We start from the raw sequence: 515142 nt of genomic DNA, 5'->3' as shown, positions 1-515142 counted from the left end.
ACTTCAAACCTAATCTGAGTACAAAACACACACACACACACACACACACACACACACACACACACACACACACACACACACACACACACACACACACACATTCATATTACCATTAAAAAAACTGGGTTCCTTTACAATGTCAGAAGGAGGAAGGCACTAAGGCACCGCCTTCCGCCCCTCGACGCCCTCGCGGTGCCCCCTCCTTCTGACAGGAACTTCCTACAGACCAGGTATGAAGGATGCCTGAGTGGACATACAAAACTCACAAGTTCCTGGCTCTCACGGCTCCTATGCAGAGGGTTAGTCGAAGACGGAGGGGCATCGCGAGGGGCGTCGGGGGACGGGGGACTGTGCCTCACTGCCCTCCCCTTCTCCAAGAAACCCGTCTTCAACAGAGTCGAGAGAGCCGGGAACTTGTGAGGTGTGCATGTCCTGGTGACCCTCCACCTTTTATAGGTGGGTGCAGCCTCGACTGTACAGAGACAGACCAGACCAGCTGCACCACACAGACACTTCAAACCTAATCTGAGTATAAAAAACACATACATACATACATACATACACACAGACACACACACACACACACACACACACACACAGAGGAAGCGCTGCCTGAGGAAAGCGGGGAGGATCATCAAGGACTCCAGTCACCCCAGCCATAAACTGTTCCGACTACTTCCCACAGGAAGGAGGTTCTGCAGCATCCGGTCCCGTACCAGCAGACTGAGAGACAGATTTTTCCATCAGGTTACGTTATTGTATTTTGCACGTTATTGTATTTTGCACAACTCTGTTGCTTGTGAAGCTCGCACACAAGAATTTCACTCACATGTACTGTACCAATGTACCTGCACATGTGATGTGACAATAAAAGTGATTTGATTTGATTTGACATGTATATTCAAACCTCAAGGACAAAAACCAGAGGACAAAAACTACAAGAACAATATAAATATGGAGAAAACTAACCTTAGAAACATGCAGGGTGACCGGAGACAGCAGCACTGCAGACATGAGGACAGGCAGACAGTTAAGGCTGTGTGAGAGTCAAGTTCACTCCTATATATGACCTCCTATCGCAGAATGCGTTACTGTGACAACGCAGGCTTTGTGCTTTGAAGTGTGGTGATTGGTGACGTCATTGGAACGGCCTGTGATCTTACGTCACACTAGCCCGGATCAATTTGAAAAAGGCGTTTTTGTCTGAAAATGCTCGTGTCCAAACTACCGTTTTCACAGAGTTGTGTGTCCACATTGAAACGGCCGAAAACGCTTACGTTCCAGTACTGCGCATGCGTGAAACGCAAGGTGACTGGACCTGCCTCATTTCTGTCTGCCGTTTATTTACTTTTCGGTGTTGTGCCAAAAAGTGATTGTCTGCCAGAAACTGATTGCCGTCCGCGGGAGCGCGCGCAGCTGCTTAAAGCTGCAGCGCCCGGATTACTTGCGTTGCCAGCTACTTCCGTGCAACTGATATAACGTGAAGGAAAAAACCCAAACACATTTATGCCTTTGTTATTAGGCAAAGGTATGCATTTATGGAGCTTTAACGTTTCTTGTAACCGAATTATGACGCTATCAGAAGGTTGCTTTCAGTGTGTAGCGCAGTCACGAATGATTACATGCATCACGATGGAATAATTAATGCCTACAGGTTTAGTATGTCTACTCTCGTTGTTCATATTTGTTATAAGACTGTCGAATAGTAGTTAAAACAATAAAGACCTATTGTGCCAGTATCACCATGACTCTTTCTTGTTTGTTCAGAATAACGACTGAGAACATGGCATTTTAGCGCTACCAAAAAGTGATTGTGGCCTATAACTTGTCACTGAAACAATATTTTGGCTTCAAACTTGTTGGATATATTCCAGAAGGGTTACATGTGATATATTATATCCCAAAAACTCTCCAAGAACTGCTGAATAACTTGTACAGGAACAATAAAACTGATAATATGCCATTTTCAACCTGCCAAAAAGTGATTGTGGCCTATAACTTGTCACTGAAACAATATTTCTGCTTCAAACTTGCTGCATGTCATTCTGAAGGGTCCTATGTGACACATTATATCTCAAACAGTCCCTTAGAACTGCTGGATAACCATTAAGGGAACGATAAAACTGATAATATGCCATTTCAGCCTGCCAAAAAGTGATTGTGGACTATATCTTGTCACTGAAACAATATTTCTGCATCAACTTGTTGGATATCATCCAAAAGGGTTACATGTGACACATTATATCTCAAACAGTCTCTAAGGACTGTTGAATAACTATTAAAGGACCATTAATACCCATAATATGCCATTTTCGACCTGCCAAAAAGTAATTGTGGACTATAACTTGTCACTGAGATACTATTTCTGCTTCAAACTTGGTGGATGTCATTCAGAAGGGTCATATGTCAAATATTACATCTCAAACAGTCCCTTAGAACTGCTGAATAACTTGTACAAGAACAATAACACTGATAATATGCCATTTTCAAGCTGCCAAAAAGTGATTGTGGACTATAACTTGTCACTGAAACAATATTTCTGCTTCAAACTTGTTGGGTATCATCCAAAAGGGTTACATGTGACACATTATATCTCAAACACTCTCCAAGAGCTGCTGAATAACTTTTAAAAGAACATTAATACCGATAATATGTCATTTTCAACCTGTGCATAAAACGTCAAATTTCAAAAGTGTTGTAATTCAAAAATAATACAAAAAAAGGATAATGGCCAAATGGAAACAGGTGGGAGGAGATCTGCTTAAACACATTAGGAACACCAAGTAATAGGAAATACAAAACAAACGGTAATAAAAATGTCATTCCAAAACAGCACTTCTTAATTGAAATGAAAACCAAAAACAAATAACAATTACATCCAATTAAAGAAGAAACCACCAGTTAAAATAAACTAACAAATAGACCAGAAACAGGGGGTATAGCGGAAGCTCAACACCAGTAAACCATGGAACAACATATATATTAATTCTTTGCATACAGTAACTATGCTAACATGTTAGGAAACACAAAATAATTGAATCATCCTACAAACAAATTGCAATCAAAGCTGAACTCTAATGTTGTGAACAACACAGAAACACACACAGCAACACGAACATAAATTAATGAATTAATAAACAAATAAACAACCAATAAATATTATAGGAGACAACGATACAAAACAAGAAACATTTCAAAAACATTGAAAAACTGACAGCGACCCTCTGACCAGCATGCTTCACAAACAAATGGGGTTTTTTTTGGTCTTGCGGGGCTTCTTGGCACAGCTCCTGTGGTACCACCGTGGGTAAATCTTGCAGCCAGTATGAATTAGACAAAACAAGGTAACACGAGTATTTTGTTAAAAGTGTTATACAAATAAGTATGTAAATAACAAAAGCAGATCTCCTCCCACCTGTTTCCATTTGGCCATTATCCTTTTTTTTGTATTATTTTTGAATTACAACACTTTTGAAATTTGACGTTTTATGCACAGGTTGAAAATGACATATTATCGGTATTAATGTTCTTTTAAAAGTTATTCAGCAGCTCTTGGAGAGTGTTTGGGATATAATATGTCACATATCATCCTTTTGGATGATACCCAACAAGTTTGAAGCAGAAATATTGTTTCAGTGACAAGTTATAGTCCACAATCACTTTTTGGCAGCTTGAAAATGGCATATTATCAGTGTTATTGTTCTTGTACAAGTTATTCAGCAGTTCTAAGGGACTGTTTGAGATGTAATATTTGACATATGACCCTTCTGAATGACATCCACCAAGTTTGAAGCAGAAATAGTATCTCAGTGACAAGTTATAGTCCACAATTACTTTTTGGCAGGTCGAAAATGGCATATTATGGGTATTAATGGTCCTTTAATAGTTATTCAACAGTCCTTAGAGACTGTTTGAGATATAATGTGTCACATGTAACCCTTTTGGATGATATCCAACAAGTTGATGCAGAAATATTGTTTCAGTGACAAGATATAGTCCACAATCACTTTTTGGCAGGTTGAAAATGACATATTATCAGTTTTATCGTTCCCTTAATGGTTATTCAGCAGTTCTAAGGGACTGTTTGAGATATAATGTGTCACATAGGACCCTTCAGAATGACATGCAGCAAGTTTGAAGCAGAAATGGTATTTCAGTGACAAGATATAGGCCACAATCACTTTTTGGCAGGTTGAAAATGACATATTATCGCTATTAATGTTATTTTAAAAGTTTTTCAGCAGTTCTTGGAGAGTGTTTGAGATATAATATGTCACATGGGACCCTTCTGAATGACATCCACCAAGTTTGAAGCAGAAACATTGTTTCAGTGACAAGATATAGTCCACAATCACTTTTTGGCAGGCTGAAATGGCATATTATCAATGTTAATGTTCCTTTACAGGTTATCCAGCAGTTCTAAGGGACTGTTTGAGATGTAATATTTGACATATGACCCTTCTAAATGACATCCGCCAAGTTTGAAGCAGAAATATTGTTTCAGTGACAAGTTATAGGCCACAATCACTTTTTGGCAGCTTGAAAATGGCATATTATCAGTTTTATTGTTCCTGTACAAGTTATTCAGCAGTTCTTGGAGAGTTTTTGGGATATAATATATCACATGTAACCCTTCTGGAATATATCCAACAAGTTTGAAGCCAAAATATTGTTTCAGTGACAAGTTATAGGCCATAATCACTTTTTGGTAGCGCTAAAATGCCATGTTCTCAGTCGTTATTCTGAACAAACAAGAAAGAGTCATGGTGATACTGGCACAATAGGTCTTTATTGTTTTAATTACTATTCGACAGTCTTATAACAAATATGAACAACGAGAGTAGACATACTAAACCTGTGGGCATTAATTATTCCATCGTGATGCGTGTAGTCATTCGTGACTGCGCTACACACTGAAAGCAACCTTCTGATAGCGTCATAATTCGGTTACAAGAAACGTTAAAGCTCCATAAATGCATACCTTTGCCTAATAACAAAGGCATAAATGTGTTTGGGTTTTTTCCTTCACGTTATATCAGTTGCACGGAAGTAGCTGGCAACGCAAGTAATCCGGGCGCTGCAGCTTTAAGCAGCTGCGCGCGCTCCCGCGGACGGCAATCAGTTTCTGGCAGACAATCACTTTTTGGCACAACACCGGCTCTTTGAAACGTGCAGGAAAATGAAAAGGAAAAGCGACGAGTTTTTTAAATGGACTAACAATGAGGTGGAGTTGTTGCTGCAAGTAATACAAAAGTACAAAGTTGCAAAAGCGATTGAGAATTAAAGAATTTGAAGAAAAGCTATCTGCTATCTTTGTGTTTTGCAGCAGAGAAAAAATATAGTTTATGTCAATAAAGCCTTTGATCCGGAGAAGAAAATGATGTCAGGAGGGGACCTGGATCTGTGTGTTTACGCCTGCGTGTTCTGACGCCATGACATCTTGAAGATGCCGTTACCACAGAAACTGATTTTTGGGCATTTTACAAATTTTAGTCCATTAAGCTATTTTTAACCATTTCATTTTAAAGAAAAGTGTCAAATTTGAAGCCTTCAAATCAAAGTAACACCTTTTTTCATATTCATACACCAGTCGTTAATAATTTCTACACCTCTCCCGGAAAATTTAAAACATACAAACAATTTACGGGAAACAATCTTGGAATACACATATTTGATCACGTTAGAACTTGATATTCACACTGGAACTTGTTAAATTATTACAGTAATTTACATTTAAAGAAATTTTCAAACGTACCTGCAGCGAAGTCCAGGTGACAGTCGGGGAGTCCGGGTCCACGGCGAGCCATCTTCAAACTTGAAAAACAAAAACAAGTACAAACGATCCACAGATGAAGTACTTGTTGTGCTCTCAAATTAAATCCGCTTTTAGTAAAATGTTTTGCAAAACTTAGCTTTCCACAGGCTGAGGTTGGAGCAGGTCGAAACAAGTCCACGAGCAAGTGTAAACGGACGTTTGGAACCTTGGCGACCATGGTTACGGTTGTCAACGTGTACACGTGCACGTGATAGAACTATCCGGTTGTTAAGTCTGACGTCACTAGCCGTGTCTGGGTCTAAACTCCGCTGCAGGTCCATATATCAAACGATCACTATGGCATTACTGAGAGTTGAAAAACTGTCTAAAGTCTTTCATCTTTAATAAAATGATCAGCGTTCTGCTCTACCAGGTGTAACAATTGAGTTTAACATCCAGGCATCCATGAAAACGGAATTTATGACATTTAACGGAGTTAGAAGTTAGCAGGGAGTTAGCTCGCTAGCTTCTATCTAAATACAATATAACATGTCCTGACTGCGGGGTTTTGGAAACAAGTTAAAACGTACAGCTCTGCTATCACTTCCAACATAAATGAAGACAGAAAACTAAACAGCAGTGACGTTTGTCGCGCGGGAGCCTGGGATTGTTTAGCTAAACGGCCTAAACCGTTTCCCATTCATTCTCTATGGTAGTGCTAAACCACTACGGATGTAATATATTTTTGGCCACTACGGTCTTCCGGCGCTGTAACGATTTCGAGATGCGGCGGCACTTTTAAAAAAACTCCTCTTTTACGTTTCGGGAGAGAAAACAAGTAACTCAACGCTCGCAACACATCCCAACGCTCCTCATTCATTGATCAAAGGTAAGAAACGTCGTTTGAAATAACAGTAAACCAAACAGAATACATTTACAGGTGTATATTACAGGTAATAGGCGTGTTGCGATTGCATTTACGAAGCATCCATCGCTCAGTTAAAGACGGTGGGAGTTTATCTGCTGTTGTAAAGTGGCACGGTAAAAAATGAATGAACGTGATCCTTAAATAAATTACGTGTTTCATTGACGTGTTTTGCCATTAAATAAACTTTGTAGGTTTCCGACTGCTGTGACACTGACATTACTATAATGTGGTAAAATTAAATAACCAATAAGTGTCTTGTTATGAGATGACATGCTAAATGACTGAACCTGCTTTAAAAGAAAATGTATTGCTTTCATGTTGTAATGGTCAGTCACCTTATCAATGCGAAAATCTGTTTTGATATCTCTAACATGAGCAATGCCCACTCGTGTATGAATAAACACGATAGCTTAAATACATATATGTTGTTAATCTACCAGCAATTCTTATGTGCCATGACTACTAAGCAGTTACCACAAATTTTGCAGATATGCCAATAATCATTCAACCATGAAAGGTTTTTATTTACAGACAGAACAGTTTGTTATACCTGGAGGAAAAAACACTTTTATCCCAAATGTTGTCAATGTTCTTTCAAATTGAGTCTCGTTATTGTTCTCCTGCATCCTGCTGTGTAAACCCAGCAGCAAGATTATAACCTGAAATGTCTTTGTTTGTGTTTGGAATCAATTTTGTTTAGTATAATTGTTTATTTTTTCACTGCTTGTCAAGATGCAGAAGAAAGTTGCGCCATATCCAGGGAAAATCTCTGTGGTTGTTCCGCAAGGGGCCACTTGGATACCTTCTCCAGGACCCGTCAAAAGAAGCTCGACGGATTAAAAATGACCCCAAACTGCAGGACAAGTCTGCACCTGTGAGGGATGATGTTGTACATCAGAATGCTCTGACTGTCATCTATCAGAGAGGAGGGGATGAGTCTGACATGAAGGAAGTGCAGGGAGAGTACATTCTGCAGTTTGGAAAGTATAAAGGGAAATCTTTCCGGTGGCTTCTGGGGAATGATGTCGGGTACACCATGTACCTGATCAAAGATCTCCAGAAGGAAGAGGCTGCAGGGACCTCTGTGGAAGAAGGGCATGGCAAGGAGAGCTTGCATTCATTTGTACAGTATGCCCTCAGCTTTACAGAGATAAAGACTCTTCTGAACTGCAAGACCAGCAGAGTGAGTGTTGCTGCAGAAGCCTCTGAGGATGATCAGCTGGTTGGCTTTGGCTCACGAGCCAAGAGCACCTGGAAGGAGATTCAGGAGTCTCCTTTCTACGAGGCAGAGAGACAAAGATGGGTGGAAGAAAAGAGGAAATAGGGGAGAAACTGTTGATATTGTACATAAGATAGTTTTGTTCTAGTTTTGTAATGTTTATTTTGTTTATATAAATAAAAACTGATTGTAAATATAAAAATGTGAATAAATTGTGTTCTGTAAAAATAGCAGCACAGCTCTCTTCTTTATAACCTCTTAGAGTTCACCTGTATGTTTATATACCTGTGTGTGCTCACCATCAGGTAATCAGTTTTAAAAAGCTATGAGTGCGGCCCTGAAAGCTTACATATTATTTCTAAATCACTTCATGTAATGATAACAAGCCATCCTTTCTCTAGTGGGGTCTCACAGCTTTTATCTTTATAATCTTTCTGGTTGATTTGTAATATTAGAAACATGACTGCTGTCTTTTATCTGTGTGACTATACAGCCTGTTTCAGACATGACAACCAGACAGTGTCTGAAGTTCTCTTTAATACATGCAACACAGCTGGAGATAGTCCAGACACTTTCTCACTTCTGATGATAATATTTTTGGTTTAGGTATTGTTGCTTTCTGGCTTGAAGCTTATCTACAAAAGCAGTTCAATAAGGAGAGATCATGTGGAAAAACCGAACATGATTTATTGAGATACAGAAATAAATGTAACTGTTAGGCAGTTAGACTCCAATGACCCATCATAGCAGAAGAAATCTCAGCAGTGACAGGATTTTGCATAAGCCACACCCCAGAGTCAAAATGCTGGTAGTGATGAAGATGGAGGCTGGGACAGGGTTCTGAGTGACCACGGTGAGGAGGAGAAAGGAGAGGAGGCGGGCTGCATAGCTGAGGATCTGAAACACAGAATGGTAGAAGCAGAAGAGCAACAGATTTAAAGCATGCAGAGTGGAGGCTGGCAAGAGCATGACTGGAATAAAGTAATGATGTCAGTACTGAGTTTGTGCTGGAAAATGAATAGATATAAACTAACAGCCACCAGGAAGCAGACAGATGACTTATTACAGACATGCCTTGTTTAAATTATGTATAAGCATCATTTTCTATGTCATCAGAATGTATCTGTATTATAGTTTTAGCTTTAGTCTTTTTATTAAAAGTTGGATGTCTGCATAATTGTAGACTATATGTCTGGTATGTATCATCTCAAGACTGTCATGATACAGTCTGAGTTATGACAGTATAGGTACGTAATGCAGAAAAATTGCTCCACAGGCCATAACACTATATAATCTAAATAAAATGATAATGAAATAAAAATTAAAAGCAAAGTGAAAAATAAATGTTATCCACAATAAGTAAATTGAAAATGGTGTTTAACTTTTGATAATGTAACACAACCTTTGTCCCAACCAGGACTCGAACCCGCGCTCAGACAGTTCAGTGTAAAAAAACCCCATTTTTTTCCAATGCCCGAAAAGCTGCGATTTGATTGGCTGTTTCTCCGTTACACCTATACGCGAGGAGAACAACTGAGATAATCCATCCAAAATACGAGGTTAGTCATTCATATACTGCTGCATGGGCTGGGCTGTAGTTACATCCTAAGGTTTTAAAAACTGAGCTTAAATAAATGATTAGCGGTAATAAAAGCCGAGGGAGGTCAACAGGGATCACTGACAGTCAGTGATCCCTGTTGACCTCCCTTTCTTTTGAGATCAAATAGAAGAAAATACATAACATTAAACATGTTAACAACACAAAAGCCATATTAAACGCAGACTACTTTAGACCCGGAAGTAGGATTCGTGGCGTCATCACTGAACAACCGGATATGAATGGAGCTCACCGCAGTGTAATTTACAGTTAATTTATGGTCATTTACTGTCAGGGGTGGAAGTAATGAATTACAAATACTCACGTTACTGTAATTAAGTAGATTTTTTGGGTACTTGTACTTTTATGAGTAATTTTTCAAGTGTGTAATTTTACTCATACTTGAGTACAACTTACACCATGTAATCTACTGAGTACGCCCACAATTTGAATTAATATTCAAACCTTTCGTCTGCATTTTTGCAGCCAATAAAGCCGTGCAATCCCGACCGGCCAATTCAAGACGTAAGCAAAGAATAAACTCTGATGCAGCAGCAGGCACAGGTGTCTGGAGGTGCTACATGGTGGAGTACAAACTACTTTATAGACGGAAGATGTGGAGACAAAGAAGCCAAAATGGAGACAGAGGACAACTGTCAACCATGAAAACGACGTAGAAAAGACGGAGGACGTGTGCCCGTGGCCATACCTGGAGGAATTTTTCATGTGCAGAGGGAGAAAAGGAGACAGCGTCCAGATGCAGTGCAAACTTTGTTTGACCTCTACAGTCATTTCAGCTTACAAGACTTCAGCGTCTAATCTAAAAAAAAACAACACATTGAGGTAAGAGGTTTTACAACTATACGTGTACAATATTGCCTTCTTATTTTTCATGTGTGTTAAGGTTATTAGTTTGGCTGAGATATTGTCACCGCCATTGGTTAGCCTGATATTAAAATAAGACGGAGCTAGCTAATGTGCGTGTGTGCATGCATAATTGAGCTAAATTCGTAGGAATGTTTTAGCTTATTATTTGGATAACCACCGTCATTACAATAAATTAAATTTGTAGTCATTTAAAACTCACAGGCCTACAATCAGCTGGCCTATATAAAAAACAAAAACAAAATTTGAACACAGTGCTGAGCTGCATCTCAAATTAATCTTCCAGCTCTCAGCTGACATGTACCAGAGCCCGATTGATGGATCAGTTGATCAGGATCATTGGCCTGATATAGGTCTATCATAGTGACGTGGCTCTTAATCAGTAGGGTTATATGTTTCCCAATATGATATCTTTTTTTAAAGAACATAATGTGGATTGTTTTTATTTGTTAGCTGTATGGGCAGCATTTTTGTGTATGTGATCCCTTTCCTTAAATTACATTTGCTATATACACATATTTTGCTCTCTTAGTATTTTTAGAACCTGACTAATACTGAAAACTTTAGGGTGATACTGATAAAAAGGACTTAAAAATTTAGATACTGATACATTGGTCGATACTCTTTTTACAGATAGTATACATATTACAGAACTTAGAATGTATACAGAAATTCATGTTTTTTGCAATGATCGTTCAAAATTGGTTTACATTTGTAAATAAATACAGCAATATATCTGCAAGATTTGACCAAATTCACCACTCTTTTATACTATGCTAAACAATCAAAGATTAGCTCATGTCTAGTTGAATGATGTTTTAAAAATGTTTTCCTGTAGTGTTAATCACAGTGATGTTATGAAGTAATGTATGAACCTGACGTATGATAATATTTATCTCTACAGAGGAAACATCCATCGAAGATTGAGCAGTACAATATCACTGTGGCATCAACATCTCGTCAGCGAAAGGCCACAGCCACACCAAACAAGCTCTCAGCAAATACACAAGCCAAGTTACCAGACCTGATGTTGAGAGCTGCAAACAAACATGTTCCACAAGCAACTGTTGACATGCTTGTCATCAATTTCATATGTGAGGGTCTACAGCCATTTGCAGTGGTAGAACAGCCATCTTTCAAAGAATTGGTTACCACATTACAACCTCAAGCCAAAGTCCTCTCCAGACCCACTGTCCGTGCCAGAATCTGTGAAGCTGCTGATCACATGAAGATGACTTTGGTTGCAGCATTGGATAAAGTCAAATTTGTTGCTACCACTACTGATTGTTGGTCAGCTCATCAGAAAAATTACCTTGGAGTCACATGCCATTGGAGGAAGAGTCCCTGGAAAGAAGATCTGCAGCACCAGCATGCAAAAGATTGAGAGGGTCTCTCACATTTGACATGCTTGCTGGTGCGCTTGATGATATCCATTGCCAATACAAGATTAGAGGCAAAGTTGTAAGAACCACAACTGATATGTGGAAGGCCTTGACAAAGTTGGATCCACTGTTTGGGGCACAAAATGATGCAGATGAAGCTGAAGATGAAACAGACCCAGAAACTATTGACCTGACTGACCATATTGACTACCATGAGGCAAGTGCAATTCTTGATGAAGACTCTGGTTTGGAGTATCAACTCCCGTCTCATCAGCGATGTGCATGTCACCTGCTAAACCTTGTGGCAACATCTGATGCTGCCCTAGCAGAGAGCATGAAGGAAACCTACGAGAGGCTCTCCCGTGCATGCTTTGCAAAATGCCAGGCCATTTGGAACAAAACTCATTTGGCTAATGAAGTGGTAGAGGACAAGTGTGAACTACAGATCATTCGTCCCAATGCAACACAATGGAATTCAACCTACCTTGCCATTGAAAGGATAATACGCATCATTGATGAGAAGGGGGAAAATGCCATCAGGAGCATTTGTGAGGAGTTCAAGGTGAAAATGTGAGTAAAATTGGACACCTACCAATATGGTTTCAAATTTTGTGAATTTTCCTTAATGGATGGTTAAAAACGTGAGCAGACTCTTAATATTAAATCAGAAGATCCCTGTTATAGTCATGGTGGGTTTTGTTGTTGTGTCTTACAGGTTGAGTCCTGCAGAAGTTGCATTCCTTAGGGAGTACTGTACCACCATGAAGCCACTGGTGAAAGCTTCAAACATTCTTCAGTCTGAGTCCACTTCCTTTATGGGATGGCTCCTGCCAGTAATCCAACAACTACTGTTCAAACTTAGCAGGCTGGAGACATCAAGCAAGACATGCGTGCCACTCATCAGAGTCCTGCAAAATGGCCTTCAAAAGCGTTTTGGAGCGATGATGGAGGATCCAGAGTTGGCTGCAGCTGCAGTCCTCTTACCCAAGTTCAAGACTTCCTGGACTGACAGAGCAGATGTAACAGAGGCTGGTAAGGATTCATGTGATCCCATTTTTGTGTATTTTTACATTTGAACACATGCTTAAGTGAGTATTTCACCTAATACATTGTAAGTTATTGATGGTCTGTCCCGAATACTAAACAATCCTTTTTGAGAATTTGCCGTTTTTAAATTTGTGTTCAGGAATAATCACTGAAATTTAAATAACAAAATTGTGTTATCTACTTGCAATTACAGCCTTGACATACATCAAACAACATCTTGAAACGACAGAGCATGAGAGTGAGGATCAGCAAAGAGAGTCATCTGATGAAGATGAATTCTTCTCCAGACCAATCTCCAGACGGCTGCAAAGTGCAGTTGAGCTTGATGGTTACCTTGCTTGTGCCACAGACACCATGGAGCTGCTGCACTCCTTCTCAGGTATCAAAAACCTCTCTCTTAAACTGAACACAGCTCTGCCTGCTTCTGCTGCGTGTGAACGACTTTTTAGCTGTGCTGGTCTACTCTTCACTGCCAAACGAAGTCGGATTGCCTCTGTTAATTTAGAAAACCAGCTCTTGCTGAAACTGAACAAAAGGTTCAGAAAGTAAAGTGTGCTTGAATGTCCAGCTTGAATGAAAAAAAAATACACAAAGCTGGAGTTCTTCTGTGTCTTTACGTGGCCAGCTCTCTCCCTCTCTCTCCTGTTGCTACTTAAATGATGAAACTGATCAATGATCAGCTGATCGCTTTTCTCTCTTGTTTGTTTATCGCGCATTTCGAGCCAGAAAGAGGAAACCAGCGGTGGTCGCTCTAAACAACAGCAGCAGGTTAAAACTTGATCAGCTGCTATTAGAATTTATTTAATATTACTTTCTAGTATCAGCTGATGTTGGCTGGAGCCACAGCTGTAACAGCTGCTGGTCATGATATCGGTTTGGATATATGGTGAGAGGGAAACGTGAAGATGAAACCAGGAGATGTCCTTACTGAATCATCAGAGCTGAACAGGTGATGGAGAAACAGGTTTACCTTTTAGGTGACATGAATAAGTTGAAGGGAAGTTATGAACTGTTTCTGAGAGACAAATAACATCAGGATCCTTTTTTACTGACAGCTGGTAACTGTGCAGGGACGGGTCTAGCAAAGTTTTGCAAGGGGGCAGGTAACCATATACATGCACTGTTTATAAGATTGGGGAAACCTGCAGTCAGCTGAGACTGAAGAAGTCAATTGGATGAGTGACGAAACGTTTTTCCCACAAAACGTAAAGTCCAGATGAACAGAATCAACTTTTGGAGATACTATATAGCTCATGCTAATATCACATCTTCACATTTTTCTTTTTAGAGGTAACAATAACTTTGCATTCTCGCTACTCACCATGCTCTAAAACAGGTATATGTTAGCAATGACATCATTTAACAAATGTTTTTAAAATTCTAGCCGTGCTAATTAGCCTTAGGATTGGTTGAGGTCTGTGCAAGCCTTTGGAACAAAATCAGTCTTTTAAAGCTCACTATTTTCCAGGTGAGCCTATAGCACATTTGTTAAAGTCAGTCCGGATTGTACAGCTTCTAATCAGAAACAATTAAAGTTTGTTTCTTTTTTTCTGCTCATCAATCTTTTTCTGTAAGTAGTTACCGAAATACAGTCAACCTTTCTTCATTTTCCTAAGTGTGTGTGTGTATGTGTATATATATATATATATATATATATATATATATATATATATATAAAAACAAACCACAACGCCCCCCAGTCCCACACAGATCAACACAACCATCAAACATATTAGAGGAATATAACAGTAACAAAAGTAGATTTAAACAGGCAATACCTCTAGACTAGCAAAATAAGAGATAAAGGGTTGCCACTTGTGAAAAAATTTGGCTGTGCAACCTCTCAACGTATATTAAATTTTTTCAAGTTTTAAAAAAAACATGACATCTTCAAGCCACCGGGAAACAGTAGGATACTTAACAGACTTCCAATGCAACAATATTAGACGTCTCGCTAATAGGGATGTGAAGGCTATAATATCCTTTTGTGTGGAATCAAGTGTAAGTGAGCGAACAGGAATCCCAAATACAGCAATCAGAGGACAAGGATGAAGAGTTACCCCAAGAACAGTTGACATAATAGCAAAATACCCTGTCCAGAAACCTTGTAGCTCAGGACACAGAAAAAACATGTGGCTAAGGTACGACCAGTACTTTTAACATTTTATCAATTATTTACCAAATTAAAAAACAACATGTGGTAACTTATTTTTAATTTTGCTGCATACAAGTTGAATGAATGCTTACTGGATCTAGAACACCATTTAGATCATAACAGCTCCTGATCAGGATGAATTTCATTTTCAAATCAAATTTCATGTCGCAGTTTCACACTTTTGTAACATATTATTTCAAAGCTTGCTTATGGGCTTGTTTTGGAGCAGACCAACAGTCAGGCTCGTCTTCACCCTTACTGTCAGACTCTGAATTGATGGTTCTGCTATATCTCACCTGGCTGAGTGGGGACACATGTACTAAACGTTAGAGTTCCCACTGCAGGAGCTTGGGTTTGAGTCTGCCCTCGACCGTTTCCTGTGTGCCATACCGCCTCACTCTCTCCCCACCTTCCTGCCTCATGTTCTGAAATCTCTTCCTCTCCATCAACTTTGAGTTTCTTTGAGTGGAGCTTCTTTTGCAGCTGTGACAAAATATAGAATGGTTTCTGCAACCAGGGGAGTAAAATGTGCTGCAGTGTGAGGGCGCACAGGTGTAGGTGTGGAATTTTACATATAAATATTATAGTTTACTTCATGCACAAGAAATGTAAACATTTAATCTAACCCACTTTTCATCAACTACATAACCTTTATTGGAGAGTACATTCATAAATTGTGTGTATCACACACACAAACACACATCCACTAAACTCTCTCGTTTTATATCTCTCCCTCTCTCTTGTGAATGATGGAAGTTTGGTGGACTGTGTGGTTTGTCTGGCTGAAAGTTGTGTTTTTTTTTTTATGTGTGGCGTGTTGTGAGGCTGATTATGAGTTAGTGTAATTGTGTATGGTGTTGTTAGTGTAGTTTATGTGGCGTTAGTGGTTTTTCCTGGATGCAGAGCAGGTCAGTATGCCGTGGACTTTTACACCACCATGTTAGGGATGGAGTAAAGTAATAAAGCTTGAGTGGAGAAGCTGCTGCAGGGGCTTCCTCAGCTGAGCTCTGAGGACAGAGCTGTCCTGGATGCTAACTTTTCTTTGGAGGAGATTAGTGCTGCTGCTGGTCAGCTGGCTCCTGCACAGGGTGGGCTGCCTGCAGACTTCTGTAAAAGACTGTTACTGGCATCGAGCCATCATGTGGGGCTCTCTCTTCTCCCTAAAAAACAGAGATTTGTCTCTGCTTAGAAATGGAGACGTGGCTCTGTTATGCACAGATTACTAACTTCCTTCAAAAGTACTGGCCACCAGGCCGAAACACTTTGTGAAATGAATCACTCACAGGGATCAGTCGTACTGTGTACCACACAGCTCTAATGTGAACAAGAGTTTTCTCATGAGAGACTTGGTAGTTATTTGTAAATTGTACAGTTTGATGTTGGAATAATTTCTTTAGATTAAGAGAAAGTGTTTGATAGGATTGACAATCTTTTTTGTTTTTCCATTATGAGAAGTTTTGCTTTTTGGAGGTGGATTTTTGTCACTTTTGGGGCTGTTGTATCAGGCGGCTTTCTGTTTTGTAAAAGTGGATGATGGGCTGAGCTGCCCAGTATAAGTTTGGAGAGGATCTAACTGGAATGTCCTGTTTCTGGAATATATATTTATATTGGTATATTTGTTAGAATTTTTAATCTTTGTTGAATGTTTTAAGAGATAAATAAGCAAAGTTATCTAGATTTATGTTGCCAGGTTTATGTCGGAGGCCTCTGCTGGTGTTGTCATTGTTTTTCTGTTTTCATTACAGATCAGAGTGATGTGGACTTTCTCAATAGATGTTTAGATTTGTATGAGAACCTTCAGCAAAGGTGAGCTGGTGAAAAAATATGGTGTAACAGGTTTGTTGGTGGTCATATAGAGACTTTTTTTTTTTTTTTTAGGAAAAGAAGAGTCTCGGAGGTTGCCATGGAGACGGTCTGTGTCAGACTGTCTAAACCAAAAATGGATGCTGTACATACACTGATAAATGTCATTTCAGGAGTGGCCAGATTGAAATCCAGAGAAAACTATGCTAGAGGTGAAAGGTCAAACATTGGTCATCATGTTGAGATTTTTTTAATACCACAGACTGACAAAGAAAACTGAAATTTGTGAATTTTAAAGGTGTGCAAGATGTGCTGTGTTCAGTCGCAGGGCCTTGCCCTTTTATTTCATTTGTCTTTGGTTTCGAGTTTTTATTTGTGCTCTTGTAATTATTTTGTGATAAAACTTTTTCTATTTTGAGATCAAGATTCAAGTGGAAATCTTTGTGTGTCTGTCTCTCCCTTGGTTTCTGTAGAGGTACAGTGTGGGGGCGCCTGGATAAATGTTAAACAGAAGCTAGATGTAGTGTTCCTCCACTGTCCGTTAAGGATATGAGGAAAAGAAATGGTCAAGAACAAAGTGTATGGTGTATTTATAAAAGAAAATGGCTTTTAAATTGTATACCAAAACGACCACCAGAAAGTCAACTACAACTTGTTACATAATCATCATGATTGTTGTATCAGTTTAACAGTTTATGGGTTGACTTCTTTCGGTTCATTCACTGTTTACATCATGAAGGAAAAAGAAGGCAACAGGCTGAGAAATGAAGCTGTTGTGTGTCTTTGTGGCCACACGGGGGCAGTGCTGCATAAATAGTAGAATCTCTTCCTGGACACTTTTTCTGGACCTCTTTTTAAATGACTAATAAAGACAACAACAACATGAATTACATCAGGATCTGATATGGTTGTCTTTTTTTGTTGAGCTTTATATATTTCAGAATGCCTAGAGTTTGTTTGTTTCCCATGTTTTGTGATACAGAACATCTCCTCTCAGACGGCTGTTGTCTCATAATGGGTCATTACCTGGTCTGATGGGGTGTTTGTTCCATTTATAAATCAAGTGATTGATTTGTGAAATGAGAGATGGCCTCTGACCTGCTGACTGGTGTCTGATCTTCTCTGCTCCCCTCAAATTTGACAACTACTCGGCTAATGTGATGGTGGACAGGAAGTCACTAAACCTGGGACTCTGGAAACACATTTCTAGGGATAAAAAGTTAATGTAGATCGTTTCAGGAGATAAATATTAAATGATCGATTTGGCGATTATACTAATATAGTAAGAAAAGAATGTATGAAGAAAAGATTTTTTATCTATACACTTAAGCAACGACCAGAGTCTTAGAATTGCGCTTTCACCAGGTTTTACTTGACTGAACAACAGAACTTCTCTGTCTCCTTTATAAGGGGTCACATCCTGAGTTACACAATGAGTCTTTCAAATGTGTGCGATAACCCACTGCATGTGTAGTCGTGCTGAGACCGCGTGGTCTTATTTTTATTACCCCTTGATTCAGCTGTGACCTGCTTATCAAGTCTTTTTACAAGTACATCATAATTATCTGCTCTCATGCAGACATAAGTTGAGCAATGGTTTAACAAACTTTCCCATCAAAAACATGAAGGTTTAGCTTTAAGCTTATTTGTCCAAACAACAAAGGATAAACTGCCAGCACCTGGACTGAAACAGAACATAGTAGTGTTGGATGTAAGTAAAGGAAATACAAGTATAACTGTGACTATGGAACAAATCTCCTTCAATGTTAAACCTTAATGTTAACCTGATTGTGTTTATTAGAAAAATCAGCCATTACAGTGTCTGTGATTGCTTCACATAGTTAGTTAACTCTGGTTGTCTGTGGGTTTGTGTCAAACTTGGAGTGGAAAAAAAGCATAAAAACTGTGGAAGATGCAGACTGTGAAAGTCTAGTTTATTTCATGAATACAATTATTTTTTTACAGTCGCTAGAACAAAGTAGCGTACATTCATGATAAAGTAAATACCACAACACAACATGGACAGTAAGAAGTAAACTGAATTGTCTTAGAACTTATTATATTCTTTAAGCTTAAAAGCAACACCTAGGATTAGACTGTTTGTGTTTTAAACCTTTTATTCAAAACTAGTATGTGTCAACACTTCTTTCTCCCAGCAGCATTATTGAAGTGACACTTTAACGACACTTTACCTGCTGATGCTTCACATCACAATCTTTATGACGAAAAAGCTCAGATGTCTGTGCTGTCACTTGTTATGAAAATGGACAGAACCTGGGCTCAGGCTTCCTCTTCTTCTTTCCTTCCTCTTTAATAATAACCATAGATCAGTAAAATAGCCATATTTTTAAACAAATGATTGTGATGAAGAGAATTTTTTTTTCTAGTGTGCATGAACTCAAAATCTTTTAAGTTTAAATCTTTTTTGTTTACCAATAACTGGGGAAATCCAAACTTGATGTACCAGGTCAACTCAGCGAGCTCCTGTCTTGACCTCCCCTCTGCACGCACGCACGCACACAGTATCATCATAAATGCCATGATATCTTTCTTGTTCAAATAGTTTATTCACTTAACAAAGAGGTAGCTTGGAAACTCAGTAAGAAGGAGGAAAAATAGTTTAAGGACATTTTCTCAAATAAAGAGGATTTCATCATCTTTCTGTTCATAATGGGGCGATTGTGGCTCAAGAGTTGGGAGTTCGCCTTGTAACCGGAAGGTTGCCGGTTCGAGCCCCGGCTTGTACGGCCGCGGTCGTTGTGTCCTTGGGCAAGATACTTCCCCCGTTGCCTACTGGTGGCGCCAGTGTCGGGCAGCCTCGCCTCTGTCAGTGCGCCCCAGGGTGGCTGTGGCTACAATGTAGCTTGCCATCACCAGTGTGTGAATGGGTGGATGACTGGTTGTGTAAAGCGCTTTGGGGACCTTAGGGACTAGTAAAGCACTATACAAATACAGGCTAAATAAAAGAAGAGATACATCAGAAACAAATCAGTAGATCCAGAAATTATAGAGTCAAACTCTTTTCAGCTGTAGAGGTACACTTCATGCACTCCTTAGCGTACAGTTCAAATGCCTGTGTTAGGGTGCATTGTTTCAGTTTCATTAAGTCTTCTTGCAGTTACATGATAATTATTATGCTGGAGTGATCAAAGCTCATAAACATCTGAGTTACACAATGAGTCTTTCAAATGTGTGGAATATCCCAGCTGTAACCTTTGCTTTCAATTTGGTTAAATTTGGCATTCAGATCACAGACTAAACAACAAGTACAGTAGGTCTTCCACTCCACAATTAAAAATAGCAACACTCATGCAAGGCTTTATTCTCCATAGAGTCAACATAAAGCAACATTAAATAATGGATCTTTCATCTGAAAAAATTACAGTTTGTATAAATTTACACTGAAGACCAAAATACACACACATACATAAAACCCATAAATCACTAAAACCTATTAAAACACATGGAAAATTACCTCATTTGTTGTGCTATTCAAAGATGTGTATGTGTGTGTATTCAGGCCAAGTCATAAAGAAAGCAATAGAGGTCAATATACTTTATGTTCTACAGTCGCTGCAGATTAATGAATTATAGTGGAAACTTGAAGATCCTAGGTATAGTAGTTTGTGGGAAATAAATACAGTGAAGTGACCATTTAGCTCTTGTGGCATGAAACTGCTTAGTGCATTATTATTTGCTTTTCTACAATATGATATTTGTTTAATAATTGATTGATTTAGTGCATAAAATAGTTGATAAATAAAATGTTAAATATCTAATCTAAGGGAGTGTCTTTGACACATGCTGACTGCATTCTTCTTATAACCAGAACAGGAAGTGAGATCAGAGGAGAACAAGAGTGAGCAGTTTGGTGAAAGGAACAGGAAGGATGAAGAAGAGGTGAATATCCACACAGTTTAAAAGGAGACATCATGGCACAATAAGAGCACAAGCTCTAAGATGAAGACTGGTAATGATTAAAAACTGCACTAAATAGTATCATTCTGTGACTTCACACTTTAGGTAGTGCATAACATGTACCACTTTATATTAATTTTACTATATGTTTAAATAAATAAAAACAAATAACTTTAAAAGGTGCTGTTATTGAGTGAAAATTCAAAAGACTTCATGGCTGGGGAGAAAAAGGGAGAAAGATGGAGGAACACAGCACACATAAGAAACAGGTAAGAGTGGACATGAAGTCAAAGTCAGGGACATGTCCGATAATAAAGACCTTCCACCTGGCTACATATATGTCACTTCTGCTTTGCCCACATTCATCTATGGTGATCGCTCATAACTAAGCAGGGTGCTATGCTCTTATCAAACGATGATCCGAAACTGCTCTTAAAATAATTATTACAAGAATATATACATATTTTTTTTGTTATTTTTTTAGTTGAATATAAAATGTTTGTGTGTGATTGTCAGTACAAAGAGGAAGCGCGGACAGAGAGACTGGAACTAACAGAGATCAGGTGGATTTTTCACAACATCTACATGCATTAAATGGATGCGTTGTGTGCTTTTCAGTAGCACTCTGCTATTAATGTGAATAATAGCATTTAGCAACATTCACATCACTGTAAACTTGAACAGGATGAATGCCACTATACTGATGTGACAGACTACAAATCTGTTCTCCACTCTCTGAATTGGTGTACACGAGTCTCTGTGCTGAGTCTGCACAACAAAGTGTTTGGGTTTGCATGAATTCAAAAGCTGTCATTTAAAATCAGCTCTATTACCAGTTTGCTTCTTGTGCAGGTACGTGGAGTCGCAGGGGGATTTTGAACTGTCTGTATTGTATAATGGTACTTTAAATACTTGATGATTTGGTGGACCTGCCTCTATGTGGTTAAGAGACTGAAACAATGCCGTGCAGGTTTCTCCTCTGATCTGCTTTTTCTTAAACTGTTTTTGAAATTTACTGTCAACATGACTGTGCCATTGCATCGGGTTTTAAACTAAAGTGACCACCGTAAAGCTGATGTATTATATTAAAATCTGTTATTCTTAGACACTGCTGTAGGTCATCCAAAAATTACATTTCTTTTGAAGGCAACACTAAAAGCATGACATTAAGACTGAGCTGAGCCCTCCTAAAGGTTTGATGCTGGAGTCGCCCCTGATTGAGTGCTTCTCACACATTTATGATTTTGAACAATTTACAGAAAATAATATCAACAGTAAGTACTTTTAAAGACTTAACATATAATAATAGTTGCTGAATTCATGCAAGTCAAATAACTGATTGATCAACTACAGAAACAAAATTGTACTTCATGCGTTTCATGAGCACAAATCTTCATCTGTAAAATAACAACTAAAGATGTCAGATAATTGTAGTGAAGTCAAATGTACCAATTTCCACTTAGAAGCAGCGGAGAAGAAGCCACAAATGTGATGGAAAGACCGATGCAATGCCTCTATCACCCACTGTCCTTGCCGACCTGCATTGGCTTCCCGTTAAGTATCGCATTCAATTCAAAATCCTGCTGCTCACCTTCCGAATTATTAACGATATAGCTCCAAGCTACCTCATTGAGCTCCTTAGACATACACCCCTACGGTGTAATTTTACATGTAGTTGTTTTTTTTACTGTGTAATAATATTCAGCATTGCTATCAATACATTTTTCAAAAAATGCTTCTCTGTGCAAAATGGGATTAAAAACATAAACTGTGGGTGTGGCGGAGGTGTGGTCCGGGGCGCGGCTGCAGGGGAGGAGTGGTGCAGTGAGCTCAACGGGGCGATGCTGGTAAGAACAGCTGATGGCGATTTTGGACTGATGGTGGTTTTCCTTTCCTTTATATAGTGAGGTGGAGAGGAGCGGAGGAGAGAGACGCTGGGGAAACCGACCGCTGTCAGACGGTGTTCTGTTGTAATTCAGTGCACACTCTTAATAAATGTGGGATCTGATGACAACGACCTGTGTGTGGGTGTATCTGTGCCTAGCGTGTGTCACAGTGGGATACTGTTATTCCGTGATTTGAACCGGGGGAACAAATCGTGGCAGGATCAGCCTGATATTTTTTGTATCCCACTCTAACTTTACTGTATAAAGAGCTAACGTCTCCAAAATGTCAGGAGTAGTTAGTCATTACAACAAGTGTTTGTGAACTAAAAATCAAGAATGTGGGATACTGTTTGTCCGTGATTTGAACAGCCCAGCGCTGCTCCCGACGAAGGGAAAACCAATTCTGCAGGGGAGACCTACCTCAGCGCTTGTGCAGGTGAAACCAAAGGGCAGATATGCTTCACCATATTTTCTAGTCTTTGGCTTGGAATAAAGTTGGTTTGGAAACCTATTCAGCGATGCTTCATCTCCTGCTTTGCGTTTGTGTAGGCGCCCCGTGCTAGCAGTGTCCAAGCATTTTGTTTTTTTCCCCTTTTCATACCGCCCCCCCTCCCCCCACCCTGCAATGGCTCTGCGCCCCCCCCTAGGAGGCGGGCCCCACACTTTGGGAAGCTCTGGCCTAGCCCCATCTTATCTCTCTGAGCTGCTGCAGCCTTATACACCCACCGGCTCTCTCAGGTCAGCTGATCAGCTGCTCCTAAATGCATCTGACTGAGCGTAAACTTAGAGGAGATCGTGCTTTTGCCGTAGCAGCTCCAAAACTGTGGAACGATCTGCCTTTAGAGATAAGACAGGCCCCTTCTCTGCCTGTTTTTAAATCACTCCTGAAAACCCATCTATTCACCCTGGCCTTTCACTCCTTGTGAGATGTTGGTTTTTAGTTTTACTTCAGTTGTTTTAGTTGATTCAATGTTGTTTTAGCTTGTTTTTAAATATAGGGCTGTTTTAATTTTTATGTACTATGTTTTATTTTTTACTGTTTTGTTTTATTCCATTGTTCTTAACTTATTTACTGTACAGCTCAGTTATTCTCCTGACTGAAGTTTGATCTGTTTAAGGCATCCTGCCATGCGATTGCATTTGTCCCTGACCACCAGAAACCCTCATGCTAACTTTTATCGAGTGGAAAAAAGTTAGCATTCATCCTCCAGCTTCACTGTGTTTCTATGCTAACATAGCTGTGTCGCTAGCGATCATGTAGCAATCAATCAATCTTTATTTATAAAGCACTTTTCATACAAAAAAAAATGTAGAACAAAGTGCTTTACATGGTTAAAAGCAGCCCACCCCACCCTCCAACTCACTCCCCACACTGTCATTAACATAAACGATGTGAATACACACACACACACACACACACACACACACACACACACACACACACACACACACACACACACACACACACACACACACACACACACACACAAAAAGAGTAAAATTGGGCTGGGTACGCATGAGCCAAGTGAGGAAACACTATAACAGGGAGCCGTCTGCACCGGGAGCCGGTCACAGACCGTAGCCTCCAGGCTGGGCACACAGCAGGAGGGAGGCAAAGAAGCCCCCCAGCCAGGCTGAGAGGACCCCAGAGCCCCAGCAACCACGGTCGATCACAGCCCCGGTGCAGGGAGCGCCCTCTGAGGAAACACTGGAGATATGACACAATAGGATATATACAGGGTAAAACGATAAAATAAATAAGAACGGGATACAATATAAATAGAGTAACAAGATTAAAAAATAAATCAATAAATATTAGGTAAAGCCTAAATTAATAATAGAATAACAGGATAGAATAAATAAGCATAAAATAAATAAACGTTAAGTAAAAGCTAAATTAAAAAGGTGGGTCTTGAGCCTGTTCTTAAAAACATGTACGTTCTCTGCGGCCCTGAGCTCCTCCAGCAGGCTGTTCCACAGATGAGGACCATACCACTGAAAAGCTGCCTCTCCGTGAGTATGTGTCCTGACTTTAGGGACAATCAATAGGCCAGTACCAGAGGACCTCAGGGTCCGCGAGGGTTCATACGGTAAAAGCAGATCTGAGAGATAAGAAGGCCCAAGACCATTAAGACATTTAAAAACCAATGAAAGAACTTTAAAATCGATCCTGAAACACACGGGGAGCCAGTGCAGCGATTCTAAAACCGGTGTAATGTGGGCCCGCCCTCTGGTCTTCGTCAGCACACGAGCTGCCGAGTTTTGTAAAAGTTGTAAAGTTGAAATATTCTTTTTAGGAAGACCAGAGAGCAGGGCATTACAGTAATCAATGCGACTGGTAATAAAAGCATGCATCAGCATCTCCGTGTTTGCCCGAGAGAGAATAGGGCGGACTCTGGCTATATTTTTTAGATGATAAAATCCAATTTTGGTTACATATTTAACATGTGGGATAAAACCAAGCTCAGAGTCAAAAATAACACCCAGGTTTTTCCACTTGTAGCGAAGGACATAGTGAAAATGCCTGTAATTTAGACAAGAGTTTCTCTCTCTGAGCCTCAGGACAGATGATTAAAACTTTAGTTTTGTCCTGGTTAAGCTGTAAAAAGTTTTCTGCCATCCAAGATCTTATATCTAAAATACAGTTAAAAAGGGCATCCATTGGTCTGGTGTCATCAGGAGACACGGAGATGTACAGCTGCGTGTCATCAGCGTAACTGTGGAAGTTCACTCCATGCCTCCTGATGACACCGCCGAGAGGCAACGTATACAAATTAAAAAGTACAGGGCCTAGAACCGACCCTTGAGGCACACCACATGTCATTTTATGGATCTTAGAGGAGCATGTATCCATACTCACCATAAAAGTTCTGTCAGAGAGATAGGAAGTGAACCAGTTGTGTACAGCACCAGAGAGGCCCACCATGTGTTTCAGTCTGTTTAAAAGAATAGCGTGGTCTACTGTATCAAAGGCTGCACTTAGATCCAGTAGCACCAGGACTGAGAGCTTTTGGGAGTCCCAGTTACATCTAAGATCATTTAAAACCTTTAGGAGAGCCGTCTCTGTGCTGTGGTTCACCCTAAATCCAGACTGGAATATCTCCAGGATCTGTCTATCATTCAAAAAGTCATTAATCTGAGTAAAAACAAGTTTTTCTAAGATTTTACTTAAAAATGGTAAGTTGGATACAGGTCTGTAGTTATTAAAATCATTACAATCCAAATTGCTCTTCTTCAGAAGGGGCCTCACCACTGCCGTTTTAAAGGCAACAGGGAAGACACCCAGCTGAAGAAAGCAATTCATCATGTATAAAAGCTCAGCTTCAAAAAATCCATAAAGTGTTTTAAAGAGTGAAGAGGGGATTGGATCTAAAAGACATGTGGTGGGTCTCACTGTGGAGAAAACTTTCTTAAGGTTTTCAGCATTAACCAGGACAAAGCTGTCCAGTGTCTCCTCAGGTACAATCGAGCCCTCAGATGTGTTTAAAATCATATCGCGATTAGATAAAATGTCAGATCTGATGGCGCTGACTTTTCCCCTGAAGTGGTCTGCAAACTGCTCACAGAGTGACTCTGTGGGGGTTCTTTGGGAGCTGTTAAAATCAGGGTTAAATAAATGATCACATCATTATATACCAGCTAGTCCAACTTCAGTAACCCTACAAAAGTTACTGCTGTTTAGTGTTCTGTCTTCATTTCCCATATGGAAAAGAAATAGTAAAAACTAAAAGACTTGCATCAGATTTGGCCTACTTTATATAGTGAGTCATATTCGCCCATCCTTTTCTTCTTTAAATGTGAAGTGGTGTTGGAATTTCCAAGTAAGAAATGCATTCCTGCCCTGCTGCAGGCTCTGTTGTGCTGGCTCCGAGTCCATTGTGTAACTGATAGCATCAACATCAACAGTACATTCGAGCTTCTTTGTTGCGGCTCTTCCAACCAGTGGCCGCGGCAGGCTAAACATGAGGACACCGATGACGCGCAACAATTAACGCACAAAACACTTCTGTATCATTTGCTTCTTTATTTTCACATGCAACTGTCCAAACCACAAATCAGCATATGGGATTAACTATCAAACAAACGCACAGACTGCACAAACAAATAACTGCAACTTACGAATAACTGCACTAGCTACTATGTCAAAATTACAAACTGGTCTATGGCATCAATTAGTGCACAAATATACAAACACCATCAAGTTACAGTCCAAATATATCACAATCATTCAAGCTGCTATCAATTGCGATCACGTTGTGTTCAATTTGCATTCATATTGCGATAATATTACGATCATGTTGCGGTATGTTGCAGTCAACAGAAAGTTTTGCCTCGTGCTCACCCTACCTTCTGCTCATCACATTAGGTGCTGTGAACAAGTGAGTGCAACCACATTTATCTTATACCACACCCATGAGACACGCCCCACACCCATGACCAATACAGTGAGTCCATTTAAACCAACCCACTTAGTCAGACGGAAACAACTCATATGGCTCCTACACTCTTATTACGTGTTTTATTTGGGTTTCCGGCAATGCGTTTAATTACCAAAATTAGAGGTGGGATAGCCTAACATATGAAACAGAAAATGACCGCTGTGTAATCCATTTATTTCAGTAACTGTATTCTAATTATCACCTATTTAAACTGTAACTGTGACTAACTGGTTACTCATATTTTGTACTTTACATACCTAACACCTGTACATGTATTACTCCCCAACACTGCACTCAATAATGTTAATGTGGTTGTGTTGAGTAATACTGCGAGTGCTGATGTAAGAGCTTTGAGATGCATTTGTAGATATTATTACGTGTTTTACAGTCTTTATGGTGCTAGCTTAAAGTTACGGTGTAAAGGTTATCTTATATTGTGGTAAAGCGGTTACTATTTAAATGGTGTCTAGACAGAAATATTAACTCCTGTTATGACTAAGTTGCTAAGTTACTAGTTAATGAAGTTACCAGTAACATGGTTAAACGCATTCACAGATTCACAGTAAATATCCCGATTAGCTTCAATGGATCTATAATAAATTTCTGCTAGTTCTAGCGCTTCATTTAAACCGTATGATACTCATACTTACCCAGAGTCAGTGTAAAATAAAATTCTACCTGTGTGAACAAAGTCTGGCTCCTTTAATCCTGCATGACAAACTTCAGGATGCAGGTTTATTGACCCTCTTTCCTGCTGGCACACCTGTGACACCTGAGAGTCAGCTAGAAACTTACAGGAATGTTTACTTCATGCAAAGACTGATAGACTCTGTAATACTGTAAATGATCAGTAACTTAGGTTAATACTAAACATTTGTGCCTCTCTGTCTGTGCTGAACCATTTAGAATCAGGTTTTGAGTCAGGCTGCATTGAGTGTGGGACTTAAAAGCATTAGGCTTGAAGATGGTATGAAAATCTCTACTTACCTTCTACGCTATATTTTTGTTACTGATTTATTAATACATTTTACATTGTTTCTTTTGTTTATCAGTAGAGAGAACACAGATTTCAGAGGCGCAAAGAGAAGCACTGTTGCTTCATACTTAATACTTTAAAGCTGCATTAGGGCACAGCCGCAGTGAGGGAGCAGACACCTTACACTGAGTTCAGAGAAGTCAGAATTTCAAGAAGCGTCTGAAACAGCTCAGGTTTGGAAAGAAGCCTTTTATGTTGGGTGTTATAAAAAATATACACATATTTATAAATACATTTTATAATAACAACTATAATATTATTATAAATAGTAGTTATTCTCTTATTATTATAAATAAATATCAAACATTTCAGTTGATTTTCTATCACATATATTGTGTTAGCCCTGTGACAAACTGGCAGCCTGTCCTGCTTTTGCCCTGTGGCAGCTGGGATAGGCTTCAACCTCCCACTGTCACGATCCTGGGTCTTTTGACCCAGCGTTTTAAGTTTTAGTTTATTTTTGATGTTTATGGTTTATTTTTAAGTTCATTAGGTTATCTAAGCTCATTTGTTTATTTAGATTCCCCTTGTGTCTTCTACCCCTGTGTTTTAGTCTCCCTTTGCCCTTTATGTGTTTCATGCTGCGTGTCTTATGTTATCAAGTTTATATTGTCTTGTCTGCGTCTCATGTTTCCTGTTTTATTTTGAAGGTCTGTGTCCTATGTCAGTGTAGTCAGCTTTGCTTCCTTTGTCTCGTTATGTCAGAGTAGTGTCAGCTGTTTCCCCATGTGTTTCCACTTCCCCCTAATCACCCTTGTGTGTATTTATTCTGTGTGTTTCTGTTCATTCTTTGTCAAGTTGTCTGTTGTTCCATGTCTCCAGGAGTTTCCATGTTTATGTTTTTTGCAACGTTCAAGGTTTTGTTCTTTGCCTTTTGTGTTTAGCATTCAGTTTTCCCAGTTTAGTTCTAGTTAGGTTCTTTCTTGTGTGCATCTGCCTTTTGTTTTTGTACTCTTTTATCAGCCACATTAAACGGCTCACTTTTAACCTGACCATGTTTTACCCAACAGACATTTATTTCAGTGACTCTTTTGAATTTAACGGACTTTGGATTATTTCCTGTGCAGGAGGAGGAGAAGGAGGCTATTCGGTAGTGATGGGCAGATGAAGCTTCATGAAGCACTGAAGCTTTTCATCCAATTGGTTCATCCCAGCGCAAAGCTTCTTGAAGCTTCATTTGCTCTAGTAGGACACCTACTGGACGTAAAAATATTAGTTGGCATGAATTTGAAGAGTGTGGCCTTTTGCACACAGCCTGTAAATGTCAACAATAAAAGGAGTGTGTAAAACATGTATATTGTAGTGATGGCAGTATACTGTGTATATTTATACTGGCAGTATGGAAAATGATCATTTACTGTGAGGTGAGGTGTGGTTGGGGTGTGGACAGTAGTTGTGCTTTTGTAACGTTAAGGTATGGACAGCTACACACTTCTGCCTGTTCACATTCTGTAAAAACTAAATGTTCACTGCTTTTATGACCTTTTTAGTGGGGAGAACATAGCTAGGATTTAATGATTTAACAAATCTTTTGAATCCTTTGTCCTCCACATTGCTAAATGGCTGGGAGTCCTCGATCACCATGCTAACCAGGTCTTCATCTATTTGAGATTGTTCTCCTGAGGAAAGACAATAAAGACAAAGCACAAATATAAATATCACACACGTAACTTATAACAGTTGTATAATATTGTTATATCATTTAGCAACATTACTGCATGCTATATTATCATTGCATTTGATGGCTCACCTGGTCTTGCTCCTCAATCGGCGTTCCCCTTATTCTCATGCAAAGCTCTGTAGTGCCTAAGCATGGATGAGGTGTTGTTGTTATATCCCAGCTCCCTGGCACATAGCAAACACTTCACCTTGTACAAAAGTAAAGACAGCTTAAATAAAGCCTGCAGACGAGCGGTGAGCGGTAGCTAACATTCTTTAATCAAAACACACAAAGAACAGACAAGCAAGCTTGATGAAGTCCCTGCATGACCGCGGGACAGACGGTCAGCAGAGTCTCCCTGAGCCTAGCATGGCTCTCAGTTAAATACCTTCTCCAGGAACAAAAGGCAGTACACAGCTGTTTCACACCTTAAGGTTCACACTCCCTTGCTTCCTACCAGAGTCCTCAAAGACACAAAAGACTCTTCCTGTGGAGTTGTCTGCTTCCCCCAACTTCCTTACTAGACCCCCAGCATTTGTCTTACTGTATGAGTGTGAGACATGTTAAAATCCAGTGGCACCAAGGTATCATACAATAAAATAATGTGATTAATGCATAAGTAAAAGAAATTCCTATACATGCCTCTTCCTGATTTCTTATGTTTTAACATGTTTGTTACACTTACATGTTTCCAATTTCAAATGTTAACACAGATGTTCAGAGTAAATACAGATTGTAGTTTTTCAAATGATGATTTCATTTAGTTTGGGGAAACAGCTCTCCAACTTTACCTCATGTAGAAAAAGTCATTTCCTTCTAAACCTAATAAGTGGTTTTGTCATCTAGCAAGAACTGCAGTCAAGCATTTGCAATAACTAATAAAAAAAAAGCACTTGGGACAATTGTGTTGGTGACAGCTTTTGTTATAATATCAATAATATTTCTATGAATATGGGATACTGTTACATGTTTGCATAGACTTTTGTGGAATATGGAGACACTCCTGGCATTATATGAGCAAAGTGAGACTCATTTTTTAGGGTTGGTGGAGATGAGTGTGAACATCCAAACAATCCCTGTCAGTGATGGAGAAGCTTTGATGAAAATATTTGGTAAAAAGTTCACCAGCATGAAGGAAATGAAGTTTCAAACTTTCCTTAGGAGGAGCCCAGCACGCCTGCTTAAAGAATAGTAAGTGTGGCGATGTGGATGTTTGCAGCGACTGCTGTATAGAGGCCATCCTGCTACACATGAAACACATCAGAGTCATAATTGTTATTTTAGTCACGTGTTTGTTTATTATCCTTATTGTTTTATCTGGGACAGTTTGCAGACATCTCAGAGAGAGGAGACACCAGCATCTGAACAGAGACTCAAACCAGCAACCTGCAGCTCCCTGCTTGGCTGCTCCAGTTTTCTCCTCACTCATGTTGCCCACCAGTGATTTCTAGCTGCCCACCCACACAGCAGGCTAGAATATGCGCTGAGCCTCAGCACCCAATACTTGGACATGTTTTCTTTATTAAACAATGAACCAGACCCCAAAAAGTAAACAGCTGTTATTGCTAGGCAACGGGAGCAGCATTTGGAGATGCAGCACCTGACATTCCTGACCATGTGGGCGGAGCATGCATGAAATGGAATGTTTAGTAGAACTGTGCAACACAAGCACTTAGTTCCAGCATGTTTCATTGTATCCAGACACAGCTAGAGACACATCTACAGCAGCATCTCTGTGCAGGACAAACGACAGTTGACGAAGAAACATCGAAAACTTCACTTCACTCCTCTACAAAACGTTGGTTCCTTTGTTTAAAGGCCAAAATGAATCAAGGGAGATCGAGAAGAGGATCGGCGAGTGCTTCACCTCACAATACAGTACAGCTGATTCATTTTAAATTTCAAATGATACAGGCTGAAAATGTCAAATTAAAAGAAGAGGCAGAAAAATCAAGAGGAGAAGCTAAAAATTCAAAGTTTGAAACTGAGGTAGTATTGCAGGAATTACAGGATGTGGGTCTCAAACTTAAAGGAGAGAAGATAAGAAAACAACAGGCAGAAAACGAGAATGAAAACATGAAGAAAGAACTGTTGCAAGCTCAAAAAGCATTGGAGGAAGAGAAAAGCACAGCACAAGAAGCCAAAAATAAATATCAAACTGCAAAGAAGGAGGCAGGAAATGTGATGCAGGAATTACAGGAGGTGCAGGAAGCTTTTGAAGAGGAAAAAAGCAAAATGCAGTTGGCAACACAAGACGCTGCAAATGTAATGGCTGAAGCTGAAACACTAAGGAAGGAATTACTGCATGTGAAGCAACAACTTGAAGAGAAGAAAAAATGTAAACACGAGACAGAAAATGAGATTGAAAATATGAAGAAAGAATTGTTGGAAGCTCAAAAAGTGTTGGAGGAAGAGAAAATTAAAATACAGGAAGCAAAGAAAGAAATGGAAGATACAAAGAGTTACACTCAAAACATGAAGGAGGAACTGATGAAAGTGCAAGAGGAACTTGCAGAAGGGAAAATTGAGTTGAAGGTATTCAAGAAAGAAACGACGGTGACCAAGAAAGGCTGCAAAGATGAACTTAAAGAAATACAAAAGCACAAAAAGGAAGCTAAAGAGCTCCTCAAACACAAAGGGAAACTGGCCAAACAGCAGCTGAAAGAAACATTTAAAGATGCCGAGGAGCAGCTCAACAAAACCTTAAAAGAGCTGAAGGCAAAAGAAAAGCAAGCCGAGGACAGGAGGGGATTCTGGAGCAGACTGCTGAGAAAGAACTGACCCAGCAGCATCTTCCTCCTTCCCCCTCTCTCAACCTTTCTTTCACAAAAATCCCCCCAAACTTTACTTGGGACGTTTGTTTGTTTTTTAAAAACTCTATTCTGAATGCATGTACTGACATACAAAAATAAAATTGCCATAACTTGACCTCATGTTGCCTGCTTCTTTTCTTGTGTGTCTGTGGATGTAAAACAGTAACACACTTTCTGCTCTGTGTGTTTTTAATTGCAAATAAATGCAATATGTTTTCATTTTAAAATGCAGTGCAAAAAACTTCTGCTTTAAATCTTTTTTTTTTTTTAGCAAAAAGCTTTTTTTTTTTGCCTGTTGTGGAAGTTTTCCATTTAAATAAAGCCTGCAGACGAGCGGTGAGCGGTAGCTAACATTCTTTAATCAAAACACACAAAGAACAGACAAGCAAGCTTGATGAAGTCCCTGCATGACCGCGGGACAGACGGTCAGCAGAGTCTCCCTGAGCCTAGCATGGCTCTCAGTTAAATACCTTCTCCAGGAACAAAAGGCAGTACACAGCTGTTTCACACCTTAAGGTTCACACTCCCTTGCTTCCTACCAGAGTCCTCAAAGACACAAAAGACTCTTCCTGTGGAGTTGTCTGCTTCCCCCAACTTCCTTACTAGACCCCCAGCATTTGTCTTACTGTATGAGTGTGAGACATGTTAAAATCCAGTGGCACCAAGGTATCATACAATAAAATAATGTGATTAATGCATAAGTAAAAGAAATTCCTATACATGCCCCTTCCTGATTTCTTATGTTTTAACATGTTTGTTACACTTACATGTTTCCAATTTCAAATGTTAACACAGATGTTCAGAGTAAATACAGATTGTAGTTTTTCAAATGATGATTTCATTTAGTTTGGGGAAACAGCTCTCCAACTTTACCTCATGTAGAAAAAGTCATTTCCTTCTAAACCTAATAAGTGGTTTTGTCATCTAGCAAGAACTGCAGTCAAGCATTTGCAATAACTAATAAAAAAAAGCACTTGGGACAATTGTGTTGGTGACAGCTTTTGTTATAATATCAATAATATTTCTATGAATATGGGATACTGTTACATGTTTGCATAGACTTTTGTGGAATATGGAGACACTCCTGGCATTATATGAGCAAAGTGAGACTCATTTTTTAGGGTTGGTGGAGATGAGTGTGAAGATCCAAACAATCCCTGTCAGTGATGGAGAAGCTTTGATGAAAATATTTGGTAAAAAGTTCACCAGCATGAAGGAAATGAAGTTTCAAACTTTCCTTAGGAGGAGCCCAGCACGCCTGCTTAAAGAAAAGTGAGTGTGGCGATGTGGATGCTTGCAGCGACTGCTGTATAGAGGCCATCCTGCTACACATGAAACACATCAGAGTCATAATTGTTATTTTAGTCACGTGTTTGTTTATTATCCTTATTGTTTTATCTGGGACAGTTTGCAGACATCTCAGAGAGAGGAGACACCAGCATCTGAACAGAGACTCAAACCAGCAACCTGCAGCTCCCTGCTTGGCTGCTCCAGTTTTCTCCTCACTCATGTTGCCCACCAGTGATTTCTAGCTGCCCACCCACACAGCAGGCTAGAATATGCGCTGAGCCTCAGCACCCAATACTTGGACATGTTTTCTTTATTAAACAATGAACCAGACCCCAAAAAGTAAACAGCTGTTATTGCTAGGCAACGGGAGCAGCATTTGGAGATGCAGCACCTGACATTCCTGACCATGTGGGCGGAGCATGCATGAAATGGAATGTTTAGTAGAACTGTGCAACACAAGCACTTAGTTCCAGCATGTTTCATTGTATCCAGACACAGCTAGAGACACATCTACAGCAGCATCTCTGTGCAGGACAAACGACAGTTGACGAAGAAACATCGAAAACTTCACTTCACTCCTCTACAAAACGTTGGTTCCTTTGTTTAAAAGGCCAAAATGAATCAAGGGAGATCGAGAAGAGGATCGGCGAGTGCTTCACCTCACAATACAGTACAGCTGATTCATTTTAAATTTCAAATGATACAGGCTGAAAATGTCAAATTAAAAGAAGAGGCAGAAAAATCAAGAGGAGAAGCTAAAAATTCAAAGTTTGAAACTGAAGTAGTATTGCAGGAATTACTGGATGTGGGTCTCAAACTTAAAGGAGAGAAGATAAGAAAACAACAGGCAGAAAACGAGAATGAAAACATGAAGAAAGAACTGTTGCAAGCTCAAAAAGCATTGGAGGAAGAGAAAAGCACAGCACAAGAAGCCAAAAATAAATATCAAACTGCAAAGAAGGAGGCAGGAAATGTGATGCAGGAATTACAGGAGGTGCAGGAAGCTTTTGAAGAGGAAAAAAGCAAAATGCAGTTGGCAACACAAGACGCTGCAAATGTAATGGCTGAAGCTGAAACACTAAGGAAGGAATTACTGCATGTGAAGCAACAACTTGAAGAGGAGAAAAAATGTAAACACGAGACAGAAAATGAGATTGAAAATATGAAGAAAGAATTGTTGGAAGCTCAAAAAGTGTTGGAGGAAGAGAAAATTAAAATACAGGAAGCAAAGAAAGAAATGGAAGATACAAAGAGTTACACTCAAAACATGAAGGAGGAACTGATGAAAGTGCAAGAGGAACTTGCAGAAGGGAAAATTGAGTTGAAGGTATTCAAGAAAGAAACGACGGTGACCAAGAAAGGCTGCAAAGATGAACTTAAAGAAATACAAAAGCACAAAAAGGAAGCTAAAGAGCTCCTCAAACACAAAGGGAAACTGGCCAAACAGCAGCTGAAAGAAACATTTAAAGATGCCGAGGAGCAGCTCAACAAAACCTTAAAAGAGCTGAAGGCAAAAGAAAAGCAAGCCGAGGACAGGAGGGGATTCTGGAGCAGACTGCTGAGAAAGAACTGACCCAGCAGCATCTTCCTCCTTCCCCCTCTCTCAACCTTTCTTTCACAAAAATCCCCCAAACTTTACTTGGGACGTTTGTTTGTTTTTCAAAAACTCTATTCTGAATGCATGTACTGACATACAAAAATAAAATTGCCATAACTTGACCTCATGTTGCCTGCTTCTTTTCTTGTGTGTCTGTGGATGTAAAACAGTAACACACTTTCTGCTCTGTGTGTTTTTAATTGCAAATAAATGCAATATGTTTTCATTTTAAAATGCAGTGCAAAAAACTTCTGCTTTAAATCTTTTTCTTTTTTTTTAGCAAAAAGCTTTTTTTTTTTGCCTGTTGTGGAAGTTTTCCATTTAAATAAAGCCTGCAGACGAGCGGTGAGCAGTAGCTAACATTCTTTAATCAAAACACACAAAGAACAGACAAGCAAGCTTGATGAAGTCCCTGCATGACCGCGGGACAGACGGTCAGCAGAGTCTCCCTGAGCCTAGCATGGCTCTCAGTTAAATACCTTCTCCAGGAACAAAAGGCAGTACACAGCTGTTTCACACCTTAAGGTTCACACTCCCTTGCTTCCTACCAGAGTCCTCAAAGACACAAAAGACTCTTCCTGTGGAGTTGTCTGCTTCCCCCAACTTCCTTACTAGACCCCCAGCATTTGTCTTACTGTATGAGTGTGAGACATGTTAAAATCCAGTGGCACCAAGGTATCATACAATAAAATAATGTGATTAATGCATAAGTAAAAGAAATTCCTATACATGCCCCTTCCTGATTTCTTATGTTTTAACATGTTTGTTACACTTACATGTTTCCAATTTCAAATGTTAACACAGATGTTCAGAGTAAATACAGATTGTAGTTTTTCAAATGATGATTTCATTTAGTTTGGGGAAACAGCTCTCCAACTTTACCTCATGTAGAAAAAGTCATTTCCTTCTAAACCTAATAAGTGGTTTTGTCATCTAGCAAGAACTGCAGTCAAGCATTTGCAATAACTAATAAAAAAAGCACTTGGGACAATTGTGTTGGTGACAGCTTTTGTTATAATATCAATAATATTTCTATGAATATGGGATACTGTTACATGTTTGCATAGACTTTTGTGGAATATGGAGACACTCCTGGCATTATATGAGCAAAGTGAGACTCATTTTTTAGGGTTGGTGGAGATGAGTGTGAAGATCCAAACAATCCCTGTCAGTGATGGAGAAGCTTTGATGAAAATATTTGGTAAAAAGTTCACCAGCATGAAGGAAATGAAGTTTCAAACTTTCCTTAGGAGGAGCCCAGCACGCCTGCTTAAAGAATAGTAAGTGTGGCGATGTGGATGCTTGCAGCGACTGCTGTATAGAGGCCATCCTGCTACACATGAAACACATCAGAGTCATAATTGTTATTTTAGTCACGTGTTTGTTTATTATCCTTATTGTTTTATCTGGGACAGTTTGCAGACATCTCAGAGAGAGGAGACACCAGCATCTGAACAGAGACTCAAACCAGCAACCTGCAGCTCCCTGCTTGGCTGCTCCAGTTTTCTCCTCACTCATGTTGCCCACCAGTGATTTCTAGCTGCCCACCCACACAGCAGGCTAGAATATGCGCTGAGCCTCAGCACCCAATACTTGGACATGTTTTCTTTATTAAACAATGAACCAGACCCCAAAAAGTAAACAGCTGTTATTGCTAGGCAACGGGAGCAGCATTTGGAGATGCAGCACCTGACATTCCTGACCATGTGGGCGGAGCATGCATGAAATGGAATGTTTAGTAGAACTGTGCAACACAAGCACTTAGTTCCAGCATGTTTCATTGTATCCAGACACAGCTAGAGACACATCTACAGCAGCATCTCTGTGCAGGACAAACGACAGTTGACGAAGAAACATCGAAAACTTCACTTCACTCCTCTACAAAACGTTGGCTCCTTTGTTTAAAAGGCCAAAATGAATCAAGGGAGATCGAGAAGAGGATCGGCGAGTGCTTCACCTCACAATACAGTACAGCTGATTCATTTTAAATTTCAAATGATACAGGCTGAAAATGTCAAATTAAAATAAGAGGCAGAAAAATCAAGAGGAGAAGCTAAAAATTCAAAGTTTGAAACTGAAGTAGTATTGCAGGAATTACAGGATGTGGGTCTCAAACTTAAAGGAGAGAAGATGAGAAAACAACAGGCAGAAAACGAGAATGAAAACATGAAGAAAGAACTGTTGCAAGCTCAAAAAGCATTGGAGGAAGAGAAAAGCACAGCACAAGAAGCCAAAAATAAATATCAAACTGCAAAGAAGGAGGCAGGAAATGTGATGCAGGAATTACAGGAGGTGCAGGAAGCTTTTGAAGAGGAAAAAAGCAAAATGCAGTTGGCAACACAAGACGCTGCAAATGTAATGGCTGAAGCTGAAACACTAAGGAAGGAATTACTGCATGTGAAGCAACAACTTGAAGAGAAGAAAAAATGTAAACACGAGACAGAAAATGAGATTGAAAATATGAAGAAAGAATTGTTGGAAGCTCAAAAAGTGTTGGAGGAAGAGAAAATTAAAATACAGGAAGCAAAGAAAGAAATGGAAGATACAAAGAGTTACACTCAAAACATGAAGGAGGAACTGATGAAAGTGCAAGAGGAACTTGCAGAAGGGAAAATTGAGTTGAAGGTATTCAAGAAAGAAACGACGGTGACCAAGAAAGGCTGCAAAGATGAACTTAAAGAAATACAAAAGCACAAAAAGGAAGCTAAAGAGCTCCTCAAACACAAAGGGAAACTGGCCAAACAGCAGCTGAAAGAAACATTTAAAGATGCCGAGGAGCAGCTCAACAAAACCTTAAAAGAGCTGAAGACAAAAGAAAAGCAAGCCGAGGACAGGAGGGGATTCTGGAGCAGACTGCTGAGAAAGAACTGACCCAGCAGCATCTTCCTCCTTCCCCCTCTCTCAACCTTTCTTTCACAAAAATCCCCCCAAACTTTACTTGGGACGTTTGTTTGTTTTTTAAAAACTCTATTCTGAATGCATGTACTGACATACAAAAATAAAATTGCCATAACTTGACCTCATGTTGCCTGCTTCTTTTCTTGTGTGCCTGTGGATGTAAAACAGTAACACACTTTCTGCTCTGTGTGTTTTTAATTGCAAATAAATGCAATATGTTTTCATTTTAAAATGCAGTGCAAAAAACTTCTGCTTTAAATCTTTTTTTTTTTTTTAGCAAAAAGCTTTTTTTTTTGCCTGTTGTGGAAGTTTTCCATTTAACATAAATTGTATTGCACCATCAATATTATGGAAATACATCTTCTGTAGAAATTTACATACCTTGTTGGGAGGAATAAGATCAAAATGTTCCCACACAGGTGAGGATATCCTCCTCTTCTTAGCTGGCTCCATTCTCTCCTGACTTTCTCTCATAAACCTCCAAACTGTCTCCAAATTCTCACTAACCGCAACTCTCCATCAAACACCCACATTTTTGAATGAAGTCTGAGGGGTTTATATCGCTGTCGTAGCTCGCGGCAAAGTTCGAACCACTTCCTGAACCAGTCACGTGGTACAGCCGGGCAGCGAGGCTTCAGACGTCATCATTTTCAGCTCCTCCCATAAATGAAGCAAGCCTCGATACGCGCATCGCAGAAACGCTCCCTCAATTACTCGACACAAGCTTTGAAGCCTCGATAGAGAACGTCACATCACTACTATTCGGGCTCAGATGACCCGGATAGCCACGGCTAACCCAAGGTTTCTGGATTTTCTTGCCTGATGATTTAAAGAACTTTGTTACTGCCTCAACCTCAGTAGTAATATAAAGGCACTTTTTTAACTAGTTTAGGAGCACTTTTCTTTTGTGCTCTGAAAGACACAGAGGCTAGTAGTTTTTAAAACAGAGTACCACAAACAACATGTATCCTTTTAGAAATAAACTTTTCTTGTGATACTTCTAAAAACCACATATTCTTAACTAGCCACAATAGCACTGTATCGACCCCCCAATGTTCCTTTAATGCAACCTATAATTGTCTAGTAGCCACACAAACGCACTGCAACAGTAAGACTTGATGAGACAGAGGGGGTTACAGGTAGGGCCCCAACAGTCAGCAAAACAAGTCATAAAACAATAAAAGCTGCATACTTATCAAGAGCATCCCAGCACACACATCCCAACTGTAGTTCCATAGTTTTTCACCTTTTTTCTTTACAAACTGCTCTTTTCATCTCTCCATGTCAGAGGTCAACTGAAACCAAGTCCACCTATATAAAAACACCCCATCAGACACACAGTATTTTCCTCAGCACTTCACAACTTTCGCAAGGTATATCGTTTTAACTTTTTTTTTCGGACCCCGGACACAGCGCTGTGAGGTAGTTAGCACACAATTTGGCCATGTAGAAAGCATCGTTTGTTTGGAACGCGTCATCACTGTTCATACGAGTTTAATTTAATCAAACCTCATTTTAGGATCTACGTGGCTCCTCATCACTCGCCGATTCATCATTTTATTTAAATATCAGAATTTTCAGAATGGTGATCCAAGCGGGACACAGAGGCTGCTAGTTTTAACGCACCAGAATGCCGCAAATACAAATAAAAGCCTGACTATCGAGTGAGCCTAGCCGCAGCGACACCTTTCTTTCAAATGGATGCCTGCTATGGGGCATAGCCTGCAGGTGCGTTGGAGCCGACTTTGCTACCCGCACAGAGCGTTTCAGACAGTCGGGCACTGCTTATGCAATAAAGAAAAACAACAATACAGCATGTTTCTCTGCTCCAAGACATCCGCGGTCCTTTCACACGGTAAGCATGTCTGTTATACCCAGCGCATAAATGTCTGTATGTCAGCGCTGATTAAACCCTGTTTAAAATGTGACACGTTTGTTGTCCAAAAACATTTCCTCTAAATTTGCAAAGTTACTGATTTAAAATCTGCTCTAAGAAATATTTCCTGTGATCTAAAATTTGGCACATTTATATTTGTGTCTGGTAACAACAGCAGCAAATGTGCTGTACAGCTGATTCTTTTGAGGGTGTAGCGCCTTCAAAGGTTGACGTAGGCACCATGTAGAGTTATAAAACGGGGTTTATTCTGGTCTCGGGAGAACTGCTCAAAGAAGAAAACGATTTTTTTTAAAACATCACATCAAAATGCATTCTTCTACTTTGTGTAAATCAATCACAACGTAATTAATCACAGAAAATAAAACATTTAAAGAACACAAGCAAAGTAAGTTGACCTCCAGGAGGGGCTAAATAGTCCTTTGTGGCCTTACTATCTTTTTCTAACTTATTTCTTGCACTTATTTAATTTTGAACATTACTTTTTCCATGTGTGGAGCTAACCATGTGTGCTAGCAAAAAAGGGGTTGGGTGGAGACCCAAAAATGCAACCAACTCTACATTCCACTGTTCATCACCAGATGGTGCAAAAGCGCAAGATCCAGACATAAAGCATCAAATCCAAAAGTCCTTTACAGAGGGTTTTTATCATTATTATTATTATTATTATTTATTATTTAACTAACTTTTTAAATGTTTCACACATTAAACATTAATGCATGAATGGATGTGTATTTTAAAATGAAATACTTACAGAAGACATTGTTAATTATTAACAGCTTAATTATTGTGCTTTGTATATGCTACATGTATATATAGTACATGCAGTATGACAGGAACACAGAGGTTTAGTGCCAGACTTCACATAAAAAGTATCAACTATGTTAGGATCCATGATTATCATGTGTGGTGTTAGTTTACATTAGTGGCTCCTCTCATGAAGGTGTGTGGATCTCTCACCTCTCTCCAAATTGTGGTTGTGTGTTTGATGCTGAAACAGATGAAGACTGCTGATTGGCTGACGTAGGGTACAATATATATTTTTGGTTTTTGGTTTGGGCAGTGCTCACCGCTACATTAAATAAACTGCTGCTCGTGTGTGTTTGTAGGTTCTCAGTCATCCAGCTCATGGTTGTCTAAGGAGCCTGGAAACACTTCAGCCACCTGGAAATACCCAGCCTGCAGAGTACATCATATGATTTATTGATTTATTTTGTGTTCATGTCACATGGATGGATGTGAAATTAATTTATGATTGTTTTGTTTTTTGTCTGTTTCTAGAGGAGACGTCGTTCAGGTTGCAGGACTTGGTGGTTATAGAGTAAATGCCACCGGCCACACACGTAAGACCATATTTTGTTTGATTATTTCACAGTTAATGCTAGAATCTGATTTCGGTTTCTGTGACTGTTTTATACTTACATTTATGTTTTTTGTTTAATACTGAATGAAGAACAAGTTTTTTTCTTTTTGTAAATTTTGGAGTAGATATACTGTGCGCCAAGTTCCTTGTTTAAAAATCATTTGGAAACATAACAAAAGATGAAACATCATTCTACTCACAATTTTAGCTTTTGAAAGATTATGAATAACTTTTGTTCTTTTCCTTTTTCTCTAGTCCCTGATGAACCACCTAATCTTCAGTGTGCAGACATGTGTGTTGCTGACTGTGAGCCTACCAGATACTCTCAGTGTACTGCATATGTGCCATATAACAACAGGCTGTGTCTGGAAGAACATCAAGTAGGGTGGGGTTAGTTAACTGCTAATATTACTGTATATCATCTGTGTATGTTTTAGATATTTTGGGGAGCACAAACTACATTTCTCTTCTCTCAGGGTGATTCTGGTGGTGGAGTGATTTACAACAACATGATTTATGGTGTAATCAGTTCTGGTTTTGAACGTGTCTGTACTGGACCAGCTGTTACTGTGAATGTTTGTTCTGACATGAACTGGATAAATCAGAAAATTGCTCAAAATAATGGAAAATAACTGAATGAAAATAACATCCAGAATAAACAATCATCTCTACATGAAACTTGTGTGCTGTGTGTTGTTTCTACTCTAGAATATCTTCATGTTAACTGCAAATTGTGAACCTTTTTCTTTGGTCTAAAATATTGTGTCAGATTTGCAGCTTGTGTGTGTTTGAATGTGGTGTCAGGTGTGTAGCAGCTCATCCTGTTGTTCAGAAACTCTCAGACTCACACTGTGAAGATGCAGAAAGGCTTTCTGATCAGACATGCCACCAATCAGCTGCAGGGCCTGAACATGATAGACTTCATAAATCTGAGTTGATTGTTGGGGGTGGAAATGTTTACGTGGAGGCTGTTGGCCTCCGTGCACTGAGGGCATTAAAATAAATACAGTAACCATCAAAATAAGTTTTGTTGATAAAATACATTTCTTGAAACCGTCCATTGTTTTGTCCGAACTCTAAAAACTGAATCCAATTTTCAAACTAAAAGCAGTGCTTTCAAAATTTACACTAAAGCAAAAAACCTACAAGAACAAAAAATAAACAAAATAAAATTATAGTACATAGCGACATATGTGTTTTATTTCTCATAACACATCATTTCCATCTTGTCTTCAGTCCTGCATTTTTATACTTCTAAGACCAAAATGAAAACTAAACTCTTCATATTCACAAACACTATTTGTTTCAGGATTTCATCATGATTCATTTTCCATATGAGGCAGTGCTTTCAAATTACTTTTGAAGTAGTACAGAGAAATTACTCTTCTCCTCGTCTTTTAAATTGCATCAATATTTTCCAACTGAGCAGTAAAAGGACACGGAACTCAAACATGAAGCATCAACGTGATGTTTAGATGTCAATTAATATTACAATAAGAGACTAAAGTAACTCGCTTTGAACACTTCAGTTTTCTCTCTTGATGCTGCTGTTTGTTTCCTCCCCCACTTGTATTTTTCTGCACTTCAGTGAATGTGCATAGCGCCCTCTGTTGTATGTTTGGGAGAACTGCACTACATTGTCATCAAACGAAAGTGTGCAGAGGTGGAAAATGAGCAAAGGAAGCACATCAACTGAAGAAGCTTCTTGGATCAGAAGTTAAACATCATCCAGAACCTTAAAGAAGTAAAGTCGCTTTCTTTCCAGGCTCCTTAGACAACCATGACCTGGATGACTGAGAACCTACAAACACACGAGCAGCAGTTTATTTAATGTGGACCTGAGCAGTGCCCAAACCAACAACCAAACAATTTTTACTGAACCCTACTTCAGCCAATCAGCAGTCTTTATCTCTTTCAGCATCAAACACAAACCACACCTTGAAGAGAGGTGACAAATCCACAAACACCTTCAAATGTAAACACACATCACACATGATGAACATGGATCCTAACATAGTTGATACTTTATTTTGTAAAGCCTGATACTAAATGTATGCAGGCCACCTGAACTGCTTTTTCTCGAGTGCCGCCCACTGGGTTGGTCACTAGAACTGTGTGTTGCCATCACTGGAGCTGTGGTTGGTCTTTTAGATTATTTAGACTGGGACTGTTTTTTGTTGATTAGGCGGCATGGTGTCCTGACGGCTGCCTCTGTTGTTTTTTTTCCCAGGAGGAGGAGAGTGGAGCACAGGTGGACAGCAGCCATGGGAGCAGAGAGCACAGAGTTTTGGGTGAAGACATGACACAGGAGTCGAGGGAGCTCAAGGGATTATTGTGTTGTCTTATTTACTCCACAGTAAATAAAGAGCACTGTCCATCGCACGAGTCCTGCTTTTGGGTCCTCCTTCCCCACTTCACAAACACTGAAACTAATTATACAGGTAATAATAAAGGAACCAGAAGTTCACATCTATAGCTTTAAATTTGGATAAATCTGTCAACACAACCATCAATAATAGAATAAAATACAAACAAACACTGAAACTAATGAAAAATTACACATGATATATGAACTGTGGAAACTAACTGAACAATAAAACTCAGAATAAACAAATTCAAACATTATATGAAAGGTATAAACTGATTTGCATCTTATTGATTTGCAGGCTCACTTTGCTCCAGGACTTGACGACTGGCCCAACCCGTACAGTCTTTGGCTCTTAATACTGAATGTTGAAAACTGATACTCATGGACACCTTATTTCAGCCTCTTTACTTTGCATAAGAGACCCAAAGCATTACATTAACATGATGTTGTCTAGTGGACCAGCACGTCCATTACATGTTTTGCCGTTATTGCTGTTTGTTACGAGTTCAAATATTGAGGGTGAGCACAAAACAATAATGGTCCAGAAGAGCTTCGGTCAAACAATGATTTTAATGAACACGCGCGTGGGGAGATGAACACTGCCCACAGACAGCATCGATCTCCGCCCAATGATGCACAAGCAGTTGTTTTATACCATCAGGGTTTACGTTTATGACGCCCCCTCATGCGTCAAGCAGATACAATACATGCATAAGTTTCAAAACCACAAATGTTCTGTTGACGACTTTGGACACATTTAAAAGGACATCTTCTCCGTCTCGAGGCCAGGTGCTTCCTATTAATCTTCTAACTCTCGCTTATCTCCTGGAACAAACTGTCCCTTAGGCAGACACAATTTTGCAGTCACAAGCTTTTGCAAACTATTATTTGAACTCTTACCTAAATATGAGTCTAACTACTGTTTGTGTGTGTGTGTCTCGACCTCCAACGCACTCAGCCTCACCCCGCCCGTTGATGCTTCTAACCTTTTACCAGACAGCTCTCTGTGATAGGTGTAATAATCTTAACTAAGAACATGTGTAATCTATTGAATAAATGCTTTGATGAAATGATAATTAATGTAATGGTAATGATGATGGTTATGAATAGTAGCAGTAAAATATTTCCCTGATCTCCACACTCCCGCTTTTGACCTCTTGACCACAAGAGGTCACCATACGTTGCTTGTGTCACTCCTCAGCCCACTCAGCTGCTTCCATGTCCATCAATGGCATCATGGGCCCGGGTCACCGTTCCCTCTCTAGCCGTCCTCTGGCCCAGGGAATGAGACAACACCCTCTGAGACATCAGACAAAAACAAACACCTTTCCCTACTACGCCTCCCACACTCATCTCCTCAATTGGTCTCTTAATTCTTCAAACTTGGTTCAAGCTATCATGTTTGGGACTCTCTAATCAAAAGCGAGCCTGACTTATGGCCTTGGGTCCCTATTTCGTCTACCTTTAACAACGGTGGGAGTGAAGCTCCCGTGGAATGTGCTCTCTGTCTCCTCTATTATCAGAAAAAGCAAGGTCCTGACTCTCTGAAAACAGTATTTCTTATAACTCAGCAGTATAATGCATCATAAAACAATATCATTCATTCACAATAAATCAGCAGCCTAATGTAATACAAATCAGTTTAACAAATGTAATAGTTATCACCTTCTTCTAATTCAGGAGAATAATGCAAACTAAAACTACATAATAATTTCACAATCATTAATCAGGGGCATAACGTGGCATAAGATAATATAATAATCTCACAGTCCCCCTTTGATCTCTTTTAAAAGAGATCACTTACACCCTAGAATCCAGGTTTGCGAGGTCCATTTCTTCTTCTTAGTCCTGAGGCCCTGTGTCCCCGTTTAACGAGTGGACCATATTGGATGACCTCTGTGTTTGCACAGTTCAGATGCAAGAAAAACTATGATTACAACAACAATAGTAGTTACAGATGACACTCCCATCGCTCTCCAGTTCTCCCACAGCTTTATCTTGGTGCTCCAGTTTCCCCAACTTCATTTTGGTGCCACCTTGTACCTTTCAAACGTACTCAGACTAGAACCTCTGTCCAAGGAGCTTTTAACCTTTACTTTATTGCTGCAGCTATCAGTGTCTTCCAGTCGGGTGATTCTCTGCCCGTCTTTCTTCGACCTCAGGGGTTAGACCACCCTTCAGTCGTTGCACAGATCAGGGGATTATTCTGCCCCGATTTTCAAACAACGATCTGTGTATTCTGGGGTCACAGCCGTGTCCCCCTTTTTACCAAGAGCCTCTCGAACCTCGTTGGTCTGGTGTTCCTGGTTTTTTGCCAACCCCTTCATGGTTATTGCTGTGTTTATGGGATCCATCCTTTTGAGGTGACTAGCTAGAGCCCAAACTGCATGACCCTTGGCCCCAGTTGCTGTCTCGGCAGTCTCCACGCCTATCTCTGCTGCAAAGGATCCTCATATCTCCGTGACCTCGTCTGGTGTCTGTTCCTTTCTCTGTAAGACAGAAAACCAAAACACCTCTCTGCCTAGCCTTAATAATCTAATGTTGTTATTCATTGTTCCTCGAGTGATTCAAAATTGGTTTAGAATATTCAGAATGTTCAGGACTCTCTGGCCCAGGGACTTATTCTAATCATAATCTATGTGTGTGTAAGCGTGTTTGCATTTAGCCCTCTGCACTCAAAGTCAATACCTGCAATATATCAGTCCGGTCCATCACGCCGAACGAAGCTTATGACCTTCTAAAGACTGAGTGCCAACTCATTATGAGCACATTTGCAATGCGTATATGAAAATAAAAATAACCACTTATTTTAGTAAAAGAAATCAAAAACAAATTAACCATTTTTACTTCTAATCTTTGCCACCTTTTTACAAAAATCATGTGTTTCTTTCAGCCTTCCGTCCTACGATTTCCTCTCCAGTGCAATACTCAGCTTCTCATGAACACTGGGATTTTATCCTCTAAACCAGGGGTCACTAACAGGCGGACCGGGGTCCGAGTCCGGACCCAGTCGCCATCCTATATGGACCCGGACCTATAGTTAACAAAATATTAAATTATATTTAATTTTGACGGGGCGATTCAATTTTAAGCGGTAACCTTACATTGTATTAGACCAGGGAACATACTAACCAATTGTGTGCGAGTTACGCCACCCACGTGACACTACTTAGCCAATCACATCTGCGCATTCAAGGCGATCGCAACGCTGAGTGCAGACACAGACAGACAGAGGAAAGACATGGTGAGAGGTGAATGACAAGCGAGACGATTAACGATACAGTGAGACAAGACGTGAGCGGGAGTCACAAGAGGTAAAACAACTATGGCGCTTTCAAAAAAGAGAAAAGTAGACACCGAAAATAGAACTTTCAAGACTGAATGGACTGACGCATATATGTTCATTCTTCCGGCCGCAAGCAGCAAACCAGTGTGTCTCATATGTTCAGAAACCGTGGCACTGATTAAAAGTGGCAATGTCAAACGCCACTATGAGACAAAGCACAAAGCTTTTGAACAATCATACCCACCCAAGTCTGAACTCAGGTCCCAGAAAATTAGCAGTCTCAGAGCCCAATATGATCAGTCCACAAGGATCTTAACCAGTTCTTTCACCGCCCAACAACGTGCTCATGAATGTTCCCTCAGAGTTGCTTGGATTTTAGGTCAACACAAAAAGCCCTTTGCAGGTGTTGTCAAAGAGTGCATGAGTGCAGTAGCAGAAACATTACTTGAGGGTAAACAAAAAGAAGAACTTCATGACAAAATAAAGCAAATACCTATGTCAGCATCAACAGCCACAAAGAGAAGTGAATTATTAGCTCAGGATGTGCTATCCCAGCTGGAAGAAGCTATTCATAAGACACCATGTGTAGGCTTGGCTGTAGATGAGTCCACTGATGTGTCTGACAATGCTCAGCTGTTAGTTTATGTAAGGTTCTTCAACAATGATAAGAAAGAGTTCTGTGAAGACCTGCTAGGTGTAACTTCCCTTCACAGCACTACAAGAGGAGAGGATATTTACCTGGCCATTAAGGAAATGTTAACAAAGCGAGGAATAGAGCCAAACCAAGTGGTTTCAATAACCACAGATGGAGCCCCTGCTATGATGGGGAGAGAGAAAGGAGCTGTAGCAAGAATGAAAGAGGACAATCCCGAGCTAATCTCTTATCATTGCATTATTCATCAGTCAGTGTTATGCTCCACCCTGTCAGATGAGTATGCTGAGGTGATGAAAACAATGATGAAAATGATAAATTTTCTCAGGGCATCTTCTTCTTGTCAGCATCGCATGCTCAGGGAATTTCTCAGAGAAGTTGATGCACACGCTGATGATCTTCTGCTTCACAACAATGTGAGATGGCTTAGCAAAGGCAGGGCATTGGAGCGATTTTGGTCCATCAGAAGTGAAGTAGCAGCTTTCTTGGAAGAGCTGGAAAGTCAAAAAGCAACAAACTTTTCTCTCTTTTTAAATGATGGGAAAAACATGGATATTGTGGCCTTTTTGGTTGATATCACTTCACACCTGAATGAACTGAATTTGAAGCTGCAGGGCAAGGACAATTCAATTTGTGAACTGATGACAGCTGTCCGCTGCTTTCAGAGGAAACTTGAAGTGTTCAAAGAAGACCTGCAAGGAGACTATGCACACTTCCCAACAGTGAAGGAACAGGTTCAGGGACAGAGAGATGTGTCCTCTTTTGTTGACTTTGTTGATAAGCTGATTGAAAACTTCAGCAAACGTTTTGATAGCTTCAGCTTTGGACAGCAGCTCACCATGTTCATAAAGAACCCATTTGCCATCACTGATGTCAGAGGGTTCTCAAAGGAAGTCACACAGCACTTCAAGTGGGCAAATGCTGGGCCTCTTCAAATGCAACTAATTGATCTCCAAGCAGATGTGGCCCTGAAAGAGCAGTTTGGAAGAACTGAACCTGCCACTTTCTGGCCCCAATTGGTCTCTGAGACAGCTTTCCCAAATCTGAGGAAAGTAGCCCTGTACATCTTGACCATGTTTGGCTCCACATACAGCTGTGAGGCAGCTTTCTCCACAATGAACATAATAAAAACTAAATATCGTTCCAGGATCACCAATGAGCACCTACACATGTGTATGAGAATGGCCCTGACACCATTCCAGCCCAGATTTAAAATCCTAGTAGAGCGAACTAAAGCTCAGTTCTCTCACTGAACAACAGAAAGTTGGGACGTGGAATATAAGGGGGAAAGAAAGAGAAACTGTAAAATTGTTAAAATGTTTTGATGTTATCTGTTGAAAATGTATTGAGACTGTTTAGTCGAGATGTAAAATGTAAAGAAAAAGGGAAACTTTTTTTTTCTGAAATTAAGCACTTTGTTTTAAGATGCACAATTTAGCCATTTTATTTATTTTCTCTAATTCATTTTAAACAGCAGCCCTATTTCTAATGTAGGCCTACTGTGTGTTTCAGTGTTAACAATAAATTTTGTTGAAATGTTTTAACTTGTATTTTCATTGATTTGACAGTCTATTGTTCATACGTTCAGATATAAATTAAAAAAAAAAAAAAAAGGTTGCTTCTCTATCACAATCATAACGTAAGTTAGACATTATGATGTCCCGGACCTCTGCTTGAGAAGATTTTCTCCAACTGGACCTCCTCAAATTTTAGTTTAATACCCCTGGTTTAGAGGCTGTAATTTCTGCAAAAGGCGGACCTACTAAATATTGATTTCATTTCATTTCATTTCATTTCATTTCCTTTTTTTTTTTTTTTTTTTTTGTGGTGCCTGAATTTATGCACCTGCCTGATTTTGTAGCATGGGAGATGGGTGGTCTCGTAGGGTGTCTTGCATTGAAATCTGCTGCAGTGACCCGGTTACTGAGTTCACCAGATATCAACACAATTTCGATCCGCTCCTCACGTGTTAACCTCTTCGACATGTCAATGGCTGTGAACAAAGAGAAACTTGTAAATAACTCACGAAAGAATAAAGTTACATTGAAACCAAGCACACCATTGTTTTTCTTGTGACATTACCAATAAGTCTGATGTGTCACATGGCCCTCTTCCTATTGAAAAAAACAAAAGTTATGTCCAAGATGGCTGACTTCTAAATGGTCACCATGGTCACCACCCATCTTGAGGAGTTTGCCCCCTCACATATACTAATGTGCCACAAACAGGACTTTAATATCACCAACCATTCCCATTTTATTACGGTGTATCCATATAAATGGCCCACCCTGTATATTACTTTCAATGCTGATCATGACATTTTAATTCAAATGCTCTGTGATTTGGTTGGTTTTCATCACACCTAAAAGATAGAAGTGTTTATGGTCCAGTTAGTACCTTCAGTTAGATCTGGAGAAATAGAGATTCAGTCAGGGGTTCCTCAGGGATCAGCTCTTGGTCCAGTACTCTTTAACCTTTACATGTTTTGCATGGTACTATCAGAAAGAAGTTAATGGCCATTAACTTAGAAGTTTCTAAGTTAATGCCATTAACTTAGAAGTTTCTAAGTTAATGGCATTAACTTAGAAAAAAACCCCCAAACTTAGATAATTCATATCTCTAACTGACTTCCGAGAAACTGTTTAATTTGGAGGACTATCCAAATCATCAGTAGGATGACTTCAACTCGTTTGGAATGCAGCAGCCACAGTCCTTACACACACATGGAAAAGTTACCATCCAGTTAAAAGATCTGCTCTTGAAGACCTGACAGGTTTAGTAGGGTTTTAGACACTGAGCAAGTCATAGACGATAGGTGCACCCATCCATTTTCTTCCACTTTTCCAGTTCAGGGTCACAGGGAGACAGCACTGCAGCCTATCCCAGCTGTCACGGGGCAGGGTATACCCTGGACAGGTTACCAGTCTATCACAGGGCTAACAGAGAGAGACAGGCAAATATTCACACATTCACACCTAGTTTAGAGTTGGTAGTTAACCTAACCCCACTACCCAGATGTCTTTGGGGTGTGGGAGGAAGCCGGAGAACCCAAACAGACTGATATTTGACAGTATTATCTGTTTGATCCCAGTTCAACACAAAATTACCTTTAAAATCCTTCTACTAGTTCATTAAGCACTCAGTGATTTGGCCCAATAGTACATCGATGACTTGCTCAGTGTCCATAACCCTACTAGACCTTTCAGGTCACCAAGTCCGATCTTTTAACTGCTGCCAGAATTAGATCTAAGTGTGCTGATGATGCTTTTAGTTATTGTGGTCCTGTTTACTGGAACAATCTGAACTGATCTCTGCATACATTTAAACACAGACTCAGAAACGTTTTATGTTAAAAGCTCTACATTTAACTCTCTTTGTGTGTGTGTGTTTTAACTTATATTTTACTTCTTTGTAAAAATGTGCTATATCAGTTTTATGGTATAAAAATTGTATATTCGTTGTATATTCCTGTTTATGCTTTATGTGTAAAAATCTGAGCCATACAAGGATTCTTGCAGATATATGCATTATTGCAGTTTAAAATAAAACTAAAGCCTAAGTTAAATAGTAAAAAGCCTATAAGCATTATGACCATTTTGACCATTAGATGAAAATATAATTTTCTTTTCTTTTACTAGCATGTGTTTGAAAAGCTTTTCTCCTTAACCTTGCTGAGAAATACCGCTAGGTGGTGTAATAAAGCAAGTCGTGGCCTCCGTTACAGAGGCGCAAAGCGGCGATGCTCCAGCTCAACCGAGCCCAGCCCCCCACACGGCAAACCGGCCTGCCTCGGTGCAACAGGGGAGGTAAGCGCGGCTGCGCACGGAGCTCCAGCACTTGCTACTGGCATTTTCACGCACGTCGGACTAAAAGAAAACTAACTGGGAAGTTTATTTGGATAATTTTGAGATGTCGCTAATATACCCCAAAGGCCGGCGTTTTCCATAGGTTTTATTATATCAGTATTAGCTAACGGCAGCTAGGCACAAAGACGTGCAGTCATCTATACTAGCCGATGCTGGCTAACTAACTAGCTTGAGGACATCCTACTATCATACTCGGGTTAATCTCTGCTGACTCGCTCTCTGTGCTGCGTTAGCTGTTTCGTTGTAGCCGTTTTATCTGTACCACAAGTCAAGTGGCTGTGTGTGTTTTTTGCAGTCGCCACTCATGAGTGCGACACTTGGAGCAGCCTTTCTGCGTAGCGGGCTTGTTTCGTGGTGCATGTTTTCCAGCTAGCCGCGGCAGAGCTCGGGTCTGATTCGGGGGATGTGGTGGCAGTAGAAAAACAAGCTAACGATACTCTCGTCAGTACGAAGAAGTGAGGAAACACTTGATCCGAGTGGGAGTTCTCGTTTTCTTTTTTTCCTTCATTATTTCTTTTTTTTTCGTTGTTGTTTACGTTGATCGTGATCCCGGGCTGGATGACGCTGACGCGGACCTGACAATCACTGGACACGGCTGAACTGAAACGGGGAATATCGCTAACAGATCGAAAGGATTATTTCGTGTCCCTTAAGTGGATTTCGGCCTCTTGTTAAGGATCTTCGTGTGAGCACAGCAAGTGTTTGACCCTCCAGCAAAAATACCCTCTCTCCTAGAGCGACCTTTTACCCCCACAGCTTCACCCTCCGATGCGGAGATTGCAGTAGCACCGGCAACCAGACCCCCCTCCCCTCCGGCGGCCGGACATGCTGAAGTGTATCCCCCTGTGGCGCTGCAACCGCCACGTCGAGTCGGTGGACAAGCGGCATTGCAACTTGCAGACGGTTCCTGATGAAATATTTCGATACAGCCGCAGTTTGGAGGAGCTTCTCCTTGATGCCAATCAACTCAAAGAGCTACCAAAGGTATGCAGAGAATTTAAAACACCCATATACCAATACCCAGAGGGTGAGTCAGTACATGTCACTGCGCCAAATCCACATTTGCTAACAGTTGAGAATCACTCACCTGTTGTAGAGAAAAAAGGTGACATAACCAATAAAGCAGTTTGCATAATGTCAGCTGCTCAGGTACTTCCTCCTTATCAGTGCTGCCTTATTCCTTGCTTGGAAATGAGTTGCAGTGTTGTAACAACACATTCATTACAAAGTTGTGCTGCACATATGTTAGTGGATAGTGGGGCCAGTAATCAGTCCTTCTACAGTCAAAGCCATTAGTTGGTGTTACCTTATTTGCAATGGATTTATCTTGGCTTTTCTATTTTTTAAGTATATAAGTGAATTAAATCCTAAGTAAAAAAAAACAAAAAACCCCAATCCAGTATCATTTGTGTGTTTTTTGTCAAGAACAGTAGAGTGCTGATAAGCCAGAGTTTATCAATAGAAGAAAAAGTAGAGTATGGCGTAAATACTGGGGTGTTATTGTCTGTTAAGAAGAGTATAGAGGGTAGATGGACTAGCTCGGATCAAAACAGCTGGCATGCACAGTGTTGCCTGTAGCATTGGCCAGTTGGATTGGATGCAGCCTCTTGAAGGCATGCGTGGAATGACTTGCAAAGCCATCCCCACCCACACTCCCACAGTTTGAAATATGACAAAAGTTCTCTTTGCACTGCTCAGTTTATTTTAAGGGGAGCAGGACTGCTGTCGGTATGATTTCTTCAGACTTGCGGAACAAAACATTTGCTTCTTGCCTCTCAAGTGTTTAGTTGAAAACATTGTTCATCGGTAAGACCAGTGATTATCGTGATCGTCATGTTGCTGGGAGTATGTATGAATAGACATTGTCTGTCTTTATTTCACAACTTTAGCTTTAGTGGTGAAAGGGACGAGTGGCATATTCACCGATAAAGATTGTTAACAACTCAAGGTCAGCCGAGGCTGAAGTGTTGGCACCGGACCACCTGGGAATCAAAACACAATAGAGCTTTTTGTTATTTTCTCAGAGCAGTAGATACACATTCATTGCAGGAACCACTGTTGACCATTTATCCTACAGTCTTTTGGTAAATAAAACTGATATTCAAGACAAGAAAAAGGGGACAACCATTATCATATTTTCATATAAAGTAGCTTTGCATGATTGAAAGTTTAAAATAATCCACATTTATCTTACACTGTGCATTGGTGCAGCCCTTGAGATTGTAACCGTTTGAAATAAGCCGCTTTAGTTTCCTTTACTATCCAGTCAGAGCCAGGTTTTTGTGATTGGCTGTCTCTTGCAAACAGAGAGACAGCCTATCACTGTCTCGCTGTAATCAGTCATCAAGGATCCAAGTTAAACTTTACATAAATAAGGTAAAAAAAAAAAACCTTAAAAATTTTCTGTTCCACCCCACAGTCTGAGAACTACAGGTGTAGACTTATTTGGGCAATTTTTGTATTTTATTTCCTTTTCTTCCCTTAGTTTTTTTTAAACTACACTCTTACTGCCTTAGGAATTAAAATCTTGTAGGTTTTCTATTGTGCATGGAGAAAAAAATCAGCTGAACTATCTTAGCCTAGTTTGCCTGATCAGGTTCACTGGCAGACAGAGTGCTTTTCCTCAACTTCGTACCTGACAGACATCCACGGTGTACCTGGTTCCTGTCCTCTGAAACACAGAGTGACAGATACACCCAAATACTCCGGCACAGACGGCTAACCGACTGAGCCTGTCTGCGTGGCGCTGGCTTTAATCGAGAGACATAAATGTGTGGTGACAGAATGTCTCCTGTGGTCACGGTAAATGCGTAGCGTGCAGACACGAAGCATCTGGGTGCTCTGTGGTCCTCAGAATCAGCGGGGCTTCAGCGAGGAAGCGGCGCGAGGGGGTCAGGTCAATACAGGGTTGGAAACAAGGACACTGACTGTATGATGAATGGCATTGCCACTATGAGCTCACAGCTGAGTGCCTCTGTGCAGTTCTGTGCTCCTGCCCTGTCACTATGTATTCAAGTCAGAGATGACTCTCTGGACCTACTAGTCAGTCTTCAGCTATTTTTAGACTCAGTCTCACATCCTAGTTGTTTGTTTGTTTTTTCTTCTGTTGCTCATCAGTTCATCATGTGCGTCTGTGAACGAGCCAACCTTTCATATGACAAACAGCCTGGACAGCCTGGCCTGCTTTTTTCCTGCACCACCATGTACAACATGTGCCATAGATGGAGAATAATTGGCTCAGGGGGTGACACCTCTGCAAACTGTCACTTCTTTTAAATTAGCAAAGACGCGCTGGCCAGGTGTGTGTGTGTATGTGATAGGTAACGTATTGAAAAAGATTCAAGCACCTTTTCACAAACTATAGATGCTGAAATGCAGTTAACTGCTTTTAAATTGGTAGTGAAGAATAAAGCAGTCAAGATGTAGCAGTAATTAGTGTCACGCTGGGTGTGCATGGGTCTGGATGCTGTTGGTAGGGGTTTAACGGCGTGAACAGATGGGAGATTTGCACGGCCCATCCTGACAGTTTCTTAAGTTTGCTATGACTCGGCCCCAACCGCACTGCTCGCTGTTATCTCTGGTGATGATGTCTCCCATTTCCTAATTCAACAGCATCTTATCCGGGCACTGATTATTTTATGTAGAACAGTAATAGCATTAAGTTTGACTTATGTGTGTGGACTGGGTTTAGAGAGCCTTTAAGTCAACCACTGGATGGGGATTCCCCACATGTTCATACATCCTTAGTTGTTAATGCCACTCTCTTTTTCATGACAGGGAGTCCTTAATCATGCATTTGTTTTGCTGCTGGGTTCCTTATTGTGTAAATTACCATGTAGTTTGACTGTCAGGGTTTTCCTGACTTAAGACGGGCCTTTGGTGGGTGACTACACATGTAAGCTGGATTTGTCTGCAGAAAACTTCTAGGAAAACCCCGAGTATAAAAGGCCAAATTCTCCTGAATCCAAAGCAATGCTAGAGAAATCATTGATCTTAATTAAAGTTTAATAAAAGTCATAAATTGTAAAATGAAATGTAGTAGTCTCTCTACTTTCAGCTCTGTATTCTCAGCAAGGATGTTTGCTGTCTGAATTTCTTTTTAGCCGCTTTGAAAAACTAGCCTAGGCTGGAATATCATATGGAGGAAGAGGGAATAATCTTTTTAGCCACTCTCAAGTCCCATGACAGGTTACAAAGAAGTCCATTCACCCATCTGATTTCCTCCCATATCCAATGTCATAGCTCTTCATGTTTCCTGTGTGCTCTGTGTTGGCCTTCACCAGGCTTACACTAAATTTGCAGGCATATCATGATTCAAATGATCAATTTTAAGATTGTGTGTGTATGTGTGTGTGTATCAGTTACACCTGCCAAAATCAAACAGCAGGTTGCTGCTGTTTGCAGCTTTTCAATATATGCACTTGCTCTTGCTCTTGCTCTTCTATTGTTGAACTAGGGAACAAATCCTAACTGGGTGTGCCCCGGTAAGACTTTGCCAAACAGGTTTTATGCATGTCACTGCCGGTGCTGTTGCCTAATAGGGCCTTCCAGGTACAACTGAAGGTAAATGTTACAATAATTTATATGATTTGCTGTCTCAACACTGCTCAAAACCAGTTGTATGACGAATATGTTATTAAATAAGTGCATTATTTAGTTGTCTGTCATAGCTGTGAATGCACTGCTTTCTTGTTTATCTCCTTGACTGAATAAACTTGTAAGGTTTTATTTTAACTTGGTAAAGTTATGAGTGCAGATATTTAGTTTTGAATGGAGACAGGATGTAAACATGCTTGTTAAATAGGATGGGTGACGTTGTAGTCTTTTAAATCCTCAGCTGTCACCCTCTCTGTATGTGCTGACAGATCTGTGGCTAAAGGGCAGATTAGGGCTTCACCCGGCCATGAAAAAGCCCCGCAGCGCAACAGTTGTGACCCCTGCATGCAAGCCGGCTCGCCTCTGCGCACACTTCCTGTGGTATCTGCTTCTTTGCCACTTTGCGAATGTAAAATGCATTGATAAACATCTTGAGCGCCATTCTCCTGACTCCCTTGTGTTTATTCGGCCTTCGGTCAAATGAAACCCAAAGTGGCCTATTCACTTAACCTTGACTAAATGTGAATCAGTTTACACGAGTTTGAATGGGCAAGTGTATCTTATGGAAAAGCGATTGTACCCATCTTCTGTGTAATCCTTAATAAAGGTGTAAGAGAACATCACCCTGACTGGAATTTATAGCCTGAAGTGGGATGCTCACTAAGTTTTAGTGTCATAATCTAGGACGTGTATATTTCACCCTGTGTCCTCTTGAGTTATGCATTCTGTCTCGCCTCCCCGAGTTTCCAGTTAACTTTACAGTGGAGTCCTGGTTTGTCTCTCCCCTGCGACTAGCTGAAGTAGGCTAGGGCCAAAGATAAATTGCACCTGCCGGTGGCCTCTCTGCGGTAAAACGAAATCTGGCTTTTCTGCTTTCCTGCTGTTCATAACGTAGGGTAAAGCCGTTGTCCACACAGTGTAAACGTGTCCACATCTTAAGACAAACAGTAATATTTCCTCTTTGTGAAATTGACCCACCCCACTGTGGTTGTGAGAAAGCAGAAGTAATATTTTGCAATCACCGTTATCGTCATCATAATCACCACTAGGGCTGAACGATTATGGAAAATAATCTAATTGCGATTTTTTGCCCCAATATTGCGATTGCGATGCGATATGCGATTATTTTTTAAGGTCTTTGTCTTCTGTATTATTAAACAAAGACAAGCAATACATCATATAGTATGGCCAATACTATATTACATTAATTTTAAACTGTTCTTTCCTGGAAGACAGACCTCTGTTATGATGACATGAGGTGATGCATGAATTGATGACTGACATTTTTATTTAACTTCTTCAATCACAACAGTATATTTGAACATACACAATAGTTTATTTTTAGCTTACAAACATCTGAGCATAAAGTGCTGACAAGGAACCCTGGTGTAAACATTAAAATGAAAGTCAGTACAATGTGCAGATTGCAGAAATATACATAAAAAAAATCAGTGGCTTTACCACACTCAGTTTTTCGACATCTGTGAACTACTAGACAGTCATTCAATTAAAAAATAATATTAAATAAATAAAACTAATAAATAAAAAATACACACATCTTACTGATCTCTGCAGTCAGTAACATTACACATAAAGTGCAAACATAATAGCAATTGTATAAACACACACACACAAACACGCCTTTAAAGTTTAAAGGCGTGAAATTGGACGGTCTAGCCTTCTGATTAGCTAATCAGAAGGCTAGTTCTGATTAGCGTCACCGCTGTCTCGGTGGAGTTTAATAAACTCGGCCGTCTGCTTCTTGCTATCTAAAATATAACCAGACACTGGTGTAAATTCTCGACTGTCTCATACTTCTGTTTAATAAGTTTTCTGTTTGACGTTTAGTCAGCTGTGTGAAAACCAAGGAGGAACCCACCCGGGGGATTAATAAAGTTTTATTTTATCTAATCTAATAACTTTAATCTCAGCCAAACCGATTTACTCACGAACAAACAAAACACTGAAAAAAGCCCAACAATAACATTTTTAGGTTGTCTAAGTGACTTATATATTACGTTTAACCCGAGCAGCGAAACTCCGCGGTGATCTGAAAATGATGTGCCGGGAGTTGTGCCGTTCTCGGCCGCATCAGTAACCCTCGAGCTCCCGGCTAGCTGTCGAGCTGGTGGGTAGCAGACGCCTCTGAAAACGTCGAAGCACTTTTGCAAATATGGGATATCTTGATAAACCGAGCAGATATTTGATGTTTACACAACTACTTTCTCGCCTGAAAATATGTTAAAAGTTTATTTTGTGACCCAGAAAGATTAGTATGAGTAATTTTAAAACTTAGTAGCGGCCGCCATTGCTGGAAACTGGAGTTTGGTTGGGCCGCGCTATGAATTCTGGGATATGGTAGTAATTTGGACAGCCTTCGGCGCGTCGCTGTGACGTAATCGGTCTACAAATGCGGCCTCAGGAGGATGCAGCCCATGAATTGTATAATATAATCGCAGTATAATCGCAGCCTTTGCGGTTAGAAAATTGCACTTGATCATGTCGCAATATTATCGCAAATGCGATATATCGTTCAGCCCTAATCACCACCCCGCTTAAAATTGAAAACACATCCAGAGCTGGTGAGACTATGAAGAAAGAGCAATGTGAGAGGTCGGTTTCTTTTCGATGCACAAGCTCATTCAGCAGGTTTCTTTGTCTGAGCTGATGACCAGCTGGTCTCACATCCTGCCTGCCCCTCCCCCTCAATCTAGTGGGACAGAGGGGTAATGGGAGGTGTATGTCTGAGCGAGAGAGTGAGTATATAGTGGTGATTGGAGGGGATTATTCCGGAGATGGATTAACAGGAGTAGGGGGGTTCTGTGAGTTGAGCTGAACTCCACTCATCCTCACTCCTCTGGGGGTCTGGTGGGGTCATTCATCAGTCCATGACGTGCAGTGTCAGGTGGGAAAGAAGAAGTCTGCGAAGTGGTCACAGATCCCAGATCTGCATTACACAGCTACAGGTGTGCATTCTCCTTCCCGCCCCCATTTCAAGCCCAGTATCAGAAAAATCTTAAAAAGGGATGGTAAAGTAATTTTTTTTTGTTTGCAGTCATGATCAGGGTATATTATGCACCAATCTTATAAGTAAAATGCATTCAGATTGAAATATAATATTGGTTATGTTATTAACAGAGTTGTTTTTCATGGCTAAACCAATTTTTTTTCTTTGCCTATACCTGTCCAAATCAGATTATGTATTTTCAATTAATAGTGGGGTTAGGCTAATTTTATTCATACATCATATTTTAAAAAGCAGCTCTCGCCTCCAAATCTGGACTTTTTTTTTTGCCCTTTATTAAAGTGGAACTGAGACAGAAGGAACATGGAAAAAACATTAGATTTGAGGTTGTGAGGATTCCACGAGCCGGCATGAGACCGTTTGGCATTTTAAAACCTTCTTTCTGGGAAGTGGCAGCGTTTAACTATGTAAAAGGAATCATAGAGTGCAACACGTTGCTTCTGTAAGGCATGCATAAACACACATCTGACTCGGTGCATGTTACTGCTGCTCAATTATGGCAAAAGTCCCAATGAGAATTTCTTTTTTTTTTTATATGATTACTTAGTCTCATTAATGCTAGATTCATGAGTGAAACTTAATTAAACAAAAACCCAAACAAATGCTAACTAAAATGGGAGGGACAGTATTTGGAAGAGGTGTGCCTAAAGACAAAAGAGCACCATCATAGTGAAACAGGTTGTAGTGTGATAAGTGTTTCATCTTGTTTTTACTTATGAAGAGAAGGCAAAATGGTAACTGAAATTAACGTTTGAAGTACACAGCCTAGTTATATATCTAAAGTATATGTGGACCAACAGCCAACATGTACTTGGAAAGGGTATATACCTCTCATATTGCTCTGTGCCAAGAGAGATTATATCTGTTTTGACCTGAATGAGTGTTTCATCTCAGGTTATTTCTCAGAAAACAATGCTGAACGTTTTCTGAATCCAGCAGCTGAAATGCTTGACTTGTGAGTTGCTCTTCAAATTTAGCAATTACTAACGGATGATAATTGATAATCTGAATGAGTATTGCTTGCAAGTCACCTTGATATGGAGAATAAACGCAATCTACAACTCGTAGCCTCGTTATAATACGATCCGAGTCCGATCCTGTGTGTTTAAATTGACTTTGAGCACAGTAGCACATTGCTCATCAAATGATCCTGTGTCTTCAGTGTGATTCGGACTAGATGCTGGTCTGTGTGTTGCTGTCTCACGCCACTCTCCCGTGCACTCTGGCCTCTGCCTCAAAGGTAAACACAGAGGCAAAGCTCTAGTGAATAATTGATGGCTGTGGTGGCAGTGGCAGCTGTTTGCAGTAGGGGAGAGTCTGTAGCTGCTGGTGCAATGAGATAGGAAGGATACCTGGTGTTGGCTAAAGACAGACATGATGTAAGGTGACACCATTTTTTTTTTGTCCCTCTGTATTTATGTGTTGATCTTATCCTGTAAACAGTTGGTTTAGAAACATCAGAAAGGCATAGGGCTACTTGTCTCTAGGAATGATGTTTATTCTGCATGAGTAAACTGTCTATGGCATTTGCACATCTTCATCAGGTTATGTTTAGGCTACAGACTCCAAAAGGAGGAAGAAAATCACTGCTGTCAATGAGCATATGAAGTTTGGAGCGTTTCAATTCAGCTGTGACATTTCTTCATGAAAGGATGCTGTTTCTGAACTTTCTGATCGTACAGAAGCTCAGGGGCAGCACTCCCAGTCACACAAGTGGCCCTTTGAGGCTAATCTGTCAGGGTGTCGATGTCCCCGTGGGGGGAATAGGTCATCCAGGATGGCATTAAAAACCAACCACAAACAAACGCTGCCCTTTATCTGTAGGCCACACACAATCACTGAGGGCCTATCACTCTGAAAAGTGATAGGCCTCACATCCTCTGTCCAGTGTACTGTCTGTACCAGTGGTTTGTGAATGGATTGCCGCCCTTTATCTTAAGCCTCCTTATCTCAGTCTAATTTAATTTTAATAGTTGAAGAAACCTGGCAGATTTGCATAAAAACTGTAGTTGTGATGCATGCAGAATTAGGCTCAGGCATGAGTGATCTCTGTGGTGACAATATGATGAGTAGATACATTTTGTAATCTTATGGAGCAGCCTAGGTCAGTTCACCTGACCTCGAGTCATTTATAAGAGAAGTTCATTGTTCATTAATTTCCTCAGTCATCTTACCCGCTCCACTCCCAGGTTAAACCAGGTTAAGTTCAATATTGCAGAGTATTTACAGCCACGGTGTGAATGAGGGGAAGAGAAAGAGCATGAACTGTGTGGATTTATTCCCTAACATTCCCTAACAGCTGTGCCGTTATCAGACTGATGGAGCCATTTATACCCGCCGTTAAGGAGCAAGAAACTGCTGTGCTCTCCTTAACAATAGATGTCGCCACTTAGACAGCATCATGGAATAAGTGTTGATACGGAGGAGAAGAAGTCAAAATTGAAAGGCAAGACTTTGTCAAGTGTTTTTTGGGGGGGTGTTTTTGCAAAATTTTTTCCACAAACTCACGTTTTCAAACATTTGGAACATCTCTGTGAGCTTCTGTGCAACATTATTGTTAAAAATGCGGTTGAAAACTGGCGCGATCGTACACTAGTATCTTTGACCCAACCACGACGGCCGCTCGCAAAGCACCAGGTTACAAAACTCAAGAGTGACATGACTGGTCGGTGTCACAGGATGTGATGTGAAAATCATCATCAGACACAATCGACACGTCGAGCATAAAAGCGCCTCAAGTTCAGGCCGGTCAGATCTGTTAACGGCTGTGTTTTTTCTTGTTGATTGCTTTATGTTGGGAGCGTCTCTGTGAGCAGGAAGTGGGATTAATTAAGTTAGTCCTGGAATGGACTGTTTTTGTGTGACCATCTTGAATCTGGACCTTGTTTTTTAGAGCATTTAGAAAACGCAGCGTTTTAGAAAAATTGGGTTATGTTTTAATGCTGTTTGTTCCAGTACTCCTCCAAGCACAGCATTGTTTCTGTTTGTTTCTTGCCCCTGCTCCTCCCGCTCTCACTCTCCCTCTGTCTTCCATATACATGCTCACAGTGCATAACTGATGGTGTTTCTGATAAAGGACGTTAAGCACCTTGTTTCTTTGTAATCCTAAACGATGTAGCATGAACCATGAAGGAATGTTAAGCTTGAGATCTCAAAGGTAACGATAAAGAAGCATAAATAACACAGCCACAGCAGTGCTTACTACTTTGATAGCATTGTCTGCACACCAGTTTAACTCTTCATCAATTGATGTTACTGCCATCCAGCCACACTGGTTCAAAACCAATACTTTTCACCTTAACCCAAATTTTGAGTAAATATTGTTTCCAAGCCATAGACTGAGCCTTGCATATTTTTACCTTCCCATTGGAGATGTTGATGAAACCCTTGCATTTTCCCTCCCATCTGCTATGTTCAGCCCTGACAGTATTACAACTACAGCAGTGTTTTTTACTATGATGCCCATGTCTACATACTACTTCAGTGCTCTTTACCTAATGTTAGACACTCACTGATGTCACACACATTCTGCACTGTAGACTGTATATAAGTGGGCGAGCAGCTACGTCCGTCCTTTATACAGTCCGTATGTGGTTTAGCTGCTTTTGCTCTGTGAAACACAGAAAATTAAATCTTTCATTCCCGAAGCAAATTAGTGTCGGTGCATGCAGATTTATTAAAACAAACCATTTGTGTACTTTTGTTCAATATCAAGTATGTTCTCAGAGTTCAGGATTTCCTTAACATTAAAGCTATCACTGACTGAACAATCATTAACAACTTATCTAAATTGCCTGCTTCTCTTCCTTATTGATCACAGTATTGATTTTCCCTCCCATTAGCTGGTATCATGAGTGGGTTTTGCAGCCAGTGTTCTGACCATCTACTGATCCTTAGATAAATCAGCTAATACATCTTTATTTACCATTTGCAGTTTTGTATGGCATTTATCATATTTATTTTACCCATGTTTGCACAGCATCTTCCGTTTTTCTGCACTGATGAGCTCTTTAACTAATATATTACAAAACTTTCTGGAAGTGCAAACTTTCTACTTTTGAGTAGAGGGTGGAAGGAGCATATGGATGTTTCCTTTGGTGGATTGTTTTCCGTTGTTGTATTGACTTGAATTGACTTTTTTTGTCCATTTTTGTGTAGGATTGGTAGTATTTACTATTTCTATGTGTGCTTTGGCACAGAGAAAAAACATTCAAACAAAGAAGATATATTTATTGTTCTCTCTAAAAATGTAAGGCCCATCTGTGTGGAAATGGTCTTGTTACTGTGTTCATGGTTGGTTTATTAGTTTTTAAGCAAACACAATGTAGCACAGGCTGGGTGATGCCACACTTTCAGGCCTCTAATAGAGAGGTGCTGATGGGTAAATGTTTGTGTGTAATACAGGAAGAATGAGTGCAAGAGGTCAATAGAAAAAAGCACAGCAGGGATCTTCGGAGATGACAAAGCGGCATGCACGCATATATGTGCCATGCTCATGCTGCTGATGAATAATGAACGAGGCTGTGCCGGGTTTGTGTAGGACGCGGTGACGCTTTGTCCTCTATGGGTGCGTGCACATCAGCAGCCCCTCCGAGCACATATCTGTTCATCTCCGGTGCTACTTTTTCTAAAGAAATGCGTTTGTCTCAGCACTTAAGCCTTTCCTTTCCTTTTTCTTGTGTTGACCTCTTAGCTTTGAAGTGACTTGATGTGGTCACAACAGAGCTGCCAAATCTGATGACTGATGCAGTAAGTGTTGATAGACATGGCATTGTTTACAGTAAAAGGTCAGTTATTTTAACTTGAGCCGTCGCAGCATTTCACAATACAACTCTTTGTGCTCATTTTCTCAGAGGGTGGCTTTCTAATAATACTTCTCCCACCAGGCAAACTTGACAAATCATTTATAGACTTCTGCAGCTTTCCAGAAAATGGGAATCTTTTGAACTCAGGGTGCCCTTTTACATCTTTTCTTATAAAAGGCTGGACCATTTACTCCTGTTTTGATACAGTTTTATGATTAGGGGTAGGGCTGCTCGATTATGGCAAAAATGATAATCACGATTATTTTCACTGAAATTGAGATCACGATTATTTGACGATATTTATTTCGTCCGCCAGAGCTTATATTATTTTTTTACATGCTGTAGTGCCATTTGTGGGAGCATTTCAAGTTGCTATACATCAATACAACTGTTATAGCCCATATTTTAAAAATGTGTATGCATTAAGTCCATAGTAACTACATTAATTGCAAAAAAGTGCAATAAACTACAAAAAAAATTGAAAATCGTTTTTGTTTTTACATATATTTCTACTTGGAGAAATTTAAGAGGTTTATCCCTCAAAACTTTAAATACAAAAAAGTTGCAAAAAATAGTTTCCCACCACAGGAAATTTATTTTGAGTGTCTTCATAGTTTTATTTTTGGAGATACAGCAATTTTTATATACTGCAGGAAAAACAAAAAAACAATCCTATGATGCAAATTTGCAAAGAATGTGCATGTGCATCAAAATAAACTATTTCCAGCAGTGCAATTCGAGTTCTAAGGCCTACAAGTAAAAAACTACATTTTCCGCAAAAACGACGTCACTTGCGATAGTTCACGTTGACGTCTTTTTCAATGTGGGAAGTGTTAAGAACAGCTGATCGGATCGGCAAAGCGTGTTTCTGGAATATTATGTTTTTGTTCCTGCAAGCTCTTTTTATGCAATTTTTGCAAAGCTATATGTGGAAGGAAACCGTGACCGAGGACAAGCTGATGGCATAAGATGTAAGTACAACTCCTCCGGTTTCATATGGAAAAAAATTTATTGTGCTAGCTTAGCGTTCAGGTTCTACAGGGATTTAAAAATAGTTACACAAAACGAGCATGCTGCTCTGACCGGCTTTAAAGGTTTAACAATAACAATGTATTGAATAATGACTTTAAAAAATAATATAAAATAGTGTGCAAATACTGATAACAGTGCAAATGTTTGCAATATAAGAAATAAATGAAAAATGTGAACTTTGCAGTGTTGCTCTGTGGTGCAGCTACGACACCATAGCAAAGTTTACACACTGTGTCTACTTGATCCACGTCTGACTCCGCGAAGCCATAATGTTTCCACACCACTTAAGTTTTTTTTTTTTACCTCTCTTTTCAACCAACGGCAGTCCACTCCTCTCCAAATAACTTCTGCTTAGCTTTCCGAGCTTCCCTCGGGTCCTCTTAATTGTTGTGACGCGTGTTCGAAATGCAGAGCAGTGCGCTTGATTTGCCACATGGAGCAGCGTGAGAGTAAAGCATGAGGGAGGGGCTAATAATCGGCTCAGTCATTTTTAATGATCGTTGAAAGCCCAGATCGTAATCGTGATTAAAATTCGATTAATTGAGCAGCCCTAATTAGGGGTCATTTTTAAGCAGATTTGCCTCAGCTCTCCCATAATAATGGTTTTGCTGAGACGTTGTGAGTAGCTCGATGTGTTCTGTGTAATTAACGGAGCGTAGCTGTGTTTGCACTGCAGAACGTGACTTCCTAGGAAATTCAGGCATGTCTGGAATCTCCAGGAGTTTGCCCTACCCTCTGGAAGCTGAACGGACTCTCCCCTCACTCTCACACACACTTGAACTCACTGATTTCACATTCCTGCTGGAAAAGCCCACACACAGACACTTCGCTCAGCGCTGCAGCTTGGCTGATACGCATAACATGCTTCAGTTCAATTCTCAAGCTAATCAAGCTTAATTTTAGTCTCCTTGTTAACTGTGAGCTTCCTTTAATCGAGTAGAGTTTTAATTAACCTAGCCTATGTTCTTCTGGGACTTGAAACACAACTGGGAGCACTGTGCAGAAGCTGAACTTGAAGAATAAGATGAAAATTCAGTTTCAGCTGGTCATTTTTTTCAGATTAAAGCCCAACAAGTGACAGTGATGTCTGCAGATGGATAGATATGTTTTTTGTTATAGGTTGTGTAAGAAATGCTAAAATAAAAAGGTTGCACCAATGTAGAGTGATCTGACGGATCATCATCTGTGAGTGATTGCCGATAAGATTCCAGTCAAGGTCTAAATTTACTCTTAGACTCATAATGGTTAACAAAAAAGTTACCGTAATGGTAGCACCTCTTCCCTCTTGATATGAGTGTGCATGTGGGCCATAGCTGCATTGATTCGTAGTTGTCTGTTGACTTAATGGAAGCCTAGTGTAATTTCCTTTCTGGATGTGTGTGTTAAGACTCTTTGTGGAGAGCCATTTTTACATGCAAACACTGAACTAGTTAATGTTATTCTAGGTGCAAGGAGGAGAAAAAGAACCATTCCAATGTTAATATTTAATATCATTTTAGTAGTCCAGATTATGGTCAACAATTACGGTATGCTAAAACATCCATCGCCTATGCTCGTTCTCTTCAGGCTGAAAATCGGAAATAAACCCATAGGGTGAACATGCTGTGATACCCTGCTGCATTGAGCATTGACTGCTAGCGAGGACTTAAGAACTGCAGAAGGAAGGATGGTGCTGAGTATAATTAGCCGAGTTTATACTAAAAGTCCCCGGAGTGTTTAGTTCCAGGAATTGAAGCCATGGAGCTTTCAGAGAAACTAAAAGGTCCCTCAGCAATTTATTTGTTTTTGCTGTAATCTAAAGAAGCTCTAAAGAAGGTGTTGTCATTGTTCTTGTTGTTATTTTATGATTTGTATATTTAAAAGCGATGGCTGTTTTACTATGTGAGTTTTGCATGCACTAAAATAGAATGATAACCTTAACAAAAAAAAGCCAAACCTTTTGGGGGTTGGTTAGTGGGTGGATGTGTTTTAACAGCAGAATTTGGCATCTTTCTGTACCTACTCCAGGGACGGTAAATCTGAGAGACCCCTGGAAAAACTACAGCGCAAAGTTTGATGCATTGGTTCAATTTGATGAGGACCATTTAAATTTTTTTTTTTTTTTACCAATCTATAAGTTGGAAAACAAACAAACAAACAAATAAAAAAAAAATAGTGGACTGTTGTTCTCCCAAAAGTCACCATCAGCAGCTAAAAATTTGCTATCCCGATCTCAAATTAACGATTAAAACTTTCATTGTTCTGCTATGTTTGGAGTTGACATCTTGGTTAAAGTTAGTAAACCCTGTGGATCCTGCGTTGCCGCTAATGAGGCAGCGGTTATGGTCAACAAGTATAACCAAATATACTTTTCCTTCAGCTACGTGTACCTTGCTGCAGCTTTCTCCTAAACGATAGGTGTTGCAAATAAGAAAAAATAGTGCTCGTTGCAGGAATGTGAATTAAAACTGATTACATTTCTTGGCCAGCTTGGGAATGCCGGTGATCTCACAGAAGAGACGGAGATGTTGCCCTGGCAGTACGAGTTCTGGGCTTCAACTGCTGCCCACATTACCCAGATAAACATAAAGTGATTGGATGGATGGGTGGATGGAAGCAGTGGGAAGGATTTCTGTCGAATGTATCATCTTTACACATTGCTGCAATACTTAACCTCTGTGCCACCAAAGAATTTATATTGATGGATCATAGGAATGCCTGCGGTGAGTCGCCTGCTCGCACAATCTAATCTGCAGCCTCTCCGTTTGGTGCACACCAGTTTAAAAAGTAAGAAAAAGCACAACAGTAGGTGGTTCATTCTAGCAACCTCGTGCCTGCTCCAAGTTCCTTTGGTGGATAGAAAGATGATGGTTAACAAGCTCTGAGCCTTGATGCTGGTCCATATATCATTGGATTTTAAAAATACTTAGTCTTTAGAGCAAGTTCCCCTGTTGACACAGGACCATTTTTGTTTGTAAAGTGTGTGTGTGCACGCGCCACTAGATGCCTCTGGTTTGACACAAAAACATGTCAGATAAGATCAAGCACATACTGATACTTGTACCCTTGTTGGCTGAACTCATACTTCATAAGACACAGCTCATTGGCGACAGCACAATTCAATCAGTGCTCTAAAGAATGATGTGTCTTGCTTTTTTTCCCTTCTTTTTCTATTAATCTTTCTTACATGCATCATCGGGTCCGCCAGTATTGTATTTTTAGATCGGTTATTATAATCAAAGTTCACAACACGGGACGTGTAGAGGAGCGTGTTTCAGGCAGCCAATGGGAGTCGGCGTGTGAGTGCCTGCGGGCTTAGAGCTCATGTTTTGGTCGCTCCTGGCGTTGATCCTCTCTGGAGTCATGTGGGAGTGGATTGTAGACAACTCTGTAATTACACTGTCTACATGACATACTAATAGGGTTTGGCTTGTAATCCTATGTAACGACATCCTTTTCTTGCATCTTGTATGGAAGGTAACAACTGCGGCTGTGGCTTAATGTATATGGAGAAAAATCTGTAATAAAATTGTAATTAGTATGAAGTCTTCACAGCGATGTTTGTCCTGCTTAAGTGGTGCAGAGGTTCACATGCTGCCATCTTTGGGCAGATAATGTGTCTGAATGAAGCGGTGCTCTGTTTTCATTTTATCGTCACTAGGGAGGTTTCTGCTTCCTCGATTCCCCCGGGCTTTTTCGCTGAACAAACGCTGGTCTCCAAGGTGATGGATCTCCCAGGCCAGCGGCTTGCCTGATGCGGGGGCACATTTATCCTGTGTTGTCAGGGAGAGCCACCAGATTGGCTGGGGCGTCCCAGGCACTGCAGACCTACTCTAGCTGCGTGTGCACACAGAGGCCGTCGATAGTCCAAAACTGCTTTTATCAGAGAAACCTTGACCTCTGTTTGCCCGAGCTAAAACTGTCAAACAGAAGAAGAGCGAGAGAGAGAAAACAAATGGGCTTGTTTCAGAGCCGCATTTGGTCTTTGGGTCTGTGAAGAAGCTACAGCAGCAAGTCAGAGACACGTTACAGCAACACCTAAAGTGGAGCAGTTATTTTTCCACTGGGGGTTGAACGCTAGATGGGCGAACGACATAGAAATGACTTTGTGCTGCTCTTGTAAACCACTTTTTGAACTTTTGTACCTTTTCTGAATATCTACACAATCAGTGTTGACAGATTTCTTTTAAATGAGAGAACACAGGCTCTTTGTATTTGTGGTTACATGCATGCTCACTCTGCACAGACCTATTTCGAGCCAGACCAAACCCTGTTTGTTAGTAAATAAGTAAGAAAACGGTGGGAGATGTTGTGCAAACTAGATTTCTTTTTAGATATCTGATTAAATTTGGCTGCTGGGTTTCAAAGTCCTTTTACTTGATTCCAGGAAACTGAGCGATACTGCAGTGTTTCCCACAGATTTAGACTATTTGTGGCCAGTGAGGGACATGTGCATGCATGTATGTGCAGCTGAGGTTTTGTTATATTCATTTATAGAATAATTCCTTTCATAAGTTTCTACTCTGGAAATATTTTATAAGCCAAGTACTTTGTGACGGTGAATAACTGTACAATAAATCAGCTGCTTCTCCAGTGAGTCTCTAATCCTGCGGTTGTCTGACAGAACCGCAATGTGTGAAATTGTCTCAGGATGTGGGATGGGTGGACAAGGGATAAAAATGCCTGGCCAGCAAGCTGGGCTGGAATTCACTGGCTGGTAGCGACTGAACTTTCAAAATAAGAGCAAAGTGACTGTACACGAGGAAAACTGGTTTGGGTCATTCGGTCACTGTCATGGACTGCAGGTCCTTGTTCTGTGCTGCAGCCTCAGTGAGCTCAGTGCAGTGGCACATGGATTAGTTCTCCAGGTGCTGCAGGTTCTGATTCAAAGTTGATTTTCAGGACAGGTGGAGCACAGAGAAGTGGAGAGTGTACAACCATGAGATGAGATAGGATCTAAGCAACCCCTAACTAAATTTGGGACTTTGAGGGACATTTGTCTAATGCTTAGAGGTTGTCTGAAATTTTGGTACTTTAAAAAACTGCTGCCCTTGTGACCCAGCCTTGAATAAGCACAATAAAATGGTGATGGATGGATAGGAAAAACTGGTTTGCATGTAAGTTTGATATTAGAGGGTTAGGGATGTTCGTGTAAGATAAATATAAGCTGTTGTGTTTTATATGAAGCCAATTTCCCTGGCTCCCTCACTAAGTAAATACAGTTGACATAAATTAAAAGTAAACCTTTTTTTATGATCTTACCAAGTAAGCTGTGTACACTTTATTTCACTTTGCTGTCTGCTAATCATCTTTGGCTTTCAGTAGGCAAGAAATCTAGAGATAAGCACATCTTTTTGAGGCACAGTTGTTGTGAGACTTATGTTAACTTTTGCATTTTAAACTCGATCAAAATGTGGGAGATTGACTTGATATGTAGGACAGAGTAAAAAGAGTATAAATGTGAACTCTCACATAAAATAGGACACTTGGACACCATAGATGAGAAACTCGCTGTGGAAACTGACATCAATGACTGCAGCTTTATCAACCCAGCAAGCAAGCAAGTGGGGCCTGGGCTAGCTGGTTAGCAGCAACTGCACTTTCAAAATAAGGGCAAGGCAATGGCTACGAGGAGACTAATGGCAAATGGGGCTTGTCTCTCCGAAAGATGAAATATGAAAGTGAAATGAAGGTGATCTCTTTTTAGTGTGTACATATAGGGCATCTCTGTGCATGGGTGAGGACTCCAATTTCTTTCCACAGTCTAAAGAGATGCACGTTAGGTTAAGTGGTTATACTTAAATGTGTGTGAATGTGGGCACGAGGGATTGTCCATCTTTCTGTGTTAGTGCTGTGATACACTGGTGACCTCACTAGGTTGTACCCCACCTTTTGCTCCATGACAGCTGGAATAGGATCAAACATCCCAACTGGACGAACAGTTGAAAATGGATGTTTACATATAATTTTTAGTGCCTTATTTACACATTGTTTGCTAGTAGTGGCTGTTTTGATGGAAAACTCTTGTTTCGTCAACTAAATTAAAATAAAGAGAACATTTTCAAGGGTTAAAAATCTGAATTGCTAATTAGTCCAAAACAAAAACGGTGAGAATTGATCCCAATCTAGTGGATGAGCTTAAACATTGTCAGTACAAGTACTGTGTGTTTTGCATGTGTGTATATTTAAAAGCTAGCTGAAATGTGTGGCTCTTTGCACTTTGTAACGCTGCACATGCAATATTGCATGCAATATGTGGCTAAAATTAGCAGTGGTGGTAGAATCAGGTTAACACACAGGCCACTGCAGAATGTGGTTATGCATTGCTCTGGTCGAGTGGTTAATGTCTGCTCTGATGCGAGAAACTTGCAAACAATTTACAAAATTACTTGTTCACAACTTTCTGTCACAAAGAGAGAGGTGCTGCCGTCTGTCAGGGCTGTAGCCCTAGTACGTTGCAGGCATCAGAGACAGCAGCTAACTGGGGTTGCATGTTAGTAAAAGCCGAATAGTCTAATTTTTTATTTGGTTTTTTTTTTTGCATGCCAACTAGCAATGGCAGTAGCAACTTGTAAAGCCGGGCAACTAGATATACAGAACAATAAATTAACACTGTTTGAAATGCTCAGGGAACATTCCTGAAAGAGATGTGTTGAGAGAGGGAGACTAGCCAGACTGTTACCGGAAAACGATAGACGCCGAGCCACATGATACTGTCAGGGAGGCCACAACCTGGACACACACAATGAGTCAATTGTACCGAAGCTGTTCCTACACACTGACACTAAGTTTTTAAAGGAGTAGTACTCTTTGTTATCCCAGTCGCAGTAATCTTAAGGAGCTGCTTGTAGTTACTGAGTGTTGAGGAAGTATTTTTCATTGTCCTGTTTTCCAGTAACTTGTTACGCTACATAAGTCAGGCATTTTCTTCCTGAACAGGTTTCTTTTTCTGTTTCCACCGATCTTCCACTGTGAATCAATCAGCTACAGGAAGTTTTCTTTTGAGATACATTTAAGATATGAGGGTTAGCTCGTGACAAGTATTGACAGTATACTAACAAGCCAGAACATTACTTGTATACACAACACCTCGACCGTGCAGGACCGGAGATGCCGGCTGTCTTGATGCTCGCCGCTGAAGCACAGCTCCACTGTGAGACAAGCTGAGAGCTGGCATGCAGACAGGCAGCGCATACCGGATCCTGCCCATCCAGGAAAGACCCAAACGTCCTCTGTGGGCTATAAACAATAGGGCTTCAGGTTTTTTCGTGTCATGTTTGTGGGAACACAGAGAAAATGAGAGAGCATGTGACGAAGTCAGGGAAAGGGGAGTGGAGGTGGTGGCTCTACTGATCTGCTTGTGTGCTCATTCATTCCTACAGTGTGAGAGCATAGCGGAGGATCTCAGACCATTACTTAAAGTGAGAATCAAAATGCTGACAATAATTCACCCAATATTCTTTGGAGAAAAGTCTTGTTGAGGTTAAAAAAAAGAACCTTTTCAAGAGTGATTTGAAAATGTGATGAAGGGAGTGAACGCAGCATCTAAAACGAGTGCAATAGCAAATTGGGAACATAAGAGTACAGATTCAGATGAGTTTAATTGCAAATTTAAGATGACTTTCTCTCAGATGTGACCAAATCTGACACTTTCATTCTCTACTATAAATTAATCGAGGAAGAAGCAGCATATGAATAAGGTGTTGTTTTTTTTGTTTTGTTTTGTTTTTCCCCCAAATGTCTTCGTAAGATATTGGGAGAGCAAGATCATCATCCAGCTTCTTTGAGTGCTGGTCAGTTAGGCCCATCCCAGGATCAAAACCTTGGATGGATCTAACATGGAGATGTTACTGGAGATGATGATGGAGAATGCTCAGAATATCAGAGGGAGTCCACACAGGTTTACTTGAACAAAAGAGAATTCATTTAAAAACGAGGTGGAGGGGGCCAGAGAGTGTGAGTGCTTCATCTTTGCCAGCTTTTATAGCCTGGACGTCGAGTGAACTGCATCATCTCACAGCCCTCTCTCATCAGTCATCATGAAGAACAGCCTGCGACTAGACAGAGGAAGGGATGTCAGAAAAAGTTGTTTTGATTGAAATATATCTCTAAACTTCACAAATTCGTACCTGACATCTTATAATAATTAGGAAGACTATGACTACATGAATTCAAATTAAACAAATTGGAAAATACAAAATGGTAGCAACCCACTTAGCTTTGCTTTGACTCTGTCGTGATTTGCTCTGACCTCTCCGGGAACCGGTGCTACCAGCCGTCATTTACATTTCTAGGCTGTCGTGGTGCTGACGGAGCCACACCCTTTAGTTTTGTCTCATCATTAGAGGAGCTGTTTCCTCATTCCCTCTGGCACATAGCACTTTATACTTTAAAGGTGTGGTATTGCTTCCTGCTTTCTGTAATGTAGAAGTGGGATGTTGTCGATAAGGTTATTGACTGTTCTGCATTTGTGGGATGATTGATTGGTTCAGTCGGGTAGAAGAGGAGCTGTATGAAGCCTCTAATGAAAGCAAGCTGTAGCACTTGAAGCTTTCAGGCTGGCTGCTGCTTTGAATTTGAGTTTGGGTTGCAAATCTGCACCGGGACTCTTGTTCCTTCTATTTCTGTGTTTGTTTTAATAAAGTTGTGCACATGTTGTTCCAGAGCTGCTGGTGGAAGCTTTTCTATCACTGCGACACTTTTAGCAACCAAAGCGGTAATTAGCCCACCAATACAGCAACACTGGAGGGATTACTTGTCTATTTTTAAAAATACTGCCGACTGGAAATCGCTTTGCTACACCAAGTAATCATGACCAAGAGAGCCGCATGCCACATTGTTTCCCATCATTATACATGTGTCTTTGGAAAAAAGATGAAATGGTACTAGAGTGCCCCCCACCTCTTCACTTTATTTGTAATTCCTTACAAACATGGTATAAAACTACTTTTAAATGAGTTTCTCTACAGTTAAAACAAGAATATAGTCCGAGTGAAGTGTATTCGTGTGGAGGAGCCTCTTAGTCACACAATGTCACATCCACCTGTTCCTCCTTTAGTTCTGTGTCTACATCAGTTGACAGAAGCTGTTACAAGATAAAGATGAGATATAGGCTATATTTATCCTGGGAGTTGAGGAAATTACTAGTTTGAAAAGTCAAATATAGTATCACAAATCAAAATTTACATGAGAAAAGGCTCATTAAAATCTATGCACTCTTTTTAATTTTTGTAAAGTTGTCCCGTGAACCAGATTGCAGTCTTTGACTTCATGTTTTTTTTTTATAGCTGCAATTTACAGATGACTCTGAATCTGTAAATTGCATCACATGCAGGCAGTCATACAGTTGCTATAAAAGGCTATGAGGATGTACTGAATAAAACGTCTGTGTTTGCATGATAGTGAATGCTGTGTAGAATGGGCACATTGTGGGTTGCAACTTCCTTGAGAAATGCTCGTCTGTACAAATATGACTTTAAGCCACTAGTCACAGGAAACCAAACATTACAAAATACAAGAGATTAAATAAAAATCTGCTGATCTGTTGGTTGGTATGTTCAATTCAAGGCCATGCTTATGTAGCATGGATCCAGAAAATAGCAAAGTGGTAACCGCTTGGAAGTATTTCATGTGAGCTACAAGAACATCTTTTCTTTGTAGGTTTGCAAAAGAATAGACTTGACTTCAAACTGTGGGCAAGTGAGTTGGCAGTGACCACTGAAAGCCATATGCTGTCTTTTTAATATTGTTAATATTTAAGTTTAAGACCTTGCTTTATAGTTTAGCTTATAGTTAGAATAAGGTTTATGATATGCTTTGTGACTTAGTTGAAATGGTTAAATTTGGGCGTAAGAGGCTTAGGAATGCATTATTGCGATTGAATATGCTTACAAAGATAGCCAAACAAACTCTGAGTGCGTGTCTTTTTCATACACGCAGAGGTCTGAAAAGAGAATGACTTTTAGCTAAAGTATGAGAAGAGTTTATCCCTGCGACGTCAAACTACACTGTACTTGTGCATGTCCCCAGCAATACAAATGTCAAGTTAGAGTGCTGTTGAGCTACACATACGGACAGATTTCTCAGATTACCAGTTGATGCTATGAGATGGCAGAAACAGCTGGCTAATAGGAAACTTAAGTGCTGAACATTTGGTCCTCTCCAGGCCAATCCTCACAGACATAAGTCCTGTGTAAACTCTGCAAAACTGAACCGCTCTCCCCAGAGGCAAAGGGGGGAAAGCTCCTGTCGTCACTGTTATTTATTACCATGTAAACTGTGGAGAATCCTTTGCACTCACAGTAGCTTTGCAGAAACCTCATCAGGCTGCGCAGTTACTACGCTGAGGGGTTGAGCTCTTACGTTGGGCCTCATGATCATTGTTTCAGTTGAGGGTTCCTCTTTCCTCCTGAGCTGCTCCCTCCTGTTTGTACAGGCAAAGGAAGCAGTGACTCAGAAAGCATAAATACACAACTTTACTTGTATACACGCAACGAAACGCACTTGCATAAACTGTGTACATGCACTACCTCCGAGCCCTAACCCCGGCAGCTGCGCCCATCCGTCCATCTCTCACTGAGTCTGTGCTGACTCGTCCTCACTGAAGAAAGCATGGCAGCAAAAGGAGCAGAACTTTTTGTCTACAGGACAGATGGAAGAAGAGAGAAATTACTATCAATGCCAGGATATTAGTTTGGGACATAGAGTTAGTAGTTTGGGGGTCTTGCAGAATTTATAAAGAAAGCTTAAGGATTCAGAAAGTAAAGGCGACAAGTAAATATTTCTGACCTTGTTGGCAGGCACCAGAAATAGTAGTTAGTTTAAATTAATAAATCTTTTAACATTCTTTTAACCTGTTAAAGGATTAATAAACAGGATAATCTGTTAAAATGTCACCTGAGGCTGCAGTGTCACTCTCTCTGCTATGAGAAGTAAACAAACCAGGTCAAAATCAGGGCAGTTGAAATTTGTACTTTTAATGGGGAACTGTGACATACAGCCGCTTGACTGTGGTGATGTGTGACACCAGGAAAGACGGCTGCACATGTCAAAATTGGAAACGGATTCAAATAGAAATACATACTCCTTTTTCTACGGCCAGTATTTAACATTGACCATTAAATTGTGCTCGGTTTTGACTCGTTTTCTCTTGTATTTTTTTTATCTTGAGGCTAAGCAGCTCCATTTTTGTTTTCTCTCTTATTAAATGCCTAGAAAACTGATCGCCAAAACCTTCCCTGGTGTCCGCTGAGCTTTAAATGAAGTGGAACAGAATACGCCTAGGAGCAGCTTTTTAAAAAGACATTTTAAATAATTTTAAAGTTTTAAAATTGCCTGCTTTTAATTTGAAGCATATCACGCTCTTATTACATAATAAATATTTGGCATTTGTGACTGAAAACATCGTTTTCTTTTGGATACTACACATGCGAGAGCAAACGTCCTCAATTCAGACGTCTTTAAGCTGCCTGATGTTAGTTCAGAGTCCGATTGCTCCCTTGTGATAATAACACAGGTGATTGTCATGTGAACTCACGGTGAGGGCGTGGGTGCCATTTCTTGTTCTGTCCAGGCAGCGCCCTCCTCTAAATCAAAAGGAGCGTTTCCACTAAGGAGAACACATCTGAGGCAAACTTTCTTCTGCTGAAAGAGCAACCATGTCCCAATCTCATTATTATGGCATTATCTGGGGTTGATGTGTGAAAACGGCTTAAGCACCCAGCATGGTTGGTAGTCCACAGTGACTATGGAGACCTTTACACAGCTTTACAGGCCTTTGTATTAAACAGGGGCGGGGGGGTAAATCTAGGTTTGTTCCATGTTAGTAATCAACAGCACATAAATAAGATGCAAGACAAATAAGAGATTATGAAATACAGATTACAGCAATGTTTAAACAGCTTTAATGGGCCCAGCACAGAAAAAAGAATGAACATTGATGCGAATAAGAAAAAATTTATTGGCCTTATTTGTATATTTGATCCAGGACATCCCAGATACCGTCACTATATTGACCAAGCAGTTTTTATTGAGAGGAATTTTTACCTGTTTATTTATGACTAACGCAGAGCTGCTGGTAAGTGGCGACAGGCTCAGGTATGTCTTGCCCTGGCTTTCAGTTGTGTTTGCGCTCCACACTGATCAAAGTCACTTAGACAGGTGTAAGCGCTGTAGATGGCAGTCATGCTGTCAGCCACACCACCGTCACCACGCCCTTCTATCTGTGTGGCCTTTTCAGCCCTCCCGGGGGAGCTGCTGGAACCGGATAAGGGTAGTCATGGCTCAAAGTACCACTTAAGTGGAGCACAAACACTCAGGCGCATATGTGGACCGTTTTTAAAATTACGCCAAACAAAGGCGTATGTATACATGCGCCTGCTTTTCTCTGTGCTTCCTGCAGATTCTGTGAGAGTTAATAGAATTAGATGTACCGTCTTAAATGAAATGCACATGACCATTCATAGATGAAATTTGCAGCGTAGTGCTGGTGTGTTTGTGTATTTTGCTTCAGTCTCTCACACACGCAGACACGCAAAGTGGGAGATGGCGGGTGAGAGCAGAGGAAGTGGAATGATAGTTTATAGTTGTGAGTAGGTGGATGGTTGTATTGTTGGCTGATGCGTGTGTGGGTTTTCTGGTGAGGCCACTGGGAGCATTAAACTCCACACTGTGTTTAGACCGGAGTGGACTAGTCTAAACTGCATAATAAATACCATTACTCATTTGTGAGATAAAGGATGCGTGTCTGTAGTTCGTTGGAATTATGTTTTTGGTCAGTAGCTGAAGTCTTTGTCCCACTTAGTTGTGCAGGCTGTCCGGAGCACTGTGGGGCTCTATTGTTTACCCTCCATTCTTCATTAATAATCCACCGTCACCCCCTTTCTCTCGGCTCTCTCCTCTCCACTTTGCACACAATCTTCCTTTTCTCCTTGTGCTGTTCTCCCCACACGCCTTCTCTATCCTTCTTAGTCATTCCTTTCTTTTGTTATCTTTCAGCACTTTCTCCTTTAAAGTCTTCACCCCCTCCTCTTCTTCTCTGTGGTGCCCTCTCGGACAATGAAGGAATCCCCAGGCTGGGTCGGAGGAAGAGGGGAGAGCAGCTAGAGCTGGACTGTGACTGACAGCCCTGTGTGGGACTGGCTGTTTGGCCTTTGTCCCTCTGCCAAGGAAAATGGAGGGAACCCAGAGAGGTGGAACAGTGGGAAGGCGGAGGGAAGAAAGACCAGTTAGGGCATCATTCATGTGTAGAAGTTTTGGCCAAAGCCTCGCCTCCCCCTTCTCCTGCAGAGTAGCCCAAACATTGCTCCATGTGCTCCATTAGCACTGGCCTTGAAATGACCGAGATTGAAATCCTGCTGGTGTTGGTGCTTTTAGCTTCATATAGCTCTACACATACGAGGAGGACGAGAGCTAGGGAGCGGCCTTCTGTCTGTAGCCACTCATGTACTGACTGAGTTTATACCACAACAATGGCCACCGCTGTCTGTAGAGACAAGCGTCCAGTAATGAGCCTCTCTCGGGTGACCGACCAAGTTACTCAGTCAACCAGATCCTCTCAGCTTTTTATTTCCCCGGACACTGAAAGAGTTCAGGAAAGCACAAAAGCATGGGCTTTCCCCTCCCTTCTCTTTGAGCCCCTCACCCGATTGTGTGTGTGTATGTTTGTGTGTTGAGAGGGAATGGCTGTTTGGAAGAGTGGGGACATAAGGACTAGGCTGACAGGGCAGATTTGGCATGAGATTAGGGGGCCCAGGAATGTTTGGATAGGAATTTCAGTTGTGCATTAAAGAGAATTTTAATGACCGTATGTAATTTCCCTCTTTCTGGCACACTTGGGTTGATTTCATATGTGCATCCATTGATTAAGTGCTTTTTTAAAGCAAGCTAAGACCTGAACCAGTGGGTTCAGTTGCATAGTTTTTGTTTTAGTTAGAACTAAGCCAGAAAAAGTTTATTCGTATATCAAGCACAATGAGCTACCACAAAGCTTTAGCATTACACTGTATAGTACTTTTGCAAAATGCTTCATACTGATGGAAAAAAAACAACACAAAAGGAACAATAGTGTAGTAAAAATAATGAAAGTAAAAGTTAAATCCATTAAAGAAACAGAGACTCAGTAAGAGAGTTATTAAAAGCAAACATTAAAATGATTACTTAAGACCAGGAACTTGGCTACAGAAAGACTAAACAAGTATGCTTTTATTTTTGAATTAAATAGTCATAATGTTATAAGTTTAACAGGATTCAGAAGATTAAAAAGGGGCTCAAAACCAGGCGGCCGGGTTCAGATAATCTGATGGGTCGAGTTGCTGATGGGTCGAGTTGCTTCATAGCTTAAGAACATATTGACGTCCTCAACCACGCAGAGCCTAAAAAACTGATAATAAAGTTTTGAACTAAGTCAAAAACTAATTGGAAGCCAATTTAATGACCTCAGCACAGCTTTGAAGACTTGGATTGTTACTTAACTTTTCTTCAGTCTGAATTACAATTAATTTCTTGAAATATGTTTTTAAAAAGTAGCTTTTAGTCAACAAACCGACATTTTTTTTAGATTGAAGTTTCTCCCTGATCCAGTGCAAATACCCTTTGTTTAAAAAAAAAAAAAAGAAGAAGAAGGTTGAATTAAGTTTTTGTGTGCGTGCTTGTAGATTGGCTTGCTCCGTCTCTAGTCAGATGGCAGGATTGGAGGGAAACTAAAAGCTAACTGGAATCACTTGATTGGAACACTGCATCCTCTGTAAACATCAGGCCTGGTCTAACGGTCGAACGTCACTAATACAAAGCACGTACAGTCCACCCAGATTTCCTCATGGTATAAGTAGCCACATTTTAATTGGAGTTAAGTGAGGTTGACATGTATTTCCAGTGTATGTAGAAATACATGTAGATTTAAGACTTCTTCAGTGCACATGGCTGCTGCCTTAATGCCCAGACAGTCTTACTACTGTAGCCGGAGTTCTGAAGCTGGAATATGCAACACATTTTTGACAGTATTAGACAAAAGAAATTCATAATAACCTTTAAGCATGTTGTAATTGGAGTGATCTGAGAGTGAAGTGGACTCCTGGACTCTCAGGATTTAGAAAATATAGCTTGGAATGGGAGACTTCACCAATTGCAGGTGTTTCCTCAGATCGCATCATAGCTGTGTAGACAGAGTCTGTGCAGTGGTGTGTGGGTTAAGCAGAGGACTTTAACTTGGGAGTGTGAGGTGTTTCAGTGGATTTAGGGCACTGTGGCAATGGGGCTATTCCTTCTTAAATAAATTATGTAATTATTTTTCCCCTGCAAAGAAGTTATTTGCCAAGTACTTTGTGACTGAACAAATAAAGGATCAAACTAATTAGCTCCACCATCCTGGACAGTAGCTGGAGTGGCCCTCCAGATGAGGACAATGACTATCGTTGCCATTTGCAGTGCAGTATGGTGGAGTGCAGTTTGGGACAAGACACTGAAGCAGCTGAATGATAGAGAAGACCACCAGGGCACTGACTTGCTGGGACTGAACTTTTAAAAACTTTAAAAAGAAGTGAAATTTAAAAATGCTAAAATTAGTTGCCAAATAATCCTGGGTGACTCGCCCATGTAGAGTCCGTGCGAACAACACCGGTGTTGAAGACTATAATACTCTGCATACTCATGTGCTCTGAGTTAAAGACCTACAAAGCAGGATCTCCTTTGGTATGCCTAAATGATGACTGTGATGAACAAGCATGCGTGCAAACACATCCTGAGGCACATAGCCCTCGTCTGAGTGCAATGCAGCCTAAACAGGACGAAGCATCTAGGGAGTTTCCATGCACTTAAAGGTAGCATGCCTTTAGCTTAGTGTTTGTTTTTGTTAGATGCATTGCTCTCTATAGCAGGCAGGGTGATCGGGCTTGATTTTACTCTATACAATGAGGAATTTCCTGAATAAGTACACACTGCACACAAAACATTTCACCCAAGTTAAACAGACCCAGTCCTCCCACTAGTGAAATCTTACCAGAATCCAACTGCATCTGTGCAGCTGTGTCAATTCTCATAACTAACTTGCATGCAGTTGGGTCACTGACCAAACGTGCAAAGTTGGTGCAAAAATATAAATGCAAAGCATAAAACCCACAAAAGGGAAAAACAAAACAAACCATGACAGAGAGGAACCTCGCCTTCAGGTTTTAGGTGAAGGGGGAGGCAAGAGGTTTTATTTTTTATTTTTTATTTTTTTAAGGCTGATCCAAAGTCAATTAAACCTAAACACATCCATGTGTTTGTTTCATAACTGATGAAGTCCAGCATGTGTAGCTTACCTTCTGTTCCTGTTTCAGTTACCTTCTATTTTGTGTTTGTGACATCGTGCCTCCAATAAAAACTGGCCCGTCTGCTGAATGAGACGTCCTGATCAAACAAATATTTAACCGTCTGCGTTTCTAGGGCTTGGCTACTGTTTCTAGTTTGAATGTTTTTCTGTAGGCACAAGTGAAACTTGAAAGTGGGCTGTATTGACTGATATGCTGCATATTACTATAAGTGTTCTGACACCCCGCACTGCCACACTGCCCTCTGCTGACGCCTGTGGTCTGCCCCCTTCACTCCCTGCTGCTATGCAGTAAAACATCCTCCTGTTCACAGCTTCGCTCTCTTCCTTGTACAAACAGCTCTTGTCGGAGCCTCATTAAAACACTCTGGTTGCAAAGTCGTAAAAGAAAAGCATCACACTGGTCTCGTTGTCACCAGTGTGTCATCTCGCTCCAGAAATAGTTACCGTCACGTACATATTTGCAGTCCTGCAAATCCCACTGAAGTGACTGAACAGACTGCCACGCTGCGCTGAAGAGACAACAGTGTGGGTACACAACTTGTAATTCCTGATGACCCATTGACCAGTATGACACTGCTTGTTTTCCAGTGTTTGATTTGAAAATAGATCAGTCATGGTGGAAGCGTCAAAGACATCAGACCCGGGTCTCATTGAAGGAGCTGACATTTATTAGCCGTTCTGAAATTAGATGCATTCAAGAGCAGATTTTATTGTTGTTCTTGTTCTTGTTTTTGTTTACAACATTTTATTTAGTTATTCACCCTGATGTGGTTGCAGTGACAGATGGGGTAATATTGCACGGAGGGTATGGACTGTGTATGTAGACTGGATTCATCTGGTAACTTAGGTAATGTGAGGTAAATGCACGAGACCTGTTGATGCGTGTGTTCCAATTATTCAAAATAAACACTGAGACCAATGCAAATTCCAGGAGTTTGCTGGGAGTAATGGCAAAACAGGAGGGCGTTGGAGTGTTGGCACTTACGCTCTCCTTATTGATCAAATTCTGGGTAACAAGTGTGCAGAAAAAAGCTCCCTGTAACTAGTAGTCGTAGTGTCGTCTCCCTCCAGGAGCTTAAAAACTCTGGTTCAAGTGTGGGGGTTCTAACACCACCCTGAGGGGTTTTTCATCTTTAAGTTTTTCCTGTTCTGCCCAGTAAGGTTTCCTCCTCCCCTCCCAGAGGCTGGTTCCCACCTGGCTCCTGCACATGGTTACCTGTTCACATGATCACCTCTCAGCTCCTGTTTCTCGTTTCTGCCATTTGATCCCTCTCACCTGCTCCTCAATGAGCCAACGCCCACTCTCTGTTTATTTTCTCTGTTTATGTTCTCCTCCCATTTCACTCGCCATCAGGTGGGGAACTTCCAATCAGAATTTTGGAAAGTACCGGCGAGCCCGTCATTGCGCTGCCAGCAAAAGACGAGCCAAATTTTTGGGGTATAAATGCCTTTTAACCCCTGCCAAACGAAACGCATCGCTAGTTATCAGGAAATGTCTGTCATTGAGGAAACCAGTGGAGCTGAACACAAGCTTAAACACAGAGCTTTCTCTCGGGATGTTTGTTTTTACCCTTATGTCAGACAAAATCCTCATAATACACATGAAAGAAGATTTGGCACTATCTGATTTATTTCATATTTATGCAACGGTTCGGAAGCTGTAGCGTAAGCAGGTTTTTTAAAATCTTTAATCCACAGTGGAGGAGGAAGAGCTTAGAAATTGTTTGGATTTTTCAGTTTAGTAAACGAATCATTGGTGATTGAAACACAAAAGTTGTTTTCAGCAGAAGATGCTGCTGATGGCTTGAGGTTTAATTTGAATTAAGGTCGAGGCTCCAAGCTTGCGGACGTGAGGGCACTCTATGTTCAGAAAAACAACCCGAAGAATAACTTTATACAAATTCCTTTTCCAGAATGCTTTAGTCTGCAAGTTCCTGAAGGCTGTTCCTCCCTGTCCGAGCAGTTGATGGGACTGTTGACAGGGTGGACAGTGGATCCTCTGTGGGCAGTACAATCCGGGTCTGATTGAGGGGTTAATAACTGCATAGTTCTGTCCTGTTACTCTTGCTGCTCCTCGCCAGCTTGTCTTGTCTGTCCATCTGAGCAGCAGATGACACGCACACAGTGCGGCTGGCGGAGGAATGTTTCTGAACGCTCGCCTCTCCAACAACCGGGCTCTTGTGAAAGCACTTGGCACGGCCACAGCCGCAGCACTCTTCCCAGCTCTGCGAACGAAAGCCACTTTGTTTGGCTGCCGTTGCCATGGTGTGGAGGAATTTTTTTTTTTTTTTTTTGGGAGAATATAAGGATGGATTTTAATCCCCCCCCCCCCCCCCCTTTTTTTTTAAAACCAGTTGTTTAGATGCTGCCCTCTTCCCTCTTTTGCATATAAAGGATGTTTCATGTTGAATTTATGGTTGGGCAGAGAGGAATGTCAACAACACTTGAGAAACACAACTGAAATCGTTTGTAGGACTTTTGACCAAAACAATGAACTAATTTATCTATTAGGTGTTTGTTGGAGTCATTTACTTATCTTGTGTGTCAATTTTTGTGCCACAAAAACACTAATCTGCTTATCTTTTGTTTTGTATCACCACACACGGTTTTTCCTTTCTCATAATGTGCCGTTGTGGGGGTATAGTTAAATTAAAGAGTCTGTGTTACCTTATTTTACAGAAGTTTCTGCATTTTCCTGTAATTTGATAATAATAACAAAAACTGGTTGGAAAATATTTTTATTACCGTCCTTCAGGGAAGGTTAACACTTCCTTGAAGAGAGGCAGTATTATTTTTGGGATTGCTGCCAGACCTTTGACCTTGTTTCAAGTTTGCTGTTGATATAATCAGTAGAATTAATCAATAAGGAAAGGAATCATTAATTGCGCCCTGTAATCATAACTAAATTGTGGATATGCCTGAGGCTGCATGTGGACCATCATCAGCTCTTAATTTTATGTGAGATCGCATTGCTCTTACTACTCCTGGTCTAAAAAGGAACATTAATAAAGCTGAAACAACTAGTACATCAGTTAATCCAGGGACTGAAATCATGAGATTTTTTTGATCATTAATTCTCAAATGCTATCATCCTGCTGCTTGTGCATTGAGCCTGATTGAAAGAGTTATTCTGACTAATGTTGTTTAATGTGTGTTTACAGCCTTTCTTCAGACTACTGAACCTCCGGAAACTCGGCCTGAGCGACAATGAGATCCAGAGACTCCCGCCTGAGGTGGCTAACTTCATGCAACTGGTGGAACTGGACATCTCCAGGAACGGTACAAGCTCACTGCGAACCATCTGTCATAACTCTCATAAAACCACCCTTTGACACATTTTTTTTAAAAGTATGTCCTCATATGGGGATAGTGACTTTAGTTTACAGCATAAAACAATAAAGTCACCACTGTTTAGCAAAGTATAGAAAACATTATGAAGTAAAAGGACTCAGGAGGACATAACCAGTGTCTTGATCGCCCAGGACCAGTAAGAACTGCATATTGGGCAAGTTCATTGGCCAACTTTGTAATGAAGTTTCCACCAGTGACAGTTGTGTTCACCCGTGAAACCCCTCTCTAACAAACATTTATCTTTTTATGCTGCCACCCACTTATTTTCACATTAAATGAAGTGACTTTGACTTAAAAGGTCCAAATCTGATGGTTTTAAACAACTAAACTCATCTTCATATCAATGGGACTGACAGTTTTTACCCATCACTGAATGTAGCTTCCAGAGTATGACACGATGTGTGCTCTTTATACATGCAGAAAGTACTGATGCAGGGGTCACATTGGCTTCAGTTAAGTTAAGCTTTATGTTATAAAATTGGGGTCAGGGTGTATGAGATTAGTGAAATAAAGCGGTTAGTCTTATTGGGGTTGAAAGACAACATGAAGCCAACGCTGTTCATGGCCAGACAGCACAAGTGCTTCATTCGCAACGGTGACTAAAAATCGATGCATGACTACGGTAAAACGTACCACAAGTATGTGTAGAAATAAAAAGAATACAAGGTTAAAGCCCAGAAACATCTATTTTTCATATCAGCGGTCCAGCCTCGTGCCGAAGCCTCGTTTCTCTGACACACACAATGAGCTGTGAGGAGCTGCCTCTGTGCCTGAGACGGCGAACCCAGGTGAAGTCAAAGAAAAAACTTTTCTAGACTTCACAACAGCAGCCCTTGTTACTCTAATCATAATAATCATAATAAAACCAGTGAAGGTAAAAAGCCAGTAGTAGCACTTTATCAAATCACCTGTTCCACAAGGTTAGACATGAAGCTTCAGCTTCTCCCATAAACCATCACTTTATTTAACACCATGATGAAGATTTTAGAAATGAAACCTGCCTGTATGCAGATTAATTGCTGGAGTAGTTTTCTATGATCTTTATATTTGCATTTTACATCTTTAAGTTTGCTTCAGGTTGACAGCAGTCTTTCGTTGTCACTGCAATACCTGCAGCATGCAGTGGAAACAAATTTTTGCACCCCAGTGTAAGGAGAGCATGGTCAGATCAGTTAAATATTAGCTAGCCCTCTGTGCCAGATTCAGATAGCCATCTATAAATGTACGCCTAAATGACAAAACCATCCAAATCAAACTGCTGATTCTGCCCTCGGTCAGAAAGGTAAGGTGAAACCCACGTCTGAGTTTGCCCAGCGATATTATTTTCTGCTGTAATGCGCACAAATATCTTGCCCTTTCCATGTCCTTGAATACTTCACATACACAAACGCCGTGGTAGTGGCAGAAAGGTCTCTGTGTTAGATAGGAGACATCTGCCCTGCTACACACTGCATCAAGTGCTGGGGGAGGCAGTGTGCAGTGGCCTGTGAGGGCCTTTCCCATCTGTCTGCCTGTCTGCTTCCCCACTCCTGCTGCAGGACAGTGCTGAGCCAGATAAATGTGATTGGCTGCTTGGCTCTGTAGGGATTTCTGAGTGTGCACCTGCAGCATCCAGTAGTGAAAATACACTTTGCAATGATGCCACTAGGTCATATTTCCTCCCCTGCCTTTTTATATGTGCACTAGACTAAGCAACCAAGAGTAAAGTAAACATTTAAGCTGTTTGGCACTGTACAAACTATTTTGCTACCTCTTAATATCAAGGTAAGGTGGCGTCGTTGACCTGCCTTCTGGATAGGACTAATTTCAGCAGGGCTGTGACGTACTCTCAGGGTGCCAGGCAACTACAGTGTCCAGGAGATGAGACTTTCTGCTCGTCCCATGTAAAGTTTTAATCATTGGCCCCAAAATTAATATGATTATATACTTCTAACTTAGTTTATAATATCACAGCATAGTTATTAGTAGACTTATATTTTAGCTTACGACAACAAATCTGCAAAAGGTTTAGTAACTGAAACCTTAAAACTAGAGCTGGGCGATAGAACGATAACGATATGTATCGCGATATAACTTTTACTCGATAGAGAAATTAAGCTATCGCGATAGACCTCGCCGCTCTTGTCCTCTTAAAAAAAAAAAAAAAAAAAAAGGTCAGCCAATCCAAATTAAGTAGCGCAGAGCCGAACCAATCACAGCCGCAGCGTCACGTAGCGTGACTTGTTACGTACAGCACAAGTGCCAAGCCGCACGTGTGTTTGTTTGGGAAGCAGCCAGCGGGTAATGGAGCCAGCGCGTAATGGAGGAAATGAGTGTGCCGACTAGAAAAATCAACCGAGCGTGACCGAAGAGAAAACAGATGATGGTTCCAATGCCGGAGAGATTGTCGAACGGAAGAGCCATAGAAGTTCCGTAGTTTGAAGGTATTTCGGCTATTTCAAGTCTGACAAAAAATAGAGTAGCATGCACTGTAAATTGTGCCGAAAGCAAGTCTGGAAATACAATAAACTGGTGCATGCGTCACACTGTGCGCCACGTTATTGTTTCGGTGAAATGAATTTCTACAAGACTGTTACTGTTAATTCTACTCTCTGCAGTGTTTAAATGCTTACATATACACACAGTTACTGTCCCTCCACACATACGACTCGGTTCTGCTTCTATGCCCCAGCTTTGTTTACTTTTTCCCACCGAGGCTTCTAGACTTCTGATTGGCCAACATTTCGGCACGGTTAGGAATCTAGCGCCACCTGCTGCTTTGGCATGTTCATAGCAGCGTTTTCCTTCATTTCTGCCTTTATGTGTGGACGGGATTATTTTTTAAAACGAAAACGGAAAATCTCCGTTTTCAAAAATACCCGTGTACGCGTGGACGTAGCCTCAGTCTCTGACTGGAAGCGCTAATTCGTCATTCGGCTTTTGTCAGACTAAAGTAACTGTTAAAACTGTTTGAAAAGCTCAGCTATACAACAAGGAGAGATTGAGAATTTCCTTTTAGTTCTCAGTTTATTTGATATTGACAAAAGTTAGTCAGTTTTGTCTGTTCTTCTGTAAAACAAACTAAGATTTATTTTTAGAATTAATATTTTGTTTCTAAGTGGAATTGACAATTTAGTCTGTTTCGTTTGTTCTATTTTGAAACTTAAACGCTTTAGCGGCTGCCTTTTGTGTAGTTTGCAATATTTGCCTTTATTTATCTGAAAAAGTCTCATGTTCCTTAAGTACATCTACCCTGTTGAACTTATTATGGGAAATAAATATTTAAATAAAAACAAGCTGCTGATTATTTCACATTTTACTTGTGAGCAACGGCACATTTAAATCTTACAAATATAGTTATTTGGCTTATATCGTGATAGATATCGTTATCGCCTGAAATGAAAAAAACATATCGTGATATGAAAAAATCTCATATCGCCCAGCTCTACTTAAAACAACTATTGATGGAGTCTTGCTGCAGGTATCGACAGAGGTGGTCAGCTGTGTAAGACCTCGGGTGGATGGGAGCAGGTGAACGGCTCGCTTTCATTCACATTTAAACTGTGAAGAGTCTGTTTGATGACTCATAACTGAACAGCCAGTTTGCTGCACACGTCGACTCCGAAGGTGGACATGCTCTGTGTTGGTATGAAACATGTCATGCTTTTTGGCATCTGTTGAACATAGTATTTACACGAAGAAGCATTGTTTTAATCATAAAACTACTATTATTTACTCATTTTTTTCACTTTTTGCCTAATCCCTTAGATCTATAATACCTTAGGTCTATATACAGCAATAGAAGCGTGCACACCATCTGGCTGCAACTTTATTTTATATAATTTTGTCTGTCTTTAATTCCTTCTTTATCTTTAGCCATGAATTTTACTAGAGAGACGGGCTGCAATCAAGTCCCACCTACCCACCCACACCCCAGGGGAAAAAGTTTGTGGCTTTCCACTGACTGTATTGTACTAAACATAGGCTACTAAAATAATCCTCTGACTTAATGTTTTCAGTCAGCTTAAGGCGTTTTGTTAGTGTTTCAGCCCATAGTTGCATGTTGATTGTTTTCCCTTGTTGGGGGTGTGGTTTTCATAGTATTACACAATGCTCTCTGTCTTTATACTCAGGAAATGTAATGCAGTTAGATTCAGATGTATGTATCAAATGTAACTGATGTGGCCATGCACAGTCAGTTGCCTTCTTCAGAGCTGGTGTGTTTGGACAGATAAAATGAAAGAAAGAGTCAGTCTGCGATTAAATGGGACCAACTCGGCAGTTACATGTAAATTGTTCAATATGGCGAGTAAGTGTAATAAACTGGTGAAAACTGCAAATCTGTTGCTCTCTGCACACACAAAAACTCATAGTTACGTCTTACAGTCTTGCCAGAATGTCATAGGTTTGAAACTAATTCAAAAAAGGCACCCGGCAGTCTTGTTTTTATATAGGAATATAATAAGAATACACCAGTTTCAATCAGCTGACCAAAGTCTCAATCACACAGAGATGTCCCAGACAAGTTGCACTGATTGGCGGAGACTGGCTCGGATTGATTACACCACGCTGCTGACCTGTCTGCGTTTATGAATTAGACAAAAATCATTTGCAAACCCTCAGCAATCTATGAGTGATTGCAGTTAGTCTGAAGACGATCGCAAACACCTGTGTATCAAAAGTGTTCGCCCAGAATCTGCTCGTGGGTGTCGCACACTCAACCTGTGGGCAACCAGTTGGTCACCGCAACTCCTTAGACACAATCTCAAACGTTAAATGCAGTCTTTGGACAACCACAGATTTTTACCCTAGCCACAAAGAGGTCTTTTAGTGTGACTGAACCATAACTGATATGGTATTGTGTGCTCACCTTAGTTTTAATTTATGTTCATTTGGTTATTTTTGTCACCATAAGAAGTGTTTGTGATTTTCTTGAGACTGAGATCTCTGTGTAAACATAAGTCACTTGCTTTGAAAAGGTGTTTCCTTTGACAAGTGCTTATTATATCAAAATCATAAAAACTTTAATAAAAGAATAAAGGCTAAATATTAAGCAATAAAACATGACTAAAAACTGAAACAAGCAAATGTAGTTTTGAAACCTAATGAAACTAAATTGAATTGAAAAAAGGAACATGAAAACAAAATGCTAATGTAAATATTAAAATTATACCACACTATTAGAACTGGCACTGATATCAGCCCTGTTGAATGAGCTGGTTAAATTAATTTTGTACTAAATTTTCAAAGCTCATGCGATGAAGAGCTGCAAGATTTTGAAAAAGGATAGATATTATTTCATAATGAATAATTATTTGGTTCCTGACTCTAAATGGTCATTAATAAGAACAAAAATCACGTGAATTAGCTGAAACACATATGTACATGTGTCTTTAATCACCACTATTGGCCTAGATCTTCACAATCAGTGCATCCCTGAGAAAATCAAGATGTACTGCTACACTTTGACCTCTGCAAAAAAAAAAAAAAAAAAACGTCTCATTTTTCTCTCATTTTCTTTTCTCTGACTTCTCTGCTCTTTGGCATCTGGTTGTGGTTATGAGGAACTTTTTAAAATCATTCGCTCTATAGCATCAGCTCGTTTCACGATCCACATCTGTGCATCCACAACGCTGACTCCTCCTCCTTCTTCTCTTTTTCTCCTGCAGATATTTCTGAGATCCCAGAGAGCATTAAGTTTTGCAGGGCCTTGGAGATTGCAGACTTCAGTGGAAACCCCCTCTCCAGGTAAGTGCATTTCAACAGCCCATCATTTTTTATGATCAGTGTGGGGAAAATATAAGAACGGGGTATTCCCAGATACAGTAACGAGAGCAGAGTTGTGGGGGCAACACTGTTTTGACAGACGAAATGAAGCGCGAGTGTCATTTTCTTTGCTCTAATTACTTTGCTAAGTGTGCAGTGAACTGAACTTTTAAATATTGTAGTTGTTCGTGTGTGTGCATGTAAACAGTATATCGAGTTTGTGGAGTGTGACCCTCATTTCACTGCTAAGTAAGGATTAGGAACAGTAAATGAACACATGTCTGGAGCTGATCATTGTTTTGCGTGCTTACTACCGCTTGGCTTAACCAGGATACCAGTTAATTCCCATTATAGCCCCGTTCACCTTCATCATCTTCTTACCCCCTGTCATCAATATCTCTCCGCTCCTACTATGGAAAAGTGATTGAACAGCTGGCAGAAACTTTGATCCTGATTTCTTTAACAGATGTGGAGGGCTAGTAGTCAGTGTGTGAGTTGGCTGTTGCCATTAAAATCTAACAGACACCATTTTCCTCTTTCTCTCTGCCTCAGATTGCCGGATGGTTTCACTCAACTCCGAGCGCTCGCTCACCTGGCCCTCAATGATGTGTCATTACAGATGTTGCCCAATGACATTGGAAAGTATGTACACGCTCATTATGGCTCATAGAAGACAATCTGATAAGTTAAAAGGATTGTTTTTGTTTATTTTTTCAGTTTTTCCTCTTGGTTAGATTAAGAAAAAAATAAAAGCAACACTGACGCAAGTGGGAGCATTGGCTATCTTTTATCTCATTGTAAATGAAAAACCTTGCTCCTGGTCTGGGACGTCGTGAAAGGCCCCTTTGTCCTCTTTCCAGCACTGTGCCGATGCCGGTGCCTAATCTAGAGCCAGGTTCATTCCTTTTTTACTGAAGAACAACCGGTGCCAACAAGCTGGTAGTTGGCAAAGCACAAAAAAACTCATGAATGGAAAGTTGGAACCACAGATCAGGGTATTTCCTGGCTTAAAATTGGCTTTTGGGAATGAGGGGTGGCTGTGAATGTATGCATGATTGGTTGCGCCAATAGTTGACAGTGAGTGCTGTGTTACTGTACTTCATGTAAGTGCGCATTTTTCTGCCATTGCTGGTTATTAGATGAAGAAAAATTAATTTTATGCAAAAAAAAAATGAAACCGAACTTAAAAGATCACAATAGTTATAGTATTATTACAAGCCTGGAGAGACTAAACTAAATTGAAACCAAAGCCAAATATTCTTGTGTTCAGGATGAACCGGGGCCATGTCAGTGGCAACAGGAAGGGTTCCCCAAGAAATGACTGAAGCCTGAAGGATCTGTTCACAATTACTTTCTTACAATATTACCCCAAATTTTGCTGTATCACATTTAGTTCTCAGACCTGCTGCAATGTGGGACCCGTTCTCAGAAGTCAGGCCGAACTGGCTTCGCACAGGCAGAGAAAGTGTTTCCATGTTGGAAAATGACAATCCCACGAGGGGCCAGACATGTACACTTTACTGACACGCTTTAATTTGACGTTAAATACAGCGCATTCTTACTATGATCCATTTAGGCCCTAAGGCGACCAAACAGTTTTACTGACTAAAATGACAGAGAGGTTAATTTATTATACATGAATACTCTTTGAGCATAAACCATCCACCTCAAGGCTTCTGCAGTTATAAATCTTGTTAAAGCAATGCTAGCCATGGTTCACTGCAAAACATTACAGTGGTAGTAATTAGAATTGGGACAATTGGGTAACGAGATGAAGAACAAAACACTGTAAAAAGTTGTAGGAAAAGTAGACTCGGACATTTTTATCATTAAAATATTGCCTATATTCTACCGTAAAGCCAGCTTAATGATCCATTTCTAAACAAAAGAAGGAGGAAAGAAATCCTGATGTTTCAGCAAAGTAATGAGTCTTCATATCTTTTATATTTGGACTTGCACAGTTTTTTTTTTTTTAAGATTTGAGGCGCCTCACACATCTCTACTGATATCTGTCTTTGGCATCAGATTTCCTTATTTTGTGCCAAAAGCAGAGGGTGCAGCAGTCGCTGTGCACACTTTAGTGACAATTCACAGGCGTAAGATTGAGAACCTAAGTGCTTAAAGGTTGCAAAAACTGTAACCTGTGGCCACTGAGATTTACAGATGTGCATGAATAAAGCGAGCGTGCAGGTTCTCGAGGAGTACCGATGTGCTCTGAGGAGGCTGCGGGCCACTGCTGTTCTCAGACAGATGGAAGAGTCCCTCACCACGCCTGGCAGCCCAGACGAACAGACCCGCCATCTGACTAACCAGCCTGCCTCTCCTCTCCCTTCTTTTCCTCCCCCATCCTTTATTCTCTTCACCTGCCAACTCCTGCCCCTCATATTTTTTGTTTCTCTTCATTTATGTGCCTCGTGTTCTCTGTCATTCCTGCTTTTGTAGTTTGGCCAACCTGGTGACGTTGGAGCTCAGGGAGAACCTGTTGAAGTCTCTGCCCACGTAAGTTTTTCATCTCTGCTCATACCACACATACATATTTCACTCTCCGCATTTTTCATTGGGGTGTTTTGTCACTGCTACTTTTACCTGTCAATTACTGTAGACGTTTCGGGAAAGGCACACACCACGAGTTACTTGTAACAGCAGGTTTATGAACGTACATCACTACATGTGAATGAATGGTATGCTGTTACCAGTTGGAGCCGGAGCTCTTTGTTCTTTGAGTGCACATATTTGTGTGACGTAACCGGTTGTGCTTTGATACAGGTCGCTCTCTTTCCTGGTGAAACTGGAACAGCTGGACCTGGGCAGCAATGAACTGGAAGTTTTGGTAAGTCAGCGTCTCATCCCCTTAAATGATCATCATCGTGCTCAGACAACACCCTTGATTGTGTCTTAAAATAATATTTTTCATTTTCGCACAACCAGTAGACCAGACATACACACACGCACACACTCTCAAATTGACACGTATCACAAATATCCCTCTCACAGTCCCACCACAGTAATTATGATCCAGACCACATGTTTACTTCACCAAACGCAGCCCAGCCAGTCTGAAAGAAGTGAAGCCCTGCCTGCACTACCCCAGAGTGAGTGCCGGTTTTAGCCCAGGAACACCCACCTGTCTGTGTAGGACAGAGCAAACAATGTCTCATGTCCTGACGAGGGCGGAGGCTGAACAAACAGTTGACATCATGATGAAACCTTGCCTGCATGCCTGTCATAGACCATCGCTCAGCCAGCTTAGATGCTAATTAATTATTTCATATTTTAAATTTGAGCTCATTTCAAGATCCTTCAGTTGACTTTTTTTCCTAAAATCAGAATCTGATTTACCAACATTAGATTAAGAAATCTGTGTCAGACTAGAAGTCTCTGAAAGTCCTGAAGTTTCTGTTTCAGTACACTAATACACGGGAAAGATCATATGCATATTTAAAGGAGAGCTTTTGTGCTGATTCTTGTACTCACCTGTCATACTTGAATGGTTCAATCCGTATTTATCTTATGTTGGATTTTTGTGCAGCCCCTGTGCATCTATGAGATCTGAGGTTTACTTGTACATTTACTGACCTCATTATTACCATTGTAAAATTACATACTTGATATAAACCAAGGAACAGCATAATAGGGTCACCTTTAATTTTTATTTATCTTCTGTTTCAAAGTTTGAATTGTCCTCTACAGGTTTGTGGGGATTGTTGCCTGAAGTATCAAAGGCATATTTTTCCAACTCGGGAAAAGTGTAGAGTTGGAGATTTGAAGTAATTTTACTGGTGTAGCTGGTGAAAACAGAAGTAAAGGCAAAGCTGAAGCAGTACTTTAGCTAATTGAGCCTACCGGTTAAATACCCTCAACTATATCCAAGGGCTGTGGGTGGATTCCTCTGAAGGGTTTCTGGGCTTACCCTTAGGGATAAGTCTTTAGGAGAGACTCGGAGTAGAGCCTTTACTCTTCTGTATCCAAAGCAGCCAGTTGAGGTGTTACAAACATCTGACTGGGATGTCTTCTGGAAGTTGATAAGGCACTTTTGGGTACATCTGACTGGGAGGAGACCAGATTATGCTTCTTAGCTGTCTTGGGAACACCACACAATTCCCCAGGGAGAACTGGAGGAGGTGCCTGGCGAGAGGGAGGTTTATGGGAATGTTTTTTTTATACGATTGCCCATGTGACGTGGACAACACGGGACAACAGAACTTCTTGAGCTAGTGAACTTTTTTGACAACCTGCCAGATGGCCAGGACTCAAGTGAAGTGCAAAAATGACCAAATAAAACAAAAGTGATGAGTGACAAGAAGAAGACGGCACTGTTGGTGAGGTGTGTGTGTGTGTGCGTGCGTGCGTGCGTGCGTGCGTGCGTGCGTGCGTGCGTGCGTGCGTGCGTGCGTGCGTGCGTGCGTGCGTGTGTCAGCTGCCAGAGAAGAGAGATGGTAAGAAAGCACACCTGGTACTGATGTGTCAGAAAAGTCAAACTGAAAGTCGGAATCCGGTGGGAGTCAGCGCTGATTTCAGCTTCAAGCATCTGAAGCGGTCTGTGGTATAACTGAGGCTGACATCAGATCTTTCTGTAACAGTCATCCACAGATGTCACATGATTTTTCTTTTCCAAATTCTCAGCCCCTCTAACAGATTTCAAATGAAGCACGATCTGCACAACGTGCCGTTTTAACACAAATTAGATTTTACATAAAAATATGGCCACTCACTCTCTTTTCTCCCCTACTTTCCTTTAGCCGGATACCCTCGGCGCTCTCCCCAACCTAAGGGAGCTGTGGCTGGACCGTAACCAATTGTCCTCATTACCACCAGTAAGTACAGCTTTTTCGTTTTTTTGTTTGTTTCTTTAAATGTCCTGATTTTCATGAAGTTCCAAACTGTTGCGTTCATGCAGAATTTACTCCCACTAGCAGTTTTCTTCTTTTTTTGTTTGCTGGATTGTATTGTGTCTCTATAGCTCACTGTAAGTGGTAATTTATGTGTTTGTGTGTGTGTGTGTAGGAGCTGGGAAACCTTCGTAGGTTGGTGTGTCTGGATGTGTCGGAGAATCGTCTGGAGGAGCTCCCGTCAGAGCTGAATGGCCTCCTGGCTCTCACAGACCTGCTGCTCACACAGAACCTGCTGGAGGTCGTCCCGGACAGCATAGGTGAGAAACACCAGGGGAAGGGACAGGCTTGTTTTCTGTGTTGGTGTTGGTGTTTATTACCTTTGTTTTGTAACTAACTCAGTAATTCAATAATAATTCAATAATGTTCTTCCTGTAAACTGTGTGTTATCTTGTCAGTGAAAGTTTTTGCACCTAATCATGAAGCCATATTAAGTATACACTGGGATATGGCTCTAGTGTGATCTTAAACAAGAACAGCACTGCCCCCTACTGGAAAAATAATGCCAATGAAGCACAGATATGTGTTTAATTGCAAGGACTAATTAGATTAACATATTTTACAGTATGTTGTCCGTGAGTCTTGCAAACTCACGTCTACATATTGCAGCTTAGATGGTGCATCATAAATAAGCTGTAATGTGGGCTAAGTCTGTGCTTCTGCTGTTCCTTCTTCTTTGCCCTTGCTGTGGAAAGAATACAAATAATTTCTTAGTAGTGAAGTAAAACAGATTTTAAGAATCGTGAGAACTGCCCACTGCAGCCTCTGTCTTTGTTTTTCATTTACGCTTTTCTGCATAAAACTCTTGCTCAAAATCACACACATCCACACACAGATACATTAAGAAACACGTATGTGATCTGAATGAAAAATAGTGCAGCCCAGTAGTGAAGTGTACGATGTTGTGTATTGCTAAATGTTACCGTGATTTGTCTGCAGGGTCTCTGAAACAGCTGTCCATCCTGAAGGTGGACCAGAACAGACTGACCCATCTGACTGATTCAATAGGCGAGTGTGAAAACCTCACAGAACTTGTCCTGACGGAGAACCTGCTACAGGTAGGGACGCACAGTATAAACTGCTTCCTGCAGCCCTGCATTTGACCTATTAGGGGTTCATGCACACCCATTAATAACTAAGTCCCATTAACAATAATTATGTTGAATCACTGATTCCATTAATGGCTTTCGTCTCCCTCCCTTTCGCTTTCAAAGTCGCTTCCTCGCTCGCTGGGCAAGCTGAAGAAGCTGACCAACCTGAATGTAGACCGCAACCGGCTGGGCAGCGTGCCCAAAGAGCTCGGCGGCTGTGCCAGCCTCAACGTCCTCTCACTGAGAGACAATCGCCTGGGCAAACTGCCTGCTGAGCTTGCAGATGCCACGGAGCTGCATGTGCTGGATGTGGCTGGAAACAGGTACCCTTACTTAACACCGTAGACCGTTAATAATGCACAGCAGCTTTCACAGCAAAGGTTGAAGACCTGAAAAGAATGTCTTTGCCAAAATAGATAAAACAAAGACGTTGCACCGACACTTTTGCCCTTGTAGTTCGTAATTTCATCACAGGTATGACTTTGTGCAAATTGTTTGTTACTAGAATGATCTGAAGCATAATTATCGCTGTCAAAGTGTTATTTCAGAGACTTTTATTCTTACATTCTCCTACAGTCTCTTTGCAAGTCAAAATAATCCCAGCTAGTCTTGTACTGGTGCGTGCTGCCCCCTCATTTCACTGTTTTAACGAGAGAGTGGCCTTACAGCAAGGGTTGTCAAACTGGGGTGGGGTGTGAACAACCGGTCACCAGGAGGTAATTTACTAATCAGAAGGTTGGTGGTTTGATCCCTGGCTGTTCAAGTCTGCATCCCAAAGTATCCTCGGGCAAGTTGCTTTCTGAATGCATGCGAGTAGGTGAATGAGGCATGTTGTGTGCTTAAGAGGAGTAGGAAAGTGCCATTTAACCATGACAGTGGTCCTGTAGACCACAGTATGTGAGGAAAAGTGCAAATGTCTCCCATGCCTGCTGCAGTCTCATTGGCTCTGACAGGCATGTTGAAAGAAATTCAGGTTTGTCTCACAAAGACGCCAGCCCAGCTGATGTGCTGTTCTGAGTGTACTGACAGGAAAGAAGGAAATAAATAATAGATCCACCTTAAAAATCTTAGAAATTTTAAGCTCATCTATCTGTCCTGACCTTACGTTTATCCAGATTACAAAACTTGCCTTTCGCCCTGACAAACCTCAACCTGAAGGCCATGTGGCTCGCAGAGAACCAGTCTCAGCCAATGCTCAAGTTCCAGACAGAGGACGATGAGCGAACAGGAGAGAAAGTGTTAACCTGCTATTTGCTACCCCAGCAGCCTTCCCCAAGCCTAGGTAAGCAACATGCTTTAAATAAGCATTTGAGTATTCAGACCTGTTAGACGCATGTATAGATGATGTTTATTTTAACTGGCACACTCTTTCTTCTGCCCTCTCTCTTTATCTGCAGAGAACCTGCTGCAGAACAGTGTAGATGGTAGCTGGACAGACAGCAACCTGAACAGAGTGTCGGTCATCCAGTTCCAGGAGGAGACCAAGGCTGAGGTGGATGAGGATGATGAGGCTGCTGCAGAGCGTAGAGTGAGTAAAAACTAAACAAAGCAAACCTGACCCATCAGCACAAAAGCTAAAAAAAAAGAATAATGTCGTGCTTAAAGGAAAATCAGATAAAATGCCTTTTTTTTTTCTTCTTCAGGGCCTTCAGCGCAGAGCCACACCACATCCCAGTGAGCTGAAGGAGATGAAGAAAGGGATTGAAGAGAGGAGGAATGAAGCCTACACATCCAGACAGGACGAGGATCAGTCCCTGGACCCACAGGTACATAACGTCAGAAATATGGTCACCACCAAATTAAAAAATAATAAAAAAAAATAAGCAAATAGCATTTCATTTCTTGCTGCTCAGCTCCAGTATTACAAACAACTAAACTCAAAATTTGCTCTAATACTGCCTGACTAGCTGCTGCTGTGGTACATGCTGATATAATAAAAATGATGTCATTGTTTTTAGGGAAAAAGGCTCAGTGACCTCTCCAATCAGAGCCATGACTCACAGGTGTCTAACAGCACGCTGTCGGCCACCTCCCACGAGGACAGACAAAATGTGACTGAGGCCTCTCACATGGAGAACCGTGTGGACGGCCCTTCCCCTCAGGATGAGGATGACCTTGATGAGATGGAGGTGGAGTACATTGAGGTAAATGGTGGATAGGTTTTCTCCTCATTTCATGGATTCAGTCTTTGTTTCTGTTAGACTCTAAAATCCTCTCCCTTTCTTTTCTCCAGCCCACTGTGCACTTTGCAGAAGAACCCATCATCCGAGGTGGGGACGAGGACCACGAAGAGGACGGCGAGGACGGCGAGAGGAGTGACGAGGAAGACAAGAGGCCCATGGAGAAGCGTCTGATACGAAAGGACACGCCACACTACAAGAAGCACTTCAAAATCACCAAGCTGCCCAAACCCGAGGCTGTGGCCGCTCTGCTGCAGGGCTTCAGTCCCGACGCCCTCAACTCTTCTGCTCAGGCTGCCGAGGACGAGGAGGATGAGGAGGAAGAGCAGAGTGATGGCACTCCTCAGCACCGCCACAGAGTGGAGGAGGCAGAGGACAGCCGGCATCAGGTCAACTCCAGCCAAGTAAAGGTAAAAGAGAGATCCAAACACTGGCAGGGTGCAGTTCAGGAATGTAGAAAGTGTTATATATCATCACAGCAGGACATGCAGTACACACCAAGTCAGCATATTTTAGGATTTAAAACTTTACATATATATTTTTCCTTGTTTGTTGCCTCTTTGCAAACATTTGATATTGTATGCATGGAGAGCCTTTGCCACCTTGCAAGCTGCATTCACTTAAGATGGATGTGGCGTTGCATGCAGGGTCATTCCTGAGATGAAGCCGCCCTGCCCTTGTGCTATAAATCCAGGGTGATGCATTACATTCATCGCAAACTCACCAACAGCCTCATCTGGCCCCCTCAGATTTTGCCTCTCCTAGCCTGTTCCCCCACAGAAAGCATGCAGACATGTCGGCATAAATCAGCCACAGGCCATTGTGATCCCTTGTTTCCATACAAGACTGCATTCAGATCTTTGTCTAAACCTTTTTTTTTTTTTCTTTGTGGATAAATTCAGCCTTTCTTGCTCAACACTGGCGCGCCTTATCATCAGTTACCTGCTGATTTAATTGAATATTGACACTTGCACACTGCTTTTGTAACATTGTATGCTTGTAAAGTATGAATGAAACGAGTGAAGGATGCTCGGGAGCTGCTTATCAATGAATGTCCTTGTTGATCATTAGACTTATTAAATTGAGATCTGTTAATTTGTGTCACGCTAATTGTAGAAATCCTTTTTAACCTAATGATCAAACATCATCATGAATCTGTTTAGTGTGTGGGTATGGATGTGTGCGTGCGTGTGGGTGACTGAACTCGGACCAACCAGAACATGTACTGGCAGAGCTGGAACACAACATCGAATGAGCCTGGCTTGCGTCACATGGTCGTATTTTCTTTCACTGGATTTTTGTAGGGACTTTGTTCTTCGAGTAAATCAGTTTCTGTATCATTTCTTTTGTACTTTCTGTGAATCGTTTAGCTATGTTTATATTTTTTTAGCTTGAAACTGACTTCTTCACCTAAATTTAAGTCTTGCTCCTGGAGGAAATTGCTCTTGATGGTGTGGAGGCTGGGCTTGTTGTGGTTTGGGAGCTTTTGCCTTCTTTTGTCCACTCTCTCTGCACTGTATTTTTTGCATTCTGGCTCAGCTCCTTGGTCTTGTCTTTCCACCTCTGCCTGTATTTTGCTTTTGGTGGCTGGGGAGTGAGTGTGGATTCGCTTCTGCTTCACAACCTGCAAGCAGACAGTGGCGTGTTGAGTGTCTGGTGTGTCTGGAGGTTTTTATATTTTTTTTTGTTCTGTTTTGTTTTTTTTTGGGTGTGTCTGTCTGTGTGCATATTTTTATTTTGGCCTGACTAATCCGCATGCCTCTTGCTGGTTCCTGTCCTAACAGGGGGTGTCATTTGATCAAGTCAATAATCTGCTGATTGAACCTGCTCGAATTGAGGAGGAAGAGGTCTGTACCTACTCTTTCCCATCCACTCTTGTCTTTCCGTCCCTCACTCACCCATTCATTTGTCCACCCATACTCAGAAATGGAGAAAACTTCCCACAGAAATCCACGGTTAATCCGAGCCGATCACTAGGGAACCCCTCTAATCCCAGCTCATTCACAGGAGGGGCCAGTGTGGCAGAACCTGAATACAGGACTGAAACTGACACTATTTATTTCTTCCTTCTTCTTACTGGACAGCTGGAGTGTGGACACTTTAACCCTGTGATAGTAAACATGTAGTGAGAGTTTCATTCTCAGCATTTTGTGCTTTTTGGAGTCTAAAGCAGAGAGCCAGGCACTTGATAACATTTAACTTTTAATTTAATTTTTGGCCTTTTAAACGCAACATTTGTGGTTTTCCATTGATCCTTCCCTTCTGGGTTTTATAATAAACCAATCACAGGTCATACCTGAAAAACAGCATTTATTTAATAAATTGCCTGAACTCAGTGAATGAATTAAGTTTTTTTTTCTTTGTAATCATAGTAAGATTGTTACTTCCACCTCAAAACAAGGTAGTCATCATTAACTGGTGATTAATTAACCCCGCCCCCTCAGTATTTGAACATACACACCAAAGAGGAAAAAATATACACCACCAGTTCCTCTGTTAAATAAACAGTGTGAGGAAAACACGGAGAGCAGGTTCTCAGCGAGGAGTCGGTATTCTTATCATTGCACGTGCTGCAGATTGATCAACCATATCTGATGTTTTTGCATATAGATTAAACATGTAGGTTAATTTCAGTGCATTTACAGCAGTTTTGCACAGCTTGCACATATTGCTATTTTGAAGGAAACTCTGGCCTTTCCAGTTATTGAGTAGTTGAATTCTCCTCTTCAGGCTGAACCAGATCTTTTTCTTTTCCTTCTATAAAAGGGTTAGTGCCATAAGGATTGAAGTTTGCAGATATTCAGTCAGTCCAGGTTCTGGCACACTCTGCCTCTCCCCTGCCTCTCCTCTGCTTCTGCTGCTTTGCTCCTTTTTCATCCCGTCCAGTGCCTTGTCACCCTGGAATGAATGGGCTGGTTACACTCTGATGAGGCAAACCCACTTTCCCAACTTCCTCCAGGTTTTAATCCAGCTTCCAAACAGGATAACCGGTGGATGGATGACAAAGTCGATTTTTGATTGTGTAAATCTGTAACACATGGCTGTTATTTCAAGTGCAAGAAAGAGCTTGTTTCAGATTTGCTTTTGTTTTTGTTTATTCCCTCCATCTACATTTTATTTTTTGCATGATTCACTGTATATCGGTACATTTAGTATGTTTAGTGTGGGTGATGAAAATTTGCAAGAAACATTTGTTCTCGCTCTTGTCACACTGAGCAACACTGGAGTCTCAAAGCAAGGACTCCACCTTTAGGGCACTTAAAACTGTTGTCTGTTACTTCCTTCCATCTGTACCTCATTTGTCTCCATTCCTCCCCTTTTTGCATGGCCTGCAAGTATGCATAATGTACACAAGTCTACACTCCAATTCATACATAATACACTTTGTTTTGGGAAAAATGTTGGTCTCACTGAGTCCAGCTGAAGCATTTTTACACAGTGTGTTAGAATTCATGTCCCATGTCAGTTCATTGGTTAATTGGTGGATGATTTGGGTCAAACTTTTTGTTCGTGCTTTAAATCAAATTCAGGCAAACACAAAGCCATCTGCCTCCCATTTAAACTGGCATAGGCCCATAAACTGACACTGAAGTCAGCGTTTATCCATCAGCAAAAACAAAGGGTGCAGCACTGATTGACGCCACCTTCTTGCTGAAAGAGGTTACCCACGACTTAAAATACAGGGTTCATCAAAAAGAATCATCCAATTTTAAAGTGCTTTAAACCTGCAGCTGTTCACCGATCAACTATCGAAACACGTACCGTGAGTAAGAGCACATTCGTGAGTTTCATGTGGTTGCCGGTAGGTAGCATAACAACAGCACTGACTCCAGACAATGCTCACTAAAGTATGGAAGGAGTTTGGCTATGTCATGGACATTTACCATGCGTCCGGAGGGAGGCACATTGAGCACTTGACACTGCAAGCTTTGCATAAAACTTTATATTCATGCATTTTAAAAATTTACCACATGGTTCTTTCTCTGTCCATTACTTAAAAAATGTAGCCTTTCAAAATCAGATAATTCTTTTTGATACACCCTGTATAAACCCAAACAAAACAAAGTAAATCGCCGTGGGCTCGTTTTCCTCTTAATCTGCCCTAAGATGAGTAGGCTTTTTATGGGTTTTCACTCCCAGTATTGTTGACTCCCCCGTCCTCAACTTGCAGCACACCCTCACCATCGTGCGACAAACAGGCGGCCTGGGCATCAGCATTGCTGGTGGAAAAGGATCCACGCCTTACAAAGGAGATGACGAGGTAGGGCTGGGTACCTGGGGTTTGTTTAGGTTTGGAAGTATTTGAGGTCACAGACTGACTGTGTTAATGTTTGGTTGCTTTTAGGGAATCTTCATCTCCAGAGTGTCTGAAGAGGGTCCTGCAGCCAGAGCTGGAGTTAAAGTGGGAGACAAACTGCTGGAGGTAAACATCTGCATGTCTGTGTGTGTGACAGGGAGGGTGACTAGAAGAGTGTTTTGTTTGTTTTGTTAAACAGAAAACAAACAATCTCCTTGTCTCAGGTAAATGGAGTGGACCTCCACGAAGCTGAGCATCACACAGCAGTGGAAGCTCTCCGCAGCTCCGGTGCTACAGTTTCCATGACAGTGCTGCGGGAGCGCATGGTGGAACCAGAGAACGCCATCACCACCACACCGCTTAGGCCCGAGGATGACTACTTCCCACGGGAGAGGCGGAGCAGCGGCCTTGCCTTTAACTTGGAGAACAGTCCAAGCGGGCCGAGGCAGCGGTTCTCCACCTGCCTCATCCGTAATGACAAGGGGCTGGGATTCAGCATCGCAGGGGGGAAAGGCTCCACGGCGTACCGCACAGGGGACACGGTGAGGAAAGAAAAGAAAAGAAATAAAAGAGCCTCAGCTGGCTCCTTTCGATGTGGAGGAGCCGCGGCTCGACTCTGAGCCCCTCCCAAATGACTGAACTCCTCACCCTATCACTAAGGGAAAGCCTATCCACCTTTTTCTCATCCTCTGAAGATCACTTCTTATATTGAGCTGTCAGATACACATCATAAAGTTCATAGTGCTGACATCAGAGGCAGAGAGGTGTCGGTTGTGACAGTACAGACATTAAATTCATTATGTGACAGATGAGGCAGAATTTATTCGCAAATGGAATAAAAATGTTGATATGTAGAAAAACAGGCTGCGGTTACGTTAATCTGTCTTTGTGGATTGACCATCATGTTGCCGTCTGCTTACAACCATTTATTGATCAACTGCTGTACGTGGAAAAGGCATCTGTCCGTCTATGGTGCACTTTTTGTTGTCATACTACAACCAGTTCTGAGCGGGTAAATGATTTAGCTGTTTCAAGTGTGTTTGCCGTGTATTTCTCTGTTGATATGCATGAATGCCAGCTAAATTATTGAGAACATAACTGATAGATTAATCCATACTTAGAATAATGGTTGTGGATTGTTCCCAACACCTGGTAAGCCCTGTCTGCATGTGAAGCGATTGATTTGCTTTGCTTCTGTAGCTGAAACTTGGGCACTACTGTAAGAGTCCAGGCCTCTTGTTGCCAAGGTGACCCTCTTATGTATTTACCATCCCATCATTTTCCACCCAGCAGCATCTTTTACTCCCATATCAAACACCTCCCTCGTAGTTGACCTGCCCACTGAAATTATAGTTAAGTAAACCTTAAAAGTAAGAGTAATTTATATTTAACTGAGTTTTATTTAGCCTGATAGGAGACTATCAGATCACAGTGTCATGTCTGATGTTAAAATAAGCAGCACAAGGGACAGATGTTTGTCTGAGATCTGTATCATGTTGTAGTTCATTATGCAAGTTTGTGTAAACATCCAAGCAGAGCGTCCTCTGTTTGAATCAGTTAAATGGCATTACAGAAGTATTCCTGTCATTCATCTTTAGATGATTTAACACAATACTTCATTGAACTGACTCAGTTCTTTGAGGGAGTTGTTTGGTTCCTCAGATTGAGATGTGATGGCTGCTTTATTTTACTCGTGTGATGTATGCAACCTTCTGTCAATGTCCAAATCTGGGGAATGAAGAAGGGAATAGAGGAAAAAGACATTTTAAAAAAACATCCAAAACTGCAGACAGTGCCTCATACTATCAATAAAAGGGTTTTCAAAAAGTGTGGTTTGAAAGTTAGGAAGTGAAGTCACATGTTTGCAGTAACAGTCTCAGTCAGAGCGAATCTGTCTTTTAACGCCGTCTATTCTGGCCACAGCGCTTACAGTCATCTCCTGGGAGACGCCGATATGAATAGCCAGCCTCGACACTCGATAGGCCTGCTGTAATTTGGATATGTATATTTGGGCCAGCACACTGCTGCTCTGCAGCTCGAGCAGCTCCAGGAGCCCACAAAGAGGGAAGGAGTCATAAACATAAGGTTTAAGCGGGTCTGACTGTAAGTCTTTCCTCCCTTTCAAAAAGCCTTTTGAAGTGGATGCAGTGACTCACCTGGTGGATGTGAATTGGTGCACTAGACTTTGCACATGCATTTGTTTACACATTCTGTTCATGTGGGACAGGCTGGCAGCTAGGCTGGGTTTTTATTGGTGTACAAACGGTGTAATGTGTCTGAGCAAAGGGGACAGCGTTTCAGCGCTCGTACTTTGTAACGAGCTGCTGGCAGTCGAGGCTTTTAATGCGTTTTAACTATTTGGCGCTGACCTGTTAATCAGTTATATGTAGAGGTTGTTTGTGTGTTGTCTGGCAGTGTGGGCTGCTAATGTGTCGAACTATGTCAATTTTGCAGCAGTCATGAAAACAAATTCAGTTTTTCTTTCAGTGCGAGCGTTTACATATAGGTCTGTGGTTTGTTGTAGCCATCGTTCGGAATGATGCCGTTGTTAGTTGCAGTATATGAGAATGTTTGAGTAAAAAATAAGTTATCTACAAATGTGCAGAAATGTTTTAAATCAGTAGTCGTCCTTGTCTTGTTTTGTTTTAGGGAATCTACATCTCTCGAATCGCAGAGGGCGGAGCGGCACACAAAGACAGCACGCTGCGTGTGGGCGACAGGGTGATCTCTGTGAGTACTACCATCCTTCTCCATCTGGACACTGTAGTGTTGACTGTGATCAAAGCAGGGCTTTCTTTACAAACAGGAATAAGTTTAGACATGAATCCCAAACAATTAGGTATCGTTTTTGTGTTGTGAGAATAACAGCGATACAACATTTTTCCTACATCTGGTAAATGCGGCATTTACTTTTTGACATTTTTGTTGCATTTTGTTCCATTTTTGTTGTGAAACTGTGTCATTTGTGCCAGCATCACTGCTTTCATAAGTCAGTTTTAGGCTTTGTGTGACTGACATGGTGTTTCCATCCTGAGCATATGAATTAAGGTTATCTCATCAAAATCTCACACATCACGTCCATGAGTTAGTGATACGGTCCTCATATGAAAGTCATTCTCTATTTGGATTCGATGAAGATTTTTTATTTGCTTTAGTTAAATATTAAAACATTTAGCCTTTGCATGATCTTTCTTTTCATCCCACTCCAAGCTTTGCTTTGTGCTCCCGTATCTTTCTGCGTATTAGCAACTCTTCTGTCGCATGTTTTTGTCTGGTCACATGCACATTTGCACACTTTGTTATTTACTGTAAATGAACTGATGATGATCAGATCTGTTTCTTTACTGCACTTCCTGCTCTCTGTAATCACAGAAAAGCTTCCTGAATGGTCCTCTTTGCCTTCTTTCTGGGTTTCCTCTTTTCTTTCATTGGCTTCTCTTTGGTTCTCTTTTCCTCTCTCACGCTCTCCTGTTGTGCATGCTCACTAATGCATTGAGTACATCTCCTTGCCTGCTTGGTGGTGGGTATGGTGTTGGGGGTGGAGTGGGCTGAGCCTGTTGCTCTGCTGATTTTGTGGAACACGAGTTACCACAACAGCAGGAGCTGCAGTGTGTCAGCCCGTGGTAAGAGCTGGTACTGTCGGGTCTGTGCCGACCTCTGCTTGTCACTTTGGACTAGACTGCATGCCTAAAAGCTACCCCTATTTATTTGATCCTAAAACACACATAAACAGTAATGAAATGGTTAATCTGTGGTGTCTGACGACTTCTTGTTGCCTTTGTGGACTTAAGATCAATTTTGGAGAAGCTACGCACTTCCACTGAAGTTTTAAGTAAACAAAGGCAAGAAGTGCTGAACTGATTACATGAAAAGATAGCAGCATGGGCATTCATGAGCTCACTTCAGGCAGTTTGACGAAAAATAGTTCTGCTTGCTTGCAGCTTTTCTCCCTCAGGGACGCTCTGCCATCTTAAATTGCCTGCAGCACCCCTCACTTTCCGTATAAGATCTCGCTGCTTTGTGTAGGTGTTTGGTTCTTCTTTAAATAACTCGCTTTGGTGCACTTGAAAAATCTCAGAATTACAAATCAGATCGGTTTAGAACTTAAACATTCAGTTTTCATTTTGGGTAATGAATGGAGAGAGCGATGAGAAACGACTGTTGGCAGGCTGGGTTTGTTGTCAAATATTCATCCTATGAGTAGCAAATGACCAGTGGGAGCGTCCTGGTGGGCTGACACCCTCCGCGGTTGGTTTTACTGTGAATCCAGATCAATGGTGTAGACATGACAGAGGCCAGGCATGACCAGGCAGTAGCGCTCCTTACCGGCACCTCCCCCACCATCGCCCTCCTGGTGGAGCGTGACTTGAATGCACCAGGGGGCTCTCCAGGTCAGACCCGGGCACGAGCCCACTCCCCTCCACCCCCAGAACCATCAGATTCTCCAGACCAGGACGAGGAAAGCCTCGGGAACCATCTGAGCCGGATGGAGGACGAGTATCCCATCGAGGTGAGAATTCGAGGACTGACTTGTGTGTCGAATAGTTTTGGTTTTTGTTTAGTCGTTTTAGTAGCCATTGCTGTAGAAACGTCATTGAAGCACTCAGTGTTAATGCTTGTTTATGTGGCCTCGCCTTATCCTTATTGCTGTCCAGTTCCAGAGAAGATGGTGTATGGTATGAAGGCTTGAGTAGTTAGTAGCTGTCAATAAAGCACTAATGGTGTTGTTAAATAGAAAGTTGTTTTTGATATTTATTAGACTATAACAGATGTAGATTTGACTTGTGATGTTTGAGTCGTCGTCTTTACATTCAGGCTTTAAATTATTTTTCAAATCTTCTGGTAAAGCCAATCTAACCTAATCCTAACAGGAAGTTACCCTGGTGAAGTCTGGAGGCCCTCTAGGCCTGAGTATTGTAGGAGGCAGCGACCATGCCAGCCACCCTTTTGGTATCAATGAACCTGGGGTGTTCATTTCAAAGGTATTACTGTAAAACAGGTGTATTCTTACACTTTCATCTCCTGAAAGTGACTGACATCTCCTGTTGCATGACTCCGTGACTTCACCTCATTTCTTCAGGTGATTCCTCATGGGTTGGCAAGTCAATGTGGGCTCCGTGTTGGCGACCGGATATTAGAGGTGAACAGCATTGACCTGCGACATGCCACACACCAGGAAGCTGTGCGGGCCTTGCTGGCCAACAAGCAGGAGATCCGTATGTTGGTACGGCGGGACCCTTCACCGCCGGGAATGCAGGAAATCATGATCCAGAAGCAGCCTGGAGAGAAACTTGGTATCAGCATTCGCGGAGGGGCCAAGGGTCATGCTGGAAATCCTTTCGACCCCACAGATGAGGGCATCTTCATCTCAAAGGTTCTTTAGCAATCCAAAGCAACACATCTTGGCACGACTCAGCTTTAATTGAGGTTATTATCAACATGAGAAATGTGAACATGCTCACATTTTTGACTGTTTTCTGCAGGTAAGTTCGACCGGCGCAGCGGCAAGGGACGGGCGACTGCAGGTTGGCATGCGAATTCTCGAGGTGAACAACCACAGCCTGCTGGGGATGACGCACACGGAGGCGGTGCGAGTGCTCCGTGCTGTCGGGGACTCTCTGGTCATGCTGGTTTGTGATGGCTTTGACCCTGGCAAAGTGGCTGCAGTGGAGGTGAGATGGCATGAACAGTCAGATTTGGATATGTACAGTTTATTATGTACAGCAGGAACTTACCAAACCTCTGATCGTTCTGTCTTTATATCAGCTAATGTATATTCCCTTTTATCATGTACCTGGCTTGAGTGTTTAAGTAGAACTATAGCTTTCAGTTAAAAACATCTCCATTTTCAAAGGTTTAAACTGTACTCTGTGTTGGTTTTCAGGCATCTCCGGGTATCATTGCCAACCCATTTGCAACCGGTATTGTGCGAAAGAACAGTATGGAGAGCATCTCTTCTATAGACCGAGACCTGAGCCCAGAGGAGATGGAAATAATACAGAAGGTGTGTTTTTACTACAAGTGTACATTTTAACTTCTATACATAAACTATATATAAAAGATGGCCACTACAACATTGATTTTTGCACTCCTTACGCTCAAAGTTTAGCGGTTTAGCTGGTGAATCTAAAAGTGAACTTATATGGATGAGAGGGCAGAGTGTTATCTGCTAAGACCACAGTCGCTCAGATCTAGAGTTGGTAGATCTGAGCGAGGTTACTGGCTTATGCCATGTGAAATCGATTTCAAAGAGGGCATTGAACAAAACCTTTAACCTTGTTGTTATCGTTTTAGTCACTACCAGATTGGTGTGGTTGCCTCTAGTTTGCATAGAAGACACACACTTGTCTCCAAATACTCCGTGATGAATAAACAGGCAATGGCGCATAATGCGCACCTACCAAATTATGCTTCCAATAGAATCATAAATTAGGATAATGAAGCAGGACATGCTTCAGATGCATTGCTACGTTATAACCATGCAGTGTCCCTCAGTTTCGACTCACTCTTTAACTCCAGCTTCCAAACATCCTGCGCCTTCACAGCAGGATTCACTAACCATCTGGTGGCAACACAGTGGCTTCATTCTTTAATATATGGTCTATGATTTGAAGTTCATTTTGCTGCTTGAGAAGCTGCAGATTTTTTCACTTGTGCATGAGCTTCATTTTTTCATTACATTGCTATCACTGATGTACTTAAGGTCAGGTACTGATGGTGTTGATTTTAACATGCAGAATGCACTTTTGAGGCTCCTTAAAGATCCAGCAGATCCACATAAGTGCAGTGCAAAGCTGGTGTACTAACCAAAGCCGCTGCCATTCAGCGCAACCTGTGAATCGGATGTTTTATTCAGCAATTCTGCCACACCAGCACAGTGCTTCCACAGCAGTTTGGTGTTAGCAAGTGGAGTTGTACAGATTTACTCATTCTGGGCATGCACGCCGCACGTACCCATCTTTCTATCGGAGCGGCCAGAATGCGCCAGCCCAGTTGTTTGTTTTGTCCAGATTAGTTTTTGGGAGGCTGCCCGTTCTAAAGGAATGCAGGGTCTGCTGGTTTATTGAATGCCATGTTTCTGCTGTTTCTCTGCACACGTTTAGCCGTAACCACGTTTGCCAGGGCTTATTTACAGAAACTGAATTGCCTCTGCTGAGCTTTACATGATGAACAGTAGCTTTTAGCATTGTAAGGTTAAATGTTGGTCTTCGTCAGGAGTCTGAGATGGTGAGAGAGACATCACAGTGGGAGCGAGAAGAGATGGAGAAAGTGGTAAGTGAAATTGAAAATCATTTGTTTTGGGAAAGATAGAGAGCAGATTGATGAAGATGAATCAATGCAAGAAAACTCAGTTTTTCTGTGGCAGTATAGCTGAAAAGAAATTATACTGGGTCTGCAGGGTGGAGTTAGAGTCACATCCTCACGTTTGCCTGTTACCGGGTGAATGAAGCTTCCCCTCTGCACCCTGTGTGGGCATCATGTTTGACAGAACTGTTCCTGCAATGTCCCACCTTGCATGCTTTTTCTGCTCCTATAGCCGATGAATAGAATACTTTTTAATGTGTGTGGGTTCTATCCTTTCTTTCCCTTCTGTTTCTTTTTTTCACCTATCCTCTACCTTTGGTGCGTTATGTATGATCCAAAATCATCCAATCATTCCATCTCCATACCACTTTCCTCACTGTTGTTTCTCTTCTCTCTAACACTACTTTCCTCGTCTTCCTCTTTATTTCAACCCTCATCGCATTACTGTGTGGCTGTGTGTGACTGTGTGTCTTCCCCTCTGTACTTCTCCTCTTCCTCCCCTTCCTCTCTTGGTGAAGGAGCGAATGCGCTTGGAGCGTGAGGAGGCAACTCGCCTGCTAGAAGAGGAGACTGAGGTGAGATACTCCTCATCAGCAGGTCCTCGGGTGAACTTCCTGTCTGCAGTTTAGACACAAATGCTAAATAAATGTGTCTTAAACTTTTATACATTTTCTTTTTTTAAGGGACCCACTTTAAATTGGAATAGTTGTGCTGGAGGTGCCCTGATAAGTGTCCACCTGCAAATGTAACCAAACAAAGGGTACAAACACTTAAATCATAATTGAAGCAGCTCCTAAAGGAAAAAAGAGGAAATTCCCAGTCTTCTTTTTGACTTTTAGTTTCAATTTTTAAAAAATTTAAATCCTTAAAAACAACTCAATCTCATGGAAAAACCACCCTTAGATTTATGAAACGTTCACATTTATACATTTAGAGTCAGGAGTTCCAGATCAGTGCAGGTGATTTAAAAACCCTGGAATTAGGCTTATTAAACCTCATCTGAGTTCTGGATTTCTCTTTGCTCTTCAGCATCTTTAAAAAAGCGCTTTAAAAAAAGATCTCTAAACATTTAAACTAAAGCGTTTCACTTTAAGGAAAATCTACTGTGAGTGAGGTCAAATACTGACTGTGAAGCACTTTTTGGTATGAGGGACTGAGCAGCCGTTGCCCACTCATTAAATTGAACTCTAGGTAAGGTAAATGACTTTAATCACACTGGAAATCCAACAAGAAATGTCTCAGAAAGAAGAGATGTAGTGTTATGAAAGGAAAAAAAAAAGTATTGCTATAAAAAAAGCAAATTTAATGGAAATAAAACTCCTATACGAAGCTGTTTCAGCTCTAAAAGGCTGATGCTAGTCTGAGGGTTGCTACCTTTTTCCGCAGAAGGATATTATAGCTGTTAACATTATTTGTGGAGCTGTGCTATTTCACGTACTGATCAAACAATAACCCAATCCACAGATTTGAAGGCTTATTTAAGCTTTATAAAACTTTTACAGCTGCTATTTCAGCTGAACATATTTGATCGTCTAGTCTACATATAATGATAGATTATGCAACAACCCTGAGGTTTCCTTTGATATTAGACATCAATTACATGTGTTTAAATTGTCATGCACAGCTGGAAAACTTTTAAGACTATAGAGTAGGAAAATCACTCACAGTGAGACATACAGAAAGTGCCAGTATTGATCTTTCGCTTGATTTCTTGTATTTGTTATGTGACCACCTGCTCTTTGTAAACTAAACTTCAGTGCAGACTGTCTTACCTCTGGGTCTGTTTATTTCCCATCAGAGCATTGGCACTGGACCGCTAAAGCTCGACTACAAAACGCTAGCTGCGCTGCCCACCACGAGTCTGCAGAAGGTCAGCAGGGTGAGTTTTACTTCATGTTTGTCTGATTTTTACTTTTCAGAGTTTGTAAAAAGAAAGCAGTCTTCTTGAGTCAGCATTTTGGGAGCGGCCCATGCAGGAAGTCTCTTTAAAAGCTCAGAATAGACCCAGCGTCAGTCAGCTGGACCTCTATGAGAACTTAACACCTCCATGATCTTCACCGCAAGTCAACATTGCTGAAGACTAAACCTTGACTGCACAACACACAACAAGAGCAGAAGTAAATGAAGAGTCTTACGGGAAGACTAAAGTAATCCGGGAAGAATCACAAACGAAAGACTAAAAGAAAAAAGTGCAGAAGATTTTGGGAATGGAAGAAGGCAAAGCCCGAAGTCAGTCTTTGTATTCTGCAAGTGCGAGAGGGGGAGCTGGTGAGATACTGGAAAGGGGACAGCTGTCCACTATCAACTGGCCTATCTGTGATATTTTAAACCAGCATCTGGTTCTGAATTGGATGGAGTCTCCCGGGTGGGTGGGATGCTGGCGGACGGGGGGTGTCGCCTAAGAGGAAAAGACAAGTGTTTCGGTTTGAGTTCCCAGTCTTAAGGGGAATACGTTTGAGTGAACATAGAGCTCTGTGCTTTTACCGTCCTACAGTGAGTATAACGAGTTTAACTGGAGGAAGTTTAAAGATTTAAAGCGACTCTGTTTTCTGTTTTTTCTGAGTCTTTCTGTCCTGTCTGTTCTCTCGTCAGTCTTATTTTAATCCAATTTTGTCTGTAATATGGTTGTTTAAAAAAATTTTTTAAACAGCAAATGTTAAATAATTTGCATTAATAATGCAGCTATGTGTGAAAGTTGTAAATTAGCAGCAGTACAGGCTTTTTCTCAGTAACCTGTGAGAGTAGAACTTAACCTACATATTGTCTGCAGCTGTTCCTGCTCTGTGTGCTAGAGCTGCTCTGCACACGTGGTCCTGTTCAGACTGTACTGTAAGAACAGCTTGTTGGTTAGTTACACTCATAGTGGACCAATATTTTAAATTGAAGGGGTTAGCATCTCATAAGCCCTGATTTTGATGGTGAAACACAAGTGGGTGTGCTTCATAGCACCGCTTTGTTGTAAAAATGTTTCAACAAAAGAACAGGTGCTGCTTAAATATTAGTGATACAAGATGTGATTTATAAGAAGTTGAGATTCAGACCTGAGAGCAACCTGCTAAACTGCCAATAGATAAATGTATAGAGGGCCTTGTTTTATTGGAACTGAGTGTGAAGACAGGGTTGTATTTCCCATTTGTTGGTGTTTAAATCAACCTCTCTCTACTGTTCCTTCATAATAAAACCTTTCAAAAATAAAAATAAAAAGGGTGGTTTAACCAAATTCCTAGAATTTTCCAAGAAGTTCATCCCGATTTTTAACTCAGGTTTACAAAGGTTGAATTTTGACGTTTATATTTGACATCAATTTTTTGTGATGTTGCCTAACGTATCCTATTAACGGCCCTAACCGATCCAAATTTTTAGAGTAGGGAAAACTAGTAGTGTTGTACTCCAGAAATTCCTGACTAAAAATGTGTTAGACCCATTCAGATGTCATTTAAGATAATCTGATACTTTCTGTTAGTAAAACTTTTTATTGGTAAATATGTATTTGGTTTTTAAGGACATCCCAAATCCTGATTAATGGAGCTGTCATTTAATTTTACACAGAAAACATTTTCCATAAATTTTGTTCTGGCACTTCAGACTCTGCTTTCTGTTACTGATTCATGGCATTCACTTAAAGCCGTGACTGAAGTGTTTAAACGCTTCAGTTCCCAGGTTGCTTTGGACTTCCCAGACAGCTCAGCGCGTTGGCATGCCGGCGAACGAGCAGCCTGACTTTGCTCTGTCACAGCCGGGCCCCAGCTGTCCCTCGCAGTCGGTGTCAGTGCCAAAAGGGCACTCGTTCACATTCCACCTCGCTGACCCTCATCGCAGCGCCGACTCTGACAGTACAGAGCTGCCTTGCTGCTTCACAATGCTCGCTGTATTCTTAGTGTGGCTATTTCGATTATCACCAGACATGTCAAGGCCATGTGGGATAAATTCCACTGCAGTTTGTCTGAACTGACCTGAAGATTTTTAACGATTTTAAGGTCTTAAGTATGTGAAACAGAACATGGCCGAGATTCGGTTTCAGAGTGAACGTTGGTTTAAAAGCTGCGTATTCTCTCAGCTGTGACACGAGCAGTAGTCGTCACTGTTAAGTACAGGAGGAGCTGAAGGTGTGCTGGAGCCCGAATGTCTCACTGGTCTGATAATGTTTATTTAAAGCACATGCTAGGAGTGTGGGCTGCGGCGAGTCTTGAATGATGGCCGCTGGGAAACGTATCTTAAAGGCTTCGGGAAAGATTTAGTGAGGCGAGGGACTCTTTTTTTTTTTAGCACCAAGACGCTTCTCTGTCGAGCTCATCTCACGTTTTAGACAATGTATCAGATACTACATGAATGTACGTATTCAGTGTCCACATATTGTATTGATTGTACTTAATTAGTTTCAAGCTGACCCTAAAAAGCGAGTTTTAGTATCTTTATTAATTTTTTTTGTGGTCATAATGTTAAAATATTTTGATGACAAATGAGTCATTCATGCAACCTTCTATTTAAGCACAATGAATATAATATATATCTCATTACACAAGCAGAAAATTATGTGTTTCTTTGTGTTTTCATTCAGTTTAATCTTCTAACGACTGGCCCGTTGGGTCATTCACCATAAACAGCATCTTCATCCACTTCTTTCTAACTAACAATGAGTTCAGGATCAAAAGCAGGGCTTAAATGACTAAGCCCTAATCCAAAGTCCTTTTAGGGTTTAATAGCAAATATTTAATAGAAAAATCTATTTGATTGGCGGCTTTAAGGGTTAGAATTGATCAATATAAGTGCATCTTATCCTGTAAGTTTAATCCTATCAAAAGTTACGCATTTAAAATTTAAAAAACTGGCATTTTTATTATTGTTTATAAACCAGTCATGACCCATCTGGTGTACCTGTAACTGGGAGATTAATCTGTAATATTTTGAAAATAATAGTTGAAGTCCTACAAACAGGCCACTAATGTTTTTTATGGAGCTGCTAAGTTGGCACTTCTATTGGAGGGAAATTAAAGATGAAGAGAAGATCATTGCACTTCCAGTACCTGCAAAAACCAGTTAGCCTGGGGGGTGTTCAGTGAGTGTACCTGAGATCACATACAGTTAAAGTTTTAGAGTTACAAATTTAGTTTTCTGCTGTTGAAATTGGTGCCCCTTGGTCTCTGCAGTAACTTTAGTGAGAACAGCCAAACCTGTGAGGAGGGAATTGAGGTGGTAATCAACTTGTTTTGTCGTTTAATCTAACTGAGAGCAGCTTCCTTTCTTCTCTGTATTCTGGAGTTCCTGTCACTGGTTTACTGTCTGTCTGTCCCCCTCTTTCCTCTGCTGCTGTGCAGTTTTCTGTCACTCTGACTGATCCTATGGAGGCCCCCGTGCAGGCCCAGTACACAGCTCCTTTAAAGCCCCTAGGCTTTGGTTTAGATGAACCCTCTAAGTCCCTCAGCCACTTGGACCCTGAGTCCAGCTCCAGTCTGAACTCAGACCCCAGCTATCTTCAAGGATCCCATTTCTCCCCTGATGGGACCTCCACCCCCCAGAGTACTGGCTCCACGACACCTCTTAATTCATCCCTTGCACCTGAAGAAGAGGAGTGCCTGGTGGACTCTCAGTCGATTTGCTTCAGCGAGAACCCTTTCTTGGTGGCTAATCGCAGAGGAAAAGGTCTTCCTCCTGGAGAGCAGATCCTGTCGGGGCCTCCGGTGGGCTATGGCAGACAGGGGCAGCTGCAGCCCTGGCTGTTCAGCAAGGCAAGAGAGACGCCCGCCTGAGTGTGGTGTGGAGGCAGCATGGTGTGTTAACAGAAAGCTGCACTCTGAGATAAATACTCTCAGTTGGATGATTCATGTGAAAGAATTTTTTTTCTCTCTAGGACGCTCTTTGGCCAATTCATTCATATTAATCCTGTTTTAATAATAACCAGCTGAACAGTTGCATGTTTTTACTGTGAGCACAGAGCTTGTGGCACCTCGTGAGGTATTTGTGAGTCTGTGATGAGGATCGACTGGAATGTCTGAGCCGACAGCTGTGAGGAGGAGGAGGGTCACGAAGGAGCACGGCACAGAAAAGCGCATGTTTAGGGAGGCGTAAATTCACAGCTGGACTAAACAGTTTTTTGTTTTTGTTTTGTTTTCTGCTCTGTGTTTTCAGTGAAACTGAGCGGCTGTTAAATTTGTGTCCTTACTTTTTGTTTTTCCAGGCGCCTTCCTCTGATTTCACCAGGACGGAAAGCCCAATCAGGGAAGCCCCTTACTCTCCTACTATCCAACCGGTAAGCGGCTCTTAAACCCAGCTCTTCTATTATTTATCGCCTGCTCTCATACCAATTTTTTTAATTTTTTTTTTTTTTTTATCCCTTTTCCATGAGTCACTTGTAGCTCTTTAGAGGAGGTATTTGACACTTTGACCTCTCCTCCCACCCTTAGCCCAGCCACCACTCCTCCAACAGCTCCCTGTGTGCAGGCAGGGAGACCCGCTTCGTAAGTGGGGCATGCGGCCCTTTCAGCGCTGGCCTGGATTTCTTTTTTAGCTCACGCTGCTCTGAGCTCTCTGACAGTAAAACATAACTAGCTGAGTGGTCTGAAAAGCATGTGACTGCTTCTCCGCAGCCAGCTGATTACTCATGGTTTGCCTCATGCAGACTGGAGAAATAGATCTACTGACCAGCTATGGCTTAATATCTTCTCACTGGGTGATCGTTTTTGTTCCCCCCTTGAGCTTTATCAATCTGCGTTGCATATTACGACCGCTGTCCCACATTTGGTGATCATATTAGCTCAAGGTAAACTCTGGTAGCTTCGAGTTTTCTGAAGAGTGTCTTTATGTGGCCTGGCATCATCCTAAAAAAGCCCCTTAAGTTTACATTTAGTGATTTTATTCACTGTGCTGCTGATCCATGCATTTCTGTGTCATTGTCATGGCTTTGTTTTAATTTTCGTTGCAGGCAAATATTCATTACACCTCCACTCCCACTGTCAAGGACAACCCCTCATCATCAGTGAGTGTCTCCAGAGCTCAGAAATAGCTGTTTTAGGATGATGTATTTTGCAGTATAAGAGTAGAGTCCAGTTTGTGTCCGTTTAACCACATATATGAAGCTATTTATGGTCTTGTATTTGATAGCCTACTGGTTACTATACAGGTGGGTGCTAAAGTGATGGAATTATTTCCCAGGAACAGTTAAATAAAGTCTAAAATCTAAACATATATATTTCATACATACAGTCTAGCCAGTATAGTAATGCATGCTAAAGTGCTAAACAGACCCTTAAAGTCTCTTTAGGTGCTCAGAATTGCCATGCCTGAAGTAGCTCTGGAGGAGGCGGAGCTTGATGTTAATTATGTTCTATAAAATCTGCAGACATGCTCAGATGTATTTCACTCATCAACTCCACCCACTTTTCATTCATTCTAATTAAACTTCATCAACTCAAGCAACAGTTCACTTATATTTTGCTATCAATATTTGTTTTCCTTCCAGACGCGACCAGGTGCCATCCAGCCAGTGGGGCGTGTTCGGCCCAGCAACTCGCCCGCCACACCAGACGGCCACAGCCCCAACCCCTTTCAGCATGGCCCCTCCCCCTTCAACTCCCAGACCTCTGTAAGACCCCTCACCACCACGTAGGGCTGTTCTCTCTCTCTGCTGTTGGCGTCCGTGCCACATGCTGTGACTATACAGCCTAAAAAATAATGATAGTAATAATACTAAAACAGTGCAGCAGTTACAGGTAATTATGGCACACAAATGAGGTTCCAAAGAAGTTAAAACCAAATCTGAAGTGTTTGAGTGCACAGGGGGGCTGAGTGTGTTCAGCCTCGGGCACATCTTGAGGTTGTAATTATTTGAGCTCTACCTGAAGACTCGACCCAGGATAACTCCTAAAAGTTAACCGCCTCGCTCATTTCATTCTATCGGCAAGTAGCTCAAGTGGATCAGAAAATACTGATGAACCTATGATTTCATCTCACGTCTTCCTGATTGTTTTATAAAGTTGCTCATTGACGGGAGAAATCTTCCATTGCTTTGAACTCTCCAAGCCCTACTGTCTGTCTTTTTTGGCATACTCCCTCCTCTCTCACATGAAACCAGCTGCCATGCTCTTCACCTGTTCTCCTCCACAGTCTTCTTCAACGTTGCTGGTTTTTTTCATAGTCTGTCCTCTCGTCCATGTCTCCGTCTGTCTGTCCTCCCCCCCGCCTCCTTTACCATATCGACCTCTCCCACCCTCCCTCCGTGACCCCCTCCCCACGCTGCAGCCTCGCGCCCCCTCCCCCTCCTCGCCCGACGAGTTTCCCATGAATGTCAAGCAGGCATACAAGGCGTTTGCCGCCGTGCCTCGCTCACTGGCAGTGCTGGAGCCGCCGCAGGTAGGCCGTGCTGTCCGGACTCAACCGGGTCACTACAACAACACAAGCATGCTGTGCTGCCTGGTTGGTCTCGTGCCGCATCCTCCTGACTGGAGCAGGCTGCGCTAAGTGAAGCCTGCGCCTTGTTGGGGGGGGCCTGTGACGTGCTGTGACGTGTGGAATGCCTTCGTTGCCATCATCTGTCATATTGGTGTTGACTCTCGATCCATCCATCCGTTCATGTGTGGCTCGTGTACCAATATTCAGTCACATTTATTTAAAAATATATTACACCCCTGTGCAATATCGCTTAAATGTCAAATGATTAAAAAGTGCATTGTCTCTGTCCTTTAGCAAAGTAGTTTTTCATCCCTGACTGATTGCCTCCCTGAGCCTGGTTGTGCTGGAAATTTCTCCGCTTGCTCATAGGTGGTCTATCAGCGCCTTATAGGTCATATGATTGTTGGGGTTTTGTCTGTTTTCTTTGTATTATTGGAGGGTCTTTAACACCTTGAGGCAACTATTGTTGTGATGTGATGCTATATAAATTAAATTGAAATTAACTGAATAGTTTTTGCCAGTTGTGGTTTGCAAACTAAATTAATATAAATATATATTGTAACATTAGTGATGAATTGTACATAGAGATGGTTTATTACCCAGCAGGGTGCTTCATAAAGTGCCTCATGGGATGAAGGTCACCCAAACTTGGTCTTCTTGAAACTATGTAGCATAATTAACCTAACATGCAAACACTAAATGTCAACAAAAGAGCACACATTGAACGCAGTTATAAGGCTGCTGTTCAGTACTCAGTTGAACTGTTAAATGTACAAATGTACATGATCGTGGGATTTTTATAAAACATTTTCTGTAGTTTCTGTCTGTATTTAGAAATCGGCTGACAGTTATTTGCAAACCTTCACCAGACTTTGTGACTATAGCAATTGTTCTGGAGACAAGTTGCCTCCCACCAGGGCCTAGTGGGAGGCAACCTGTGGCATCACCTTGTGATCAAAGTGGACAACAAGGTTTTCACTTCCTTAAAAATCCCAGGTGTGCTGAGTTCTGTCTCAGCGATCACACTCTGTGTTTGTTTTTCATTGTTCATCTTATTAGCAATGTAGTTACACTTTTCAATCATTTGACGTGATATTGCAGGGGGGTGTGCTGACTCCTGTACGTCCTGTGTATCTGTTAATCGGTCTGCCTGTCCTCTGTAGTCATTTCAGTCCTGAGTCATTTTTGTGTCCTTCATGTTGCTAACACTCATTTCTTGCACTACCAACAGGACCTTTATGGCACAAGGAACAACTTCCAACCAAAGCAACCTTCTCCAGAGGTGAGTAAACATATCACAGGTGTCTGCTGTACCACGTTGACCAGAAAATAAAGACAGCAGTTGTTTCTAGACATTTAGTTTCTAAAAGTCCCCCTCTACAGTTTCATTATATTTGGGTCAATATGGTGTTTAAGATGTGAGTATTGAAGCTGTAGCTTTGCACATCTGCTCAAAGCGTGCTGCACTGATCATCTGGTGATGACCTGTGTGGCCTTTTCAGCCTGATTTGAACAACGAGGTGTTTGATGACACCGATGGTCGGGAGGGAGCTGGCGAGGGTCTGACCGGCAAGGTCTCCCCTCGGCAACCCCTCTTATCAGACCGTCGTGAGTATATGAGCTTTGCAGCAGTGCCGCGCCGCTCCACGCCTTCCATGGACCTGCAGGTACCCACCGCCTCCAACACAGCTAGAGCATCCCTGTGCTCATGTGCTTGGCTTGACCGGTGGTGGGGTCTGTGCTCCTACAGGTTGGAGACAACTATGCTACTTCTGTCAGGAATTGGGAGCGTCAGTTATTTGATGTGATGCAGCTTAATGGTGCTGGGTAATATTTTATGGCTGTTCTTTTTTCGTCCTCCTTGGTCTGAGATGTCGTTAAAGATGCAAGAAAAGCATCTTTTGACCTTCTTGCGAATGTCTCTGCAGCTTTAATTAGTCGGAATTAGTGCTGCGAGGACTTTCTATGTGTAGATGATCCTGCATTTAACATCTTCCCAGACACCAGAGTTGTTTTTTTTTTTTTGTTTGTTTTGTTTTCCTTGTGCTTTTGCGTTATCACAGAAAACGAACTCTAACATTTGTTCTGTTCAGCAGTAGGGCTGTGCGATATGACCAAAATCTCATATCCCGATATAAGAATTCTATCATCTGATAACGATATAAATCACAAAAATGTAACATTTTCTGTAAATTCTGTGAATCTCGGGCAGCTCGACTTGCGGGAAGTGTTTCCTGCTGCGCGTCATGTAGCTGGAGTCGAGTGTTTTAACCGATGCATGAAACTATACATTTTTTGACATAAGTTGTAACGGCCGCCGTTTTCTTTGTGAGTATTTATTACACGGCGTGCTGCGGGGAAAAGCCTGTTCTAACGTTTGAGTCTAAGGTCTAATTTTTAGCACCTGGCGGCTTTTTTAAAATTCTCATCCGTAAATAATCTGCTCTTTCACGTGATTTAGTTTATTTTGAAAAGCCTCAACGGGATCTTGAGCTTTATTGTGAAAGGTTTATGTGGAACATAAACAAGCGGACACGCGATGCTGTTACCGTCGTTGTTGCTAACCACAACGCATAAAAACAGGCGCTTGTCTGTCCGTAGTGTGGTTATATTAAATATAAGAGAAAGAGAGAACTTTAAGAAATGAATATAGCCACTACAGTGACCATCAAAACGATGAAAAAATATTGCCGTAAACAGTTTATTTTGCGACACCACCAAACAAACGATAGCGTAAAATGAAACGATAGACGTTTTTATATCGTCATCCGATATATATCGTTATATCGAACAGCCCTATTCAGCGGGATAATTTTCCACAAGTTGACACCACTGTTATGATTTTGAAGCATAAATGCAATTGCAACAACTTAAAGTGCCAACACGGGGTGGAAGAGAACTAAACCACAGCTGCATGACCTGAATTTCACCACAATCACTAACCTCCTGTGTTCATTGTAATAACTTTAAAAGTTCTTGTCGTCTCATTTAGCCACTTCTCTGTGGGATATTTACTGGGGTGTTGTATATTTTAGAATAAAATCTGTGGAACTGTGACGTTAACCAGACATCTTATTTCAAGCATCTAACCAAAAACCTTTATAGATTTAGAGACGAAGGAACCTGATGTGCAACAATGCTGACTCGTGCAGACTTCAGCATTCAATCTGCAGCACTATACGAATGTTATTATAATATAATTGCTTTTTCAGTAGGGAAAAATGCAAGCGCTCTAATTTCAGCATTTATCGCTTCTAATTTTGTTCATTTTGTCCTGATTTTGATGCCACAGAGCCCAGTATTTGGTGGTAAGCACAGCCCAGAGCAGCGCTCTTTCAGGGATAGACAGAAGTACTTTGAGATCGACGTGAAGCAACAGACGCCAGAAAAACCCAAGCCTCGAGTCTCCCTCGTCGGGGAGGATGACCTCAAGAAGATGAGGGAGGAAGAAGGTTTGTTTCCTGAGTGTCCTTCTTAGCCACATGCAGCTAAGGAATGTGTTCAAATCAGTGGAGTGTGTTTACATGATAATCTGTTACCAGAGAGGAAGTTTGAGCAGCGAGCGCGGGAGTACTTACTGGATGATGACGACGAGGATGAGGATGAGGAGGACCTGGCCAAGCAGGTGGCACAGATGAAGGCCACCGGAAAGGTGTTGCTGGATGGAGTGGAGTACAAAGTGGAGCCGGTGTCCACCCCATCGCAGCACTGCTCCACACCGCCAAACTACAGCTCAGGGTGAGAAGCTGTGTTAGACGAATCTATTTTTCTTTACACTTTCTTCCGCACACTGAAGACTAATTGTTCGTTTTGCATGAAGGCCTTCTTCAGTAGATGGCAAGGGAGACTCTCAGAGGAATTCATTGGAGGACAGCTTCAGGCTGGAGCAGAGGCCCAACTCAATGACTGGGTAATTACAACACACAGGACAACATGTTTACCTGCTGTTAGCCACTGATCACACTCCTCGCATCATCCTCCCAGTGCGGTGGTCAGTTTAAGCTGCAGAATTTTCAATTTCTCCCTCTGATGACTGAGTGGGTTCAGAGTTCAAAGCCTAGAAACCAAACTAACTGCACCCATCTATCCCATCAGTCTCGTCCCAGCCTACCCCGGGGAGTCAGCAGCTCCCATCCGAACAGCCAAAGCAGAGCGCAGACACCAAGAGAGACTTCGTATGCAGAGCCCCGAGCTGGGCGTGGCACCTGACAAGGACCTGTCCCCTGCAGAGAAACGAGCCCTGGAAGCCGAGAAGAGAGCAATGTGGAGGGCAGCACGGTAATACAACCATGCCACACGTTAAGCAAGGATAATAAAATAAGTAGAATGTAATGCTTTCAGGGCTAAACCTCGATTTGTGGATTTATTTCAGCAGTTTTTGAGTAACAGGAGACTTAACTTGGATGGTAACTTTGGGAGACGGCAGCATCCACACGCAAAGAAAAATGCGTACCGAAGGAAACCAAGGATCAGACCAGACTTTTATAGTTGCAAATTCTTTAGGGTTAGAGACACTTCTGTCCCACGTTTCCTGTTACAGTTTGTCAAGCTAGTAAATAAAAGGCTTCAAGAAGTTACTTTATGTCAAAGCAAACGTAAATTCTCGGTAGATTTAGTTTAGTGACTATCCTGCGTGTGTGGTCTGTCTCTGTCTCACTGTTACTGTGTCTAAAAATTGTCTTATTTATCATTTCTGGCTCTCCTACTTATATTGGTGTTTTACCTTCCATTCTTTGGTTTTCTTCTCTTTGTCTGTGTGCCTTTCTTCCTGTCCTCCACATTCCTCCGTCATCCTGGCGTACACTTTTTTTATTCCACTCCCTCCCTCTCTCTGTGACCTTGTGGGGCACAGGCCCTATGGCCTAGAGGAGGATGTTAGGCAGTATGAGCAGGACCTGGCTAAGAGGCTCTACCAGGCCCGAGTGAGGGCATCTCAGGGCACGGCCGCGGCACCCCAGCCCCCCACTTCCTCCTCTACCTCCTCCTCTGCAGCCTCCCAGCTCAGGTCTGCTCCTCGGCCCCGGCCGCCAGGGCCAGATGCACGGCATCGTGGAGTTGTGCTGGGGTGCTTTGATATTTGGGGTACTTTGCTAGAGGCCGAGTTCGGAAAGGTCCAAGCAAGCACTCGCAGCAACACTGACAGTGCTTCCGCTGCCTTTCCAGTGCCGTACTGCTTCTGCACGTCTCTGCTGTTTCCCATCTCCAGCTCCTTTTGGTTCCCGCCTCTCTTTTCTTTTCTCTGTCTTGTCTTCCACCCTCGTTCTGCAGAACTCTTCGTTTTCATTTGTGCCTTGCTGTTCTTTTTGTACTGTTACTAACACGCGATCCGCAGTAAGTACGCAAGCTTTCTGTGAGCTGAGGGTACGCCTACTAGCAGTAGGTGGTCCCTTTTCCTGGAGTGCATCCTTAATTTTTGCTTTGAAATTACATTTATTTTATTTTTTTTTTTTTAATCCCAGCAAACCAGGACAAGGAACACCCCAAAAATAGCAGTGATTGGCCTGCACCCACCCGTAGTGGTGTGCATATATGTGTGTGAGAGAGAGACGGTGTCAGTTTTTTGTCTCCCTATTTCTGTAAAAGTTGGACTTTATTAAATGCCTTTGAATATTTTTTTGATTGCGGTCGTTCCTCCTGCAGAATGAAGTCTCTGGAGCAGGATGCACTGAAGGCTCAGATGGTCATCGCCAAGTCTCGGGACGGGAAGAAACGTGGGACACTAGATCAACTGACAGAGTCACCCTCGCCTGCACCAACACCCTCTCCCACTCCTATGGAGGGTAAGAAGCTGCTGCTAAAGGAAACTGTGTTTGTCTTTTCACCTAAAAAGCTCATTTTCCACCCTTTTTTTCTACCTGCTCAAGTACATTTCTTTGTCTGTTTAGCAGAGCTCAGTCCTCGAGGATTAACCTCGCCCGGCAGGCTGGTAAGATTTAATCCTGAATTTCAGTTTCTTATTGACTGATTTAATTGTTGTTTTTTCCCCCACTTGCTAGTTTGTACTGACTTGGAGAGCTTGAGTCATCATAATATTTAAAAAAAAAAAAAGCTGTAACACTTACTTTACAGTGTGATTTAATTGAATAAAGGAAACCGTCAGGCTCGTTTGTTCACAAGCTGGAAGAGGTACATTTGCATCAAAATACATTGACATGAATCCACCATCTTGCTCATTGCCACTCTATCCAATCAGAGCTGAAAACACACACACTGCTCTCCCATCAATGCCACAGCTGGCTGTTTAAATCACCCATTTGCCTCTCTGCCCTCCACTCTCCCTCTTCCATTTTATTCTGTCTTTTCCTCTTATTCCCTGACTTTTTCCCCTCTTCCGCTGTGTTTTCTCCTTTCTATACTTTGTCCCACTTCCTCCATTTTCCTCTCTTTTGTTTCCCTTATTTCCCCTCTTCTCCCTCTGCTCATTCCTGTTTGCTATCCTTCTAGTCCGTGTCAACAAAGAAGTTTGACTACCGACAGTTTGCTGCCATTCCTTCTTCCAAACCCGTATACGACATCCAGGTATTGGCTGCATGCCGATCTCCGGAGGCATCAAGCCTCCTCCTCCTCCCTCCCTCCCTTCCCTGGCTTTCCCGTGCTGCCTCTTTCGTCTAGTTTCTGTTAATCCGGAGGCCTCCCTGTGACTGCAGTCTAGGTTGTCGCTCAGTCATCGATCCGTGCTCTCTCTCCTATTCGTGGTGTGGCTCACTAACTCTCACCTGCACAATGAAGGCGGACTTTTAATCTAAATAACAGCACACCACATCAGCCTCCCTCCCTCCCTTCCTGCCTCACACCTGTGACTCACAAATGTAACAGCATCTTTAGCTGTATCCATTCACATCTATCTATCTCGCAGCCAACTAATCGGTCGCAAACATTAACGCTCAGCAGCTGCTGGGATGCAGAGAGGTCTTTGATCCCACTAACCTGGGTGGAAAACTCTGTATCTTATTCACTCTCACACTCACTGCCATCAGTTGTCTTGTTCCACGCATGGGTTGAACATCATGCAGAAGAATGACATGTCCTTCTTGACATTTCCTCTCATCTGCGCTCATCTCATCTCATCCGCTGATCTTCTGTGCTCTCAAGAGGATAACGGTTCCGTTTGTATCCGTCTGTTTGGGGAAGAGTTAATTTCCTCCCGTGTGGAGGAAGAGAGGGGAGAAGCAGGGGAATCTTGGTGTAGAGGTGGAGCAGCAGCGCTTGTTTGCAAGTGGTCGTTTATTTCTGAGTCGAATATCCGTCGTCTGTGACACCGCTGTCTGGGATTCTGGGATATTTATGGATATTACAAAAATTTTCAGTTTGTTTGTTTCCTGCACGGTCGTTTAAGCCTTCGGGGGTTTCCAAACCTATCTTCAATCTTCACAGAGAACAAATTATTCGCAGTTGTAGTTATTCCTTGACTTTATAGTGGCTGTGAACTGAACCCTCCACTGCAGTATATAATATATATATATACTTAATATAAAGCAAATTCCAATTTTGAAGTGTCAGGCAATGATTTTTACCTTTTTTGAAACAGACACAGATGAGGGTTGGATCTGACAGGCCTATGCTCCCCACGTGCTCAGTGAGACTTTGCTGCCCATGACCTTGCAGACTGGGAACACCCGACAATAGCTGCAGTTTTAGAGATCCTCTGACCCAGTCGGTTAACCAGCAAAATTTTGTCCTTTCAAACTCAAATCCTTACATTTGCCCATCTTTCCTGCTTCTATATCATAATGTTATCTCTGATCAGTGTATACTGTCTTCGATCCCTGCAGACAAATTCAGTAGCTTTTAAAATGAAATTTACATGATGTCTACGTCGCAGCTGTATTTAAGTCAAGCGTATTATCCGGCCGAACAGAAGAATGCGTTGTACACTGATTGGTTGAGTCCCCAGCCTCCTAAAGTGGAGTGGAGATATAAAGGGAAGCCTTCACAGCTCGTATCATGGAATAACTCCAACCACAGCTAAGTCTGTGTTTGTGCATCATCTGAAAAACGTCTGAGCCTGTCATGTGTGTCGGCTTCAGTTGAGTGACACATTAAATTCTTTGTGTAGAGTGAATAAATAGATAATTCACTTCCAAGCATGATCAATTTAATTCAAATTAAGCAACAGATGACTCCTTACAGTTCTGCTTGTTTTTTTTCTTTGTTTTTTCCCCGTTGTGCATCGATGCATTAGTGCTGTTTCTCTGTTTGTCCTCTCTTTTGTGGGTGTGTCCACCTGACACAAGAAACCTCGACGCCAATGACTTAATCGGCGCCCTCTTCTTTAACACGCCCGTTTCTCCTGGGGGGAGTAGTTGAGTAGATGTACTCTGGCTTTGTGGCTCTGACAGATTAGGAGCTTCAGTGCTGCCTGCTAAACTGCAGAGAGCAGCTGACATGTTTCCTGACAGTCTCCTACCTTGCCAGCCCCACTACTCACCTGGTGAAGGCTTCCCCTGGGCTACACGCTATTAAACCCCAGAGTCAGTCCCTGTTAATAAGAGTCTCTTTTTATTTCTTTCAGTCCCCAGACACAACTGACACAGACTTAAAGTTCATTGATGACGGCTCCAGTAACCCAGGTACGTGGTGCTGATTGTTATGCCCTGAACTGTACCAGAAACCTCATTTATTTGTATGCATGGGCTTCTTCCTGTTTCTGACTTTCAAAATAAAAGTCTTTGACACAGAGTGCAACTACTGTAGTAGCGGGAATTCTTGCTGATAAACAATGAAAAAAAGAGCTTATGTCAAAAAAATTTGGCAGATAACAAGATTTTAAAAAGTCTCGTCTTTGGATTTACTTCTAAGAAGAAAACTAAAATTTTAGAAAATAACTTCAAATAAGTAAAAATATTGAAACAATAACTCCAAACTTTTACTTATGAAACACAAAATGATTGTTTTCAGTGTCAGAAACAAGCTGCCTAACCAGTGTATTGAGCCACAGTAAGAAATCAGCTGTAAGATAAAAGCAGACTTCTTTGAGGTATCAAGCAAAATATATAGTTTTTATTTCTGTATAACAAAGATATTGATGTGACTAGGGATGGGTACCGGTGTTCTGACATAAACGGTAGTAACCAGACCGAAAAGCAGCGCACATTTCGGTGCTTTTTTTTCCTGAGCTGTGATACACTTTAGATTCTAGCCAATCATTTTACGTTTCCGAGGATAGTGGGCGGGGCCAGGTACGTACGTTCTTTTAGAGCAGAGCTACAGATTAAAAATGTCCAAGGCGAAGCGGTCAAAAGTCTGGCTGTACTTCACAGCAAAATATGCAAACTCAGCAGCAACAAGTGCTTTAAGCTGATACTGTGATACTGTCAAAGGAGGTAACACCTCAAATCTGATGAAACACCTGGCGACGCATAGCGTTTTTTGTTTTTTTTTTTAAAGCCGAGAAATGCGCCGTATTTGATAGCTTGCAGCGAGACCTCACACCGAGCACATCTACTGTGCGTGGGTTGCCTGTTATCGGACCCGGAGTTAGCAACATCCCCCAAAAACCCGAAGAGGAGAGTCCTGGCCCCTAGCCCTGCCAGTGTAGCAGAAATGATGACGGATGATGATGGCAGCAGCAGCCGTTCTTCTCTGTGTGAGTAGCTTAATGTTGTTCGTGTGTAATTTACGTTGAGTAGGCTAACCACGTTATTACATTAATGCATGTAAGGTGAACTAGCAAACATCATCATAGCTACATGCGGCTGTCTTCTTGTTTAATGGCAGATAGTCCCTTCACCCTGGCCTAAAAGGCTAAAATGACCAAAGAAAAAGTGGAAAACAGTTAAACATGAGAGGTTTAGGACAAAGTTTGTGTTTTTTCCATTGTTTAAGCACTGCTTCCAGCCAAGAGTGATACCATATATGCCCCATAGCTGCAGAAAAGGCTAGCATTGTTATCTTTTTACAAAAAAACAGCTGAACATGAGAGGTTTTTGGACCAATTTTTGTGTTCTCCATTCTTTAAGCACCGGCACCGTTTCAAAAGTACCGGTTTGGCACCGGTATCGGATAAAACATAACTATACCCATCCCTAGATGTGACCGTAATATTCTGATGTCACATAATGATAGTACAGTCATTTTAATCCAACACCGCCAAGAAAACGTGGCAGGAAACTTCTCACATGTGTAGAACAAATAATGGTTTCTGGTACAGATGGAGTATACACTCCTGCTTTTATTTTATTTTATTTTATTTTTTGGTTTCACTTAAAAATCAAAATTAAAAAAAGCTTCACAAACAGGTGAAGTGATAGGAAAAGGAAGTTGTACCTCAACCTCTTCTATCCCCTTTGATTCAGGTGCCTACCTGGGATAAGCGGCTCCTATTGGTAGGATCCTGTGTGCATGTGTTTGTCGCTCTGTGTGTGTGTGTGTGTGTGTGTGTGTGTGTGTGTGTGTGTGTGTGTGTGTGTGTGTGTATGCGAGGAGCGTTTGTCGGGGTGTGTGTCGGGTTGTACATTTACACTCTAACCTGCTGTTTGTGTGGCACAGTTGGGGGTTTGGGTATAAGATGGGTGTGTCCACCTGGGTTTGCTTTGCCATCTGCTCCCCACCAGACAGGAAGCAGCTACTGATTCAAAGGGACGTTTTATGTGTAAAGGATCAGTTTAACCACAGTCCTTTGATTTGTGCATGGATTTGTTTTAAATATAAAGACGTGCACCAGAGAAACCACATGTGTGCGCTAAAATCTAATCAGAAACTTATTCGCTTTATTTTGAAAGCATGATTTGCTTATTAAAACTGAGTAAGTACAGTTGTGGTCAGAAGTTTACGGTCATCATGGCCATGAGTGTCTTGGTAATTTAGGTTTATAATTATTTCTTTGAACTGTTTTTTTTTTTTTCTGGGGTGGAATGATCGCATCTATCTTTAATTACTTTAAAAAACAAGAACCAGGTGCATAAGTTTGAATTTATTTAGCCTTTTTTCTAGTCCACACAGGGTGAAATGTATACATAGATATAATATAACCACTAATATTTGGTTAAATGTCCCTTATTTGACCACTCTTTGAATTGTTTGGTAAATTGGTTTGTTTCTGGCTTTAACCTGGCTTTAAAAGCAGGATTGCGGTCAGGTCTTTGGGTAGGCCAGTGGTGTCCAAACCCAGGCCTCGGGGGCCGGTGTCCTGCAGGTTTTAGATGTGTCCTTAATTCATCACAGCTGATTTAAATGGCTAAATTACCTCCTCAACATGTCTTAAAGTTCTCCAGAGGCCTGGTAATGAAATACTCATTTGATTCAGGTGTGTAGACCCAGGGTGAGATCTAAAACCTGCAGGACACCGTCCCTCGAGGCCTGGCGTTGGCCGAGCCTGGGTTAGGCCGTTTCGAGAAATTTAATGTTAGCTGCCTTTATCCACTCCTAAATCAGTTGTGGATCGGGATCATTGTCCTGCTGGAACATCCAAGTTTTATCCTATTCCATCCACTTTGTGCAATGTACCAGTACCACCAGTAGCAAAACAGCCCCAGAGCATAATGCTACCACCACCATACTCGACGGCTGAAAGCTGCACATTTACTCCTCTTATTATTGTGGACAAATAGCTCAGTCTTTGTCTCGACTGGCCATCAAACTTTTCTCCAGAAGGCATTTGGTTTGTCCAAGAGGGCAACTCCAAATTTGAGTCGAGTTTGAAGGTGTCAATTTTGGAGCAGGGGCTTCTTTCGCGGTCGGCACCCACTCGGTCCATGGCGATTTAAAACCGGCTTCACTGTGGACACTGGTGCTGGTTTGGGTCTCCAGTGTTAGTATGTGTCAATCCAATGAGTGCTGTCAAACAAGCTTTTTATTCTGCAAAGAGAAACTACCAGCAGCACTTAGTCATGATGACTAACTAGAAGTGACCCTGCCTTGTCAATTTAAAAGACTAATTGTTGGACCTATACGATCATTCCACCGTGCAAAAAAAGAAGTTCAAAGAAACCACCTGAAACTACTACGACATTTACGCCCACGACGAGTGTACGTAAACATCTCACCACAACTGTGTTCATTGCTTTTATTCTCCTGCTCAGCTGGCTCAGCAAAGCTTTGGCCTACCTCTTTGCCCTGCAGATGCACACATGTAAAAACTCAGCTACATGATGGTTATGTGCTTCCTTTGTTTGTTTGTTTTTAATTTACATGATCAGCAGGACCAGTCACTATAGTAGAGAAGTGAAGGGATGTTTAAAACAAGGACTTGGCAGTGAAAACACTTAAGAAATACTGAAGTCATTGGTTTGAGTTTAGCACAGAAACTGGACGCATCTGTTTCCTGCTCGTTTCCAGCTGCTGCTCTAAATGTGGGGTGTCTCTCGCAGGGTCACGGGATTCACAGGGATCTTCTGTCCTGTCGCTCTGATCTTTTCTGCAGCAGATACTGTCACAAGAAAAGATGAGAAATTGCAGCAGCTCAAATGCATTTTCTCTCTCTTTTCTTTTTTCCCCTCCCAGGAACCGCCGCGAGCCCCGACGTCACCCCGCTGCCTGCCACCTCCGCCCTGGAGGAGATGGCTCTGTACAGCAACAAGCGCAAACTGAGGCAGGGCCGCCGCAGCCTGGAAACCGCTGTGCCCACATAACACCTCACCCACTGAAGAAAAACCCTGCAGACATCACGCAAACATACACAACTTCACAAACACTGTGGAGCACTGGCCTCAGAGGGGCGTGCGTCCACAGGAGGTGCAGATTCACCAAACACTACACATGCTGTCAGTAGAGCGAGATTTACTCTGCCGTATGTAACCACTGTAAAGTCTGCGACGCTGATAGTTGCCACACAGACACTTAGAGCCCGCGTGCCAGTCTTGCCTTTCCAGTCTGAGGGCCAGTTGCTCGACGGCCCCTCAGCGGCAAGAAAGCGCTAGCGTTGTTAGCTAGGGTTGCTACTTATTTTTTTATTTCTTTCCATTTAGCATTCAGTTTGCCTCGTAGAATCAGATCTATTTTAACTAGAGATCAAAGCTTTTAGGGGTTTTTAAAATTTTAATTTCTAAGCCTTCAGTGATTTTTGATGCTTTTAAACAAAACATACTGGAAGACAAACGCAGAAAAGAAATGGGTCATAGCTATACTAACTTCTTGAGAGACATTCATAGGCTTTCAGTGTTTTCTTCGGCCGACAGGAGTGTGTATGTGTATATATATACATACACACATATATGTATATTAAACGAGTAGGGAACATCCTGCTACCTTCACTGTCACAAAATGTGGTGAGCTTTTTTTTTTTTTTTTTTTTTTTTTTAAAAGAGTACATATCATTTTTGCACTGCCACTGGTCCGCCTTTTAAAGAACTTATTCCTTCACCCTATCCCGGCCTGGAGGCCAGCTGATAATGCGACTCGCCATCTGTTAATGAGTCACAAAATCACAGCTTTCAGCCCATTATTTGCATATCACTTCATTTTATGTTCGCTTTTAACTCATCAGTTTTGTTCGCGACAGCCATATTTACAAATTCAATTGCCTAAGTTGTTTCAAATCCACTTCACAGGACCTTTAGCAATGTCACATTCCTCTGTAGAGAGTATGACTGACTACAATGGAGGAAGCAGCATGGAGCAGGCAGTTTGGGAGCATGCATTTTGGCATCATTTTAATATTAATGGTACTTATCCTGCCCTGTTAAGGGTAATAGTTGTTTGTTTTTTTAAATCAATGTGAATCACCACTTTCCTTGCGTTATGAGGTTTGCCACAGTGATGTGAAGGTAGCAGGTGTGTGTTTTTGTTGTTTTTATTTTTTTGTTGTTTGTTTTTTTTCTGTCTATGGTTAATTTAAATCTGACGCCACTGAAAATCATTTATCGTGTGAATAATGTACAAATACTGAGAGGAAAAGCAAAATTTGGGGTGTGAAACTGAGCCAGTCTTGGACCTACACTAAACACGTGGACTGCTGATGCATCTGGGTTCAGGCAGGCTTGGCGCTGGGATGCTCTCTGCATGTATATTGGTTTGCTAATGGGAGAGGCCTGAGAGGCAGAACCGGTTAGTCCCTCTCAAGACATGGATCTCACTCAGACTCTTCAGCTTACAGCTCGACACAGTGTCAGTGACGGGTATTTCTGCAGAATCACAGCATCGTAGCATTTTGTGTTAATTTAATGTAGTGTCTTCTAATTAAAGCTTTCCGTGTTGCTCTCACTGACTGAAATTCAGTTTGATAACATTCGCAACAGCTAATATCTTTAAAAAAAATCTTTTAGTAGATAAAACTTTTTTTCCAGATGGGGTTCACTACATTTTTGATGCAGTGTTTCGAGTTTCTGTGTTTAATTCTTTTCGTCTTGAGTTCTCTTCGGGGGCTTTTACTTGCCAATAGGCTGGAGGGGAAAAGGGTCTCATGTCCTAGGGTTGAGGGTTATAGCTCATACAAGACTGTAACTAGTGAATTTGTACAACCAAAGAAGTCTATTTTGTGGTTCAGGAATAATAAATTTTACTTTCCATGTAAAAAGCTGACTGACTCTGTCGTGTGTTGTGTGCTGGGTTAACATACAAGAAGAACAAAGAACAGGCAAGAGGCTGCAAGACACTAAAATGTGTAATGATGTTAGGAAAACATATGAGACATGAGCAGAACCATAAAGTAGAGGGCACGGCTTGTGAGAGATGATGGCCAAATTTTCAGCTTTATTTCTATATCACCAAACTACAACAGCAGTGATATCAAGGTGCTTTATATTGTAAGGTAAAGACCTTGCAATAATCCAGAGAAAACCTTAAAAATCAACGCTCCCCTATGACCAAACAATTGGTGATAACGTGAAGAAAAAACTCCATTTTAACAGGAAGACACCTCTGCCAGAACCTGGCTCAGGGAGGGGCCATGACCAGCTGGGGTGATGGGAGGAAGATGGGATAAAGATGGCTGTGGCAGACAGCCAGAGATTAATAATAACTAATGATAAAATCAGTGGTGTAGTTAGTGAAGAAGAAACGGTGCATGATGGGAAGTCCCCAGCACTCTAGACCTATTGCATCATAACTAAGGGACGGTTTAGGGTCACCTGATCCAGCCCTAACTATATGCTTTATCTGAAAGGAAAGTCTTGAGTCTAATCTTAAAAGTGGAGGGTGTCTGACTCCCTAATCCGAACTGGGAGCTGGGCCCACAGAAGAAGGGACTGAAAGCTCAGCGTCCCATTCTACTTTTAAAAACTCTACGAACTACAAGTAAACCAGCAGCCTGAGAGCGAAGTGCTCTGCTGGGGTGATACGGGACTAAAAGGCCTATAAGATGAGATTGGGCCTGATTATTTAACACCTTGTATGTGATTAGAGAGATTTTACATTTACTTTGGGATTTAACAGGGAGCTGATGAAGAGAAGCCAGATTGGGAGAAATACGGTAAGTGTGCTTATTTGCACAGAACTGGCAGATGGATGCTGCCTGCCGAACAGTCTTGTGAAAGCTTGCAAAGAGTGCAGTAATGTTAATGGGTTCATATCACTAACTATATGAACAAAATGACTAAAGGCTGCAAGTTTAGCTCGCCCAGTTGAGCAGGTGGTTCACCACATGGCTCGATGCAGAGACCAGGTGTCAAGTCTGACCACGGGCCCTTTGCTGTGTCTCTCTTCCTGCAAATGCTTTTTTTGTGTCTATTTGTCACTATTCTGTCTAAAGATGGACATGTGTGTAATTGGATAAGAATCTGGCTGTCAGATGGATGCAGATCCAGAGTTCAGGTCTCTGGAGAAGACATCAGAGTCTAGCTCCACTTTACTCAGGTTTATCATTAGGCTAGCTTACATGAACAGATCATATCAAGTTAAATATCAATTTTCATGTTATTTGAAAACATAAGTGCCTGGTTGAGCCTCCTGTGGTGGGTTAAAGGGAAGAACAAATTCCCCAGTGGTGAAATCTCTCTCAAATCAGTATTGCAAGAAAAAGAATCATTCATTGTTGCTTTATTAATGTTTCATTATACATGAAGCTGAATTTTTTTTTTTTTATCTTTTAGCATTTTTAATGTAATTTGAATTTTAGTTTCCAGTCCTGAATCTTCAGTTTTTATTGTAATCCAGCTGTGACTGTAACAACGCATTTAAGTGCATTTTTCTGTGTTTGATATAAAGTTGCTATCACTTTTTTCTTCTCTTTAAACTCTACTTCCCATCCTGTTAGTCCTACTTTTGCACATGAAAAATGTTAAATATAAGTAATTCAATAATTATAATTTTCAGTTGTTCTGTGGAAGAGGTTAGCTTTTTGATTATTTGTAGGAATAATCAATCACTGGTATGAGTTTTCTTATTAAAGTGCACCCTCCTCTTACTTCAGGTGCCGAACCAAAGCAGTGAAAATGCTGTTGAGCAAGTAGGTGGACTAAAATTTCAGAAAGCAAACTAATGATTAATATACGTCGGAGTTTTGTGGGAGAAAAATATGTTAACGTACAAGAGACTGAAGATTAATCAGCTGCAGAAAAAGATACAGAAGACAACCAGCTGTCAAAACAGGAAAGCAGTTTGACTAACAAACTCAAACTTGACATAGAGAGCGTCACGAGGGAAGGCGAGGAAAGTTGAGACTTTAACCTACAAGTGAAACCATAAATTCAAATTCCTCTTACTGGGACTGCAAAGCCGACATCGTGCACACAGGTGGCTGACTTGTTTTTAAGATGAGGGGACTCACACTGCTTATGGTGGGAATTATTCTGGCTGCACTGACAGATCTGCCTTTGACAGACTTTTCATTTGCAGAGGTAAGAAAAAAAGTACTAAATGCCACCGTTCTGTAAGGTAGTGCAAATACAATCATTTTTATATCACTGCAAAATCAATTATGCTCATTCAAAGTTTTTACTCAGTTTAAATGTCTATTAAGATAAATATTAATTAAGTATTGTTGCTCAATACTGCAAACAAATACACAGCGAACTAATGCATTTAATCACTCCTGCAAGCTTAATAATGAAAATATATAAATAATTAAACAAATGTGTAATCGCTGCTTGGTTTTGGGTCTAAATATTTTCTAAATAATATGTTTTTAGATCTAAATATTTTCTGTTTTTTAGATGATAAATGTGTGCTTGATCACATTATGTCAGTTAAGTGACAGAAATCGATTTTTTAAGGCTCATTCTGTTATGCATTGAAATGTTTAAGACAAAAAAAGTCCTTTACATGATCTGCCAAATGGAAGTGAACATGTTATAACTAAAGCTGCTTTAAATATATATTTTTTAGGCTGGATATTTATCTATGAGGCCAATGGAAGGTACAAACGGGACGTCCAACTCAACAGAGGTGTGTGAACTTTGAGTGTTTCATGTTTTAATCTGTTTAGGTGAGACTTAAAATCAAATTAGATTTTGACAAATATAAGCAGTGCTGCTCAAATATGAGTAGAATTCTTACTTTAATTATTCTCAGTAAAAATGTCTTTGTTATGGGATTTTTTTTCAATTATATAATCATAGTTTTCAATTGTAAAGTGTGCTAATTGCTGCTATTTCTAAGGGACGGGTTAGGTTTTGATTATTTTTCTGTTTTATTTGAAGTCCAAAGTCGACGACCTTGCAGGAATAAACAAACACATGATTACAAGCATTGGAACCTGTTTCCTCATTAAAGTTCAAATGTGCTCTTATTTTAGCCACAAGAGGAAACCACAGAAAATAAAGCTGTTGTGCAGGTAGGTTTCATAAAGCAAAGTAAGGACTGACACGTGAAAAGTGTTGAAATGCAAGAGGATGAAGATGCATTTATCATCTTACTCACATTAACCTAAAGTTTGGCTGACTTCCTTTTTAATCCCATCAGTGGAACGGCACCATTAGGCCAGTGGAAAGTGATTTTGGGTTCCCTCCTACAGAGCCCCTCGAACAAAGCCCCCAGAAGGACACCAAAGTAAGAAACTGCAGCAAAATAAAGACCTTTAAGTCATGTTAAAGTTTGAAAAACTTTATTTTATTTAGTCTTTTGAAAAACATTATTTTAATTAAAAAACAAACAAACAAAAGCTTTAATGTTTACCACAGAAATGTGAAGGCAGTTTCTCCAGCTCCAAAGTCCAAAATCCAAATGAAGCCTTTTTATTTTTGTTCCTGTTAAACAGGAGTTTTTCCCAATGTCGCCAAAGCACTTGCTCATAGGGGGTCGTGTAATTGTTGGGGTTTTCTCTGTTGTATTATTGCAGGGACTACCTTACAATATAAAATGCCCTGAGGTGACTGTTATTGTGATTTGGTGCTGTATAAATAAACTAAATTGACTTTGCTTTGAACAACAACAACTGACAATCTAAAGACGTTCACACAGAGGAGTTTATTTTGTGTTTTTCCTTGTCATTGTCATTACAGTAAATCTTAACTTCTTAGTGTGAGCAGTTGCTGCTTTTCTTTTTGAAATATGACAGAAAACCAAACAACTTGATGTTTTATTGGTTTAAGACACAACCATGAAAATGTGGAACCAAAAAAATCACAGTACTGCTTTACATTACCAATACCTGCTTACACTCTGCATACACTACTATGTACTATGAATACAAGACAATGTACTGTTTTCAAACAAAGGAATATAATATTTACAGAAACTTAAACTTAAAAAAGTCATTATTGGAGGGGACGCCCATGACAGCAACCAGCCTCACCAAATTAACATCTGCCCTGTTGTTGAGAATAAAACAGACTTTGGGCAGGTAAGCAAACAAATTTGAACTTTGATGTTAAACAAGAGCTGAAGTAAAACAGCCTCCACCTACAAACACATGCATCATAAAACAGGCGTAAGCGCTCACTGGAAGCTGATTACAAAATGAGAGGACTCACACTGCTCTGTTTGGTGGGACTGGTCAGAGGGCCCGGTGGCGCCAGTGTCCGGCAGCCTCGCCTCTGTCAGTGCGCCCCAGGGTGGCTGTGGTTACAATGTAGCTTGCCATCACCAGTGTGCGAATGTGTGTGTGAATGGGTGGATGACTGGATATGTAAAGCGCTTTGGGGTCCTTAGGGACTAGTAAAGCGCTATATAAATACAGGCCATTTACCATTTACCATTTACTTATTCTCACAGCTTCGGTAAGAAAATATATCACTGTTTGATGTTCACAGATATGTTGAAAGCTTATAACAAATGACAGTCTACATAAATATTTATTTAGACATATTTATCATCACGAATCAGCTGAAGTGTGTCTCATGCTGCTGCTGACTCACTGAGATTAACTGTATCATTATTTTGCTGTGTTGTTTGATTTGAAATGATCTTCAAACATGGAGTGAAAAACATTATTTTAAAAAAGAGGCAGAAATTAAAATCTCCAGCGCTGCGTTTTGGCTTCATATTGTAGGATTTTATGAAAGTGTTCTGAAAGTTTTATCCATTCTAATTTCAGCTGCATGAAGGAAGCACAGCACCAGCAGAGAATAAAAAAAAGAATTACTGATTATATATTAAATTTTGAGCTTTATATGTTATTATTAATGTCACACACTTTCATTTCAGGTCCATCATGAAAGCAACTCAAAAAAGCCTCCAAAAAAGCCATCGGTACGGTAAAAATTAAATAAAATCTTAAAAAAACTACCAAACTATATTCAACTTTCTCAACAAAGACTTAATATTTTTCACTATTAAAGAGGTCAATCTGGACTTTATTAACTAACATATAAGTGAGACATAATTCTTATCATCATGAGATTTTTGTTTTTTTTTTAAATTGAAAAAAACAACAACCCAACAATAAATATCAATTGCCCCACGTGTGTGGAATTATATCTGTGACCCCTTTTACAGATATAATCTTTGCCCCGGGCCTTGAAATACCAAGAAAATAAACAGATCTATGACTTGCTTCAGAGTTGATCATCTATTACTAAGTAAAATTAGACTAATATTCATTTTTAATATTTTGTAATATTTATATTTAAGATCATTCAATCATCCGCATCAACATTTACTTTGTGTCGGCAAATATCTACACAAATTGTGTGAATTCTGTTTTATGTTGACTCCTAAAAGCATTTTTACTAACACAACAAGCTCAAACTGCTTATTTCAATTTTATGCTACAGTGACACAGATGTGCTGTATATTAGTGTAACCTTAAAACTTGACTTAGAATTTCTTTGTCTTTACATAATTATTTATATGCATATTTCATGTATAAATGTATATTATTGTAGATTATATTTTATTTCAATGTTGATAGCAAAATGAGTTGTGCCATGGGTGCTGGAGTCCCCTTGAAGGTACACGTGATGAAACTGAATAAGCCGAGGGAAATGACACACAGGTAAAAAACCATTGACAACACTATATTTACACATCTATAATTTGTCATAATTTCACGTAAAAGAAAATTATCAAAGTGCCTTGAAAAATTGTATTTTAAAACAAATGTCTTAAAAAAAGATAGAAACCTGTCCATAGGTGTGATTTTGTGACAGTTAAGTGAAATCATTAGATTTTTTCCCCTCTGTGTAATTTACAGACCGTTCATCAGAACATTTCAGTGGAAGCAACAGTGGACGACCGTGATTCTGCTCATGTTACTGTCTTACCTAAATAATCATTAAAAGTCTGTTGTGAGAAAAGTTTCCTTTATTTGTTAAGTGTCTCTTATTTGTTGTTATGTGCTTTTTCCAAGGTCATTTAGAAACGTAGAGCTGGAACTTTTGACAAATTATCTGCCAGACACACAAAAAAACACCTATTCTGACAAAATGAGACAACACGGGAATTAATTATCGAGGGGAGACACAAATGAAGACAAAAAGAACATTTTCTTTAAAGAGACGGTAAATTTACAAAACTAACTTCATCACATTTTACTAACACAAAGGCAGTGGCTGCTTATTTCAGGCCTGTTATAACAAATGCACGTGAGCTGACGTGTGCCATCGTTGCTATGAACTCCTAACTGTATTTAATGATCATACTTTGTCCTGCTGCTTTTTTAATAAACAAATAAAAACAGTTCCTGATAAACTAACTCGACATCCTGTTACGGGCATTTTTCTTAATAATTAACATTGAGAAAAATTACAAATAAAATAAGCTTTTTCTTTTAAATATGGCATTTTACGAAAGAGAGAACAGCGGATTCATAAGTATGTGGAAGAGTCTGAATTACATTAATAACAAATTCAGTTTTGAAGAGAATAAAGCAGACTTTTTTTTCATTTGCTAACAAACAAAGTTGAACTTTGATGTTAAACAAGAGTTGAAGTCAAAGAGGCTTCACCTACAAACACTTGGATTATAAAACAGTTTGAAGTGCAGACAGGAGGCCGATCACATCCGAGGTGAGACGACTCGCACTGCGCTGTTAGGTGGGATTTACTCTCACAGCTTCAGTTAAACAAAACAAAACATCATACTGGCAAATTAGCCAAATTTTTAAAACCTTTTCTGCTGGTTTCAATAAAACAAACTGTGAATATGTGTAATGAGTGTAGGGAAATTTTAGCTTCACAGATCAAATACTATAGCTTGAAATTTTCACTGGTCTTATCAGGATCTTTCATTTGGGACAGATACATTAAAACTAGTGAACTAGTTTACTAGTTAATTCTTAACTAGTTTTTGACTTGTTAAGTCCAGCAAGTCCTACAAACTCCCATTTTTGAGCAAACACTAATAAAAAAACTGTCATTTATTGTCTTTTTAAATTTCTTAATGGTTTCTGGTTGAATTTTACAACTGCAAAACAAAGCATACTTAGTCATAAAAAGTAAGAAAACACCAAATTCATTCAACTTTCATGTTGGATTGATCAAATTTGAGCCGTTGCACCACAAAACAAAAACATCAGTATAAAGTTTAATCCGATGGTACTCTAATATGTGAAGCTAAAATCTTCCAGCAATCATTATATATGTATTTATTTCTTCGCGGTTTCATTGTAGGACTGTTGTTTAACTACCAGATAAACGAGACTGCAGATTTAAACTTAGGCTTGATATAAATGTATTTTTCTACCATAAATCAGCTGGAGTGTTTCTCACACACTGTTGTTAAAAAACAAAAAAACCCAGCACTGAACTTGAATTTGTATATCTTTATTACATTTGAGGGTTAGCACCTGAGTACTGCATCTAAAATGAGCAAATTCAACAAAATAGAGTAACTTTGACTGTATCTGTGTAAAGTAACCAGTTCTTGAAACATTATGATCTATAACATCCATCACAGGTTTCCACTTTCCACTTTTCTCTATGTAAATGTGATTAAAATGTAACATTTGACAGGGATTAGGCAGTTTTACATAAGTCAAGTACTAATGAAACAGATGTACAGAGAGGTTATAGCAGTGAGGTCAAACTCGTTTCACACTGACGGCCACGAACAGTCCACCATGACTTGAGTGGGCCAGACGAGTGAAACTCCACTTTCTGTCCGTGTAAAGGTGTTTAACTCCACATTTAATCCCTGAGATATCGTACAATAAGATAAAGATCTGCAAGTTCAACACCACATCTCAGTGTTTCTATGATAAATGTGTAAAATTACAGTTGTGGTGCAGCTCACTGCCCAGAGTGTCTGATGTTTGTACAACATAGAGTTTCATGGATGAAAATTTTCTTTCTTTTTTTATGTCATAATGGTAGACAGTGAAAAACACTGTCTACACTTTTCTGTCATTTAACTATTTATCTATTACTTAACTTCTTTGGTGTAGAATGAACGGCTGTTATCAGCAGGAAAAGCTGTCCAACGATTTATGCACTTCCTCATATTTTCTGCAGTGTTTGCCTGGCCGATTCTGGCCCCCGGGCCTTATTTTTGACACCTTTGGGTTATAGCAGAATATATAAGGTGTCTGTCTCCCTGCTTGTTACAAAATGACACCTTCAATACAAAATAAACCGACTGGGTGCACGAGGACAGGGTGAGGCAATCAGGAAGTAAGAATACATTTTTAAAAATGCATAAATATTATCAGCCTTTTCTTGTAAACGTGACACCTGGGACAGCAGGTGTCACAGGGGATGTTTAAATCTTCACTGCTGTTGAAACGTCTAAATTAAACTAAAAATGTTGTTTTCTGAAGAATAATGCAGACTTTGTGAGCGCAAACATATTTACATTTGCTAACAAACACAGTTGAACTTTGATGTTAAACAAGCGCTGAAGTGAAAGAGTCTCCACCTACAAACACTTGCATTATAAAACAGGAGGTCTGTGTGCAGACAGGAGGCTGATCACATCCACGATGAGAGGACTCGCACTGCTCTGTTTGGTGGGATTTATTCTCACAGCTTCGGTAAGAAAATATCATGCACCTGTTTGATGTTCATGGATTTCCTGAAAGAATTAACAGTCTCACTGAGTTTATAACAAGTGATAATCTACATAAATGTTTAGATTTCATCTTTAACATTGTAGGACTAACGTTAGTTAGTCCAGTATGTTTTTAATTTCTGTTTATTTATTTTGACCAAGAATCAGCTGGAGTGTGTCTCATGCTGCTGACTCGCTGAGATTAATTGATTAATGCTGCTTTGTTTGCTTTGAAATGTCAATGACCTTCCAGCACTGAGGGGAAAAAGGCAAAAATAAAAACCTCCAACACTTAAATCTGTATATTGTTATTCTATTAAAGCGTTTTCCATTTTCTTTTCAGCTGCATGAAGGAGGCGCAGCACCATCATCGGATGTAAGTTAGAAAAACAAAAAAACAACCTGTTGACACGAGTGGCATTATTCACCAGTAATTATAACATTATAATATTATATATAAATGTGTGTGTGTTTATTTTTTTTACTTTAGAATGCTGGCAGCTGGCATCCTCTTGAAAGCACTGGCAATTTTCCAACTGCTCCAACTCGTGTAGTAAGTAACGCCACAAAAATAAGCAATATTTATATGTCCGTGCGTGTCCTGCAAGGTGTAAAATGATAAAAAGTATCAAATTATTTGTTTATTTGTGCAGGTTATATTTTATTTAGATGTTGGGGAAGGGTTGGGTTTAAAGATCTGTAACTAATGTAATCCAACATATTTCAGAACGGGACCTTGCATCCAAATAATTCTACTCATGCTGGAAATGCCACAGAGGTAAAACACCATCAGCACAGCTTTTATGAAGTCTGACAACAGCATTTAATTTGAAATAGCACTGACGAGAGAACAGAGAATATGTGGCAATTTATTTAAAATCCTTTTATTTCTCTTTACACTTTACAGGTTCATCACAACAATACAGCTGCAGCAACAGTGAAAGAAGACGCGTGATGCTAAAAATGTTGAAGTGTGAATCTTCACAGAGACAGACGACCGTGATTCTGCTGGTGTTACCGTCTTCTCTGAATAAACACTAAAATTATGTTGTGGGAAAAGTTTTCTTTATTTATTAAACTTAATAAAAGGTCTTTTAAAATGTGTTTTTCAAGAGATGGAAAAAAAGACCTACTCTAACATAGGAATTAATAACTGACGTTAAATTTTCACGTTAATCATATTTCATTAACAATTAAGCACTGCCTGGTTATTTAAGGTCTAAGAAACTGAATGCATCACATCAGAGTCGGAGCTGTAGGGGCGTTTCTAGGACTTTCTTAACAAGGTGGCAGAGAGGGGGGCAATAATCATGTATGATCTCAAATTTAATGTCCTCAGCTTGTAATGTTTAGACTTTGAAATGCAGTTACTTTGATTACAGTGCTTTGTTCTCTCACAAACCACAAGCTTTACATAAAAGTACATACAAATTTAACCTATTAACAGTTAGACAATTACAAATCAAAAATAAAGTAAGCTAGTCACACGCAGTAATGTAACAGCTACACATTTTAAAATCAATATTAGCTCATAGCTTTAAAAGTCATTTTAAATGTAAGAGTGTTTTTTCTGCACATTACTTGCAGAAACGTGCAGATCGAATCACCGGTGTTGTCAAAACGCGACTGTGATTCTGCGGAGTGATTGACAGTACTGTGATCCAATAAGATAAGGCGGTTTCAGATGGACAGTTTTCTAAACCAATGATGGTGGGAGTTAGAGGGTAGGCGATCAGATTCCAAGAGGGGTCTAGAAGGGTGGGTCTAGAAAGGGCGGTGCCACCCCATGCCACCCTTTTAGACTCACCCCTGCTGAGCTGAGCATCAGCCAAGTCGCAATCAGCCAAGGTTTCAGGTGAACCCATTGCCCCACCCTATGTGATTTCCTGAGGTCAGATCGCCCAGGATGTGAGTGGGCGTTAAGGTGTCTGGGGAGGGAACTCAAAACTGGATTATAGATGGCAGACAGTTGGTGTCGTAAACCACCGCCTCTGTTCAAAGATGGTCATTCACAGTGGACATAGATGGCTTCTTTCACTCCTCTTTCAAACCATCTGTCCTCTCTGTCCAAAATATGAACACTGGCATCCTCAAAAGAGTGACCTTTGTCCTTTAGATACAGATGGACAGCTGAGTCTTGTCCCGTGGAGGTGGCTCTTCTATGTTGTGCCATGCGTTTATGAAGTAGCTGTTTGGTCTCTCCAGTGTAAAGTTTTGTTTAGGAGGCAAAACTCCTAAACACAAACTTAACAACTGCATGCGGTACAGTGTAGAGAGGAATGTCCAGACCTCTACATTTTGGTTTTAGAGCCGAGAACCTGCAAATTCAGCCCAATACAAACTAACTCGACATGACAACACCTGTCTGAACAAAGACCAAAGCTGGTTTTGTTCTTTTTTTAACACTATTAGTTTACATTTGGATTATTCCAGTTCAAAAAATCATTAATAAAATGGATAAAAAAATGAATAAAATTAATAAAATGAGCATTTTTAACCAAACATAACACTTAAGAAAGAAGCAAAAAAAATTTTTAAAAATAAAACGAAAGAAAGAAACAGTAAGTAAAAAGGGCCTGAATTATATTAAACTAAAAATGTTGTTTTCTGAAGAATAAAGCAGACTTTGTGAGTGCAAACATGTTTGCATTTGCTAACAAAGTTGAACTTTGATGTTAAACAAGAGCTGAAAGAGTCTCCACCTACAAACACTTGCATTATAAAACAGGAGGTCTGTGCGCAGACGGGACGCTGATCACATCCACGATGAGAGGACTCGCACTGCTCTGTTTGGTGGGATTTATTCTCACAGCTTCGGTAAGAACATTCATATCCCTGTTTGATCTTCATGGATTTACTGAAAGGAAGAAATTTAAATGGTTGAAAGGAACTAACGGTCTCACTGAGCCAATAGCAAATTATAGTCTTCATAAATATTTAGATGTCATTTTATATTTTTGTAGTTTTGTAAAGCTATTGTTTAACTGGTAAGTTCGACTCCAGATGTAAACATGAGTTTGAATTAAATATATTTTTTCACCAAGAATCAGCTGGAGTGATTCATGCTGCTTTGCTTGCTTTGAAATGTCAATGACCTTTCAGCACTGAGGGAAAAGAAAGAGGCAAAAAAAAACCCTCTAGCACTGAATTTTGTATCTGTCTAACATTATTCTGTTTTTAAGTTTTATCAGGTAGTAAATACAAACACTTGTCATTACATCTTAACCTCCTAGGACCTGGCGTCCACATATGTGGACATCACATTTTGGGTTATTTAGGCCAAAATACTCAATTTTGCTCTACATGGGCCTGATATCCACTTACGAGGACATTATGCTGCTACTGTTCTATCAAAATTTTAAACGAATATCCTCATATGTGGCTCTTATTTTTCTTAAAAACAAAAATAAGGTAAAAAAAAAACTTAAAAATGCATGCCGTTTAAGAGTTCGGGTCTTAGGAGGTTAATCCAATCTTTAAGAAACAACATCACCCAATCACAGCCTCTAAAACGAGAAAGTCATCTTAATTTATTATTTGACATGGATGGTGTGATCTTATATAGGTCATATACAGATCATGAAAAACATATTCTATAGCTATTTTAATATTAAATCTTTGTCCCTTTAGTTTTTGCAACTTACATTTCCAACTTCAGTGTCATCAATGTCCAGAAAGAGAGAAAATATGAAATCTTTTTATTTCCACCTTTTTTGTGCAGCTTCCATAATTACTTTTTTTTGTTTCGTTTTATTAAAATGTTTCTTCTTCTTAAACATCAAATGGTTTATTTTAAGAAGACTTAAAGTTGTTCTTTGTCATTCTAGCATTCAGCTAGAGCTACAACTACCGTAAGTACTACATTAATAAAACACCAGAAACATCAACCAGTATTTCTAATGTTTTATATTTTCATGTTTATCGGTTTAAGTAAAGATTACCAAAGGTACCCTGACGAATTGTTAAAATATTACAAAACTTGACATATCTTTCATTTCTTGGTTTGATGGTGTGTAAAACTATTTGTAGATTAGATTTGATTTAGATGTCGGGGGAAAGGTTAAGTTTAAAAGCCTGTAACTAATGTAATCCAATGCATTTCAGAGAATACCCACCTCTATCTGGCATGCTCTATCCTCTAATAATACTCGTTCATCACCTAGAAATGGTACACAGGTAAAACACCTTCAACACAGCTTTCATAATGTCTTACAACAACATTTAATCTGAAATAACACTGACAAGACAGCTGAGAACGTATGGCAAATAATTTTTTATTTTCCTCCTGTATATTATATAGGCCGTTCATCACAACAATACAGTGGAAGCAACAGTTGAACCAACAGTGACAGAAGACGCACCAAATGTGCTCTAAAAACTTCAAAGAAAGACACCGTTCGACTGATGGTATAGTCTTCTCTGAATACACATTAGAAACCTATAATTAAAAAGTTCCTCTTATTTGTTATTATGCTTTGTATAAGGTCATTTAAAATCTATTTGTTACTTAGGAGATGAAACAACAACAAAAAAAAACACCTACACTGACCAAATTCAGTTTTATTTATTTTTCTGTTATTTAATCCTCACAATGTTACTGGAGGCCAAAGTAATACTATCCAGAGTAACTTTCTGGTTAGATACCATAACCAGAAAGTTACAATAACGTCTGTTTTAACTGGATTTAGAAGCAGGAAATTAGAGGACATCCAGATCTTTATGTTATGTTATGTTAATAGAAATTCCTGCAGTTTAACTAATTGGTGTGTGTTACGTGGCTCCAGGGATAAATAAAGTTGGGTGTCACCTGAATAGAAGTGAAAATGTACGCTATGCCTTCAGATGCTGCTGCCTAAGGGAAGCATGTAAATGGTAAACAGAAATGGTCCGCGCAGGGAACCCTGTGGTACTCCATAATTAACCTTAGTGTGTGAAGAGGACTCCTCATTTACATGAACAAATTGGAGCCTATTAGATAGAAATGATTCTAATCACTGCAGCGCAGTACCTGTAATACCGACTGCATGTTCTAATCTGTGTAATAACATATTACGGTTGACAGTATCGAACGCTGCGCTGAGGTCTAGCAGGACAAGCAGAGAGGAGTCACTGTCAGAGGCCATAAGAAGATCATTTGTAACCTTCACTAAAGCTGTTTCTGTGCTGTGATGAGCTCTGAAACCTGACTGAAACTCTTCAAATAAGCCATTCCTCTGCAGATGATCTGTTAGCTGTTTGACAACTACTCTTTCAAGGATGTTTGATATGAAAGGAAGGTTGGAGATTGGCCTATAATTACCTAAAACAGCTGAGGCAAGTGATGGCTTTTTAAGTAGTGGCTTAATTACTGTGAGCTTGAAGGGCTGTGGTACATAGCCGATTATTAGAGATAGGTTGATCATATTTAAGATTGAAGAATTAATTAATGGCAGGACTTCTTTGTGGAGTCTTGCAGGAATTAGGTCTAAAAGACACGTTGATGGTTTGGAGGAATAATTACTGAAGTTAAGATCAATTGGAGAAATAGACTAAATAAATATTAATGGTATTGAAAGTAGCTGTAGATAATGTTACTTCTAGAGACTGAGGTTATGAATAATTTTTTCTATAAACATTTTCTTTTAGAATTTTATTTGCAAATAAATTCATCAAGTTATTAATAGTTAAGGTTAAATGAATGCCCCGCTCAGAGTTGTTTTTATTTTCTTCAATCGGTGATGAGTAGTAAGATGTTCTAGCTTTACGGGGCTTTTTACAAAAATACAAATAAAACAAATTAATGACACGCCAGTTCCACAGCAGCTTACGAGTCATCTGCTTTAAAATGCAAATTTAAGAGTCAAGTATGTCTGATTTATGGTTTTGCTTTGTTTTATTTTTTTCCTTTCAGAGTCATACGCAGTGTAGATGTAAAAGTATTAAGATAATCAACCTCTGTGGGAGGAGACTTGGGAGTAAAATGTTCGAGTTGTACGTCAAATCCAGACCCTGAGTGTGTTGGGTGGGGGGTGGGTTCTTTTAAATTTTGAAAGTCAGTTGAGTCATTTGGCTGTCAGCGGATGCACGATCCTATGAGGCGTTTCCTCATAGGATCGTGCATCCGCTTTAAAAGTAATTCTACTCCCTCAACAGAGGTAACAGACCATCAGCACAGATTTCATGTCTTACAACAGCATTTTATCTGAAATAACATGGACAAGACAGCTGAGACTGTGTGGCAATTAACTGAAATCATTTTATTTATTTATTTTTTCCTCTGTATACTTTATAGACTGTTCATCACAACATGTCATTGGAAGCAACAGCGAAAGAAGACGTATCCAAGAGACGCTAAAAAGATGAAAACATGAAACCTCCCAGAGACAGACCACAAAATCTGTTAGTTTCACTGCCTTCTCTGAATAAACATTAAAAGGCTGTATTTAAAACAAAGAAGACGTTTCTCTTATTTGTTGTTATGCATGTATAAGGTCATTTAAAATGTGTTTTTCACCCAAGAGCTGGAACTTTTGTGTCGGGACAAAAAACATCTACTCTGACAAAATGAGACAATATAGGAATCGATAATCGAGGGGACATCAGATTAACACAAGTCAGGCGTTTACAGCTTCAAGGATTCAGACAAGACTAAATTCACAAGGATCACTTTATTTTTTTTCTGTGTTGAGGGTCTTTTTCATCACAAATATTACCCAGCAGGATGTCCCAGCAGGTATCAATGCTCCCTAACATATTCATGGGAAGAACATACACAACATAACTTCATTTCTTTATGTTTCTAAACACACTGCTTTAAAGCCCACTGGATATTAACTGGGTGTCGCACAGCTGCACAAGCTACCTGTTTTACATGAGGACTGCGATTTTTGGATTACCTGTGAGGAAAAAAACACAAAAGCCTTAAAAATCGGGGGGGTTTAGTCAGTATGGTCAAACATCATCAAGAAATCAGCATTTGAAAGTGGTTTCCAATCACTCAGACCACAGGAAAGCATTTGTTACCAAAAGGCTGGTTTCAGATTAGAAACAAGCTTTAATGACTCGTCTGATGTTCAATGAGAAAAAGGGCAGCAGAATCAAACAGTGGATATGAAAGACAGTTAGTAGTTGTAATCATCAGGCAAACTAAAACAGCACTACATTCTTGAGTTTGTTTTTCTTTTGCATGTTTTTTGTGTCTTTTTTTTAGCAAAGTGGTGAGATCCGGAGGCAGGCAACAGCCCGTTGAGACAGCACTTCACTTCAGATGACAATGCAGTTTCTTTCTACCAGTAAGGCCACTTTATAAAGAAACATCTAAATGAGGACCGCAACCTATCGCTTCTTGTCCATTGCTCTCTGCAGAGTGTTGTCATCGTGAATTTAAAAGGAAAAGAGAAGAAGAAAAAGAACAATGTTTCAAGTTTCTAAATTAAAGAGCCTGATGGTCAGCTTGTAAGCAGAGGGAGGGGAAGGGGGTGAGGGGAGGTTGGTGTTCGCCCCTCCCCCCTTCCCATCTCCACCACAGTGAGGGTAGGAAAAAAAAAAAAAAAAGAAGAAGCTCAGTCCACATGGTCACCACCAGCTATGCTGCTGAGGTAGTATCCCCGCTCTCAAAGTCCCAACCGCAACTCAAGAAAAAAAGAACAAAAATACACCTCAAAATAACCGCGGGTTATAGCGATCTTGCAAAAAAATAGATATTCTCACATAAGTTTGTAAAATCATCTTGCCTAAAGTCATCTTCGATCCTCTGTGGCTTTTCTCAAAGCAAGTCCAGAGAGAAGTTGCGCCACACAACCGCTGCTCTGAGTACAATCCACAAAGGACACCTGTGTCGCCTTTTTGTTGCTGCTGCAGTGCCGTACGTTTGGGTGTATTTCCTAATTCCGTTTCGGTGGTTCCCTCTTTCAGCCCCTTCAGATGCAGTCCTTCAGTTTTGCCAACCAAACATATGTGAAGTGTGTTTACTGATCTTTTTAAAGGGCGTGTCACTGTATGTGCTGCAGTGGTGGGGTGTTGTGTGTGTGTGAGTGTGTGTATGGGGCTGTGTGTTGTGTGTGGTGATGGTGGCATCGTGAGCTCTGTCAGGACTGCAGTCCACACAGCTTTGGGATCAGCTTCCTTCAAAGGGGCTGGGCAGGACCGTGCTGGAGGGGCCAGGGGACAGAGGGACGCCGCTCTACTTATCCCCCAGGATGGCGTACTGGTTGTCGAGCTGCAAGTGCTGCATAGAAGCGCCACCGGTCTCCTCTCTGCCACGGTTCCTGTGTTTCACAACCTCGAAGGTCTTCTCCATTTCTCTGTCCCTGAAACACAAACATCAGGTCATTCAAGGAGCGAAAGCAGCATTACTTACTGTAATTATGGTGGCACCACAGTATAATCATTCCTGCATAACTGAGCCTTTAGACACTTTATGTCCAGTGAAAAACTAAGTACCCCCTTACTACTTTCGTAGCTATCGAGAAGATCAGTAGCAGCTGGCTGCTGCTAATCAAATGACTTTGATCAACTGAGCATCAGTAAGTGTGAGCACCTCTATAACATGAGAAGCTTTGGCAGTTTGCTGGTCTGGAGCATTCAGGTGTGTGTTAACACAAAGCCAAGGACGAAAGACATCAGCAATGATCTCAGAGAAGCAACTGTTGCTGCCCATCAATCTGGGAAGGTTTACGAACAATATGAAGTCCATCACTCTGCAGTTAGAATGATTATTAACAAGTGGAAAATATTCAGTTGCTAATATGGCAACTTTTCACTCAAAGGTCACCACACACCACACCTCAGACTCTACAGGCCTCACTTAGCTTGTTAAAAGTTCAAAGTTCATGAGAGCACACTGAACACGTTTGGCTTGTTTGGAAGGTTGCAAGTGAACAAACCACAAGACTTCTGGAACAATGTTGTTATGACAAAGTGCACAGAGCCACATTTGGCTAATCAGCACAAATGGCTCACGCACAGTGGTGAAGGGGTGATGATTTGGGCTTGTTTTTCAGACTGTGAGTAACCATGAACTTGTCTAAATACCAGAGTATTCTAAACATGAGGCCATGTGTCCAATAATGAAAGCATCAGGACAATGATAACAAGCCTAAGAACAAAGTTTAGTACATATTTAAATACCATATTGGAAATAAAAATTACAAATAAAATAAAGCCAGAAAATCAAAACAACTACTGTTAACAAAAATGGATTATGTGGCACACAAAGGCTAGATGCTACAGCACAAACAGGAGAAAATAAGGATGTGATGACTACAGCGCTAACATCATTGTGAGACAAGAATACACTGCCACGTAAAACTAGCACGGCAGAAGTCAACCCTAACACAGATGCGAGAGTGAAATAAGTGATCTACAAAGAATCGCCAAGCAGTTCCCAGAGCTGAAGAATATTTTGCCCTTAGGCTCATCCAGATACGTTATTATAATGGTTTTCCTGTAAACTCTGCTTACTTGCGTGTCTCAACGTGCTTGGCGGTGGCCAGTAGAGAGGGGAACTGTGTGTCACTGAAGATTTCAGGAGGGCCCTGGGTCGGGCCTCGTTTGGTGGTGGTAAGTCGAGCTCCCGGAGGGCGATATACACCAGCGGGCTTCGCCTCAGGTACCTCTACATTCTCTACTGCTGAAATGAAATGCATCAAAAAACAAAAATCACTGTGCTGCTCAAAAAAAACAATGGAAAAGCTGAATTTAGATGACTGAAACAAAAAAGGTTTTGAGGGTTTCCTTAACAAATAAAGGCCCTCAGGTCCCCCAGGAAGAAAAAAAGGTCGATTTTACATCGGTTTACTCACCCACAGGAGCAGGAGGAGGCGCGGCACCAGACTTGTTCCAGGGACCTTTTTCACCTCGTTCTCCACTGACGAGAATGATCTCTCCATCCTCACCAACCTCCTCCTTCTCGTACTCCTCTTCCTCTTTCTCGTCACTACAAACAACCAGGAGGCAGTAAAGCATAGGTGAACACATGCCCAGGTGCCCTGCTGCTGATATAACTGAATGCATCAAAGCTGATAAGGTTAGGACAGAAACCTCCATGTCCTGTGTGTCCCTGTACATTTACTACACAGCAAAACAAAGATGCTTCCTTTTATTTCCATCACCAGAATGACAGCATTCAAATATGGCTGATTTAGAGTTTTGGGTTCAGAGCCAAAGACTCACAAAAAAAACAGATTTGGCTTCCATCCCCACTGCAGTGCACCTCCACGCTGTTTTAATACTATGGATATTGATACTTCTTGATCACTCTGTGAAAGTCCTGTTCTGGGCCATCTGGCTTGGGCCCTTCAGTGTGCAGAAACCTCCACCTCTGTGTCAAACTGACCTGTCATATTTAATCGCTGGTGATGCTGGACCTCCAGCTACATATCAACAAGCAACAAGTAGTGTCGACCGTGCCCAGGCCCAAAAGCGTTACATCGGATGCCTGTTCTGTGAAGTAGGACCAACCCAATCACTGCTTACGACCAACTCTACTCACCAGACTTTGTCTTCTTCCTCAAAATGAAACAGAAGATTAACAGTTGCTGTTTTAATACAGTGGAGGAGACATAGTGTGCATTGCTGCAAGAACAGGACTTCCAGGGAATGATCTAAAAATAGCAGGAACACTGGAAGAGGTCCAGAGGTGCACAAGGACATTGCCTGCTATCCCCTTTTAAGGTCAACTTAAATTGGGCATGATTTTTGGATCTTGAGGTTAAAGTTGCACCTTGCGAAATGTTCGGAACTGTTTGTGTGGACAAATTCGTCCATCCTATTTTAGGGAAGTCCGATTGTGAAATTCTAAGTCGGTACCAATAAATAACAATCAGGATGGCAGTGGAGAGGTTTTTTTGTGTGTTTGTTCTGTTTCTAATCAGCCACTGACAGTGGCGCATGTCAGCTGATTAGCATTTCTTTCACCACTCCCTCTGTTTAACCTCACAGCTAAAACAGCTGTTCTTTTATTTATTCACTCAAGGGTTCAAATTATTTATACTGTGGAGGTTCAGAACAGAAACTCTTAAAAAAATAAAACCAAGGCCCGGAGCCCAGAAACAGCCCGGCGGGGCTTCAGTCCACCCCGCAGGATGCCTTAACTCTTTACTCCTTGAAAATGTTCTAGGAGAAAACCTTGAGGCTCTTTTCTGAATTGAGTGGTTACTGGCATTTTTTCAGACCTTCTTGTAGAACAAAACTGCCTGTGAATCAGAAGTTAGAGAGGGTGGTCTCTGTCTATGCAGTTACCCCTGGAAAGACCCGAAAACTATTCCAGTGGTCGTCAAACCACGCCTTTAATGATATATACTGAGGTGTCAAAACTCGCCATTGAGGGTACAGGTGAGGTCGTCAGATGTCGCCTTTACATCTCGTTGTGATCCAAAGTGATGATCTAACCTGAGCCAGAGGTCTGACTCAGAATTGGTTTTACTACCAAACACCAGCCATTGCCCGCTATACTACACCAATGTATATGAGTAACAGATTCGGCTCTTCACCTGTCACAGATTTATTATCGTTTCTATTTATTTAAAAAAAATAAATAAATAGGATGTTTTTGACAGTTTAGCACAATATTTCTGTTTTCACCTGCAGAACAAACTCCAGGTAACGAGTTTCTGATGGATTTCTTGGTGTTACCACAGTAGCATTTTTCTGTAATAACATTTGACTGAATGTTGAAACGGCACTAATTTTTCTTAGGACATAATGTTTTATGAATTAACAGTTATTATGAAATGTCTGAACTATTTTAAATCAAACTGAGCTGTTTGTGGCTTAGTAATAAAATAGTATGACATCTGTTCTACAGAGGCAATTTATTATAAGTTCAATTAAATTGTATTTATCTAGCAGCAAAAAAAAACCCACAAAACGGCTGTCTTAAGGGGTTTTATAATGTAAAGTACAGACCCTACATTAATACATAGAAAAACAACAATCAGATGAGTAAGCATCTCCTGCGACCAGTTGTGGGTCTGCTGAGGGGGTCAACTTGTGTTTCTCAGCATTTAATCCATGAATTAATTCATTGAAAACAGGAAGGATGCGCTGTTGCTGTTTGAAAATTTGACTTCTCTTTCCACCCTCTGTCCCAAAAACATCTGTATGGGAGTGTTATCTCCTGCAAGCTTCTGCTGAAGCACAGCTTAACCAAACATGTTTTAACCTCACCTTATCTGCAAAGCCTGGAGTCGAAGCCCGCTGTAGTCCACTTCTTTGTGCTCAAATTCTTTCCACTCCTCGTCCTCCTGGGCAGAGGAAAACATTAATTCGTGCACCTCACAGTGAAATCACACTTTAACAGGCCTCTAAGATCACTGTAGTCCAGTCATCATTGTGTGTGTGACAAGTCGTCAAAGCTAATCGATACACAGCTGTATCACCTGATCATATCCTGATGTTATTAAGTGCTAAAAAGATGCTGATCTGCTAACAACTTATAACAAATGGCGGCTCGGCCTTGTTGAGAAACCACGATACAAAGAGGAGGGCTGTCAGCTTTACCTCCTGCCGGCACATGATTAACATGTGGATTTAAAATGTTTACATCTAATCTTATAAGTCAGAACATATTTAAAAGATCGCACTCGAAGTCAGAGATCGTGAAAAAAAAAAGCTCAAAACGTGCGTCGTGGCACATTGTTGTGCCACTGGAAACCATATGCCGGCTTTTCCTTACATCATCCTAGAAAATAAACTCACGTTATTACCCCGACCTTATAAAACAACGTACGGAGGGGGGGGGGGGGAGGCTGCCGCCAAGCAGGGCTTCTCTCCCAGAGGCTCTAATTCTGATCCGGGAGCAAACACCCGGCCGGACACCGGTGTGTGGTAGCGATGTGAAAAGTTATCGCAGAGCAGCGCCGGTTACCTTATCGATCTGAGCGTCCTGGTTCTCGTTTTTAGTCGATTTCTCCTTCTCCTTCTTGGTCTTCTTCAGTGCCGCCGATGTGGGCCCCGCGGCGGACTCCTTCCCCTTCCCCTTCTCTTTCTTCTTCTTTTTATCCCTCTTGGCAAAGAAATCGTCCAGGCTCTTCTCAGTTGGTACATCCGCCATTTTCAAAGAGCAGCGTTAACTAGCTTCAGTCAGACAACCGAGCAATGACAAACGTGAAAATAAACACTCAGACCGAGAGGACAGCGGGTGAAGCGAGCAGAGGAGATGGAGTTACTCTGGAGTCCTTTCACTTCTTAGCTTCTGTTACAAGCTGACTTTAAAAAAAAAAAAGGTTCACTCCGGTCCTCTGCCCGAATCGTTAGCTATCCTGTCAACCATGCCATGCAGAGGCTATTTGACAAATCTGTACCGTCAACCGGAAGCACTTCTCCTCGCTTCCGCTTTCTTCTTCTTCGCGGTTAACAGCAACAAGGTGAATTAGCGCCACCTACTTGCCCAGCAACTTGCCTGGGAACGTTTAAGATCAAACAAAACGCAGTTTTAAAAGTAAAATTGTGTTGATTTATTATTAATGGAACCTACTTGGCCCTATGTGGAAAAGTAAACGTCCCTTAAACCTAATAACTGGCTGTGCCACCAATGGCAGCAGGAACTGCAATTAAGAATTTGCAGTGAGTCTTTCACATCACTGTGGAGGAATTTTGTAATAATAATAATAATAATAATAATAATAATAATAATAATAATAATAATAATAATAATGCATTTTATTTGAGGGTGCCTTTCTTAATCTCAAGGTCACCTTACAAAGAGAAAAGAAATCAATAAAACAGTAGATTAAAATAGATTCTAATAAATTAAAATACAGAAACCAGCAAAATACAACCACAAACAACAAATAAAAATAAACCCCCCCAACAAAAACAGCAAGCAAAATCTGTATTAAAGCGAGTAAGCCAGTTTAAACAAGTAGGTTTTGAGTTGTGACTTAAACAAGGGAAGGGAATCTATATTTCTTAAGGCTGAAAGAAGTGAGTTCCCGAGCTGAGGAGCAGAGCGACTGAAAGCTCTGTGCCCCATAGTGGTAAGGCGAGCAGGTGTGGCAGATGAAGATCTGAGAGAGCGGGAAACTGTGGTGATATGAAGCAGATCACAGAGATAAGGAGGGGTAAATCTTTTTTGCAGAGTTGTTTTAATTTATCTACAATGGAAGGTTTTCCAGCATGAACAGCCTGTTTAAGGTCATGCCAAAGCAAGAAGTCCCAGACCATCACACTGCCACCACCACGTTTGACTGTTGGTATGAATTTCTTTTTATGAAATGCTGTGTTAGTTTTACTCCAGATGCAACGGGGTGAAAACCTTGTAAAAGGTTCAGCTTTTGCCTTGGCGGTCCACATATTTTTTTGGAAAACGTGAAATGACTCTTTGTGTTCTTTTTTGGTCAGCAGTGGTTTTCTCCTTTGGACTTTCCCATGGATACCCAGTCTCTTTCTTATTCTTGAATAAAACTATTGTTGTATTGTTGAATGCTGCATGGTCTTTAGACGTCTTTTGCAATCTCCTGGATAGGTCATCAGTGTACTCTTAGAGTAATTTTGGTAGAGCGTTCACTCCTGGGAAGGTTTACCACTGTTCCCCTAATTATAAAAAGCAGAGCTGGGCTCATATGTCAGCACATGTTATCCAGAAGCAAGGAAAGAGCTTAAACTAACCACAAGGTGTGTAACAAATGCGATCACTGGTGTAAATAAGTGCATGGGTGAAGAAATGATGTATGCAATGTTGTTTATTTGCACCAAAATCCAAAAGATGTCTCAGGGAGGGGAGCCACACAGCATCTGAGCACTGAGGGCGTTTATAAAGAACAATGGCTCACTGAGCCCTGGTTTAACCATTGTCACCAACTGGAAATGAGCCACACCACCTCTGCAGATGAGACCAGCCACACAAACAGGCCAATAGGAAAGCAGGGTGGAGTGTGGCATCACAATAGTTGGAAAAAATGCTTTAATTGCTTTTATTTGTCCTTCATTTGAGTGATGTAGAACCTGTAATCACAATAGTTTACCTCTTTTTTTTCTTAAAGTTAGGTATATCAAAATGTCATGATTTAAACAAACTCAGGGCTCGACATTTAATTTGGTGGGATCTGGTCACCCCACAAAGTCTGTCCAGCGCAGCTTTTATTTGCAGTACCCTCACTTGCACTGTCTGCAACCCATAAAACAGAGGCCTGTCCTCTAGAAGCAAGTCTCAATACTGCTATCTTGGTAAAAGCTCGGGTTAAATATTTGGCAATTATTTTGAACGCCGTCTAAATTAGCTTTAATTCAGTTGGTTAACAGAACATAAAATCTGCATATCTGGAATAAAATTTGAACAAGTTTGATGATTTTGTTCTATGGTAAGGTTTAAAAGCTTTTTTTTCCCTCCACCAAATTTCAATGCCAACTCCTTGCTGTATTTTCCTTCCTTCCATCCTTCTTGGGTATTATGTCTCTTTCTTATAATGTCTTTGGCTCTAATAGCTTGTATGGGTTGGTTTCTATTATATAAAAATAATGTTTATATTTTTGCTGTACTGTATCCACATAATAGTAATTATAACTTGCTTGGATAAACTGATTGGCCAATTTATTCCTGGAAAATTGAAAGTGGCAAAATTAGAAATGAAAATAAAATAATGAAACAAGTAGTGCTGTGATTCCACTGGGACGACATCACAATGGATCGTATATTTTAACATTTTGTATTTTTTTTTCTTCCAGAATAATAATTTGGACAAAATAAAAGTGTGTGTTTTTGTCAAGGACCAAACCAGATCTGGACTCAAATACAGGAATAAAAGTTTAACAGGTTTATTGAACTCACAAAAAAGTCAATTGTTTGGTGTCTTCTGAGTGAAGCAGGTGGGTGATATCTGGAGACTTTCTCCCACACAGACTTCCCCTACATGTGGCGAGGGAGTATCTGCACAGCAGAGAATCATTTAAGCTCAAAGATAAAGCTGAATTTCTCACAAAATCAAACGCACTACCCATGCTGCACCTCATGTGCTCCCACTACCACAGCAAGTGCAACACCCCAGCAATTTCTTCTGGGAACTGTTCCACCTTAAGTAGTCGCTGAGTAATCATCAGATTGCACCCAGGTGAGTGATTGCTCAACAGCTTGCAGGTGTGGCCTGCCAGCAGAGGACACACAAGAAGGCTCAGCCTCTGAAGCCGACAAGCAGAATTACAAACACACACCCCCACGTGCACACAGCGAGATAGAGGGAAATGTAGGTTGGCACAGGAGGACGAGGGGACCATGACAGTTCCTTTGTTATGAAGATTTAATCGTTCTGAAAATTACTGCATTTTCAAGCACATCCTGAATGCAGATAACATGTTGTCGTGTCCCTTTTAATTATAGATAATTCAGATAAGAGAACTGTTCTGGAAGTTGTCAGAGTGTTTTTAAGAAAGAGGCTATTCCAGCTTCACAGAACAACTCAAACTGGCTCCAACCAAACCAACCAACAAAACAACAAACAGGCCCTAAAGAAGTACACAACTGGCTTTGTTAAGTGCTACCTTCAAAATGCATGCAGTCACTGGCATATTTAAAAAGACAAAGCCCAACCAGACTGACCAACAAAAGGAAGAGATTACGGTGGGCAAAAAAGACAAACCCAAGAGGCCTTTACTCCAGAAACTAAACTAGCCAACAGCTTTCAGCTGGCCTGACATGAGCGGTGAATGATTGATTAGTCTTTTAATGTGCTGAGCCTGCATTAGGTAACACAGTCTACTGCTGGAAAACAGTAATGACCGTTTCTGGGTCTCTGATATGCCTACGCAGAATAATTATTAATGAGTATGATTCATATCTACAGTTATTGTTATGGTAATTTGGGGGCTTTGAAATGTTCCCTTTCCTTTCACATCAGTGTTTTTTTTTAAGGTTTTTGTGTGTTTCTATTTGATGTGACTACTAAGAAAAGCTGGGATGCAGTTCAAGATACGAATAAATCAGAACGCAGAATTAGTTAAAGCTTGTGTTAAAAAATGAAAAATGTTGCAAGGACAAAATATCAACCTATAAGTTTGCTTGTTTGTTTTAAATAAATTGGCTCATTTCGAATTTGTTGCCAACAACAAGCTGCAAAAAAGTCACATTGTGTCTTATTCTAACATTTTAGTTAAAAGTTTTCAAATTCTTGCTTGATATAAGATTTCAGCTTCTCAACGGATGAGAAAGATGAGAAGAAATGTCCTCCTGTGACTCACTTTTTGTTTTATATTAAGTCAGATGGGTGATTGTGGTCCATTGTTACCTGGACTTCTTTACATTAACGCAAAGAAAAGCTGTATTGTTTTAATTCAAGCAGAAAAGGTGTTATTAAATATTTTTGAGCCCTTGATTTGAGATTGATTTCTTGATTTTTGGTCAGCTATCTAGGTGTGCCGAGGACACAACAGAAGCTCAGAAGGAACAGAGCTTTTGCCTGTGACAGTGGTGGATCTTAGACGGGCTTCTTCACTCTCCACTTCTTAAAACCCGTCTCTTTTCATTGGCAAGAGTGTGAGAGCTGATTTTTAATTGTCCCTTTGGTCAGTACTTGCTGTTTTAAAGCCCTTTATGAATAAAGTTAGCTTGACTTTGCTCTTCTTGGCAGAATTGGTTCATTTAAATTGATTGCTTTTCTGGCACAGACCTGGCTTTTAAAAATAGCCCACACATTTTAATAGTGTTGAGGCTGGGGCTTTGGGGAGGCTATTCCAGAAGCTTAATGTTAGCTCCCAGTTCATGGCAGACTTGTGCTTTGATGGTTCATGGGTTGTTCCTGAACATCCCAACCAGTTTCCTCTTATCTAAGGATGACGGTTTGGGTCTTCTTCCAGACTTCGGCAAAGTTGTGACACATCCAAATAACTTGCACTTACATACTTGGCTCCAGGAGACCGTCCCAAGTTGTGTAAATATATAATTCGCCTTTTAAACGTTTCTCCGAGTTCTTTGGACTTTCCCATTAATCTCAGTATTGCTCAAACCAGTGAGTGCTGTCAAACAAATCCTTTTTATTTGGCCAAGAGAAAGTACCAGCTGTAGTAAATAATGCCTATGTGTATGTGTGTGTGAACTTCTAACCCCAATTTTATATTAAATATCAGTAATGATGGTTAAAGTTAGAATGTGTTTTCCTTTCAAAAATAAGGATATTGGAAAAAAACTAGCAAAACAATTAGTCATTAATTAATTTACAAAGACTTTCTACAAAGCCAACAAATGGGTGAATAACACTGACTTTAAAATAAGCTTCCTCTCAGCAGTAAAGCAGGCTTGTAAACAGATTACCGAACTGACGTCAGCATCCCGAGCCAGAGGTCACTTGACCAGATGCAGCACCAGTGCACAAAGAGAAAAATCCAGCTCGCTGCCTCAATGGATGTGCTGTGCTCGGCAAGACTGTTTACAGTGCGCGTTGCGTAATCAACAAACAGGTAGCAGCTAACTAGTCAGAACAAATCAGACAAACAGAGTAATCCATGGGTTTTTTCCCCATTGTTTTATTGCTCAGCAGTAAAAAGTACAGTGTGTATACGACAGTACAAAAAATACATAATGTTGAACACTGCTCCACCGTGCCACTGAACATTTTTGTAAAATATCCACTTTTTGAGCGTGCAAAAAAACAACAAGCCCGGCTGTGAGCATCCAATGCGGGAAATATCAATTAGCTGTGTTGTTCGCCATCACCTCTTCACCAGGTGATCTCAGAACAACATCATACAATACGGAGAATCTTCAGCGACAGTAGAGGCAGACAGCATTGATTACTGAAAAAAACGGCAGCGATGCAAAAGTAAAAACAAATGACAGAAGGACCACAGATTTAATAATGAAACTAAATAACGCACTTTTGATTAAATCGCCTCTGTACGTGCTCACAGCATTCTTCATTTGTCTCAGCATATATTTTTTTTAATTTTTTGTTTTTATTGCCTCTAACACAGCCTTTGACACGGTTTGCAATACTGGATAAACACGCCGTCTATGGAGGGAGACACTTACAGTAGCAAGGGTGGTCTAAATGTTTCCTACAGCAGCGAGGAACTCTTTCTCGCACATGACCGGTAGCTACTCCACGATATACACGAGAGACAAACAGACGGGACAAACGTACAGAGGCACCCACAGGAACGGACGCACAAAAACTGAGCTGAACGTCGCACAGAGTCTCAATTAAACTTTAAAGTAACCGTGACATTTGGTTAAAGGGGGCGGCACGTCGCAGCTCGCCTGCTCACACGCACGCCTCAGTGCACCTACATGCACACGCATACTGATATATAAAGGGCCAACGTAAGGAATTAAGACATCTATGTGGTCCCTCTTCGCAGAAGCTGGTGACGCATGAAGGGGAAAGGCCATTTTAAGTCCGCTCCATTTTTATTGAGAGCTGAAAGCTGCTATTCAAAACTGCTGGATGCTGGACTCCACATCGCCCAAAGACCTGCTCAGACTGACCGATAAGATCCAAGCCTGTATTTATCAAACTGCCGAGGGTTAAAATTCACCTAAAAACAAACTGCAGAACTGGTGAACTTGTGTGTTTCCATGCTATCACTGTCTGCTGCACAGCACAGCTCCGGTCTTCACTGTTTTTGACTGTTTTTCTGAGGCTAAGGTGTTTGGAATCATCATCATGCACTGCTGCCTGCGTCAAAGCCCCTTAGCTGCTATATAATTCCTAGAATGTATCTCAAAGTGTAGCAGCTGTATACCTGATTTCATCTAATGTTTAAATTTCTGTTTAGAATAATATTTTTTTAAAAACCAAAGTGAATCAGTGAATTCATAAAGGGCCCAGCTCCCAGAAACATCTTTTCACTTTAGCGAGTTTTTATTGCTTTGCTTAAATTGTGACCATGAGGTTTAATTCTTACTTTCACAATAGAAACGTATTGACTCTACAAATTAATTTTAATGTTTTATTTTATGTATGTTTAATAACCAGGATGCCACTACAGCTTTACACCGTCCCCTCAGACCCCCTAGTCCCCTCGATACCTGGCAAAGCTTGTCTGTCTCTGTGTTTTAGGCCTGTGATTGACTGGCTCCAACCTCTCAGTGAACCCGGGCTGGATAAATGGCCAAAAAAAATAGATGGATGTTTAATCATCTTCTTAATTAGAACATTACCAGATAAAAGAACATACATTTTTAATATTAAAATCAATCTGTGTATCTGACTAGTCTGAGCAAACTGATCATTTGAAAGCCACTCTTAAGGGTTGAGTCATTTTAATGCCAGTCTTTACTTTTAGTTCTAAATGATCATTTTTAGTAAGTTTGATAAATACAGGCTCAGATTTCACAACCATTATTCCTCCACATATCCCTGCCTCTCCTCCCCCCGACTTATCTAGGTGCTTATTCAAGTTCAACAGGCTGTAAGTATTCAGGGATTGATTTTAAAGGAAAGTTAAACTTACAAAGAACAGCTTTAATCTTTTTTATAGCACATGTGTCTCTCTCTAAAGCAGATTTTGTGTGGCAACATCCACAGTGCACTCACCATCAAGCCACTGCAAAGAAACAAAACCACATATACTCTGTAATTTTATAAAGACAATAAAAACCTTTATCACAATTAAGCCTTTTGTAGAAAATGTACATCAGAAAAATACGCAGGTGCATCCTCGTAGTAAATAAGCATCTGTTTACGCCGCGCTTCTTTCAGGTTGCTCTTTGTGTTTGTGATATACAGTATAAAGTCGAAGTCTCTGAATATTTACCACATATATAAAATAGACAAGAACAGCAGGGGGAGAGGAGGACGAGGATCTGCAGAGCTTCTCGCCCCTCTGTGTCTCTATATGGCAGAAGCTTTGTCTCTGTTGATGAAGAGGGTCTCCTGGCAGAAAGGGTTAACCAGGACCACGCTGCTGCCGCTGTAGTCTCCATTAGGGGGTAGACAGGTGTCATGATCCTGCAAAAAGTACATGCACAAAATAAGACGTAGTGGAAAAAAAAGGAAAGGAGGTGTAACTGTTAAGCAGCAGCTCTAATTCATGATTCACGCTTCAGGGCTCACCGTTAGCGCACACGCTACTGTATCTGAGTCTCTCTACAGGCGACGAGCAGCAAGCAAGCAGCAAGTGGAAGAGGACAGATAAAATATGGGTTTTGTGCACATCAGGGCTTTTAAGGAGATGGAGAACAAAGATATGTGGAAAAAAGCTCAGCGATCAGAGATACAAAGGGGAGGTGGTGGGGAAGATGTAAGAGCCTCACAAGTGGAGGAATAAAAAGGGAGAATGACTCAGAAGAAGGCAGCAGAGGGTGTTAATCTAAGTGTGCTGGGTGGTGGTGAGTCAGCAGTAATGAGGTGGTGCAGGAGGTCGTTTTGAAAAAGTCCTTTTTCATCCAATCACATGGAACTACAGGAACACCATCATCATCACCATCACCATCATCAGGTTTACAGTCATTTCTGTCATTTTCCTATAGCACCAGGGAGGCTACAGTACGAGGCTTCTGCTCTACGGACACGTGCAAAGCTGGAAACAACACCTGGGTGTCACCAAGGGCATCCTACACACGATCCTCAGCTTCCCTCTCCTGACACCTCCGACAGGCGGCAAAGGAATGCAAATTGAGGAGGCAGAGAAATAAAATAAAGGAAACACACAGAGAAGATAATAAACATGCAAAGAGAGCAAGCAATGGTACATAAAAATATACGGTTAAAAAGAATAGAGGGGGGAATTTGCAGAGAGTATAATATGCCTCTGTTATATCCCATCTTTTCCAACAGATGGCGCTGCCATGCACCTAAAAACAACATATTACACTTTCTGCTTTGAGCTGGACTTGAGCCTACAAAGCCTTAGTTTTGCATAAATATGAATGGGTTAGTTAAAAATAAAATAAAATAAAATAAATAAAATTGCATGCTGCCTAAAAGTTTCCAAGCCCCCTTTAAAAAGCACACCGATTAGGGGAATGTGTGTAAAATTATCATCATTAAGTGCAGAATATTTCTAATTAGTGGGAGACAGTAGCTTAAAAATGACCTGGTTTGCAGATTTTACAGTGTAAAAGCCTCATATCACTTTATTAAAAACCTGGGAGCTTCTGGTGTGGAGCGTGATATCAGATATAATGATTTGCAGAAGCAAAGAGGATACACAGGATTTAAAGAGTTTAAAGTGTCAGATAAAAATCTTAAGTCAAATATGTTGGACATCTTGTTATATTTATAGGCAATGTCTGATGAATTATAGGAAAGTGAGTTTACGGAAACTTCATGTAGCTTATGGACGACGCTGTGAGGTGAATACTGAAGAATCCAGATTTGTCTTTATCTTGTGTTATGTGATTTGTTTTGGAATGAATAAAGACTGAATTCATGCCAGAACACTATTTTAAACAAATGATATAATACAGTTGGGAACAAGATGATTTTACCAATCCCAAAGCTACTTACAGCAAAAACTAAGTGGGAACACGTGTGCTGAAAGATTAAGCTGTGAATTTACTGAGTAAATGGAAACGCTGCCAATTAGTAGAATTTCTTGGTTCAGAAGATTTCTACCAGAGCTCAAAGCGACATGAGAATTAAAGAGACCAAAGTTTAGCTTGGATTATCCATTTGTTCACAACAAAACATAAAATACGTAACATGACGGAGAAGGAAAGATATGGAAGACATGTTATTTACCACAAGAAGATGATACAGACCTTTTAAAATGAAAACGCAGACCTCATCAGCTGTTGTTTTATTGATCTGTGAAGCCTAAATGTGTTTTTCTGTTCTGTAAAGCAATTTTTAAAATAATATAAACGCATCATTGCTTCAAAGATTTTTTTTATGTAGTCAAAAATCCTCAACCAGACCAAAAACATTATAAAAACAGCTCAGTGTCATTTTATTAAATACACATACCCGATCATTAAATTTCATCATTAAATGAGTCTTTCTGATAATTTGAGAATGACTGAAGATCTTTGATCTTTCTTAAGGTTTATTTATTGATTAAGCTTGACAGATTTTTGTCTTTTATTCACATTTTTTTGTCTGCAGTAATCTGAAGCACCTGCAGTGGGTCCCACCACTCGTGTTTATGAAACACTGATCTTGGCTTATTAATGCTTTTCTTTTAAACAGATTTAAATATAATGAATGCTTGTTGGATGCCTCAAAAATATCAGAAAATTAACTTTTAATCTTTGGATTTTTACACACTGGTTTCTATCTTTTGAGCATGCACAGACCGATATTATTGATAAATATAACTAAAATGATGCTTCACTGAAAGTTTGCAGTCTTGTATGTAATTAAACCCGCTCAGCTGAGGTTTATTGATTACTAATACCAAGTTACTAATAATGTATCAGTAAAGACTACTCAGTAGGTTGGCAAGATGGCGTCGTAGCGCGAACACCCGTCTCGCTGTGCTCCGGTGAGGTCCCCCGATTATCCGTCTAAAATACGTGTTCACCTGGTGAAACGTTACAAATGTGCGTGGGAGTAACTCTATAATGAGTCTGGACGACTATTTTTCTAAAATGCCTAACGTCAGGTCTAAGAAAAAGACAGCTCCGGTTGTGCAAGCTAGCGACATTGTGGGTCCTATGGCGGCTGAGCCTGAAGAAGCTAACGCCAGCGACACAGAAATCTCCGCTGACGCTGAGGAAACTGGGAGTGATATCGACCCGAATATCCTTGCGGCTCTGAGTAAGATAACTGACAGCATTACAACTTTATTGGATGTTAAAGTTGATACTGTGCTGGCCGCAATCCGTGAACAGACATCTCGGATCCAGGCTCTGGCGACACGGGTGGGAGACGCCGAGATACGGATTTCAGGCGTGGAAGACACGGCAGGTGTATTGCAGGCGAAAGTGGCTCGACTCGAAAAACAAGTAACTGACATGGCAGACCACATGGACGATTTAGAGAACCGCAGCCGCAGATGTAACCTTCGCCTGGTCGGGCTTCCCGAGGGCACGGAGGGAAATGATGTTGTCGCCTTCATGGAGTCATGGCTCCCCTCCTATCTCGAGCTCACAACTAAAAATGGGAAGATCAAACTAGACCGCGCTCACCGCTCTCTAGCACCGAGGCCGGGCCCCAGCCAGCGCGCCAGACCCATCATTATGAAGCTTCACAACTTTGCTGATAAACAACGTGTGATGGCCGCAGCTCGGCGCCTGGCTACGCAGCCGAACCAACCAACAAGTCGGATCAAAGTCTCCTTCTTTAATGATTATTCAGCGGCGGTAGCCAAGAAACGCAAGGCTTTCGACGAGGTGAAAAGCTGCCTGAGGAAGAAGAATGTGGATTATGCGCTTCTCTACCCCGCCACACTGAGGCTGTTTGCCAACGGCAAGGAGAAGAGATTTAACACACCGGAGGCAGCTGCGTCCTACGCGGACTCGCTGCCCTGAATCCCCGTAACCACCGGAGTACTCCTTTTCTTCACACTATGCCTTAATTAACCGGTGTGAGTACTTGCCGAATCTAGGCGTATATGACTCTTTTTTTTCGTCCTCGCTGCTTATAAGCGACCAGGTGAAATCTTCCACCCCATCGGGCACCGGACGGACTGTGTTTTCGTCTATGGGTAGGCGTGAGTTACGCGCGTGCAATGCCCTTCGGCTTTCCCGACGGGCAGGAGGAGATTGGTTTTTCCCTACATGTTTAGTAGGGCTGTTGCCAAATCACTGTTCTTTGAATGTTCCGTCACACAGCTCTTTCATGCCTTTTTTATTTTTATTTTATTTAATTATTTTTTCAACCAGGGTGTGGTGAACCCTTTGGCTCAATATGCTTTGTGTGATACATGAATAAGTCTAATAATGAGTAGGCTGCGAATATGCACCTGGAATGTACGAGGGGTTCACAGCCCTATTAAGAGGAGGAAGATATTTACTTGTCTAAGAAAGGACGGTGTAGATGTTGCTATGTTACAAGAGACACATCTTGATAATAATGAACACTTGAAGTTGCAACAAGGATTATATGGACAAGTGTTTTTTTCATCCTTCACTACAAGAAGTAGAGGAGTGGCAGTGTTGATTAGGAAAAATGTACCTTTTGTAGTAACTGATTGCGTTAAGGATCTGAAGGGCCGCTACGTGATAGTCAAAGGGATTTTGCAAGGCCAAAATATCTTATTACTGAATGTTTATTTTCCACCTGCCCACCCAACTACCTTTCTTACCAAAATGTTTCTGGAATTAGCCCCATTTCTTCCTAACTCTACCGTTATTATTGGTGGTGATTTCAACTTAATGTTAAATCCGCTTATGGACAGATTTCCACACAGCATTGCAACTCCTTCTCCTCAGGCCAAAGCGCTTCATGCTCTATGCGACGAGTTTGGACTTGTGGATGCTTGGAGATATACTCACCCCTCCGATAAGCAATACACATTTTTTTCGGCTCCGCATAGGTCCCAAACTAGAATTGATTACTTTTTTCTCCCGAAAACTGACTTAGGTTCAGTAGTATCGTGCGACATAACAAGTATAATCATCTCAGATCACGCTAGGGTAATCATGGATCTCGATCTTAAAGCTGCGCTTCATAGGTCCCGCCACTGGAGGCTTAATACCATTATTCTTAAGGATGAGGAATTTACCTCTCACTTCTCTGCAGAATTTAAAGCGTTTTTGGATATCAACACCCCCTCAGCTACTACTGCCTCTGTTTTGTGGGAAACATGCAAAGCTTATGCGAGGGGCCTAATTATTTCGTATTCTGCGACAAAGAAGCGACAACGGCTGGAGGAACAAAAATCTTTAGAGAGCGAATTGATGGATAAGGAGAAAACATATATTGCCTCCCCATCACCACCATTATGGCAAGAAATAACCGCACTCAGGTCAGCGCTGAATTGCCTTCTTACCAGAGATGCAGAGAAGAAACTTAAATACACCAGACAGAGGTTCTACGAGCATGGAGATAAGGCCGGTAAATGTCTGGCGTACTATGTTAAGAAGCGCGCAGAATCGAATACCATTGCAGCGATATCTGATGAAGGTGGCCACAAGATATATGAAAACAAACTGATAAATGACTGTGTTAAGAAGTTCTACGAAGCCTTGTACTCTTCTCAACAAGTCCCGGAGGGGGTGCAGCTGATGCATAATTTCTTCACCCAATTCGACTTACCAAATTTGTCAGAGGAACAGAAGACTGCCCTTAACAGCCCTATAACCAGGGGTGTCACTAGGTTTTAAGGACAGGGGGGGCTTAGCCCCCAAGAGATGCACACGACATGAACGAACGTAGTGAATGAGCACAAAATTTCACAAACAGAAAACAAAGACTGAGAAATTGTTTTCCTACTTTTTTGGACAGATTAAACATCCTAGGCCACCAATAGATCTATTGTTTTATTTCAGTCTGCTTTATAATACAGTACAACAAAAAAACAGAGGAAATGTGTTTGCTGCATCAATAACAAGAAAAAAACTGAAAATAAAAAAGTACATTTTTCTGGCTGCAATCACCAGTTACTTGGTGGGTGGAAGCATCAAAGAATGACGTCTGTTTTTAAGAGTGGCAAATCGGTCAATCACTCTGTTGTGACTCAGATGCTGAAGCGTGTCTTTTTCAATAGACATGACTGCAAGACTGTGAAGTCTTTTCTGACCCATTGTTTGACGCAGCCAGGAGTGCAGCCGACGCAGTGCACTAAAGGACCGTTCGCACGAGCAGCTGCTGACAGGCACTGTTAGGGCAACTTGGATGGTTGCCTTCAGAGAGGGAAACATGTCTGAATCAAGGAGGTTGTACACAGACAACATATTTTTGGGTGGACATCCAGCCTCTGTTTTCCGGGTAAGAAAGTTTCTGGCCACCAGAACCTCCTCTTTTTTCAGGTCAAGTCTGTAGTGCTTTGCAAGTTCATTCAAGTGTGGTTCACTCAAGAAGTTCTCAGATTTAGGACTGCATGCCTGGACGCCTTTTAGCAGCCCTGCATCTACACTGCAAAATCTTTGATCAAGCTCGCCAACCATCCGATCCACACAAGGGAAAAGTAACTCTCTTTTCAATGTGTCTGAGTTGTTCAATTCAGTGCGTGAACCCACAGTTGCCTCCAGGACAAAATCCTCCATTTTCCTCTGTTTGTGCCTTGTCTTGGCACCTGGTTCAGGGATACTGTGGGTGTTACACAGGGCCTTGGTTTTCTCATACAGCTCTGTAGCAAATGCATCTGAGTGTTTGCCCTTAAGTGTGTCACACACAGCTTGTTTGCAGATAAAAGCTTCTGCCAGGTCTAAAGTCTCTTTCTGCAGGAATTTGTGGAGTCCTTCGGTTACAGACAGAATCGACTGAAACATCAGTAGTGCATAGACTGCTGAGAACTTGTAGAGCTTTGCTCTGAGACCAACAGCTATGGGGGATCCAATTGCAGATAGGCACTCCAAAATGGCAGGCAATGTCTCAAGAACTGCACTGATTGATCGCAACTGACATGCCCAGCGAGTGTTTGAAAGTTGCACAAGCTCAGTTTTTGTCAATCCAAGCTTTGCCTGAGTCTCCATGAACTTATGATGATTGACTAGGGAGGTGCTGAAGAAAGAATACACACACTCCAACAAGCTGAAAAGCTCCACAGCCTCTGGGACAGCCTTGCAAGTATTGCACAAAACCAGGTTGAGTTGATGAGCATAACAATGCACATAGATAGCCTCAGGATGGAGCCTTCTAAAATGTGCTTGTACACCTCCAGTGGAGCCACTCATAACGGCTGCACCATCATATGTTTGTGCTACACACTTAAGCTCTGCAAGACCATAGTTTTGGATCTGCTGCTGAATCTCATTTGCAATGGACTGGGCATCAAATGATTTTATCTCTGCAAGTGCAAGGAAACGCTCCTTCACTGCCCCCTCTGACACGTACCTGACACAAACAGCTAACTGCTCTGCCTTTTTATCCCTTGCCTCATCCACCATGATGGAATAGACTTTAGACTTTGTCATTTCAGATACAATGACACTAGTAACTTCCTGGGCACAACAGTCAATCATGTCATTCTGGGATGTTGGTGAGATATACTGTGCATTTGATGGGGGATTATGTTTTTGAAGAAAAGGATCAAACTCCTTCAAAAGCTCCATGCACGCAAGAAAATTCCCTCTGTTTGGGCTGTCTTCACCTTCATCATGACCACGAAAAGGGAGTCCCTGTCTCCCTAACATAGAGGTGACTGCAACAATTCGTCTGAGATACTCTCTTCTTTCGACTATCTCACTCACATTTGCAGTTGCTATCATCTGTGCAACGTTTCCCTGTTTGCTAGTTCCCTGGTAGCTTTTCCATGTAACAACACTTGAACTTGCCTGTTGACCTTTTTCTCCCTCAGCCACTCCTTCTGCCTCACCCTTCAAGATACATTAAAACATACTGAATTGTAATGTAAATTGCTAATATCATGACTTCTGCTCCCGCTCCACAGTAATTTGTTGCTCCCAAATATTTTGAAGTTACAAACATTATATTTTGAGCACGCATGTGACTAAAATGGTTGCAATTTAAAGCCCTGAAAAATATTACTAAATTACTTGAATTGAAGTAATATTAAAATAGAACCCTCAAAAATATGTGAGTCAGGCTAATTTGACTTATATACATATCTCTCTCTTTGCTCTCTCCACTTTCTAACCTTGACTCTCCTAAATAAAAGCTCAAGTTAAACAGGTCTTATATGTTGTACCGTGACTGAAATGTTTCATATTTCATATCCATATTGAGTCCCATAAAATTCTAATCAGACTGTCTGCATCACAAATGACTCCATCCTTTGACTCACCTCTCCAGCAGACGTCTCTCCCCTCTGCCTCTCTGTGCTCCTCTGCCCTGACTCCTACAGGTTAATGGGGATGGAGTGATTATTATTATTTCCACTGATGATAACCATACCTGAATGAGCTCAGCTGGATTTTTCAGAGCTAAAACGAGTGACAGAAATTAACATTATGCTAACAATTTAACTTAGTGCGCTAGCCAGGTTTTTATTTACAAAATGGGGAGCACCTGGTTCATTATTTACATGGGACTCTCTGCTGTTAGCTGGAGCTAACTAATTGTTACTACCAGCCAGTGATGAAGACTTACTTTCTTGAAAAACTTGCGTATATCCATGATTTCTTGCCGTTTGCCACATGCACGCTAGTGTTTCTGCAGGTGTATACGAGCGGAGTGTAAAGTAGCAGTGAAAACGAGGACTGGATTTTCAGTCATGTGGATGTCCCCTGTGAACAACTGGAAGGGATTGGATAACGAAGCACTGACGCTACCTTAACAATGGAAAGCGAAAGGGACCAACCGAGTTATGATCATATTTGTGTGAATAGCGACAGGTTTATATTATTATTTCTTTAAACTCATATTCCTGCATCTTTATATTGAATTTGTCTGCAAGTTCTGTAAAAAAAAAATCGAATAAGTTAAAAAAAAAACAAAAAAAAAAAACCCCACCAAATTATTTAGGGGGGCTTAAGAATATTTTAGGGAGGCTTCAGCACCCCTAAAATAGGCCTAACGATGCCACTGCCTATAACTAAGACCGAAGTGTTTAAGGCTATTAAATCACTGCGAAGTGGAAAGTCGCCAGGGCCTGATGGCTTCTGTTGTGAATTTTATAAACAGTTTCGGGATATTATTGTGGAACCGCTTCTTGATATGTTCAACCACTCCTTCATTACGGGTGAATTCCCGCAGACACTGAAGGAAGCCAACATTTCCCTAATTCTAAAGAAAGGGAAGTGTCCTGATTTGTGCGGATCCTATAGACCTATAGCCCTCTTGAATGTAGATAGGAAACTGCTTTCTAAAATTCTGGCCACCCGCTTAGAAAATTTTTTACCTGTGCTGATAAGGGAGGACCAGACAGGCTTTATAAAGGGTCGAAACTCAGCCACCAATGTTAGACGCTTACTGAACGCTATTGTAGCTTTCAAGCAAAAATCTATTGACGGCCTGGTGCTTTCTCTCGATGCGGAGAAAGCATTTGACAGAATTGAGTGGTCTTATTTGTTGTATACTCTGGGCAAATTCGGCTTAGGGGAGAATTTTATAAAATGGGTCAAAGTTATCTACAATAATCCACAGGCAGCAGTCCTGACTAATGGACTTAGGTCTGATTACTTCAACACTCATAGGGGAGTTATGCAGGGCTGCCCCTTATCGCCCCTTCTATTCGCTTTGGCCATAGAGCCTCTTGCTGAGGCCATAAGGGCGACGCCCACAATACGTAGTTTAGAGATTGGACAGCTGTGTCGTAAAATAACCTTATACGCGGACGACATCTTGATTCTTTTGACTAACCCTGTAACATCCGTACCCAGTCTCATTGAGGTGATTGACAGGTTTAGCCATTTCTCTGGCTATAGAATCAATTTGGCTAAGTCAGAGGCCATGCCTCTCGGTACTCTTTTCACAATGCCGGCTACTGTTCCTTCCTTTCCTTTTAAATGGTCTCCTAATGGATTTGTGTATTTGGGGATCTTTATTACCCCGTCTCTCGACCAATTGTACAAAGCCAACTTCACACCCTTATTTGGCAAACTCAAACAGGACCTAGAGCGGTGGGCGTCACTTCCTGTCTCCTGGCTAGGACGCATTGCCCTGATCAAAATGAATGTGCTGCCCAGGCTATTGTATCCTATCCAAATGATCCCCGTCTTGTTCTCTAAGAGAGTACTGAAGGACATAAATGGTTGGCTCACCTCTTTCATCTGGAACAAGCGCAGACCCAGACTCAAGATGGCAGTGTTGCATCTGCCAAGCTCCAGGGGCGGCTTGGATCTACCTAATATTAGATTGTATCAGCTTTCTGCCCATTTAAGATTTGTGAGCGACTGAGTTAGGGGTAAAACCTCAATCTGGTCGGATATTGAGACAGCTCTGTCACAATGCAAACTGAGCGATCTATTATTTTGTAATGATTTTAACGGAATTAAGGCCCTTTGTACAAATCCTGTAACAATCAACACCCTAAAAGCGTGGCGAATTGTCCGCCGTCTTGAGGGAAGATCGAGAATAACATCAACCTTTACCCCTATAATGAATAACACTGCTTTCCCTCCGGGTTCTTTGGACCCCGGCTTTCAACGATGGTCTGATAAGAATATTAAGTCTCTTGGTGACCTTTTCTCGGGTGGTGAACTCATGTCGTTTGAACAGCTTACCAACAGTTACGGCTTGCCTAGACAGGATTTCTTTCGTTTTTTGCAAATACGACACTATATCACTCACAATACAACCCTTGCTGAGCACCCTGAAGTATCTGATGTTGAGAGGGTTTTGTTTGGGCAACAGCTGACGGTGTCTCTGAGTTCATTTTACCATGTGCTTAATGCTTTGACTACCACTGATGCACAGGGGATTAGAGGTGTGTGGGAGAGGGAACTGTCGGTAACCATAGATGAAGATAAGTGGGATACCGTTTGGTCTCTCGCAAAAAGGATTTCAATTTGTACTCGGACAAGAGCAATCCAATTTAAGATTTTACACAGATTACACGTATCCCCTCACCGCAGACACCTCTTCAGCCGCTCTCTTTCCTTAAGTGCAAAACTGATGTAGGGACTTTAACTCACTGTTTTTGGTCCTGTTATAAGCTTCAAGAATACTGGGCTGACATTACAGGTGAACTGGGGAAAATCTTCCACGTTGATATAGAGATGGACCCTTTGTCCCTGATTCTAGGTCTTCCAAGTGACCGCCTAAAAGCGGCGGCCAACAAAAGATTGTATAACACTCTAACATTTGCAGCCAGGAAAAATATCCTCTTACAATGGATCAACGATAGGACTCCCACTGTCTGTGGCTGGCGCAAAATAGTTTTTGAACTGATTCCTCTGGAATACCTCACACACGTTATACACCACAGTGTGGGTCAGTTCTATGGGATGTGGCACCCCTTTTTGGACTATATTGGACCGGACCTTTCCGCTATCTTATTCAAAGGACTACTACACACGTGATCACCACCCGGGCGCTGTAAGACTGACTCACCACCTCTTGTATGTTATATTTTGTATTTTGTATCTTGTATTATGCCTTATTTAAGAGCTGTTGTGTACGTTTTGTGTTTGTACTGTTTTGTTGTTCTGTGTCTACTGTCGAGACACTGTCGTGTTAAAGGAAAATCTGCAATAAAAACAATGATGAAAAAAAAAAAAAGACTACTCAGTATACTGACACTGAAGCCAGTCTTTGAGATTCAGTTGCTGCTGTAAGTTTAAGTAAATACTTGATGTGAAGAACTGTCTAAGAATCAGATGCCCTGAGGAAAAATTTGAAAAAATCCTCGTTAATCGCAGCGGCACAGCGTCATGCTCATGGACATGGATCCTCTTGTTGTTTCCATATTCATTAAATGCATTCTGCTGACTGATAGCGAAACATCAAGTAAATGTGCGGCCTCTTTAAGTGTCTGCGGTGCAGAGCAGTAACAGAAAGGCAGCCTAACAGTGTCAGTAGTTTGTACCTCACTCTCCAGAGTGTGTATCTCTCTGGGCAGCTCCACGGCGTGTCTGCTGAAGTAGTCCATGGTGATGGCGTTGTTCCAGTAACTGAGGTTGTTCTCCTGACTTGAAGACTTTTTCTTCCTCCTCATGCAGCACACAGTCAACAGCACAGCTACAGCGGGCAGAGGAAAAAAACGAGGCTCAGCACAGAAACGGGAATAGCTGCTGCTTCAAAAAGCCTCTGAAATCACCCACACCTGCTGCTCAGCAAGAGCCTGTCATGTTTCAGGACAACATGCTGCAGTTGGAAATCAATACTGCAAATTCTGAGCTGCCAGTCGTTCGGTGAAAATATACGAGAAGGCTTTCAGGAACCAGAAAGTAAAAGTACTTCATTTTCAGAGGGCTGGAGTGCACAAAATTATATTTTGCCTTGGGTGGAATAGCTTTTCACCAGTGAAAACCTTTTAAACCAAATTAATTTCATAAGGAACGGCCCTGAAGTGTAACTGGAGGCAGTCAAAAGGGATTCTGGGAAATCTAGAAGCTGACTGAGATCAACAAAGACAAGAAAAGTCAAAACTTAAGAATGAATTAAACTCACTTCAGAAATGTAATAAAATTACTAATAATGGTTAAAATATGCATGTGTTATAACAATGTGATCTACAATATAAAATACTGTGACCTGGTGCGGTGTCATTTTTTCCAATAGTGAGATGAGAGGATTAACACATAGGCTGCTGCTAAACCATTAAGGGTTGAGCACAAGCACATTAAAAACCAAAAAACACACAAGATGTTACCTTTTAAATGATTTTCATGCAGCTTTTCTTAAACTTTTTAACTATGGCATGTGTAAACTTAAATTGGATGAAAGAAGGTGGAAGCTAAATCGATAAAAAACAGGTCACCACAAGCAGGTGAATGTAAAGAGGTTAAATATGAATCTCAAGCCACAACCAAACAAGGGAAACCCACTAACTTAGATATGCCTATCTAACTAAGCCCATTTCTCTTTTTCTTCCCACTCTTTATGTGAAACTACACGGTGGCTTCTGTGGCTTCTTATTAAATATACAAGTGTGAATGTGGTATAAACTCTCTGCAGTGCAGCAGACGATTGAGATTCTTTAAATACCAAACCATTTCTTTCAGACAGAATGTGACTCTCTTTGTTTTCCAAGCTGTTCTGGTTTTACTTACAACACGAGGACACGAGCACACTGATGGCCAGCACGATCCACACGATGGCCATCCTGCTAAAGCAGATGTCCTTTTGGGATGACGTGGAGTCGATAGCAGTGCCTGGGTTGTGGCCAGGTGTCGCGGTGGTGATTGGCAACTGTGTGATCTGGAAGTTCCCGCTGGTTGTGGAAGTGGGCTCTGAGCTGTTTGCCTGCTGTTCCATCTTGACTGATGTGCTCTTGGAGAAGTGCTCCCCATATGCAGTTGCATTCCCTAGCAGGTCAGTGCTGTTACCTTGAACAGAACCTTGAGACTGACTTTCCACAGTGGGGATGTCGTTCGCTGCAGTGCGAGTGGCGGGCGTGAGTGTTGAATTCTGTGTTGTGACGCCCGTCACGGTGGACGGGGCGCTGGACGCAGTGAAAGTTTGATTCTGTGGTGGGCTCTTGACAGTGACAACCAACTGAGCAGTGGGGGGCTCGTCCACTCCATGCACCTCGCGAAGGGTGATGGCGTGGTGCGAGGATCCTACAGCGTGATTCCTGAGTTTCAGGCCTCGTGCAGCATCAGCATCGACTGAGAGTGAAGAGGGGGGCTGCAGGCGTGGAGCATACCGCTGCCCGAGTTCCTCTACACTCAGCTTCTGAGGCCCTGTGTGGTTTGCATCGAGTGCATCCCCTTTTTCTGCTCCAGAGCTGGACAGAGGTGCTAGGGGGTTTGGGGCCCCTATAGCAGCAGATTCCACATCTATATTTGGCCTCTCTGCATTAGGAAATTTAGGACTGCTGCTGCTGCTGGCCTGGTTAGTGCTGACTGTAACTGGGTTATGGGCCCTGACCAATTTGTGCATGAGACTTCTGTTTACAACATCAGAGCTGGGCTCTTTGGGGTGATTCACATGACTGCCAGTGCTCACAGTGTTTGGGGTGACTCTGTCATAACTGGGAGGATCCTCACGAGCTAAGTTGGAAGCTTGGGCAAGCCGATGCAAGTGTAAAGGGGGAAGAGCAGACGTAGGAAGGAGGGCATTTGTGGGTTGCATGCCTTTGGGTGACCATTCCCCGCTACTCGACCCCTCCTGATGCCAGTCCAGGGGTGGAGGTTTGGGCGAGGACAAGGGGCTGCTGTGTGTGACTGCCATGTAGACAGAGTCCTGGGATGTGTGGCTGAGGTACAGCTCCTGTGCTGATGACACCAGTCCTGCTGGCAGTGCTAGGAATGCTAGAACACCTGCAGAAGCAAACAGAATAACATAGAAATCCTTTTTAGTCTCACGAACTCTTGATTGTTTCCTGTAAAGTTGATTTTTTAAAACTCTTTTTTTTCTCCTGTGCATTTTGTTTAGCAAACCTTGATGAAGCTGCAGCCCTGCGGCTATAACTGACTGCTCGGCTGTTTAGTTGATAAGTGTGGCATTGTCTTGCATTCATTATGCTTCTTAGCCTTTAATCTACTGAAGCGTTACGCGTGTCAGTCACCTAGTTTAACTAGATTGCTTTATTAACTGCATTATTCACTAGAACAGCGCTACTGCGTGTATCTGTGCATGGATAAGGTGGCAGCTGGGACGGAGAGGATGCTTCTCTCCTTGGACACGCAGTTCTCTTGTAATAAAACAGTAAGATATAGCTGCAAATAATATTCTTAGCAATCCAGTTTCTATAAATGTTCTTGTTTAAAGCAAGACATCAGGAAAAAAACAAGTTTTCTCATGTGTAAGTCATTAATTTGTCCTTTCAGACAACATTTAGATTTATTTTTTTACACATTTACCATTGGACAGCCGCACAAAATACCCGAGTAACCAGTAAAGTACCACATCTATATTAGTTAGTCCATCAGTTAAAACTTGGTTATTTCCTAATTTATGAAGTGTTACAAACCTTTGAGTTTGGAATGTCAACAAGCTGAAACTAGAATTTTTAACCTTACTTTAACCAAAGTTTACGGGGAATTATGCACTCTGGTACATTAAATATATAAGGTCTCATTTGCATATTTAGACATGACATAAAAAAATAGAAAAATAGTAATAGAAAAAGATGATTTATCATAAAGGAAAAATGCTTACTCTGTTCACCTCTTACACTGTCCTTTGTCATCATAAAATAGAGTCAACAGTCAGATGGTGAAATGTGTCTTGTTAGTAGACATAATGACTTCTAATGATTTTCCTACAATTAATACAGTAGATTGATTTATGACAGTCTCAGTGTCAGTATGGCCTACTTAAAATGCTAAAGCCATCTCTAAGAGCTTGACAGATTTGCTTTCTCAAGCTCAATCCCGTAAGGAGGCTGCGTAGTGACAAGACATTAGCAGGTGCCAGCGGGGAATAGTGTTATCTAGACAGCTAGAAAGTCATAGAGGGAGGAATGTGAAAGGGCTTATTAATTTCCACATTAACTCTCTCCTTTCCACCCCTTATTTATACTTAATCACAACTAATCCGACACATTAGCAGAGTCCCCACTGTGCAGACTCTATATTCAGACAACAGACTACGCAACAATAAATATCATCTAAATTCTTGTCTGGTATACAGTCATAGCACAAAGAAAGCACAACACGGTCTTCAATTTGAAGGTTTTACATATCAAGACATAATAAAAACATCTAGTCCTTAGCTGGTCTTATAATTAGGTAAATATAAGCTCAGATAAATTACAAAACAAGACATATAACAGTTTCTGAAAACCTAAGAACATCCTCATTGCTTCCAAAGGAATTAAGAGACTAGGTAGAAGCCAGAAGCTGCTAATTAAATGCTCTTGATTAACTGTTAATCAGCAAGTGTGAGCATCTTTATGAAAGCAGAACATCTTGTCAGATGCTAAGGAGGCATGAGAAGCAACTGGTGCCGCCCATCAATCTGGGAAAGGTTAAAAGGCCATTTCCAAACAATGTGAAGTCCATAACTCTACAGTTAGAAAAAGATTATTCACCAGTGGGAAACACTGAAGACAGTTTACAATCTTTGCAAGAGTGCACATCCCAGAAAATTTACCCCAAGGCCAGACACTACAAAAAACAAAACCCACAAGAACTACATCTCAGATTCTAAATTCTTCAGTTAGCGTGTTAAATGTTAAAGTTCATGAAATTACAATTAGGAAAACAATAAAGAAGCATAGGAAGGCAGAAGAAAGCTGCTTTTTTTTCTAAGAACATGGCAGCACAGCTTAGGTTTGCAAAGTTGCATCTGAACAAACTACAAGACTTCTGGAACAATGGCCTTTGGATGGATGAGACCAATGTGGAGATGGCTGGCCATAATGCACAGCACCACACTAGCCAAAAACCAAACAGCATATCGGCACAAACACCTAATGCTGACTGTCAAGCACGGTGGTGGAGGGGTAATGATTTGGGCTTGTTTTGCAGCCACAGGACCCGGGTGCATTGCAGTCATTGAGTTGAAGTCCTTTATATAGTTAAGTGAGTAAGTAAGGCAAAAAATTATTTATAATTTTTCAAGACAAGAATCACAAAGTGTTTCACAAAAAAAAAAAAAAATCCAGGGCATTTAAAGCAACACAGACAAAAAGTAAGACAAATGCAATTCACAGAGTCCACAGATCGTAGCTGTATTAGCAACGGTGTAAAATGCGAGTACGTAGCAGATTTGGTCAGAAGTCTATCTGCGGCGTTTGAACAACCTGCAGACGTTCCAAGGAGTTTTTGCTTAGACGTATAAACAATGAATTACAGTATGCTTGGCCCGATGCACAATGCACAGCAGCAAATCTGCAGAAAGGATGAAAAAGAAAAGAATCAAAGTGCTGTGATGGCCAGTCAAAGTCCAGACCTCTGCCTGACTGAAATGCTGGGAACTTTAGAGACAGTAGAAAGTACATAAACAAATGCCTGCGAAGTACTGAAGCTATGGTGTACAGAAGAGCGGGCAAAATTCCTCCACAACTATGTGAGAGACTGATAAAGTAATACAAAAAAAGAATTACTTTAAATTACTTTTGCTAAAGGTGCCTCTACAAACTACCGAATCATAAGTGATGTTTAGTTTTTGACACAGTGCTTCTCCAGTTTGTCTTCGTTATTGTTAAATGAATATGACATGGTGTGATATTTCATCCGTGACTGATCATCTGAGGTTTATTTACCTTATTTTAAAATCTGTTAAGGGCTAGATCGACTATATCTTGATCATTAGGAATGATACAGGATGATTTCTTTTTAAAACGACTGCACGTTAGTGTGTTTTAGTCACGGTTACTGAAATAGGGAAGCGATTAAGTTAGTCTGACACCAATCACTGGCTTATTGCTTCAAGGTTAAGACCAGCATTACTTAACATTTATCTTAATGACAACAAATGCCACAAACAGACCATTATCAGTGTGAGATCACTCTTCAACTTCTCAGACCTGTCTGTGGCACTTGGGTCAAATGTCATTCCTTCCGTCTGCGGATGTCCAAAGTAGGAATGTCGAAAGATTCCCTAAACACTCAAGAAATAGTGTATTTGATAGAGGCCATATATTTATTTGCTGCTGATAAAGTGGGGTTTTATGTTGTTTTTTTTTTTGTCATTAATAGGAAAGCATGTCAGCTTATTTTAGTGGCTCATTTGAATGTTTCTACCAGTTTATGGTAAATCGAGTGCTGTGACACATGCGAATGAGCTCTATCAGGCTTTAGTGGGATCAGATTTGACTGATTACACTAACGATCATCATTCACAATCTTTTATTAAAAACTGGCTTAAAGATTAGACGGAAAAAAGGAAAATACAAAATATTTATTCTGTTTAAATCTTATTCAATTTTTATGTCTATTATAACCTTAATAATATGCAATGGTCATGCTGATGACAAACGAAAACCTCAACAAATAAAAATGGAAAGGGAAAGAAAACAGCTTGTGTACACAGGCAGAGCTGTAGACCCTCAAACAAGTAAATTTGAGGTTAATTCATTAAAAAAAATACCTCAAAACACAGTCACGAGGTACTAATATGACTGAGAGGTTATGACCATCATTAAGGAGCAATGGATAAAGACAGAAACAGAAATCTGGGTAGAACGTACAACAAAGAGCTGCAGTAAGAGATCAAATATTATTAGTAGTATAATTTATTCGCCACAGGAATATTTTTTCCATTTTCTTCCATGAGGGGTTTAAAATACACTCGGGCAGAACCCCAAAGCACTGACTATTTAAACTCAGCCTCTGAATCATTAATCATATTCCTCCATACTCAATCACACAGACTTGCAGGAGAGAGGGTCCAGGCACTGCCTTCCATTAACCAGGTCTGTCACGTCTCTAATCCACAGAGCCCGCTCCAGACCAATGTCTGGGGAGACAACACGCGGGGCCATTGTTGATTTATGGATGCTCTATTTTCCCTCAAATTATCTTTTAAGCAGGAGAATAAAATGCAGCCTGTCAACTGTAAGGTGTTTAGTATTTTACTGATGCTGGGTAATGTGAATCGTGTGCATATTAGGACAAAAATCAACCTCCGAAACGAGGCCGAATCACTGAATCGGGACGAATTAAATAGTGACTCCTTGGATAGGTAGGTGTAAGATGTCTCCGTGCAAACTGAAACCACGTAGATGCAAGAAGGCTTTAAATAAGGAGATAAAAGAGGTAACGGAGGCCGATTAAGAGAGAGGATGTTTATCATGACGGGGTCTGGCTTGAGTCATGCCTTCAATCAGTACACAAGCCTGGCTGTCACAACCCGGCAACCTGACACTCTGCTGCTGAATAAAACATAGCGTCCTTTTATAAAGTTATGTCAGAAATGAACAAACTAAATGCACTGGCACAGATTCTCCCGGCTAGTTCAAACATGGGCTTCTCTGATCTGTAACCAGCGTGGAGATTAATATTCATTTAGGACTTTGCAGTTTAGTCGAATTATATTTTATTAAACATCACATCTAAAATGTGAAAAGGGCCAAAACTGATTTTTTTTTTTAAAGTTAGCATGCACTGATGTCTGACTGCCCAAATATTAATTAGTGCAGGACACAAAATGAGGTCAACCTTTAGATTCTGTTTTAGAGGTGTGGAGATTTATGATTTATTAGCTTTTCTGAGTGACGCTCTTTCTGATGTAACCATGACATTTACTTTTATAATTACTGGGGACCAGTATGCTTTTACACTGGTGGATTCTCATATTAAACGTGGCTAAAGGTTCAAATATTAAGGTCAGTGCAAGCCGACCTGCTGTAAACACTCGACACTTGGCTCTGTATGATGTCAAAGAGAGGATTCCCTTAATGTCGTCGTGTCAGGTGCAGAGCTCTGTCCTCCAGTGAGGGGCAAAGAAAGTTGGCTAAAATGGATCAGGTGGCCAAAGAAGGCGGCAGGCATGCTTCCAATTCTGTGATCATGTGAGATGAAAGAAAAAAAACATTACAGGACTCCTTCAAGGCTCTCTAATTGAAATTAGTTTTGTGTGGCAAGGTGTTTCAGTGGCTAGCACTACTGCCTCACAGCAAGATGGTTCCTGATTTGAGTCTGTGGCCTTCCTGTGTGGTTTGCATGTCCTCCCTCTGCCTCCATAGGTTTCCTCCAACAGTCCAGAGAAAATTAGGTTTAACTGGTGATCCTAAATTAGCCGCCATCGATGGGCAGAATCAGAGCTCTGAATGGTGCAGAGAAATGACACGTGGTGGAGTTTCTCACCGAACCAGAAGAAGTATAACTCAATAGAAAGGAAATAGATTTATTTGGAGTGACTGCATGAAGAGTCACTGCTGCTGAGTTTCTTTGAAATACATTTTCTGAACACCACAAGGCAACTTCAATTTAGTGGCATTATATTTAAAAGAAGACGGGCATCTCCACAACAGTTATCTCCAGATACCATAAATATCAAAACTGGACAGCTAGCAACAAAACAATTCAAGTAGTGCCAGAGGCCAGAGGAAAACAGATATTTGATTTTGTGGGGAGCAGTTATGAGACCCTCATGGCAGATAACTTATGCAATAACTTATGCTATATTGTGGCTGTAGCTTTGCCTGTGCATAATTAATACATTATTATGAACAAGGTGGTTTATTATACTGTAATACTAAGAAATCAATGGGCAGCCACCAAAAAGGCTTTACTGCACCTCAGCACTGATCATTGAACCTGCAGGCCTCTGCAGGTGGAATTCTTACATTATTCCCTCATTTTGCTTTGATGACTGTGCTGCCTAACACGTCGGTCAAATACAGTTTAAATCTGGGGATGTCCACAACACACTCATCAATCCATTCTGCTAGTTTTAAGGGTTAGTTTGCAGTGATCCTCACAGCAAATGAGAGCCAACAGGTCCCCTCATTGTTGACTGCTTTGGATTTTTACGTTTTGTGATATTTTTCTATGCAGTATAGCATAAACTGACTTTCTTATTAAACAGTGGTGTGTTTGTGGTTTGAAAAAAAAAAGAGCTGAGACATGAGGAGCACCTCCAACGTCTTGCTTGTTGCTGTATCCCTACAACTGACTCTTCTGTGTTCAGCTGAAGACTAAAAGTAGCAGCAGTTAAATATAAAAGCATACACAATGACACAGCACGGCTGAAGGAAAATGTCGGCACTCCAACTGATGGTTTAGCCTTATTGGGCAGATTTAATAGGAATAAAATAAATGGAAGATGGTGACGGGGTAGTATGTTTATTCCTTTCTCTCTGAAATAGACTTTATATGCAATGCACCCTCTGACGTCTGCTTTACATAAACCCAGATTGCACAGGAAAAGTTACGTGTTTAAAAACAGGAAATATAATAATATAATAGGTGAGTTATCGTGTTTTCTGCCCTCTGCTACACCTGCATCTTTATTTTTTTCTGAAAACAGGAAATCAACCTATTCCCGACCTGTACAGTCTGTGTTGTTGAATTTCTGTGTCTGCAGTGATTACATGTACCTGCTTGTCTTTACACATACACTGTGCTGCACACTGAGCCAAATGGGTGTAATTTGTCATGACGGCTGTGTGTCCGGCGAATGGAGAGAGAGTGTGAGCAGGCAGAGAGCCTGGACTGGCCTCCACAAAGACACATAGAGGGGTATTAACAAGAGAAATTATTGAAAAGACCAGGGAAGTATCCTGAGCTTCACAGACATCCATTACTGAGTAGAAGCACTGAAAAGAAAATGAGAAAACGGAGTGCAAAGAGGGGAAAAAAGGGTGGAAAATGTGCACGAGTGAGCCTGATCGTGCACCTTTTCCTGTGTGTTTGATCATGCTAAGACGTGGACAAAAGCAAAAAGGTTAGACATGAAAAACTGAGCTGGAGCAGGGCACACAGAGAAGCATTTGTCATAGTCAGCGGCACCCGTTTACTCAGCATGCTTTTTTTCCCCTCCCACCCTCGTGCATGTTGGCTGTTTTCAGTCTGACATGATATTTTCTCGCAAGCAGAAAAACCCCCACAAAAGGAGTCAGACCACTTTCAGTGGCGATGATGAAAGAAGGAGTGAGGAGGCGAGTGCGGAGTTTGAACCTTCGCTGGTGAACTGAGGCTTTTTCTCCTTTCACGAGGAGGAGCCCGTTTATCACTCGCACCAACCTGTTGCCTTCGCTATCTATGTCACTCAGACGATCACCATCAAGAAAAGCACATGCTAATATCATGAAGACAAATAACGGCCCGGCTAAAACTACTGCGAGACTGTGCCCTCGTTTATTTGACTAATGGTGTCAACCTGTTTTCCATTATAAAAGCGCAGGGTGTACAGAGGCAGAGAGGGAGGGAGGGGCAATTTATGCAAGAAAACCTGCTGAATTAGGGCTCTTTTGAGTGCATAGGAAAACCGGTGACATTCGCTGAAGTCCTCCATTGAAGCCACGAGGGACATCAATAAATCATGTTGCAAAGCAGGCACCTGTGCGCTGATCCAAAGCAGGCTTTGTCCCACTACTCATTCACAATTAGATTGAGAGGCCAAAGCCTCTGACTCCGAATCTAAAGTTACACTGTGATAACCTAACATTTGCTCCTGAAGCTGAGGAATCCTGCCTTATGTTTTGAAGCCACTCATAAGCTAAGACTTCAGTCCCACGGAACAATAATCTTCAGGTGCAGTGCATCATGAATCTTTTGGCTTAATCAATCATACCGATGCACTTAGTGTACGGCATGCAGGCTATCAGTGCTTATGCACTAGCCTGGCTGCATGATCAATCCTAAAGGGGGGGTGGGGGCTACTCGCAGAGGAGGCTGGGATATTTATCTTTCTTTCCAGGGGTCACCTCCTGCTACGTGCGACGGAGAATGATGTGGCTATGACGTGTACGGCGACAATCTGCCTATGAAGCGGGTTCTGGAGGCAGGCTGGTTGTGCCGTATCATCAGTGGGCAGCTGCCAGTGCCACTATTCAAACTGGAGGCTCTACAGGAAGCCAAAAATAGGAGCTGCAAAATCATCCATCAATAAGACTCGTGAGTCGTGGTTCGTCAGGCTGTACTTCTGAAATCCTTCTGTTCTGTCATCTCCCTGCTCAGCAGCATAGCGGGGAGTAACAGAACAGTACGCAGGGAACAAAAAGCCTAGATTCAATGAGAACCTAGACCAAGGTCAGGTTTATAAAGAAAAAGAACTGCAGCGCAAAGTTGCATTAAGATAAAATACCTGACAAGATAAGAGATAAGATAAGATAGAACTTTATTAATCCCTCGGGTGGGTTCCTCTGGGAAATTCGACTTCCAAAAAAAAGCACAGCAACGACCGAAGTTACAGTTACAGAATTGTTATACAGTGGGGCAAAAAAGTATTTAGTCAGCCACCGATTGTGCAAGTTCCCCCACTTAAAATGATGACAGAGGTCAGTAATTTGCACCAGAGGTACACTTCAACTGTGAGAGACAGAATGTGAAAAAAAAATCCATGAATTCACATGGTAGGATTTGTAAAGAATTTATTCGTAAATTAGGGTGGAAAATAAGTATTTGGTCACCTCAAACAAGGAAAATCTCTGGCTCTCACAGACCTGTAACGTCTTCTGTAAGAAGCTTTTCTGTCCCCCACTCGTTACCTGTATGAATGGCACCTGTTTGAACTCATCATCTGTATAAAAGACACCTGTCCACAGCCTCAAACAGTCAGACTCCAAACTCCGCCATGGCCAAGACCAAAGAGCTTTCGAAGGACACCAGGAAAAGTATTGTAGACCTGCACCAGACTGGGAAGAGTGAATCTACAATAGGCAAGCAGCTTGGTGTGAAAAAATCAACTGTGGGAGCAATCATCAGAAAATGGAAGACATACAAGACCACTGATAATCTCCCTCGATCTGGGGCTCCACGCAAGATCTCATCCCGTGGGGTCAAAATGATCATGAGAACGGTGAGCAAAGATCCCAGAACCACACGGGGGGACCTGGTGAATGACCTGCAGAGAGCTGGGACCAAAGTAACAAAGGTCACCATCAGTAACACACTACAACGGCAGGGAATCAAATCCCGCAGTGCCAGACGTGTTCCGCTGCTGAAGCCAGTGCATGTCCAGGCCCGTCTGAAGTTTGCCAGAGAGCACATGGATGATACAGCAGAGGATTGGGAGAATGTCATGTGGTCAGATGAAACCAAAGTAGAACTTTTTGGTATAAACTCAACTCGTCGTGTTTGGAGGAAGAAGAATACTGAGTTGCATCCCAAGAACACCATACCTACTGTGAAGCATGGGGGTGGAAACATCATGCTATGGGGCTGTTTTTCTGCCAAGGGGACAGGACGACTGATCCGTGTTAAGGACAGAATGAATGGGGCCATGTATCGTGAGATTTTGAGCCAAAACCTCCTTCCATCAGTGAGAACTTTGAAGATGAAACAAGGCTGGGTCTTCCAACATGACAATGATCCAAAACACACCGCCCGGGCAACAAAGGAGTGGCTCCGTAAGAAGCATTTGAAAGTCCTGGAGTGGCCTAGCCAGTCTCCAGACCTCAACCCCATAGAAAATCTGTGGCGGGAGTTGAAAGTCCGTGTTGCTCGGCGACAGCCCCAAAACATCACTGCTCTCGAGAAGATCTGCATGGAGGAATGGGCCAAAATACCAGCTACTGTGTGTGCAAACCTGGTAAAGACCTATAGTAAACGTTTGACCTCTGTTATTGCCAACAAAGGTTATGTTACAAAGTATTGAGTTGTATTTTTGTCATTGACCAAATACTTATTTTCCACCCTGATTTACGAATAAATTCTTTACAAATCCTACCATGTGGATTCATGGATTTTTTTTTCACATTCTGTCTCTCACAGTTGAAGTGTACCTCTGGTGCAAATTACTGACCTCTGTCATCATTTTAGGTGGGGGAACTTGCACAATCGGTGGCTGACTAAATACTTTTTTGCCCCACTGTATATATATATATACACACACACACACACACACACACACACACACACACACACACACATATAAATACAGAGACAGATATAAATAAAATATACAAAGGGGATAAATAGAATAAATAGGAATAAAAAATAAAAATACAAGTGAATTGCACATTTCAAGTATTGAGTCTATTGCACTGTTGACTATTTACAAAAAGTATTGCACAAGGTATTGTACAGTGAGGTGAAGAGGCACTACAGCTTAGTTGTACATTTTCTGTCTATTTCTGCTCTGGGTGCTGTTAAAAATAACTGTATAAGCAGTCTGTCTGTTATCCAATAGAAAAATAATTTGGGTGTAAACTGAATCCTTAGTTAATCAGTTAGGATAACATCTATTGATACCAATACTATTTTAACTTCATTTCAACTTTTCTGTCAGAAAACATTTTCTGTCTCTAAACAAAGTACAAAAACAAACACCTGTGATGTGATTTGTGACTCTCAACGCTTTATTTAATACTTGAGAGGAAATAGATGAAAAATAAATATAAATATCAGCTATTTATATAAAATAACATCACGTCACAGACTATTTTAGCTCCAGACTGTGGTGGTTCTAAAATGTCTTATGTAGACAGTAGTTACCAAAATTATTAGATTAGAAAACTGTCAAAAACTTTGACAAAACTGAAAATAAGATTTTTATTTATTAGTCAAATAATGAAGTGAATTCATCTTTTTATACCCAAATATTGTGCTCAGTTAAAGTCAAAAATTAATCAAGCACAATATTTAACTAAATTTGTCTCTTCAGGAATGCAAGTAAATAACTCTAAGTTGACATCTTAATAAAAATAATAATAATTTGCTTAACTATACTATTTACAGTTATATATTTATATATTCATTTATTTATATTTTTCCATTAAAAGTATAATTTCCAAACCCTACCAACCCTACTTGTGGATTAACCATCACAGAAACATCAAAAATGATTTTGGTAATTACCAATACTGGTACTTTAGGGCAGCTGTGGCATAAACCTTACATTTTGTGCTGGTCTAATACGTTTGTTAAACTTTGTATTTTGATTTGTAAACCAATAAGCTGTCTACATTTTCCTAGTTTCCAGCTTAGATAGCAGCTGTTTTACTTCAGAATTTCAAGAACTTGGTACATTTCAAAGGTTTTACTCCTTCATAAAAACCTCTTCAGAGCTTTTTGGTGTCAATTAGAATAAAAAAGGTTGAGCTGACATGTTACATGTCGCTCCAACAGGCCGATGACACGTGCAGGTGCACAGTGCTGTGCACGTCTGAGGATTACCCTTTGATGGCTCTGTGATATACACAACTAGATCCAGTGCCAGTTTAGTGGATTTCATCCACCTCTCTCATTCCTGTCATTAATTAAAGACGGAAAACCATTTACTGTCACACCGACGGCCACTATAGGATCACCAGTTACACTGACAAGTATCTTTGGACAGGTTCAAAGATAGAGGCTTCCTCTGGAAGGCGACTGACGCACCACTGTGCTGCACAGCTATTTGTTATATTGGTTAATTTAACTACACTATTAAGGTTATTTAGTCTTCTCTGCTTTCTACCTTCTCTTAGTTTAGTCCAAGGTAAATGGACTGTAATTTATACAGCCCTCTTTTACTATCACTGTGAACCCAAAGCTCTTTTTACACTGCAAGCAGAATCCACACACACATTTCCAATCTTCACCCAGGTAAACATCAGAGGGTACTTAGGGTTTAATATCTTGTCCAAGGACTGTTTGACCTGAAGCCCCGCGGTGTTACTGTTTGACCTGAAGCCCCGCGGTGTTTCTGAGGTTCCTCCTTAAAAATGACAGGCCCAAAGTGAATCAACTGTTTCTCTGCGATTACAAGCTCTGTGTAAACTATATTGGTATCAAAATAAAGCTGACACTTGTGAGACTTCATCAGCAGTGCAAGCAGAGGCCATTCTGTCAAACTAACTGAGGATAAAACACAGAAAAGTATAAAGGAGTTTTTCCTGGCTTGGTCTTTTATAGCATATAGCTCTCTTGAAAATTTGATGCAGTAGATCCTTTGGGGTTCAACAGGTTAATACAGAATTTGGGAGCTGGGGATTGAACTGTCAACCTTCCTAATAGTAGGCAACCTATTCTAAACTCTAAGCCATCATAACTGACAAGCTTTTGGGTGGAGGTGGGAGCTCTGTGATTGGAACAAATAGAATTACTTGCACTATTGCACACTATCCACACATCTGTTAACCTATTTTTATTTACAAAAACAAACAAAGAAACAAAAACAACAACAACTTCAGAGCAATTTCAGATTCTAAAGTCGACTTCCACAGTTGATTGTGCATAATTAGACTAGACTAGATTAGACTAGATAATTAGTCTTGATTAAACTTTATTGAAAAAGTGGTAAATGGGCTAGTTCTTTGCTGAATAACGCTTCTCTACTCTACTTGAACAATTTAAAGCACTTTATATAACATGCCTCACAAGCACTTTTTTCTGTCATCCACACATTCATACTCTGATGAATGCATCGGAAAGCAGCACAGGGTTCAGTATCTTGCCCAAGGATAATTAGGCATGGAGAGCCCGGAGCACTCTGGGACAGAACAGCCAACTTTCCAATTAGTAGATGGCCTGTTCCACCTCAGGAACAACAGGCTAAACCACAGGGAAAGTCACAAAAAGTGACGATAAAAGAGTATTGGTACCAATTTTTGGTACTTTTACCTGCTTGTGAACAATTCCCTTGGAATCACAAGTTCTTTACAATCAAGCTGAACAAGCAGCAAAAAGAGAGCCGTTGTTTTTTGTATTCAAATGTTTTTTTTAATACATGTAAATGAAGTAAGTTTATTACAACCTCCGTGTCCTAAAGAGTGACTAAAGGTTGAGATCTATCTTTCTTTATAAGAGGTGCGGCAAAGGTTTTTTAAAAGTGTTGTTAGTCAGAAATAATGCCCGTGCTGCATTAACAACCATAAATCCACAAGCAGATTATTTCTTTGTGATCTCACTGAATAAAATCATTAACCAAAATGTCTGATATGCAAATGTACAAGAACAAAAGGGAATTACTGTATGTCCACTATGTCTCGTAGTCTAATGGGATAAACATGCCAAACCGCTGGTTTAGAAGCTCCAAATCACTAAACCACAGCCCATAATTAAAGATGTCCTCCTCACCGCCCAGCCGACCCTCCGTGGATCATATTTAGCCTCATTTATGCTAATAAAAACCACTCCACGGTAGCAGACAGCCCTCTGTGGGATTCCCCTTCAATCCTCTGGGGCAAACGAAGATGGCTTTATCTGCAGCTCTCATCAGAATACCAATGAGCCCATATCACACCACGCCAGCACACACACAGCACGGCTCGTCTCCCCCAGTATAAAATCAGTCCATATCTCAACTTTTGAGGAATAAAAGCGGACAGAGCCGAATCAAAGTAATCATAAAGCTTAAGAGAAGTTTTGTTAAAGGTAGTCCAAGCCTTTAATTTAAAGCTTTGACGTGCTGTCACAGAACCACAGAAACAGATCGGATCCATCAGCTTCAGGCGGACAAAACCCTTTATCAGCCGAGAGCTGTCTGACTAACTGCTGCTAAGATTTGATTATCTCGCCTGGACAGCGAGCCATCAGCCCCGACTGACTTCAGTGGTCCCACTGCACTTCTGTAACAGTTTCTAGTAGGCCTGCTGTGGTACTACTTCAATGTGTGCCACTACAGCTGCTACCATTGGTTACTGTACCTATGATACCACCAATATCTGCTTTAATATAGTTGGTAATAATAAAAAACAAATAAAAAATAATAAAATAGAGTCTAAAACTATGAAGAAGTTTCACACCCCAGCTCCTCTGTGATTACTTCTTTTGAATTTGACCAAGTGGCCGCCTCTGAAGTTTAATAAGTTGGAGTTAAAAAGTGCCCGAAAGCTCCAGAATTGAGAATATATTCACAGAAATGTTGTAAGAAAAGTAAAGATCATTCCCAAAAGTGTGCTTACATTATATTAATAGAAGACAATAAGCATAAAAAAGCTGTGATGAGTATTGCTAAAGCATATAGTTAGGTCTGGATCAGGTGACCCTGAATCTTCCCTTAGTTATGCAGCAATAGGTGTTTGCTGCTGGGGGATTCCCATGATGCACTGAGTATTTCTTCTTTAGTCACCTTTCTCACTCACTATGTGTTAATAGACCTCTCTGCTGCATCACACTTCTTATTCATCTCTGTCTCTCTTCCACAGCATGTCTTTCCTCCTGTCTTCCTTCTCTCGCCCCAACCAGTCGCAGCAGATGGCCCCGCCCCTCCCTGAGCCTGGTTTTGCCAGAGGTTTCTTCCTGTTAAAAGGGAGTTTTTCCTTCCCACTGTCGCCAAAGTGCTTGCTCATAGGGGGTCATATGATTGTTGGGTTTTTCTCTGTATGTATTATTGTAGGGTGCACCTTACAATAGAAAGCTCCTTGAGGCAACTGTTGTTGTGATTTGGCGCAGTATAAATACAATTTAAATAAATTTGAACTGAATTAAATCTTTGTAAATCTTGAATTTCTCATAAATGACTGGACTCGTGTTGTGATTCTACCATATGACAAAATGCCTTCACAAATCATGGTTTAGTCGAGAATTGGCATCCATCAAAAAGTGAAAAGCAAGCAAAAACATCAAATAACAAACAAACCAATGAAAAGAGGTTCGTTAGCGCATTTAGAAGTCATGGAAGTTCACCAGAGGCTTCAAACCACATGCAATAACCGGCAGGAAATCACTTGGATCAAATAAAATACAATTATTTCCATAATCCCAGTGAGAGATGACATCCCTAATATAGCCATCTCACACGCACAGCTCCGAGTGTAAGTACAGATGCTCCACCCACCAGCTTTGTTTATGAGGGGCAGCCAATCAGAAGTAAGTTGGCTATAAAAGGATGAACTGTGAATTATGCAAAGCGCTGATAGTGGAGTAGCCCAAGAATAACAAAGTCGAGCTGGAAATCAACATAATAAGGCCCCTCGGAGACAAGCTTAAGATCAAAATCGATCTGAAGTCTGTTTCATAAATGAGTGGAGCGGCTCAGCAGACAGATGAAATTGGGGTTGTACTGGGAACCAGATTGCAATCAGTGAAACGGAGTACAAGGAGGTATTTTAGAAAAACAAACCGCCACAGTATATAAAATTCCAAAGGAGAAAAAATGCTGATATACTCACTAAATGCTAATATCCTTTTACTGCATCTATTTGCCCCTAATAATGCTGCAGTCCACCTCCTGCTGCCGTTACACCTCCTTCTTCCCTTTAATATGTATGGTACTTCTATTCAGAGTTGCACTGAGACGTTTTCAAAATGTTTTTTTGTTCTGCAGCCCTCCTTTGTATCCGCAAGATACTTACTTTCACACAAAGGCAAAAAAAAAAGGCACATGCCATGAGAGGAATCATGTGCCTAAAGCTGCTCAGTTAATCAGGAAAGCCACTCATTTTAGAATTAACATTTCTGTGACTCACAATAGAAGCTCAAACTTAGTATGAGCATTGAATTAGCTTGTCAGTTTGAATCTGTGTGAAAGGGCCTTTCAACTGTACTGCTGGGAAGCCGTTTTTATTGCTACAACTGCTAATCTCGCTCGTGACTTGGAAAACAAGAAAAATCCCAATATTCTTCATTTTGGAACGACATATGCATGCGTATAAATAAAGTGGCATCCTTACAGTAGCACAAAGAGCCTAATTCCTTTGGTTTGCTTCTGGGTGTGTCTCAGCAGATAGATGAGGCACATCCTCTGGGACCTGTGGGACAGTCCCGGAGAAGGCTTCGATATGGGCAGGGCGGTGGAGAGGCGGAACAGGGAGGTCTGCAGATGTGGGCTCAGAGATAAGCGGCAAAGCTTGGGTAACAGGATAATGGCTTCCTGTTTGAATTTGAATTGTTTGTCAGCTTATAGCAGCTTTGAACGGGGACGTGTTTATCTGAAAATCTGGTGGAGAGAGAATGCGAAAACAAGAACAACAAAGGGTCCTTTTGCTGTTTACTGGGATAATGATTTAGCTTCGTCGAGTGTGACAGCAGCACCGCACCTGACAGGAAGACGTGAGATTAAACAGGAAGTTGTCTGGAATCTGGGCGGAGCGCTGAGCAGCAAATCTGCAATTACACAGAGTCACAGACGCTGACAGCGTCTTCGAGAGAATTTTGGCATATTCACTTTGATAGTGGCTTTATAAAGATGACAAAGTATCCAACAGCACGTTTCAAAAATACAAGACAAGAAGAAGTCAGATGGGAAGATTTCTCAAGCCCTGTGTACTCATTTACACATTGCACCAACTGGCCTTTTCAAATTTTTATTTATTCTAGCTTTGGAGGCAAAAACTCAATTTTCTAAAACAAATTGTGACACTCACTGTCCCGTTATAATATGGGATTATCTGTCCCAGTTCTTCTCTATCTGAAGCATCCCTGTTCATGCCTGCAGCCTTGAGATGTTAAGGCACATCTGTCTCTAGCAGATGGCTCATCCAGAGAGAGAAATGAGAAACAGATACAGGTGGGTCTCTCGTCTCTGCACACTTGATTGGGGAAACTAATGGAAAAGTTATGCGCCCGAGGAAATTCAGGACTGGACTCGATCTCCAGCTGAATGCATGACAGCAAACTGAGCTTTAGATTTACCAGGACAAATTCAAAAATAAAATCCACACAAACCTAGACGACAACTTCAACTCAAACTTCTGCAGGGTGACCTCCCTCCACCTCTGCACCAGCTTAAAGCACTCAGCTCACAGTGATCTAGTCCAAGTTTATCACTTCTGAGGGATTGAGACAGACTTGTCAGACAGCCTTGGGCTCCAGCGCCCTGAGGTGGAGCTTGGGGGTGAATACCAGATATCATCAGCCCTTTCAGCTAACAGTCCTGGAGCCTGGTGGGTTTCAGTGTGACCAACATGTTCCATATTCATGTGACATTCTGCGGCGGTAGCCTGCCAGAACTTTGTACATCGGGCCTTGATTCTATCCTGTGAATTTAAAACAGCACGGACCTAAACTGACAATAACGGGGGTCCAGCACTGTATGTACAGCATCTGATGTCCACAAACAGGGGATCCCTGACGGAATGGCCTTCAGCTATAGAGGAATTTATATAAATAATTTTCTTTTCTTTTAGAAGATAAGTTGCCAAGAGATGCAAGACTTAAAGTTAGAGAAATTATGAAAACACTGGAATAATTTACTGGCAAACGATGAAGAAAGCTGCCTTCTGGTAATTACCACATTACAACAGCTAACATCTGGAAAACTTAGATTTTCTCTGAACACTCCAATAAAACCAATTTGGGAATAGCAGCATAGATATAAACTGTATATCAAAGATGGACGTAGCCCCCTTGACATTAACTGTTGGTTAGTGAATTCGAGTTTTAAGGATTTTTATTTTGTAAATTCGCATTTGCTAAATTGTCCATAAGTCCACATTTGGATGATAGGGTGAAGTGGTGGTGAAGTTATCAGCTAACACCAGACTCCAGACTATATAGGGGGATTACACAGAAATGAATACATGTTAATTAGTGGACTGGACTGCTTCTTGTATAATGCTTCCACTCTTACTGAGCATGCAAAGTGCTTTTGGACTATGAACCAAACTCAGCTGCTCACACATATACAGACATCAAGCATTTGCATAAATTGCCAACCAACAACTCAGGATTGAGTATCTCGCTCAAGGATGCTTCGACATGCAGACCAGAGAAGTCTGAGAGTGACCTTCTGATTTTTGTATGCTACTTGGTGGTAGGATATAAATATTCAAAATGATATTTTGAATGCTATTTTAATTAAAAAGGTTCCAGAAGCAAAAATATAGTGAAGAAGTCAAATTCAGTCACTTGAGCGGTGATGTGACTGAGCAGAGAGCTAGTGGCTATACCCCTCTGTACTTAATAGAGGCTGTAAAGCTTTGATACACTTTCAATAAATTAGTCTTTTTGTGAACATTCAATGTCCATTGAAAATGTTAACATTGGGAGTCTATAGGGAGAGCCTCTAGTGCCCACTCAAGCAAGTGCAGCTTTAAAATGGCTTAATTTTTCAGTCCTCTAGGTTAATGCTTGACTCTAAACCATTTTTTGCTTTCATTTTATCTTCACCTCTATGTTTCTATGTTAATGCTCCATATAAATCAAGCATGATAAAGCTGCAAATAAATAACCGGAATGTTTTAGAACAATTTAAAAAATGGTCGCTTTCTTCAAAACCAACCAATCTTTCTGTTTTGCATGTGAAACGTCGACTGGCTTGCTGGGCCTCCCTTTTAACCCCCCACAGGCTTTACTCACTCAGCAGCTGGCAGCGCAGGACCTGTAGGCTTGTCTTCATGGTATCATGTGATCCGGCTCCTCCTCCACAGTGCTCATGGTTCTCTGAGAGAAACACAGCAAAAAGAAAGCAAGGTGAGATGAAACTCAGGGCTTGGATATCAACTCGCATTTAAATGATCGTTAAACGCCAGTGTGATAAACCGTGACTATGTATGGAACGCTTTTAGCAGAACAGACAGGGGAAAGGACGAGATCGCAGACAACATCGTCCAGCTTAACCTTGACAGCTTAATCCTTGTAATGACTGCCACCCAGCAGTTACACCTGTGAGAGCAAATGAATTACATATTTCACAAATCCAGGTAGGACTGCAGTGGTGGTCAGCCTCAATGGTCGGGCTGCAAATCAGCATTGGCATCCTGCAGGCTGTGCTGGTCAGTAAAACCAATTATGGGGCATTAAACATTGACCAGTGAGCCTTGTTCTGAGACAGCCACTGCGTGTGTGTCAGCGAGACCAGTACCCAAGGGCGCTCTTTAGGAGAATGACTCACTGATGGCCTTCTGCTAAATAAAAGGCCATATATACACACACATATCTCTATTCACCCCCGGAGGAGTGTGCGTGTGTTCATGTTTGCCTCCTTTTGTGGATATGCCCCCTCCAGGTTTAGGGCTCTGCTTGCGGGCAACCTGTGCTTCTGTGGGAGACGTGTGAGATAAGAGGGACAGATAACAAAAGCACACTTTATTTCCCATAAATGTAGTCCCACTCAGAGAAATGAAAAGAGACAACACATTACATCTGAGTCATCCAGTTTATCGCTGTCACTGGAGAACATTTTAATGCTTGTAAACTAGTAGAGACCATAAATCTGAATGCAACCTTAAGCAATTTTATAATTTATTAAAAAGACTGTTAAGTAACAGGTAAGGAAGCAACAGATACATAAAATAACAGATACATAGATGGATGTTTTTTGTAATATATTATATGACATTCAAATATTTAAATTGCATTACAGCTGTGTTGCTAGAAGGATGCTTATATTGATTGACAGCCGGGTGCTGCTAGCTGTCTGCTAGGCTAGCAAACAGCTAGCAGGTGTAATATCTTAACTGTGTTTGTTGGTGTCATTTTGAGTCTTTTTAATGCAATTATCTGACAAATAGCATGGTTTACCTTGCAGTCACTGTTGCTAACAGACTGTTTAAGAAGTCTGTGCTTCAGTTTTATTTGATTATTGTATTAACTAGCGTCAGTTAGCAGATGTGATGCACCTGTATAGATGGACACAGCTTGCTAACCAAGCCTGCTAGTGTTAGCTAAACATTAGCAGGAACAACATTTACAGAAACTATCCTAAACAAGAGAAATCAATGGCTGGAGCAGTATGGCTAAAGTTTTAAATAGAGCCTATATATGGGATCAGAAAATAAATATATATTGTAAAACATACACCCTTAGCATTAGTACTCCAGTACTGTTAAGAGACTGGAGGATTAAGAGTAGCTCCTGCAGGTACAACTGCCAGACACAAAACGTGGCAGGAAAATGTAACTTGTTAAATTTAACAAGGGGAAGTCATAAACATGAAATAATGGAGACAAGCTTCTATCAAATTACAAACGAGGAAAACAACTGCAAAACTGTAATTCTCCCGGCTCTATTTCCATGTTACAAAAGACAAACATAGACTAAAATGACGGGTAAAAAGAACATAATAAAATACGCAACTAAACAGGCTATCGTGACACATCATTAGATGACATAGACTCTCAATTTTGCTCTCTTTGCTCTCAATGTTTAGAAAATGAAAACAGAGACGCTCGCTGCTTCACTGCTCTTAACTCACAGCTTTGACTATAATGATATGAGCTTGGTTGTAATGGGCTGCAAGAATACAGTAGTAGAAGCAGCAGCAGCAGCAGAAATTGAGTTTTTCAGATATACACGTATGAAGAAATGGAACTAGCTACAACAGTCCCAAACCCATCTTCACTTTCATATGACCATGAGGATGCTGAGATGATAGCATCTCACCACCATAGCTCCCTCATGTGCTTTAATTTGTTAGCGTCACGTTCCCGGCCTAATGAGCTCAATGGAAAGGTGCAAAGACAGCAGCTGAGCCTCTCTACATTAATTACGCTTCATCAGTGCTGCCAAACCGGTGCAGACTCATATTGGTGATCCTTAACTTGCAAGGCACAAGTAGTGAGGCTATGGGTAGGTGGATGGAGGAGACAAGATAATGCCAGGTGGTGTTTCATGTATACTAGTCATCACAGGGGAAAGGAAGTTTTTGTTGAAATGCGATTCAGCTCTTCTGGCCTCCTGTTGTGGAGCTGGCTCATGGTTCAGCTCTGTGCACACCAGCAGGTAAAAGATAATAGCGCATGACAGTCAAGGTCACGGCACTGCCAAAAATCCCAGACAGGATGAGAGGTTCATTGGGAGCTGTTGACAGATTTGATGCTTAACACTCGTTCACCAACCTGGATTCAATATCACTACCTCAGACTTCTTTGCAGCTGGGATTAGAAGGGATTGCAGGGTGGCTGTAAGTCACAAATGCAAGCAAAAAAACAAAAAACATCTGTTTGCAGAATACAGTATGCTTAAGAAAGCATGTCTGGTTTAAATCACTCTTTAATTAATTCAAGAACCAAATAATGGGGCAAACTAGAGCAGCAATCAGTGACAACAGCCATGATTTTGGCCAGTGAGTCTCTGCATGAAAGAAGTAGCTGGGATGGAGGTGGGTTACAAAATGGCTTGCAACAACTGTAGGCACATCATAGATTAGATTTGTAATGTGGGTATGCAGAAAGGTTTGGCACAGAGAACATAGCTACAAGTAGCGCTTTCTGCTGTGTCATGTCATTGGCCCAGTCCAAACCCAACTCTGTAGCTTATTTTTTGTATTTTTACTTAAAGCAATACTGAAAGCCACATAAAGGATGGATGTACATTCTGGGGTCTAAAAAGCGAAGACAGTGGAGAAGAGCCTTAAAGCCTGGACTTTTTCTAACAGGTGGTGACTCCACTGGTTGCAAAACGGCTGAAAATGAACCTAATCCTCACTTGACATATTGTCATGGTCCTGGGTCATTTTGACCCAGCGTTCTTAGTTTTCTTGTGTTTTTGTATTCATTCTATGGTTTCCTAGGTTGTTTAGTTTTTTGCATTTCCTTTCGTGTCTCTACCCTCTATGTGTATCTGTTTTTATGGTGATGTGAGTTCTTGTGCCATCTTGTTTTCTCCAGATTTGTTTTCTCTCTCTCTCTCTCTTTTTCCAGTCTACCTCTTCGTGTACTTCCTGTTTTACTTTGAAGGTCGGTGTGTTCAGTTTTGTGTTCTCCCTGTCTCGTCTGTGTAATCAGCATCAGCTGTGTCTCCCAGCTGTTTCCTCTCAGTCCTGATCTCCTCTTGTATTTAGTGTCTGCGTCTTCCCCTGCTCGTCGTTGCATCGCTAACAACACACTTTAGGGTCCTAACTCCTTGTAAGTACTGCAAGTAGGGACCTTGATGTGAAGCATGTTTTCATCGGTTTATGAAAAATGCCTCTCCACGTGCATCTGATAAGCAACATCCATTCCCAGTTTAAAAATCCAATGTGTCCTAAACTGGTGAAATTGGGGGAAACATACAATCTTTGTCCAACTCTCAACAAATAAAAAGCAAATCAACAAAAACAATTCACTGATATACACTGGGATCTTTGCACATAGCCACCTAGCTATGTGCTTCCTCTGAAGAGGGAAAAAAGTTGCATGGCAACTGACATGCACACAGCCATCACCATAGCAACCCTAATGGTAGATTATATTGAAATTCATTCACAAGGACATTTTTTTGGCTCAAACACAATTGGGAAAAATGTTAAAAGAGTCAGATTTGGAAATTCTCACTCACCACAGGTAGAATGAGAAATCCAGTAGCAACCTGCTTGTCTCTGGGACTCTGCTTTGTGCTTGCAGCCCTGCTGACAGGACCAGGTCTGAATAGTGTGTCTGGAGGGGGTACAGACTAGAGGCCAAAGCCAAGGTCACCCGAGACGGCACAATGAAATAAACCTGTCACTCCGTTGCACTGTGGCCACCAGCCGCAGGGATAACAATGCTTTTAATTTTGGACTTCCCACGATTCTGCGGTTATGTATAGGGGCTGTGATAGCAGGCTGGCTGCTTGCCCACAGTGGCTGCAGCCTGGCAGCTTTTCCACAACACGAGGAGGGAGGGATGAGGAGGAGGAGAGGGAGGGAGGGAAGTGTGGGAGTCGATGATGATGGTGTGAACCACACTGTTGGCCTCTCTCAGACAACTGATAACAGGACTTCCAATCACAACTCTTCTAACTGATGCCTTTTTTGTCCCTCCAGTTTTGATGCTACACCCTCACGGTTTGGGTTATCTCTTTGTTGTGAACTGCAGGGAGCTTTCACATAGCTTCTGCTCAGGAAAGAGATACAAACACTAAATGTGGAAGCTGTGGTTTGAGAGTACATCAGTGTACAATTCATTGCGTCAAACCTCCTCCTTGGTGTGATCTCAGCGGGTTTAGCTTCATCTTAAATCGTGCAAAATCAACTTCCCCTCCACCCTGCCCTTCCAAGGCATCCCAGGGGACATGCCCAGTCAGAGGGCGTCCCTTTTCCCTTTGATGCTGTTTTACCCTTTGATGGAAATCAACAAACTGCTCCTGATAGCCGAATTCGTGTTTCCTGCATTGCCCCAGCAGAGACTGTGGCTGCGCCTGAGGAGTAGTGATGGGAGTAACGCCTTATTGAGTGTTACTGTAATTACATTTTTCTGTAACACAGTAATGGAACAGATTGCTCTGCTAAATCTGGTAATAACACTAAAGATACTAATGAAACAATTATGCTGTTTCGTTTTGCATTAAATAAATTCTTTGCTTTCTTTCTTGTGCTCTTTTCAATCCAAAAGTGATGATGGCACACTGGCACCAAAATGACCATCTACGTGCCAGCATTCGCACGAGTTCAAGCCTGACTGTGCAAGCTGATTAGCGATTACAAGTTCTGTTATAAAACTATTATTCATCAGTGAGAAGTTTTAAAAAAATAACAGTGGCAGTGACTAAAAAACAAGAGACTGGCTTACCACTGGGACTTTGAAAACGTAATTATCCAGCCTTTATACGCACAACAACTGAATGATTACAAGTATTGATTGGAGGCAACAACAGGACCAAATTGAATACAAGCAGCAGAAGGGGCTGATTTCCAGGTATCTTTTTTAATCCTTCGATCCCTGAATGCACTGCCGTACTGCCGAGTCACTGTGCTGTGCTGTGCATGAGCGCTGCCAGTCATGGCTCTGGATAACGAACCTGGCAGGATGAGTTGCCGGTGCTGTGTCATGAAGGCTAGCGGAGATTGTGCAGGTTATCAATCAGCACATTCACTTCTCTCCAGGCCCTCCTTACAATAAAGTAACACAGCAGCCATTAAAAGAACATTAGGCTCCCAGTGTGTCGTTCAGCCTGATGGTAAACTACCAACACATTGTCTTCCACGTCCTGTCCAGTCTCGTGGTTATAACTTTAAAAGAAACATGCATGTATGGTGCTCAGACTAACATTTTTGGACTATCTGAATCATGTTGAGGATAGAAAGCCAGAGACAAGATGTTTCTTCCCTTTTTGTTTGAGAACTCTCATTGGCATTTATTCATTTATTTTCCTTTTTTTTTGTTTTTTAATCTTTTGTGGACTTTTAAAAATCAGCTGTATGCATTTTTTTTTAAGAAATTCTATTTTCTGCACAGAACTAAAGTAGCCGGCTTCTAGATATCTAGATCACTGCTCTCATTTCCTGTTTCCTTATCAGTTTAAATAGGTCTGGTGTTTTGCTCTGATGGTTGTTCTCATGTTTGGAAAGACATCTTGTTTTGTGAAAATTACCACAACTGGTGCATCCGCTATGCAGTTCTGCCACGCAGTGCTATGACCTACAGAAAAAGCATCTTTCGGATCACCAAACACAGTTAGGTCCCTAAGTACAGCTATCTGTATACATAGTTCCCCATTATTAGATGCTCAAAGGTGACTGGACAGCTGGCTGACAAGCAGTCTTATGGCCATGTGAGGAAGTTTTCTCCAGTTGTTCAGCAGTATATTTCACATTTAGACTGTGAAGATACTGCTTGATTTTGCATCACTGTCAGACAGCAAATGGTAGAATCTGAGCAGCTCTGCTGGATAAACTACTCTTTATTTTTTAAATTGCAAAAAAGATCTGTTACTGTTTTTTTTCTTTAATAAAATATAATGGTACTGAACATCCATCTGCTCCACGACAAGATCATGATGTCAGAAGCCAAAGAGTATTAAGCTATAAATAAAGAGCTGTAAAGCCCCAACATTTCTTGATAGTAGTTTGAACAGTTACGAACTAAAATAAAAACAAAGCCCAACAACAGAAACGCTGCATCGTGATTGTGCACATTGATTTTATGTTTTTAGTGAGCAAGCTGTCAGCTCGTATCCTTGTCTTAGCCATCTGCAAGTTAACATACTGTATATGTCAGAGCTGAAAGGACAGTATAGCATTAAAGATGACATGCCTGTCAATGATCATTAATATAGAAAGCAGCACAGCACAAACGTGTCTTTGTGGGTATGTTATTACAGATGTGCCTCGTTGTCATGCGTGCCAAACACACAGAATGTCAGCGTCATGCTCGCTTCACGTCAGCAACGAATAAATGCGCTGCAGCTCTCGCCTGGATGAATGAATTGAAAATTGAAGAACTCCCACTCAGAAAGAGCTGAGCACCTGTGCTCAGGGGCAACTGAGGAGGAGTAGAACAACATCACCGGCCTCTTCATTACTCAGCACACACACAGACAAACACACACGCACACACAGCCTGGACCAATGACTAAAGCAATTCATCAGAGGACTTGTGTCCAGAGCCCTATCTGTGGGTGTGTGAACACATGTGAGACACAGACAAAGAGATAAATGGTAGTCGACCAGAATCCCTGCCGATTTGTACAGCTGCCGCAGAGTCCATTTATAAGCAGAATGTTTCACAGCATCAGCTTCCTGTGCACCTCAGGAATGTTTTTACTCTCCTGGAGGTGACGCAAACCAAGCCTCAGCTCTGTGAAAGCAAATCTGGCATTGAATGCTAAAGCTCTTTTATGTTATTGAAGCCATAAGCAGAGTGCAAGTCAAGATCTCACCAAGGCAGAACCTCAGGTGTCAAGTAAGCCAAGGCTCACATCACTCAAGGTGAATGAGTTTGTAAATCTTTATAAGTTAGGCTCAGCTCAAGTCAAAGTCTCAAATCTGGTCTTCGAGGAAACACGTCAAATGAGCCCGGCAACAATACAGTCCCACTGCTTTGTTTTTGGGACTTACGCTGCCTGAAGCCTCAAGTCTTCAAGTAATTATTTCTCCAAATTGCTTCTCAGATCCTAATCTTCCATTTTTAAACTGTGTCCTTGTCTAACATCTCGAGTTAGATCTTTCAGGACTAAATACTCAAGTGGATCAATTCTTTAGTAATCAGATTACTGTAAATGACTATGCAGTATTTGTTATCAGTATGTCTGAATCTGTTTGTAGACCCTTTGCACACAGAGTGCGAGGACAGAGGGATCGAGTTTATTTGAGGATGAATTAGTTGGGTTGTTTTTTGTCACATATCAGGACACCTTTGACCAAATGTCTCATCGGTGCTATTTGGATATCCAAGCTACACAGGAAGCCATGAAAATTCCCACAATAGGCAAAGTCAGCAAACTAACCAACAATTTCCTTCCTGATTCGTCAAAGTCAGGGTTTAAGTTTAATTTAGACTTTTGATCAAGTCTCAAGTCGCCATGCATTTTCCACACTTAAAGACAATCTGGAGTTGAAAAGCCGTCAATCCATTTATTTCATGGTCAGAGGGGTGCTGGAGGCGGGGAACACCCTGGATGGGTTGCCAGTCAGACAACCATTCACACTTGCGGCCAGTTTATTGCTGCTGTGAGGCAAACCACTGCACCACCGTGCTGCCAAGAAAGCAGCTGATTCTCAAATTCAAGCCTTTGGTAATAAAGTCTTAAAAATATTAAATCACGCTTGAGTCAAGTCATTAACTCTCACAAAGAGTGATCTTTACTCTTCTCTTCTCCCAGTAGGATGTCGAATTTTGTTTGTATATTTTATATTTATGTGATGTTACCTCAGCGTCAACACTTCCAGACACATCATCTTCAATGATGTGTCTGGCACATCTTGTTCATTTATTTAAAAATCAATAAATAAAATATTTCCAAATTCTTTCTCAATCAAGTTTAAATCTCAAAGCAGTCAAGTCTACAGAGCAGCTCAAGTTCTCATTTTGTTCACATAAATCCAACCTGAGCTCACGTCTCAAATAAGTGAAAACTCACGTAGAGCTAAATAATCTGTATTCTGTAAGAGAAGGTGTCAGCCCAGGCAGCATCACGCTGGGAACTGAGGGAAGGCTAGACCCGCCTGACATACTCCGGCACACAGTGTAACACACACCTAAGGTCGGGCTTGGTACAAAGAGTGAGACAGGTAACAGAGCCCCAGGGAAGAAGCTGTGACAGACTCGTTATGTCACTGGAAAAAGGACACTGCAGACTGAAAGGCACTTGGAATGATTGAGAGCGCTGTCAGTGGAGGGATTTGATTAAGTCAGACCTGACAGACTTCAGTGCAGAGGAAACACTTTATTAGAGATGCCCCAGCGTTTCTGTGCCCAAAGTTTTTGGATATTACATCTTTACATACAAATGAGTCAACAGACAAAAGCCTGATTTGATCAACCACCCTCTGGAGTGCAAAGGGTGGTTGATTTTGGGATGTTTATAACATAACAGCAAAAAAAAAAAGGTAAATTACGAAGAACTTCAGTGTACTAAACATGATGCATATAGCACAGTAGCTGATTTGATCTACTATAAAATCTCCCCAGTGGGTGATATTTGGCTTTTTTGTTATTTATAGTGCTCAGACACACACACTCCTGGAGACCTTGACACCTGCAATACCTGCAAATCTCCGCGCAGGCATATACCTACTCTCCTGAGAGTTATTGAGCCAGGCAGTAAAGGAACAGACATTGGGATGCAGCTCACCCTCGCCACTGTCTGAGTCGTAAATATCCTTCTCTCCGTCGCTCGTTTCTTCTTCCTCTCTTTCTTCTTTTCGTCCTCACGTGAACCACACACTCCCCCCCCCCCCCCCCCCCGACTGAGTGACTGACTGATTGCTGCTGCGAGCGGCTCACTGATGATGAAGAGTAACGTGAAACTACAACGTGTCGTGTCCCGCTACGCTTGTCACAACCGGTGAGAGAATCAAAAAGTAACATCGCTGCAAAAAAAAAAAAAGGGGGCTTAGGATGACAGTGAAATTCACCACACTTACTGAATGCATAATGACACTTTCATCCGGGGTTTGAGGCTTCAGTCTGACCAAAATCCAGACACTCACAGAAATGCATGAAGAAAGTCCCCACAGGAAATAGTGACACACCTCCTTGCATGTAGATATTTAATCACACGCGAGATAATGTGAATGATCCGATTGATATTCATGAAAAAGGACATGAAAGACATCTAAATAAACTCTTAAAGATGGATTTCTAAAGTAAATTTTAAAGCTTTGCATCACATTTCTTTATTCATCTACATGTTTTCCTTTGAGGTTCTGCACTAATGAAGGAAAAAGGTTTTTTCAACAATAAGAAAGGACAAAATGGGACAGGTCGGATGTCAGGTTGACTAGTATAAAAAAGTAACAAGGTGTCTGATTGGCTGCTTTGAGAATAAGCGAATAACCAGCTGCATATAGAGCTGCCTTACTGAGTTAAAACGCTACTCTTTGCCCTTTTTCTCTTTCATATCTAAAACACTCGAGGAAAAACATTTGATCAAAGACTCCTTTTTGCCTTCTGTCTCAGAGCCTGCTCTCTAGGCCGTTACATCTCACAGCGTGGCTGTACGTGTCGGGTCAGCAGACAGACTGATATGTAAAATCTGTCTCTCCTGCCCTGTCACATTGATTATTGGACCTGTGTCACTCGGTGAGGCCACAGTAACGGATAACAAGCACATAATCCTTCTCGTAATGACTGTCTAAATTTATACCTGGAAAATAAGCAAGGAGAGCTAATCAACCAAAGACTTTTAATTTCTCTAAATCCTAAAGAATTATGGAGAAAAACAACTATTTGGATTCAAAGAGTGTGGTTGTTGACTTGAGCTTTTTTAAATTTACCTCCCCGGCAGCTGAGACAAACCATTCGCTGGTGATAACATTCCTACCTGTGTGTCCTCCGGCACACATCTTCAGCCATCTGAGTGCCTGAAGCTGGGAGACATCAGAGGCGGTTACGTGTCTGTAAAGTGATCTCCAACAGCAGTTTCAACACAGGCCTAAACGTAAAAGATCAGGGAAAATAAACCCTGAGCTGCAAGCACTTTCTCCTCGTTCATCTCCCATCTCTTTCTGCTTCCCACCTCTTTAATGTCATGTCATGCTTCCATCCAAATAAGTATCTTGCTCTTTCCCTTCTCTCATCTTTACTTTAAACTTGAGCTTCATGCTCTAAGTCCCTTAAAGCAAAGAGGGCGTTTTAATGCCGACTCTGGAAGCTGGAAAATGGGATTTTTAAATGATGAGGAATAATTTAAAGACTTCCATCCAACATCTACATGAAGAGACAGCTTTTATTTTTATTTATGTATGCTCTGTGTGCTCTCCTGTGCACAAACCGAGTTTACACACATATATATAGATATATATATATATATATAGATAAATGTGATAAAGAAAACATAGCTTGAGTGGCAACTTAACAGGTAGTTGGTCGCATCTTTAAAAAAACATTTTAATACCATTTTTACTTTGTATGACATGTTGAAAATTGGCATATAATGTGTACCCAAAGATATTCTGCATTAACAGTTATCCTGCAAATGTCAGATCACAAGAAAAAAAGCCAAAGTGTTATTACAGCTGAAAAATTAAAGGTAAATGTCAAAACTCATGTTGTATCAAATGCTCTAAAGACAAGAAAAAGCAGACAGGAAGAACCACAGGAGATTTATAAGCTAAATCAGATTAAAATTCAGGGTCCTTTGCTTGCATAACAAAAGGCTGACTCAAGAGCAGTGCAAGAGAGCGTTAGCTTTCCCCTTGAGTACATGTACTGTCCCCCGAATTCCCCGGGAAAGCTCCTTAGACAGTAAATGGATAGAAATTTAATTTGAGGCTATGCCTGTTGTACGTTCAGCTCAGAAAGCATTTTTACTGGCAAAAACAGCAAAGCTGGCATTGTTGTTGTCACCAGGTGAGTTCGTCTGTGTGTGTCATCCTGGGAAGATGGGGTCCTGGTCCTCCACTGAGATGTAACACAAAGGCAGCTTAAAGCACTTTCGCTGGTATATGTGTGTCTGTCTATGAAAAGATTTTATCACCACAATAGCATCATAGCAGTGCATGATACAATAATTAAAGGTTACAGATGTATTCACTTTAGCTTCTTAGGATCACTGTTAGTTACAGTAATGCAGTTCCTGCGGTTCAAAAGAAACTGAAGTGGACTGTAGTGTCAGATCCAAATGATGAGTGAATTTGGAGATCGGTGTGGTCTAACTCCTGGAAATAAAGCAGCCAGCATTCCTGTCACAGCTTCATTATTTAAAAGCATTTTGCATTTTTGACCCTTCAAGTTTTACTTGGAACTATTCACTTTTCTTATCTAAGAGAAAGCGGTGCAAAACTTTTGATTGGCAGTGCTAATCCGTCAGAGTGCACAAGGTTGTATGTGTGACTGTGGAGCTCAGCACTACATCAGATTTCCTGTAATGCCAGAGACGTGGTTGTCCTCCATCTGACAGCTCATCTGCAGCAGGTCGAACACCTGTCACACTTCACTGTCTGTCAGGGAAGGTGATGGCAGACCAGCTGGTGGCCAAACTGCACTTCAGGGCAAGCTCACATAGTTTAAAAGGTACCCATCGGTGGACACAGAGTGACTCAGCTGGAGGCAGAATAAAGTATTTTTTCCCAATGTTAGACCTTTTTACCAAAACAATCTTTTGAATTTATTCAAACCGTACAACAGAGAATTTCTGTATGGACATATATTCACCTTTTTTAAATCCACATTAGAGCTGTTCGAGAAAAGAGCCGGTCTTTCTGAATACGATCCTGCACATTTGCCTTAACTTTTGAAATAAATTCAGCACATGAAAGGAAGAAAGGGACAAAATCCCCACACTGGAAAGAAGTTGAAAATTGAAAGCAGAATCTTTTGTAAAGCCCGATATGTGGTCTGCTAAATGAAATGTCCTTTTAGGTGAATACATGTAGGGAAAATGAGATTTAAAAATCAGAATCTTTGAACATAAAAGTAGCACAAGGCATAGAGACGAAAGATCCCCAGTGGCAAGGCATTTCGATTCAACTGAACATGAATCTTATGTTCCAAAAGAGCAGGCAAAAGAGGTTTGTTACAAAGGTACACCTGTTTAACTGCTCCTTTAGACAAATATCTAATGAGCCAATCACATGGCAGCAACTCAGTTTTATGTAGACATGGTCGAGACGACCTGTTGAAGCTCAAACTGAGCATCAGAAATGGAAAAAAAAAAAGGTGATTTAAGTGATTTTGAATGTGGTGTCGTTGTTGGCGCCAGATGGGCTGGTCTGAGTACTTCATAAACTGCTGATCTACTGGGATTTCCCACACACAGCCATCTCCAGGGTTTACAGAGAACGATCGGAAAAAGGGAACATACCCAGAGAGCGCAGTTCTCTTGAGGAAAATGCCACTATTGCAGTATCTGAAAACACTGATTCGTGGATTATTTTGTCACTGGTTTGGGATAGTGTGAAATGCCACAAAATATTTCAGTATTGTTGCAAACATGGTGTGCCTAACAATCTGTCCAGATTCATGAACTCTAAAGGTTTAAGACAAGAAACTAAAGACCTGTCATCCAGTCATTTCTTGTGTCTTACCGTATTTCCTTTAATACATTGTCATTTTTCTCATTTTGTGGGATTTTGTGGCTTTTGGTGGCTTAAACTTTTACTTATTATGTTGTTTACATAACACTTTCTGTATTGCTATCGATAACATTCTGGTGATATTAATATACTAGTACAATTTTTCACATTTTCTGTAGAGCATGGTCGTATTTACAACTACGTTAAACCATGACATACTATCTTTTTTTATTCTGTCATGTTTTGATCGGTCTCACTATACATGTTTGAGATTGTAATTTGAGTATGATGCTAAATTTGTATCACATTAACAACAGGAAAGAGTAAAATGACTGGCAAAGAGGATGAAAAATGCAAACTAATGAAGACTTTACAAAGGAAGCAAAGTCTACAAATGAACTATGAACTTACAAGGTGTGACTTTAAAGCCTGTTTTTCATGTATAAAGATACTTTTTGCATTTGTCAGACAAACGTTAGCAGTCTCCGTGGGACAAAACATCCAATCACATCTTACCGTAACATCTGTTTTCTGCTCTGATTGTTAAGGGAGAGGGTATTTTTAGCTCCACATATTGAATAACAGCAGACACTTCTCCAGAGATTTAAAATTGAGACAAACAGACAAGCCAACAACAGAGCAAAATAGCATGACACAGCAGTAGTGCTGCAACACCGAGGGTGCTGTCAGCCGCCATCTATCCTCCGGCTACCCAGTGGACATCACGCTTCCCGCAAGGCCTCCCTGAATGCACCTTAGCCTTTTATACTAAGCAGGTAACTCAGAAAAATCAGCATTTAGGCAAGAACACAAGCTTTGATATAAATGTTTGGCCCTGCGACAGCAGAAACACTTTTTTGTGCACTGCAGCACAACTTGCTGCGACATTAAGCAGGACCATTTGTCAAAGTGCTTCCCACCAGAGATCCCTGATGTGACGCCGCTTCCGAGGAGTCGACACTTTGTAGCCTTAAAACTTCTTCCACAGAAGAAACGACGACCTCTGCGTCAGCAAAAAATGCCTTCGCGTCCACACAACCTCTGCAGAAAACATTGGTTGTTAAAAGCCAGCTCTCATATATAAGGACACAATTTGGTCTGATGTTACTATGTCCAAATGATTCGTGTCATCTAACCAAGTGTCATGCATGAACATGAAAGCTATTTTATTTGCCTTGAGGCTTGCAGATTAAAAATGCAGCGGTGCAAGATGACTAACCAAGGGTTGTGCCTCCAGGGTATGAGCCACTTCCTACTCTTCTAGTTTTTACTTAACGCAGAACAAAAGGCTCAGGGTAGCTACCATCACAGAGGGAATAATACCATAAACATGCTTAATCCCTTCAAATAAACATAAGATGTAGCAGAGTGGGACAGTGTGCTTATTTCAGCATCCTGGGGGGTCGAGGACAAAAAACAAAAGATAAATGTAGGTATCAGTGCTGCTTAACAGATGGCGAACTGCTGAATTTTTAAGGGTTGCAACCCACATAACTGATACTTGAATGCAAGTCAGGAAACTGATGTCACCACTGAAGGAAATAACTAACCTCGGAAATCCTCTTCATCCAGTACTATTCAGTAACGTAGATTTTAAAGATGTAAGTGAGTAAAAATGTGACAATAGGCAGCGAAGTTCACGCTTTCCTGTGGACGTATCATCTGATAATCCAACTGCGAGTATCTATGAACCACACGGCAGCTACGTCTGGAGAATGGCAGGAAACGGGGCCCTTTGGCACATTTAGGAATGTCCGTGAAGTAGACACAGCAAGTCCGTGTTGTACCCAAGAATTTGCATCGCAAAGCAGGAAATTCATAGTGTTTCCACTCTGTCTCAACGCTTCCTGTCTCAGTTAATGGGCCCCAAACACAGTTTCAGGAGAAACAGCAGAGCATACACCTCAGAATCTCCAGGACTTTCCACGCTCTGTACACACATTCCTGATTTTACCTCTTGACGCAGCCTCTTGTATCATGACAATGGCAGGAACGAAAAGCAGTAGGGATGTTTTTTGGAGGCATGGAGGGGGGTTGGGGTGTGTATTGTACCTCGTTTCCTTGAGTGGTGCAGCAGAGATTGCTGAGAGCCAGCTGGGACGAGCGAACAAGAGGAGCAACATCCGTACAGAACATCCAAGGTCCCCAGATTTCCCGCCGGGTGATGACCACGTGTCCGGAGCCCAAACAGCAGGAGAGACGGAGGGAAAGATGTCGCATTGTTCTCCTCTCTCCTCCTCCTCCCCCCCCCTTACCCACCACCATTAGTGAGACGGATTAACTCCAAGAGCTTCTAGTGTAGAGTGTGTCTGGCTCGCTGTACACTGATACACACACAGACACTGCATCAATTAGACCTATTGTTATTCAGAGTGACAGGCGAAGGCAGATGCGCTCTACAACAACACGGCCAGGACAATTGGCCTGAAGCGGGAGAATTTACTTATGGATGAGCACCCCGGTTGCTCAGTTCACCAAACAGACTAAAGCTCTAATAAGGCAATTAAAGACTAAAACTGTGCGTACTGCAGCACCCAAACATGCCCGTGAAGGGCACACCCTGAGAGCGCCCTAGAGTCCTCACAGGGGTGACCTCCCCCTTCCAGCCACTACAGGAGCAAGCAGAGCAGCTGTAATGACTTGAATCAACATCTCCTGCAGCTCTGGGGCTGATGTTCACTCAGAGATGACAGACGATATGATGGCTTGGAGGCCTGACAGGGTTGACATTTTAAAGTGAGATCCTGCTGATGCTGGTCTGGTGGGACTCCGGTTGCAGTGCAGGAGGTGTCAGAGAGGAACATGTTTGACACAACATTTGGATCAATATCACTGAGCAGAAAGCGCCCGATGATGCCGGCGCTGTAATCGGGAAAGCAGCAAACGACAAATTAGAAGTGGCGGAAACTGACAAAGTATCAAGCAGGTGTTTTCTCTCTCTCCAGTCATGGGAAAAGAACAGATCCATGATCCATCACAGTTTGCAGATTTCTGCCCACAAAAGGACAAACATGATCCTGGCCTTGCAATTTGAGTGAAGACCCATTAGGTGATCATCGTGTACAGGTTTCACTGAAATCTGTACACAATGAGGGGCAATCCATTCATCAGTCTTTCTTCCAATTGAGCTATAAATGACTATTTTCACTAACAAATAATGAAAAATGGAAAAGACGTTTACCATCTTAGTTTATCTAACTGCGCATTTGTTTGTGCGGGAGTTTAAGTACCTCAGGATCTTGTTCGCCAGTAAGGGGAGAAGAGGGCGAGAGATTGGCAGACGGGTTGGGGGCACAGCTGCAGTGATGCTGATGGTGAAAAGGCAAGTGAGCATTAAAAGTAAAGCTCTCAATTTACTGGTCGATCTGCATCCCTCACCTATGGTCACGAGCTCTGGGTAGTGACCGAAAGAACAAGATCGCAGATATAAGCAGTGGAAATAATTTTTCCCTGAAGGGTGGCTGGCTTCTTCCTCTTCCTTAAAATACCTGCCTGAAGAGCTCAGTCATCTGAGAGGGGCTCAGAGGAGAGCCACTACTCCTCCGCATCAAAAGGAGCCAGTTTAGGTGGTTCGGGGATTTGATAAGGATGCTTCCCGGGCACCTCCTGGGTGACGTGTTCTGGGCATGTCCCACACATTACATCTCTCTTAGTGATCCCCCAGATAGACTGCTGCTCCTGCGAGTCGTTCCCAGATAAATGGAAGAAAATGTTTATATACAAGTTGTTTAAAAAACAGATGTTCCTTGAATGGCCACTTGAAGCTGTATCTAAATGGAGACAGTCCATTCCCATACTGAAATGGATTAATTTTTTACATGACTCTGTATAAAATCTTAAAGAATACAGGGTCATGAGAGGACTGGCGCCTATCCCAGCTGCCAGAGGATGAAAGATGGCTTCTCCTCTAAAAATCCAAGTCGCTAAATTGGACCTCTCAACAGGATGCGACTTTTTAGAAATATTTTTATCCAATTATCTGATGAGTCACATGACTTGCTGTGCGGTTTGCTGTACTTCCAGGAATAAGTCTGTGCTCTAGTTTGTTTAGTGAGTGAAATTTAATGTTTATTTTATTTGTACAATAGTGTGCAAAGGTCTTGAGCCGCCCCTCATTTCTTTATACTTTGCTTCCAAGGAGACAGACTTTCTTGTTGTTATTTTAAAAGTGTTCTCGAGCAGCAGCTCTCCAGGCTTTCTGAAGGTCTCTCAGAGTTTTGACCATTTCAGAGGAATATTTTTGTTGGAAAGCTGCTTAGCACGGACCTATGAAATGCTCGATCTTTAAAAAAGTACCTAACTCAAGGGATGAACCAGTGATGTATCTACAAATAAAAGACAACTTAGCAAATAACCCATTTTAAATAGTATCTTTAGGCACTTTGTTACTCACAAAAACACAATTTGTTCTAATTCCTTTATATGAATCTATATAAAAAGCCAGTTTGACAGGCATACAATTGTGTTTTTCCACCAACAAAATGATTCCTAAAGAGCTTTTAGCTGAATACTTGTCATTTCTCCAGCAGAAAAATATCAGAAAGTCGTGTTCAGTTGATCCATCTACTGTTCACTGAAGCCTGATCAGACATGGTCTCAGTTGGTGGCTTCCAAGAAGCCAATCTTAAAGAAGGGAAACAGGAAGTAAACTTAAGGTATGCCAGATATGCAATATAATATACAAGAACTGGACTGAAAATCAGTGGCAACAGCGCTGATGGAATGATGAATCCACATTTGAGATATCTGGTTGAAATCTGTAGTTGGCTATATATGTTGAGGAAGTCAGGAGAGAGGTACAACAATGAGTTTCTACAGCTATTTGTAAAACACAGTGGAGGCTTTGTCTTAGCTTGGGGCTGCATTTCACCCAGTGGTGTTGGAATTATGAACACAGAAAAGAACCAACAGACTTTGATCCACCATACAGTACCATCTCAAATGCATCTGATTGGGAACAGCTTTATTTTTTGTATGTCAATGTCCCCCTCAAAAACCAGCTGCCAATGGAGAAAAGCACAAAGTGGAACAAAATCAGTCATGGATTGGCCTCCCGAGAGTCTGCACCTCAGCATCACTGAAGCAGTGTGGAATCATCTTGACAGAAAACAGAACAAATGACAGAAACAACCAGAAAGAAGAGCTTTGAAGGTCCTTAAAGAAGCTTGGAGAAATATTTCTGAAGCCTGCTTAAAGAAATGACAGGAAAGCTTGTCTAAGAGATTTCTGGCTGTTAAAGAATAAAAATGTTCCAAATACAGACTGTCAAGCTTGTTAGAAGTGAACACATTGTTTTTGCTTTACATACTGTATGTCCTGTATGTATGCACATTTTAACATTCCCAATTCTCCAAAGCAAAATATAAGGAAATGAAGGGTGGTTCAAGACTTTTGCACAGTACTATATTCTATCCCCGGTTAGTAGCAGATATTTCTATCTGTGTTGCACACATACTTTGTGCATTTTATTAACCAGCTAACTGGCGTTAGCTAATAACTTGACATTTAACCTTTAAGTTAAAATGTGTTCAAGTCTGGGTCCAAAAAACAATACTGCAATGGCCAAAATAACACCCTTCAGGCTTCAAAACAGTTGTCCACAAATAAATGGGTGATGTTACCAAAGAAACCTCTATCTTGCATTTATTAATTGACTGTTTTTGATCAACAGTCTATTAGATAAACACTTAAGCATAAAATGTACTGCACTAAAGCCTTCATGAAACATCTAGCGCCTTATAAATTCTCAATTTTGTGTGCCTAAAATGTCCAATTACACGCAGCCACTATTTTCTTCGTAGACAAAAATAATCCTTGCGGGTTGATAATTGCTGTCCTGCTTACAGTGTCAGGCCGAACTGCTGTGAACAAAACAAGCCAATTATTCTGAAACCATTTAGATTTTTTCTTCAGAACACACAGGATCTGAGCCTTGCTAATAAGCCTCGCTTTCATAACTCCAACACCCCAAACCAAGAGAGCACAAGTTATAACATGATCCGTGTGCTGAGTAACACAATGATGGTGGTTATTTTCACTGAGGTTTGGAGCTCCATTTAACCTGACGCAAGAGGATCAAGATTAGGGTGCAAGCGCCTTAGAGGAACATTTTTTAAATACATGGGCTTGTTCCTATAGGTGTGAAGCAACATCAACAACTGAAGAAATTGATGCACGTACTGTATAAGTGGCTTTAGGATGGATTACACTCAAACAATATCCATCATATATCTCCCGCTGATGCCAATCTGAAAAATAATGAAGCAATCAGTGCAACCACTCAGCATGCTAATTACCAACGCCAGCCCAGGACACCCACTGGCAGCTTCTCAGAGTGTGTGTATGCGCACATGTGACAGTTTTAAAAATCCTTTCCAGGAGAAAAATGTCTCACCAATAGACATTTAATTACCAGAGGATGAGGTGCTTTGGTTCTCCCGTGCCATTATTCACGGCTGAATTAATGAATAGGTAAACAGCAGAGGAACAAGGCAGACTCTGCGTGGTTTGGATGAAATCTGCAACACCCCTGCTCACACAGTCAGCAGTGTTTATTATGAATGAAGAAGTGGTTAAAAACAAGAGATGGAGCAAGAACTGCGAGTGCCTCAGACAGTTTATGATTAAGTGATGAACCACAGATGGTCCACGCCTCTTAGTTTTTACATGAAACAGGTGAGAAAATTAACAATGTTTAAAAAATGATTGCTGTTTTCATCGGATAATTACACGGGATTATCATAAATTTTTAAGACTCCCATCGGGGGACAAATAAGGAACGAGTGACAAATTACAGAAAAATCTACACGAAAATAGTTAACAAGCGACTGTAACTAAGTATCTGGAGGAATAAACAAGATTTTTAATCAAAAAAATTATACTGCGATAAATTTGTCATTAAACTTTGAACTCAGAGGTAGTTTGGATCTGGAAAAACACCCAAACTGTGAACAACATAGGAACCGCCAAGGCTCAAGCCTGCCATGAACTGGTAGAGTATGGACCAAGAAGGAAGATCTTGCTTCAAAATACCTTCAAGCTTACCTAAAATGTGCAGCTGCTCGCTTGGACAAGTCAGATCCTTCTGGAACACCGTACCAACTGTTAAGCATGGTGGTGGTAGCATCATGCCGGTGGTGTTGCACCATTGCACAAAGTGGAGGGAATAATGAAGGAGGGCGACCTCCAAATTCTTCAACTTAACCTCAAATCAACAGTTAAATGGTTAATGGGCACAGTTGGGTTTCCCCATAGGACAATGATCCCAAACACACATCAAAACTGGCTTTGGGATGGATGAAGCAGGTTAACATGAATCAAAACCTAATTTATATGATTCATAGTGATTTCCCTCCACACAAGATTTAGTTCAATACATTTTTTTGTTTTCAGCTTCAGGATCTTTGACATCCAGTTTCCAGTATTTATAGGCCAGTTAATTAATCTAGTAAAGTATCGGTTTAATAAATGATACATATACAGCCAGTACTTTAGTCAGTGTACTGGCTTACTCTCTAATTTACACTTTTGATTAGACAAATTTAAGGTTTTTCCTTTAGAGTTGCTCAGATGTCATTCTGACCTTGGATGAGGTTATGTAAAAAATTTACATAAGTGCCTCTCATCCATGCAGTGGAGCTGGGGCAGCAGTTGCTTCATTTTAACAATGATTTTGTAAGTAGAGATTTTAAGTTAGGTCAAGATTTCTGCCAAAGTAATGACATAAAAACAGCAAATCTACAGTTTTTTTTTAAAGTATGTTCAGCTCACTCCACATATTTTCAGGGCTGAATATTGTGAAAAATACCTATAATTTACCAGCAAGTAGGTGCTTGAGTTCTGATCTCTGCACACCTAAATCTAAATGTATAATTTTTGGAATAGTATCAGTATATATTTGTCTTTATATGTACACAACAACCAAAATAACTCATGAACTCCTTTGATGACCAGTGAACAAAATGATTGATATTAGTCGTTGTTAGCTGCTCTCGGCTTGCATTTAATTTTTGGAAGAAAATTCCAGGGCTTACCAATGAGGAGAGTGACAAAAGCAAACAAACTGTTTCAGACAAAATGAATGTCAATGGCATTCCAGTGGCCTGTTTACAGCTAGCGTAGCTAAATGTCAGATGGTTGGCCCCGCGGGGAAACCGAGCTGGCTGGGAGCAAATTTGTAGGTGTCTCCGTGTCTCTGCCTCCATCATTCCACCTCTTCTCTCTTCTCTGTGATGCCGGACATGGGACAATATGGCGGCATGAGCGGTAGCATCTATTATTAGTTGAAGAGTGAAGAATGGAGCGAGTCCCCAGGGGAAGGCAGAGGTGGCAACCAAACCTCACGGACATTATTTTAAGAGTTTGTGTGTTGACAGTTGTGCGGGAGAGGAATTGTTTGCCACTAATGACAAAGCTTTGTTTGCGTCTCAATTTAAAGGACCATTCCAGTGGTTTGTTTGCACATTGTTTCTGTTGATAACTATAACAACACAGCTAACCATAATCTAAAACATGCAAACCAAACTATAAATTTCTTACACATTCCAGACATTCACTACAGTCTGTAAATTACATTTACGTGTTTTAAGCTGTGGAAGTCGGCCTCAGCAATATCAGCAATGCAAATAGTCAATGGATGAATAAATGTCATCTGCGCTTTGGAGTGCAAACACAAAAAATTAAACCCAGGTGGAAGGAGAGGAGGCAGAGAAATGGTCCAGCTTTTATAACCTGGAAGGCCTGAGTGAACTGAATTACTTGACAGGCCTCCCACGTGAGCCAGTTGCCCTCTAAGGTTGGGATTATGCTGTGTACACACACAGCTGCAAAAACCACAGGTGCTTTGTTGTTCTTGTTATAATACCTTGTTCTTCCTATGCTCCTTAGCATGCTACTTAGTATAACTGTGTTGTCACAAAAAGCTGAAGAGCTTGCAGGCGTCCGCGAGTCTAATCACGACCCTCGCATTCTTCTGGATACAGAAAACATCCACTTCACACTACCAATGCAGAATGGCTTCAAATCATTTTCGATAAAGTCAGTGACATGAAGCTACAAACGGGCAGCTGACCAACTATGTTCAGCAGTGCAAAGATGCAAAGAAACTTCAGCCATCAAATGCTTCAATATTCACACACAAGAAGCCCAGGGATGATGTTGAGAATCGCTACAGCTGCAGGGACTTGGTGCCAACGTAGCTGCTGGTTGTTCTATAATTTTGATGCTTGTAATATAACTTTAGCATCGCATTTCAGAGGAGGGCTAGGACCATAGACTGTGTATAAAAGATGCTGCATCTTCCTGGTCTGAAAGGAGAAGCCTGTGTGAGTGGATTTAGCATGCATTTTTTTAAATGGCCAATTAATTGGTTGCAAAAAAGAACTCGGACTGTCTATGAGAAAATGGCTCTCGGGCCCTTGCTCTTTGACCTCAGCAAACACTTTCCTGACTTCCTGGGCTCATTTCACTAGTTTAAAGTCCTACTAAATAAAACATGCTGTCTCTGTCCCCACCGGAGACATCAAAGCAGCATCCACCCTGGAAGCGATCCACAGCGACGGAGCGTCCGGAGACTGTAGAAAACGAATAGCATTCAACAACGGGGCAAATAACTGCTGGCGGCGCAAAGTGGGCGGGACCTGAGATAAACTCTTCCTACTTCAAAATGCTCCCACAAGTGCTTAGAGGGGATTTGGGATGTGTGCTCATAACATACTGATTTAATATTTATTTTAATTTTACCTTTTAAAATTGCATCTTAAACTTCTGTGCTGCTATATCTCTATAGAGAAGGAGATAAACAGGGTTTGCTCATTGGCTAACAAATGTTCATTAAAATTGTCATCGTCAACGCCCGGACCAGGACTTCATTAACCAATGGGAGACATCATAGAGCCTCAGATGTTTGGAAATGAAACAGTCATGTAAAAATACTATGAAAATGAAGGAGCCAAATACTTGTTTATATGGTTATTTTTGTTGTTTTTTAGCTATGTCTGTGCAGCTCAGTTCAAATAAAATCCCATTGCGCATTCACTAGCAGTTAACATCCAGACTCAGTGCAGAAGACAGTACTATACAATTAACTTACTGTATAATGGATTAGATGTTTGCAACACACAGGGGTTCGAATGCATTAATTTCTAAAGGAATGTATAACTCTTGTTGATATCTTGTTATCTGTATTTACACGTGCTGCCTAAGCCAATAGAGAGATTTTAGGATTATAAAATGACAGAGCCTACATTTACAAAAACATACATATGGTCCTGCAAGAGCACATTATGCAGAGGAAACAAGAAAAATATGGTTATTACAGCAGCAGCAGATGCATAAACTCTCATTACAGCGCTGAAAGGGAGCAGAAAAAGAACTGCAGTTACTACAGCATGTTTGACATATCGAGCTGCAGTGTGTTTACAGCCCAAACAGCCCGTGGAGCGACCAGTGAGTCCAATTTATTTGCGGCTTCTGACAAACCCAAAACGTCAAGTCATCCCTTCTACCCAAAGGACACCCTCACTCTCCTCTTTTGCGAGGGAGCAGAGGGGATGAGAGGAGAGGAGTCGTTCCAGCAGCTTCAGCGGCAGTTTCATTGGGCTCGTGCTGCCTTTCATTCACTGCACTGCTATTCTGTATATGAGATAATCTGGGTGTGAACATGGATCTTGTGGACGAGCGGTCCCGGGCCTTCAATTTGTCGGGGTGGAAATGTGAGAGACGGGCAAGGCTCACATCAATTTTTTTTAAACGGGCCTTGTTTATAAAAAAAACAAAAACAAAACTGATATCTGTCCAGTTGCTGTCCAGTCAGACTTTGCTGTTGCTACAACGTTGCTTCTGTCTGCTGCCAGCTCCAGCATCAACATCCTCCCCACACAATAAAACCACAGTCTCCATGGTGATGTACCTGACACCGTTACCAGCATCACAAACACATTCACAAACAAACACAATCACAAAACAAACAAAATCCCACTGTGTCACTTGACAGTTTGTTTGTTTTTTGCCGCTCTGTGTATAGTAATTAATTTGTGGGGTCGCCTCGCTCCATCTTATTCTCTATTAATGCTGTCTCAGATTACCAGGCAGCTTTTTAGCCTCTGAAGACACAAATCTCCGAGCCTAGAGAGGCAGACGGGGGAGAGAATGGAAGGAAACTGTATAAGCCTCTCTGTCTAATTGTGGGTGACAAGTGCTGATATTTTCATATTTGAGGCGTTCTCCCAGAGGTGGTTAATGACTAGCTTACAATGAAATGTCAGCTCCTGTGACACCTTTGGATAAGAGGACATCAGAGGCATACTCGCCATAGTTTTGTTCAAATTTTGAACTGTTAGCTGTCTGTATAAACCAATTCCAGTGTTATTCTTACTGATTTTCATCAGTTGTACAAAACTGTAAAAAAGTCTTGAGCCATCCCTCATTTCTTTAAAGGAAGGAGGACATGCCAGACTTTCTCCTAATCTTTTTAAAGGTCTTTTATGGTTTTCCACTCTTTTTCAGTCCAGTCCTTCTACATGACCATTTTCTACATGCTTTTTTGTCTGATTAGCTGCTTAATCCTTACCTGTGAATCATTTCAAAGTGAAAAACGCACCTGATTCAAGGGATAAACCAGTCATATCGCTACATATAGCATATAACAGTTTTACATTTTGAATTGTATTTTTAACTGTATATTTTGTAATTTTGAAGATGATTTGAAAAAAAATATTACTTGAAAACTTGAATAAGTGGCAGATTGTGAAAGACATGTTCTTATGAAAATGTACATACCTGGATAGAAAAAAACACCATGAAATACTATGAGTCATTAGGATTACTGAAGCAGTGTGGGATCATCCTGACAGAGAATTGAACAAAAGACAGCCAAGATCCAAAGAAGAGCTTTGAATGTCCTTCAAGAAGTCTGGAGAACAATTCCTGAAACTACATAAAGAAATGACAAGAAAGCTTGACTAGAAGAGTTCAGGCTGTGTTGAAGAATGAAGGCGGTCACGTTGACTTTCAGGCTCATTAGAATTGTACAAACTCTGCTTTTGCCTTTTTGACTGTATTTCATGTTTCAATAAATCGCTGCACCTATATAAAGAAACAAGGGGTGGCTCAAGACTTTTGCACAACAGTGTATTTCATGTACTTAACCATTAAATGTAGCCACCTTGTTCTCTTGCTGATCTGTAGCCAAAACATTTGATAGTTAATTCTTCGCACATTTTTTAACAGATTACAGATATACTGTTACCAGTGTTGGAACTGTATTAACTGTTTTAACAGTACTGACTAGTATTACTCATGTATTTTAATATTTGTTTGTCTTTTACTTACCATTGTTTTTCGTTAACTGTTAACATTTCTGCTGAAACTTTTTAAGGTCCACATTTTATGATTAGCTGATTTAATGTTTTCATATACTGCTTAGCTGCTGCAAAGGTGCCCCCTGGGGTACTTGTATGAAATGGTGGAAATCCCTGATATAACCTTAAGGTTTCTTTGGAAAGAAATCTTTCCTGTTCTTTTGTGCCGCATTGTGCTTCGTGACAAAGTGCACTCTATTACACTCGAACAAATCATTTTTCTATCTCCTACATATTTCCTTTTACCTCATGCAACCTTGCTCCGGACTTGGCTCCCACTTTGCTAACTGTGTATAAAGAACATCAGTTCTGCTCTTCAGCCCTTCAATCAGACTCTCCAGCATCCATGAAATGAGCCATATGGGGCATGGTCAGGGCATAGAAAGAAAGCAACGGTTTTATATACTCCGGAGCTTTTCTTTTCCTGGCTCCCTCTGCTTAGATGCAGGCATTTTGAACAAGGGTAGTGTAAGTGCTAGGCCTGGCAGCTGGCTGTAAATACACATATTGTGTGTTTGGACAAGGAAATGCTTTGATTTGCAGAGCAAGAAGAGTAAAGATGACCCGGCATTTAGGACAAGACAGGGGAGTTGTTCCCCCTCATCACCTCAATCCACAAGAACAATTAGCTGCTGACAGTGACACAGGGGCCCAGTAATAAGCTCTAGCATGGCAGTGGGGGGGGGGGGGGGGGGGGGCACTTCATTCCCAAGCATATGGTGCCACTTTAATCTGCAGCCTCTATCAGACAAGTCTGGCTGGTAGACAAGGTTTCTTTTAACTGATTACGTGCTCAAAAGCTTTGAGGCGAAGATAAGAAGCAAAGGACACACAATGTAAGAAATTCAAAGTCAGACTGACACGGGTTAGCAATTTCCAAATCAGAGGATCTTTATGCTTTTTGGTGGTGCAAGAAGTTCAGAGCTGCTTTTGCACATATTCAGATTCAAGAAGTTGCCAAGGAAACTAGAACCTCCGTTTTTTTTTAACCTGATGGAAAAGCATTTTCCACAACGACAGGGCTGCGATTTGCTTCCTTGTTATCCGTGGTCACAACCTGCCATCCATTAGAGGTTCTGACTAATCCTCATAGGTGAGCCTCACACCTGGTAATCACTGGGCTGACACCTTCTAGTATTGTAACTAACATGCAGCTCCCCCAGGACTTCTCATAATCCTATTAGCCCCAGTCATCTGAAATGCATTAAAAAAAATGTGCTGATTGATCCTAAGCCACAAACCTTCGGCGTCTTGATCGCACCTCTCGATGTTTCACTTTTCACATGTGGGTTTAACAAAGTGGGATCCTTCTTCTGCGTCTAGTTTATTTTGCATGTGACAGAGAGACAGTTGGATTAAAGAGGCTCTCAGATGGTACCGAAGAAAATCAAACGCTGTTCAAACAGGATTATGTAAGAGCAAAATATGCTGAGCAACTGCGTCGTTTAAAGAACTTGACCGTTGAAAAAATAAAACACTCGTATAGACTGCAGGGGTAAAGAACAGAGTTATGAACCTTATGAACAAATATGCCTCATTTCTTAGATTTCTTACAACTTTATATTGACTAAATCTATATTAAATAACCTTTGTGGCAAAGTATGGGGAAACACCAACAAGACTAAACTCATCAGCCACTTTATTAGGTACACCTTGCTATTACTGGGTCTTTTTACCTTCTTAATTCTGCAAACATGCTGCAAATGCTCTTCAGAGATTTTGCTCCATGTTGACATGAAATCATCACACAGATGTTGAAGATTTGCCTGCTGTACCTCCATAATGAGAGTCTCCTGTTCCACCACATCCCAAAGGTGCTCTACTGGACTGAGATCAGGTGACTGTGGAGGCCTTTTGAGTACAGTGAACTCATTGTCACGTTCAAGAAACCAGGAGATGGATATACTGTGGTCATAAAGGGATAGATATGGTGAGCAACAATACTCCCCAGGTGGTACTAAGGGGCTCAAAGTGTGCCAAGAAAATATCCCTCACACATTACACCACCAGCAATGTGAACCACTGATACAAGGCAGGATGGAGCCATGTTTTCATGTTGTTTATGACCATAATATTTGAATGAGACAGCAGAAATCAAGGCACTTCAGACCGTGGAACGCCTTTCCACTCTTCCATTGTCCTATTGTGGTGAGCCCACGTGAATTGTATCCTAAGCTTCCTGTTCTTAGCTTTAAGGAGTGGCTCTAAAAAAGGTCATATTTTGCAAAATGAATATAATGTTGCATTCAGCAGGACTCAAAACCAAAAACTGAGATCATAAAACTCATAAAGAAAATATTTACAGATCAGCTGAGAGGAATGATTGTTTTCCTTTAGGCTTCTTTACTATTAGACTTCATTTTTTATCCCCTGCAGGATGTTTAGAAGAATGGAGATTTAAGCAAGTTCAGAAATGGCTTCATTTTTTAAGACACAAAACCTACGTCCATCATTTATTACAGATTATGTGACACAGCACTTTACAGCGTTTTTTGACATACAAGACAAAATTCATTAGGTGCTAGAAACACTGGAGTAAATAGCAGGACATCTTCAGAGTGATTAGCATGCATCTGCTGAGAACAATGAATATCTGAACTCGATTTTACGACAACCCTTACAACAGTGTTGGATATATTTCAGTCTTGAGCACTGTTGTGGACTGAAAAACAGACCAACATTTTCATCCCTAGAGCCAATCTGACAGCTGGTCTAAAAATAGCACGTTTGCTGTTGGGGATGTTAAACATGCAGAGCTATCAAACAAAGTTGATCAAGCTAAAACCCCTGAAAGCACCATCATTTTGCAGTAGACTGACTGTGTGGAAAACAAAAGATTTTGCCATTATTCTCTCTGTCGTTTTTCGTTTATGGAGCTTTTAGTGCTCCGGACGCCATCAAACGCTCCTAAAAAATCGTTAACCCCTCTTACACAACACATTCGCAGCAGCTTTTAACTTTGATAGAGCTTATGGACCCTTTTACGCCCCTTGGGTCCCTCTTGGTATGGAGGGTGACCATCAGTGGATCAGTGGGTGGAGGTCCAGATTGGAGTGGCATGACTGCAGATGGGGAATGCGAGGAATTCCTCTTGTAAACACCTCACGCTCGGACGGTCCCCACACACTTATCTCCCCGTGCCCATCGCCCCCCTTTAATCATTGTAATGGTTAGTTATTCATTACCATTCTGTTTGAATTTCCTGTGACCTCTGCTTGCTGTGGGCAGGTGGGTCTTCTGCTGCTGCCAAGAACTGAAACCCTTTGTTTACCTGAGGCACCACATGGTATATTATTCATTTTGAACCCCCCCAGCGGGCAAATAGAGCCTGTTCTGATACTACTGTATACAGTATGCTGGATTTCAAATGTCAACACCCTGAAAGAGAGCCGCTTTTTCTTTCCTTTCTTCTTTTTTTATTTCGAAGTCAGGCTGTTTTTCCCGAGCCCCGTCTCCTTCTGGTCCTATGGGAGCACTCTTTAACCGATAGGATCATAACCGGCTCTGGGGTAAACTTTATTTTTCTTCTAGGTTGAATAGAGCCGCTTTTGGTTTCTTTCAGCGTGCCACCTTCCCCTGCAGTTCCTGTTTATGAATCCCCCTCTTGGTTTAATGAAAGTAATTTCCAAAGCAGCTAAGGGGCCTTCGTTAATACTGGATGGCATTTAGAGAACACAGGAAAAGAAACACAGGCGCAAGCTGGCTGGCTTTCCTTCCTTTGCTAAGGTAAAATCCTGTTTTGGCCACTTGCTGTTTTGTCAGACTGGAGGAAGGTGCAAAGTCCATTTAGAACACATAATGTGCAGCATGAGGGGGCCCATGAGGGCTGCATTCCAACTCATAGTGTACCATTCTCTACCAGTCATGAGAGACGCCTGCTTACAAGTACAGGACCAGCTCACACCGTCATAGCCACATTCCCTTAAAACGTTCCCATCAGTTTGACTGCAGTTTGCAAGAGTCAGAAACCAGATGTCCCTTTCCCAGGAAACTCCCTGATAAATTTGTGTGCAGCTCTGGATGTGATTGCTGATATTTTCTGGTTGTTTTTCGGTGTTAATGTTGGCTTTTTCTGACATTTCTGATAAGAAAGTAGCTGTGGATTCTGTTCAGCTCCTGGCCACTGCAAGTTCCTTCTAAAGTTGACAGCAGATAGGAGTAGAAAGGCGTTGAAATGACCGACACTTTGACCTTCACAATAATACAGGGATCAGAAAGAAGTGGCGGGATTTGTGGGCGGTAACCTGTCATGTAACCTATTGTTTGCAGTTTATGTATTTGAACAAGTTTCTGGAGGCTTTCTACCTTTGAGCAGTCGCATGTGACAGAAACATGAATGACAGAGTAAAAACAGAGAACAGATGGAAAAATGGCTAAATTTACTTCTCAATATTTGGTGTTTTAGCAAAGATTGTACATAAAAGATGTACTGTGACATTACCCATTATAGGCTCTGATTTTAGAGCCCCAATCAGGCCATAACTATTTTGTCTTCTGAGTAAAGATACGGACTGAGAAACAGGGCTGTGCTATATCATATCACTCATAATAACCATTGATAAAGGTTTCATATGACAACATCAACGATGTAGCGATGCCATACCTTTACTTTTTCTTTGTTTTCTGTTTTATTATGTGATAATATTGTGCATCTCCTCATTATGTACAAGGTTAAGCTACTTTAGTTACTGTTAAACTTATGCTGTGTCACTACTACTGCACTACAATGCTGCTGCTGGTACCTTGATAGACTCACACTTACTAAGTAGTCTATCATCAATCACAGTAGCTCACTGTAAAAGAAAAATGTACTTTAATTTGTTTGCAACTATAACTCCATTGATAAAACACCCTTCAGTCCTTTTTCCCACATAACCATAAAAATCATTATTTCCTTTATTTCCTGGATATAATTTTAAGTCTATATCACCTCCTAGCCAAGAACAGAGCAAACTCAGTGCAGTATTAGCATAAGAATTACTCAAACCCTAAAACCGTACGTTGAATAATCATCTATTTTACTTTAAAAAGAAAGTATATCCTGTTGTGTTAAATAAGATGCCAAACTTGTGATAGCATAAACTCACTGGAAAGGTGTTTCCTGAGGTCTTGATCAAGTGAACACCAGAGGAATTTTCCTGTAAACTTCTAAACAATGACTGCTTTTTGTAACCAGAGTAGTCGCCACTCTATTGGCCAACAGAAATACTGCAGATTTAAGACACTTACTCAATTCAGTTCACAACAGTGATCACTTCTAATATTATAAGACCTGACAATACGAGGCGAAAAGAAAAAAAGAAGAAAGCTCAAATATCTAAACAACTGTTCCCCAAATTGCTCAAAACAACAAACAGTTGATCTACCACAATGCTGTACTAATAATTCAGGTTATATGAAAGTTAACAGATCAATTAATTACCCAGTTTGAGCACTAGATTTGGGATACTGTGACTAAAACTTGAAGTTGTTTTAACATCAACCTCTAACTACAATCAATCGGTTAATTAAGTCCAAAAACGCTGAGAAATAAAAGGTCTCTGAACTCTTGATGCTAAATGAAGCCAAGCTTTAAACTGAGTGACCGCGTGACACGAGTAACTGTCCTTACTTCTAGTTACATTAGACAAATGACAAAAACAGCAGTATTGTGTAAAACTGGTGCCCAAGCATCGTGGACAAAGAATAAATGTCCTCATTAGTGTTAAGTGCTTTGCTCATATGTTTCCTAATACCCATTCATGGTATCACAGCATGTCAGCTCGCTCCGAGGAAGCTGTCAGCCGCAGATGTCAATACCCCTGCTGACCCTGCTCCCTCCCCCCCAAACCATTGCACACATGGCACTGGAGGATTGTCCCCCCAGAACAAAGGAGTGGGGGGTTTCTGTGGAGGACGAGCAACCAAACATTCCCGTTACAATGGGGAGAGTGGCCGGCAGGTTCAATTAGCACACACTTTAAACTGTTCTCTATACGAACCCTCTGTTCTTGAACAAAGCTGAACCTTCACACTCCAATGGGGTATTTGGTGATGCAGTTTGTTCTTGGCACTATGGCATTTTAAGAGAGTTTCTTCTATTATCTCCTTTGTTTCTGTCCATGTTGCCTGACAAATAAAGCACTCGGGACAAAGATGATCAGACTGGAAGACTCATGGCTTTTATTGTCTTCACAAACTTTATCCAAGAAAAAAAACTGGACAAATCAGTCTGTACTCTCTTCAAGAACTAAGTGTCACCAAAAGTCCATTGAAACCCTCGAAAGATGTTTTATTAGGTGGTAATGTTCATTCATTTAAGATGATTTTCAAGCCTCTTAAGCCCCCTAAGATCACACTGAATAAAATAAATAAATAAAAACTATTCCTCAATTACATGATGATTCTTCCAGAAAGCAACGCGAGCTCAACTTCTGACGATGGCATTTCCCAGTCTTGATATCAATATTCACATCGTGCAATGCATTATTGATGCTCTGAGCTGATAGGGCATGGATGAGGATATCTTGCAGTGACATGTTCTGCAGCACTGACAGTGATTTGAAGCCCAGACCTTCGTGTCTGTCACCGCTGCTCATAACTGCCCGGAAACCCTGAGCAGATTTCAACAAATCGGACGTTTTACATAATCAATAAGGGAGGTAAGAGCGATCAATAAAACTCGCCGGATGCGCAGAGCAGCTGGAGGGTGATGTGTGTAATCTGAAGTACAGGGATGAAGATGTAGCCGACTTACCTACTGCACAAGGTGCGCCGTAACGTCGGGCAGCCTGCTCGGCGTATCCGAGTGAAATGCAACCCAAAAGCCGCCGTGTCACACTTCACACCATCCGGGCGCACATGTTGCCAGTCCCCGCACAGAAATGTCCGAATCATGAGCTGCAGCGAGAAGCCAGTGGAGCCCAGGCAGCGGACTGCAGGAGCCGACCGTGTCGCTGTGGGTCCCCCGGCCCCTGGGAAGCGGCACTGTGCGTCCAGGCGCTGGACTACAACATGCGCAGGGCGCCACCCTTCGCTGGACCCCTGGACCCCTCTGCGTCCACCTTTCCTCTCTCAGCCCCAACGCCGTAAATAGCGGGACGTGAAGCAACCCCCTCCCAGCCTCAAGGCAGCGTAATCCGCGGCCACGGGTAATGGAACTGTGATCCGTGATCTCCCCTTAATGCTTGATGCGCAATTAAGAGGCGCGCAGGACGCCGGTGCCACCCACCACAGGAGGTTCTCGTGGTGAGCGTACGGACGGGGAATTTTAATGAGGACTGCTGCAGAGTTTTCCTCCCTGATCGCAGGGTCGCGCTGAAATCCCCCGTCCCAACACGAAACCCACAAAGTTAGCATATAGAAAGAGGACCGCGTGACGCAGTGAAACGTCAGTGAAGCTGAACTCTTGGCCAATTGCCAGTCAGCAAAGTGGGACGTTAGTCCACCTCTGTGGGACACCTGTTGATGGAAAACTGTTTCAGACATCCACACTTCCTGGAGCGGGACCTGTGAATATTAATATCGTTGTCGTGTCCAGCTGCAGAGCTCCGGGATTTTTATGAGCTGCAGTGGTTTAAGAAACGATGCGTTAACTCCTGAACAAAGTGTAAAAGAGAGAAAGAAACACTTAAAATCCTGCCTTCATTACTGGTTTAATAGACTTATTAGCAAACATTGCTTTTTAATGATTCTGTTGTTTACAGACAGATAAAATAAGTACATTACAGGCGTGATTTAGCTCTGTGAGAACATTTAGTTAATTAAACCATAACTAACTATTAATTTGATCTAAATTGATACAACACATAAAAACTAATAAATAAGCACTGAAATGTTTCCCATCACTGCTGAAAGTGTGATTCAGTGCAGGACTTATAGTGGCTCTCCACCTATTGAGGGCTATGCAAGCTTGTTCCCACGCTGATTGTTTTTTTTTTTAAATTTATTTATTTATTAATTGATCGATTACCAAGTAGAAGTAGGTTAAAATTTCGTGTTAATCTCTCAAAAATCTTTTTGAAATAAAAACCCAAAATTTCCACTTCCACTGGCATTTATCTCCAGCTTGCATGTTCACAAAACTAAGACTCAAAATATGAAAATACAACATTAAATAAAAAGATGTAAGCATTACATAATTTATATATCGCTTCTATATTTAATTTTTATTTTTTAGAGGGGGGGGGGGGGGAGTTGCTTTATCTGCTTTTTTTTTTGCTCTTTTGCCAGATTATGTTTATCATTATCATGTTTTTTTTTAAACTTTTGTATTATGTTATTAGTTGTTAAACATCAGTGCAAAGCTACATTATACATGCCTTCCTCATACATTATAATTTAGCTTTGTCATTCTTTTATTAGTTGGGGTTTTTATTTTGGCAGTCTTCATCTTCCATATCCCTGATATTTAAGTCGCATATTGGCTATGCTGGCATAAAATTAACAGCAATATAAATTATACGATAATTTAACCCTTGCCTTTCCTGTAGGAAAAACTGTTCAAGGGTGGACTTGTTCACAGCTCACAGGTATGTGCGGTGTGCAAGAACAGGTCCTTTGCCCTATAATATGCAGCTTAATTAAATACGGTTTGGTTGTTACCATTAAAATTAGTTGGTTGTAAAATTTGAAACTTGCCAAACTTTGTGAGTGACCTTAAGCTGCCCTCTGGGATCTGAGTCATGTTTCCCTCCCTGTCAGGATTCCTCCTCTAATCCCACACTTCTAAATACTGAACCTGTGGGGAGGCGGTCAGCTGGTCCATCTATTACGAGGTTAAACCACTTAACCATCTTATGAGAGAGAACCGAGGCCTCAAACCTCAGCTGGCACGCTGGTATGAAGCAACACATCAGTGTACCAGAGGCCTACATGAACAGCGTAAACAAAATCTAGTGTTTACTAGACTGGAGGGGGGATCGACAGATGATGCAAATGGGCTATAACAAGAAACATGTCAATTTGACCAAATTTGTCAGAGACTAAGTTAATAAGCTGCCTTAGGCAGGATGATTTCTCAATAAATACACAGGCAGGTTTTATTTTGCAAAAGAAAGAAAGTTAACAACACACACTTATAACAGGACATTTGGAAAAAAAAAATCATAGAAGGCTTGGTTAACCCCCCCAAAAAAATCCTAAACAATAAGTAAAGTTATTAAATATATAAATGTTAAAACAGCACTTGGGAGACTTGAGTTTACATTCTGCTGCTGAGAAATCAGACCTGAGGCATGCACTGACACACTACTGCCCTCTACAGGCCAGAGAGTAGCATCGCATGCAATTACAAAACGTGACTCAACATTTTCTGCAGACGTTCATTAACTCATCCATCACAAGCAGAGTCTCTCGGTGCAAGCAGCAGCTCCAGGGCGCTCTATGAAAAATGCAGTATTACAATACAGGTGCTACATTTATTTTATTTTCATACAGGTCATAAAAAATAGGGATTTTTTTTTTTACAATCATCTTCACATTGTTGAAAATATTTAAGATATTTAACTTCAGTTCACACGGCTCTTTTTCAGCCTGGAGGTCTCTGCTGCTGCTTTACGTTTACGTGACGGTGTGCCTGGAGCTTCTTCAGAGGGAGCTTCAGTCAGGTGGTACAGCTCGATGGGTGGTGTTGGCTCCTTAAGCAAAGATGGGAAAAAAGGCCATTGCTAAAAATCCATCTTTAACATTCAATTTTGTGTGGGCTGCAACATGGAAGACATCAAACGTCTTTCAAGTGAGAAATTCAGCATCAGACTCAGCTGAGAATATATAAATGAAGAGCCCTGCTAACCTGCATGAGATAGTCTGCAATGTATTCTGGCTTCAGGCATGTGACTCCTTGTGAGGTAGCCTCTAAAACATCAACTCTGAAGTCTCCGGGTTTGAGTCGACTGAAGTCTGCAAAAAGATGTGTGGCCTCTTTGTACATGGATGGGGAGGGACCAGGAAGGACCTGCAGAGAAATGACAGACTGTGTGTTTGCTGTGTTTGTGGAAAGAAGTCAAATGAAGCAGACAAACGTAAACCCGCAAACAACACAATTCTTTCCTTCAGCATACTGCTGTGATGGTTATTTACCTCCATCTAAAACAACAGCCCCATCTTCTTAGCTCTTTTTTTTTTCTCCTCGCTTTCTTTTGACTCACTAGCTCAGTTTTATCAAGGATTCCAAATTTTACATCACAGACATTTCTAAAGATTATATCAAAAAATAAATATCAACCTACTGAAGCTGTTGCTGTTTTAAGACACTTTTAGGATGCTAATCTATCTTGGCTAAAGACTGCATGCTCCTGGATGTGTCTCAGAAAAGAAAAGCACTGAGAAACCTTCGCCCCGCCAGACTGCAGCAACCGCCTGAATCCCGATTCTCTGCTCTGGTCGATGTTCAGCATGACTGTCCATCCACTGAAGGCGCCCTGAAAAATACAAATGCCTGTTTATAGAACACAAAATGCCTCAGAGCCGTGGTTTTTATTGTGTGTATGAGCCTGCTCGTACCTCCTGTTCAGAGTGACCCTGCAGGCTTTTTCTCCAGCGCATGCCGGCTAACGCTAGTCTCTTTTGTTGGGAGGTGATGGAGGGCAATGCGTCAAGGATGGAGCTATTGCCCCACTCAAACTCCTCCTCCTAGATCACAGATTTGGAGATTTTTGGGGACAAGTCAAGAAAACCTTTTTTGTGGTTTTTATTAGAAGTGACCCGTTCCTTGTCTAGTCTAAAATAACAGCCTAAGATGACGGCTGTGTGGTGATACTTGCATGAAGGACTCTCCTTGAAAGTATTGGTGTTATCCGAGCGCTTATATTCCACATTCCCAGACTTTCTATCATATTTACGTGTGGCAAAGATTGCTCTTCGGATTCTGACCTGAATGAAGAGACCCACAGAGCGGCACGCCTCCAGGTACGAGCGGTGCAGGATCCATTTCCCAGCTGCCATCGCTGCCAGGTACTTCTCATTACGCAGGGGTGTCCCGACGATGATGTGTGTGCAGCTGGGGTCAAAAGACTGCTTATCCAAGACTACACCACCTACAGCAACAGACAGAGACAGAAAACTACACACATGGTACACTTGGCCTGTGCAGGGATTATGGCTGCAACACTGATAACTGAATGGCATGAAAATGCAATATAAATATGAAGTTTATCCTATTCCACTGACTCTATCAGACCCTCTGATAACATGTTTCCAGCACCATGGATATAGTCACCATCTGTGCACCTATTTTAAACTGGTAAACTGGTTTGGATCTCGAAAGGTTGGATCACAGCACATTTTCCATGACCTCACATGTGATCGTTGACCCCAGTGAGTATTTTCATATTCTACAGGTTGGAAAGAGAAGATGTGCAACTCAAAAACGGTGGAAACAGACTGGTCTTTCAGCATTTATGGCTGATGAAGTAAATGCAACATTATCAGTGTAGCAGACATTGGTTGAATGCAACTTTTTGTTTGGTTGAAACAGGTTTAGTTTTGGATTACGGTTTGCCAATAATTAGTGAAGATTAAACTCATGTGTAAGAGGACTGAGAATGCTTTACTGTTAGTAAATGACCTCACAGAGACAGCCAAACAAACACGTCTTGTAGGGGAAATGCTGGTAACGAAGTGAACTTTTAGCCAATATATGACAACCGTTTATTCTAACAACCTCAAACTCAACGCTGCACTTATTTCAGTTCCCAGCAATACACCCACCAAGTTTAAAGCCTAGCAGATGAACGGCTGTCAAGCTATTAAGCTAGTAAGATGCGCTGAGGCAGAAATACAGTGTGAAAGTTTTAATAATGATATAACTTGTCATGACCAGTGAAGATCTGAGTCATGCTTTTTTTGACAGAGGAAACAGTGCTGGAGGAACTACTTCCATATCCTGGAGGCAGATCCTCAGTTATAGTCATCAGGGATTAGCTCCTCTGACTTCCAGCCTCTGATGTGCTGCCTTTTGTACTGCAGCACGATGAAACAGCGTTAGATCGCTAATTAGATGGGAGACTCACCAAGCTCCTCTATGAGGTGACTGTAATCAATGCGCTCCTGGGGGCTGAGGGAGGACAGCTGAAATCTGGGAGGTTGTTTTTCTTCCTTCTTCTCCTGAGAAAAATAAACAACCTTTTAGCACTAGTACTTTGCTTGAAAGAGACGTACAGATTGTACACTGCGCAGTACAAATGATCAGTTCATTATTATGTAACTGAATAAGCACCAGCATGCAGCTGTTTGCGTAACGCAGGAAAGTGGAGAGAAGTGTTACACAATGCTGAGCAATTAAATTTCATTTAGACCAGATTAAAGCTTCACGTGTTGTTGTCAGTGCAAATTTCGAACCCTTCACCTGTGGTTCTGGTGCTACTGCGGGGTTGGCGAGAGGAAAAGCAATGCTGGGAGCTTTAGGAGTGAGGACGTCATTCTCTGGCTCCTCGGGAGGAGGCGTCAGGACTTTCTTGTTCATGTGCTGCTCAATGACGTCACAAGCAGCTGCGGGAGCGACAACGGTGAAATGTTACCAACATATCAGAAACAGTGTTTCCCTATTATATGCATACACAGACTTTAAATAGACCCGAGACTAACTTGAGAGCTCTATACTAAGATGCACCACTTCTTCACCGTATCGCTACATCCTCCCAAAGCTTAGACCTTTCATTTTCATTTGCATGATTCACAGTTCAAAATCTTCTTTATCTGTCCAGGTAGGTGTAAACCCCTCTATGCATTAATTTAGCCCATTGTACGCTTTCAGACAGTTGGTGCAGCTGGATCCTCATTTCTTACCCATCTCTACCAGCTCTGAGTCCGTCATGGAGTCCCTTAGCTGTGGTCCGCTGTCTGCAGTTGGAGGAGGAGCGAGGGGCTCAGAGTGCTGCGATGGGCTTCCAGGCCACTGTAAATTATCAGCGAGCTTGGCCCTCTCTTCTCTGGCTGTGGGGTCATCCCAAACTATCTGTTCACTCTGGGATGGCTCTGTGTTCATGTCCATAGCCGCTTCTCGAGGAACCCTGAAATCACAACAGAGCAGTCAGCTATGTGAAGCCAAAAGAATACCATCTATGGTATTTATATGGTTTAGATCCTGAATTTAACACAAAAGGACTTTTCAAAGCTCAACGCGCCCCTACTGCTAACATAGTTCTGTAGGTAAAATGATGATATTTACTATTTCTTCTGCTGTCACCACAGCTCTGTACCCAAACATGCATACAGCACCTTCCACTTTTTTTTTTTAAACAAATAAAAAAGCACTTTAAATTTTTTATAGTGGACTCTGCAAAACGCCCTGAGCTGCTGCCAGATTCCTTAAGAGATTCAAGCTTCTTTTAGTTTTAACATAAGCAGCTTCTTTCATACCTCAGAGCTTCTAGAGTCCGTCTATTACCGCTCCGTCCAACTCTGCTCCCTTCGGGTGTGTGGGGGCCCAAGTCTGCCCCTCCGGATCCCATCCTAGCGAGCCTGACTGAGGTACGCCTCCCTGTCGTCAGTTTAGTGGCTGACATGATCTCCTGCAGTTGTCTTTGCAGGTTCTCTCTCATCTCTAGCGTTTCTAAAATATCAGGATAGCAAAAAATATGTAAAACCTCATATACAACCATGTATACTGAAGACCTTTTACTTCTGTGACAGGCTTGGTTTGTCAGGATTACTCCAGAAGTTATGGACAGATTTGCAGATTGGTGGTGAGCCTTGAGAGTCTTAGACTCGTTTCAAGTACATGCAGAAGCTCAGTGGATTTAATTACCAGCAACAGAAAAGACACTCACCCCTCCTTTCTGTGCTATCATTCATCTCTTCTTGGTCTGTGCTTCCATCACTCACACGGCGTTGGGTTGCAGCTTCTTGTGTGGGATTGTGCACAAACTGCGACAAAGAAAACTAAAGATCAATTAAACAGGAAAAGAAAGATAATTGTGACATCCCAGCATTAATTGAACAATACATCCTGATTTTCCTGAGAAATTCCATCCTAAACCAACACAGGTCCCCCACTAACTCTGACTTTCAAATCAGACCCACCTCGTCTTCCTTCGTCTCCCTGATGTCTTTGCGTTGTGTTCGTGTTACAGGTGGTGACCTCTGAGAGTTGCTGGGCACCTGGCTCAGGTTTAAACTCATCTTAGGGTTGTAGGTGAAAGGATAGAGAGACTCCGGGACGTGCCTTTGCTCATCAGCGCACTGCACAGGATGAAAACAGACACGTTACTGCACACAGTATTTATCTACACACCAAAACGTAACTAAATAAAACAATTATGAGGAGACACACCACTGAAACGACGATGCCTCTGAATTTACACATCAAAGACGTTTTTCATTTAGTATTCTGCTTTTGTTGATGAGATGCTAATTGCTTCCCCCGGGTGAAATGTTGCAGGAGAATACAAATAATACCCAAATGAAATCAATTGCATCTTAATGCAGCTTTGTGAATCTTTATGAAGACGTAATTTCTCTAAATGCTTGTTTAAGCAAAGGAAACAGAAGCATGTGGCTTGAACCTTTTATAGGCATGGTTTATGTGCTCAGGTTGAAAGAAACTAAAGACTGAATTGTTTCCTAACATGTGTGTGTTAATTTTCTGCAGATCAGCTGATGCCTGCCTCTTACCCACTAAATACTGGGATGGGCTTCAACAGTGTACTGTGTTTTACACTACCTTATATCACTTCAAATAACACGAACACAGCATCACTTTCACACAGCAGACTTAATCAGCTGTCACAAATGATTAGAAATCAGTGAGAAAACGCTACACTACTGGGAAACCCACCGCCTGCAACCAGTACTGGGAGACCACATGGAGCCCTCTCTCCTTCACTCCTCTGTATTCCCGGGTGTTGTCCCCCACACGGCCCTGGTAAATGTAGTGTGTTACTGTATCGTCACAAGCCCACCTGAAAAGAAGTTAGCAAAGATATGTTTGTACCGTTTGCATCATATTTGCAAAAAATAAAATCAATTGATAAAGTGTTACTTTCCAGGACTTTCTTACAACATTGATGGGTTACTTTTTGATAATTCGTGATCAGTAAGCAAAACATTTCACCCATTCTTTGTACAGGTGTCATGATGATTTAGAAGCAGTATACTTGGACTTTGGCCTTAATCCTTATGTAAGCCCAGTTTATGGAACTGATTTATTGCTCAGACTTGAAGGAAATCAAAGTGAAAAACTGTCATTTCTAAAAGTCATATGATGAAAAAATAAGAACAAACAGGTAAAACCAAACATTAATTCTCATTCTGTGGTTTTAAAATGCTGACACTGGGAAAGCATGCTTAGCTCGAAATAGAGGGAGAGTGGCGACAGATAGAACCAGGATTTGAAAGGTTTAAAAAAATGAAATACAATAAAAATCTCTTAAGTAAAGTTTACAAACCTGAAGTCGGCTCCAAGCGAGGCAGCGATGGCGTTTAGTTCACTCTGCATTTTGCTCAGTTTCTTTCCCACGCAGACCACAACACCATTCAGGGGCCCGGCTTCTTTTCGTGGACTCTAACACGCAAACACCATATTGTTTTTGTCTGTCTTTCTTTTGAGTTGTTATGTTTGTGACTGGGAAATAAAAACCTGTGTGTACTTCAATCTAACACTGATAATCGCTAAGATGTGCTGTGGCTCTGTAACCACCAGGCTCTAACACATTTGTATAGCAGTACTAGTGTTTACCTCCTTCTCAGCTGTCTTTGCAAGCTGGGGACTGGCAGAGACTGCTTGCATCTCTGAGACATTATTGCGGGTGCTATTAGCCAGCGCTACTTTCAGGTTCCTGTTGATGACATCAGTGAGTGGAGTCTCAATCCTCTTCCCTGGTTTCGATGCCCCACCCGGAGTTTCCATAGCTCCAAGTGCATCCTAAATAATATAAATACACATATTTAGAGAAACATTAATCAAATATCAGCAAACATGAAATGCCAGAAGTGTAAGCTGCTCAGTGAATCCCAACCTTGACATTAAAAGAGGGTCTGAAGAGCTGGTCTCGGTTGAGGAAACGAGAAGGGGTGTCCAGCTGCAGGGAGGCCTCGTTCTGTAGTGGGTTCCTTCTGCCACCCTCCTGGTTTTGTTTTGGGGTGCTGATGTCCTCTTTGGGCTTCATCTCATCCAAAACAGATCGGAACACTTTGCTCTGAAAGCGGCCTAAATCCAGAGGAGTGACAGCCTTACCGCTCCGGGGACCCAACAAAGGGATTTCTGGAGAGGAACGAGCCGCTGGAGGCATAATCTGTTTCTGCGAACCACCTACAAAACTCTCTTCATCCCTCTCTGTGGAAGAACAAAATAAAAACAGCCAGTCTCATTAATAAGCAATGACACACTAGACAAACTTGAGTCTACAATTACATTTAATAACATAATGAATTTAATAAATTAAGCGAACTGGAACTAAAACTAAACTAAAATTAAAAACCAATAAAAACTAAACTATCGTTCTTATAAAGACCCATCCCGAGCCAGGAAAATCTCTGGTGGTAGTCATTAGCAATCAGGTCAAACTGGTGCTACAAATGAATGCCTCTTAAAACTCCAGCCAAACTCCATCATACGGTTTAATTTAATGTAATTTATATCGTGTGTTGAGAATTACAGATCATAAAACAGATCTAGCAAAGTTAGTTATCTAACCTGGTGAGGGTGGCAGATCAACTAAAAATCTTCCCTCCTCTGCTCTCTTCCCAGTTCGAGCAGACTCTAGTATCCAGTGCATGGTAACAGCAGGAAGCCCCCACTTCTTTGCTGCCTGGTACTTTGTGCCCTCGGGGCTCTGCAGCACCAGATGCGTGCTGGCCAGCATGCCTTTCTTCTGGTTGCCCAGGCGCACAAAATAATCCTGGACGCTGCAGCAAGGAGACACAAAACAAATTTAAAGATTTAACACACATATCTCCTAATGAGCAGCAAGACTGGGCTATAAAGTATGCAGCAGAGCAAGTGAATTTAAGTTACAGCAATGCACACAGGCCAGGGCAGCTTCTTCTTTTATTAAACAGCTGTATCATCCTACTGCTCAGGAGCACATACAGATAGAAAAATGTACAGAAAACAGAAATTCATCCTCATTACTGCTCTGAACACAAAGCAACTGGCTTCACATTGAGTGTTCATGCATAATAATGAATGCAAATACCAGCTAATTTAAAAGTTTAATCAAACGTTCCTGCAGTAGTTAATGTTTATGGATATTATGCCTAAACATAACGACTGGTGCATGTAAGGTAGTCATACTCGGCTCCAAGGTGCTTGGCAAGCTCCACCAAAGACTCCCTCTCTGCTCCGGTGAACTGGCTGACAGAGAGGACGCAATCTTTGAGAGGAAACTGTCCGTCCATCACTGGGACAGGAGTGAACAAAGGGTGGGAGGACAGCTGCAGGACACACTCCTTCTCCACACACATGACCTGAGGTTTAATGAGAGAAATAGGTCAATCAAAAGCATAAGGCACTCTCATAACATGGAGCACTATTAACAAACTTACCAGCCAGGTATCAGTGACCACCTCTTCCACTGTGGCCTCCACTGAGCACCCCAAGAGAGGGACCACAGCATAGTCTGCGACAACCCGGGAGCGGCCCATCAGCACTTTGCCTCCATGTTCTGTCACCAGCAGAGAGAGCTGTGCCTCTGCCTCCGTACCAAACCCCACAAGAAGGAAACGTTTCCCGAAAAACAGTCCTGCCTCGCTGGCTTCCTGCAGGGTGGATTCTGTCCCATTAGTGCGGTTTGGTACCCAGGATTCAGGTTGGAGCTCTGCAGTTGTACTAATGGACTTCCTGCTTTTACTCTCTGCTGGTGGTGGAGGCGGCATATCAACTGGAACACAAACGGATATGAGCAGCTGTACCAATATGTAAAACTAACCTAAGTCTGAATCTTATTCATTCAGCTGTCTTATACAGACTCTTGATCCCATACGAACACCGTCAGCAACAGATACTTACTCACTGTAGGGTCATCATCCATGTACTGTGACAGTAGATCCTCGTCTGCTTTCTTTCTCCCCGGAGTGCTCGGGCTGCCAGCAGGTGGACCAGTTGAGATCCGGGATTTGGGAGTGTGGTAACCCGGCACCACTACATCAGCTGGAGCAGGAGGCAGACAGTCAGGGTGGAGGTAGCTGGCTTCTGGGAGCAGAGTGCCCTTTGAGAAGCTGTCTATTAGCCACTTTACTGTTACTACATGGGGCCTGTGAATTACAGAGAGAACATAAATTATATATTAACCACATTATGTCTTAATTAGAGATGGCACGATACCACTTTTTTATGTCCGATACCGATATCATAAATTTGGATATCTGCCGATACCGATATGAATCCGATATAGTGTTTTTTAATCAACAAAACTGTTTTTTAAATATCTTGCTGCATTTTGTATAAGTTCATACTCAAGTTTAAAACAACAACTACACTAAAGCTATTCTGTTATACCTGTATGCAAAAAAAATATTTCATAGTTCAGCAATACTGATCAATCTAATAAACTCAAACCTACACCATCCTCCCTATTCTGGTATTTTAAAGAGTACTTAGCGTAAATATTAAGCAACCTAACTAATAGGGTTCCAACTCCCAGCAACAACAAAAATAAATAAATAAAAAATAGGGAACCACCCCTCACGCTCCACCTCATGATGCTTAATCGACGTAATCAACCTTAATTTGATGCAGTGTGAAAAAAAAATGCACAGAAATCAATTATTTTTCAAGAAATATTAAATAGATTCAACATCTTTCTTCAACAAAATTGCAGACTGCACAGATGGTACCTTCCCAAAGGAAAAAGTACTATAGCTTACTAGGGTATATATATTAGACTTAACAGTTACTATATACAATAATGGACTTCTATACATTTTACATCAGATTAAAACTTTGGGTGTAAGATTCAGATAAATATTAAATAATTAAAAGCTCGACATTTTAAATGAGAATAAGAAAGAAAAGTATGTCTTTGTGCCCCCTTTTCCCTGTTAATGCCCTATCGGCCCCCCTGGCTAAACTTTGCTAGATCCGCCCCTGCACAGTTACCAGCCGTCAGCTACGTAGAAAAAGATCCTGGTGTAGAAAGTAATATTAAATAAATTCTAACAACAGCTGATCAAGCTTAAACATGCTGCTGTTGTTCAGCCGCTGGTTTCCTCTTTCTGGTGCAAAGTGGGCCAAAAACAAACAAGAGACACGGACTTGCGACAGAAAAGCCGATCAGCTGATCATTAAGCAGTTTCATGATTGAAGTAGCAGCCGGAGAGCGAGAGGCAGTCGCTAGTTAAGCTTAACGCAGGAATGCTTTACAAACATTCAGAGATGGACTTACACACTTGCTTTACTTCTCTCGGGGATAACTTTGTCAGAGATGAAATGCCGGGTTGCTAGCGAAGCTCCACATGCTATCCAGACCACCGACAGGTCCCGCATGCCACAGCCGCTCTATCACGTGATGCATACTGCTCCGACGTGCTAACGTTCTGAGGTGAGTTACGGCGTGTTGCAAGTTTTGTGAGGTGCTTTCGTGATATTTAATGGATCGGATTACATTTTTTATTTTTCTCCGATATCCGATCCAGTAATTTAGGTCAGTATCGGACCGATACCGATACGTAATATCGGATCGGTCCATCTCTAGTCTTAATCCTTGCCTTTCTTTTTTCATATTTGTGTTTTTAATTTTTTTGAGAATGCTGACATCCAAAAAGCTGGGATGTAGTTGAAGATTTAAGACCCTGTTCTAATGGTCATCAAACCACATTTTTATTGACCTATGCTGACAAAACTTGTCATTAAGGGTACAGGGAAGCTCATTAAATGTCATCTTTATGGGAGAAAGATTTAAAGGCTACATTGAAAAAGTGTGTGTGGAAATGTTAGACAGATAAAATATAAACTTTTTTTTTTTAAGTTTCAATTTTACCTGGATGATTGAGCATGCATCAAGACTTTTTTTTCCAACATTCTGTGTTTAAGAGCTGAGACGACTGACTATTTTAAAGACAAATGTTTCAGATTCTTGTTTAATATAAGATTTTAGCTCTTCAATGGTTACTTTGACTTACTTTTTGTATTATAATGAGTCAGTGAGTGATGGACCCATTTGCATCTGGACTTTTTTACTATAAAGCTGCTGTTTCAATACATGCAGAAAGGATATTAAAGTGGGCAAAAAGCGGCCACGATAGAGCTTTCACTCCTGGATCAAAGCACGCAATTCTCCCTGTTGCTGAATTCTGTTGAGAATTGGATAAACCTAGAATCTCCATTTCTCAGTGTGTAATAGCCTTTAGTCTAAATTATTTTGCAGTCCAACCAAACATATTTTGGTATGAAAGGAAACATTAGAATCTCCAAGTTATTGTATTAATACAGAGGATATAAATATCATGAAGGTTATTAAAGCTCTTTAGTTCAGACCTGTGAGTTGCTTTGGAAAGAAAATTATTGAGGTCCTGGTCCAGCTCGCCCATGACCACATGAGAGAGCTCCTCACTGGGTTGGTTGAAGCGCAGACCTCCTGCAGCATTTACAAGACGCCGTAACTTCTCCAGTTTATTCCCTGGCAGGCCACACAGATACAGCTGTGTGACATTTAACACAAAATGACAGAAAGCCTCAAGTTTATCATTTATAGACTCAACTAACTCCTACTACAGAATTGAAAGAGGAAATACATAAAATCTCTATAAAAAGAAAACTGCAGACCATCTACTTACCTTACAGCCATCCAATAAATCATCAGCAGGGCACACAGTAAGATCCAGACTCTCTATGGGGTCTGGAGCTTCCAGGTGGCTGACAGTGCTGTTATTGGTGAGAGCCGTGTCGTTTATTGTTCTGCTAGTGTTCACAGAAATGTTGCTCAAGCCCAACAGTGACGGACCCTCTGGAAATGAAAAACATAACTCTTCAATCATTAAAGACAAACAGGTTCTGAATTACTGTGGAAAACCTTTATCATCTTATCAAATGCGACTCACCATCCTTCTTGCTGGTAGCAGTAGGTGTGGAAGTGTGTGGTCGAGTGGTTTTTGAAGCATTGCGCTCCACAGTGTACCTGCTCTCATCTTGACAGTAGCCCTTCTCTATGCTGTCAAAGAGCCAGTGCAAAGACACGCAATACACATTCCACTTCCGAGCACACTCGTACTTCTGACCTAGAACCAAGTACGATCGATGACAATCAATGACGCACAAATGATGGCATTACATCATTTTTTTAAAAAATACTGGTGACTTACCTGTTGGTTCATTAACAATGAGGTGTGTACACTCATTCATTTTGAGCTGACCGGTGTAGTTGGCCCCATGCTGCTCACAAAGTCTTTGTACTTCTTTGCGTTCTGTGCTGGACAGACCTGTCACACAAACACTACAGCCACGCAGCACAGGGCAAAGGTAGTCCTCTAAGGGCAGGTCTGTATATCTGAAAAGACTGGAAAAGCAGTACAGAGACACCATTCATGTTTTTGTAAATGTACAGTGATTTAAAATGTGAATTTGTATCAAACAGGAAACACAAGTCTTCATTTAATAGATGTAGCCATGTAAATCACAGTACATACCTATCCTGTGATTTCTCCCAGCAGGCTTTAACCCATGTAGGCAACAGGATGGGTTTACTGAGGCTGGCTGCTACCAGGTACTTTTTACTGCCCACCTCTTCTGCAATCAGGTGTGTAACAGATACGTTTAGATCCGAATAGGCCCATCCACCCATGAGCTGCACCAGATCCATCAGCTCTTCCTGGAGTGTGAGAGAAGGTATGGACATAAACATGTCTCAGTGCTTCATATTTTATTAAAATGTATATAGCAGATCTCTTACCCGTATTGCTCTGTCCATACTGGTGCAGCAAATGGTGACATCAGCCATGGCCATGTTATAGACAGGCTTCTCTGCTTTGGGGACACAACGCTGTTGCTGCAGGCAGTACAACACCACCAGTGGACTCACTATTCTGCAACCAAGCTGCACAAGAAATAAAAAAAACAAAACAAGAGTCAATCTCTGATAGAGCCTCAGGAGTGACATTTCACTGTTTAAAAGTGTAGAGTTCAACCTTCTTGCAGTGAAGAAAGGCTGGAGATGTAAAACTGGTGAACACAAACAGAGACTTGTCCTTCTTATCCATGCGCAAAACATCATCTTCTGTGATGGTTTTCAAATATTTTTCAGATTGCAGCTCCAAAATGGCCTGAATAAACCGGAGACAAACATGATTACCAATTTGTAAAACAAAGAGACAGTAAACACTAGAAGAAAGACTGGACCAGGCAGTAGAGCTTACCTCATAAGCTTTGGCAGCACAGTCTTTTTTTGATCCTTCACTTTCCACAAACTTCACAATGAAGGCTACTTTTTCTGCCTTAGACATGGTGACCCTGTACCAGCGACAAGACCTGGCATTTATTATAATGGCTGTGGCTGGCCTTAGCAGTAGCATCCAAATATAAAATGATCACCTACAAAGATTAAGTTATGACTAAGCACCTTAAGCACCGCCATACATTCAACACAAGCCTGCTATTAGCTTAAAATAATAACTTACTAGTTACTTACCTTTAATAGAAGAGCTCAAGAGCGCCAGTAAAGACAGTCTGTGTATTCCGACGGGAATCAGTATAAACTCTGATTAGTCATATGAAGCTAGTTTTACCTTAGTGCGGCTTGTCAGCGAGTTGACGCTTGTGAAGTCTGTTGTCACTTTTTAGAAAGCCTACACTGACTTTATGTTAGCTGCGCAACATAAACTTGCGAGCTAACGTTCAAACCTGCATGTAGCTCAGTTACAACATAAAAACATCCAAAAACTACCACTGCTCATGTTATCGTAAACCAACAGTCCAACCAACAGTCCCGAGATATGGGTTTAACTAACTGACATACATTTTAAAACAATTTAATCGTAATAGTTTAGATATATAAATTGTGATCTTTGTTGATAGTGTTCGCGCCTTTGGCGCAACTTCCGGCGTTACCTGCTAATCTGACCGACTGGAGTGAACGTTTCAAAGGTTCCGCTACAGACATTAGAAAGCGAATTGGGGGTGATAAACTATATATTAATGTTTTAAAAATTAGAAACTTGAAAACTTCACTGAAGGGACCGTGTTTTTTTTTTTAAATTCTGACATAAATATATTAAAACCGTTTTCATTTTTAGCACATTTTCCCTATTCACATTGCCCTCAATGGCAGCTGTATTGACAATTTTTATGAATTTCCTTGACTTACGGTCAGGCTTATGAGGTGAGACCTAGTCCCTAATTCATGGCATCTATGTAGCTGGTGTAATCCACTATAAATTCAATATCCACATCCGTGAAAAGTTATGGTTCTCAAATAGATTGACATAATATAAATGACATAACTCTATGAAACATTTGCACTTATAAGCAAACAAACATATTGCCTGAGGCCTCAAGTATATCACATTGATTCTTGTATAAAAACATTTAACTGCAAAAGTGATTGGATTGAGAAATATTTTGATACATACCCGCCCCCCTTTTCATCTCTCTCTCTCTCTCAACAGACTTAACATCTATAATTATTGTGAACAGAAAAAACAAGTAGAACAACACTGTGGGTTCCCTTTTATTCTTAAAATTTTATGTACAAGTGTCAACTGATTTTTTTTTTTCAATGTACATTCAATATAAAGTTTATATACGTAATATTACATTGAACATTTCACAAATTGCACTAGTCTTTCACATAGATTGGTAATCAGAGTCAATGTCATTCGTCATGTCAGCAGAAGCTCATTTCAGGTGGTTATTATTCACTCATAAATATTCTAGTGCTTTTTGCATTCTGGGGGAGAGTTACTTTAAAAAATATGAGGCAGAAAAGGGTAGCCTTCAAAGAGAGAGCAGAATGAAGTATGAATAAGATCAGAGGAAAAAAAGGCTGGATATTATGAGAGCTCTGTGTCATCTTTGACAGAAGAGGACTGAAGCTGACCTGATCAAAGCAGACCAGAGGTCAGCAGAAGTCTAAGGGGTTAAAGTGGCATTTTCTTTTGGAGAAATAGGCCAGAGAAATCATACACATCCATTTCTTCATGTCCCGTGATTTTTTTTTTCTTTTCCACATGAGAATGCGTTAATATAGACAAGTAAAATGTTTATTTCAGTGGTGGATAGGTCCTGTGCGCTTGTTCGTCACAAATGAGGCCTCAGAGATGTAAGGTTAAGGTAGCCAATCAGAATATGCCAAAGAGAAAAAAAAATTAACAAAAAAGAAGCCTCAGTCTTCCCATGACTGTCTAATGGAAAAAAAAAATCAAGAGTAAAAAATATATTCATACAAAAAGTAAACTCTTCTCTGTCATTAGAAGAAATAAGAAAAGTAGAACAGAAACTAAACAAATGTGGTCATCCATTAAAACAAAGCATTTCTGAAGACTTGAGTGTCATTTGTAAGGGGCAAAGCAGAGTGACGCTGCAGGAGGTGTCGCAGAGGTTTTGGTGACAGTCAATGACGGCCCGCTCTCTCACTCGTCTTTTTTTCAGTTGTTTTGTTTTCCTCTCAACATCCCCTTCATGTGGGGAGCTGAACAGTCCCTCTCTGAGCTGCGGCCGTGAAGCTGCACTCTGGGTGCCTGAGCCTTTCAGTGTGCGTGTCCTTCAGCCTTGGTCTCCAGTGTCATTGTCCACAGGGGGTGGGACGTTGGGCATTACTGTGGTGCCCGTTCCTGCTGTAAGGTAACCTGCTACTCCTGGACCTACAATGACAGCAAGGCAGAAGAGACAGTTCAGATGTACATTACAAGGATAGATGCAGGGCTAATGGGGAGCTAGAATGATGTACTACACACTAAGACACCAAGCATGGATGGGATGATCGCTACACTGGCTACAATGTTTTCCATGGGCTTAATTTAGTTTGACTACTGTGTAAACAACTAATGGATAATTTTCTAGAAAATCTGATTCTATTTTCTATGTTTTTCACTTGTAACTCTACATTTCAGCCTTTTAAAATGTGCTGGCTACATATTGCATACATAACACAAGCTGGCTGTTTTCCAATACACTGTTGAGGATCCAGAACGGGTGTTAAGAGGTAATGAATTATTTTCAGTGTGAGTAAGATGAAATGGGTGGGAATGGAGAATGGCATGTGCAGCCAGGATGGAGGTAAAGAGGAATGACGGTAGGAGCCAGGACGGTCTACCTGCATCAGAGCAAAAGAGAGGAGGGCTGTGAGGGCCCAGTTCAGGAGTCTAGAGCCCACCTCGCAGTGGGCTGCTGGCGGCCAGGAGAGAAGGAGTGGAAACCCCTGAGGAGGAAATGTGGAGGAAAAAAGAGGAAGGGAAGGGCCAGGAAGTTATAGGACAGCTGGGTTTAAGCATAAGTGAGGAGTCAGCCATAAGGTGTTTTGCCTTTTTAGGGTAAAGCAAAGCATTAAGATTCATCATCAGCTCAGAGAAAGATGCAGAAGACTTACCTTTTAAAGCACTTTATATTTTAACAGTTTAGCTTGTTATTCAGGTTAATCACTCTTCTAATATGCAAAAAAGAAAACTTTACCTGTCAGGTAACCTGCAGTCTGAGACTCTGAGATGAAAAGATCGTGTTTCTGGTCTTTGAAGGCACTCCATACTGAAGACTTTGCAAGAATTTCATTCACCTATGGAAAAAAAACAAGCAAGAGTTCAAATATTTGATTGTTAAATAAACAATCATACCAATCATTCGATGACTTTAATAATTCGATCATACCTGCTCTCCATACTGTAGACTACGAGTCATGGACTTCAGAGCTTTAACTATCTGGGCCTTAGTAGCTGAAGGGTTTTCTAACGTCTCCAGGCCGATTCCTTCCAGTAATTTCAAGAGGTATGGAACCAGCTCCACCCTCAGAGCCTGTTAAGTTGTTATAGAAAGTTCCATTAAGGACACATGAAACATAGTGAGGGATAATAACAGCAAGGGTGACAGTGCACCTGGGCAACTAGGTCTGTCTGCTCCTTCTGGAACATGCGGTTGAGAGCTTCACAAGCCAATCCAGCCATGTCCGCCCGAACCTTCATCCCTGTCATCAGAGGGCCAATAGTCTCCAGAGAAGCCATGGACCGTACACACAGCTACACGAAACAAAGCATATCTTAGTTGATGTGGGTGAGGTGTCACTTTTACATAAAACATTTAAACTGGCTTAAGATGGTTCTGATTTTTTGTAGTCTTGCATTAAAATTAGTTTCTTACCTCATTATCTGAAAGTACATGGATGAGGCGGATGGAGCTCTTGGGCACGGCATTGTTCTTGTGGTTGAGTGCCGCCAAGATCCGAGGCAGGTGGCCCAAAGGAGGGACCTGGTCGGCCAGCTGGCACTGTGTGCTGAACAGGCAAACTGCCGCCGTGGTAACCGTCTCCAGGGCCTCACCCTGCAGAAGATAACAGAATAAGACAGAAAAAGTCTAACTTCTGCATTCACTAGAAATTTGTACTGTTGTTTCTCAGTTAGGAAGCTCACATTGGGATTGTTCTTCTCCAGGAGCTCAGTCAGGGTTTCCAGAAGTGACACCAGGAACTCTCGAGGCTTGCGTAGCACCCACCCAGGCTGAGCAATAAAGATGCGCAAGAAGACTCCACCAACTTCAAGCTCGCCCTGTCCGGCTCCATAAGCCACTGTGAAGTCTTCTGGCAACTGAGCACACAGATTAGGAGTTTAGTTTCACATTCATAGTTCCTACAGATACACCAACTTAAAATAATGACTTTTCATACTTACTTTCCAGTTCACATCAGGATTATCTTTCTGCTGTTTAAAGTGCCTGGAAAAGATTTAAAGTGATTTAGTACAAGACATAAAACATCCTATTAGAGTGTCTAACTATTCTTTATCTGGTTAAAACAGTGTTTGTCACACACTCAAGCATCATCTCCCGGACAGTAGTAGACACTTTCTCCCTTGAGCTGTCATTCCAGATGAGCTCAGGGTTTTCGTGCGTTCCCTCAAATATGTGAACTGCTGCCTCAGCATTGTCCCGCATGGCATCCATGAATACACCAGGGAGGAAACGCATCAGTGTTAGACGCACCTAAAAGAGAAAGCAGAATATGAAACAGCAAAAGTGAGTTGAAGATATGTTGCGACACATCATAAGGTAAAAGGGAGAGGAGAGTGATTAAGTCTTTTATTTATTTTTTTAACTCCAATCTGACCTTTGGCCCAACCAGCTTGTCTGAAGTCATCTTTGAGAAGAGCTCTGCAGTCTGTGTGCGAACCTGGGGGTGTGTGCAATTACAGAAGAGGTCCAGCAAATAGATCAGAGCACCTGCAGGACATAAAGATTAACAGAAACATCTGTGATTCAAAATTCAGATAAATGTAGCCAGCAATCACTAAAAAACAAACAACAACAAAAACAAACAAACAGTAGAACACTGACCTTTGGCCATTGCCTCTTTGACGATCTTCGTGTTAGACGTGAGTGCATAGAGGGTTTCCAGCACCATTTGCCTGCCTGAAGGACACAAAGGAGTATTTCAGTGTGTGAAGATGCATTACAGGGATAGGGAGAAGAGGAAAGACAAAGAGTATGACAGTCAGTTGTGTTTTCTCACTGGAAGGAAGTGAGTGCAGCAGCACCAGAAGGTTGGACAACACTAGAGATTCAGCGATGTTGCTCACACACTCTTGATTTGATGTCACTGTATTCACAACCTGCAGAAGACACCAATATGATAACAATCCAGGGATTCACAGTAAGTACATGTAAGGACCCAAGACCTGTTGATCTCTACCTCCAAAACCAGCTGTTGCACTCTACCAGCTCCATGAACCCGCAACAAGGAGAAGAGCAGCTTGAAGTGACCGATGCACTCCGACTCTGATCCTGTAATTACACCAAGAGAAATACTTAGAAAGAAGCTCCAAACTCACAGCACTTAAATAAACATAACGTCAGTCAGTCTGGAAGCTCACCAGGGTTGTTCTTGATGACATTACGGAGGGCCTCTAAAGCCATTTCAGCAAAGCGAAGCCTTTCAGCGTGCTGCTGGGACTCTACCTTGTTACTCTGACTCATGGCCAGCAGAGTGTTGAGGTACTGAGCCTGGGAGCCAACATAGTCCAGCAGACTGGCTGCAAATGCTTTTGGGTACTGAAGACAGAGATTGTAAAACAAGTTACTTATGGATTACTAAAAGTCCAAACCTGAATTTGGTCCTAATTGTCTAATACTTTCTTCTCCTCACCTCCAGTGGAAAAGATGGCTGTTCATTGTAGACTCGGACAAAAATCTCACCCACTATGAGCTCCTTGCTGTGATCACTGAACACAAACTCAGCACCAAAGCTTTTATCATTTTCTCCCTGCCAAGAAACCAGAGAAGTTGCGTGATTCACTCCAGTTTTGGATCATTTATCGTGAAAGGCAGTCTGAAAGCACTTGTAAGTCATTCCTACTCTTTTGATGTTTCCCTCCTGCTGAATCTCTAGGAACTCCAGCAGCTCGGCTCGTGTCCCATTGTTCCAGATCAAGTAGGGATTCTCCGAGTTACTGTTCAGCAACTTCAAGACCTGAACGCAAAAAAGAGAAGTTTGCTTTGAGCACAGCATTTGGCCTCTGCTCACTGATGCTTAGCAACATCCATTAATGTCTACTTAGCAACATATTCAACTGACCTCAGCGGGAGATGTCGTGCCCAGCTTCCTTGAGATGTATGGAGTCAGCATGGCTGCTAAGCTCTTTCGGATAGTGGGGTTCTCTGGAGGCGTACCCTCTATGCCATTGGTCTCTGAAACAGGGTTGTTTCCATCAGGGCTTTGTGGCGTTGGTGTGTAGCCTGCCAGACGGCTCAGGGCTATGAGGCTGAGTTTGGCCAAGTTGTTAGCGACCTCCTGCTGGTTTGTGTCCTGACTAGCCTGCACGCCACTCTCCTCTAGAGTGTAGTCGTAGTTGAACAGATAGACCAGCAGGTGCCAAAGCACACCAGCGTGGTACAGATGGGTCTGTAGGAAGAAATCCACCGCAAAGGAGCTGACGCACTGAACCGCCAGGGCTGCAGTCTTTGAGAGACTCTGAGAGGAAGCGAGGAAAATTGGAAATTGCTATTTTTAGTTCAAACTGCTGAAAAGAAAAAGAAGAATAAAGCACACACAGAAGATGCAAGACTGACCTTTCCATAGTACAAGATGTGACAGAGGTCTCGGATGATATTGGGCATTTCGATGATTTTTTCCCTGCATTCCTCAAACTGAGCTGCTACACTGTAGCACTTACAGATGTGCCCACACACCTGTGGTACGATTGGCATTTAGAAAGCGTGATAAAATGACAAGATCAAAATGTGCACATACAGAAATGTGACTGCAAGGAAAGGGAAATCATGTGTTTTGTCATCACCTGTACAGCCATGTCATCAGGCTTGCTGGACGCAGTTAATACAGCGACACACCGAGACAGAGCCTCCAACAATATCTGAATAAAAACAAGCACAATTTCATTATTCACATACCACAGCTTCTCCACATGCCCCAGCATACTTACACATAACCACATGAAGTACATTTTTTATTTCCCTTAAACTGCCTGATATTTCACAGCTTTTTAAGACGTTTAATACCTCAATGCCGTTGTCCCGTCGCAGTTCCTCTGCATTAAGAGCCGAGCAGTTTACAGTGTGGAAGGCGAGTTCAGCAGCAGCCGGGAGAAGAGGGGACGTTTTTGAGAAAAGCTGATTATCTTCCGTCTCCATTGTGATTGTTTTGATGAGCATGGGATAACCAGCATATTTGTAAGGCTCCAGTTCTGAGGAAGTAGTGAAAGAATCAGCAGCATTAGCTGAAAGACTGCAGCTGAAGGAACTCTCACTCTCTCTTCTTGCATACTGCGAGGCTATGTTTTACAGGAGATAGAATAAACAGCAATAAAAACAAACCTTGTTTATGCCGGTTGAACAGGATGCTCTGGGCTTTGAGGATGAGAATGATGTTTTCTGGGTCGGGGCCATCCACGATTCGCGCAGTCTTTGTGCAGAGGAACTCATAGGCTTTGTTAACTTTTTCAAACATATCCTAAAACACATTAAAAAAAAGTTGCTGAAATCAAATTCATAATTACTTTTAACCTAAGCAAAGTCATTTTTGTAGAGCTGGTGATGACTGTACGCACTCTGCCCTCTGGGTTTTTGTCAGGATGGTACTTCTGTGCCAGCCTGAAGTAGGCTTTCCTGATTTTACTCTCTTCGTGCCTAAAGACAAAAAGCCAAAAAAAGAGGGTGCATTTAATGACAGCAACTCAAAGCATTCTCTATATATCTATACATCTCTCTATATACCTGTATCTATCTATATATAGACATCTATGATTATAGTAAAAAATGTAATGCATGTTGCCTGCTACTTTGAAAACAACAACACTCACTGCCCCTGTCCTTTGGGGAGGTTGAGGACTTCAAAGGCATCGTCCACAGACATTGAAGGAGGTTTCTTCTCCACTTCCCTCTTCCAGGCTTCAAGAGTGTCTTTAAGCAGCTTCACCTGAAGGGACAATCAAATCATGATACTTTTAAAAACCAAACATTTTAAACACAAAAAAGAAAAAGTAGAAAATTTTCAATATTGACGTACGGCATCTCGGATAGGCCAGTCAGGGAAGCGGGTGCTGTCACACAAATGTCTGAGGTAGTAGATGTTGCAGAAGAGCTCATTGTCCAGCTGAGGGAAGCTAATGACTGGGATGGGACAGTACTGGTAAAGGGCCCGCGTGTTGCTCTGCAGCCTGGGGCTAAAGTCAGCAACATGGGCCGCTATCTTCTCTATCATCATCCGCCTGAAACAGAATTCAAAAAGAAACTTTTAAAACTCTCAGAAATTAGACAATGTCTATTGTTGCTGCAGTTATCTGTACATGATCTTTAAGTAAGCTAGTTACGCAAGACAGAGACTACTTCTGACCTCATCTCGCTGCTCCAAATTGCCTCAGGCGTGTCAAATTCTCCCAGAAAAATCTCAGAGAATCGCTCGGCCTCGTAGTTCTCCAGATAACACACCATGGCTTCAGGCAACACAGGTCCCAGAACACTACGCTGCACAATGTCCTGACCCTTAGACTGTAAAGACAGCGCAACAGGTCAATGCCATTTTCAAAAGGATCTAAGATTCAAAGGATATCATCTATTGTAAAATATAAGGAACTTCACCTCCTCTGATTTGAATGCTTGTTTCAGATGAGTGTACTTCAGGAATCTGAAGACATCAGACAAAAATCACAGACATCAGTATCAACACTACATACATACACAAAACTGTTATAAAACTCCTTTCTAGAAAAGATTTTGCCAGCTGACTGCGCCGTGCTTTCACCTTGCCACAGGAAGCACGTTGGAGCCTGTGTACATCATGATGAAGAAGAAGACACCAGTCAAATAGAGACGCTGCAGGTTGGGGTTGTCCTGCATCACCAGGTACAGAACATTGGCCACCTTTTCCACCAGAATGGGGTCAAAGGTTAGGAGCAGCTGCAGAGGACAAAGACAAGCATTTTATTCAGTTCAGTGATGAGTATCACCTGGTCATGTGACACAACTTCAAGACGAATTGTGCAACTACCTGGACAATGTGTGGGAGACAGGCATTGTCAGCAATCATCCTTTTGATCTTAGGTAAAGGACGGATAATGGCATTGTCTTGGTCCCTGAGTAAAGAAAAACAATTAATAAATCCTACTGTATATAATACATAAAATAAAGTTGTAAAAGAGGACAGGTGGTTTATTTGGCGCTCACACAACCATAGAGACAATTTCAATGGGTCCCACCTGCTGGGATAGTACGAGCACATCGTGATGAGCATGTTAAGGATGAGGGTTGCCAGGTCAGACTCATTCATCACTGCCTGCCCTGTAGCCAGGAGGCACCACTTCAATTGAGGAATGGCCTGCAGGGGGCGCCATCCGTCCATCCCCTGAGCCCAGCAGCGTGTCTTTGCTGTCAGCACACCTGTACTCCAAAACTCCTGCATCTGAAAAAGATAAATAAAACACAATGGTGAGCAGAAATAGAAGCTGAAAACTAAGCAACTCAAAACAAAGACAAAACCACACAGAAATAAATGTAGACAACTGCATGAGATCAACAAAAATGAACAAAATGTTGCACTGCAGTAACTGAGGTAATGCACTAATGTTATATTCAATTAAATTTATTTAATAATTGTACTTTGTTTTATTGATTTAACACAAATGATAAAAACTGATGGGATGTTTTTCAGTTCACTGAGTACTGTGGCATTTTCTTCTCTGTATAAAATGACTTTACAAATAAAATTGAAGTAAAATTCTAATGTTATATTTTTTAATTACAAACCTCCTCAAAGCTGAAAGGTCCTCTTCTCTCCTTGTCTGCATTACCAAAGTACCACTCCTTCTCGCTTTCCCTCTTCATATCTGGTGCTGCCTCCAACACGTTGCTCTGTGGAAATTGAAGACATCCTTTGAAACTGCGCAAACATTAGTTACGCAAGAGTCAATGCCATTTTAATTCATCTGAAAACATCTGGCTGTGCGGTTGAGCTCATCAAACAAATTAGAAAAATGCTACAGCCCTTTTTTAACAAGTGTTGACCTCTGGGGCTGAAGAAGCTGACGTTAAAGTGCTAAAATGCCATTCTCTCTGTAGGCGACTTGTAGATGGTTCAAAAATGGAGTCAATCCCAATTGTCGTTTTTACAAAGCCTTTTCACAGCCTGCTACAAAAATATTTGTCCTCTATGGATACTCTCCTCCTTCATAACAACTCTAAGGGAATAATGGAGTTAGGGGCACTACTGCTTTCATTGACTGGTGTCACAAAGCCTTCTGGAGACAATCCCTCTGTGCTAGGCTTAACTTCTGCTAACTCAAGTCTGTGAACTAAACCTCGACCCTGTGCACTTGCTTTTTTGACCATTTCATTGAAACTATAAGAAATAAGGTAGCTTCTTATGTGGCACAGCCAGTCTGTTACTGAGCACGTATAATCATGTATGTGCATGAGCGCATCACACCCATACATTTAGACAAGCAGCTTGATAATCATGCTCGACAGTGGTAACTCGTCCAACTTCTTTTTTAAATATGGTTATTTCTGGCACAAAAAAAGACTACTGTCGCATCTAAAGTCAGAATCTAAAAACAAAACGAAGTACAAACAGAAACCAATTAGCCTCTTTCTTTTTACCTGTAGCGGCACGGTAGCTCTGCTGGTGTGCAGATGTGCCAAAGTGAGCAGGTCCACCAAAATACGAACTCCATTTGAGTCCATGACATCCTTCACGTTTTTCTATAGAAGAAAGGGGAATTAATGCACAGAAAAAACAAAACGATGGGTTAAATTAGCATGCAACGCAAAGAGACTAATTGTATAGCTTACCTTGTGGAGAATGAGCTTGTAGAGGAAGAGTATGAGTCTGTCTCTTTCCAGTCTGTCTGTACACTTTAATGACAAACGTGTGTTAGATTTCAGGAGTAATTAAACAACACAAAAGCAGAGTGAAATGAGTTTGCCAGCATTTACCCGGTCCAGCATCCCCACGATGTATTTTGTGTCAGTGAAGGGGCCAATCTCTTCATAGCACTTGCCGTAGACTATTGCGAGTGCCTGCAGGCACAGGCACTTCATTGTAACTTTGGGTGTAAGCAAAAAGCGGTGGTAGAGTTCGTTGAAGAACTCGTATCTGAAAACACAACGAAGGGGAAGCATGACTCCTCTTTATAGATTTGGGAGGGAATAATGACATGGGCGTAGCTCGCTTGGAGGTTAAAAATCTTACGATCTCTTGATAGCACTCGATTCTTCGTTTTCGTCCTCCTCAAGCAGCAGTCGCAAGTAATAATCCCCAATTTTTATCTCATCTGAAAGGCACTCATATTTCACCTGTAACAAAAAGATGACACATAGGAGCACGGATTTGAATAATGACATGTTTATCTGCATACCACTGGAATAAGACTGGATTACAATTTTCTGGTTTTACCTTACAATCTACAGTTTTCTTTTGATTTAAATATTATACAAGTTTACTATAAAATGATTTTCTAAAGTAAATGACAGCCCAGAGACTGAACCGTACTAGTAATTGAGCACAAACCTCAAACTCCTGATGGTTCCAGGAGATAACTGTGGCACTGCCCAGCTCGCGGTCCACGCCAAAGGAACGCATCTCCCCCTCCAGGGCATCGCGAAGTTCCTCCCTTGTTTTAAAGTTCCAGATGAGGTTGGATCGCGCATGGTCAAGCTGGAATCTTAATGAAAAAACAGGACCGAGACGCTTGATCATGTCCTTTTAAAAATGTAAGTGGATCATACCAACAAGCCAAGCTTTATGATGCCTACATACATCCTAACAACGTTTTAACGTTTCCATATATAAACTTACTTGCTCATCACTTCAAAGATGACAGCTGGCCACTAATAAGCATTCTAAGCTCTGGTTGTGTAACCGATATTTCACTCAACAGTGAAAATTCTGCCCACTTCACATGGTTAGTGGTTATTTCTCCACATTACTGCTTGTTACTTCCTGTGTGGGTGCCCCTTTATTGTGCAGTATTGGCACAATAAAGTACAGCAAAAGAAGGTCCCATACTCACATCTGATTGCAATTTTGGGTTACCATAGTTAGAAATTTCTACCTGTAGTAGAAGAGCTCCCAGTTTGCTTCAATCTTTATCCTCTGCCTCCTCTTTCTCAGGATGACAGGTTTTTGGTTTGGATTCTGAAATTAAATCACAAAGGGACATCTTTGTAAGGTATTCCACATTATTCACAGACTTCAGTGTTTGCTCTGTCACATCACGGCACACAGAGTGGTCAAGACAGCGACAACATGAGCAACATTTTAGACAGAAAAGAATAATAAAGTGAAATTCAATGAATGGATAATAACATGTTGGGGTGGTTTTTTTAGAATGGAGGAAGTCAGATATTAGAAAAATTAAACACAAATATTAAAAACAAAACAAAACAATGAACCGTACAAACACAGAATAAAACAAACACAAAAAACCAAGGTGGGATCCCAAAGTTGGGTGTGTTCAGGAGAACCAGGTCTGTGGCATGTTTACGCTCTACATACCTATGTGAAGCTAATTTATGGTTTCAAAATTATGAACACAGTTCTCATGCATTTGATGAGTGCCTTTTCACAGCACTACCGCCAACTCCGAGTTTCAGAATGCAAAACATTGTAGTTTAGGTGCTAGAAAGGATAACAACAATTTTTCTGAAATTTCATCAAGGATATTAAAAAACATTGCTGCATGGGATATTTGTAAAGGTCTTATTGTTTAAGGCTGTGTGTGGTCATTATTTATTGATAACTAAATATGCAGGTAAGCATATATATAGCTACAAGCATACTTATAGCTGCAAAGATCCAGTTCAGCCTGTGCTCCACCCTGAACATGCCCTCTGTTGTCAAAAGGAGAAGAAAAGACATGACGTGCTCTTTCATCACACTTTTTTCCTGGGTTCTATTTTAAGACCCCTGGAAATCCCTTTTGGATGTCAAGATGCGACTGCCCGACTAAATAACACGAAACCAAACAAAAACACGCCTGATGGGTCTCGTGAAGATGAAAAATGGTTTAATCGAGAGAAAGAACATGGAGAGAATGGAAAAAGGATCCCATTGGTCAGTCCTACTTACCAGGTTATTTCTGTCCTGCTGCAAATTTTGACAGCAGAGAAACCACACAAGACAAGGGGAGGGAGGAGTGGAGACACACAGAGAGATTATTGTTCCTCAGATCAAACAGATGAATTGCAGCTAAAGGGTCACAGATCACGATGCTACTAATATACAAAGTGAGAGTCATAAAAGTTACAACTAAATCTGTGATTTAATAGATGACTTTACACAAGATTTCTGTAGTACTGCATGACTAATTTTGTAATTATACTCATTTGAAAAACAGTAACAAATCCAAAAATAAAAAGGTGGCCGTGATTCACAGAGAAAGCAAACCAATCATTGTACTTCTCTGTTCAGTAAATCTGGGGTGATTATCATGCAGCCAGAGAAACAGAAAGAGAAGAAACGTAACTTCATTTTATTTTTAAGGGAGTCTTGATTTAGGGTGCACAAGGAGCAGGCAATACCTGATATAGCTTGGTGGCTGTCACCACCAATCTTGACCCACCCAAATATTTTTTGGGTGTACAAAAACAAAACAAAACACCTATTTGTGTTCAGACTGAAACACCACGCATCCAAACAGAGGTTTTCCTTAAGAGTAAGCGGTAACCCTTCGCATTCTGCACCTCGCCATACAAAGAGTTAAGCAAAATTTTCTCCATACCTAAATAAAAGATTTATGGCAAACACATATGAAAGGAGCACAAGCAGTGTATAGAGCATATAACTGAGGCACATATTTTTCAAAGAAAGGTCAAATGTGATTGCAGCAAAGCTCTAACTGCCATACATGCAAAATACCAGCAGCAAGTGGAAAGTCTGCCATTGAGTTTGTCTTTGGATTCTGCAGCACTATTCAGCATCAGCACGAGAATAGAAAAAGATGAAAGTTAAAGCAACCTGAGCAGAACACACTTGCAGCAGCAGCTCTTTTGATAGCTCAGAGGTTAAACAGCCATGAAGTCTTTTTACAAATTAAAAGATATCATTCTCACCTCCTTCTGGGCTATGCCCATTTTATCTCTCCAGTGCATCAGCACGAGATCAGCTTTCTCCTTGGCAAACTTCTCCACTTCTTTGGCTGCTTTTCCTGCTATCCGCTGCCATTCAGGCACCTTGTTTCGATTCAGCTGGTCCTGTGGGAAACAAAGATATAAAAACAATTACAGATGGCAAACATTTAATTTTTTACTGACTCCATTACATTAAGGTGCATGTCTGTCCACATACCGTAGCGATTTTCAAGTTGTCACGGACGTGCATTCTGTCCACATCTTTCTCTGGGACAGGGTCAGGACTGTCCAGGTATGCCAACAGGCCTGTTGGCTACAAGCATAGAGATGAACAAGCCGAAATGAAATAAATGAAGACTTTAAACAAGCTACCTCAGCTGCCAGCAAAAAGTACAGGCTATTACCATCATCACACTAAAAGCTTCTGGCATGAGTATTGGAACGGCATCAATTTTTTTTTTTCTTCTAAGAGTCTGAAATCGGCTTACCAGTATCCTCTTGAGAAGGTTTATTGCTACAGGGTTCTCTGCTGTCCACAGTCCCACCAAGTGACGACTGAGTTGCCTGAGAAACATCATTTATTGGCAGATATTTATCACCAGTAACAAGTAAAATTCTGTCCTATGATGCTTATCTGCATAGATTTTTACTGAAATACAAATACAGTAGAGGAAAAACCTGCAGCAGCAAAAAGATAAGAAAAAAACGACATTACTATGTGTCAGTGTTCATGTTTACTGAGATCAGACCTGTTGGTAAGCATCCGCTGGTCTGCACTAATGGTGAACAGAGATGTGTGCAGATGTCTCGGCAGCGCCCCTTCACTCAAGGCCAGCTCCTGCATCTTGGTGGCTATTTCCTTGTCTCCCTCCTGAATGTAAATAAAGCTTAGTTGGTTATTATCATAAATCCTGAGGCGCAACACATCCAGACGTCACTGTATAGCACCTACAAAAAGACTTACCTCAATAATAGCTTTCATCACCAGACCTGCTCCCTTCACTATAGCCATAGAAGGATGCTAAAGAAACGAACATCACCATTCAATATATTTTACATTTTTGTCTTAATCAGACTAATTGTTGACAGTATTCCTAATTTACTTTCCTCTCCATTTAGTTTCTTGCTTGTCAAGTTACCCACCTGGAATAGCTTGAAAAGTGTTCGCCCATTAGAGGCGACCATCTCAAGCAGCATGTCAAACTGCTGCCCCTCAGTGGTTTCACTGTAGGGGGCGCAGAGTGCAAAGGTTAAAAAGTCCAACAAAGAGCTGATGACCAAAGCTCCTGTTCCATGGTCCTGGAAAATATGAGAAAAAGAGAAATAACATTAGAAACATAGTATATATGATGTGATTTTTTAAATACAAAAAAGTTATGAATGTCCTTGTATGCCTGAGCTTCAGAAAAAAGGAGAGAAAAACAGCTTGCTGACAATAAAAAGACATGTACCACATTAGTAATGAATTTTTCAAGAAGGTTTTCAAGGAACTTCTTGGAGGATAGCAGCGAGGCCTTGTTCAGCTGCTCCTGCCTCAGGTCATAATCATCATGCATCGGCTGGAGAAAAAGATCAAAGAAAAAAAAATCTCAGTCAAACTGCAAACTCCATGTCCCTGTACAGTCATAGCAAAAAGAAAGTGCACCCTCTATCAACTCTAATTTTTTTATGTAACAGGACACAGTGGGGGGAAAAAAAAATCATCTGGTCTTTACAAAATTTTAAATTATTTAAATGTTGTGGAGGAATATTTGCTCACTCTTCTTTATAGCATTGTTTCAATTCAATGAGCTTTACGGGCATTTGTGTATGCACAGCTCTCTTAAAGGCCCGCAGCAACATTTCAATCACGCTAAGGTCTGGACTTGTCCAAAACCTTGTCCTTAGACTTGAAAGACGAGTGCTTTCTTTTTACCATGGGTTTAAATATGTTTGACATCTCCATACTTAGGTGACTTACACACATAAGAGCACAGAGCATGTCTATAGCAGCATGTGTCACGCCATTGTTGTTCCTTTTTAAAGCTTTTACCGTCTTTACTCCCAACTTTTCCCTGAACCTAAAACACACAGACAAATTAGCAGATTTAAAAACACAACTAAACATTCAACGTAAAGTTAACAGGAACAGAAACAGTATTATTTTTGTGTTTTGTTTTTTTTTTTACATACATTATAAAAACAGGTCTGGGGTTGGATACACAAAGAATTCATTGCTTCAGAGGTGGCTTGTTGTTTCTCGTGCTTTTCAGCCATCTTTCAGGAAAGAGTTTATTGTTTATTTAGCACAGTGTGTGTATTGTGAATCTGGCAGGGAAACACCAAGCTACGCTAGCAATGAATCTCTCAGGATAACCAATTCTGGCTCATTTGCTTCACAGGGAACAAGGAATAAACAGTAAATACAGTTCCTCTCATACATCTCAGTGACCCCGGAAGACTGCAAGGCTCCTGGCAATACAGAAATGTAAAGATCAGAATGACCGAAGCCGATAAAGGGAGAGAGATGAAGGCGCAAAAATGAGAGGAGGACATGGGGATGGTGGAAGGTCAAGACAAATCGAGGCAGACAGCTCGACCGAACAAAGTGAAGCAACACAACCTCCCTTTAGAAGTGCTCATCGTACAGCCTGAGATGAAAGCAGAACAAAGATAAAAGAAGAAGGCTGATAGACAGCTAGGACAGACTGTGGAAAAAGATCAAGAAGGATATGAAATACAGAGAAAGGGCAGACTGAGATGTATGGATTCATATTTACGTTGCATCTGTGAGTCCAGACCCTTGACCAGACCTTGGAATGACAGAGCATGCCTGTTACCAGCAGCTCAAATGTATACTTTCAGCAAGTAAAAGGAGATGGGCAAAAGTACATATGTGGACAATCTTACTTTGGCAGCTGGGTGAAAGCTTGAAAGCCAGCCTTAGATGCCACCAAGCGTCGTATGGCCTGAAAATGACTTTCCAGTTCAGTATTAAGAGCCGGCAGCTCTGTATCCTGGCTTAAAAGAGCCAGGATGGCATTGTTGATGAGCTTCTCTTTGTTCTCAGAGAAAAGACCCTGGAGAGAATGAAAAAGGAGACATACAAAGAAATTACTGTGACTCCTGTTTAGGCAAATGCATAGAGATTAATCATACAGAAAATAAATCCACTCACATCTTGGGTTACTGCATGCAGCACTCCACTGTAGGATATGTTGGCATTGAATCTGAATACTGCATCTGCAAAATTTCCATCTAAGCAAAGGGAAAAGGGAGGAAGCAATGTTAAAGAAATTAATAGGATGTGCTGTCTGACCAAACAAAAGTGTGTCTGTCTATCTCAGCAGCAACGCTGGAAGGCTGGCGATCATAGAGAGGCGGGTGAAAACAAGAGTAACCAGAACACTTTTTCTCACAATCGCTCCATGGAGATGTTAACAGTGTCATCCTCGGTTGTACAAATAACAGTGATCAGAAAAACCAAAGAAATAAAACGGACTCAATCACAGTGGGACGCCAGTGTGAATACAGGGATGCAGGTTCAAGTTAGAGATAATGTGTGACACACGCAAAACCAAATATCTCATTTTGGAAAGGCGTGGGGGACGGGAGGGGCATGTGATAAGCAGTTTGGTCAGGGAACGTTTTAAAGGTCTGTGTGGCTGTACTTAAGACACCGCGTGGTGCCGGTTTTTAACGTCATGTATAATAATTCTGTTAAAATTAGTGAGACAAGGAATTAGTGAAAAAAAACATTAAGGGGAAAAAATGTAATGTCAATTACATTTTTCATAAAAATCAAAGAGGTTGAGGAAAATATCACCAGTGCCACCGAAGAAGCACCACTTACACTACTGTGTAAAATATTAACATTTAAATATGACTGTAGAGCAGATCAAAAACAAGATCCATGAATTTGTATCAGATTTTATGAGACAAAGGGGTCTGACTCACTGGGAGGTGCTGCCAGGAACCTGAGATGCAAACTCTCCACTTCTTCATCCACAGGCATGCTCAGTAGCCCCCATCTCTGTCCTCGCTGGGTGGGAGCCATCTTGACACACACATCTCTGTTGCCTGATGCTCTGACTCCATCAAGTAAGCTGGCTAACAGGGAGTCCCTACAAGCGCACGTACAGACAGACTCAGCAAAATGCACTAATGATCAGAGGGAGTGGCACCGGAAAAATAAATTAACTTAGAGATCACGGATAGAAAACACGGATCACACATAACATCATGGCCACCTGCTTAATATTGTGTTGGGCCAACTTTTGCTGCCAAAACAGTCCTGAAATGTCGAGGCATGGACTCCATCAGACCCCTGAAAGTGTGCTGTGGTATCTAGCACTAATATATTAGCAACAGATCCTTTAAGGTGGAGCCTCCATGGATCGGACTCGCTTGTCCAGCACATCCCACAGATGTGCGATTGGACTGAGATCGGGGGAATTTGGAGGCCAAGTCAACACCTCAAACTCCTCGCTGTCCTCCTATTCTGCCACCTTTCTATCGGAACAATTTGAGCTACAGAAGGTCATCTGTTGGATCAGACCACACCGGCCAACCTTCACTGCTGGGGAAGACCCCAGAAGAGCTGCAGTTTTGGAGATGCTCTGACCCAGCCATCTAGCCATCACAATGTTGCCCTCGGCAAATTCACAAATCCTTAGTGTTGCCAATTTTCTGGCTTCTAACACATCAGCTTTGAAGAAAAAGAAAAACATTCACTTGCTTCCTAATATATCCCACACACTAGAACAGGGGTGGGCAACTCCAGGCCTTGAGGGCCGGTGTCCCTGCAGGTTTTAGATGTGTCCTTGGACCAACACAGCTGATTTAAATGGCTAAATTAGCTCCTCAACAAGTCCTGCAGTTCTCCAGAGGCCTGATAACGAACTAATCATGTGATTCAGGTGTGTTGACCCAGGGTGAGATCTAAAACCTGCAGGGACACCGGCCCTCGAGGCCTGGAATTGCCCACCCCTGCACTAGAAGGTGCTTTGATTAAGAGATAATTAATGTTATTCACTTCTTCACTTCACCTGTAAGTGGTCATAATGTTATGCCTGATCGATGTGCCATTACGGTTAAAGAGAAAAAAATTCTAACTGAAATTTAGCGTGACAAAAAACACTGTCGAACGTACCTTTCTGTGGAGGAGAACTTCCTGATCTGACCTCGGATAAATTCTACAGTAAACACCTGAGGATTTTCCACATCACAGATGAGAGCAAATATCTGAGGGGAGATGAGACAGAGCGAGAATGCCCAAAAGAGAGTGGGAGGGGATAGTTTAGCCTAATAATATATAATGAAGCAAAAAAAACAACAACATTTACCTCTCATTACAGCTGCACACAATATGCTTTTGAGTGAGTGACTTTTAGTGCCAAAATTATTCCAACTTTTTGTTAAGGCTCACCTCTCCAAAGGGTTTGATGGTGACTATGTTGTACGAAGCGGGGTCTCTCTCCACTAGACACGTCTCTGTCAGGGCCAAGATGCGCTTAACGGGTTCCTGGAAGAGACAAAAAGCACAAACATCTTAACATGAATGATACTCTCAAAAAAATCAGCACATTTTTCAAATAATCCACTACATAATCAGATTAGAAACCTAGTCAATTTTTGGATAGAATGTTCACAACCACCACCCTACAACAATGAGAAGAGCAAAATAAACTAGAGCGTTCTCACCGGATGTCGAGGGGTGATCTTCTGCACCACAAACTCTGCTAGGGAAGTTATGCTCTCGTCTGAGCTGTATTTCCCCAACCTGTCTGTCATGAAACCCTCAAAAGTTAGAGCCTCCTTCCTCAATCGAAGAGTGATGCCAATAAAGTTCCCGGCATGCTCTATGGCACTGCGAATGATTTCATCTCGATGCTCTGAGGCAAACAGATGCTGAAAGAAAGGAAAAGGAAGGTGAAGAGAAACTTGCTCATATGTTTTTAAAGAAATAATGAATTTTTAAAAAGCTCCTTAATATACAAAAACACAAACTTTATGAACACATACCAGTCTGCTGAAGCCACCGTAAAGGATGCAAAATCCTCCCTGGTAATCGGAGACCTCGACAAAGCCCTCTACATTTCGGTAATCATAGGAACACACCACTCGGTTAGTGTGGGGGTCGATCTGGTCGATGCCGCCTGGTGTCACCTCTAAACTCACAGGCTTCCTTGTGTCACTCCAGTGGTGCTTGTAGCAATTGTAGCGCTGCCAAGAATGTGGCACATGTGTTGTAAGACATTGAATATAATGACCCAGCAATGGTACACCTACGCTATATGGACAAACCTGGGCCACAACTCTTAATCTTTGAATTGTGGGTGTTTTGATTCCCATTGCTACTGCTGCATAAAATCAAGCAGCTAATTTACTCATGCATTCTGCCTTTACAAACAATTGTGAAACAATAGGTTGTTTCAAAGAGCTCACTGAATTTGAACACGGTACAATTACAGGATGCCACCGTTGCAAAGTCATTTTGTGAAATTTCTTCCTTCTTAGATATTTCATTATCAGCTGTAAGTGGTATTATTGCAAACTAGCGGCATTTAAGAACCACAACAACTCAAAGTGGCAGACCACACAAGGTTACAAATTAGGGTCACTGAGTGCTGAGGTACACGATGTGTGCAAGTCGCCAACGCTCTGTTGGCAAACTGCAGAGTTCCAAACCTCATCTGACATTAACATCAGCACATAAATTGTGCACCAGGAGCTTCATGCCATGTGTTTCAGTGGCTGAGAAGCTCCTGTAGGTTTGACGTGTGGGTGGCCCAGTACTTCTGTACATATAAATGTATATTCAAACTTTCATTTTGATCTTTATTCTCTTTTTTTTTTTAAGCACAAAAATAAATACTTACCCTTCCAGTTATCTTCCCCTCAGAAAACTCTGTTCTGAATCGCTGTGAAAAAAGAATAATAAGGAAGTCAACAGTGTGCAACCTTACACAGCTAACTGTTGAATCATTGACTAATAATTGTAAAACACAACTTCAACGATGGAAAAATACAACTCCTTCCATAGGAAATACTTGTTGCTGCTTAGTTCAGCATAATGACTTTAATTCTTTACAAGAACAACAGTTCCAATGATTCATATCTTTGCACAACACTGACAGCACATCAAACGTTGTGACTTCCAAGTGTTGCATTTCTTAAAAAAAAAAAAGTGCATTGCACATTAAGTGACCTTGTTAAGACACTACAGCTACAATAGGCTACATCAAAACACCTCAGTCAGGATGTAAAGTCTATTCAGTCAATGGTGGTACTATAGTACTAGCCATGTGTTTATCCTCACCAGCGCTTCTGTGAGCAGCTCTGTCCGGTGCTCTGTTGAAAACTTGAGCGTTTCCGACTTCTTGCCGCTGCCTTTACGGAATGTGAGGCTGAACTCTGTGCCCTGACCTTTTCCTACCGGGCCAATACCGCAGATGTCTCCATAAGTCCACTACAGACATAGACAGTGAAAATACAGGATTAAACACATGTTAAAGCATCAAAAGACCAGTTCAAACATTTAAAAAGTTTCCAAGTGCTTCCAAATGTACAAGAAGCATAAAGATAAATGTCTTATAAGATGCAATGATGCAGCAGTACAGCAGGATCAAATTTTGTGCACCGATAAACACAGAAAAATATATTCAGAGCTGTGATACTAAACCGTTTAGAAAATGTGGGCCACAAAGTGCCAAGAGCAGCACATCCCACAAGCATCTGTGAGGCACTGGAGGTAGAAGAAGAGGTTCATACATCATGAAGGCGTTCTCATTCATACTGACCTGATTTGTTACTTCTAGCGTGGTTGGGTTGTAAGTGGTAATGCCATGTGTCCCCACTGAGAAGACTCGCTTGTACCTGGAACACAGAGATGGAATGAGTCAGAAACATAGCCTACCCATCACCAACCACACATCGAAGCAACACCTACACCAACCCAGGCAGTCACATAATATTCGCTGAGAGTGTGGGGAACAGGGCGAAAGTGTGGTGGTTTTTTATTATTATGCGAGATCCTGATAATCTTGACAGCCTTGAAAAGAACCACATTAACTTATCTTAAAATTCCCACTCCGTTACATGTGAGAGGGTAAGAATAATGTGAAATGAAAAGCTCTATTTTTGGCCCTCTGTAAGCCAATGACGACTCAACCAAAGTAACTTTATAAAGACTGGGTTACCTAACGGCATCAACCATATTCAGGTTGGTTAGGTCAGTTCCCCTTTTCCCCAAATAGGAATACAGGATACAGCAGCATGATTTCCCATACCATTTGGGTTGCACTTCATTCCACTCCTTCAGGGAATGGAAGTTATAGTCATAACATTGTTTTCAGGTGTTTTGTGAGTCACAGGAAAACCTTAACTCCTAACAGTATCAAGCTTCACTGGCCCTATACGACAGTGAACGTGAACAATGTGTAGTTTCCAAACATTTACACACTGCCTTCAGTGGGTTTTGATTTTTGTCTGTGTGAGTCATCAAGGTTCCATACAAAACAGTGAGGCAAATTTTGGTTATTCATTGAATTTTAGGGCAGGTTTGCGCATAGGCAATACACAGAATGCATTTAAATTTTAAGGGAAAATCCAGATAAATCTCTTTAAATCTGTGATGCGGGGATTGGGCTCGATATAGGGCATGTCACGTCTAAGCGCACGTCCTCCGAAATCGCTTTTGTTCTAAGAATATTATCTGACATATTACAACAAAAGGTTACAACCTTTTGTATCTCAGCAATTCTGTGATGACTCATTGTTAAATAGTGATGAAAACACAAATTCAAGAGAAGTTATGAGTGGTGCTTTCTAACATAACAGGAAGGAAGTGCTGAATTATGATTTCTCAGTATTCTAGTATGTTACGCTGACAGTGTGCACATGTCAAATGTGGCAGATCAATATGTGCTTGGTTGGAGTTTTTTGGCAACAGCAACATTTTCAGCTGTTTTTGCCCAATTCATACATTTTCATTTTTAAATTAAGTTATTTATGCTGTGTTTATTAAGAGAAAGAGTGCAAACACAGTGTGTTTACATATAAATTGTACCTGGTATCGATGTGCTTTCCATAAGTCTTGAGCTACCCTTATTCCTGCATATTTTGCTTTTAACACAGGAAATGGGTGAAGAGACTAATTTAAACCTGCACACATACATGGAAATACACAACATAAGAAAAAAAACAAAAAAACAGAGTTTGTACAATTCTAATGACCTTTAAAGTCCATATTTGGAACAAGCACCTTGATTCTTCAACCCAGCTTGAACGTTAAAAGTTTTCTTTTAATAGTTCTCTGTGTTTCTTGAAGGACATTCAAAGTTCTTCTTTGGATGTTGGCTGCCCTTGTTCCATTTTCATCACTGTGTTTTACCGGTGAGAAATTGTGACTGTAGCGTCACCTCCGGGCCTCTCGTGACGGCCGTCTGTGTGCAGCAACATGGCGATGGGCATGCCCACGTTCTTGGAGCGTCCGGCAACCACGACATTCTTCCCAAAAATAGGAATACCTGTGCGTTTAATAATTTCCCAAACACTGTGTTTTACCCATGGCTGCACATACTCACTGTCTTACTGCTCCTCTGACCTCCTATGTACATATATGCAAGGATTTGAGTCAAAAACTTCAAATTTGTATTCATCACTTCACAAGATTTGTTGTCACTGATTTTAAGTCCAGCTCTTGTGTAATCTGGAATATATTAGCCTTTACTCATCATTTTTGTACCTTACAAACGGCTTCTTGACAGGTACCTGAGAGCATTTCTGCATCTTTGATTAGGCTTCACTAAATATATAATGGCTCAACGGTCTTTGCTCATTTTTTTTCAGTTTCATCAAATTTTTACAGGAAAATTACAAAAAGTCTGGTTTCTTTGAACCAAAATGTAAAGACAAGAGTGGTAGCTCAAGATATTTGCACAGTACACAGTACAGTGTGCAGACTGAACATGCTGACTTAGTTCCTTTCCTTTTTGTACATCCTCATTAGGTCCCGTTAACATGAGCTAGTCCAATGAGAAAGCCGAGTAAGAGGAAGTTAATATTAGTGGTTACTTTTACATAATCCATTTGCAATTCTGTATGAATGAAATGACTAACACAAGTTGACAGGCAGTTGCTTTAGGCAATGCCATTAGGCTCAGGCTCATCCCTCAGGCTGTCCCACCCCTTCTCCTTTATATACCAATGTCATGTCCTTCTTGGGAAGCTTCACCCTTAGAAAACTATATAAATTGCTTCATCTCTCTTGACACCACTGCCTCTTTTGCATCATTATGTTATTTTAAGGAATGAAGTCTAAAACCATGAGTCTGCCCTGATCTCAGGGTTCTGGCTCTCTACATGTCTTGACCTTGGTGCCAAATGGCTTGAATTGGATGTCAGCACAAACTTCGTTAATTATTAATTCTCTGTGGGCTGATAGACTAAAAAAAAAACAACAATCTTGGTACAAAGGCAATATCCAGTCTTCTCTATCTGGTATACACGTGGAGGAAAAAAAAAAAAAAAGCCAAATTTATGCCTAATTTTCTGATTTAACAATTAATTCATGTCTTTAAATTGAACCTGTGTAGAATGTAGCTGCTAATAAATAAACTTAAACTTAAAGAACTTTATTGTCATTGTAGTTATACAACGAAATTTGTTTGGTAGCTCACAGAGGCCAGCAGCATTAAAACGAGAAACGGCATAGTAAACCAAGTAAACGTCAATGCCATTATCTTAAATGAAACAATAAAGACTTAACAAGAACTGACTTTCAGGATGAAGCACACAATAACAGGAAGAAATGAATACACAATGTAAGATGAAGTACAACTCAGATCAATTTAGGAGAGCAGATTATTAGAATGATTATTATGCAGTACTATGCAGAGATTATGAGAATGATTATTCCTATTATATTAAACAACCTTTAAAGCACTTTTGCAAGAATCCTTTAAAAACATTTTAAACATATGCTGTTGAATTTCAGATTTACATTCATACAAAGGTATGAAAATCAACTGGCCAAGACCTGGAACAATCATGTGTTTAGCCATCCATCATGGTAATAGAAGCAAAAACAGGTACAGTTTACACCACAGATATAATCACCATTCTCCTCTCTCCATTACTAAGGTTTCATAATCTTCCCATTAGGCAACTTCCTGTACCGTATGTGACTGAACACTTCTCAACCGTCTCTCCTTAAAACGTGCTCCATTTCTCACGAAGACATCTGAGCTTAAGAGTTGTTAGTAGGGCAACACAAAATAATCTTTCGTACAAGACTCAACATAAACACTGGATAACAGAGATGCAGAAAGCAGTGAATAGAGTGCGCTCCAAAACTATAATACTATGAAGGGAGGCAATGACAAGACCCCAAGTATAAACACAGAATTTTAACGGTGAAAAAGATGCATAGCTGTACTAGCAATAAGAAAATGACTGCTTTAAACTGAATAACAAAAAACAGAGATTGTGGCACTGTATTAACACACACCAAAATGATAACACTGTCAAAACGGTGCTCACACAGCTCCTGGATGACATTTAAAATTTTAATTCCTGTGGAAGCCGTAAGGGTGAGCCTAGTTTTTCAAAAGACTGAATAGAGGTGCTACACTTGCAAATATAAAGCAAGCTATAAAAGAAAATCAATTTGTGTAAAAAGTCAGGGAAACATCTTAATCTAATACTCGCTAAAACTAGTCACAAGATTTGACTAAATCATGTTCACAAGCATATTTCAGTGGAAAACTCTACAGCAACAGTGAGTGAACTCAAGTCTACGAGATTTTCATCACTGTTAGTAAATCTGAAACTGAATCTGAAATGTGTAAAAAAGGAAGCGGGCAAAAATACAGAAACAAAACCTTTTCTTTTTTTTTACATTTTTCCCACCACCATCCCTGCAGAAAAGACCACAAATATTTTCTCTGGCCCAATCCCTGTGTCCACACTGGAAAGCGAATGCCTGATTTATAGTACTGTGTTGAATCCCTTAAGTAATGAGTGACATTTATGCTAGTGTGCTGGTGTGTTTGTATCGCTCTGCCATCACAAGCGAAACTGAGCCATTCACACTGAACTTTGAGAAACTCTTGAACAGTTACTTTTACTGAAATGGAGGAAGGAGAGACTCTGAACAACCGGCCCTGCGTATATGGACTGTTAGAGCTATTATGAGGAAAACCTCCATCTGTCTACACTGGCAGAATACAAAGTATTCCATTTGAGGAAGTCGAGGAAGTTGAGGAAGACAGATACAGTAATAGCTTAATACATTTTGTTTCACTGCGAAATCATCTTTGTGCTAATCAATAAACTGTGTTTACTACCAAACAGACCAATCACAGTGGAGGTCTGCATCACTGGGATGTACAGTTACATTTCTGGGAAGGTACACATCAGGTACAGCATATGGTACACAGCTAAGCCATAGCCTACGCTGTAGATTTACTGCAGTTCTATAAATAAAACATAAGGGCTGTCCTACTGTAATTGGTAAAGTGCATGAAGGCTCTCTTACAGACAATTTGAGCCATTTATTTATACTTTCCTTAAGTCTCTATTTCTGCAAGCTTTGCCTATAGGAAGTCAGTTTGTAGCACAGTGCTGTTAAAAAAGGGGTTGATGGAGATGATTTAGTAAAGTGTAAGAAAAAAAAAGTTAAACAAAAAATAGAAAACCAACCAAAAGTTATAAGAAATAATTAAAGTTCTGAGAAAAGGGTTTCATTTGAAAATGGATAAATGCAACAACTCACATATCTTCTTTATTAAATCTTTTTTTAATTTTATTTTTTTCCTTAACTGTGATGTTTTGGCAAAAACAAACTGATTAACTGACAATTTGTCCTTTTATTCCTTCTGTAAGGCAACTGGCAATGTCACATGACATGTCACAAAGTCTGTCTCTATCACACATTAGAGTGTGACTCTGAGGCACTCCTGTGGCAACCTGAAACAGCTTCCTCTTACTGCGGGTATTGCAATTGCATAATTAAATAAAACCAAGAACATCATTCCTTGGCATGCTTCGTGGTGTGGCAAAAAAGTGCTTAATTGGTTGGTTAAAACCAAATGGTATAAGATATTTCTCACTACCCACTAAAGACAAAAGCCACCCACAATAAAGCTGGTATAAAGCAAGATGAAAACCTGCACCCTAATGAGAATCTTTCTCTCTGCTGATCTATCAAAGCCCTGTGTGGCAGATCCTCTAAACTGCGTTTGACTTGCACCAGAGAGACTGCTCAACTCAATCTCAGGTTGTCTACGTTTTCTGTCTGAAGCACAGAAATGGGTTACACAAGCACCAGCTCAAGTTTCATTTTCATTTCTCTGTGATCACCCACTCGCATAATTCTCTGCCGCCCTACTCTTAACTTTCTGTCACTTTCTCTCACTCTCCTCAGTGAGTCAGTAAAGTGACCTTCAAATGTTGATGGCAACAATTTATGTTTACAAAGGCCATTACATGTGATTCACATACTTTTCCTGCTCAGAAAACCATTCCCGTATGGATGGGAAGAGACTATAAGGATAGAAATTCCTGTTCACTAAAGCATTGACCTAATGACCTGCATTTAACTTGGGTCAGGAGGGTCATGACGTGAGCCTTGCAAGTCCGATAAACCACTAAAAGGACCTTAAATTGGATCCTCGTGTTGCTCAGGCATAAGAAGGGTGAAATCAGGAAAAAAAATACTTAAGAACATGTAAACAGATTTTTTAAACCAACAATGCTTATGGCTCACTGGTATGCTTTAGTTGCAGCTTGACAAAATTATATGAAATCTAAAACATCTTTTATTTTTATTTTTTGTTTTAAAGCCATTTGGCTACTATATGTTGCATTTACTGTCAAATTGCAGTAGTACAAATACATTTCATTCATGTTGCATGAAATGCCCTGCCTAACTTCACAGTTACTCCATTTCAAAATAATCCCAAACATGATCATATTTATTTTTTACCACAACTTCAAAATTGTTTCATAAGAAAAGTAAACATCTTATTTTATTAAATTTCTATGATTTCATAGCTGCGATGAAAAGTACCAAATAATCATAACAGGCCAGTCACAAATAATTTTCTGGTCAATGTTTTCTTTTTTTTTTAAAAAGCCTCTTCTAACAGATTCTTCTATTAGAAGAAGAGCTGCTGACCTCTGGTCTAGGATTGAGTTTAAATCATATCTGGGAAAATGAGCTCTGGCTTTCTTGTGATGGCAGTGTAGAGCACTAGCAAACATATTCGTCCCAAGTCTCCCATAGATGTTCAGCTAACATGGGATGAATGAAAAGGCCATTACATACGATTCAAATTTTCCCTGCTCAGAAAACCATTCCCAAAAGGATGTGAAGAGACTATGAGGATAGAAATGCTCAATCATAGGATATTCACTTATGCTTCCCACACCAACAAGATTCCTCAGAGCATAAAAGAGCCACTGGATGTGTTCACTGTAGGGGTCATCGTACATCAACGCGCGTTTCTGCCGGACACTTCAAGAAGCATTAGTGGATGAACCTCTGACGATGGCTAATGCTTTGCAGCCCTGCTTAAGTTTCCCAGGTCAATAGCAGGCCTTAATGGGACAAAGGCATTTAGAAAGCAAGTATTGGTAATGTGATCCCACCTCCTGACTGCTCAAACTAGGACTTGTCCTTTCTATTAGCTTTGAGGGCTTCCAAGTACAGGGCAGCTACTAGTTTTACACATTTGCCGGTTTAAGGGTTCAATTTGCACACTGACACAACTTAAATGCTGTATAATGTCCCATAAATCGGTGTATGATGGACTTTGGGGGCTAATCAGATACATGTTCACAGATAAGTACGTTGGCTTCATTGTATTGTATTACATCATAACCGTTTTTAATCTCCTTTTAAAAATGCATTAACATACAGTGGCTCAGTTACTTCCTAAAGGCATAGTTAGGATAAAAATCAGTTGGGTATCTTAACTTTTCTACACACATAAAACACATTAGCTTATAATTTTTATAAGGTAGGCAGTAAACATGAAAGAAGGCATGTTTCCCCAGTCCAATAGGCTCTTGACATAACAAAAATGTTTGATGTCTTGTCCCAGCCAAGATATAATACAGTGTTTACTGTTGTTTAATCTCCTGATAGGCACTCATTACCACCTACAATGTTTGACAGAAAAAGAACACTAGCTCTATCATTTAGTAAAGCAGCTTTTCATGCATGACCCCCTATATTTTCCCAAGATAAAGAAGCCAAAAATAAAGAAAGATCTAAGTGATAATTTGGGGACATTTCCGCTTTAGATCCACTGTTTTGTGAAATTATACGCATAACATCTGAAACAAAATATACCGAAGACACTGAAATACTATTTGTGAGTCTAAAAAAAGAAAAACAAAACAAAAGTTGCATTCTTACTTTCCCCTCCAGGAGTGTTTGGTAGTATAGAAACAGGCCAGGTCTCTGTTTTCTTTGACGACATTCATCTTTTCACAGGACCTAAAACACAGAAGGAAAGTTACCATGACAGGAATTTTTTAAAAAGCAAGTTTTTCACCTTCAACAAATACAAAGGTCAAGGAAAAACATGTTTTAAAGATGTTCGTTTAGGCATTTCTTTAGGGTAAGTATTATATTTCCAGTTGTCATATCAGCTGTTACCAAAATCCTTAACCCAGACTTTTGTAATTCACAACCATACCATGTTTACATAACACACATTCCAGTATACCGTGACACACATGTCACACAGTCTCTGAACATATTTTGACTGAGATTTCCACCAGATACCGAACTAATACAGTGCAAACAGTGATTATCCATTAACAGGGAAGAGTCTTCTGCAGCTGGGAGTCCATGACTGAGTCATTCTTCACTGTTATAAGCTACAGCAGGGACAACCCTGTCTCTTCATGCTCTACCTCTATCCTTTATAGTTGCATTCTTGCAGACTCGCTTTGAAAAGTGACACCCCCAAGGAACCAACTGGGATATTACAGCTTGCTCAGCATAAACAAAGGGGAAGCAAATGTCTCCATTCCATGCTGATAACCATAGGTGCAAAAACAATACAGCAGTTCACGAACTGAGAATGTGTCAATAAAGTCTGGCATGAAGCCAGCATGGATAATTGAGGCTACGTAAATATACAGAAGTTAGATGGTGTCTTAGGGTTTGGCCAGGCTCCCAATTTGAATTTACAATGGGAAGGAAAAATAAATCACTGTAATTTTACTTCCAGACTAGGACAGGTGCACAAGGATTAACAGGTTTGCTTTTCCAGCTGACAATAAAAACAAAACAGAACATTACTTTAAGTAGCGGACAGTTAACGATAAACCAGTCACCAGAACACAGTAGAGAAAAGGTGGGAAAAACTGCCTCTGCTATCCTTAGTGCAGTAAATTGTAAGCGACTGCAATGTGACAAGGGGAACCTGTGTCAGCATTCTGCCAGGATCCTGGAAAAAAAAATCTGACTCCAGTTTTCCTTCCTCTCCAGATCGGAGTGCAAATAAAGCAGGGAGCAGCAAAATTATTCATCTATGCATTTATCACAGTTTCTTGTTTTTTACCGAGGACCAGACACAATATTAGGCAAATTTTAAGTATGGCAACACAGGATGAGGATCTTCCAAAGTTTTAAAGGTTTGACATCGCTGTTTCAGGAAGAATAAAGAAATAATTTATTTCCCTCCGAATATACCGTCATGTAACTGTATAATCTCATACAGGCAGATGTTAGCATGAGGGACTGCATAGACTGTGCTTTGCTGCAGCACAGAGCAGAGCAGTTTTATTACATTACTGGGATGAGTGTGCTGCTACGACTGTGGAAAAGAAAAAAACAAGGTAGATTCCAGTGCTGGGTCATGTGATTTACCCCTCCCTGTACCCATCTGTCCCTTTTTGCCCTTATCAACAGCAAATTATTCCTGGTCTATCCTCAAACACATTTTAACAAAACAGAAAAAAGAAATATGAGATAGGCGAACCCAGCACACTGCAAGCAAAGCACATAATCAACATGACAACTTGATCCAAACAGATTTTCACAACTTTTCCTTTAACAAATACAGTTTTTAATAATCAAAGGTCTTGTTATGTGGATGTCTGTGACAATTTCCGCAATCCCACAGAGGATACTGGGGTGTCCTTTTTACCAAATATCTTTATCTAATACCATGTTACTCACAAGGAACTACCCAACTAGACTGCAGCCACAGGTTGTATCCATCACAACAATTTGATCAGGTAACTCTCAGTACTCTACATACTATAAAAATACTATTTAGTTTACAAGGCTAGGTCACCTGTTTCCTTTGGAAAGCAGATGGCTGACAAACTTTAGCATCAGAGTGGGTGCAAGGGTCAAAATATCATGTGCTATGACATCACTATATGGCTCTAACAGGTTTTTTAAATACCTTTAGTTTAAATTCTCTTCTCTGCAATGATATTAGTGAAGCTCATGTAAATTAAAAGGCGCAATGCTCGAGTAGGGAAACACATGAAGGATGCAGACCTTCAGAACCATATAAAATCTTATATCTAGGCCAGGCCAGGCCAAACACATAATATGAGCTTGATAATCTTATTTTCACCTGTTTTGGGTTTTTTGTGCCCTGCAGATATATTGCAACACACACCGACATTAGCCAACTATATGAAACAATCTCTAAACCGAGACGGGAACTTAGTTTGCATTATCTTCTGTGGATCTGCAAGGATTTTATGCAAATATCCTCTCGAAAACTATCATTTCTTCTCTCTTTTTTAAAAAAAACAGCTAACTAGAAATATAAAACTAACAGTTACACGAAATAGGCTGAAATGGCAAACAGCAATTCTTAAATTGTGTGCAGGTTGTGCGCTGGCTGCTGATCTGTCAAGTAAATCCATGACAAACAGCATTAACGTTACCAAGCAGTTAGCCAGACTGGTTCATTTCAGCAGGCCTACGCGGTTCACTGTCAGGCTAAGCACGGCGGCATAGTTTTGCGACGTCGACACTTGCTGTTCCGCTTAACTACAGTGACCAGCCGATATACTTTGTTATCAGCGTCTGTTTGACAAATGCAGAAAAAGGGGCTGTGGCGGGCCAGTGCTTGGGTTAGCCACCAGCTAACGGCTAACTAGCACATCACTCAGGTTTTACGGACGAACTAGCTAGTCGCATTAGCGACAGGGTTCAATCAAGCAAACATTGGAGAAGCAGACAGTGGCAGGCGCTAACGGCCGCGTTTACCTGTAAAATCGCTAACGGGTGTTATTCGTAGCCGTCCCTCAGCCCCCCACCCTCCTCTGACTGTGCCCGGTGCGTCTCAGTTTTCCCAGTGTGATGCTGAAGGTGCTCAGTTACGCCGTATTCCCCCCAACTGGACTCAGGACGCTGCCATATTCCTCATACCAAAAGTGTGCTACTGCGCAAGCGTGAGGCCTGCCTGTCATGCGGCTGTCAGCTGATTGGTTTGTCAGGAACCAACATTGTGAAGATACCTGATACCAGATCGGTTATTACGTCGAATCATTCTATTTTTCAATTGGTACATACCTTCGAAACTGACCTCGGAACAGTTCAGCGATGCCATATACTGCGGAAGGGGTTTATTACTGGAAATCTCTAGTTTCTTTTCGAGAAGAAATGACCGAATATGCGACCACAGACATAATACTTACATTTCCCTTTTCACCAAATAGTCGAGCACATACAGATTACACACGTAAAGAAGTGAAGGTACTATTAAAAAATTCAAGTAAAGAGGTATAAATAAGAATAAGTAGTTTGCAAAATTATGCACGATCAGGGAATGAAAACGGAGTACAGCTCCTCTACTTGCAAGTAGCCTGTTGTATAATTATTACTCCAAATAACCTTCATGACTAAAAGTGTCTGCTTATTTTTCATCAAAGTTATGTATGACGAAAATATAGGGATAGTCGAAGGGATGCTTGGTAAACTGGACAGCAGATTAAACCTCGCTGATTCCTTTATATTTTACTATTTACCTCTTAATCTTACAAAAAAAAATTTGCAGAAAGAGAGGGGAAATAGCTGGAAAGAACATAATTCTGAACAGTAGCCTGTTCAATAAAACGCAACTCCTGGGATAAATACAACTATTCTGCCCCCTAGGGACACTTTCCCATCAATGCAGCAATTCCTTTTGCTCAGGCATAGTATTCATACAGCCAGTTTCCCGCACATGGGTTAAGCCTGTTCCTAAAGTAGAAGAAACATTAAATGAGGATCTCCACTTAAAAACACTAGACCGAATCGGTGTCTGACAGAGAAGTTCCAGAGCATAATAAAGGACACAGATATGTCAGGCACACTCAAACAACTTTAAATAAACACGTAGAAAACAGTATTTTTCATCCTTCCCCAGTAATCCTAACATGAATCTACACACTGCTTACTGCACTGTGTTATTTTTACATCATTTTATGTATTTTATTGCTCATTATATTTCATTACTTTTTTTGCATTCATATTCATTTTTTTCTCTTTCCATTCACTTTCCATGCATTTGGTCTTGAAATGACTCACATTCGTATAATATTACATTTCTTTTTGACACATTGTTCATATTTCAGCTGCCCATCAAAGTAAACTACCTGAATACAATGTTAAACTGTGAACAGCCTACAAAGAAACAACTGAGATGTATAACAGGACCATCATAAAGGCCTCTAAGAAAAAGTAACAATTTGTTACTCTTTAAAAAGTTACTCTCGCGTGTAACTTTACTGTTTTTCAACCCCTGTCTGAATTTTTAAGTAACTCACCGTGACTGCAGGTAAAGAGGAAACATCTTTGCCTTGTTACTGACTGTTACTGACAGATGTTGCAAACTAAACTTGAGCAGAGCAGCAGTCACGTTATAAGCCATCTGATTAGGTGACTAACCATGCGCTGCCCGTTAGTCTAATTTAATTAGAGCTAGAGAGACATGAGGGGGAGAAAAAAAACATTTCCGTCTTTTTCCATGGAGTCAAATGGAGGGTGAAGTTCTTGAGGATGAGAAGACAGTGCCAATCAGTGAAGCTTTTATTTGGCTCAGATGATGTCCACTGCATTTGACTGATGGAGAAACAGACCAGACGATCAACAGAATCTGAAAGACTACAAAAAGACTAACTGTCTAGTAAATGAGAAATTAAAAGCATTGCAATCTGTTGCTGAAAATATTAAAATTTGATATTTAGAACTTTATGGTCTTTACAAAATGTATAGCTGAGAGTTTGGCTTTGTTGTTACAACCCTCTGGGTTAGACTGGACAGGGTTCCTGTGTTTGTGGTTTGTGCTCCTGTCATACTTTTTTTTCTAGCCAGATGGTGCCACCTACTGCTGTATACTGTGCAATGAATGAGCTCAGGCAGGTACTTGCTGCATAATAAATACTTTGGTAGTGAGACTTGATATTATGTGTGATTTGGATATAAAGGCAGGAGGCCAAACTGGAGGTGACAGAATTGAAGATGTTAAGATTTTCACTGGGCAAAATGAGTACATCACAGGGACAGCTCAGGCTGAGTGCTTTGGAGACAAAGTTAGAGAAGAAAGGCTCAGATGGTTAGGGCATGTGCAGAGGAGGGGTTGTGGATATACTAGGGAAAGGGTGTTGAAGATGGAGCTGCCGGGAAGTCCACATAGAGGATTAATGGATGTGTGCTAGGAATAAGTGGAGATGGAGGCAGGTAATGTGGTGTGGTGATCCCTAAAGGAAAAAAAACCAGAAGAAGACAATTTAGGCTTTTTGCAATCACAAGACAAGAGACGGAAAAATAAAGTTGAGACGAAATGAGAGGAAAAAACAAATTGCATGTAATGATCGAAATGATTAATTAGTATTTCAAACTCTTACTTGCTTTCCTGGCTAATTTTCTATTAGTAAAACATTTTCAGGAGTAATGTGATTCTGTTCCTATTTTTCCCGCATAAGGCTTCACTATTGCAACATTTCTATGACATACATCTGTCTGTTCCCACAGTCCCACACATTTTATCCTCTGTTTTCTGGGAATCACCCTATATTTTCTCACAGCTGCAAATCAGTGATGAGACACAACAAGTAGCAAGATGGTGAGAATCTCTACTCAGAGAATCTCAATGAGAGAGAAGATTTGAAAGATGAAGGGGAAGAGTTGTCAGAACATAAATCCATTCTCTCCCCTTTATAGCACAGTGCAGCCAATAGACAGCAAGGCAGGGAGAGAGTGAAGGGGAATGACACAGGGAATGGCCTGGATCAGATTCAGACCCCTGCAATGAGGACTCTAAGCACACCGGTGCTCAATCAGGTGTGCTACAGTAGTGCTGTCAATTCAGTCTTATAATGAGTTTATGACTGACCATCAGTCACATTCAGTGCAAACCCATCTGCAACTAGAAAGGGTAGAAATGTGGATGCCAAAAAAATGGTGAAACGGAATAGTCATATGATCGCCAATAGTCATCCATTTAGAAAATCATCCTGATCGGGAGATGTTCGATATCTAAATACTGCTCTAGATTCAGTAGCACCAAAAATAAGAGCTGCATTATGTGTATGTGTGTCCAAGACAGACATTAAGACACAGTATACATGCATTAATTGAATGTAGACTGGGTATATATGTATATGGAACACACACCAAAACTCTGCTTCTCATGTGTTTATAGGCTTTCACAAATGGGCTAGTTCTTTAGTGGGGCTGAAATTTTGACTGGGATGAATCTTGTCAAAACACTGAACTGCGAAGCAGACAACTGAATGACTTGATTACCGACTACTTTTGAGGCAGTTAAAGGCAGATAGCGTGTTCTATGTTGAGATCGAATTAACGTAGAACAACAACAAGACTAAACAACTACCCTTAAATTAAAACCAGTTTAAAAAAAATCTTATAGTGAATATCACACACGTGTGTATATGAAATGTTGTTAAGATGAGGCAGTTAATGTTGTTTTGGGATTCACTTTTTGTTTCAAATCTTTACGTAGCGCCATTGAATGCACCTCTGGTAACCAAGGTGATGACGCTCTTTTCCGTTACCAAGGCATTCTCAATGCAAACACTAGCTGCTAGGAGGCTAGCAAATCTGCTTGATAGTCTTATAGCTGTCATATAACCTTTGTTTAGCCTCGTCGAATGTAATTATAAGAGATTTTCAACAACACTCGATTCCAGCATTTCACCGCTGGTTTTCAGTCTGCTCACTGAATGATCTAAATTATAGCCAGAAAAACCCATTTTTTCCCTCTTTTGGAGCAGCTCAGTCTTCAAGCTAGCTAACTTAGTTACGTTAACGTTAGCTGCACAGCCATCATGGTAAGTAGCTGAAATGATTTGCTGTACAGGCCACCTGTTCGCTTTTAGGAGTTTAGCATGCTAGACGCCTAGCCCTGTGCTCTAAAGCTGAATCAAAAGACGAGTGAACCGCTAATGTTAGCGAGCAACCCTTTATATACATAAATAGTACGCTGGATGTGCAAGCCCATGTGAAAAGGCCCTGCTGCATATTAGCAAGAGAAAATCCTCTTCAAGTTAGCTAATTATCTGCTTGTTTATGTACACCTTATTTGTGTTCATTTTTTATTCTGTGTGCCGATCTTTGCTTAAAATCAAAATTCTCTTATCTTCGTGTAGGCTGAATTTGGATTTAATGAACACCATCAGAATGAAATCATCAATTATATGCGATTTGCACGTTCAAAGAGAGTTCTAAGGCTCAAAACTATCGACTCATGCTTCGAGGAGCTCAAAGATAGCAGGTGACTGGTCATTTCTTCTCTTTTCTCACGTTACTTCCGTTCAGTTGTCTATATAAAGTAGATATGCAGGGAAAATGAAATTAGAAGTGCTTTTCGGTTCAGATGTACCTGAAACATTTCCAATTTACGTGCATTTTTGTGAAGGCTTGTGGAGGAAACCTTCACAGTGGACGAGGTGAAGGAGATGCTGGACGAGCTGCAGGCGGTGGTGCGTGGGGAGGTGGAGATGGAGCTCATCAACACAGCCCACACCAATGTACTGCTGCTTAGGCAGCTTTTCTCCCAGGCGGAAAAGTTTTACCTACGACTACAGAGTGATATCTCGGAGCTGGAAAACAGGTGGTCTATCTAGAAATTGCTTATCAGATATATATAGACAAACGGACATACAGTGCTGTGAGAAAATATTTGCCCCCCTTCCTGATTTTTTTATATGTTTCAGATCATCAAACAAATTGTAATACTAGACAAAGATAACCTGGATAATTACAAAATGTACTGCAGGTCTTACTTGCCTCAGTTAGGGTCAGTGTTCATTACTAAACAATAAGAAAGATGCTGGGCAAAAATGGCATCCATGGGAGAGTTCCGAGGTGAAAACCACTGCTGCCCCCCCCCCAAAAAAACCCCAAAACAAAAAAAAACCCACAAAGGCTTTGTCCTACATTTACCAAAATCATCTTGATGATTTATGACAACATTCTGTGGACTGATTAGACAAAAACTGAACTTTTTGGCAGGTTTGAGTGCCGTTATGTGTGGCATAAACGTAACACAGTATTTCATAAAAAGAGCATCATACCTGTGCAAACAGTCAAAAATGTTAGTGGTGGTGGTCTGGAGCTGCTTTGCTGCTTAAGGACCTGCATGACTTGCTGTAATTGATGGAATTCTGTCGTCTACCAGAAAATCCTCAAGAAGAATATCTGGCCGTCAGTTCATGCCCTGAATCTTAAGCACATTTAAGTTATGCGACAGGACAGTGATCCCAAACACCATGACTTGGATTGGCCAAGTCAGCGTTTGGACTTAAATCAAACTGAAATGCTTTTGCATGACTTTAAACACGTCATCCATGCTGGTAAACTCTCCAGTTTGGATGAACTAAAGTAATTCTGCAAAGAACAGTGGGCCAAAATTTGTTACACTGAAGCTGAAAGAGCCTCCTACTTGAAGTCAAAGGAGCTTGCAAAGAAAAGTGTCTGGACTTCTTTAAGTTACTTGAAGACGTTTCACCTCTCATCCGAGAAGCTGCTTCAGTTCTACGGTCAAATGGTGGAGAGTCCCAGATATAAACCTACTTGAAAGCACTCTTCTGTCTGACCACTAGGTTGTGCAGGGGATGTGAAATGTTATTCATTATTCTGAGGTCTTTGTTCAACACCCTCCTTTCATACACTAACTGTGGGGGCAGCAGAGTAGTTCACAGTGCCAACCTTCCTGATCATGGCATTTTTTTTAGGCATCAATGGAAAGATGCCTAAAAAAGATGCCTTTAAAAAAAAAGGAAGAATAGTCTTTGTGACATTTTTAATGTCTACATTTTTATTATGTTTATTGTGGGATTATTTATCATTGCGTGCTGAATGGTTGGCTTATCTGAACAAGCCTCTCAGCAGTTAGGCCTTTTTACATAGACAGGAGGTAGTTAAAATGATGTGATAGGGGTCATGTCACAGCAATGTAAAAAGTAAGCTTCATGTTAAAGAGAAAGGTTCCACCACACTGTATCATAGACCACTTCCTCTGCAGTGCTGCTCAGATTTAGATCGTGTACATGTTACATGCCAGGTAAAAAGGTCACTGCCAGCCCTCGCTGTCAGTTTAACCCTTTTTTTCCATTACGCTTGTTTCTCACTTTTTTTTTTTTTTTTGCAGGGATGTTCAGTTAGCCTGAAAACCACAACATGCACACGCACTATGCAGTGTGGGTAAACTGAGCTGTGAATTTAGATAAGCCTTAGCATTAAAAGTAATATTAAAAAGCATAATGGAAACGTGCAACCTCAGAAAAGTGCATGACCTATTTTTTTATAATTTGCAGAGGAGACCGTTAGGCCTTTTAACATTTGAACATTTTTTCAAGGCTATTTCTGGATATGTTTAGTATCAGAAACAAATACAGATATATTTGTAGTGTTTTTTTTTTTTAAACTGTGAAACTATTTGCAAAAGATTTGAATTACTTAAGTCTGCTACTTTAATTTCACAAAAATTACAACGCTAATATTTATTGACAGTAATAATCATTAGCAAGTGGCACAAAGCCATTTGCTTACAATAACATATGTATTAATTAAACCTGAAAGATAATTCTTGTGTTCTTCTTTAACAAGTGTGCCAGATGTTCTTCAGAGAATGTTTTTTTTCATATTACAAGCCCAAACATGGAGAAATGAGGGCGTGCACATGTGATACCAGAAACAAAGCTACATCACATGTGAACCGTTGTCAGAATATTGCACTCTTTGGCACAAAGGTATCAGGGCTTTCTGGCTCAAGTATGCCTATATCTCAGAGCAACAGAATTGGGTATATGAAGGGTGCACAATGGTATGGAGCCGCGGGGCTCCGTAACTTTTGTCTTGTTGCATGTGCATGATGTCCTCTTGTGGGACCTCTCTTGACCGCAGGAAACGCCCTAAATCCTCCTCCATGTCTACTCTCGAGGGAGATCCCGAGTTACTTTTGTGAGATACCACAAATGTAACTCGGGATCTCGCAAAGCCTTTTGCGAATCTTGCAAAAGTTCATTTTCATTTTTTTTTGTCCAATGTCCCTTGCGAGCCTCCGTAGAGGCCCCAACCCTCACCCATCATCCCTCACTCCATCCCTCTCCAAAAAATAAAAAACAAACAAACAAAAAGTTCAGATAGCAAAAACTGACAGTGCCACAGGTTGTAGGCTTCACTTCTGAAATGAGCAAGCTTTTGATTTAAAATTCAAATTTCATGGTCACGCTTAAGCCCAAACCGCACGTCGACCGGTCCTTTTTTTCACGAGTGAGGATATGAAGGCAACTTTTTTTCTTTATCTCAGTCAGATAACATCAGCTTGCTGTCCAAATGTCCTACTTACGATGACCTAATGACCCAGACCCGGGGTCCAGGTTGCTCAGTGCAGCGCCCCATGGCTCATACACAAGTATAAACGCACCGCCTGTTTTCTGTGACACTCTGATGAACTTCATAAATGAATGTGACCTCTTCTCACCTTTCACCTTGTTAACACACTGTGTGTGTTCTTTGGAAAAGTAGTTTTGTAATATGCGAACAGTGGGTGGATGAATAACCTCCAAAGCCTTTTTTTCACAGGGCTCAGCTGTACGTGACTTATACGGTGTCTAAAGCTAGGAATACGCCCCATATCACAGGCTACGTGTCTTCATCTGCTATTTAAAACCACATTACAGCTTTTCAGAAGCCTGATCTGCTCACCACAAGCGTGCATCTTAAAACATGAGTGCTAAACTGCCACCAAGAGATAGGGTGTTAAGTTTCCCTGCCAAACATTTAGATGGTAGATCGCTGTAATGTTCAAAAACATAAACATCGACATTGTGGTGACAAGTTAGCTGATGTGAGGAGATCACACAGATTGTCATATCAGTGCACCCAGTGTAGCATCTAAGTGCTGTTTACAGTAACCCTACATTTGTCATAATAAATAAACTGTCATAATTTTTCTCTGCATGTAATATTTTTCATTTTCAGTCTTATTATGCAATATCATGTCTTCACTGTTGTTCAGCACTTTGTGACTGTTAGGTCTGTGAAAAGCACTATATAAATAAATGTTACTTCTATCGTCTAATGCTTTGTTATCGTCTGACCCGTACAGGGAGCTGTTGGAGCAAGTGGCTGAATTTGAGAAGACTGACTTTAAAACCACCGATAAGGTGAGCATAAGGTGCAGTTTTGGCACGTGTGAGAGCTTCAAACATTACCGCTGAGATATTCGTCATTGATCATGTGTCCCTAGCGTATTTGTACCCACAGTTAGTAACTAGAGAGGCGTGCAGCTGCTTCTGTGCATTTTAAATAGTTTTCTGTACCTGTCTATAGTAGCCTGGTGGTTACTTACTCACACATCACTGAGGTTGACAAGTGGTTTTATCACATACCGTTTTATGACAAACAAAATGAACTGCTCTTTCATGACTCTGACGAAATGATCACATTTATGGGAAAGTGAATGACTTGCCTAAATGGTGTTGATTTTTTGTTTTGTTTTGTTTTACAGTTACATACCAGTTAGATAAAGAACAATTGACCATCTAATCTTTGTTATTTAAAAATATCCCCCAGATAAACAAAGAAACAAGCAAACCCAAGTTGGCCCCTCTGAATGAAAGTGGAGTGTCTGAACTTCTCAACAAGGTAAAGAAATGTGGTACATTATATGGATTGCTTCCATAGATTCACTGGGATGTTGGATTGTCCGCATGTTTACATAGTAAACCACAGCTACTGTATCTTTAATACTTCTTCAGGAGATAGTGAGACTACAACAGGAAAATGACAAACTGAGAGCGAGGCTCCGGACTTTAGAATCCCAGGTACACAAATAACAATTTAAACAACGTGCTATCTTACTCCTGCTTGATAGCGATAGTTGTGTTGTTAATTCTCTTCCTGCTTGATTGTTTAGGCCATGAGTGCACTAGATGAGAAATCCAGGGCAGAGAGAGCTCTGAAAGACCTTCAGAGAGTGCAAGGGGAACAGCAGGTACGTTTCCAAAAGTGGCTTTCAGTCAGCAAGTGTCATCTTCTCACTTTTTCTTTTTTTTGGGTCTCGGTTTGCGTTCCATTTCGCTACTTTCGTTTGTTTAACTTTACAGTTTTTCGTTTTCATATAAATGTTTTCTGCCATTTGCTTTTATCTGCCAACTTGGACCTAAATGGTATGTATCCACATGGTCAAAGTGTGTATTTTGTCGTCGTTAGAAATAGATTTTTTTAGTCTTGATGTCACAACTCATTCAAAAAAAGGTGAGGTAACGGTGTTGCCATTCCCTTTAAGGTGGCTGCTCAATCCAAGGAAATCAACAGTCTAGAGGACACAGTGGCAGCTCTGAAAGAGGACTACGAAAGGTCTCTCAGCGCCAACGTGGCAACCCAGAAAGATTTGCAGGACAACCTGATCTCTTCCAAACATGAGCTTCTGCGAGTGCAAGAGCAGCTGGCCTTGGCAGAGAAAGTGAGCAACTTTGGTCTCTTCCAGGAATTGAAAGTAACGAGCAAACATATAGTTAACACCCACAAAATGTCAAGTGTTGTTGTTGCTGTTCTACCCAGTTATTATTGAAGTTGTGAGACAATGAGGGTGTCATGAAGTCTGCGAACATGACACGCAAAAGGCCTTTCTTGCTGTTTACGAATCTCTCCTTGCTCTTCATCAGCCAGTTCCTATTTTGCAAGTGGCACTGCGGAAGCAAACGTTTTTTCATGTTCACTTTCCTGTCATGAGTTTCTAAGCAAAAGGTCATGCAATTGAATGTTGTACTCGCCGCCTGATGCCATTGGGTCAGTTGGTCAGGTGCACTGAGCAATCTGTGCTGTTTTTCTCACGTTTGAATGTGTGTGTGTGTGTGTGCGTGTGTGTGTGTGTGTGTGTGTGTGTGTGTGTGTGTGTGTGTGTGTGTTGCGTGCAGGAGCTGGAGAAGAAGTTCCAGCAAACTGCGGCCTACCGCAACATGAAGGAGATTCTAACCAAGAAGAACGAGCAGATCAAAGAGATTAGGAAACGATTGCAGAGGTGAGTCTATGATTGTGAGATTATCCAAATCTAGTAGGTAAAAATGAATCAGCACCCTTGAAAATAAAATCATACGGCATCCCAGTGTAGTCATAATATATAATACTAATAAGCTAATTGTGAGATTTTCCTTCTCTTGTTCATGTTTGACTAATTTCAGATTTTGCTCTCTGTTTCAGATATGAGCCTAATGAGTGAGCTCCACCCCGGACAGCTGGTTTAACAGATGTTTGCGGGTATAAAGTGGGACCAAGATTTACGACTGTGGTTTGGATACGAAACCATCTGATCTTTTGCTGTAAGACAAGAGAGACAGAAAAAAAGCTCTTCCACAAGGAAACTGTTATTCACGCTTTGTCTGGCATTTTCACTAGTAATCGGCTTTAGTAAAGAGTAGGAGCTGGAAGCACACACACACACACACAAATGTAGTAGTGATGGCCGAGCTTTCTTTTTCCGTGTCTCAATTCAGAGCTCACTTACAGTAGCTAGCAGACTTCCCTCTGTGCTCTATGCAATTACCAACACGTCCCAGTTTGAAGAGGCCTTGTCTGTTTGCTGAATTTGACAGATACGTTTTTGTCTGCCGGAAGCTTTGCAGTCTTATTATTGTGTGATCATAGGTTAAAATATTTGCCATTCATGCATCAGGTGATTACTGATATCCTGCTGATTAGTCTTAATCTCAGCAGCCCCGTTTTCTAGTGAACTTGGCATCGCTTTTGAGTTACATGCAGTTTCAAGCAAATCCAAGCCACAGAAAAAAGTTTATTGATCTGTTGCGGTTCATCTGATTTGTTACCTAAGCATTTAATAGTATTTCACACCAAATACCTACAGTATTTCTTTTTTTTGTTTTTTTTTCCCAATGCGTGAAAACCCGGAGCTTTTACTTTTCTGCTCTTGCCTATTAAATGACATGAATAATGATTTACAGTGATTTCCCTACTTCCCCTTCAAAATCGCATAGAATATTTTTGTGTGGAATCTCTATCCATGTACTTTTCGTATTGCTGTGGGCGATGGAGTGTAAGAGGAAAAAAAAATATATTTACATGATGTTCATGAAGTAATGCTCTTGTAGAGTATGACACATCTACCCTATATTACACTAGATGTGTGTTTGTTTGTATTGTGCAAAGTATGGGGTAATAAAAGCTGGTACTAAAATATGTCGTCGGTTTTATGAAAGTTTCTTCTTCACATTTAACTTCAGCTGATATCATACACTAAACAGACACTTTACTGCATGAACATGTTTCTAGTGCACTAGTAACCTGACCCTCGTTTTGCCTTCAGAACTGCATAATTCTTCATGGCACAGATTCAGCACGATACTGGAAACATTCCTCAGAGATTTTGGTTCATATACATGATGTGACTATCTGGTTCCACCACATCCCAAAGATGCTCTACTGGATTGAGGTCTGGTGACTGGAAACCATTTGAGCACAGTGAACTCAGTGTCACGCTCAATAAACCAGTTTAAGATCACTGGAGCTTTGTGGTACACTGATGTCTGTGGTCGTAAAAGGATTGACATGGTCAGCAACAATACTCAGGTAGGCTGTGGCATCTAAATGATGCTCAGTTAATATTAGGGAGCCCAAAGTGTGCCAATTCAATATCCCCCACACCATTACACCACCACCAGAAGCCTGAACCACTGATACAAGTAGGTCGGATCCATGCTTTCATGTTGTTTATACTAAATTATGACCCCACCATCCGAATATTGTAGAGGATCATCCGACCCGGCAACATTTTTCTGTTTTTCTGCTGTCCAATCTTGGTCGTGCTATGTCAATTACAGCCTTGGTGTTCTGTCATTTAACTAACAGGAATGCCAACTTTAGCCCATTTGCTTCGACGTTTGATGTGTGCTGCATTCAGAAATGCTCTTCTACATATTTTGTTATTTGAGTAACTTACCTTCCTTTCAGCTCAAAGCATCTGGGAATTTTTGTCTGACTGGGACTCACTGTATATTTTCTCTTTTTATTTTTTTCCCTTTGTAAACGGGAGTGGAAAAATCCCAGTAAATCAGCAGTTTCTGAAAATCAGATTTGATGATTAGAGATTCCCCTTAACAAACTGTTGAATAGGTCCACCTAACAACGTGGGAGTTGAGTGTGTTTGATTAAAAATACTCACCCTATTCATTTAAAACAAAAAAAAAGTCGATGTAGTGAATGCCATGCCACACACACGGCACGTTTGTGTAATCTGTACCAGGGGGCGCCACAATGCAGTAATACAAAAATACACATGCACAAATAAATGTATCTCATTATAACCTTGAAAAAACTCAGTTTGGGCAACAGGTGCTTGATGTCAGTGACTTTGCAGCCTGTTGTCACTGCACTGGTTACTCACAAGTACTTAAAATATTTTTTCTTTTCCCTTTTTTCAAGTTACAGATGCAATTGTGTTTTGTGTGTTGACCCATGTATGTTTTTTTCAGGCCAGTAAGTAAGACTAGATGCTAATGCTGCCACACTAAGACACCCAGGAACAACAAAGCACAAAACTACATGTTTTTAACTACAAATCTGTGGGCAGGAGTATTATTATGTTTATGGATTCTGTATTATTTCATGCTAAATCAGCAAGGGGTTTTAGTAAAGTACCACCAAAAAATAAAATAAAAAAAATTACCTGTTAAGAAGATTCCGGGGGGTAAAATGACCATGAGGTAAATCTCTCTGATGATACTCGTAATAATAGTGCTGACTGATATTATTTGCACAAAAGAATTGCTGTTGTTGTAGAGTTTACCATATCTAATCTGCTTTGCTTATCTTGAGAAACATGTGTTTTGTTTCCCTGTTTCTCCTAACCAAAGTAGACCAAGATAGCACCAAAATAAGAAACAGTGGTCACCAGCAAGTCAACCGTCAAACCCTTTTTGTTTTCACTGAAACCCTTAAAAGCCACAGCGTCCTGAATTAAACTCATGTGAGTTATGCATCCTGCACAGAACTTATGCACATGAGGTGGTCCTCCTTTCATACGTGTTGAAGGAGGGAGTAGGTGAGAAACACACTACGTGCTTATACGAGCTGTAAACTCATAACAATGATGATGCTTTAAAACCCATTAGCGCTGCTCTGATTCAGAAAGATGGCATCTACATTATTTCTTCTCCACCACCTAATGAAAGTTGTGTTTAGCAAAAAAATAAATAAATCCTTGCCCTATATTTGCATGTAGTCGCGTGCTTGTGGTGCAGCTAAAGAGTAAACAAGATGGGGATTGAGAACCGCTGGTTGGTTCGGATAGGATGCACAAGCTAAGCTGCTGTACAACAGACTGACAATAAATCACAGCAGCAGGCACAGGAAGTGGTGACTTGTATGTACCAAGCAGAGTCTCTTGCACTGCTGAGAGAAGTCACAGCACTTTCCCACAGTATGGGGCAATAGTTAATTCAGAGTAGTGAAGCTGGTGAAGAACAGCTTCCTGCTCACTGACAAGGCATCAAAGGGGTTTTCTCAGTTTCACTAGCAACGCAGAAGCTTCTGGTTTTCTACAGAATCATGAAGCAGACATTTGCTGGTGCTGGTGGGGAGAGTTTCAGACTGTAAATGTCCTAAAACAAAGATGGTTGGACTTTTAGTGGAAGAAAAGACTGCGGCAATCTACGCTAATCTCAGGTTGCGATGTTAGCGCTGGCATATTTACACCCACATGGCATTCAGTAACTACAGAGCAGTGTAACATTCCTGTTCAATCTTGCCCTGAACTTGTACTAGTGTGATTTAGCAGTCACGTATCACAAGCCATATTTGATCACTATTTGTCCTGCAGGTGATGTTAATGTAAGTGTAAAGGTGTATGGCAGTGTATTGATAGCTGAGATATTACATTTGTCTGTTAATCCATCCATGTTGCTTGGATTCGTTAAACAAAAGACAAACTCAACAACGCTGCCGTCTCTCAAGATTTCTGAATCGCCCCAGTAACCATAATGTGGCAGAATCATAACACCGTGGAACCAGTAGGTATGTTTTATTTGACATTGTTACATCAACTGCTGCTTCCAGGTTGGTTCCCTTCTCTCATATCCTTTGTCTCTGCCTTTATCTCTGTGACACCGGCTACCTCACTATCACTGTGGGAACATTGTTGTAAAAAGGTTAGGCCTGCATATCTCAGCTTCCCGGGCCCGCTCGATGTCACTCAGTAACTGGCAGTTGCTAAGAGATGAGACAGATGACAACAAAGAGATACTGGAAGCAGCTTTTAGTCACTTCTGAGAATAACTGCTTAAAGCAGTTGTTTTTTATCTTGCTTTTTCTGTGAAATAAAATGGCACATACATGCTGAGTTCACAAAACGACTCAAAGTTTGCCTCTCTGTGCTACGAGGATCTCCAGTTGTAAGTGTAACACACATAATCCTGGTTTAGCTGAAGTGATTGGGAGGTTTTTCCCCCTCTTATTCATTCTGTTGACTAATCTCCCCCATCAATCAGAGAGAAGTCAGGTTGTCATATGAATCTGTTGCTTATGTTTTGCGACTTTGTCTATCACAGTGGAAATTCATTTCACGCTACAAAACTTAACACAGAAACTACACTGTTTACTTTGCTTTTACAAATGGGACAATCCTTTGTTTCTGGACTTTCTGTGATTTTTCATGCCTTTTTGTTATGTTGACATGAATAGGTATCAAAACAACATGTTCAAAGTCTTTTATTCCCACAAGGGATGATTGGGTTGAGAGATCTAGTATTTTTTTGTTTCAGGTTGTATACATGGTCATTCCAGGGTGTTTTCCCTGCTTTATATTCTTCAGAGTTGGAGATTTAGAAAAGGTAGCAGAATATGCCACGTCTGGTTTTCTGTTCTACGCCTCTCCCACCAGATGATGATGGGAATATCCCACAGACTGCAGCATGACATCAGCAGTTGACTTCTAGGCACATCTCAGAGCCTCAGCGTTTTGGCATGTGGGTTTTTTGTTGTTTGGAATTGCAAGTGACCACATATGAATGAGGAAGTGATGCGCTGTGTTGGTGCAATATGCAGACACATGAGCAAACGCTTGGTGACAGTGAGAAGTAAAAGCTCCTCCAGCAGAACTAGACCCAAGGAGGGGCAGCCATGAGCAGTTGGGTGATGGAAGGAAGACAGAAAAGAAGGCACACTGTGGAAGAGAGCCAGAGATGGATAATAACTAATAAGGAAATGCAGAGTAATGTGTAAACGAATAGAAAGTGAAAAAGGTAAGTGAAGAAGAAACACTCAGTGCCTCATGGGAACCCCCCAGCAGACTGGGCCTTAAAAGTCGGGAAGTGTCTGTCTCTGAAATCCAGTCTGAGAGCTGGTTCCAAAGAGAGCGGCCTGGAAGCTGATTTTTTAGGGCCCAGTACAATAACTTCAGTTTTATCAATCACTAAAACTAAAACACAAATGTTTCTCTGATCATTTGGATAAAATACTCCGCAAGTGAAAACATGGATGAGAAATCCAGCTCAGTGGCTCAGATTGGCACAGGTAAGGCTGAGCTGGCAGCTGCTGGTTGCTCCTATATTCAGCACACCACTGAAAGTCAGCCTTGGAGGTTTCTCCTTTCCATTTGTGTGTGTTTCAAAAGCAGGTCAGTACTGACGGTTGGCCTGAACAAACGCCACCACACACACACAGCTGGAAGACCTCTGCCTGAACCGCAGTGCCACCACATCACACCTGATACGGCTGAAAAGATGTGTGATTGGGCGAAGTGTGCCGTCACAGGTTAGATTTTCTAAAGCCTGAAAACAGAGCATGGAGAAGGTTCATAATTCTTATTTTGTGCCATCGAAATTCATCCTTAATGTTCAGAAACAGATCTGTTAGTTTTATTGGTTTTTCCTGGACTTTGCATTTCATGTGCATTAAATAGTTTGATTTATTGGTTCAGTCCAAGCACAAAAAATACAAATACAGTTTAATTAATCAGGAAACTTGCTTTTTATTAATTTATTATTTTATTTATTGTTTTAAAAGACTCTTGTAATCCACAGCTAACGGCTCAGCGCAACGGTTCCTTTATGACAGACATTACTATCAACACACCACACAGGTTGAAGAGCATGGGCCTCAGTGAACAAAACCTTCACCACACACACACACACACACACACACACACACACACACACACACACACACACACACACACACGTGTTACACAACAACGAAAACACAAAGCACGCCCATGGCTACAGCAGCAGTGAGAGCTATGTCATAAGATGTCATGAGATGCATGAAGCCTTAAAGTGTGTCATTCAGGCGGCAGTCTGCAGTCGTGTTGGGTAAACTACCTCGTTTAGTCACCTTTAAATATGCATAACCGTGGTTACAATCTACAACAGCTGCATGGAACACTGAAACACTGCATGATTGCGTTGTCATTCTATGCAGCATTTTTCGGGGGGAGTGAAAAGACTCTCAAAGCAAGTTTTTTGTTTTTATTATCTATGTATGTGATTTGTGGTTCATATAGTGGCGCAGTGGTTAGCAGTTTTGCATCAAGGCAGAAAGGTCCCGAGTTTGAATCAAACAACATTTATGACACAGAGTTTACGTGTTCTTCATGCATCTACATAGGTTCTCTCTGTTTACTCCCACTTCCTCCCGCAGTCCAAAAACACGAGTAGGTTAACTAGCAAAGCTAAGTTGACTGCACTTGTTAAATGGTTGTCTGCGTCTTTGTGTTGACCTTACCTGTACCCTGTCTCTCACTCTATGACAGCTATTGGAGATTGATGGATTGCGATGTATGACTTCGCCATTTTGACCCTGATACTGATACTGAAAGGGCACTAAACTTTGATTACGCACTTATTATGTCCACTGGTTTGTTTTTCATAGAAAGTTCCCAATAAAGCCACTGCATCAAAGATTCGAAAGGTGATCTCATCTTCAATTTGGAGCCTGATGTGGCGCCGTCATCAACCGATGCCAACGAAACTTTCCGTTTGACGGTATGTAATGGTCTCTCTGCTATGGTGCTTTTCATTCCCACAGATCAAAGCCATGCAATTAGCCGCACTTTGGCAGTTGGTAGATGGCAAATAGTGAGTGAAACCTCTCAGGCTGCTACACTTTCAACAGTCTGTTCCCAGAAGGTAAATACTGATCATGACATATTCATTTCCTCGTGCCTCACGCCGATCAAAACCGAGAAACGCAACCAGTGAGCAATTGGTAGAAATTTGAAGAGGTAATGGCTCGCACGCTCATCCTCTTGATTCAAGTGCTAAGGAATCCAGGCCAGGAAGTGAAACTTTGAGAATACAACACACTCAGTCATACGGAGGGCCTTCTGAGAGGTCAAAATAGCCCCCCAAGAGAACCCTATAAGGAAGCAAAAACAGATGAACTATTTCAATAATTTGATCTATAATCATTTTCAAAGTGTGTCAGGCTCTTGTTGATGAGTGTGTCACAGTGTGATCATCATCTTCCATCCCGGGTCACAAGATGACTTTATGTTTTCAGTTTTGTTTGGATGTCAGGTGGTATGTCAGGGACTTTCTTCTTCATTTGTTTTGCACCACTGTGGTCAGCATCCAGCATGATCATGTTTTTTATTAAACTCCCTTTAGCCTAGTCTAGGCATTACCAAACGAACTTTTTACTTCCCAGATTTGATTTCCTCATACTTCAAAGGGAAATCACGGTTTCTCTCATGCAGACAATGAGTTGTTTACTAAGTAAGAGCACATGCTAATAAGAAACAAGAAGGCTTACACATACTGTTATTTTGACACAAGCCCACATCGTCTGAATTTCAGACCACTGAAACTGCAAAGAAACAGCAGCGCCCACGATCTTTTAGCTTTAGGCTTTAATCGCACTTTGGTTTTCAGTTTCACGCATCACTCATCTCCTGCTCTAAGTGCTCCACACCTGTGTGTACAAAATGGGCCACGACTCGATCAAACCCAATCAGCTGTGGAGAGAATGTGCTTTGGTTCCAGCCTGATGGTCAGGGTTCAGATGGTGCAGCCTAAAAATCACAACTTCTCCTTTAAACTGGTGCAACGTTGTCAGTGTTTGAAACCATGCATGTCTGATGCTAGTTTTTGAAGTACTGCTAGCTGTAATAAAGACATGCGCGTGCATCAACAAAGGCCTAGAGGGGAAATGAACTGATATCGTCACGTGATTCTGTGGTTGCAGAGAAACCATATAAGTTAGTGAAGATGAGTCGTGCTTGGTAAAAGTGACAACCCTGTGACTGTGAAGTTGCTTACTACGGCCTTACTGAGCGGGTAAGTAATTTGTTGGTCTGCTGAAAAGATGTTTCCATTTAACATTTAGTTCAGCTCCAGGTTATATTTAGTTTGTTCTATTTAATGTTTATTTTATTTATTTATTTTTTACTTTTTATTTTATTTTTGCAATCTATTTTTTTAATCTTGTTTTTAATCTTGTTTTTAATTTGAACATTTTCTGGTTCCTTTGTAGCAATCATGGAGGATTACAGTGATTTCAATGAAACAACATATTCTCCAGTGAGTATTACTTTGAAAAAACTCATAAACACTAATGTCTGTATTCTATATATAGTAGACTTGCCATTCTTAGTATTGCCTGCTTACACATGGAGTGCTTAAGTGACATTTTGTATTGTTTTGCTGTATTTAAAGTATTCAAAAATACCGTAAAACTTAATTTAAGATGCTGTTTAAAAATCTGTATGTACACAAAACCTGAGTTTGTTTATTTGCCATTATATATCTTTATTGAAAGTGTAAAAGAATCCATTTAGTGACCCAAGTGTAGTCGATTTATCTAAAGCAGACATCTCTAGAATACTAAATTACCACAGAGAGCCACGGCTGTAGTTCGCATCAAATTTTCCATTGTATCTCAACACCAAGACGCCACTTTTTATCTTTGCCCTATATCTAAATGCCATGCTTCTGGGGGTCCTGAGTTCTGCAGGGGGCCCCTTTCTGGAGCCCCTCGGGATCGTTCGCACTCCCCCCCCCTTCGCCTCAGGGTTGGATAGCAGCAGGAAACTGTGCAGTAGTGTGGTTTCTCCAGTACAGACACGGCACCTGCACCTGACGGCAGTTTTTTTTTGCATACTCTGGTTAGCTTGCACGTCACAGACAGTGTTTGATGTAATTTCACTGTATTCCCATTGTAAACATCTTATCTTAACCACCAACGAGTAACCAAGAGAGAGTGAGTTGGGTTTCAACGAGAGAGAGAGAGAGATAAAAAAAAATGCGTGACAGGAAACTCAAAGCAAGACAAAAAGACAGTGCATCTGTTGCAAACAGTTGTCTTTAATACCTCACGAGAAAACCTGCTTTCTGATTTCAGACCGAGGACTATTCTCTGCCAACTGACGAATCAGGCATGTGTGACAGAACCTGGGTCAGAGAGTTTCGTGGGCAGTACGAGCCGCCGCTCTTCTGGATCATCTTCATCCTGGGTGCTGTGGGTAACCTGCTGGTGGTTTGGATCTACACCACTGTGCGCAACCGCCTGAAAACAATGACCGATGTGTACCTGCTAAATCTGGCAGTGGCTGATCTCCTTTTCCTGTGCATGCTTCCATTCTGGGCAGTCGATGCCATTAAAGGCTGGGATTTTGGCATCACTCTCTGCAAAATAGTGTCCGCTGTCTATAAGATCAACTTCTTCAGCAGCATGTTTCTTCTCACCTGCATTAGTGTGGACCGATACATTGCTATTGTTCAAGTTATTAAGGCCCAAAACCTAAAGAAAAAGAGGCTGTTCTACAGCAAACTTGCTTGCCTTGGTGTCTGGTTTGTCTCTGCTCTCCTCACACTCCCTGAGTTTATCTTCGCCGAGGTGAAGATATCTCAAGAAATGCAATTTTGTACTATGGTCTACTGGAACAATGTAAACAATCATACAAAGATCCTCGTGCTGTCCCTGCAGATTTGCATGGGCTTCTGCATTCCTCTACTAGTCATGTTCTTTTGTTATTCTGTCATCATTCGCACACTTATGCAGGCCAAGAGCTTTGAAAAGCACAAGGCCCTCCGTGTCATCCTTGCTGTGGTGTTTGTTTTTGTCCTCTCTCAACTGCCTTACAATAGCCTGCTGATTGTGGAAGCCAGACAGGCAACTAATATGACTTACACAGATTGTGACACTGTAATTAATTTTGATATAGCTGGACAGGTTGCCAAAAGTTTGGCATATACACACGCTTGCCTCAACCCCTTCCTCTACGTCTTCATTGGAGTTCGGTTCAGACAAGACCTGCAAAGGATGGTGAGGACTTGCATTGGAGGTATGAGCAAAGGAGGGCTCAGTAAAACGCAGGCAGTTCCCAAACGCCCCTCTCTCATGTCAGACACTGATACTACTCCTGCCCTTTCCATATAACTGCCCATTTTCCCTAACCGTACCTGAGATCTGAGCCCAATTCATGTTTTCCACTATGTTCTTCATGCATTACTCCACATTAGAGGAGCAACAATGGCATTTGCAACTTCAAAAGTAACAACAATTAAAAAAAAAAAAAGCCTTTACATTAATTTCAACCACATACTGACAGTAACAGGCACATTTTTATCTGAAATTACTGTAAAAACTGTACATTACTGTAAATACTGTTTGTATTTTTTTTAAACATTTGTTCCATCATGTATTTGCTGTGTGCTGCTTTAAATGACCACGAAACATTAAAAAAACGATTCATACTCCAGTTTATGCTGCTTATGTTCAATACTTCACCGCACAACAACAAACAGGATGAGTCTTCAACGGTCGGTTCAAGTACCCCTTTCTGCAGGGGCTAAGTGATGAGATCAGCAGTTTATACCTGGGGAAGTATTTAAATGCTTTCACTAGTATAACGTATTTAGTGTGGTGGGAAACATACTCGAATGTGGCAAGTTCACTGTTTTCGATCTGAGTACACATCCTCATATTAAAAGTCTATGCCATCCTGTCTGCTGACACTGTTTTATGATTGAACCTTGTTTGGGTATGACTTGGCAGTTTCACAGCGAAAGCTAACGTTAGCCATTCATACTGCCATGAAAGACATTTCCCACAGCGGTCTCACAACGGCTGTAGCTCAGACAGGTGACAGACATCCGTGCAGGCAGGTGTCACAGCTTGAAAAACTTTCCAATTCTACTGCAGCTCCACTCTCATGCAAAAGGTAACGTTTCAGCAGGGTGCACTAAATACACATATGCGCAGTTTTTAATGGCACGTGCAAGTCAATCCCTGCATAGTAGTGCTTGTTTCTAACTTATCTGGCCTGAAAACATCAAGTCATTCAAGTATCAGTAAGCTGGCATTTAAATTTGCTGCTGATGAGCTACGAGAGGTTTGTTTACTCTTCCCGGCGCCCACAATCAGAAGCAGCAGATGTCAGATAACCTGATCTTAAATTTTTAACCAATACAATACAAATTCCTGTGCTGGAAGACAAAAACAAGAGACAGGTGGTAGAAGCAAAGCACACCACAAAGTACCTGTTAGCTGCAGGAAACAAAATATGAGGTGCTTTTGTGGTCACCAAGGTGACCACAGAGACTGCTGCATAGTTACATACCTGCTGGATTCAGGTGAGACCACAGACACGTTCTTTCAAGTGCCTCTTTTGTGCTGTTTCTTCATCTCACGACAGGAAACCATCAGTCAAGTCAACAACAAGATGTTCCCGCTTAAATGCAGAGCTGAGGCCTCCCTACAGATGTCCTCAATGTCCCGGTCATATGAATTCAAGGGAAAAGAATGTTACGCAATAACCGAAGGGGCGCGCAGCACTGTGGTAAGATGAAGTGCTTCGTTATAGGTTTTTCAGTTTCTCAAGTCGGGGTCAGTCCCACGGTTTGTCTTAGAAGCAGAAGTGAAGATCTGTTTTTTGCATCAGTGTTTTTATTTCATAACTGATCCAGTGAAAGATTACACTGGGCTTTGGGTTACAAGGAAAAATAGTTGTTATAGCTTATTAAGGTAACATCTAATGCATACACACGCACAATGAAATGGCATTAGATGGGCTTAAATGCCCTGTTTTAGTTTCCTGTTACTGATTTAAACAAAACTGCAGAGCTAACATAGGATGTGCTGACTGTACATGTTAGTCTACCCTCACTATCCACTTTATTACGCACACCCTGCAACGTAAGGTTATTCCGACACAGATTCAACAAGGTGCCGCACATCCATGTTGTGAATCTCCCGAACCACCACATCTTAAAGATGCTCTATTGGATCGACCTGTGATGGCTGTGGAGGCCAGTTATCACGCTGACATGTTGCAGAAACCAGTTTGAGATGATTTGAACTTTGTGTCATGCTGCTTTATCCAAGAGGAAACAGCCAACAGAAGATGGGGACACTATGGGGTCAAAATGTGCAAAGAAAATATTTCCCCCGACACCATTACACCACCACCTGAACCACTCATACAAGGCATGCTTGCATGTTGTTTATAGGAAATTCTGACCCATCACCATCTAAATATTGTAGCAGAATTCAAGGCTCAGCAGACCAGGCAACATTTTTCCAATCTTCCATTGTCCAGTTTTGATGAGTGTTGCTGTAGCCTTGGTTTCCTGTTTTTAGCTGACAGGAGTAGCACCTTCTGCAGCTGTAGCCGATCTACTTCAGTGTTTTATATGTTGTGCGTTCAGAGATGCTCTTCTGCGTACCTTGGTTGTAACAGGCGATTATTTGAGTTACTGCTACCTTCCTATCAGCTCAATGTCATCTAATCACTCTCTCCTGATATTTTCAAACAGAGAATTGTCGCTGGATATTTCCTCTTTTTCGGACCATTCTCTCTAAACCCTAGAGATGGTTTTGTGGGAAAATCCCAGCAGATTAACAGTTTCTGAAATAAACCAGTTTGTCACCAACAACCACAGCACACTGACAGCAATTTAAATCACCTTTCTTCCCCCATTCTCAAGCTTAGTTTCAGCAGCTCGTCTCGACCACGTTTACATGTGTACGTACTCTAAGTTGCTGCCATGTGATGGATGATTAGACATTTGTGTCAACAAGCAGCTGAACAGCTGTACCTAACAAAGGGGCTGGTGAGTGCCTGTCAGGGATTTGCATGTTTTTAGGCTTCATGTCTTTTTTCCTTCATAGCGTACATACAAAAAATGTGCTTACAGTTTTTTCTGATTGCTTAAGCACATTTTTTGTAACTATTGGCTAATTTTGCAAAACTCTTCACACAAATAAGAAAACCTGTCACCCAATAATCAAAACATTGTAGTTCTCTTGCAAAAGCGAACACAGCTAGACTAACTCTTCACACCTTCGTAAAAGTGGTGTTTCCGTATCAAACAGTACACACAAGCCATCATCTACTAAGCACACAATGCGCCAACTGCACACTGATGGTATGAATACAAAACACATCTGGCTTTTGCTTTCTCTGTGCACAAGGTAGGCTATGTCAGTTTGAGCTCATACTTCTGTCATAGATCCATAAGCATAGAGGGATCCAAACTTCAAGTACTGGTGTTTATTCAAACACATCAAAACAAACACAAGTGTTCATTTCCAAGTATAGGATTATTTGCAATCGCCATAATGACTATATGGGTTTCTTGGTCTGCAGTGAACATGCTTCCTCTGCCCCCAGCATCTGGTCATCTAGCAATTCTGTAAAGTAACAATTTCAGTATTTTTACATCAATGGTATTGGTGTGTTTCTCATTGGCATATGGCAGTGCTACAAATCTTTGTGCAAAGTGACTGTGCTAACCGATTCTCATTTCAAGATGTCCCTATGGTACTTGCTACAGTGTAGCGGCTCGAGTTAGGCTGGACCCGTTGGCCAGCTACCCTCAGGGTCATTCCACGGTTGATTACATGGTCCACTATTGTAGCTCTGATGTCATCAGTAATTCTGTTTCTTACTCTTCCTACCCTTCCTCTCCCCCCTCCTCATCTTCCTCTCCCTCCTCCTCGTCTTCCTCTCCCCCCTCCTCATCTTCCTCTTGCTCCTCCTTGTCCTTGTCGTCCTCTTCATCCTACTTCTTCACCTCCACGTCCTCTTCCTCGGCCTCCTCTTCTTCTCACTCTTTCTGCTCCCTCCATTGTACTCCGCACACACAGCTTACCTGTATCATAGTGCTTAGGCAGATTGCAAAGTGAACTAATTATCTAAAAAAGTTTTCACATGTGAAAGTGTGCCAGACAGTTGGCAAATTAGTGTTAATGATAGCCATACATGTGTATACTTTTGCTAGGAGTGTGTTGGAAATTTGGTAATTGAGTGTTGTGCAGTGAATTGTGCCTACAGTCTTGCAAAGTGTGTGTTACAAAATTGCAAACTGAGTGCAAAGCAGTTTTTGTGCTTTTAGTTTTGCAAACTCAGTGAGTGGTTTTGCTATAAGTCTGAATAGTTTTAGAGATTGTGCTACAGGAATCACAGTTAGTGTTTAAGCAATCAGAAAAAACTGTAATCTTAAACCTACTGAACTACTGAATAACACTAATTTATATTCCCATTTGTGCATATATTTGTCTTACAAACACACTGAACATTACAACACCCTCAACTCTTTGTATGGACAGGCCTTTTGTTGGGAATTACTGCCATAAAAGTACCAAACTGCTAGTGTATACAGCAAAAGCTTTGCTATATTGTTTTATTTCAGGCTGCTACTAATATCAGCCACAAGGTGGTGTGATGTGCACAGCAGAAAGCTCCTAGTTTAGGTTTCAATAGGGTCAACAGCAAACAGACAAGTTGGAAAAGAAATCAACCCCATCTAGTGGCGATTTTGGTTGGGAGACCAAGTCTGGGAAAGCGGGGTTAAATATGAAGTCAGTGAGTTTTTCTTTGTTTTTGAACATCAGCCCATTCCCACTGAGCTACAAACAGACTGAACTCACTGCCATACATAACTCTAAAAGCAGGACTGGATCGTGCAGTGAAGAATGCAAAAAGACTCACAAGTAGAGCAGCACCTGTGGTTGGGAACATCCCATCCATCTTTCTGCACAGGGGGAATTGCGTGCGTGTGTGCATAAAGGAGAGGTGAGTGAGAAAGAAAAAAGAGGGATGGAGGGAGGATACTGTGGAGTCTGTGAGTAATAGGAGAGACAGTGGAAACATATGTGACCCACTGACATTGAGCAGACTGCGGTCTGTTTCTTATGGACATCCGAAAGCTGCAGGGACAATGGCTTACATATCAGCAGTGACCCACCAGCTCTGAGCTCCATTTACTGCTAGAGAAAGTCACAAATAAGCTTATGCTGGAAGTTAGGTTCATTGTTAAATTCAAAGCTTGTTGCTGTAAACTGGTTCATGAGGAAAGCAAGAAGCAGCTTCACACACACACAGAAGAAATGTAATAGAACTTGGACCTCCGCAATTCCAGCCCAAACAAGGAGCCGCTTATCATCCGCCATCTCTCCCACAGCTAATATTTCACTTCAGCTCCCGGGCCCACAGAATGAGAGACGTTTCCATTTCATGTCAGTCATTTCCAGGCCTGTGTGTTACCTGTGTGGTGATAAGTGTTTGACTGACTGGGAGTGTCGTTAGTCACTGTCCGGCTCCGAGTGACAGCCACAGATTGACGCTGATGATGAGGAGGAGAGGGCCCGGTGTGTTCAGGGACGACAGAGAAAACCGGGGTTGACGCAGGGGTGGGAGTGGGTGGAGGGGAGAAAAGACATTTGCACACTTATAATGATGAACACAAAGCCATGTGTAGACACTCAGTGCACGACAAGGTGCATTTATTTGCAAAATCACGCTTTGCATAATTCTTGGCTCTCATAAATAAAATCTGCCATTCTTTTTAATGGTGAACAATTACTACCAGTTACACTTCTTTATTATAATAAATTAAATGTATCAATTTAATAACTGATCTACCTGTTTGGTAACATAATCTGACATAAAATGCAGGAATAGGAAAGACAAAGCTCTCTTTTTTTTACCAGTAAAATTTTGGTTTAAGAAAGAAAACATGGATCATTTTCAGTTTTTAGAGCTAAACATCCAATTTTTCTAATTAAGTGCATTTTAAATATTTTCCACCCTAAATTTACAGAATCCTGTGGAGGAACAATCCAACTAATTCTGCATTAACTCTAAGTATCGACTCCTTTATTACTCTTGCTTGCTGCAAAGTTTGTTACAGGATACAATGCAACTGGAACCTTATTATAGTGATTTCTAATCAACATTTTATGTCCACATTGGGGCGGGAAACAAATCTGGCCCTGCAGCAAAAAATATTTAGCACCCTGTTATTGCAGAAATTAGCTTTTTCGTCATAATGCTTCACCTATGTAAATTTTTATGAGTCTATGTTGAGGGCTCATGCACATGCCAGTTGTTGTTACCACATACGTTCTGATATTATCCTCTGTGTGGAGAGGAAAACCTATCCACTGTTCCTCAAGTAATAATAGAAGTATCTCACAAATGAAATTGTAGTGTAAATGCATGCCGCTGTTTAGCGTCTGGGAATAAACATCTAATTTTGTAGTGCAACACAGACAGGTTTTCTTTTCCTTCTTCTTTTATTTTATATGTTATATATATACAGTGGTAACACCTACATCCTTATCTTCACGTGCAATTTGACTTTTCACGAATAAAATAAATGCATTTCGGTCATCGTTTTAGTTACCAGCTCCTGTGCTGCTGGTCATGAGGAAAACTGGCCTCCACCGTGCAGAAGGTGTAAGAGATGCAGTGAGGATGTGGTAAGCGTCTACACCTGGGCTCAAGTCTGCGTCGAAACATCTGCCACAGCAAAGGTAGTATGGAGAGAGATGAGTTGTGTTTAGGTACATTTCGCAGCTCTGATCTCACCACTACTGAAGAGCAAGTGCGACAGCACAGAAGATCTGACGTCCTCCAAGAAACGCTGAACACAGATCTGCCGTGTCCCCTGAAAAAACTGTTTTCTGTTTAGATAAATAACAACTAGCCCGAGCATTCATGCCTGAAATGGTTGCATTTTCTGTGTTTGCTGAGGTGAGTTTGTTGAAATCAGTTTTTTTAAATAAATTATTGTTCACTACTGCTTATAAAGGCACTTAAACCATGCTACATACAGTACGGCTCATGATTCAGTATCTTGTAGAACCTTTAGCAGAAGGTTGTCTGTATGACTTTATCAGTCTCTCACATTATTATGGAGGATTTTTGGCCCACAAGTCTTCACACCTTTGCTTTTATTTGAGGTTTGGAGGCTTTAATTTAGGCACATGCAATGTTTTGTAGTTGATATGAGGTTGTATTTCATTCATTTTAAGACCTTTTAAGGATCAGAATATTTTTTTTATTATGTCCTATATTCTTAAAATCTTATAATTGAAAAATAATGTTGTTTCCAGCATTTGCCACTCATAGCATTGTTGCTGTCACACAGTTTAAAGCTGACAGACAACAGCAGTAAATACTAACATTCATCATTCTATTTTCTTGCACTTATCCTTATATTATATCCTTATATCCATTAATTATTGAAAAAATACATATTATAACAATCAGTTATTAAAGAAAACCTCCTTACTAGCAGGTTGTGTTGTAATGCGCTGTAATGTAGCACACTTCTTTTTTTAAAGCATTGTTGGGTACTTTGAGTGCACTTTATAGGTAATAATGTATATTAAACATTTGGATAATACTATCGAATGGCAAACTCACTATACAGTGAGTACAGCTCTTACATGTCTGTTTTGTTTACCTTTTTAGGCTCCAGTTTAGTTGAAAGTGGGTTTTCTGGAGGCAGCAGGTGCAAATTGAAAGCAGAAAATTGACATATTTAATGCTTTTTGTGTTGAACTTAGTAACCAGGTGCTCATTTAAACTTCAAGCGCTTGTGCAACAACAACAGCTTTTATTTAGAATCTAGCTATCTAGCTATTGTGCGTGCTGTTTGATGCCTCTGTGGTGAACAGCACAGTTTCGGAGCATTTTCACTGAAAAGAGCTGCCTGCTGTGAGGGTGCTGAGTGTGAACCCAACGCATTTTTTTTACGCATTGATTCTGTTTCACATCGTTTCTAACAGCTGCCACTTTAATATTCACTTTTGCACTCTTTTTGCAGACAGGGGGAATATGTATATTAAAAATGAACACAGACTGTAATGGGTTAGCCCTGAAGAACAAAATAGGTTGTAGTTTGGTTAGAATTTAGTACAGCAAGTGCACTTGTGAGCTTCTTTGCTTTATCGTTAGAATCTGCTGACTTTAGCCGCTACTTTGACTGCTCTCTTATTTACAAGGGAGTCATGACTCAGGGTAGCTCTGTATGTTTGCTTTGGCAGGCTTTTTACACCATATACCCTTCCTGACACAAACCCAAAGATTTGTGTCTCATTTGAGTCTTAAACAAAAAGAAAAGTCGAAATATAAAATTGTACAGTTAACTGTTTTGTACTTTTTACTTTGTGCACATGTATGCTTGATTACTGCAGCGCTGTGCAAACGTCTATCTTGAGCCACCCTCATTTCTTTATATTTAATTTCCACCGAGCCAGGATTTCTTGTCATTTTTAAGGAGGTTTTGAGGAGTAGTTCTCCAGGCTTTCTGAGTCCTTCAACATTTTTCTTTGGGCAATCTCATTTTAAGTCCAGTCCTTGCTAAACCACTTAACACTGAGTTGTGAGTCTTTTGAGCACAACAAAAGCATTACACTCAACAAATGGACCAATAGATGAGTAAAAGAAACAAAAAAATGCATCTTTTGACATTTTGTTACTGACATCGCCTTAGCTCAATCCATGAAGAATGCCCATAAGGGGATTCCCAGACTTGGCATATCTCTGCATGGTGTGCAGTTTGTCCTTAAAATGTTTGAGGAAACCGGACAAATGGAAGACAAAAGAAAAATGTCTGTCCTTAAAAAAACTATCTGCAGCAGACGACAAGCATCTGAAAGTCTTGTCCTTAAGTAACAGGGGGAAAAAATCCGGCAAAGACCTGACACAGGACCTGAGAGATGCATCTGGCTCTTCAGTTGATCCATCTGCTGTTCACTGAAGCCTCATAACAAATTGTCTCAGTGAAAGGGTGGCTGTCAGGAAGCCATTCTTAAGGAAGAGGATCAGGGAGAAAAGGCTGAAGTGTGTAAAACTACACAAGAACCGCACTGAAAATCAGTGGCAACAAGTCTTATGGAAAAAATTTGGATTCCACCTGTCATCAGTGTTTGTGGAGCCATCTGTAAAACATGGTGGGGGCTCTGTTATGGTTCGGATTTCAGCCAGCAGTGTTGTAGATCATCAGTAGATAAAAACTGATGGATGTATAAATACAGAAATGCACCATCAGGTTTTGATCCACCATGCAATAACATCTGGAAAACATCTGATTGAAAACATCTGATTGAAAACATCTGATCTGATTGTAAAACTATGTTTGCTATAAACCAAAATTATGGAAGATATATTATCAGTTATGTAGCTTTAAACCGTACACATGCCTAAATAGCAGCACTAATCTCTATATTCATATGGCGGGCATGCAAAAGATGTTTCTGCTGTACTCTTTAATCGAGAATTTGCACAAATCCAACAGAAAGGAGAATATTGCATAAACATATTTTGGTGAGAATGAAGCCAGCACTGGCAGCACTTTATAATATATCTCAAAAATAAAAGAGAAGTAAGAGTAAGAGCAGTAACTTGTTACATTACTGTACTTTGGACCAATTTGATTAGTTATGCAAAACTTTGTAATTTATTACAAATGCCAGCCCTGTAATTATAGCGTTTTCAATAGGAATCATGCACTAAAACAGTGGAAAAGGATGATGGTTCAGGTATCAGTGAGTACCGAAGCTGGGAAGCCTTTCTAAAAGATGAATTACAACAGTATTGTTTTTACTATATGGGCAAAAGTGGAAAAAGGAAAAAAACAGGAAATAATAAAGCACTACAAGGCCAAGAAGTTCAATCTCTGGACATCTCTGGAACATGTTTTCACCCTCACAGTCTCTACTCGTGCCTTTTACCACCTCTTCCAAAAACGAGGCAGCAAGCGGCGAGATGGATGGGCTGAGCGTTGCAAGATTTCCAAAAGCGAACAGAGTCTGACTGCTGCTCTACCTGAGGAGCAAAAACAAAAGAGCCATCTCTACCTGTAGGACTGTGGGAGTCGAGGCTTTGATCTGGACCAGAAAGAGAGAGTAGTTTGATGAAATATTGATGCTTTTTTTTTAACTGTGTCCTGTGGGAGCTCAGTCTGCTCTTAGGATGTGTGCGCTGATCCACAATACTGCTGCGTGCTCGGCTGTATGAGAACAGACTTGACCGTGGAGCTCAAGGAGTGTTATCGGCCCTAATGGGCCCGATGATGACCCCCCACTCTGGGCCTGAATTGGTCAGGGGCTTCTTCTACTGATCAAAAGAACAGGTGCATTTAATCAGTTGGCACCCATTGCAAAATACATACACCGCTGATATGTGTCTGACATCTAAACAGAAGCTTGACAGCAAACCTGCACAACGTAAATCTTCATTTGGTGATGGACGGGTAATTGTTTGCCCTTGAAACAAAGGTGCAACAGCTTCAGATGTGCATGCAGTGAGCGCACAATTAAAACTGAATAACAGTGTTGGAAAACTGTTTTTAAATAGCCGGGGATTATTCACACTGAGGCTGTTTTGGCCGAGCATTCAAATACTTATTCAAAGCAAGCATCGTGTAATATCCGACTGGATGCTCGGAAAGTTTGCTATAAGCTCGTATGAAAGTGACCCATATTCTTAAAGCAACAACGTCGGGAAAAAAGGAAAAAATTTGAATGTTGATAAATTGCCTAGAGTGCTTTTGTTTGAAAGTTAAGAGGCCAACGAAGCCCAATAAGCCTGGAAAAGTGTGTGAAAAACGAGGATTTATCACTCCCATGCCTACGTCCATGCACAGATAGACGGCGGAGCATAATGACTTCTGTGGAAATAGCAGAACGATTATTTAAACTTAAAGGAAGAGGAGAAAGAGGCAGAGAAACGGGTCGAGTGGGGGGGAGGAAAGACAGGGTCTTTGGAGGAGCCAGGGGCAGGAGATAGTCTGGGAAAGGTCTCGCGTTAAAGTAGCATTAACATGCCTTTCCATTGGAGTCCATTAGATAATCATATTCATACCACACAAGGCTCAAAAACCTCTCTCTGTTTCATTATTCCCTTTTAATCCAGCCTGATAAGGGGGTGCAGGCGTCGTGGTTTTATTATGTCGTCATTTGGAATCCACATGAAATCCCCACGGGATGTTATCACAGGGAAATTGCTTAAGTAGCCCAAGTGGATATAGTTTTGGGTTTATTATTTCTGACGGATTCAAAATAACTGCAAATATCATTTTTTTCCCCCTGATTATTGGGGGCTAAGAGTCTTATCAGTCATTCACACTAATGGCCCACTCAAGCCACCCGATACCTTCCGGCAGGGGGGAAAAAGGAGGGATGCTGAGAGGAGAAGACGGGTGTGAGGGTGGGGGGGTTTGGGAGTGCTGCGTTTGAGTGTGTCCTAAGTGTACAAGTGTGCACAGGCACAGGACATGTGAGGAAACTGAAAGCAGGAAAAACAACAACACAAAGAGCAATTGAAAGCGGAGACTTCTGAACAAAGTAACATGCTCCTGACGGTAGATTAGGGGCTGCTGGCGCTCTCCTTTGCGGCCCCCAGATCTTCCCTGGCAAACAGAGCAGATGTCAGATTGCTCCCGTCGTTTGTGGTTCGGCAGATTTGTGGTCTTGAGGAAAGCGAACACTTTGACTAAATCCATTAGGGCCTGTATTAGACAGACACTACACAGGGAAGAAACACGAGGCAGGAAATATATGGGCAAACAAACCTTTAATTTAACCTTTAACTAATGAAATATATGTAATTATTAAGTCACGAGGGATAAGGTGTTCATGTTTACGGATTGAAAAGTCTTCTTTTTCTGTTTCTTGTTACAAAGAAAATCTTGTGCAAAGTCAAACGAGTTGTCAAAGCAACGCTGAAGCAAGGTCGATTTTCTCTGCTGGGAGTTTTTAGAAGTTTTGAACATTTTTGCAGGATTTTATCAAACTATCCTAAGCTTCTGGAGTCACAGGTTAAAAGGTCAGGCCCCTCAAAGCAAAGGAAATCTGTGTTTTTGCTCATTTGTATGTTAAGGTACGTGTCCACACACACACATTTCGCTTTTATACGCTTATATTTTTGAGATATATATGGCTCCTCAATACAGAATAACAGTGCACTGAACTCCAATACTTTGAAGGACATATAGGGTACCCAATATATCGAGCTGGCACTATATACTGTGAATGATGTTTGTCTTAAACTACACTGCTAATGGCTTATTGCTTTCCCTTTAATATCTGCAATTAAATATTTTTCCAGAAAGTGCAGTGTTCTCTTCTTATAATGATAAAATTGACAAAAAATGATGGTGACTGGTTAATATCAACATGTTTTATAAGATGTATATTTTAAAATTTCACTCTTTTTGTGATTATTTTCTTATATTATGTACAACATTTTTTTAGACATAAACCCCTGGGAAAGCCTGGGCATGGAGTCAGAACTGAATAGTAAGTTTTGTAACCAAGCAGCCACCAAATGCCTAAGTCTTGGAGTTTAGTTTTAAAATTGCTAGCTCTTATTTCCAATCGAGAAGATTAAAATACTACTTTGTGAGCATAAACAGATTTAATAACCTGCAATTTGTGTCATGTAAAGGCAGAGATCAGCTGAGACTTGGTTGCTTAGTAAAAACTTACTGACAACTTGACTCACATTCAGCTCCTCACTACTTTCGGCCTGTGTTTGTCTACAGCCGAAAACACTTCAAAAACTCTGTAATCTGAATACAACTTATCCATTTTGCAGCAAACAGTACAGTCGCCCCTGTCATTCCTCTGTTTCATGCAGCCGCTCCATTTCCAGCGGTCACATCTGTGTGGATATAATATGCTTATTCTGCTGTATCCATTTCACTGTGACATCTGTCCACCAGAGAAGAATTAAAGGCAAAAAAAAAAAAAAAAAATCCAAATGCCTACGCAACACTCTGCCAAGTATTGATTTACTGTTACATGTGTAACATACAGTACGCGGACAAACCGAGCGCTACATTTTATTTCAGTGAGATCATCTGAAACTGGGAACACGCTCTGCGGGGTTGGTGATTATTTGAGAAATGAGCCCAGATGCTGATCTTAAACGCACGGCGCTCCTTCTCGATTGTGAGCTGGTGAAAAGTAAGACTGGGTGCGCAGGGATAAGATGTCTGCATCCCGCGTGTGTGTCGGTGTGTGTTTGTGTGCCTGTTTGTGAGCACGCCCGAGCGTCCACCTTAGTGAGCGCACCTCCCTGTCTGTAGATCTCAGGGTCTGGAACAAACAGTAGTTCCTTCTTAATTGGGGTGAGATCTGGGGCTTAAAGAGGGCCAAGAAGGGACCTGAACCCCTTTCTTTCTCCTCCAGAATCGCTTTGGCTACAGAGGCGCTTTTGATGTGTGCTTTGGCTCTGTGAGTCCTACTTTGGAATATGTTCTTGGGAGACCGTTGGTTACTTGCCTCCAGGCAGAATCTCAATCCCCAGGATCCTGGCCCTCTTTGATGAAATACTTTCGGGAGCCGCTAACCCCACTGATGCCCATGTGCACCTCCTCCCTCCTCCTTTACCCTCTTGTTCTCCCCTACCTCGCCCCGATCCTCTTTCCACCCTTCACCTCCCCCAGCCTCCCACCTCTACTACCACGTTCCTTGGATTCTCTTTGAGAGATTCATAACAAGGACTTTATCTCTGTGTAGTCCGGGCCAGATGAGCACCGCCTGACAAACTGACAGGAGAATTAGCGGCTGTCTTACAGAGCACCTTTGACTGTCTCCTCTCTCGGCCCGACTTCCTGTAGCTACAGACGTAAGCGTTTTCTATTCATATTCTCATACTCCATTCTTGTGCACGTGGAACACTTCTATATTTAGTTTTATGACCTCTTAACCTTGTTTATTTTGTCTGTTTCCCCTTAAAATAATAACTAAACATAAATATCTTTAAAAAAAATTTATGGATGCCAAAGAAACTTCACACCCATGAAAACCAATATAGTCGTTCACACACTCATCACAGTTTACAGTTTTGTCACCTTGCTTCTAACTGACATCCGAAATCCATCTTCACATTGCGACAAAGTCAAAATCCCGACACTTATAACGATGACAAAGACGTTGACAGTTGTGACAGAAGATCCTGAGCTCTGATTGATTGGGCGGTAATTAGTCATTGCTGACTTTATCAGCATAATAAGTGTCAGGAAAGTGATTATAAGGCAGCCTTAAAAGACGGATATTTGTCTTTAAATCAAACGGTTTAGTCATTTGTCACAGCAGCCGATTGGATGTGTGTTACAATGAGGAACAAATAGACTTGACGGACCTGACCTCTCGGCCACACACACACATTCAAATGCTGGTTAAACGGTTGATTTTCCTTCCCAAACTCCCACCTCTTCATTGATTGAAACTGCACCCTAAAGACCTCTCTTACCACATAATTTCCCTGTATATTGATTATGTATATTGATTACACCTAACCCTACAGGAGGGCTTCCCTCTGCTGAAGCATTAGTAGGTATGACTCTGAAGGCTGAGCCCAGGAGGCTCTCATAAATCTGCAGTTAAATGTATGTATGAGTTTCTACATTAAAAAGTGGGTGTTTTCAACTGAGATCTATGAGATTATTTCAGCTATTTTAGTTAAAGCTTGGATCCAATTAACTCTTGGTCCCTAAAATGCAGTCATTCATGCTTAACCTGGACCTGTTTTCCTCTTCTTTGTGGTGTAAGGACTGAAACCTCAGTTTTATTTTGTTCTTTCTCCCCTCTAGGTTTATTTCTACTACAGAAATAGTACTACTGAGGAACAAGTCTTTAAAATGCTTACTAAGAAAGAAAGAAAGAGAAAGAAAGGGGTAGCCTGCACAAAATAAAAAAGGAGTAGGCAGTGAGTAAAGGAGGGAGCAATCCGAAGGGAGGAGTCAAGCGAGGGAAGGAGCAGCTGGAGTCCCACACTTCGCCCTCACTCTCTCTCTCTCTCTCTCTCTCTCTCTCTCCCTCTTCCCGAAAAAAAAAACCGCTCTAAATGTAATAACAACTCTCCATGCGCTTCTCTGACGCTTATGTTGTTTTTACGCACATCTGCGGTCTGCTATCGGCAGATATTATCGGCAGGCTGATGGTGTTAGTCCGGCGGTGGTTGAACACAGCAAACTGTGAGAAGGAGGAGAAAGACAGACAAGAGGAAAAAGTCTGGCAGCGCCGTTTTGGAGTTGGAGTTGCAGCGTAAAAAAAGAAAAAAGAAAAAAAAAACTCCCAGGCAACTCTAGAGGCACATCTGCAAGTTAGGAAGAGGAGGAGAAGAGGAAAGAAGACACATCTATATATTTTTTTCTTTTTTCGCCTGAGAAGATTTTTTTTAAAGTCGAGAATTAGAGGGGAATTCACCCAGAGAGAAGTAAGTAATCTGCTGAAAGCTCGCACACACCGCTCACAAATACACTTTCTTTTTCTTTCTGAACATTGTTGCGCTCGTTTGTCTGCTTTTAAAGTTGAGAAAGCCACTCAGAGTTTGTGAAGCAGCGGAGGTTTCATATTTCAAAACGATGGAATTTCATACAAGTTCAGATGTAGAGGTGAAGTGCACCAACTGCGAGAACAGTTTATGAAACTAGCGAAGAAAGCCTCGATCAGGGACTCCCCCCTCCAAAAAAAGAAGAAAGAAAAAAGAAACAGCGTAAATGCACCACTGTCTGTTTTACGCTCGGCCCGGCTGTGATTTAATCTGTGAAAGAAGCGTCGGTTGTTAGAAACCCCCGGATGGCAGACTTAACAAGTATCCACCGCAGACAGATGTGCATTTTCAAACCAGTTGCATAAACTTTCACATTAATGAAAAACGTGTTTTTGTAAAGTTTAATAAGACAGAGAGAGGGGAAAAAACACTCTTAGAGTTTGGAAGTGAAACTTTATTGGACCTCAAATAAGCGCGCGCGGGGGTGTGGTGTATAGTGGCGTGGGATGAGACGGGGGGGGGGGGGGGGGGGTCATATTTATGTGCATTTGTGATCATATTTCAGGATCTGTTATTGATTTGCTTTAACAAGCGAGAGACTCGGGGAAACACTTAGTGACGGCATACATGTTCAACTTTTTATTTCAATCCACCCAAAACCTGTGGCTGACCCTCCCCTTGACCTTTGACCTCCCCTTGCTTCACTATCGAGCACCTAGTCATTTATAGTTTTGTAATATTTAATTAGCCGAGACTTAAAATTGGAAAAACTCAAAAAAAAATTGACAATAAATTATAACATTAAATTTCCTCATGAAATTATTTTTAGTTATAAAAACGGAGAAAATTAAAGTATTTGGATGATTTCATATAAATCTTTGTTTTCCCTGTCAGCATCCGCTAACCTGACGTAGTTAAAGAGACTCTCCAGAGCTTCTGTCAATTTGATTTGCATTGGAAAATTTTTAAAATGATGTTCTTCCCCTTAAGAAAGAACATATTTAAGCGTACATCACAGTGTGTTTGAAGGCATGCGCATGTGCTCAGAGAAATTTAAGCCCATTACACTGAGGTCTGTGGCCCTGCAGGGGTCCATGGGGGAGGTTTTATGGGGGACCCAAGCAAAATTAAATAAAGCATAAATCCTCTGTATTTTAGTTGATTAGAGTTTGTTAGTATTTAAAAAGTGATGGATATACTTCACATGCAAGGTGTCATTTAAAAAGTTACATCAATAATAATAATTATAGGAAGAAGAAGAAGAAGAATAGAAAGCTCTCACATGGGCTTGTGCAGATTTAAAAAAAATGTGGGAACAGGGGAACAGAAGTCTGGTGTGTTCATTTTGGGGGTCCAGGACATGAAAACGTTTGGGAGCCCCCCCCCACCCTCGAGCCTCCACATGTGCAGATATTTGTTTGAAACTTTCCCTCCTGTTCCTCGCCAGCTGTTCCACATTTTATCTGCTCCTCTGCTCTCGGGTTTCATACAGACGACGAGGGTCCGAGGTGCTCAGCCATGCGGTGCAGCTCAAATCCTCCCTTTTTTTGTGAGTGTTGTGTATGTGTGTGTGGGTTTTCTTTTTTCTTTTTTTTGGCACATGGCAAATTATTAACGGAGGTTTGGCTGCCTTGAGACGGAGCAGCGAGCGAACGCATGCGAAATAAGATGTTTAACAGGACACACAGATAAAAAAAAAAAAAAATCTCCTTTTGGGTGTTTTTTTATAAGGTTGCTCTCATCGTTCATCTTGTCTGAGCATTTGGCTTTGAGCGGGGCTTTTGCAGGTCTTGGTAACATTTGTCCAATAAAATAAAATAGGCACTGTCACATAAACTGTCATTTAATATTTCCCCCATTCTATTTTATTAATAATAACAAAATAACATTCGCAGGGCTGAAGCTGGAAAATTTACCACTGCACTCAGTTAAAAAAATAAAAGCAGACAAGTCAGGCCTTAAAAATCTGAAAATTTTAGGCCTAAGCTTTATTTTTAAAATGACAACTTGAGGACAATTTGTAATTAAATTTTGTTTGCATGTATTTGTGCATTTTTATGGCGTGTGACTTCTTAATTAAGCATTTTGAGATGATACTGGTAATTAAAAAAATTACACCGATAAATATTGTTCCCTGTATATCATCATAGGAGGCCCTTGTCATTTTATTTTCAGTATAAGACATCACATTTAAATTTGACGATTAATCAACAATTCAGTGCTGATAGATCAAAATATGTAACATTTTTAAATGGTTAAATCAATTAAAAAATAATGGCTTCAATTTCTATAGTTACACAATAATCTAATGTATGTAATATATATTTTCCAAATATCTAATAAATAATAAATCATAAGAAAGGAAGTCCACCTTGTGAAAAATTGTAAAAGATAAATCTGCACACTGTCTGTGTGTATATCTAATTTTGCTGCTGCTGCTTTCGCACGATACTATCTGAAAGTGGTGCACCTTTTCCAAATAAAGGACTTTGTCTCATTACAATGCAGCAGCAAGGATGAATGCAGCACTGTTTAAGATGCTAATCTTCTGGAATGAGATGCACAACTTAGAGCCATTCGCTTACTGTAGCCAGGAAAGATGTATCGTTGCCGCTCTGTGCTTCATAACTCCACGCGCAAGGAAAAGGCGGATAACGTTTCCCTCTGCAGGAATCGGTCCGTCAGATATCAGCGGCGGCGGCAGCAGCGTGCTGCTTTATCTCAACTTTAAAAATTTCTCTTTTATGCATGGGGACGTTGGCCGAGGACACCTGTGACCTGGTGACCTGGCAGAATAGGGGATGTCATGTTAATGCAGGGAGATGATGTGCTATTAGCTTTTGAGGTATGGCCTGCTCCTCTTTGTAAGGGCCTTACATTCACAGTTACAGGCAGTTTGTGTCCTCAGGCCTTTTTTGCCCTGTTGGAAGTATACCTGTTATCAGGTTTGTATGCAAGAAGCCCTAATGAGCTGTTTTGTTGTGCTAATGCCACGACCTGAAGCACTCAAAGAGGTGGCAAATGTTTTGTTAAAACGAGGGTAATGTGAGGGAAGTTGATTATCCTTTAGATAATGAGCACAGATGTGAGGGTTTTGTGTAATCGTGCTCACTTTGTGGGTTTTCCTGCAGGTTGCTGTTGGTTCGTTGATTTTTTTTCCCTCGCTTTTTTGTACTTTTCCTAAAACTTCCTGAGAGGATAAAACTGACAGTTTCATTTTATGTAATAATAAAAATCAGCTCACATTGTGATTAGCTGTTGCTTTCCTTGCATACGGCTGGCGTAGTTGAATAGATGGCCCCCAAAAGAAATCTCTTACTCTCTTACTTTGATGATTTGGTACTTTGATATGTTGACATCAAATGAAACAGACACAGTGGGGAAAGAAAGAGGACAAGTCAGACAGAGGTAGTGATTGAGGGGAAAAAAAGGCTGTTCATGAGAGCGGGTGGAAATGTGTGTGTGTGTGTGTGTGTAAGTGCAGTTTGTGAGGCACGGAGGAGTGCTCTGAAAACTTGGGCTGAGACAGCAAACCTGAGGAGCGTCAAAATGTCTGGATGCATTTGCGTATGAGCAGAGACAAGAAGGGGTCTTCGGGTGTGCGAGGGCTTCTCCTTGGCCTCCTAATCCCCAGGCCCAGCCATCCCTTCAGGGCATGCCTCAGATCTGGCTCTCTGGCTCTGTGCGTGGACGACCCAGCTCCGCCAGCAGATTTAATATGCTATGTGTTCCTGCTCCCCCGGCTCCCCTCCACCTCAACCATCATTGTCCCAGAGCGGGACCCTCACTCGCTGTTTCAAGGAGCCTGCTAAAGGCACCTTTCAAGCCAAGGGGTGATGTCTTTGGATAAGGCGTATGGCGGGGAGGGAAAATAGTGATGAAGGCGATATGAGACTCGAGAAGGGAAAAATGTAATTTCACATATGTATATGACTCGCATTCAGGGATTGTAATTCACTTGGGTGTTTGCTAGCCAGCAAAAACAGTCGTACTCTGAGTGCACATGCATTCTCGTGCTCATTCACACTCTTATTTCTCTTTCTTGTTCTCTCATTCATACAGTTTTTTGTTTTTGTGTGTGTGCTGTTCTCTTTCTTACTGTCTTTTTTTTTGTCTTTTAACTGCATGAAAAATAAAAAGGAAAAAAAAGTTGGAAAAGTTTTTTTTTGCTATAGCTTTCGTCCTTTGGAAAGTCCATTTGCACCTGACAATTTGCCTCCCAGAGTGAGGTGAAGAAAACGGCAATAAAAAAAAATGGTGGGGGTGGGGAAACATTCACATAAATTTGAATCAAGTGGTTCGGATTTACGGTAGATGAAGCTGTGTTTGACAGCTCGACATAAAGCCTGCTGTAGGAGACGGTAAATTTTATTGCGGCAGAAACGCGGGCTTGTGTGCGAGGATCCAGTGGTGTGCCAGCTCGTGACTGGTGTTTTCTTTTCTCGCACACTTTGGAAGAGAAGCGGACAGGTCACGCCTGCGTGTGACTGCCGCTCATCTCCTCCTCTGTTTGCTGTAGCTGCTGTAAAAATGTCTTTAAGTCCGCCGTGTGAAGTGTAGCAGCGAGAGTTGAAGTGCTTTTAGTCCGGGGGCCCATTTGTTTGTGTGTAAAGTTTGTGCGCCTAAAGAGACAGTTTCCTGGGGCTCCGGGGCGGTGGCGGGTTTGGTGGGGGCTCTTTCTTAGTGCAGATGTGGCATTGTGTCAGCTTTGATGGGAGCCGGTTGTGGCATCCGTGAGGGGGTCTGTGCTTTCCTGTCAAGGGTGGCGATTGGGAGACAGATGAACTGGCCGCTTGCTGTGAACAATGATCCGTCACGTACCGCTGCTTCTTGACGTGTGGGGCTAGGCTGCACCGAGGCATCAGTTTGGGCACTAATTTTTTTCCCTCTGCCATAACTGTTTAAACTGAGCCCTGTGTAGTGCATTTTGTTGCACAAAACACCTGCACTCACAGCAGTAATTAAGTTATGTGTTGTCATGCAACGATGCTCGCGCTGTGTGTTTGCAGCCCCGTGCTGCTTGTAGTTGTCTTTCAGTGGGAGTTATCGCCGAGCTTTGGTGAGTCCCCGAGTGGAGGTCAAGGGGGTGTCTGTTGTTTGGATGTCACATATAAATCCCAAGGTTAATACCTGAAAGAAGAGCAGGCCCAGACATTCTCTTTGCTCTCCAAACATGTTTTAGATGAGTACCTCTTTACCCGCTCTGCCGCCTTCGTTTCCGTCTGCCGTGGACTTGGGGCAAGTTGGAAAAGGAGGGGCGTGTGGGGCGGGTATCCCAAATAAACCCCTTTAGTGTGTTCTTTTCAGTAATGAATGCTAACAGACTCTGGCTCTAATAATGCCTCATCTTGGAAAAACAAAAGGGGAACTCTACTATCTGAGCAAATTTCTACCCGAACCTGAAAGAGCCCTCCTTTGACAGCGCAGCATTTGAAGACTAATCGTTTTTTCTCATGCAAAGCACGCTGTTTTAAGAGCCCGGGCCACGGAAAGAGAGGGGGCTGTGTTTTAACAATACTCCGCAGGGAGTGAGGAACAGGGTTCTGGGAGGGGAGGTAGGGTTGTAGAGAAGAGGGGTGGGGGGGGATTCCTCTCTCCTTTGCTCCTCAGACAAAGCCCGGTTCCTTTCAGTTTTGCATGGGGGGTAGGGTGCGTGGAGAAAAGGAGGGAGCGAGCAAGAGTTTGAGTTCCTTGAAAGAGATGGACTCGAGCCGTTTTTAATGACAGTTTGTCACTGTGGCCTCTCTACTTTCCAGGGAATTTGTTGGGCTGGCCTTGCAGTGACAGGCCTGGAAAGAAGCAGGCCTGAGAAAATTTATCGAGAAACAGAAATATTAACGTGTACATGGGGCCCTAAAACGGCTTTGGCTATTCCTGCCAGACTGGTGTTTTTATTAAGAGGGGTCGACATGCTTTGGAAATATATCTTATTCATGAAGAAAGCCAGGTTAGACTTCCCAAAGAATTCATTATGTTCCCCCAGATGCGGCTTTGTGGGTCGCAGTCGTCCCTTGGAGGACGTGGAGCGTGGAGCGCAACATTGTAAAAGCTCCCTCAGTGGGCATGGGAGTGCGAAGGGTTCCATTTGTCAAAGGTGCAAGAGTCTTTTTCCCCTCCTCAACACTTTCCCGGCTCAGTCTCAAACTCATTGTCTGAGCAAAGGCAGGACATTAGTCACTGCAACGCCACGGGAGCCTGCGGGGGCTAAGGACCAGCGCTCTGGAGCCCGAGTCGGACAGAGGGGAGGAGAGAGGGGAGAAGGAAGAACGGTGGGAGGGAAGGAGGGAGGGAACAAGTGAAAAAGGTGAAAGAAGGGCAAGAAAAGTGGAGGAAATGTGGGGTAGATGGAAAGTGAGGAAAAGAGAACATGGGAGCTCAGAGTATGTGTGTGGGAGAGGGAGAAAGACCGTGGGGGGGTTAGAGGGAGTGGAGTCTGTAGCTCTACCTCAGGGTTCAGTATGTAAGCCCCTGTCTACCCCCCAAAGCTGCTTTCACAAAGAGATTTACAAGACAGGTCTCCGGTGTGCTTTGCTGCCCTGCATTATGAGTGAGTGTGAGTGTGTAAATGTGTGTGTGTGTGTGTTTGACTTGGAAAAATGGGCCTTTCTGTTTTTCTATTCCCTGACTTATTTTCTTCTTTGCATCATCTATGCAAAAAAGATTTGGTCAAATTTACCAATCCAGACAGGTCAGACGCTCAACAGCCCCAGTGGAGCGGTGTGAATAACCTATTCCCCCTGGTGGCAGTGTTTGTGTGTGTGTGTGTGTCTGTGGGTGTGTGTGCATTCACGTGTGAATGTATTTCACAGATTCACACATACAAGGGATCCTGTTAGCTTTTGGAATTATTTATAAAGCCTGGCTTTTGTGTGGCGCCCTAAGTCCCTGTCTCCTCCCATTACTGCCTATGACTCTACCTGGGCTTCCTTCAGCTCCAAATGCTCCCTCAGCCACCCTCCCAGCCGAAGGAACTGAGTTTGGTGTTAAAGCTAAACCCTTTATCTGCTGCTGCTGCTGCTACTTTCTTTTTCTTTATGTGCAATCGCTGAGCATTTTCATCCTCTGTAAAAAACAAAAAAGTTTTCTTATTCAGAAAGTCATAATGTGCAAAGACAAACACAAGTCGTGCACTTCAGAGCAACACACAAAGTTACCCAGAACCATCCCATATGGCCCTGATTACCCTGTAATCCAGGAAAGTTTTTTCCCCATCCCTTTTTTCTTGCACACACTGATGGGGTGAAGGTTTTTTTTATTTAGCGTGTTTTTTGAGATGCTTTATGTTAATGTTTGTCTTTTATTGAAACAAGCTGGAATGTGATTATAGTCCTGCTTGGTACATATGAGCAGCGAACTGCTCTAGTTTCTCCATCTCCCTCTGGCATAGAGATCAATGCAAACCAGCTAACGCAGGGTAATAAGCCATTAGTACACACATTGTTGCAGAGATTTACATACATCGACCGGTGAAGTGATAAACTAGGTTCCGTGTCCTAGAGGTAAGAATTATTGTGTGTGTGAGTGATTAGCTGAATGAACCCCGGGTTAGAGTAGGTGTGTGTGTGCGGGCACGCGGGTGTGTGTGTGTGAAGCATTGCTGGGTGATCTCCTTGCGACTGCCAGTCCTGTGTGATAGGTGCCAGATTGCGTAGCTGGGAGCCAGGTTGTCTCTGCTTGTCAGGAGTGCAAGGTGGAGGAGGGGAGATGTGAGGATGATTACAGTACACTGTTCCTCTGATCTGATTCATCACTAACTGTCTCTCCTGCAAAGGGTGAACTTATTATCCCTGTCTCAACTTCCACGGTGGAGCCAGCTGCTCTCCATGCTTCCCAATTAACCCCAGGCGCCCGTCAAACGCTCCAATTAAGGCCTCCTCCTCCTCCTCGCAAATGTATTTGCCTGCGTTTGCCGGGCTGCTGGAGACGCTCGAACATGCGGCGGTGAGCGAGCCGAGTGTGTTTGTTTAGGAGCTGTCCTGAGAAATGGCGTTATAGCTCCCAGATTTATTTGAGGTGGGGTTGCTAACAGCTGAATGAAGTAAATACACCCAGATGTTTGGCTGTTGTTTGGGGGGGGGGGGGGGGGCTGTCTGTCTAACGACAAGTCTTGTTCCTCGGTTTCTATGCTGGGGATTTTCAGGGGGCCATTTTGTGCCTGCTCTCTTTGGAGTTTATGGGAAGTTTTATTTCCACGAACACTCGGCAGTACTGTTAGGTTAAGGCATCTCATCCCGGCGTCGTGCCGTGTGATATTGCCTTGGTATTTGAGTTGCGTGAGTCTTTCTCACTGGGCTGAGAGTTTCTTCCGAACTCGGTGTTTCAAAATCCTGTGTGTTTTTGATGCACGGGTTTCTGGCGCGCAGCAGTGTGCGTGTGCGCTTCCGTGTGTAGGAGTGTTGCTGTAGGTGGTGGGATACAGGTTTGGCAGCACTAGCAAATCCTCGGAGACTGCCTGTGTGTGTGTGTGTGTGTGTGTGTATGTGTGTGTGTGTGTGCATGTGTGGAGCCTATGAGCCCGTGCAGGGAGAGGTAGTGGTGGTGGTGGTGGGGAATCTGTGGCTGATATGAAAGTGAAGGGAGAGAGTTGTCTCCCGACGCTGCCGTGGGGAGAGCCGTCAGGGAGCTAGAAGTCTTTGGGACTCCCTCTGAGCTTCAGCTGTCTTTGATCTCACACCTCCGCTGCGGTACACTCCACACTGCTCTATAGAACACCCTCACCTGCCGCCGATCCAGCAACACAGACTCACAGCTCGCATAGATGAGACTCTTAACTTGTATACTTGCACTTACGGCAACGCAGGGCTCAGTGCAACTGCACTTAAAAAACTGAGGTGGAAACTTTGCAAGCAGCAACTGTCAGAGAAATATATGACAATAGAGACTACACTGGTTATTTATTTATTAATTTTTTTTAGGATGTATTAATTACTCGGGTAGTGTGTAAAGTTTGGGAAAGTTTTTAAAAATCAGGAGGACTCCTCATATTGCTCATCCTGTCTGATAAGGAGTCCGAAATGCAAACTTTTAAGGATCTAGACTCACAGATTTAGCATGCATGGTTTTTTTTAAATAAGATATTCTCAACTATGGTGTAATCAGTAATGACAAAGGTAGCGTGCTTAAGAGTCCTGCTAGTTTAAGCCTGCACATGTGAGTTCATTCCCTCGCCTCTTTTCCTGTCTATTACTGACATGTTGAATTAAGGTTGAAGTGCTGACCCTATTTTAAGGTATTTTTTAATGACTTGTGATGGAAGATAAATGCAAAGCCACAAACAAGCAAACAAACAAAAAAAATCCTAATAATTTTCTCCATCTGTGGAATATGTGACTCAGTGCTACCCTTTTGGATCACTTCCCATCTACACAGGAAGTCTAGCATTAAAGCAGTGCTCCTCCTTTTCTCCATGCATTCCTTTGACTGACTGTGGCACATTTCTGGACAGCCTCATTCAGCATTCCTTTACATGCCGATTTGTTTGCCCTCCCTCTCTCCCTCCCTCCTTATTTTTTTTTTCCAAGTCTTCCTCCGTTAACGTCCGGCTTTATCATACGAGAGCCCAACACCAAGACAACTTCATCTCATCCAATTTTCACCCCTTTAATTCGGTTTAAATGGCATGGCCGCGAGGGCCAGGGCGGGAATTAATAAGAGCCAATAAAGCTCGCCGCTGGGGCATGGAGGCCAGTCTTTAAGTAAACATTATGACTTCTTGAGGGGGGATTCAGGCGCGGCAATTGATGAATTGCGGCGAAGCTTGGGAAGGGCTAATTTCTCACTTAGCCGTCCTGATGGGGCTAGCTAATAGGCCTTGCTTTGCCTGGCTGATTGTCTGCTGGCTTTATTATTGTGCATTATCACGCTGCCCCCTGGCTGTTTTTAGCGTTCGGCCCCGGAGACGCCAGAGCACGTCATTAATCACATTGCGGCACTGACTCATTCCACTTCAACACTTATTCCAATGACACAGTGGAATGAAGGAAAGCAAGGAGGGAGGGAAAGAAAGGGAGTGCGAGCAAAATGAGAAAGGAGGAAAACTGAACTGAAAAGAGGAGGAAATTCAAGTCCGAGTGGGCAGGACAGCTTCACAATAACACTCTAACCTGTAGCTGTACAGCCATCGGATTGCACTCGGTAGTTCAGCTGCTGCAAACAGCGCTGGTTTGACTTCTGTCTGGGGTGCAGAGGATAAGAGGAGTGTATTCTACAGTCCCCTGGGCTAAGTGGAAGATCTACTGTCAAAATCATACGTGCTGCCACTCCACTTACACAGGACCCTCCATCTGCTTGATCCTCCTCTGAGCACAGAGGCAGAGAGAAAGATGTGTGTGAGGAGGAATTTCACTTCCTCCACTCATCCCCTCCCTTGGGCACCCCCCCCTCTCTTGCTCATGTTCTACACACAGTGATTGCGCTTGCATATTGAAAGGGATGTAGAGAAACATATGCATCCACGTCCATACATACTGTTACACAGCCGGTCTCGCATACTGTCAAATCTACTCGAAACATTTCCTCTTTTCCTCCCGTGCCGTGTTCACATACACATGGGTTACATACAGCCGCTGTTTAACATTTACTTTTTTTTTTTTTTGCTGTGAAAGCACAGCGAAGGATGCTGTTCTTGCGTCTCTGGTTGTGGCATAGCGTAGAGTGCCTTTTAATGACATGTATGAAGAATGCCTCCACAGACACAGAGCTGTTCTCGCTGCAGTTTGGAGGCCCGTTCTCCTGTGCTTTATAATATCTGCCATGTGCACGGGCTAATTGAATGGAAAACTTAGCTAAGAGTGTAGCGGGCTGCTGCAGTTGGCAACAATTAGTTTGAAAACTTTAGATAAAAAATAAGGTGTGCAGTAAAAAAAAAAAACAAGTCTAGCATTTTCTCTTCTTTTCAAGGACCTTTGGGATATTTTGCTGAAGTATTAGTTTGCATTGTCTGCGAAAGGCTTCAGTAATCGGCTGAACAAGCATCTTTTCCTTCTCCTTAAGAATCAGAAAAAGTGTCTGATCAAACAAAGGCTCTGTGTTTTAGCATGGGAAGAAAATGGATAAAGTAGGAACAAGGGAAACCGATACTGCATAACTGGGCCACCGCAGCATCAAAGCTGCCCGTATTATCCATTGTCTCAGTTGTCACAGCCCCACTTGCCCTGAAACAAGTGGTTCGTGAACAAATGCAAAGTCAAAAATATATAAATAAACAATCTAATAAGCATGGGGCTGTGGGGAAAAGGAGCAAGGCTTCCATTGTGGCGCTCGCTTTATTTGCCCCTTATCTACTGGGTAGCGAGCGCAAAAGAGGCGTCGTGTAAGCGTCGTGATTACATCGTGTGGGTTTGTTACCCAGGAATGTAAGATGCGCTCGGCTCATTCTGCTGTGCAACACACAAGGTCCCTCACCAGCCCTCCAAAGCATCTTAAATGGAGAGGTCTGAGGGACCAAGACGCATGCGAGGATAATCTTATTAACTGTGGTGAAAGCTACTGATGCTCTGTGTTGTTGCACTGTTTGTCCTTGGAAATAAAATACAAATAAAATCAGTCTTCATTTGAAACAGGCTTTCCATTTTCTAATTGTTGTGCAATACACTTGTGGTAGAAAGCTGTTTTTTTGCTGATGGGATGCTTTTAAGACCACGTATCTTTAATATAAAGATAAATCATGAACATCAGTATGTTTAAAATGTACAAAAACATCAAATTGTCATTCATAAGTAGTCTCACTAAAGCTTTGCAGTGTAACTAGAAAAAGCTGAACTCACACGTGACACAGTAATGTGTAAATGACTAACAAACTTAATGACTCAGACATGCCACACTGCACAAAAAGGGTGAGAAGATCAAGCACTAAACCAGTTTGCATGTGTGTATCTGGGATTGGATATGTGTGTGTGTGTGTGTGTGTGTGTCAGGGTGTGACTAATTCTTGCTAAATGGCCCTTACTTGAGAGTCTGGTCCCCATCAGCTGTAGGCCAGACTTAGTGCCATCTGGGCACAATGTTAAGTTTTTGCTGGTGAATGAGAGCCACAGCCCCCAAATCCCCCCCAGCCCCTTCCCCTTTGCCCTTCAGGGCCAAGGGCATGCTGTAAAAGTGCAGTATTGAACACGAGGCCTAAGCATGTGAAGCTATTGCGCCTCCTCAGTAGGGGTTTTGAACCCATTACAGGTCCTCTAACCACCACCGAGAACCTCTACAGTCTCCTTAAGGCATCTCATCCCCTCACACTGACCTGATCCAATGCAAACACATGCAGTCCATAGGAAGCACACTTTGTTTTATTGCTAGATTCAGCTAATCTCGCCGAAGGGCTCACACTCCTCCTCCTCCCTCTTCTTCTTCGCCCCTCAGTGTTTTAGTTGTTCCAGCTGTGAAGGAGCTTTTAATATTGTTGGCATAGCTGCGCGACGTGCAAAACACACATTGTGCATGCAAGAAAACATGTGCAGGCACGCAGGGGCGCAGTGAGGTGCACACGGACGCATGCGTGCATACGTGAACACCCGTACACACGTGCACGTATAGTCTCAGTCTCACACTCCTCCCTTTCTCCATTCATTTTCTCCCTTATCCCACTTTTGCTCACAATCTCCCTCAATCGTCTCCATCTCCCATCTCTCCCCTCTAACTCGCTGCGCCGCGGTGCGTTTGTGCAGTGTTGATAAGCCTAAGATAGCAGATCTCGGTGGTCGCTGATGTAATGATGATGAATGCTGTGGTGCTGCCAGTCTCCCCCTCGGGGGGCCCTCGACACTGAACAGTCGCCCTAATGAAATGAACACAAATACAGTACCCTGTCTGTGAGGGGGGGGGGGGGGGGGGGGGTGTTGCCAAATCTAAGAAGACACTTCAAGGGTTTATATATAAATGTCCTCCAGTTTTTGATTGTGTGCGTGCATGTGTAAGTGCGTGTGCCATGCAATTGCAAATGTGTTCCTGATGAGAGCACGCAGGTACACCTAAAGCAGCTTTATAAAATTAAACTTGTGAAGTTGCAGGCTTTAAATAACAAACAGCGGTGATTTTTTGATAGCATTAGTGCTCGTTTAAGCCTGCGTGAAAGAAAGCAAACAGTTTTTTTTCTATCAAAGGCAAAAGTTTATTTTAGTGTTTCACTTTGATGTGTACAATTTGCAGATGACTTTCAACTCAGTGCCTTTTTCACCGAAGCGTATAATTTATGTTAAATTGATTTGCTTAATGTGCTTATAAAATAAGATTTTTTTTTCATTTTTTTCAGAGGGAACACTTTGAATTGTGGCATTTTAAACCTGTTTAATCGCCTCCCTTTCTGTGCGGAGGGATTACAGTTGAACGCAAATAATGATACACCCTCGTTTTTCTAATTGGGTGTAGGACATTTCAATGGCAGAAACATTAATGTGAAATTAAGATTTATTCTGACTAACAACAGCATCCAGCGCCTACTTGTGAGTCATTCTGTATGTGCCAGGGATCTGTGGAGACAACTGTGGGGCTGTAAGAAAGTCCACGTACAGGTGATTATCTCTGTGATGCACAGTGTAAATGTAGCAACGTGATTTCTTGCGAGGGGGTCAAAGGGCCAAATGGCAAATTAAAACTTCTTTTGACATTTTACGTTAAGGGAAAAAAAAGCTGTAAATTTTCTCTAAACATAGACTGATGTGTCTATGTGAGGGTATGATTTTGAGTGTTTGTGGATGGGGTAAAAATGAGCAAGCACGAAAAACGAGGGCACAGACAGCAACATCTGCACGACTGGGTGTGGGCGTCCAGGTCAGAGGGATTATGGGTGAAAAGGTCCTGCTTTTAATTGCTGCTTTGGAACTGTGGCCTGCCTTGTGGAGCACAAAAGGCCCGTCAGACACGCTTCAGTGGCTTGGACTTGTGAATATTTGCCCGACCAGTGGAATGCCCCGCTTTCTCCTCAGCCACCCCCCTTCTGGTATGATCCCCAATCCAGAACCTCATATTTACTGCACTTTCAGCTCATTTGCTTTGGTCTGACTCACCTGGGGTGTGATAGGAATACACACATGTTTATGTGAGCTAGGCACACGAGCATGTCGGGAGCTCAGGACTCCTCTTGTTCTTTTCTCCTTCACTGATTTTACCCAAGTTCAGCTGTACAGATGATGTAATGACAGTTTCACCGGGGCAATGGTGAAGTTTTCTCTCACCGTGCTCTTGTTTGACTTTATGCTGATGAAGTGAACGAGTGGCACCCACGAACTTAATATGAATGCACAGTGCCACGAAAAAGTACTTGCCCCTTCCTGATGTCTTTTGCACAGTTCTCACACTTAAATGTTTCAGATCAACAAACAAATTTTATATTCGACGAAGATAACCTGAGTAAATACAAAATACTGTTTTTTCTGTCCAAACCTACCTGAGCTTATGTGAAAAAGTAATTATCTCACTTTGTTAAATCATGAATTAAGTGAGATTAACCACATTTTTTAGAAAGAAAGACTTCAAATTCACTAGCCAGTCTCAGACCTGATTAACCCCACACCTGTTGATCAAGAACTCATTTAAACAGAACCTGTGTGAGAAAGTAAAGTTGTTTAAAAGATCTCAAAAATCATAACATCATGGCTCTCAAGTATACTTCACAAATGAAGAAAACTTGAAACAATGGTGAAACCTACCAAAATTTTATATCGATGACTCAACCAGGAGGTCACAAAAGAACCAAGAACAACATCTAACAAACTGCAGGCCTCACGTCTCTCAGTTAAGGTCAAAGTTCATGATTCAATAAGAAAGAAACTGGGGAAAAATGGCATCCATGGGAGATTCCAGAGAAACAACCACTGCTGACAAAAACAAACACGAAGTCTGCCAAAAACATCTTGATGATTTCCAAGAAAAATGTGGGAAAATGTTCTGTGGAATGACAAGACGAACGCTGAACTCGTTGGAAGGTTTTGATTCCACTCCATTTGGGATCAAACTAACACAGCATTTAATAAAAAATATTATCACACCAACAATCAAACATGGTGGTGGTAGTGTGATGGCCTGGTGCTGCTTTGCTGCTTCAGGACTTCCTGTAATTGATGGAAACATGGATTCTGCTCCCGGAGAATATCCGGCCAGCAGTTTGTGTCTCGAAAGCTCAAGAGCATTTAGATTAGTCCACCTCTGAATATCACAAAAAACAAACAAAAAAAACAGAACAAAGTGAAGTTTTTGGAGTGACCTCAGGAGAGTTTGAGTTAAATCAGATTGAGATCCTTTGGCACAACCTCAAAACGAGCTGTTCATGCTCAAAACCCTCTAATGTGGCTGATTAAAACAATTCTACAAAGAACAGCGGACCAAAATTACTCCACGGTAATGTGAAAGACTCATTGCCAGTTAACGTAATTCTTGATTGCAGTTCTTGCTGCCAAGGGTGGCACAACCAGTTATTAGGTTTAGGGGGCAATTACTTTTTCACACAGAGCCAGTTTGGTTTGGATAAAATCATCATCATCTAAAACCTGAATTTTTACTTAAGTTACTTAATATAAAACGTTGCTTGACGATCTGAAACACATAAGTGTGACGAATATGCAAAGAACTAAGAAATCAGGAAAGAGGAACATACCTTGTCATAGCACTGTACATGTATTGCACACGCTCTAATGATTATAACTCGCTCAGGCTGCTTAACCCCCACCCCAGAAATGAAAGCATTCACTCTATCAAACACATGCAGCAGTGATTTGAGATGATATCAGTTCAAGTAGGACAAAAATGTCTTTGGTTGGAGATGACGGCTACGCATGTATTCATGTGGGAGTGATTAGAGGACAAGCTCTTGTTTAATTCTGTTTTGATTGGTAGTGGTGTAATTGCATTGTGTTTTTTTTCCTCTCCTTTTTTTTTGTAAGGCAGCAATTGCTTACAGATGTTGTTGTCGGGTCAGAATGGATGACAGACTCTGGTTTTTCAGGGGGTGGGGAAAAAAACAAACAAAGCGCACAGTGTTTGTCTGAAGTTTACCCCTCACCACTTCCCCCTTGCCTTCCTTCCTTGGGGAGTTGGTAAAAATCAGCTCGCCCCCCTCTTTCTTTGAGCAGCACTACTCTCTTTGCATCACAGCTGACTTTACTGCCTTTGTATCCATGCGTGTTTACAGAGAGGAGGACAATTAAATAGTACAGTTGGGTAATTAGCTGCTCTTTATTGTAAAGAAAATCAGTCAGACTAAATATTTCCAGTAATTATCCAAGAATTACGGGGTCTAAGTAAAGGCTTTGTAACGGACCAAATGAAACTGTCCTATACTTTGTGTAAATGAGTGGTTGTGGTGTATCACCATGTTGTCTCCATAATCAGAGACCTCCATGACCTAGATACAGTTGAGCTTGTAGACAGCCTCTGAGGTGCTGAACTGAGCAGCATGTCTGCTAGACTGTTGGCTGAACCCCTTCTAAACCCACAGACAGTATTAACTTGAACCACCTTTATTCTTTGAAAGAAAAATTGCCCGGCACCATGATATTCCCAAAAGGGCCTTCAAACAACCCTTGTTTTTTCAGGACTGTGAATGTTTCTCTCTCTGTGGTATCCCCTTAAGGTTTCTCCTTTCTCTTTGGAAAGACTGCTAGAGTGGGATTATCAGTATATCCACAAACTGCCTTTACTTCTATTCTGAGACATAAAACCTAGTCGGGATGTCCTGCCGCACTCTGTTTATAGAGTTGTTGTGTTTTTGACAAGATGTCAGAAGTTTAGCGTGACAGCTGAAAACAGTCGCACTAAATTTTGGTTTTGGATATTTAACCGCAGTTAGCGAGGAAGGAAATCAGGCCCCTGACAAGCAGATCAGAGCCCAGCAGGTTTGAGTTAAAATAAATCAGTGTGAGCTCCTGGATTGACCCTCAGTGTGCTCTGGGCACCATGAAAAGGGAGGACTGGATCTGAAGTTTTCCTCACAGGGTTCACAGTCTATTTCTGAAGCATTCTACAGATAACATTAGAAAAAGTAAACTTATTGCTAACTTATTAATCTTCTAAATATATACTTAATCTTTGCATTCACCGGGTTTATCTTCTGTTTTTTCTCCATTAGTTATCCCGTCTCCATGAGGTCTTGAGGAATGAACAATCGTCATGGAAACCCAGTCCCAGGCCAGTTCAGCAGCTGAGAAGAAGAAGAGGGTGGAGACCATCGTGGCTACCAAGGGCTCATTAGCACGCAGTGACATCAGTGAGAAAGCAGTGGCCTCCAGCACCACCTCAAACGGTACAAGTCACCTCTAACTGAGCTGCAGTAATTTATGCCAATAACCTTTTGATCTTTCGTAATATAGCCACAAGCCGCCCCATTAGTCAGATTACTCTTTGAGTAATAAAAGTCCACAATTGAAGGAATGCAATGCACACAACTTATATTAAGGTGTTGTTTTTTCAGCTGGGACGACTGAAAATAAAAAGTGCATTCAGGTTAACCAGATCAGATAACAAATGCTATCCTAATGTGTGCATGAACATACTACTGAATGAAAATTTCCTATCCATTTTCATGTTTTATTTTGCTAGAGTCACAAAAGCTTTTGTTATTCAGCATTTTTTGGTCAGATGAATTTCAGACCTCTGTGAGTTTGGTTACAATATGTCACTTCCTGGCTGAAAAATTAAGTGCCAAAGCCTGCAGTTCCAAAAATAGCCACCAGCTCCAAACTGTAACTGGTTTACAGTTGTCTTAGACTTACAAGACCGGGTTTTACAGCAGAAATATGGATATGTACTTGGGAAAAGAGAAATTTGGTTCTCAATAATAAATTTGATGCCCCGGTAAAGGTAAAAAAACAAAACAAACAACCCCAAAATGATTGATGAACTTAAATATAAACTTCCTTATTAAGAAGTCATTTAAGTCATAGGCATAGTGTGGCAGTGCATATACTTAAAATGGACTGCTGCTGACAGGCAGCCTCATTACATACACTACACTTAAAGAAACAAGAACCTCTGAATGTTTGTATCAAAAGGTACTGCAAGCGTTGGGTTTGGTTCTAATTGTGTCACGGCCTAACATTTTGAATACTTATACTGGGATTATGCTTTCCGCATCCACAAGTTCACTAGGATCCAATAGGATCCACTTGGGTCTGCATGATGTACATTTCATCATCAGATAGTTAGGCAAGGCAAGGCAAGGCAAGGCAAGTTTATTTGTATAGCACAATTCAACAACAAGGTGATTCAAAGTGCTTTACAGAGACATTAGAAACAAGAACAAATAAAAAGCATGATTTAAAATTGATTAAAACAAGCAAATAAACTAACTAACTAATTAACAAACAAACAAACAAACAAACAAACAAAACAGTATATAAAATCAAAACAGATAAAATCAGAACAGTAGATAAAATCAGTAGTTAAATGTAAGTTTTGAAATTTAAGCTTAAAGTGTGGATTTGGTGCTTTATTCAAATGCAGCTGAGAACAGGTGAGTCTTCAACCTGGATTTAAATAAACTGAGTGTTTCAGCTGATCTGAGGCTTTCTGGGAGTTTGTTCCAGATATAAGGAGCATGAGGGTCTGTGAAGATGTCTGTTTTTTATGACTTTGCAGACTTGTCAGCAAAATTTACATTACAATGCATGCGCCGCGGGAAGTGAAGTGCTACAGGAATGATGTTTTAAGGCTGTAAAACCCCTCACTACACACTTTATAAACTTTTCTCAGACAGGCATGAACATTTTCACGCTTTCCTCTCTTGTTTAAATACTCTCAAAGTTCAAACCTTCGTAGAAAAAAAGGTCCAGTATTATAGTCTGAAACCAAAGGCACCCGCAGCTGCCTTTGACGGTGCAAAACCTTTGGATGACTTTTGTTTTCACTCCCATATTTGATTTCTTTACCACTTTCCCGCTAGGCCACTATGTAACCGCTACCTGTCTGCTAGTCATAAATGAAGCTACTTGTACTAACAGGCCAACAAAGTAGTCAGTGTTCCAGTTTTTATGCATGTATTTTATTTGTATCTAACTTAGCATTAGTTAGCAGGTATCTGTTTCTGTGTGATGCATCCTTTCAGGCAATGGATGCACTTTGCTAACAAGCTAGCTTGTACTAGCTAATAACAAAGACATACGATCACATATTGGTCCATGAAATCACAACAATGACTGCTGCAAGGTCACAATAAAGTCCACAAAGGGTGACGTGATGGTGTCTACATCCATCTTCTATCTACAGTCTATATGTATCAGCGACCATCACTCAACATGTTCGAGCTGTAGGGCCACTGAACTAACCGGCAGTCCAACGAGTATTATAGGACTTAAACGACCATCTAAAGATTTAGACACCCACTGTTTTTTTGACATAACTCTTTCTTTATTTTCATGGCTAACAGTGAGTCAAATACAATGCTCACTGGTAGCAACTTTGACATGTTTACTTAGCAATGTCTTTAACACTTGCTATTAAAAGCTGCACGGAGCTTGCGCTTAATTAAGCTTGTCGTCATTCAGCCTTTCATTCCCAGTTCTGAGCCTTGGAGTAGAAATATTAGACTTTTTCTTTTGTTCAAATGAAAGTCATAACAAAATCGGAGCTGAGATCACCATGGCCTAAGCTGCAGCTGCGCTCATTAGCAGTGAGAGGATTTGGAAGGTTTTTGGGGGTATGGAGATTTGACTCTCGGAGGCAGAGCTGGTGGCCTGATAGAGTGTTTTGTGACTTCCTCTTCATTCTGCTGATGTCAAACATGATCATTCCAAGTGTGAACGGAAGACAAACAGTCTAGGAAGGGGTAAATAAGTCGCTGTGACTTGCTCTCCATATGGAAGTTATCACAGGAAGTAGGTAAGCTAATGCATCCTGAAGCATCTTGGGAACACTCTCACTCTTACTCATTCCCAGATGGCTGGCTCTGTTTCATTCATTAAAGGGACAGTAAGAAAAAGTTTACTACGGAAAAAGCATGGCTGTAATTTGGAACCGTGATTGTGGATTTTTCTTAGTAATGTGCTGATAATTACAGCTCTAAACGGCGCAAGCTTTGTCTTAAAAATCTCCCGTTTGCCACGTCACAGGGCGTGCTACGACTTTGCACTCCCTAAAATACAGTAGTCCCATAACTCACTTGACGAGGGGAGGGATGATACTTATCTGTAGAGAAAGGTCCCTTTTAGATCTCAATCTCTCTCTTTGAATCATAAGATAGCTTACACATTCTTTGTGTGGTTATAATTACAGCACATTCCCCATTCGGCCCCAGAACTCATAACCTCTTATCAGGTGTAACCCTACACTCGCCTCAACTTTAACCCTCGTAGCCCTTGCCCCAATGCATCCATCCAAACAAAAGGTAATTGTGAGCAGCTGTGGAACCCCAGTGACTGGTTCATCTTATGAAGGGCCGGCAAAATATTTCCCCCCGTCAGGCAGAGTAGCGGCCCCTGATCTCAGCACAGCAGAAACCCCCACGGAGTGCCTGGCAATAGCGTGCTATGATAAGTTGTGAAAAGTGGAAAACAATTAGGGAGGGCAGGTGGACTGGTTAGTGCGCATGTTTCCAAAGATATCTCTGCTACCAGGAAGCACAGACGTCTTCTGTGACCGTGAATCAGCTCGGAAACGGGTATTGATCTGATCAGAGCTTATTAGTGATGATAACCTTAAGCTGCAAAATCCTCCCTTCGTGTGCACTGCAGCGATAATTCCCAACTTAAGCATTCCTTGCTCCTTTGCTCTCTTCTCCATAGTTGGGTTTGTCCGGGATGAACAGGCCCCGGAGTAATTATTGAGTCTTGGTAGAGCGTTCCCACATGGTTAGCTAAATGGTGGCTTCATCCTGTGTACCATTCATCTCTGTGTCCCCTCCTTTTAGCAGTGACAGCTCAAAAGAGCCGACTGTGCCACAACAATGCTGTGATTGGTGCTCTTTAGGAGGGGTTTGGAGATGAGGGGGGGTGGGGATGAAGGGGGGTGGGGGGTGGGGGTGTCTCTCCCCGCCAATCCTCATCATTCAGCAGGCAGGTGGACCACAAAGTCCCTTGATTCTTTTGTTAGGTCCTACGATTAAAAAAAAGATGTCCATGCTCCTTGGTTGGATAAATCCTGTCGTCATGGGATAATTTGCTAATAAAATAAATAAATAAATAACAGGGTGGGGGAGCTAAAGGACTGGTTATTTGCAAGGGAGAAAAAGAATAGTAAAAGTTTCTGGTTGATTGGACGTTTATGATATGAGTGCTGCCGATCCAGGGAAGGAGAGGGAGCGAGTGTAAATAATAGGATGGGAATTGAAAAAGCGGGCTCAGTTTAGAAGATTGTCAGTGAACGCCGCTTCGACTGCAGAGCCTCTGCAAAGCATGTTATTAAGTGGGCGAGTTGGGATGCTTTAATGGGCGTGCTTAAAAGGGTGAGAGAGTGAGGGTCTCAGAAGGCAAACAAGTTAAGCCTTAAAGGGCAACAAATGTTAGGCTTTCGTGTAGGTTACTGCAGAAATCCCCAAGCAAATGGAGAGCGTGGCTAAAGTGTTTAAAGAAGAAAAGGAGCACTTGACTACACTGAAAAAAAAGGAAAAAAATCTTGAGATGGGCAGACAAGGTTGAATGATACAGAGAGATGGGTGAGGAGGGGGGGTGATAGAGGAAGAGTGAGGGGCCTCCTTCTTTTTAGGCAGCCATTTAAATGATCAACAGTAAATAGAGGGGAATGTCATCTGACAGAAATAAAGTTCCCGTTAACAGCAGGGATGGAAAGTAATTTACAGATACGCTGTCCCCGCCATCTTTGTGCCTCCCAGATAAGGTTTCATTTCAGAAACGGATAGGAGACATTTTCACTTACGGGCCCCCATTCTGGGACACCTGTGATAACAGCTTGTGGACCCCTAATTGAAAATGGGTTTCAAAATGGATTTTCACTTTTCTTCCTCCCTCTTCTCCCCCCTCTCCATTTGCTCCCTCCCTCATGACTAACCCCCTCCTCCCTCCATCCCCACGAACACCCAGCCCCCCTTTTTTTTCTTTCCTTGGCGTTCCCTTGTCGTTGGCAGAGGGAGGCAATATTGGAAGAACAGGGAGGGAGGGAGGCTTGAAATGGAGCACTGGGAGCGGATCATCCCTCAGCCCTTGTCACAGCTATGACAGCCGCATGATCCGTCTTATTAATGAAATCATTGATCACTTGATGGGACTCATAATCAACTGTTTCTCCACTGTGTCCTGCCCCATCTCCTCCCCCTCCTCCTCCCTCCTCATGCTGTCACCTCTGCTTTCCACTTTTTTGTCCCTGCTGCTTATCCCCCCCCCCCCCCCCCCCCCCAACACACACACACACAAACTCACACACACACAAAAAGAACAATACCTACCATAAAGGAAAGTTATTCATGAATGCATAAATTTAATAGGAACACTCAAACACAGCCTGACTATAACTGTTATCAGATGACTCAGCATAATGAGGAGATCTAACGGGAGGATTGATTCCTTAAATATTTTAAGTGCTGTTTTCTTGAACTGTTGTTTTTTTTTCTTTTCCTAAAAGGTGATCTGTGTCATCTGTATTTGTGCTATATGTTTTTTTTATGGGGACCAAAGAGGAAGGCAGGGGCCTCTTCATGTTATCCTGCTGGGGGCTCTGCCTGTGGGAGCTAATGAGAAAGAACTGATGGAGGGATAAGGGACCTCATGGGAGCGCTGCCTGGCCCGTGGGTCAAACAGCACAATGGAGGAGGCGTTATAGACCCTGACATGCAGCCCCACACAGGAAAAGTGGCTTTAAGTGTCAAACGACCGCTGTATGCTACATGCATAATACATAGAAATGCATAAAAACACATTGTGTTAGAATTAGAAGGTATACATAGAAGGTGACAAAATGTAACCATAGCATGCTCTTTTATGATAGTACATTATGAGCTTTCAAAGATAAATATTGAAGCTACCTGTAGAATTGTAAAATCACCATGTGCACACGAGGCGGATGTGCTTTGCCTTCACTGGTGAGCCATAGCCATTTCATGGACTTCTGCACTGAAGGCAATTTCCTGCAGCAGCAGGAGGACAGACTTTGGCAGAGCCACCTCACAGGGGCCTGAGGCGCAGGATTAGCTTAGCCTCGCTGCTACTCAGGGCGGAGGGGAACCTCAGCAGCCCAACCCACTCCAGCGTTGCCTGGCCTCTCTCGTCTGGCACACTTCTGCCTGCCCAGATCTGCCTGCTGGGGCTTCGCTGCTCCCTCACTGCTGGAGGATGCATATAAGCCGCCGCCTCAAGACTTCTGAACACTGCAGTGGTGCCACCACAATTTAGCTGTAGTGGAATTGCATCTTTTTTTTTTTTCCACTTAGTGCTACTTGTTGTAGATAGAACAAAAATCAACTTAATTACAATGTAGATCTTCTTTTTGTGCTAGCCAGCTGTTACAACAACACTGGACTTAATATAGCAACTGCTGAGATCCACCACAAAGACAAGAGACAGGGCAAAAAACAAAAACAGGAAATGATAATCAATAGAAGCATCTCTGAATAAGCCACATGTTTTTACCGATTTGCAAAGGAAACTGAGTGAATGCACAGCAATAGTCTAAACCAGGAAGTCTGCAAACCGTATTAGATAAGGTTACCCCTTTTCCTTATCTTCGAGTAAGTTTGGCAATCTCAGCTTTTGTTAAAAATCTCAGTATTGTTTTTAACGTTAATGTTGTCTTTCAGCAATGATGCTGAATTCTGTGGGGTATTTTTTTATGTGTGTGTATCTTTAGATACTAAAACAAATTGTAGTTAAATGATTTCGAATTCATGGCATGCATACATCTCAAGTCTTAGATTTTTAATATGTTGTGAGAGTTCGTGTCACAGCGGCTCCTTAAAAAAACAAAAACAAACCCGAGGTCATTTTTACCAGAAAGGCCCAGGGGTCAAAGGTCATGCAAGTCTAAACCAATGACCAGCCGTTTAATGACAGATCAGCTTGTCTCATGAGAGAGGATTGGTGCGTATTGACCAGCTTCAATCTGCTGTATCTAAGGTCCTGCTGGCTCCTGCTGCTCCCCTCAGAGAGCGAGGCCGGCGGCCTCGTAAACCCGTAAACCCATAAACCAATAAAGTGGGGAAACAGTAGTTGATTATTCTACCATTCTGCCCATTTGTCGGGAGGCATCAGTGGCCTCCCACCTGCCAGGAGGAACAAAGCAGGAGTGTCACGACCCGACCGGGAGGATTTATTGTGGCGTGTTTTTCTCTGTTTGGTTTGTTTGCTCTCTTCTCTTTGGATGAAGGGGCAACTAGTGGCCTTGCCACCAGGGTTGGATTTTATATAAAAGAAAAATAGGCTTCGATATTGTCTATATAGTTTGATTTTATTTACAAAGATGTATTTATTATGCACAGTGAAACATTTTCAGAAATAATACCAGCTAGTTGGCTTATGAATAACCTGTGGATTCTTTGTTTTCTGCAAAATAAATACATAAATAAGCCAAAAAATATAAAATTATTAATATATTATAGAGTTGTGAAATCATATGTTATGTGCACAAAGAGCTAGAGTCAGTTTTTTAAAAAATATATTTTATATTTTTTACCTTTGTGAGGTACTTACTGCCTTTTATAATTAGCTTTTTGCATGAAAGATATTTCCAGGCCATTTGCTGCTCTGCGCTCTAAACTCACTGGATTAAATCAAGACATGCTTTCAGATTTGAGAGCGCAAAAGGCTCTGTACTCCCTAATCTCTCTCCCCTGACCTCTACACCCTCTGGGCCTTGACTCTCACCCTTCCCTGTGCTTTCCCTCCCCTTTCTCTGCCCAACTCTCTCCCTTCCAGTGCGAAAGAGGAGCTAGGATCAAAGGCCATAAACCATGGCAGTGATTTCTGGTGATTGATTAGAAGCAGAGGTTGAGAAGCAGCAACTCTCTCCCCTCAGTTCTTCCCACCCTCCGGTGCTGTGCACGTATTCTCCCAGGGCTCTCGTAAATAGCTCAGGCTTTAAGTGTGAAAAGAGTTGCCACGATTGGCAGACAGAACCCAGAGAACACATCCGTGCTGAAGCGGCTTGGCCAGTTTTTCTGCCTTTTCTTTCTGGACGGCAGAGGGGGTGTCAGTTGATAAGAACCATTTGTTGTCTTGCTCGGATCTGGGGAGGGACAGTGTAATCCCTTCGCCCTGGTCTGTTCGCAGACCTGGAGGAAAAGAGCAGAGGAGAGGAGGAGGAATTGATTTTCAGAGTGAGGGCATGCGGAGAATTGAACTCAGATGTGTAGCACAGACAGGGTTTGAAAGAAGCTTTCTACTTGCGGGGAAACAAACGTCTGTAGCTTACAGCAGAGGAGGTCGTGCAATTTGAACTTGAGCAAGTCCTTCTAATGTTAATCAATTGCATAGCTGTCTTTCACCATTCCCGCCTCCCGCCCGCTCTGCCTCCCTCCCCTATCCCGCGCACAACTCAGCCCGGAGGCCTCTTGACAAGCAAGTGGTCCTGTAAAGGCATTTTAATAGGCCACGGTCATTCAGTGGCATGGAGATGAATGCTTGAACCAGATCTCCAGCATGCGTGCTTTTGCACAGACACAAATACACTTGGATCTTCCGGTCTTTGCTACCCTGCATGATCTCACCTGGAGCTGTGAGTCTAATGATGTTCAGAGTGTGGGCCTTGCAGCGACAGCTCCGGTCCCGGGGAGATGTGTCTCATGTCAGACTTTGCGCCAGACAGACTCCAATGAGGAAGAAGGGGGGGAGGTGGTTGTGGTGGTGGTGGTGGGGTGGGTGTTCTGCATTGCAGCTGGAGCGAGGCCAAAACTAAAAGTGCAATTCTCTGATGGTTTTGTCTCTCCTCTGTGGTATTTACGCAGTGATTGAGCACATTTTTGGGTGTCATGGAGTATCTCATTACGCCCTTAAAAGCTTTTTGTCCGTCCACATGCTCTAAGATATGTACACACGCGTTGCAGACTGTGGAAACTCAGTCATGCGTGCTTGCAGACACCCTCGTTTTCTCTCACTTTTCTCAGCGGCACCAAAACTGTACACACACATTTGGTGCAGCTGGAGGATGGGGTCGTCGTTATTAACTGTTTGGCGACCTCATGACTTCATCTTCGGTGCTGTCAGAGGCGGCCCATTATGTCTCTGCTCGGCTCAATGGGCTCTTTGTTCTGGCTTGGCTCTGGAGGAGCTCAGCATGTGGCTGCGTGAGTCCAACAGTCCCACTGCGGCCCAAAGGGGAGAGGGAGAAGGATGGAGGTGCTGGGAGGTAGTGGATGAAGAGAGGCAGAAAATGCAAGGGGAAAGGGATGAGAGGAGATGGAGGAAGACTGAGAAGATTTGGGGAAGACATGGGAACAGGAAGTAGGCTTGGAGTGTGAGCTGAAGGCCAGGAGTGAGTGAAAATGCACTGAAGGAGTTGGGGCGTTGAGAGGGAAAATTGGGGGACTTAAGGATGGAGAAGAAAAAGAAAAGCAACAGGCTACAGGTGAATCCTGTGGTAGCCTTAAGCATTTTAAGTCAGCTTTACCTCATCACACCAATTCATTCCAGTTCGAGCAGCGGTTTATGATGGCAATGTGTCACATGAGCTCCAACGGCCGAGTGTGGGATTAATGTAAAAGTAATGCAGAGATTAGAGAAGGAGGATTCCAGTGGTGGGAATGACAGGAGAGGTCATACATGAGAGGAGCTTATTACTGAGCAGGGACATCCACAGGAAGGGGAGATGCAGGGGGGAATAGTCGGGGAAATGGGAAGTGAGGTAAATGGACGCAGTGTAGACGGAGGAGATTTGATGAGGAAAAAACGAGGAGTGAAAAGGTCGAGAAAACAAACACAAGGACAGACTGCAATACATCTGGTCAAATAGAAGAATGTGGAACGGTACAGGGAATGGTAAAGGCTTCGATTTATAGATTTTAGGATATTTTTTAAACAAATATATATGCATTTGATAGGTGATGCTAAATCTGGGTCAGTTATCAGTCTGACATCATAGTTTCATTTTAAGAAAAGCTAAGTATCCATTAAAAAGTTTATTTTTGTAACAATGTGGCCAAAGATGCTTGCTCCACTTTTCACATTTTAAGTATTTGTATTTGCATCCCCTTCATCATCCTCAAAAAACAAACCTGACTTGCTCCATGAGAAGTGAGTCCTTCACATATAAATATTAAAGTTTTGGTGCTCTAAATATTACTGCAGCTAAACTTGGCAGATGGTCCTTTGGAGCAGATTTATTCATATTGCATATTTCTCTAGAACAAGTAACAATACAATTTTTCCACAATGTCTCAGTTCACCCACAACATTGCTTTGACTGTACTCGTCTGAAGTGGATTTAAATTTTAAAGTTGTGGACTTTAAAATTATGGTTTTTGTGTTTGTACATGTCACTCTTGAGTGACATGTACAAACAATCTTTAACTTCCAGGATCCTCTCAGATAAACATTCCCTATACTCCATACTACACTTTACGTTAAACGAGCATATAGCCCCTCAGTCATACTTTACGCATCCTGTCTGATCTAACCTGTGACATATGAGACCATTTCTCCAGCAGCTAGTCCCATAAATTGTCCACACCTGCAAGTTTCACTGTGTATTGTGCTTTCTCTCGCATTACAGAGGCATTTATCTAATCACATAGAAATCTTGTGCTTTTTCATTTCCTCGCTCACCTCCAACCTTCAGCCCCTTCCCAACAGACAGTGGTTAAGTCTGTTTGGCCAACATGGCAGATCCTCTAATCTGCAGGGCTTTCCCTGCCTGCAGCAGACACTATAATGAAGTTGTCCACATCTCACCTTTATTTTGAGAAGGAGAGGGCTAAACTACCCTCTGTTATTAAGCCGGCACTCCCGCTGATATCACACATTGGGGGCAGGTGAGGGTCAGGTCTTCTGTAGGAAATGTGGCCTGACTATTAAGCGTCATAAAATGACAGCATGTTGGAAAATCTTTATGAAGTGAACTGTTAGCTGCTCAGTCTTGACGATTAAACTGGAAAATGGGCCAATGTTATTTTAGATAATTAGAGTTGCAAAAGTAAAGTGTTGATTCACTTTTTTGAAGCCAGGGTGGATTAACGTGCGTGCCAAAGAACAGCCCCTCATTGTGGGAGCACAGTGAAGTGAGTCTGTTGAGTTGTTTTATTTTTATGGCATTTGGCTTGTAGTTTGGAATTCTGATTGTCATGGTCTCTAAAGACCTTTGCGTTTAAATGTGATGGGTTAGAAACTGTAAGCATTACCAGCTGCAGCATCAAAGCTGCAGGCATGCTGTTCGTTTAACCCAGATCCGTCACACTCGCATGTAGCCCCCGATTCAACCTGTAATGTAGACATTCAGCAGAAAGCATGAGACTGGGACTAATGCAGATTTATGGTTGCAAATTAACTCCCCTCAAAACTCCCAAACTGTGATATGTCAATGATTGCTAGCTAAATTTAAATATATTTGGAGAGGTACTTTAAATAAACACAAGTAAATGTATCCCTGTAGGTTTGTTTCACTTACGTTGGTTGACTGTTCAGTTTCACAGGTATGACAAGTTTGAAATCAGCAGTTCATTCATCTTGCAGCTTAAACAGAAAATGATTTAACTGCGACAGCTGAATTGTGATTGGGGAAAGTGATGACAGAAAGCAGGAGGAGGCAGAAAAAGGGTATTCGCATGAGGTGTTTGGTGAGATAAACTAAATCACGAGCTACTCCGTGAGAAACCTGCATGAGTCCAAAACTGAATCTACTCCACTGGCCTGCTAAATTGCATTGCAATGGTTGATTGCTTGTTATGTAGCATGCAACATTAGCAAGCTAAACAAAAGTCAGCTAACAGTTTGTACAAACTAAGATAAGAAACTTGAATTACGTCCAAACCTTATGCTTCTCAACAAGCTTAGCCTGAACACAACAAAGCGTACTTTGGAGGAAAGAATGTTTGCTGTGTGTTTAAATACAGGCCAGTAAACCACCTTTAGAAATGTACCGATGCGGTGACTAGCTTGCTTGTGCTGTATGCTATGTGAAGCAAACTCTTGATAAAACAGTATTTAGTCAGTCATTTGCCCTTCAGGGTGTATCTCCAGACTGCTTGCTGTGATGCTATCCCCTGCTGTATGCTAAGCATCGACACTAGCAGCTTTCACTGCATTCCGGTTGAAGTCGGAAGTCAGAATTTTCAAGACAGAAAGTTGGAACAACCCCACCAACATGACTAAGTAAGCCAAGATGGCGGCTGTAGAACAGTAAACACTAAAACTGTAAGGGTTTATTAAGCAAGGCTGAGCGTGGTTAAGCAATCCCCAAATAGTGCTTATAGGTGTGGTTAGTTTTACGGGTCATTTACAAAAGTTACATCGTTTTGGAAACAAGGTTATTAGTTAATTAAAATATCAAGCGCAAAAAATAAGACACGCTTCTTTCTTGCATTAAATATTGACAAACTTAGCACTAAACTGTTTGTTGCTCACGTTAATAAATGATTGATTTAAATATTTTCTTTGCATGCTGACAAGAAAAACTCTGCAAAATACATACGCAACAGGTCAGTTACAAAATTCTCAAAATACAATGTGCTTGCTACGTAAATATTGACAGTACTTTTAAAAAAATGCTAAAATCCAGTTTTGTGCTCGCGTAATGCGCTGGTATGTTTAGTCCTTAAACTTTTAAAGAAGAGCATTAATGAGGGTCTATTCATGAGTGTGCTGCAAGGGTGCTAAGTGTAAGAAAAAAAAAGCTTTGTTCTGTATTTCTTGTGGTGGATGAATGTTCTACCTTTCCGAGGAGCTCAATTCCGCAATTAAGTCATTCCCAGCTTCAGCATCCGACTCCTGAGGCAAATGTAACGCAGCATTTGTCGCTGTATTGCTGTAACTGTAACATGTGGTAGTTTCCTAATCTGGAGAGCTTGAGGTTGTGATCCTAAGGATGTTTATAGTCCTTTTTTGAAGTAAGGTATACCTATTCTTCTTGATTTCTCTTGACATCTCCCCGCATTCAATTCATGAGAAGCCAACAAACCTTTCTTTGCCATCTCTTTTTTTCTTGCTACTGCTATTTTCTTTAAATTTATAAATAAAAAACTGGTTGCTTTCAACCTAAATGAATCCCCATAGAGCCCCAGCAGTTTTTTCTTTTTTCTGAAAGAAGTACTGTGCATCCTGCAGTAGGGAACGTGCACAAAGCTGTGACCCACCCTAAAACTGCACGATAATTTGTGCGGTGGAAAATGGTCTACTCAGTCACTGAAATAGGATGAAGGCGATCAGCCTTCTTCCTACTGTTACAGCATTTTTAAATCATTTGGGAAGTGCTTTTTAAATACAGTTTCCAAAGTAGAGGCTTCTGGAACGACTTCACCTATTTATAAGGTGCATAGTAAAAGAGGAAACGGTCATAACCATGATAAAAACCACGAGCTGACATGTGTTTGAGTAGCAATAGAGCTGTACTATTTGTACAAGTGTTTCTGGCATTTTGACCTCGTCAGATGCTGTTTAAATTGGATGCGGTATGAATGATGTTCAAGCTTGACTCTCAAAAAAGTTTCACCTCTGTTTACTTAGCTGCTTTGCAGGTGTGAGAAGAGATCAGCAGCAACAGCACAGGCAGTGAATTAGACAGACAGATCTGAACATCCACGGGCTTAATCACCATGGAGGAGTGAGTGAGGGAGGGAGAGAGTCCACTCTGGACTTAGATGTTCACTAGTCATTGATAAAGTGCTTAGCAGCAAGAAAATTAATGAATCCGGCCTGACTGGTGGAGCGGGGGGGGGGGGGGGGGGGGGGTTTGGTTGGAACGGGTGGGAGAGGAGGAGGGGTGTGTACGGGGGGGTAATCCTGTTCCAGCTAAATGGCTGATCTCTCTCATTCCTCAGATATCAAATGTCAAAAGTTAAATTAGCCTGCTAGCCTCAGATACGAGTTAACATGCTTTTAAACGGGTCGTGGGGCGGCGATTTCTGTCTCCCCTGGGAGGGTGGGCAGGTGCCTTTGAAGTGTCTAATTATCCAACTCCCAGTAAGTGTGGGCAAACTATCTTAATGGGGTTCTCAATGTCTCAATGCAATGCACTAAAAAGCTCTTAAAAACCTTTACCCCAATGTGTGGATGTGTTTCTCTACGTAAAAACTCATTTTGTTTACATGAAAGGATTTGAATTATAAATGCACAAGGTTTGCGCTAATAAAAGCTGATTATTCATGCTTAGAGCTTTATAAATTCTTATTCTATACTAAAAGGTGAGATATAGCCACAGTGGAATTTTGGATCATGTTTGATGTGCTTGAAATTACTGTATTATTTTTTTTTATAATTTTATCCCAACTGTTGGCTCTGCATTTCTTTGGCTGGATATTCATTTCTCTTGGCGAGCCGTCCCTAATCTGAGTGCCACAGACTTGGTCCGGATCACTGTGGTGTCAGAAGCGGGATTCCAGTGCTATGGCCCAGTGGAAAGCTGGCCCACTCTGGTCTGGTGGGCAGTGTGCCCAGATCCACCCTCGAAGACAAACTATCCCATGCGGACATGACTATGCCCTCATCTGCCCTAGCACATAATCATTTTATATTGTTGCGGAGGACATTACAAAGGTCTAACAGGTTATGGCTGATGATAGCTGGCTTGTGACAGTCTGAAGCAATGCTAATACAGTCTATGAGCCAATCAGAGCACTAAATGGCATCTTTTTGCTTTGAAGCCTTGATCAAATGCATCTCTTGGTGTTTGATTCCTCAAAGAATACAGGCCAAGGTGCCCTTTGAGTGAAAAACCTTAAAAGCTGTAACTATCTGTGGTCAAAAAGGCATCAGTGTGCTTTTTACAGTCAGGGCTTTCAGCTCTCTCACTGCGATGCTCATTGCTCCCTCACAATGTGGCCCTGATGAAATGGTAGTGGGGTTTCGGGCAGCTCTACGGTGGGCCTGTGCCCCTAATGGGTGAATAAGGGGTAGCTTAGGGCAGGCGGAGGCTTGGCACGACACAACCCTGCTGTGAGGCTGATTTGAGGTGAGCGCAAGGAAAGAGAAAGGAGCCAAGCAGGCTTTGATTTGCCCCTCCCCAGCCCCGGGGCCTGGAGGCTGGGACTGTGAGATGCTGAGGCTCTGGGTGCGTCCCAGAAGACCCCCGGCGGCAGAGAGAGCAAGCTGGGACCGCGAGTGGTGGAGCAGGGGGCTGGGGCGTAGGCTGCCGAGAGCCAAATTGAGATGTGGGAGTCATCAAATTTGCCTAGATGAATATTGAAGAGGGCATTTGCGGACGCTGTGTGGGAAATCAGCCGCCGACAATAGACTGCTAACCAGGAGAGGGAACATCCTGACCTCTCTCTGCAATTCGTCCAAGCATCAATCAGGCACTGATAGTTAAATAATGTACCACAGCAGGTTCACTCTGCAGAGACAGAATCAAACACAAGTGCAGAGTGAGAGGGAGCTAACTTTTATATTTGCTGAAGTTCCCCAGACGTTTAGACTGGGGGATTGCTAACTATCCTGCCCACAGATATCAGAGTAATGACCTCATTCTGCCTTCTGACATTTAGATGTCTTTGTTAAGGAAGTTGTTCAAAAGTCAACCTTTTTAGTCAGATACATCAAGGCTCGCTAACCTTCACATAATGCATAACTGAACCTTGTTCTGTGGAAGGCCCCGAGCTCCTTGTGGCATTGAGCCTATCAGCCAAGAAGTTGATCAGAAAAATACCTCACACAATTGCAGTAATCCCCTACGCGCTTGCTGTTGGGTTTGGTAGAGCTTGAACGGTCTCTCGCTCTCTCCCTCGTATTTCAGCCTGCACTAATCGTGAATGATTCCCTCTGTCTTTAGCTCCAATGCCAGGGCCGGTGAATCAGGTACATAAGCCTAAGCTGCTTGGAGAGGTAGTCTTATTAAACTCTAGCCAGCTGCTGGAATTTTTCTTCCCCCTCTCATTGTTAATTGGGGAGTCTTGAGTCTTTCCCGGGAGTTGATTTGCAAGAGAAAGAAAAAGGGAGCAAGAGATTATTGCACAGGAGGAGAGGAGCTTTGAAGAAGTGTTTTGTGATTTCACCGCATATCCTCCACTCCTCTTCTCCTTGTTCGCTCTCCATGTGCTCCCCAGCCAAAACGTGTTTGTGCCACTGACAAACAGCGCTTTGAGAAGTTCGAAGGTGGAATACAGCGCATGTCTGGCTTTGGCTCAGAGGTACAAGAACACCCCTTCTGATATTTTGAGCTTTTAGAAAAAGTGGTAACTGGGGATGGGGGAAACTATGGTGCGCAATGGCCCTTTGTACAACATGCATGTCCCAACTTTGGAGACTCTGACTGAGTTCAGGCCAGAAGGCGAATCAGACGGTTGGGAGTGAGGGACCGATTGGCATGTGGAGGAACAACAGTCCTCGTTCTTAACCTGCGCCTCTAGAAAATGCCTTCAAAAACAACAAGCTGAGCGTTTTGTTTCACTTGCTGTTTCTTTGAATTGGCTGGGCATCCTTAACTTTAGCCCCCCTCTTGTCCCAGGGCCCAGTTCTAAGAGGTACTGGCCCCACTCCATATCTCATTATCTCTTTCAAAATTTCATTTTGTCATTGCATCCACGCTGTCTTTTATACTGCCATATTAAAGGCCATGCATAGGGTTTTCTTGAAAGGTATTTGAACCAGAATCCTACAATAGACACCCCAGACAAGAGGAAAAAAGGGAGAAACCTGGGTTTTAGGATTTAATGAGCGGCTTGCTGGGGGTGAAAGAAGGATAGAAACCAAGTGAGTGAGAGCAATACAGAGTGCATTTGTAGAGGGTCAGAGAGAGAGAGAGAGAAGGAGGAGAAAGAGTAGTAAGGGAGGAAGAATGCAGGAATGGAGCACCAGGTACCATTATAGTGGCAGAGAAAGCTCCTGAAATACTAGAGCTGGGGCGTGTGCTCTGATCAGGACGGCAGTGAGCACAATTACCTTCTTTTCAAATCCTTCAGTGACACTGCGGGAGGAAGGAGGACTTTGAAACTTGAAAGGCAGGAGCTCGCTTTCAACCTCAAACGCGAGCAGGAAAGGGCTCTGAAATTTGTTCAGTGCTCCCCATCCACCATTAGCTTGTTTCTTCCTCTCGCCTCCAGGCATTTAAGCGCTTTTTGAAAAGATGTTAAGAAATTCAATCACCATAGAGAGAGCGGGATAGTTCTTTTTTCTGTTTTTTTGAGAGGCATGCTTTTCCTCTGGTCCACAGAGGACCGGCCTGCTGCTTTTGTGTTGGGCTGAATAGACCTGCAAACTGGTAGAGGACTGGATGCGGCAACCATGGGAAAAGAGAGGGAAATAAAAGAGGAATGAAAAATGAGGGAGGGAAAAGGGGAAAGGGTCTGCTGGGCTGATGGTCAGAGTTGGAGAAGTGTTGCAGGGTTGAACTTTTCAAAGTTGCATGTGTTTACCTGTGTCTTCTCTGTCTTCATTACCTCATTTCTTGACAGATGCTCAACACGTTAGAAGGATGTAAAAAGTTTCCACTCGCCAGGTACAAGCAGCATAGAAGAAAAACCTTACCAGAGACTCTCTTTCCTCCACTGAGGAGTCAAGGAGTCAATTGACCCTTGTGCTGCAGAGTGTTTGTTTAACTCTTTAAGGTCCTATGAACTGATGTAATGAACTCCCTCTAGGTGGTATATGGTAGAATGATGAAACCCACCCAGGGCTTGCTGGGGTGACTGGAGGGGGGATGGTGGTACTGTGACAGTGCTGTGATTGAACTATTAGTCGCTTGACCTCCCTTTAGGGAGAAAGACACATCTGAATAGCGGTGGGGGTCACCGAGAAAGTAAAAGGAAAGAAAAAGACAGAACACGAAAGATTGAGGACAAGAAGAGTAGTGCTCACTGAAATAGTTGGCAAATAGAAATGTAAAGTATAGATTTAAAAAAAAAAAAAGTAAACGCTTGAGTCTCCTTTGTAGTTTTTCATAACTTCACGCTACACCATGTCAAGCCCCAGTGATGAATGTATTTATAAAACATCAAATATATGTATGAAAGTACAAAAACAAGCTCATGAATATGTAGAAAGTTTCTACTTTCCCAGATGTAATGCTAGATTTTTCTGGATGTTAAAGAATTGAGCGTGCACAGTAGGAGCCGGAGCTGCACACAGCCACACGCTCTGCCCTTAGCATCGCTCGCTCCCTGCATAGTTTACAGTCTCGACTTCCTCAATTCATGTCAGGAGATGAACCCAATTCTGAAATCCCTTTATGTTAATATTGCGCTTTGCAAGCGCAGACCTATTAATCCAGCTTTAACCGTATAAGTTGCATTATTCCCTTAATAAGATCACTGGCTGTGCAGTATAGGATTAAATACTTATATCATAACTGACACTGTCATTTCCCGGGGATGAGAGCGCCTTGCTTCTCTGGTTGTCAGTTCCGCGTTAAGAATCCTTGAAACTGCTGCCAGTGCTGCACGAGGGCACGCTGGTCCAAACGCAGGTAATGGATGTGGGAGAGTGAAGGGAATAAAAGCAGGACCCTTGGGTTGCTCCTCCTGCTCTCTCGCTCTCTTCGCCTCTCTCAATCTCATTCTCCCTCTCTGTTTTTCTCTCTTAACCTCCTCCTTTCTGATCACTTCTCTTCTTCTGTGAAGTGCTACAGCTCTATAGCAGCACTCTTCAGTGCTTAAGGTAGTGCGCTCTTTAATCTGGCCCTCGCCTCTGTTTCTTAATTGGCAGTTGGATGCTGTTGGGTTGCGGCACATAGTGGGGGAGCTGCTCACGCTGTTAGGCTGCTAATACTGCAGTACCTCTGGCGCCAGCACAACGGTATTTTGCCAGGTTCCCGGTGAGAAGCGTTAATACAAGAAAGAACATTGGAGTGTACTGATGACCAGCAGCCTTAGTGGTGAACTCATAATTGCATATAACCCGGGCTGAACATGGAGACCTGTGGGCAACACAAGCTGGAACTGAAGGATTTGGCTCAGGGCAAAAAAGCAAGGGCTTGCTCTTGACAAATGATGATTTTTTTGAATCTATAACATACAGATGTCTCAGTTCAAAGCAAAACCTAAGAAAGTACCCAAGTCCCTAAGATCACGTGTTATTGAAGATCATTTGGAATTCATGTTTTGACCCTTTTGATAGTGCAAAATGTCAAAATATATAAAAACAAAAATAATTCTTAAAATAGGCCACGTACAAACAATCACACTCTTTTAAGGTCTGGCCTGCCTATCTAGTTAGCATGTCACCAGTGATTTTGCAGAATTTCCCACAAACACATTAAAGTGCTGTTCACTAAAATATCCCAGTTCAGTCTGCCCCTGAGCATCATGACGTCCGGGCCTAAATCATCAGGCAGGATTTATGTCCTCCTGTTTTAAAGATTAAATCAACCCAGTTGAAAAAAAATGACATACTTTTGATGGCATGTTTCTTTCTGAGTTAGTCTCTGTGGTATCAGACTACAGAAAGGGCTAATACCAGGTCACGAGGATAACTGACCCTTATATATGTCATCTCAGAGGTCAAGCCAAGGGGTCAGAGGTCAGGTCTTTCTGGTGGAGCTTAGCCCTTGAACTCAGCTCCACATTTATCCGCTTTATACAGCATGCCAAGCAGCTTTCTCCAGAGGGCCTCCTAATTTCCCCCTTAGACACAGATAGAAAAAGAGAAAAAGATTTAGTTTAAGAGTGAAAGGTGGGGGTTGGTTGGAGACTGAAGCAGGGTGGGGTTGGTGTAGCCAGTGATGCTTGCTAACGGGCATCTTTGAATGCTGACTGAACGCCTGAGTTGTTTTCTTCATGAGAATTTATTTTTATATAAAAAGAGAAGACAGATGTGAATTTAAACACTTGTTCAGATGTTTGGAATTTTTTCCTCCATGGTGTCCGTTTGCTCATACGCTGACTGCTTCTGAACTCTCATATCCAGGGGCTGAAGGAAGGCAGATTTACCGTAGGTTTCAGGTGTGCAAAGCAGCTCCTCCTTTTATGAGCTCCCCCACTACATGAGCAGCGTTCATAGCTACAGCTTTTATTCTGATATCTGTTTAAAAGAAAAATGTGTTGCCCTTCCAAATTTATAACACTGGATTCTTCTCCTGTCTTTCTGTCTTCATGTCCACGCAGAGGACGAGAGTTCAGGCACGCCTTACCACCGTGAGAGGCGCAATGCCATCAGCTCTCAGGTCCCGACGCCTGGCGCCCCTGACAGAAGCATAAATGAGGAGCCCTCTACGTCTACGGAGGAACGCCCTTCCTTGCTCAAGAAGGAGCAGCACGGTTCCCTGCCACATCTGGCTGACCATGCACTTCCATACCGGGGCACGCTGTTTGCAATGGACCCTCGCAACGGCTACCTAGACTCGCACTATCGTAAGTCCGCGAGCCACAAACACAAGAGCCGCTCACTTCATTTTAAAATGGTAAACTTGAAACTTTAACGTGTAAAGTTGAGAAGCTACACAGCTCAAGGACATGCTTGCAGAACCCGTAATGCTGAAGCCAAGTTTCCCTTTTTACTGTAGGTGAGAGGCAGGGCTGCCAGATGCTTGATTAAGTCTGACAGATTAGCCCTTCTCTTACACTCCGTCTCTCCTCTGCACACAGATACAGGCACACACACTTGTGAACGCACGCACGCACTCTCGCCTTGTGTTGCGCTTGGGAAGTTAGTATGGGGAACGGCCAGCGTAGCTTCTTAATTCCCTCATTAGGGGCCTGTCTGAACACAGTACTCCGCTTTCTCTCATCAACACACACTTCAAAGCCCAAAAGCAACGCAGAGTCAAACCTCACCACCCCCTACTCTGCCTCTCGGTCTCTCTGGGACTCAGAGACTGTATGAGAGAAAGGCAGAGGAAGACACAGAGAGGGAGAGAGTGCGAGAGAGACTCACAGAGACAAAGCCCGAGAGAATCGGGTGAAGGAAGGATACTAAAATTGGAACGATACAGAGAAGATTAGCATGGCCCCTGCGCAAAGATGACACGCAAAGATAATTCTAAGAAAAGGTGAGACACATAGCGGCGGTTAAGTAAAAGAAATGCTGGAGAAGGGTGTTTGGAGAGCAAAGGGGCTGATTTGGAAGTTAATCTGGTGGCCAGGACTTTAACTGCAGACAAGGATTTGATGTGATAGCTTGTTTAGTTTGGTTATACTGGTGCTGAAAGGGAGCAGGAGGAGTGCGCCAGAAGGATTTTAATCCAGCGGCAGTAATGAAAGTCCAGTGGACCCCAACCTTATACTGTAACTCTATTTATTCAGCCACTTCATTAACTGCTTCTCCATCGTGGTTGGGTGCCTGAGAGTCATCAAGGTGCCTCTTTAAGGTAAAGGTTACTTAAAACCAGGCAGTTCTCTGGACAGAACCCTCGAGGGCAGAACATTACTGCCCATTACATCCTGACCTAACTCAGCAACACTGCCACTTCTCATTTTATGTATGTGTGTGGGTATGTGTGAAGGAACTCTGGTGGTTCCAGACCACTGAAGCCTTGGGGTAGGAGTCAGGAAGGTTGGAGGGGTGGGGGTTGGGGGGAGGGGGTTAAGTCTGAGGCTTGGGGTCATGTGGAAAAGTCACAGTCTTGAAATGGAGAGTTCAAAAGCAGCAGGAAAAGTCAAAAGGGCTGTAGAGCTTCAAGAGGAATTCTTCGTGCACGAGGACTCGAGAGGGTGGAAGACTGCAGACGTATGGAGCAGACAGGAGTAGAGGACTGTGATAGCAGTGATGCTGGGATGTGTAGGCACGTGTAGGCATGATGCACAGACATCTGCAGCAAGGTTCTTGTAGTTTTTGGTTTTTCAAGACAAGGATTTACTATGTTTCTCTCTTTTCTGGTGTCGACCAGGAAAAACAAACAATTTACATATCATGTTGGGATCTGCCAAATTATCACAGGCATGATGAAAATATTAATAAACTAAGAAAAACAACACAAACATTTAAGAATTACACAAAAAGTTGATTCCCGGTGTTCAGGGAAGAATGAAAACACCAACAAGGTCGGTGTCAGTGACTTCTGGTGCTTTTCATTGATGTTTCTATGATCTCTCCTTCGCTCAGGAAGACTTATGATTTGAGATGAGAGCATTGCTGTGTAAAACACCTCCTTCTGGCCCCAGGTGTTGAGGACATGGGGAGTTCCTAAAGGCAGCGGTCCCATTCTGTCTGATTGAACCCAGTACCAGAGCTCAATCCCCATGAGCTCTGACGATCTGAGGGTCAGCAGATCGAAAGGGGTCCCCCTTAAACCTCTGCCACCCCCTCCCCAACCCCTGCTCTTCGGCTGCTTTGAACCAGGAGCCTATAGCATCTGTCGCCACTCCTGCACCACAAGGTGTAAAAAGCTACGGGCTCCTGTTCTGGTTTCTGGTTCAGTACACAATTGAGCACACATATTTTGCACACACACACACACACACACACACACACACACACACACACACACACACACACACACACTTAATTCTCCTGTGGCAGTCCCTCTCTATGAGGGCTTTGTCACCTCCTTAATTCATCCCAGGTGTGTGCGTGTGTGTGATGGAGAGGGGGCCCTAAGCCGTTGTGCTGCGCTTGCACAGCGCTCCACGCCATGCAGCAGACAGCCAGGTAAATCCGATTACTCTTACCGCTAGTGTGTGTCAGTGCTTAATGTGCCTAAATGCGATGGCACCTGCAGCCTCACCACACCTGGCCGATGGGTCGTTAACATGGTGGCGAAGCTCTGGGAGGTGTGGGAGTCGAGCAACCACAAGAGACCGAAAGAGGGGTTTATCTTCAGGGCCTCGCGCTCTGAGTAAATCTGCGCTATTCACCCAGACTTGTGATCTCCCACTCTTCTTATGTCCTTGGCCTAAGTCTCTGTTTACTCTGGTTTTAACACCCACTTCAGCGCAGAAAAGAGGAGGCACCAAGGAAACATTGCTCCTATTGTTAGCATTAGCTAATCGTGGTGATGCCTGAGTCTTAGCCGCTTTTCTTGGGCAAACACTGGATAAGAGTCCATATCCTTCTTACCACAACGCTAATACATGAGGCTTTGCTGCAGGATAAGGAGAAAGGATTGAGATGAGGATTAATGAGGGAGAAGTCTTTTTTTTTAAGATCTTTAATTGTGTAGAAGTGTGAATGCGACGCTGTGCGCTGACATCTGTCTACATTGTGTGCTGATTAGCCGGTCAGTGGTCGTGCAGCAACAGTGAGCCCACTTGCTGGCGACGCATCTCTGCTTCCTCCAAAGGGATCCTCTTTTTTTTCTTTTTTAAAGTTTCTCATCTTTCCCTTCTTTGCCAGCCTAAACACATCTATGGAGGGACTTAAATCGCGTGCTTTTCAATGGCTTTCTTACAAATGTTGAAACTACTCTGAATGGTTGATGAATGCAACCAGTAAATTTGCAAAGCTTTAGAGATGATGCTAAAGAATTTCGTCCCTGAAGTGAGAAGTTTTGTTGCTGTGTTATATCTAGTCTGGGCAGAGCAGGCACAGCAAGTATCTTCAGGCTGTGATGGATAACTATCAGTTCAATAGTCTTCGGTTTAGCTCCTTAAAAATCTAGCCTAGATCTGGCTGCAAGGGCTTAATCCCCACACACCAAAGCCTTGCTGTCCTTGACTGATCTCAGAAACCAATTGAGCTAAGCACAGGCGGTGGATGTATGGATCTTTTGGCCGGAGGAATCCTGCTCTCTGATCCTGGTCAAAGGTGACTGCATGGATCATACTGGCCCTGTGTTTGGGGAAAGCTACCGGGAACGCTGAGCCGTGGTGTAAAACCTGTTCCACGATTTTATGGTTATAGGGAGAGGGGGGTGGGTGTCCAGTCACAGGGGTTAAACTCTGAACCGCTGCGCCAAGCTGATCTCAGGTCTACTCGGCCGTAGCACGCCGGCCGCTGCCCCGGCGTCATTCTGTCTGCCTCTATATCAAAATGCAGCTGACCACTGAACTGAATTAGCTGTCATCAAACTGTACGTGATCCACACAACAATGGCCCTGGCCTCGCTACAGTTAATTACAGTCCTTGGTCGCTCACTTCGTATGGACTGCACAGGTTCTTTCTATACGTGGCAGAGAGAGGAAGCACTGTGCGCTATGTATAATGTAAAGTATAAAGTGTGTGCATGTGTACGAGGAGAAAAAAGTAGCAGAGTGCTCTCACCGAACAAACTTTCTGATCTCTTGTTGGTTTAAATGTGACAACCGGCTTGGATGCAGGTTCAAACATCCCCCCCCCTCAAACAACTGAGGAGAGCCTGGGGTGAGAGGACACGTGCCTGTTTCAAGGGTAAGTGTTTGTCTTTGTGATTGTTTCAATATTGGCTTTTTGAGCGTGGTGGCATGGTGCAGTCCCCCAGTGGTGTGCCGGCACAGAGAAGCCTGGGGCACACTGCAGGCGATGGAAAGGGATCCCTTCCATCCACCTCCTTTCATCAAAAAAGAACAACATGGGCCTGTGCTCTGCCGTGGCCCCTTGGTCCAGCACACCAGGGATAATCAGATGATCCCCTTTTATACAGCTTATTAGAGGCATCTCGCACCGTAAGATAGGCAGTATTCTCGCATGCATGTGCCTCTTTGTAGTTCTTGATGATTTAAGAGGGTTAAGCGGAGTTTGAAGTGCTTCAAGAATGCACTTTCATACCATCTTAAGGTCATGCGGCGCTTTTACCACAAAGCTGATGTGTGTGTGTGTGTGTGTGAAAACGGCATATCTCTGAACAGTAGCAGTTCCTATTAACAATGACGAGATTAAATGTGAAGGAGCTAAGAAGAATTAAGAAGAATTTCTAGAGGACTGCAGATGTTCTCAGTGTTTCTCAGTGCCGTTGTAGCATCATCTGCCAGTGTGTTTACCCTCTTTTCCAATGTGATTGGTTAATCGAGTCGCAGATGCAAATAGGAACAATGGCGCTTTGTCGACGAGAAAGCTTAAAAATGAAGATTTGTTGTGTCTTGTCCATCCAAAAGGAGAATAAACACTCCCTCCTGCTTACATTAAGCACCAAATTATGAAAAGAAGAAGATTAAATACCCATGAGGGCTTCTCCTCAGCTCTCCGGTTAAAGCCACAATATCACAAGATTTTCCTCTCCGCTTTGAGTTACCCCGTATTCACCAGTATGATAGAGTCCGACATGTTTCTTCTGAATCCATATCTCATCACTTTTTTTTTCATTTGCATTCCTCTCACATAGTGCCAAAGATAAGCACCCTTATCCCTCCAACCAACAACCCGTATCTTGCTCTTGTCTCTGGAGGGTCACAAGTATATATTGTTCTACATGAAGAAGAGGCTGATGAACATAGTATAATTAAAATGTTTCTAACGGCGTGGTGAAGTGGAAGATATCGCTGGAGAGAGGAGAAAGACGGAAAGGGAGGCACGGCTGAATATGAGGGTGTAAGTGAGACAGAGGGCTAAGAAGTAGAGAGAAGAGCAGTAGAGAGTGTAGGGGGTGGGGGGGTGTAACAAAGCAGAAAATGAAGAGAGACATAAAAGAATGGGAGCTCAAGGAGGTCAGGCCCATCACAGGCTTTAGTGTTGCCTTCAAAGATGCCTGGGACAGGTGGCAGCTCCAGACAATCTCGCACCACAGAGCAGCATCCTCTCAGGACGAGATAAGGGATTCCTCCATCCAGGCACCCTCCTCCCACCTCTCCTGCGTGCACACACGCACACACCCCACCTCCCTCATGCCCACCCCTCCCCCCCTCCCTCCCATCTCGGGGTTCTCCCAGACGGGCCGCTTTGATGTGGCTCAGTGTGAGCGGGCAGCTGTAGGCCACGGGGCTGCAGCAGCGCTGCTGGGCCACTGGGCCGGCGGACCGTTGGGATCCGACTGGAGCGCGGCTCAATCAGCGGGGCTCTCCGGTGCCCGGCACTTTCAGGTCTCATTAAAGCGCTCCGGCAGGGTTAATCCTCTTTAAGGTTTACATGGGCCTCCGTTTGTCTCTCTGCCCAGACTGAGGGAACCCCTGGGCGCCACCTGCGTGACAAAGACTCAAATCACTGTGACACAACTTCCCTCCGTCTGTACTCCTCCACACCCCTTGTATGTTCTTCTCACTCCTCCCTCTTTTCCTGCATCCGTCCCCTGTGCATTCCGCCTCCTTGTTCCTGCCATTCCCTTGATAGTACCTAGGCCTGGTTCTGAGTCTTTTAGGATTATTTGGGTGGAATCTGTTGACAGCAGTGTAGTAAATGGATTACAACTTTGTCCTTGTTTAGGGATGCTGTGAGGAGGGAAAGAGGGAGAGATCGGGGAGGATGTGCTTTGAATAACGAGAGAGGCAAAGAAACAGAGATAGACAGAAACTGGGATTAACTGAAGGAATTAGGAATACAATGCAAGAGTGAGAGGGTGAAAGAGAGGGTAAGGTGACAGCAAAGCACACTGTACAAAGAGTGAAGAGGAAGGAGACTCAGAGTTACAGATGGTGTTTTACTCATAAGACCCAAATGGTCCAGAGGAATCAAACTGTATTTGGTTTTACAGAGCCCAGGAGCCATTTGTCTGATTGTTGTAACACTGGGCTTTGTCTTTACTCTGTGACACGTAGTTTCCTTCCACCCGCCTCAAATAATGGCCACATACCTCTAGAGACCTGAGCAGACTTTGTCTAATGTCTGGATTCAGTGGAAGATAGAGCAACAGCCACTCAGCCCAGGGAGAAAAAGCCATTTCTGAGCTAGATATTTAAAGGACTGCACTGGTAGTTTTGAATGTTTATGGTGATAAAAGATTTGGGCAATCAAGTGGTGCTGCATTGGTTAGCACTTGTGCCTCACAGAAAGAAGGCCATGGGGTTGAAACCGCCTGCCAGCTGGAGCCTTTCTGTGTGGAGTTTGAGTGTATGGGTTCTCTCTGGGAACTCCCGTCTTCCTCCCACAGTCCAAAGATGTGCATGTTAGGTTAATGGGGATCCCAAATGTGAGTTATCTGTCTCTCTGTTAGTCCTACGATGGCTGTTCAGGTCATACGCTGCCTTTCGCCCTGTGTCAGCAGGGATAGCCTGCACTGGATAAGTGGTTATGAAAATGGATGATTAGTTAGATTTAATTCACATGTTCTAGCTGCTGGTTTCACAGCATGAAAAATGCATGAAAATTAACTCACGTTGGCTTTCGACTTGCCAGCTTGTTTTCATTCCCAGGGCGTCAAATACCTTGCAGTCAAAGCTGCCGGCATATCACAAATATGCATGGTGGCCCGTGGCCTCGGTGCCAGGTTTATGTCAGTAGTGAGACCGTTCTCATTTCCAGCTCATCACATACACTATATTTAGCACGTTCTTCTTGAAAGTGTTCCATTAAAACGTATGTGAAAGTATAATTTTTCCATGAGCAGAAAAAGAGGCAGGTTTAAACACGCAGTGTTATCTCCTGGCATCCAGCAATAAGTCAAGACACAGGTGCCACAGGACTGCTACGCATTTCTTTGACACCAGCATTTATATAATATCATGGATTTGAAAATTGAAGATTATTGAGGAAGAAGAACATTGAAAAGATTCCAGGTCATGTTTTGAAAAAAATGAAGTGGAACAGAGTGTTTTGCGGTTAAGTAATGTGATGCATTTTGTCTGCTCATACTTAAAGCTCTCTCAGATTGTATTTCCCACTTTAAGTCACATTATCGGGCTTTTCTCACTCACTGTGAAGGATTTATAATCTTAATCAAGACCCAGAGGTGAACTAACAGCAACAATGGCTACCAGCAAATGCATTTAGCGAACAAACTACATTAACATTGCTTGCTGCGGTCAGTGGCCTCTCAGCGTGAGTCAAAATTGAATAGTCGTCCATTTTCCCCAGGCGGCGGCGTCCAGTCTGTGTGTTATTAGAATGCAGGTGTGTTAACCTCGCAGTCACTGTCACACAGCCACATGCAGTTTTGGTATCACCTGCATATAGAGGCCTGAGGATGTGATGTGACACTGAACCGCATAGAGGGTCAGACTGTCCTGGTAGCCTGATGCAGCATGGACAGTCGTGAACACACTCTCTAATACGACCTCGGCTTGTATCAGAGTAGTTTATCGTGCATTTTCTCTAATACAGGCATTTAAATGCATCAGTGGACTCTTTTCTAAATAAAGATCTCAAAAAATTCCAAGCCCAGTATTGGCCTTGAATTTGAGTGGAATAAATCATGCAGCTGAAGCAAAATAAATGTAGCCAAGTCCTGCTGAGTTAACCTGAGGTTTAAATCGACTCCCTTTTATCTGAGTCGTCATTGTTTGGCGAAAAGGAGATAGACAGATGCAAGAGATACAGAGGAGGAGGTGGAGGGAGAAAGAGGTGTAGTGTGGAGTTTTAGCTGGTAAACTGCTGCGTCTTTTCTCAGCCGAGTCGGGGAGAGGAGGGTGGAGTAGGGCAGAGAGGGTGCGGGAGTGAGGGGAGAGGGCCAACGCGTAGCTCTTTGTTCTACTCCCGGGCTTATCCCAATCTGGAGAAATTCGGGAAATGTAAGAGATAGATGGGTGCTCCAGAGAGGCCCAGTGAAATAACCTTACTAGGATACAGGGGAAGAGAAAAAAAGAGGGTGCATTGCTGAGGTTGGGTAGTGCTGGGGGCCCCTGGCAGAGATGTGTGCGTGCTTAGCTCCACTCTCTAGCATTAAAAAATCCTTAGATTGGAGTGCAATTTGTTAAGATTACGACTCTGGTTCGTAAATGTTTTGCAGCTGTGGAGCTCTTCTGAGTTATTTGTGTAACTTATGTCTAAATGTCCTGCAATTGGATACATATTTTAATGGGTAGTCATCTGTAAATCCTCTAAAAATTTGAGATAAAGTCTGGCAGGGAATTGTTGCATGTCCTGCAGGTGGTGTATGAGCAAAGTAAACCCCTGGAGGGAAAAAATAAAAAGATCCAGTACTTAACAAATAAATAATCTGTTTGAACATTAAGTCTCAGAGCAAATATGCACAGACTTGCGGGCACTGACTGACTTGTTCAGTCGACGTCTGACAGCGAGTAGCGATGGAATGTATGCTCAAACAGAAAGCCTGTTATCGTGCAGACGTTTCTCTCTTTCACGCTCGTGTTCCGTTCTCTGCCTTGTTTTTCTTTTCCGCTGTGTTAATTGCTTTTTACCAAAAGAAAGACTGCTTGTGTTTAATGGTGTGAGAGCAACTGAGCAAGAGAGACAGAGAAAGCACGAACAGCAGAGAAGATAAAAAAAAAAATCTATTGACTTACAGAGGAAGGGCAGAGTGTGATCTGCCAGCCTCGTACATATGATGAATGGCAGAGAGATTGGCAAGCCAACACTTAACATTTTTCTTTTATTTAACCTCTCTGCTTTCTTTCTTCTGCCTCACTCTCACTGTTGGTCTTTGCTGAATAAAGGCTTGTTTTTATCTTTCTCTATTCTCGTGCCCGAGCATTACATACAGCGGAGAAAGCTCTGCACAGCACGAACATTAGGCTAATTTATACAGCGGTAATTAGGCCATTAGACCTGAAACAATCTGGGACCTGTAATTAAGCAAAGCGCTCCAAAAGTCAACAGCAACTCCCATTGAGCTTAGCTAAACAGTCTCCAAAAGTGTTATTTACATGTCCAAACAGCTTGAGGTCTCAGTGTAAGCAAACATGATGAGAGGCGGGGTGTGAAAGGATTGATCACAGGGGGAATTTAGAGGCAGCTTCCAAACTATGTCTGCTGATAGTCTGTTGAAGGCTTTTTTTTTCAATCTCCGGCCGGCCTGATAATGATGAGAGGCTCAGCGTCACATCTCTGGAAGCAAGTGTGATCAGAAGTGTTAAACGCACCAATCATGTAATAGTTCGAGCAGACTCTGAGTACTCACGGTAAAGCTTGTCTGCAGATATGCCATAAAGAGGAAAATATGGTGTAATACTCTTACAATTTTATATATTGGAAGCAGGGTTCGAAAATAACACCTGGCAAGCACCAAATGTCGCAAGTAAATCTTGTAAGGTTAGCTTAGTTAAAACAATACTAAGAATCTCTGTGATGATATCGATTACAGGTTCAGCCCTGTATTCAACAAACCCTGTTCCTGCTCTGTGTCTGTGCAAAAAAAAAAAAAGTCAGTGAGTCTTTTAGCATCTGCTTGCAATCAAACAGTGAGTGCAAGGGTCCCCGTGGACGTCCGGATGAACGCCTAATTTTTGTGACCGTACAGACTCATCCACCCAAAAGTTCAAGCAGACTTTTAAGAAAAAGTATAAGAGAAACGTGGTGTCTCCAGCTGTATGTGTCCATGTGCTGCATAATCAAAGCTTGAGGAGCACACCATGAAAGAAGCTGGGGGTGGAGATGGGGTTGCAAAGTGGCTTGCAGATATGCAGCAACTGTAGGCAGGCTTAAATAGCATCGAAATAGCATCGGATCGACCAATCTGTCAGGAATGTTGCTGAGCTGGACTTTGTCGACTGATTTATTAGCAATAAAATTCCATTGAATTTTAAACTCACGACTTGTTAGCCGTTGACCAATACATTAGAATAATTTGGCTTCACAGCCTCTCCTTTTAAATACATTTATTTTAAATAAATAAACATATAATTTTAGCACAGATGTAAGGAAATGCATTCCTGCAAACCCACAAATGCATTTTCCTGTGCTCAGTTTATTTCAAAAAGTAAAAAGCTAAGAGTTAACCACAGCTATTGTAGCAGTTCCTAATATGGGGACTTTTGTGGGGTTACGCTATTAGACAAATCAGTTATAGATGACTTTATTCCATAAAAAGATGGAATGGAAGAAAGCTGGAAAAACAGCTGTACAAAGACCTGACCACTGTAGTCTCTCCTTTAAACACATTCATTTCCTTTAGCTTGAAAAGTTATTCAAATGGACCAATCGAAGAAAGCACTGTCTGGGTTTCACATCATCTATTTCTAGAAGTCACAATGTAGCAGGAGTGAGTATAACACTCTCTGTCTTCTTTTCCACTTGTACTTACTTCCAGAAAGGAGCGGCACACACGTGCGCTATTAAACGTGCAAATACACAAAGTCTTGAGCATCTTTGACGCGCTGCAAAGTGTTGCAGAGTTGGGTTCTAACTGTGGGCCCTGCTGCAGACGAGCATGCCTGAACAGTGAGATCACGAGCGAGGAAAGAGGTGGCATAATGAAATCTGGCACTCGCGGCCCCGGCACAGGCTTCATATGTTCCACATTAGCAATTCACAAACCTCTGGAGCAGGCCCCAGCAGCCCTTTTCTCACTCCGCCTTAGTCGCTTATGACAAACTGTCACTGGCTCTTTGTGCTCTCGCAGTGGAGCGTCGATGAGAAGTGCAGCGTTTATGGTGGAGTGTTTCGTCCTCGGCTGCGGGTGACACTCTGTGCGAGCAGAGTCAGTGAACCCTCACCGCGGGAGAGGAGGAGCCCAGGTTTTTGCCGTCAAGACAATAAACTCACAATGCTGAGTTGACAACAAAAGAGCAACAAGGGGAAATTGTTTGTATTATCAACACCCAAATCAGAATTGCAAGTGACAGCTCAAATTCTGCAAAAGTATCAGCTCACGCTTGTTCCGGAGCACGTTTAAGACGCTTTGTGCCAAAGCTTCCACTATGAAAGGAGATTAACCAATAAGGATATTGCAAATGATGTGCTTTAGGCTTTATCCTCCCCTCGTCCTCACCCCCACCCCCCACCCCATTCTTTTGAAATTATTCAAGTGTCCAATAAAGGACAAGTCAATTACCATCCTCTCTTTAATGAGGTGGAAGCTGGCTTTTGGTCCTGAGTACAGAGTGTTTGTGTGAATTAGAATTAATGAGCCTGGTCAAAGTTTGCTTCTAATTGCCCTTTCATTAAGACCCATTTGTGATCATGTCTTAATACCTTCCATCCTTTCTCCTAAAAGACTGAAAAAAGAGGGGGGCAAAACAAAAATGAACACTGCTGCTCTGAAAAGTTGCACAGAGGTCATTAAAATGTTCGAGAGGAGCTCTGAAGAGCTAATGAATTAGTTGAAAGTTATGAAAGATGCTACTACAAAAAGTTCCTGATTCTCAGTATTTGATTGGCTGACATGCTTTAAAAACATAATTAACTTAACTATACGTAACAGGGAGAAAAACCGTTAGGATTACACTTTCTTTAGGAATGCTCGAGCGGCCGTGGTGTGTGTGGCCATGTGGGAAGGTAAAAACTGACATGTGTTTTGGCTTCCCGTGTGCCTTCCAGCTGTATTCTGTATTTGACAAAGAGAATACCCGGAATATCCAGAGAAGCAGGGGCAATTTAGTTTGGGAGTAAACAGTAAGGAGTCCCTACAGGAAACACTGGCGATAGATTGCAGGATGGAGGCTCTCCCCTCTTTTTCTCTGCTCTCTGTTCTTCGTGACTGTATACATTCCCTGTAGTGACACGGGTCGGTTTGCCTTGCTAATGGGGAGCTGTGCTTGGTGTAAAAGAGGTGGCAGGCTCTATTTAGATAGGGCCGTGGTAAAGTAAACTTCAGACTTGGATTTAAATAAACCTCAGCGGAATGGTTTGCCATGCTGTAAAGTCGTGGGCAGCAGAAAGAGTAGGAAGGAAGGGAGGGAAGGAGTGAGAAAAAGGCTCTTGTTTCAGTACAGGGCTGTGCTGAGTGAGTGGCTCCAGAGACATAAACAAAAGGGGGATCTGGGTAATTCAACGAGGAGCGGCGGATGTAGGAATGAAGGTGTACGTTGCAGCGATGAAGGGGTGGAGTATTTAAATTGATAGCACATTTTTTTAACCTCAGTAGCTGTCTGTTATTGCACAACATGACAGAGGCTATAATAAAGTTCCTGCTATGTGGGCAGGGATGAGTAAGATTAGAGAACATGAAGCTTTTACTCCCATAGACGCTGGTAAACCTGATGCTTCATTTCCGAGTCTGACAGCCAAGGGCCGACAGCCCGGGAGTGGAGCTGTGGAGAGTAAACAAAGCAGATTCTGCTCTTGTCTACCAGCAGCCCATCCCTTCATCCCAGCATCCCCTCATCCCTCCCGCCCTCAGCAGCTCTGGAATCAGCTGAGGTGAGCCAAGCCAAAACTGAGTCATCAGGAGAGAACTATCAAACAGACAGAGACGGAGTGGTCAGATACTTGCCAGAGCTGCATGGAGGAGGCTTTTACCACTTATCTCTGCTATTGTGAAAAACAGGATGAAAACCCACGAGTGCTTTCTAGAAGTTTGCCTAAGTTTTCTCTTCACTTGTTGAACAAATTTTCTGTGAAACTGGAGAACTTTATAGCGTACTGTTATACAGCATGATGCAGAAGTTGACTTATGACTTGGATTTAAGAGCTGTTTGGACACGGGGTAAATATATACAATTTCATCCTGAAGTCTGACTGGCATCCTTCTCACTCATCATTGCAGGGGTGCAAACTTTGCAACTTTGCCCTCAGTTTTAGCAACTTTCTTTTCTTAAAAAACAACTTGTGCGTCTCCACAGATGAACCACCCCATTAGAGCACGTCTCTAATGGGCTTAAGCGTGGTTTCTAGTGTATTTAAAAGTAGAATGGGAGGTAGAGCCATCAGCTTTCAGGCCCCTCTTCTGTGGAGCCGTCTTCTAGTTTGGCTTGAAGCTTTCCTTTTTGTTAAAGCATGCCATTATGGGCTGGATCAGGTGACCCTAGACTGCTTGGGCCTTCCCATGACGCACTTCTTCACTCACCTCTAGCCCTGTCTCCCTTCCCTCACTCCTCAACGTTCACGTCAGATGGCTGCCTCTCCCTGAGCCTGCTTCTGGTTGAGCTTTCTTCCTTCCCACTGTTGGGAATAGTGCTTGCTCAAAGGGTATTGTCTGATTGTTGGGGTTTCTCTATGTTATTGTAGGGTTTTTACCTTACACTATAGAGCACCTTGAGTCTCGCATTGAGATGACTGTTGTTCTGATTTGTAGCCAGATATAGATAAATGATTGGAACTGAACGGAAAGCCTTGCTCTCCTGCTTCAGACAGACTAAAGCAGGCTAAAGCTCCAGGTTGTTTGTGTTGATCATCACTGAAGCTCTGGAGCTTCCCAGAAAAAAAAGATCTTTGACACTTAGTTTAGGATCTAGATTTTTCTCTCGCTTGGTTTCTGCTGCTTCATTTCTCTTATTAAGACTCAATACATTGCAAAGCTGTAAGCCTAAGCAAAACTAAAGTGACCACCTCTCAATTGTAGCTGTTGCCCCAAGCTGGCAGTGATTAACCCAGTAAATAAATGAGCCATGAGGTAAGCAGAGACCTGAGATCAACACCTGGTGTATTGCCCAACGATGCAGCTGAATCTGTCATGGCTCAACACTCGTGGAGCTGTTGGGCACCTCGCCGTTTGGCAATGTGCCCTTTTGGCTCACGCTTCCAAATGTTTACAACCATAAAAAAAAAAAAAAAAAAAATATATATATATATATATAGCTAGCAGCCTCAGAGACTTGCTGCGTGACGTTATACAGATGTTGACACATGCTTAGCCTCGGGGGGATGATAATGCAACTTGGAAAAGAAAAAAAAAAAAAAAAAGATAATGCAACTTGGCACTGGTCTCAGTAACACAGGTAATAAAGTGGCTAATGTTCTAGCAGTGAGATGCAGTTAATCCGTGCGCAATGGTCATTTGCTGTTTCTGCCTTGATATATACACTTTAACCTAACGTGTCAAAACTTAAGCAGGCACCTTTTGGTTGCTTGTTTCGACTCGTCCAACAGTGGGTGCACGGTTGCGACACACAAATTCAGCTTCAAGTTACAACTATATAACAACGAGTGCAAGTCAGGGTTCGACGATGAGTGCGTACGTGTGCAAAGTCAGCCTGGTTGTGGCAGTTTCAATTTCTGCTGTAAAAATTAAAATAGAGAGGGTAAAAGTAAAGAAAAGGCTTGAAAACTCATGTAATACAAATATTTTAATGTTTTATCTGGAGGTGGGGGGGGGGTGAGAGAGTGAAAGAAGCCTCTGGATTCTCTGTGATAAAACACCAAGATGGAAAAGGATGTTTTTGTTTCCCATTTTGTTCGTTTCAGTGGTTGTACTCAAATGTTATCCTTTGTACAAAACCATATTATGCTTGGCACGGTGAGAAATGTGCCATTTGGCTGCTTTTCCTACGCTTATTTATCCCTGTTTATTTTGAGTTCTCTCAGCCTTGAGACATGTACAAAGACTTCCTCAGCTAACATTTTTCGAGCGGCGCAGCTTTTAGCTCGGCGCGTTTAATGAGGTCTCATTTGGGTGGGTCTGCTGAAAGATAGCCATCAACCACTGCCTTTCATTACTGCTGCTATTTAGATTAGCCGAGGAGGGAATGGATCCACTTGCAGACGTATTTTAGGAGAACTGGGACTTTTATAAACTGTAAAGAAAAACAGCTCATGTTTCTTATCTTTTCTGTCCCGCACAGCTGCTCCACAGTTCTTCCCCACCTTCCACCCTCCTGTGCCAATCGACGACAGACATACCCAGGGACGGTACATCTACGATCCTTCGCCTGTGCCCCCTCTTCACGTGTAAGTGTCTCGCACTCAAGCACAAAACCGCAGACTTCAATTTTGCTGATCATAACACAGGAGAACACATTTGACTCAGCCGCATGGTCCGCTACTAGCGGCGATACAAATCGAGCTTCGAAACTTCCTTCCGCCTGTGGGCGTGGAGCATCCTCCTCATGGGTGCCGGGGCGCCTCTCTTTGCCTTTTCAGGATCAAAGGCCACGGCCCCGTACGTGCGCAACATGATCCGCATGTCAGAGACACGCAAATGAACATGTGTCAGAGACAGGGAAATGAGAGCAGGGCGAGGGAAGCCTGGGAGCGCGCAATTCTCATAAGAGCAGTGATCAAGCCCTGTCAAGAGAAGGAAGCAATGCCTCTGCTGACATCTACCCATCTCTGACAGACACAGATGAGCTCCTGACACATGAACTGTGTACAAGTAACCTCCCTGCCTCTTCCAATCGCATTTGTGTGCATTCGATTCATTTTGAAGCGAAGTAAAAGCGAGGCCATCTCAGCTCTCCAGTGGTAAGTTATTATAAACAGGGTAACTCTTATTGCTTTAGTCTGCCCCTGTGGAGTGGGTCCGATGGTGCCTGCCAGGTCAGCAGAGAACTTCAAAGTGCTCAGCGAGCTCACTCGCATGCACAAATTGCTCCTTTCTCCTCACTATTAGTCACTACCTTCTCTTCTACTCTCTCGGTCATTTGTATTCTTTGCATCCAAACAGTGCAGGAGTCCTCGTCCTTGTGGCGCTTGTTTCCTACCCGCCGACACGGAGGAAGCGATCAGCGTGCGACGAGGACAAATTGGATGGGGCAGCTACTTGGGCCGCATTATGTTTGATATTCTTCATCATTATCAACTCCCCCCTTTCTCCTCCTCAGGAGTCATATCTCTCCCTTGCTGATGTGCCACTAAGCGTAATGAATTTTTTATGTCCCCCCCACCCCCGTCTCCGGCCCACCCCACCTCTCAACCCCTCGTCTCCTGCTCAGAGGAGGAAGGGGGGGTCGAGGCGAGGAAATAAAAAAAACAAGGGGAGGTGATTGATGCCTCGTGTCACTGCAAACAAAATGGCAAATATAATTTAGCATTTAGCTTATGCGCAGATAATGGGGCGAACACGCTCAGGCAACATAAGCTCAAACAAACAGCCGGGCTTGTTATCCGTCAGGAGCGCTTTGGTACGAAGCGGAGCAGCAGGTTAGGGAGGAGGAGAAAAATGAGGAAGCAGGCGGGGGTGGGGGGGGGTTAGAGGGACAACACGGAGCTGAAGAATTGAATTAAGGGGGAGAAGTTACGCAGCAACGGTGTCTTCAGTCACTCTGTCCGGACGGGAGTTATCTGCGCGCTTGGTTTGCTGTCACTGGAGACACGGCCATGCTCCTGCCACGCTACTTAGGGCCTGTTTATCCAAACCATTAGACGTGGAGCTGTTTAATATGACACGCTGCGCTGAGGGAAACTATTTGTCATGATTATAAAACAGCTGTTGAGTGGCCAGCCTTATTTAAATAAAGTCTTGTGAGCTCACTGTCATGCGCATTATCTGCGGGCCCTACGTGGGTTTCATGCAGAAATTGTTCTCATCTACTTTGGATTCTTTTGCACAGGGAAGCAGCAATATTGCCTGCTTGATTAAAAAAGCAGCCCTGAATTCCTTGGTGGGAAGATGCGCTCATCACTTGTGGTATTACAGCTGCGTCCAACCACCTGATGGCAAATTGGAGTTAATTACACTCCCAGATTTTAGGTTTTGAGCGAGTTTCAGCAACTAAACTTTACGACTGTGAAACTACCGCAAAAGCGTAAATCTCTGCCAGGATTTAAGCGATGCATTCTGCTCGGTAATGCTGCTTGTAGGCAGCCCACGCGAGGCAGTCAACGTATAGCTGTCGCTCGGGGGAACTGGAGGACAGGAGGCGGCTTATGGAGAAATATTGAATTGTTTTAAGACAAGTTCTCCTCGGTGAGCAGAATTAATCGTTATTAGCCCCCTCAAAGATATGCCTAAGTACACAGGGACTATTATTGCAGTACTTCCCCATGCAACCTCTCATTAGGGCCTGTAATTACAGTTGGGTTGGCCCTGCGGCAGTTCCATCAATCCAGCCGGCTTCCCCCCGCCATGCACACAAGCCAGCCACCACCGGGCATCCGTGGCCGGAGAAAAACACCATGAGCGCCCGGCAGCTTGTTTCCTCTGTGCCACAATGACACATACACCATCCGTACGTGGCAAATGAACAGAATCATATCCTATTACTGTGAAGGGCCTAATTGAAACGTGTTTATTTATGGCCCTCGTTTTCAGACGAGGAGCGGGCGTTAGCAGCGCAGCTAACGGGCTCCAGTGATATGAGGCGGTGGAATTAAATTAAAAGCTCATAAAATGAAATATGCTCCGTATTAGCTGTTTGACACTTAATTTGCCTTCAAATGAGCAGAGGAAATCACAAATTAACTGTCCTTTGTTTTTTTTTCTCTCCCCTCTTTACCTCACCGCCCCTATTAGGCAAGGGAGAGTGCAATTACAGACAGAGGCTAATCGTTTAGTTTATGAATTCTTGTGGGGAAGGTACCAATGTGCCATTCAATATTAACGCCTCGGGGTCAGGAGAGGAGGTGGGGGGTGGGGGGCAATTTCTCTTTACTGAGAAATTTATATTCACGTGAAAGAACAGCACTTAACAAGAGTTTCAACAATCTCAGTCTGAGTTGAAGCTAATCCCAACAACCAACAAGAAGCGTTTAACAGGTTTCTTTCTTTTTTATCTGAAGTAACCTAAACTTTACTGTCCTGCACTGATCCGGGATCAGCTGGAGTCTTTTCCTCCTTTAAACTTGGCCAGTTTTCTGTGTGTCTGTGTGTGTCTCTGGTCTGGAACCAGCTTAACTCCAGACTTAGCAAAGAGAGAAAGAGTCTTTCCTGCCTAAATAAACACATTGATCTGTGAAGAGCAGGCTCTCCATGGGAGCTTTGGTCCCCTTTGTGCTGGTTTGGCTTAATGGGAGTTTGGTGGTGGGGTGGGGGGTGTGGGGGTGAGGCCAGCTCCAACAGAAGAGACCACTCCTTTCATTCCAGCTTTATTGCCTGACCGCGGTACACAGAAAAACAAAACAGCCCTCTCATGCAGCTCAACGCCGGCTCTGGGTCACCCGGAGACCGTGCAGAACAAACAGAGGTATTCGTCACAAGTCAATTATCGGCATCAGAATTTACTCTGGAGTCCCGGGCCCTCGTGCTGTGAATGGGGGGCCACTAAAACGACAAAACATTCTTAGGGGATAAGCAATTGACTCACAACCTTTCGCTCATTTACCGTATGTGGATTTAAAAAAGAATTAGTCAAGCCAGCGGAGTCAATTAAAGAGTCTATAAAGCTGTAAAAGTAAACGAGCACTCTAAAGAGATTTTTTTCATGAAAGGTTTTCTTTGTGGTAACTATTACTTTAAATTGCTTTCCCTTCCTATAAAGTAAAACATGCATATATATTCCCCACTGTATACGTCCAACCCCCCCAAAAAATGCAAAATTAGCTCAGATGCTGTCAGTTTTCTCTATTCTCAAGATATTAACAGACCTTAAGGACTCATGTGTCTCATAAATAAAGTAAAGCGGTTTATTTTTCTCTATATGTGGAGTTAGGGTACAGGTGGGGGGCTTTGCGGGTGTGTTTCCATGTTCCCGGCCTGTGTGGTTATTTCATTCATGACCAGTGTTTGTTCAGCTGCAGGGCTGACTAGAAGGTATTCTGGAGGACCGGGGAGGGTGTGGGGGGAGAGTTGTGGCACATCTCTGTCATCACAACAAAACCTCAGCTCAGAAACGATGAAGCAGGGAGGAATTAATTGGCTCCAGGGCTGCGTGAGCTGTTGCTTCTCAAGATTTGTTTCATTTAAACATGGCACCAACTTGACTGAGTCACCTTGTTACCCTCTAAATCCAATCAGCTCAGAAGTAAAACGCAAGAGTTCGGACGCATCGCCCCATACGCACTTCTTCCTCCCCGCTTTCCTCACTGAGCGCGCCCGCATGGGTTTTTGTTGTTTTCTTTAAGATGTGCGCCGAGTTCCTTTTGTTATTTACATAAACTGTTGTCAGAGCGCCCAATCTGCTCACGGAGGAGCCGAGTGTTGCTTTGCATAAAGACCACGGCCTTATCTCAACACCTCCTTCCAGACGGGATGAGAGCGAGCATCGCAATACGTTGCACACACACACACACACACACACACACACACACACACACACACACACACACACACACACACACACACACACACACACACACACACAGATGTGCACACAAGCAGCATAACAATAACACAATCAACAATAAAAAGACAAAAAAGGACCTGCCGTATCTTTTCTAGAAGCTGGTGGAAACGGAGCGTTACTTACAGTGCGATTTGAGGCCTCGTTTAATCATTAAAATGTTCTTTTCAGCCACTTTCTAAAAATACAGTCCAGATTTTCTACAGAAAAATAATATATGTAAAGATTTTTTTATGATTATTCACCTTTGAATCTGTTTTCGACTAACATAGAATGAGAAGGGTAGCCATAAATTGCATCCGGTGTAAATGACCGCTCCACCATCACATCTGATAATCTCCATCCAGATGTGCTTCTGTCACCAGGAAGCAGTGGCTGAAAGATGAAGGCTGCTTTTTCATCTTCCTCTCTTAACTGTCCAAAAAACCCATTCTGTGTGACTTCATAGGTCACCTCTTTCTGGTGGAGTCACCAATACCGGCCCGCCCCCTTCCTTAGTCCCGTCCCCCCCCCCCCACACACACACATGCACATGCACACAATCCCCCCACCCCTTCTTTAATACTTTCTCAGTGGAGTAAGTCGGGGGGACAGGCGGTCACGCAGTAGCTGGCTTCATGATTAATGGTGTTTATTCTTGACAGAAGGCTCCTTTATTTATCTGCATTGCAGTTTCACTGATACTATCAGTCACCTGAATGAAAAATATTCAGTCATACCAATTTTGCAGTATAATTGAGTAGAGTCACTTCCTTTCAGTCCCCCCCCCCCCCCACCACTCCACCCCTTGCTCTCTTTCTCCCACTCTATCTGGCAGCCTTATCATCGCCACAGTAATTTTCGCGCTGCGTTGTTTGATATGGAGAGGCTGGCTTTAGCCGTATTTGACATAAAGCCTCTTCAATTTTCACAGGAGGGGGAGAAAAAAAAAGAGCAGGGGAAGAAAGAAAGTTGCGCGCCACTCTGAAAATGTGCAAGAAAGGAGGAAAATACCCCCCTCTTTTTTTTTCCTTTTTTTTCTGAGGCAATTTCAGGATTTAGAGAGAAAGGAGATAAATGCCTAAGCAGAAATGTGGGCAGATTGAAGTTACAGTATATCTATTTTTTTTGTAATACACTAGTTTCAGAACCCTAAATGGGCAGTGTAGCCTGCCTCCCATCCCCTCCTTCACCCTGTGCACAGGACCGTGATATTTTGAAGGCACCTGTGTAGTTTGAGAATGATGGATCCAGCAGGTTGAGAGAGAAAAAAAAAGAGGGGGGAAAAAACGAGTTTGGCACAGCAGATATTTGACAAGGCCTGTAAAGGTTTTAGGGTTGAGTCATTACTTGTGGAGATCTGTTAAGACATGTTCCAAAACTCTACTTACCAGGCTAGGATTACTTATGCTGGGGCCACTGCTGCCAGGGCTGCTGCTACTGCTGCTGTGTGTATATTTGTATGTCTCCCTGGTTATTAAATATCACGTGCATTTCTTTTAAATGTTTTTAATCCTCTTTAAATAGTTCATTACTGGTTTAATACGTCTTTCAGGCAAACGGGAATTGTCAAAGAATTTACAGCATTTCCAGTCTGATCCCTTTCACGAGCATTTTATTAATGCAAATCAGTTCCTGTCTGGTTATCCTTTCGACAAATATTCCCTATTAATTATATTCTCTTCTGTGTTTGGTTGAATTTAATTTGAGGCTCCATTGAAAACGGCTCTGAAAAAGGTACATTCTGATAAAGCAGGAATACATGAATCTCTAATACGAGGGGCCTGCGAATTTGCACATGTAACACATTAGTGGATTTGATTTCCCGTACACAAGTCATTTGCCCCCTCTTCATGTTTGAGATCTCAATTTGTAGCTCTCCCAAGGAGCACAATGAAAAACCAGGTCTGAGGGGAAGAGATAACAGGCAGGTGCCAACAGCTGTGTGTGTGTTTGGACGCGCGTGTGTGCGCGCTGGTGCCGCCGTGCTCGCACACGCAGATAGACGCGTGCTTGGAAATAATTTTAGCATTTATTCCGCTGCCATTTTTTGTTGTTATTTTGATCGCCATCCGTCAACTTTTATTGTCCTCCTTAATATGATATTGAGACTAAACTCCTGCTCTTTGTTGTGTTTGCCGCTAACCGGTTTCATTGTCCGCACCACATTGTTCAGACGTCTGACAATTTATCGTCTGCAAAATAAGGCGTCTATTAAAGCATTTATATACAAATAACAGTGCTAACTGTATTTTAGTAGTCTCTGTCACTATTGTGGAATGCATTCATTAGATATGATGAAACACCAAATATTCAGAATGCAACTGTAACAAAAATTCCACTTTATGGTATTTTAGCTTGAAAAATAAGAAGCATAGTTAAGAAATTGCGTAAAGAAAAAGCATGCTGATTAATTTTGTGTAAGTCGTCTGATTAATCGAGTAATCTCTGAAAAAAATCAGTTTTTTGCATGACGTGCTATGGTGCATGCGGAGTAGAGAAGTAAACGCAGTGGCTTATTTGGTGGGTGTGGCCGAGTGTCACTTTTACGAGACCCTCCTCTCATTGGCGGGGCCCGAGATACAACCCCAGCACAGATGGCGTGCCGCCTCACATCGCCTCCCCGACCTCAGGCTGGTGTCTGCTCCGCACATATAAGTCGCGTTTAAAAGAGCCTCCCGGCAGAAGAAGCCATCACTTAAGCGCACCTTTGCTGCGTTTGAGGAATCACCGAGCTTCAGAAAGGCTGCTTCTTACCTAATGCAGAAAAATCAATTCTGCTTCCAGATTTTAAAAAATTGAGAGTCAGTTTTCAGCTTCTTTTTTCTTTCTTTTTTCTTCTTCTTTTTTCGAATCAACCTGTGCCCTAAAGCCATCACGCTGTAGCAGTGTAGAAATGTGGAATTTCCATTACTCTGATCTCTGGGCTCTGAGCTCCAGACCCTGCGATCCCACTCTGGGGGCCAGTTATAGCAAGTAACGAGACCAAGGGAACAGGGTCATAAATCCTCGCCAACTCTCCTCATTTTCCATCCTCTCTCAGTCCCTCCTTTCCTTTCTTCCCTCTCTCCTTCGCCTCCGACTCTCCTGGTCGAGCCTTGGGTAAATGATTGAAGGGAACCCAAACGCAACAATGCAAAACATTCCCACATGTCGGTTACAAGAATGCTTTTAGTCATTGTGCTAAAGACCAATGAAAGTTTTAATGCTGGGAGGAAATGAGTTCATTACAGCTTCTGGACCTCCTCCCCTCCCTTTCTCTATTTGTTTATCTTCTGAATCGCATTTTTTTCTTCTTAAATCGCTTCTTTTACACTTTCCTCACCAGTGAAAATTAATTCATATCACATAAAGCGATTTCTTTTCTCTCAGCCCTTCCTTATCTCCCTTATCAGATGTGGCGTCCATTACATCTGATAGCCCGATAGGATGGTTTCCTCTAATAGTGCAGTTTGCAACGCGGGTCAAAAGAGAAGCCCGTTGCTATTTCTGTCTCCCATGGTGCCTCTCTTTTCTTTGAGAGGGCGTCAGCTTGTGAAGTTCTTTCATTTATTTATTTATGTTTTCATGGCGAGTGTCCGGCGGGAGCTGCTCGCAAATATGCAGAGTCATGCACGCAGCTGCAGGGTGCTTATAAGACAGAGCAAGGTTTTTTTTCTTCTTTTTTTGTCACATTTTCATCATTTCTCTGACCGATTTGACTAAATTAGGAATTAACTTTTTTTCAAGGGGATGGAGTAAAGCTGGGAAACTTGTTCCTGGAGCCAAAGGAAGTAAAAAAAAAGTTTCCCTTATTAGGATCTCCTATTTCTTAACAGTTTTGCTTCATTTGGGTAGCGAGGTTTGTGAAACGTCCTCCCTCTCTTTGGGTTTATCCAAAATTTCCTCAGGTCTGTGTTTAAGCTTCCCAAAGCTTCATCGAGCCTGCGCTTGGCACCGCCACGCATTCGGCCCCTTCATGATTAAATATCAAGGAACTCCACTTGACATTTTATTAGCCCAACAAGATGGATGAAATGGGCAGAATAAAGTAGGCTGTGTCTGTTCACTTTCCCACCAGCGCTTGCCTTTCTTCTGTCCGGCTTTTCTTTTCTCTCCCTTCCTCTGCATGAAGTATGTATTAGGAAAACGTGATGGATTTCGCTCTGAAAAGGAGATTTTTAGTGCCAAGGAGGAAACACATATTTCTGTCTCTTACCTGATGCTCCCGCTCTGCTTCTTCCTCTTCTTCCTCTGTGTCTCGGCTTTCCCTCCCTTCCTCATCCTCCTGACCCCCACCTTTTTTTTTTCTGTTGTTCTACCTCAGATCTCTGTCTGAAGGATTAACCATCTCCAGCAGTGTGTCTCTGCTGTCTTGTAGCGCTGTGTATTGTTTGTGATTTGCTCAGGCCCATCCGTGCGGCTGCTCATTTCGGCAGCCCAGTGTGACGTGTCGAATTGCGAGGGGATCGTGCGGAGCTGTCTCACGGATCCACGAGGCTCCTCGCAGCCCCTGGGCCACACTCATTCTCCAACACCGCCCCTCACCTGTGGGCCGTACACGCAGGCACGCATGCTCATTACCTGACTCGTCGGGTAGCTAGGGCGATGGGGTGTGGAACCCTGAACCCTGTTTAGCTGCAGGCGTCAGCTGAGTTTCTGTGTAAAGGCATCGGGGCCATCAAGACACGGCTTGAGAGGGAAAAGAAAGGTAGATGTGTTTCCTCCATGTTTTCAGAAGTTTAACACTTTAACACCCAGGAGTCCCCCTCCTGTCTTCACTCTTGCCCGAGGCATGCCAGAGGAACTCAAAACACTGACTGAGAGCTAATTCCACCTGTACTCACTCTCTCGCTTTGAAAAAAAAGAGAAAAGCAGGGGAAAAAAACAGCAATCAAGTACGTAATTGGTTGCGCACAGAGATGAAGGTGTTCTACTTGTAAAAGAGCAAAATCAAGCATGGGAGACGACCAAAAAGAAACAAGAAAATCCTCTTTTTTTTCTTGTTTTTTTCCCCTGAGCTCATGTTTGTTCCCTGATTCCAGCCCCCTTGAAATTACAGGAAAAAAGGCCTGGCTCATTTTGTGCAATTTCACTTTCATGTTTTCATTTTCTCGCCGTATACTTAGTTGATTCGTTTTGGTAGACGTTCTTATCGCGATGGCTGAAATTACGTTTAATTGCAGTTCGTTGAAAAAAAAAAAAGGCTTTAAAACTGCCTGTGAACAAAATAAAAAAAACACAGAGCAAACACAAAAAAACCAACCCTGCTGCGTGGCAAAGCCAAATATAAACTTTTCAAAAACGACGACTGTTTTCAGTCACATTTTGAAACCAGCACGAGTGGTGAGAAGATTTGAATCTGTCTTGTGTTTTTGTTTTTTCTCGATAAAGCCCAGTCCCTTTCTTTCTGAGCGTTTCGCCTTGATCTCGAACAAGAAGCATTTTTCACGTGTGCCTCAACTTTTAAGGTTCATGACTCCTCTGGAGTTCACAGAGGTGGCAGATTCAACCAGAGCCGCTGACACCTGGACCCGTGTGTTATGACTCAACCCTGTCACACTCTCTGACTCCTGCTAATAAACATGTCTTACCGCTCCAGCGGCGTGGAGTGATAGGTGCTCACAGAGATGAGCTATATGCCGTTCTGGCAGAACGAGTGTGTATCTTCTGCTTGCGTGTGAATGTGACTGTAACGCACACTTGTAGGAGTTGGGGGGGATTGAAGGAGACTGCTGGGAATTGAACTGCACAGAGAGTATGTGTGAACTGACGACGCAGTGTATGGGAATGTCTGGCACGCCCCCAGAGGTATCCCGCAGAGAGGGAATCCTGCTTGATGTGACCATGAATAGAAATCCTTCCCACCCCTCGGACCCACCCAGGCCTTTGATGTCTGAGGGTCACGCAGAGCCCTCGCAGCGTTCGGGGAACATATTTACCCCGAATGCCTGGCAACCTCACCATACCCTGCTAGCTCTGCCGCCTGCATTGCCCAGAAGAAAAGCTTAAAGCAGACACTGCTGCTGGACTGCAACGAGGAAATTCAGATTAGATGGTGCTGACAGTAAAGGCCAAAGAATGAGTTTTTCAGCCTTATTTGATGAATCACTCATTTGATTTTTGAAGTTTCTAAACTTCAACATTTGACGAGGTGACCAGTCTGGAGCTTAGGTGCATCCATACACTGCATACGACTGTTATTTCCAGCAATTAATCTTCTTGACTGCTTATCCTGTTCATGGTCATTGGGGTTAAAGGAGTCTATTACTGCAACCATAGAGGAAAAGGTGGGATACAACCTGTACAGGTCCTTCTCTTTAATATGGGGCAATTAAGATAATAATGAGCATTTCAAAAGCAAAAAAAGTGGAGAACACATTTCTTTGACGGGGTGTTAGTAAAATTTACTGCATAAAAAGCCCTTTTTTTCTCAGATATTTGCCTAAAAGGCACCAATAGAATAAAGTTAAGACAAAACACTGCACGACTCTTACTGGCGCAGTGTGGAGAAAATTCTTTTTATTATTCTGTTCGTCATCCCAAGAAAAATGGTTTGTCACAAAGGCCATGAAGGATTGCTGTGGAAGAGGGAGTCCAGTTTGCACTGGAATGTGTGTTAGCTGCAGGTCTTAATGAAGTCTTAATGAAGGAACCCCTGAATACTCTTTCCTCTGTTTGTGTCTCTCAGTCTCTTTCTGTCTTCTCTCTCTCCCCTTGTCTCAGCTCCCTCTCCTCTCTCCTTGGGTCTCAGCTGGCTCAGTTCCTATGGCCCTTTGATCTCAGTGAAAGGGTTTGGAGCTTTAAAGTGCTTGTGTTTCCGCTGTCAGGAGCCTCTCTCTTCCACCTCTCTGGTTTAGGCTTTCAGAGCGGTGGCAGTGCTGTGCCGTGGCTGGGTGGGTTAGAGGGTTGAGAGTGGGTGGGGTGAGGGGGGTGGGAGTGCCGGCTTCTATGAGGTGGTGAGATTGAGGTGAGGTTTGAGGGGGGGAGGTGGGCATGTGATGCTGTCAGCCTCGGTCAGGAGAGGTACTGACACCTGACAGATCCCAATTCCCTCTAAAACTCTCAGTTCCCACCTCACTCAGCCCCTTGTGGCCACGTGTGTGTAAACTGCTTCTTTATTTTTCACTAATATGAAGTCCTGTGCAGTGTTCTGTTACTAAATCATCCATCTGCTACTAAATATTGTTAGCAAAAAAAAAAAAGAGAGAACAAAAAACTGTCAGTTCACAGTACTGCAATGTTTTTGTGTCAAACAGAGAAAATAATAGAATCACAGAGACCTTTGTGATGGGTTAGGCCTTGTTCAGACTGACTGCGGCAGCACTCCTTGACAGTAGGGGAGCATATGGATAGGAAACATGCTCAGGTTTTGATATATGGTGAATAAAGTTCCATCCTTATAACATATTAAAGCAATATTTTCCCATCTTACCATCAATCAGGTGCTTAGAGTAATCACAGTCAGGGGTTTTTGGAGCCAGTGTAGTGCTAGCAATAGCACAGACCAAGGTAGCTGCTATCTATTAGCATACTACATACTATCATACTAAACTGCTACAGATACTGTTAACATAATTAAACAAAGCACCTATCTTTAAAAAAAGAAATGTATTATATTCATTCATGTAGCACTTTATCTACCTCACATCCTCACAGAATGGCGTCAGCTGGGATTTGAACCAGTTGCCTTCTATTGTGTGAGGCGAAGCTGCTAACCATAGCATCCCTATGAAAGTTAGCGTACTCATTAAAAAGGCTACAGTTAGGCTACAGCTAAAATGTTTAGAAGATGTCTAGAAGTGGACATTTTAGCAGGTGAGTGTGTGGGAATGTACTGACTTTTGGAGCCAGCCCACCAAGTGTTCTTATAGGGAACTGCAGTTCTTTGTTGCCCCTAATACTGATTGTCTACAAGTCTAGAGCATTAGCCATCACTAACTTTAGTTTGAGCTTCTTCCACGCACTTGGCTGCCTATAATTTGCATTTACGAGTGTAAAGAGAGAAGAAAAAACCTTGTTATCAAGTTAATGACACCGGACTATGTAATAATATGTAATGTATATGTAATAATAGCTAAATGCTAAATGGACTGGTTCTTATGTAGCACTTTGATACTTTGCCCACATACATACAAGCACTTTTTCTATGGTTAAGTGCTTTCTATCTATAGACATTCACACTTTCACACTTTGAAGCAACTTGGGATTCAGTATCGTGCCCAAGGACACTTTTGCATACAGATTGGATCAGCACCACAAACCTACCAATTAGTGGGTGACCTGCACTACCTCCTGAGCTACAGCTAGCTACAGTATACTATTATTCATAGCTGCAGCTACAGGCAGTAGTTAAGTGTGAACATGAGATGCATCTATGCTATTTCATATTCATTAGTTCCCCTGTAAATGTGACATCGAATCAATGTAATTGTTGGCCTGTGTCATGGAAAAGCTACATTTTCCAGCACTCATGAACCGTTGCAGTGTACAGACTGGTTTTAGTAAGACTTCCTCTCAATTCGGCAGGGTCATGACTGCTGGCTTCAGTGCCTTTTTTTTTCTTTCGCGACTCTCTGTGGGAGTAGACTGGCAGCTCACAGATGAAAATTTGAAGGTCCATGAATACAGTTGTTGGGTTATTGGATTTGGACTCGCCAATTTCCTGTGCTGGTCACCAAAGAACACATGAAGAAATGTTCATCTTTTTTTCTTTCATGCGCAACGATTTCATGCTTGAGCTAAAAGTATTTTACAGAGCCCGGTTCCTATTTTAGCACACCGCTATGTCAATACCACCAGGTCAGGCTGCTGCACCACAATGATACCTTGTGTGCCTAAGTGAAGTCATCAGCCTTCACCGCAAATGCATGTTTCTGTCGCTTTCTCCCCACTCCAAAAAAAAAAAAATTATTAGTGTTGATATAATCTTGTTCCAAACAAAGATTCAAGGTCTCGACACTCCCACTCTACAAAAACTCAAAATCTTTTGGGGACATATTTACACTTGGCAAGTGTATATTCATTGGGTGAAATAAGACGACAGTTTAAAATCCACAGACCGCCCCGTGTAAACATGCGATGCCTTAAAGAGGAGCTGGCTGGTTTAAGAAAGGCCACGTGAAAGGAAATAGCTTCCATATGTCAGGAGCTCAGGCTTTCCTTTTGCCCGTTTTGCAGGACGTCTTCTTTAAGGGTTAATAGGAATTTATAAACCTGTGAAGGACGCAGAAGAGTGAAGTTTTTCTCTTCTAAGAAGAAGTATGTAAAACCCTGCAGGACAACTTTGATGTAAATCTCAAATCAGGTGTATCCGAGACGCTACTTCTCCGCACCCACACACCTACTCTCACATTAGCGCACACACAGGGCGAACATTCCTGCAAACACACGCTGCACATTGTCAGACTGCTTCCTTTTGTCATGTTGATTAATGCATGCTGGCAGATGCTGAGATGATCACGGCCCTACAGAGAGCAGCTGAGCACGGAGGATCGGCCACTCGCTTGCATTTTGTTTTAAAGACGCGCCGAACCTCCTCCGAACTATCAATCTCTCCGCTGTCCTCCTTAAATCCCCTCACACCTGGCTGCGGACCCCTTGAGACGTCTTTTTTTCCCCCCTTCCCTCCTTGTCCCACTCCCCCTCTGCCCTAACTCTTCCCTGTCCACCCTTCCCTCCCAAATTCATAGGTCATATGTTCACATACTCCCTCCTTCCCCTCCCTGAGACTACTGTTCACAGTCATCTCTTCCATTTGTCACGATTTTCCCACCAGTATTCCGGCCATGCAGGCGATTGCTCTGATCTTATTTTTAATTAATTGGAAAAAACTAAGTAAAGGTAGAGGCATTTAGCTTAGGCCGGCGTACGGGGACGCAGCCAACACATGACAAGTTTAATCAGTGTCATGGCAGCCAGAGTGGATGTCTGGCTTCCCTCAAACAGGCCATGAAATTCCTCTGCTCTTCCTCCTGGGTTTTTATTTCAACACAGAAAATGTGAAAAATGCTTCCAGAGATATTAGTTGTGCTTACTTTGCTGCTAACCAAATGCCTTTTTTTGCAGGTAATGGTTAAAAATGTGTGTTTGCATGTCCGTTTCTCTTCTTTAATGACTGACAGAGCAGGTTTTTTCAGTTTCCCCCGTGCTACATATTTCCCCCGAGTGCGTACGTGTACGAGCTTCAAGGTCTGCCATGTGACAAGAAAGCAAACATCACCCTGCAGCTATGTTGTGATCTCTGCAAATGAGGCATATGATGGTGGCGTGGGGGCACATGACTTGCTTATCGTGAGCACGTTCTTTCGTTCGCACACCTGTTTTGAAGTGCCCGTTTGCTCTCACGATGGCTTTCTCGGCGAGGAGGAGATTTCTTCCAGCTGACGTGCAAAAAGACACCAATCATATGGAGGTGGAGAAAAATTCCACGACCGTTTGTGTTGCAATGTCAGGTATGAGCCTGAAAGTCGCCACCTTTGCGCACTTCAAACAGAAAAGGTTTTGCTCAGGATTTCTCTTCTTCCTCCGGAGAGCGCCGGCGTCTTTTTCCCGTCCACCTGCTTCAGCGTCGCGAGACATGTTGTCACACTGTCGACCGCAGTGCAGGCCTTTAAAATTGCCCCATAGCCCCTTTTTGGTCTAATTACAGAAAGGCTTCTGAAGATGAAGAAGTTCACGTGTGACTGTGTGTTTCTGGGTCTGCTCCTCAGTGGGTGTGTGTGTCGTTTCCACTCCTCAGTGCTCATTATTGACCCTGGCCTGAGCTCTTTCATTAGGGGGGCTGTGAAGTGGAGGGACGAAGGGGCCAGGAGGGGAACAGGGGATGGGGCAGAGGTCGTAATTGGGCTGTTCCACTCCCTCTGGCCTTGCTCAAGGTCACTGCGAAACAAACGTTGGGCCAGACTTTTTCCTCTCCCTCTTTTCGCTCATCCTTTCCTACTCCTGGGGTCTTTTGTCACAGTAGACCAGTCCATCGGGGAGCCCCAGAGAAGCAGAGGGGCTAATTCAGTCTAATCTTTTAGCCCGTTAATGTCTGCCTGATATGGGGCTTTCTCCACATCCTCAGGGGAAGGCCTTTGTGGTGTAGGCCATCATTATGAAGTTTCCAGGCGCTCCTAACCAATTATAAGAAGTGGGCACAAATTAGTTAATCTCAAACTCTGCTGCTAAGAAGTTTTCCTGATTGTTCTCAACTTTATTTCACATCTCGCAGAAAAGAGAAATTTGATAGTAAAGGTTTCTGATAAAGTGAAGCTTGATAGCGCTCACATTTTCTATTTAAAGAATGAGAATTTGTATGAGACTTGCCAGTGGATTTTGTACAAAATTGTATCCGTCATGTGCAATTCTGTACACGGTTTCATCTCCAAGCCAAGTTCGAAGCCATCTGAGCAATGTAGCGTTGCGGCGCAGCGTTGCTTGTCTGGCCCTGGCTAGCGGTGAGCTCGGTCTAACGTTTCCCTCTGATTAAGACGCAGTGGTGAAAGCTGCCTTTGATCTGAGGAAATGTCTGCGTAGGGAGCAGTTGGAATGCAGCACTCTCCTCTCTGCTTTGCAGATGGAGGGAGAGAGATAGTGTCACAGTCTATTTGTTTGGTCTCGCCACTGCCAGTCTGCCAATCGAATTAACATCTGGATGTTCAGGCTGAAACAAGCCTGATGTCCCTGGTTCAACTGTGGCGAAACTGACTTATTTATGTTTAATTTACTCAAAAATGACAACATAGTGGAATCAAAAGATCTTATTCTTGTACACATGTTGGCTTTAATGGGCTAACTGGTCTCTAAATGGTGTCAGATAGAGGGAGTCTGTGACAGCAATATTGAAGTAAGTTCATTTATAAGTCAAAGATTGAAGAGATATTAGGGCCACTTTAAAGAAATCATCATTTAATAAAAATGTTCTTAATTTTATTAATTTTTAAATTTAATTTTTAAAAATTTTTTTTTTTTAAAATATTACTTTTATTTATAGATACATAAAAAGAAGGCTTTTTACTTCCCCCCCATTTGCTGTTAATATCAGCTCCATATATCCATCAAATTAACAGCTGACTAATTTCTGCTGAACTTTTTAGATCAGGTTAAAAATACCAAAAGAAAAATAAGTTGTTTACTTATTAAATGCTTTTTACAGACAAACGGTCACAAAGCATTGTGCACAAAAAAGAGTAAAATAAGTAATACGTACCAGGATAGCCCCAAAAATATAAGAAATAATAAAAATAAATAAATTCAATTCAACTCAATTCTTTACAGAAAGCCTCCTTTAGTTTATTTTTATTTTTTCATTCAGTTTTGTAATATCAAGTTTATATGTGACTTTTCAAATATATATAAATATATATTAAAAAAATGATAAACATTTGTTAAACAGTGTGTTTTTAATATTCCTTTCTACACATATATTTTTTATTATTCAAAAAAAATTTCCTGTAAAGAAAAAAAAAATATGCCGAAATTTCTAGCTCCATACTTTGGTTCTTGAGTAGCTTTGCATGAGTCACAGTTTCAAATAATCCGTATTCATCTCAACCTTGTTCTTCTCATTTTAAGTCAGCTTTTAATCTGATTGGCTGCCCCTCATAAACAGATGTTTTTTAAAGCAGGTTGGTGGGTGCAGGTTTCTGTGCAGATGGCCAGAGATTTGTGGCTAAGATCAACAGTTTAATGATATTTCCTCATTATTACATCATACTAAGCGACTACTTCATCCCTTATTGTATCACTGGAACCCCTCTAAGAGCGTTCAAATGCCAGAAAATAAAGAAAAGCACGATACCACCCCCCTTTATGTGACGCCTTTAGTGAAAACCTGTGATTTGAGCTTGTATCATATGTGTCATGTTATCTTAATATTTTCTTCTCTGCAGGCCTCCTGCTCTGGCGGGCAGTCCAGCTTTCTCCGACATCTCCCTCATCCGGATCTCGCCCCAGCGGAACCCGTCTGTGGGGGCTGAGTCGCCCTTCCACCATCCACACCCCTACATCAACCCATACATGGACTACATCCGCTCTCTCCACAGCAGCCCCTCCATCTCCGTTCTGTCAGCCACCCGGGGCCTCAGCCCTGCAGATGGTGAGTAAAATGAAACATAAACTGATACACGCACACACAACGCATGACGCGTGCACACTCACACACTCAGCTGCACACAACCCCAGCAGAGGGTGATAAGGCCTCAGAAGACCCTTAAAAATAACGGCTGGAATTGATTACGGAGGTTCGATTGCTATTAGGGGGAATCTCGGTTGTGTGTATCCGTTTAATTCCTGTTCGAGATCAAAAGAGGTCAGGTGAGAGGCAACCAGATCCATCTCTATTAAGACCCAGGGGTTGGCGAGATGCTATCTGAGTGAGGGGAGCGGGTAGATGGGAGTATTATGAGTGTAGCGCCATCCGTGTGGGTGGGGGCTCAGATTGGAGGGAGGCTAATCCTTTTGATCTGTGAGTCATGTCGGAGACCTCTGGAGGATGCATCAGTGAGCGGCAGGGTCACGTACAGTTACACCGTGCACACGGAGGGAGGGTCGGGCTCAAGTTCACAGTTTGGTGGTGTAAAGGGGGGTGATTCGTATCGCATCCTACTGAGAGCAATTTTACATCTTAATATGGATTTTAATTGGGAAGTCAATTGATCTGATGTGTAGCAGTTCATTTATTTTATACCTTATTTTATAAATATATAAAATAAGTCTTAGCAACTTAGAGAAAGAACAAAACTTTTTAAATTAATAATAAACATATTGAGTTATTTTCATCATGATTTTGGTCATATTTTAATTAAAAAAACAATATCTTTTATTTTTATGTAAGATCTTATTTGCCAAACATCTACATTCACCTCATAGAGCTCCAAATGTCCCAATAATCATTTATGGCCCTCACCTTCTCAGCCATCAGCCTTTTGGTACTTCAGCAGCAGCAGAGACCCACTTTAGCCCACAACCTTGCACTGAAGTGTATTTCTGAAATGGCAAATAGCTGGGACATTTCCTCTGCACCCGTGCATTCGACCTCTTCTCATCCAGGTCTGTTGAAAGCTGTGACTAAGTAACGACCAAGAGTCCCCCCCCCCCCCCCCCCCTTGCTCCTTTTCGTGCACTAGAGCGATATACCGAAGCTCCGACTCTCTACCCTCCAATTTTCCATTACCGCAAAATAATGTGCGCCGGTCTCGGATTGCTTTAAATCAAAATAGTTTCTCCAACCTACCACATGATCCCCTTTTCACTCCATAATGCTGTGAATTGTGAATGAGGCACCTAATTACTCCTTTAATCAATCCGGTGATTAATTAACCCATCAGCTTTTGTGTTGTTAGTATATCACCGCGCTTACAGGGAGCCTCCTTCAATATGCAAAGATTTTTTTTTTCCCAGCAAAAAGTACATTTGAATAATGATGAATTAATTAACAGAATCTAATGGAGATTTAAAGTGGGTGGGATTTAGTGCCACCCTCTTGCTGCCACACATTTGCTTTCACATCTCTTTTTTTGTGCCCCCCTCCCGCCTTCAATATTTCTCTCTTTTCTATATGAGACCGAGTTCAGAGTTAGGCTCGCCCCTGTTCCTATTGTTATGCTGGAGCACCCGGTGGCTCACGGAGTCCTGAGGCATGTCTCTGCCTTCCCTACATTGAGTGCCACACCGACAGCCTTCCCCCACTCCCCCATTTTGCCCCGAGGATCGCACTCGGATGCCAGCGTTTCTGATTTAGAAATTCTGCAAAGCTCTTTTCTGCGCACGGCTCCTGAATGGGACACATTATGGTTGAATGCAAAAGCAAAGCTAAGGCGGAACACTGGAGACAATTAAGAAACTCCCCCCTTCCACTGAAGACATAAAAGCCAGATCGAATTAATTTAGAATTTTTTTCTGCCATTCATTTAACCAATCATGGATGTGTTCTGCAGGCATACAGGCCAGCCTTAAGAGGAAATCTCCTCATACACTGTTTCTTTATTTATTTTCTCTTTATTTCTTCAATTGGGGGAGAAAAAAAGATCTGCAGCACTCAGTGGTCTGAACCGATTCCATATTTGCATCCAAAACCACAGTGTTAGTCTTTTCCTCTCTCTTTCTTAGAATATTTGCATACGGAAGCCCACCACCAGATGTTTATTTTTAGGCTATGGTTCAAGGACTTACAGTACTCTATAAATAAGGGAATGACTTGAAAAAGAGAGACATTGTAGCACGCAGATCTATCTGGGCAGATTTAGGCCTTTTGTTTCCTGCAGAGTTTAAATGTGCAGAGTCGAGGAGCAGGTTGCATATCTGCATCTGCAGCCCCCATGCGCACAGCACAAGCGCCGTGTTTGGCAAAGGATGCACCAGCCCACATACTCTTACCACACACACATACAGTAAATATATATATTCATGTACACGCTCATGCCCTTTCTCCGGGTGATCGGCACGAAGAGCGAAGGCTGTTTAAAAACTGCATTGTATTGTAAGGCGATCGGTTCTGGTGTTCACAACACGAATGCATCAATCAAACACTAATGCACACTCACTGTAATCTCTGAGCAAGCATCCGGTAATCCCCAGTGAGGCTCCCCACTTCAGGTGATGCTCCCTGTGCAGCTGTTTTGCTAAACTTGATGGTGTTGCTAATGTGCTCATTACTGTTCTGCTGAGCTGATTATCATCTAATGTAAATGAATGCAGACTTAAAACGCAGTGCAGGTGCTCAGCCTGTCATGTTTTTCTAACTCGCTAATAATTTTTCCCCTTCCTTTTGCATCTCTCTCTTTTCCTCTTCCGCCTCTACCCAGCCTTTTTTTTTTTCTTTTAAGTGTTTCTTCCGTGGGTGCAGATCAGTTTATGTTTTGGTTACTTTGTTTTCTTCTCCTCCAGCCCCTCACACAGGTCTGACCACAGCTGAGTACTACCACCAGATGGCTCTGCTGGCGGGCCACCGCAGCCCTTACACGTCTGACCTCCTACCGTCAGTGGCATCCGCCGCTGGGGCTAGCAGTGCCAGCGCCCTGCACATGGAGTATCTGCAGGCGATCGACAGTAAGTGTGCGCTCAGAGGTGTCTCATATATAAAACAACAAATAAATATCTAATAATTCTAGGATTACACTAAAACACTGCCTCACACACATTCCCCATTACATACATCCAAAACTTGTTTGATCTCTTTTTTTTTGTTGTTTTGCGTCCATAAGAAATACTGGATTTCATGAACTTTCATTATAAAAAATAGTCAATAATATAGACAGCTTTTTCTTTTTTGGCTTTTATTCATCCACTTAAGCACATTTTATCTGCTTTGCAGTTCACAAAGTTAAAACCCTGATTAAATATAGTTAAAAAGTGAAAGGTTTTACACCACTGAATATCACTCAAACTCCCCCCAAAAGGGGCAGCTTTGTACTTCATCCACACAACCTACTCACACAATCACACTAAACTCTAGTCACCTACAGTGTTGCACTTGAAGGCACAGATCAACAAAGAATGAAGTCAAGAGATAAAATTGCAATAAATAGTAAAATACATGAAAAAATACATAAAATAAACAGACAGATTGACAAAGACATTAAAAATGATTTAAAAAATCTAAAGGTTAATCTAGAGGTAAGTGATCTAAAAGCGGAGGAAATGAAGGATTTTAAGTGTCTATTTGTTCTGCACTGGGGTACTGGTGGGAACAGCTTACTAAACTCAGATGACAGAACATAATCAGGGTGGTTAATAATGTTTTTAATAATTGTTCTTTATCTAAATCTCTCTGCCCGACCACCAGGATTTTAAAGCAGGTGTTACCAATGGTGCTGAGGCGGTTTCCATTCTTAGCGATTAAAACACTAAACCAGCAGATAAAAGTAAAAGTTCAAAGACTCCTTATTGATATTAAGAGTATAACCTCTGTGATTTACAGTGGCTCTGAGTTTATTGGGAATTATATGTCAACTGTACTAGGCACCAAAACTGGACATTTACAACGTAAGTGAATAGACGCCTACCACATTCATCCCTACATACCTGCACATTTAAGCATGAGTGGCCCCAGTGGGAATTCAACCCTTAAAACTGCACTTTCATAATTCACCTATCTTGTACTATATATAGATCAACCATGGCGAGGAGGTATCTGCAACTTTTTCCTCTGACATGATTTAAATGAGCTATTGTCTTAATGTGTTCGGCTCAGGTCTGTGTGCAGAGGACTTATGCTAATGAGTTATTTTAAAGTGTAAATAGGAAATTAAATGCACACTGAATCTTAGAAAGGTCGGACAGCCTCACCCCGTTCCCTTTGATGAGAATGTATTTAGTCAGTCAGACGCCGCTTTCATGGAAATCCGGGGTGAAGTTCCCCCCGATTCCTCAGAACAAACTAATTAAAACTAGCCAAACTTGTGCGGGTATCAGAAAATTAATTGCTATTAAGTGGGAATTGGAATGTCCCACCATTCATCACTGCAGAAATCCTTTCTTCTGTGTCACTTTTTAAGATTAATAGACTGAAACAAAACAATTAGGGCCAAATTTAAGTAGAGATGCGGCGCTCCTCACTTTTAAAAAAAATCGCCTGTGATCATTGCTGGTAATAACTCATCATGTTTCAACAATGTGTGTTCCTGCGCCTGAAATATTAACACTTTAAAGCTTTGGTTGGATTTCAGAGAAAAAAAAAACACATACAAAGAGCGGCGTCTGTCAAGAGGCTTTCGCTGATAATCTGGGCTAGTACGACACTGCAGCTATTTTAGTCAATTTCAAATCAGTTTAATTACCTTCAGAGAGCGCTCTGCTAATGAAACAATGGGCCTGTCCTGCCTGTTTGTGCTCTAATGGGCTATTGTCTATGCTCATACTGCCTAATTAGCACCATAGCTCTCATAGATTACTAAAACTAAAGTCTACACTGCCATAAAGTCTTTATTTGTGGTCTTTATTAGCTGACTTTAATCTCCTTGCTATTCTCCACTAACAGCTGGCTGTTTTTCTTATAAACAGGCTTGCTTTTAGCAGCATTTTAGCATTTTTAACACCAGAGCTGTTTTATGTAACCTGATTAATTGTAGCTATTAATTATATGGTAGCACGTTAAGACTTCCTGTTTGGAATTCATAAGCAGTATAAACATTTCATAAATATTAATAATACATTAAAAGGTAGCTGTAAGCATACAAACATATTTACTGTTATATTACTGCTATAACTCTCCAATAGGCACCTTTAAGTGGAAACGTGTGTGTAAACAGATGAATAACAATGAAAACAGCTTTTTAAATATAAAATACATCTTAGAAAAAGTTATGATGTCTGACGCGGTGAAAATTATTAAACCTTTTAATGTCCTTTACACTCTAGCTGTCTAAAGCTACATTACTGTTTACTGTAAACTGTGTATTAAATATTAATATACCGCTTATTTATGAGAAATGATGGAGAAAATATAAAGTAAAAATGTGGTTTTAGCAAACAGCTGTTCACAAACAAAGAGATTTTGACCAGATTACTCGTTTATATCAGCGTCCTTGGATCTCTAAAATCAAGTTTATATCACACTAAAAAGTCTATATTCATAAAATCCCTCTCATGTGGCCCTCAGGTGTGTTCGAGACGGTTCAAGCACAGCTTCGGAGCCACGTTTTATTTCCACCGCCAGTCAGTCTTGCCCGTCTGAACCCTCTCTGGCCGTGAGAATTAATGACGGGGCAACTAACCAGCCATCCCGTCCATAAATCAAGAGGAAATTAGAGGGACAGTCCCGCAACGAGCCAGCACGTTTCTGTCTCGGTCTTCCCCGGTTGGCTGATTTATCATTTGGGCTGTGCATTAATAAATACCACTCCCATGAGATTTTGCAGTGTTGGGACACAGACCCATCTCATCAGCTGTATTCCCCCCCACCACCACCAAACACCACCACCCACCCCTTCACCTAATTCACCACAAGTAGACGCTTTCCCTCTTGCTCGCCGCTCTTGCTTGCGTGGAGTGTCAGCTGGTGTCAAATTTAGGACGCGCAAAGTTGTGCAAAATCAGATGTGCCATGCGGTGTTCCTCGCTGTGTTTAACAATGTGAAGGACCCCCGTCAGAAACACATAAAAAAGATGGCTTTTCCATACAGTGACATTATTAAGGCAGCGTTGCTCTCCTTACGTGGCCTGTGTTTGCCAGAACACCACTGCTGCCACTGGAGCAGCATCCACACACACACACGCGCACACACACACACACACACACTGTGATTACCATGTGAATGGAGCGTTCTGTAATCGCTGGATGTGTCAAACGAGAGATGGAGCATTTACATTTGGGAGATGGATGGATTGTGGGGGACGTAAATATGGAGGGGGGTTATCGGGGCTGCCTAAGCTGGTTTTGTTTGCCTTTATAAAATAACTCAAAATGTTTTATTTCCAAATCTTGAGTCACAAAGTCATTGTGTCAGTTCACGCACAAAGCACGACATCCCCTCAGCGCTTTTTTTTTCTCCCCCTCCTTCCATCTCCCCCTGTTTTTCTCTGTCTTGTTTGTGACATCTCCATGTGAAAAGACAACAAAAGTCATGTTTTAATCTCTAGCCGTGGCTCATTGTATGTGCGCAGAGAATGGTTGCGCCGTTTCCGCCTTTTACCTTTTCAAACCCCCTTTTTCGTATTTCCAGTCAACACTGATTGCATTTGAATAACGAGTCAAATTGGACTTGATTAAATATTACCATACACAGTCGGAGCATTTCTCCAACATAAAAGGCATGTTTTCTCATAGATGAAATGCAAGCAGTGCATCAAGTGACAGTCGAATACTCGTTCAGATGAGCCTTTTGTCTGATGATTGACAAAAATGTCATCTGTTGGGGTTAGATTAGGTTAGAGTTTGGATGCAAAAAAAAGTGTAAAAACCAGCAAATGCTCGTTTCATTTCAAACATTTTCAGAGTTTAACTGATGCTCGGATATGGGTGTATTTTTAAGTGTACCGGTCTTTCTAAACCCAGATACTTGGCGCTCAATCTCCACCTCTTTCCTCATCCCCCGCAGGCTCTCGTTTCCCGAGCCCGAGGCTTCCGTCGCGACCCAGCAGGAAACGCCCTCTGCCCATCTCACCCCTCTCTGAGCACAGCTTTGACCTGCAGACCATGATCCGCAACTCGCCCAACTCCCTCGTCACCATGCTCAACAATTCCCGCTCCAGCTCGTCTACCAGCGGCTCTTACGGTCACCTCTCGGCTGGGGCCATCAGGTAAAAACTGCCCTGAATGTTCTTATAGCTCCTGATTAATCGTTTTATTTGTTATTAGAATTTTGAATGGTCTGATATCTTTGTATTGTGTGTATTTGTGTGGAAAATGTGGATGGTGAAGAGGAAAGGGAAGTCTAATTAAGGACAAGTGGAAGTTATAGTGCTTTTCTATTCAGTTGTAACACACAAAGTGCTTTCATACAAGCCCGATTCACATGTGCTTTTCCCCTATTTTAACCCAACATTCAAACTCTGATAGATGCATTGGGCTGACTCAGGGTTCAGTATCTTACCCAAGGATACTTCGACATGCAGTTAGGAGGGATCAAACTAGTAGACAAGCTTAACTCCCATGAAAGGAATTGTGGGATTGACCCATAATAGGGACTAAAGATTTTGACCATTACTTTAAAAGTAAATCACTCAGTTGTGAGTCACTTTTGAAGAAGGGCTTTGTGCATTTGGTTCTTTCAAGGTGGTCATTCTGGAACTAACATGTGTCAATAATGAATGAATGGATGGAACAGCTGACTCTCCCCAGGGGGAGGATTAATGCTGTACGTGGTGTTTCCGATGCCATCGATGCTCATAGTAAAACTCCATAAAGTTCAATAGGATCAGTGTGTACAACAAAAGTGTACCAGAAGTGTGGGGTGGTGGGGAAATAAGTGTGTACGTATCGTCCATGTCAAGGCCCCGCGTGGGTGACGATCTCCCAGCCAGCCAGTCAGCCTGCCTCCCCGGCGGCTCGTGTCAGTCATCCGGTGCACCTCACGGAAACATCACATACATCACGCCTCTGTAACCGAGACTAGCAAAGGGAAGTGAAAGAGCAGAGTAGAGAAGGGAAAAGGAAAGATCCATCGCCCCACCCACAGCCATTGATCAGCAATCTGTAAGAAGAGCCTGATCAATCACGCTGCACACTCAGCCACTGTCCAAGTGTCAGGGCCCAAATGACCAAAGCCAACAGACTGATGAGTGATATGACAAGCGGATGGGCCCCCAAATGTGTCTCGGCTCATTGATTTCCACTCGGCTCGTAATAAGATCAGCAGAAATATGGGTCGCAGCGAGAGCAAAGCGTCAGAGCGCAGGATGAATGGAGGCCTGTGCTCGGAGCCACACAGATCTGTGTTGATTTGGAGGTCCGTCCGTGGTTATACAGACCCCAGGAGAGGTTCTGGGTCGCTTCTGGCATTTTTATCATCCACAAAAAGTTAGCTCAGGTTGCAGGTTAAGAAGCTACAGAGGGGAAAAAAACAAACTCTGCTGCAGTAGATAAAAAATAATTTACATGGCTATAAGATACACCTCAGATTATTTATCGTGTGTATCATTTGCCTGGTGGAAGAATGACATACTGCCTTACACAGACCACATGATAATTCACTGTGTTAACAAGCTGAACATTCATTGGCAGGGATTTGTCGACGGTCCTGTGGTTCCAGCATTACCGCACCATCTCCTGTCAGATTGTCCTCAGGGATTGAGGCGCTATCCAGAACAATCCATTTACTCACTATCTTTCCCCCTTTTGTGCCTCATTTCTTTTACAGCTGATTTTTTTAGTGAAGTAGTTTAGTGAGGATTTTTTTGTTTCCCCGTGCTCTCTCCAGCCCAGCATTAAGTTTCGCCTACCCTCCGACCCCGGTGGCTTTGCATGTGCACCAGCAGCTGATGGGCCGTCAGCCGGGCATTGTTGGCTCTGCCTTTGGCCACAGTCCACCTCTCATCCACCCAACACCAGCCTTTGCCACCCAGCGACCCATGCCTGGCATCCCACCATCTGGACTCAGTGCCAGCGAGCGCTCAGTCATCTCCAACGACTCCTCGCAGGTGAGAGCGATGGCTAGTGCCTCTGCGATTCATCATTGCAGGTAATAGATAGCAGCGTCTATGCCAGCCACATCTGAGGGAAATGCAGCGAGCTAAGGTGGTATAGGCAGGATCCCCCCCTCCATGTGGGCCTCTCCTGGGAGTTTCCTCCTACTTGTGTTGTCTCTTGTTTTTAGACTGCCAAGCGTGGCCCAGAACCCGCCTGCAGCAAACAACAAGGGGCTTGTTAGCATAGAATCCCACTGCTGACTCCATTAATCACTAGAGAGAGAACAAGAATATAGAGAGGGAATATTGACATGGATGGATGGATCCAAAGGGACTTTTTCCTCTCATTCCTCAGCCCTTACTGTATGTGCGGGCCTGCATTTGAAGTGAATATTCAGTGTTTATTACCCATCCTCCCTGCTGTGTCCCATGCCTCGAATTTTATGTTATCACAAATGAGGCCTCATTCAAATCGGGCACACCAAAATTGCCTTTTCCCTTTTGCTAGAGTCAACAGAATATTGCTTTGAGGCCACAGCTGAATATCAAATATTGGACAAATGCTGAGGAGACTGAGAGAACGGAGAGTTCTGTAAAACACTCCAAATTATGGGAAAAAACATTTTCAGGAATAGAAAGTCAAAGAAGAACTTGCCTGTTTTTTTCCACCAGAAGTTTAAAAACTCTTTGTTAATTCTTTTATTTCTTCTAGCTTGATATGTAACAAGAATTCCCTCTAGGGCATATTTAAGCCAGGGCCAAAGTCAGGTCATTCATTGGTTGAATTGGTTCATGTGTTTTTTTTTAATTGCAATGATTAGGGTAGCTAATGTGATACACTGAATTGCATTGCTTTTCATTAGCTCGGTTAAAGCTCTTGTCTGGGACTTGCAGGAATCGTTAAGGTTCAACCACGGTTGTTTTTTTTTTTCAGGCTGATTAAGTAAATGACTGATTGACTTATAAGCATCGCATACATTTTTAATAATACCATAAAGAATAAAACAAAAAAATATATATGAGGAAATGGAAAAATATACAGTACTGTGCAAAAGTCTTAAGCCAGCCCCCCCTCATTTTCTTTGTTTTGCTAAGAAAATGGTAAATAGGTGCAATTATTTAACTAAATATATATGCAAACACACATGGAAATAGAGTATTCCAGGCAAGAACACGATTTATACAATTCTAATGAGCTTTTATCCTTCGACACAGCCTGAGCTCACTTTAGCAAGCTTTATTGTGATTTCTTTAAGTAGTCTTCAGGAGTAGTTCTTCAGGCTTCTGGAAAGTAATTCAAGGCTCTTCTTTGGATGGTGGATGCCTCTTGTTCTGTTCTCTGATGAGATAATTTCACAGTAATGTTGAGGTTTGGGCTCTGGGGAGGCCAATCCATGACTGATAGTGTTTCGCCAGGTGTTTTTCTATTCAGGTATGCTTCACTGCACTCTCAGTGTGTTTAGCATTATTGTCATACTGACAGGCATAATTCCTGCTCCCTAACACCACTGATTGAAATACAGACAGAGCTGCCACTGTGTTTTACAGATGGCTGTAGATACTGAACCATTTGTTAAATCTCTTCCATACATAATAGCAATGATTTGAACAAAAAAATTACATAAAACCTGTTTGTACTGATTTTCAGTCCAGTTGTTGTGTAATATGACAAACCTCAGGCTCCCCCCTCCTCTCCCCCCCGTTTTACTTCCTCAAGACTTCAAGACTGACTTCTAGAAAGCCACGATTCCTCATTTCTCTTGAGGCTTCATGTGTCTTTGCTAAGCTGTCTGTAATGTGTAGACACAACAGTGGCTCATTCTTTTAGTTTGGCACCTAGTGGCTAAACAAAGAAAAAAAAAACACTGAAAATGGTCAGGCACAAGGACTGGACTGAAAATCAGTGAAAAAGCAGCCAATGTCCAAAGAAAGGCTTTGAGAGACCTTCAGAAAGTCTGGAGAGCTACTGCTCGTGGCCAGTTTAAAAAAGTCTGATCAGATTTTTGTACAGTATAGTCTTTATAGTCGAGACAGTGACACTTTAGGCTCAAAGAAATACAATCTAATAATGTAATCATGTAAATATTCAAATATTTCTTCACAGGCCAAACCAACGAGTGAATCCGCTGTGAGCAGCACAGGAGACCCGATGCACCACAAACGTTCCAAAATGAAACCAGAGGAAGAATTGCCAAGCCCGGGCGTGGTGAGCATACAGGTGGGAGTCACCCGCACTAACTGCAAACATCAAAATTAGCTTTCATTTACTGACTCAATAGGTATTTTTCACTTATATGAGAACTCCACACATTCTGGGGAAAAAAGGAAGCAAATTACTGCAAAATCCCACCAGCTTGATTTTATTTTTAGACCCCCCCCCCCCCCCCCCCCCCCCCATATAGCAAGCCCATATAGCTGCTGGTCACCTGCCAACATGGCTACAACAATAGGCAAGCCTAACAGCCACAGTTTAGTGTTTATTTACCTGCATCTGGCTGATTTTCCCTTTTTTCCCCTCTAATCAGTTTCAGTTTCCGAAGCAAAACTATTCATTGATCTTCGGGACACTGGTAGGAAATTGTTTTTGCTTTGGTTTAATCTGAATTTAAATGGCTGGGGTAAAGAAAGAGAAGTGTGATAAGAGTAAGTGTCTGCATCTGGAGGAAAAATCTTACGGGGGTCGATTCTCAGGCAGAAGAAAGAGCCTGAGGTGTGCAGTGGAAGCCCGGGCTCTCCTTTAAAGCCGTCTCCAACTCCCTGCTCTACTCCGGCATCTAGCTGTGACAGTGAAATATGTCTGGGCTAATAGAGCAGCCTAGGGAAGGAAGAGGGGGTTAGATTCCTCAAATACTCACCCCAGTCTTGTCGTATAAAAACCACCAAAACAGAGAGGGGCTTTCAGCGCTACATTTCCGCCCTGTACTCTTTTCTCCCAGGCAGCCAGGTGAGGTCAGCTGTGCGGGGGCACTGCGGCTACACCACTAACCAATAACCTTCAAGGCTGTGCCTTTCATGTGAAAAATGGCTTTTGTGACAGGTTTACATGGACGGATGTCAGGAAGAGGAAACGGTTACTTTTGCTTTCTAACTTTTATCTCAGCATGTTGTGCCGGTGATACTGATTGTTGTGCTAAAACTTGTTTTCCTCAGGACAATCCCGACGGTATGACTTTGGTGAAGGAGGAAGGGGACAAGGATGAGAGCAAACAGGAGCCAGAGGTAGTTTACGAGACAAACTGCCACTGGGAAAACTGCTGCCGTGAGTTTGATACGCAGGAGCAGCTAGTACAAGTGAGTAGATTTTAAAACCCACTAACAATCACAAGAAGTGTTCAACAAAATAACTATAAATGACCTAATATGAAAACAATTTTTCGTTGCAGTCTCACTGTGCTCATACTGTCAGTTTGAGTCACAACAAAATGAGTCATGAGTTCAGGAAAAAATCAGCTTAGCATTTTAACCAAACGTGGAAAGCTATTTGTGTAAGATACCTGATAATTAGTATTTAGTAACAGAAATAAATGCTACAATGTCACTCACAGACTTTTGTAGACTGTCATATTATTTGACAGGTAATGCCTGTAAGCAGATGTATGAATATGAGTATGTACAGTATGTGGACAAAGGACAAGATTTTTATTATTGGAAGCTTTATGGCTTCTGTCCACAGAGAACGTAAAAGAGAGTTGGCATGTGTGCAAAATGCATTGGATAAGCAGATGGAAACAGAACCCAGCAGACTAGTGAACAGATTCCCTAGTTTTTGTTAGACACTTCCCTTAAAAATACTTCAAAAGTATTATCTTACAACTTGAAGTAGCTGAGGTGATGCCTTTTTCATGGTAACACAGGATAGCGTTGCATAGGTATTCATATTTGGGGCCCACCTCTAGTGGCCATTCAAGAAACTGCAGGCCTGGAAGTTGCTGCTTGGATTGCACATAACTCCTGGACACGCAACTAAGCAACTTAGTCCCAAAAATGTTTAGTATTTCGTCATATCAACTAAAAAAGTGTTCATATGTCAATGTTGTGGCTTCACTGGAGAAAATTTCATTGTCATTTGAAACTGCCCATCCACCTGCAGCCTTGGACTTGCATAGACTGTTGTTGGTCCGTCAGCCAGTGGCAGAGAAGAGCGATTTTATAACACAAACTGTGAAAAGTGACCATTGCCGCCACTGTCTGTACATTTCATGCTTCGTTTTTGGATTTTTATTTTAACCCATCAGCATTCGACCAGGCCATCCTCCTCCAGCAGCACGGGAGTATGTTTGTAATGGGTGAAAATCCCTCTTTGTATCCTGTCTATACAGAAATCCATACGCAAATATTTGCAGTTCCATAAATTACACATAATGTCACTAAACTGTGCTCAGAATATTTGCTTTCAGTCACTTCACCACTTTTTTTTCTTGCTGCTGTTAAGCAAATGGCTGCTATTGCACTCAGGTGTCATTCATGGCTTACTATTGGGAGAGAAGTTTCTGCACTTCTCTGACAGGAGCAGCTTGTCTTGCAGGTAACAAACAGCGAGACACAACAGGGTGTTTGCATCTGTAAGAGGCAGCAGAGCTACCACCACCAGTCTGCTTTTTTTGTTTTCTATGCTGTGAGAGGTTTTTGCTTTCCCTTTTCTCAAGCTCAGTACGTCCTAGCACAATCTACAGAAGCTGTGCTATTTTGGACAACGCCTGCTATCAGCCAACAACTTCTGCCTGCGTGTTTGAACACCAGCAGCAGCTGCAGCAGGGTCGGAGCTGCGGGCATCGGCTGTTGCTGCCGCTGGATAATGCTTTTGGAGATCCGTGGACGGTGGTAATGGGCTCAGAAGCTGAAAAGCACATCACACAGCTGAACGGTGCAAACTGATTTGGAGGGTTAAGCCTTCCAGAGTGAGCTTTGTGTATTACACTGACTTGGCCGAACCCCCCCACCCAGCCCTCCGGTCTGTTATCTGAACTCTCACACAGCCCGGGAGATGGATGGTTCTCATCGTCTTGTGCCCGAGGGTTCGCTGTAAAGCTAAATATTAATGACATCACGGCTGTGTCACCCCCGCCATGGCTGCTCACACTGGCACCATTAGCTTTGGCCCGTGAACAGCTCGGCCATCAGCTAAGTCGAGGAAGCAGAAGTTCAGAGCGAGCGATGAAATTACAACAATAGAAGGGGACGGTGTGCGTGTGCGCACGAGACACACATCTGATAGAAAGATCCTCAGCTCTCCACAGCTGTCTACTTGCCGTCTTGACATTGCAATCCTCAGCCGCGGTGGTAACCCCTATCTATAATTGATATCCTCAGCACGGAATGGGCTGCCTCCCGTGTTTGAAGGGCTCAGCTCAAAGGTTGAGGATCTTGACAACTTCTTGCCCCGTGTTTCAGGGGGCGGGGGGCGAGCGGAGGTGGTGGGAGAGGAGGTGAGAATGGCCGATTATTAGAAAACCTTGCCCACATCCACCCACCTTCTTTAGTCACACCAGGTGGCCACTCGAACAAAGCCGTGTCCTCTCATTCCTCCACATATACTATCCGGCCTAACCCCGCCAAACCGCTCTTATTATCAGATCGCCGTGTAGACACACGCTAACAAAATCCTTATTAGTTTTCCATTTTTCCATCCGCCTCTCCAGCGTTTGACTTTTTGATATTACGTTTTATTTCTCATTTTCTATGCACATGCAGATATGCTGAGAGATGCCAATAAAAGTCTTCGCCTACAGAATCCCTGCCCTCTAATTCAGCAGAGCGGACGGGAAAATGCTCTTATCTCTCCGCACCCCCACCCCCCTCAGTAATAGGATAAGTACAGTATTTGGACCACAGTGGCTCTTCTCACACATTGGGGAGGGGTTTGGGGGCTGGGGGTGGAGGGGGGGGGGGGGGGGGATTTCCATATAACTAAACAATGGAGCGTCCCTTCCCCCTGTACTTGTCTTCTGAAATGGCTTTGGGGAAAAAAAACATGATGAGGGGGAAAAAAGCCTTTTTCTCCTTGGTTGTAACTCTTTCAACCAACACAAACTTTCTACAGCGACTGTGTTAAGAGTCGCCATCATACCGTAAACGCCTTTTAAGTTTTAAAACTGGCGGCTTCACTGATTCCAATCCCCCCTCCCTCCTTTTTCTTTGTGGTTGGCCTAATTTTAGAATTAAGCCTTTGCACCACCCTCATTGCTCTCCACCTTGTTCAAAAGCACTCCTGCCGTGCTCTTGATGCATATTTTTACACTCTCAAACGTGCTTTCACCATGACACGCCACAGCGTTCCTTTATCATCTGCGTTTAAGCGCTCTCGGTGCCGCCGATAAGATAAACATCAGATCTGTGCAATTTGGCTCACTTATCTGGCCTACCCAGTCAGCAAAAGCGAGGCGGGCGTCAATTTTCGTTTGCTGTATTTATTTCATTTATTACATTTCAACTCTTTTGTACCTCTCCCATCTCACTCTCCCCTCAGCTACACATTCTTTTGCTTCCCCATTTTTTTTTTTTTTTGAGGGTGGGGGTGACACAAACCTCTCCCTCTCTCATTTTCTCTTTCATTTTCTCTGCCTCCCCTCTTTCCCCCTCAGAGGGAGTACTTTTAAAGATAAGGCCTGGTGGCTTCTTTAATGTCTCTCTTGAAGTAGTCTTTTTTTGCTGGGGTTTGTCGCCGGAGATGTGAACCCCACACTCCCAAAATTCCCTAATATGGCCTTGCTGAACAATCTTTTATTTTTTCATTGATCTATTACCGATCCTTCACCAATGAGAAGTCTAAAATCAAACTCTACCTTGTTGCCGCAATTTAACACTGAAAAGATGTTGAAAAAAGTGGCTTTAAGGTACTTGCATATAATGCAGTTTTACTCGATGATTCATTTTTTTACCCTTCAGCTTTTTTCCCTATTCAAAGCCTGTTTATTTTAGAATTACGTGAAAAAAATAGGTGATGCTGGATATCAGTACTTAAACCAATTGTGGCTTCTGAATTATTTCTCTCTCAGTATTGCAGGCAGGCACAAATAGCAGGCTTGTTTTGGAAGATATGACAGACTTTAAACTGGGGTGTCTGAAGAAGTTGGTGGTCTGCATGCGTGCAATTTTTTTTTTTTTGAGCTAATAAAGCCTTTTGCATCCTCCAGAGCCTACTGTTATGTTCCAGGTCAGCTTCATAGGTGGCGCTGTGATGTCCTTGTTCTTAGATGGGGAGCTGCCTTTGGTCAGCCGGTGTGCACCCTCGCTGAGGTGACTGCTGCGCGCCTCCCCAGTGTTAAAGGGAGATAAACGCAGGCGCAGTCTGAAGGCAGTCCCCCACACACCCTCTCCCGCCTGCTGGCGCAGGCCTTTAATTGGTAAAATGCTGATTTTTTTTGATCAGGAGAAGGATTAGGCCCCTTATCTGTCTAGAGTATCATACTCTAAGATGAAAAGAGTGTGCTGAATTACACATGCCAAATCTGGCTCCCTCCCTTCCTTCACTCACTCATTCCCACCCCCCTCACTTCCCATTTACTTCCTCCCTCCTTCCCTCCCTTCTTTGCCTTTTTCGTTCTCGCTCCCCCCCCCCCCCCCCTCTCTTTACACAATGCACTTCACCAACTGACATCACAAAGGAACATATGATTTATTAGGCGGCGCTTGATAAAGCTAAACGGTGTTGCGGGTCCCACAGCTTAGTGAAATTGCCTTGTAAACAGGCCCTCTTTTCATGCACGCATGCATTCTAATGCGTGGAGGCTATGTCCCAGAGAGGGTTTGATAAGGAGACATGGAGATGGATACTGAAGTGGGGAACGGCAAAAAATGCAAGAAAAAAAAAAAGAGAGAGTGGCTTGATCCTGTGTTTTAGTAATGCATATAAGACATGAGCATTTGAGTATTTTATGGAAACAAATCATGCTTTTTTAATTTATTTTATTTTATATATATATATATTAGTTATTTTACATATTTTGTTTACATGAATTGGAGTGTAAAGCAATTGTGTATTTTCGGGTTATTTATGTTTATTTTAAACAGTTGTTTGAACCAAACAAGGATATGGACCAAGAAAACAGTGCCTGCACCTCTGTGTGTGTGCGCGTGCACCTCATATGTCACAGACGGCTTCACTGTCCCCTGTGTCCGTGTCCCTTGCGTTCCCCGTTGTGCGACTCCCTCCTAAATCCATCTTGGTGGCGTTTTTACAGTTGTTGGCCGATAAGCTGGCAGGGGGAAGATGAATAACCTGCCGCGCCGGCGCTATCAGCACCTGTTTGTCGATTTAGCCGGCCAACGGGACCTGTCTGCTCAGCATGGAGATTATTGATTCAATAAGAATTGCCATTAGATCTTGCCATTAGGTTTCTCGGCGGCCCTTCTCCCCCGTGCTGCCTGTCCCCCTTTTTGTCAGCCCGGAGGCTCATGCATCACGCCCGTCAACGACCTCCTTCGTTTTGTACAAACAGAGTGTGACTGCGTATCCATCCGTGTGTGCGAGCGCGCACTGCGCCGTGCCATCCACCGGCATGATCCAGCGCCGCGGCCCTTCTCCTCATCGCTCTCAGCCGGCTGATATTGAACGCTGGTCACAACAGACCGATCGCTTGCCACCGGGGTTCCCTCACGGAGAGGAAGAAAAAGAGAAGACGAGTCAGGTTTTTCCGAAGCTCGGACCAAGGTGGGGGAGAAGATCAATCTTGGGGAAACTTCGCTAACGTCCATGGTCAATCAGGCTCCAATCATTTCCCCTGGAATTAGTCTTGTTTTGTCACTTTAAAATTAAAAACTGTCAAGTGAGAATAATGGCGGTTCCTTGCCGATATATTAGTGTCAATTTTACTCTTTGCTTTTGCGCTCTGCTGTTACTGTTTTCACTCATTTGTTGATACTCATCCTTTAGTATTGCTGGGAAGGGAAAGGCTTGGGGTCAGAATAAAAGAATGATTTTAAGAAGCGCGGCGTCTCTCTGATGTCATGGTCATGCTTGCGCTTGGGGTCATGATCTAGCCAGTGAGCGAGGAACTGAGAAGGTACAAAGATGACATTGTCAGGGCAGCTTCATGCCTGGAGGGTAAATGACCCTGGGTACTTTATCTGCTTTGGTCCTGCATGTTTTATAGCTCGACAATCTTGGATTTCCCAGAGATTTAAGAGCGTTCAAAGTCAAGTATGTATTCATCTCCCTTCCTCTGTCCCTCCTCGTTCACCCTAAAGGTATAAAGAGTCCTCTCTGCTGCTCAGGAATGTAATAATAGTGGTTTCTTTCAGTCAGGATATTGTCTGTCTCTGTGGGTTTAAATTGCTCTCGGATAGACACTTCAGAGGCCACCACACACTGTTGTCTCTGAAAGAGAGCCAGATGTTGACTTCTTCCCCAGAGCGTCTACATCTTCACATCCCCCCCGCCTCGCCTTTTCTCTTTCATTCCTCTGTAACTTAGGCCACTTATCCCATTTTAGAAGACAGTTTGTGAGGAAAAAGAAAAAAAATGGAGTAAAAGGGAAGAGAGAAGGGGATGGAGCAAGGGAAAGGTGGTACTTGCAGATATAATGCTTGGCTGGAGTTGTAAAGCCCTCGCATTTCAAACGCCTCGACTGAACTTTTGATTTCTTTCCCTATCCCCTCACCTCGCTCCCACCTCCCCCGTCTTCCTAAGCCTCAGATTGGAAGTTGCCACGGCAGCACAACTGTCAGCACTTGTCATGGAGGGGCGCGAGCTCAGTGTGATGCGAAGTGACAGGGTTTTATTTGAAAATCCCGTTCAGATCGGACACCGAGACTCACACGTCTGCCTTTTCTTTGCCTGCTTTTATGCAGATTTCAATACACTGTGAAAAAGAGAAAGACTGTAGAGGAAGGAGACTGAAGAAATTAAATGGAGATTTGCCAAAGGAAATATTATATTTCCCCCTATGTGTTGCAGAGGGGAAAAAAATTGCTCAAGCTGAAAAACAAATACGCTCGACGCAAAGTGACGTTCCACTTCTCATGAGAGCGGTCCCGTTTTAAATTCTCTCATCTTCTTTTGCAGCACATCAACAATGACCACATCCACGGAGAGAAGAAGGAGTTTGTGTGCCGGTGGGAGGAATGCTCTCGAGAGCAGAAGCCCTTCAAGGCACAGTACATGCTGGTGGTCCACATGCGCAGGCATACCGGGGAAAAACCGCACAAGTGCACAGTAAGGGACGCTCAGATAGACTCAGCTGATGTCACATTATTGCGACGTTTGTGGTAAAAGAATGTGATGTGTGAGTGAAACTGTCTTCGCCTCCTCAGTTTGAAGGCTGCACCAAGGCCTACTCTCGTCTGGAAAACCTGAAGACTCACTTACGCTCCCACACCGGAGAGAAACCGTACGTGTGTGAACACGAAGGCTGCAACAAGGCTTTCTCCAATGCATCAGACCGGGCGAAACATCAGAATCGAACACACTCAAATGAGGTGCCAACAGGTTCTTTCACACATTCAACATGCCAAAAAAAACAAAGAAAAACAAACAAACTCAATGTTCGTCTCTCGTCTCTCTCTTAGAAACCGTATGTGTGTAAAATCCCGGGATGCACAAAACGCTACACAGATCCAAGCTCCTTACGGAAGCATGTTAAGACGGTACACGGGCCGGAGGCGCACATTACCAAGAAACAGCGGGGCGATTACCCGCGCCCGCCGCCCCAGCCCCGGGAGCCTGGGGGGAACGGCCAGGGTCGCTCGCCGGGGCAACTTCCGCTGGGCGGGTATACGGACCAAAGGGAGTACAACCACTCTACCTCAAAACAGGACGATTGTCTGCAGGTCAAGTCTGTCAAGACAGAGAAGCCCATGGTAAGACTTCAGCTTTTGTATCCTTCTTGCCGACTCGCATGTGTTTAACTTCATTTTGATTCCTGCACTTTAACTTTCTAACATTCTGACTACTATTTACTTAAACTTAGTGAATGAATGCCTAGTATTTAGGTTTGATGTAGCATTTAATAGGGGCCATGCACGTTTAACACCATAATCTTCTAATGAGTACATGTTTCCTTCTATCCAATGCTTCGGCATTTCTCTCCTTGCCTTTCTAAGGACAGTGGGTAATCAGGTGAGATAGGTATCACTTTATATTTTATTTGTAAAATATTCTCATGTTCTTTGCTCATCGTCCTATTTCCCATCAAACGTTTAACATCCTGTCACAACTGCTCCACTTGTTGACTTTAAAACATGCCAGATGGGTTCCCATTCCTGGTTTCTCTCATCCCTTAAATTCATAAAAAGACTGTTGTTCTTATTGCATTGTACGACACTTTGATATTGACCAAAGGCATTGTGTTACTATAAGCTGAGAGCATGCCTTTGGGGAGAACTGCAAGGGCACTGAAAGTAAGCTTGATACTGCTCAGGGCTGCACTGTGCAGCCAAACTTAATCACTAGTAAACAGGATCAAAAGCACTAAACACTATTTCAACTTGATGCCAAAAAAAAGGATCTCATTATTCCCATCTGCAATGTAATCTGTAACATTCCATTAAATAAAATCAAAAAACAGTAGCTCAAAAAGATATTTGACTATTTTATCCAGATGTGGTCATATGAGAGGAGTTTTTGATTCGACCTCTGTTACAAAAAAGATGCTTGGTGATCCACAGACTATGTGATTTCTGTTCCATGTGTACAATACTCGTCTGCTTCTCATGCAGCACCACAGCTGAGCAGACCGTGTTAGGGTCCAGTAGATGTGGTCACAAGTATTCTAATAGATTTCTGAACAGAAAATAAACAATGACTCGGTGATGTTCTGTTTTCAATATACGTCTAACATTTTGCATCTGTACAACTATCGGCTAATATATACAAAAGTCTTAAGTTTCCTCTAATTTTTTTATATTTTTCTATGGAAGTGAAAATAGGTGCATGTAAACATGGAAATACAGTATACAGGGCAAAAACAGACCACAGATATTCTTCAACACAACCTGAACTCTCTCAGGTAATTTTCCAGACTTCTTGAAGAGCATTCAAGGCTCGTCTTTGAATGTTGGTTTCCTTTTGTCCCATTCACTTACAACATGCTGCATTGGCAGTGTGTTTTTCAGTCACTGGCATGCGGAACAATGAAACAGTTACCAAGCAGATGCTTTCCAGATGTTATTGCGTGGTCAAAGAAAATCTGATGGTACTTTTCTGTATACTTTCTTGTACTGTTTTTTTAGAACTGGCACATTTTCTTTTATCCTGCACACCATGCTGAGATATGCTGATATAAGTTTTTGCCTAATAGCTCTTTAGGAATCAACTTGTTGGGGGCAAAAATGCTTTTTTATACAAATATACAAGACTTTTGCACAGTACTATAGACAGTGGAGATTTTATACACTGAAAGTTTTTAGGTTGTATGACTTAAGGTCCAACTTTCTATAGACTTAAATAAACTAAAGGTTTTTTTCCCCAAAAGATTAAAAGTAACTTTCACACAATCATTACACACACACACGACTACAGTTGTGTTTCATAATGGTTCGTTTTCATGAATAATGATCATTGTCCAACATTTTAGAGTGCATGCTCATTTGTTATCATTTGTAACGCTTTATATCTTCACCTGTGTAACCTGGAGTCATTGTTTCTAACTATTTAACTAATATATTGATTTTTTTTCTCACTTCTCTTCTCCTATTCTTATTCTTCTCTTTCTTTCCTGGCGTGCATCAGACGTCTCAGCCAAGCCCTGGCGGTCAGTCTACATGCAGCAGTGACCAGTCCCCCATCAGCACCTATCCCAGCAGTGGAGTCCAGCTTGCTGTGAGCGCCGGACGCTCGCCAGGGGAGGGGCTGGAGGAGGACGAAGAGAAAGAGGAAAACGAAGAGGAAGTAGAGGAGGAGTGTGAGGGTGAGCCAGCCCCCATCATGGACTCCACTGTCTCCACAGCTACCGCGGCCATGCTGACCCTCCAGGCGAGGCGAAGTATCGGCCGCCCTCTGCGATGGATGGAGCACATCAAGATGGAGAGGCTGAAGCAGGTGAATGGAGCGCTGCCCAGGCTGGGGCCCCTGTCCCCTACACCGCCCCCCAAAGCTTCTGCAGTACCCAACATGTTGGGGAAGGGTAAGGGAAACTTTTACATTTTTAAATGTCATTTTGTCCATTTTATTTGAAGCTCAAATGGGATTGTGAAGATTAAAAAACCCCTCTTATAATGGAATGGTTTAAAGACATGGTAGTTAAAAAGCACCTGTAAACAGAATTCACACCTCACCATGACCGTGCACACAAATCACAGAGATAAATTATCCTGAATTTCATCTTCTGGCTGAAGGATTCAGGCAAAACAAATGCTTAAAATTTACTGTTCTGCTGGAAAATGGTATCAAGACCATATCAAGCTGTAAATCATATCGGAGAGAATAGCATGTAATGTGATGTTTCATGGCCCAACTGCTGCCAGTTGTCTGTGGTAACATCTGTTTGAAAGATCTCTCCACACTTACACTTAACTTATTTGGCTTCTTCTCATCATCTTTGACTAATATCCCGTTTTCACCACACTTTTCCCCCCCCTCCCCTCGTTTCTCTTTATCGTGTCCAAACTTTTCTCATTCCCATCTCTTTGTCTGCGTGTCTCCCCAGGAACCTGTCTGGGCAGGCAGTGGGGGGTGTCTGCCCCTCAGCCACCTGCTCATGCTGAGCTGGGCAGCACAGAGCTAACAGTGCTCAACTTGCTCAGAGACCGGCGTGACAGCAGCGGCAGCGCCACCAGTTCAGCCTACCTGAGCAGCAGCCGGCGCTCCTCCGGCATCTCCCCCTGCTTCTCCAGCCGTCGCTCTAGCCAGGCTTCCCAGAGCGAGGGCACGGCAGCAGCCGCCCACCACCGCCGCCACCACAACCTCAGTTCCACCGACTCTTACGACCCCATCTCCACCGATGCCTCCCGTCGGTCCAGTGAAGCTAGCCAGTATGGAGGTGGGGTGGGAGGAGGGGGTGGAGGGGTGTTCTCAGTTGGGGGCTGTGGAGGTGGGGGAGTAGTAGGCATTGGGGGAGGAGGAGGGGGATCACGAGGGATGCTCAATTTAACCCCAGCCCAGCACTATCACCTTAAAGCCAAGTATGCAGCAGCAACAGGTGGCCCGCCTCCTACGCCTCTACCCAACATGGAGCGCATGAGCTTGAAGACCCGCATGGCCATGATGGATGAGGGTGGTAGCAACCACTGTTTGCCACCTCTAGTCAGGCCACCTCGCTGCAGTGACGCCACCAGTGGGTACAGCAATGGCTACACGGGACATGCAGGTAATAGGAGGAGGGTCTTCTACCCTGGTGAGGGACCACTGAGTGGAAACCGGAGGGCTAGCGACCCAGTGCGGACGCAGGCTCCTGAAACTTGTAGTTTCCCTCCGGTGCAGCGCTTCAGCAGCCTTAATAACCTCCACCCTCTTCCGCCTCTTGCTCTGCACTGTACGCCTGAGTCTCGAAATTTGAACCTACAGAACTACACGCGCTCAGAAGGCAACCTGCACAGAGGCCTGCAGCACTCACCATACACCCCTAGCATTGCGGAACAAGCGGCCTTAGAAGCTCTGGCAATGGAGGACAATGGGGAGGCTGAGCTGTTGCTTGGGGATGAGGATATATTACCAGATGATCTGGTGCAGTATCTCCACTCCCAAGTTCAGTTGGACAATGGCTCCCACATGCACAATGAGGACCAAATAGCTTCTAGCCAAAGGGACACCTCCCACCTATCTATGGAGGAGATAGACCAGATCCAAACTCCGGGGTCAAATACGGCCTTCCCTGGGTCCCATAGTCTTCAGCAGCAGCAGCAACAGTTACGAGAGAGGAAGAGCCCCAGTAAACTTCCCATCCAATGGAATGAAGTGAGCTCTGGGAGTGCTGACAAGTGTCCTCCAAGGGATCAAAACCACCATTCGCAGTGTAGAAGGTGGCCTAGCACAGAACACGGGCCTGTGTCTGCACCTTTTGGCAGGTTTGGAAACATGGTTATTCAGCAGCAAGTACCCGTTGATTTCCAGAACAGTTGCGCCCAAGCTAATCAGTCTCAAAGTGCTTGCTGCGTAAACCCTGGAGTGAAGCTAGAGACATCACCTAACTCCTGCTTGGAAATGAGAGGTACTGGTCAAAACTCTACAAACAACTTTAATAGGTCTAATTTTACACAGATCAGCAATGGACCTTTTCCCCAGGGCTTCAGAGAGCAGGCCTCCAACGGATTTCAAAAACAGAGCCACTTCCATCAGAAGCACAACAGCAGCTCTTGCCAGGTAGGAAACAACCTAATCCTTAGCAGAGCCTCCATGGATTACCTCCCCAGCCTCTCCCAGGGGTCTGCTCTTCATCACAATCGCCCGGTACATGTTCCTCATCCACCAATCAACAGGAACTTGGGCAGAACCCAGCAATACCTCAGTCCCGGGAGCACCAATGAAAACGAATCTTGCGTCACTCAACAAGCACAACTGCAGAGGAGTGGCGAGAGCTGCTCCCTTGCGAATCAAGTTTCTGGGCTGAAGCTGGAGTCCCAGGATCATGGATACTTAGAGCAGGGCTTTGTTGACTGCCCCTCTTACGAACCAGCAGATCATAAGACCTCCACATTCCATGTTCTGGAAGATCAGTGCTTGTTGGACTCCATAGCTGCATCTGAGGGACAAGGTGGTGGAAGCGGCAACGGGGTTTCGGTTGCTCTTCTCTCCCCTGGTGCAGATCAGGTGACCAGCACAGTGGACGGTAGTGTTCCCGGTGTATTAGATGAAGGGGTAAGTCTGGACTTCGGTGCCATGCTGGAGGATGGCTATGACCAGGGCAGCTTGGTCTCAGGAGCGTTGAGTCCCTCCGTCTTCCAGGGTCTGTCCAGGACCTCCTCACGCCTCACCACCCCTCGGGCATCTGCTGCCTTCCACAGTGTGGTCCCTGGCCTAAACAACATGGCCATCGGAGATATGAGCTCTCTCCTCACCACCCTTGCTGAGGAGAGCAAGTTCTTGGCTATAATACAGTAGCTGCTCTCTGCTTTCTCCTCCCGTAGAAAAATAAAGGAAAAGGAAGAGGAAAAACTCTGGTGTATGTGAAGACAAAGTTAAAAGCGGTAATTATGAGAACTTTATGTACTTAGAAGTGTTCTGAAACAGGCAGTTGCCAAGCCCTTGCTTTTTTATTTTGTAAAAATGTCATCCTACAAAGAAACGGGATGTGTCAAAAATTGTGTATAAATAAATAGTTATATTCCTTTTCTGGAATGAAGGCTATTTTTGGAAGCCCTTCTCTTTGTAAAACTACGTGATGGTGAGCAAAAGCTCACGCCCTTGAATCAGTATTCTGTGTATTGTTACTGTTTTTGCTGTACGCCCTGTCGGTAAAAAAATAAATAAAATAAATGCATGTACTCAAGTGAAACATTTAACACTGTCTATACGAGTGCATAGACTAGCCCACGTGCCCACGTATCAGTCGTGCACCGCTCCCACTGGTACAAAGCAGATGAATCCATTGTCATCATAGGAAGTGAGACACGGGTCATGAATTCAACAGGCCCCGAAAGCAACTTTATATATCATAGGTTTTAACAAGTGGTATATTTACATTTGTTGTTACGTTTTTGTTTGTACGTTCCTTTTGCGAAGCTGTAAATGTTTCAGTGCTTCTACCAAGTTTTGCCAAGTGGTGTTTTTCCTCGACACGGTATCGAGTCCAAAACGCGGACCACACATCCGAGTCTTCAAGGCGCCGTAGATTGTTGTCTACTTAATATCTAAATGGCTTGATTTTGTTAGTCTGGTAAGGTACTCACAAGTGTATATAACTGTTTTTATATTCTGTTTGTTTTGTTGACGTTGGATTGCACGGTTGTTCGAAGCTGATGTGTAAATGGACTTTCTCTCCTTGATTTGGTGCTTTTTTTTAAAGAAAAACAAAAGAAATAACAAAAAACGAAAGATGCTTACATGGATTGATTTGAGTACTTTCTATGGTTTTGAATTGTCTTAATAACTGATGGCAGTCCACAGCACACAGCGTTTTCCGCTCCCAATGAAAAGTGCTGTACAGTGACGTGTTTTGTTTTATAGGAAATCATGCGTATCGTTCTCTCCAAAGCTCTTAAATTCAGAATGTGTACTGCCATTAAGTATTGCAGTGACTTTGTCAACAGTGTTAGTATTGCCTTGCAGTCTTGTGTGACTGCACACAGAATATCGAGTAGTTTACCTTTTACTCTGCATCAAAGCGGTGAGGTACAAACTGTTTTATTGTTTTTTGGTACTTTTTTGGTCATTTTTGTAGCTGTGCATTGATGGTGTTTACTTTCTTTGGTTTTGTTGTGTGTTTTTTTTTTCTTCTTCATTTTTTCAAAGAAGTAGAAATCATTTCCCTTTGAAAGAAGGAAATTTCAGAGGTATGTGCCTTATATGTATCTGCCTGTCAGAAAAGAAAGAGATCACTGCCAATCTTCCATTGTGAATTATGAAAAGAATAAAAAGTAAACATGTAAAGTGTCTTGTGGGGTCTGAAAAAAAGAGAAAAATCACAGAACATTTATATAAGAAAAGTCTGGATATCAGAAAAGTTGAGATTTGCGAAATGCATTCTACTTTTCTTTTTTTTTTCCGTTGTTGTTTTCACATTTATTGTGCTTTTATATATATATATTGTAAATACATTACTCATGCTGTAGTTTTAGCAGAGGAACTAGGGCAGGGGATATCCTGGGCCAATACAGAACTGACTTTGATAGCAGGGATTCCCAGGCCCTGGGCAGAGGCCAGGCAGATCTGGCTCAGAGCGGAGCTTCAAGTGCCCAGCGCTGCCCCTCTGCCAGAAGAGCCACTTTGCTCTTTTATAACTGACTACAAATGTTTGTATGGTTTTAATAAAAATGGAAATTATATTTTAAGTGTCTTCCCTTCTTTATACTGCGGTTTTGATATTATATGAAACATATTGCTTTGAACTCTGTGCCTGTTTTCATAAAGACACAAACCCAAGATAAGAAACCGAGCTACTTCAGCAACTCTGCACACATCCACCTCAATTTACTATAAATCAAAGTCACTAAAAGGAACAATATTGTGCAAGTTTATTTAAAAAAAAGAAGAAAAAGACTGCAAGATACAAAATAAAATAGTCTGATGCTACTTCAGACTACTGTGTGGAAATATTCTGCCATTAAAAGTAAACACAATGTTCCAACATGAGTAAATTCATTTAGAGAAGCGCGAGTGTTCCTGATGCCCTCTTTTCAACAGAGACTACACTGTAAGGTTGGAGCTCATGAAGTTGATGGATATAAATTACATGTTTGGTTACATATTCACATTAAAAGCAGTCACGTCCTCATCTATGTTGAGATTAAAGCCAGCAGGTCTATAGCCCACGTCTATTTACAGGCCATCAGCTCCAATCAGAAGTCCTTTTAGTGTGAGCACAGTGAGATCTTGCATCACTTCCACCCCCCCCTCTCTCTCTCCCCGCCTGACTTTCCAGAGCGAGAAAAAAAAAATCGGAGTCTTTTCTAAGCGAGACTCCCATTATGCTTTTAAGGAGCTCGACACAAGTGCAATCATACAACGAGAACGAAGGCTACGGTTAGACTGCGGAGAGGGAGAGCAAGAGACCTTTAAATTGTTCCAATGGGATACAAGATGGAGCGCTTTTACTTTTGATGCTCAGAGGCTGCGGCTGTCTCAACAATTTTTTCCTTCCCTCTCAAAAAAAAAAAAAAAAAAAAAAAAAGGAAGCTTGCCACCTTTTCCAACACCCCCTTTGCATCCTTAAGAGTTCACTTAGCGGAGACGGAGGATCCTGTGAAGTAAGACACCCCCCCCCTCTCCATTCTCAATTCTGTTCATGCATCTCTACACCAGAAAAGCCATTAAAATTATGGATAAACAAGCTGAACAGTGCTACATCACATTCAAATGAAGAAAGGGTGTTTGGTATACAATAGGAAACATTTTATTACTAAAAACTTCTTATACTGAAGGTGCTCTTTCAGCAGCGTTTCCACAACTATTCTTTATTGAAATCACAAGATTTTTTTTTTTTTAACCACTTACTTGAAACAAAACAAATCATACATGAAATGACAGTAACTATGGACTATATACAACAGTGGAAGAGAGGTGGGGTTGGCTTCAATCGGCCAGCATTGTTTGGTGTTTTAACACACTAGGCTCGTACAGGAGGCACTTGAATGTGAGAGCCTTAAGAGCCACGACCTAGCCAGAGTGCTGGAGGGAGAGGAAGGTTAAAAATGGAATCGACCGGCAACAGAAAACAATGACTACCTGCTTTAAAAATTAAGAAAAAACAAAAACTTTTTGTAAGGAGTCCATAATATGCATCTATTCCTTCAGCTCAGACCTCGAGACCCGAGGACTGGTTAGTGGTGGAGCGGGGAGGTTGTCGTCGTCACATGTGGGACACTGATGCACATACAGAGCATTTTTACAGGCCTGCACCACGCAAATCTATAGCACAAAGGGTGCACATTCAAAAGCATGCATCGCCCCACAATGAGCAATGTGGTTATAAAAGAGGAAAGGTGTGTTTATGTTAGGACGTCTGCAACTACGACAAAATTCAACTGTCTGCTGCTCGAGATTGTTAATGCAATAGACATACACAGTATTTACAGGAATCATATTTTTCTTTTAAACATCTGTTTCTCCGATGCCAGTTAAATTAAAAAAAGAAACTGTAACTCATTGGATATCAGGGAAAAGTTTACAGTGACAATTGAAGAAAAAAAAACAAACCTATGTTTTCAAGAATGGCTACCATTTCAATGATCTATTTACAATAAAACACAATTATGCATCCATAAACAAAATGAAGCTGAGGACGAAAAAAAAAAAAAAAACCCATGACATTCTGAACAGTCTGTGAGTTGTCTGCCTCACTGCAGAGTTCCCGTCAGAGCAGGTTTAGTGGTTGGCTCTGTCTGTGTTGCTCTGGGAGTGTATGGTGTTCAGCGTTTCAGATCTTCTCCTGGATAAAGGGGTGCTGCAGAGCCTGGTTGATACTGATGCGCTTGGCTGGGTCCAGCATCAGCGTTCCATCCAGCAGGTCCTTCAGCTGCATTACCTTCTTCCTCTGGTCCTCAGGCAGCCGCTGGCCTCCTATCATGTCTGCCAGCAGGTCTTTGGTGGGGTTGATGGTGCTCATCACTGTCACCTTCTCCTAAAGGCGTTGAGCAACAAAAATATAAAACTTTTAAAACTGCTATTAAAATAGAGGGACATGTAAAAAAAAAGAAAAAGAATGGTTTAGAGGCAAGAAAGAACACCTTACCCTTTCAGTCACTTTGTCTACTTCAATGTACAAGAAGTTCAAATTCTGATCGAAGTGCTGGTCTTTGAACAATCCTTTACGGATCATCTGTGGAAAGAATCCAAAACATTGCATCAGTCTTCTTGAACAGTGCACAGTAGAGCAACACATCTCCCTTCATCTAGAAAAGGGGAAACAATCACTAAAGGAACTGAAATTATATGATGCAATTTCACCTTGTTGGGCATCTTGCCCTTGAGGTCCATAGCCAGCTTGAGCATGTGATTGTTGGAAGATCCAGGAAGCAGGATTTTGCCTGTGTAAAGCTCGTACAGAGTGCAGCCGACGGACCACATGTCGATGCCATAGTCGTACGGCTTTCCTATGACTGAGGAAGAAATTATGAGCAAACTTCAAATTTAAAACGAGCTGATTAATGGTGAATATTTAAAGAAAAGAATAAATAGTGGTACTTACTAATTTCTGGAGCCCTGTAAAATCTGCTGACCAGATATGGTGTGATGTCATTGTCAGCAACATGTGACGCCGAACCAAAGTCACACAGCTTCAGGATGGTCTTTGACTCATTCACCTTTTAAAGACATGAATAGAAATCACACGTGGCACAACTACTTTGGTCATTCTGTGAGCCGATTTAAGATGACTGAGCATTTGAGTCATACCAGGATATTATCTGGCTTGATGTCGGCGTGGAGGATGTTGCATCGTTTGAGCAGCTTGAGAGCCAAGAAGAGCTGCTGGCTGTAGGAACGCACAGCTTTGATGTGAAGCCCAACATCTTTACCGTACTTCTTCAGCACCTCTCGCAAATTCATGCTACAAATGAAAAATTTACAAACTCATGAATTATGCTGAGGTAATTGATGAAAAGCACACCTTTCAAAATATGATGAAAATGAATGTGATGTCCTCTCTCTGAGTACCTTAGAGGCTCAAACACCAAACAAAGATGCTGCTTGTGGTAAAAGTGCCTGAAAAGGCGCAGGCAGTGGAACTTGTCATCGGGATCAGCGTCATTCAGCTTCTTGAGGAATTCCAGCTCTTTTAATCCGGTCTTGTGCCTGTTCAAACATACATCTTGTCAGGAGTGAAGCCATTACGGTATTTAAACAGATCAATAACTTTCACATATGAAATGCTGGCATTCATGGGAAGACTCACATGAGCTCGTTGTTTCGGATGATCTTGATTGCCACCTCCTGGCCGGCTCTGGCAGTGTCTCTGGCTCTGATCACATTGCTGAACACACCTTGTCCAGTGTAGCCATACACGTCGTAACGTTTGTCCAGCGTCTCCCCGATGTTCACTCCTAAACAACAACACAATTTACAAATGTGTAAAATGACTGAGACGAAGTCTCTCGTTGCACTTAAAAACAAACTTTGATGTGCGACGAACGCAAACAGGCTACAACCTTCATTCCTGGTGACATTAAACAAGCATAAAATGTCACCTTAACCTACAGTTAACAGAAAGGAAACACTTACGGTAGTAACCCTCAGCATCAGTCCAGTTGTCCCTGAGGTTGGGGTTCTCCTTGAAGTCCTTTCCTACACCTGCTGCTCTCATCCTGGCACTCTGCAGAAACAGCATGAAAAAAAACAGAGGTCAGTAATTCACTGGTGTGCCTCAATAATTTACACTCTTCTGAAGAACGACACAAAGACACAAATTAAAAATAAGTGAAGATTTTAAGATGCCCTACTGAGCTCAGTATTTAAATACTTACGTCAAAGTCTGCAGCAAACATGTCATCTGACTCGGTAAACATGTCTGGAGCTGAAGGCTTCTTCGGGTTAGATCCTGAGACACACAACAACAACAACAACAAATTATACCAGCAAAAGATGAGTTTCTGCTCATTCAGCATGTTGTAAAAAACAGTATATCTGGAACTTGTGTTTGATTCACATACTCTGCAGAGATCAAAACATGCTGCAGGTGGCAGAGACACCAGGCTTTGGATTACAAGCCAGCAACTGAATGAACACATGACAGAAAGAAACAAAATTAAAATCCCTGCATCACAAAACGCTGCATTTCTCACACAAACGAGCCACCAAATACCCTTTTAGACATGTGTACTTCCTGTACTGGACGTTTTTTAACATGCCCCTGTGTTAAAATGAAAATACCAAATTGTTCCAAACTGCAGGGAAGCAATATTAATGCAGCGTCCTAGCTCCAATTTCAAGTAATGTAAAAACGCTTTTTAATCACATTTCACGTTTATAAACTTGATTTGATTCATTTCTGCTGAAGGGACCGTGACAAAACCAAAAGAAAGAAAGAAAAAAAAAACAAAAAACTGAAAAGTGCCATTTTGCTTTCAACAAAAATCACAGCCAGAAAACTGGGAACAGGCTGTCCAAAAGATTGCCATCTCTGACAGAAGGAGCTTTTAACTGTTAGGTTTCATCTCTCCGCCATGCTCACAGAAGACTGTGCTCTTCAGTGATCAAGTGGGCACAGGCAGCGACTCAAATCTCTTTTCAGAAAAATTTCAAAGGCTTAAGTGAGGGGTGGAAGTAAAGGAAGGACAGCGCAGAACAGTCTGTCGTTACCTGGGTCAAGCTGTCGCCTTTTTGCTAAGATAACACATGAAGGCACGTTTGTATTTGGCCTAAAACTGACCATTTTAAACGAGCTCTGTGTTTGTTATGTGTTTTCAGCGGTCACTGGTATTTAAATTTGGATTCTTCCGCTTCATATGCAAAACAAAAAACAAACAGTCGCAAAGACCAAATGCGTTGATTTAAACTGGTGGGAAATGCAATGCATTTCATATGTTAGCTATGGCAGAATCAAAACAATACAGATGGGGTCTCCCACTTTTAATTCATTCATTCTGCCTGTTTAACTTTATAATAAAATTCAGGAGCACATAAAGGAAGAGAGTATACTTTGTAGGATGTCAGGTCAGTATGCAGTGATGTAGTATGGCCAAGGACACATCAAAGAACACGCTGCTAAAAACAAGTGGCTCTAACACACCCAGACCTCCTGCAGTTCAAGCAATCAGACATTACTGTGTCCTGAATGCATTCACTTCTGTGCTTAAGCTGTCCACTTATGCTCAGATCAGCCAAAACACCTGCCAGTGTCAGGTGCGAAAAAGTAGATTTCAACCTCTGCAGTAGTTCTGGAAATAACATTTCAGCTAAAAAACATAAATAAAATACTAATAACAATTAAAAAAAAAAAAAACTCTCAAAAGGCTTCTGCTTGCTCTTATTGTGACAAGCAGGTAATAGGGTAACATACAAGAGTCTTTAAGAGATTCAAGTCCTTCTCCATGCTAACAAGGAGAAGGAAAAGAACATATCTGCATCCTCCTATAATCCATTAGACTATTTTAAAGAGATCCCCTGAATTTGCAGCCAACCAGGATGCTCACAGCTGACAGTGTGGTTCATTCAGTTGGCCTTGTATGCTAACAGTCATCATTCTGATTGGAACATTACCATCTTTCTCCTGGGCGATGAGGTTGTGCTTGGCTTTGATGCTGGCCTCGAAGGTGTTAACGTTCTCGCGCTCGTACTCCTTCACGTCTGCGGCTACTCGCTCCAAGATGTCATCGGGTGAGGGCGAACGGCTACGCGTGCTGCTCTGGGGGCTGCTGGGCTCTGACGTCTGATTGGTGTCCTCGTTCACGATTTTGTACTTCTGTAAAGTGGAAAGAACAGCTGATGTAAGAAGGTCACTCATCAAATCCACTTATAGAAGTTACAAAAATTCCAGACATGAATTAGCGTGGGTATAAACAGACCTGGACGATGGCCATGCGCTGTTGGCGGCGCTGCTCAATGAGAGCTTCTTCATCTATCTCCTCACCATCAAAATCCTCCAAACTGCAAAAACATGCCAGAAATTAAAATTACAAAGGAAACACTTTCCTGTTAACGACTAAGCAACAAATCGTGCCCTGATGCATTAATGTGAAACAGGATATGATATCAGCTACAGATCATGGACGTCCTCAAAGACGAGATGGTAAAAATTGTCTTATTTCTAATCAATATCTACAAATGCTAAGGACTCAACTTTGTTTTGATTCATTAGTGCCAGCATTAATTCACCAAAAGCAGTTGATATGAATGGCTGCAGAGACGTACCACACCGTTTCACAGCAAATTTGAACTCTGTATGGTGAACCCGATCGGATCTTAGTTTTTATATCACTTTTACTTACACTTCTTCCTCTGAGGACTCCTGATCGACTTTCATGCCTTCTGAGAGACTTCCCTTGAACTTGTCTTCATCTCTGTTGCGTCGTCTTCTTTCCCGATCGCGGGACATTGAGCGTCGATACTGTCGGAGTCGACCATATCGGTCTCTCTCCCCAGACCTGTGAGGCACAGACGTGATGACAGGAATCATTATTTACTTCAAAAAGAAAAGAGGGGGGAAAGGTACTAGCAGACAGGGATATAAACAGAATTCATATCTAAACAACTGTTGGACCACCAAAAACTAATTAGAGAAACACAAGAGTTCTCCAGCGACTTTTGAGAACTGCTTTGTTGTGACTTGGGATAATGTCTTCTGTCACATGTAGACAAGTTGAGTGAAAAGTGAGCGGCCATCACCTCCGTCTCAGTGGAGACCTGCTCCGTCTGCGGGGGGAAGAGCGGGAGCGGCGGCGTGGCGATGGGGACCGTCGTCTTAGAGGCGAGCGACTCATCCTGCGGCGAGACGATGATCTCGGACTGGTATCACGCGATCGGTCTCTGCCTGGTCCAACATCTGCCCGAGAGCGCTTCCTGGAAGAACATAAAAAATAATATTTCAAAATCTGTCATAACTTTACTTTTGCGCCTTCAAGACTTTTTTTTCTCCGCAACTTTGGATCAGCATTTAAACTAAGTTAAATATATCATTATCTTCCAGTTTACAAAAAAATAAATAAATAAATAAATCTTTAGCTTTTATAAATGAACACTCAAATATTTTACATTTTTGCAAACTCACTTTTATTCATCTGAAACTGAAAGACAATTCTGTCATCTGTCACAATCAGCTTATTATGGGAAACGTTGGAAAAGCCAGAGGTGTGCACTAACCTCAGTGGTGACTCCTGTCTCTCAGCATCTCGCCTCCTGACCTCTAGTGAGCGGCTACGGCGTCTCTGGGGCGAGAACCTAGTTCTGGATGGAGAGTGGCTCTGTTTTGATATCCTTTCTGAGGCACTAGCCGAAGGGTAGCGGGCATCTCTATGGCGAGGGGAAGCGCTGCGTTTCCTTGCAGGGCTGTGAGCCCCTCGTCTATGAGGGGAGCGGTTTTCCTTTCCTAAAGAAGTGTCCTTGGATGGTGACTTGGCTGGCCGTTTGTCCCGGTCAGCGTCTGAGCGACTTGGCCGTTCTCGTCCAGGCGATCTGGACCGTCGGCTCACTCTTTCCTGGTTGGGTCTGTCATCCCGCTGCGGAGAGGACCGTTTATCAGTGCGGCCGACTTTCTGCTCTCCCCTGAAGCTGGAAGGAGAGTTGGACTTCCTTCTCTCCTTGGACCTATCAGTGCTGTGTGAACCCTTCCTGTCTTTTGACCTGCTCCTTCCTCGCCCTCTGTCTTTTACACCTGTGTCCTTGGTGCTTTTGGTCACCTTGTCCTGCTTAGACTCCTTGGCTAGCTTGTCTGCAGACTTACTCCGACTACGGCGTTTGGAGCTAGACTTACTGCCCTCTGTTGAGTCCCGTCTAGATTTGCCACTTTTTCCTCTGGGTGATATAGGTTTACCTGAGCTGCCCCTTTGTCGTGGTTCTCCATTTCTGAACCTTGCATCTCCATCCTCTTCAGATCCAGAGTTATACCCCTGAAGGATCAAACCCATGCCAGACTGAACTTTTCCCTCCATCAACTGGCTGTCAAGTTCAGCTTTGATCATGGCCCTCTGTTTCTCCAAATCCTCCAGCAAGGCCCTGTCATCCAGACTTGGATTTCCAGAAGAAGGAGAAGATTCAGCTTTTCTATGAGTAGAGGAGCCAAAGAGGACAGCGGCAGAGGGAGAGGAGCCCTCTTTGCGTTTGTGTTTCCTATGTTTGTGACGATGCTTGCGTTTGCGGTCCTTGTCCTCATCAGAGGCATGTTTGTGCTTTTTGTGCTTACTGCGATGCTTGTGTTTTTTCCGCTTGTGTTTACCGCTACTGCTGTGATGTTTGGACCCCTCCTCTGTCTTCTCGCCATTAGTTTCAGCCTCCTCCTAGGATGTGAACATACCAGGATAACAATCAATTTAGTTGACAGATGATCTCTGTAATTCTTAGTTATGGTGTAAACAGATATAATCTTGTTTTCTTTGAGTTTTTACCACCTAACCAACCTAGACTGTATTCAGAATGACTGATGTAGACAAAAAGTGTTACTAAATTTTGGTAAAAGTTGATCCTACAGCAAGTTATAGTAGCACAGTTTGGTATAGTCTGAGTTTTGTGTTAAAAGAGATGACACCACTTGATGGCATTTAGGTCCTCACATTGTCAAGCCCTACCTCCTCCTCCTCCTCTTCAGATATGTCGCCGCTGTCCTCATTTCCACTTCGTTCATGGCTTTCCAGATCTTGCTTCCTGTTTCAAAAAAAAAATATTTAATTGCTTTAGTGCTAAATTATTTGGCTGACTGAAGTCAAAAGGAAACAAAGGTCTAAAAAATAGACACAACTGTGTCAAATATTGTTTTTGGACTGGTAGTAGGAACACACGACCATAGCAATGCCTGACCCTGAATGCAACTGATAACATCCCATAAAATGAGACGCACAGAGTTCTGCCATCTGTCCAAAATACTGACAGGTGCTTAAGTTTAAGTGTCTGGGATATAAAACACTATGATAATCAACTAAAAATTTCAGTTACACATCAAATCTTCTTGTGGCACTATTATTTTTTCCCCTTTAAATCTGGAAAAATAGGAAACTCTGTCCAATTATTATTTCTTTAATACACAATGAAGTGAACACGATTTACAGTAACAAACATCATACAACGTGATCAGTAGTTTTAATTTTAATACATGTACATAAAAAGATCATAAAGATAGCTATTCTTTCCTCGAGGTAACTTGCAGTCATTGTGAACATTTAGTCTAAAAATCAGTTCATAGCTTACACAACATTCATTTCCGAGTTTAACCCATCATCGCCCGAAGTGTACCATTTTAGGTAAGCGTAAGGTGTTTAACATCGGGCATACCGGGATTATATAACGTGGTCAGTTTAGCATGAAGCTGTAGAAACACTGATCAGAATCGCTCGTTGATGAGAGAGTGACACTCGGTAAATCCACGTGTAACCTTCACTTGCTCCCTCTTTCTCCGAGCGAGACCGCCAAGATGATTTTCACTCATTAGCTCTGACATGCTAACCGTCTTTAGCAAAGTTAGTGCTAAGCAGCTACATCCACTGAATAATTTTTGCTATGCTAACTTACATTACATGATAGCTGCTTGGGAGCGAGTACAAACCTTACACTGCGTGTGGCTTAGCAGGTACACTTTATTGAGGCAAATACACACAAACGCGGATGAGGTACACTTCTACATGCTATCACCGAAACTTAGTGCTAGCCGCGCTGAAGAACATTAGCTAGCTAGCCAAGAACGTTAGCCTATCGTGAGCATGCCCCGGCAACAACGTGAACTTGCTACTCCGTTAGCCCCGGCAATGATAACACTTCCCTTCATATTCGACCTGAAAGAGGCCTATAACTTACTGCCACAAACTTTAAGTATCTGTAATTTAATAACTTACACGTGCTCGTTGCCATTATTCATTCTCCTGGACGAGATCTCCATCTCAACGTCGGCCATTTTCCTCAGCTGAGGGGGCTTTTTCTTCTTCGGCTACTTTCTCCACATGGGTACAATGATATCAAAATACTGACACGTTCCTCTGGTGTTTTGGCGGCGCATCGCAGTCAGAATTTGTGCACTGAAGTCTGTTCTTTGTCCACTAGAGTGTGTGCTTGTGTAACTTGAAATTTTCATATTAGCCACTTACGTCTTGATGCATGCTCAATCATCCAGGTAAGTAACGTTTACCTAAGTAAGTGACTTCTTCGAAGAAGTCACTTGGATGAGTGACGAAACGTTTCTCCCACAAAACGCTACGTCCAGATGAACAGAATCAACTTTTGGAGATTAGCCACTTACATTACACACAGACACCCCCTGCCTGAACAACTGCCAAATTAAAATATTTATAAATTTTTGGTAATTATGTCAAATTTTTCACCTACTAAGTATCTCGAAATTTCAAATTATTTCTGAGTGAAAAAATTGTAATAAGCAATTTGAAATGTAAAATTATTAACCAAAGTTTTTAAGTTGCAAATGTTGAAATTTCGTGTTATTATCTTAAAATGTCGAAATGCTAACGTACAAATGGAAAAATTGCAGAGTAAGATAGTGTTCTGAGATACGCAATTCAAGATATTAAGTGATTAACCAGAAATTTTAAGGTGCGTTACTCTAAATTTATATTTACTGTTTGTGTACTGTATGTGTTGTCCTGTATGTATATTTAAAGCGAGAGAATAGCTCTTTTAGCCAGTGTGACTGTTTTTAATGTGGCTTTTAATGATCTGCTATTTTGTATTATTCACACGTTTGTGCTCACTTGTCTGTATGCAATATAGTATTTGTTTTTTACTTGTTATATTATTATGTGTCGTATTAGCTTTTGCTGCCCTATTGGCCAGGCCTTTCTTGGAAATTAGATTTAAATCTCACCTGGATAAATAAAGGATAATAAAGACAAATGTATAACAAATACCCCACGATGTCCTTGATCTTATTTGAATTTTCGTATTTTTTCTGTATAAATAGATGGGCGACCTGAAGACTTGGATACAGGATTTTAAATGACCACATTGGCTATAGAAAGACTGAAAACATAGTCGTGCAAAGGACATGCTGTTGGAGCCTGTTCGGTCTGCTTTTACCACACGATGGCTCACGAGGTTAATTACAGGTGGATCATCTGTAGTGGTTCATGTGGTTGCTGAAAACCCCTCGTGCGCATCATGATTGCGCACCTCAGTGTGCGCCAATATTCAACAGAATGACACATGAATGATTACAGTTTTATCTCCAGTGCAACATTTTAACAGCAATGATTTTGCGGAAGTTACTTAGTATTATTGTGGTAAAAATAGAACAAGTAAAAGCGTGTCACTGTGTGATACTTGAGTTCTTTGCCTGAACTTCATTGCCTTTTATTTACAGTATCCTCAGGTCATTGGTCAGGTTCTTGTACCTTAGAGGAATGTGCTTTTTGTGTGAGCTTGTTAAGCCACTTAACACTGACCTACGAATCATCCAAACATAAAAAGACACATAGCACAAGGGATGAACCAGTATAGTGCCTACACATGACAGACAACTTAGCAAAGATATTTCCATACATCCTAGCAAACAATACAGAAATGTTCAGCGGTTCAACACTTCTACACACTTCTATAAATAGCCTTTTTCTTATGGTAGTCATCAGACCTGGAAAAACAAGAACAAGTCCAGTATCAGAAAGTGGTAATCCTTCTGAAAAGGGGAAAAACAGCATGTGACTCTGAAAGACAGAGTTAAAAAAAAACACCAAACACCACATCTGCTTTATCGTGTTGCCTCATACAAAATGCAAAATAAGGTCAGACAGATCTGAGACATCATGTTCGCAACACAAAAAGTTGCGAGCTGTTCGGCGCACAGCTCTGTGAAACCGCATGACTTTCACGGATGCAAGCGCATTCAAGGGCTGGGCATTATCCACTTGTGACAGTTTTATATCAAGCAGTAAATTGTGGTATTGTGAGACACCTGTGGCTGCTCCACAACAGTGACGAAGTAATGGAAGCATGAAGACATAACGGCATTAATGCTGACATCCTGGCAGATGGGATGAGATTTTCTGGCAAATGATGATACTGCAGATGGTACTATTATCATCATGTGTTTGATGACATCTTGATTTGTGTATGTTTGAGTACTCTGAGATTTTGTTTACAAGTACAACAAGCATATACCGAAAAATACCCAACGCGACTTGAGTTTTACTGGAACCCCTCTCACGTAAATCCACACTGTATGTACAGAGTATAAACACACAGAGCCTCGGGATGTAACTCACAGCCTGGGCCTTCTGCCGTGCAGCCTATCTCAGATTTATATGGTAAAGTTGCAAGCTGGAGGTCTCACAACTGATTAAAGTCTCTTTCACAGAGACATTAGATATTCCATTAGTTCACAGCCCCATCCCAGTGTGCCCAGTAAATCATGGCAGTATACAGTACGAGGCAAATGTTGTATACTCCATTCTGCCGTGCAATCTAAAGACCAGTCTGTCTTACATTGTATGATTTATGAGGTGTGTAACTACTTATATTGTGTAAAGCTTGAAGTTCTTGCCTAAAATAATTTCTGACACCTGCGTTTCATCAATATCATTTATCTTTTTTTACTGTATTCATTTGACTTAACAAAGCAGCTTAAGAACATTTAGTTTTAAGATACCAGAGTGTCCATAAAACTATGTTGTCAGGCCTTGTTCAGATGCAGGAAACTTTATTTTAACATTTCCTATTTCCTTATTTTAGGTTAAAAATCTGCTTAAATTTTACATCTGTACAACTGTAAATCTAGAATAAATCTGACTTTAATGAGAGCATATAGAACATATAATGTACCGTTTCACTGTTTGGCACAAGTGTCGAATAATAGCAGCAGTAAGCTGTAATGCTAGAAGCATAAGTAATGATTACATACTTTGAGAGAAGGTGCTGATCTCAAGATCCTGTTTCAAGTCGAGAAAGTCCGAAGCGTCCTGGTGATTGCTGCTATATTTCGATCCATACCCATAAATGATGAGACCCTTAATCAGAACATTTGTCACAGAGTTAGAGCCAGATTGGATAGGGCTGTGAACATGCCAGCTACCCAGAGGCAAAGCCAAGATATTGTGAATGTTCCCCAGTGGCTAGCTGCAGTATATGTCAAAATCCTAAGAACCTAAGTTGAACCAGTTCATTTATACCAAATTTGTTTTCCTTCATATTTAGTGATTATGTCTTTTAAAGCTCCAGTCTTCATTTTTCTAGGGATGCTTTTGATTAGCATTTTGATGCTATTTGATCAGCATCATTGTGATTACAGAGAACAACATATGCAAAACAAGCTGCTGATGAAAAATGTGTTTCATCTTGTGAGAATACTTGTTTAAAAGGTCATAATGCACATATGGGCTGATCAACCACATACTGATACATGGACATGTTGTTACCTGTATTATTCTCTGACTCTCTTCCACAGCCTGTCTTTATCCTGTCTTCCTTCTCTCACTTCAGCCGCTCACAGCAGATGGCCCCGCCCCTCCCTGAGCCTGGTTCTGCCAGAGGTTTCTTCCTGTTAAAAGGGAGTTTTTCCTTCCCACTGTTGCCAAAGTGCTTGCTCATAGGGGGTCATATGATTGTTGGGTTTTTCTCTGTATGTATTATTGTAGGGTTTACCTTACAATATAAAGCGCCATGAGGCAATAGTTGTTGTGATTTCACGCTGTATAAATAAAATTGAATTGAATTGTTAGCATGGGTAAAAACTGCACCTTTGCACAGTTATACAATCACTGTGCTTTAAGATCTGCAGCCACATTACTGATGAATGGACATTTCACAAATAAAGGCACACTGACACGGTAGATCTGATTCATGACTGCAACTCGTATTTCCCTGAGAAAAAAACCCCAAGCAGACATTAAGTCTACCTTGACTGTTCAGCTCTCTGCTCGTTGGGCTTTACTGGAGACACAATAAGGACGGAGCCATAAAACATGGGGTCCAACAGATGCTCGCTGAAGACAACCGCAGTCCATTATAGAGCCTGTTAAAGACACTCAGGCAGTTTGCTAACCTGCTGTCACCCTAGCCTTTGCACTCTTCACTGGGTTTTGTCTGCTGCTGCTGCAGACAAAGATAGAGTTATAGCTCAGAATGACTTCCTCAATGTGAAGCTTAGGCAGCTCTTCTAAATAAAAGAAGAACGCCTGCTCCTATCAAGCAGATGTCATTTGTTGCCTGACAGATGTATCCATATTTTTTCTTTCTCGTCTTCTTAACAGTTTTGCTTTACGAGCCTCTTTTGTTTACTTTTCTGAGAGAATAAGGGCTGACAGGCAATTTACAAGGGCAAAGAAGTGGGTTTGGGAGTATGAGCTAAGCATATTCAGTTGATGTTTGCTTTAAAGGATGAGAACAACCAGAAAACCCCCTTCTGAAATCAAAAACAGCTCAGACCAGTTGGGGCAATGGACATTAGGTGTGTTCCACTGTGCACTGCAAATGCCTGATCAGTACTGGGATCTGGAAATCTTGGAATCAGATTTTTTGTGCCGTTTTGGGTGGAGTGCCATTTCCATGGTGTGGGGTGCTTACTTTGCAGTGTTTAGGTGGGTGGCATGTGTCAAAAAGACATCCACATGAATACCAGGAGCCTACTGGATTGAAACAGAAGGAACAGTGTTATTCGTCATTGGTTTCATTTTTAGGTTTATACTAATTTAAATTAAAATCAAGAAAGTCTTGTACCTTCAGCCAGACTGGGCGGTGACTTGAAGTTAATTGTGGACGTTAAGACCATCAGTGTGGGTGCAGGGTGTGGCAGAGAGGAGAATGTCTGTGAAGAGCTAACAAATTAGAAAACAGGAGTTGCAGAAACCCTTAATTTTACTCCTCTCAAGTGCTTAGTTAAGCATAGCTGTAAAATTGCATATGGGTGACAGTCAAAGCCTGTAATGGCGATATTTAAGCAGTGCTGTAGGTCCAACAGCTGCGTCACAAAATAAACAGTGTAAAACCACCCAGGTTACAAAGTGGAACTAGTGTACTGTATCTTATAATACTGCCTAATTCATGTGAATTATTTTGAACCTAAACTTGTATTTATTGGGTGTGATCATCATTTAAAAAGGTTGCAATCACAAGCTCCTTTTCATTAAGGGCGCGTACACGCATTAGATACAACACAGACATGGTAAAACTAAAGTACACCCTCAGATCAATCGATTACACCATGTCATTATTTATTAAACAAAAACCAAGCCAAATGAAGCAGAGCGTGAAAAATAACGTCTTTGTTCACCTCAGGTTGAAGTTACCCAATTTCAAAGCCTTGACAGTTTTTTTATGCCCTCGTTTGCAAAATCTTAGAGCTGACAAATGATGCTCTTTGTTTTTACCGTGTAGTAGTGATGGCCCGCTTGAAGCTGACGCTCCGGAGCGTGTGTCGAAAAAAAACAACACACTGGTTCAGAAGCACTGTGTCGAGGCTTGCTTCGTTTGGCAAAAGTCACGTGACCAGTGACGTCCGAAGCTTCATTACGCACGTAACTGCTTCGGTACCTGATTCAAACAGATATAAGGAAGTGAATCATCCACGGGATTCGTGGAGTGTGTTGATGGTGACAGATAGCGACGAGGTGATCATTCCACTGACAGATATGGAGCCAGCGAGGAAGAGAGGACGTTCTGGCGTGTGGGAATATTTTGAGTTGATTTTGCTCAATTCATTTTATCTGCCGAAGTGAAAAACTTGAAATGTCCAAAATCATGTTTTCATAATGTAAATATCATTACAGCATATGACTTTAGGAACACTTCCATGTGAATTAAAGCTGATGAAGACTACAAAAATGTATTTGGCACTATACGTACATTACATTGCTACACAGTTTAGAAAATCATTTTGTTTATTGTTTTTAGGTGATAGTCTGCAGGACCCAGGAATACCTGCATATCTACCAGCTTGCAGTGTAGTTCCTGCACTCCACAGCCTCTTCTGTTCCATGCAAGTGGATTTTCTCCAGGGCAGGAGAAACTATTTCTAAGAAAAGAAACAGACTCAGCCAGCGCACAGTAACACTAATCCTCTTGTTAACTGTAAATAACAAAAGGGCTACCTTACATAGATCATGTTTTTACTTTGCAAGTTCTTGATTAGGGGTGGGTTTTGATTATCGCTTTTCTGATTACAATCCATGCTAAATTGAAAAAAGTGATATTGATTCATTACAATCCTGTGTCGATTTGTAAATTAACGTTATTATGCCTGAAACGCCAGCATCTCAGGTTAAACCTCACAACATGTCGTCAAACACCATACAGCTAAAACAGTAACTGGGAGCAGGTTTACGGATTCTGCATACAAACGTGAACACAGAGCGCGGACCCGACGCGTCAGAGTCAGATTTTGGTGTGTCGTCGGGTCCGCGCTGTGTTTGCCTCTTTTTTTTTTTCCCGCTGGCTTCTGCAGCTGCAGGTTTCATAACTCTCTGTTTACATCTCTAATTAAGTCTCACATGTGTCAGCTTTCTTTTAATAGACACGAAATTATGGATATATACTGTTAAATGATCAGAATTGTAATATTTCTGACTGAGGCAAAACTTTCCAGATTCCAATCAAATTGAATCGGATCCTGTATCGAATCAAAAGGATTCTACAAATCAGTGACGATGCAGCCGTACTCAGCTTCCTAAGCATTTTCCCTTTCCAGTTCACAATCAATCCCACCCCTAGGTCAAAAATATGTATAGGACAATTGGCCTCATCTAATATTTTGTATGAACCTGTCCAGCTGTCCAGTGATTAAACGACAAGTAGATGGAGGCAGGACTTCACAGCAGGGGCATACTCCATAATGTGCTGTGCATTATCATATGTATATTATATATATTGCTCACTTATTGTATTTACCAACATCAAGGAGTTATGAGCAAAGAAAGGCCACACCATAGTGCATGTTTAAATAGGGAAAGTTTATTGATCAAAATGTATTACGCAAATACGCATTACATTTTTTTCAGCCCCCCAATCGAGAAAAGAAAACCAATTACATGTTCAAAGCAACGGAACGGTGGCCCAATATCAGAGAGAACTCCACTCTTGAGTGAGCAGTGATAATTGAGCAGTCCGTTTTATTTTGCAGATTCAAGCTGCTCTTCAAAATTTTCACCACCAGATGTCACCGGAGAGGACTGTGTTGAAAAGCTTCGAGTAATGAACCGTTTTTCAATACAAGCTTCAGTGCTTCGGAAAGCTTCATTTGGCCATCACTACCGTGTAGTTTTAAACTGTTAAAAACACTGAGATTACCTTGTATAATCATTGCTACTGTCTCCCTAGATCAGACTGGAAGCAAAGAGAAACAGAAAGCCAGGCTTTAACCAGAATTAACATAGTGTGGACAGACTAGTTGATTCCCTATCACTGTATCCTGGCTCCAGCTATAATTACACTGTGATTATATTTAATGGAGCGATTTCATCTCAATATTCTTGTCTAAATGATTTCAAGAAAGGAAAAAAAACAGCTTTGTTCAAACCTTTTTGTCCTGTGAGGACACTGAAACACAAACATACCGATGATATGTCATTCATGCATCAGACCAGGGGTCCCCAACTCCAGGCCTCGAGGGCCGGTGTCCTGCAGGTTTTAGATCTCACCCTGGGTCTACACACCTGAATCAAATGATTAGTTCATTACCAGGCTTCTGGAGAACTTCAGGACATGTTGAGGAGGTCATTTAGCCATTTGAATCAGCTGTGTTGGATCAGGGACACATCTAAAAACTGCAGGACATCAGCCCTTGAGGCCTGCAGTTGGGGACCCATGCATCAGATAAACCAAAGCTGATCAATCCCTCCTGCGGCTTCCCTCACAGAGCTTTGGCATTCTCATGACTGTAATGGGAGACAAATGTGCTAGAACGTGGCTTAAACGGTCTGTAAGAGTGAGTAGGCAAATCTATTTTTCCATTTAAAGTTTATGCTTTCAGAGGAATTTCGTATATTGGAGCGAGGTATTGGGGTAGAATGTGCTGACTCTATAAATGTGGCCAAACCACAGATTGAAGCCCTGCTCAAAACAGACGTATCCCATTATTACACAAGGGGAGAAGGGGCTTTCTGATTATACCGAGGTGGTTTATTCAAGTAATATAATCATTCGTGCTTAAAATGAAATATGTAGCTCGTAGCATCTCCACACTTGGCTTATAGCTGAGAAAAGAAACCCCTAAACTCTTTTTCAGTAGGAAACTTGACAGAATGGCAGCACAGCGAGTTGTTTTCTAACAAATTAAAAGTCTGACATGTTCTCTGATTTATTTTTAACTTTTGAAACATTTTGTTTTTAGTCATTTCCAATCTTAATAGGTTGGGCTATTTTGCTAAGAATATATTTTTAGCTAATTTGCAATAGTAAAAGGCAAAACAGCCCAGTTGAACCTGGTTTAGGTGCTCAACATTCATCCCAAATGAAGTTAAAATGCTAAACTGTGATGAGCATCCCAACTTGCATCTTAGCATATAGGTGTTTTTGCCTATAGTAGCATTTGGATGTGAAAGAACTGATGGCTTGTCTGCAGACTCTTGTTTTACTGCAACTCACTTTTGGTTTTGTATAGAAGTAATCAAAGCAAAAAATGATGGACACAAATATGAAATGTTTTTAAAAATGGCAAAAAAGTTAATATCACTAAACCAACTAATACAAATGTAAAAAGTGGGTTGACATTCAAGGAGACAGAATGTATCTACTTGAAATACCACCCAGGCTAATAGGTGAAATGTTCCTCTCATCTTTCACCTCTGCTGTCCACTGGTTATCAGCAATGACAACTTGGCTCTTATTGATTCCTGTGTGTTTTGCATGTGTCATTCTGACACAACGTAACCCCGTCTGTGGATAGATTTCTGCAACACAATAGTGCTGTAGTCATGCAAAACAAACTCTCCTCATAATAAAGACTGGGTTCTGCTGATGGGTCTGTCCTATGAGCACCGAGTAAAGGAGGCCAAGAGCAGGTGTTTTTCTCCCTACATGACAGCCTGGTATCAGTGTTTTTACACTGGCACTTTTTTTTTTTTTTTTTTTTTTTTTGTAAATTTCCCTCTATTTCATGTCTATTTGGTGTGTGAGCGTGAATTTGGACACGTCTGTCTGGTTATTTAAACACGATCAGACATTAGAGGTGTGCAACAACCTTCATATTAATGTCTGGCCTCTAAAAAGCTAAAGAGATGGCTAACTGAGACTGTTACATTTCAGGATGCCTTTGCGAACACTTATAGATGAAACAACATGGCACGCCTCCACGTGACAATTCAACATCCAGTGCTTGTCAGAGCGACTATGATATTAAATGACAGTCATTTTCTTTCCACTCTGTAATTTCGGCTACAGCTATGATGCAGGTTAATGGTTGGTACTGTGCGAATAGCAATCTGAGAGAACAGTGTTTTATCCCAGTTCTTGGCGTAAACAACCAGCGACGCAAGCGATCATCTAATTTTGTATGCTTCGTGCGATGCTCCGTAACATTTCTAATGCTTTCTTTTGGACATGTAATATGTTTCCATACCAGATGTATGGAGGGATGTGCAGTTGTACAAACAAAACAAAGTACTATGAGGATCCAAGTACCCCAAAAAGCATCTGAATCATAGAGTGGAAAACTGAAATGGGGTTTAAACCAGGTTAGTTTCAGTCTTTATATTATTTTAAACAATATTCTTACAAATCAATAATTGGCCACCTCTATAGGACACTTGTTGGCTACCCAGTATTATACATTATAAGGAGATTGCAGCGTCTTTATGACCAGGGACTGTAACTCTGCTACTTACTTTCAAAGAGACGGCTATTCGTACTTGTGGAAATCACTTTCAGTAAGTAGGCTTCAAGATAATAAAACTGTAAATTAGAGGGGAAAAATGTTTCATGGGAAGTGCAAAATGAAATTCTATCTGTGGTTGACAATGTTGGACCTCCAGTGAAGTGGGAATCCCTCGAGTCTTTTTCCATAGCAGCCTTTCTGTGCAGACAGTATGATAATGAAGAGTGCTCACTGGCAGCGAGGAACTATGAAACAGCTTGATATTAAACTGTTAAATATGAAGGGATCCTCTTCGGACAGCTTCAATGTGGCAAATTGAAACTTTATACTTTCACGACTGGCTCGATTTCCTTGTTGGGAGTGCTCGTGTTTGCCATTATGATCCTAAGTCACTCACAAAGGTACAATTGTGAGCAACAAACGGGGCACAAAGGCGGACTCTGCACCAACCACCTGCTCTGTCTCATAAAACGTGATGTGCACATTACACATCTCAGAATTTCTTTCACCAATCTCAACAGAACAATTCTCATTTTTTCTGTAATGATTCCTGTTACGTGTGCAGGTGCAATTGTGTTCCTGTACTGTAAGGGGTGTTTTACAGCTTGCTTTTACCAGCTATTAACATGCTATTTCCTGCGTGGAATTTTTATGAATTGCTTACCAGAAGTGTTTGCAGACAGTCCTTTCCCCCACTGTCTTTTAGTACAGCTGATTCGCCACTTTTTGACTTCCTGCAAAGCCTCTTTTAACCAGTCTCGCCACTCAGCTAAACATCAGTGAGCAATGCAGAGAAAATCAGCTCTTTAGGTTATTCTCTCCCAAGATCAACATCATGGAGCAGCGCATCATTTTGCTGTGGTTACATATTGGCAAAAAATACCAGTACTTTGTGAAGACGGGAGTTATAAAATAGTTTGTGCTTCTCCAAGATTCTTCATTTCAATTTCATTGCCCTCCCGTGTTTCTGCCTGCTTCACTAGATTCAGACAGTAAGGGCTTGTTCTCTGTGTAATGTAATCAAATGACTGCAGAGAGGAGCGTAAAATGAAAAGAGACACAAACTTTTTGCAGACAGATGCAAAATGACCACAGAAATACAAACCAGTTCCCCAAAGCCATAACAGGACCTCATGGAGATGCAAAGACCACAAAGACACACAAACAACTGCAAGAAAACAGTTTCTCACTGCCAAGAACTAGGACCTTTAGTCCATTCAAAAGTTGTTTTTGGACTCCTTTCTGGGCATTTTTCTCCCTGTGGTTCATTCCAAACATCTCATTTCAAGATTAGGAGTGCTGATTTTTATGGAAATACACAGCAGCGACCTCACATGCAGGGTCACCAATAACTAGTTGACAGTGTGCAAAAGAAAATGAATGATTGAACCTGTCGATCCCGATTATACACAAGGAGATGGACAGTTTTGTCCTCACAGCCCTTTGCATTCCCTGCATAATAATAGCCTGTTGTCAAGGAGGGAGGAAGGAAGAAAGGAGGGAGAGGGGAGGAAACTGCGCTGAAAGAAAAGCAACTGCTGATCCAAGTGTGAGGTTAAATGCTCTGGAAGCGCAAAGAGGGAGGGAGCAGTGTCTTATTCTAAGAGGTGTGGGTTTAGTGTTGGATCTTTTCTTTCTCTCTTTTTTTTTTTTTTTTTTTTTTTTTTGTCAATAATTGACGAAAAAAACCCGCACTTGGATCAATATTACCAAATCAGTTTTTCAGGGGCGTTATCTCTGGCTCTAAAGTCTATTTTTTTTTTTTTTCTAAGTCATGCCACGTTTGAGATTACGCCTGTGATGGGCTGAGCCATCATCCTCCTCTCGCTCACACTCTGCTGCCGCTCAGACTGTGCCGCTCAGACACAGAGGCTGGTCGAAAAGTTACCAAAGTTGCCTTGCCTTTTATTTGTTTATGTATTTGACATTGTCATCGCGAACACCTCATTCTGCTGTTCACCGGGCCCGCCGCAGCATGCTGGACTGACGGCTTGGAGGAATGGCATCGGCTGTGTTTGAAGGGACGTCCCTGGTCAACATGTTCGTCCGGGACTGCTGGGTTAACGGGATCCGGAGACTTATTATCAGTCAGAGCGGAGAGGAAGAGGAGTTTTTCGAGATCAGGACCGAGTGGTCTGACAGGAACATTTTATACTTGCATCGCAGTTACTCTGATCTCGGGCGGCTGTTTAGGAGACTGGTGGAGTCTTTTCCGGAGGACAGACGAGATCTGTCCAAATCTCCACTGATAGAAGGTTGGTGTGACAGCGGATAACATGTGACAGTTACTAATCTACAAGGCAGGAAGCGATGATCGAGCAGTATCAGAAATAACTCATTTCTATTATTATATTCCCGTTCAGGAGCGTAGCTATTGCATTTATACTGTAAGTGTAGGAAGTAAGTTGGCCACCCTGTCCTCTTTAGCACTACGAGTTTCAGATTCCAGAAGAGAAATATTTACTCTGAAGTCCCGAAACAAAGAAAACTAATTTTGGCATTTCAAGCAATTAAACTTGCAGATGGCATTTCTATGTAATTAGTGAAATAATTGAAGCTCAGTTTTCTACTATTTACCAGACTTTTGCAGCATTTTTCAGCAATATGAAGCTACCTCGAACTAAATCAGCACTGACCACTTTTTTTTTTTTTTTTTTAAACTAATTGAAAAGTTTGTCTTGGAGTTTGCGGTGGACTCCCTAAAGGAAATCCTCCTGCAGATTATATTCCTGTTTACATTTTGCAAGAGCTGGTACAGAAGTTGTTGTCTTTGTGCATTGCAGTCAGATCCAGATCTGCAAATGATCCATTGACACCATAGGGCTGATTAAAGTGCTGGTGATTAACAAAGCAGAATACACGAAAAATATTGAGCTTAATCAGCAAAGGCTTGGTTCTAATTTGAAAGGCTTCAGAGCCTTGGAGGTTAATAATTAACATTGTGCTCTTTAGGATGTCACATCAATAGAAGTCTGTGCTGACAGCATGTTTCTAATCTATGTCAATATTTAGGACCTAAAAGACTGGACACACTATGTGTAAGATTTGTTGCCATGACTCTGTGGGAGCTGGATTCCCTATGGGGATCCTTAAGTACCAATGCAGACTTTCAGTGTGGAAATCTGTTCTTTACATCTTACATCACAAGCTTGCTGCTGGAGCAAGTCTTTTCTGGTAGCTTAAAACTTGGATCAAAGGCCACGGCAAAAATATTTCTATTGCTTATGCACATTTTTTATTATGAGGGATAAAAGTACACAGTTTTGCAGAAGATGGGTGCTGAAATATAAACTTGTTGAGATATAAACAGTTAGTCCAGATGGTAGCATTTTAGGTTAACATCAGTTATTTGACACACTATTTTGCCATCGCATGTCTCCAGATTTGGTGATTCTTTTAAAGATATGAAAGTGAAGGTTTTTCCTTCAAAAGCAAGCGGGGTATTCAAGTTAAAGCTTGGCTTTACGGTGTCTGAGCATCCAACCAAAGCATACTGTTTACGTTGTCTTTGACCATGTTGCAATATTTGCCTTTCACAGTCACTTTGAACCACCTGTGTCTGGCTTAATCCAGGGGTCTTTTTAGTGGTTTTCCCGCACTCTTTTCCACTTTCTATTTTTATTTATTTTTAAATGGAAGTGCGGGAGAGCCATCCAGCCACAAACTACTGCAGAAATAACTTGTTTGTTTTGTTTTTTGTTTTTTAAATTACTTCACTTAATTTTGAGTAAATATAACTAAAACGTTTGTCCAAAACTGAATGTGAAAGATTTTGTGCTACTGATATCAGGTAATTTAAACAGTAAAATATAAGGCAGTGCTTTGCAGACGGCAGTCTTTTGGTATACTATGTGTGAACCTCCAGCATTCAGGATTTGGATACCCCACAACTGTCACAAATTTGGCAAAACTCCCAGCCTCTCCTGTGTGAGAGAGGACCCCCCCCCCCCTCGGCACTTTGCTTTCGTGTCTACTCGCTGAGCTTATACCAGTGTTTTGGAGACATCCCTTTAGCTGGGACTGGAAAGGCTGGCTTCCTGCTCAGGCACTAAAATAGCTGACAGAGTTGTTGACAGCTAGCTGCTTCGCCTCAGCCAGTGCAGTGTGGAATGCATTTTGGGATGAGACATTTTTGATCTCATGACTCACTTTTCACTTCTTTATTCCGTCTGTCACTCTCATGCTGATTATAGCTCAATGATAAATGAAGCTGAAGGAGACATCAAGACCATTTTAGTGTTTGAAACTGGTTTGAGCATTTCATTGACGGATTGTGAGCCACAGGGTTAAAAGAAATTGAGGAATTCCTGAATTCCTATCCCTTTTTAATATTTCCTTTGCATGCCATCTAATCGCTGCCCTGATTGAAGATCTTGAGGGGAGAAAAAAAACAAAACCATAGGTCTGCCCTTTCTCAGTCCATTTTGCCACAATTTCTGGCTTTGGTCATGTTTTCCTGTTTCTGTGCTGCGTCTAGGCAACAAGGAAGGCGTGCAGAGCTTTTCAGACTTATGTCATGATGAGAAAGAGGGCGACTGCGGAGGAGTGGACTTCCCATATTTAGTACCGCTGGTCTGCCAGGGCCTCATCACACTTACCTTACATGTGACCCCATGAGCATACAGACAGCGAGCGATTGCTCACATTCCATGTGAGCTAGATATGATCAAGGAATGTAGACGCAGACAGCGTTGAAATCACTCTTACAAACTGTCAGCTTCTGTTGCCTACTCAAGCAGTTTCTCTATTTTAGGCTTTTTTTTTTTTAACAGTAATATATGAATGCTAAACAATATAATACAACCTCAATTTTTACTCTGTAGGCAGCGAAGGTGACACTTTGACACTGTGGAGAGGCTATTAAATTGGCAGACTACCTATAATGCACTGTATAATTAAAAAAAGGAATATGTGCACATCACTTTCATGCAATTTGACATTTAAAATGGGATGTGCATGCATTGTCTGTTCAAAATTTGCATTAGATGAGAGATGAGAGTGAAGAAAATAGGCAATTTGATCATTAATGTGCTCAGAATGGCTACAGACAGGAGAATTCACCTAACCTAGCACCTTTCAAAGGTACACGATCTGCTCTCATGTCATCTGTAAACGTCGCTATTTAACATAGTTGTTTAATCTAATCAAGAAAACTCAATACAAAACAACATTGCTGCATTTATCAATGATCTCGGAGGGGCAGGTGAGCTTTGGACGTGCAACACTATCAACATCAAGCATAACTCAAGAAACGAAATTCCTCGAAATGCCAAAGTCTTCTTTTAACTTCCAGCTTAACGACAGCTGAATCAAGCTGAGCCATTTCAGCTTTTCACAAAGCAGCTTTGTGAAACCAAACAAATGGCAGCATACACGTAGTGGCTGCAAATAGAGATTTTACAGGAAATATAGTGTGCATGTGTAAAGATTAAAATGGCCTGCAGCAACAACTTGGTGCAACTTCTTGCTAATAAAAGTAACATCTTCTTTCTGACCATGCCTGGGGCTTGATGACAGAAGTATTCGGGAATAATGTGTTGACAAACTGTGGCATGTTAGTGGTTGAATGATTAAGTACTGTGCTGCTGACTGCAGCTTATCAGATCCCTGCAGAAGATAACTGTGAAATGTGGCTCTTACAACATAGGATGACTAGATAATGTGCATGAGGAAGACGTGGGGACGGCTGAGTTCCTGTTGTACACATGCTTCTATTTTTTGTAATATTACAGAGCTTCTCGTCACCATGGCATTTTATAATAATCTACCTTTATAATGACTATTAGTGCTACTGATTACTGATCACATTTTACCAACTAGCAGCCCCAGGTAAATAAACACAGTCACATGTTCTTCTTAAAAATAGAAGTACAGTAATCAAAAGTGAAAGCTACTAAGAGACAACTAAAAAGAGCCAAAATGGCTGGTTGTGAGGTCACTGTAGGGTAAAGTGAAAATGGTTTCACTGTAGAATAATTTGCTCTATACCACCAATGACAGCGTTGTTTAATTATTTATAGTGCATGGACCACTGTAACCAGAAAGTCCAAGCAGAAAAATCAGTTTACAACCATGTAATTCTAGCCAACACAGAAAATTAGACATCCTGGGTTAAACTCATGAGACACATGTCAGTAATCTAGCGAAGCACTCTAATATTGATGTGTTAGAGTGATTTCCAAAGCTATGGCACAAAATCCGCTCCCGAAAAATCCCCAAACTTTCTTTAATGAATATTTTTTCTCATCCAAAAGTTTTGCTGTGTGATTTTTAAAATGAACATTAATCAGTATTTGTCATCTACAATAACATGCTTACACGACATTGGGCCTTATGACTGATTAACACCGTATGAAGCCAACTGATAGCAGCAGTTGCGTGCTGAAATTTGCACTCTCTAATTAGACACATAATCAAGCTACACACACCAGATTAACAGTGGTTACAACTGGCAGAAACGCACACACTTCTCTTTGGCACATCACACACGTTTGAGTCTTGGTGTTATACGCAGTCTTCCAGATTATGCAGTGAAAAACGTCCCATCGTTGTCACCCCTACCCACTAGTTCCCACTTTGAAAATATTTATGTGCAAAGACACAGCCAAGATCAGACTGTGAAGAAAAGAACAGCAATTTGTGAGCTTGATCGCTCCAAATCTCTAAGATTAAATGCTTATGATTTATTCCTCATAATTCATTCCTTGATGGACTGCGTGCATGCATGCAATAAAGTGTATTTCTTTTCATTTAATTTATAACATTACTGCACTACATCAGTGGACACAAACTTTGAAATCTGTCCCCGAGGATAACAACTAACAAGACAGGGTGTGGTTTGAAGTCTCCGCAGTGACGTTGTCATCCAGGCTTTGTTTCCGTTTAAGATGTTAACTGCTGACTGCTGACTCACACTTGAAACCTCCCGAGGTTTTGAATTAATATGAACAACTGTAACACAACCTAATGAACTTTATGGACACATTTCCAACATTGTGAAGCTTGTCTTGTTTAATCCAAGAGGTTATTTTCGGACTTCAGCTACATATTTTAAACAATTTTTACTTGCTCTCCATAGAGCTGCTTTTATTTACTGACACTACTCCCTGATTTTTCTGGTCGAGTGGACCAATCTGTAACACATTTATCTAATTTTTGCATGTTTACAACACTGAATATTGACACAAACCTATCACTAGCTTTAGTAGTAAAACATCTTAAAGTGCCTAAAACATGGGTGTCAAACATAAGGCCCGGGGACCAGAATAAGCCTGTGAAAGACAGCAGTGTTCATTTTGACAGTAAATTTTGATTTATTTTAATCACAGACTTTTGACTAAAATGTGAATTAGTTTTTGTCCTAATTTAGGCATCTAAATTTGTAATATGTCTATTTGTCTACTTTTAACATTGACATTTTGTCACATTTTCATGAGAAACAGGGAGCACGGGAGTTAGCTGAACCCCTGTTCCCACCCTGTTTCCCGGGGCCAGATCAAATTGTGTGTGTCTAACCTAACTGCATAAGGAGTTTACTTCTGATTGAATCACTTCCAAACTTGCCCCGCCTTTCTACACATCTTAATTAGTTCTGGTTGGATCTTGTCTCTCTTGAACATTTTCTTCTTTTTATTTGACAAAAGTGTAGATAAACTTCATCACTGCTTTTTCCTTGTGCGTTAGTACTTATTTAGGTATCGTCTTGTTTTTATCAAGAACAAAAAAGATCGTTGAAGAAAATTAGTGAACTAAAATGTGAAGAACACATTTTAACTCTACTTAAAAAGAACACCCCTATGGCCATTCATACCATACCAATGTAACTAAGTGAGAAACAATTAAATGGCCGATGTGTCTATTTACAACAGAAATTTCTGTTTTAAAGCTTGTGGGGATAGGTTAATTGGAAAATCCAAATTGTCACTAGGTGTGACTGTGCGAATGAATGTGAGTGAATGGTTGTCTGTCCCTGTGTGTTGGCCCTGCGACAGACTGGCGACCTGTCCAGGGTGTACCCTGCCTCTCGCCCTATGACAGCTGGGATAGGCTCCAGCACCCCCCGCGACCCTGAAAAAAAGGATAAGCGGAAGCGAATGGATGGAAATTTCTGTTTTAGTTTAAAATAACTTTCTGTGAATGAACAAAAACTTTCTGTTTTATAATCACAAGTCAGGCTGGGCAATGCACTACCAGAATTTTTCTGTATTATTGCACATTTATTTCTTACAATTTGAGTCCAAAGATGCTGACAGATTTTGTTTGCATTTCTTTATCGCGAAGAAAAATTGAGACGTAGGATTGAAATTGTACTTCACTTCCTTATATTGAGATATTTCAGAGAATAAATGTGTAATTAAGCTTCTTTACACTAACAGAAACAGGAGTTTCATTACTTAGGATCAAAGTGGGCTGTACGATATAAAATGAGTTTGACATCCTTCGCCTAAAACTCGTATCTGTTCTTGCACCGCGCTCTGGCAAACGGATATCGAAAGGACTTTGCAAGTTAAACAGGAGGAGGGCACAACACAAGCTTCAGATTGGGCACCTAGTCATGATTCAACTGCCACATCACTCATCACATCCCCCAGGATGTGATGTCATCACTGTGGGTCATTATAAATGGATGAGCCTGTGAGTGTGCATAGAGGTCGTCTTACTCAGTGCTTCCATGTAACCACTGTGTGACTACATTTCATCTGTCCCAGTCAGTTCAGACAGAGCCACATCCCTGTGGCTGCAGTCTTCATCATTATTCTCCTCACCACATCCCTTTGTCAGCAGGCTGGCTGTAAATGATGCTCTGCTGACTTGCTCACTCATATCGGCGGTAGCCTTCTATTACCAAATGTGCTGATTTTACGCTTCCACTGCCTCTTAAATTGCATTCCTAGTTTTATGCAGGATTAGCGTGCTATCACAGACATTGTTCTACAGCCACTCCACCACCTATTATTACTTTCCTCTGTTATTACTGCTGTTATACAAATGCCAGCAATTGCGGTGGCAGTTTTACAGTGTTAGTGTGCACCCTGCTCTTGCTCTAAGGACAATGGTATGTGGTCTGTTTTTCTCTCCTCCTACGAGAGGTAAATATCATGGGGCATTGTGAGGAAAAAGGTTACCGAAATAAAAAGGACTCTTGCATTTGAGCCAGTCTTTTTCAAGAGTTGGGATGAATTAAAATCTGTCTGGCTTTTGTGTTTTGACCTACAGAAAGCTAACACAGTGATGGCTGTAAAGGTCGTAGAGCTTGCCCTCTTTCATTTTCTAGGTGCAGAAATAGTTACACTTGGCCTTTTCATGGAGGGAAAGTTTCTTTGTACATCCGTCTCTATGTACAAATGATAAGGGCTCACCAAAAACATCTATACTAAAGGCACCGCTGCGTCAAATTTCACTGTGTCTTAGAGTTGTTGCGATACACTTTTTACAACATTAAAAAGACTGACAGGTGAAGTGAGTAACATTGAATAGGTCATAATAATGCAATGCTTTAAAGGAAAATGTTTGACCCCAAAGGAAGCTCAAAGGCTAAAAGCAAGACTATTTATCATCCAGGGCTCTTGAACTGTCATGGTTCTGCGTCATTTTGACCCAGTATTTTCAGTTTCTTGTATTTTGGTGTTTTTTTTTCTGTATTATGGTTTGTTTTCTGATTCTTTAGTTGTCCTGTTTTGAATATTATAATCCTAAGTTTCAGTGTTATTCTGGTTAAGGGTTTGTTCTTAGGTTTAGTTCAGTGTCTAGTCTGTGCCTGTCATGTTTCCTGTTTTACTTTGAAGGTCCGTGTCTCATGTTAGTGTGTCCTGTGTAATTTTCCCCTGTGTTGTCATTATGTTTCATTCGAGTCAGCTGTGTCCTCATGTGTCTCCACTTCTCCTGATCACCTCATGTGTATTTAAGTCTTCAGTCTTCCTGTGTTCAGCGTCGTGTTGTCTGTGTTTCTTACCCCATGTCTGATCATAGTTTATTGTCGCAGTTTAAGTTGTAGTTCTAGGTCTTATTTGACTCGGTATTTTCTCAGTTAACTCTGTATGTTATCACCTGCAACTAGCAAAATAAAGGTTATTTTTGGGCTTTAAAGTTTCATCCCCTCGCCTCTGTCTGCTCCTGGGTCCTCAACGCTAACCCACACATGGTCTGCCTCGGCGGCCTGTGACATGAACGGATGTAAAACACTTCATGGAGATCCAGTGGATGGTTTTAAATCGAAGGAATCAAGTTAATAGAGCTTTATTTCACTGACAGGAATTCAAATCAGCAGCCAAATCCAGCGTACCGCAATCATTTAGAGTTCTTTTTGTTTCTTTCAGGGCTGGTGAAAATCAAAGAAGCGACCGACATCGAGGAGAAGTTAAACGAAGTGGAAAGGCTACTGAAGAATGCAATCAACATGCCATGCAAGGTTGGTATTTCATCTGATGGCATGTCATATAGACTTATAAAAGCTTCTTACATGAGCACATCAGCTCTGTACTCAAAAACCTCTTTCTTTAGTATTCCAGATCAGAGGTGATGCTGACTTTCTTTGAGCGGTCGCCCCTGGATCAGGTGCTAAGGAACGACAAAGTCCACAGAATCCAGCCATGCTTTGACAGTCCAATCAAGATATCAGGTTCATATACTTATTTAATGTGAATATAACTACATTTCAGTTATTTTTCATGATTTCTTTAAGGATGATGTAATATTCCTCTCTGCATTTTCCAGAAATCATGCGGTCCAATGGATTTTGTCTGGCCAACACAGAAACCATCGTGTTCGATCACAGTATCCCCGAAGAAAAAGAGAGACCTTCATCGACCGACTCTGTAGAACATACGTGAGTATAAGGATCGCTCAGTCATTAATTATATCTGCCTTAGCTTTCTTGCTCAGTAACATATGCAATGTTTAAAATCACATTAAGGGCCAGAGTGAGTTTAACACAGTTGTAGGTTTGAAGGCCACTTCAGAGTAAGAAACTACCTACTTGCCTTCTCACAAATGTGAGGATTTCCATGCTTGCCTTTGAGTGTATACAATAAATGCTTTGGTGAGTAAAGAGGTCCTAGAATGTGAACCTACCCCAGGACCCTCCACCCGCTTCACATAGCACAGGAAGTGTGTCTGTGCAGCTCTTCCTTCCCTGGGTGTGTGTAGAAAGCAAAAGAGGAACACATTCCTCTCGGTACTTCACAGAAACACAAAAACAATGTAAATCACCCATAAATGGCAGCACAGTTCTAAGGTTTTGTCAGTGTTTTGATGTTGACACTTACATCACACCTTTGATTCCTGGGGTAAACTACACAGGCCTGGGTTAACCCAGTATGTCTTTCATTTTATTGCCAGGTATGAAGATGGAACAGAGTTTTTGCCATTGGAAACAGATGTGTGTGATGAAGAAACAGAAGCATATGTCACCAACCTCTCCTACTACCATCTGGTCCCATTTGAAACAGACATCCTGGAATGAGCATTGATCTACCAGATGCTTGTCGATGATGGCTTGTCACGCTGTAATATGTAGTCCTCAGTGGAACTCAACTATGCAATGCTGCACACCACGTAGCTGCTGCTTATTCCAGCGACTTTAAGAACTTTTTAAATAAGCATTGGTCATTTTGGAGTTGGCTGGGTGTACAGTTTGCACAGTAGTATTAGAGGAACGCTACAGCAGCACGCCTTTGTTTTCATCCACTTTATGTGACATCACCGATGTGCCTCATCCAGAGCCTTACTTTTTTTTCCCACTTCAAAAGGCTTTCAGATGATGTACCTGAGGCAGCCACACAGTATAGATCCTCAGTGACACTTTTAACGTGCTGTTTGGCAACTTAAAAGAACTAAAATCTGTAGGTTGGGGTGTGATTGTAGTGGCGACTACGCAACAGTGGAAATTAAGAAGCAAAAGTAATTTATGGAAACATTCATGATTTTCTCTCATGGACCTAAGAGATGGATCTTTAAGGTTTATCATGTTCTCTGATTCCTGAAGTGATGCCACTTAGGAAAAAAGACAAAAACAAAAAAACAGTTAAGGAGATTTTTATAGGATTTTTTTGTTGTTGTTGTGTGGTGCAGTTTCCACCTGCATTAAGTTTTTTGTAAAAGCTTAAAACTCACAGGAAAACTCTGATTTTGTTGCTGTGTCATGCAGCAGGATCTTTGGTATGACAGTACACTGAAAGCTGAATGAAACTAGAAAACATGGGCTCTGATGATAGACACTTGTGGAATTTAGCTAGTCTTGGAGATGTTACCTGTGACAAATTGTTGCAATTGCTAAATTAAAGGCACTGAAGTGTGCGCAGTGCTTTTTGAGTCCTATTTGACCAGTCAAAGCAAACACCAGTCCACAAACTGGGGGGCAAGGTTTTCAATTTTGCATCTGTCCCAGGACTGAACCACAGAGGTTTTGATTATGATGGTGAATTGAGCAAGAATTATGTTATCTTATCCTCCAGCAGCATAAACATCAGCAGGAGATTCCTTTTCATGCTTCAGTTGGGCCTTGGACTGCTGTCAGTTAAAATAATATAAAGAAAATACAAAGTTTGGTTGTTATGTTGTTGCTTTGTGTTCAGATAAATGCTGCCGAGTTTGATGTTGATGAGACGTTTTTTGTATTAGTTTTGTCTGAATTATGAATTGTGATGTTAGACATGTAGCTTCATAAAAATGCTCATTTTTTTTGCCCATAAAGGAATAATTTGGTGTCAAGAGTGAGTGTAGCCTGTGGAAAACAGAATCATGTCTCTGCTGTTGTTTTCTGATGAGTGATAAAATGGGGCAAAGAAAGCTTTGTTTAAAGGCTCCATTGAGGTCACTTTTGTAAGATGACATGAGTGGGTTCAGTCAGACAGCTGAGTGTGGGAGTCTACAGAACAAGTCCTCTCTTTATGTAAAGAAGACAAACAACTTTGCTGTACTACAAGTTTCTATAGGAAAAGTTGTGACGCAAGGCAAACAATTGGTTAAAATTCACGCCTTTGTATGTTTGTACTATAAGGAGGGCACTTTTACTTCTGAAACTGAGAACTCAGTGGTGCATTGCAGTGGCTTTGAATGTGACCCAAATGCTAAAAATGTATATTTGTGTTGTGTTAGCTGTCTTTGCTTCAGCGGTTTTGTCACTGCAGGAGTCACCGTGGCCTTACAATGTAACTTAACAGCTTGTGTCCAGGTTCCTGCCCTTCCAAATACAAAGGCATTCAGCCCTCCACAAACTTGGCACATGAGCCGTCAGCATGGCGATCCTCCACATGAATCTGTTTAGTAACACAGTCATGATCACTATTCACCCCGTGAGAAAGTACAGCTCTTTCACAGGATACAAAAGTATTTCATGCTTTCTCTTCTTGTTTTTTGAACAAGAATGACGTGCTGATTTTGTATATAAGCATTTCTGTCTAAGGTGCGAAAAAAAACTGGAATTTCCCACTAAAATTTCTGGACCAAGATTTTGTTCTACATGAAATTGTCTGATATTGATGAACGAGCATAGGCGTTCATATTTAATAATGAAAACTCCAGCAAGACCTCTGCCTTCTTTACGACTCTTTTGCAAGCTTATGGCATTCAGTTTATTTTGAATATGAAGTTCTGAAATGGTACTCAACGCATTCAATGCAATGAGGAAAAACACAACGCTGGTACTCCAGTGCCAGTGAAACTCTGAAACAAAGCTACATGCCTGGTGTGCCAGCCAGAGGTTTGAAGAGAGACAAGTGAAGACAATAGGAAAATAAAGTTACACAAAATATTCTTATTTATTTTGTAAATTTCAGCCACATTCTGTGAAGCCAACCATTCTATGCCTTGTAATGTATTGTATATTTACTTGTGTGCGTCATACGTGAGATGAACCTTTGGTTTGTAAATATGAATCTTAATTATAAACTTCTAAGATGAAGTTTATGTGCAAACATGTTTGATAACCTTAAAGATATTCAGTATTGGTTACAAATTATTATTCAAAAAACCTTCTCAAAACAAATAAACGTTTTCAATAAAACAAATGGTCCTGTGATGTCTTTTGTGCACAAAGTGATTGGACCTTAGGGTCATAGAACGGCAGATGTAGACTGTGGGTAACTTGAGAAGCAAGGTGGCTACAATCATTAGTGTTGGATATGAGATTCAGAGGCATTCAGTGATAAGTGCACAATACTCATCCACAAACTCAAAGAAGTGGAGAATATTTGGTTGGGAAATCATGATTTGTAAATATGAATATCAGAAGCAAATATTCCAAGTTGCTGGAGCCTTATTGGAAGCAGTGCACAAATTTGGACGGCAATCACTGGCAAATTCTCTTATTCTGGTAGTATTTTAATGTTTATGTATTTAAGATGCTACTAAAAAGAAAGTGAAGACAGATGTATGGTAATATTGATAATATTTATTGTATATGATCACTTTATTCTATGGAAGTACACAGGCATTGAGGTGCTTGGCCCGCTGCCCGTTATCTTAGAGCGACACCTGATGGTGGGTACAGGTAGTCATCATCAGTGTCGCTTCTTCAAAATTCAGTACAGTTAAAAGGTTGCTGATTTAAAAAAAAAAGGGGGGAAACTGTAAAATAAGAAACAGCAACAAGATGAAGTAAGTAAATAATTACAGCAACCAGGCCCCCCGTAACAAACAAAGATCAACATCAATACCTTGTGTTGTTTTCATTAGATAATCTTTGTTATTCTATTTAACTGTGGAAAAAATGTTCTATCAACGGAATGTAAAAATAAAAAACTAAATTGAACATAACACAATAAATATTCATTAATTATTTGTTATTAACCACCTGTTTATTAGGACGACCTGCATCACAAACCTTGACTTGCAGTTTCATCAGTATAAATACTTATATTTTTGCATTTGTGTACGTTCATAAAGTGGAAAAAATAGACCGTAAACATGGCGTAAACGTCGATGAAAATCTTCTGTAAAAAATGTAGTAAGTGGTACAGATCAAAAGTGATTTAAATACTATTAAAACAAAATTAAACTACAAAAAAAAGCTAAAGGAGGAACCGTTTTGTTTGGTAACCCCTTCAGGAGGCTGCGCAACCCGGCGCATGCGCGGAGGGAGGTCGATTTAGCGGTTGTTTCCTGCTTGCTGTTTCCACTCGAAGCAATGGCAGAAGTAAAAGCTTCCCTGGCTTGTGGAGGTATGTTCAGCTTTTGTATTTCCTGTATGAATAACAGTGGACCACACACGCTATCCCAGCATCAGTTTAAAGGCCCCTAGCAGCTGCCGTTGGTGAAAATGCGGCTCAAACTGAAGCACAGTTAGCCGGAGGGGCGACAGCTTTAGCTGGTGATGCTTCAGTCATGAGGTTTAATGCTGGGGAGGAAAAGAAACCTTAAAGCTGTAAAGCTTCACATTGAGATAAACACCTTGTCTGATTTCAGTGTTTTCTTTTACCGTCACAGTTATAGCGGCTTTCCTGAGTTCAGCGGTGCTTGCATTTGTTGAAGACCTAGATGACACGTAAGTGATGCACTACTATGTGCTTTTCCCCCTTCACTGATTCACCAATTCAGCTTCCTGCTACGGCAACTTCCGAGTTTAGAAATCATGCTCCGTGTGGATGCAAAGTGGCTCACTGCTCCTACTTCCTGTACTTTAGCAATGCTCTAAACCCTGTATGGTAAAAAGTGCCCACATTGCAGTGGTTGCATTAGCAGAAAAAAAATACATGGTGGTGATGCTGATTTCCTCTCTTTCTAGTTGCACAGTGCTTTATTTTTTTTAATTGGATGCCTGTGGTGAAAAGTCTCTGTAGATTATCTCTCTTGTGTGTAATAAGCCTGTCTTTGTATTGGAACATTTTTCATGATTTTGCCAATGACAATTTAAACATTAGCTCATCAATGGGCAGAGAGTAGTCTGCACGCCACAGGCTTTAATTGATTTTTTTCAGGCCCCCAGATGTCAGCAGTTTAAATGTGAGAATATGATTCTTACGTTAAATATGAGTTTGGATTGCTGTGGGGAGATTTACCCATATGGTATACTCACAGTCTTTTGTGGTATTTCATTTGATTTTATTATTCATTAATTTTAATGTGATTTATTTGATTGTCAGAACTTGTCATTTCTGTCTAGTCTCAGCTGAATGGTTACAACTATGTTTTTTCTCTATTCCATAGATTTAAAGACACCAGAGTGAATGACGTCTGGCTGGTTGATGTGAGTTTGACATTATGGATCCACACAAACACACACTCTAATCTGGGTCCATTGAGCTATGGTTTACTTCATATCCAGCACGCCACTGTCTGAATCATCCCTTGCGGAAACAATGGGAGTCTGGGTGGGATGTCATAAGGGAGGGGGTCGTGCAAACAGTCCCCTGTGATTAGTGAATGAGAAGTCATGCATGCACGGCAAAGCCGGGGGGCTCTGAGAGCTTTAAAGCAGGGTTTGTGTCGACACCCAAAGTAGCAAAAGTTGCTTTTGCTGCGCGTTATGGGCTCCATGGTGAATTGTGACATTAGTTTTATTTTTGTGTTGTTTTCTTATACTGATGAAATTGTTATATGTTGTGTAATTTGTGGAAACTAAGCTCCTAAAAAGAAATTCAAACAAACCAGACAATCACTGGAGCAAAAGGCTTTTACGTAAAATTAGTCAACAAGTTCTGCTTAACACTGAATCTTTGTCTTTTATTGCCATAATAACTGTTTTGTAATCCTTTTGGCTTTCAGTGGAGAAAGACCACTGTAACTGTTACCCATGGTCACATGTTAGGTTAGCCATTAAATCAACAATAAAGCACCAATGTGTAAAATTAGTACAGGAAAAATATGGTGTAACCGAAAAAGCCATAAAAATAACTTGCACAAGAGAGCAGATACAAACCAGTGTTTTAAGTATACAAAGAATCGTAACCAGTTACATAAGACATGTAATAGTCACACATATAATATAATAGACTTGTAATAACATTTCAATAAAAATGATGATTAAAAAACAGACAAAAACCAAACACTAAACGAGACCAGATAAAACAAACCTTTAATACACTACTTTTTGTTATTCATAAATTCAGACATACTTAACGTCCACTGATAAAGACAAACACGGTGTGTCATACCGGCTTCATAACTGCCTAACTTGTAAAATGCAATGGTACCTTAAATGGCCCTCTGGTTAAAGTGATGATTAAGAGCATGGGGAATCATACTTTCTCATGCTACTATCTCACCTCTGTGTGAAGATCTTTTTGTGGTGGTGGAATAAGACGTGACGTGCAACCTTTAGCGGGTTGTTTTGTTCTAATGAGCATGTCGTCATTTTGTGCATGCCTGTCTGATAAACCCTACGTTTAGTGCTGCCGGCGTGCTCTGGAATGATGGTCTGGCACTTTTTCCTCCAAGGGAGGAAATGGAACACAGTCTGACTTAAAGTCAGTCATTGCTGAAGTGTATTTCATGCAAAAGATGCAAAAAGGCAAATTAAATGGTCAAAAGCTAACATGACCTAACACTGACAACATAGATGTCACAGTTTTCTCCTTCATTCACATGAACTCTGTTTCATCTTACAGTACCTGTCTTTTAGTTATCCTAAATGGCCTTTTATTCTTTTTGTTTGGTAAGCATAGTGTGCCATGTTAGTATTTTATTTTCTCTTGTCCTGTGAAACTTACTTCATTACGTTATGTCTGTGTAGGTTCTCAGTTGTCCAGGTCATGGTAGCTTCAGGAGCTTGACAAAAGAAGTCCAGTGGCCTTCTTTTCAAGCTCTTAAGACTTCATTACATTGTTCACATAAACTCAACCTTTCCTCAATCAGTTAAATTAAAAGTCCTGTACCTTTGCATATATTTTACCTTGACATATTTCTATAAATGTGCTGAAAATGTTAGAACAGCTTTTATTTTGAAGACATATGGGTACATAAGGATTATCTGTGGATATTTCATTAACCCTTGATGTATTATAAATCTTACCAGCAAACAGACAGATATTAAAAAAGAGAGAGTTTAACATTTAATTATAGTCTCCCTTAGAGGTAGCTAATGTGTCGTCATGGCAAAAAGAAAGTTAGACCTTTTGCCAATTCTACATTTTTTATATTGGGACATAATAGAAGTAATGCTCTCCTTACCAAGTCTTAAAATTTGGTAAATATAACCTTAGATGGACAGCAGCACGTGACATATCACACAGTGTCATTATCAGTAAATCATGAAAATGCAGAAGCAGTTTGTGGAAAAATTAAGTACACCCCAGTGTCTACTGATTTACTAGCTTGTAGAACGACTAGCCATACTTCAGCCTGTTAACTAATGTTAAGATCTAAGATGCTAACTGAGGCCTGTAGAGTCTGAGATGCTCTGGGGGTGAACTTGCCGCGATGTCCACTTCTGGCAAGATTAACAATTGTCTTGAATTTTCCATGTTCTCACTGTAGAATGATGCACTTTTAATTATTTGGAAATGGTCATATAGCCTCTCCAACACAGATGGACAGCAGCTTTTCCTTCTCTAAGAACAGTTAGACACTGCATTGCAGATGTCGTTCCTTCCTGGCAAACAAGTGTCAGTGCTCCAGACAGGAAAAACGTCTGTTTCTATGGCAGTGCTCACATTTGCTAATGACCAGTGCATTTGATTAGTAAAAGCAGGGTGTGCCTTATTTTTACCACAACTCTGCCTTTGTTTTGCCCCGGTACTAAAGACACTGCATCTGTACTGTTAATGTGACATCATGAAGTTCAGACTTCTGCAATGTAGAAAATATGAAAATATACTAGCGTCCCAAACCCTGATAAATGGGAGGGATGGATCAGGAAGGACTGCCGACATAAAATCTGTGTCAAATCAAATATGCGGATCCATCCTCTGTGGTGAACTGTTGGGAAATAAAGGACCAGCTGAAAGCACCTTCTCTTTTCTCTGTTCTTTGAAAATGGGATGACATGAGTACAGTTCTTGAACCACTATTTCAAGCTTAGCTTAAAATTAAACAACTGCAATTGTTCTTCCTTTTTTATCTGCTGTTAATTACCAATAATGCTTTAACTCAGCTGTGTTTGTCCTTTCAACAATGGGGTGAATCTTGACAGCGCAATATTAAGGTCGCTATTAATATAGTTTATGATTATATGAAAGACTTCACAGTAGGTTGTACATGATCTAAAGAATGCTTTTTTTAAATTCTTGTGGTCTCTTTCAGTTCTATGCTCCGTGGTGCGGCTATTGTAAAAAACTAGAGCCAATATGGCATGAGGTAGGAGCTGAGCTGAAGAGCTCAGGGTCGCCGGTTCGTGTGGGAAAGATGGATGCTACGGCTTACTCTGGTGAGTAAATCATGTAGCAGTTTAATGTCTTCCCCTGGAGCTTGCGTGCCCCCAGGTGATTACTTTATGTGCTAGAGACAACATTTCTCTGTAATGGACCATGTTGTTCAACATCATGATGCTTTCAATATAAACATTAGAGTATTAATGCCAGTTACTGTGACATTTGTGTGACGTGTAGGGATGTTGGTACAGCAATATTACAAGTGTGTTAGAGTAAAAATTATACCTCTACAAATGCAACAGTTCTGTGTCTTATTAAGCAGCTGCTAACTGCAAGATTAATCTATGGACACGTATTCTCCAGCCACAGGAAAGCATCTTTCTTTTTGAATCTGTAATGCTTCAGAGAGATATACTTAATTTTTGCATTGAGATTAAATTAGGAGAGCATTTGAATCCTTTAAGACGATTACAAGAGGGTATTAAAATCTTTCAAAGAGAGAGACGTCTTTCAAGATGTGGAGATTAAGCCTTTCAAAAAAAGCAAGTATGATTTGTATTGTTTTCTGTGTTGCAGGAATGGCATCAGAGTTTGGTGTTCGTGGTTACCCCACAATAAAACTGTAAGTACCACTCTTTAGTTTGGTATAGATGCAAGATGAAGTTAAATGATTTGAATATATCCCACACTCATTATAGACTTTATGGGAAGTAATACCAAGCAGTTTTTTAAAAACAAGTTATTATACTTGAGCGCTTAGAAAAAGTAATATGCTATTAAAAGGTTAATTAAATTTGAACACAATATTTAATTATTCCATTAAAGTTGTTTTGCAGGTAACACTGTCTTTGTGAAGCTTCAGTAATTTTCCTTTCACTATTTAATCAGAGGAGCGTTTTTTTTCACCAACATGTAGTAATTTTGGACTGTAATTTGTTATGTGGCTGTTGCATTATTTATATTTTATACTCTAGCTATTGCTTCAGCCACCCCACCCCCACTGTAACCTCCTGTATCTAAGTGTACCTGCGTGTATTTTGTGTCATTATAAAGATGCTTTTTCCCTTGTTGCCTTGCCTTTGGAGATGCCCTTAGATAAATTATTCAAGAGGGAATAAGGTGTTGTTGCTTTCTCCTTAAGGCATAACCAAGTAACAAAGTCAGTTCACACATTTTGAAAAAAAATTATATTAGTTTGGCACTTCAGAGTGCTGTTAATTACACATTTCTTGTGGGATGATTGTGCAAAACTCCCTTTAATCATTGGAATTAGCAATAGCTTCTTGATTTCACTCGTATGCCTTTCTTACAGTATATCTGAGTGTACCTGTGAAACTACAAATGCAGTTGTCCAAATGTTTTAGCGCATACTTTCCATTTAATTTATTTCAAATCATTTCTTAAAATTCAAGTGCCATTTTTTTTATTATAAAATGAATGAATTTAGGTAGACACCAGCTGCTTAACGGCAGGGCTCATGTTGACATGAGATAAATGATCTTGCAACTTAGCAGAGTTCCCTCCATTTATATGAAGCTGAATCATTTATCAGCACACTAACATAATGGGCTCCCCATTTAGTTTCATCAAGCTCATTTGGGAAAGTGCCACAAGATCACTGCAGGGTTCATAACATTAAACCAAGCAAGTGATGAAACATCCATCGAAGAACACGAGATACCTCCCTTGGTGACAGAAGGAGACTTGATTTAGAGTTCTGTTTCCCCCTGAGTTCATTAAGCGCCGTGGGCTGATGCAACCTTAGCAATCCTTAATGCATTTTGCTTGTTGTAAGAGCTCGACTCGAGCAGTTTTCTCGGCTGGAACTCAATTAGGTAAAGTCATTTGTCTTTTTTTTTTCCCCTATTGGAGGTGTAATGATTTAGATTAAGTTGACCTTTGCGGTGAACAGGGTTTTCCTGGTAGGTGCTGTTTCACCAGAACATGCTGTTTGTATGACAGGTTGTTGTTTTTAAGTTCAGATGTTGGTCACAGACTTTTAAGTGAGATAATTTGCTTTTTATTGTTAAAGGCATTCATTTCATATGTAAAGGTATGATGTTAATATAAAACATGGGCAGAGTTTCAAAATTATGATGGAAACGTCTGTAAAAGAAAGGCTTAATCTGGCATTAAATTCTAGGTTTTCAATTTGTTTTCTTTTCACATCATATACCACATATCTTATATTCAATGTATAACATATGAGACACCTATAACATGAAAGGGATTTATAAAACTGCTTATTGCGATGGTTTCTCAAAAATTGCTAACTCCTGTTAACTTACAATAGCTGTCTCCATAGTTTACAAAATTAGATATAAAAAACAAAAACATCCAGTGATGGGCTGTTCTTGTCAATGACAGAGGTCAGAGGAGAACTGCTTGATTGGTTAAGGCCCCCCCCCCCCAAAAAAGAAAAGTGACTGCAACTATTTTGAGCATGATTGCTTTGCAGATCAGTATCTCAGTATGCGTAACACGCTGAAACTTGATTGGCCAGACCAAACCAGGCTTCACTCCCTGTGACTCACCAAAACTGAAGTGTGGAAAAGCATGTCTTGGTACGATGACTTTAGATTTCTGCTGTAATGCGCAGATGGTAGGGTCACGATTTGGCATCCAGCTGCCTTGTGTCAACGCTTCAGGCTGGGTTAGTGGTAAAATTGCGTGGGGAATGCTTTTCCCTGGCGCATATTAAGGCCCTTAATACCAACTGAACATCATTCGAATGCCATTGCCGAGTATTGTTGCTGACCGTGTGCATCTCTTGATAGCCACTGCCAGCAGGGTAAGGCGCCATTTCACAAAGCACACATGATCTGAAGCCGGTTCCATCGACATGCCAGCGGGTTTTGTATGTTCCATTCGCCTCGGCTCTCGACCAAAACCCCCTTTGGGATGAGGTTGAAAGGGAGAGCCGTACAGCCAGCAATTCTGTAGCATCGTGTACTGGTTTTATATGAACATGGTAAACAATCTGTAAGGAATGTTTCCAATATTATACTGAATCTATGCCACCAATTAATTTAGGATTTTTTAAGTGGGCAAAGGTGGGTCCAACACTACATTAGAAAAGCATACAAAAAATTGGCACCTGCTATATAAAATGAGGAAGAACCAGTAGAAGGAAAAAAATATTTGTGTTGCTTAAACAGCAAAAATAATCTACTCTAAAATGTCAAAAGAGCGGTCCAATCAGAAAATTTAGTTCGACGTACACCTCTTGCATAATATTCTTTTTTCATACAAATCCTGAATGCATGACTGCCAAGCAGTTAATTCCCGTTTTATTCAGTTTCACATAAATATGCAAGCGGTGTCATTCTGTTGGCACAAAACAGTGAAAGGTGTTGAATGGGTTTTCAATGAAATATTCAGTCTTTCACTATTTTTTCTTATTATTTTCAGGTTAAAGGGTGATCTTGCCTACAATTACAAGGGACCGAGGACAAAAGATGATATTGTAGAGTTTGCCAACAGGGTGGCAGGGTAAGTTACAGGGTTCAAACAACACTTGGAAATCAACATGAGGAGAAACTGAGAGCCGAGTAGAACTTCCCTTATTTCACAGGAAGACATGCCAAGCTAAATGAAAACCATCTAAGGCAGCTTATCAACCCAGGCCATATTTGTTTCATAGCTCAATGGATTTCTGCCTCTGATGCTCCACTTTAAACCACTGTATCAAGTGAGCCTGACAGATTTCTCCCCTCCTTGAGGGAAATCAAACTAGATCCGTGACAGAGGGGCTGATCAAAAGCTTGGCTTGGAGACGGGTTGAGGACTGCAGTGGTTTTTTGAACTGCCACTGGGTGGTGCTAGCAGCACAGAAACCAAGATTAGGACGTTACACATCACTGTTGTACTCTGTGAGGTTTAAATACTTATCAAAATGAACTCCTGTCTATGTTTTGTTTTTTGTTTGTTTGTTTGTTTGTTTGTTTGTTTGTTTGTTCTTTATTCCATCAGACCAGCCGTCCGAGCCCTTCCCAGCAAGCAGATGTTTGAGCACATGATGAAACGGCACGATGTGCTTTTTGTGTATGTTGGTGGGGATTCTCCTCTCAAAGTAAGCAACATACATCAATACACTTTCATTCTTTTATTCTTTAGCAACCACACAAAAGTCTGCATCATAGGGGCAATGCTATGCTGCAGCATTGACATAATATAAGAAAGAATTAATTCTATGCAATGCCTTCAAGTGATAATTTACAATCTTTGAATACCGAAAGCCTTTTTTTTTTCTCCTTCTTTTTTTGCTATTGCAGGAGAAGTACAACGACGCTGCCTCTGAGCTCATCGTCTATACTTACTTCTTCTCTGCTTCAGAGGAAGCCTTGCCAGAGGTAATGCTTTGAATAGGCGATCATCTTTCGTCTTTAGAAAGTATGAAATTAATTTCACAAAGATACACTCACAAACATGTCATTAATGCACTTGGGAATGACACATGCAGTTATATTTTCCTAGTTTGAGATAATGTATTTAGATTCTTTGAGCATGTCTCTTGCCCTGGGATTGCACACGTTACAAGCTCTGATGTTTTTTTTTCCCAGTACAAAGAGTTTTTCACATATTTTATATGATTTATGGATCTTTGTCTAAAGTGGTGTTTTTGTGTTTTCAACAGTCAGTATCTTTGCCAGAGCTTCCTGCTGTCGTAGTCTTTAAAGATGGAGGCTACTTTACCTATGATGGTAAGTATTTTATTTGCTTTAGGCTTTGTCCACTACTGTTGTCTTGTTTTTTTCAATTGGTTTAGTTTAATAGCTTAACTAGAGGGCAGTAGGGTGCCATGCTGTCTCCTGCTCCCGCCTGCTATTCCCTCCTCCTTCTCGCCTCTCACATAAACTTTGTAACCAGAGCTGTCTTCATGTAGTTTTCCCGTTCCTGCCGCTGCTCTTTCATCCTCACCACACTGAGTTATGGTGTGCCTGGCCCATCATAAAGCACCCCAGGCTCTGCCCACTATTGTGTGTGTGGTTAGGCCAGTGATGTTGTGGCAGTTTGTCTCTGGGTGGACATACATAGCAGGCCAGGGTGGATGAACTGGCTTGAGTGGGCGTGCGAGACCGCAGATTCGACCAAAGAAGAGCGCAGAGCTGGTAGTGTGTATACAGTCAAAGCCAAGAGGTGAATCGCTGCATCAGCCATCGAGTCAAAGCAGACAAAAAAGAAAATCACATTTGCGATGCGTAAAAGCTTTAGAGGATCTGCTTTTTCAGGTCATAATTGAAAGCTTTCAGCGCAGTAACATGAGTTCACCGCATTCCTCCATGATCTCTTGTATTTCTCTGCCGCTTTGGGCCTGAGTTGGCAGGCGGAACCGGAAGCGAAGAGCGTCGAGGCACAGCGACAACACAAACGGACCCCAGTAGTGGCTGTTAGGGAGGTCAGGCGCACGGTGTGTGACCCGGAGAACAAAATCCATCTGCGTTGCGGTCTGTGCGTTTGCATCCATCTGCTCCACCTGACCATTTCGGAAGGCGGGCTTCACGCACCAGAATCTCAGCAGAAGAGGCTCGCCACAGTAGATGTTAACCACAAAAACTCCACACTCTGCAGAGTCCTCTAGGACTCTGATACGGAGGATGTGATGAATCTGTAGCATTGCCATGGTGACGGTGTGTTAAACTTGTCAAGGACTGAGGAGAGGAGCAGCATGGCAAAATGACATGGTTGTGTCCTTCCTTTCTTTGTCCTTTTCAGTCGTTCGGAAACTGCAGAAGAAAAAAACTTTGATTATTTAGTATAGTAACACAGAAACTGAGTCATTAAGCATTAGACACTTACCTCAAGTGATAGCAAAAGAGAAATTTAAGAAAGTGGTTTGCCTCGCTTTTTTAAAGACTTATAGCCTTCAGCCTCGGCTTTCTGTCCATCTGCTGTAGTATGCTTCTAGTCTCCCTGAAGGTCTTCTGGCTAAATGTTGGATGAAGGAATAAATGAGTCAACCACACCTCATATGGTTTGCTGTTGCCCTCACTTTGCATGGTGTTCAGTCAGAAAATTTTATATGGCTAAACTTATGAGCCCATTTGCATAGGCACCTAGTGACACTGTTTTATGGCAGGCTGTGACGTTTAGTCAAGCGTGTGAGTATTATACTGTGAAACTGACACGTTCTTTTTTTGCTGCATTGTTGTTTATCTTCTAGCTTTAGAGGCCGACAGCTGCCAAGATATTCTAACGACTTTGATCATGCCCCCCCGCCAACTATTTGCTTTCATATGTATTTTCCGAATACACAGATTCAAAGTACTCATTAGAAATTCACTGCACACTTGCTGTTCTTGCTGTGCACTCTTGTTTTTAAAGAACGGGTCCCACTGAGCACAACCACACTGTCCAAACACAAGCTCTCGCTTTGTGTAAAATGATATTTGACATGTTATTGTTTAGCTTTGATTGCTTTAGTGCGCATCACAAATAGCGGCATCCCCTTTGAAGAGCACTGTTAAGATATAGTAGAACACAGAAGCTCATACATATTTAATTATCCAAATCCTCTGTTTCATACAGTTATACAGGTCTGCTCTGCTATTGTGCTTCAAAGGCCAAGTGGTTTTGATCATTGTGTAGCTGCATTGAAAGCTACTGGGCAACATGTAAGAAAGCAGAAAAATATAATTAGCATATATGTCAGCATGCACAGTATGGCATTTGTAACTGTTTCACTTGCCAACAGTCTTTAGACACGTTTTTGGGTCTTTGAGTCCTCCTAATGCTCAGAGCTCCACATAAGGCTTCCTGTTACCTGTTAATCTGACTCAGTGGTTAATGGTTTGGCCTTTCCACTCCTTGTATGGAAACATTCATAATGCTGCCAGCTGTGAGGCCAAATGTGTTTGCATATGTTTATTGGGAGCATGTAAATGACAGGATGATTAACAGTTTGTGAATGTGATGACAGAAAAGATCACACTTAAACAGGTGATAACACAATGATGACATTTTGGTACAGCGCACACGGTCAGCCTTCATTTCACTGGTTATTGCAATCTGCAGTGTTGGCAAGGTCAGCGTGAATGACATTGATGGAAACTGGTTGTTGTTTTTACTTTGTTTGGACAGAGGAGTGGTGGGTGGGAGATGGGGTATGAAGTGCAAAAAAGGCAGAGATGCTGCATGTAAATTGTGACCGTGGATTTCACGATCTTATTTTGGATAATTGTTTTTGGAAAGTGGACAAAAGTATTTAGACATGATTAACATAAGTCAAATGTTTAATTATTGTCAAATTATTAGGTCAAAATGATCAAATTATTGTTCCAGCTGCTGGTGTAATGTTTAATTACTAATTTATTGCTGAGCTATAAGTACATAATGTAGAGTGGAACCCCGACTTACGAAATTAATTCGTTCCCAAGGGTCTTTCGTAAGTCGAAAATTTTCTTAAGTCGAAGCACCCATCGCGCCTTTTGAGTGACCGATAGGCTATTGGCTAATTGCTAACTGCAACAACAATACACCGTTTAAGTGGAATAGCGAAGCGCAAGTACGAAAGCCAAGGGGGTTGTCACATGATCCGGAAGGCATTGTAGGCATTCTGGGCTCAGCCAATCAGAGCCAGCGGATTTCGTTATGCGGGCATGTTGCCGTAACACGGGCAGAAATATTGCCGTTAAGTGCCTACATAACTTGAATTTTTCGTTAAATGGGGTATTCGTAAGTCGGGGTTCCACATTCTGCAGTTGCATGCAAATTACAGTGGAGTAATTAAAGTAGGAATACAGTGAAGTACTTCAGTGAATTTACTTTAGTAGTAAGTCTACTTACTACATGGCTCTTGTCCACTTTTCTATATTTTTTTATTCATGTGGCATTTGTCACCAACAGTGGCTTCTTCTTCACTATAAATAATATAACTAACTATAACCGATATAGCTTTGTTTGATTTGATTGCTCAAGCATTACCTTACATGAATATGAGCTGCTAGCTACTGACAGCATCATTTTTTTTCTTTATCTTTACCCGATCCTATAACTGAGCAATACATAAAATATTTTTATATCACACTCTTTTTATTTGTTGTTGTATTCCTATTTCCTTTTAGCAGTTGAGCCAAAGCATCTTCTTTGTTAAACCTTATGTGTTCTTTTTTATAATAGCAAATTACCCATCATTACACCGAGCTTTGTGTCACATTTCAACACGTCATTCTCCTGGATCGTACGCTGTCTGAGTTATCTTTATGAAGCAGCTTCCTCCCCTCTCTATGCGTTTCCCCCTGTGGTTCTGTTTCTACACTTTTTGCATTGTCTTGGAGGTCTTCTGTGCCATTAACCTTCATCCTTGAAATGTGTCAGAGCTGCCTCCTCCCTCTGCTCCAAACTCTGACACTGGATCATCCTCACTCCACCCACTGTCTGTTTATATTCCCCCTCATCTTTCTCTCTCACCTCCCACTGTGTGAACTCTGGGCTGAAGGGCTCCTGTAGGGCAGTATGGAGATTGTGAGGGTGGCGCCCGGGAAGAAAGCAGTTCTAATTTGTTTCAAGGTGAAGCAGGTTCAGTCGGTGTAGAGGTGGATCAGGCTGTACAACCCCAGTATGGGGCCTCCGAGCTTTCTTTTGCTTCTGGGGTAAAGTTGGGAAGCTGCATGCTGTCTGTAAAGCCAGAACATCTGTGGAAAGAACTCTCTGGAATGTCTGCCCTATCCACTGACTCAGCAGTCTTAACAGCAAGGCTCCGCTCCCTTTGCACAGTATAATCACTGAGGAATAGTTTCTAATACTACTGTAAGCTACGACCTTGGGGGGGGGGGGGGGGGGGGGGGGGGGGGGGGGGTTTAAAAGTGTGTTCCAGGTTTTAGCTTGTCATGTTTAGTATTATGCTTCCAGCTCACTTGGAGCCCTGCAGGATGAGAATCATGTTAAAAGTCATCAGTGTTCTTGTAATTACTATGATGGTAGCGAAAGGTCACGGTAACTTATTAACGTGTCATAATAAGGTCCCGGCTACATTTGACATCAATTATGAACGTCCTGTAGCCTCTCAGCTGGAGAAAACGGTGTTGTTTAAGCAGCTTCGTTACACCCTATTTATACCCTCCAGGGACATTCTCTGCTTCCTGTTTGCGTGTTGCCTCCAGATGTTAGAGGAGCAACAACATGTGGCTCGCATTCAGGAAGTAATTTTTAATTTTTCTGTCTTTGTTTATTTTTTTTTATTTATATGGTGCATTTGATAGGATTTTTTTTTCTTCTCTTGTTGCATCTGTTGAATTATACATTTGCTCCAGATGTGTTAAAAATAAATGTATGGTTGCAGAATCATTTACAAACCAAATGTGATGTTTTTCTTTCCTTAGCTGTTAAAATTAGGTCAGGTTAGCCAGCATTTTGGGGGAAAAGGCATCAATTGTGAATGAAAATTACAGTATTTTTCCTCTTAATGTTCTTGACAGCCATCTATTTGATAAATAGTAATTAATCTGGAAATGTGACTGTGAACAGTCAAGGCTAAACAAACTGTTATTTGATTTATGACTTGGCCATCTGTTGCGTTTGATTGTTTACATCTCCATCGATTGCCAATCTGTTCGCTCTGAGTCATAGATCATTGTGCTGCTTCAGATCTTGAATACCCTGCCTGACTGTTAAGCCAGAGGCAGCTGGCTGTCAAAACAGTTTCTGGTCATTGTTTATCTGACCTATGGCTGTGACTGCTCAGCTTCTGTCTTGCTCTTTGTTCCCCAAGAATGCATACAGGTGGCAAACGCTGATCTTCTTACATTCCAGCCATCAATACACTCTTCTGCTTTCCCTTTTTATTATAGGCAGTCTTTGGGCTGAATGTTGATTAGCTCTGTGCTTCTGTTTCTGAAAGATTTTACCTGTCTGTGTTGCAGAGTACGAGGACAGTAGCTTATCATTGTGGGTGAACAAGGAGCGCTTCCAAGGATACCTTCAGATTGATGGCTTTACGTTGTATGAGCTGGGGGAAACAGGTGGCGTATGCTCTTTTTCAATATATAACGTATTTATTCCTGAATTTCATTTTCCTTTGCACATTGTTTTTACTTTAGTTAGGGTTTATAATAGAATACTGTCCAAAAGGCTTGAGCCACCCCTAATTTCTTTAGATTTTGCTAAGAAAATGAGAAATAGATGCAGTGATCTATTGAAACCTGTGAAGATAATGAAAATACAGTTAAGATTCCCTGCCAAGTTAACTGTCATATGTAGGCCCTTGAGTTAGGTGGCCTTTTTATGCCTGAATTATTTATATGTTAGGGCTTTGAGCTTAACAAACAATCATTCCTCTGAATAATTGTTACGACCCGGCTCAAAAGCTGCAACATAAAAAAGGAGACTAATACCAGCGTGTAGGTGAAAAGAGGTTTTATCTTAAAATGGACTATCAGGTTGGCTAAAATGGCTGGTGCCACCAAGGCAAAGACTAGTGAGCTCCCTGGGAAGCTTGCCTCAGGTATGCTTTTATCCACACCTGATTAGGTGTGGCCAATTAGCACCAGCTGAGCTGAGCTGAGCTGAGCAGATTAGAGGCTGCAGAGGGACGTAATACCTCCTCCCTTAAAAGGGTTCCTTTAAGACCCCTAAATTTATTAAAAGCCCCTCTGAAGCCTTCAGGTCCTTGACCCACAAACCTGAAATAAAAGTTACAGCTAACAGAAGCACAGTGTTCACATTATAGTTGGCATCTCTAAGCATGGATGGGCATGAGGATTTGAAGTTGCCACACTGAACACACAAAAAGTAACATGTGACCAACACGAAGGAGCACAGTCACAAACCCAAAATGATTACCTGATCTGCTACAACACAAAACCAAAAGTAGCAACAAATAATCACAACTAAGTGATCTGTTGTCTCCACCACACAAACAGTCACATACAGTGGCCCTATACCACAACAAGTTACTTAATCCACAAAGTTCAGTAAATCAAGCACACTAGTGACCAACCACAAAATGGAGAGCTATGGCCACACAATGATCACATCAAGGGTGGCTCAGCACCCCACAGTGTTATTGCCATCACCTGGCCAACAACACTCGAAAGTGATCCAACAAAATAGCCATATTCCCCACAACACTAAAGGTCACAGCACAAAACACTCACCTCATGAGGATCTCATTAGCATCCATCAACACTGACATATGCACACACATGGTGTACACTCAATGCCAACTTAAAAACAGCCTACCTGCCTCAGCTACAGACCATAATCATGAATGGTCTCAAACCCCCTACCAAGTTTGGGGCCACTGATTTACTATGTGCAACTCCCAGCCTAAAACACTAAAAAAAAAAACAACAAAAAAAAAACAACAACAACAAAACCCTAACTTTACCTACCCTAGTCTTCAGTGGTGTACCAGGCTCGAGGCAACTTTAAACGCGAGCTCGAGAGCAGGCAGCAGACCAGAAATATAGTCTCCTACCAAACTCTGAAGCGTACCCCCATCCAGGATAGCCACCAAACACAAATTAAAACAACAAGGCAAAACAACAAACAAGTGCTTCGCTGGAAGGGCAGCACAGCCACCCAGCTGAAACACACTTACTAAAAGGGAGTTTGCTCAATTACAGTGAACACCATCACTCACCCACTTAAAAGCAAAACAAACTGACATTCAGTCTCCATTAAAATGTCCAAATATCCCGGACGAGCCCCCACTTATGTTACGACCCGGCTCAAAAGCCGCAACATAACAAAGGAGACGAATACCAGCGTGTAGGTGAAAAGAGGTTTTATCTTAAAATGGACTATCAGGTTGGCTAAAATGGCTGGTGCCACCAGGGCAAAGACTAGTGAGCTCCCTGGGAAGCTTGCCTCAGGTATGCTTTTATCCACACCTGACTAGGTGTGGCCAATTAGCACCAGCTGAACACACTGAGCAGATTAGAGGCTGCAGAGGGACGTAACAATAATAATCAGAAAACCTGAAGAACTATTGCATGAGAGGACTTTAAAACTGATTTGGAGAAAGTCTTGCTCCTTAGAAGCAAAGTTTACAAAAATGACAGGTGGCTCAAGACTTTTGCACAGTACTGTAATATCCTGCTTCAAAATGTATGGAATCGTGAGTTTCTGGGTCTAGTTTCATTTGTTTTTTTGGTTAGTAGATTAATTGCTGAAATTTCACTGAGAAATAGAAGAATGAACCGAAAACCTCAAAATATTCAGTTTCCTTTCATGGAAAACAAGACATGCAGCCAATGATCACTTTTAAAAACCCAGCACTGGGACATTTTCTGTCTTTGCTTTATTATCAGAATAGATACAGATCAATTTTCTGCAGAATGACTGTTTTTTAAGGGGCTGTATTTTGTTAATTGTGAGCCTAAGATGTGGGACTTTTAATGTGTTTTTTTTATGTGTGTGTCCTTTTTAATCTTTATGACTGTGGAACCAAAGTGATTACAGATTGAATACCAGCTTATATCATTTGAACTGCATCAGCACTTTATACATGGCTTTGCTCAGACTGCCTGCCTCATTTTATTACATTGTAAAACCCCTTAATATTTTAGAATCTCTAAACATGTCTTCCACTTAACAACTTTATATTTAAGAATCAAACAACATAGAGCTGCTGTTTTTAAAAAATCCAGTAAAAATATCCAGGGCTAAGGTAGCAAAGAGTATCCCTTCCCTCCAGATATAGCCCATGTTCTGCTTGTTTAAATGTACATACACTTCTCCTCTAAAAGGAAATTTAAGCTCAAGAGTGAAATACAAACTGCCTCTTAAACGGCAGTAAATTGATGGTCTGTGCAGGCAAAGCTGTGCTTTCTAATATTAGATACAGTGTTTTCCTCCTTTATGCTGATGTTGCTGAGATCAGTGATGCTCAACAGTTGAATGTTGCTTAAATGTGTTACTGTGTGCAGTTTTAGTTTCTGGCCCATCCATATAGCAGGCTTTCCAGTTAGTTTTAACAGTTCTGCATATAACACGGTCTCCATAGCATCTTAATTGGATAAACACTGTAACTGATTAAAGGCTACATTGTTAAGTTTGATGTGTATCTGTGAATTTGCTAGCCTTGTCTTTGAAGCCTTTTCAACAAAGCATCAGATTTCACGCTCTTGGGCTCAGCAGAGCTGTAGGAGTGACATTTCATGCTGTAAAATCCCTGCTCCAACACATCGTAAGTCACACTGACACAGAACTTGGTACCCGCGACAGCCCCAGTGTGACCAAACCATTGAAAAGTTTGAAACTGTAATTTATGGGCTAAGATTTAGAGCACATGAGACCTATATTGGTAGCATACTGAAAGCAAAAAAACATGCAACACATGGATTTTAAAATTAAAAGGCAGCAGTTTGGATTTCTTTGCGGTGTAAAGAAACATTGAAGGTTTTTCTTTGGGGATAGAAGATAAATAGTAAGCAAGCGCTTTCATAGTGCGGTTAATTTGCAGATTTTCTAATTTAACCCATTAGAATCCAACTTGCTTCACACGTTATTGGATGGAGGCAGTGAACTAGTGAATAAACAACTTCTGCAGGTCAAACATGAATAGAAACCTGATAGAAATGTAATACGACATTTTAGAATATATGAATTCTTTTTTTTAAAGCTATTATTACAAAATCTTGGAATTTAAAGGACTTGAGACTTGAGCAGTAAGGGATTCAGAAATTCTGTCTACATGTAAGCCATGAAAAATATCTTTTCTATGCTTTGATCTTTTTGCTTGGAGATTGTTTAAAAGATATAATAACAACCCTATGATCACAGAGCTTGGAAGTATTGGATGTCGAAGCTGTAGAAAATAACACCAGTGGTTCTTCATTTCATCTGTGGGTCAAAAATTACAACTAAATTCACAGAACGAGGGGCTTTGATGCCAGAGGGTAGCAGGCTGAGAAACATCAGTGGTTTCAAAAAGTGGTTGAATAAATAACGACACAGTGCAAACACGGTAAATATAATGTTCGATGGGTGTGCCGGTTGTAAGTTTTCACTAATACGTTTATTAATATTAGATCTATTTAATGCATTCTGGATCAATTATGAGTAGGTCACAAGCTCAGCTTTTTTAAGTTGCCAGGTTGTGAAAAACCCACCTTTCACATAGGATTAGTCTTTTTAGCTCTTTAATTAACCCCACAGACCCTTTCGGATAATCTGATGTTTGACATCCGATCCTCTGGAAAGAGCCGCAAGGCTTCTGAACCAAAAGTCAATTTATTAACTGTTTTCCTTTTAAATCTGCAGACTTGATATTTATGTGAAGAAATCCCTCATTAATCACTTGAATGCACTCACTTTTATAATTGCACTTACTACACCTTGTTGTCACCTTCATAGAAAATAAGAAGCCTATGATGCTTATCAGCATATGTAACTAGTGAAATTGCCACATGTAGAGGATTGAAAAACAAAGAGGTTTTGAACACTGCTGCACTTGAGTGGCTTTATTTGCCATAGTAAATTATTATTAAATTGGCTACATTGTTAAAAATACTCCATAAATGTCTAAATAATACTTGCATGGTAGTGCAATTTTATTGTAAAACTTAATTTGTCCTTTTCCAACTTGAGTTGTGCAGAATCCATCTAATCTTCCTGGAAATACACAGATGAATGATGCTGCTGTGCTCATGCTCAAACACAGCACAGAGTTAATTATACACATTTCCACAGGTTGTATTCCCATGAAGAATAAAAACACCAACTGAACCATAAATTAACATTTTTTCCTCTCTGATTTTCTGTTTCCACCAGCAGTTACAGAAAATCCGCAATCAAAGTTATTTAGATATACAGTATAATTTCACTGAATATACATGTTAAATATTATTCCTTCTCCTGATGCAAAGCTGGCAACTTTCTTTATATAACCTCATTCTTGGCATCTAATCAACGTGAGTGACCACCAGGGGGCAGGCTGGCACTCTCACCCAAGCAGCAAGGGACGTGTAGCATCAAAGCATATCAGGCCGAGAACAAACCTTTAAAGTTGTGTAACAGTTTTTTGTTGTGCTTTTTAAGCAGATCTATTTGTTGTGGGTTTGGGTTTTGAATGGCACTGAAATAGCTCTCCCACCACAAAGTGACCACTTGTTTCCTATTCAGCCGAGCAGAAAGCCTAAGCTAGCTTAATGTTTGAGTGATGAATGAGCAAAGTGCTCGCCGTGTCCCTTCCTTTCTTCTTCCCCTATTGAGAGGTGTTAGATCTCCTCCGGAACCTCTTACCCTCCCACCATTGTCTTTTCACCGTCCTTTTTGTGTGTCTGACTGATTTGTAATCCTTGTCTTCCACCTCAGGCAAACTGGTGGCAATTGCAATCATCGATGAGAAGGACCCCACAGAGGAGAGTGGCAGGTACAAAAGAACACTGAAATTAAAAAGCATGACTCTTATAAATTACTCCCACTCTCACCACAATAATTGAGCTTAAGTGCATGGCTTTCAAATACAGATAAGACCATTATTGTTTGCATCTGCCCACAAATTGCAGCCAACAGCTAAAAAAAGGTTAGACTCCAACTCGTGTGGTATTTCTCTGTCTTCTAATTTGCTTTTAGATTAAAGACCTTGATGCAGAGGGTGGCAAAGGAATACCGGGAACACTTTAACAGGTAAGGCACGGGTAAATGATGAGGTCAAAGACGGAGATCCAATTTATACATTTATTCTAGGATGTTGCGCTCACTGGGGAACGCTGCCTGTCTACTCACAAGCAAGTTATACCTTTGTCAGGGCACGTCTGTTTTTGTTGAGGTTCAGTAGGAACGTAATTATGCAAAATGTCAGATTCCAAATATAGGTGTTCTTTTCAGCTGTCACTCAGAAACACAACTCGGCTTGTATTAATGCACAATTTTCTGTTTTCTCTGGCTCCAATTGTGCGATAACAACTGGAGATGGGGTATTTATGTTACGCGCTGTGCTGCTCGACCTGTTCTTTTACAGGAGAGGAGCCAGCGTAACAAGGCAAATGAAAGGATAAAAAAACACTTGAATGCATAATTTCACACTGCCACTATTGTTATTTTTGCTCAAGTGCGCTATAGTTGGCAGGTCATCCTTCCCCTACAGCACCCAGGTGGAAGCAAACGGGGTTTTTTGCTGAAGTGGCTTCAGGTAAAATGAGCTCAAAGGTTGCTGTTCTTTATGTGACCCTCATTTCTGATCACTGTCAGCAGGGAGTCAGTCACCAGGTGGATTGCCACAAAAGATTAGTTAAAAAAAAAAAAGTCCAATACATTTGCATAATGATGCAGTGCTTTAGTTCCTCGCTGTGTCCTGTCATTGACCGCGTTGCTTCATCAGATACATTTCTGCTTTTGAATGAAGAGGTGTGTCTCAAACCGTAATGATAAAAGTGCTTCTCACTCTGCAGGCATGCCCATTAAGACTGATTGAATTACACAGATCCCTATCATCTGTTATACTACTGTCTGCCACACTACTCAGCGCTGTTTTTGAAGGCTTCAGAGTCTGAGATCCCTACTGAGATCAGAGCTGCCTGCGGCGTTCAGACACACCTAAACGGTACTTGTAATTACAAGCTGCCGAGTGTTGCCCCTGTTAGTGGGTGGAGCCAGCATACAGAGTCAACAGAGCATAGGGGGTGACTGACATTTGAATGAGTTGGTGCCGTTTGATGTAGTATTAGTTCACCTTCAGTTTGTAGCATTTGCAGAAATGTTGGTGTGGGGCAGTGGAGGACTCGTGATTGATTTTTGTCACTTTGATGGGCGTGTAGGCTGGGTTGTCACTCTACACCAGTCATTGTGTATGCCTTTATATTTTACAGCACTCATGACAAGATGACAAGCAATGTCACAATGTCTGCCTCAACTGGAGGTTTTTATCCAAAAACGACTCTGTGCGCTCCTTTTTTTTTTTTTTTTTTTTTTTTTAAAGGAAACTTTTGCAACATTTCAAGAAACCCTGCTGTTAAAAATAATGTGAAAATGACCAACTCTGAAGTGTCACTCTTTTGACTGTCACAAACCACAGCGACGTAGCACAAGTTATTTACTAGAAAGCGCAGAGCAGAATTTAGCTGCAGAAGAAACTAAAACGGAAGTAAGCATTGATCTTTAATTCACTAGGAGAGCAGAAACACATCCAGGTTAGTACTTATGAATAGTTGGTGTAAATAGGCAAAACTAAATTAATGCAAGTATTATGAATTTTTAAAAAAAGGTCTTCAAAAAAGACCATAGTAAACAGCAGTTCATCCTACCTCTTAAACCCTCATCTGAACTGCGAATGTAATGACAGATGAAAACATTTACTCATACACATTTAGTATAATCACATAATAAGAATGTATTAAAAGTGACCCTGTTATGCTCATTTGCAGCCTGTATTTTTATTATTTCATTCTACTAGAGTTGATTTGTGTGGCTTCTTTCAGCTGCTCCCTTATTCTTAAGGGGTCGCCACAGCGGGCAGCACTGCATGTTTGATTTGGCACATTTTTATGCGGGATGTCCTTCCTGACAAAACCTCCAAGGGATTTGTGTCTCTTTTCTCAATCGAAATGGGGTCTTTTGCTTGTTAGGCGAACTATTCTGTTCAATAAGTAGGAATCAGTTGGAAGAAATTAACATGATTTTATTGAGATACAGAATTCAGTCAGACTGTTTGGCAATTAGACTATGATAGGAGTGAAGGACCCCTTGAAGTCTAGAAGCTGGTGGTGGTGAAGATGAAGATGGTGATGGGGAGGAGGTGGGTTGTACAAAAGGCAGAAAGACATAAAAGCACAGAGATTTAAAGTACGCAAAATGCAGGCAAGAAGATGATTGGACAGCCTCGATGATGTCATCATTAAGTTTGACAGCGTGAGAAAGTGGAAGTGATGTAAAGGAATAGACTAGCAGCCGAGTACCCGGGAAAGCAGGCGGCTGAGTGATTACAGATCTTCCTTCTTGAACTTGCACATACGCTTCATGGTAACTGTTGAAAATAATCCTTGTTGACCTTGCACTGGGTGTTGGTGCAGCACCTCAGTTCATCCACTCTCTGCAACAAGCTGTTTGAGCTCCCTTCCCCTTTCCTTTAAAGCCAGCTGTCTTCTGATTGGCTGCTCAAACAAGCAGAACGCTTTGAAGGTGGGTGGAGCTTCTGATCCAGAATGAATTCACTGTTGTTTGTTTTTTGTTTTTTAACCCTGACTGCTTGTCCCATCTTTTAATTTCAGCCCACAGAAACATTTTGTTTTTAAAGCATTTCTAAGAACTGTGTGCCATGAGATGACGGGGCCACAAGATTATTTTATGATTACTCATTACCTAGCATAAAAACACCCTCTGGGATTTGGCTCTAAGTATAATGATGGTCAGAATGATGAGTTTAGATAGGTGAAAAAATACGCCCACCTTACTTGGAATTTCTTTTTTTTTGGTTGTGCTCTGACTTTTGAAAATACTCAGTGAGAACTGCAGATAAAGTCAATATAGACAACCAGGATTTTAAAAAAAGTTTATTAGAAAACCTTGCCACAAAGGGAATATTTTATAAAAACGCAAACAGTTTGGACACACTTACCTTCAGTTTGTTCTACTCTCACATATACAAGGCTCTCAGTAGGTTACTCACTATTTTGGCCAGTGTGCTCCATGATTCCTCCAGCCAGGAGAGTCAGTGGAAAGATATACATACATGGTGAAGAGACTTGTAAATGTTTAATTTATCGGATCTGAAAAGTACTAATAATAGCAAAGTAAAACTGGAATGGAATTTAATTTAATATTTTCTGTGCCTCAGTCTCGTATCTCAGTGGTTGTTTTGCCAGTCTTTGAGATCTGGATCGTTTCTAACAGTGCCTGATCTGTGTCTTATAGCATTGAAGTTATAAGCTGACTTTTTGATGAGCTTTATTCCCAGTCAGGCCCACTATTGTCAGCAAGATTATCAGTAACCCAGACTGATTTTTATATTGCATCCAGTGGCTATATTATACAGTTCAGTTTCTTCATAATCATGTCAAGCACAAGCAGTATTGTTTAGCACCCAGGGGACCAATGCCCTAGATGTTGCTGTGATTCAGAATGAATATAATATATATCTAGAGGCCTCCACAATCAGTCATTCAGAGAAAGTTCCTAGTTTTCCTGGACTTGTGCAACCCCCTTTCCTAGTCTGCCCACAATACACTTTGCTCAGACATTGTGCAGCACAATGAGATACAAATTGAATTCCTCCTCCTACCTTATCGTTTAGATAAATCACCTGAGTCTTTTCTGTGCTAGAAAAGATGAGGAGAAACAGGAGATGGCACAGAATGGAGCTTTGGGGATATTCCCCCCCCCTCCTCTGTTAAAGCGTTCTCCAGTTTCCAATAGCAAGAACATGTAATTTCATTCACCAAGTTTTCATAGCTGTATACTATTGTGCGTTGAAGTTTGTGTCCCAGTTTGTGCTAGTGTCATGCAGTCCACCGAGACAGGAAAAAGAGTTCATTTCACTCAGCTTTTTTTGGATGCAATGTTTCGCTTTCTCATGCCACTGATTTCTCTTGCATCTCCAGAGACTTCCAGTTTGGCCACATGGACGGGAATGACTACATTAACAGCCTCATTATGGGGTAAGTGTCTCACATTCAGCCTCCCTCTCTCTTCTCGTGTCATCCTCCTCGTTCTCAGCTTCATGTTACCTTCTGTCAGCTACTTATCCAGGTCTGCACTGACTTGTAATGCCAGCCTCTGCCATTAAAGATGCTCTCTTGTGGAGAAGTCAATTACACAGACTGTCATTTCTTTTTTAGTGCTCTTGGAAACTTTAAACCCCCCTTTCCCCCCTCTACATCCAGCATACACCCAGGAAAAGCACAAAGATCCACAAGCTCATGCAAATCTGGTTGTGAAAGTGCAGCCTATTGAGATGAATATGTGAGGAGTTTAGGGAAAGCGGGCTGTGCGTGGATTAAATCTATAGCGGTCATGTATTTTTCTAATAGCTTGCCAAAGAGCAACGCTAATGATGCAGTTAGACCCTTTGCTGCAGCAACTTTGTGCCCAAGCTGAGGCTGGCTGTTAGGGTGTCATGCTTAGGGAGGCCTTGAAACTGACATCCCTTCCTTTTAATTAGGCAGAACCCCACTACGACCAGGATGGCCGTCGCAGTCGGCATGTCTGTTTTGTGTCTACTAACGTACAGCATCTAATTATGTGTGTCTGTATAATTTTGTGTGAGAATCTGCATGCGTAAAACGACCGCGGCAGGATGTTATTTTAATTTGAGCATGTTATTGTTTGTATGAGCAAGATTATAGCAGACATGGTGTCCCAAGTCCTGTGTAATTTAGTCAGTGTGTCACTGAGTACAGTAGAAGTTATGGCTTGAAATATAACTACATTGAACCAGCAGGCTTCTGGTGCACAGTTGAAAATAGGCGGTGTTTATATTTAAGGATAAAAGAGGTGATTAGCCTTCCTAATTTTGTATGAGCACATACAATATGTATTTTTCCTGGGTTTTAGGGGACTGAATTTAGCTGCTGTAGCGCAGGATTAATTGCCCTCCTTTGAGGAATAAAATCCTGGCCTGTCAATGTCCACTAATCCTTTCCCTTAGGAGGGCCATGGAAATAAATCTGATGGCTTTTTATTCCTCTTTCTGTCATCACAGCGATTACTGTGTTCTGGCAGCAGTCTGTCTGGCGTAAGGCTGCTTCTGCTTTCACCAGAGGCACACAAACACACTCAGGAATACACACATACCAGATGAGAACCACTCAAAGTCTGAGGTCGTCTTTGTTTCTGTTTAAATGTAGGATTATCTCTAACCCCTTATATGGGATGCATTGTAGGCTGTGAAAAACGTGAAAAGATGTGAGCTGACTGAAAACTGGCAATATCGAGGGAGGACTTGTAATCGGAATGGGAATGATTACGAAAGGCATTTCTCCAGTTGGACATCCAAATGAACGACCTCCTGATGTCAGCAAACATCATTTTCTGATAACTTTAAATTGATATTTATCCAGATTTTATGTTGGCACGCATCCTAAATGTATATTCTGGACATACTGTGATAATGATTATCATAGTTTACAGCTGGGATTAGTAATTAGGCCTTCTTACAATAATTAATGCTCAGAAAATGCTTCTGGTAACAAAGCGCAAAAGGAAACTTTGAGAAAAACGAACTGATGAACTGTTGCTAATGAGTCCTGTTAAAAAAAAAAAGAAATAAAATAACATGAAGCCCTCAAATGTGTAAACTGCACATAATTTGTGCACAATTTGTTCACTTCTATTTTCATTTTTTAACACCAACTAACATTAGTGCATTAAAGTCAATATTTCAAAAATGTATTAATATATATGTTGTCCAATGTGCACAAAGGGTCAATGGGAAAGCACAAGACATGCCGAAAATTGCATAATTTAGAAATTGTGTAATCACATTGTGCCCAGCAGAGCAGCTTGAGCTGCAGCACATGTAGGCGAGTACATGCTAAAGCTGAGCAGACAGTTGTGAAGTCTTTGGTTGTATTCACAGTAAATTAATAACTAGTTTGTTAAAATTCATTTGCTGAATTTTTAATGAACAACAACCCTGTTCAGAATATAAGGAACAGCTTCTGATAAATCAGTATTAGACAACTGTTGGTTAGTGATTGCTGGAGGTTGGAGGTAGAAGTCATTGTTTAATTGATTGCTAAAGCTTTAATCAGGCAGGCATCGAGACTGGTCAGTCACCCCCCAGCACTGACCAGCCTCCAGAGAAAGGAGGAATGACGAATAGTTGCTGGCAGTCGTAAAGAGGTACCAAAAACCTCCTTGTGATTGCTTTGGTTGTTAGCAGACTGCCTGTAGAGTGGCTCCAATACGCTGACGAACAAAAAACTTGGCTCAAGTCTTCAAGATGGGACTCTCATGTAGTTAGGGATGGGTACCGGTATCCAGTGTCATTATGGCACCGGTTCTGACATAAACGGTAGTAACCAGACCGAAAAGCAGCGCACATTTCGGTGCTTTATTTCAGTGCTTTTTTTCCTGAGATGTCATACACTTTGGATTCTAGCCAATCATTTTACCTTTCCAAGGATAGTAGGCGGGCCCAGGTACGTATGCTCTTTTAGAGCAGAGCTACAGATTAAAAATGCCCAAGGCGAAGCGGTCAAAAGTCTGGCTGTACTTCACAGCAAAAGATGCAAACTCAGCAGCAACAAGTGCTTTAAGGTGATACTGTGCAAAGGAGGTAACACCTCGAATCTGATGAAACGCCTGGCGACGCATTGTGTTAGTTCTAATGAATACCAATAGTTTCTCAGCTCCTGCTCCATAGTGAATCCAAAGACATGTAATGGTATCTTATCGTCTAACTTTCTATCTAATATGCAAATTCCCGAGTTATTACTTGAATAGTGAATTTTGGCTAGACTAGAAATGAGCTCACTATTACTTTAATTCCTTTAGCAGTTTGTACAGATCTTGTAGGATGGTACATAAAAGAAAAACAACAACAAAACCACTGGCCCTAATTGCATAGAAACCATTTTTTGCAGTAGAAGAAGAATGTGTGCAAATGGTAGAATATATGACCCTTAATTATGGTGGCGAACCCCCAGTAGTCCCACTAACTGAGGCACCTAGGCTAATCCATATTTATTTTAAATGAGTGCCATCTGTTGGAGTAGGCTGGATGTCAGATGGAAATACCCATTCATAATGTGTGTGTGGTTGTATGTGTGTGAGAGAGAGAGATTGCAGAACTCAGCTGGGCAGAGTAGTGAGGCACTGATGACTCTACCGCACAGGCGTATATGTTTGCACTCCTGATTTCAGCGGGGTGGTGGATTGGGACAGTGATGGATATGCGTGCGTGTGTGTGCAATTTGTTGCTGGGTTGAGTAACACCGCGGGGATGTAAGGTGGCAGCGCCGTGATGGACTGTTTGTGCGCCTGTGTGCATGTGTGTATCTAAGCACTAGGATACCTTATCTAAGCCAGGCTTTGGTGTTGTGCGAGACGTGTGGAAGAGGGATCGGTTGTTTGTATGACCTTATTCCCTATCTCACTGAGTTTTGTAATTCCTCTGCTGATTTGTCGAAATGAGCCGGCTTGGCAGCGTACAGCGTGTCACTGTTTCTGTGTTTTCTGTTAAAACAAAGCCTGTAAGATCACTGGATATGTTTTGTACGTGTCTCGGTGTGGATGCAGAGCTGCCTTCCTCTGGACTCCCTGGGCTTCACTTGTCAGTTTTAGTTTGTAAAGGTCTCTTTAACTGTGACCGGCACAGACCCATAAAACCCCTGAGTTGCACACTCTTTGTATAAAAGATGGAAGAAATGCCACTCTGAAATGGGCCACACTGCATCGCCTTTTTCCTTGGGAAAGAAAAATTCTCTGTTTGAAAGAAAACCCATGGGAAAAGTTGGGTTGCTCAGAGTACAAAGGGTTTGTTTATCTCACTATTGTATTCTCTGTGTTGCAATTTATTCTTTAAGACTACAATTTGTTCCCATCTAATGATGCTCTTTGATAATGGCAGTCTGAGGTGTGGGGGTTAAGAAGATTAAAAGCCGTGTTTCCTGTTTTTTTCCTCAGCGAGGTGACAGTTCCCTCCGTTATCATCCTCAACACATCCAACGAGCAGTACTTCCTGCCCAGTGAGCCGATCGAAAGCATGGAGCAGCTGGTCCAATTCATCAGCAGTGTTCTGAACGGTTCTGCACAGGTCCAAATCCTTCCCTCTCCCCTCCCTTGCCTCCCTTTCCTGCTTTCTGTTTATGTATTCAGCCTGGTGTAGCCTTCGCTCCCCTTCACCTTATGTTGTACTGTTGTAATCACACCAAATCTTCATTAATCAAGCATGTTACCTTGCATTTTAAGTCCCCCACTCAGAAATTTTTTTTTTTATCAGATGAGATATTTTTCCAATCTCCTTTTTGCATGTTTAGATTTCATATTGCATTCCCTTTTGAATAGATTATCTGCAATAATTCTATGTTCTGAGCCAAACACTGAGATTACTACATGACTTTGTATTGTAGTGTGCGCACTAATCTGGAAAATAAATGTCATCGTTCTCTCTACTCTACGCTAAAGTCACCAGATGTATGAAACCATAAGCCAAACACCCAAAGGTCTTTTTCCTTTTTCCGAGAATGGTCTGGGCTATTTTTCGCCTGGCAAAACAAACCACCCTCCCACCAAATAAACAGCAACAGAAACCACCATGTTTCTGCAGTCCAGTTTTAGCCAAGCCCCGGACAGTTTCAGCCTCTACACGTCAGGCTCGTAATCTCAGCCATGTGGTGTCTCAGGGCCCGTTTGTCCTTCATGTAGAAATGCACCAAATAAAGTTTTTGCCCCACAAAAAATGTTACCATAGAATAGAAGTGGATTTCAAGGATTTTCTTGTGGAGTGTAGGGAGCTTTTTTGCTCCAAGCATGATCAAGTTTTGTGAATCTTTAATGCTTTTTCAATGGAAGTATAAAAAACATGAAAACTGGGTGTGTTTTTTGTGGAATTCGCCTCCTGTGAAGCATGAACCAGCCTCAAGAACAGAGTTACCTTAGCAGTCTGTCACATCGCTACACCTGGTTTTCATGGAATAATTATTTTATTTTTTTAAAATCACTGCTGCCATATTTAAGTCCTCGTTCCTTTGCTTCGTTTCAATTAAGAAGAAAAAGCTACAACTTCTTTATATGTTGTTTTTGCATAAGGATGTCTGATACCTTGCGTAGTTCTCATGCAATTTGTGCTTAGTCTGTTCAGCAGCTGCATCCACAAAGATTGTCTCATACCCCACCTTCAGCTTATTTCCAGAAGTCCTGCTTAGTTGGAGCTCACTAATTGGCCATCCTGATGAATTAGCATCAGGACAAATCACTCATTGGCTGCCCCGGTGCTTTTTGCCAATAAATGAGCTCAGATGGAGCAGAACTGCTGCACTGTGAGCAAACTAGAGTCAGGCACATTAGATAATTTTGTGCAAGGAAGCGGTTAATTAAACATTATTTAAAATGTCTGAAATGTACTAAGCACATGACTGGAGAACTGACACCTGGATATTTCAGTCTGTGTATAGTATGTGTTGCTGTTTGCGAAGTTTTTATTGATTGTTTTGTGGTTTAGGGAATGCTTCCAGGTAACTGCATCAAATTGTTGTTGCCAAGCTGAAGAGTGCATGAAACCCTGCGCATGTCCTATAGAACTGGGATAGACTACACGTAGTAGCTTATCTGTGTCCATTAAACTCTGTCTTCCTGCAGGCATATGGAGGTGACGGCATCATTCAGAGGATCAAACGTGTTGCCTTTGATGCCAGGTCCACCATTATGGTAAGTTGGTGAGATTTCAATCAGAGAATATTGCCTAAGCAGGATGTAGCTCAAGTTCAAAGTGAAATGAAATACAAAACATCATCTAAGATTTCCACCAAAAAGCAATAAATATGTACAAAAGAGCGTAAAATAATTCAGTCTGCAGGATGTCTGCATCAAGTGTTCCTCAGGACTGAAGAAACAATATGACTAAAATTCAATCATGTCTTTTTTGTGCCCTGTTCATGAAGAATCAAGCTCCAAAACTATATTATTATTATTATTATTATTATTATTATTATTATTATTATTATTATTATTGTTGTTATTATTTCGTTGCATAGTTGCATTCCTAAAAATGAATTTAAGTGGTTGAATGTTATGCTTCATTATTATGCTGACCTCTCAGAGGGACTCAGTATGCCGGCTGAAATTTGGGTATAAAACTGGTAATTCAGTTTATTTAATAAATAACAATACATTTCTGAGATTTAAACAACCTTTTGACAAATTTTCTCAGTTTTGACAGACGGTATCGTAGATTTGTATTAAAGTTGACTTAAGCATACAGTGGCCAAAAGTTCAATATTTGCACTGCTTTGGTTCTGTTTTGGTCTCCACCACCTTCATGGGGAAATGTGTTTTTCTGTGTTCACCAGCTAATTGTAACTATTAACTAATGGCTTGTATACAGTTGGAACAATGTTCTGTGGGTTCTCACATTACATACAACACTTACTGTTTGTCAAATAAGAGTATTGCAGATGATTATCCAATCTAGCTTTCAAGCTAATATTACTTCAGGGTAATTTTACTATGCGACATGCTACTCAGAGGACGCTCTCCTGTTTAAGGATACCAGGCTTCACCTCTACAATTAAAGCGCAGCATTATCGTGCTGCACAATATCAAATTGCCCCTGTTATGGAATAATATTCTTGCTGTGTTTCAAAATGTGCTTCACCTTGACTGCGTTTGCTAAATTAGGGTTAATGCTCTGTGTTCAAGCTGCTCTGCAACAATGTCAAACAAATGCCCCTGTGCACTCCACTTTTCCTCTTTGAGGAAAAACAACATTTAGAGGACAAGATTGGATGTACAACTGAGAATATGCAGTACAGGCAGTCCGTAGGGGAGGGGGGGAAAAAACAGCAGAGCAGATGGAGGTGGAGTGTTGAGGGAGGAGAGGGTCAGGCGGCTGAACTTCTCCTCCTTCTTTTACTCTAAGTAGTTGGTTCTTTTGGGAGAACTAGTGTTTATTTTACCAAGGGTGTGATAGGAATGTAAATACAGCTGTGAATAATACCTCTCAGCAGGCATGGTTGAACTTTAACCACGACTAACACTCTGCTCCGCCCATAACAGTGTCCTTAAAGCCATGTGGAGCATGTCTAAATGAGAATCGCATGCTTTAATGTTAGATTGAAGTAAAGGGTTTGACTTAAAGCTCAAACGAGAGCCTTTTAACAAGATATTAATTGAAGGTTTAATTCTTCGTGCGTCAGATCAGGCTTGACTCTCGGGTTATTAAATGAAATCAGTGATAAAGTAAGCCAGATGAGCAATGGGTAAACGTTTCAGTGCAAAAGAAAAGCTGTATTTCTTTGAGCTAAAAAAGCAACAATGCAGGATCTTTATTTGACTTCTTCTATTGGCTGCTTAAAAGTAAAAATCTTGTGTCAAGGGTCTGACTTACATCTGTAAGAGAAATGAAATGTGAGACTTGTGCTTTCCTAAATTTAGCAAGCTGGAAGTATCACCAGTCTAGTTTTGCTTACAGTGACATGATATAATATAGAGGAGATAGGCAACAGCCATCACCTTGCCCCTAGAGAGCCTATTTAAATTCATGTCTGACAGGAGCATGAAGAAGCAAGCGCATTAAGCCCAATGAGTCATAGCCAGCTGTGTTAGCATAGCATGCCCATCCTTTCCCTCATCCAGCATCACAGAGCACCGGCAATTACCATTCCTCTTCCTGTGGCAACGACTGAAGGGAACGTGAGTGTTTCTCTTCTTCTCAGCTCAGTGGCTGGCAGGAGTTGGGACCGAATGTGCCCTTTTAGGTGGATTCTCTCTGATGCAGTTTGCTACATTAAGATCATCTGAATTGTGCTTCACGTGTTCCTGAAAGAAAAAAAAAACAGATTTAATTACACTGGAGTGCTTAAGAAATATTAGAAATAAATTGTATCAAAGTGGAAAACATGGATGTGAAATGAGGGGTGCCTTAATTATTACCAGAGAGCAACTTGTTGGCTCTGCGTGTTTACTTTGATTTTTCTCTTAAGTGATCCTCAAGGATAAATGTAGTTGTTATAAATGTGCAAATTTGTCACTAACGCTGGTTTAATTTAAAATGAAAAGGTTGTAATTAGGATGGAAAGCACAGTCTCGACAAATGTAGCGTCCACAGAGGTTTGCGTCACGTTCCTCCAGCAGCTTTTTGCTCATTTCCGTTTCATCTTCGTCTCATAAGCGAGATTAGCCAGCTTGTGACCTGTAGTTACCTATAGCATCATGCTCTGTGCAGGTCTGCAGAGATTTACATTCATATTCATGGAAGCATAATTTCGGCTTTAATGTGCTCGCACGCACTAAAGCCGAGAGAGGTGGGAGGTGAGCCCGTAATAAGCAGGGCAGTGTGTGTGCAGGCAGTATCTTCAAAAAGACTAGTGCGTAACGGTGGGCCTGTGCTCGTGTTTGATTTTTCTTTATTCATCTTAGTTGAGTTTGTAAAATGAGAAAGTAAAAGAAACATGAAGGATGTTCGATTGAAGGCCAACGCTCTCCAATATGGTGATTTGGTGTAAAACAAAACAAGCGGCACAGCAGACGATACAAATAGTTTAACACACTATAAGCATCTGAAAATTACAGGACAGAAGTGGAATTAATACTAAAACATTAAACCCTGCGTGAGTGTATGGAAATGTTTCAAGACCAGCTTTTTAAAAACTTACACAACATGTAGTGTAAATGATAGAATACATGAATAAGTTACAAACTTGGTGAAAAAGTGTTTTGATCTGCAGATCTGATTTGAATTTGCTTAACTTTCTGCAGCTAAAGGCAGGCTCTTTGCTACTACAAACACTGGTTGTTGAGAGCAATGTGATGCTTTTATGGGACTGGACTGAACAGGTTGTGTTACAAGTAAGCAAGTCTCAGTGTGTGAATTTAAGAAACTGCAGCACTGACTCATCGTGGGACCGCTGGACCACAACTGAGCTTTAGGGTCTTATTTATCATATTTCCTCCCTTGTAGTCTCCGATAATGTGTGCACATGTCAAAGTACATGTGGCAGTTTCATTATATTTTGCCCCGAGCTCATAAACTAACCATCACTCCTACTAGCTGTTAGTCGTGGTAGACAGACAATCGGACCGAATTGACATTTTGCTGGATATTGATTTAGCCTGACATTTACCTCTTGTTAGCAGATTGTTTTGTCTTAAGCAGTCCTCATACTCACTTGACATCCCTTTTACTTTCCTCTTATTACCATTTGCTAGTAGTGTAGCTGGTTATTTCTGCGAATGACCTCAGATTACTGTGTACAGATGTATTCATTTTAATTTTTACTCCCCATTTTCTTGTCTGTGTCATGCGTGGATCTTGCTGAGAAGCTAGCTGGATTTCAGATTTTTTTTCCCCATAGAAAGGAAAACAAAATTAATCCTGTGAACGATGATCAGTTAGTGAAGGAAGAAAAAATCAGATTTCTTGGATAATATTATTGTTTGCACATAAATGTTTTGACTGACAGACAGACATACAGATAGATCAAGAGCATGGTGATGGATGAGACCATTAATGACAAGTCGTTCGCCAATGAGTGTGTAGATTTGAACCAAATCTACACACTAAAAATTAGTTTTTATTCAGCATGACCATAAATGGGTGACTGAAAGTGTTCACAGACATCAAGACAGATTTTTTTTTATATATAGACTTCTATAGGGCCAGGACTCTATTTGCAACCACAGCTGTCGCCATCTGGTGCACGTTCAAGACACTTCAGCATAATTTAATTTTCCATATTAACTTCACAATATATTAAACAACACTGGAAATAGCGATTGAGTAATTAGAAACCTATCTGGAAATAATTCTCACTCAAATTTTTAAATCAAATGACAAACAATGATCACTTCCTCGTGGACTTCTGTTCTGTGAGACCTTTCGAAACCAGAGAGTTGCCCCCCCAGCTGTTAGAAACAATGCAAGTTTAAGGTACGCTGTATGGATACAAGTATTGGGCCACACCTCTAAATCACTGAATCCAGTTGCTTTTCGACCTGTTGCCACAGGGGTATAAAATCGAGCTCTTGGCCATGCTGTCTGCTTTTACAAACATTTGTGGAGGAAGGGTAATCCTAATGCGCTAACAGAGTTTGAGTGTGGTACCATAAGAGGATGCCACTATTGCGAAAAGTTATTTTGTGAACTTTCTTCCCTCATAGATATTCATCAATCTTTTATTTGCAGTTAATGGTGTTTAAAGTGGTGTTTGGTTGCTGAAAGATAAAACTAAGGTTATATATTTTTCTCTTGTATTTTCTCACTGGATTATTTCAGTGTTTTCCTCAAGTTACTGTATTAGTGTCTTTTACAAATTTGTCTCCCTATACTCTCCCTCACCCCTCGTGCTTCGCGTTCTTAATTTTCCTTTCATCTTTCGCTGTCTTCTTTCCCTCATCAGTCGGTGTTTCGCAGCTCTCCACTGCTGGGCTGCTTCCTGTTTGGCCTACCGCTGGGCGTAATTAGCCTGATGTGCTATGGCATCTGCACAGCTGAGTCTGATGACGGTTCGGATGACATAGATGCGCCGAAGAGAGAGGGCCTGACTGACGAGGAGGAGGAAGAGGAGGAGGAGGAGAGGCAACGTGCTGCGGCGCTGGAGGGCCCAGAAGAAGAGGATGAGGACGTTGGAGAGAAGGATCCTGAAGAGAAGAAAACCGATTAACACAGGGGCACCTGCTGGATAGAGGATCATAGGCCTAGTCAAATGCAGTGACATGAAACTCAAAGACATATCAATGTGTTACTGTTGTGCTTTGTTTTTCATCTCACTTCCCCTCAGAGCCCCTCTAGCACAGACTATTCTTCCATCTTTGAGTTCTTTGTCTGCGTGTAAGGTCGGCTGCTTGGCGAAGCCACTGAATTATGTTGAAAGCAAACAGCCTCTTTAATGATGGAGTGTAAACACTGTTCACATGAAGAAGGGATGGCTGCGAACCAAACATACCATCTTATTTATTATGATTCCAACCAACCAACCAGTGGTTAATTCCATGTGACGTGTGACACCCTGATTTCATAGGTCAGTGTCTTGAAACCACTTTTTTTTTTGTCGCATACCGAACTATTTTTCATTTTAATTCTCATTTTCTATATTATCCTACAGTAGTAGAAACTGATTGATGTTGCCTTTAAATTTGCCCTCAATCCATTGTGTAGGCTTGTGTATTGTTATTGACGCGTGTAGAATGAAAAAGAAGTGCCCAACAAGGAAAATCTGCCATCGTTGAAATGTGCAGTTTTTGTTTTTAATTCTGTGTTATTGCCTAAAAATATTTCTTCTTATAAAGGGTTACAAAGTGCCCTGACAGTTCTGCACTTCACTGCATTTCTCTGTCAGCCATCTGCTGTCATTAAGAAAGACTGGGGACAATAATCGGGATCACTCGCTGTGATACCGACACACGGCAGATGGACATTTTTAACCCATTTCCTTCCAACATGACCAACTGGGTAAAAACAAATAAAAAATATCCTTATATAGACAGGTTGTACCTGTCTAGCAAAAGCCATAACATGCACCAGTAGCTCCTGTGGATCTTAACAAGTCATATTCCTCAGACAGACAAGCTCTGTCTGTTTCCATATTTCAGGCTATCCCCCATCACCGGTTTCTATATTCAATTCATTTGACATTTGAAGTTTACATCCCAATGCCCTGAGATGTACACAGAGCATGTAGAACATTAGGATTGTCTTTATGCTGCTGAGTTGTTGTTGTTCTTTTTTTTTTCTTTGTTGGTCTCAAGGCATAGAGATCCTGTATACCCTCTCCTTGTGACTAAAGTGTGTGTAATAGCTGAAATCAAGTAGGGATAATGGATTCCTCCTTAATTCACCAGACCAATCTATTTCATAAAAAGACAGAGTGTTCCCAAAATCCTCTACACCCAGTGTAATAACATTTTCATGAAAATTCCACAGTACAGTGCACCTTACTGGATTTAGGGTGCAATGAGGCAGAGACCTCAAAGCATCTGAAAACACAACTTGAATATCTGTAAAATAGATTCTTACTCTCAGCTGGTACGGCGAGTTACGTGGCGTCCACCTTTTCCAATAAAGATCAATTTTCTTCAATATAAGATTTTCTTCTTGTTTTTTGCCAAGAGTTAGAGGACATGGTTGATGCTGCTGACATGTGTCTACGTCAGCAGGTAGGCAGCTTATAGCATAAAGACGAAACTGGGGCCGCGCTCGCCCGGCTCTGTCCAAAGAGCTGCCTCAGAGCTCCTTTAAAAAGCAGGAATAACAGTAATTTCACCATTCGGTTCTAGTTCAGTAACCCATTCGACTCAATATAAGCACACCTTTTCTCTTTTAAAAGAAAATTGTTATTATCTGTGGTTTACTGTGAAGCTGCGCTAAAGGAGCCATGCCCTCGCCTTGCCTTCTGGTCTGTAGTTGCCTACCACTATCTGCCAAACTTCCCGTTAGGGTTTGAATTGAGTTTGTCACATTTTATTACAGGTTTGAAAGATTGAAATAAAGATGGTCGTCTTTTTTTCTTGCTCATTGGAATTTCTTTCTTTTTTTCATCATGTAATGTCGGGTTGTTAGGTTTCCTTTTTTGTTTTTTCTTTTAGGTCTGTCAATCTTCCAGCTACTGTGCTGTGCAAAAGTCTTGAGCCGGTCCTCACATCTTTGTTTTACTTCCAAGCGCCAGAGTTATTTAAATTTTTAAAAAGTGGTTGTGAGCAGTAGTTCTCTGGGCTTTTTGAAGATCTTGGACATGATGCCTTTTCCCCTCAGCAGTGTGGGTAGGCGGCGTGGACATTGAGTTTGTGAATTTGGTAACTCGAGAATGAGGTGAAATAGGAGCTTCAAGTTGATACCAAAGGTGTATCTACTAAAAGCCTTGGACAGGATTAAAACTCAGTGACCTAGACCTCAAAGTCAGAGGTAAATTTCACTGAGAACACAGTAAGATTTTCAGTTAATGCCATTGGTGAATGTCCTAAAAATTTTGGATGTGTCTCAGGGACCTTGATCTGAAAGCAAAAGTAAGTTTTCTGACCATCTTGTGTATGCAATAACAAGATGATGTAGGATTTTGTAATTGATACTATAGGTGGCTGAGGGGTAGCAGTATCACAGTATTTCAGTATAATGATTTTGTTTGGTAAGCTATGTAACTGACCTGTTACGGTTAACAAGGCTCCTAACTCAAAGAATGAACCAGTGCCAGGTCTACACCAACACATACCAGACAAAAAACAGTTGTAGGTGCTTTGTTAGTAGCAGGTTGTCAGAAAAACACACTGAATATCTTTATCTGCCTGTATGAAAAATGCCAAAGATGACAGAATCTGACAGACATAAAATAGTAATTTTGTACAAACAAAGTGATTCCCAAAGAGTTATTAATCAACAATTGGCAAATCACAACACATCTACACTGAAAAAGAAATGGCAGCAGGTGTTGCTTCTGACTTTAAACCCTGGTAGAATAATACAAACTCCTTATGTTCTGTATTTCCTTCTGTACTAATGAATAAATCACTGCACGTATTTTCTTTGGTAAATGGTAAATGGCCTGTATTTATATAGCGCTTTACTAGTCCCTAAGGACCCCAAAGCGCTTTACATATCCAGTCATCCACACACTGGTGATGGCATCTACATTGTAGCCACGGCCACCCTGGCGCACTGACAGAGGCGAGGCTGCCGGACACTGGCGCCACCGGGCCCTCTGACCACCACCAGTAGGCAACGGGTGAAGTGTCTTGCCCAAGGACACAACGACCGAGACTGTTCAAGCCGGGGCTCAAACCGGCAACCTTCCGATTACAAGGCGAACTCCCAACTCTTGAGCCACGATAGCCACGATCTTTGAAAAACATAAAGAAATGAAGGCTGCTTCAAGACTTTTGCACACTATAGTTCTCTGCCAAGCTTCAATTATCACACAGACAAATGTGTTTTTTTTTCTTCCCCCCACTTCCACCATTATAATCCTTGGCAGAGGTGTGTACTCACATATGGCAGATATAATCACATTTTTGGAGAGCTAGGTTTAACCAGGGCTGATTGCTTTCCTTGATGTGAAACTCATTTATTTCTTCTCTTTAGGGAAAGACGACGTTCTCAAGTCAAACTCAGAAACGTGACTTTACATAATGAAAAAGCACACCGTCAGCATACTTCCCTCACATGATTTGAGAGGGGGAAAAAAAGTGTTGCTTTTCGTAAAGTTTGATTGGTTGTTTTCAAGTCTGATAAAGTCAGAGAATTTTCCAGCGGATGTCTTTTTGGGGACAAATTACCACATAGGGGGAGATAATATATTACTACATCAGAATCAGTGTCATTGAGTGGTGCTGATGCAAAAAGTAATTCATCGCTCAATTACCTCGCGCTATATTCTGAGAATGAGTTTCATCGTGTGCTAAATGAAGGAGGCCTGGTGTCTCTCTCTCTCTCTCTTTTTTTCCCAAAGTACCAACAGTCTGGCGCGCTAGACAAGGGCAATTACACACTGAAGCTCGTTCTGACGTCTGTCTTATGTTGGAATGGCAAATTAAGGCGAGATAGTAATCATCTCATTTCTGACTCACATGGGAGGTGTTTAATGGTTTAGGTTCACATGTAAGGTCAAAGCAAAAAATAAAAAAGAAGGAAAGATAGATGGTTATTTCCGTTAATGCTTCAACCCTCCATGTCGAGTGTAGTCTGAGCTCAGTTGGTGTCAATCAGTAGCAAGATGAGAAATAGCTGATTAACTTTGCTCACCATGGAAACCAGCCCACACTTGTTCTCTGTGAGTCTTTGCAAATCCTGTTAGAAACAAGAGTATTTTATTTATTTATTTATTTATTTTTGTATGGTTGATAGATGGCTGCAGCTGCCCGATTCCATCTGTTTGCTGCCACTATAGAAAAATACCTCAATGCCTAATTACACAAACAATGTAGGCAAATCTGCCCTTTTGAGATATCTCACCTCCTCTCAGTGAATCGGTGTGTGTGTGTGTGTGTGTGTGTGTGTGTGTGTGTGTGTGTGTGTGTGTGTGCACACGTTTATTTCGTTCAATCATCAGCTGTTACATCCTTTCTCATAGCCCTGTCTATGACTATTTTTGGGGATCCGACTTTACCTCAACAGTTCAACTGGGCTTAATAGGCACTTGTCAGCCTGTCAGTCGATAGACGGTGCTCGTTGCTGTCGTTTTCTTCTGTGCGCTCTGACAATTTGGCAAACTTTTCTTCAGGGCTTGTGTGAAAATGATTCTGCAAAGATGGTTGCTGCCCATCAATGCTGTTACAACTTCTCCTGCAACAAAAAGCATCAAGTAGGCAAACTCCTGCAGGGGATGGTAACTGCAGATAGAAGCTGAGATAAGAACTCCGCATTAGAGCAGCAAACACACCCTGTTTTTGAAACACACAGGACGTGGTAAAGAAACTATGTTTAGTTTGTGATGTCTGAACACTATTAGATCTCACCCATTATGGTACAGAATCATCACAAAGATTTCAACCCACTTATGCACGTGTGCCTTTTTCTTCCTTAAGTCCGTCTATTCCACATACTCTACACTTACTGGCCACTTCATTAGTTGCACCTTGTTATTGATGGATTGGATTCCTTTTTGAATTGAAACTGCTTTGTGGCATAGATTCAACAACATACTTCTAACATTCCTCTTGATCTCACAGTCACAGCCACCAGGTTGTTGTCATGCTCAAGAAACTAGTTCTAGATGATCCGAGCTTTGTGACACCATGCATTATCCTGCTGGAAGCAACCATCAGAAAATGAGTACACTGTGGTCTCAAAAGGGATAGATGTGGTCAGCAACAATACTCAGGTGGGTTGTGGTATTTAAAACATGCTTGAGGGGCCGAAAGCGTGCCAAGAAAATATCCTCAACACCAACAGCAGCGCTGGCATTTGCTCACACAAAGCCGGACGGTTCCATCCAGTTTCGAGACTCATCAGACCAGGCAATGTTTTTCTTCTATCAATCTTCTTTTGTTCAGTTCTGTGAGCCTGTGTGAAGCCTCGGTTTCATGTTCTTATCTGACAGGAGTGGCACTTGGTGTGGTCTTCTGCTGCTATAGCCCACTTGCTTCAATGTTCAGAGATGCTCTTCTGCATACCTTGGTTGTAACAAGTGATTATTTCAGTTACTGTTGCTTTTTTTTTTTTTTTTTTGCTCAAAGCAGTCTGGCCAGTCTACTTTAATCTCTTAAATAAGCAAGCTGCTTTTGTCCCCAGAGAACTGCAGCTCACTGGATATTTTCTTATTTTCAAACCATTCTCAGTAAAACCCAGGGATGGCTGTGCAGTAAAATCCCAGTAGATCAGCAGTTTCTGAAATAGTTAAACAGCTCATCTGGCACAAACAATAATGTCATATTCAAAGCCACTTAAAATTACCTTTGTTCTCATCTGAGATGCAGGTCATCCTTCAGACTACAGATATTTGCATTAACAAACAGTTGAACAGGTGTACAAGTATGCGTTGAAAGATCACAGAATGTTCTTGTACACAAACTATTTGAGAGCTGTATCAAAAACAGTACCCAAATAACTTTTAAACTACATTTATTATTATATTATTATTATTTCATGTTCAACCTGATGGACGCGTGTGCTACCTCTGCATCCTGTGCTCCACAAGCTCTGTTTTCTCTGCTCGGGTGTTTATTTTTAATCTAAAATTTGGTATTTTATTGTTGCAGTCCATGAGGGTTGACTAAGCAGCATCTTCTGGAATAAAAAAAAGGTAAATCCATGGCTATGCAATAAACTACAGCTGGGGGCGGGGGTTGTATTATTTCATAAGTGATTCATTTGGACACTGGATTTAGATTCATGGTCACTTTGATTATTCAAATGTCCCATCAAAGGCTCCCATGTTCCTCAGTTCTTTATATGTGCCATCCTAAGGTTCCTATTCTCTCCAGCTAACAGGAAGCTAATAAACAAGGTGCTCTGTATGAAGTTAAAGTAGGTTATCAAGAACTAGAGTCAGTGTTGGGGTGTCCATCCCACAACAGATATTTTGATTTGCTATATTTTTTCAAAATCTATAAACAAAAACAACTTTAATTCTTTATTTTAACATTTTGAAGCCTCTACATTCAGCGTTATGTCTGCTTACATTTTATTCTTTTTGGAGCTATAAATGACCGTACACAGACTAGAGAGTGGAGTGCTAAGTTGTCGGCTAATGCCAGCATGCTACAAAGATTCATTTTCAAACTGTATGGATGCATTTTACAGGCACAGATATTTACTTATTAACATATAGATACATTGGACAGACTGTTAGTACAGTTAACTCAATAATAATTGCATGAAATATTGTCCAAAAGGCGAAACCACAAAAATTGATAGAAGTTAGCTGAGGTGATTCCTAGCAGATAGCTAGCAGATAGCTAGCAGTAGGCTAATCATGTACAAAGAAGCCTTAACAGGGCTTCAACAGGTGAGTTATTACAAAGATTTAAATGAAAAGGCAAATTTGACATTTTCTATTAAGTATTTTTATCAAACATAAAACCCTTTATTCTGTTCAGAGTCCTTGCTGATCCACTCCCATCTTTGAATGAATATAAGCAATGCGTTTGGCCAAAGCTGCTGGAGTATAACCTTCTCTACATTCAGATAAGTTCACACTTGCCTACTGACATGAGACATAAGCCCTAAATACTAAAAACTGTTTGGCGTTTAGACGTGCACGCTGATGATTGCTGCTTTGCTCTTGCCATACCTTTAAATCGATTCCACAAATGGAAGCAGAGTATGACAGCCTGACAGTTTGGTCTGATATCAGGCCAGTTTTGCACCTGTAAATGATGTTTTTTAAATGCTGCTCTTGCTAGAGCCACATGCGCCCCTCTATAAGGTGGAGAGATTTAAAGCTTAACAGACCTGCCATGTGCAGTCGCTGTTGGAAAAATGGTCCATTTAAAATCGTGACAAATAAATCAACTTCTTTCCATATTCCAGTTTGTGACAATTTTTTATTTATTGCTGAAATGATGCACATCTCTGCTGAGAATAACAAGTGCATATTATCCCCTGCCAAGAGCACTGTAAGCGTTTCCCAGTGGTGTTTTTCTCCTTATCGCTCTACCAACGGGCCACTGCCACACAGCAGTTGCCTAATGATGTTTCCTGGGTCGTGATCATTTACTGAAGGGACCTGTCCCCTCAGGGTGGTCTTGGTGACTTACAGTACCTGAGATGCAGCTGTTTCTGGAGGAGGTGACATGTGCCCAAATGTAGCTGTGAATGCTGTCACTCCAACCGCTGCCACAGGCTCCTTTCCGTCCTCCAACCTGATTATCGAGAGAACTTAAAAATCAGCCTTCACATTCAAGGCGCAAAACAGGTTCATCAACAGATGAATGAGTGCAAGCAGTGTGTGCGTATATGTGTGTCCCAGCCTTTGTGTGTTTAATCTGCGCTACTTCACACAGATGTTCAGGGACGTTATGTGTCTCGACTGCTGGGTCCAGAGCTTACTTCTAAGCCCCCTTATAGTGACTGTAGCCAGCTGGGTGTCAATGATGGTACAGTCAACAACACTTCCACACTCATGCACTCTTCCTTACTGCGCGCACACACACACACACACACTTTATGTGGGACTTTCTGAAGCTCAGGCAACAACCTGGAGGAAGCTTGTGGGAGCAGTCTTTGAATCCCTTTAACTCTTAAAAACCGGATATCTCAGAAAATACTACCCGGGTATAAGAAGCTAAGTGCTATACTCTGTAAAGAAAGTGGGATTTATTTAAGTTAAGGGCTTTTGCATGATAATCCTTTCACAGGCATGCCTAGAACATTTCGAATGGGTGGGTTCAATAGCTGAGGAGAAAGAAGTAGCTATATATATATGGAGAATACAATACATGGATTCACACATGTATTCAGGACTGTTTCATCGAAAGATTACGAATATTTCCATCTCAGCAAAACAAACCTAAATGACTTGATTTGCTTTGCTTATGTTTGCTTTACAATATGTTTGAGGTTGGGCCAAGGGAAATCCATTATAGAAACTTAACGGGGCATTTCTAATCAACTGCCAATTCCAGGACTATCAGTTTAGTCAAGTGCACGAGTACAAATTATTCTAATGTGTCAATACGTTGCCAAGATCTGGAAGAAGATCCAAATTGTCATTTCTGGATTAGAGGAAATTGATTTGAATGTTCATGAACAACCCAGGAACCACCAAGTCTCAAGCTTGCCTGAAGTGAATTTTACATGGCCATGGCCTGAGAGTCAGGCTTGACTGAAATCTGTAGCTGCCAAAATGTTCAGACAATTATTGAGCTATTTATGCACAAGAGGGATATTTAGAGGGATAAAGGTCATGTTTTTAAACTTAAGATTACTGTACCAACTCTCAAGCACGGTGGTGGTAGCGTCATGCTCTGGGGCTGTTTTGCCAGGAAACCAAATAATTTAAATGAACTCTACCAATTTCATTAAGAAGGGTGGTCGATTATTCAACCAGAATTATGCCAGAAGGCAAAAACGTCTAGTTGAAGTGCAATTTGCCAAAGGACCAAACTTAATGAGGGTGCATGTATATGTTCGAGCCTGTGTGGATTAGAGAAAATCCAAAATAGTTTCCAAATTCTGCATCCTGTTCTGGTTTTTAAAAATCATTAAACATGTATGCTGTACAACAATGCCACACTGGAAAACGAACAGTTCAAACAAATCATGAAAGTCCCAGGTTTACCACAACATTCATGCCCGTGATGAGTGTGTACTGTATCTAAACGTCTGACCTCAGCTGTACGCACTACTTTCCTATTAGTTGCTCTCTTGTAAATGTCATTATTTGTTGGAGAACTAATGTGCAACAATAGACAATATAGATAGTTATATAGATAGTTATGATAAAGCTTTGTACACAGAGGAGCCTTCCAAAAGAGTGTTCAAAGGATAATCCGAATCTTTTTAGTCTATTGAGGAGGAAATGCACTTATCTGAGTTGTTCTGTATGATTAACTGCAATAACAGGCAGCTTGAAAGAGCAGGCTTCTATATTTATTCTCTTCATAAGTACTTCATTGCTTTTAATGAGTTGTTGAATGCAAACAATTTTGTTATTTTATTCATGTTCATGACAAACATGTCCAAGATTTTAAAGGTCAAGGACTGAATGACTGTAAAACCCATGTGTGCCAAATGCTCAAGCTTTAGGCACTTTTCCAGTGTCATTGCAATGTTTAATACACCTAGATTTGGGATTTGAGAAGAGATTTCCTCATAATGTCTTTGCACTGCACTCCCACACACCTGGTGTATCAGTTTCGTAATAGGCTTTGATTTCAGAATCCAGGAATAAAAATATGTAGCTAGAAATGAGCACAATAAACAGCCCACTATCCCAACTATGGTGCTCTGCAGAAACCCTTACATCAGTGCGGCACCAGAGAAAAATCAAGCATTTAAAACTTACCAGATGCCTTTGAGATCTGATGTGAACAATGACAAGTCAAGTACAGACAACTGCTCCTGATGTGCTAGTCTTTGGAAGAGTGACACAAAATGCTGTTAGTGGTCATTACTGAGTCCACTTTAGCATCCAGCACCACAGAGGAATAGCCACATAGAGCCTACAGAGAGTAATAACATCTTATTGCTCTTGTGGTCACATTTGGCCCAGGCCAGTGGTTAACTTTGCAACCTAATAGGAAATGTTTCCTTTTCAGCTCCCTCTGATAGCTTTTTAATTGCTTTCAGTGACACTGTCACCTCTCTTCCTCAGTAGCCTCAGGACAATGTTGTGTTTTCTATGGCGAGGGAGCTCTGCAATGTAATCATGAAATGATCATAATTAGGGAAACATAATTGTGAGGAGTTATTTGGTTTAAAATGACCTAGAGGTACAAACTAATCTCTTAAAATGCATTTTTGTTGATAGTAGATGGCTTAGGAACGCATTCAAAACAAGCAATAATGAGGCCCAAGGATTATTACTGTTTGTAAGGACCACAACAACAAAGTCTAACAGACTCCTTGGGGCTTCTGGGTTGTAATGCACTGAATTACTTTTATTGCATGAGGCTATGCTGAAAAACGTCTTCAGTATTTGTTGACTGTGGGAAAAATATTCCAAGGACAAAATACTAAAGGAGCCTTAAATGATCGGTGTGAAATAAAGTACCTGAATAAAATGGTCCCCGACTCATTTTTAAGGTGCGACTGGTATATCTCGATCTTACATAAGAAACCAAAATAACTTTATTTTCTGAAAAAAGCTCGTCTTAAAATGGCACTACTGTTTCACAAGGAGGAAGATAAATCAAATGTTTGAGGATGAGTAATTAAATATAAATATTGGTAAAACATTAATTAAAAAATGTTTTTTTAATTTTTTTTATTCACACAAGATGTTAAGAAGACAGTTTTACATATTTTAGATGATCTTACAGTAGTGTGTAAAGATCTTTGCCACTCATTATTTCTTGTTTTGCTAGGAAAATAGAAAATTATTTATAATTTTATAATTTATAATTTTTTGATTTTTTTTTTTTTGAAAAATGTGCGATGTGGACGTCGGCTCCTTTTGTTCCATCCTCTGTTAAAATTGCTGCTTGGCATTGTGTTTTTCAGTCACTGCCATCCTGAAAATAGAAACGATTGCCAATTACAAGGCTTTTCAGATGGTATTGCATGATGGATCAAACTCTGACTGTACTTTTCTGCGTTCATCATTTTTTCAATTTTGACCTGATCCAGAAATCATGACAGAACCTCCATCGTGTTTTTCAGACGGGTGTAGACACTCACTGACACTCACTCCCTCTTGACCTCCTCTCTGCATACAACATTTTGGATTACTCACTCCATAAGACCTGTTGCTGCTGCTTTTCAGTCCAGTTCTTGTGTGATTTGGTATACCTCAGCCTTTTCTGACTGTTTCACTTTGTTAAGAATGGCCTTTTGAAAGCCAACCTTCCACTGAGAGCATTTCTTATAAAGCTTAAGTGAACATTAGATGGACCAGGTGAATGATCAGATGCATCTCTCAGGTCCTGTGCCAGTTTTTTGTTAGATTTTGTCCTATTTCTTGAGGGCATGAGTTTCATATACTGTTCATTTGGTCTAGATATATTTTTTAGGTTTGTCACTTCTTTTGTCCTCCACTTGTTCAGTTTCTTCAATTTTTCCAAGGACACACTAACAGCATGAAACTTGGACTAAACAGTCCAAGTTTTTGGCTAATAACTCTTTTTTTCCACTTGATTCCCAAATAATATTTTATTTCTGTTATCTTTGGCATTTTTCAGACATTCAACTAAACAGATGGGAACAAATTGTGTTTTTGTGAAACACTGTTAGTAGCGAATTGTTCTATGTAAACACAACAATGATTCATCCCTTGAGTTACACACCGTTTTTTATGTTTGAATAATTCATAGATCATTCCAAAAGGTCTTAACAAACAAACCAAATGATTCCCCTGAAAATGGTCGGATACAAGGAAAAACCTTCTGAAAGCCTGGAGAACTATGGTTTAAAATGTATTTAAAAAAAAGTCTGGCTTGGACTTTCACCCATTATTGAATTTCTTCATTTTATGTTACTTTGTATATGTAAATGAAAAGAGAAGCTTATTTATATTGATACATTTGTAGCAGATGTGTGAAGCTTTTCATATTGATACATTTAAATATTTGCCTTCTTCCATCATGTAGTTATTTATTTACATCAGAGGCTGTGCAAAAGTTTTATGAGAATGCTTTCAGCATTCATTTCAGCTGTTCAAGTGTCGTAAGTTCGGTGGCTGAGTGTCACATTTTCATTACATACTAGTCATTTGCCGCTTATATATTTTTATTGCTCTCTGAAAGAATAGCTGCTGTAATAATGGGTATTTAAACAAACAAAACAGTAGCTTGAACTGGAAAATCTGCAGCTCGGCAGAGAAGAAACCTCAACGCTCCAAGTGTGCTTCCTCAAAACTTTTCCAAATTAAAGTGAAAAACCAGATGAAACAACCCCACATGTCATTGTCAACTAGCTTTACTTTTAAAGCCGTGACACACACTCTCTTTGGAGACATGAGCGGGCTGGATAAGTGCTGCAGAAGTTGTCAACAATCCAGATAAATCTTCTCAGTGCTCCACACTGCTTGGACCACCCAGGAGTATCTGGCCCGGAGGTTTGTCAAGGACAGTCACAGGCATATTCAGAACTGGCCCTCAGCCTTGTTTTTTTCCCTAAGTGGGTTCTCTTCTGTGGTTTCAGTCCTATGCATTTCTCTGATGTTTGTGCCCATGTGTTGTAGCTGCATATAGGACAGAGATTGTCTGTCATGCGTTTCCGCCCTTCTGCTCTCGGTTTAAACAGAGCGGAAAGTGAAAGCGTTGCTCGGTGCGGGCAGTGCATCTCAGCTCTGGCCATAGATGACAGAGGAGGAAAAGATGGGATGGAACACCTGGAGTTAATGAAAGAAATGTAACGCTCATACGCAACATCAAGGGTCCTACAGGATCACAGCCTGCCACATCCACTTAGAGGCTACATTTGTCACAGGCAAAGAACAGGGAGCTGAGAGCCAGCATTGCCTGTTAGAGAGAGTCCTCTGCTGCACCATTTTTTTTTTTTTATCACTCAGCTTTTTCTGACAGCAACATGAGACAGAAAGGGAAACAGATGGCATCTGTCTTTGCCTTAAAAATATGAACATAGGATATCAGCAGGCATTAGAGACACAGGCAGTTTGTAATCTGCTGTCCTTTTTGTCTCATCTGTCAATGAATTTCAATCTGAAATCCATCACAGAGGGTCTGAGAGTCAGATTTGAAGACATAATTTCCAACTTAAAATAAATGCCATTGAATCATAGCTCAAGAATAAGCAGATCCACTTTAATAGCAGTAATCATACTGTCAGAGCAAGTTGTTTTTCCTCAAATGGTAAACGCTGTAACTCTCTGGTTAAATTTGACTTTAACAAAGAAATAAAGCATCATTTCTACTTTCCCGTCCCTTGAATTTGCTCTTTACACTGACATTTTATTCATGTCTCAGAGGAAGACATAAAAGAGAATGGAGAGCCTGGCACCGCCGAGCTGCACATCTCTGTGTTATGTGGAATAAAGCATGATACAATTAAGTGGGCAACAAAATGATGAATGCTGTAGCTGTTGTTCCATTTATCTTTCTTTGTAAATTACATTTTTCTCTGTTTTCTGAACTCTCTCTCTCTCTCTTTCTCAAATGCAGCTATAACAAACGCTAGCTACCCCCCCCTCCCAACATAATGCTAACCTATTGTTTTCACTGCAGCTCTTTTGTCTCAAAGTGACTGCTTGATGTAAGCTTCAGAGCACAGTGCTTGCACAATAAGTAGCCTACTAGTGGCCCAGATTAAAAATGATCACACTGTACTCATTTCCACTTTTGTAATAATGTTTTGGTGGTGTAGTACAAAAGGCTTAATGCTTTTATATTCTTTGTACTGAAAATTGCTGCAGCACCTTTTTTGCCCTCTTTGTGAAGAACACTCCTATGTTGCTCCTACTGTATAGCTGTGAGGGTCAGGCTGCTATGATTGATCAATATGCAGACAACGCGGCGATACAGGAGTCACATGTGTGCATGCATGATGGTGGGCGTGCCTCAGGTTTGCAGGTTATTATGCGTGAACTCACTAGAGACTCTCAATGGGCTTTAATTAGCAGTAAGGCCCATTAAGACGTGAGTCTTATTGGACTTTGCACTGCATTGTATTTCATTGTTTTGTGAATTGCAAAAGGTTTATTGTGTATTCAGTCAAATTAAAAATAGTGTAGGTGACCACAAACACGAAAAGAGATGAAAACAGAGACATGAGAAAGAGAGAGGACACTACTGAAAGGATCCTGAATTAAAATTTATGAGAGGACAAAGATGCTGGTAGACATGCCATGCTCCTGTACTGAGCTCTATACTAAGAAGCAGGATTTCATCTTATCTAGGTAACTTTGGAGATAACCCTGGCTTTTCTGTTCTGATTGTGGTTCACTTGTTAGCAGGGTATATCACCATGGTAACTTATGTTGTGATTTGAAATCACCTCCTACAGACCAATCAAATCTAAAGAAAATAGCGTCAAATTCCCGAAAGATCTCACGAACCTCTGTGACTTTATTCCTTAGTTTTTTCTGTTGAGAGCAAACAATTTAGCAACGATTTTATTGTTCCATAAATGTTAATATATGATCCTCAAACAGCACGTCCACACTGTAGATGTGATGTCATATGAAATTTGTATGCAGACTGAGACTATGTTTGGTTTCTGTTTTTATATTTAATCTTTAACCTCAAACCCTAAAACACCACCACGCCTGTTGCTGAAAGAATAAAAACAAAAATCTTCCTTTTTGAACATGAATTTAATGAAATAGTTGATTATAATCAGATTGCTCTGCTGTCTTGATGGAGTTGTGATATTGCTAAATCAGTTCACTTACACGGGGGCTTCTGGCTTTCCTTCGTGGCTTCCAATAGACTGAGCTTTATTAATATAGTCGGTCTTTTCCATTCTTATTGACCAAAGTGCTTAAAACACACACTCTTAACACTAGATTACTCTACAATGCTTTTTCCTCTCACACACATTCACATTGCTGCTTTGTCTGCAGCCACTGTTCAACTTTCAACCTCTTTTATGTGTTTACTGCTTCATAATTTCTCTTTAGAGCAGTTTTATCTTCCTTTCTAAAATGAGCCGCTCTGATGCCAGTGCACCAATCTGCTGGCAGCCCCTTTCACGTGAACACGCAGAGCAAGTTGATAATCAGCTTTGTGTGACTGCTTATCCTGATTGTCAGTTCATAGTAAGAACCCAAATAACAGAAAGATACCCTTTTTAGGTTGAACCTGCTTCATAGTACACGACTCAGATTCTGGCTCATGGTTTTTCCTCTGCCTTCACTTACCTGAATTTAAGGACCATGTCCAGCATTCCCTTTCCACCAGATTATTATCAATAGTAGAGTGTAATTCTGGGACAGCAAAAGAGCTCACTACCTGCAAAGTTTACTTACCTGTATCCATGAAAATGGCCCACTGCATTTGGAAAGGTCTGCTTAATATTAGCCTGTTCACCTTCCAATGGCCTCAACTATCCATGGACCCATGTCCTGGATTCTCTAAGTAAGAACTCCAGTCCCAGATATCAATTACCATCTTTAAACTATACCTGAACTCATCTCATCCAAGCTGCCAACCCCTTGATGCAAGTTTCTCTCTGCTGACCCAGTCAACAGCTGAATTAGAAAACATATTACCCACTCATGATCGTGTATCGATGCAATAGAGATTCATGACAGTTTCAGCCATGTAATGAGAGCAATATTAGTCTTTATCAATGAATGAATCCACGACTTTTTGACTGGAACACAGTGCTGAGGTCCAACTGGTGCGTGGCATTAAACCCTAGTGGGGAGTTTCCCCTTTTGGAGGTGGTCAGTGACCCACTATTGATCATATGCGTGTGTTCACACCTTAGCTCATGTGATTAGGCACATGATTAATAGGGGGTCACAGACCACCTCCAAAGTGGCCACCCCCACTAGGATTTAAAAATGTGGGACTGTCCACCTTTTTGTTTTTATGACTGAAGAACTGGTGAAACGTCTTTACAAACATAAAAAAGTCCAGTTGCCTTCTTTTTTCAGTCGGCTAAGAAAACCACGACCTGGATGACTGAGAGTCATTCATCACTGAGAGTTTCATGCAGCCAACAAAACAATATTGGGTGTGTTCTTCTCATACCTAAGATATTTTAGATTTAGTAGAAGAGTAAACAATGGTCGACCACAAACGATGCTAGCTGCATCTTTATTTAGTTAACCCTCTCAAGGCAGGCGTTGCCGATTTGCAACAGTTAAAAACTAACAACCTGATTACCCCACATACATATTTTATGAGTTTTTTTTACTCAGAAGTACCACTGCAGGACTTGGTTGTGCATTAGCAACAAAAAGTTTAATTTGAGCCTGAGAGGGTTAAAGCAGCTGCTTATTTTTTGAGCCTGTGTGTAAATGGTAAACATGTAAATAAAAAACAGAAGAAGAGCCAGGGCTACAAACCAGTTCAGGAGCTGTGCTTTCTTTAGTGTGGACTCATGTCCAGATCTTTTGCAGAGAAGGAAAAGCTACGCAACAGATTCCATCACAGCAATGTGCAGTGAAACAATGATGTTTTCTCCAAAGCCTTGGATGAGGTTGATGGTATTCATTTTCCATATGACATTCTAGGATTCCAGGCCGCATGAGACAGTCTAGTGGGGCGATAAAAGTAGAGGTCAAAAGTTTAGGTTTGGCTTTACCACACCAGAGATATGAAGACTGCCTTGATTTTCAGTTGACTGCAATACTCTGAGCAGCAGCTGTTGTGAAGGTGCCTTTTGCTTCACTACAAATCGGTTGCTAAGAACAAAGCTCCTTCCTCAGCCAGTGTTGTCTCCCTCAGCCAGTGTCGTCTCCCTCAGTGCAACAAGCAAGAGGCAGCAATCTTATGTGATTTGGCTTGTTCCCATCGGGTCTTTACGATCATTTACTGACACAGGAACAAAGGCTGACAGCCCTGCTGTACCCATTAAAGTTTGCCAATTGAAATAGATTTCACAGTTTCCTAAAAATATGCACGTTGTTTGCTCCGCTGTGTTGCTGTCAGTGAGGTGGCCCGTGCGGATGGAAAATGTTGGGGTGCAGAGTCAGTGTAAAGTCACAAATTTATAACTATTAATATGATTTATGGCTTCCTAAATTGAGTGTGGCACAAGCAAAATTGTCCATTTTCATGGTCAGAAAGCGCCGTAGCTTCTGTATTCACACAGGTACAAACACCCTGAGTGGCGGAGACTTCTCTTTTGTTTATGGCGGATGGCATTTTTTATTACTCTAGAAAAACGACATTTTTATTACTTTATTTCCCTTTTAACAGACAACCTTGTCGTCTTTAACTTCAAAAAATGCTTCTCTGACGCACGAGTGCAGATGGACACACTCCCACACACGCACACACTCTTTGTCCTTGTAATTTATTCCACCATATCTCTTTTGCTTCTGTCAACAGCGCCTGATATCAGAATGAATCTGAAAACTTGCTCGTCTTTGCCCATTAGCATGCAGGAGGGATGCCACTATTTTGCATGTGAATAAACAGTTATTAAAGTTACTGTCGGAATCTCAAGAGGATCAAAGATTAAACAGTTACCATGACTGACACTTTCTGATACCATTTCAAAATAGAGGAAGTCACATTTGAATAACCTTCTGTTTATTCTAACCTCACACCAGGAGTCTCCTCAGACAGCAGCGTGACATACAGGATTGTGGCGACCTTCAGCTGGATGACCCGGAATCAACTACTCATGTTGTCAAGCGCGAGTCCTTGATGTGCATTTGAACACAACCTCACCGTTTGTCTGCACTGGAGTGCACAGCCAGTAAAGTTTAATTTGCACATTTAGATTGCCACATTTTTGGTTACATGCAAGTTACATATTAAAATAAAAATACATTTACTAAATCTTAAGCATTTATAAATATTAAAACACTGATTAAAAACAGAAACACCTCTGCTATTTTCTGAAGAACATGCAGTTTGCTTCCTGGGGGATCTTGGTTATTGCTTGAAAAGCTGCAAATAAAGGGGCAAGTGAAGCAGAATGAGTTGCAGAGGAATGGTGTTAATTCAGGTGAAAGAAGCGAGGAATGCGCAAAAATGAACTTGTGTGTAAGCAGTGAATAGAAATGGGCTCGGAAAAGAAAACTTAAAGTGCTAACTGAATTTTTGTTGAGAAAAAATCCAAACCTGTTAACAGCTAAAAGCTTTTTCACTCTTGTTAGTGAAACTGTTAGAAAGCCTTTCTTTATTTTAAACGTTGTCAGGGAGTAAAATGTGCAGCTTTTATTCATTATGCATGTAACATGAAGTAAACGTATTAAATTCTTCAATTCAATTGTATTTATACAGCGCCAAATCACAACAGCAGAAGCCTCAAGGCGCTTTATATTGTAAGGTGCACCCTACAATAATACATAAAGAGAAAAACCCAACAATCATATGACCCCCTATGAGCAAGCACTTTGCTTTTAATTATTTTCTTCCACAATGATTAGCAACTGCAAAGAGATGTCTGATTGTATAGAAGTCTATAGTAAAATGACCCCGATGTTCATTATCGATGTACATACGATAATTTTTAACCCTACAACTGTTTACAACTTGCATAGTTCCCATTTCTGTATAGCTGTATATCTCAGATTCCTGTAGTTATTTATTTCATATTCTGTATAGTTTTTCATATTTATATCCTGTCCATATCCTGTACATAGCTTGTACTCACTACAGCCTGTACATACTTATAGTTATAGAATATTCACAACATACTTCATACCGTGTACATTATAACATAATAGACCCATTTCTGTAATATACTTACATATCTATATTATTGCTAATATATATTGTAATATATCTATATCACTAAGTATGGAACGCCAGGACTGCCATAATGAATTAATTAAATACACCATTAAATAATTAATTAAATGTGGCAATAATTAATTAAAATTGGAATTAATTAATTAAATAAATAGTTATGACACATGTAATTAATTAATTATTGACACATTTAATTAATTATTTATGTATTTCACATTTTAATTAATTATTGACACATTTAATTAATTAAAATGTGAAATACATAAATAATTAATTAAATGCCACTATACGTGCTGGCCTCATATCAAATGTGAAGGCAGACTGAGTCTATGTTTGACGTTTGTTTATATCTAATCTTCCTTTTCAAACATTTAAACAGCAGCGAGTCTGCAGCTGAGGGAATACAAATTCAAATTGTCGGAACAGGTTTGCTCGTTTCTTGGATTCATTTGGTGATTTATTAAATGTATAACTGTTATTCTAATCTGCTGCTGAGTCTCTTACACTTTTCTTTATGCTGTATATTTTCACGTCTCTGGAATAGTTGGCAGTTAGATAGTCAGCTGGGAAACTTTGTGTTAACTCATGGAGCTGAGGATATCGTGGATATGCTGACCTCGCTGCGTGGTGTACAGAGCGAGGTCAGCATGATTAATATTCACAATAAAAATATTAGCCGAACATCATGAAGTCTGTATGTGTTTCATAGTGTCGAACAACCTTTGTACAGTTAAAGCCAGCAGTTACTACATGACGGAAACACCAACGTTATCTCTTTTATGTGTTTATACACAGGTCACGCTGATTACTGAACAAAAACCCAAAGATCAGATGTTAAACAGATTTATTTGCTCTCTCTCCTCCTTAAACATGTTTTTAATGTTAGTTATAATTCAGAATTGGCGACTGAAACACGTAGGACACATAAGAACATCAGGAAATAAAACACCGATAAATATAACCTCAGTAAAAGAAGTCAGCGGGGGTTACTACAGCTGTGTACCGGGGCCTGCGCTTTGTCGGTGGGATTGCTTGCGAGGCGAGCGGGTCTATCCCACGCTTTGCCGTGAGACTGGGACGACATCTCCGAAATCATCGAAACACTTTTGCAAAGAGGCTGTATCTTGACAAACCGACCAGACACATGAAGATTAAACCACTACATTCTCGGCTAAAAAAATATTAAAACGGTATTTGGTAACACACAAACAGGGTTTTTCAAAGCTCAGTTCTGTTAGCTTCCACATGCCGGTTGTTGTGTGCTAGAAACAATGGCCACCAGGCCAAAGCAATGGTTTTGACTCGATCAGCGTTAACCCCGCCCCCTGAGTTTGATGGGTGAGGCTGACAGATAAAATTATTTCATGATGAGAGCCAGGCGCCAAGACTGCCAAAATGAAATAAATATATCATTAAATAATTAATTAAATGTGTCAATAATTAATTAAATGTGTCAATAATTAATTAAAATGTGAAATACATAAATAATTAATTAAATATGTCAATAATTAATTAATTAAATGTGTCAATAATTAATTAAAACGTGAAATACATAAATAATTAATTAAATGTGTCAATAATTAATTAATTACATATATCATAACTATTTATTTAATTAATTAATTCCAATTTTAATTAATTATTGCCACATTTAATTAATTATTTAATGGTGTATTTAATTAATTCATTATGGCAGTCCTGGCGTTCCATACAAGCACTTCTGGATGGATGCAAACTGCATTTCGTTGCCCTGTACCTGTGCATGTGCAATGATAATAAAGTTGAATTCTATTCTATTCTATTCTATTTGATATATGAACCCTTTCCTAATAGGTAACCCCTTATTTCACCTCTAGTTTCAAGTATTATTTAATAGAACATCATCTTTGTGATGATGACTGTCAAGCAAGTATTACATAGATGAGTGGTGTCCTTGCCACTCTTCACTTTTCTTCACTCAAGTTTAAGCTTCACCAAGACAAAGCAACGATGCCACTTTCAGAGTGACTTAAATCACCTTCCTTTTTCATTCTAATGCTCGGTTAAACTTCAGCAGGTTGCTTTGACTGCGTCTACATGCCTAAAAACATTACGTTTCTTCCATGTGATTGGCTGATTAGATAACTACATTAAAAAGCAGCTGAGCAGGTGCCCAATGAGTATAAGCGTACCTTTAGTATCCGGTCGTTAAGTCTGACGTCACTAGCCGTGTCTGGGCCTAAACTCCGCTGCAGGTCCATATATCAAACGATCACTATGGCATTACTGAGAGTTGAAAAACTGTCTAAAGTCTTTCATCTTTAATAAAATGATCAGCGTTCTGCTCTACCAGGTGTAACAATTGAGTTTAACATCCAGGCATCCATGAAAACGGAATTTATGACATTTAACGAGTTAGAAGTTAGCAGGAAGTTAGCTCGCTAGCTTCTATCTAAATACAATATAGCATGTCCTGACTGCGGGGTTTTGGAAACATATGAAAACGTACAGCTCTGTTATCACTTCCAACATAAATGAAGACAGAAAACTAAACAGCAGTGACGTTTGTAGGGTCACTGAAGTTTGGCTAGCTGTAGCTAATGATGTGCTACGTGAATGCTAGCGACACAGCTATGTTAGCATAATATAAACAAGCTAACTTTTGTTCTCAGTGGTCAGGAATAAATGTAATCGCATGGCAGGATGCTGTAAACGGACCAAACTTCAGCCAGGAGAACAACTGAGATAATCCATTCACAATACGAGGTTAGTCATTCATATACTGCTGCATGGGCTGGGCTGTAGTTACATCCTAAGGTTTTAAAAACTGAGCTTAAATAAATGATTAGTGGTAATAAAAGCCGAGGGAGGTCAACAGTGATCACTGACTGTTTTAGGAGCTTTTTGAGATTAAATAGAAGAAAATACAAAACATTAAACATGTTAACAACACAAAAGCCATATTAAACGCAGACTACTTTAGGCCCGGAAGTAGGATTCGTCACGTCATCACTTAACGACCGGATTATCACACTTTAGGCTTATAGGGATCTCATTAGACATTTGTTTACACATTACACATGGAGTGATATTACGCTGCTGGCTGTATTTATATGAAGCAAATAAATTATAAACTCTCTCTTCTCTCTCTTTGCTTTCACTCTTTGCTTTGACTGTAGGTTCAAATGGTGTAACATGTCTGGCATGTGATACAAGGCAAAAAAAGTAAAGGTGTTTTTGCATTTTTTTATTAGACATTAGGGCTGCTGTGCTCAAAAGTAACAACACAAGAAGAGTGAGATTAAACTGAACTCGTGATATCATGATTCAGATTAATGAAACGAGCATAAAGATGGTTGAGGAGAGCTGCTCTGTCAGCTGATACGTCCCTATAGGCTCATTACTAGACATCATTTTCTCACCATGTGATCCGTTGCTCACATAACATTGCATTACTCATATCCATATTTAGAACTGAAGCTTACTGTTGTAAAAATTTGAACATTTTCTTTGCACGGCTCCAGAAGCTTAGAAACTATTTCTCATAACTCAGCTGTCAAAGAAGAGCAGCCAGTGAAGCTTTTGTCTGTTTGTAGACTGCGTTCTGTCAAAAACGTAGAAAATGTTGATGATGGAAAGACTTGAAGCAGCAGCTCCGGTAAACTATGCTACACTGCTTTAAGTCAAAAACTAAGCGTATGTGGAGGAGATGTGTCTGCTGCCTTGAATTCAGAAATCCAGACAGCAGTGTGCTCATAAGAGATAAACACGATGATGACTGCTTCCTCCGTGTCAAATAGTGGAGTGTCTAAGCTGTGGTCCCAGTCAGTAGTAATGAAATGTTTCTATCTTGGCTAACAAGCACTCTCTAACTCTCACCACCGTACGCCCTGCTCTCTCATTGAAATCCTTAAAGGCACAAGATTGCAAGGCCCCCATGTTACCTTGATGAGTGAATAGTGACACTTTCTGTGTTCACAGTGGATATGACGCTCTTCCATCCTCCATCCTGGCTTTTGTATCACATACACACAAACACACAGACTTTGCATCTACTTTATCTGCTTCACTAATGTCGGACCATGTGCCTCAGCAAGAATTTTACTGGCTCCACTGCACATACAGCTGCATTAGTCACTGGACCAAATGAATCTATGGGCTGTGAAATCATTCAAGGGGTGTAATGATGAGCTATCACTGATCTGTTCTAGCTTTTGTAGCTATAAAACACACTGATGGAGTTGGGACCGTGAATTTGCTGACACTTTGGAATATGAAAAGCTGCAATAGGAGAGTTAGGATGCACTGTACTTCCTCCCCTCCCTTCTCATTCATCCAGAAGCCTGTTTCCTCAGACAGTGTATATTTTTATTATATCTAAAAAAAGCACCTGAAGGCTGTCCATGCAGGGTCTGTACTGAATAACTCATGATTATTTCTAAATTCATTCATGGCCTGAAAACTTTGTGTTTCTTTGTGCGCTTCTGCTTCAATTCACAAAACAAAAAAGAATCAATATTTTAATATGGCTGTTTTTACAGGTTATTGCACAGGGAAAAATAAGCTTTGTATGATTTGGGTGGTTAACTGATCTTGGAGATTAGTCCAGGATTGCAAGGTGGGTGCAGTGTAATAAAACAATGTGAGTATTTGAGACTTTTTATTGCAGAAAATTCTGAGGCTTTACTTGGCTTATTGCACTGATAGTCTCTTTTACTACTGGCCATTTTTAGTCTTAGACCTGGATAAAACTGTTCTATTTGGCAAAGCTTATTGCTGTCAAAATACTCACTAACAAAATGAATAATTGCATATCAACCTGTGCCGGAGGCAGGTTTTTGACCCAATATGCAGAACTCAGCACATACGTTTAGAACACAAGGTGAGCCTTTATTGCTGTCTGATGAAACTTAACAAGTTCAACAGAAATACACTAGCAGGGAATACATACATGGAGGGAAATAAGAACCATGAGAAACACTGAACAAAGGAAATACAAAGCACTAAAGAGGATACAGGGACAGTGGACGATGTGACAATACTCACAAGACAATGAGAGAAGTGGAAGACACAGTGGCAACAAATCAAGATAAACAAGACAAGGGAAGCAAAACCAAACACAGTGAATTCAAAACTAACGACCAAAAAATAAAACAGGAAACAACGACACAAAGTATAACCAGATGTAACGCAACAAATTGACCAGATACAGGAATGTAAGGCAAGAACACTTTGGGAACTACAGGGATACAAAATAACCTTAAACTCAGAACAGAACTGGATGACAAACAAAACCTAGAAAAATCAATATAAAGAAAAAGAAAGCAGCATCCACTGCCTACCTGACTGAAATGCTACTAGGTGGTAAAAAAACTGACAAAGAGTATAGTAGTTAATTACATGCATAAGTGTTGAGTCCAGGCATACAAAGCAGGTTCATATACATGCCAGTCATTAACTACAATATAAAAACTGTATATCTCTGAAACAAGGGCATTGCATATTCAAGCAGTGTGCATGGACTACAAAGAAAAAAGGAATACATTTCTTGAGAAAAGTGAAACGTGAATGCACTTATTTATCCACAGTTAGTAAATGCTGAAATGTAAAAAAAAAAAAAACACCATATTGCTGCCCTTCAAAAATACTGAAAAAATACTGCAAATAAAATCTTTTGTAAAAAAAATCATTCAATAATTCAATAACAGTGTGTTGGTGCAATTTCTACATACGATCTTGTGTATTGTTTCAGATCGTTAATGTGTACTAAAGGGTTTTTAAAAGTGCAACAACACCTATAAAGTCGTATTGTCAGACACTATTATAAAAATAATTAGGTTTAGAATCACACGAGAGTGCAATTATTCCTTTACTGCCTCAGATGGTATCCTGGGCATTTTTTCTTCATCGGAAGAAAAATGACAGGCCTTTATTTAACCAGACTTGTATTCAAAGCATCTATTGTACTAGAGGCAGGCATTTATTTTTAAGTGCCAATGTTTGACTAGAGCAATTGGTCATGTCCATGCAATTAAAGTCTTATGCTCATTATACCATAACAAGTGATGAATCACCCATTAGACAGACAAATGAGATTGCTCGAGATTCTTTGTAAAATGACTTAATTTTCAGCCTGCTCACATACGTCTGGTTGGTGAGAGGTCTTCAGACCAGCAAAGCACCGCATTCATAGCTTTGGTCATCTAATTTGTGCTGTATTTAAATAAAACACAACATGAAGAAACTGTAAACAATATGGACCAAACAGAACATCTCATTAGGACATGAGTGTTGTTAGGGAAGTTCCAGGGAACAAACTCTAAATAAATACAAAAGTACATGTTCAAAAGTAAAACTGTTTGTTATTTTTAGTGGACAGAAATGTATTTTGTTTTTAACAAGACCTTTATTGTAAACGGTTGCCAGTGCAAAGACTCTGTTTTCAATAAATCCCTTAGAGCTGGGCGATTTCTGCCAATTAACAAGCAGATCTGTTTAAAACTCAAAGCTAACACTTGTTTTGCTGTAAATTGTCATTAATTTTTGTCTAAATGTGTTTGAAAGCTATAATTAGCATTTTTATTTTTAGATAGAAATAAACATTTGTGATGTGATATATTTGTAAAGATGTATTTTTTCCTGTAAAAATAAATCAGTGGTTTTTTTGATATTCAAAGTTTTAACAGAATACAGTCAAAACTTTCCAAGCTATTGTGTTTACAGACAGAATGACACACACGCAAATGCTACCAAAAACATAACCGCTTTGACAGAGGTAATTAATCATATACTTAACCTGTACTGATGTCTGTAGGTGTCACTAATTACTAGGTGTGGCCATGAAATAGAATATATACAGTGTAATACTTCAAGTCTGATTGGATCTGACACGGAGCCATTACTCTAAATCTCACACACCCAAGTTCTGGCGTTGTCCTTGCAACTAGGAAAAAAACACTCTGTGGTTGCCCAGTGATGACATTGAAGTCTTTTGCTACTGGTGACCAATTACCTTAAGTTGTGGTGACCAACTTTTTGTGGTCTGATGCAGATTGAGTGCAGTCACTCTCAGACACACTGGCAAATAATTGGTGTATAATTGTTAAATGCAGACTGCCGTAAGCATCTATGTTCAATAGGGTCACGACTCAACTAACTGCCAACTGGTTGTACTCTGGTTGTATTGCTACAGTATATACACAAGTAAAGTTGCTGAGTGTCAGTCATTTTGCAGTTAAATTGCTAACCGGATGTAACTATTTGTGGAACATTCTTCTTGTCCTTAGCGGGCGTCCAGCGGCGGTGGTCGGCTGCGCAACCAGTACGCTGCTGTAGGTGCCGCAGGTTGTCTTGCTTGACCAACGATTATCTTCCACGCTTCTCGATCTAAGGCGATGGTTCTTGCCTGCTCGAGGTCAAGTCGAAGGGCCTTCAAATCATCCTGAATTTGTTTCATCCATGTCTTCTTTGGTGCATTTTGATGCACCCTCCAATCAGTGGAGCGGGTCAACCAGAGTAGGCCATGGGGGCAGCGGCTCGGGTCCATTCGACAAATGTGGCCAAACCAACGGAGTCGGCGGCGCTGGATTAGGTCGCCGATCGTTAGTTGGCTGCCGCAGCTGGTGAGGATGGCGTCATTCGAATGACGGTCGCGAAGGGAAATGCAGAGAACGCATCAAAAGGCAACACATTTGGAAAACTTCGAGCTTGCTCAGGTCGTGTTTGAGCATTGTCCACGTCTCGGTGCCGTATAGTAGAATGGGCAGGATCAGCGTTCGGTAAAGGCGGATCTTTCTGGAACATTAAAAATGTAATTTCGATTAAAGAGCTTGCACATACTGGTGGATTAACCATTGCAGAAAAATAAAAAAAGGATTTTGACAGTTACCAAGACTATTCATTTGGGGCAGTTGTGGCATAAACCTTATGCTAGGCATTGGCCTAATTTGCACCTGGACCCCACGCAATTGCAAACTGTGAGCAGACTGACAGGTCACTCCATGTATCTTACTGTCATTTTATCACCACTAACGCTAATCTGTGAGTGGTTGCAGACTTGTCCCCATCCTCAGAGCAACTATTTCATAAGCAACATGATTCCAAGTTCATTGGATGCAGTCTCAATAATTCTTCTTGTGTCGAAGTCTTCAAAAACTGATTGCCGTAGCATGACTGTAGCATAACACAGAAATATCTGGTTCTTAATCGGGTTAATTCACTTTGATGCACCACTGATTTTTCAGATGATTGTTTTGTTGTTAAACACATGATATTCTTCGCCACACTGTATATCACTGCAAATCCCAAAGGGAACTGTCAGATGACAGCAAAATAGCTAAATGGACACAAGCGCGGCACACAGGAAAAGTCTGTTCTAACATTGTGTTACATCGCTGCCTTATGATTTTGTCACCTCACACAATGATTTCCCTGTGGCCAACTATCATTACCAGCTCTTAGATAACAAGACAATTTCAGCTCTGATTCTGAGAGGTAAAATAGCAGCTTTGTAATAAAATATGAGTCAGATTTTGATCAGATTTGATTAGTGTGAAAAGATGGTTAATCAGGTCAAAATGGGAAATCTCTCACATTAGGGCACTCTCAGCAAGCACAATCTCTTATAGTCGGCTTCTGCCTGAGACTTATGAAACTGATAGCCCTGGGTGAATCATAAGCCTGCTGCCTAGCACTATACATCCCACCAATCACTCTTTTCACATGTCCCACCCTCGTCTCCTCCTCCTGCTTTATAAGTGTCTCATTGCTCTCACCACATACTGTCTGTGGGGGGAAAGTGACTGCCTCACAGGTCTCTGGTATCTCAGCACCCATCTGTCATCGCCGTTCAGCCCGGCTCCACGCTGTATCCAGGGAACATCAGGCGTGGGCTGGCTGCTCTGCCGGTTGGCTTGATGGCTTCAGTGTATGCTCACAGTCACAGAACTGCCCAGAGATTGGATTTGTGTCAAGTTGAGCAGCAGGTTTTAGCAGATATCAGCTGTAATCTTTGTGTGTCTGTGCGTGGCCGCTGCTGATGGTTTTCACAGCCTCAGCAGTTATCACATAACCGCATGATTGGATGTGACTGAAGACTTCCATTCACATGACATAACTAAAAAACATGGCTGACAGGATGGCAACATGACTGCCGCATACTAGATTAAATGAGCGACAAATGTTGGAATTAATAATACTGAATTTTTAAAACCTTAAAAATCTTCGAGGTAATGTACTTCACTGTTGTGTCTCCATTTCATGCAATTTTATGTCATGTCATGCACATCGAAAAGATTTCTAAATACAGCAACACACATTTCTAAATGTGTTTCGGCAAAAAGATGACTCCTGTCCTGGAGTTCTTTATGAATGGAAAGACGAGTAACAAATAGGCCAGTATAGGCTGGTAAAACAAACAAACAAACAAAACAAAAAAACTTTGCCACCTTCAGTACCTTGTAATTGATAATTGAAGTAATTATTCTTTGTATGATTTTATCAGTCTCTCACTTCATTGTGGAGGAACCCATCACCCATCATCACCCCTCTACCTCCACGCTTGACAGTTGATATTTGATGATTGTGCTGATACACTGTTCTTGGATTTCTACAGATGTCGAGTCACAGCCAGACATCTCTACCTTGGTTCTTACTGTCCAGAGGTTTTCCAGAAATCTTGTGGTTTGCTCAGTCACAACTTTGCAAATCTAATCTGTGCTACCATGCTCTTTTTACAGAGAAGAGGCTTTCTCCTGACAAACCTTCAAAACAAACCATACTTATTCACTCTTTTTCTGAGTGTACTGTTATCAACTTTAATGATTAACACGACAACTGAGGCCTTTATATTTTGAGATGTAGCTCTTGGGTTTTTTGCAAATTCTATCAGATTAGCACAATTTGACAGTGGGCATTCCCTGGAATGTCCTCTCGTGGGAAGACTGGCAATTGTCTTGAACGTTTCCCAGTTGGCATTGTGGCAACATGCAGCTGAAAGCACCAGATCAGCAAACTGCTAAAATGTCAACAAGTGTTCACACTTGGTGATGATGAATTAATCAAGCACATGATAAGTGACACCTGGCTGCTACTTAAGCTCTTATTTCCTCTGGAAGCCTAGCAGAGCCCTGTGAAAACTTTATTTCCACATAACTTTTTAAGGCAGGGATTTTATTTTTTAAATTTCATGCCTTCTTTGATTGATAGCTGTCAGACCTCGTCTCCACCCATGGGAGTCACAGAATGGGATCTCTGCCGTGTTTGTCACTTCTGTTTTGGTGAGTGGAATTCTAGCAATTTATTAATCTTTTTCTTTGCAGATACGTGTCTGTTTAATGCATCTCTGCAGTTCATGCATGCAGCTTGCAAATATTAACTGAGAGTTAGGTTAGCACTCTACCCACTCCTTAAAAAAAGCATGGTAACTTCTGGTTTCAAACTTCTACTATAGCAGTTGGCAAAATGCTAACACTTAATGAACAAAATGCATCATTTACTCATGTAATAAATGTCTTAAATGCCCCCCCCCCCAAAAAAGAGGATGATTTTAATAATATTAGGGTCTGGAAGTAGAAATAGTTGAATTTATTAGCTAATAGTATGGATAAATAAATTAAATTATTAGCTTATTAGCATATTAGATAAGCAGCTGTTGGTAGCTACCTAAAATTATTATATATAACTGTTGCTACCAGTTAAACTGTTGACAAACAATATGTAATAACAGTTGAAATGCTAATTTAAAATATACAAATATTGCCCTTTATTAGCTAAATGCTCATAAATTTTAGTTAAACATATCAAATTGATGGGGGAAATTAGTCACTTTGGAGGTTAAGTGTAATACTTGTCAAAAGTTATATCAATTTAAACCTAATAGTTATGGATGATTGAAATGCTGACCTAACTGTAACTGAGAAGCACTGAGCTGAAAGTTGTGCAGAGCCAGTTTAAGACAGCACATGTTATGAAGGTTTTTTTTAGTCTATCTGACAACAGATGGCCAACTAGAAAAAAGTTGGAAACCATTGCTGTAGCAAACCAAAGGTAAAGTCAGCGTTAACACAGTGGCGACCTCAGCCCCAACACGTCAGTGTGTGAATGAAAATAGATGATCTATTTGGTCATTTATTCTCCTTAGTTTATGGCAAGGCAATGTGTGTATCCCAGTTTCCAGCAGTAAGTGCTGAACATGTGATTCTATCAAAGGCCCATTTCCACTGGTTTCAGCATTTTTAAATTACTTGCTAACCCAGATTTGGTCTCTCCTGAATCCCAACCTAGATCTGGTGTCTTGGCTAGCCACTCCACAGAATGCTGAATGGGTGATTTATCAGTTCTTGGAGTGGTGGGAAACTAAATGATTTATGGCCCATCTCTCTCTCTCTTTTTTTTTACCCAAATCTTATTTATGTCACTGCTTCTGTTGCTGTCTTGATCTCCCTGCTTGTCTCTTCTGCTTTCCCCTTCAGAAGTCATCTCAGTGATAATAACAATGTATGCTATAAGTTCTGAGAAGCCCTGTGTGATCCCAGAGAGGAAATATGAATGATCAGAGGCTGGATGTCTGTGAAATCAACTCTCGCACAATACTGACACGCGTCAGCCCTGGCATGTATTCCTGGCGGGACATATGAAAACATGCAGTCAAGTACACATAGAGAAGAACACACATGTGCAGTGTCAAACTGAATTAATGCACAGGTCGAAGCATTGCCAAATGCAAGTTATTGCTTATCCTCGATTCCATGGAGAATGCATCGGATGAATAAAACATTTGTGAATAAAGGCATATATTGATTTAAATATAACCGTGAATAGGTCATAGATTGCTCTCGAGATTTTGTCCCGTTCCTTTCTCCTTACCCATTATTCCATAGACACTGACGTTAGCATATTTTCCATCTCTTTTTCCATTTCACTCCTTTGCTATCTGCGAAAAACGAATTGGACTATTATCATCATGCATTCAGGAAACGCAGCCTGGGGATATAAATTGGTCAAATGCAAACAAGTGGAATCCCCTGATCCTAAATGTGAGTCACTAAGTTGAGAATTTGGAGCCTTGAAATGTCTGACAGCTTAAATCACTGTCACTGTGGGCAATGACACAGAAAAGAAGGACAGGATGGAGATGGAGAAAAGAAAGGCAGAGAAAGGGGAAGAACTAATGAGATTTTTTTTAGTACTAGATTAGATTAGATAGAACTTTATTAATCCCTCGGGTGGGTTCCTCTGGGAAATTCGATACTATTTCATCTATGTGACCACAAAGGCATTAGTAAATAGGAACAGCATTTAAAATTAAGCCCCAAATCTTCTGTGGCTTCATGCCTTTTTCATGAGGTCTTCTTGATAAAAATTCATAATCTGTATCTGCGTTCTCTGATCAAAAGCCCTCCTGAAATGCGCAAACAGATCGTCACCTCGGCTGAAACAGAGATGTTTCACAATGAAGGGTTGCGGGAAAAACCACGGCAGGACACACACACGCTGTTTCGGTATGAAAATGATACTTGAAAGGCGAGATGAAATATTCACCAGAGAGAAATATGGGGAGATAGCACATAGCCTTGAGCGAGCAGGGCTCCTGCTGCGAGATACAGGGAGAGAGAAAGAGATAGCGAAAGAGAGGAAGCTGGGGTGAAACTGGGAAAAATAGAGAGTGTGAGGGAATATAAAAAGAGATTTATTGAAGACCAGATAAAGAATGAGTGGATGAAAGAATGACTAGTAGGCGAGTAACACCTCCAAACTGTAAATCTGTCACTTTACCGTGAATATTTATGTCACTTCAAAAGGTCACATGTCTTTGCAACTTTATCAAAAAAGTTCAGGAAATTCATGTGTCCCTAAAACACTCACAAAGACATTGGAGCACAACGGTTTGCTGTCAAAGTCGGCAAAGCTGCAACAAGTATTTAGTATTTATTTATTTATTGTCATTGTCAAGAACAATGAAATTGCGTTTGGGGCTTCCATACAACCCCAAAAAAAGAAGAAAATAATAAATACCCCTTAAAACCCAAGTGTACATATTTAACCCAGTGTGACTCCAATGCAATAAGACAATCCTTAGCAATAATGTTCGTAGAAATTCAGACAAAGACCTGAGAAACATGACAAAATACAACAATGCAACCCATTCAATATTATTGTACTGTGAGATATGATATCAGATATGATAGTTATCTATTTAAGAAAGAGGGGGGGGGGGGGCAGGAGGGGGAAGAGAATAAAGATATGATGCACCAATGCAGACCAGTTCATTGCTATTAAGAAGTTGGATATGGTTATTGTCCGTGAGAGGGGGGCAGAGAGTTCAGGAGCCTCACAGCCTGTGGATACAGGCTGTTGGCCAGTCTGGATGTTCTGGCCTGTATAGACCTGTACCTTCTCCCTGAGGGCAGCAGATAGAAAAGGTGGCGCGCAGGGTGATGTTGGTCCCGCAGGATACTGTGCACCCTCCTCAGACAGCGAGTGGGGAAGATATTACTGATCTCTGGCAGACTTGTTCCAATAATTCTGCCAGCTTCCTTCACCACCCGCTGGAGTGCTTGCTGATCGGCCTTGGTGCAGCTGGGGAACCACACTAGAAATCCATACGTCAGAACGCTGCTGATACAAGAGACATCACTAATGTTTTCACCTGACATTTTTGTCTCCACAGTTCCTGAGAGTGTCAGAGACAGACACGGTCAGAAGATCATTAGATCATTTGAAAAAACATAAAGAAAACATGATCTATTGATTCGGGACATAACATTCTAGGTCACCATTGATTAGTAGACACAGGCTTTTTGCTTGCCTCTTTCTTTGCTGGGCCCTAACTTTATTTTTAGGCTCGCGCTGATCGATAGGAGGCAGCTTTGTGCAAATCTCAGTGGCATTGTGCCTCCCGGCAGAGCCTGTGTAGGTCAGACTGAAGACATCCAAAAGGTTGAACCAATGATGGAAATCAATGGATCAGAAATGTCAACTAACATGGCTGTTTACCACAGTGGAGGACATTTTCTAGATATTTGCTTGTACGTTGTTTCGTGTGAGCAGATGTCTAAAGCCCATTTATAGTTCTTATCCTTTTAAACTGATACAAATCTAGCACAGATGCTTGTGACATTTTCAGCCTATGTAGATACCAGTTTCTTGTTGGTTCAATTATGTACTCAACTGGCTCACCATTTGGTCGCCCAGATTCAGAGACTGCAGTGAGTGTTTGCTATTTGTCAGTGCTCCTTTTAACAACTATCTGCTAATTCCCTTTTTGAACAGTAATTACACTGAATTAATGCCATTGTTTTGCAGACTCGAGGAAAAAAACAACATCATTGTAGCACAATAATTATTCAGATAATGATGGTGGTGATGATGAACTTCTGTTTTGTGTTATGTGAAAATATATGACCATCCCAAAGGGGGTTTGAGATACTGTGAATTAATAGAAAAACACACCATAATACGTCACAATGCATAAACTATAATGACCAAAGCTAATTGTAGCTTGTATGTATTACCACTAAAGCACATGGAACCTAAAAAGTGAAGTGTTAATAAAAAACATATCTGAGCTTCTACATTTACAGGGAGTGCAGAATTATTAGGAAAATGAGTATTTTGTCCACATCATCCTCTTCATGCATGTTGTCTTACTCCAAGCTGTATAGGCTTGAAAGCCTACTACCAATTAAGCATATTAGGTGATTTGCAACTCTGTAATGAGAAGGGGTGTGGTCTAATGACATCAACACCCTATATCAGGTGTGCATAATTATTAGGCAACGTCCTTTCCTTTGGCAAAATGGGTCAAAAGAAGGACTTGACAGGCTCAGAAAAGTCAAAAATAGTGAGATATCTTGCAGAGGGATGCAGCAGTCTCAAAATTGCAAAGCTTCTGAAGCGTGATCATCGAACAATCAAGCGTTTCATTCAAAATAGTCAACAGGGTCGCAAGAAGCGTGTGGAAAAACCAAGGCGCCAAATAACTGCCCATGAACTGAGAAAAGTCAAGCGTGCAGCTGCCAAGATGCCACTTGCCACCAGTTTGGCCATATTTCAGAGCTGCAACATCACTGGAGTGCCCAAAAGCACAAGGTGTGCAATACTCAGAGACATGGCCAAGGTAAGAAAGGCTGAAAGACGACCACCACTGAACAAGACACACAAGCTGAAACGTCAAGACTGGGCCAAGAAATATCTCAAGACTGGTTTTTCTAAGGTTTTATGGACTGATGAAATGAGAGTGAGTCTTGATGGGCCAGATGGATGGGCCCGTGGCTGGATTGGTAAAGGGCAGAGAGCTCCAGTCCGACTCAGCAAGGTGGAGGTGGAGTACTGGTTTGGGCTGGTATCATCAAAGATGAGCTTGTGGGGCCTTTTCGGGTTGAGGATGAAGTCAAGCTCAACTCCCAGTCCTACTGCCAGTTTCTGGAAGACCCCTTCTTCAAGCAGTGGTACAGGAAGAAGTCTGCATCCTTCAAGAAAAACATGATTTTCATGCAGGACAATGCTCCATCACACGCGTCCAAGTACTCCACAGCGTGGCTGGCAAGAAAGGGTATAAAAGAAGAAAAACTAATGACATGGCCACCTTGTTCACCTGATCTGGACCCCATTGAGAACCTGTGGTCCATCATCAAATGTGAGATTTACAAGGAGGGAAAACAGTCCACCTCTCTGAACAGTGTCTGGGAGGCTGTGGTTGCTGCTGCACGCAATGTTGATGGTGAACAGATCAAAACACTGACAGAATCCATGGATGGCAGGCTTTAGAGTGTCCTTGCAAAGAAAGGTGGCTATATTGGTCGCTGATTTGTTTTTGTTTTGTTTTTGAATGTCAGAAATGTATATTTGTGAATGTGGAGATGTTATATTGGTTTCACTGGTAAAAATAAATAATTGAAATGGGTATATATTTGTTTTTTGTTAAGTTGCCTAATAATTATGCACAGTAATAGTCACCTGCACACACAGATATCCCCCTAAAATAGCTAAAACTAAAAACAAACTAAAAACTACTTCTAAAAACATTCAGCTTTGATATTAATGAGTTTTTTGGGTTCATTGAGAACATGGTTGTTGTTCAATAATAAAATTATTCCTCAAAAATACAACTTTCCTAATAATTCTGCACTCCCTGTATATATCATTGAACTGGTTGTGATGTCAAATTAATGGATGATGGACATGATCAGGTGCATACCCATCAAATCTACCTGTTGAAGTTCATTCTGACCGTCAGACTGTGGAAGAAAACTAATTTAAGTGACTCTATCGTGGTTGTTGGTGACCAGTGTTGGTTAGTTACTTGAAAATAGTAATTAGTTACTATTTTTTTCCTCGAAGAAAGTAATCCCATTAATATGCTGATTACTTATTTTCAAAAGTAATTAGTTATTTAGTCTTTAAAAAGCATGATAAACAACCTTAATACGTAATAAAGCAATAGACCTTTCAGCCAATTCTGTATTTTTTCTGCATAATCCATCATATAAAATGTAATCAAATGAAAAAGTCTCTTTGTAAAACTTGTTTTATTAGTTTTAATCTTTTAACTTTATGCACATTGCATCAAACAAAAATTACATTTTATGCAACAGTCTTTGACTTGAAAAAAATTGTTTATTTATTTTAAACGCAGCAAACAATCAATCAAATCAAAGATTCAGCAACACTGAGTCCTGTTGCTCTTAAATCTGTTGTCACCTGTTTAGTAGCGTGGGGCGTGTGGATGTTTGCCAGGTACCTCAGCGGTCATGTCAGTGGGGGGATCCGGGGGGTTTCGCTGTGGATTTCACATTCCCGTGGCGGCGTGCTCGGTGGCCGGGCCGGGCCGTAGAAACGCTCTCACAAACAAAATCACAACAGTTTAGTAACGCAGTAACACAGCGTGCTCACGGGAAAGTAACACTAATCTAATTACTTTTTGTTGCAATAGTAACCCCTTACTTTACTCGTTACTTGAAAAAAAGTAATCGGATTACCAATTCACATCTCTGTTGGCGACAGACAGGATGGATTGAGTATTTCAGAATCTGCTGAGCTTAAGAAATTGTCCTACTCTAACTTCTCCTGGATTTACAAAGAATAGTCCAAAAAATGAAAACTGTCCAGTGAGCTGCGGATCTCTGGTTGACGTCAGAGGAGAATGGTCAGACTGCTTTGAGCTGATTGGAAGGCAGCAGTAACTCAACCAGTCTTGATGCGCAACATGTCGATCGTTGAAGCAGATGAGCTACAGCAGCAGAAGACCACACCTTGTGCCACGTCTCTCAGCTAAGTACAGGAAACTGAGTCTACAGTTCTCATGTGGTGCACCTCTTGATGAGTGCAGATGACTTCACAATAGAAAATGTATACAAAAATAATTCGGTGTGCTAATCAACCTTGATACTTTTTTATGTATTAATAAAACAATCAAATTTAGTTAGAAAACAAAATCTGTAGCATGTTAACAATAAAGAGATTCAGCACAGTATATCCAGATCGGTTTTCCACTCTGCTAAATCTCCTAATGAGTTTTATGCTGTCGTTAGTAACATATCCAACTAATACAGCCAAGAAAGTACATCATATAATGCAATTAAACAAATGTTCTGAACAAAGGTGACCTGACAACCCAATTATCACTCCACACTGTTTTAAGCTTCTCTCCCTCTCATTTCCATGTGAGAGTCCACTCATGCAGTCCACGTCCACCCACTCATGTGAGCTGCTCGAGCTGCTCGATGACTCAGTGGCGTTACACAGTGAAATCACAATCTGTTTTTGAGAGGCGCTTAAAGATTTTTAATCCATTCTGAAACTGGGCCTGATGCAAGTGGCTGCTTTTACATAATGCTGTGACCAACTATGTGTTTATGATTTCAAACTGCACTTAAAGTCACTTGTTTGTTTTGTGCGAAATTCCCTGGACAGCACATGATGCAACAATGACGAAAAATAGATCCACTGCACGGTTATTGTTTCCTTGTGCATTTATTTCCCCTGAAGGTTTTTGGATTCTGTGTCAAAATTGTCAGAAGATATGAAGAGATGAAGGTTTTCTGTTTAATGCATTATGGATTTGCACTTGCAAGCATTCCTGAGATGGAGGCTCACGACAAACTGTTATCTCTGTTATCTCTACTGCAGCGTTACAATCACACAATCCAATTTTGCTTGAAAAATGGGAAAAAGGTGCAGGTATTTATTTTAACATAAATAAGAGGAAAAAACAGTGTACAATTTTGTTGAACTTGAAAGTAAATAATTGGTATAACCACCATTATTCTACAACACAATCTAAATTCTTGTAATTTCTCTGCAGCAATAGTTCTCCAGGCTTTTTGAAGGACATTTAAAGAGTTTCTTATTGGGTGTTTGCTGCCTTTTAAAAAATTTTGAGTTCTGTGGAGGCCAATCCATGACTGATAGTGTTACATTGTATAATTTTTCAATCCAGGTGTGTTATTGCCACATTTACAGGGTGTTTGGGATCATTGTCATGCTGAAAAATGAAGCTGTTGCCACTCTCATGGTGTTTTTCTCTGTTCATAATTTCAAGAGCTCCAAACACTACTACCTGAAATGCAGCCCTAAATCACAACAGTGCCTCCACATGTTTTTTTACAAATGTATATCACTTCATGAGATCTGTTGCCATGAATTTTTTCAGCTCTTGTCCAGCTCTTGTGTAATTTGCCATTTTATCTGTTTCCCTTCGTTAAAAATGGCTTCAATAGATAAATCAGTTAAAGGTCCATAAGGTCCTGTATCAGGTCTTTTCTGGATTTTATCCTATTTCTTAAAGACATGACTTTCACATATTATTCATCACCTGTACATATCTTTCTTGTCTAGTGTCCAGTTTTCTCATTTTTTTTATGGAAGCTCTGACAAGCTGCTGGCAACAAAGAGCCTAAAGATACAATTTAAAACAGGTTCTTAGCTAAGTTGTCTTTTATTTTAAGACACAACACTGTTCACCCCTGAGGTCAGGTACCTTTAATATTCTCAAATGATTCATAAGCCAGTGTCAGGCAGCAAAGCATATTTCTCTTTCAGGTACGATGACTGAAATGAAAATGTATGAAAAGAAGCCAAAATCCGAAGAAAAAGGCCTGGAGAACTTTTGCTCAAGACAAGTTTAAAAATTACACACATCTAGCTCCTTGAAAGCGAAATCTAAAGAAATCAGGGGAGGTTCAAGACTTTTTGAA

General features: G+C 41.4%; 15 protein-coding genes, 4 long non-coding RNA genes and 1 pseudogene across 38 annotated transcripts; 13 read left to right on the top strand and 7 right to left on the bottom strand.

The window, feature by feature from the left end:
• The first annotated feature begins 11006 nt into the window (after positions 1-11006).
• Positions 11007-21115, top strand: LOC146701779 (uncharacterized). 3 transcript variants are annotated; one of them, XM_085468121.1, is made up of 4 exons: positions 11007-12336; positions 12482-12798; positions 13007-13192; positions 20601-21115. In XM_085468121.1, exons 1-4 carry the CDS (start codon positions 11708-11710, stop codon positions 20690-20692), a joined length of 1224 nt encoding a protein of 407 aa, XP_085324247.1. In that variant the 5' UTR covers positions 11007-11707; the 3' UTR covers positions 20693-21115. The 3 variants fall into 3 exon arrangements, with proteins under 3 accessions (XP_085324247.1, XP_085324248.1, XP_085324246.1); XM_085468122.1 differs by lacking the exon at positions 20601-21115 and adding an exon at positions 16714-17896; XM_085468120.1 differs by lacking the exon at positions 20601-21115 and having other exon boundaries at positions 13007-13362.
• An 18990-nt stretch (positions 21116-40105) lies between these two features.
• LOC146701778 (uncharacterized) lies at positions 40106-41935 on the top strand. 2 transcript variants are annotated; one of them, XR_014922389.1, is made up of 4 exons: positions 40106-40163; positions 41312-41388; positions 41484-41545; positions 41821-41935. It is a non-coding gene; the product is annotated as an uncharacterized LOC146701778 (long non-coding RNA). The 2 variants fall into 2 exon arrangements; XR_014922388.1 differs by lacking the exon at positions 40106-40163 and having other exon boundaries at positions 41248-41388.
• Positions 41936-48419: 6484 nt separating this feature from the next.
• On the top strand, positions 48420-49124 carry LOC146701777 (general transcription factor II-I repeat domain-containing protein 2A-like). The gene has a single exon (XM_085468898.1). It carries the CDS (start codon positions 48420-48422, stop codon positions 49122-49124), a length of 705 nt encoding a protein of 234 aa, XP_085325024.1.
• A 2501-nt stretch (positions 49125-51625) lies between these two features.
• On the top strand, positions 51626-133183 carry scrib (scribble planar cell polarity protein). 4 transcript variants are annotated; one of them, XM_085468115.1, is made up of 46 exons: positions 51626-52721; positions 84645-84762; positions 90483-90561; positions 91132-91221; positions 93022-93078; positions 93346-93409; positions 95319-95393; positions 95584-95728; positions 96408-96526; positions 96683-96882; positions 97675-97841; positions 97957-98087; positions 98203-98325; positions 98518-98703; positions 98793-99149; positions 100524-100586; positions 102911-103000; positions 103085-103162; positions 103261-103578; positions 105686-105766; positions 107307-107546; positions 107908-108018; positions 108117-108410; positions 108520-108708; positions 108921-109040; positions 110252-110308; positions 110860-110916; positions 112140-112220; positions 115657-116067; positions 116517-116588; positions 116743-116796; positions 117261-117314; positions 117798-117920; positions 118577-118687; positions 119958-120008; positions 120229-120393; positions 122019-122178; positions 122269-122464; positions 122547-122636; positions 122822-123004; positions 123579-123731; positions 124367-124506; positions 124615-124652; positions 125171-125245; positions 127239-127296; positions 131168-133183. In XM_085468115.1, exons 1-46 carry the CDS (start codon positions 52563-52565, stop codon positions 131293-131295), a joined length of 6111 nt encoding a protein of 2036 aa, XP_085324241.1. In that variant the 5' UTR covers positions 51626-52562; the 3' UTR covers positions 131296-133183. The 4 variants fall into 4 exon arrangements, with proteins under 4 accessions (XP_085324241.1, XP_085324240.1, XP_085324244.1 ...); XM_085468114.1 differs by having other exon boundaries at positions 124612-124652; XM_085468118.1 differs by lacking the exons at positions 115657-116067; positions 123579-123731 and having other exon boundaries at positions 51627-52721.
• Positions 133184-135135: 1952 nt separating this feature from the next.
• LOC146701775 (uncharacterized) lies at positions 135136-139280 on the top strand. 3 transcript variants are annotated; one of them, XM_085468111.1, is made up of 7 exons: positions 135168-135438; positions 135926-135985; positions 136335-136373; positions 136502-136588; positions 138185-138229; positions 138891-138974; positions 139173-139280. In XM_085468111.1, the coding sequence occupies exons 1-6, from the start codon at positions 135355-135357 to the stop codon at positions 138951-138953; spliced, it is 378 nt and encodes a 125-aa protein (XP_085324237.1). In that variant the 5' UTR covers positions 135168-135354; the 3' UTR covers positions 138954-138974; positions 139173-139280. The 3 variants fall into 3 exon arrangements, with proteins under 3 accessions (XP_085324239.1, XP_085324238.1, XP_085324237.1); XM_085468112.1 differs by lacking the exon at positions 138185-138229 and having other exon boundaries at positions 135152-135438; XM_085468113.1 differs by lacking the exons at positions 138185-138229; positions 138891-138974; positions 139173-139280 and adding an exon at positions 138075-138140 and having other exon boundaries at positions 135136-135438.
• Positions 139281-141862: 2582 nt separating this feature from the next.
• LOC146701774 (uncharacterized) lies at positions 141863-143011 on the top strand. Its single transcript, XR_014922387.1, has 5 exons — positions 141863-141947; positions 142308-142340; positions 142455-142517; positions 142692-142742; positions 142872-143011. It is a non-coding gene; the product is annotated as an uncharacterized LOC146701774 (long non-coding RNA).
• Positions 143012-144695: 1684 nt separating this feature from the next.
• LOC146701773 (uncharacterized) lies at positions 144696-148399 on the top strand. The gene is made up of 5 exons (XR_014922231.1): positions 144696-144781; positions 145792-145815; positions 146069-146140; positions 146265-146371; positions 148236-148399. It is a non-coding gene; the product is annotated as an uncharacterized LOC146701773 (long non-coding RNA).
• Positions 148400-148592: 193 nt separating this feature from the next.
• Positions 148593-155298, bottom strand: cdv3 (carnitine deficiency-associated gene expressed in ventricle 3). 3 transcript variants are annotated; one of them, XM_085468110.1, is made up of 5 exons: positions 154812-155298; positions 154112-154188; positions 151747-151880; positions 151406-151571; positions 148593-150252 (listed from the first exon to the last, which is right to left on the bottom strand). In XM_085468110.1, the coding sequence occupies exons 1-5, from the start codon at positions 154995-154997 to the stop codon at positions 150126-150128; spliced, it is 690 nt and encodes a 229-aa protein (XP_085324236.1). In that variant the 5' UTR covers positions 154998-155298; the 3' UTR covers positions 148593-150125. The 3 variants fall into 3 exon arrangements, with proteins under 3 accessions (XP_085324236.1, XP_085324235.1, XP_085324234.1); XM_085468109.1 differs by having other exon boundaries at positions 151406-151574; positions 154112-154185; positions 154812-155297; XM_085468108.1 differs by having other exon boundaries at positions 151406-151574; positions 154812-155296.
• A 5071-nt stretch (positions 155299-160369) lies between these two features.
• On the bottom strand, positions 160370-227908 carry tmem108 (transmembrane protein 108). 2 transcript variants are annotated; one of them, XM_085468106.1, is made up of 5 exons: positions 227299-227908; positions 195207-195290; positions 175536-176747; positions 174350-174501; positions 160370-162822 (listed from the first exon to the last, which is right to left on the bottom strand). In XM_085468106.1, the coding sequence occupies exons 2-5, from the start codon at positions 195244-195246 to the stop codon at positions 162706-162708; spliced, it is 1521 nt and encodes a 506-aa protein (XP_085324232.1). In that variant the 5' UTR covers positions 195247-195290; positions 227299-227908; the 3' UTR covers positions 160370-162705. The 2 variants fall into 2 exon arrangements, with proteins under 2 accessions (XP_085324232.1, XP_085324231.1); XM_085468105.1 differs by lacking the exon at positions 227299-227908 and adding an exon at positions 198496-198885.
• Positions 168227-171165, bottom strand: LOC146701771 (zinc finger MYM-type protein 1-like). The gene is made up of 2 exons (XM_085468104.1): positions 170971-171165; positions 168227-170719 (listed from the first exon to the last, which is right to left on the bottom strand). The coding sequence occupies exon 2, from the start codon at positions 170127-170129 to the stop codon at positions 168360-168362; it is 1770 nt and encodes a 589-aa protein (XP_085324230.1). The 5' UTR covers positions 170130-170719; positions 170971-171165; the 3' UTR covers positions 168227-168359.
• A 1645-nt stretch (positions 227909-229553) lies between the features above and the next one.
• topbp1 (DNA topoisomerase II binding protein 1) lies at positions 229554-243521 on the bottom strand. 2 transcript variants are annotated; one of them, XM_085468102.1, is made up of 28 exons: positions 243101-243521; positions 242829-242922; positions 242601-242735; positions 242366-242509; positions 242103-242284; positions 241779-241972; positions 241518-241694; positions 241254-241423; positions 240955-241118; positions 238489-238733; positions 238026-238360; positions 237775-237947; positions 237175-237386; positions 236498-236814; positions 236218-236403; positions 235928-236043; positions 235318-235441; positions 234564-234722; positions 234311-234407; positions 233901-234093; positions 233328-233551; positions 232888-233030; positions 232553-232646; positions 231414-231577; positions 231045-231173; positions 230873-230962; positions 230335-230496; positions 229554-230179 (listed from the first exon to the last, which is right to left on the bottom strand). In XM_085468102.1, exons 2-28 carry the CDS (start codon positions 242913-242915, stop codon positions 230051-230053), a joined length of 4545 nt encoding a protein of 1514 aa, XP_085324228.1. In that variant the 5' UTR covers positions 242916-242922; positions 243101-243521; the 3' UTR covers positions 229554-230050. The 2 variants fall into 2 exon arrangements, with proteins under 2 accessions (XP_085324228.1, XP_085324229.1); XM_085468103.1 differs by lacking the exons at positions 237775-237947; positions 238026-238360; positions 238489-238733.
• A 1138-nt stretch (positions 243522-244659) lies between these two features.
• On the bottom strand, positions 244660-275572 carry dnajc13 (dnaJ homolog subfamily C member 13). Of its 2 annotated transcripts, XM_085468101.1 has the most exons (57): positions 275423-275572; positions 272594-272674; positions 264969-265044; positions 264488-264637; positions 264048-264089; positions 263191-263391; positions 262870-263076; positions 262595-262690; positions 262319-262410; positions 261124-261290; positions 260345-260424; positions 260077-260246; positions 259148-259247; positions 258639-258746; positions 258331-258486; positions 258152-258208; positions 257937-258058; positions 257676-257751; positions 257405-257500; positions 257170-257310; positions 256187-256204; positions 255171-255253; positions 254627-254780; positions 254309-254412; positions 254053-254212; positions 253909-253971; positions 253717-253818; positions 252865-252969; positions 252318-252520; positions 252110-252194; positions 251864-252018; positions 251701-251746; positions 251456-251610; positions 251129-251330; positions 250923-251038; positions 250671-250749; positions 250438-250573; positions 250123-250307; positions 249903-249977; positions 249676-249795; positions 249182-249577; positions 248963-249076; positions 248753-248869; positions 248481-248658; positions 248300-248391; positions 248120-248219; positions 247945-248019; positions 247718-247830; positions 247424-247593; positions 247284-247326; positions 247026-247199; positions 246757-246936; positions 246495-246635; positions 246271-246414; positions 246079-246178; positions 245723-245827; positions 245208-245270 (listed from the first exon to the last, which is right to left on the bottom strand). In XM_085468101.1, the coding sequence occupies exons 2-56, from the start codon at positions 272659-272661 to the stop codon at positions 245772-245774; spliced, it is 6744 nt and encodes a 2247-aa protein (XP_085324227.1). In that variant the 5' UTR covers positions 272662-272674; positions 275423-275572; the 3' UTR covers positions 245208-245270; positions 245723-245771. The 2 variants fall into 2 exon arrangements, with proteins under 2 accessions (XP_085324226.1, XP_085324227.1); XM_085468100.1 differs by lacking the exon at positions 245723-245827 and having other exon boundaries at positions 244660-245270.
• Positions 275573-279214: 3642 nt separating this feature from the next.
• On the top strand, positions 279215-286861 carry lztfl1 (leucine zipper transcription factor-like 1). Its single transcript, XM_085468099.1, has 10 exons — positions 279215-279489; positions 279808-279932; positions 280077-280271; positions 283773-283830; positions 284240-284311; positions 284425-284490; positions 284583-284660; positions 284955-285131; positions 285586-285689; positions 285869-286861. Exons 1-10 carry the CDS (start codon positions 279487-279489, stop codon positions 285885-285887), a joined length of 897 nt encoding a protein of 298 aa, XP_085324225.1. The 5' UTR covers positions 279215-279486; the 3' UTR covers positions 285888-286861.
• A 6996-nt stretch (positions 286862-293857) lies between these two features.
• Positions 293858-296375, top strand: LOC146701766 (C-C chemokine receptor type 9-like). The gene is made up of 3 exons (XM_085468098.1): positions 293858-293952; positions 294149-294195; positions 295016-296375. Exons 2-3 carry the CDS (start codon positions 294154-294156, stop codon positions 296051-296053), a joined length of 1080 nt encoding a protein of 359 aa, XP_085324224.1. The 5' UTR covers positions 293858-293952; positions 294149-294153; the 3' UTR covers positions 296054-296375.
• Positions 296376-310650: 14275 nt separating this feature from the next.
• On the top strand, positions 310651-407703 carry gli3 (GLI family zinc finger 3). Its single transcript, XM_085468090.1, has 15 exons — positions 310651-311135; positions 328246-328419; positions 348235-348480; positions 363466-363571; positions 380673-380878; positions 383668-383829; positions 387819-388020; positions 389640-389859; positions 391952-392065; positions 392998-393138; positions 399851-400000; positions 400099-400263; positions 400354-400644; positions 402515-402908; positions 403431-407703. Exons 2-15 carry the CDS (start codon positions 328287-328289, stop codon positions 405818-405820), a joined length of 4920 nt encoding a protein of 1639 aa, XP_085324216.1. The 5' UTR covers positions 310651-311135; positions 328246-328286; the 3' UTR covers positions 405821-407703.
• On the top strand, positions 349023-349121 carry LOC146701765 (U6 spliceosomal RNA; annotated as a pseudogene).
• Positions 374315-375520, bottom strand: LOC146701764 (uncharacterized). Its single transcript, XR_014922230.1, has 3 exons — positions 375233-375520; positions 375081-375126; positions 374315-374975 (listed from the first exon to the last, which is right to left on the bottom strand). It is a non-coding gene; the product is annotated as an uncharacterized LOC146701764 (long non-coding RNA).
• A 1051-nt stretch (positions 407704-408754) lies between the features above and the next one.
• prpf4bb (pre-mRNA processing factor 4Bb) lies at positions 408755-423788 on the bottom strand. Of its 6 annotated transcripts, none has more exons than XM_085468092.1 (20): positions 423322-423788; positions 422672-422769; positions 421372-422580; positions 420858-420963; positions 417850-419591; positions 416578-416668; positions 415172-416304; positions 414698-414871; positions 414301-414456; positions 413878-413959; positions 413573-413774; positions 411838-411911; positions 411596-411686; positions 411270-411417; positions 411032-411169; positions 410771-410924; positions 410565-410679; positions 410324-410475; positions 410109-410195; positions 408755-409997 (listed from the first exon to the last, which is right to left on the bottom strand). In XM_085468092.1, the coding sequence occupies exons 5-20, from the start codon at positions 417906-417908 to the stop codon at positions 409794-409796; spliced, it is 3060 nt and encodes a 1019-aa protein (XP_085324218.1). In that variant the 5' UTR covers positions 417909-419591; positions 420858-420963; positions 421372-422580; positions 422672-422769; positions 423322-423788; the 3' UTR covers positions 408755-409793. The 6 variants fall into 6 exon arrangements, with proteins under 6 accessions (XP_085324218.1, XP_085324220.1, XP_085324217.1 ...); XM_085468094.1 differs by having other exon boundaries at positions 417850-420963; positions 421372-421643; positions 422519-422580; XM_085468091.1 differs by having other exon boundaries at positions 417850-420963.
• Positions 423789-429445: 5657 nt separating this feature from the next.
• Positions 429446-442393, top strand: pxdc1b (PX domain containing 1b). The gene is made up of 5 exons (XM_085468089.1): positions 429446-430015; positions 438077-438168; positions 438261-438378; positions 438474-438585; positions 439098-442393. The coding sequence occupies exons 1-5, from the start codon at positions 429760-429762 to the stop codon at positions 439219-439221; spliced, it is 702 nt and encodes a 233-aa protein (XP_085324215.1). The 5' UTR covers positions 429446-429759; the 3' UTR covers positions 439222-442393.
• A 400-nt stretch (positions 442394-442793) lies between these two features.
• Positions 442794-495961, top strand: tmx3b (thioredoxin related transmembrane protein 3b). Of its 2 annotated transcripts, none has more exons than XM_085468088.1 (16): positions 442794-442918; positions 443184-443241; positions 443904-443943; positions 446937-447060; positions 447581-447626; positions 450416-450496; positions 450977-451076; positions 451279-451356; positions 451641-451707; positions 456865-456963; positions 462263-462320; positions 462524-462577; positions 466486-466542; positions 470513-470642; positions 472187-472255; positions 494818-495961. In XM_085468088.1, exons 1-16 carry the CDS (start codon positions 442885-442887, stop codon positions 494839-494841), a joined length of 1119 nt encoding a protein of 372 aa, XP_085324214.1. In that variant the 5' UTR covers positions 442794-442884; the 3' UTR covers positions 494842-495961. The 2 variants fall into 2 exon arrangements, with proteins under 2 accessions (XP_085324214.1, XP_085324213.1); XM_085468087.1 differs by lacking the exon at positions 494818-495961 and adding an exon at positions 476944-479057.
• The last annotated feature ends 19181 nt before the right edge of the window (positions 495962-515142 follow it).

The sequence above is a fragment of the Copadichromis virginalis genome, linkage group LG9 (assembly GCF_057382275.1).
Source record: "Copadichromis virginalis isolate Kocher_CV1m ecotype Utaka linkage group LG9, C_Virginalis_male_GT1.1, whole genome shotgun sequence".
Classification (NCBI taxonomy): domain Eukaryota; kingdom Metazoa; phylum Chordata; class Actinopteri; order Cichliformes; family Cichlidae; genus Copadichromis; species Copadichromis virginalis.
Note: the sequence above shows the minus strand (reverse complement) of the source record. Positions and strands in the feature narration are given on the sequence as shown.

Bases quoted from the DNA above. Each gene is read 5' to 3' on its own strand.
- LOC146701779 (XM_085468120.1), top strand. From the start codon at position 11,708: ATGCCATTGGAGGAAGAGTCCCTGGAAAGAAGATCTGCAGCACCAGCA. The intron at 12,337-12,481 runs GTGAGTAAAATT...TGTGTCTTACAG, and splicing joins GAGGAGTTCAAGGTGAAAAT to GTTGAGTCCTGCAGAAGTTG. The intron at 12,799-13,006 runs GTAAGGATTCAT...TTGCAATTACAG, and splicing joins AGCAGATGTAACAGAGGCTG to CCTTGACATACATCAAACAA.
- LOC146701777 (XM_085468898.1), top strand. From the start codon at position 48,420: ATGGATATTGTGGCCTTTTTGGTTGATATCACTTCACACCTGAATGAA.
- scrib (XM_085468114.1), top strand. From the start codon at position 52,563: ATGCTGAAGTGTATCCCCCTGTGGCGCTGCAACCGCCACGTCGAGTCG. The intron at 90,562-91,131 runs GTAAGTGCATTT...TCTCTGCCTCAG, and splicing joins AGTGGAAACCCCCTCTCCAG to ATTGCCGGATGGTTTCACTC. The intron at 107,547-107,907 runs GTGAGAATTCGA...TAATCCTAACAG, and splicing joins AGGACGAGTATCCCATCGAG to GAAGTTACCCTGGTGAAGTC.
- LOC146701775 (XM_085468111.1), top strand. From the start codon at position 135,355: ATGAGGGGACTCACACTGCTTATGGTGGGAATTATTCTGGCTGCACTG. The intron at 135,439-135,925 runs GTAAGAAAAAAA...TATATTTTTTAG, and splicing joins CAGACTTTTCATTTGCAGAG to GCTGGATATTTATCTATGAG. The intron at 136,374-136,501 runs GTAGGTTTCATA...TAATCCCATCAG, and splicing joins AAAATAAAGCTGTTGTGCAG to TGGAACGGCACCATTAGGCC.
- cdv3 (XM_085468108.1), bottom strand. From the start codon at position 154,997: ATGGCGGATGTACCAACTGAGAAGAGCCTGGACGATTTCTTTGCCAAG. The intron at 151,881-154,111 runs GTGAGGTTAAAA...GGTTGTTTGTAG, and splicing joins CTCCAGGCTTTGCAGATAAG to TGACGAGAAAGAGGAAGAGG. The intron at 150,253-151,405 runs GTAAGCAGAGTT...TTTGTGTTTCAG, and splicing joins AAGCACGTTGAGACACGCAA to GGACAGAGAAATGGAGAAGA.
- LOC146701771 (XM_085468104.1), bottom strand. From the start codon at position 170,129: ATGATAGCAACTGCAAATGTGAGTGAGATAGTCGAAAGAAGAGAGTAT.
- tmem108 (XM_085468105.1), bottom strand. From the start codon at position 198,661: ATGCAACGACGAGCAGGGGAAGACGCAGACACTAAATACAAGAGGAGA. The intron at 195,291-198,495 runs GTAGACTGGAAA...TGTTTCTCTCAG, and splicing joins AACAGGAAGTACACGAAGAG to AGAACCATGAGCACTGTGGA. The intron at 174,502-175,535 runs GTAAGTAAAACC...TGCCCGCTGTAG, and splicing joins TGTGCTCGTGTCCTCGTGTT to CTGTGCTGTTGACTGTGTGC.
- topbp1 (XM_085468102.1), bottom strand. From the start codon at position 242,915: ATGTCTAAGGCAGAAAAAGTAGCCTTCATTGTGAAGTTTGTGGAAAGT. The intron at 237,387-237,774 runs GTATGACTACCT...TCCTTGCTGCAG, and splicing joins GCCAAGCACCTTGGAGCCGA to CGTCCAGGATTATTTTGTGC. The intron at 230,180-230,334 runs GTTAGCAGGGCT...TCTTTGCTTAAG, and splicing joins TTGCAGACTATCTCATGCAG to GAGCCAACACCACCCATCGA.
- dnajc13 (XM_085468100.1), bottom strand. From the start codon at position 272,661: ATGAATGTCGTCAAAGAAAACAGAGACCTGGCCTGTTTCTATACTACC. The intron at 264,090-264,487 runs GTGAGGATAAAC...CTTTTTTCACAG, and splicing joins AGCTGCTCACAGAAGCGCTG to CGATTCAGAACAGAGTTTTC. The intron at 247,831-247,944 runs GTCAGTGTTCTA...TATGTCCTGCAG, and splicing joins CAAAGAGGCAATGGCCAAAG to GTGCTCTGATCTATTTGCTG.
- lztfl1 (XM_085468099.1), top strand. The intron at 284,661-284,954 runs GTACGTTTCCAA...ATTCCCTTTAAG, and splicing joins GAGTGCAAGGGGAACAGCAG to GTGGCTGCTCAATCCAAGGA. The intron at 285,132-285,585 runs GTGAGCAACTTT...TGTTGCGTGCAG, and splicing joins AGCTGGCCTTGGCAGAGAAA to GAGCTGGAGAAGAAGTTCCA.
- LOC146701766 (XM_085468098.1), top strand. From the start codon at position 294,154: ATGGAGGATTACAGTGATTTCAATGAAACAACATATTCTCCA. The intron at 294,196-295,015 runs GTGAGTATTACT...TTCTGATTTCAG, and splicing joins ATGAAACAACATATTCTCCA to ACCGAGGACTATTCTCTGCC.
- gli3 (XM_085468090.1), top strand. From the start codon at position 328,287: ATGGAAACCCAGTCCCAGGCCAGTTCAGCAGCTGAGAAGAAGAAGAGG. The intron at 383,830-387,818 runs GTAAGTGTGCGC...CATCCCCCGCAG, and splicing joins GTATCTGCAGGCGATCGACA to GCTCTCGTTTCCCGAGCCCG. The intron at 400,264-400,353 runs GTGCCAACAGGT...TCTCTCTCTTAG, and splicing joins ATCGAACACACTCAAATGAG to AAACCGTATGTGTGTAAAAT.
- prpf4bb (XM_085468091.1), bottom strand. From the start codon at position 417,908: ATGGCCGACGTTGAGATGGAGATCTCGTCCAGGAGAATGAATAATGGC. The intron at 416,669-417,849 runs GTAAGTTATTAA...TTTTTGAAACAG, and splicing joins AATAATGGCAACGAGCACGT to GAAGCAAGATCTGGAAAGCC. The intron at 411,912-413,572 runs GTAATGTTCCAA...TGTGTGTCTCAG, and splicing joins CATCGCCCAGGAGAAAGATG to GATCTAACCCGAAGAAGCCT.
- pxdc1b (XM_085468089.1), top strand. From the start codon at position 429,760: ATGGCATCGGCTGTGTTTGAAGGGACGTCCCTGGTCAACATGTTCGTC. The intron at 430,016-438,076 runs GTTGGTGTGACA...TGTTTCTTTCAG, and splicing joins CAAATCTCCACTGATAGAAG to GGCTGGTGAAAATCAAAGAA. The intron at 438,586-439,097 runs GTGAGTATAAGG...TTTTATTGCCAG, and splicing joins ACCGACTCTGTAGAACATAC to GTATGAAGATGGAACAGAGT.
- tmx3b (XM_085468087.1), top strand. From the start codon at position 442,885: ATGGCAGAAGTAAAAGCTTCCCTGGCTTGTGGAG. The intron at 447,627-450,415 runs GTAAGTACCACT...TATTATTTTCAG, and splicing joins GGTTACCCCACAATAAAACT to GTTAAAGGGTGATCTTGCCT. The intron at 451,708-456,864 runs GTAAGTATTTTA...TCTGTGTTGCAG, and splicing joins AGGCTACTTTACCTATGATG to AGTACGAGGACAGTAGCTTA.